The following is a 576,716-nucleotide window of genomic DNA, read 5'->3' on the forward strand; positions in this document are numbered from 1 at the left end:
CATTTTCTTCCAGGACTTTAGCCAATACAAGCTGGAAAATAAAAAATAATTGTACTATAAGAAAGATTATCCCTGCTCTCAAGGTGGCTTACAAGTTCATGTAGCAAAGTTTCCTAGGAAAAATGTATGTACAAACAATATTTACTTCTCTAGGAAAGAAATGCCACAGAGCAGTAAGTTTTGTTTCTTCTTATAAAAATTTTTAATTGAGATATTACTGGTATGCACAAAATGTGTATACTTACTACTGAGGTAACAGTGGTTCACAAGAGTGTAAATTGTTATATGTTTTAGAGTTATAATGCTACCATGCCACATCATTAAGGTGCCAATAAACTTGGATAATTTGATAAATGGATATTTTGATAAATCCTGGAAATGGATAACTTGATAAACCCTGCTATTTCTAGATACCCATGACACCATTAACAACACCTACAATATCAGAATAAGCCCTAAATATTACTCATGTCCCTTTTAATATTCCATCCTGATAAACCGTCTACTCACTAAACCCAATTCTCTTATTAACACAATATTACATTATGTTACTATAGATTTATTTAGTATATTCTAGAATTTTAAAAACATAGTCAAAAATTATGTGTACTCTTTTGAAACGCAGCACATGTATTTTGAGGCTCATTCAAATTGTAGTATGTATCAATACTTCATTCTTTATTTCTGAATACTATTCTCGTGTATGCAATTTATCCATCTATCTTTTGACAGATATGAGAGTTGTTTCCAGTTTGGGGATATTAGAAATTAATCTATAAGGAACAAGTCTTTTATGTACAAGTCTTTGTAAGTTGCTTTCATTTTACTTGCATAGATATCTGAATGTTAATAGTTGAATCATACTGTGGGCAAATGTTTACTCTTTCAAAACTGACACACTACTTCAAACTAGTTTTACATTTCAATTAGTAACAGTGTTTCTGACAAGAAATCTGCACGGGGAAGAAAGACTGTATGGGATTTCTAGCTGCTACACATTCTTGACAAATACTTGATATGGCCAGTCCTTTTAAAGTTATCTCTTGAGGATCCTCAGCGATAGTATAGGGGTTAAGGTGCTAGTTTTGTATGAGATCAGCACCACATTTCTCCAGAGCATCACCAGGAGTAATCCCCAAACTCAGTCATCAGGAATAACCCCTGAGCACCACAGAGTGTGACCCCCACCAACCTCCAAAAATTAAAAAAGAATTAGTTATCTGTTGAAATTTTATTTGATGGTATTCCACTGTTTCTAATTTATATTTCTAATTACAATGAACAACATTTTATGTGCTTATTTGTCATCTCTTACTACTAAAACTTGTGTTCAAATTTTTTGCTAAATTTTTATTGAGTTTTTAAAATAATTTTAGATTTGAGAGCTTTTTGTACATTTTGAACACAAATCATGAAGTATACATGCATATATACATAGAAATCATCTGTACACATGCATAGCATATGATATCATATATTTTCTCATGTGCCTCACATCGTTTCATTTTCTTTCTTTTTTTTTTTTTGGTTTTTGGGTCACACCCGGCGATGCACAGGGGTCACTCCTGGCTCTTCACTCAGGAATCACCCCTGGCGGTGCTCAGGGGACCATATGGGATGCTGGGATTCGAACCCGGGTCGGCCGCGTGCAAGGCAAACGCCCTACCTGCTGTGCTATCGCTCCAGCCCCTTCATTTTCTTTTAAAGTGTCTTTGTAAAAGCAGAAAATTTAACTATGATATTTATACATCATATTTATTTACAAATTACTTATTTGATATCCTATATAAGATATCTATACCTGGGGCCGGAGCGATAGCACAGCGGGTAGGGCGTTTGCCTTGCACGCGGCTGACCCGGGTTCGATCCCCGGCATCCCATATGGTCCCCCAAGCACTGCCAGGAGTAATTCCTGAGTGCAAAGCCAGGAGTAACCCCTGAGCATCGCTGGGTGTGACCCAAAAAGCAAAAAAAAAATCTATACCTAATACAAGGCCATGAAGACCATCTCTTAAATCGTCTTCTAGACATTTCATGACTTAAAATATAACATTTAGGTTTGTGATCCATTTTGAATTAATCATTCCCAGATTTGTTTGGCTTAGCACCACCTTTCAGAATATAGTCACCTTCACCAATTCTTTAGATTTTATTGAGGCTAATTTCATGATTTATTAAAAAAATCTCTGGGGCTGGAGAGATAGCACAGCGGGTAGGGCGTTTGCCTTGCACGCGGCCGACCCGGGTTCAAATCCCAGCATCCCATATGGTTCCCTGAGCACGGCCAGGGGTAATTCCTGAGTGCAGAGCCAGGAGTAACCCCTGTGCATCGCCAGGTGTGACCCAAAAAGAAAAAAAATCTCTCTTGAGACATATTCCATGTAAACTTGAAAAGGTGTTTATTGTGCTACTGTTGGGAGAATTCTACAAATGTCAATTAGGTTAAAATGTCAAGTACTGTCAAAAATCTATATCCTTGGTGAATTCCTATCTACTTATTGGAGTGAGGGTTAAATCTCCAGTTATTATTGTGACTTTGCCTCTTACTTTTGTAATTCTATTCTTTTATTATATTTGGAAACTTGCTATTAGGTACATGCATTTTTAAGATGGTAAAGGCATCTTGATGAATTGTCTTATTAATGTATACAATGTCCCTTTTACTCACTGGTAATATACTTTGCTTAGAAATCTACATTGTCCATGCACCTTTATGGATGAAAAACCACTGACCAGGCAAGTGGAAACAAACATAAACAAATGGAACTACATTAAATTAAACTAAGATGTTTCTCAACCTCTAAAGAAACAGTAACCAAAATACAGAGATCCCACAGAATGGGAAAGAATATTTATGCAATACCCATCAGCTAAAGGGTTAGTATCCAGGATATACAAGACACTCTTAGAATTGTATAAGAAAATAAAAAAACCTCCAACCCCATAAAAAATGGGAAGTAGAAATGAACAGAAGCTTCCTCAAAAAAGAAATATCTATGTTCCTTTGTTAATACGTCTTTTTGTTCCTTTGGCATATCTAAGAATCTTTTTTTAGCCATAGTTTTGACAAAGTTAATAAACTCCCTTTTGTTGGAAGCTGAAGTATGCAGTGATTTTTGTTTGGTTAGGGGTCCTAGTTCAATGCTTCTGTAGTACTAGGGGATTTAACCTGCATATAAAGTATGCGGTACTTTATATCGCATATGCAGTACAGTATGCGGCAGAGTCTCTTGCCCGCGTTCCTGGCTGTCTTCCCCGGGGCCCCTCGGAGGGGATGGGCTCCAGCTTCCCTCCACGCCCTCGAGCAGAGCTCCCGGCAGCCGAAGACCTCCAGAATCTAGCCACAGCCATGCTCAAGGCCCCTGTCCACACGTTTGAACAAGCCTCACGCATTAAGGTACTGTCAGAGGAACCCAGGTGTGTGTAATCCCATCAAGGGCCAATATCCAGAGACTTAAAAGCAAGCTCCCAGAAGTGCGCGGCCGCTCTGTGGCAGCTCTATATTTTATACCCTAATCTCCCTCTGGGAGAAACTGGCAAGCTACTGAGAGTTTCCTGCCCACATGGGAGAGCCTCGCAAGCTTCCCATGGTGTATTCATATGCCGAAGCCAGTAACAAACTGGGTCTCATTCCCCTGACTCTGAAAGAGCCTCCAATGCGGCATCATTGGCAAGGCATAGTAGAGAGGCTTCTAAAATCTCAGGGATAGGACAAATGGAGAGGTTACTGAGACCACTTGAGAAATTCGACGATCAACAGGATGATGATGATGATGATGATGATGATGATGATGATGATGATGATGATGATGATAAAGTATGCACTCAGCCTGTTGCGCTATTTCACTGTTCTCTGCAGTGATTATTTTAAAACATTTTTATTACGAGGACCATCCCTCGGCCACGCCCTCCCTTTCCCCCACTTCCCGCTGCCGTCTGCGTCTCCCGAGTTTCTGAAGTCACTCCCTGCTCACCCGGCACACCCCGTCTCCCGAACTGGCTTGTAACTGCGCACGTCCATCAGGTACGAGGACCATCCCTCGGCCACGCCCTCCCGTCCCCCCCATCAACAGGAAGACACTGGGGGCGTGGCCTGTGTCTTAGTGGGCGTGGTCTAAAAGTGGGCGTGGCCTCCTCTCAGAGCGGCCAACGCTAAAGCGGCCACAGTTATTCTTTGCTACCTCATGCTACCTCAGCTCAATCGGTACTGTGTATTCCTTTGAAAACTCACTTTTGCGATCTCAAACATTTACGCAAAATAGCCATTAGCTTAGGCTGACAGTATAAAAGCTATCAGTGAATAAGGGAAGTTTAGCACAATCGGAGCCCCTTCTTCCCACAAAAAGGAAGAGGAATAAATAACTACAAGTTTCCAACTCTGCACTTCCGTGACAATATGAAGAAGCAGCGAAAATCCCCTCCACAAAGAGAGGGAGAAGAAAAGATACTAGAAACCTCAAAAGAGGCTCCCAACATCTACGACCTCTCAGATAAACAATTCAGAGAGGAAATATGGAGGAGAGTCGACCTACTCCAAGCAACTATGGAACAGACATCCAATAAATTAAGGGAGGAGATGAATGAAGCGCTGGAACGGTCTACCAAGAAAATACAGGAAGAAATGAGAGCAGAAATGAGAGCAGAAATTTCAAACCTTCGAACGGAAGTCTCACAAATAAAGGAATCGGTAGATGAAATAAAAATCTCACTAGATGCCCTCAACAGCAGAATGACTACAGCCGAAGACAGAATCAGCGAGCTTGAGGATGAGCTGCAGAAAGCTTGCAGACAGCAACAAATAATGGCGAAAGACCTCAAAATGGCTATAGAGCGAATCAGAGCCCTGGGGGATGACTTCAAGAGGAACAACATAAGAATCATTGGAGTACCAGAACCACAGGGAAGTAACCCCAATGAAAAAAACATAGTCAAAGACATCATTACTAAGAAATTCCCAGAGCTGGAGAAGGCAGGCGTCCAGATACAAGAAGTCCGAAGAGTGCCAGCAAAAAGAGACCCAAATAAAAAGACTCCAAGGCATATCATAGTCAGAATGGCAGATGCTGTAGATAGAGACACAATTCTACAAGTAGCAAGGTCAAAGAGGGAAATCACATACAAAGGAGCACCCCTCAGATTTACGGCCGATCTGTCCGAAGAAACCCTCCGAGCCCGAAGACAATGGTGGGACATAGTGAAAAAACTCAACGAAATGAATGCCTCACCAAGAATACTTTATCCAGCTAAACTCTCACTCAAACTCGAAGGAACCATACACTATTTCTCGGATAAACAACAGCTCAGGAACTTCATAGACTCAAAACCAATCTTGAAAGAAGGTCTAAAGGGGCTACTGTAAGACAAGGAGGAGCCCCATAAGAACAACAAATCCCACAGAAAGATGACACAAAACCACATCACAATAATCTCTCTCAATGTCAATGGCCTAAATGCACCTATCAAGAGACACAGAGTGGCTAAATGGATCCGGAAATTAAACCCAACATTCTGTTGCCTGCAAGAAACACACCTGAACAAACAGAGTAAACATAGACTCAAAGTCAAAGGATGGAAAACAATCCTCCAAGCAAACAACCCCCTTAAAAAAGCTGGAGTGGCCATCCTGGTATCCGACAACATAGATTTCAGGATGAAAAAGATCAAAAGGGACAGCGAAGGTCATTTTCTGTTTATCAAGGGATATGTACAACAGGAAGAAATCACACTCTTAAACGTATATGCTCCTAACGAACGACCGGCTAAATATTTAAAACAACTCCTAACAGACTTCAAAGAACACATCACTAACAGCACAATTGTAGTCGGAGACTTCAATACGGCCTTATCGCCTCAAGATAGATCCACAAGAACAAAACTCAACAAGGAAACACTGACTCTGAATGAAGAAATTGAAGAGAGAGGCCTAATAGACCTATACAGGGCCTTACACCCCAAAAAGAAAGAATACACATTCTTTTCCAGTGCACATGGAACATTTTCAAAAATAGACCATGTACTGGGCCCCAGAACATACCTCAATAGAATCGGAAAAATAGAAATTGTATCAACCATCTTTTCAGACCACGATGCGCTGAAGATAGAAGCTAACCACCCACAAATACGGAAAATCAAATCAAACACCTGGAAATTAAACAACTCACTATTAAACAATGAGTGGGTCAGGAGGGAAATCAAGGAAGAAATCAAAAGATACTAAGAAACAAATGAGAATGAAGACACGAGCTACCAAAACCTATGGGACGCAGCTAAAGCCGTGTTAAGGGGAAAATTTATAGCTCTCCAAGCATTCCTCAGGAAGGAAGAAAGGACCCACATAGATAGCTTGACTTCACGACTCAAGACCCTAGAAAAGGACCAGAAAAAGGACCCCAAACCAGACCGAAGGAAAGAAATAATAAAAATTAGAGCAGAAATTAATGACATGGAAACCAAAAAGACAATCCGAAAGATCAATGAAACAAAGAGTTGGTTCTTTAAGAAAATAAATAAGATTGATAAACCGCTAGCAAGTCTCACAAAGAAAGAAAGAGAGAAAACTCTAATAAATCGATTCAGAAATGAAAAGGGGGACATCATAACAGAAACCAGTGAGATTCAAAAGATCATTAGAGACTACTTTGAAGGTCTTTATGCCACAAAAAAGGAGAACCTAAAAGAAATGGATGGATTCCTTGATTCCTACAATCTCCCAACACTGAAGAAAGAAGACCTGGAATACCTGAATAGACCCATCAATGTTAAGGAAATTGAAACGGTAATCAAAAACCTCCCCAAAAACAAAAGCCCAGGCCCAGATGGTTTCACTGGCGAATTCTTCCAAACATTTAAAGAAGACCTATTGCCTGTTTTCCTCAAACTTTTCCAGGAAATTGAAAAAACAGGAACTCTCCCAAACAGTTTCTATGAAGCACATATCTCCCTAATACCAAAAGCAAACAAAGACACCACTAAGAAAGAAAATTACAGACCAATTTCCCTGATGAACACCGATGCGAAGATCCTCAACAAAATACTAGCAAATAGGATCCAACAACTCATCAAAAAGATCATACATCACGACCAAGTGGGATTCATCCCAGGGATGCAAGGATGGTTTAACATTCGGAAATCAATCAACATAATCCACCATATAAATAAAGGCAAAGATAAAAACCATATGATCATATCAATAGATGCAGAGAAAGCATTTGACAAGATCCAACATCCTTTCATGATGAAAACCCTCGCCAAAATGGGGTTTGGAGGAACTTTCCTCAAGATAGTCGAAGCCATCTATCACAAGCCTACGGCAAGCATTATCCTCAACGGGGAAAAACTAAGGGCCTTTACTCTGAGATCAGGCACAAGACAAGGATGCCCACTCTCACCACTCCTCTTCAATATAGTACTGGAAGTACTTGCGATAGCTATTAGACAAGAAAAAGAGATTAAGGGCATCCAGATAGGAAGGGAAGAAATCAAACTCTCACTATTTGCAGACGACATGATACTATATCTAGAGAAGCCTAAAACCTCTACTAAGAAACTCTTAGAAACAATAGACTTATACAGTAAAGTTGCATGCTACAAAATCAATACCCAAAAATCCATGGCCTTCATATATGCAAACAATGAGGCAGAGGAAAGGGACATGAAAAAATCAATCCCATTCACAATCGTGCCCCAGAAAATCAAGTACCTCGGAATCAGCTTAACCAAGGAAGTAAAAGACCTTTACAAAGAAAACTACATAATGCTACTCCATGAAATCAAAGAGGACATTAGGAAATGGAAACATATGCCCTGCTCGTGGATAGGGAGAATCAATGTTGTCAAAATGGCAATACTCCCTAAAACATTATACAGATTCAATGCGATCCCTATAAATATACCCATGACATTCTTCAAAGAAATGGATCAAGCAATCCTAAAATTCATATGGAATAACAAACGTCCAAGGATAGCTAAAACAATTCTTGGGAAAAAGATGATGGGAGGCATCACCCTCCCCAACCTCAAACTTTACTACAAAGCAGTAACAATTAAAACAGCATGGTACTGGAACAAAGGCAGAGCCGTAGACCAATGGAACAGGGTGGAATATCCCTACACACAACCCCAAATGTATGACCATCTAATCTTTGATAAGGGAGCAAGAGATGTGAAGTGGAGCAAGGAAAGCCTCTTTAACAAATGGTGCTGGCACAACTGGACAACCACATGCAAAAAAATGGGTTTAGACCTTGACCTGACACCATGCACAAAAGTCAGATCAAAATGGATTAAAGACCTCAACATTAGACCACAAACCATAAGGTACATTGAAGACAAGGTCGGCGAAACCCTCCACGATATTGAAGATAAAGGTATCTTCAAAGGTGACACGGAACTAAGCAATCTAGTAAAAACAGAGATCAACAAATGGGGCTACATTAAACTAAAAAGCTTCTGCACCGCAAGAGATACAGTGACCAGAATACAAAGACTATCCACAGAACGGGAAAGGATATTTACACAATACCCATCAGATAAGGGGTTGATATCAATGGTATATAAAGCACTGGTTGAACTCTACAAGAAGAAAACATCCAACCCCATCAAAAAATGGGGCGAAGAAATGAACAGAAACTTTACCAAGGAAGAAATACGAATGGCCAAAAGGCACATGAAAAAGTGCTCTGCATCACTAATCATCAGAGAGATGCAGATCAAAACAACCATGAGATACCACCTCACACCACAGAGACTAGCACACATCCAAAAGAACAAAAGCAACCGCTGTTGGAGAGGATGTGGGGAGAAAGGGACCCTTCTTCACTGCGGTGGGTGTGCCGACTGGTTCAGCCCTTCTGGAAAACAATTTGGACGACTCTCAAAAAATTAGATATTGAATTCCCATTTGACCCAGCAATACCACTGCTGGGAATATATCCCAGAGAGGCAAAAAAGTACAACTGAAACAACATCTGCACATGTATGTTCATCGCAGCACTGTTTACAATAGCCAGAATCTGGAAAAAACCCGAATGCCCCAGAACGGATGACTGGTTGAGGAAACTTTGGTACATCTATACAATGGAATACTATGCAGCTGTTAGAAAAAAGGAGGTCAAGAATTATGTAGTTAAGTGGATGGGCATGAAAAGTTTCATGCTGAGTGAAATGAGTCAGAAAGAGAGAGACAGACATAGAAAGATTGCACTCATCTATGGTATATAGAATAACAGAGTGGGAGACTAACACCCAAGAACTGTAGAAATAAGTACCAGGAGGTTGACTCCATGGCTTCGAGGCTGGCCTCACGTTCCGGGGAAAGGTCAACTCAGAGAAGGGATCACCAACTACATTGTAGTCGAAGGCCATGTGGGGGAAGGGAGTTGCGGGCTGAATGAGGGCTAGAGACTGAGCACAGCGGCCACTCAACACCTTTATTGCAAACCACAACAGCTAATTAGAGAGAGAAAACAGAAGGGAATGCCTTGCCACAGTGGCAGGGTGGGGTGGGGGGGAGATGGGATTGGGGAGGGTGGGAGGGACACTGGGTTTACGGGTGGTGGAGATTGGGCACTGGTGAAGGGATGGGTTCCCGAACTTTGTATGAGGGAAGTATAAGCACAAACGTGTATAAATCTGTAACTGTACCCTCACGGTGATTCTCTAATTAAAATAAATAAATTTAAATAAAAAAAAACATTTTTATACATAAAATGAAACCCAAGGAAATGTTTCATGTTTATGGATAGCTACAAACCTCCAAGCCTGGATCCAGTGTAGCACTGAGCTGAGAATTAATCCCTGTTCCTGCTCCCAAAATCTAAAACACATAATTTTTTCTTAAATGAGATAATCTACAGTGTTCCTTTGGGGGTTTCAAATGATCTCCTTTTTTTCTTATCAGGATCTGCTTTCGTTTTAATTTTTTTATCCTATCAGTATGGATTTGGGGCCAGGTGTAAGGGGTTTGCTTTTATCCTCATAATAAGAATATACAAAATCAGATGGTTAGTGGGAAGGATTTACTCTCCAGAAAGTTTTTATTTTATTTTATTTATTTATTTTCTTTTTGGGTCACACCTGGCGATGCACAGGGGTTACTCCTGGCTCTGCACTCAGGAATCACTCCTGGCGGTACTCAGGGGACCATATGGGATGCTGGGAATCGAACCCGGGTCGACCACGTGCAAGGCAAACGCCCTACCCGCTGTGCTATCGCTCCAGCCCCCCAGAAAGTTTTTAAAGCTGCCTTCTAGATTTGTTGCCCCTAATTAAAGCCTTCCTTTTTTTCTTTTTTAAAAAAAATTATTGAATCATCGTGAGAACAGTTACAGAGCTTTCAGGATTAAGTTTCAGTCATACAATGATCTAACACCCATCCCTTCACCAGTGCACATGTTCTACCACCAAGAACCCCAGTATACCACCACCCCCACTCCCCACCCTGCCTGTGTGGCAGATGATTTTCACTTTATTCTCTCTTTATTTTGGTTACATTCAATTTTCGATAGAAAATCCACTATTATCATTTGGATTATTTTTCCCAATAATCAGATCTGCCTAAAAGTCATCATTAGATCATTTGTTTTCTATTGCTGATAATGAAGAACCTATGATGTTGCACAGCCACGAAAGCGGCCGTGCAGTTTTGGAATTCTGGTATTTTAGTAATTAAGTCCAGAAACATTTCTGCCAGCATCCGCTGCGTTCCAAGATTGGTTTGTGTGCCTCTGGGATCATGGCAGCTCAGGGGCAGAGGAGCCATTCCTGAGAGGTTTTTTGTATATCAGGAAAGGATGCACTGCTGCATAAGCGCCCACGTAAGCATAACAGCCGTGCGGTTTGGAGAAATAGTCTGGGTCCCACATACCAGAGCCATGTTAGTAGAATCTCAGTGTTGCCGGGATTCCATCTGGAGAAGTCAGGGACTCTGCACCTTCTTCGTCTGGGGCACCCTGGTGTTGGTGGTCCGGAGCATTCTACGGTTTGCAGTGCCCCTCGGCCAGGATTCTTCACTGCTCAGTGTGTCAAAATGGTGCCTTGGGTGGGTTGAGGGCGTGACTTCAAGCTTTAGGGGCAGGCTGGAACCTCCCGATTCCAGTGCCCCCATGCAGTTTGGAGAAATAGTCCGGGTCCCACATACCAGAGCCATTTTAGTAGAAGTTCGCTGTCGCTGGAATTCCATCTGGAGAAGGCAGGGACTCTGCACCTTCTCCGTCTGGGGTAACCCGGTGTTGGTGGTCCGGTCTCGGGTCCAGAGCATTCTCTGGTTTGTGGTGCCCGCCAGCCAGTATTCTTCACTGCTCAGTGCATCAAGCCTTCTTTGTACTCTGGAAAATTGAAGATTTTCCCTGTGCCTATATACCTACCAAGCCTTATATTTACTTGGCATCTGACTGGGAGTCTGACGTATTTATTTTTAGATTACAGTATTTTTTCCTGCTGTCTTGGACCCACCTCTTGACCATGTTTGCTATCACTCAGGCTCTAAACAGGCAGAACTAATTAAAATGCTCGGTCTTGTAACATGTTTGTGGATTTTCAAAGGAAACATAATTTAAATTTGGTTGTATCAATAATGGGACTGGGTAAAGATGAACAGTTGTTGTAGACCAACCACGTATCTTCATGTTTTATGTAAAATATGCATGTTATTTATTTGCTTTGATTTATTAATGTGTTTTTTCTTGTAATTGTATCCCGTGTTTAAAGTTTTTCATACTATTTTCCCATTTATATTTCTCAATATCTTGCATCAGAGCGGATCTTAAGTGATTAAGATACTTTATATTTTAATGCTTGAAACAGAGGATAGGAAAGTTTAGCCTGAACAGGGATGTGAAGTGGACTCTACAAATACACTACACTTATCCTGTGTCATTTGGAATCCTGAAGGGTAACTTATTTAAATATATGGATAGAATAAAAATATTAATAAACAGACTAATTACAATAGAATGAGATTGGTTAAGAAAATAAAATCACAGAGGATGTGGGAGACATTCTGATATTAATGTCTGGAAAAACCATTATCATTCCTAGTCAATAGGGGCAGTGGTACAAATCATGTTACTCTATCCATGGAACAAAGCAGAATGGGAGGTTTTCAGATAGGCACTACAGTACCTTAGGGGCACAACCATGTCAGAACTGTAACCCTTATGAATTGAGAGTGTAAGCGAAGAACTACCCCATCCCCTCTCTTTTAGCAAACACCCATGGATGCTTCCATAAAGATAGCCTAAACAGATATAATTAGAAAAATACACAAACACACTGAGACACATGTTGTTACAGGACAAAAGGGGGCATAAGATATCCACCTCGCGAGTGCAAATGAAGAAAACCTAATATGAAACCTTTTACCCTTTCGGGATCCTAGCTGCCATGTTAAGCAATTACTTAATTACCGTAGCTTACCAACTAGAGTAAAGAAGTCTAATAATGAAGTTAAGCTATCATTATGTTATTTTACTTTATTATCCACAGGAATTTTTAAAATTCAAACACTAATTATTTAAGGTGATGTCTTTAAAATACGCTGAATTTTACAAAGCATTAAAGGCTTCTAGTGTTAAAGAATTTCCCCCTGTAATCTGAGATATACATAGTCTATTTTGAAAGGGTCAATAAGCTGGTATGTTTTAAGTCTACACTGTCTGACTACACCAATTTTAACTTCATTATGCTCAAAAAGAAGAGACAAGATACCTGAGTGTTTTTATTGGCAGGGCTGCAAGTTTTTAAAAATGACTTCCTCAGAACACCACAGTGTACCTGGAGAGTATGTTGTAAGTCTGTTGCTAGCATAAGAAAACATAAGATTAAGGACATTTTGTTATTCTTCAATGATTGGTGTTCTGGGATCCATAAAATATCAGAGATTAAACCTAGGCCTAGTCCATTCAAGGTATGTGCTATGTCCTATAGGCTATTTTTTTCTGGCCCCTGGAATGAAATTTTTTTGAGGAGGTGACACTGATATCCTACCAAGGTTGAAAGTTTCATCAATGTGTATAATGCTTAAAGACATTTGGCCTTTAGGCTCAATTTCAGGAATTACTGAACAAGTAAATCTTTGTAATATTGAAGTTCAGGTACATTCAACATGGATAGGTTAAGCCACGACAATGTGTAGGCTTTGATGTTGATACCAAAAAACAAATAAGACATTTAAACAACAAGAAAGAAATGGGTGCATAACCAGATCCTTCTAATATCAAGGGCATGTTAGTTAAAAAAATAACTATGGTTATACTTAGCTCACAAGAGCTATAGGAAAAGTCTTTTGTGACAAATATATTTTTAAAAGATTTTTTTAAATTTATTTTTAATGTAGTCAAAGGCCACAACTGTTGATGCAATTCTAGAATTGAAATTGAACATAAAAACCTTTCACTATTAAAATAAATAAGAATGAAAAGTCAATTTTTATGTGAAATTGTATCTCATCATTGGGCTAAGTCCTTGTCTAAGAATTTACTAAGCTGTTTGTTACTAGTTGAGTCTTCTGTGTTATTGTTTTTTGTTTGTTGAGTTTAGTCAGCTTCTATGTTACTTTCTCATCTAATTTGTTGTGCTCCTATGGAAATTCAGTATTAAGGAATTTGGAGGTGTTGCAAGGTCCATAAACTTCAGTATCTCTGATCTGGGTCAATGACTTGACATTGGGTGGCTGTGAAAGTGGAAGGTGGGCATAGCTTCTGAGGATTCTGGAAGGAAGGCAGGGTTGGTGGGGGGAGACTGCCCTGAGTAGGCTGCTACTACTCTGAGAAGACACCAGAGTTCTAGCCTGGGTGTGACTAATAGGTTTTTAAAATTTTATTTTTGGGGTACCAATTTTTAATACAATGATATAAAAGTCATTGTTTTGTAGTAGGAAGTCACTATACCTATCTTCCCACCAATGATACTATTGAATTTTTCAGATTCCTAGATTTCACACCCAGTGGGGGAAATGAAGGTTGTCTAGGCAAGCAGAACTACAGAGGTGTGCGTTAACATGGTGGATTCTTGGAACTGTATCAAGTATTACTAGCAAAGAAAGGCATGGAAAGGCTAGAGGAAGTCAGAAGGATAACAATGATAATGAAGCAAACTTGTTCTGCATTTTCTGTAAGTTATGAGATTGTGAGATATAGTTCTAAGTAAAGACTGGAGTGATAGCACAGCGGGTAGGGTATTTGCCTTGCACGCGGCCAACCTGGGTTTGATTCCTCCATCCCTCTCAGCGAGCCTGGCAAGCTACCAAGAGTATCCCACTGCAAGGCAGAGCCTAGCAAGTTACGCATGATGTATTAGATATGCCAAAAACAGTGAAAATAAGTCTAACAATGGAGACGTTACTGGTGCCCGCTCGAGGAAATCGATGAGCAAGAGGACGACAGCTACAGTGCTACAGTTCTAAGTAAAAATTCTGTAACCCAAGAAAACTAGAGCACTTTATGCTAAAGAATTGCCAGCATTTTTCTCCTGGGAGAGTAATATACACAACATACAATGAGTTGCCTAAAGGCAAATATAGTTTTCTTTACTTTTGGCTTATCTTTAGGTATGACCATCACTAGCACTTCATTCATATTTTTCAGGCTGTTGATGGGATTCAGCTTGGTAAATTATTTTTTTGATATTGGCTTCTCAATTTTACTTCAAGAAAGAGATCATTGACACATCCCCTGCTCATGGAAGGAGGATTAACAATATCAAAACTGCAATACTCCCAAAGCTCTATAAAGATTTTATGCAGTCTCTATCAGGATACCTATCTCATCCTTCAAAGAAATAGACAAAACACTCCTGAAATTCACTGGAACAATAAACTCCTTCTAATAGCTAAAACAATCATTGGGAAAAAGAAGACAGCTGACATCAACTTTCCCAACTTCAAACTGTGTTACGAAGCAGAAGTAATTAAAATAGCATGGTATTGGACTAGAAACAGACCCATAGACCAGTGGAAGAGAGTTTAATATTCTGTCTCAGATCCTCAAATATATGATCACTTAATCTTTGATAAAGGATCAATAAATGTGAAGTGGAACAAGGAAAGTCTCTTAACAAACGGTGCTAGGAAAACTGGACAGCTGTCTGTAAAAAATGAACTCTGATCTCTGTCTAACGCCAAGCACAAAAGTCAGATAAAAGTAGATTAAAGACCTCAATAACATACCTGAATCCACAAGGTACATGGAGGAATATGTAGGCAGAACCCTCCCTGTTATTGAAGCTAAAAGCATCCTAAAGGATGAAACACCACTGACCAACCAAGTGGAAACAAACATAAACAAATGGGACTACATCAAACTAAGAAGCTTATAACGTCAAAAGAAACAGTGACCAAAATACAGAGAGAGCCCACAGAATGTGTAAGAATATTTACCCAATACCCATCAGATAAGGGGTTAATATCCAGGATATACAAGATACTAGCAGAATTGTACAAGGAATAAAACCTCTAACCACACCAAAAAATGGAAAGTAGAAATGAACAGAAGCTTCCTCAAAAAAGAAATACAAATGACCAAAAAAGCACATGAAAAAATGCTCTAAATCACTAATCATCAGGGAGATGCAAATCAAAACAACAGTGATATATCATCTCACACCACAGAGACTGGCACACACTCAAAGAACAAAAGCAACCAGTGCTGGTGTGGATGTGGGGAGAAAGGAACTCTCTTTTATTCTTTGTGAGAATGCTGACTGGTCCAGCCTTTTTGGAAAACAATATGGGCATTCCTTCAAAACCTATAAATTGAGCTTCCATATGACCCAGAAATATCACTCCTGGGAATACATCCCAAAGGTGCAAAGTAGCACAGTAGAAATGACACCTGCACCTGCATGTTCAATGGAGCACTGTTCACAATAACCAGAATCTGGAAATAGCCTGAGTGCCCAAGAACAGATGACTGGCTAAAGAAACTTTGGCATATATACACAATAGCATAATACACAGCTGTTAGGAAAGATGAAATAATGAGATTTGCTTATAAATGGATAATCATGGAGATTATCATGCTAAGTGAAATGAGTCAGAAAGAGAGGGACAGACAGGAGGACTGCACTCATTTGTGGAATATAAAACAACATAATATGAGATTAACATCCAAGGACAGTAGAGACAAGGGCCAGGAATATTGCTCCATGGTTGGAAGCCTGTCTCAAGAGCTGGGGGGGAAGGTAGCTAGGATACAGAAGGGATCACTAAGTCAATGATGGTTGGACGGATCGTTCAGGATAGGAGACGTGTGCTGAAAGTAGATAAAGGGCCAAACATGATAGTCTCTCAATATCTGTATTGAAAACCATAATGTTCAAAAGTAGAGAGAGAGAGTATGGGGGAAATTGTCTGCCATGGAGGCAGGAGGAGGGTTGGGATGGGGGAGGATACTGGGGACATTGGTGGTGGGAAATGTACACTGGTGGAGGGATAGGTGTTCGACTGAAACTCAAACATAAAAGCTTGATGATTCAATAAAAAAATTAAATTTTTTTAAAAAAGAAAGAGCTCATTGCCAGTGTTTCTTGCTGGACTTTATAACTCTTCAGCTTCATGTCAAAGCCTACTCGTTATCATTTTAAATACCATGCGGAGAGTTTATCTTCGTTTGAGAACAAGCCAACTTTCATTTTGACAAAGAAATGACATTTTAATCAATATACATGTTTGGACAATTGGGAAATATATAAATATGAAAATTAATGGGCTGGAGTGATAGCGCATCTGGCAGGGAGTTTGCCTTGCACGTGGCCAACCTGAGTTTGATTCCTTCACCCCTATCAGAGAGCCCTGCAAGCTACCGAGAGTATCTCGCCCGCACTGCAGAGCCTGGCAAGCTACCCGTGGCATATTGGGTATGCTAAAAACAGTAACAATGGAGACATTACTGGTGCCTGCTCAAGCAAATCTATGAGTAATGGGATGACAGTGACAGTGACAGTGATAATTAATATTTTAGGGCATTGGGCCACATCTCACAGTGCTTAAGGCTTACTCTTACCTTTGTACTCACGGATCACTCCTGATAGTAGCTGGGGGATCATATGAGGTGCTGGGATCGAACTGGGTTCAGGAAAGCACTTTAATCTCTATACTATCTGCAGTCCCAGAAATAAGTTATAATCTCTACTTTATATCATAATAAAAATTCAATAACAAATAAATTGTGACCTCAGTGTGAAGGATAAAACAGTAAAATTTCTAGAAGATAGCATAGAAGAACTTTGTTATATCAGATAGATTTTAAAATAGGACATTGTGCTGACCCTATAGAATGAAAATATTGATATGTCAAAGCACAAATTGAATAATGAACTAAAATATTTTTTGTTTTTGGACTCCACTTGGCGATGCTCAGGGAACCATAAAAGGTGCTAGAGATCAAATTGGAGTTGGTGCCATACAAGGTAAACCCATTAATCCCTGTACTGTCTCTCTGTCACTGAACTATTTTCTTTTATTTTATTTGTCAGTTAGACAAGAAGACAAGATTACAGGATTTATAATAATTTACAAGTGTGTCATTTTAAAATGAATTTTAGAGGCATGATGTTACCATACCACACCCACCACCGAAGTATCAATAACCTTTCAACACTGTACAGTAACCTTACTGTATACCTGTCCTCGGTGACTACATTTCTGTTTCAAAGTCTAAGGTTTTTTTTTATCAGTCATTTTCTGTTACTTTGCTTTGTGGTTTTATATACTATATGTGAGTGGTATCACCAGGCTTTTGTATTTCTTTTCCTGACTTATTTCACTTGTATGATATCCTCCAATTCTACACGCATTGTAGCAAAATGCAAGACTTTATGTTTTCTAGTAGCTGAGCAGTAATTCACCGTGTATATATGTACCAAGTTTGTTGATTTCACTTGTCTGTCTTTGGGCACTTGGATTATTTCCAAATCCTGGCTATTATAAATAGGAGTTCATATATCTTTTTGATTATTGTTCTTGTGTTCTTGAGATAGATACCAGAAGTGGAATTGCTGCTTCATTTGGTAGATCTGTTTCTAATTACTTTTAGTATTCCCTATATAGTTTTCTATAGAGACTTAAATAGTTTACATTCCCACACACAGTTAAGTCTACCTGATTTTTGTCTGTTTTTTTTCATTTGTAGGCCAGACATAGGAGTGCTCAGGACTTACTCTTATCTCTGAGTTCAAGGTTCACTCCTGGCAGTGTTCTGGAACCATATGGAATTTTTTTTAATTTTTAAAATTTAATTGAATCACCGTGAGATAGTTACAAGCTTTCATGTTTGGGTTACAATCTCACAATGATCAAAGACCCATCCCTCCACCAGTGCACATTCCCCACCACCAGTATCCTGGGTATGCCCCCCCTTTCCCACCCTCCCCCTGTCTCCATGGCAGACAATATTACCCATACTCTCTCTCTACTTTGGAGCATTATAGCTTGCAACACAGACACTGAGAGGTCATCATGCTTGGTCCATTATCTACTTTTGGCATGCATCTCCCATCCCAACTGGTTCCTCCAGCCATCATTTTATTAGTGATCCCTTCTCTATTCCATCTGCCTTCTCCGCTCTGCTCATGAAATAGTCTTCCAGCTATGGGGCAATCCCCCTGGCCCTTGTGTCTACTGTCTTTGGGTGTCAGCCTCATGTGATGCTACCCTACACTACACAAAATGAGTGCAGTCCCTCTATTTCTGTCTCTCTCTTTCCGACTCATTTCACTTAGCATGATACTCTCCATGTTTATCCATTTACAAGCAAATTTCATTACTTCATCTCTCCTATAGCTGCATAGTATCCCATTGTGTAGATGTACCAAAATTTCTTTAACGAGTCATCTGTTTTAGGGCACTCAGGTTGTTTCCATATTTTAGCTATTGTGAACATTGCTGCAATGAATATATAGGTACAGATGTCATTTCTACTGTGCTCTTTTGCATTCTTGGGATATATTCCCAGAAGTGGTATTGCAGGGTCATATGGAAGTTCAATTTCTAGTTTTTGAAGGACTGTCCATATTTTTTTCCAGAAAGGCTAGACCAGTGGGCATTCCCACCAACAGTGAAGGAGCATCCCGTTTTCCCCACATCCATGCCAGCACTGGTTGCTTTTGTTCTTTTGAATGTGTGCCAGTCTCTGTGGTGTGAGATGATATCTCATTGTTGTTTTGATTTGCATCTCCCTTATGACTAGGGATGTGGAGCATTTTTTCATGTGCCTTTTGGCCATTTGTATTTATTTTTTGAGGAAACTTCTGTTCATTTCTTCTCCCCATTTTTTGATGGGGTTGGAGGTTATATACAGTACACTTCATCCTCAAAAATCTGAATATACATTCTTCTCAAGTGTGCATGGAACATTCTCCAAGATAGACCATATGCTGAGCCACAAAACATACCTCCATAAAATAAAGAAGATAGGGATTTTATCAAGGATCTTCTCTGACCACGATGCGCTGAAATTAGAAATAAATCACACACACAAACAGAAAATGAAATAAAAAACCTGGAAATTAAACAGCGCACTATTAAACAATGAGTGGCTTAGAAAGGAAATCAAAAGATTCCTGGAAACGAACGACAATAAGGACACGAGTAACCAAAACCTATGGGACACAGCAAAAGCTGTGTTAAGAGGAAAGTTCATAGCTCTACAAGCATTCCTCAGGAAGGAGGAGCGAGCCCATATAAGTAAGCTAAGCTGACAGTTTAAGAGCTTGGAGAATGGCCAACAAAAGGAGCCCAATCAGAACAGGAGGAAGGAAATAATAAAACTCAAAGCAGAAATTAATGAGATGGAAACAAAAAAAACAATCCAAAAGATCAATGAAACCAAGAGCTGGTTCTTTGAGAAAACAAACAAGATCGATAAACCTGTAGCAAGACTCACAAAAAAGGGAGAGATAAAACCCTAATAAACCGAATTAGAAATAAAAAGGTGGGCATTACAACAGAAATTACAGAAATTCAAAGGATCCTCAGAGATTACTTTGAGAATCTTTAAGCCATGAATCATGAAAACCTCAAGGAAATGGATAAATTCCTAGACTACTATAGCCTTCCAAGGCTGAAACAAGAAGACCTAGATTACCTGAACAGACCTATCACCATCAAAGAAATTGAAATGGTAATAAAAATTCTCCCCAAGCACTAAAGTCCTGTCCCAGATGGATTTACTAGTGAATTCCTCCAAATCTTTAAAGAGGACTTACTCCCAATCCTCTTTAAGCTTCTCCAGGAAATTGAAGTGCCATATGGTATTTTGAAGATTGAACACGGGATAGAACAGATATCAAATTTTAAAGTTAAAGCAGTAGCAAGCAAGGCAAATGCTCACTAGCCCCCATGTCCCTGCACTTTGACATATGCTCCCATTTGCCTCTACATTTTTGATTTTTCTAAGTATTATTTGAAGTGGTGAAATCCCCAACTTACACTCAGCTTAGTGTAGATCCTATGAACTGCCCCCAATTCACACAATGATAATGCTGCTATAGATTCTGGGTCTCTTCTGCTTAACTGTTTTGAGAAGGACTAAAATTAACATGGCCTACGTTCCTCATTCAATTTTTTTTAGTGGCATAATCCCAGGCACCAAAGACCCTAAACACAAGTTCCCCATTTAGTTACTGATAACTGGCAACAACCCTAACATGAAACCCCAAACTCATGACATTTCTAAAAAGAAACTTCCTAAAAACACAATAACAGATACCTCCAAATTATACTTGAGAGCGATTCCCTTTTTTGGGTCTTTCCACTGTGTCATATTCTGTCAATGAATCTTTTAATAAACTTTCTTTGCTCTTGCCTGTATGTCTCACTAAAGGATACATTCTTTTGCTGACCCTACCAATTGTGTTCTCCAGTGTCCATGGCTGAGGGAATAATACTTAAGTTTTTGTTTTCTGGTTACCATGAAATTTACATTATTGTTCAAAATTTATATCTCATTTTAAAGTTTTAGCAAGTAATTTTCAATGTTTAAGGAGATCTTATTACTACTCTTCTCTACAAATTTTATGTTTTTTTTAAGGTAAGTTGATGCTTTCAAATGAGATTTCTTTCCCTTTATAGAAGACTGTTTAGTGTCTCTCATAGATTCAGTTTAGTTGCAATGAATTACATTCGCTGTTGTTTGAAAAACTTTTTATCAATCTGACACATCTGAAGAATAAGGAAAAGCTCTAAGAAGGAACTATGTAAAATCGGTTTTGCATGTGTATTATTTTTTTAATAAATTTATTTATTTTTAATTAATGAATCACCATGAGGGTACAGTTACGGATTTATACACATCTGTGCTTATGCTTCCCCCATACAAAGTTCGGGAACCCATACCTTCACCAGTGCCCATACTCCACCACCAGTAAACCCAGCATCCCTCCCATCCTCCCCAATCCCATCACCCCCCACCCCACCCTGTCACTGTGGCAGGGCATTCCCTTCTGTTCTCTCCCTCTAATTAGCTATTGTGGTTTGCAATAAAGGTGTTGAGTAGCCACTGTGCTCAGTCTCTAGCCCTCATTCAGCCCGCAACTCCCTTCTCCCACATGGCCTTCGACTACATTATAGTTGGTGATCCCTTCTCTGAGTTGCCCTTTCCCCAGAATGTGAGGGCAGCCTCCTAGCCATGGAGTCAACCTCCTGGTAGTTGTTTCTACAATTCTTGGGTGTTAGTCTCCCATTCTGTTATTCTATATGTCATAGATGAGCGCAATCTTTCTATGTCTGTCTCTCTCTTTCTGACTCATTTCACTTAGCATGAAACTTTTCATGCCGATCCACTTAAATAAAAAATTTGTGACCTCCTTTTTTCTAACAGCTGCATAGTATTCCATTGTATAGATGTACCAAAGTTTCCTCAACCAGTCATCCGTTCTAGGGCATTCGGGTTTTTTCCAGATTCTGGCTATTGTAAACAGTGCTGCGATGAACATACATGTGCAGATGCCATTTCGATTATACTTTTTTGCCTCTCTGGGATATATTCCCAGCAGTGGTATTGCTGGGTCAAATGGGAGCTCAATTTCTAATTTTTTGAGAATCGTCCATATTGTTTTCCAGAAGGGCTGAACCAGTGGGCATTCCCACCAGCAGTGTAGAAGGGTCCCTTTCTCGCCACATCCTCTCCAACAGCGGTTGCTTTTGTTCTTTTGGATGTGCGCTAGTCTCTCTGTGGTGTGAGGTGGTATCTTGTGGTTGTTTTGATCTGCATCTCTCTGATGATTAGTGATGTAGAGCACTTTTTCATGTGCCTTTTGGCCATTCGTATTTCTTCCTTGGTAAAGTTTCTGTTCATTTCTTCGCCCCATTTTTTGATGGGGTTGGATGTTTTCTTCTTGTAGAGTTCAACCAGTGCTTTATATACCATTGATATCAACCCCTTATCTGATGGGTATTGTGTAAATATCCTTTCCCATTCTGTGGATAGTCTTTGGATTCTGGTCACTGTATCTTTTGCGGTGCAGAAGCTTTTTAGTTTAATGTAGTCCCATTTGTTGATCTCTGTTTTTACTAGATTGCTTAGTTCTGTGTCACCTTTGAAGATACCTTTATCTTCAATATCGTGGAGGGTTTTGCCGACCTTGTCTTCAATGTACCTTATGGTTTGTGGTCTAATGTTGAGGTCTTTAATCCATTTTGATCTGACTTTTGTGCATGGTGTCAGGTCAAGGTCTACGCCCATATTTTTGCATGTGGTTGTCCAGTTGTGCCAGCACCATTTGTTAAAGAGGCTTTCCTTGCTCCACTTCACATCTCTTGCACCCTTATCAAAGATTAGATGATCATACGTTTGGGGTTGTGTGTAAGGGTATTCCACCCTGTTCCATTGGTCTACGGCTCTGTCTTTGTTCCAGTACCATGCTGTTTTAATTGTTACTGCTTTGTAGTAAAGATTGAGGTTGGGGAGGGTGATGCCTCCCATCGTCTTTTTCCCAAGAATTGTTTTAGCTATCCTTGGACATTTGTTGTTCCATATGAATTTTAAGATTGCTTGATCCATTTCTTTGAAGAATGTCATGGGTATACCTATAGGGATCGCGTTGAATCTGTATAATGTTTTAGGGAGTATTGCCATTTTGACAACATTGATTCTCCCTATCCACGAGCATGGCATATGTTTCCATTTCCTCATGTCCTCTTTGATTTCATGGAGTAGTGTTTTGTAGTTTTCTTTGTAGAGGTCTTTTACTTCCTTGGTTAAGCTGATTCCGAGGTACTTGATTTTCTGGGGCACGATTGTGAATGGGATTGCTTTTTTTATGTCCCTTTCCTCTGCCTCATTGTTTGCATATATGAAGGCCATGGATTTTTTGGGTATTGATTTTGTAGCCTGCAACTTTACTGTATAAGTCTATTGTTTCTAAGAGTTTCTTAGTAGAGGTTTTAGGATTCTATAGATATAGTATCATATCGTCTGCAAATAGTGAGAGTTTGATTTCTTCCTTTCCTATCTGGATGCCCTTAATCTCTTTTTCTTGTCTAATAGCTATCGCAAGTACTTCCAGTACTATATTGAAGAGGAGTGGTGAGAGTGGGCATCCTTGTCTTGTGCCTGATCTCAGAGTAAAGGCCCTTAGTTTTTCCCCGTTGAGGATAATGCTTGCCGTAGGCTTGTGATAGATGGCTTCGACTATCTTGAGGAAAGTTCCTCCAAACCCCATTTTGGCGAGGGTTTTCATCATGAAAGGATGTTGGATCTTGTCAAATGCTTTCTCTGCATCTATTGATATGATCATATGGTTTTTATCTTTGCTTTTATTTATATGGTGGATTATGTTGATTGATTTCCGAATGTTAAACCATCCTTGCATCCCCGGGATGAATCCCACTTGTTCGTGATGTATGATCTTTTTGATGAGTTGTTGGATCCTATTTGCCAGTATTTTGTTGAGGATCTTCGCATCGGTGTTCATCAGGGAAATTGGTCTGTAATTTTCTTTCTTAGTGGTGTCTTTGTTTGCTTTTGGTATTAGGGAGATGTGTGCTTCATAGAAACTGTTTGGGAGAGTTCCTGTTTTTTCAATTTCCTGGAAAAGTTTGAGGAAAACAGGCAGCAGGTCTTCTTTAAATGTTTGGAAGAATTCGCCAGTGAAACCATCTGGGCCTGGGCTTTTGTTTTTGGGGAGGTTTTTGATCACAGTTTCAATTTCCTTAATATTTATGGGTCTATTCAGGTATTCCAAGTCTTCTTTGTTCAGTCTTGGTAGATTGTAGGAATCGAGGAATCCATCCATTTCTTTTAGGTTCTCCTGTTTTGTGGCATATAGACTTTCGAAGTAGTCTCTAATGATCTTTTGAATCTCACTGGTTTCTGTTATGATGTCCCCCTTTTCATTTCTGATTTGATTTATTAGGGTTCTTTCTCTTTCTTTCTTTGTGAGTCTTGCTAGCGGTTTATCAATCTTGTTTATTTTCTCGAAGAACCAACTCTTTGTTTCATTGATCTTTCGGATTGTCTTTTTGGTTTCCATGTCATTAATTTCTGCTCTAATTTTTATTATTTCTTTCCTTCGATCTGGTTTGGGTTCCTTTTTCTGGTCCTTTTCTAAGGTCTTGAGTCATGAAGTCAGGCTGTCTATGTGGGCCCTTTCTTTCTTCCTGAGGAATGCTTGGAGAGCTATAAATTTTCCCCTTAACACGGCTTTAGCTGCGTCCCATAGGTTTTGGCAGCTCGTGTCTACATTCTCATTTGTTTCTAAGTATTTTTTGATTTCTTCCTTGATTTCCTTCCTGACCCACTCATTGTTCAACATTGAATTGTTTAATTTCCAAGTGTTTGACTTGATTCTCCGTGTCAGTGAGTGGTTAGCTTCTATCTTCAGCGCATCGTGGTCTGAAAAGATGGTTGATACAATTTCAATTTTTCCGATTCTATTGAGGTATGTTCTGGGGCCCAGTACATGATATATTTTAGAAAATGTTCCGTGTGCACTGGAAAAGAATGTGTATTCTTTCTTTTGGGGGTGTAAGGCCCTGTATAGGTCTATTAGGCCTCTCTCTTCAATTTCTTCTTTCAGAGTCAGTGTTTCCTTGTTGAGTTTTGTTCTTGTCGATCTATCTAGAGGCGATAAGGCCATATTGAAGTCTCCGACTACTATTGTGCTGTTAGTGATGTCCTCTTTGAAGTCTGCTAGGAGTTGTTTTAAATATTTAGCTGGTCGCTCATTAGGTGCATATATGTTTAAGAGTGTGATTTCTTCCTGTTGTACATATCCCTTGATAAACAGAAAATTACCTTCGCTGTCCCTTTTAATCTTTTTCAACCTGAAATCTATGTTGTCGGATATTAGGATGGCCACTCCAGCTTTTTTATGGGGGTTGTTTGCTTGCAGGATTGTTTTCCATCCTTTGACTTTGAGTCTATGTTTACTCTGTTTGTTCAGGTGTGTTTCTTGCAGGCAGCAGAATGATGGGTTTAATTTCTGGATCCATTTTGCCACTCTGTGTCTCTTTATGGGTGCATTTAGGCCGTTGACTTTGAGAGAGATTATTGTGATAGGATTTTGTGTCATATTTCTGTGGTATTTGTTGTTTTTATGTGGCTCCACCTTGTCTTACAGTAGCCCCTTTAGACCTTCTTTCAAGTTTGGTTTTGAGTCTATGAAGGACCTGAGCTGTTGTTTATCCGAGAAGTAGTGTATGGTTCCTTCGAGTTTGAGTGAGAGTTTAGCCGGATAAAGTATTCTTGGTGAGGCATTCATTTCGTTGAGTCTTTTCACTATGTCCCACCATTGTCTTGGGCTCGGAGGGTTTCCTCTGACAGGTCTGCTGTAAATCTGAGGGGTGCTCCTTTGTATGTAATTTCCTTCTTTGACCTTGCTGCTTGCAGAATTGTGTCTCTATCCATAGCATTCGTCATTCTGACTATGATATGCCTTGGAGTCTTTTTATTCGGGTCTCTTTTTGCTGGTACTCTTCGGACTTCTTGTATCTGGATGCCTGCCTTCTCCAGCCCTGGGAATTTCTTAGCAATGATGTCTTTGACTGTGTTTTTTTCATTGGGGTTACTTCCCTGTGGTTCTGGTACTCCAATGATTCTTATGTTGTTTCTCTTGAAGTCATCCCCCAGGGCTCTGATTCGCTCTATAGCCATTTTGAGGTCTTTGGCCATGATTTGTTGTTGTCTATAAGCTTTCTGCAGCTCATCTTCCAGGTCGCTGATTCTTTCTTCAGCTGTAGTCATTCTACTGTTGAGGGCACCTAGAGAGATTTTTAATTCGTCTACCGATTCCTTTATTTGTGTGACTTCCGTACGTAGGTTTGAGATTTCTGTTCTCATTTCTTCCTGTATTTTCTTGGTGGACCGTTCCAGTGCTTCATTCATCTCCTCCCTTAGTTTATTGGATGTCTGTTCCATGGTTGCTTGGAGTAGGTCGACTCTCCTACAGATCTGCTCTCTGAATTGTTTATCTGAGAGGTCGTAGATGTGAGTAGCCCCCATTGATATTTCTGGAATTTTTTCTTCTCCCTCTCTTGGTGGAGGGGATTTTCGCTGCTTCCTCATATTGTTACGGAAGTATAGAGTTGGAACTTTGTAGTTATTTATTCCTTTTTCTTCTTGTGGAAAGAAGGTTTTCTGATTGTGCTAAACTTCCCTTATTAACTGATAGCTTTTATAGTGTCAGACTAAGCTAATGGCTATTTTGCATGTTTGAGATCGCAAAAGTGAATTTTCAAAAAAATTCAAGTACCGATTGAGCTGAGGTAACAAACAATAACTGCGGCCACTAATGCGGCCGCCGCTCTGAGAGGAGGCCACGCCCAGTTTTAGGCCACGCCCACTAAGATACGGGACACGCCCCCAGTGTCTTCCTGCGAGGGCGGGCCGCAGTTTGGGGGCCAGGTGAGGAGCCGGGGCACGGAGGACACGGGCTGGGGCGGCTGGAGGGTCTCGGGGAGTCCAGGCGGCCTTGCATGTGTATTATTACCACTAAATTTCCAAAGAGGGTTCATAATGAATCTTCTCCTGTGGATGCTTTTTTTCCTCACCCTTTATTCAAATTATTTTATTACTGTATAATTGGTAATTTTTTTTGTTTTCTGACTTCATTACATTGAGTCTTCTCTGTTTTTGATCATTCTAGCTAAAGAAGTATTTTTGCTGGATCCTAAATGAACCAACTTTTGGTTTGTTGACATTCTATGCTGTTTTTCTATGATTTGTTTCCTTTATATCTGATATAACATTTTAATAACTATATCAAGTTGCCACAATGCTCCAGTTTGCTTTTCCGGATGCTTGGGCTGAGTCTTATGTTTGAGTGGAGTCCCACAGAACCAGGTGATACAGAACTTTGTGACCTTGGACTCTAGGCTCAATGGGACCCAAAATAGAGATCCTCTGCCTGCTTCCACCAATCTCTGGCGACCCAGGGGTCACAGCCATAAGATCCACCCTGTCGATGCCAGATAAATTCCTCATTGGCTGACCTATGCTACCCAACTGCCACCAGGCTCCAGGCCGCTTTTCCGGACATCATAAACACTTCTAACCCATTTTTTTTATAATCTTCTTCTTTTAAATTTTTTTTTTGTTGAATCACCATGTGGAAAGTTACAAATTTCTCAGGCTTATGTCTCAGTTTTCTCAGTTAGAAAATATTCAAACACCCATCTCTTCACCAGTGTCCATATTCCACCACCAAAAACCCCAGTATACCTCCCACCTCCGCCCCCCCACCCCCAACTGCATAACTGATGAATTTCACTTCATTTTCTCTTTACCTTGATTACATTCCATATTTCAACACAAAACTCCTATTGTTGTTGGAGTTTCCCCCCAAGAAAGACAGCCCTATTACCAAGGAAGCATTTGATAATTAGTTTTCCATTGCTTAGAATGAAGAAAAATATGTAGCCCCACTGCTCCAAGTACATAATTCATTTTTTTCTTTTTCCTTTTCCTTTTTTGTTTTTCCTCATTCCCCTTCCTGCACCTCATAGTATGGTGGAAGCCACGCCGCGTTTCTCCCCGAAAATGGAAAAAAAACGGGAAAGATGGATATTGCCTCTGCTCGGCCGGCGTGGGGCTATTGCTTAGTTCACAGTCTAGAGAAATGGCTGCTACTATGATTACCTTCAAAATTTCAACAAAATACTCACTGTTATTGCTTGGAGTTTCCCCCCAAAGTCAGACCTGCTAAAAAGGAACTGTTTCACATTGCTGACAATTAAGAGATGTTAAGATGTAATCCAAAACGGCCGCTCGGTTTTGCATTTCTGTATAAAGTCCAGGGAAAATTCTGCCAGAAATTGCATAGCCCAGCTCACAATCCCAGTGCATTGCTGTAAGAAGCTGCTCTGGATGCCAAAATGGGTTAGAAGGCCTCTGAAATCAAAGTCTTTAGGAGCAGAGGTTCCGTTTAGCTCTCAGCAGCTCCGGATTTATCTGGGCTGAGGGCGTGCCGGTAACACCCACTTCCCATGATTGCCTATGAGCCCCAAAGTGCAAAAACCATATACCTCTGGGTTAGGAGTCTTAGAAGGTGTCTCTCACCACGTGGATATTGCTGCTGCCACCATTTTCTGTGCAGAAAAACAGGGTGGAGAGGAAAGATCCATCCCCGGGCAGCGCGAAGTTGTAGCCCAGCTCACAGTCCCAGTGCATTGCTGTAAGAAGCTGCTCTGGATGCCAAAATGGGTTAGAAGGTCTCTGGAATCAAAGTCTTCAGGAGCAGAGGGTTCCACTTCTAAACCATTTTCCATCATTACCGCACCATATTTTATGGGGTTCAAATATGGTGTCAACCATTGGAACACCTATAATGATGATTGGAGGCCGCCCTAAAAGCCTCCATCCCTCTCGAAGAGGTCGACAAGCTACCGAGAGTATCTAGCCCACACAGAAGAGCCTGGAAAGCTACCTGTGGCATATTCGATATGCCAAAACCAGTAGCAACAATGGGCCTCCTTCCCCTGACCCAGGAAGAGCCCCCAATACAGCAACGTTAAGAAGGATGGAGGAACCAGTTGAGATGGGAGATGCATGCCGAAAGTAGATAATGGACCAAACATGATGACCTATCAGTGTCTGCGTTGTAGGCCATAATGCCCGAAAGTAGAGAGAGAGTATGGGGAATATTGTCTGCCATGGAGGCAGGGGGCGGGTGGGAAAGGGGGGGGTATATCGAGAATATTGGTGGTGGTGAATGTGCACTGGTGGAGGGATGGGTGTTTGATCATTGTGAGATTGTAACCCAAACATGAAAGCTTGTAACTATCTCACAGTGATTCAATAAAATGAAAAAAAAAATTTTAAAGAGAAGGATGAACAAGGAGAGGCTGATAAAATCTCAGGGCCAAACTACTCTGCCAAAAAGAAGAAGGACTAAAATGACTGTTTGCATTTTTAATACATGTATGCTGGAATCAGAAGCATTCATCGAGGACCTGATGGTGTAAAGGTGGAAAATCAAGTATGACGTCATTGGAATGACTGAGATGAGAAGGCATGGACACATCACATCATTTTCGACACTAGAGAAGAACTGTTCCTCGGAACATGTGACAATAGAGGCGTCAATGGTGTTGGTGTCATTGTCAACATGAACTTAACCATGAGCATTGATTTATTCGAATGCGAAACAACTCGAATGGGACATTTACGTTTGAATAGATGTGGCTCATTGCCGGCAGTTTCTATCTTCGTTGTCTTCGCACCAACATCCAACTACGATGAAGAAGAAATTAAGTAGTTCTACATGGAGCTGGAAAAATTCTATAAAAAAGACTAGACCTTCTACAAGGTCATTGTCAGTGATTTTAATGCCAAGATAGGATTTAGAACGTGACCCAAAGAACTCCACATCAGGACCCATGGCTTAGAATGAAACTAACAGGGTGAGAGACTACTGAGTTCATCATGTTGACCAAGACCATCCATGGTAACTCGAAGTTCCAGAAGGCCTAATCTAAATTCTGGACATGGGAGTCTCCCAGTGGACAGTTCCACAATGAAATTGAGCATATCATATTCAGTTCACAGTTTTGCCTAACTGATGTCGCTGTTGTTCCAAAATTCTACTTCACGGAGTAGGGAGAAAGGGCTGCAAAGTTTAAGAAGAGAACTCCCAAAATGACCACCAACTGGGAGCTATTTGGCACTATTGCAGCAATATGAGAAGATGCCGTCATTGACGACATCGACTAGGAATGCGATTGACTGGTTCAGCACCTCCATGTTTGTGCGAGGAATGCAGAGAAAGAAAGTCACAAAAAGTCACCTGTCTTCAGAAACTCTGGAGCTCATTCTCCAATGTGGTCTGGCATGAGCCTCAGGTGATCACATGCTAATGTTCGAGCTCGAAAAGCTGTTCAGAGAAGTAATAAAGGAAGACCTCAAAGAGAGAAGAGCAGCAGTTCTGGCCAATGTGGCAAAGCTGGGAAAAGCATTTGCAAACCCCGCCTGTCCTTAGCCAACTATAAGACCAAGATGACTACCCTCCGACGTCCTGATGAATATATCACATCTTCCAGAAGGGCAATGGGAAAGGTTATTCACAACTTCTACCTGGATCTCTTTGATAGCTATGTCCACCTGCCCACATACCAAATTCCGCAGGAAGCATATGTCTTTCCAAGCGTTCTCCCTTCCGAAATCCGACACACCATTTCGTCAGTAAAGAACTGTATAGCAAGCGGTCCAGACAAGGTCAGACCCAAACACCTGAAGAATCTGCCACCAGTACTCATTGATACACTGGCTCAGCTCTTCATATGCTACCTGTCTGAATGCAAGGATCCATCGCAATGGAAAGCCAGCAGGACCGTTCTGTTGTACAAGAAGGGAGATATCCACGACATTGGCAACTATCGCCCAATCTGCCTGTTGTCCATCGCCTACAAGTTATTCACTTGAGTATTCCTGACTATGATTGGCAGAACACTAGGTGAAGGACAACCATGCAAGCAAGCCAGGCTCCTAAAAGGATTCAGCATGATCGAATCCACCATATCCACATGATGACCGAACTCATTGTGGTTTCGTAAGAGTCCAAGATGCTGCTCTGTCTAATGTTCATTGATATAAAGAAGGCCTTTGCTTCTGTTGAGACTGAAGCAGTTATCGAAGACCTAGCCAAACAGGGTGTTCAAACTCAATACATCAGGATCATCCACGAGCTGTATTATGGATTCACCACCAGGATCTCACCATTCTACAAAGAAGCAATCATTGACGTAAAGAGAGGGGTTCAGAAGGGCGACACCATTTCACAAAAAATCTTTTGTGCCACCCTCAAGAACGTCATGGGATGACTGGAATGGAAGGAATGGGTGTTAAGATAGACGGTTGGCAACTACACCACCTCCGCTTTGCTAATGACATAATTCTCATAACACCAAATATCAGCGAAGCGGCAAGAATGCTGGCCAACTTTGACCGTGAGTGTGGAAAGGTCAAACTGCAGCTGAATCTCATGAAGACAATGTTCATGAGAAACAGATTAGTTCCTGATGTTCCATTTTCCGTTAATGGAACTAACATCTCCAAATGCAGCAGTTATGTGTACCTAGGTAGAGAACTCAACATGACAAATGACCTGGCACCTGAACTGTGTAAGAGGAAGAGAGTGGCGTGGAACACCTTCAAGAACATTGAAGAAGTGGTTAAGAGGACAAAGAACCTCTGGCTCTGGGCACATCTTTTCGACTCCAGAATGATAAATATCACTTTCATTAAAATGTTCTTCAAACACATTTAGCTAAAAAAGTGGAATCATTGGTTTGAAGTGTGGCCTTCTGTACCTACCTAAAAAGTTCTTCCAATTTTAAGTGAGTTAAGAGCATAAATTACTTAGACTGATGCCTTAAATTTATACTTACTAACTAGATAACATTATCATTCAGAGCATGATGTTTTGTGAATCACTTTGAATAAATTCATTTGAATTACTCAGTGAATTCTCCATGGAGCAGGAGATGTTGGTTTTGCATTTTGTGCATAATAATCATCCCGTTTCTTGAAGTCTTTTTGGGTTTCAGGTGTAGCCCTGTGTCCCTTCCACATTTTGTTCCTTTCCTACAACAGATTTACCTGGTGCTTCCCACTACTCTTCTTTAACACATAGCAATATCACTTTTCAGATAAATATGATTCATGATGTGGGAGAATATGGATTTTAAGCTCCAACGGGCAAGGTTCTTTGTGATTGTTTAAAGGATACATAAAGAAACTAATAAAGTTATCTAAAAACTGTCTAATTTTTTATTACAGAAATAATTAGGGATGCCTGTGAATGCAATAAGATTTGGATTTCTCTTTGAATTAGAGGACACCTAATTTGAATCTCCATCTGGTTGGAGAGGTTTCACTTAAAAATCCAGGCAATCACATTTACTTACAATATGACTGATTGGAGGAAATACACAGTTTAGAAATATAAGCATGTTACTGGCACCTGCTCAAGCAAATCGATGAACAACGGGATGACAGTGACAGTGAATTAAGCATGCAACTAAATTTGCAACCAGAAGACTGAGGGATCAGAACAAGTTGGTAATGTTCAGGATCAGTTAGAAAATCCACATAACTTGGTTTCTGAAATTCCCTTGTGAAGTTAGCTCCTAGAGGAGCTTAAATTGGTTATTAATTGGCAGAGCCACTGGGGAATATTTCACACCACCTGCATGGAGATAAATGGCTCAAGTTGGGTTAATTTATTAGTTCCTACATTTGAACTGCTTTTTTGGAACTGAATTTACCATGGTGGGGGAACAGGGATGGTAGGTTGAGGCAGAGGAACATTAGTGAAGAGTGTGAGCTAGAACTTTGTATGCATGAAACCCGGTCTTTAACATTATTGTAAATCAATTTTAAAAAAATTAAAAACTTGAAAATTGCATATCTGCTTTTCAGGGTATATCTTTAGGATGATCCTTTAGTTTTATTTCATCTTAGTATATTTTTCTTTGAGGGCAGTTGGGGTGCTCAGGGTCTTCTTGTGGCTCAGTGTTTGAGGAGGTTGCTCCAGTAGTGCTTGGGGATTGATTGGTAAAGTGCTGGCTGTCATACTCAGGGTCTTACACATTCAGCCAAAAGTTCCATCACTGAACCACATCCTTGGTCTCTATACTTTAATTTGAATTTTAGTTTCACCACAGCCAGATTTTGATCTATTCTTGTTTCTAGGCTGATTTTATTAATTTTCATAAAGTTGTCCACAAGAGTGGATTACATTCAATATTTCAACATCAGTCCCATCATTACACCTTCCCACCACCATTATTTTGAATTTTCTTGCCATCACTCAAACCTACCAAAAAGGAAGATGCTAGATAATTTATTTTGTATTTCTTGTTATGAGTAGCATAAGATGAGCAGCCATGCACTCCTGGAATTCTAAAATTTTAGATAATTAAGGTATGGATAAATCTCTGCAGGGAGCTGCTCGGTTCAGAGATTCTTTTGTGTGTCTTTGGATCATGGCCGTTAAAGAGCTCAAATAGTAGCCAGAAGCAGTTTGTGGGCGTGACCTCCAGGGTCCCATAGAGCTAGGTTGTTTTTTAAAACGTACTTGTAAGCAAGTGGCTGCTTCCATTGATTGATTTTTACCTCAATTCAATGCCACCATGTTTTGATCAGCAATTACCACTACAACATTCATAAATATGTCATTGAAAAGAAGAAAAGGAACCAATTAGAATAGTAGAATAGATGTAGCAGGAGCTTAGTGCTTTTTGAAGGAGACATAACTTTTAGTGTGCTGCTGTAGTCTGTTCCCATTGACACCATTCTAAATTTTGGATTTGGCACTCTTCAAGATGCAGAGATATGTGATTTCAGTCCACATATAGGCGTTATGTGAGGAATCAAACTTCTAATCTTCCTCTTGCAACAAATATGCCATTCAACTATATGTTGCCGTGGTTCATTCTGTCTACTTGTCACTACTCTCAGCTTGATAAAAGCTATTTTAATGTTTATAAGCCTCAGGAGCACATTGACTCAGGAACACTATAACTATCCAGGAACTATAAATGTCTAGTACTTTTGTTTCAGAATATCCATTTGCAGAAAGTTGTACCTACCTGAACTCCATGACTCCATATCTTGACCATCCCAGGGACTTCTTTCACGAGAATTACAACGCAGCAATGTGTCCCTGTCACCTAAGCACACATGACCTAACAAGTCCCAGAACTCTGAGCATTTGGCATAATGACCAGGAATAGTATGGAGAGAAAATGTGGATCCTGAGGCATACTTGGTAGTAGAGCGATGGAGCAATTACTGGTTCACATGGCAAAGGGGAAGGAAATAAGATGAGTGAGAGTGAAATCTGTGGAGGTGGAGAAAGATCCAGAGGTGTTACTGGCTACAGCAATTGAGGAATTGTCTGCTCTGGTGTTTTGGCTATGGATGCATTGGTGATTTTTCTTTTTCTGAGCCATATGGAAGGTTTGTATCTCTACAAAAACAGGTAAGTGAGCCACAGGGGATCCATTAGATTCAGCAAGAGCTGCTGAATAGGCTGCAACAATAACCCTAACATTGTAGAAACATAAAGAATAAATTCTTGGCTTGCTGTTTCTCAGCTTCTATGTAGCTGACTCTTTCCTTTCATTTCCCTATTTGGTATCAACTGAAACATAAACCCTTGAAAGACCAGCCTTGCATGGGTTCTTGTGGCTCACATCTCACACTATCTGTCTTCAAGAGACCTCATGCACTACAGGAATCCCCACATTGAACCTTTCAGAGACTCACAGCTTTGGGTCATTCTTTTTCCCCAAATCCAGACTTGTCTTTTCCTTAAACCCGTGTTCATCTGCACTTCCAAGTTCACTGACACCTCAAAATTATTGCCACATGAATGCTTCATGTGTCCTTCTTTTCCCTCTCCTGCTCTATTTTGTCCTTTTCTCATTTGGACAGACTGAGGGAAAATAGAGACTAAAAGACTGTTCCCCACATGAATAAAATCCCCTTATACAAGCACTATTAAATTTAAAACATTAAGTCTTTCTTGGGTGCATACCACAAGATCCCCTTCACAAGAGCCTTGTATATCCCTAGCAAAGGAAAGATGCAGATGGAATAGCTCCTCTCTGCTCATTCTTTTGTTTCTTTGTTTATGTTTTGGGTAACATCTGGTGAAGCTCAGGGGTCACTGGCTCTGCACTCAAGAATCATTCCTGACAGTGCTCAGGGACTATAGAAGTTGTAGCACTGTAGCACTATTGTCCCGTTGTTCATGAATTTGCTCGAGCGGGCACCAGTAACGCCTCCATTGTGAGACTTGTTGTCATTGTTTTTGGCATATTGAATATGCCACGGGTAGCTTGCCAGGCTCTGCCGAGCAGGTGGGATACTCTCTGTAGCTTGCCGGGCTCCCCAAGAGGGACGGAGGATTTGAACCCGGGTTGGCTGCGCGAAAGGCAAACACCCTACCCGCTGTGCTATCACTTTAGTCCACCATAGAGGTTACAGGGGATTAAACCCGGGTTGACTGCTTGTAAGGAAAATGCCCTACCCGTAATACCATCACTCTGGCCTCTGTACTCATCCTCAGCAGGAAAACTCAAGAGCAAACATATACCAGAAAAGCCTGCAAAAACCACCTTATGCTGATTGTGGAAAATGGCTACTGCCCCTCCACTCTTGGGGCTATGCGTGGCAGCCCTGCTGGAAACCGGCTGGCTGTGTTGAAGGAGTGGTATCTGGTGGTGCAACACAGGAAATCACAAGAAGGATCAGAGAGACAGCACAAGAGCATGTGGCTAAGTCTAGTTTTAATCTCCAACAGTATATGGTCTCTATGCAACACCAGTCATCACTCCTAAGCACAAAGCCAGAAATAGCCCCGGTGTACCTCTGGATTTGGCCCAAACCTCTTCTCTCAATATATAGCTATAGAAGAAAGAATCCTAATAACTAGACCAACAAAAATGTTACCTTTCCACGATTATCTATACTTTCAAACACTTTGCTGTGAAACTCCTTTGTGGAATTTTCTCACTGAGCTAACTCCCTTGTGTTCATCATGAGATCCTTTCCCCAACACACTTTGCCTGGCATTTTACATATTTCTGTTTGGAGGAGTCAAGGGCTCTGGGTTATGTAGCAGATTCACATTCCATGAAAGCAACAGAGCCATCAAATTTCTAGTCCCCTTAACACTCTGCGGTCCTTTATTTCACATAATGGCACATGTGCAATTATGCTTGCCATATCCACCTGTGCTTTTCATTTTGTCTAAGCTGTATCTTGGGGAAATTCTGCAGCACTAAAATTCATGTAATCAGCAATAAACTTCTTGTCATAAATGGCCTCCTGTTTTTTTATGGAGGCGTTGATTTGATGTGTTTAGCACACTGACAACTAAGTGATAGATTTGTGAAGAAAACTGGGTCTGCTCATTCATGGCCTTGAACACTTAGGACATTTCCAGCATGCAATTCAAGATTATTAGCTCTCAAGTCTTCTCTTTCTCCTTAGGTTTGCTATATAGTAACTCACTTCTCCAATTAGTCCATAGCCCCCCTGTCATCTTGCTCCACTATTGAGCTAAGGACCAGGGGAATGTTACTCTTGGAGTTCAGCTCAGGATTCTAGGCCAGGATGCCTCCCTCACCACAATTAAGAGTGGTGCAGAGTGCTTCTCCACTAAGCAGGAGAATGACAGAGATTTTCACTGGATCGATGGTACTGATGCCCAGGTAGGGCAGTTCAATACCACCTTCTGGACAAGAGTCCCCAGGCTCAGGTAGGTCCTGTCCTTGAACTCCAGCACTCCTTGCAGCAAAAGCAACACCTTCTCATGGGGTAGAATTGACTACAGGGGCATGTAGAGTTCCTAGTGAAGGTAGCTGTATCAGTACCTAGAGATGTAGTTAATGAAGTGTCATTAAACTAGGTTCTTGAAGCTCTACTAGATCATAAAATGAGCACTAAACTGCTTACTGGAAACTGGGATTGAATTTGGCAGAGAGGAGATATCCATGAATTGGTTGTAAAAGATTTGGTTTCCTAACTTATGGACAGATTTAGTAGCCAAGTTGGGAAAAACTCAGTGAAAAAACAGATAAAGCATGGAGCAATGAAAATAGAAAACATAGGTTAGTTTCCGGGGATGGTATGGGTGGTGCTCTAGAAATGAAATGATATTTAACAATAAAAAATGGTGGTAAAAGTAAGTTGACACTTAGAGTTAACTTCACCTGAGAGCTTAAAATGCACCAAGCACTAGTTTAAATGCCTTGTATTCTTATTGTAAGTAATGATCACCAATTATATGACTCTTACTGGTGTCTTAATTTCTTGATGGTTAAAACAATCATGGATGGTTGGTAGGATCACTGATACAAAACAAATTGGAATATCTCAAGTTGGATAATTTACCACACTCATTAGAGCATAGAGAAGAAGTAAGGTGCTATGTTTTCCAGACTTTCCATGAACATAAATTGTTCATGTGAACAGATAGATGAGACCATAGGTAATATTGTAGATGGGAATTGTGGTACTGGGCTTCCTGTGCCACATACTGAGAGAGTTCAGCGATGTTGTCCATCAGCCAAGGACAGTCAGATGGATAACTCCATAACACAATAGAAAATCCTATGTGCTATTCTTGTAGTAGGAGAAGAATATCATGGAATACAGTGAGAGAACAATTGAACTTGAATCTGGATATACTAAAATTAGAAATGATGGTTAATAGAGGTTATGGTAGGTACAAAATCTAGTGTAGAAGAAGTGAACATTAAACAATGGAGACAACCTAAGCTAAGATGCATCATTTAGCTGTGCCTTGAGATATTTGCCTAACTTACCCACTTCATAAGATGAGGATGGACACTGTGCTTGTCAATCACTATACCACTGTTATCCCATTGATGACCGATTTGCTCGAGCGGGCCCAGTAGCATCTCCATTTGTCCTAGCCCTGAGATTTAAGTAGCCTCTCTTTAATCATCCTTCCCAATGGTGCCGTATTAGAGGCTCTTCAGGGTCAGGGAATGAGACCCATCATTGTTACTGGTTTTGGCACATGAATACACCACAAGGAGCTTGCCAGGCTCTCCCGTGTGGTAGGAAACTCTGGGTGGCTTGCCAGGTTGTCCAAAAGGGATAACTAGGCTCTAAGAGGTCGCTTCCGGGAGCTTGGTTTTATAGTCTCTGGATGTTGGCCGTTGATGGGATTACACAGAGTCAGGGGCAGTTTCTGGGTGTGACCACCTAGCTACTGGAAAATGGGAAATCTGGGTGGAAGAGACCCAGTCTCGATCTGAGCAGGCTTGGAGAGTCTCTTGCCCTTGCGCCTGGCTGTCTTCACCGGGCTGCCTTCACTGAGGGAGCATGTTGAGTTTCCTTTATCTCCCCACTTCGAGCAGATCCCTGGCAGCCAAAGACCTCCGGAACCCAACCACAACCATGCTCAAGGCCACTCTCCACATGCTTGGATGAGCCTCATGCATGAAGGAACCGGCAGAGGAATCCAGGTGTGTGGGACCCGGGACTGAGATCTCCAAGCCTGCTTGTGCTTGTCAATAAATGCAGCAAATCCAGTGACAACCTGGAAGGTGAAACTGTATCACATATCAGGGGTTATAAAATGATGAGTTTTGTTGTGCTGTTTCTTTATATGGTTTTTCTCAGTGATATGTGACCATAGCAGCCCCATTTTCGAACTCTCTCCAGCATCACATATGACTCCCCAAGTCCTGCCAGGAGTGATCCCTGAGCAGAGTCAGGAGTAAGCCCTAAGCACCACTTGGTGTGGCCACAAAACCAATAAAAAACCCAAACCTGTAGGCTTTACTTAATTTTATTTACTGTGTGCTGCATATAAGGTGGGTTTTGGGAAGAATTGGGTGAATGATGTGTGCTCAACTACTTTGACACATATGTCACATGTCTTCTGGATTGATGACACAGAAGAGTACTTATCAGTGTCAGGGTGCAGTGTTTTACTTTACAAAACAAGCTGATGACTGTCAGATTACTTTCACTCTGAAAGATGAATGATGAAAGATGGCTCTCTCAGATTTTTAAAAATATTATTTATTTACCCATTTTATTTAGGCATTATAGTTGACAATACTGTTGCTCTAATTCTAAACCCACTGCCATTGTCTGTGTCCCTCTGTCAAGGTCCAAGATACCCTTCTCCTAGCAACTCAATTTTTAAAAGTTTTATTTTTATGGTCATCAAGATCCTAATTTACCTCCAGTCTGCCTCATTATTCCCAACTCCCACCACAGTCATACACACAGACCCCTTTACTTGGCCGTTTCAGTTCTGTAATCCAGGATCTAGGGATTGCCATCATTTGATACCTTCAATCCATTTTATTGTTGCCTTATATATCACAAATTGCTGTAATCATCTGGTATTGGTTCTTATTATGATTTACTTGATGCAACATGGTATTCTCTAGTTCTATTTAGGTTGCAAATGCTCTATGATTTCACCTTTTTCTATACCCACATAGTATTTCAAACCCACTTCACAGTGTGCTAACATTTTGAGATGTTTTATAGTAAATACTAAAGAAGAGCTAGTGTATTTGGCTGAAAATACTAAAGTCCAAGATAACAAAATAGTTTTCAACCACACAGAGTCATCCTTTTCTTTTATTTACCGTCTTGTTGGGTGAATATTATGGCTGAGTATTTTTCTCTATCTCGGTCTTGGTGTGTGTGTGTGTATGTGTATGCTACTGCATCAATGACAATATTTTGTTTGTTTGGGGGCCTCATGCAGTGATGTTCAGATGTTACTCTTGGCTCTGCAACTCAGGAGCTGCTCCTAGCAGTACTCTGGAGACCATATGAGATGCAGGGGATAGAACCCAGGTTAACTGCTTGTAGGGAAAATGTCACACCCACTGCACTATTTCTCTGTTCCTTATTTCTGTAAATTTTGACTGCGGGCAAGATACTCTTAGTAGCTTGTTGGGTTCTCCAAGAGGGGGTGGAGGAATAGAACCCGGGTCGGCTGTGTGCAAGACAAACACCTTACTCGCTGTGCTATCACTCCAGCCCATTTAGCTCCTATCCGATGGATATTGGGTAAATAATATTTCCCATTCCATGGGCTCTTTCTGTATTTTGGTCACTGTTTCTTTTGAGATGCAGAAGCTTCTTAGTTTAATGTAATACCATTTGTTTATAATTGTTTCCACTTGCTTGATCACTGGTGTTTCATCCTTGAAGATGCCTTTAGCTTCAAAATCACAGGGGGTTGTGCCTACATTTCCCTCTATGTACCTTATGGTTTCAGGTCTGATATTGGGGTCTTTAATCCATTTGGATCTGACTTTTGTGCTTCGTATTAGACAGAGGTCTGTGATCATTTTTTTTTTGCATGCAGTTGTCCAGTTTTCCCAGCACCACTTGTTGAAGAGGTTTTCCTGCTCCACTTCACATTTCTTTCTCTTTTATCAAAGATTGAGTGATCATATATTTGAGAGCTTGTGTCAGAATATTTAACTCTGTTCCATTGGTCTGCGGATCTGTTTTTATTCCAATACCATGCTGTTTCAATTACTACTCTTTGTAGTACAGTTTGAGATTGTGGAAGGTGATGCAACTCATGTTCTTTTCCCCAAGGATTGCTTTAGGTATTCGTGGGGGTTTATTGCTTCATGTGAACTTCAGGAATGTTTTGTCTATTTCTTTGAAAAATGTCATGGGTATCCTCATATGAACTGCATTAAATCTGTACAATGCTTTGAGGAGTATTGCCATTTTGACAATGTTAATCCTCCTGATCCATGAGCAGGGGATGTGTTTCTATTTCCTAGTATCCTCTCTTATTTCTCGAAGTAGTGTTTTGTCATTTTATTTGTATAGATCCTACACCTCTTTAGTTAAGCTGATTCCGAGGTACTTGATTTTCTGTCACTATTGTTAATGGGATTTTTTTAAATATCTCTTTCTTCTCTTTCATTATTTGTATATAGGAAAGCCATGGACTTTTGGGTATTGATTTTGTAACCTACCACCCTACTATACAAACCTGTTGTTTCTAGGAGCTTCTTGGTAGAGGCTTTAGTATTCTCTAGGCATAGTATCATGTAATCTGCAAACAGTGAGAGCTTGATTTCTTCCTTTCCTATCTGGATGCTCTTGATAGCTTTTTCTTGCCTGACTGCTATGGCAAGTAATTCCAGTATTATATTGGATACAAGTGATGAAAATGGGCAACTTTGTCTTGTTCCAGATCTTAGAGGGAAAGCCTTTAGTATTTACCCATTGAGAATAATGCTTGAGGTGGGCTTGTGTTAGATGGCTTTGACTATATTGAGGAAATTTCCTTTGACTCCCATTTTGCTGAGAGTTTTTTTTTATCATAAATGGGTGCTGGACCTTGTCAAATGCCTTCTATGCATCTATTGATATGATCATATGATTTTATATTTCCTTTTATTGATATGGTGTATTATGTCGATTGACTTGTATTCCCAGGATGAATCCTACTTGCTCGTGGTGTATGAATTTTTTTTTCTTTTTGGGTCACACCCAGCAATGCTCAGGGGTTACTCCTGGCTCTGCACTCAGACATTACTCTTGGAGGTCCTTGGGGAACCATATGGGATGCCAGGGATTGAACTTGGGTCGGCTGCGTGCAAAGCAAATGCCCTACCACTGTACTATCACCTCAGCCCCTCTATCAAATTTTTGATGAGTAGTTAGATTCTATTTGCTAGTATTTTTTTGAGGATCTTTACTTCTATATTCATCAGGATATTGGCCTGTAATTGTTTTTCTTTGTGGTGTCTTTGTCTGCTTTTGGTGTGAGGGTGATATTTGCCTCATAGAAACTGTTTGGAAGTGTTTCTGTTTCTTGAATTTTTTGGAAGAGTTTGAAAAGTGTTGGATGCAGGTCCTCTCTGAATGTTTGGAAGAAGTCACTAGTGAATCCATCTGGGCCAGGCTTTTTATTTATTGGGAGATTTTTGATTGCTTTTTCGATTTCCTTGATAGTGATAGGTCTGTTCAGGTATTCTAAGTCTTCTTGGATCAGCTTTGGGAGTCCAGGAATTTATCCATTTCTTCGAGGTTGTCTTGTTCTGTGCTATAAAGCTTGTCAAAGTAATCTCTTACCCTTTGAATTTCTGTGCTTTCTCTTGTGATGCCCCACTTTTTGTTTCTGATTCTGATTATTAAGGATCTCTCTCTCTCTCTTTCATTGTGGGTCTTGCTAGTGGTTTATCAATCTTGTTTATTTACTCAAAGAAACAGCTCTTGGTTTCATTGATTTTTCAGATTGTTTTTTGGGTTTCCATGTCATTAATTTCTGCTCTAAGTTTTCTTTCCTCCTGGCTGGTTTGGGCTCCTTTTGTTTGTCATTCTCCAAGATCTTAGGCTTTGAGGTTAAGTTGTTTTTGTGGGCTCACTCTTCCTTTATGAGGAATGCTTGTAGAGCTATAAACTTTCCTCTTAACACTGTCTTTGCCATTTCCCATAGGTTCTGGTAACTCATGTCTTCATTCTCATTCATTTCCAGAAATCTTTTGATTTTCTTTTTGATTTCCTTTCTAAGCTACTAATTGTTCAGTAGTGAGTTGTTTAATTTCCAGGTGTTCAATTTGAATTTCTGTTTGTGTGATTCACTTCTATTTTTAGTGCATCATGGTCTGAAAAGATTGTTGATACAATTTCTATCCTCTTAATTTTATGGAGGTATGCCTTGTGGTCCAGATTGTGGTCTATCTTCGAGAACATCCTATGTGCACTTGAGAAGAATGCATATTCAGCTTTTTGGGGATGGAATGTCATATATATACATATATATACATATACACACATATATATACATATATATATATTGAGCCCATGTCTTCCATTTCTTCCCTCAGATAAAGCCTTGCTGAGCTTAAGTATGGTTGATCTATTGAGAGGTGATAAGGTGGTGTTGAAATCTCCAATTATTATTATGTTGCTATCAATGTCTTTCTTCAAGTCTATGAGCAATCGTTTTAAGTATTTTGTTGGTTCCTAATTAGGTGCATATACATTTAGGAGTGTAAGTTCTTCCTGATCCTTTGATCATTAAGAAATGACCTTCACTGTCTTGTAACATTCTTCAGTGTGAAGTCTATGTAATCTGATATTAGTATGGCCATTCCAGCTTTTATGAAGGACTTGTTTGCTTGTAGAGTTCTTTTCCATCCTTTCACTTTGAGTCTATGTTTGTTCTGTCTGTTCAGATGTGTTCCTTTTTTTAAAATTTTATTGAATCATCGAATCACTGTGAGATAGTTACAAGTTTTCATGTTTAGGTTACAATCACATAATGATCAAACAGATGTGTTTCTTGTAGGCAGCAGAATGTTGGGTTCAATTTTCAGATCATTCTGTCACTCTATCTTTTAATTGCCACATTTAGCCCATTGGCATCGAGAGTGATTATTATATGGTGTATTGTCCCATATTTATACCAAAGTTTGGTGTGTTTGAGGGGCTTATATTGTCTTGAAGTAGTCCATTTAGTTGCTCTTGTAACAGTAGTTTTGAGGTTATAAAGTTCCTGAGTTGTTGTTTGTCTATGAAGCTGTGTGTTGCTCCTTCTGATATGAATGAGAGTCTAGCTGGATAAAGTATTCTAGGTGTGGCATTTATTTCATTGAGATTTTTCACTATATCCCAGCACTGTCTTCGAACCCTTAAGGTTTCTCCAGATAAGTCTGCTGTGAATCTTAAGGATACTCCTTTATAAGCAACTTCTTTCTTTGATCTTGCTGTTTTCAGAATTCTATCTGTCTATGGTTTTTGTCATTCTGATCAGGATGTGTCTTGGAATATTTTTATTTGGATTTTTTTTAGCTGGTACCCCTCAGGCCTCCTGAATCTGATCACATCTTCAGCTCTTGGGAACGTCTTAGCAATGATGTCTTAGACAGTTTCTTTTTTGTCAGGGTTTTCTTCCTGTCCCTCTGGGAGGACTCCAATGATTCTTACATTGTTCCTCTTGGCTTCATCCCATTTTTCTCTTGACATCTGTTGGTTTATTTTGAGGCTCTTTTCCATTTTCTGCTGTTGTGTAGATATTCTCTGCACCTCATCTTGGAGCTCACTTATTCTGTCCTCAGCAGCTGTTATTCTGTTGCTGAGGCCTTCCACTGAGTTTTTCATTTCACCTACCAAGTTTTTTAAGTCTGTCATTTATGCTTGTCTTTTTGTTTGCATTTTCCTTATTTCTGCTCTCCTAGCCTCTTGTATTTTATCAGCAGTGCATTCCATTATGTCTTTGAGCTCTTTACATATCCTTAAAAGCTCCATTTTAAGTTCCTTATCTGAGAGGTTATATAGTTCATTATTATTGTTTGATTTATCCAGGCTAGCAACCTTAATCATTAATCCTGGTGAGTTTCTGCATTGTTTTGCTATTGTGACCTTTGCATTTTGAAGTTTTTCCTCGTGTTGTTGTATGTTTTTGCCCCTGCAATGGGGCTTTTTGTGTGTTACTGTGGCTTATTGATAGGTAAAGATATGTGAGGCGTGGGTTAACTAGTGCCTAAGATGTGGGGCGTAGACACAGCAACTTCTTTGCATGGATGCAAAATGTCCATGTGGTTTTGCAATTAGAGATTTTTAAGGTATGCTGTGATGGGTAGATGCAGGGAGGCGATGCTAGGGGTCCACACACCTGTTGGAGGAGTGGGTTTGGCTTTCGGGGGGCAGTGTCTCACAAGGGAGGGCTGTTCCGGACAAGATGATGGGAGCACGTGCTTCCCTTCAAGTGTGGGGGGTTGAAGCAGAGAGCTGGGCATAGCCAGGAGAATAAACACATCTGTTGGAGGAGTGGGTTCAGTGCTCTGAAGATCAGTACATTTTTTGTCTGTTTCCTCAAATGAAAAAAAATATTGGTAGTTTCAGTGTGAAATGAGATCATCAATGTCCTGGTTGGCCCAGGGTTTATTCACTGATCACCTGGCATCTCCTTCGGTCACTCCTGGAAGGGGAATGACACTTTCTTGTGGCAGGTCTCAAATCCATGGTATCTTACTGGCAAAACATGCTCAGTACCTCTGAGGAATACCTCTCACAGTGAATGTTTGCGTTTTTATTTAATGTTTTAGGGTACCTGATATCATTGTATATGACTTGGCATGGTCTTTCAAATATTTGATCATTTTTGCACTATACCAGCAAGAAAAATAGTCTAAACATCTTGTCATTGTAAAATTTTGAAGGAAATAAAAACCTGGAGCATTTATTGCTACATTTTACACTCTAAAGACCTGGACTTTTGGAAGGGAGAAAGATCATTTTAATTTGCTTAATCTTGATTTTCAGAAATATTGGTCAAACAAAAGTATTCTTAGTGAGTAAATTTAGATATGAATTTTATGACCTAGACTTTCAGGTTTTAGTATCACTATGTAGATATCACTTAGTTGTGCTAGTCCAAGATTGGACATTGTTTGGCATTTAATTTTGCATTTCATTCTCAGATGTTAAAGCAAGTTTTGGGCTACATAAATTTTCTCTTTTCTTCTTTTAGGTTTCTGGGTCACACCTAGCAGTGCTTAGGGCTTACTCCTGGTACTGTGTTCAGGGTCACTCCTGACAAGCTCAAGGGACCATGTGGGGTATAAGAAATCAAACCTGGGTCAGCCACTTGCAAGGCAAGTGTCTACCCACTGTACAATAGTTCTGGCCTCCATACATTCTATTCTATTTTTTAAATGTAAAATTAAGATATTTTATTAAACTATAACATTAAATTATTATATGTTAATAATGTAATAACCCATTAAAAGTCCTCATAAAATAAAATTAAAAGTCCTCATAAAATAACCCATCAAAGTCCTACTTTACTATGTTGGGAAACAATTGTCCATGAATATCTCATGGTTCTCTGGTAAAGGGAAACAGGAAAACACAGTCTGTCATTGCTGTTTTGTGTAAGAAATAACCTTGGGAAATAGAGATATCCCTGAATATTCCCTGGATGAAAGTCAGGTTTGCTCCCAAGCTTAAGAGACAAAGATAGCAGCTGCCTTTGACCAAAGAGCAGATCTTCTTACTGCCATTATTAAAGAATTGTATCTCCTAGAAAGCAGCTGTGGAGATAAAAAAAATCACAGAATTAAAATTGATGAAAGAAGCATTCAAAATGGAGCAATTGCCCCCACCTGCACCCACTCCCTGGAGAATAGCTCAGAGGGTTGTAAAGTGCATGTGGAAGGCCCAGATTCAATCTTCAGCACTATATGTTTCCTCAAGCGCTATCAGGAACAACAGCTAAGCACCTAGCTGGGAATAGTCTCTGAGCCCTGACCCTGAAAACTGGAGACTATGTAGTGCGGGAGATCCCATACATTTTATTTTTTAGAAATTTTTACTTTTTGAATTTTAGGCACTTTTATTTAAAATGCTGTTAATGGTAAGGTTTTATGTATACAACTTTCCAACAGCACATCCCCTATCAGAGAATCCATTTCCCCCATCACTTGTCTCAGTGTCCTTCCCCCAACCCCGTTCATAAATATTCTTAAATTGTTTGGGGTAAATTCAAATTTAAAGATAAAAACTTTTATCCCGTTGGTGTTTCCTTGTGCATGTAATCTAATTGCTTGTTTTACTTAACTTATTTTGTTTGATTCTGGTTTTGTTTCCTATTAATGAAATTTCTTTCAAATAAAACCGTTTCAGGTACTCAGGAGTGACAAAAGAGAATTATTAAAGACTGAATCCTTTGGCATTTTATGACCGTTGGGGAATTAAACATATGTGGAAGTGCATCTTTTTTTTTGTTTCACCCAATATGGGTCCTTACCATTTTCATAAGGTTTGGTTTGTGAGTTTTGAGGATATCAAGTTACCATCAACTTACCACTGAAGAAATAAATGATTGTCTACTTGTGTTTGTACTACTTGTGATAGTATAGGGAGTCAGGAAAGCACGAGGTTTTTATAATCAGAGGGGATGGCACAGAGTCATGGAGAATGATTACCCATGTAGAGAAACTACACTGAACCAAAGCATCCTGGGATGTGTGGTCTCAAAGTCTGAAAACACCAGGGAGAATAGCCTCACTCACAGACCCTGCTGCCTGCCACTGGGTCTTTCATCCTGAGGAAATGAGGCCACCTTCTACCAGGAAGTATCTGTCTGAGAAGTCATAGAGAAGGGGGGAAATGATGCCCAAAATTGGAGATAAAAATAGAATAAAATCCCACATAGTGTGTTCAGAAGGGATGTCCACTTCTAGAGCTTGCCCACTTCTGTCATCTCTTGGAGTTTCCTGTTTTCCTTTTCTTTTTTAAAAAAAAAATAAATCTGGCACTATCCTGCCTTTAATCTTTTGAGTTAAATCTCTTTTGGCATGACAAGGACCAAAACAGAACAAGATAGTCACCTTTCCCCAGTAACAGCCCTGTAAGGAATTTAGGATTATTTTTTTATCATATACTTCTTGGTCTTCCAGAAAGAATTCTTACACTTTTCTCTATTATTACCACAAAGACTTAACAGTTCCTAGGTTGTTACATCCATGCCAACATTTGGCATTCTCTCTCTCTCTCTCTCTCTATATATATATATATATATATATAGAGAGAGAGAGAGAGATAGATAGATACATAGATAGATATGAGTGTATGCGCACATATATATTGCCAATTTTAGTGCTTTATTTTGCCTTTCAGAGTTTTTGGTGGGAGAGGTAGGATTTGGGGGCCACACTCAGCAATGACCAGGGATATTCCCAGCTCTGTATTAAGGAATGACTTCTGGTGGTACTCATAATACCCTATGCAGTTCCATTATCAGCAAAATGGAAGGCAATTGTCCCTATTATCTTTTCAACCCCCTGATAATTTTATATTTGTGTGGTTGCCTTGTAAACTCTTGTATTTCATAAAATTCTGTACATACTTAATGAGTTCTGGGACCTTGTCTAGTTTTTCTTACAATTCTATTCTAGTATTTAACAAATACCTGTCACATTGTAATTGATCCATGAATATTTGTGAAACCAACAGATGACTTTATAGAGACCTTTGTGTTAGCCACACAAAAATATTCATTCCTTTTTTTTGGTTTTGTTGGTAATCTGAAGTGAGCAAAGGGAATCTGTTCAGAGTATTTGGGCTTCTGACCTCAAGAGGATTAATAATATGGGAGAGAGTGCAAAACTTTTTATTTATTCAAAAATATTTTGAGCATTTATCATGCTATGTGTCAGGCATTATGCACAATAGTGAATGAGACAGATATATTCCTGCCTGAAGGGACTGCTCAGTGTGGTGAAGATGTTAGCAGATTGAGCAAACAATTATAATATAGTGAACTAATGTTACTGAGGAAGTATCAGATACTCTGGAGGCTTTCAGCATGTGTCTCTTTACCTAATCTAGAAAGTGTAAAGGGAATTAGGGAGATAAGTACAGTAATTATCTAAGATGATTTTGTACAAATGTCCAGAGAGTTTCTCTGGCAGTGAGATGCTTAAGAAATTCAGGGATTTATAGGAGGAAATGGTAATTTTCTAGCAGCATTATAGAAACAAGCTTGGTTATAAACAAGCTGTTCTGCAAATAGTGGAGCAATTTAAAGGAATTTATAATAATTATGCTTAAGTCTCCCCTTCCACAATTATTCAATTTTTGACTGCTAGAGAGGACTTGTTGAACTGGTTCCTGTAGACTTTATTAGTTTCAAAATAAACAGATATCCAAGTTCTCAGAAATGCAACAACTGACTTGTTTCTTTGACTAATGGCTGATATGATCAGTAATGAATAAAAAAATCTTCTGTGAACTGTAACTGATCTCATGTACTTTTAAAGTTTAACTTTTAGGACAAATTCTGGATTCCTGGGAAAAGTAGGCTTGAAACTTAAGGGCTTGAATTTACTTAATGAATATCCTTTCCCCACCCAGTATTTTAAATGTATACTGTGAAGTTTCCCTGAATGTTATCAGATTTAAAAACTACATAAAAATACAAAATTTCCAGAAAATTACTTTAGTTACCTCAATGTATTTTTTTCTTCTTTTATTTTCATCTCACCTTCCCCATTTTCTCCTTTTCTTTTTATTTTTTTGGTTTTTGGGTCACACCTGGCGATGCATAGGGGTCACTTCTGGCTCTGCACTCAGGAATTACTCCTGGCGGTGCTCAGGAGACCATATGGGATGCTGGGATTTGAAAACGGGTCAGCCGCGTGCAAGGCAAACGCCCTACCCACTATGCTATCACTCCAGCCCCCGATTTTCTCCTTTTCTTTCGTTTAATGTATTGGCAGGAGATAACTAATAGATATTTTATTTTTTTGCCTTTGTTTATATTTGGAAGTGAGCTGCAGGCATCAGGCCCATACCTCACGTTATTAGGGATAACAATGAGGACCAAAAGATTAATAGACCACACACAGTGTGGACTCATTTTTCAGCGGGCAAGAATTGTGGTGATCAGTATACATATCAAAGAAGAGTTCTGGGTGAGAAAGACAGAGAGGAAAACAAAGACTGGTAGAAAAGATTAAAAAGCAACAATAAAGAGCTCACAGATGCCAGTAAGTAACAAATTCTTTTCTGGCTTATCTTGAAGGATTTCTCTAGAGCATGGGTTGAGCCCTACTTCACTCAGAACAAAGATATATCTAGTGGAGTGACTTATTCTTTATTACCTCCATGTTTCCTGTCCCATTCCACTGTGCACCCTTCTCTGCCTTGCTCCATGATCTAGGTGGAGGATTACTTGATGTGTTGCTACACTTGATTTTCTTATCCAAGGCTCTGGTTGGGTTCAGGTCCCAGGAAGCACAGGTATGAAATAGGAGGACAGAAAGAGAACAGGTAAATATATTTCTCTTGCTACTCCCTTTTCTGACAATGGCAGAGATCTTCCAGGATCACAGTTCCCACTGAATGGCCCCATCCTTCTCTCTGTAAGCAACTATGAAGTTCTAATTATTTTTTCCTTTCTCAAGTCGGCATACAGTAAGCACTTTCTGCCATGCAAATGCTTGGGTTACACACTACTTCTAATTTTTGTCCATGTAATTTAGTACATGGTTCTTTCATTAGTTTATTCACTTGAATCTTGAATCCTGACTGATAGGAGTTTTCTAGTCTGTCTTACAGTATTAGTCTGACTTACAGTAGTTTTGTGCATTGAATTAGATTTAGAACAATATTTGTATATTTAGGAGAAAGTAAGCAAAACCCTGAGCAAACCACACTGGAAAATGGGAAAAATGCAAATGTATGCATCCTGGGTCATAAGTACCTTGACCTTTAAGGCAAGAACAGTACTAGTCTTTGTTTAGAGACAAAGACTAGGTACAAGACACATATAAGTAGGGAAGTGGGAGAGATAAACATCCTTCTCTGAACCTCAGCTCCTACCAGTGTGGCTCACAAATGTCTGCTTAGGCTGTGAGCTCTTTCATCTGGCAAGAGTGAATTGTCACTCCAGGGGAACCTGCAGTTTAGATTGATAGTTTCTGGGGAAAGGCCTTGCTGCTTTGTGTTTCATTTGGTGAAGGTAATGCTTCCTTAGGGGAAAATCGCTCTACTCTAAGGTATTTTGTGCTTTCCTGTTTCTCTAAAGTCTGTCATTTCCTAAACAGTGTGTATCTGTTTCCCTTTATAATTGCCTAGAGGAAACAGAAGCACATTCCATTAAGGAGAAAAAATATCAGTTTTAACCCTATGAATATTTTGATGTTGTTTTTTCTTAAACAATACAATGAATTTCATGCATGATGGAAAGTGCCCATCAGTCTGTAGCTCACCCGGGAATGTGTCCACAAGCTGGGCAATGGCTGTCTTTGTAGACTGAACCTACTTTCTAATTCTGTTTACTTTCAGGCAGTTGTCTTCATCTACTTCAAGCCTGAAGTATTTTCAGTCTTGATTTAGCCAATGTATTAAACTGGAGGACAAAGGACCTTTCATAATCTCTTCCCATTGTAAGTATATCCTTTTTTTTTTTTTTTTGCTTTTTGGGTCACACCCAGCAATGCACAGGGCTTACTCCTGGCTCTGCACTCAGGAATTACTCCTGGTGGTGCTCGGGGGATCATACTATATGGGATGCTGGGAATCGAACCCTGGTTAGCCATGTGCAAAACAAATGCCCTACCCACTGTGCTATCGCTCCAGCCCAGTATAACTTTCTTATAAGTATATTCTGGACAGATCCAGAAAAGTCCATAGGGAATGTAGGATTAGAAATAATAAAAAAACGTCTGACAAGTCAAAGATTATTCCAAAGGCATCATAATTTCACTTTAAAAGAATGAAATTTTGCGAAGTCCAAAAAGTTGGACATCTCTTGTTACTAGATAATAAACAAATTTGGTCTAAGTGTACTTTGAATTTCATTTGACCATGTGCCAGACAAGAAGCAGAGTCTGAACTAAATTTTCAAGTTAAAAAGGAATGGTTTTGGTTCTCAAGAAGTTTATAGTCAGGCAGTTAATCTGTTAACTAGCACTTAAAGGCTACTCAGAAGATAAATAACCTTCTTAGACAAATAACCTTCTTAAAAAATAACTATCTCAGAAGATAAATAACTATCTCAGAAGATAAATAGCCTTCTTAATAAAATAAGTATGTTTTATTACAGGTCATAATTGGTCGCCTTGCTCATAGCAGATGTATCTTCTTTATCTTATTTAGCCATTGCAACCACTCTCTGAGGCCAGTAAGGTTATTATAATTACACACACCCCATTTTATAGATGAGAAAACTGAGCTAGCCTAAAATCAAGGTTTATTCTACAATATTAAAGCTGGGGAAGTTAGGCCCTGATTTTCACTCAGATAAAGGTATTTACTTCACCTACCTCATTATGATTTGAATTTGGCCTGTATTACTATTTTTACCTATGCTAATCTTATTGATTTCCCAGAAGCTACAAAATTTTCAGAGCCATATAGTTCTTTTTTATTTCTTTTATTTCTTTTTGTTTTGGGGGGGTCGCACCCGGCAATGCACAGGGGTTACTCCTGGCTCTGAACTCAGGAATTACCCTTGGCGGTGCTCAGGAGACCATATGGGATGCTGGGAATCGAACCCGGTCAGCCCCGTGCAAGGCAAATGCCCTACCCGCTGTACTATCATTCCAGCCGCAAGAGCCATATAGTTCTTTGAACTACTCAAAACATTGAATATAATGATGAGTATACTGGTGATCCATATGGGTTGGCTATATTGACTTAGCAAGATTTAGTCAAAATTTTGAGATGTGGCCCCAAATTGACAATTTAAACTCACCTCTCCAGGGCCTACATGTTTTGAAAGGTGTTGGCATTGACTTCTTTCTTTCCAAATGACATGCTTCTGAATAAATTTAATTTAGTGTGAGTTTGGATAATTTGGAGGGGATGAGACCATTACCTGGAGACTTAATGACTGTAGATCTTACTCATATATTTCATTGGAAGTAAATGCATGAGTAATTCTCGTGTGGCTAAACTAGGCTCTGGATTTCACTTGGGAGATTATGATTTTAATTTAACATATCCTGCTGTACAGTGTGTGAAATATGCAGCCAGCAGCAATCACTGTGAGATGAAAGCTTGGTTGTGTTTATTTTAAGAGACTTGAGGTCCTTTGCCAAAGCCAACATTCCTGGGCAATGAATAGCCTGAGTGAATCATTCAAAGTAGGTGAGAGGTCAGAAGCCCACATTTTTAAAAAAAAACGGAAAGCTGAAAAGTTTTCCTTAATCAACAGCAGGCATTGTAAAGGCATACTTAAAGCAAAGACTTTTACAGAAGCAAGGATTTTAAAACAAATGAATCTTCTGTAGGTGAATCTCAAAAACTTCTTTATTGACACTAGCTGTTTAGTCCTGGTGTTGTTCACCTTTCCTGGAAAATAGAACAATGGAATAATTGGTTTCTGTCTCTGGCTCTGGTCAATGGCTTTATAGGGCAACAGAACAGTAGTCACTTTCTTAAGGCCATGTAGACATGTGCTCTGTTAGAAACAGGTTGGCATATTGCCCACATAGGATGACTTTGATGAGTGCTGAACAAACTTTCATGGTCATCAGTCGATTATTTGTCTGTCGAACATATGTCAGCAAGGGTCTGGAATGACATTGAAGTGGGATATGAAAAGTATTTCATGAGAACTGCGGTGTGGTAGGTATTAATTTAATCCTTAGTCATCCAATAATGTGTACATTTTCACATCCCCCTTTTATGTTTTTTGCACCCTACCTGGTAGTGTTCAGTGCTTTCCACTAGTTCTGTGCTCAGGGATCACTTCTGGCTGTGCTCAGGGGACCATATGGGTTGCTGGGGATTGAACCCAGATCAGCCATCTGCAAGGAAAATGCCCTACCCACAGTGCTATAGTTCCACTCCCCTCCTCAAATTCCTATTTAATGGATAAGGAAGCTGAGTTTATTGAAGTCACTTACGTAAAGTTTATGACAAGAGTCAAGCTGATGGAAAGCACTCTTTCTATTTTTATCTTCTAAAATAGTTGACATCTGAAGGTACCCAGCTCATTCTTTGACTACATGATATATAGCTTTATCTCCACTATGAAAGGAAAACACCAAACCAATTGATGCTCTTCACTTTACCCTGAAGTACCGGAAATGAGAATACCTTCTATGAGGCCAGCTTCAGAGGAAACCAAAAGCATCAGACAAAAAAATCATGAATGATACAAAAACTGGGCGTACAAGGACATTTCCCTTGGTGAAAAATAGGGTGTATTATGTGAACAGTGCCTGAAACTTGGAGTCCAGAAACATGTCAGGTATGGCAGAAATCCATCTTAGTTTTCACTAACAATGGTAGTTCCAGACTCTGTTTTCAATGCAGAGCAAGGGGGATGAACACAGTATTGCTGTATCACATTTTCTGTAAAGTATTTTACTTAGAAGTTAATTATCCATCATCTTATGGAGAGGGAGAGTCTGGCTGAAGGGGGGTGAGACCAGGGTGCTTAATCATATCCAACCCCTTGGGCTGGATCTGACAGAAAATTCTAGGACAGAAACAGTTCTGGGACAGTATTTCCAACTGGAAGGCAGTTTCTAGGCAGCAGAAAGGTTCTCTCTGAGTGATAGAGTATAAAGCTCAGGGAGAAAGTCCTGCTTAGACTCTTTAGAGAGAGGCAAGTTTAATTCAGCAAAGCTCAGTTTGAAGGGACAGTTGTGAGGGTGAGCAGTTGAGAAATATGTTTTTATAAAGGATTACATGTGTGCCTTCAGTTGAGTTTGGTGGTGATATTATGTGTATGAGTATGTACATATGCGTGTATATGTAAAAATTTTCTTTTAAATAATATTTTGTTGGAGTCTTCACTTTTCCTTTCATGACTTTTGTAGGGGTTGTGCTGGGGAGTTTGCACTACAAGAAGCCTTTGAGGACTGAGTTTTGTGGGAATGTTCTTGACCAACCCTAAATGTGAACACGACCCCAGCTGATGATTTTCCAGGGAATATGGGTGTTCTCTGTTTCAGGGAGATTTGGTCACTTATCAGAAGCAACTGTATAAAGGAGTCATACTTAAGCATGGATAGGGAGAAGGTTTGGGACCCATTTGGGAGTGATTTTCTTCTGGTCTTTTGTCTCTTTGGTGTTATCTCCTATCTCCATATCTTGTTTCCTTGCTCATTTTCCATCTGGTGATAGCATCCTTTGCATTTTTTTTTATTTTTTATTCTTTCCCGAGTTCTTGCTCATTGAAAATACAACCACAGTGCAATCTCCAATACAGTCATTCAGCTCCTTCTTCAGCCTACTATGGGTCCTTTTCCAAAGGGATTTCTGTTTGTTACAACTCCTGGTTCAGAACAAAGGTGGACATTGACAGGGTAAAGCAGCCCCTAAGATAAGACAAAGACTGAGTTGACAATGACTGGTTTTGTCCAGTTTGGAAACCAGGAGAAATTAGAGAGCACATGGTGCAGGAGTGATACAGCAGCAGGTCGGACACTTGCCTTTCATGTGGTAAGCCTGGGTTCGGTTCAATCCCCAGACCCTATCTGGTCTCTGAAGCCTCCCAGGAGTGACCCTTAAGTATAGAGCCAGGAGTAAGCTCTGAGCACCACTGGATGTGGCCCCCAAATCCTCAAACAAACAAACAACAACAAAGAGAGAGCAGTCATCTCTGGCATACAGCCTGGAGTTGATGGATGCATGTAGATCACTACCTAACCTGTGGGAAGTTGTGAAGGGGGGATTGTGAAATTAAGATTCTTGTCAACCATGACCTGCAGCTCCTAATTAGAGAATGTAGAAAGCAGAGAATAGAGCATATAATTCTCGGTTATATATTTGTGAAACAAACACATATAATATTGGTTACATATAAGGCTCTATTTTAAAGGCCTTATAAATAACTTGCTTAATGCATTAATGCCAACATAAATGGATACAAACATCTTTATATTACAAATTAGGAAACAAAGCCACTGATTATTTAATTTACCCAGGATAAGACCTTGTAGTTGGTGGTAGATTCACTTACAACACTCCTCTCACTCCCTTGAAACTTGTACTTTGCTATACTAAACTTTTTTGCAAGCATGTTAATGAAAAAATGCATGAACTACCTAGCACTATAGAATACTGCACAAGAATAATTGTTGCTGGAGCTGGAGTGATAGTACAGTGAATAAAGAGCTTGCCTTGCACTTGGCTGACCTGAGTTTGATCCCTGGCTCAGGTCACTCCTATATGGTCCCTTGAGCCCACAAGGAGTGATTCTTGAGTGCATAGTCAGGAGTAACCCCTGAGCATGGCATGTTGTGTCCCAAACAAACAAAAAGAATGATTGTTGCAATGAACATAGAAGTTCAGATAGCATTTCTGTGCACATAGTGGGAATATGTGCACAGAATAGCAGATAGCAGATAATTGTGTGCTTTTTGGGTCCCCGGGGTATATTCCCCAGGGGGGAGTGGTATTGCTGGATCAAATGGGAGATTAATTTCTAGTTTTTTTTAAGGAACGTTCATATTGCTTTCCAAAAATTGGAAATTACCACAAACAATGAATGAGAATCCCTTTCTATTCACATCTACTCCAGCACTGATTGTTCTTGCTTTTTTGATGTGTGCTAGTCTCTGTGATGTGCAGTGATATCACATTGGTGTTTTAATTTGCATCTCCCTGATGATTACTGATGTAAAACATTTTTCCATTGAATCACTATTCACAATTTTTCATTGCAGTACTATTCACAATAGCTAGAATCTGGAAACAAATTGAGTGCCTGAGAACACACGAATGGTTAAAGAAAGTATGTACATCTACACAATAGAATGCTACATAGCTGTTAGGAAAAAATTAAGTCATGAAATTCCCTTATAATTGTGCTGAATGAAATGGGTCAGAAGGAGAGGGGCAGACATAGAATGAGTATACTCATCTGTGGGATGTAGCACTATCATCCCATTGTTCATTAATTTGCTCAAGCGAGCACCAGTAGTGTCTCCATTGTGAGACTTGTTACCGTTTTTGGCATATTGAATATACCATGGGTAGCTTGCCAGGCTCTGCCGTGCGGGCGGGATACTCTAGGTAGATTGCCTGGCTCTCTGAGAGGGACAGAGGAATCGAACCCAGGTCGACCAAGTGCAAGGAAAACACCCTACCCGCTGTGCTATTGCTCCAGCTCATAGAAACTTAATCAGATCATTAGGACTGAATTTAAATGTAACTAGTAATTTATTGCATTAAAATTACAACACCAATCCCATCATCATTATGCCTTTCCACCACCATTATTTCAAATTTTCAGAACCACCACCCAAGCCTGCCCCAATAACAAGCCCTAAAATAATTTATTTTGTATTGTTTGTTCTGAATAATTCACTAAATATGATAGAAAAAATTTTCCTTAGAAGAAATTGTGTGAAAATTGTTGTATTGAGATTGGAATCATTAAGCCCTTGTATAAGAGGTTACTGACCTGTGTTTACAGGTTGAGTCTTGTGTGCTAATATTTTTTAAACAAAATTGATTGCCTTCTACTTTATACCCCATACAATGTGGTGTGCTACTCTTGGTATATCAGTGGTGTAGAGTAGTAGAGTATGAGGATGCCGCACAGCTGTATGCTCCAGGAATTCTAAAATTTTAAATAGGGTGATATAACTGGAGTTAAATTTTTAACTGGGTGATAACTTTGGGGTCTAGAGGCATCTTTGCAGCTTGTTGATCTCTTCTGAGATTTATTTGTGAGTCTCTGGATCATGTATGATTAGTGAGCTTCTACAGCACTAGAGGCATAGAAGTCATGGGTGTGACTGCCAGGCCCCTGGAAGAAGAGTTAGATATACTCATGGATAAGACTCTTCCCAAGCCCGTGGAGATGGACTGTGAGCATACATCAATTGAGTTCTGGAGGTTTTTGGCTGTCAGGGCTGTGTTTGGGCATGTGGGAGGTTCACCCATTTCCCTCCAGGGTGCCCCGGATGAGACTCGACTTGGCATGGGGTTGGAGGCAGGTAATTTTTGGATGGAACTTATTGAAAGGACAGTAATATAATAAACACTAAATACTACTTCCTGCAGCTAAATTACTTGATTTTAATTCTTTGGATTTTTTGCATTTAGTCTACTAGCTACTTTTTTCTTCTGGAAACATACCTTACAGTTTTTACAGAGGCATTAGTATGTTTCAGTGAGTTATTACATTTAATTTTAATTTTAAAAAATTTCACTTTTTTTGGGGTCACACCTGGCTACGCACAGGGTTACTCCTGGCTTTGCACTCAGGAATTACTCGTGGCAGTGCTTGTGGGACCATATGGGATGCTGGGAATCAAACCTGGGTTGGGGGTCGGTCGCATGCAAGGCAAATGCCCTACCTGCTGTACTATTTCTTCAGCCCCTCCATTTAATTTTTATGTTAGCAGGAAAGGTTCTCTCCCTCTCTCTCTATTTACCTCCCTCTTTCTCTGTTTAACAAATTAAGAACTGAGGTAAGGGAGGTGAAGTAGTTAGATCAAGTTTATCCTGCCAATTGCGGTAAATTTTCTCATTTTATTCCTGTACTCTTTCCTGCATGTGTGTGTGTGCACATGAACACGAACACACACACACACATGGCAACTCAGTCAAAATACTCCCTATTCCAATGTGTCCTTTAATCCTATGTCACCTACTTTAGATTATCGAATCTCTTGCTGTCTAGATTAGCAGAGACTCATTTTGTCCACATTCTTAGGATTATGAAGAAGGTAACCTCCTAGAGTGTTCTCTCTTTAGTTTACCTATCCACTTCAAAAGTTAATTCTTTGGGGAATAACCAGAGCTTCTTTTCCAGAACTGAGAGCCAGATCATCTCCTATTATTGATTTTCAGATAATGATAAAGGTAAATTGGTAGGATTAGAGCTTGTTTACTCATAAGTCTGTGAAGATGAGCACAAAATGTAGACCTTACATATGATTTTTACATAACAAATTACACAACAAATTATAAACACAGAGGTTGGCTTTTTAACTTTTGGAGATGAACAGTAAAGGAATGAGAGCTGATGAATTCAAAGAAAGCTGGTTTTAGAACAGCTATCCAGATCAGACTTGCACCGAAAGCTTGATCAGTAATTTGGGCCTTGAGATTCAGACAAGGACTCCCAGGATAGATACTTTGGTTGGGGTAAGTGGTCCTATTACTACTAGGAAAGGATTGAAGTTCTCTTGCACATGATTTTAGGTTAGTTTATATATAAACTATATATACACAAACTCACACAAACAAACACACAAACACACATATATAGGTCATTTTAAAGCTACATAAATTCTACATAATTGCTTCCTAGAGAGGAGCAGCTATAGACGAGAGGTTTCTAAACTCATGTGGCTTACCACGACTTTTCAGAAAAACAAATCACTCAACACCTCCCTGGAAATCTACTTACTTTAAGTAAACAATGAGAAAGGGCCTCCCAGTTTCACCCAAGACTGCTACTACCACCCCTGCATTGTTTCAGTGCCACAAAGGGGCTGTATGGTTCACTTTGGGAGATAGTCAGCTAGTGTTGCTCTCTGTCCTCCATATAGCCTTGACCTCTCATGCTACTCTCCCCCACTTTATGACCATGATCTTTTCTGAAAAACAAGTTTAATTTTATGCCCAGATTTAAAGAGCTACTATTTTGGTCTTCTGCTCAAACAAATTTTGCAGGACTTTGAGGTTTCAGTGCTTGTGGGTTTCTACTCCTTGTGTTTACCAGAGCTTCCTATAAGCAAAATTCAAAGCTGAAAGGTTAAAGTGAATGTTGGAATTTCAGGTGTTGGAGCAAACTCTGATGCTCCTGGGGGAGGAAAAACACACTACTCAGAAAAATTCTGCTTCTAAATTGGACCAATCTTGAATGCTTACATAAACAGAGACATAAGATATTTTGATGCAATTCTTGGAGAGATTGTTGGAGGTAGTTAAAATAAATGCCCAGGGAAGTGGAAATGTATCACACTGTCATTCATGTCAATCAACCTATCCTGTCCCAATGCACACATGCATGCACTTGCACACACACAGATGCTCTCACACCATGTTTTGTTATCTTCCTACTTCTTCAGCCTTCGCTCAGTTGTCAGTGAGGAGATATACTGGCATCTGGAGAGGAAAACATACCTTTTTTATACTTAATTTATTTTTTAATTAGTGAATCACTGTGAGGGTATAGTTACAGATTTATACATTTTCGTGCTTGTGTTTCCCTCATACAATGTTTGAGAACCCATCCCTCCACTGGTGCCCATTCTCTACCACCAGTGAATCCAGTATCCCTCCCACCCCACAATCCCATCCCCCCACCCCACCCCACCTCTGTGACAGGGAATTCCCTTTTGTTCTCTCTCTCCTTTTGGTTGTTGTGGTTTGCTAAAGGGGCATTGAGTGGCCATCATGTTCAATCCATAGTCTACTTTCAGCATCTCCCTTCCCGAGCAGGTTCTCCAACCACATTTTACTTCGTGTTCCCTTCTCTATCTGAGCTGCCTGGAAAACATACCATTTGAAGATGTTAATCATTGATGGAGGGCCTTAGGGTAGAGGATTGCACTGTCTGTAGCACTGTCATCCTGTTCTGTTGTTTATCAATTTGCTTGAGCGGGCACCAGTAACATCTCCATTGTGAGACTTGTTGTTACTATTTTTGGCATATAGAATACACCATGGGTAGCTTATCAGGCTCTGCCGCGTGGGCAGGATACTCTTGGTAGCTTGCCGGGCTCTCTGAGAGGGTTGGAAGAATCGAACCTGGTTGGCTGTGTGCAAGGCAAATGCCCTACCTGCTGTGCTATCACTCCACTCCAGATGAGAAAATAAAATGATTTAAATGAGAGATGCTTAGATCACCCTTGGCACCAGAATATAGGGAAGAGAAGGAATGAGTGAAGGGAAATAGGGAGAAAAGATAGACGAGAAGCAACACTGATAGGGTATAGGGGAGTTTATATACATCTATGGTGTTAAGGATTGATAGAGTTAAATATCCAAACCAGAGTCAACACTGAAATTTCAAGATCCAAAATTTAATAACCAAACTTAGAAGGTGCCTGTCAAGATGGCATGCTGGGGATGGGGGAAGATTAAGAGGAAACTTGGGAATTCTGGTGCAGGGAAGTTGACACTGATGTTGGATTGGATATGGAATGGCAAAATCCCAACTATGAATAACTGTGTAATTCATGTTGCTTTAATAAAGTAAAAATTTGAACCTATTAACTTCTACTTCACTCTTCAATTAGATATGTTTACTAAACATAAAGATTATTATTGGCTACACAGATTAATAAAATTGTACCCAGAATACATGAAAGGCATTTTCATTGATGTATAAGTCATTTAAAAATAAAAATTAAAATAACTCATTCAATGAACTCATTCAATGAATGTTCACTGTATTACTGTCATCCCATTGTTCATCGATTTACTTGAGCAGGCACCAGTAATAAGTCTCCGTCCGTCCCAGCCCTGAGATTTTAGCAGCCTCTCTTTACTCGTCCTTCCCAATGATTGTAGGCTCTTTTAGTGTCAGGGGAATGAGATCTGTTATTGTTACTGTATTTGGCATATCGAATATGCCATGGGGAGCTTGCCAGGCTCTTCCATGTAAATAATAATAATAATAATAATTTTAGAAATAAAATTAAATTAACATTCTGAATTGAAATAAGTAATGTGGAGTGCATGCCCAATTCAATAAGCTTAATCAATGACTGAATAAATAGAGGTACTCCTACATTGAAAAATAATAATAAAATAAATAGAGTGCAGGCCTTGCCTGTGGCTGACTCTGGATCAATCCTTGGCATCCTTTGGTTCCCCTGTCACTGCTGGATGTAGGCCTCGAGGCCCGGAGCACCATTGGGGTGACCTAGGTAATGCCAGGATGTTAGTTAATAAAAATTTAACTAAGCCCTCCCATTGAACCAGTTCATTGAATGAATTATTGAATGAGGGTAGAGGATGGAAGTGAATAAATATTCATTTCTTTGTGTATGCTTCAGATTTGGTTTGGCCTGTTTGGAACCAAAGGACACTGAAGAGGAGAGAGGGATTTTAAGAAAAAAGTAGAAATGGTAAAAGGACTGGGTAGAAAGTTGACATTATCTACAACAGAGAAAAATTATTCCCATTGATCAGTGATTCATCAAGAATTACTCAAAACACACAGATATGTTCTCAACTAGGAACAGGATAAGTACCACATTGTATGCCCAGATTTCCAGAAAAAGCATGACCTTCAGTCAGAGAAATTACAGGGCATTTTGGAAATGAAGAGCAAGCAGGGCCCCCTTATTGGGATTGGTTGCTCCAATTAATTCTCAGGAGGGATTAGGGAAATGGGTCATTCTGGATTGTATGCTTTCATGGATCTGGGGTGATTCAGTGTTTTGGCTTCGAAATGGTTTTCATATAGGACAAACACGGTAAAAGCTGCCATTGGTAAAAGAACAGCAGTGACTCACATTAGTCAGAAAAGGATGTTTAGTCATTTTTGTGACTGTTGAGTGGCTTTATCTTTAACTTGTTCCAAATACGATCACGAAGTGGCCTGTCCTAGCATCGTTTATGTTAGTTGAGAACATCATGGTCTGGATGCCAGCCGGTATTTTTCACTTTCTTTGCTTGTCAGTGGGATGGATTTTGTTTTCTTAATAGCATGCCCTTTTTATTCTCCTGGAGGTTAAACAAAACAGCCTTACTAAGTCTGCTCCTATAACAACAGTATTAATTGTAAAGGAACATTTTAGTCCTTATGCCACCCTGCTTATACCACAGAAACCCCACTGAAATGTTGTACAGAATTCAATACTAAGAAAAATATGTCAATTATTTGTGATAGCAAGGTTAAGATCACAATCCATTCTATTTTTTAGAATTTTTTCTTCTGTCAGAATCTAATTTGAAATGCCTTCAGACCTTATTCTTTTATATTTAGCACATTCACAGTCTACAATCTCCATAATTTTAATTTTCCACTTATATTTTACTATCTTTTTGTTGTTGTCATCATTAGTTTCTTCACATAAAGGTGAGGGGGAGCAATGAATAAATTCCCCTTTGAGCTATGTTGCATGGATTGAAGCTAATGGAAATTATTTTTGCATTTGGTCTCACTAATTTTATAACTATATTCTGTCTCTCATGATTTAGGAGTTGAGTGTCTATCTTTCTTTGCTTCAATTTCCTTCCTTCCCATAACAAAGAACACAGAAATGTTAAATAGAAACTATGGAAACTGTTGTCTGGACGAAGATATTTTGGAGACATTTAGAGTCAAACAGTAGAGGTCACCGTGGAGCTATGCATGGTGGAGCAGCTGCTCAAACTTAGCCCCGTGAGCCTTAATTGACATGAAGCTCAACAGTTCAATTCAGATTTGCTCCACCAAATCCCTGCCTTTTTTCCCTCTGCTCTTTCAACAGAAAACTCTTTTTAGTGGTTGTCTCTAGTTCACCTGACAATACAATTGTTTAAGGGGAGAGAAGGTGGTTTTTATATACTGTTTACAAAAAAATCACTTTAAGCACTAAGGAACCCAGAAAAAAAAAGGTTACAAAATGTGTTTACTTAAATATTGTGAAACGAGGATGGAAATTAGCAGTGCAGGGTATTTGTCATCTGCTCATGACTAGCAGATGGCTGCCTCCTCCTCCTCCTCCTTCGTGAGCAGAATGACTCACATCTTATAAGGGTGTGCAAATTGAAATTTCGAAACTCCAGAGTAGAGGTGGCAGTGCCATAACTCGTTGCAGGAGGAGTATGCCAGCCAGATGACTTTGCCAGCCACCATGCTGCCAAAACCTTCACAAAAATATCTTTCATTGGAAAGAAAATCATTTGAATATCTTTCTGCACGTTTCCTGTGCTGTATATGAAGGGCTATCAGAGTAGTTAGGCCGTGGGTTAGCGTGCATGAAAGGGACTGGGAAGTCCATCAACTAGAGATGCGTAGTACTTGCCCTTACTATGAGAATCATGCAAGATGGGCTCACCTGTTTCAGCTTGTCAGTTCTAGAATGGTGGCAAGTCTGCCTCAAGCCATTGACAGAACAAAGTCTAAGCTATTATCAGATGCTGCAATAAATGGAAGATTAGATATAGTTAAAAGAGAGAAAAGTCATCTAAGTTCAAAGTTTTTCTTCTTCTCTTTTGTTTAATTAAAAGGAACTAAGGTCTACTATGTTTAACCAAAATTGAGGACTATATTTTAGGCAATTATATCTGTTTTAAAAATAGAGTCCTGCCAGCCAAGTGGACCAACAGCTAACTTGACTTACTTTCTTCTGATTTCACTTCTCTTCATATGATAGCTAATGACCACAAACGTTAACCCCACCTCCTCCCACAGTGAACACACCTCCTGGCATTCATACCTTTGTATAGTCTCTTCATTTTAAAGTCAAAGGCAGTCTCAGAGCTTCCATTTGGTCTCTTGAAATACTGGCTCTGAAAGAAACCAACTGTCATAAAATGAGTATTTTTAAAACACTATACTTTGAAGCCCATGCTTTCACACACAGAAGCTGTATATAGAGAGAAATGCCTGCTGCTTCCAATTTAGGGCTTCCGGCTATGATTATAGACGTCACCTGAAAACAGCTAAACCAGTTCATCTATCAGATAGCTTTAGATGTCTAACCAAAGTCACTTAACTGAGTTCAATTAACCCACAGGAATATGAGAAATATTAATAAACTTTTAAGTAAATATATTTTACATGGTTTTATATACAACAATAGATCACCTAGGTACTTTATATTGAGAGAGAGGTAGGGGGAGAGATAGCAGGTATTCCAACAATCACTAAGTATCACTAACAATCATGTTGCAACCCAAAGTTGTATACTTTTTAAATTTTGGAATTGAATCCACAGTGAGATACACAGTTACCAAACTGTTCATAATTGGGTTTCAGTCATACAATGTTCCAACACCCATATCTCCACCGTGTACATTTCCCACCACCAATGTCCCCAGTTTCCCTCCCCTCCACCTCCACCTGCCTCTATGGCAGGCACTTTTCCTCTCTCTCTCTCTCTCTCTCTCTCTCTCCTTTTGAACATTATGGTTTGCAATACAGATGCTGATGCTGAAAGGCCATCGTGCACATACCTTTACCTACTTTCAACATTCAGCTATTATCCATAGTGATCATTTCCAACTATTGTTGTCATACTGGTCTCTCTCTATCCTAACTGCCCTCTGCCCCCCCACGCACTTGTGACAAGTTTCCAATTACTGACCAGTCCTCCTGGCTCCCTTTTCTCCTCTGGTCTTGGATATAGGCCTCATATATTTTTTATATATCCCACAAATGAATGCAGTCATTCTCTGTCTATCTGTCTGTCTCTTTCAGACTCATTTCACTGAGCATGATATTATCCATGTCCATCCATTTATAAGCAAATTTCATGACTCATTTTTCCTAACAGATGCATGGTATTCCATTTGCAGATGTACCATAGTTTCTTTACTAGTTGTCTATTCTTGGGCACTTGGATTGTTTCCAGATTCTGGCTATTGTGAACAGTGCTGCAATGAACATAGAAGTACACATGGCATTTCTGCTGTGTGTTTTTGGACCCCCCAGGGTATATTCCCAGAAGTGATATTGCTGGGTCAAATGTGAGCACAATTTCTAGTTTGTGGAGAAATGTCCATGTTGTTTGAGTCAGAAGCATTTTTGTTATGTCTTGAACCTCCAATATACTCTAAAGGACCCTTAAAGAGTAAAGGGTATTAGTGGCATGTGTATTTATAACACAGGGAGGATAGAAACAGAATGCCCTTTGGGACTGCATGAGTTGGGGACATATTCTATGGAACAAAGAATAGAAAAGAACTTACACGAACTTTTTCACTGCAACAATGGAATTGTTTGCATTGAGATTGAGCCCTGTATTCTCTGTTAATTATTAGTTACCTAGATATCTGCAATGCATACATGGGCCAAAAATAGCTGGGCAGATTATTTAGAGTAATTATGAGAGAGAATTATCCAAGAAAATTAATTTTTCTAAATTAGGAGAGTCTGTTGAACAGTGGCTAAGGAATGACATCTTATGAAAATATCAATGCCAAAGGGAAAGGTATATGTTAGTCATTTAAATGAGGGGGGCTAGAGTCAATGGGGTGCGGGAGGCAGAGAAAGAAGATAGACAGATGGCACTGAAGTCAAGAAGAGACAGATTTAGGACATATGAATATAAGATGTTTTGGTTAAATTCTTTCCGGTCAACTACAGCAACGACATTTAAGCAAATGAAGTTTGGTAATAGCTGAAAGTACCAATGTGCAAATTGGGAGGTCTTTATTCAGCTAGTTAAAGCATAAACTTGGCAAGTCATTTATCTTCTCAGGGCCTTTAGAAGGCATGTCGTAACTTATAAAATACTCTATGAAGTTAAGTATATCAATTATAATAAAAGCAGTTCTTTATGGAATCTGAACTCCTTTTCAACTTTAAAATCTTATGATTCTAAACTATAGAGGCATGAGACAGTTTTAAAAATTAAATAATTAGACTTATAGATTAAAATATATAAAAGCTCAGAGATTTTCTGTAATGAATAAAGAAAAAGGTTTAAGTGACATAAGGTCTTTGTTTTATCTCCTAATATTTCCCAAGTACATAGAATAAGACCAGTATGTGGCAGACATTAGTGAAAATATTTTTGAAGTGTCTGAATAAGTATTCCTGATAAAACTAGCAAAAGAATGGATTTTAAAGTAAACACATGCTATATGCTTGTCATTATATCTTATTCTTACAAATTTTTCTTAGTATTTTAGCTGACACAGTCTCTTATCTAACTTTATAAACAATGTTTTGTCTTACTTCTCCATTACCTTTAAATAATAAATAGAAAAGCACATATTTTCTCAATATTAACTCACTAATTAATTTTTAATTAAGACATTTTATTAAAAATTTCAGTCACACTGCACTCATTTGTGGAATGTGGGGTAGCATCACACGAGGCTGACACCCAAGGATAGTAGATACAATGGCCAGGGGGATTGCCCCATAGCTGGAAGACATCTTCATGAGCAGATGGGAGAAGGCAGATGGAATAGAGAAGGGGTAACTAAGAAAATGATGGCTGGAGGAACCAGTTGGGATGGGAGATGCATGCCGAAAGTAGATAATGGACCAAACATGATGACTTCTCAGTGTCTGTGTTGCAAGTCATAATGCACAAAAGTAGAGAGCGATTATGGGGAATATTATCTGCCACGGAGGCAGGGGGAGGGTGGGAAAGGGGGGGTATACCTGGGATATTGGTGGTGGGGAATGTGCACTGGTGGAGGGATGGGTGCTTGATCATTGTGAGATTGTAACCAAAACATGAAATCTTGTAACTATCTCACAGTGATTCAATAAAATTTTAAAAATTAAAAAAAATTTCAGTCACATAAATAAGATACCCAACATCCAGAATCAACAATTAGCATTTTATAATTATAGTTTCATTTCTACTTCTACACTTCTTAGTCCCACTGAATTATGATTACTTAAAATATAGATTTCTTCATTTAATAAAATAAAATTTAATATTCCATATGTTTATGCTAGTGTATATATTATAACTTTCATCTTTTTTCAGTAAATTACTGAGTTTCAAAGAACTTCCATAAAAACATTATTTCTTCTCCTCCAGCAAACCCCAAACCCCATCCCCCGCCCAGCGAGAAAGAGCCCTCCAGTCACCCCCCTGCCGTCTGGGGCTTCTGAAGCCCCCGACCCCCATGTTGCTGCCTTCAGCCACCTCTGCGCACAGTCCTAACTCCCTCCTCCGGTCCAGGTATCTGTCCTGAACCGCCCAGGTTTCTTCCCTGCTTCTCTACTAGGTTGTTGGGGGCGTGTCCTTACACCAGGGGGCGTGGCCTCAAAAGGAACGTGGCTTCCTTTCAGAGCAGCAGCAGCTAACACAGATGCAGTTATTTCTCCCCTTCCCTGCATTGCGCACTCAGGTCACAATCTGTATAACCTATTCTTTTGAAGAACACCCTGGCTATCTTAGTCCCTACATGCTAACAGTCAACTAGTTTATCCTATCCTAATTTCAGAAAAACTGTCAGTGAACACAAGAAGCTGCACAAAGCCCTTTATAAAGAGATCATAGCCTCAAGTCTTCAATACAGGCCCTACATAAGCTAGGAAGAGCGCCTGAAAGTAAGGCCCATAACAACATGAGGAAACGGCAAAAATCCCCACTATGAAGAGAGAATGAAAAGATCTCAGAAGCCTCAATAGGGACTACCCAAAAATACCTCTTAGATAAAGAATTCAGAGAAGAAATCATGAAGATGGTTGACTAACTCAAAGCAACTATGGAACAGACATCCAATAAATTAAGGGAGGATATAAACACAGCATTGGAACGAACCATCAAGGTAATGCAGGAAAAAATGAGAGCAGAAATTTCAAAGCTACGAACAGAAGTGACACAATTAAAGGAATCAGTAGATGAAATAAAAAACTCAGTAGGAGCCCTCAACAGTAGAATGGCTACAGCCAAAGGCAAAATCAGTGAGCTTGAAGATGAGTTGCAGAAAGCAAATAGGCAACAACAAATAATGGCAAAAGACCTCAAAATGGCTGTAGGGCGAATGATTCCTAGGGTATGACCTTAAGAGGAACAATTTAAGAATCATTGGAGTACCAGAAGCACAGGGAAATAATACCAATAAAAAAACACAATTAAAGACATCATTGCTAAGAAATTCTCAGAGCTAGAGAATGTAGGCATCCAGATCCAAGGAGCCCGAAGGGTGCCAGCTAAAAGGGACCCAAATAAAAAATCTCCAAGGCATATCATAGTCAGAATTATGGATGCCGTGGATAGACACAATACTTCAATCAGCAAGATAAGTGAAGGAAATCACATACAAAGGGGCACCTCTTAGATTAACATCACACCTATCAGAGGAAACCCTCCAAGCCCGAAGACAATGGTGGAATATAGTGAAAAAACTAAATGAAATGAACACCTCACAAAGAATATTTTAGCCGGCTAAACTCTCAGTTAAACTTGAAGGAACTATACACTATTTCACGGATAAACAACAGCTCAGGAACCTCATAGACTTAAAACCAAACTTAAAAGAAGGATTAAAGGGGTTACTATAAGACAAGGAAAAACCATACAAGAACAACATACCCTACAGAAAGATGGCACAAAATCCCATGCCAATAATCTCTCTTAATGTCAACTGCCTAAATGCACCAATCAAGAGGCACAGAGTGGCAAAATGAATTCGGAAACTAAATCCAACTTTCTGCTGCCTACAAGAAACACACCTGAACAGTCAGAGCAAACACAAGCTCAAAGTAAAAGGTTGGAAAACAATCCTACAAGCAAACAACTCCCGCAAAAGAGCTGGGGTGGCCATACTAGTACTCGACAACATAGACTTCAGGCTGATAAAGATTGGAAGGGACAGCGAAGGTAATTTTCTATTCATCAAGGGCTATCTACAATGTAAGAAATCACAGTCTTAAACATATATGCACCTAATGAGAAACCGGTTAAATACTTAAAAAAACTTTTAACAGAATTTAAGGGAGACATAACTAGCACCACGATAGTAGTTGGAGACTTCAACACTGCATTATCACCTCTAGATCGATCAACAAGAACAAAACTCAGGAAGGAAACAATGGCTCTGAAGTAGAAAATGGAGGAGAGAGGGCTAATAGACCATACAGGGCTTTACACCCCAAAAAGAAAGAATACACATTTTTTTCCAGTGCACACGGAACATTTTCCAAAATAGACCATGTTCTGGGTCACAAAACATACCTCAATAGAATCGGGAAGATAGAAATTGTTTCAACTATCTTTTCAGACCATGATGTGCTGAAGATAGAAGTTAATCACACACAGACGCGGAGAACCAAATCAAACACCTGGAAATTAAACAACTCACTGTGAAACAATGAGTAGGTCATGAAGGAAATCAAGGAAGAAATCAAAAGATACCTCGAAACAAATGAGAATGAAGACACAAGCTACCAGAACCTATGGGACGCAACTAAAGCTGTGTTAAGGGGAAAATTTATAGCCCTGCAAGCATTCCTCAGGAAGAAAGAAAGGGCCTACATAGATAGCTTGACTTCATAGCTCAAGATATTAGGAAAGGACCAACAAAAGGAACCCAAAGCAGATTGAAAGAAAGAAGTAATAAAACTTAGAGCAGAAATTAACAACAGGGAAACCCAAAAAATAATCCGAAAGATCAATGAAACCAAGAGCTGGCTCTTCGAGAAAATAAATAAATTTGATAAATCACTAGCAAGACTCACAAAGAAAGAGAGAGAGAGAACCCTAATAAACTGAATCAGAAATGAAAAGGGGGACATTACAACAGAAACCAAGGAGATTCAAAAGATCATCAGAGACTACTTTGAAAGTTTGTATGCCACATAACAAGAGAACCTAAAAGAAATGATGAATTCCTTGATTCCTACAATCTCCCAAGGCTGAACCAAGAAGATTTGGAATACCTGAACAGACCCATTAATATCAAGGAAATTGAAACTGTAATCAAAAGTCTTCCCAAAAGCAAAAGCCCAGTCCCAGATGATTTCACTAGCAAATTCTTCCGAACATTAAAAGAGGACCTGTTGCCAGTTCTCCTCAAGATTTTCCAGGAAATTGAAAAAACAGGAACTCTCCCAAACAGTTTCTATGAAGCACATATCTCCCTAATACCAAAGGCAAATAAAGACACTGCTAACAAGGAAAACTACAGGTCAATATCCCTGATGAACACAGATACGAAGATCCTCAACAAAATACTAGCAAATAGAATCCAAAAACTCATCAAAAAGACTCATCACGACCAAGTCGGATTTATCCCTTGGATGCAAGGATGGTTTAACATTTGGAAATCAATCAACATAATCCATCACATCAACAAAAATAAAAACAAAAACCATATGATCATTTCAATAGATGCAGAGAAAGCACTTGAGAAGATCCAACATCCATTTATGATGAAAACTCTCACCAAAATGGGTTTAGAAGGAACTTTCCTCAAGAGAGTCAAAGCAATCTACCACAAACCCGTGGCATGCATTATCCTCAATGGAGAAAAACTAAGGGCCTTTCTTCTAAGATTAGGGAAAAGACAAGTATGTCCACTCTCACCACTTCTGTTCAACATAGTACTGGAAGTACTTGGAATAGCAATTAGGTAAGAAAAAGACATTATGGACATCCAGATTGGAAAGAAAGAATTCAAGCTCTCACTATTCGCAGATGACATGATTCTATACATATAGAATCCTAAAACCTCTACTAAGAAACTCCTAGAAACAATAGACATATACAGTAAAGTTGCAGGCTATTAAATGCTCAAAAATCCATGGCTTTCCTATACGAAAATAGTGAGATAGAGGAATGTGACATAAAAAAACAATACCATTCACAACTGTGCCCTGGAAATCAAGTATCTTGGAATCAGCCTAATTAAAGAGGTTAAGGATCTCTACAAAGAAAACTACAAAACCCTGCTCCATGAAATAAAAGAAGGCACAAGGAATTGGAAACATATTCCCTGCTCATGGATAGTAAGACTTAACATTGTCAAAGTGGCAATACTCCCTAAAGCAATATACAGATTCAATACGATCCCTATAAGGACACTCATGCAAATCTTCAAAGAAATGGATCAAGCAATCCTAAAATTCATTTGGATCAACAAACACCCACGAATAGCTAAAGCAATTCTTGGGCAAAGACGATGGGAGGCATCACCCTCACCAACATTAAACTCTACTACATGGGGTAACAATTGAAAGAGCATGGTACTGGAACAAAGGCAGAACCGCAGACCAATGTAACAGGTTACATGTAACAGGGTGGAATATCCCTACACACCACCCCAAATGTGTGAACATCTAATCTTCGATAAGGGAGCAAGAAATATTAAGTGGAGAAAGGAAAGTCTCTTTAACAAATGGTGCTGGACTTTCTGGAAAAGAATATGAACAGTCCTTCAAAAACTAGAAATTGAGCTTCCACATTACCCCACAATACCACTTATGGGAATATATCCCGAGAATGCAAAAAAGCACAGTAGAAATGACATCTATACCTATATATTCATTGCAGCACTGTTCACAATAGCCAAAATCTATAAACAACCCATAAGTGCCCTAAAACAGATGACTGCTTAAAGAAACTTGGATACATCTACACAATGGAATATTATGCAGCTGTTAGGAGAGATGAAGTTATGAAATTTACTTATAAATAGACATGGAGAGCATCATACTAAGTGAAATGAGTCAGAAAGAGAAGGACAGACATAGAAGGACTGCACTCTTTTGTGGAATATAGAATAACATCATATGAGGCTGATACCCAGGGACAGTAGATACAAGGTCCAGGGGGGATTGCCCCATAGCTGTAAGCCTGCTTCATAAGCAGAGGGGAGAAGGCAGATGGAATAGAGAAAGGGTCACTAAGAAAATGATGGCTGGATGGTTGGGATGGGAGATGCATGCCAAAAGTAGATAATGGACTAAATATTATGACCTCTGTGTCTGTGTTCCAAGCTATAGTGCCCCAAAGTAGAGAGAGTGTATGGGGAATATTGTCTGCCATAGAGACAGGGGGAGGGTGGGAAAGTGGGGCTATATCCGGGGTATTGGTGGTGGGGAATGTGCACTGGTGGAGGGATGGTGTTTGATCATTGTGAGATTGTAACCCAAACATGAAAGCTTGTAACTATCTCACGGTGATTAAATAAAATTTTAAAAAATGGTGTTGGCGTAACTGGTCAACCACATGTAAAAGAATGGGGTTAGGACTCGACCTAATACCATGCACAAAAGTCAGATCAAAATAGATTAAAGACCTCAACATCATACCACAGTCCGTAAAGTACATTGAAGACAAGGTCGGAAAAACCCTCACAATATTGAAGCTAAAGGTTCTTCAAAGATGACACAACTAAGCATTCAAGTACAAACAGAGATAAACAAATGGGACTATATTAAACTAAGAAGCTTCTGCACCGCAAAAGACACAGTGACCAGAATACTAATGCAATCTACAGAATGAGAAAGGATATTCACCCAATACCCACCTGACAAGGGGTTGATATCAAGGGTATATAAGGCTCTGATTGAACTCTACAAGAAGAAAATATCCAGCCCCATCAGAAAATGGGGCAAAAACCAGGGGGCAGGGGCGGTGACCCCCGCCCACCGCAGATAGATACTTAAACCCACCTCCCCCACGTGTGCTTCCCTTTGGACCCTGCCGCGGAGAGAGCATGATGGAAGAGCCCAAGGAAGCGCCCTTGGACTCCAAGCAGCCCACTGAATGAACTCCGGCACGCGATCGGAGACCCCACGGCGGGCTGAAACAGTGGGAACCGGGCATCCCCCAATTCTTTTAACCTCTCTCTCTCAACTCCTTCCTCCCGAGCACAGCGCAGGGGCCACGGCTTGCTGAGTGCAAAATGGAGAAATGGAGATGCCGAGCCTCTCTCTAGGTTTCTCCATCTTATGAGCACCATAAAAGGGTAAAAGTTTGTAGTGATGTTATTTCTGGTTGTACTTTCCCTGGACTTTATACAGAAACCCAAAACCGCGCGGCCGCTGATCCTTAGATGACCTAATGTCATCTTAGCATCAGCAATATGTAATGGTTCCATTTTAATGGGTCGGACTTTTGTGGGAGATCCTAACAAGAATAGTAAGTCTTTTGCTGAAATATTGAAGGCAATCAAAGTGGTAGCCATCTCTCTAGACTGAACTAAGCTATATCCCCATGCCGGCTGAGAAGAAGTTTTCTTCTTTCTCGGGAAGAAACACGGCATGGAGTCAACTATAGTGTGATGTCCATTAAGCAAACAGACCTGGTGGCGTGGGAATGGGATATAAGGGGAAAAATTATGTACATGGAACAGTGGGACGCTGGTGGAATCTTGAGCCGGAGCCGATACCAGCGCAAGACCTTCGGTTCCAGAAACTGCTTGCAGACACTCTACTAGTCTATCAACTAAGCCAGAGCCCCACGCCTGCTGATGACGGGAAATAACCATCCTTTTCGGTTTTCGGTTTTTTTTTCCCTTGTCAGGCAGCGTGGCGATTACTAAACAGGCGGGAACTCGGTGGCGCGAGGCAAGGGGGAAAAAGAAAAGTTATGTAACAACAGCGGGACTTAATATCTCTATATTCTTAGCAGTGGAGAACTATCAAATGCCTCCTTGGCAATAGGACTGTCTTTTTCTTTTTGGGGGGGAAACCCCAACAACGGTAGTGAGTTGTGTGTTGAAACATGGAATGTAATCGAGATAAGGCGTAAACGAAGTGAAACTTATCACTTACAAGGGTGGGGACTGGGGAGGTGGGAGGGGGCGGCAGGTATACTGGGGGGGTTGGTGATGGAAGATGGGCACTGGTGAAGGGAAGGGTGTTTGATTATTGTATAACTGACATAATCCTGAGAACTATGTAACCCTCCACATGGTGATTCAATAAAATTTAAAAAAAAAAAAGAAAAAAAAGAAAATGGGGCAAAAAAGTGAACAGAAACTTTCTCAAGGAAGAAATACAAATGGCCAAAAGGCACATTATAAAATGCTCTTTATCACTAATCATCAGGGATATGCAGAACAAAATGAGATACCACCTCACATCACAGAGACTGGCACACATCCAAAAGAACAGAAGCAATTGCTGTTGGTGTGGATGTCGACTGGTTCAACACTGCTGGTGGGAATGTCGACCGGTTCAACCCTGAAGGAAAACAATATGGTCGTTCCTCAAAAAATTAGAAATTGAGCTCCCATTTGATCCAGCAATACCACTTCTTGGAATATATCCCAGAGAGGCTAAAAGGTATAGTTGAAATGAAATCTGCACTTGTATGTTCATTGCAGCACTGTTTACAATAGCCAGAACCTGCAAAAAACCCGAATGCCCGAGAACAGATGACCGGTTAAAGAAACTTTGGTACATCTACAGAATGGAATACTATGCAGTTGTCAGAAAAGATGAAGTCATGAACTTTGCATATAAGTGGATCAACATGGAAAGTATCATGCTAAGTGAAGTGAGCCAGAAAGAGAGAGACAAACATAGAAGATTTGCACTCATCTGCAGAATATAAAACAACAGAATGGGAGACTAACACCCAAGAATAGCAGAAATAAGTACCATATTTGCTCCATGGCTTGGAAGGCAGCCTCACATGCTAGGGGGAAAGGCACTTTAGATAGAGAAGGGAACAACAAGTAAAATGTGGTGGGAGATCCCGCTTGGGATGGGAGTGATGTGCTCAAAGCAGACTATAGACCAAACACGATGGCCACCCAATACCTCTATTGCTAACCACAACACCCCAAAGGAGAGAGAGAACAAAAGGGAATTCCCTGCCACAGAGGCGGGAGTGGGGTGGGGAATGGGATGGGGGGGGGGTGTGGGATGGATGATCAGTGGAGAACGGGCACTGGTGGAGGGATGGGTACTCAAGCTGTGTGTGACTGAAACATAAGCACGAGAATATGTAAATCTGTATCTGTATCCTCACGGTGATCATTAATTTTTAAAAAACCACTATCTCTTCTATCTCTGTATTAAGTAAAACTGCAATAATTTTTATTATATTTTATATAATTAGAGAACAGTGATTTACAAACCTTTGATAATTGAGTTTTAGGCATATAATATTTCATCACCCATTCACCCACCAGTGTCAACTTTCTTCTACCACTGTTCTCATAGTTCATCCCATCCCAGCCCCTCAACCCCTCACCTTGCAATGTACATTGCATTGTTCAGTGGTTGTAGCTTCGATCTCATATTTTCAGTCTTGTTGAGTCTGTGCTTTGGATATATAGATAAACCACTCATTCACATCACCAACATAACTAAAAAGTGCAACAACTTTTAAAACGCTGTCTGAAAATGAGTACTTTATACCTAAGGGTTCTAGAAAAGGATCTATATCAGCCATATTTCTTGGTTGGAAATCTTAGAACTCACTAGAGCTAGTTAGCATAAAATTATTTTTAGATTTTTAAAAAAAATTTACCGAGTCACCGTGAGACACAGTTACAAGCTTTCATGTTTGAGTTACAATCATACAATGATCCAACACCCATCCCTCAACCAGTGCACATTCCCCAGCATACCTCTAATGTCCCCAGTATACCTCCCCCTTTCCCACCCTCCCCCTGCCTCCATGATAGACAATTTTCCCTATACTCTCTACTTTTGGGTATTATGGTTTGCAATAAGATACTGAGAGGTTATCATATTTAGTCCTTTATCTACATCCAGCACACATCTTCCATTCCGACCAATCCCTCCAACCATCATTTTTTTAGTGATTCCTTCTCTATTCCAGTTGCCTTCTCCCTCAGCTCATAAGGCAGGTCTCCAACTATGGAGCAATCTTCCTGGCCCTTGTGTCTACTGTCCTTGGGTGTCAGTCTCATATTATGTTATTTTATACTCCACAAATGGGTGCAGTCCTTCTATGTATGTTCCTCTCTTTCTAACTCATTTCACTTAGAGTGACACTCTCCATGTCTATCCACTTATAAGAAAATTTCATGACTTCATCTTTCCTAACAGCTGCATAGTATTCCATTGTGTAGATATACTAATGTTTCTTTAACCAGTCGTCTGTTCTACGGAACTCGGGTTGTTTCCATATTTTGGCTATTGTGAACAGTGTTGCAATGAACATATAGGTACAGATGTCATTTCAATCACTCAATCACTGTCATCCCGTTGCTCATCGATTTGTTCGAGCGGGCACCAGTAACATCTCTCGTTGACAGACTTATTGTTACTGTTTTTGGCATATCCAATACACATGGGTAGCTTGCCAGGCTCTGACGCGTGGGCTCAATACTCTCGGTAGCTTGCCAGGCTCTCAAGAGGGGCGGCGGAATCGAACTCTAAATGCTCGGGTTGGCCTCGTGAAAGGCGAACGCCCAACCGCTGTACTATCGCTCCAACATCCTGGGGATAGATTCCAAGAAGAGGTATTGCGGGGTCATATGGAAGCTCAATTTCCAGTTTTTGAAGAAATGTCCATATTGTTTTTCCAGAAAGGCTGGACCAGTCAGCATTCCCACCAAGAGTAAAAGAGCGTCCCTTTTCCCCCACATCCACACCAGCACTGATTGTTTCTGTTCTTTTGAATGTGTACCAGTCTCTGTGGTGTGAGATGATAACTCATTGTTGTTTTGACTTGCATCTCCCTGATGACTAGTGATGTGGAGCATTTTTTTCATGTGCCTTTTGGTCATTTGTATTTCTTTTTTGAGAAAGCCTCTGTTCATTTCTTCTTCCCATTTTTTGGTGGGGTTGGAAGTATTTTTCTTGTACAATTCTACTAATGTCTTATATATCCTGGATATTAATCCCTTAACAGATGGGTATTGGGTAAATATTCTTTCCCATTTTGTGGTCTCTCTATATTTTAGTCACTATTTTTTTGAAATGCTGAAGCTTCTTATTTTGATATACTCCATTTGTTTATGTCTGTTTCCACTTGCTTGGTCAGTGGTGTTTCATGCTTAAAGATGATTTTAGAGTTTAAGGTTAAAATTTATATCTCGAAGACATGCAGTGTTTGAGTAGGCTCTTTGACAGAACCAAAGACCAGAGCTTAAAGATCTATGACAGACACAATACTCAAATGATACTTCGAGACGGCTTGAAAAAGAGCTCTACTATTGCTTTTATAGGGTGCATACATCACAGATTCTGGACTCTAAATGCTCAGCTGCTGCCATCATTGTCTCTACCATCACCTTACTCATTAACTCCTCCTCCACTGTTTCACTGCTTCATTGTTTTTATCTATTTTAAACTGAAACCCCTTACATGTGTCATTGATTGACCCTAAGACAGGTGTTTATACCCTAAATTTGTAAAAGACTGAGAGAATGAATTTCCTGCTTCTAGGCTTGGGAAAAAAGAATTCATAAGGTGGAAAATTCCTCTAACTTAGGTGTTCTAAAGTTATGTTACCACAAATTATAACAGGTTTATTAAAGTATCTTTAAATCTAAAATGGTCATTGAAAGAATTCCTAGACTACAAGAAAGGGAGAATGTACCTGATATGTGAACCTGCAATTTTTTAATCTCTAGTTAAAAAATCAATTATTTCAGCTTGAAAATAAAATAAGTCACATATATTATTTTCTCTTGCTTTAATATATTTTGGATTGTCTGTAAAATCTTTGAACTTCTCTGTCATTTCAGAGGCATTTACTGTTTAGCATCATTTTCTTTTCCTTGCAATTTTTTATGAAGTACCACTTTAGAGTTTTTCTAAAATACTTAATACTAAGCTATTCTTTGATGCAATAATTTTTTTGCTCTGAAATTTTCTCTCATTTTAAAAAGCTTTCTAAAGCATATATACTTTCTTTGATAGAAAAGTACGAAACTCAAGTGTTATAAAAAGATGGTGATAACTGATATTAACTCACTCCCTGGGAATTTTATAATTATAGATATGTTGAGATCCTGTTTAAGTGAATGGAGTGAGTTATCTACTTTATACTGTTTTAAAGGAAAGGGGGCATACTAAAGAATGCAAGTCATTTATTCTTATATATTTATAAATATATTACAGAATATTCATAATTAATATCAAACCTTTTAAGTTTGACCAACAGAATCTATTGTGTCTGGGGCTTATATTTGCTGAAAAATCATGCTTTTGCTTTTAAATGAAATTTTTATCTTCCTTCTAAATGACAAAAATGGATTTATATTATGTAAAGAAATATTGCACTGTTTATTACATATTTTGGAGACTAATAAAATAAATAACACAAAAGGTCATTCTAAAATACAATTTTGTATATAAAGTAACTTATGTTATACTAAACTCAAGGACAATAAACCATAAAGGCAGCACAAAAGCATTTCTCTTACAGTTGATTTTCCTCTCTGTGTCACTGAAATACGAAACTCAGTCATTTACTAGATAATTGCTGGTAAAGTAATATTAAATGTTTGAAAACTTTAAATTGTCTTTTATTCCTTCAAGAAATTTAATTTAATGGGTGGTTCATTGGAGATATATTACCCAAATGTTTGATGGCATTGACTAAAATCAACCATTAAGCATACCAAAGTATGTTTTATATTGCCTAGATATTTGAAGGGGCTGGTTCTTTTTCACTTTGTTTTATATAATTTAATGCAAATGAAACATTTTGGAGGCAAAGACCAAAGTGAATTTTAAAGGAAATATGAATAAGGCCTACTTATTTTTTATTAATTAAATTCTGAGCTTGAATAAAAATGAGTTTCATAAAAATGAAGGGGTCAAGTTGTTTGTGAGTTTGCAAAAAAGAATAATATAAAAATTACACTTGAGATTCTGGTGAGCAACGCGGCCCGGACAATGCTCCGGACCCGAATCGGGGCCAGCAACGCCGGGGGGCCGGATTGAGGAGGTGCCACCTGCACACCTTCTCCGGATGGAACCCCGGCGCCACTGAGCAGCAACTAACACGACTCCAGGATTCGGGACTGGGACAGATCCGAGCCGCGGGGGCCACTGGAGTGGGGCGGTGTCAGCCCAAACTCTGAGTGGTCCCGGCCGCCGGAAGTCACGCCCTTGACCCACCCTCGGCGCCATCTTGATGCCACAAACCACAGAGAAGCGGCAGGCATTCTGGTGAGCAACGCAGCCCGGACAATGCTCCGGACCCGAATCGGGGCCAGCAACGCCGGGGGGCCGGAGGGAGGAGGTGCCACCTGCACACCTTCTCCGGATGGAACCCCGGCGCCACTGAGCAGCAACTAACATGGCTCCAGGATTCGGGACTGGGACAGATCCGAGCCGCGTGGCCGCTAGCGCGGCTGCGCGCCCTTTTCTCTCAGAGAGCCAGCCCTGTGTAACCTCAGAGAGCCAGCCCTGTGTAACCTCAGAGAGCCAGCACCTGTGTAACCTCAGAGAGCCAGCACCTGAGTAATCTCAGAGAGCCAACACTGTGTAACCTCAGAGAGCCAGCCCTGTGTAACCTCAGAGAGCCAGCACCTGTGTAACCTCAGAGAGCCAGCACCTGAGTAACCTCAGAGAGCCAACACTGTGTAACCTCAGAGAGCCAACCCTGTGTAACCTCAGAGAGCCAGCACCTGTGTAACCTCAGAGAGCCAGCACCTGAGTAACCTCAGAGAGCCAACACTGTGTAACCTCAGAGAGCCAGCCCTGTGTAACCTCAGAGAGCCAGCACCTGTGTAACCTCAGAGAGCCAGCACCTGAGTAACCTCAGAGAGCCAACACTGTGTAACCTCAGAGAGCCAGCCCTGTGTAACCTCCGAGAGCCAGCACCTGTGTAACCTCAGAGAGCCAACCCTGTGCAACCTCCGAGAGCCAGCACCTGTGCAACCTCAGAGAGCCAGCACCTGAGTAACCTCAGAGAGCCAACACTGTGTAACCTCAGAGAGCCAGCCCTGTGTAACCTCAGAGAGCCAGCACCTGTGTAACCTCAGAGAGCCAGCACCTGAGTAACCTCAGAGAGCCAACACTGTGTAACCTCCGAGAGCCAGCACCTGTGTAACCTCAGAGAGCCAACCCTGTGCAACCTCCGAGAGCCAGCACCTGTGCAACCTCAGAGAGCCAGCCCTGTGTAACCTCAGAGAGCCAGCACCTGTGTAACTTCAGAGAGCCAGCACCTGAGTAACCTCAGAGAGCCAACACTGTGTAACCTCAGAGAGCCAGCCCTGCGCAACCTCAGAGAGCCAGGCCTGTGTAACTTCAGAGAGCCAGCACCGGCACAACCTTAGAAAGTTATTTTGATGGGGTTGGAGGTCATGTGGGGGAAGGGTGATGCAGGCCGAATACAGACTAGAGACTGAACACAATGGCCACTCAACACCTTTATTGCAAGCCACAACACCTAATCAGAGAGAGAGAACAAAGGGGAATTCCCTGCCATAGTGGCAGGGTGGGGTGGGGGGAGACGGGACTGGGGAGGGGGGGAGGGATGTTGGGTTTACTGGTGGTGGAGAATGGGCACTGGTGAAGGGATGGGTTATCGAACTTTGTATGGGGGAAACATGAGCACAAAGATGTATGGATCAGTAACTGTACCCTCAAGATGACTCTCTAATTAAAAATAAACTAATAAAAAAATTACACTTGAACAAATCCTGAAATTCATATGGAACAACAAACGCCAACGGATCTCTAAAACAATTCTTGGGAAAAAGATGATGGGGGGGACCCTCCCCAACCTTAAATTTTACTACAAAGCGGTAACAATTAAAACAGCATGATATTGGAACAAAGGCAGAGCCGCAGACCAATGGAACAGGGTGGGATATCCCTACACACCACCTCAAATGTATGATCATATACTCTATGATAATAGAGCAAGAAATGTGAAGTGGAACAAGGAAAGTCTCTAACAAATGGTGCTGGCATAACTGGACAACAACATGCAAAAGAATGGGCTTAGACCTCGACCTGACACCATGCACAAAAATCAGATCAAAATGGGCTAAAGACCTCAACATCAGACCACAATCCATAAGCTACATCGAAGACAAGGTCAGTAAAACCCTCCATGATATTGAAGCTACAGGTATCTTCAAAGATGACACACAACTGACCAGCCAACTGGAAACAGAAATAAACAAACAGGACTATATTAAACTAAGAAGCTTCTGCACGGCAAAAGACATAGTGACCAAAATACAAAGACAATCTGCAGAATGGGAAAGGATATTCACCCAATAACCATCAGATAAGGGGTTGATATCAATGGTATATAAAGCTCTGAGTGAACCCTACAAAAAGAAAACATCAAACCCCATCAGAAAATGGAAAAAGAAATGAACAGAAACTTTTCTAAGGAAAAGATACGAATGGCCAAAAGGCACATGAAAAAATGCTCTGCATCACTAATCATCAGGGAGATGCAGATCAAAACAACTATGAGATACCACCTCACACCATAGAGAATGGCACACATCCAAAAGAACAAAAGCAACCGCTGTTGGAGAGGATGTGGGGAGAAAGGGACCTTTCTACACTGCTGGTGGGAATGCCAACTGGTTCAGCCCTTTTGGAAAACAATATGGACGCTTCTCAAAAAATTAGAAATTGAGCTTCCATGGCTGGAGTGATAGCACAGTGTTTGGGCTTTCGCCTTTCACGCGGCCAACCTGTGTTCGATTTTTCCGTCCCTCTCGGAGAGCCTGGCAAGCTACTGAGAGTATGGAGCCCACACGGCAGAGCCTGGCAAGCTACCCGTGCGTATTGGATATGCCAAAAACAGTAACAATAAGTCTTTCAATGAGAGATGTTACTAGTGCCCACTTGAACAAATTGATGAGCAACGGGATGGCAGTGACAGTGACAGTGAGCTTCCATCTGATCCAGCAATACCACTTCTGGGAATATATCCCAGAGAAACAAAAAAGTATAGTCGAAATTATATGAACCCTTATATGTTCATTGCAGCACTGTTTACAACAGCCAGAATCTGGAAAAGACCCGAGTGCCCGAGAACAGATGACTGGTTTAAGAAACTTTGGTATATTTATACAATAGGATACTATGCAGCTGTTAGAAAAGATGAAGTCATGAACTTTGCATATAAATGGATCAACATGGAAAGTGTCATGCTAAGTGAAATGAGTCAGAAAGAGAGGGACAGATAGAGAAAGATTGCACTCATCTGTGGAATATAAAATAACAGAGTAGGAGACTAACACCCAGGAATAGTAGTATATAATACAAGGAGGTCGACTCCATGGCTGGAAACTGGCCTCACATGCTGGGGGAAAGGAAGCCCAGATAGAGAAGGGAACACCAAATAAAATGTTGGTGATCCCACGCGAGAAGAGAGATGCGTGCTGAAAGTAGACTAGAGACTGAACATGATGGCCACTCAATACCCCTATCTCAAACCACAGCACCCAATAGGACAAAGAACAAAATGGAATACCCTGCCACGGAGACGGGGTGGGAGGGATACTGGGTTCATTGGTGGTGGAGAATGGACACTGGTCCATTCTCCATTGGAAGGATGGGTTCTCGAACATTGTATGAGGGAAGCACAAGCATGAAGATGGGTAAATTTGTAACAGTATCTTCATGGTGACTCACTTATTAAAAAATAAATCACTATTTATTTATGCTTGACCATAAAAATGTTAAAACGCTTACTCTCTGAGCAAAAAAATGAGATTATAACCTCCAATAAATAGAGAAAGATAGGAAATAAAAGCAAGAAGGATTTAAATTAAATGACTTGTATTAGGTTTCTGTCGTTATGGGACAAATTACTGCACATTAAATAGCTTAAAATATGTATTTGTTAATTTATAGCTTCTATGTATGATGATGCTGTTCACCACTTATCTGGGTAATTGGCTCAGGATCCCACTACATTCCAACCAAGGTTATGTTCTCATTAGAGACTTGACTGGGAAAAAATATTTCCAAATTTTCTTGCATCATTTTCTGTGGTTTGAATACTCAGGGCAGTTTTATTCCTCAAGATCATTAGAAGAGACCAACAGCCCTGGTCCAGAGACACAGCAGCGAGTCCCAGACTGCACCAGAGCACCAGAGATCCCTCCGGGCCCCATACTGAGCCAATTTCATGGGGCTCCCCAGATGGAGCAGGTGCAGTCTCCTCGCCTACTTCAGATGGAATCACGGCACCCAAGAGCTTCCACAAGCAAGGTCCAGGTATGCGGGTTCCAGGATTAAATCTCCAAGCCACATGGCAGCAGAGGTGCCAGGTGGTACCTCCCCGGATCTCTGCCTGCTCTGTGGCCTGGCTGTCACACTCACAAGCTTCCACGGGGTGCCATTTTAGCGCACTAACAGCCCTGGTCCAGAGACACCCAATTGAATCCCCAAATGGATTAGTGCCCTACAGAGATGTCTCTGGAACCCAACCATTTACAATGTAGGATTCCTGAACTCTCAGAATATTTAAAATGAGCAATGAAAAGTAAATTATCTAGCATCTGCACCTGGCAGGCAGGCTTGAATTGTGGTGGGAAAATTTGGGCAAAACATAATGCCCCCAAAGTAGTGAAAGAGTATTGGGGAAATTGCCTGCCATAGAGGCAGGGTGAGGACTGGGATGGAGGGGTGGGGGGAATACTGGGGACATTGATGGTAAAAAATGAGCACTGGTGGAAGATGGGTGTTCGATCATTGTATGGCTGAATCTCAAATATGAAAGCTTTGTAACTATCTCACGGTGATCGAATAAAAATAATAAAAAAGATCATTAGAAGAATAGAGAGCAAGTCTGTTCAGAAGCTTCTATATTAGTCACAAAGTAATTGTAGAAGACTTCTCACTATCTTTGTCATATTCTATTGCTTAGAAGCGAGTTATCAGTTCTGCCTGCACTCAAGGAAAGGGAATTATACAATGTGTGAACATAGAAGTCATTGTAGACATCCGTCTACCACAAAGTTGAAGTAGCATTTTAACAAATGTCAGTGATATACAAAGCAGACAGTTTACCAGACAGAGGACCTTTTGATTAGCATACTTGTGGGACTTTATAAGATTAGTAACCACATAATTTCCAATATTTCAAGGATTTAAAGCTAATGTGTTGAAAAACTGTTTTGGCTATACAAACTTAGCAAAGTACACTGCACTATTGTGACTCTGGCCTGCTTTTTTTGTTTTGATTTTAGTTTTTTTAATTACTTTATTCTTTTATTGAATCACCATGTGAAAAGTTACAAAGCTTTCAGGTTTAAGTCTCAGTTATACAATGCTCGAACACCCATCCCTTCACCAGTGCACATATTCTACTGTGATTCTTGGTGGTGGAATATCTGGCCTGTTTTAAGCTCCCTCCATATATGGGTTGCAGGAGTCCACTTTTTCCACTGTGTATAGGGGCCCATCTGAGTATCACCAAAACAAACAATCCTGTTTGTGGCACAGCTGATGAATTACCCCTACTCAAGTCAACAGGCATTGAGTCCATCCAGGAACTACAGCCATGGAAAACACAGTCTTCCTTGAATGTCAGCAGTCAGTTTAGTCATTCCATTTAGGAGAATCAAACAGGAGTGAAGTCAAACTCATATGAGAAAAAATAACATGCAAGAAAGTAAAATATGGAGATAAAATATGGCTGTTCCCTTTTGGAAAACATATTTGAGCTAAGGGTCTAGATAAAAATATTATATTATGTATGTATGCATCTTAGCATGTATTTGTGTATATCAGCAGGATGATAGATGAAAATTCTTGTGTTGATTGAGGATAATATACATTTTTTGTATTTCCATATTGTGGGAAAGAGAAATAAACTATGTTTTTTGGATTTTCTGAGAACAAGTTAAAATGAAGTTAGAAGAATAAAAGGCTCATTATGGTATCATACCTATGTGGAAGGAGTGGAGCGATAACACAGCGGATAGGGCATTTCCCTTGCATGCAGACGATCCGGGTTTGATTCCTTCATCCTCTCGGAGAGCCTGGCAAGCTACCCGTGGTGTATTCGATATGCCAAAAACAGCAACAGCAAGTCTCACAATGGAAACGTTACTGGAGCCAACTTGAGCAAATCAATGAACAACGGGACGACAGTGCTACAGTGCTACTTATGCGGAAACAGAATTTGGCACAGAATATTGCATTTGTACAACTTCTCATGCTCTTCAAATGCCTCATATGTAATATTCAACTTTTTTATTAAAAAGTTCTATGGTTTTTAAATATTTGGCCGCAGGGATCAGAGTAACAGGACAGCAGGTAGGGCACTTGCAGGCAACCCAGTTTTGATCCTCAGCAACCCATACGGTGTCCCCAAGCCCACCAGGAGTGATTTCTGAGCACAATGCCAGTAGTAAGTCCTGAGAACCACAGGATGTGGCTCAAAACCAAGAAATAAATAAGTAATTGGCCCCTGCCTATAATGATAATAACTATTTTACAGAACCTCTCGAGTTACGCAAATGCTCAGATTTTGTCTATGTTAAATGTTCATATTTACTTATTTTGGTTTTGGGGCTACTCCTGCTGATGCTCAGGGGTGACTCCTGGCTCTGGATGCAGGAATTACTCCTTGAGGTGCTAAGGGGTACATATGGGATGCTGGGGATTTAACGCAGGTCAGTCATGTGCAAGGTCATTGTCCTACTCACTGTACTATCTCTCCAGCCCCTAACTGTTCAAATTTAAACTGACATAATTGAGTCATCCTGATGATAGGGAACTTACCCATCATTGAGATACTTCTCCTCTTTCACTGAGAGGTCACAAATATTCCTACTTTTCAAACAAAACCCTCTAATTCTACTCCAATAGTATTATCTGATGGTTCCTATTCCTTTGCTAATTCATCATATATGCTTATTCACTATTATTCTCTTCTTTTAGGATAATTACTTTATTTTTTTGACTTCAACTTAATCCTGTATAAGCAGTGGTTTTCAACCACAGCATTTTTGCTACCCAGAAGACATTGGCAATGTCTAAGATACTTTTGGTTGTCATAAATAGGGAGATGCTACTAGTATCTAGAGGATAGAGACCAAGAATGCTGTTAAACATCCAGTTATGTACAAGACAGTCCTCCACAACAAAAAATCATTGATCCCAAATTTTCAATAGTTCCAGGATTGAGATATCTTGCTTTATAGGGGCAATTCCCATTTAACATCTCCTACTCAGTTTTCATTTACAATTTTATGTGGCAAGAAATATTTGGCTTATTTATAAATAAATTGAGAAGAAAATCTATTAGATGCAGTGATGATTTACTCATGAAGAATAATAAGAAATCACAGTGCTTGTCTGTGACCCATGAAAATGTTTTAAATTATTTTCAAACCAGAAGAAAAAAATTAATATATTAACAAATATATAAGGACTCAAACTCAGACTTGGATTATATTTGTTTTTATATCAATTTAGTGGAAAATCATACTTTTTAATCTTCAGGTTTAGTTTTATTATAGGGAGAAATTCATATCGTAAGAAGAGCCTAAGGCCTATAAATTCTGAGTACAATCCATTTAGAGAAAGGAAGGCATAGGTAATTTCAGGAGTGGGTACAGTGCAAAATATCCTTGTAAGCAGTGAGGAAGCAGTTTTAGGAAAGAAATGTAAGATTTTCAGTAAGACTTTCAGGCATTATTACAAGCCATTTTGGGGTTGGTGTTATTAACTTTTAGACAGACTACTTTAATAATGCATATAATTAGCTAACAAGTTCAACTGCATGGATTAGACACAAAACAGTTAAAAGGTAGGATTTTCTAGCACTGGCCATTTGGAGTAAGGGTGAGAGAAGTAAAGGACATAGGAGAAGATGAAAGAATTTGCAGCTGAATTTTAAAACTAATGAACAGAGGAAATGAAATTGGACAAGCAGTAAAATAACAACTGAATAGGTCTTTGACTGAGGTGGGAAAGTCAACAAATTAGAGACTCCAATCAGGTTGAAAAGTTAAAATTCATGTATTACAGTTTGTGAGATTTAAGGAAGCTAATATGTGCCCAAATATATACTACATACTGCCAGACTTAAAAGTTTTGACAATATAGGTTAGTTACTCTGGGAATTCCTACAGTTATTTTGTCAATTTGTCAATTTTGCCAGTTTGTCAAGTTGTCTGTTAAAATGCAGACTTTCTTGAGAAGAGAAAAAGCTGTTATTTTCAGTTAGCACTTTAGCCCATAGCTAATTGTTATTGAGATCTAACAGGAAATAGGACCTTGAATGTGGGCTTAGAAGCAGACCAATTCAAACAACAATCTGTTTGCCAAAGAACAATGTAACCTGCCAAATGATTAACTTGAGAACTGCCAATTGCAGTATTGCTAACACACCAAAGATTTATTTCTGTTTAGTGCTGTACAATTTGTATCAAGCTATTTTGAATGACACAGTTGACCAACCATTGAATACTTTTATTATTTTATTTTGCTTTTTTTTGCCACACCCGTCATTGTTTAAGAATTATTCCTGTCAGTACTGAAGGTACCATATGGGATGCTGGCATCACACCAGCATCAGCCACGTGCAAAGCAAGCTCCCTACCCACTGTGCTATCTCTCCAGCCCCTCACTGAATATTTTTTAAAGTCTTATGGTAGTTAATACAGTTTAACTTAGGTTTTATGTTTTGTTTGTTTCTTTTGTGGCCACACCCAGCAGTGCTCAGGGCTTACTCATGACTGTGGAGTCAGGGATCACTCCTAACAGGGCTTGACTCAGGGGACTAAATGGGGTGCTGGGTATCAAACCCAGGTAGCAGGGTGCAAAGGAAGCACCATGTCCTCTGTACTATCTTTTTGGCCCCAGGTTTCCATTTTTAATATTCTGCAGTTATATTACTACAGACATTTTGCAATAGATGTCTATTTCAGAGAAATCACATTTTCTTGTCTAATTTTCATTCTTAAAAACTGAGCACTCCTCAACTACCTATTAGAATATAATTTTCCATGATCTCTCATGTTTCTGTGCATCTTGTAGAAAAGGCCTGAATGACTGCCCTTTGTTTCAGGCTGTTTTTTCAAGAATACCTGTGCAATGAACAGTTTCTCTCACTTAAGCAAAGGACAGAAATGCTTTTTTTTTTTTTTCAGAAATGCTTTATACCATTTAAAAAGTTTTAGGTTCTCTAAGCCCAAAGTTGTTCTCCGTTAATGAACCAACTGTATGTACAAATGTCATCACTTCCCATCATCTGGTGGGATTTTTGCATTCAGAAAACTTACACTAGAAATTGCGGATAGTCTAGCTACTGCTCTTTATTTGAGTAATAACTTGCACTTCACTTATGACTTAGATTTTCATGGCTTCTATAGGCATCCATAAAGCTATGTTAGACTAGAGGGTCAGAGCAATAGGGCAGCAAGTAGGGTGCTTGCCTAGCATGCTGTAACACTGGATTCAATCTTCAGTATCCCATATAGACCCCTAGCACCATCAAGAGTAATTCCTGCGTTAGGAGTCAGAAGTTACTCCTGATCGTCCCTGGTTTTGGAACAAAAGTAGAATAAAACAAAAAACTAAATTGTTATATTGCAAAGGGGGCAAAATATCAACCACTCCTCAGTTTTGGTACAGCTAAAAACACGTTAAATACTTATTTTAACAAGACAAAAATTATTTTAAGTACAAATTTAAATTTAAAATACAAAGTATTGATTTAAAATAGAAAGTCCTGAAAACTTTTAGAATACACTAAACTTTAGCTATCCTTAATGAAACACTGTGACAAAACAAGTTCAGGAAAACTGTTAGACTCAAATCTTTGTTTCAAAACTGAAATTTAAATTGCACAAAACTCTCCAAAAGCTGGTACAACCGTTCCAGCAATTTTTGAATTGCTATAAATGGTAGAAAAACTTTCTTTTTCTTTCTTTTGGGGTTTAGAGTCACACAGGCAGCACAGTACTCAGGAAATGATTCTGGTGGTGCTTGGGGGACCCTATGTGGTCCCGGGAATTTGAACCAGGGTCAGGGGGTTGAAAGAGACTTAATCCCTGTACTATATCTTCAGGCCCTAAATGTTAGGAAAGTTTTAGTGGAACATAAAAAAATTGTTAGTTTGCCAAAATTTTTACTTATTGATTGATCTAGATAATTCAGGGGTATTGCTGGGATGAGAGAATTTGTAAAGCTGTCGAAGTCACAAATTGCATGGCATGATGAAAAACACCAAGGGAAATTTCAAGATGAGAACTGCTCAACTGTTCTTACTTGACCTTTCTATAATATAGCTGGTACAAAATTATTTCATTACCAACTAAAATAATTACATTTAGTAGAGAGTCTAACGATTAGCATATGAAGTTTTGCTGATCTAAGAACAAAACGTGACTCTCACAATTTTACCTAATCTCTCAATACCTCAATTTCTACATCTTAAAAGTAGAGGTAATCATAGCACTTATTTCTCAAGGATGCTGTGTAGATTCATTAAAATATGCCATTACATTGCTTAGCATGAGATCTGATACATTAAAAGTGCTTAGTAGCTTTAGTGCGAAATATTATTAAGAAATTAAGTGGTTTGAAATGGAATTACAGAGCACTCTATCAAATATACTCATTTCCTCACTTTTTACATTTTGGTAACTTCCTTTGCACATTTGAGGGGAAAGGCACAAAGATGCAGCACTTTCCAAAGGTCTGGATTAATATTGAGGGAGATTGATGCTTTCTTGAGAATCCAGACTTTGCATACCACTTTGCAGATGTTTGAGGTTTGGCAGATCAACAAAAATATTTTACAAAGACACTGTCCTTTACTATTCTCAAAAAATTAGAAATTGAGCTCCCATTTGACCCAGCAATACCACTTCTAGGAATATATCCCGGAGAGGCAAAAGCGTATAGTAGAAATGACATTTGCACTTGTATGTTCATTGCTGCACTGTTTACAAGAACAGATGACTGGTTAAAGAAACTTTGATATATCTATACAATGGAATACTATGCAGCTGTTAGAAAAGATGAAGTCATGAAATTTGCCTATAAGTGGATCAACATGGAATGTATCATGTTAAGTGAAATGAGTCAGAAAGAGAGGGACAGACATAGAAAGATTGCACTCATCTGTGGAATTAAAGTAACAGAATGGGAGACTAACACTCAAGGATAGTTGAGATAAGGACCAGGAGGTTTACTCCACAGCTTGGAAGCTGGCCTCAAATGTTGGGAGAAAAGGCAGCTCAGATAGAGAAGGTAACATCAAGTAAAGGGTGTTTGGAGGACCCATTTGGATTGTTGGATTGGGAGATGTGTGCCAAATGTAGACTATAGATCTAACACAATGGCCACACAATGCCTCTATTGAAAACTACAACACCCCAAAGGAAAGAGAGAATAAAAGGGAATGCCCTGCCACAGAGGCGGGGTGGGGGAGGAGAAGGTGGTGTGCCAAATGTAGACTATAGATCTAACACAATGGCCACTCAATACCTCTATTGAAAACTACAACACCCCAAAGGAAAGAGAGAATAAAAGGGAATGCCCTGCCACAGAGGCGGGGTGGGGGAGGAGAAGGTGGGGGTAGTGGGAGGGATACTGGGATCATTGGTGGTAGAGAATGAACTCTGGTAGAGGTATGGGTACTCAATCATTGTATGACTGAAACGCAAGCACAGAAGTTTTTAAGTATGTAACTGTACCTCACAGTGATTTACTAATAAAAAAGTTGACTATCACATTCCCACATAAAATTATACACTTAATTAAAATCAAATTTGTAAAGAAGTTAAAAAAAGGAAATAAATAGGAAATCAGGGCTTCAGTTAAACTGGAAGTGTGGGATGAGCGTATAGCTATCTATCAAAGGTGCATATTTGACAACATTGCAAATATGAGATCCAAGCTGCAACCACAGAGCTTTCTAATATGCTTGTCAAGGTGACAGACAGGTAGGAATGGCAGGGAGAAAGGAGATGGTATGTAGGCACACTGGTAGATGGAAAGTTAACACTGGTGGTGGAGTTAATACTGAAATATTATATGCCTAAAACTCAACTATCAATAACTTTGTAAATCATGACTCCTTCGTTAAATAAAAAACATAAAATTTAAAAAGAAGAAAAAGACATTGTCCTTTAATTATTAAACTATATATTAAAAGTAAATTAATTCATGTGGTATTATTGATATTTTCCTTAATTAATAAAAATATGGTGTTGTAAAAATATATTTGACGTTTAAGCAGTTATTTACCTCCCACTTCCTTTACGTTACCTTTTATTTTTGGAAACTTAGTTTTGGAAGCTAAGTGGCATGGGAATTAATAGTCACTTAAAATAAATCTTGCTTTATTTTAAATACTGAGTGCTGAACATACAGGTGAATAATATGGCTCAGTATCCCTTGAGGGTTGAATTGTTTTTATTATCATCACTGTTAAATGAGCAACACATTGAATGCTGCCAATTGTCTTCTGGTGAATCATTTGTTATTTGATTCATCACTTGTTATTTATTTATTTATTTATTTATTTTAATTTCTCCTTACATTTTATATAAACACCGTGTTTTACACAGTTGTTAATGATGATTTGTTACAGGCATTAAATATTCCAAAACCAATCCCACCACCATTACACCTTCGCTCCACCACTGTCTCCAATTTTCCCAACCATCCCTTAACTCACCCCCATAGCAGGCCCTCAGTAATGTATTTAATTGCTAGTTATCAATAATGATCAAAATGTCTCCTTAAAAGAAAATTAGTGAATATTGTTGTATCTCACCATGAAGCCATTAAGTCCTTGTATAAGAGATTACTAACATGTTGTTAGAAGTTAGAAGTTAAGACTTCTGTGTTTATATTTTATTAATTGAGATTGGTTGCCTTCTATGCTACATCCCACCCAATTTGGTGTGCTACTACTGGTTTATCAGTGTAGTAGAGTTTGAGATATCACTCTAGGAAGTTCAAAAACTTTAATAGGTGATACAACTGGATTTAATTTCTTTTAATTTTATTGAATTACCGGGAGATAGTTACAAGCGTTCATGTTTGGGTTATAATCACACAATGATAAAATACCCACCCCTCCACCAGTGCACATTCCCCACCACCAATATCCCCGGTATACACCACGTTTCCCACCCTCCCTCTGACTCCATGGCAGACAATATTCCCCATAGTCACTCTATACTTTTGGGCATTATGGTTCGCAATGCAGATACTAAGAGGTTATCATATTATCTACTTTCAGCACACATCTCCCTTCCCGACCGATTATTCCAGCCATCATTTTCTTAGTGATTCCTTCTCTATTCCAGCTGCCTTCTCCTATTCGCTCATGAGGCAGGCTTCCAGCTATGGAGCAGTCTTTCTGGCCCTTGTATCTACTGTCCTTGGGTGTCAGCCTCATGTTATGTTATTTTACACTCCATAAATGAGTGCAGTCCTTCTATGTTTGTCCCTTTCTTTCTGACTCATTTCATTTAGCATGATATTCTCCAAGTCTATCCACTTATAAGCAAATTTCATTACTTCATCGCTCCTAAAAGCTGCACAGTATTCCGTTGTGTAGATGTATTAAAGTTTCTTTAATAAGTATTCTGTTCTAGGGCATTTGGGTTGTTTCCTGATTTTGGCTATAGTGATCAGTGCTGCATTGAACATATAATATAGGTACAGATGAAAATTTTACTGTGCTTTTTTGCACCCTCAGGATAGACTCTAAGAAGTGGTATTGCGGGGTCATATGGAAACACAATTTCTAGTTTTTGAAGGACTGTCCATATTGTTTTCCAGAAAACCTGGACCAGTTAGCATTCCCACCAACAGTGAAAGAGTGTCTCTTTCCCCCTCATCCATGCCAACACTGATTTCTTTTGTTCTTTTGAATTTGTGCCAGCCTCTGTGGTGTGAGATGATATCTCATTGTTGTTTTGATTTGCATCTCCCTGATGACTAGTGATGTGGAGCATTTTTTCATGTGCCTTTTGGCCATTTTATTCTATGTACCTTATAGATTCATGTCTGATATTGAGGTCTTTAATCCACTTTGATCTAACTTTTGTGACTGGCATAAGACAGAAGTCAGAGTTCATTTTTTTTGCAGGTAATTGTCCCATTTTCCTAGCACCACTTGTTGAACAATGACTTTCCTTGTTCCACTTCACTTTTCTTGCTCTTCTGTCAAAGATTAAGTGGTCATATATTTGGGGGTCTGTGACAGAATATTCCACTCTGTTCCATTGGTCTGCAGTTCTTTTTCTAGCCCAATACCATGCTGTTTTAATTACTCCTGCTTCGTAGTAGAGTTTGAAGTTGGGGAAGGTGACGCCAGCCACCCATCTTTTTTTACCAAGGATTGTTTTAGCTATTCGTGGGTTTTTTTGTTCCATATGAATTTCATGAGTGTTTTGTTTATTTCTTTGAAAAATGTCATGTGTATCCTGATAGGGACCACATTAAATTTGTATAGTGATTTGGGAAATATTGTAATTTTAATAATTTTAATCCTCCCTATCCATGAGCAGGGGATGTGTTTCCATTTCCTGTGTACTCTTTTATTTCTTGAAGTACTGTTTTGTAATTTTCCTTTTATAGGTCCTTCACTTCTTGGTTAAGCTGATTCCAAAGTACTTAATTTTCTGAGGTACTATTGTGAACAGGATTTTTAATATCTCTTTCTTCTCTTTAGTTGTTTGTATATAAGAAAGCCGTGAACTTTTGGATGCGAATTTTGTAGCCTGCCACTTTACTATATCTACCAATTTTTCTAGGAGTTTTCCTGTAGATCTTTAGGGTTTTCTAAGTATAGTATCATATCGTCTGCAAATAGTGATAGCTTGACCTCTTTATTTCCTATCTGTATGCCCTTGATATATTTTTCTTGCCTAACTCCTATGGCCAGTACTTCAAGTAGTATATTCAATAGCAGTGGTGAGAGTGGGAAAACTCGTCTTGTGCCCGATCTTAGAGGGAAAGCTTTTAGTTTTCCCCATTGAAAATGATGCTTGCAGTGGGTTTGTAGTAGACGGCTTTGACTATATTGAGGAAAGTTCCTTCGATGCCCATTTTGCTGAGAGTTTTCATCATAAACAGGTGCTGGATCTTGTCAAATGCTTTCTATGCATCTATTGATATGATCATATGTTTTTTATCCTTTCTTTTGTTGATATGATGGATTATGTTGTTTGACTTCTGAATATTAAACCATCCTTGAATTCCTGGGATCAATCATATGTGGTATGGTGTATGATCTTTTTGATGAGTTGCTGAATTCTATTTGCTAATATTTTGTTGAGAATCTTAGCATCTGTGTTCATCAGGGATATCGGCCTGTAATTCTCTTTCTTTGTGGTATCTGTATCTGCTTTTGGTATCAGGGAGATATTTGCTTCATAGAAACTGTTTCTAAGTGTTACTAATACTTCAATTTCCTGGAAAAGCTTGAAGAGGATTGGGAGTAAGTCCTCTTTAAAGATTTGGAACAATTCACTAGTGAATCCATCCAGGCCAGGACTTTTGTGCTTGGGGAGAATTTTTATTACCATTTCAATTTCCTTGATGATGATAGGTCTGGTCAGGCATTGCAGGTCTTGGTTCATCCTTGGGAGGCTATAGAAATCCAGGGATTTATCCAATTTCTTGAGGTTTTTGTGTTTTGTGGCATAAAGCTCCTCAAAATAATCCCTAAGAACCCTCTGGGTTTCTGTAGTTTCTGTTGTGTTGTCTCCCCTTTCGTTTATGATTCAGTTTATTAGGTTTTCTCTCTCCTCTATTTTGTGAGTCTTGCTAGAGGTTTATCGATCTTATATATTTTCTCAAAGAACCAGCTCTTGGTTTCATTGATCTTTTGGATAGTGTTTTGGGTTTCCATCTCATTAATTTCTGCTCTTTTATTATTTCCTTTCTTCTGTTTGGATGGGGCTCCTTCTGTTGGTCATTCTCCAAGGTCTAAGGTCTTAAACTGTTAGGTTAGGTGACTTATGTGGACTATCTCTTCCTTTCTGAGGAATGCTTGTAGAGCAATAAACTTTTCTCTTAACACAGCTTTTGCCATGTCCCATAAGTTTTGGTAACTCATGTCCTTATTTTGGTTTGCTTCCAGGAATCGTTCGATTTCCTCTTTGATTTCCTTTTTAAGACATTAATTGTTCAGTAGTGAACTGTTTAATTTCCAGGTATTTGATTTTATTTTCTGTTTTTGTGTATGATTTACTTATATTTTCAGCGCATCGTGGTCAGAGAAGATCGTTGATACAATTTCTATCCTCTTAATTTTATGGAGGTATATTTTGTGGCTCAGAATGTGGTCTATCTTGGAGAATGTTTCATGCATACTTAAGAAGAATGTGTATTCAGCTTTTGGAGGATGAACTGTCCTGTATATATATACTAAGACCCTTTCTTCCATTTCTTCCCTCAGATGACGTTTGTCCTTGCTAAACTTGAATCTGGACCTATCGAGAGATGATAAAGTAGTATTGAGATCTGCCACTAGTATTGTGTTGGTATCGATGTTTTTCTTCAAGTCTATGAGTCACTGTCACTGTCATCACGTTGCTCATCGATTTGTTCGAGCGGGTACCAGAAACGTCTCTCATTGAGAGACTTATTTGTTACTGTTTTTGGCATATCCAATACACACGGGTAGCTTGCCAGGCTCTGCCGCGCGGGCTCGATACTCTCCGTAGCTTGCTGGGCTCTCTGAGAGGGGCGGAGGAATCGAACTCGGGTCGGCCGTGTGAAAGGCGAACGCCCAACCGCTGTGCTATCGCTCCAGCCTAAGGCTATGAGTAGTTGTTTTAAATACTTTGCTGGTCCTTCGTTGGGTGCATATACATTTAGTATTGTAAGGTCTTCCTGTTGTACAGATCCCTTTATCAATAAGAAATGACCTTCGCTGTCTCTTGTGACCTTCTTCAGTCTGAAATCAATCTTGCCTGATACCAGGATGGCGACCCCAGCTTTTTTATGGGAGTTGCTGGCCTGTAGGATTGTTTTTCAGCCTTTGACTTTGAGTCTGTGTTTGGTCTGACTGTTGAGATATGTTTCTTGCAGGCAGAAGAATGTTAGGTTCAATTTTCTGATCCATCCTGCCACTCTGTCTTTTATTTGATGCATTTAGTCCACTGACGTTGAGAGCGATTATTGTTATTGGGTCATATCCCATCTTTATGCCAAAATTTGGTGTATTTGAGGGGCTTGTCTTAACATAGCCCATTCATTTGTTCTTGTAACCATGGTTTTGAGACTATGAAGTTCCTGTGCTGTTGTTCATCTGTGAAACTGTGTTGTTCCTTCTGTTATGAATGAGTCTAGCTGGGTAGAGTATTTTTGGTAAGGCATTAATTTCATTGAGTATTTTAACTATATCTCACCACTGTTTTGGAGATGTGAGGTTACTCACTGAATTTTAAGGATGCTCTTTTATAAGCAATTTCTTTCTTTGATCTTGCTGCTTTCAGAACTTTGTCTCTGTCTAAGGTTTTGGTCATTTTGATCAGGATGTGTTTTGGTTTTTTTTATTATTAGTTTATTTTTAATTAGAGAGTCATTGTGAGGGTACAGTTACAGATTTATACATTTTTGTGCTCATGTTTCCCCCATACAGATTTCGAGAGCCCATCCCTTCACCGGTGCCCATTCTCTACCACCAGTAAACCCAGCATCCCTCCCACCCTCCCCAGTCCCGTCTCCCCCCACCCCACACTGCCACTATGGCAGGGTATTCTCTTTTGTTCTCTCTCTCTGATTAGGTGTTGTGGTTTGCAATAAAGGTGTTGAGTGGCCATTGCGTTCAGTCTCTAGTCTGTATTCGGCCTGCATCACCCTTCCCCCACATGACCTCCAACCACATTTTACTTGGTGGTCCCTTCCCTGAGTTACCCAGAATGAGACCAGCCTCCAAGCCATGGAGACAACCTCCTGGTACTTATTTCTACTATTCTTGGGCGTTAGTCTTATAGTCTATTATTCTATATTCCACAGATGAGTGCAATCTTTCTATGTCTATCTCTCTCTTTCTGACTCATTTCACTTAGCATGATACTTTCCATGCTGATCCACTTATATGCAAACGTCATGACCTCATTTTTTCTAACAGCTGCATAGTATTCCATTGTATAGATGTACCAGAGTTTCTTCAACCAGTCATCTGTTCTAGGGCACTCGGGTTTTTTCCAGATTCTGGCTATTGTAAACAGTGCTGCGGTGAACATATAAGTGCATATGTCACTTCGACTATACTTTTTGCTTTTCTGGGATATATTCCCAGCAGTGGTATTGCTGGGTCAGATGGGAGCTCAACCTCTAGTTTTTTGAGAATCGTCCATATTGTTTTCCAAAAGGGCTGAACTAGCCGGCATTCTGTTTTGGGGTATTTTTATATGGATTTCTTATAGCTGGTACCCTTTGGGCCTCCTGAATGTGGTTGCATGTGTTCTTCAGCTCTGGAAATGTCGTAGCAATGATGTCTTTGATGGTTTCTTATTCATCAGGGTTTTCTTCCTGTCCTTCTCAAACTCCAATAATTCTTTTCTTTTTTCTTTTTGGGTCACACCTGGCGATGTACAGGGGTTACTCCTACCCAAGCCAGATAAATACCTCACTAGCCAACCCCCACTACCTCCACTACCCAGCCACCACCACACACCAGGCCACTCTCCGGACACTTGGGCCAAACCTCATGCACGAGTGGAGCCCCACAGAACTAGGTAAGCAGAACTTTGCGACCTTTGTCTCTAGGCTCAATTACACCTAGAAACACGATCCTCTGTCTGCCTCCACCAATATCCGGCACTTTAGGCAGCAGATCAAACCCAGACGCCCCACCCTACCCAAACCAGATAAATACCTCACAGGACAACCCCCACTACCTCCACTACCCAGCCACCACCATGCACCAGGCTGCTCTCCGGACATACCATAAGACATTTTCTTCCATATTTTTTACATAATTCCATAATTTTTCCATAATTCCATAATTCCTGCACCATATATGATAGGGTTCAAATGTGTTGTAAACCATGGGATCACCTCCAATGGCAATTGGAGGCTGACCTAAAAGCCTCCATCCCTCTTGGAGAGCCTGGCAAGCTACCAAGAGTACCCAGCCCGCATGGCAGAACCTAGCAAGCTTCTCGTGGCATATTCGATATGCCAAAAGCGGTAACAAATATGGGCCTCATTCACCTGACAACGAAAGAGGCCCCAACACGGCAGTGTTAAGAAAGATGAGCAAGGAGAGGCTCAAAAAATCTCAAGGAATAACTAGACTGCCCCCCAAAAAGAAAGACTAAAATGACTATCTCTACATTCAACGCATGTATGCTGGCATCTCAAGCATCCATTGAAGACCTGATGGTGCAAGTGCAGAAGATCAAGTAGGACATCATTGGTCTCACCAAAATGAGAAGACATTGATCACATCAAGCCATTTTTGACACTGGAGAAGAATTGTTCCTCGGAACATGGGACAACAGAGCTGTCAGTGGTGTTGGTGTCCTTGTCAACCAGAACTTGGCCATGAGCGTTGATTCATTTGAATGCATAACAACCCAAATCAGACGATTATGCTTGAATAGACGTGGCTCACTTCTGGCAGTTTCTATCTTTGTCGTCTACACACCAACATCCAACTATGATGAAGATGAAATTGAGAAGTTCTGTATAGAATTGGAAAGGTTCTATAAAGAAGACAAAACCTTCTACAAGATCATTGTCAGTGATTTTAATGCCAAGGTAGGGCCGAGGAGGTTTCCTGAAAAATTCCACATTGGGACCCATGACCTAGAATGTAACAATCAGGGTGAGAGACTGTCGGAGTTCATCATGTCGACCAAGACTGTCCATGGTAACTCACAGTTCCGGAAGACCGAATCTAAACGCTAGACCTGGGAGTCTCCCGGTGGACAGTTCCTTAATGAAATTGACCACATCATATTCAATTAAAGGTTTTGCCTGACCGATGTTGCTGTTGTCCCAAAATCACAAATGGGATTGGACCACTGTCTCCTTCGTGCAAAATTCAACTTCACAGAGTGGAGAGAAAGGTCTACAAAGTTTAAATTTAAGAAAGGAACTCCCACAATGACCACAAATTGGGAGCTCTTTGGCACTATTGCGGCAATGTGGGAAGATGCAGTTCTTGACAACATCAACAAGGAAAACAATTGACTGGTTCAGCACCTCCATGACTACGCGAAGAATGTGGAGAGTGAGAAAGCCACAAATAGACGCCTGTCTTGGAAACTCTCGAGTTCATTCATCAGCGTGGTTTGGCGCAAGCCTCAGGCAACCACAAGCTAATGTCCAAGCTCGCAAAACTCTGCAGAGAAGTGATAAAGGAAGACCTCAAAGAGAAGAGCAGCAGTGTTGGCCGATGTGGCAGAAGGAGGGAAAAGTATTCACAATGGTTGCATGTCCTTTACCAACTATAAGACCAAGATGACTGCCATCCGAGGTCCTGATGGATATATCACATTTTCCAGAGAGGCAATGGAGAGGATTATTCACTACTTCTACCCAGATCTCTTTGACAGCCACGTCCACCTGCCCACGTACCAAATTCCTCAGGATGGACATGTCATTCCCAATGTCCTCCCTTCTGATATCCGACATGCCATTTCATCAGTAAAGACATGTACAGCACCCGGTCCAGACAACGTCAGACCCAAACACCTGAAGAATCTGCTGCCAGTACTCATCAATACGCTGGTCCGACTCTTCACACATTACCTGTCTGAATGCAAGGTTCCGTCTCAGTGGAAAACCAGTAAGACCATTCTGTTGTACAAGAAGGGAGACATCCATGATAACAGCAACTATCGCCCAATCTGCCTGCTGTCTGTCATCTACAAGTTGTTCACTTGTCTTATCCTTAATAGAATAGGCAAAACACTAGATGAAGGACAACTATGCGAGCAAGCCGGGTCCCGAAAAAGATTCAGCATGATCGACCATATCCACACAGTGACCAAACTCATTGAAATTTTGCGAGAGTTCAAGATGCTACTCTATCTAACGTTCATTGACTTAAAGAAGGCCTTTGATTCTGTTGAGACTGAAGTGGTCATCGAAGCCCTAGCCAAACAGGGCATTTAAATTCAGTATATTAAGATCCTCCACAAGCTGTATTATAGATTCACCACCAGGATATGACCAGAAGTGATCATTGATATAAAGAGAGGGGTTTCACAGGGTGATGTCACTGAAACTCTTCAGTGCCACCCTCGAGAACATCATGTGATGACTTGAATGGGAAGGAATGGGAGTGAAGATAGATGGTTGGCCACTACACCACCTCCACTTTGCTGAGAACATCATACTAATGACACCAAACATTAACCAAGTGGCACAAATGCTGGCCCACTTCGACTGCGAGTGTGGAAAGGTCGGAATGCAGCTGAACCTCAACAAGACGATGCTTATGAAAACTGAACTAGTCCCTGAAATTCCATTTGGTCTCAATGGAATGAACATCTCCGAATGCAGCAGCTATGTGTATCTGGGTTAAGAACTCAATACGAGGAACAATTTGGTGCCAGGACTGCGCAGGAGGAAGAGAGCAGCGTGGAAAGCCTTCAAGAGCATTGAAGAAGTGGTTAAGAGGACAAAGGATCTCCAACTCTGGGCATATCTTTTTTGATTCCACCGTTCTTCCTGCACTAAAGTATGCCTCAGAGATCTGGGCCCCATGCAAACAGGATGAGAATGCTATTCGGGTATCCCAAATAATTGAAAGAGCTATGCCTGGAGTATCACGTTTCAATCAAGTGAGATAAGGAATCTGGAGTTCCGACCTCTGTCGACAATCAAGAATCAGAGACGCTGTCTAGTTTGCCAAGACATCAAAAATCAGATGGGCCGGACATGTGATGCGATTCAGAGACGACCGCTGGACGAGAGCAGTTACGGACTGGATTCCACGGGATGTCAAAAGACCACGTGGATGCCCACCAACGAGATGGTCAGACATCTTCGTCAAAACCCTGAATGAACTATTTGAGGCTCTTTCTGTTCCTGGAACGAGCAGATATCATTGGGCTATACTAGCTCGAGACAGGAACAAATGGAAACGTTACTGGTGCCCGCTCGAGAAAAACGAAGATCAACGGGAAGACAAGTGATTCAAGTGATACCCATAATTTTTTTCTTTTTTTTCTTTTTTTAAATTTATATTTTAATTAGTGAGTCACAGTGAGGGTACAGTTACAGATTCACACATTTTTGTTCTTGTTATTCCCTCATACAATGTTTGAGAGCCCATCCCTACACCAGTGTCCATCCTCCACCACCAATGAACCCAGTATTCCTCCCACCACCGAGTCCCATCCCCCCACCCCACCCCGCCTCTGTGGCAGGGCATTCCAATTTGATATCTCTTTCCTTTTGGGTGTTGTGGTTTGAGATTGAGTGGTCATTCTGTTCAGTCTCCAGTCTACTTTCAACATGCATCTCCCTTCCCGCGCAGGATCTCCAACCACATATTACTTGGTGTTCCCCTCTCTATCTGAGATGACTTTCCCCCAGCGTGTGAGGCCAGCTTTCAAACTATGGAGCCAACCTCCTGGTGTTATATACTACCATTCTTAGGCATTAGTCTCGTACTCTGTTGTTCTATATTCCACAGATGAGTGCAATCTTTCTATGTCTGTCCCTCTCTTCCTGGCTCATTTCACTTAGCATGATACTTTCCATGTTGATCCACTTATATGCAAAGATTATGACTTCATACTTTCTAACAGCTGCATAGTATTCCATTGTATAAATATACCAAAGTTTCTTTAACCAGTCATCTGTTCTCAGGAACTCGGTTTTTTTTCCAGATTCTGGCTATTGTAAACAGTGCTGCGATGAACATATAAGTGCAGATGTCATTTCGACTATAATTTTTTGTTTCTCCAGGGTATATTCCCAGAAATGGTATTGCTGGATCAAATGGAAGCTCAATTTCTAAATTTTTGAGAAGCTTCCATATTGTTTTCCAAAGGGGCTGGACCAGTTGGCATTACCACCAGCAGTGGAGAAGGGTCCCCTTCTCCCCGCATCCTCTCCAACTGAGATTGCTTTTGTTCTTTTGGATGTGTGCCATTCTCTGTGTTGTGAGGTGGTATCTCATGGTTGTTTTGATTTGCATCTCCCGGATGATTAGTGATGCAGAGCACTTTTTCATGTGCCTTTTGGCCATTTGTATCTATTCCTTGGAAAAGTTTCTGTTCATTTCTTCAGCCTATTTTCTGATGGGGTTGGATGTTTTCTTTTTATAGAGGTCAACCAGTGCTTTATATACCCTTACTATCAATCCTTTATCAGATGGGTATTGGGTGAATATCCTTTCCCATTCTGCAGATTGCCTTTGAATTCTGGTCACTGTGTCTTTTGCGGTGCAGAAGCATTTTAGTTTAATATAGTCCCATTTGTTTATCTCCGTTTCTACTTGATTACTTAGTTCCGTGTCATCTTTGAAGATACCTTTAGCTTCAATATCGTGAACGGTTTTGCCGACCATGTCTTCGAGGTACCTTATGGATTGTGGTCTGATGTTGAGGTCTTTAATCCATTTTGATCTGACTTTTGTGCATGGTGTCAGGTCAAGGTCTAAGTCCATTCTTTTGCATGTGGTTGTCCAGTTATGCCAGCACCATTTGTTGAAGAGACTCTCCTTGCTCTACCTCAAATTTCCTGCTACCTTATCAAAGATTAGATGATCATACATTTGGGGTTGTGTGTAGGGATATTGTGCTCGGTTCCACTGGTCTGCGGTTCTGCCTTTGTTCCAGTACCATGCTGTTTTAATTGTTACCAATGTGTAGTAAAGTTTAAGGTTGGGGAGGGTGATGCCTCCCATCATGTTTTTTCCAAGAATTGTTTTAGCTATCCGTGGGCGTTTATTGTTCCATATGAATTTCAGGATTGCTTGATCCATTTCTTTGAAGAATGTCATGGGTATCCTTATAGGGATCACGTTAAATCTGTATAATGCTTTGGGGAGAAATGCCTTTTTGGCAATGTTGATTCTCCCTATCCATGAGCAGGGGATATGTTTCCATTTTCTCATGTCCTCTTTTATTTTATGGAGTAGCGTTTTATAGTTTTCTTTGTAGAGGTCCTTTACTTCTTTAGTTAAGCTGATTCCAAGGTATTTGATTTTGTGGGGCACGATTGTGAAAGGGATTGCTTTTTTCAAGTCCCTTTCCTCTGTCTCATTGTTTGCATATAGGAAGGCCATGGATTTTTGGGCATTGATTTTATAGCCTGCGACTTTACTGTACAGGTCAATTGTTTCTAAGAGTTCTTTACTAGAGCTTTTAGGCTTCTTTAGATTTAGTATCATATCGTCAGCGAATAGTGAGAGCTTCATTTCTTCCTTTCCTATCGGAATCCCCTTAATATCTTTTTCTTGCCTAATGGCTATTGCTAGTACTTCCAGTACTATATTAAAGAGAAGTGGTGAGAGTGGGCATCCTTGTCTTGTCCCCGATCTTAGAGGAAAGGCCCTTAGTTTTTCCCCATTGAGGATAATGCTTGCCATAAGTTCGTGGTAGATGGTTTTGACTATCTTGAGGAAAGTTCCTCCAAAACCCATTTTGGTGAGAGTTTTTTTATCATGAATGGATGTTGGATTTTGTCAAATGCTTTCTCTGCATGTATTGATATGGCTTTCATCTTTACTTTTGTTGAAATGATGGATTATGTTGATTGATTTCCGAATGTTAAACCATCCTTCCATCCCCGGGATGAATCCCACTTGGTCGTGGTGTATGAACTTTTTTTAAAATTTATTCCTTTTATTGAGTCACCATGTTGAAAGTTACAAAGCTTTCAGGCTTAAGTCTCAGTTACATAATGCTCGAACACCCGTCCCTTCACCAGTGCATATATTCCACCACCAAGAACCACAGTAAACCTCCCACCCACCAACCCCCCGCCCCCCAGCCCCACAGCCGCCTGTGTAGTTGGTGAATTTCACTTTAATTTCTCTTTACTTTGATTACATACAAACAAAAAACTCATAATTATTGTTTGGAGTTTCCCCCCCAAAGTCGGATCTGCTGGAAAAGAAGCATTTGATAATTTGTTTTCCATTTCTGCGAATGAGGAGATATGAGGTCGTGTGGCCACAGTAGCGGCCGTGAGGTTCTAGATTTCTGAATTTTAGTATTATAGTGAATAAATCCAGAGGGCTTTCAGCCAGAGGTTGCATCATTGCCAGCTCGTACCTCTCTGCTACTTTAATATCTCATATGAGTGCAATCTTTCTGTGTCTGTCTCTATCTTTCTGACTTATTTCACTCAACATGATACTTTCCATGTTGATCCACTTATATGCAAAGTTTATGACTTCATGCTTTCTAACAGCTGCATAGTATTCCATTGTGTAGATGTACAAAAGTTTTTTTAGCCAGTCATCTATTCTTGGGCATTCGGTTTTTTTGCAGATTCTGGCTATTGTAAACTGTGCTGCGATAAACATACAGGTGCAGATGTCATTTTGACTATATTTTTTTGCTTCTGTGGTATATTCCCAGGAGTAGTATTGAGGGGTCAAATGGAAGCTCAATTTCTAATTTTTTGAGAATCGACCATTTTGTTTTACAAAAGAGCTGAACCAGTCGACATTCCCACCATCAGTGTAGGAGGGTTCCTTTCTCCCCACATCAATGCCAACGGCGGTTGTTTTTGTTCTTTTGGATGTGAGCCAGTCTCTGTGGTGTGAGGTGGTATCTCATAGTTGTTTTGATCTGCATATCCCTGATGATTAGTGACGAAGAGCATTTTTTCCTGTGCCTTTTAGCCATTCGTATTTCTTCCTTGAGAAAATTTCTGTTCATTTCTTCGGCCCATTTTCTGATGGGGTTGGATGTTTTCTTCTTGTAGGGGTCAACCAGTGCTTTATATACCCTTGCTATCAATCCTTTATTGGATGGGTATTGGGTGAATATCCTTTCCCATTCTGTAGATTGCCTTTGAATTCTGGTCACTGTGTCTTTTGCGGTGCAGAAGCTTTTTAGTTTAATACAGTCCCATTTGTTGATCTCTGTTTCTACTTGATTACTTAGTTCTGTGTCATCTTTTAAGATACCTTTAGCTTCAATATTGTGAAGGGTTTTGCCTACCTTGTCTTCGATGTACCTTATGGATTGTGGTCTGATGTTGAGGTCTTTAATCCATTTTGATCTGACTTTTTTACATGGTGTAAGGTCGATGTCTAAGCCCATTTTTTGCATGTGGCTGTCCAGTTATGCCAGCACCATTTGTTGAAGTGGCTTTCCTTGTTCCATTTAACATTTCTTGCCCCATTATCAAGGATCAGATGATCATATATTTTAGGTTGCATGTAGGGATATTCCACCCTTTTCCATTGATCAGCGGCTCTGCCTTTGTTCCATTACCATGGTTTTTTAATTGTTACTGCTTTGTAGTAAAATTTGAAGTTGGGGAGGGTGATGCTTCCCATCGTCTTTTTCCCAAGAATTGCTTTAGCTATTCGTGGGCATATATTGTTCCATATGAACTTCAGGAGTGTTTGATCTATTTCTTTGAAGAATTTCATAGTTATCCTTATATGCATCGCATTGAATCTGTATAATGCTTTGGGGAGTATTGCCATTTTGACAATGTTAAGTCTTCCTATCCATGAGCAGTTCCTATCCATGTTTCCATTTTCTCGTGTCCTCGTTTATTTCATTGAGTAGGGTTTTGTAGTTTTCCATGTAGAGATCCTTTACTTCCTAAGTTAGGCTGATTCCTAGGTACTTAATCTTCTGGGGCACAATTGTGAATGGGATATTTTTTTTAAATGTCACTTTCCTCTGACTCGCTATTTGCGTATAGGAAGGCCATGGATTTTTGGGTATTGATTTTATAGCCTGCAACTTTGCTGTACAAGTCTATTGTTTCTAGGAGTTTCTTGGTGGAGGTTTTAGGATAATCTAGGTATAGAATCATGTCATCTGCAAATAGTGAGAGATTGATTTCTTCCTTTCCTATCTGGACACCCTTAATGTCTTTTTCTTGCCTAATTGCTATTCCAAATACTTCCAGTACTATGTTGAACAGAAGTGGTGAGAGTGGGCATCCTTGTTTTGTCACTGATCTTAGAGGGAAGGCCTTTAGTGTTTCTCCATTGAGGATAATGCTTGCCATGGGTTTGTGGTTGATGGCTTCGACTATCTTGAAGAAAGTTCCTTCTAAGCCCATTTCGGTGAGAGTTTTCATCATGAATGAGTGTTGGATCTTGTCAAATGCTTTCTATGCATCTATTGAAATGATTATATGGTTTTTATTTTTACTTTTGTTGATGTGATGGATTACGCTGATTGATTTCCGAATGTTAAACCATCCTTGCATCCCCGGGATGAATACTACTTGGTCATGATAAATGGTTTTTATAATGAGTTGTTGGATTCTATTTGCTAATATTTTGTTGAGAACCTTCGCATCCGTGTTCATCAGGGATATTGGCCTGTAGTTTTCTTTGTGGTGTCTTTTTTTGCCTTTGGTATTAGGGAGATATGACCTTCATAAAAATTGTTTGCTAGAGTACCTGTTTCTTCAATTTCCTTGAGTAACTTGAAGAGAACTGGCAACAGGTCCTCTTTAAATATTTGGAAGAATTTATTAGTGAATCCATCTGGGCCTGGGCTTTTGTTTTTTGGGAATATATTTGATAACAGTTTCAATTTCCTTGATATTAATGGGTCTATTCAGGTATTTCAAGTCATCTTTATTCAGTTTTGGGAGATTTTAGGTATGATGGAATTTGTCCATTTCTTTTAGGTTCTCTTCTTTCATGGCATAGAGATTTTCAAAGTAGTCTCTGATTATCTTTTGAATTTCATTGGTTTCTGTTGTGATATCCTTTTCATTTCTTATTCGGTTTATTAAGGTTTTCTCTTTTTCTTTCGTTGTGAGTCTTGCTAGCGGTTTGTCAATCTTGTTTATTTTCTCAAAGAACCAGCCTTATGTTTTATTGATCTTTCGTAATGTTTTTTGGGTTTCCCTTTCGTTAATTTCTGCTCTGAGTTTTATTATTTCTTTCCTTCGGTCTGGTTTGGGTTCCTTTTGCTGGTCTTTTTCTAAAATCTTGAGCTGTGAAGTCAAGCTCTCTGTGTAGGCCCTTTCCTCCCTCCTGAGGAATGCTTGCAAGGCTATAAATTTTCCCCTTAATACAGTTTTAGCCGCATTCCATAGGTTCTGGCAGCTTGTGTCTTCATTCTCATTTGTTCCGAGGTATCTTTTGATCTCTTCCTTGATTTCCTTTTTGATCCACTCGTTGATAAACAGAAAATTGTTTAATTTCCAGGTGTTTGATTTGGTGCTCCATGTCTGTGTGTGCTTAGCTTCTATTTTCAGTGCATCATGGTCCGAGAAGATGGTTGATACAATTTCCATCTTGCTGATTCTGTTGAGGTATGTTTTGTGACCCAGCACGTGGTCTATTTTGATGAATATTCCGTGTGCACTGGAGAATATTGTATATTCTTTCTTTTTGGGGTGTAAAGCCCTGTATAGGTCTATAAGCCCTCTCTCTTCTAGTTCTTCTTTCAGGGCCATTGTTTCCTTGCTGAGTTTTGTTGTTCTTGTTCTATCCAGAGGTGATAAAGCAGTGTTGAAGTCTCCGACTACTATTGTGGTGCTAGTGATGTCCTCCTTAAAGTTTGTTAGGAGTTGCTTTAAATATTTAGCTGGTCGCTCGTTATGTGCGTATACGTTTAAGAGTGTGATCTCTTCCTGTTGTACGTATCCCTTGATGAATATAAAATGACCGTCACTGTCCGTTCTAATCTTTTTCAGCCTGAAATCTATGTTGTTGAATACTAGTATGCCCACTCCATCGTTTTTGAGGGAGTTGTTTGCTTGTAGGATTGTTTTCCATCCTTTGACTTTGAGCCTGTGTTTGCTCTGACTGTTCAGGTTTGTTTCTTGTAGGCAGCAGAAAGTTGGGTTCAGTCTCCGAATCCATTTTGCTACTCTGTGTTTCTTGATTGGTGCATTTAGCCCATTGACATTGAGAGAGATTATTGTCATGGGATTATGTGCCATCTTTCTGTAGGGTTTGTTTTTCTTGTTAGGGTTTTTGTTTGTCTTACAGCAGCCCCTTAAGACCTTCTTTTAGGTTTGGTTTTGAGTCTATAAAGTTCTTGAGTTGTTGTTTATCTGAGAAATAGTGTATGCTTCCTTCGAGTTTAAGTGAGAGTTTAGCCAGATAGAGTAATCCTTGGTGAGACGTTCATTTCGTCGAGCTTTTTTACTATATCCCACCATTGTCTTCGGGCTTGGAGGGTTTCCTCTGATAGGCTTGCTGTAAATCTAAGGACTGATCCTTTGTATGTGATTTCCTTCTTTGACCTTGTGCTTGCAGTATTGTGTCTCTATCCGCGGCATCCATCATTGTGACTATGATATGCCTTGGAGTTTTTTTTTATTGGGATCCCTTTTAGCTGGCACCCTTAGGGCTCCTTGGATCTGGATGTCCGCATTCTCCAGCTCTGGGATTTTCATGGCAATGATGTCTTTAACTGTGTTTTTTTCATTAGGATTAGTTCCCTGTGGTTGTGGTACTCCCATGATTCTTATGTTGTTCCTTTTGATGTCACCCCCTAGGACTCTGATTCGCCCTAGAGCCATCTTGAGGTCTTTTGCCATTATTTGTTGTTGTTTGTAAGCTTTGTGCAGGTCATCTTCAAGCTCACTGATTCTGTCTTCTGCTGTAGTCATTCTACTATTGAGCGCTACTACTGAGCTTTTTATTTCATCTACCGATTCCTTAATTGTGTGACTTCTGTTCGTAGCTGTGAAATTTCTGCTCTCATTTCTTCCTGTATTTTCTTGGTGGTCGGTTCTAAGGCTGTTTTCATATCCTCCCTTAGTTTATTGATTTTTCGTTCCATGGTTGTATTCATATCCTCCATTAGTTTATTGGCTGTCTGTTCCATAGTTGCTTTGAGTTCCTCGACCATCTTCACAATTTCTTCTCTGAATTCTTTATCTGAGAGGAGGTTGTATTTGTGGGTGACCTGTATTGATGTTTCTGTAATCTCTTCATTTTCTGTTTGTGGCGGTTTTTTTTCAATATTTCTTCATGTTGTTATGGAACAATAAAGGTGAAACCTCCCGATTCTATATCACTATTCCTCTTTCTCCAGGAGGGCATTGTAGGTGAGCTAAATTGGTAACGGTAATCTTTTCCCCCTTCTAGAATAGTTCCTTATATTACTGCAATCTTCCTAGTTTATGTAGGGCTTCTAATCAAGGTTTGAGGCTGTGGTCTGTTTATGAGGGCTTTGTGTACTGAGTTGTATTCCTGTCACTTTTTCTGGAATTAGGATGCGTTACTGGCTTATAGACATGTAGTGATTGAGATGGCCTGGTTGCTCTTCAAGTAAGTAGGTCATATGGATTTGTGACCTGAGTGTGCAGTATAGGAGAGGGCGAAAAATAACTGCTGCTCCGAAAATAGGCCATGCCCCCTTTCGAGGCCACACCCCTGACATAGAGGCAACTCCCCCACCAGCTGGAAGTCCCCAGGCTGGGGCGAAGCCAGCGTGAAAGTTCTTTCAGAGGGGCAGGAAGAAGACAGCGCGATCAATCTCAAGTCCAAGTTACCTGGCAGTAGGGAGAGGCTGCTAAAATGGCGCGCAGGATAGCTGACGGCCTGAGGCACGGGACCCCCGCCCTGGCGGTTCCCAGGCTCATGTATGATTTTTTGATGAGTTGTTGGATTCTATTCGCTAGTATTTTATTGAGGATCTTCGTATCGGTGTTCATTAGGGATATTGGTTTATAGTTTTCTTTGTTAGTGGTATCTTTGTTTGCTTTAGGTATTAGGGAGATATGTGCCTCATAGAAACTGTTCGGGATGCTTCCTGTCTTTTCAATTTCCTGGAAAAGCTTGAGGAGAACTGGCAACAAGACTTCTTTAAATGTTTGGAAGAATTCGCCAGTGAATCCGTCTGGACCTGGGCTTTTGTTTTTGGGGAGACTTTTGATTAGAGTTTCGATTTCCCTGTTCCAGGTATTTCAAGTCTTCTTGGTTCAGTCTTGGGAGAGTGTAGGAATCAAGGAATTCGTCCATTTCTTTTAGGTTCTCTTGTTTTGTGGCATACAGACTTTCAAAGTAGTCTCTAATGATCTTTTGAATCTCCTTGGTTTCTGTTGCGATGTCCCCCTTTTCATTTTTGATTCAGTTTATTAGGGTTTTCTCTCTCTCTTTCATTGTGAGTCTTGCTAGCGGTATATCAACCCTATTTATTTTCTCAAAGAACCAGCTCTTTGTTTCATTGATTTTTTGGATTGTTTTTCGGGTTTCCATATCATTAATTTTTGCTCTAAGTTTTATTATTTCTTTCCCTCAATCCGATTTGGGTTCCTTTTGCTGATCCTCTTCTAAGATCTTGAGCTGCGAAGTCAAGCTATCTATATAGGCCCCTTCTTCCTTTCTGAGGAAATCTTGCAGAGCTATAAATTTTCCCCTTAACACAGCTTTAGCTGCGTCCCATAGGTTCTGGTAAGTTGTGTCTTCATTCTCATTTGTTTCAAGGTATTTTTTGATTTCTTCCTTGATTTCCTTAGTGACCCACTCATTGTTCAATAGTGAGTTGTTTAATTTCCAAGTGTTTTATTCGGTTCTCTGTGTCTGTGTGTGATTAACTTCCATCTTCAGTGCATCATGGTCTGAGAAGATAGTTGATACAATTTCTATCTTCCCGATTCTATTAAGGTATAATTTGTGACCCAGAACGTGGTCTATTTTGGAAAATGTTCCATGGGCCCTGGAAATGAATGTGTATTCTTTCTTCTTGCGGTGTATAGCCCTGTATAGGTCTATTAGCTCTGTCTCCTCCATTTCTTCCTTCAGGGCCTCGTTTCCTTGCTGAGTGTTGTTTTTGTCGATCTATCCAGAGGTGATAAGGCAGTGTTGAAGTCTCCTACTACTATCGTGGTGCTAGTTATGTTCTCCTTAAATTCTGTTATAAGTTCTTTTAAGTATTTAGCTGGTCGTTCATTAGGTGCGTATACGTTTAATAGTGTGATTTCTTCCTGTTGTACATATCGCTTGATGAATAGAAAATGACCTTTGCTTTCCCTTCTGATCTTTTTTAGCCTGAAATCTATGTTGTCGGATACTAGTATGGCCACTCCCACTTTTTTGAGGGAGCTGTTTGCTTGCAGGATTGTTTTCCATCCTTTGATTTTGAGTCTCTGTTTGTTCTGACTATTCGTATGTGTTTCTTGTAGGCAGCAGAAAGTTGGGTTTAGTTTCCGAATCCATTTTGCCACTTTGTGCCTCTTTATTGTTGTGTTTAGTCCGTTAACGTTAAGAGAAATTATTGTCATAGGATTTTGTGTCATTTTTCTGTAGGGTTTGTTGTTCTTGTAGGTTTTTCCCTTGTCTTATAGTAGCTCTTTGAGTCCTTCTTTTAAATTTGGTCTTGAGTCTATGAAGTTCCTGAGCTGTTGCTTCTCCGTGAAATAGTGTATGGTTCCTTCAAGTTTAACTGAGAGTTTAGCCGGGTAAAGTATTCTTAGTGAGGCATTCATTTCATTAAGTTTTTTCACTATATCCCACCATTGTCTTCGGGCTTGGAAGGTTTCTTCTGATAGGTCTGCTGTGAATCTAAGGGGTGCTCCTTTGTATATGATCTTCTTCTTTGATCTTGATGCTTGCAGTATTGAATCTCTATCCATGGCATCGATCATTCTGACTATGATATGTCTTGGGGATTTTTTATTTGGGTCCCTTTTAGCTGGCACCCTTCAGACTCCTTTGATCTGGATGCCCGCATTCTCTATCTCTGGGAATTTCTTAGCAATAATGTCTTTGATTGTGTTTTTTTCATTTGGTTTGGTTCTCTGTGTTTCTGGTACTCCAATGATTCTTATGTTGTTTCTCTTGAGGTCATCCCCTAGGACTCTAATTCGCTCTAGAACCATTTTGAGGTCTTTTGCCATTATTTGTTGTTGCCTATATGCTTTCTGCAGCTCGTCTTCAAGCTCACTAATTCTGTCTTCGACTATAAACATTCTAGGGTTGAGGGCTTCTACTGAGTTTTTTTATTTCATCTTCGGATTCTTTTAATTGTGTGACTTCTGTTCGTAGCTTTGAAATTTCTGCTCTCATTTCTTCTTGGATTAACTTGGTTGACCGTTTCAATGCTGCATCCATATCCTCCCTTAATTTATTGGATGTTCGTTCCATAGTTGCTTTGAGTTCGTCAACTATCTTCACAATTTCCTCTCTGAATTCTTTATCTGAGAGGAGGTTGTATTTCTGGGAACTTGCTTCTGGGGTTGCTGAGATCCTCCCTTCCATCTCTCCTGGTGCTGGGGACTTTTGCTGTTTCTTCATGTTGTTATGGGCTTAACTCTCAGGCTGTCTCCTTAGCTTGAGAGGGGCCTCAACATAAGACTTGGGGCTATAATCTTTTTAAAACGACTTTTATGTGCAGCTTGATGAGTTCACTGATATTTTTTGTGAAATTGGGATAGGCTAGGCTAGTTGACTATTGACATACAGTGACTAAAACGACCAGGGTATTCTTCAGAGGAATAGATTCTATGTATTGTGGCCGAAGCACAATGCATGGAGTGGAAAAAATAACCGCGGCAGCTCCAAGAGGAGGCCACGCCCCTTTTGAGGCCACACCCCCTAACGTGTGGTTACGCCCCTAACAACCTGGTGAAGAGGGAGGGGTCAGGGCCGCTGCGGGGTTACTGAGAGGCGCAAGACGGGTCTGGGGGCTTCGGGCCCCAGACCGTGGCAGGGGGGGCTTGGGCAATCCGATACCCATAATTATTACAAAATATTATCTCAAAATTTTCAGTTTACATGTTTATTAAACATGCAAAAAATGAAAGAAAGTAATAGAAACCATTTATGAGAGTTAATCAGCTCTTATTTAATAGACTTCAAAGCAATCAGCATAAATATGTTCAATGAAGGTAAGGAAATAACAAAAAATGTATGTTAGCAATAGCTCTTCAAATTGAAAATATAAATAAAGAGGTAGATATTATTTTATTTTATTTTATTTTTAAATTTTATTGAATCACCATGTGGAGGGTTACATAGTTCTCAGGATTATGTCAGTTATACAATTCTCAAACACCCTTCCCTTCACCAGTGCCCATCTTCCATCACCAACCCCCCCAGTATACCTGCCGCCTCCTCCCACCTCCCCAGTCCCCACCCTTGTACTTGATAAGTTTCACTTCGCTTATGCCTTATCTCGATTACATTCCATGTTTCAACACACAACTCACTACCGTTGTTGGGGTTTCCCCCAAAAAAGAAAAGCAGTCCTATTGCCAAGGAGGCATTTGATAGTTCTCCACTACTAAGAATATAGAGATAATAAGTCCCGCTGTTTGTTACATAACTTTTCTTTTTCCCCCTTGCCCCGCGCCACCGAGTTCCCGCCTGTTTAGTAATCGCCACGCTGCCTGACAAGGTTAAAAAACCCGAAAACCGAAAAGGATGGTTATTTCCCGTCATCAGCAGGCGTGGGGCTCTGGCTTAGTTGATAGTCTGGTAGAAAGTCTGCAAGCAGTTTCTGGAACTGAAGGTCTTGCGCTGGTATCGGCTCCGGCTCGAGATTCCACCAGCGTCCCACTGTTCCATGTACATAATTTTTCCCCTTATATCCCATTCCCACGCCACCAGGTCTGTTTGCTTAATGGACATCACACTGTAGTTGACGACACGCCGCGTTTCTTCCCGAGAAAGAAGAAAATTTCTTCTCAGCTGGCGTGGGGATATAGCTTAGTTTAGTCTAGAGAGATGGCTACCGTTTTGATTGCCTTCAATATTTCAGCAACAGACTTACTATTCTTGTTAGGATCTCCCACAAAAGTCCGACCCATTAAAAGCGAACCATTACATATTGCTGATGCTAAGATGACATTAGGTCGCGCGGCCGCGGCAGCGGCCTCGCGGTTTTGGGTTTCTGTATAAAGTCCAGGGAAAGTACAACCAGAAATAACATCACTACAAACTTTGACCCTTTTATGGTGCTCATAAGATGGAGAAGTCCTGCGCTGTGTTCAGGAGGGAGGAGTTGAGAGAGAGAGAGACAGGTTAAAAGAATTGGGGGATGCCCGGGTCCCACTGTTTCAGCGCACCGTGGGGTCTCTGGTCCCATGCCGGAATTAGTTCAGTGGGCTGCCTGGAGTCCAAGGGCGCTCCCTTGGGCTCTTCCATCATGCTCGCTCCGCAGCCGGATCCAAAGGGAAGCACACGTGGGGGAGGTGGGTTTAAATATCTATCTGCGGTGGGCGGGGGTCGCCGCCCCCGCCCCCTGGGGTCTCCCGCAAGCGCGCGAAAGCGTCCTGTTTCAGCTGGATCGCCGGCTCCATTTTGCGCTCAGGAAAACCGCGGATCCTGCGCTGTGCTCAGGAGGGAGGAGTTGAGAGAGAGAGACAGGTTAAAAGAATTGGGGGATGCCAGGGTCCCACTGTTTCAGTGCACCGTGGGGTCTCTGGTCCCATGCCGGAATTAGTTCAGTGGGCTGCCTGGAGTCCAAGGGCGCTCCCTTGGTCTCTTCCATCATGCTCGCTCCGCAGCCGGATCCAAAGGGGTAGATATTATTTTAAATGGAAAAGATGGCATTAGAAAAATGTAGCAACTGAAATAAAAATTCAGTAGCGGATCTCAATAATGGATTCAGCATGTCTTCTGGAAGGGGGAATATCAGGAAATGTTCAAGGGACCATGTGGGGCCAAGGATAGAAAAAATGGTTTCTGCAGGCAAAGCCAATACTCTTTGAATGATCTCCCTGGCCATCATAGATATATTTGAAATGAAAAAGCAAGGAAATGGTGAGTTTATATGTTTAAAGTGAGTTTATACAAAAGCTGAATAAAAGAAAAAAGATAAAAGAACAATCTTAGAAAATTGCAAAATACCATTAAATTCAGCAGTATTCATCACACATGAATTAGTAAAGGAAAGAGATCAAGGGGAAGAAAAATATTCAAAGAAAAAGTTATGAAAACTTTGTAAATTTACTTCAAAATACAGCTATGTGCTCTTTAATGATGTGGATATGTCCAGAGAAATGCATTAGGAAAGTTTGACATCATAAGGTATAAGTCGCAAAACGTAATAATATATCACCCATATTATTTTTGCCAATTTGATTATGATGTGGTCTGAGATAGTTTTCTTCTTGTTATTTGTGCTAGTTATCAGTTGAACTTTCTTAATATGTATGTTTACAGTTTTCATACCTGAAAATTTGTATGCTAGTATTTTGTCAGAAAACTTTGTCTCATACCTTCCACCAAAACCTGTACTATGAGGACACCAATCACACATACATTAGATGGCTATAATTTGTGACACAATGCATTAATGCTCTATCATTTCCCCATTTCCTTGGGTCATTTTTGTGATGATACGAACTCCACAAAACAGCTTGGGGCCTAGCATCACTGCTGGAATTTCTCAGTCAGGTGGTGGAGGGTAGATTTTTGGGTGCTTGGAAGTACAATGTGGTACTATTCACTGGCAATGTGGTGATACTAGGGATCTTCACTGTCACTGTCATTCCGTTGCTCATCAATTTGTTCGAGCGGGCACCAGTAACATTTCTCATTGAGAGATCTATTGTTACTGTTTTTGGCATATCCAATACGCACGGGTAGCTTGCCAGGCTCTGCCGCATGGGCTCGATACTCTTGGTAGCTTGCTAAGCTCTCCGCGGGGCGGAGGAATCAAACTCGGGTTGGCCGCATGAAAGGCGAATGCCCAACCGCTGTGCTATAGCTCCAGCCCACTAGGGACCTTAGGGAACATATATAGCAGTGCTTGGCTTCCAACCAACAGGGTCAATGTTTGTGGATCTATATTGCTGGCACGAAGCACGGGTCATCAAACTACTCCAAACCATTAGAGTTATCTCCCAGGCCCTTTCTGGGTAGTTTTGATTGCTGTACGTTAGAATTCAAAAATATTGCACTCTTATGGATGGAGCAGTGGGTAGGGAGCTTACCTTACCTGCCGCCAACCCAGGTATGTTCCCTGGGCACTACATATGGTCTCCTTAACCCTCCCAGGAGTAATCCCTGGGCGAAATACCAGGAATAAGCCCTGAGCATCACCAGATCTGGTCCAAAACAAACAAAAGTATTTTCTTCTACAATTTATGATCTACCATTAATTCACCCAGCATATAGCTCTACCTCATAAATTGTAATTTTTCTTTGTTCTGGAAGTTCAAATTATGTCTGCTTCATTTTATATTCTCAACATGTTAAATATGTCATCTAGCTTCCTGAACATATATCATCAATATAAATGTTTGTCTACTAATCTATAATTTCTGAACTTGATATTAATTGAATTTTATTCTCACAGTGAGCAGTATTTTACTCTATTTTTGTGTGCTTGGTATTTTAAAAAACTGAGATATATTCTTGTGGCAGAAGTTTATTCCCTTAGTGCATAGAGGATAGAACTATTACCTGTGTCACAGTAGTGTGTAATAAACATGCTGAACTCAGAGGCTTAAATAGCTAAAATTTATTCTGATGGACTTGTGGATCATTTAAATTGTTCTAGCTGATGTAGGCAGGACCCCACCTAATTGTTCTTTTATATTCTCATGTTCAATGTAGCTCTCAACTCTGAGGCAGTAACTATATGTCTGTGTACCCGGTGATATACCTGTTGATGTACCTGTTTCACTTGATTACCCTCTGGAATATAGGCTTAAAGGGACAGCAACTTCTAGAAAAAACTTTGCCTAAGATAATGACAGTGTTCCATGAGGTCAAGTGGAAACTGAGAAGTCAAAGCCCTGCACAGACCTGTACATGCAGTCTTTTAATCCTGACTAGCCTAGCAAAATTCTCTGGTATTATCTGGTAGGCTCATCAGGAAAAGCTTTTTTCTAAACACCAGATTTGGTACACAGACAGTGTACTGCAATCTCTAAAAAGTGTCATAGCCAAGAACTCAAGTTCCTTGGTCAGCCATGCTGCAATGTGTGTTTGTAATTACAGCCAAATTACCTCCATTCAGATGCCTGCTTAAGGGAACCTTTGGTTAATAGCTCTGTTACCTCTATTGTGAATATTCTATCAGAGAGACTTAAAAAATTTTCCTATACTCTGATGCCGAGTATATTTTACTTTTTAGTTTGGGGGCCACACCTGACAGTGTTCAGGGTTTGCTCCTCCTCTGTGCTCAGGGGTTACTTCTTTTTTTAATTTAAATTTTTTGAATCACCATGAGATACAGTTACAAGCTTTCATGTTTGAGTTACAACCATACAATGTTCAGATACCCATCCCTCCACCAGTACACATTCCCCACCACCAATATACTCAGTATACCCCCCCTTTCCTACCCTCCCCCCTGCCTCCATGGCAGACAATTTTCAGGGGTTACTTCTAGCAGACTTGTATTATCAGATGGAATGCCAGGTATAAAACCCGGGTGTCTACATGCAAGGCAAGTACCCAGCCTGCTATACTATCACTCCATCCCCTCTGATGTAGTATTTAACAACTTTCTGCTCTTTCCCTTTTCTTCTGCTCTTTCCCTTCTCTTCCTCCTACAATCCTATAGCCCATAAACGAAAGGAACCTTTTTGTTTCTGGCTCATTCTACACTGAGGTGATTTATTCCACTGGCATTTACCTGGCCTCCTCCCTGGTGGAAAATGAGTCATTAAGAGTACCTTTCCCAGTCTAGTCTCCTGCTTACATTATAACAATAAGTTATTAAACATTTGACTACTGCTTCATTTTGGTTTGTCATAATTGACTACCTAGAATCTCAAGGTAGTCAATTATCTCTCATCTTAGCTCAGTTCCTGACAGAAATATTTATTTATTTAACAAATATATTTCTTAGATCAAGGCTCAGAATTGACTCAGCATCACTTCAGCACACATAGGTCAAACCAAGACATGTGTGAGTAAAACCGTAAAGACCACAGAAAGATTAAGGGACAAAGGCTGAAAAATTGGCATAAGTGATTCAGTCTATCAGTGGATAGGGAAATTTTTTCCAGTGATAGGAAGTTAGACTACCCCTTGGCTCAAGCCTTTATCCTCAATTCAAGGCTGGTGAGCCTTCCAGGCCAAGAATACAGATAAGTTCTTCTTCTGCAGAGAAGCTGATGAGTGGTAGGATCCTGAACCATGCTTATAATAGGCTACTTAGTCAAATTCAGCAATTATCTATTGTGTAGCTATTATGTGTCACAAACTATTAGTAACCAGGAATAACAAATTTGTCCTGCTGGAACTCAAACAAAACTTAAATAAAAGGAAACAGATGAATAAACACAGTAATTTAACTACTGTAAAGGGAAAGATAATGTGCTGAAATAAAAACTAAATCAGGAGTTGCATTAGATAAGGATTTTGAAAACTGTGCAATCTTAAGTGAATTATTTTAAATACTGGCAGAAATACTCCACATAATCTGATGAGGGTACCAGGATAGTGTTTGTAAATTCTATGGTGAATATGAAAAGACACTGTCTAAAAGATTGTCTATCGTGGGAAGAAGCAAGGCTTGAGCAGAATGCTAGAGCTAACTTTATTGTAAGGAAAAACTTTATCCTTATATAGATTCTTTTCTTGGCTACATTAAAAGTACTCTTCCTAATATATGCAAAAGTCTCTCTTCTTAAGGAGGAAAGTCTCTAGGTGAAAACACACAATTCATTGCGTTTCTGGGAGAGCATACACTTTCTTGGGTCCTTCAAGTCTGAAAATACAACTTTTAAAAATTAATTAAAAAATTGAATTGATATTGACTGAACAGTGGAAGCTCCTCTCAATCATCATCAAGGTAGACAGTGTGAAAATAAAGGTATAAAACATGGGGGTGGGTAAAAAAGATTGTGGGTGGTCTATGAGAAAGTCAAAGGAATTGAGAAGGAAATCTTAAGCATGGAAAGAGGTTAGAGTGGGCATGTCCCACTGTTTGGGGTATACATAGAGATATTGCTAAAAGGATGACATCCTGGAATTCATTTTGGATCAAAAAATTTGTTTTCTAACTACTTAGGTTTAGAGTGTGAAAATATTACAGAGACAATTTCTAAACTTGAAAGGTTTGTAAGAAGAAATGATAGTAAAATTGAGCTAAGAAAAATAATCTAAGAAAAATTAAAATTTTGCATACATCAGGCTAAGGAATAAAACAATATAATTTATCTGCTAGTCTTTAAACATCCTTTGAGAACTTGCATCAATCCCCTCATTCCATCTAAATTTTCTTGATTCATTTTCTGCTACATGTCAAGAATCAAATCCCCTCTCTATAAAAAAATCACATATAAGATTTGGTTGTATGTCTCTTAAAGCCTTAAGAATTTAAATACTCACTTATTTTGTCTAGCTTCAATGGGACTTTCCCCCCTTCATTGTAAAGTAAATGGGATAGGGAAAGTAAGTGTACAGGGTTTGTTTATGATTTGAAGGGCTGTACAGAATCACTATCAAGCCCAGTGTTATATATAGTCTAGTAAATTCGCTCCAGATAAAATGGAATAAAGTTGTATAGCTTCTACTTCCATCATAGTATGGGTAGAGATAGCTATCTTTATGAATGATATTTTTGTTCTTTTCTCTCTTTAAGAACAAGATATAATTTTTAAATCCCACATTGGTGGATCATTGTTCCTTCTCTTCTTGTCTAAGCCCAGTTTCTTTTGCCTTGACTGACCTTTAATCTAGTTATACTGAATGATTTCCTCTTATTTCATTTTCTTCATATCCTTTGTCTATAATAAAAATAGATATCTTTCCATCCTCCAGCCTGATCTTTGCTGCTATTCATCATATTCTGTGCTTATAATTTCAGCTTGTATTTTCAATGCTCTCTCATTACCCCTTCTATGTGTCCACCCACACCTCCACCTACAATGTCTATAATGTGCTTTCTATCTACTGTGGCTTAATAAAAGGGAAATTATGCTAATTTTGTTCAAACTTTTAAAAAGTAAAACCTCCACCATTATTAGTCTTCCCCTTTACGTTTTATTTATTCATTTCAAAAGAAAAAGTGTCTAATCATCTGAGAAAATTATACTGCACGATGTTAACCACTCTCTTATTTTTTCTTCTAATTAAGTAGATTTTTCCAATTTAGTTTGGAAAAAGAAGGTAACCTTCTGAGTATATTGGGTTCTGTTAAAATTAGGGGATGTGTCCAAGCAACTTTAGTGTTAACTAGCAAATTTTGTGCCTAGGAAATATCTTGAAAAGCCAGCTATACATGCTGTTTTACAGTTGAAAGGGGCTAAGAGTGCAAGGCATTATTTATGTAATTAAGTCTTTTAGTTTGTGGTGTGTAGATATGGCTATACTCAATTGTACCCATGGTTTATTCCTGGCTCTGTGGTCAGAGATCACTCCTGGTGGCACTCAGGAGTTCATATGTGTTGATGTGTTCATATGTGTCTAGCACGATCAGGAATTATCCCTGAGCACAGATCCAGGAGTAATCCATGAACATTTCCATGTGTGTCCCCGCAAAATAGATGTTAAAAAAACAAAAGTTTTTCCAAATGTCTATGAGGCCAACATTACATAATCAACTCAACACTCTCCTAGTTTAAGTGTTTGATTAGGACATATAAAAGTGATATTTTGCATATATTTATTGCTGAATAATGTTCTTTGGTTATTTGATTACTAATATTAGTTACAACTGGAAATGAGATTATTACATTTTATTTGTTAGATCAGAGAATATATACCAGGAATTCCAGAATTATTTCAAAAGACTCATCTGTAAGATTCCATTTCTTTAAAAACAATCTTGATAGTGAAATCTTAATGGGGTTTCAAAGACTAGAACTAAAGAAGACATAATATGTAGGAATAATACATAGCAGGGAAAGATTCCCACTTAAAAAATAACTATCTGCTGCACACAAATCACATCATTTGTCACCTGAGGACCTTTAACAATCCAAGTTGGGTGAGCACCAAAAGGTCCATGGGATTGATGAAACAGGAAGAGGGAGGTTGGAACACCTGTCTACACAAAGGAGATTGAAGCTTCAGAGATGGACCACGCAAGGAGAGGACAAAGATTTTAGTGGCACTCAACTTTAGTCGCATTCAGGATCCCATTAAGACTATGGGGTGAAAAGAACCCCATTAGGTCTCCAGATACTGGGTGTTTTGCTTGAGCATTGAATACCAGGAATTTTGGCAGACATAGTGTGGCAGGTAGAACCCTCCTAGCCCCGCCAGCGCCAAACTTCTCCACCACCAGCCTCTCAGGCTACATATTTTATACTGTGTAGTAAGAAGAAGGGAAATAAATTATGCCATTTTCACCTAACTGGAAAAGTACTTGGACTTTGAGCATATATAGGTCTACTGGGCACCTCAAACTCTTCCAGAGAGAAGAGAACGGTACACATAACTGCCAAGGAATGGAACAATGATTTAAGCAAAATTACCAGTAATTCTGGTAGACATGTTATGTCCGGAAAAAACCTCCACATACAAACCATCACTGACTAGGCCTTACAATTTCCAGAACTTTAAGATAAAAATATAGTTTCTATGCAGTTTAGGCTCTGTAGAAGGAGAATTGGCATGCACTGCATTACTTCATTCATTGGGAATTCTGATAAGTCAATCTCCAGAATAAAGCATTCATGGCAGCAGATAAACTAACTAGGTTTAAAAGAATAATCTAAGACTAGAGTAATTTATTTTATTTTATTAAATCACCGTGAGATAGTTACAAGCTTTCCTGTTTGGGTTACAATCTCACAATGATCAAACACCCATCCCTCCACCAGGGCACATTCTCTATCACCGATATCCTGGGTATACCCCGCCTTTCCCACCCTCACCCTGCCTCCATGACAGACAATATTCTCCCTAATCTCTCTCTACTTTTGGGCATTATGGCTTGCAACACAGACAAGACTACAGTCATCGAGCTCAGGAATAGAACATGTTTTAACACAAAAGGAGAGGAAAGATCAAGGGACTTCAAATCTAGGATGCTCCTCTACACAGAGCAGCAGCTATTGAAGGAAACTGCCAATAGCTTGAATCCTCCCTCACCACACACCTTAAAGTAAAACAAAACAAATCTTTAAATCAAAATACACATCATATCCTAGTGGCAAATAAAAGACCAAAATTGATTTAACATGAAGAAATAAGAAAGTATACTTTTTTGCTTCTCTGGTATTCCCAGACGTGGTATTGTTGGGCCAAATGGGAGCTCAATTTCTAATTTTTTGAGGAGCGTCCATATTGTTTTCCAAAAGGGCTGAACCAATCGACATTCCCACCAACAGTGTAAAAGGGTCCCTTTCTCCCCACATCCCCTCCAACAGCGGTTGCTTTTGTTCTTTTGGATGTGTGCCATTCTCTGTGCTGTGAGGTGGTATCTCATAGTTGTTTTGATCTGCATTTCCCTGATGATTAGTGATGAAGAGCATTTTCTCATGCCTTTGGACATTCATATCTCTTCTTGGGGAAAGTTTCTGTTCATTTCTTCGCCCCATTTTCTGATGGCGTTGGATGTTTTCTTCTTGTAGAGTTCAACCAGTGCCTTATATACCCTTGATATCAACCCCTTATCAGATGGGAAGAAATGACATCTGCACTTATATGTTCAGCACAGCACTGTTTACAATAGCCAGAACCTGGAAAAAACCCGAGTGCCTGAGAACAGATGACTGGTTAAAGAAACTTTGGTACATCTATACAATGAGATACTATGCAGCTGTTAGAAAAGATGAAGTCATGAATTTTGCATATAAGTAGGTCAACATGGAAAGTATCACGCTAAGAGAAATGAGTCAGAAAGAGAGAATCAGACATAGAAAGATTGCACTGATCTGTGGAATATAAAATAACAGAGTAGGAGACTAACACACAAGAATAGTAGAAATAAGTACCAGGAGGTTGGTTCCATGGCTTGGAAGCTGGCCTCACATGCTGGGGGAAAAGGCAGTTCAGATAGAGAAGGGAACATCAAGTAAACTGTGATTGGAGGACCCACTCAGGAGGGGAGATGCGTGCTGAAAGTAGACTATAGATTGAACACGATGGCCACTCAATACGCCTATTACAGACCACAACACCCAAATGGAGAGAGATAACAAAAGGGAATCCACTGCCACAGAGTTGGGGGAGTGAGGAATGGGATTGGGAGGTGTGAGGGATACTGAGTTGACTGGTGGTGGAGAATGGACACTGGTAGAGGGAGGGGTGCTCGAACATTGTATGAGGAAAACACAGTTACAAAAATGTATAAATCTGTTACTGTATCCTCAGGTGATTCACTAATTACAAAATAAGAAAGAAAGAAAGAAAGAAAGAAAGAAAGAAAGAAAGAAAGAAAGAAAGAAAGAAAGAAAGAAAGAAAGAAAGAAAGAAAGAAAGAAAGGGAAGGAGGGAGGGAGAGAGGGACAATGGCAAAAAGGGAGGAAACAAGGGATGAAGACTATTTAATACCATTAAAAATTAGCTGAAAGCAAGACCTGAAACTATAATTATAAAAACATATGAAAAAAGAAGATATGTTCCTGGACTTAGACTTCATTGATATATTTGTAGACTAAATTTCAATGGCTGGGGGGAGTGGGGAGTGAAAACAAACAAACAAAACTGCATGAAGTTTAAAAGCTTTCATACAGCAAAAATACCTACTACAAAACTAAAAGGAAATCAAGAAGTTAGGAAGGAATACTTGTATACCATACATCAGAGGAAGGGTCTCTATACAAAACTCATATGAAAATCACGCAACTCAAAAACAATAACAAATGACACAATAAAAAAAAATGAGCAAAAAACCTGAATAGACTCATCTTCAGAGAATACTAACAGATGGCTAAAGGCACATAAGAAGTAATCAGCTTAACTTATTATTAAGCAAATGAAAATTAAAGCATAATGGAATATCACATATCCATGAGAATGATCTTTATTAAAAATCTTGAATACAACACATATCGTCAAGAGTGTGTAAGAAAAGGAACTTCTTGCACACTGGGAATATAAACTGAAATAATCTCCTTGGAAACTGGTATAAAGATTCTTTTTAAAAATGGAAATATCAGATGATACAGCAAGCAATACCACTGGTAGGTATTTCCGAAATTATATAGAAAACATTAATCGTAAAATTAAAGTTTATCTCTATATTCATAGAATCATTATTCGTAACAGTCAAAACATGGAATTAGCTGAAATGCCCATCCAGAATGCCCATTATCCAGAAGTTGTGGTACTCAGTGGAATCTTACTTAGTAAAAATTAGATGAAATCATACCTTTCCCAACAATGTGAATAAAATTTGAGGTGATTATGTTAAGTGAAATAAGGCATAAAATGAAAGATAAGTACCAGATGGTTTTATTCATATGTGGAACATAAATAACTAATGCAAATGATCTGTCAAAACACAAAAATAACTCTTAGACTTTGTGAAAAATATCATTACCAGAGAGAAAGTGAAAGGTGGGTGGAATGACTGGGTTGAAGGAGTCATTTGACACTGTGATAGCACTAGAATCTTGGTGGTGGGTGAGATGAGTCGCATTTATATATATGTATATATATATATATGGTGTTATAATGTACGCCCAAAATGTAATATATTATAAACAATGATAAATCAATATTTATTTTAAGATAATGAAATACATTTGTATATCTTTGTCTGTATTCATATCTATATTTATGTCTACATGTATATTTATATGTACATGTGACTCTATATATCTGTTTCTATCTTTTATTCATCATCCACCAACTATCATCTATCTATCAATCATCTATATCAGAAATGGTAAGAAACTGCTGGTTGTTGAGGGTTGGTAAATACAAAATCTGCTTGGTTGGCATCAGATTGAAGATGCAGAAAAAACCTGCATTTAAAATCCAAAGATACAGGGCTGGAGCAATAGCACAGCGGCTAGGGCGTTTGCCTTGCACACGGCCGACCCGATTTCGATTCCCAGCATCCCATATGGTTCCCTGAGCACCGCCAGGAGTAATTCCTCAATGCAGAGCCAGGAGTAACCCCTGTGCATTGCTGAGTGTGACCCAAAAAGCAAAAAATAAAATCCAAAGATACTCCACTGGTAGAATTCCTTCTTGGTTAGGGGAGGTCAGTTTTTATTTTACTAAGGCCGTCAACCGATTGAATAAGGTCCACCTACTTTATGGAAAATAATCTGCTTTATTCAATTATCACTAATTTAAAGGTTAAGGTGTTCAATATCTGAGTAATATAACCAGTCAAGTTAACACACGGAATTTTCATAATTTTTCATTTATTTTTCAATAGACTTGAATTTGAGTAACTTATAATTTTCTAGGATATTACGTTTTCTTCAAAGCTTAAAAATTATCGGTACTAAATTTTAAAGTGTATTATTCTTATGAATTTTTAAATATCTTTTCTATAAATTCAGCCTTTCGATCTTTATATATATGTGTTTGTGTGAAAATAGAAGCAGTAAGTATACCATATATTTTTATTCCTGATCTCAGAAAGAAAATGTTCATTTTTTTAACAAAATAAAGTTGTTAGTTTTGTTTGTATATGCTTTACTTAGGTTAGGAAGTTTCTTTCTATTCCTAGTTCATTGGCTGTTTTTATCATGAAAGAGTACTGCAACTTATCAGATTTTTTTCTTCTATTGAGAGAATTGTATAATATAGGCTTTTATTCTATCACCATGGTGTATCACATAGGTATGTAAAAATCTTCACCTTCCCAGGATAAATCTCACTTGACCATGTTGAATATTTCTTTCATATACTGCTATATGCAGTGTGTTAATATTTTGCTGAAGATTTTTACATTTGTATTATTATCTATAGTTTTATCTTTTTCTCTGTTTAAGCATTATCTTTGTCTACTTTTCACATCAGGGTAAATACTGGCCTACTAATACTAATACGAGTTAAAAAATATTCCTTTCCAATTTTTTGAAGAGTTTCTATTAACTGGCATTAATTTGATTCATCTACTGGGTTTTCCATCACTCACAGTGAACTTCATCTTAACTCATATATGTCTGCTTACTTACCTTCTCGAGTGTCTGTAACTTCATTTTTAAAAATGAGCAATCTCAGAAACAAGACTCAGCAAACTTAAGGTCTTCACACTCCTTCTGTAATGTTTATGGTGACCATACTTTATAATACTTTCATCCATTATACACATTGGTTCATAAATTTATTCACAGTAGCAACTTTTACAACCAAAATTTGAAAATAATATTACACCTGGAGGAGTATGTTGATGCCAGTTCCTTTTTTCTTGACTTGTTCCTGGTTTTACTCAGATTATCCCGTGATGTACCTAGAAAGCTGATAATCTAGGACCAAATATTTTGCTGGCTTCATGAAGCATGCAGCAATTAAATAATAGTTAAATGCATCTAACTCTGCCATTTACAAGCTAAATAGTCTTAAGCAAGTTTCTTAAACTCTATAAAGCTATTTCCTAAAACCACAAAGGTAATAATGCTTATATCACAGTTTTTTATATATTTATAATAATTCAGTACACTTTAGAATTTAAGGCATTCGCTAGGAATCTTGGAATAAATCCTCTGAAAATAGGTAGGGTCTAGTGTATAGTCAACTAGTCTTTAACAAGTGTGAAAAGATCACACAATGGAAAAAGAATAATCTCTTTAACAAATAGCATTGAAAAATTATATTTCTATATGCAAAAGAATGAAATCAAACTGTTACATCACAGGAATACAATTCAAATCATATTTAAGAATTAAACATAAGATTCACAATATAAAACTTCTAAGGGAAACATGAAAATATTTATAATATTAATTTTGTTAATGTTTTTATAAGTTCTATACCAAAAACCAAAGGCAAAATAAGCAAGTGAGATCACATCACACTAGAAAATGTATTTCCTCACAGCCAGAGAAACAGAGTGAAAAGGTAACCTCAACTATGTATAACTGAAACCAAATTATGAGCAACTTTGTAACTGTGTATTTCATGGTGATTTGATAAAAGAGGGAAGAAATCAATTAATTCTCATTGGAAAACACCAAAAAGAAATTCTTTTTTTTTGCATCACACCGGGCGAGGCACAGGGGTTACTCTTGGCTCTATACTCAGGAATTACTCCTAGCGGTGCACAGGTGACCATATGCGATGCTGGGAATCAAACCTGGGTCAGCTGCGTGCAAGGCAAATGCCCTACCTGCTGTGCTACTGCTCCAGCCCCTAAAACAGTACTTAAGAAAAATGACAACCTTAAAGATAGCAGAAGATATTTGCAAACCAGTAGCTGAAATGGTAATATTCAAAATATTTAAACAACTTCTCTTACTCAGTTATGAAAAAATAACCTAATTGAAAATGGCCAAAAAACTCCGTTGACATTTCTCTAAAGAAGGTATACAAGTGGTCAATAGATATATAAAAATAGTCAATAGTACTGGTCATCAGTAAAGGAAAACAAAATTAATATTCAATCGCACAGCTGTCAGAATCACTATTACCAAAACAACAAAAGAAAACAAGTGATGGTACTAGGAGAAATTTGAACTCTACATACTTGCACACTGATGAAAGTACTTATGGTAGAATTCAAAAGTAGTTAAGCCTTGGGTTTGGAGAGATAGTACAGCAGATAGGACGCTTGCCTCACACATGGCTAACTCAAGTTCAATCCCCAGCACCTCAGATATCCTCTGAGACTGCCAGCAGTGATCCCTGAGTGTAGAGCAAGTTATAAGCCCTGAGAAACTCCGGGTATACCATCCCTTCGCCAATAAACCAGTATTGTTAAAATTTAGGTAAGCCTTTTGAAGACTTTCCATGGAATTCCATGAAATTATAAAACAAAACTGCCTTATACTGCAACAATCCCTTGTATCACTTGTCATTCCATTGGTCTTCAATTTGCTCGAGCGGGCGCCAGTAACGTCTCCATTTGTCCCTGTCTCTTGCGAGTGTACCCCAATGATATCTTCTCGCTCCAGGAACAGAAAGAGTCTCAAATAGTTCATTCAGGGTTTTGACAAAGAAGTCTGACCGTCTTGTTGGTAGGTGGCCGTGCGGTCTTTTGACAGCCCGTGGAATCCATCGGTAACAGCTCTAGTCCAGCGGTCATCTCTGAATCTCATTACATGTCCGGCCTATCTGATTTTTGATGCCTTAGCAAATAAGACAGCTTCCCTGATCCTTGACAGTTGACCGAGGTCAGAACCCCAGATTCCTTCTCTCACTTGAATGAAACGTGATACTCTTAGCATAGCTCTTTCAATTCCTCTTTGGGATACCCAAATAGCATTCTCATCCTGTTTGCGTAGGGCCTAGGTCTCTGAGGCATATGTTAGTGCAGGAAGAACGGTGGAGTCGAAAAGATGTGCCCAGAGCAGAAGTTTCTTCATCCTCTTAACCACTTCTTCAATGCTCTTGAAGGCATTCCACGCTGCTCTCTTCCTCCAGCACAGTTCTGGCGCCAAGTCATTCCTCATGTTGAGTTCTCGACCCAGGTACACATAGCTGCCGCATTCGGAGATGTTTGTTCCATTGAGAGCAAATGGGATGTCAAGGACTAATTTGTTTTTCATGAACATCGTTTGGCTGAGATTCAGCTGCAGTCCGACATTTCCATACTCTCAGTTGAAGTCGGCCAGCATTTGTGTGACTTTGATAATGTTTGGTGTTATGAGAATGATGTCATCAGCAAATCGGAGGTGGTGTAAATGCTGACTGTCTATCTTCACTCCCATTCCTTCCCATTTCAGTCGTTGCATGATGTTCTCAAGGGTGGCACTGAAGAGTTTCGGTGAAATGATATCATCCTGCCAAACACCTCTTTACGTCAATGATCACTTCCTTGTAGAATGGTGAGATCCTGGTGATGAATCCAGCTCGTGGAGGATCTTGATGTACTGAGTTTGAACGCTCTCTTTGCCTAGGGTTTCGATGACTGCTTCAATCTCAACAGAATTGAAGGTCTTCTTTAAATCGATGAACGTTAGACAGAGTGGCATCTTGAACTCTCGCAAAATTTCAATGAGTTTGGTCACTGTGTGGATATGGTCAATTGTGCTGAATCTTTTTCAGAACCCAGCTTGCTCATATGGTTGTGTTCATCTAGTGTTCTGCCTATTCTACTCAGGATAACACGAATAGACTTGTAGACGACAGATAACAGACAGATTGGGCAATAGTTGCCGATATTGTGGATGTCTCTCTTCTTGTACAACAGAACGATCCTGCTGGTTTTCCACTGGGACAGAACCTTGCATTCATTCAAACAGGTAGCATGTGAAGAACTGAGCCAGTGCACTGAGGAGTACTGGTGGCAGATTCTTCAGGTGTTCGGGTCTGATCTTGTCTGGACCCAGTGCTGTACACGTCTTTACTGATTAAATGCCTTGTCGGATATTGGAAGGGAGGACGTTGGGAACGACATATCCATCCTGTGGATTTTGGTATGTGAGCAGATGGACGTGGCTGTCCAAGAGATCTGAGTAGAAGTTGTAAATAATCCTCTCCATTGCCCTTCTGGATGATGTGACAGATCCATCAGGACGTCGGAGGGCAGTCATCATGGTCTTCTATTTGGCGAAGGACAGGCGAGCATTGTGAATACTTTTCTGGGCTTCTTCTGCATCAAAGCTCATGGCCAAGTTCGTGCTGACAAGGACACTGATGCCACGACGCCTCTGTTATCGCATGTTCCGAGGAACAGTTCTTCTTCATTGTCGAAAATGGCATGATGTGATTGATGCCTTCTCGTTTTAGTCAGACCAATGATGTCATACTTTATTTTCTGCACTTGCACCATAAGGTCCTTGATGGATGCTTCTGAAGGCACCATACGTGCATTGAAAGTACAGACAGTCATTTTAGTCTTTCTTCATTTGGCAATCTAGTTTGTCCCTGAGATTTTATTAGCCTCACCTTGCTCATCCTTCTTAACGCTGCCGTATTGGGGGCTCTTTCGGTGTCAGGCAAATGAGGCTCATTGTTGTTACTGTTTTTGGCATATCGAATATGCCATGGGTAGCTTGCCAGGCTTTGCCGTGCAGGCGGGGTACTCTTGGTAGCTTGCCGGACTCTCTGAGAGTGATGGAGGCTTTTAGGGCGGCCTCTAATTGCCCTTACAGGTATTCCCATGGTTCATGTTTGAAGCCCATCAAATATGGTATGAATATTATGGAAAATGGGTATTAAGTGTCCTATGCTCTGTCGCATGGCCGCAATGTGGCCGTGTGGTCTGGAAAGCAGCCTGGAGCATGGCGGTGGCTGAATAGTGGCAGTAGTGGAGATCTTCTGGTGAGGTATTTATCTGGCTCTGGTAGGGTGGGTCGTCTGGGTTTGATCTCTGGGGTGGGGTGCCAGATATTGTTGGAATTTCTGGGTCTCATTGAGCCTGGAGTACAAGGTCGCAAAGTTCTGCTTTACCTGGTTCTGTGGGCTTCACTCATGCCTGAAGTTCGGCCCAAGTGTCCAGAAAGCAACCTGGAGCATGGCAGTGGCTGGGTAGTGGAGCAACAATCCCTAATTTGAATAAAATTGGGAATTTATTTTAAAAATGAAACCAGGATCTGGAAGAGATATTATCATTCCCATGTGTTTACAGTTAGCAGGATATGGAAACAAGCTATAGTTAAATCAACAGATGACTGGGTTTTTTACAGTTAATTTATTTTATTATTTAAACACTGTTACTTACAAGATTGTTTATAATAATGTTGTTTCAAGCATTCAATGTTCCAACACCAATCCTCCAACCACCAGTGTCCCCAATTTCCCACCAAATCTCCTTAGGAGGCACAGACAAATTTAATTTATATTGCTTCTTTCAGCAAAATGGCAAGTGGAATTATTGAATCAATGAAAGAATTTGTAATAATCGCTATATCTCACAATAGTTATACTAAAATTATTGTCTGAGGATTTACAGAGCTGGTTGGTGCTATTTGACCTATCTGTATTATTGTTTTCACTTATTGATCTTAGTGGCCTTTTATAAAAACTTCCCATCAAATTCGCAGTGCTCCTACTGGGTTGTCAGTGTTATGGAATTTGAAGGTATTGCAGCCATGCACTCCAAGAACTGTGAAGGTTCTCCCATGTGGGCAGGAAACTCTCTGTAGCTAGTCAGGTTCTCCCAGAGGCTATAAAATGTCACGCTTCCAGGAGCTTGGTTTTAAATTTCTGGATGTTGGCTGCTGGTAGGATTACACGGTGCCGGGTGTATTAATATGCCCAAACCAGTAACAATGCTGGGTCTCATTCCCCTGGCCCTGAAAGTGCCTCCAATGCGGCATCGTTGGGAAGGACGAGTAAAAAGATGCTTCTAACATCTCAGGGCTAGGATGTATGGAGACCCAAAAGGTCTGAACCAGTCAGTACTCCCACCAGCAGTGAAGGAGAGTCCCTTTCTCCCCACATCCATACCAACACCAGTTGCTTTTGTTCTTTTGTATGTGAGCCAGTCTCTGTGGTGTGAGATGATATCTCATTGTTGTTTTCATCTGCATCTCCCTGATGATTAGTGATGTAGAGCCTTTTAGAAAAGAACCAACAACAGGAGCCCAATTCAGACAGAATGAAAGACATAATAAAACTTAGAGCAGAAATCAGTGATAAAAACCCAAAAGACAATCCAAAAGATCAGTGAAACCAAGAGCTGGTTTTCAAGAAAATAAACAAGATTGATGAACCACTAGCAAGCAACCACTAGCAAAGAAAGAGAGAGAGAACTCTAATAAACCGAATCAGAAAGAAAAGGGTGATATCATAACAGAACCCAAAGAACCATTGCTATAGATTTGCTCTAGTGGGCACCAGTAATGTCTCCATAGTGAGACTTGTTGTTACTGTTTTTGGCATATTGAAATGCCACAGGTAGCTTGCCAGGCTCTTCTGTGCGGGTGGGATATTTTCAGTAGGTTGGCTCTCCTTGAGGGGTGTTGGAATCGAACCAGGGTCGGCCGTATGCAAGGCAAACACCCTACCCGCTGCACTATCGCTCCAGCCCCATAAATAAATATCGAAGATATCAAACTCAAGATTATTCTTGAATAGATGTGGCTCACAGCCTGCAGTTTCTATCTTCATCGTCTACGCACCAACTTCCAACTATGATGAAGAAGAAATTGAGAGGTTCTACATGGAACTGGAGAAGTTCTATAAAGAAGACCACACCTTCTACAAGATCATTGTTGGTGATTTTAATGCCAAGATAGGTTCGAGAAGTTCCCCGAAGAACTCCACATTGGGACACATGGCCTAGAATGGAACGATCAGGGTGAGAGACTGTCTGAATTCATCATGTCGACCAAGACCATCCATGGGAACTCACAGTTCCAGAAGGCCGAATCTAAATGCTAGACCTGGGAGTCTCCCGGTGGACAGTTCCACAATGAAATTGACCACATCATATTTAATCAAAGATTTTGCCTGACCGATGTCGCTGTTGTCCCAAAATTCCAAATGGGATCGGACCATCGTCTCCTTCATGCAAATTTCTACTTCACACAGTGGAGAGAAAGGTCTACAAAGTTTAAATTTAAGAAAGGAACTCCCAGAATGACCACAAATTGGGAGCTCTTTGGCACTATTGCAACAACATGGGAAGATACCATTCTTAACAACATCGACAAGGAATACAATCGACTGGTTCAGCACCTCCATGACTGTACGAAGAATGCCGAGAGTGAGAAAGCCACAAACAGACACCTGTCTTCGGAAATTCTCGAGCTCATTCATCAACGTGGTTTGGCGCAAGCCTCAGGCAACCACAAGCTAATGTCTGAGCTCACAAAGCTGTGCAGAGAAGTGATAAAGTAAGACCTCAAAGAGAGAAGAGCAGCAGTGTTGGCCAGTGCAGCAGAAGCCGGGAAAAGTTTTTGCAAAGCTCCCCTGTCCTTCGCTAACTACAAGACCAAGATGACTGCCCTCTGATGTCCCGATGGATCTATCACATCTTCCAGTAAGGCAATGGAGAGGATTATTCACGACTTCTACTCGGATCTCTTTGACAGCCATGTCCACCTGCCCACATACCAAATTGCGTAGGATGGATATGTCGTTCCCAACGTTCTCCCTTCCGAAATCCGACATGCCATTTCATTGGTAGACTCGAACAGCACCTGGTCTGAACAAGGTCAGTCCTGAACACCTGAAGAATCTGCCACCAGTACTCATCAATACACTGGTCCGACTCTTCACACGTTACCTGTCTGAATGCAAGGTTCCGTCTCAGTGGAAAACCAGTAAGACCATTCTGTTGTACAAGAAGGGAGACATCCATGACATCGGCAACTATCGCCCAATCTGCCTGCTGTCTGTCATATACAAGTTGTTCACTCGTGTCATCCAAAATAGAATAGGCAGAACACTAGACGAAGGACAACCATGCGAGCAAGCCGGGTTCTGAAGGGGATTCAGCATGATAGACCATATCCACACGGTGACCAAACTCATTAAAATTTCACGAGAGTTCAAGATGCCACTCTGTCTAACGTTCATCGACTTAAAGAAGGCCTTCGATTCTGTTGAGACGGAGGCGGTCATAGAAGCCCTGGCCAAACAGGGTGTCCAAACTCAGTATATCAAAATCCTCCATGAGTTGTATTGTGGATTCACCACCAGGATCTCACCATTCTACGAGGAAGTGATCATTTATGTAAAGAGAGGGGTGCGGCAGGGTGATACCATTTCAACGAAACTTTTCAGTGCCGCCCTCGAGAACATCATGCAATGACTGGAATGGGAATAAATGGGAGTGAAGATAGACGGTCCGCATTTACACCACCTCCGCTTTGCTGATGACATCGTTCTCATAACACCAAACATTAGCCAAGCGGCACAAATGCTGGCCGACTTCAACCACGAGTGTGGAAAGGTCGGATTGCAGCTGAATCTCAACAAGACGATGTTCATGAAAAACAAACTGGTCCCTGAGGCTCCATTTGCTCTCAATGGAATGAGCATCTCCGAATGCAGCAGCTATGTGTACGTGGGTTGAGAAATCAACATGAGGAACGACTTGGTACCAGAACTGTGCAGGAGGAAGAGAGCAGCGTGGAATTCATTCAAGAGTGTCAAAGAAGTGGTTAAGAGAACAAAGAACCTCTGACTCAGGGCACATCTTTCCGATTCCACCATTCTTCCTGCACTAACATATACCTCAGAGACATGGGCCCTATGCATACAGGATAAGGATGCTATTAGGGTATCTCAAAGAGGAATTGAAAGAGCTATGCTGGGAATATCATGTCTCACTCAAGTGAGAGAAGTAATCCGGAGTTTTGACCTCCGTCGACAATCAAGAATCAGGGATGCTGTCTCGTTTGCCAAGGCATCAAAAATTAGATGGGCCGGTCATGTAATGCGATTCAGAGACAACCGCTGGACTAGAGCTGTTACCGACTGGATTCCACGAGACGTCAGAAGACCTCGTGGCCTCTCACCAACTAGATTGTCAGATTTCTTCGTCAAATCCCTGAATGAAAAACTTGAGGCTCTTCCTGTTCCTGGAGCAAGCAGATATCATTGGGCTGCACTAGCACACAACAGGGACAAATGGAGACTTTACTGGTGCCTGCTCGAGCAAATCAAAGATCAACGGGACTACAAGTGACACAAGTGATACAAGTGATCAAACTCTTTGGTTTGTTTTCAGACAAGCTAATAACAGCTTTTCTTGCCAGTTGAGCATTTCCAGTTTTGAGGTGGGTATTTTTAAGTTATTAGCATTATGATTTTATACATCTGTCTTGGGACCCCTGTAAATATGACCTTGTAGTTAATGAAGCTTCTCCAGTACTGAAAAACCTCCAACTAGGTTTCTTAAACTCCAACTAATTTCCGAATAGTAATAGATTACCGAGGAGATGTAGCTTCAGCAATATTTCCTGGCTTCTTTAACCTGGTGATATCACTGTATCACTGTATCACTGTCATCCCATTGATCATCGATTTGCTCGAGCGGGCGCCATTTATATCTCCATTCATTCTAGCCCTGAGATTTCAGCAGCCTCTCTTTACTCTGTCTTCCCAGCAGTACCGCATTGGAGGCTCTTTCAGGGTCAGGAGAATGAAATCCATCATTGTTACTGTATTTGGCATATTGAATATGCCACGAAGAGCTTGCAGGCTCTACCATGTGGACAGGAAGCTCTCGGTACCTTGCCAGGTTCTTTGAGAGATAAAGACCTCAAAACCTACTTATTGTGTCTCTTCATTTTGTAAACTCAAAAGTTCTTGCTTCAGAGGGTAAGACACTTGTTCTGCATGTGGCTAATCTGGGTTCGGCCTCCTGCAATATGTATGGTCCCCTGAGCACTGCCAGAAATGATCCCTGAGAGCAGACCAAGGAGTAAACCCTGAGCACCATCAGGTATGGCCACAAAACAACAACAACAAAACTGTTTCAGTGACAACAACAGCTTCATCAGCTTTTTAGATGTAATTATGTATATCTTCCATATCCATTTATTTTTGTATAAATTGATCAATTGATTTTTAGATGATTCTGCAAATTTTAGAAATAAAAATAATTCTCTAATCCTTCCTCTGTTAAAATAATAATCTGACAATAGCGATTTACCTTATGTAATCAGTTTCTTCACCCGTGAAATGGGGATTATGTAACATTAGATTATATTTTGCATATTAAATGAAATATTATAAATCAAGTGTCACAAAAATATTCAGGACTTGAAAATGATGTCACATTTATTTATCATAGCCTCCATAAATATTTCTCATAATCTCGAATAATTTTTTACTCTGAGACACCCAGAATTAAATAGATACCAAGTGCCAATGATCACCAGGCATATGGGTCAGGCAAATATTTCTGGAAACAAATAGTAGTTTAAATTAGCATCAAAATTTTACTGTTCTGGAGATTAAGTGAAACTGTATTTTATAGTGAGCACATACCCTATCAGAAATTCATAATAAAAGGCAAAATAAAAACCTTTAAACTCCATATAGAAAAGAAAGAAATGTTTCCAATTGTTCAAGTTCAGATCTTGTATGACTATATAGCATTTAATTATTTCTCAAAAGTCCTTGCTTAGGAAGAAGTGGTTGTATTTTCTTTATCCTTAATCATAGTTCATCATTTTTTACCATTTTTCAAGAGATTTCTTACTTGATGATACTCCATTATTGGTGTTAACAAAGATATATAATGTGGCCATTTAAAAATGTTATTTCTGGGGCCGGAGTGATAGCACAGCGGGTAGGGCATTCGCCTTGCACGCGGCCGACCCGGGTTCGATCCCCGGCATCCCATATGGTCCCCCAAGCACTGCCAGGAGTAACTCCTGAGTGCAAAGCCAGGAGTAACCCCTGAGCATTGCTGGGTGTGACCCAAAAAAAAAGCAAAAAAAAAATAAAAATAAAAATAAAAAATGTTATTTCTTCTAACCCATGAATATGGATTTTCTTTCCATTTATTTTTGTCTTTCTCCTTCAATAATGTCTTAGTTTTCAGTGTGCAGGTCTTTCAATTTTTGGTGAAATTTATTCCCAGAAATTCCATTCTTGATGTGATCATAAATAGAATTAGTTTCCCAATTTCTCTATCTGATAGCTCATCTTTTAGAGAAATGCAACAATTTTGTATATTAATTTGATATTGCTACTTTTCTCTTTTGCATTATTTTAATAACTTCTCACTGGAGTCTTCACGATTTTTCTATTTGTTTATTATAATGTCGTCTATAATCAGGATAGTTTTACTTCTTCCTATTGAGTTTGAGTATTGAACATTGAACTTCTAAAACCATGTTGAATAATAGTGATGAGAGGGGACATCTTTATGTTGATCTTAATTGTAGGAGATATGGCTATTCTTTTCTTTTGGAAGGGGGAGGCAGCCACACCCAGTGTTTTTCAGGAATCACTCCTGTTGGAGCTTGGGGAGACCTTATGTGGTACTGGAGTTGAACCCAGATCCCCCACATGCAAGACAAGTGCCCTACCCCCTGTACTGTTACTGCAGTCTGGAAATTAATTTTCTTTATTTTGTGCCTTGGTATTTCGGTTATCAAATGGTTAACAAAAACCAGGATCTTCTAAATTTCATTCATTCACCAACCACCACTTTTCTATCATTATTTTTGTGGGAGTGGGTTACACTTGGAAGTGCTCAGCACGTACCCCTGGCTCTATGCTTAGTTATCACTCCTGGTGGCCTAGGGGACCATATTGCATTCATGGATCAAACCCTGGTAGGTCACATGCAGAGTAAGTGCCCTACCAGCTGTACTATCGCTATAGTTCCCCCACTCCCCCACCCAGCATTAATATCTCCCTAATACCAAAAGCAAACAAAGACACCACAAAAAAAGAAAACTACAGGCCAATATCCCTGATGAACACAGATGTGAAGTTTCTCAGCAAAATATTAGCAAATAGAATTCAACAACTCATCAAAAAGATCATACACCGAGACCAAGTGGGATTCATCCCGGGGATGCAAGGATGGTTTAAAATCCGGAAACCACTCAACATAATCTATCAAATCAGCAAAAGAAAAGTTAAAAATCATATAATCATATCAATAGATGCAGAGAAAGCATTTCACAAGATCCAGCACCGGTTTATGATGAAAACTCTCGTCAAAATAGGTATAGAAGGGATTTTCCTCAATATAGTCAAAGTCATTTATCACAAGCCTACGGCAAGCATCGTCCTCAATGGGCAAAAACTAAGAGCCTTCCCTCTAAGATCAGGGAAGAGACAAGGATGACCACTACTCTCTCCACTTCTGCTCAATATAGTACTGGAAATACTTGCAATAGCGATTAGGCAAAAAAAAAGATATTAAGGGCATTCAGATAGGAAAGGAAGAAATCGAGCTCTTACTATTCACAGATGATATGATACTATACTTAGAGAACCCTAAAGCCTCTACCAAGAAACTCCTAGATACAATAGACTTGTATAGTAAAGTTGGAGGCTATAAAATATTTTTCATATTCCAAAAATTACCCAAAAGGAGATTTAGAAAGATCCTAATAGTGTCCATAATCAGCACCACATAAGCATTGCTGCAGAAAATGACATGACAACAAGGAAAATAAAATAAACTATTTCAACAACTTTGAACATGGTTATCTGAGTCTAACACACACTGTATTTAATAGCATATATTCTAAAGAAGCTACAAATAATCTGACACTTTTCTCAGTAGGTTTACTTTTGTTATGAACTTCATTTGAATATATTGCAGGCTAATCTATTTGTAAAGTTGAGCACAAATGAGAAATTTGATTTATTTTGTGTAGCCCAGTGAGTAAATAATACCTATAAGCCCCTAGTGGTATTCGGAGAGGAGGGAGACAAAGGTAGGAAGAAGGAGAGGGAGAGGGAAAGAGGGAGAGCAGTAGAGGAAATGCTGAAGGGAGGAAAGATCTTCTGTTTAGAATACCTAGTGATAAGTGTAGAAAATCAGCATTTTGCATATTTCAGGTAATGATTGATTCAAGCAAGGAACATCAGTAGATTCTAAAACATCATTAGGCAAAACTTTGCTAGGGAACAGGATATTCTCATCATGCCAAGTATCACCCACGGATTTTTCCTAATTGGGAAAATAAAATGGAACATTAAGCAAGAGAACTGGCAGCATTCACGAAGTGATCGAATAGAATAAGCAATAGAGGGTCAACCTGACATTTACTATTCCTTTATGAGTTGTAATATGAAGTACACAGCATTACCTATGAAAACTTATGAAGTATTCTTGTAAAATCTGTTTAACTGATTCTAATCAAAATTTAGCCTAACATAGTCTACTGAGAAAGCAGGCAAAAAAGAAATAAGTTAAATAAACTCAAGAGGAAATGCTCAGTGTGAAAATGTGGAATAAGACAATTGTTCTGGACACTTCAGTACGTCATTATTACAGAAAGAAGTGGAATGAATGCTCCAGTCTAAAATAAATGAAAGAGACATAAACATAGTTGTTAACCCAGGTTGTATCTGAGTTTTAAAATAAAAGCTAATAAGATTTTCTTATGACAGTGGAGCACGTTGAATATTACATTTGTTATCTATTGCTAACACTTATGGCTAAAAGCAACAGTATTATTATCTCAGTAGTTTGGGAGTGGCTTCGTTGGTCATTTCTGACTACCAATGTCAGAAGGGAGAGGGTAAAAAATGCAAATAACTGATAAATTTGAGTAAAATTATAGGCGAAATTCTTAAACTATTTTTGGAATTTGAGATTATATCAAAGTAAGAATTAGTCTAGGGATAGAGAGATAGTACTGGGCTTAAGACACTTGCATTGCATCCTGAGTCCCTAGTTTGAATCCCTGGCACCTAAGTACCACTAGGTTTCACTCCTGAGCACAAAGCAAGGAATAGCCCCTGAGTATCACTATCTGTAGCCCCCCTAACAAAAATAAAATAAAATTTAGCAACAAAAAAAGAGTTCTGCACCACCCCTGTTGACCCTCCCCACACCCTGCCCCCAAACACCATAATTCCATTTTCTCAGTGTATGCAGCATCTGAGAGAAAACTAGAGAATAAAGGCACTCAAATATTTCTGGTACAAGATACAAGGTAAGCATAAGACAAATAGAAGGTCCAGTTCCAAAATATCCAAATGAATTCTTTAATGACTGTGAACACATTGCTCACAACATCAAAATGTCTCTAGTTTTCATCATTTAAAATCACAACTACCTGAGTTGTACAGAACATATAGATGGTGTTTTAGATTCAGAATAAGACCAGGTAAGAAGTTAAAACCCAGTTTGAGTTGATGAGGCCCTAGAGCAGAGAGAAGACTGGTGTGTGCCTATCTACATACTTACAAAGCCATACCCCAAAAGGAGATGGAGGCTGGGAGGGAGAACATGAAAGGCAGCAGACAGAAGCTTGCTTCTGAATAAAAATGAGGTGTGTGGGGGAGTGCCAGCAGGCCACAGCCATCTCACTTGGGCCAGCAACTTCATACCTTTGCAGCCACCTCATTAACACTTCATTAAGAAGAGTACATAATGGTTTCCCTGAAAAACAGATTATTTCTGTCCCCTTGAAATTCATAAATACTGTCCAAAAATCCCCAGCTCTCCTGTAATGTCTATTAAAAATTCCAGATATTTGAGTAACAATGTCAAACCCCCACTATTTCCACTAAAATAAATAAAATACTAACACTAAATTATGTTGACACACTCATGATGATGTACCCAGTGGAGAAAAGGTATAATATTGGCTTAAATCTGAAATCATATTGGATCATTACTGAAATTCTTGATTGCCACTTAAATATTGTAATGTGCTTCTTTGTCGTTAAAATTATTACAGTTTGTTTCTTTTGTTATAAAAATGCTTTAAATATTAAACTGAAATAGCTGACTCTAATAGGGTATGTGATATAAGGTTGGCTTGATTTCTGAACTGTTGTTTCTTTGGGATTATAAAGGTATTGCTATTTCAGAGTATCTTTCATAGGAAGGAAGGAAATCAATGTTTATTGGCTGCTTACTATGTGCTAGGCATTGCACTATTTAATTTAATCCAGAGCTCAGACTTTCCGAACTCAGAAGGAAAAGAAAGAATACCCTAAAGGATTAATTTTTATTACAAAGGAAAATGTTTTTTAATATAAATGTTTTTCTTTGAATATTTTTCTTTGAATATAAATGTTTGGCCCATACATTAATATATTTTAATGCATATTCATGGTTCCTTGGTTAGTTTTGTCACTAAGAATTTCTTACTGCAACTATTTTTCATTAATTTCTTGTTGGTTTCTTCATATTATAGACTAAAATACTTGAAGTATTATGTGTATTACACATATGAACTTCTCTCTTTTTACCTTAAATGTGGAAAACGATGGAGGAAAACACAAAATCTCACCATCATACAGCAATAATGACTTTCAATTTTGTTACTCTTTTCCAGTCTTGGGTCTTAATCATGCTTTTACATAGTTGGAATAAAATGTGCAGTTAAGGCCTTTATACACAGCCTCAAAATAACATATAGACATCCATTTTCAATATTATGCATTATTAGCAACAGCTAATACCTTGTAAATTAGATATGCCACAATTTCTTTAAATTCTATTCCACCATTAAACTACTAGATTAAGTCATAGTTTTTAACATTAGTCAAATTATGTAAAATATATTTACCTTAGAGTTTTTACTTTATTCTTTTTAAATTTTTTTCTTATTTTATAAGCTAGTTCACAATATTTTATTATACCTAATATTCAAACACCAATCCCACCACCATTACATCTTCCCATCACCAAATTCGAGGTGTTTCCATCCCAAGCCCCAATCCCTGTCCCAAAACATAACCGAAATAATATCTTTTGCATTGTCTGTTATGAAGAACTGCTGAACATGCTTACAAAAAAGTGTTCATATAGGAAACACTGTGAAGATTGTTCTATTTTGGCAGAAGTCATTAAGACATTCTATAGGATATCACTAACATGTTAAAGTTTGGGTGATGTGAGCTTTGGTATGAGGCCGCTTTTTTGAGGGAGCTGTTTGCTTGCAGGATTGTTTTCCATCCTTTGATTTTGAGTCTGTGTTTGTTATGACTATTCAGATGTGTTTCTTGTAGGCAGCAGAAAGTTGGGTTTAGTTTCCGAATCCATTTTGCCACTCTGTGCCTCTTGATTGGTGCATTTAGACCGTTAACATTAAAAGAAATTATTGTCATGGGATTTTGTGTCTTTTTTCTGTAGGGTTTGTTGTTCTTATAGGTTTATTTCCTTGTCTTATTGTAGCCCTTTGAGTCCTTCTTTTAAACTTGGTCTTGAGTCTATGAAGTTCCTGAGCTGTTGTTTCTCCGTGAAATAGTGTATGGTTCCTTCAAGTTTAATTGAGAGTTTAGCCGGGTAAAGTATTCTTAGTGAGGCATTCATTTCATTGAGCTTTTTCACTATATTCCACCATTGTCTTCGGGTTTGGAAGGTTTCTTCTGATAGGTCGGCTGTGAATCTAAGGGGTGCTCCTTTGTATATGACCTCCTTCTTTGATCTTGCTGCTTGCAGTATTGTGTCTCTATCCATAGCATCCATCACTCTGACTATGATATGCCTTGGGGATTTTTTATTTGGGTCCCTTTTAGCTGGTACCCTTCGAACTCCTTGAATCTGGATGTCCATATTTTCTAGTTCTGGGAATTTCTTAGCAATGATGTCTTTAATTTTGTGTTTTTCATTAGGATTGGTCCCCTGTTTTTCTGGTACTTCAATGATTCTTATGTTGTTTCTCTTGAGGTCATCACCTAGTACTTTAATTCGCTCTAGAGCTGTTTTGAGGTCTTTTGCCATTATTTGTTGTTGCCTATATGCTTTCTCCAGCTCGTCTTCAAGATCACTGATTCTTTCTTCAGCAGTAGTCATTCTACTGTTAAGCGCTCCTACTGAGTTTTTTATTTCATCTACCGATTCTTTTAATTGTGTCACTTATGATCGTAGCTTTGAAATTTCTGCTCTCATTTCTTCCTGAATTATCATCGTGGATCGTTCCAATGCTGTATCCATATCGTCCCTTAATTTATTGGATGTTCGCTCCATAGTTGCTTTCAGTTCTTCAACCATCTTCACGATGTCCTCTCTGAATTCTTTATCTGCGAGGAGACTTTATTTCTGGGGAGTCATTGCTGGGTTTGCTGAGATCCTCCCTTCCATCTATGCTGGTGGTGGGGATTTCGGCTGTTTCTTCATGTTGTTATGGGTTTTACTGTTAGGCGCTCTCCTTAGCTTGAGTGGAGTCTCAAGAGAAAGCGTGGAGCTATGATCTTTTTACAAAGGACTTTATGTGCAGCTTGGTGTGTTCACTGACAGTTTTTAAAAATTAGGATAGGCTAGGTCAGTTGACTGTTAATATATAGTGACTAAGATGACCTGGGTATTCTTCAGAGGAATAGATTCTATCAATTATGGCCAAAGCACAATGCGATGAGTGGGAAAAATATCTTCGGCCGCTCCAGAAGGAGGCCACGCCTCCTTTTAAGACCACACCCCCTGACGTGTGGCCAAGCCCCCAACACCCTGGTGAGGAGGGAAAGTTGGGGTCCGCTGCTCGGAGAGTGAGAGGCGCCAGTCCGGCCTGGGGTCTCCAGACCCCAAACTGCCGGCGCGGGGGAGATAGCTGCGTTCTTCGGCAGGGGGCAGGGTCTCCAAGGGAAAGTTCCAATTTACCTGGTCAGATGGGGAGGGAAAGTTGGGGGCCGCTGCACGGAGAGTGAGAGGCACCAGTCGGGCCTGGGGTCTCCGGACCCCAAACTCTAATTGACATAGTTTTAAATATTTTAAGTCATGCTTACTAAACATGAGTGGGTTTTATGCAAGTACTGTGCCATTTTATGTCAACAACATGTCACCAAGGATTTGGGTGTTTGTAGAGTCCTGGAATCAATTTTTGCAGACAAAAGAAAGGTTTACAACATTCCATGATACTTTTTCATGATATAACTGATCATTTTACACTTTAATTTTAATTTATTCATGTTTTAATTTTTATTTAGTAACCATGGGATTTACACTTACAAAGTCATTTTTCATGATTGACTCTGTCATACAATTTTCCAATGTCCATCCCTTCACCAGTGTACATATCCCACCACCAATGTCCCCAATTTCCTTCCCCCCGACCTCCATTGTCTGGATATAGCAGAGTTCAATCATTCATCCACTGGAGGACATCTTTGTTGCTCCTAAATTTTTGTTATTTCGAGTAAAGCTATTAATGACAATAGCAGTAAATAGTCAGTAGCAGTTTATGTATGCCTATCCCATTTGATTCTTCTTTGCATATTTTCTCTTGTAACCAAAATTGAACATCTTGCTTTAGATATATTTACAAAGTAATCAATTTTTATGTGAATTTTATTTCTCAATTTTTAATTGATATCTGCATGTTTTGTATTTTGGCCAATTTATACTTCTTTCTGTTTTAAAAATAATATGCCAGGGGCTGGGGAGATAGTATAACAGGTAGAGACCTAACTTTGCACGCAGCTGAGATGGGGTTCAATCCCCAGCGCCCCACAAGGTACCCCGAACCCTACCAATAGTGATTAGTGAGTGCAGAGCCAGAAATAACTGGGGAGCACTGCTGGGAGTGCCCCTAAACAAAACAAAGCACAAAATAAACCCTAATATCTCTAAAATTGTTACTTGAAATGATCCACAAAATGTTCCTTGCTATTTCTTTTTGTCAAAAACTATACTTCTATACTTTAAATGTTTATATGATTGAATATACCATCCAATTTATGCTGTTTTCTAGAGAAGGAGTGGGGAATGTTGGGTCCGTGGGTTCTATAAGGTCCATAAAATCCTAAGGTCTAGCCCTAGTCCATAAAGAGACAGACATGTATGTTTCTTTTAAAAAAATTTTATTGAAACACTGTGAGATAGTTACAAGCATTCATGTTTGGGTTACAATCACACAATGATCAAACATCCATTCCTCCACCAGTGCACATTCCCCACCACCAATATCCCTGTATACTCACCCTTTCCCACCCTCCCCCTGCCTCCATGGCAGACAATATTCTCCATACTCTCTCTCTACTTTTGGGCATTATGACTTGCAACACAGACACTGAGAGGTCATCATGTTTGGCCCATTATCTAATTTCACCACGAATCTCCCATCCCAAATGATTCCTCCAACCATCATTTTCTTAGTGATCCCTTCTCTATTTCATCTGCCTTCTCCCCTCCACTCATGAAGCAGTCTTCCAGCTATGGGGCAATCCTACTGGCCCTTGTATGTACTGTCCTTGGGTGTCAGCCTCATGTGATGTTTTTCTATACTCCATAAATGAGGGCAGTCCTTCTATGTCTGTTCATCTCTTTCTGACTCATTTCACTTAGCATGATACTATCCATGTCTACACATTTTTAAGCAAATTTCATGACTTCATCTCTCCTAACAGCTGCATAGAATTCCATTGTGTAGATGTATCCAAGTTTCTATAACCAGTCATCTTTTCTAGGGTACATGGGTTCTTTCCAGATTTTGGCTATTGTGAACAGTGCTGCAATTAATATATAGGTGCAGATGTCATTTCTACTGTGCCTTTTTGCATCTTCAGGATATATCCCAGAAGTGGTATTCAAGGGTCATATGGAAGCTCAATTTCTAGTATTTGAAGGACTGTCCATATTGTTTACCAGAAAGGCTGGACCAGTTGAAATTCCCACCAACAGAGAAAGAGCATCCCTTTTCCCCCACATCCATGCCAGCACTGGTTGCTTTTGTTCTTAATGTGTACCAGCCTCCGTGGTGTGAAATGATATCTCACTGTTGTTTTGATTTGCATCTCCCTGATGACTAATGATGTGAGCATTTTTTCATTTGCCTTTTGGCCATTGATATTACTTTTTTGAAGAAACTACTATTCATTTCTTTTACCGCGAATCTCCCATCCGACCCCATTTTTGATGGGGTTGGAGGTTTTTTCTTATACAATTCTACTAGTGTCTTGAATATCCTGGATATTAAGCCTTATCAGATGGGTATTGGGTAAATATTCTTTCCCATTCTGTGGGCTCTTTCTGCATTTTGGTCACTGTTTCTTTTGAAGTGCAGAAGATCCTTAGTTTGATGTAGTCCCACTTGTTTATGTTTGCTTCCAATTCTATTGTCAGTGGTGTTTCATTCTATAAGATGCTTTTAGTTTCAATGTCATGGAGAGTTCTGCCTACATTTTTTTCTATGAACCTTATAGATTCCTGTCTGATAATGAGGTCTTTAATCTACTTTGATCTGACTTTTGTGTCTGGCATTAGACAGAGGTCAGAGTTCCTTTTTTTGCAGGCAGCTATCCAGTTTTCCCAGCACCAGAACAAGGAAGAGGCTATCCTTGTTCACAGAACAAGGAAGAGGCGTTCTTTGTTCCACTTCACTTTTCTTACTCCTTTGACAAAGATTTAAGGTCCATATATTTGTGATCTGTGACAGGATATATAACTCTGTTCCATTGGCCTGCAGGTCTATCTTTAGCCCAATACCATGCTGCTTTAATTACTACTGCTTTGTAGTAGAGTTTGAAGTTGGGGAAGGTGACGGCACCCATCTTCTTTTTTCCAAGGATTGCTTTAGCTATTCGTGGGGAGTTATTGTTCCATATAAATTTCAGGAGTGTTTTGTCTATTTCTTTGAAAAATGTCATGGGCATCCTAATAGGGAATGCATTAAATTTGAATAGTGCTTTGGGCAGTATTGCCAGTTGATAATGTTAATTCTCCCTATCCATGAACAGGGGATTCGTCTCCATTTCCTAGAGTCCTCTTTTATTTCTTGAAGTATCAGTGTTTTATAATTTTTCTTGTATAGGTCTTCACCTCTTTGGTTAAGCTTATTCCAAGGTACTTAATTTTCTGAGGTACTATTGTGAAAAGGATTGTTTTTGATGTCTCTTTCTTCTCTTTCATTATTTGTACACAAGAAAGCCATGGACTTTTGGATGCTGATATTGTAGCCTGCCACTTTATTATATCGACCTATTGTTTCTAGGAGCTTTTCTGGAGAGTCTTTAGGGTTTTCTAAATATAGTACCATATCATCTGCAAATAGTGATAACTTGACCACTTCCTTTCCTATCTGAATGCCCCTGATGTCTTTTTCTTGTGTAACTGCTATGGTCAGGACTTCCAGTACTATATTGAATAGGAGTGGCAAAAGTGGGCAACCTTGTCTTGTGCCCGATCTTAGAGGGAAGGCTTTTAGTTTTTCCCCATTGTGAATGATACTTGCCATGGGCTTGTGGTAGAAGGTTTTGACTATATTGAGGACATTTCCTTAGATGCCCATTTTGCTAAGAGTTTTCATCATAAACAAGTGCTGGATTTTGTCAAATGCTTTCTCTGCATCTATTGATATGATCATATGGTTTTTACTATTCTTTTATTGATGTGATGAATTATGTTGATTTACTTGCAAATGTTAAACCATACTTGCATACCTGGGATGAATCTTACTTGCTCATGGTGTATAATCTTTTTGATAAGACGTTGGATTCTATTTGCTACTATTTAGTTGAGGATCTTTGCACCTGTGTTCATCAGGGATATCCGTCTGTAATTTTCTTTCTTTGTGGTATCTTTGTCTGCGTTTGGTATCAGGGTGATACTTGCTTCATAGAAACTGTTTGCACGAGTTTTTGATATAGGAGTATAGGAATTTATCCATTTCCTTGAAGTTTTTGTGTTTCATTGCATAAAGATTCTCAATGTAATCTCTGAGGATCGTTTGAATTTCTGTAGTTTCTGTTGTAATGTAATGTCCCTCTTTTCATTTCTGATTCGGTTTATTAGGGTTTTATCTCTCACTTTTTTGTTAGTCTTGCTAGAGATTTATTGATCTTGTTTATTTTCTCAAAGAACCAGCTCTTGGTTTCATTGATCTTTTGGATTGTTTTTTGGGTTTCCATCTCGTTAATTTCTGCTCTGAGTTTTATTATATCCTTCCTCCTGTTCGGATTGGCTACTTTTGTTGGTCATTCTCCAAGCTTTTAAGCTGTGAGGTTAGGTTACTTATGTGGGCTCACTTCTCCTTTCAAAGGAATGCTTGTAAAACTATAAACTTTCCTCTTAGCACAGATTTTGCTGTGTCCCATTAGTTTTGGTAACTCGTGTCCTCAATTTCGTTTGTTTCCAGGAATATTTTGATTTCCTCTTTGATTTTCTTTCTAAGCCACTTGTTGCCCAATAGTGAGGTGTTTAATTTCCAGGTGTTTGATTTTGTTCTCTGTTTGTGTGTGTGATTTATTTTTAATTTCAGGGCATCTTATTCTGAGAAGATCTCTCATACAATCTCTATCTTCTTATTTTATGGAGGTATGTTTTGTGGTTCAGCATGTGGTCTATCTTGGAGAATGTTCCATGCACACCTGAGAAGAATGTGTATTGAACTTTTTGAGGATGAAGTTTCCTGTACATATCTACTAAATCCCTTTCTTCTATTTCTTCCCTCAGAGGAGTATGTCCTTGCTAAGCTTGAGTCTGGTTGATCTATCAAGAGGTGATAAAATGGTGTTGAAGTCTCCCACTGGTATTGTGTTGTTATCGATGTCTCTTTTCAAGTCTATGAGTTGTTTTAAGTTGTTTGCTAGTCCCTCCTTAGGTGCATATATATTTAGTATTGTTTGTTCTTACTGTTGTACAGATCCCTTTATCAATAAGAAATGACCTTCACTGTCTCTTGTGTCCTTTTCAGTCTGAAATTAAAGTGGTCTGATATTAGGATGGCTACCCCAGCTTTTTATAGGAATGATTCACCTGTAGGATTGTTTTCCAGCCTTTGACTCTGAGACTGTGTTTGTTCTGACTGTTGAGATGTGTTTCTTGCAGGCAGAAAAATGTTGGGTTCAATTTTATAATCCATCCTGCCACTCTGTGTCTTTTATTTGGTGCATTTAGCCCATTGATGTTGAGAATGATTATTGTTATGAGGTTTTGTCCCATTTTTCTGCAGAAATTTTGTGTATTTGAAGGACCCGTCTTGTCTTCAAGTAGCCCATTCATTTGTTCTTGTAACCAAGGTTTTGAGTCTATGAAGTTCCTCAGCTGTTGTCTGTGAAACTGTGCGTTGTTCCTTCTGTTATGAATGAGAGTCTAGCCAGGTAAAGTATTTTTGGTGAGGCATTTATTTCATTGAGTTTTTTCACTATTTCCCACCACTGTTTCGAGCTGCAAGGGTTTCATCAGACAAGTCGGCTGTGAATCTTAAGGATGCTCCTTTACATGCAATTTCTTTCTTTGATCTTGCTGCTTTCAGGATTTTGTCTCTATCTAAGGATTTGGTCATTTTGATCAGGATGTGTCTTGGGGTATTTTTATTTGGTTTCTTCTAGCTGGTACCCTTCGGGCCTCCTGAATGTGGTCACATGTTTTCTTCAGCTCTGGGAATATCGTAGCAATGATGTCTTTGACAGTTTCTTCTTCATCAGGGTTTTGTTCCTGTCCCTCTGGTACTCCAATAATTCATATATTACTCCTCTTGGCTTCATCACGATCTTCTCTTGCCATCTGTTCCCGGATTGTCAGTCTCTTTTCCATTTTCTGTTTTTTTCTAGAGAGTCTCTGGACTTCATCTTCGAGCTCACTGATTCTGTCCTCAGCAGCTGTTACTCTGCTGCTGAGGCCATCCAGTGAGTTTTTTAATTCGCCTACCAGGTTTTTTACGTCTGACATTTCCGTTTGTATTTTCCGCATCTCTACCTTCAAATCTTCTTGCATTTTATTGGTATTTCTTTCCATTGCTTCTTTTAGCTCCCCAAACACCGCCTACCAGCTTTTTCAGGTCTGACATTTCCATTTGTAATTTTGTTTGCCTTTTCCACATTTCTACCTTCAAATCCTCTTGTATTTTATTGGCATTGCTTTCCGTTGTTTCTTTTAGCCCCTAAGCATCCTCAGTATCTCCCTTCTAAATTCCTTGTCAGAGAGGTTATCTACCACTTTAATGCTGTTGGCGTCTTCTGTGCTAGCCTGTTTGATAAGTAACGTTGGTGAGGATATGCGTTGCTTTACCATTGTGACTTATGTGGCTAAGCCCTTCACACTCACTGTTACTATTCTGCTTTGATGCAGTATTAACTGAAGTGGGCTTAATGAGTTATTGGCTAATGTGTTTCTGGTGCTTAAGCTAACCTTGTGAAAGTTCCAACTAAGAGGGTAACTTATGGTTCTTATGGGATATGGAGAGGGGAGAATAACTCGCGGCCACATACACAGCCATGGCTCTGGGGAGGAGCCCTTACAGGGGCCGATACCTGAATGGGATGAGCAGAGACTTCCCGGAACTTTGCAGCTTGGGGTGCATGTGGTGTGTCCCTATTTGCAGTGTACACCTTGCAAATGATGTTATAAATATTCAAGCCCCTTGACATAAGCCTGTTCTAGAACTTTAATATTTAATTTTTAATTCAGTTTTTAAACTCCAGATATTTGAAAAGCATTTAATTGTATATTTATTTTTAAGTATAATTTGCTTTTGCATTTCCATACAATACACCTGTAAGTTATTATTCCTCTCAGTTATTATCTACATATCTGTCCTACTGTGTTTTGTATGTCTCCATCATGTTACGTGTCTGTAATGAGAAATTTTTCTGGATTGTTCATTCTATTGGATTGGTTAATGTCTGATATTTCTTACAATCAGACTGTATAGTATTTTTGCTTATAAATAATTTTAATTATGCTAAAATGGGGTCTTTATTTGGATTCTTATTATAAAATCCCATAGAGCTTAAACCTACACTTATTTCTCACAATTCTGGAAATTGAGAACTTTAAGATGCCAGGTGAATCATTTCCCAGTGAGTGCTTTCTATGTGACTTGCAGATGGCTGCCATTTCTCCGTGTTCTTGTGAATCAGAGAAAATTCAAGTAAGAGTGAGTGAGAGAGAGAGGTGAAAAAAGAGGAGGGGCTTTGTGGAATCTCTTTTTTTGTTGTAGTTGAGATATTGAAGTATCTTGATTACAATAGTGTGGGTTTTTTTGTGGACAAAGTTAATGTTCCCTCACTATCACCAAGTGCCTAAAATCTTCCAACACCTTTCTTATGTTCTAGTCCACATTTTCATTACCACCAGCACCCACTCCCAACTGCTGATAAAGTCAGTTCTATTGTCAAACTCTAAAGGTTTATTATTATATACTGTCCATTGATTATTTTTTTATGTACCACATTTAAACTGAGGTTATTTGGTATTTAACCTTCTCTGACTTTTTTCGCTTAACTTGACACTCTCTAGTTCAATCCAAGTTGAAACAAATGGCAAGATTTAATCTTTTCTCATAGCTGGGCAGTATTCTACTATGTATCTTCACAGTTTCATCATTTATCTGTCTTTGGACATTGGATTGTTTCCAAATCTTGGCTATCATAATTAGAGCTGTAATAAACATAGGTATGTGTATTAATATCTTTGTTTCTGTGATAGATGCCAGCAAGGAGTATAAACACTGTCACATGGGAGTTCTATTTTTAATTTGAAATTTCCATACTGATTTTTATAGAGGCTTAACTCAGTACCATTGCCACCAAAGTGAATGAAGATTACTTTTATACTACATCCTCACCAGCACCTGTTGTTTCTGATGCTGTGTTTGTTTTGTTCCATTTGTGGGCCACCACCTGCTGGTGCTCGGGGCTTACTCCAGGATCCATGCTCAGAGGTCACTCCAGTCAGTTCTCAGGGGAACACATGTAGTACTAAGGATCAAACCGACGTTGACCACATGCAATGGAGTGCCTTAACCCCTGTACTCTGGCCCTCTTTTGGTGTTTTTGATATGCCATTCTTATGAGTCTGTGGTGGTAGTTCATTTCATTTTTATTTGCATTTCTCTGCCATTAAGCTATAATAGCTATTATCATTAATGCTGTGATAAACGCAAGTATACATATGTCCTTTGGATTAAGGTTTTTATGTATTTTTTTTAAAAATGCCTGGTAGTAGAATTACATGATAAACTAGAAACTTCATAATTTTTTAATTTGTCTGCAACCATTTTCCAAAAAGTCTAAGTCAGTAGAAGTCCCACTGTATAATCTCCGGAGCAGCTAGGGAGAGCCCCGGTGGGTCTCCCCCCTCGCCTCCCAGGTTGGGGGGGGCTTTGGGCAGCTCGCCCAACCTGGACGGCTCGTGCTAGGGGGCAGAGAGAGGAGGAAATGAGGGCCAAGCCGGTTGATTGATCAGTTGCCGTTTATTATCCCCACGTGCCTGTTCCAGTCTCTCTGAGCCCCCCCCATTCTATTATCACACTGCTCCTCATTCCTGTCTCCTCCTGTCTCTCTGGCTCATCTCTCCATGCTCCATCTTGCAGTGTGGGCTCTCTATCTCCACGTTCCTGCTCCTGTATTCTTCTACATCTTTCTCTCTCTGTCCCCCTTGCTAGTCTCTCTGTACTCCATCTTACTGCCCTGCTCTCTCTCTCATCTCTCTCCTGTTCTCTCATCTCCAACTCCCCAGCACTGGGGGAAGACACTACACCCAGTCTGTAGCAAAATCAACATAAGAAAGCCCTTCCTGATGGCCCATCAGGCTCAAGGGCAGAAACACCACCTAGGGGTGTTCCTCTTCTCCTAAGTCCAATAACTTAATTAACATCTTAATTATACTTCTTAATATTAGTTATTTTTGTGTGGACACAGTAAGAGATACATTGAGGCTGTAGGGCGGTTCTCCTGGGAACATCTTGCCACAGACTCAGACTATAGTGCTCAGACCAGATTAATCTTTCCTACCCCTAGCAGGGTCAAAATCTAGTTATTGCCTTTTGGATCATGACTGAATTTGTCCATGACCATGCTCGTAACTTATAGTTAAGCATTATGGCACTTTGGCCAGGCCCATTTCGATGCCAGCTCACTGCTTGCCCTGGGTTCATCCAGTCCCTCGTTGGGACCCTGCTTTTGGGGTGCTAGGAAGTAAGAGCGATTGAGGCTTAAGTCAAGAGAACAGATGCCTAGGAGGTAAATATCACTGAGAGTCATTTAACCCCCAAGTTACAAAAGCATAGCATTAACTGTCTTCTTGTGCCCATACAATAAGGACATTGCTCTTAATTAACTATGCAAAGTACTTAAGGAGAAGTGAAAAACAATATTTACAAGTTAACAGAGCACAAAGAAAGATGTTACACATAAACACAGAGGAATGGGAACACTGTGATGGGAGTAACACAATAAACTTAAGCTCCCTGTGGCAAGACAGAAAGGACAAACCACTGTTATCCTACATCCCACCAATTAATAAGAGTGCCTTTTGTGCTACATTCCCATTGGTACTTATTGTTTCTGGACTTTTTTGTATAGGCTCCAGGGCAACATCATTAGGAGGGCCGAGTTGAGATAGACTTCTAAGATCTCAGGGAAAGGACTGAGATGTTACTGAGCCCACCCTAGAAATCAGTGATAAACGGGATATTGTGATTGTGAATTAGACCCCTACCTCAAACCATTCACAAAGGAATATTCAAAATGGATTGAATACCTTGATATTAATCCTGTTTCAAAAATATACAATGAGGAAAACATAGATAGGACTCTCCATGTTCTTGATATCAGGGAAGTCTTCAACGATAGGACCCCAATGGCAAAGAAAACAAAAACGGAAATAACTGAGTCTATATCAAATTAAAAGGCTTCTGCACTGCAAAACGCTTGAATCACATGTCATTCTGTTGATCTTCGATTTGCTAGAGCAGGCACCAGTAATGTCTCCATTTTTCCCTGTCATGTACGAGTGTAGCCAAATTATATCTGCTCACTCCAGGAACAGAAAGAGCCTCAAATCATTCATTCAGGGTTTTGACGAAGCTGTCTGTCCATCTTGTTGGTGGGCAGCCACGTGGTCTTTTAACGTCCTGTGGAATCCAGTTCATAACAACTCTAATCAAGCGGTTGTCTCTGAATCACATTACGTGTATGGCCCATCTGGTTTTTGACACCTTGGCAAACGAGTCTCTGATTCTTGACTGTCAATGAAGGTCAGAACTCCGGATTCCTTCTCTCATTTGAATGAAATGTGATACTCCTAGCATGGCTCTTTTGATTCTTCTTTCAGATACCCGAATAGCGTTCTCACCCTGTTTTCATAGGGCCCAGGTCTCTGAGGCATATTTTAGTGCAGGAAGAACAGTGGAGTTGAAAAGATGTGCCCGGAGCCAGAGGTACTTCATCCTCTTAACCACTTCTTCGACTCTCTAGAAGGCGGTCCACGCTGCTCTCTTCCTCCTGCACAGTTCTAGCGCCAAGCTGTTCCTCATGTTGAGTTCTTGACCTAAGTACACATAGCTGCTGCATTAGGAGATGTTCGTTCCATTGAGAGCAAATGGAACATCAGGAACTAGTTCGTTTTTTATAAACATCGTTTTGTTGAGATTCAGCTGCTGTCCAACCTTTCCACACTCTCTGTCAAAGTCTGCCAGCATTTGTGCCTCCACTACCCAGCCACTGACATGCTTTCTAGACCGCTTTGTGGTTGTGCAACACAGCATAGGACACTTATTACTCATTTTCCATAATTTCTGAACGATATTTGATGCACTTCAAATATGGTATAAACCATGGGAACAACTGTAAGGGCAATTGGAGGCCGCCCTAAAAACCTCCATCCCTCTCTGAGAGCCTGGCAAGCTACCGAGAGTACCCCACCCACACAGCAGAGCCTGGAAAGCTACCAGTGGCATATTCAATATGCCAAAAACAGTAACAACAATGGGCCTCATTTGCCTGATACCGAAAGAGCCCCCAATACGGCAGCGTTAAGAAGGATGAGCAAGGAGAGGCTGATAAAATCTGAGGGACGAACTACACTGCCAAAATGAAGAAAGACTAAAATGACTGTCTGTACTTTCAACGCACATATGCTGGCATCAGAAGCATCCATTGAGGACCTGATGTTGCAAGTGCAGAAGATGAAGTACGACATCATTGGTCTGACTGAAACGAGAAGGCATCAATCACATCACACCATTTTCAATATTGGAGAAGAACTGTTCCTCGGAACATGCAACAACAGAGGTGTCAGTGGTGTCGGTGTCCTTGTTAACATGAACTTGGCCATGAGCATTGATTGATTCAAATGCCTATCAACCCGAATTAGATAATTACGCTTGAATAGATGTGGCTCACTGCCCGCAGTTTCTAGCTTCATCGTCTACGCACCAACATACAACTGTGATGAAGAGGAAATTGAGAAGTTCTACATGGAGCTGGAGAAGTTCTACAAAGAAGACCAAGCCTTCTACATGATCATTGTTGGTTATTTTAATGCCAAGATAGGACCGAGAAGGTCACCTGAAGAACACCACATTGGATCCCATGGTCTAGAATGGATCAAACAGAGTGAGAGACTGAGTTCATCAGGTCGACCAAGACCATCCGTGTTAACTCACAGTTCAAGAAGGCTGAATCTAAACGTTGGACATGGGAGTCTCCCAGTGGAGAGTTCCACAACAATACTGACCACATCATATTCAATCAAAGGTTTTACCTGACTGATGTCGCTGTTTTCCCAAAATTTCAAACGTGATCGGACCACCATCTCCTTCATGCAACATTCTACTTCACAGAGTGGGGAAAAAGGACTGCAAAATTTAAGTTTAAGAAGAGAACTCCCAGAATGATCACCAAATGGGAGCTCTTTGGCACTATTGCGGCAACGTGGGAATTTGCCATCATTGACAACATCGATGAGGAATACAATCTACTGGTTCAGCACCTCCATGATTGCACGAAAAATGCCGAGAGTGAGAAAGCCACAAACAGACGCCTGTCTTCAGAAACTCTCAAGCTCATTTGTCACCATGATTTGGCATGGGCCTCAGGCAACCACAAGATAACGTCCAAGCTCGCAAAGCTGTGCAGAGAAACAATAAAGGAAGACCTCAAAGAGAGAAGAGCAGCAGTGTTGGCTGATGTGGCAAAAGCCAGGAAATTTATTGCAATGCTCATCTGTCCTTTACCAACTACAAGACCAAGATGACTGCCCTCCATTATCCTGATGGATCTATCACATCTTCCAGAAGGGTAGTGGAGAGGATTATTCACGACTTCTACTCGGATCTCTTCAACAGCCTCGTCCACCTGCCCACATACCAAATTCCGCTGGATGGGTGTTGGAATATAGCTTTAAATATTTTAGGCCTGACTTTGTTTTGTCCTTTCTCCCTTGCTATAAAGACTCTAGCGTTATCTGGTAATAATCTCTAAACTATTCTAGACTACATTGGTATGTCCTGTTCCCTTTTCCACTAGGAGCATAGGTATATCAGTCATGCCCATCAAGGTGCTTCCCGAGTCACTCCCATTCTTTGTTTATCCTTAATCACTTCTATGCTCCCTTCCCCAACTAGTCAATCAGCTCTTCCCCTAATCAGACTCTGTTAATTTGTAAGGTCATACCTTGCTAGGACAGTGAACTCGTATTGTAAGTTAATATTGCCTTTCTCCTCTCCTTATGTCTTTTTAATAGTTTACTTTAAAACAATGTTCTTTTTGTATGGACAAAGAAAGACAGTTGTTAATATGCTTTGATAACATGGGATTTAATTGGCTTCAAATATTATTCACTCCCGGGCAACTGCTTTAACACAGATGGGTATGTGGTTCCCAATGTCCTACTTCCCCAAAATCCTACATGCCATTTCCTCAGTAAAGACGTGTACAGCACCCAGTCCAGACAAGGTCAGACCCGAACACCTGAAGAATCTGCTGCCAGTACTCGTCAATACTCTGGCTCGGCTCTTTACACGCTAACTTTCTGAATGCAAAGTTCCATCCCAATAGAAAACCAGCAGGTGCCTGGAGTGATAGCACAGCGGGTAGGGCGTTAGCCTTGCATGCGGCCGACCCGGGTTCGATTCCCAGCATCCCATATGGTCCCCTGAGCACGGCCAGGGGTGGTTCCTGAGTGCAGAGCCAGGAGTGATGTCCCCTGAGCATCGCTGGGTGTGACCCAAAAAGCCAAAAAAAAAGAAAAGAAGACCAGCAGGACCGTTCTGTTGTACAAGAAGGGAGACATCCAACAACATTAGCAACTATCGCCCAATCTGTCTGTTATCCATCGTCTACAAGTTGTTCACTCGTGTCATCCTGAATAGAATTGGCAAAACATTAGATGAAGGACAACCATGCGAGCAAGTCAGGTCCCGAAAAGGATTCAGTACGATCAACCATATCCACACAGTGACCAAGGTCATTGAGGTTTCACGAGAATTCAAGATGTCGCTCTGTCTAACGTTCATCGATTTAAAGAAGGCCTTTGATTCTGTTGAGACTGAAGCAGTCATCGAAGCCCTGGCCAAACAGGGCGTTCAAACACAGTACATCAAGATCCTCCATGAGCTGTATTACGGATTCACCACCAGGATCTCACCATTCTACAAGGAAGTGATCATTGACATAAAGAGGTGTTCGTCAGGGTGATACCATTTCACTGAAACTCTTCAGTGCCATTCTCAAAAACATCATGTGACGACTGGAATAGGAAGGAATGGGAGTGAAGATAGATGGTTGGCAACTCCACCACCTCTGCTTCGCTGATGACATCGTTCTCATAACACCGTGTATTAGCCAAGCGGCACAAATGTCTCTCACTGCAAAACAAAATATAGAATATAAAGTAGTAGTTGGTTTAGCCCATTAGACTCGGGAGTGCTTTAATCTACTAAATTTGTGTACAACAATAGGGTGAAACTGGTGGTCCCACACTCTGGAATTTATAATGCACATAAATGTGTATACTGTAATTAACCCCTAAGGACATGTTGTGGAGAGAAGGGTTAGTATATGGTCAAGCCACATTTCCATGTTTGGTGAGTAAGGTAAAATGTTTAGTATAGCACTCTATCACTGTTCATTGATTTGTTTGAGCAGGCACCAGTAGTGTCTCCATTGTGAGACTTGTTTTTGTTTTTGGCATATTGAATACGCCATGGGTAGCTTGTCAGGCTTTGCCATGCAGGCGGGATACTCTCAGTAGTTTACTGGGCTCTCCAAGAGTAACGGAGGAATCAAACCCGGGTCAACCATGTGCAAGGCAAATGCCTACCTGCTGTGCTAAAATGTTTAGCATAAAGGGAATATTTGAAAGAAACCAAACCCAAACCAAAAGGAAGCCAAAAGGAAGCCAAGACAGAGATTGCAGGTAGCTTTCAGAAAAGCGGGATATGATGTTATATTATAAAATAGTTATTTAGGAAATATTAGTGTACAACTAAATGAAGATAGGATTCCAACCAATGCACTTCATAAAAATCTTAAGTTGTAAGGACAGTGAGATAGTACAGTGAGTAGGGTGTTTGCCTTGCATGAAGCAAACCCAGGTTTTCTTCTTAGAACCCATATAGTCCCCCACCCCTCCAGGAGTAATTCCTGAGTGCATATCCAGAAATAAGTCCTGAGAACCGTTTGGTATAGCCAAAAAACAAACAAAAGAAAGCAAAAGTTAAACCATAGATGCCTCACAAAATAAGAGGGTATTCAACAGTTAAAATCATGAATGACGCAAACTCAAAGCTTCCTATCCACTACTTTTTTAAAGAATTGAAGTAAAATTTTACTTAATGAGATTTATTTAGAATGAAATGAGTGGAGGCTTCCCATAACCGCTGCCATGTCGACTCACCCACCAGCCCTGCTCTTCAGACTCACCACCTAAATCTCCAAGGAGATGCAAGCCAAGCGACTGAAATTCATTGACACACTAGTCCCCTCGCACCGCCCTCTTTCCTCCATCCCACAGCGCTGAAATCTCCAGGGCACCCTCTGGAAGGGAGCCAGGCCATGTCCCTGCCCTAAAAATGCTCTGGCAGCTGCATCCACATGGCACTGTTGCCCCCATGCCAACAGCCTACAGTATAACTTCATAGATCTACATACAGATCTTAAAGTGTCTGGAACACGTGGTGGTGTGGGACACCTCCAAATGCCACACTATTGAATTTTAGTAGGGGCACAACAAATTAGATGAGAATGTAATATAGAATCCAACTAAATTCCACCAACAGAAAACAGTAGCACAGAAGGCTCAACTAACTAGCTTCAAAGACTTAACCCCATGGTGAGATAATAACAAATTTTCTTTTATGGAAGTATTTTTGATAATTCCTTTAGTCATTTGGCTGTAACAAGTCATACGAAATAAATAAATTATTGTGTGCCTGCTAAAAGGGAAGGTTTAGGGTGGAGAGATTGGGAAAAATGAGGACGATGGTGTAGGGATGGTCACTCAGGTGGTGGGATTAGAATTGGAATACCAAAAGCCAGTAACAACATTACTATGAACCACTTTGTAAACCTTGGTGTTTAAATAAAGTCTGAAAATTTAATTGAAAAATTAAAGCAAAACAAGGAAGAAAGAAATGAGAGGAGAGGAAAAGAGAAATACCTGCTCAAGATTCTCCAAAATGCTAAAAAGCATAAAGAGAAAGATACTTGTTTAAGGGTGAACACGGGGTGGGATTGAAAGAAAAAGACTCCCTCCACTTTTTAAAGAAGCTGTTGCTGGCAGTAGAGTAAAAAATAAAATGAAATAATGCTATTCATTTTGTTTGTTTTACCAGACCTAAGAAATTCCTTAACTTGGTTATTTTGTATTTAAATAAAATTTAAAGAATATTCTATACATAATAAATGGCTTATGAATAGTGAGTTAATATGATGCTATCATATCCATTCATTCATTTATTAGGGTTTGACAGTTATGTTATATAAATTATAAGATCTAAGTATGCAGAAATGAATAATATCATATTCTTACATTTATAGAACTTATATTTTATTTATTTATTTATTTATTTTTTGCTTTTGGGTCACACCTGGCGATGCACAGGGGTTACTCCTGGCTCTGCACTCAGGAATTACTCCTGGCGGTGCTCAGGGGACCATATGGGATGCTGGGAATCGAACCCGGGTCGGCCGCGTGCAAGGCAAACGCCCTACCCGCTGTGCTATTGCTCCAGCCCCTAGAACTTATATTTTAGTGTTGGTATATATGTAATCAAATATCAATGGGCAGTGTTCAGATGAAAATAAAGCAGAGTGTGAGTGGTTATTTGTATAGGGACTATTTTAAGAGACAGTAGCCAGATGACTTACATAGAGACCTATACTGTGAGACATTTATAACTGCATTTATATGGAGAATCCTAAGTGACACAAATTTTCACATTTATTCTCTTACTTGACCCTTGCAATAGCTCCTTTAAGTGGATGGAAATACAAGCCTTGTTGCTACCTCTTTTGTAGATGAATTAAACTCAGGTCTGAGAGCATCTATGATTTACCTGTTATTAGTTGATTAGAAAATTGTAAAAACCAGGTGCTGGAGCAATAGCACAGTGGGTAGGCCGTTTGCCTTGCACGCAGCCAATCCAGGTTCGATTCCCAGCATCCCATATGGTCCCCTGAGCACCGCCAGGAGTAATTCCTGAGTGCAGAGCCAGGAGTAACCCCTGTGCATAGCCGGGTGTGACCAAAAAAAAAAGAAAATTGTAAAACCAGATTGGAATCCAAGACCTCCTATTCCACTGCTATCTAAATTATGGAGAAGAAGAAGGTCCCCAGAAAACTGGAACTTGATTGCAAGGAACAAGGACCTAGTTTCTTTAGTGCAGTCTTAAACCTGGCATTGATCTGTGATTTAAGCACCAACATACATTTTCTGTTTCAGTTACTCTATTATAACCAAGGGACTCACTAATTAAATGGTAGAATTACAAACCTATAACAATGTGTTTGAAAGGCAAAAGGCCATGCTGGCACATCATTGTTTTATCTTTAAAATTTTCAGCGAACCTGGTTTTTACTCATTAGAGCATCATGGGCTCTAATTGGCCAGGAGCATTACAAACATCTTGCTTTAGTGAAAATCTCTTGATGATCATGAAAAGTATAGAAAACCATTCTTCTGAAATTAATCCTTATTATAACATCTCTGGTACTGATTGAACAGTGCTATTCAATGTATAAATGGGCTCCCACAGTTCAGATAATGGAATTCATTTTGATGCTTTTCATTTCATACAGTCATGAAAGCACCCTGTAAAAGCAATTTTTCACATTGCAAAATTGACTGTAAGAGCTATTGCCTTAAACCAAATGTAATCACCCAGAATTGGCATCTCTGATTTTTCAGATTTTGCTTACGTTTTAAAGAGATGCATTATAAAAGTAACTAATAATTAGTAATCTAAATATACCCATGAACATACAAACATATCCTAACCAATTTAAAGTAACATAGTGGAACTAGTTTGTGTCAGGTTGGCAGAGCTCATCATTCATTTCAGGGATCTTATAAGCCAGTGGAAGGTCATGCTAGCAACTCAAATTTGATGATAGTGCATGCTTTTGCATCGTACATATTAATAAACACAAAGCAATGGTTTATTCTTTCAAGTGAACCTTTTAATAATTATCAGCAGATCTGATTATGGTCGTAGATTTGTGTCAGAGACTGTGAAAGCCTTTCTATTTTTTTTATTTCTAGGGTTGGAGCGATAGTACAGTGGATAGGGTGTTTGCCTTGCAGACAGCCAACTTAGGTTCAATGCCTCCGCCCCTCTTGGAGAGCTCAGCAAGCTACTGAGAGTATCTCGCCTGAATGGCAGAGCCTGGCAAGCTACCCATGGCATATTCGATATGCCAAAAACAGTAACAAGTGTCACAATGGAGACGTTACTGTGCCCGCTCAAGCAAATCGATGAGCAACGAGATGACAGTGATACAGTGATATATACATTATGGAATACTATGAAACTGTAGGAAAAAATAAAGTCATGTAGTTTGCAGCAACTTTAATTGGAAGGCATAAATATGAGTGAACAAATTCAGATTTTGAAAGGCATATACAAGATGATCTCCCTTATCTATGGCATATATAAAAACAAGCCATGGGTATGAATAAAATCAATCAAAAAGAAACCATTAATAACATTGTAGGGGACTCATGTCCAGAGCCGCATTTTATTTATTTATTTATTTTTAATTTAATTTTATTTTGTTTCATTAAATCACCGTGTGGAAGATTACAATGCTTTCGGGCTTAGGTCTCAGTTATACAATGCTGAAACAACCATCCCTTCACCAGTGCCCATATACCACCACCAAAAAAAAAAAAAACCCACACAGTACACCTCCCATCCCGCCCCCCCACCCCCTACCTTGTAACTGATAAGTTTCATTTTACATTCTGTTTACTTTGGTTACATTCAATATTTCAACACAAACCTCACTATTGTTGTTAGGAGTACCCCACTAGATTCAGACCTACTGTGAAGACAAATAAGATCGTGCAGCAGCAGTAGCGGCCACGCGGTTTTGAATTTCTGTACTTTAGCAAGAAGTCCAGGGAGATTTCTTCCAGATATTAGATAATGGCAGGCTTGAAAACCCAATCTGTGGTCGTCTTAATATGGCGGCCACCGCGCCCTTCATCCCCGGAGAGAAAGAGGCGAGAGAGAGAAATACCTTTCCCCTCCCGGGCGGGCACGGGGCCAAGGCTTAGTTCTCAGGCTGGACACATTCTGCGAGGAGTTGCTCACACCGAAAGAGGTTTTGCTGGGTCTGGATTCACGCTTGTACAGCTGCGGAGAGGCCGCACATGCGTGTGGCGCCGGGGATCACATCTCGGCGGTGGGAGGGGCCGGTGCCTCCCACCTTCCCAAGAGCACCCTCGTGTCCTTTTGCTGCAGTTTTTGTCGTAAATCCCATCTGTGGTCGTCTTAATATGGCGGCCACCGCGCCCTTCATCCCCGGAGAGAAGGAGGCGAGAGAGAGAAATACCTTTCCCCTCCCGGGCGGGCACGGGGCCGAGGCTTAGTTCTCAGGCTGGACACATTCTGCGAGGAGTTGCTCACACCGAAAGAGGTTTTGCTGGGTCTGGATTTACGCCTGTACAGCTGCGGAGCCAGAGCCGCATTTTAAACCAATTCCCAGGAAAGCTGGTTTTCACCCTTGGTCTGTGGGAGACGGGAATTGAGGGACATGGCGCCACAACCAAAGCTGAAATCATCCGTGTACTCTCTGCCACTCTATCCAGGTACCAGCCCGGGTCAGGGCTCCTGCCCATAGCCGCAGCCACTAACGCGGCCGTGAGTTACTCTCTCCCCTCCATATCCCACAAGAACCAGAAGTTACCGTCTTACCTGGAACTTTCACCAGGTTAGCTTAACCAACAGAAACACATTAGCTGATATCTCATTAAGCCTACCTCAATTAATATTTCATCATAAACAGAATAGTAACAGTGAGTCTGAAGCAGTGACCCACATAAGTCACAATGGTAAAGCAATGCAGATCCCCACCAAGCTTATTTGTTGAAGAGGCTACCCCAGAATCCCCAACAGCAATGAAGTGCTATACAACCTCTCTGACAAGGAATTTAGAAGGGAGCTACTGAGGATGTTTAGGGAGCTAAAAGAAACAATGGAAAGCAATACCAATAAAATACAGGAGGATTTGAAGGTAGAGATGCAGAAAATACAAACGGAAATGTCAGACATGAAAAACTTGGTAGGAGAATTTAAAAACTCATGGGACTGCCTCAGCAGCAGAGTAACAGCTGCTGAGGACAGAATCAGTGAGCTCGAAGATGAAGTCCAGAGACTCTCTAGAAAAAAACAGAAAATGGAAAAGAGACTGACAATCCGGGAACAGATGGCAAGAGAAGATCGTGATGAAGCCAAGAGGAGTAATATAAGAATTATTGCGGTACAAGAGGGACAGGAACAAAACCCTGATGAACAAGAAACTGTCAAAGGCATCATTGCTATGATGGTCCCAGACCTGAAGAAAACATGCGACTACATTCAGGAGGTCCGAAGGGTACCATCTAGAAGAAATCCAAATAAAAATACCCAAGACACATCCTGATCAAAATGACGAAAACCTTAGATAGAGACAAAATCCTGAAAGCAGATAGATCTAAGAAAGAAATTTCCTATAAAAGAGCATCCTTAAGATTCCCACCAACTTGTCTGATGAAACCCTCACAGCCCGAAAACAGTGGTGGGATACAGTGAAAAAAACTCAATAAAATAAATGCACCACCAAAAATATTTTACCCAGCTAGACTCTCATTCATAACAGAAGGAATAGCAAACAGTTTCACAGAAAAACAACAGCTCAGGAACTTCATAGACTCAAAGCCGTGGTTATAAAAAATAACTGAATGGGCTACTTTAAGACAAGACAGGATCCTCAAATACACCAAGTTTCAGCAGAAAATTGGGGAAAAACCCCATAACAATAATTTATCTTAATGACAATGGGTTAAACATATCAATTAAAAGACACAGAGTGGCAGGATGGATTAGAAAATTGAACCCAACATTCTTCTGTCTGCAAGAAACACATCTCAACAGTCAGAGCAAACACAGACTCAAAGCCAAAGGCTGAAAAACAATCCTACAGGCAAACAACTCTCATAAAAAAGCTGGGGTCGCCATCCTAGTATCGGACCACATTGATTTCAGATTGAAAAAGGTCACAAGAGTCCTTTCCGGCCCCGCGCGAGATAGACCCCGGAGGCAGCTGAACCACTTTGGACACGAGCGGCGCCCCCAAAATGCCTCCAAACTGTGTGCTCGGAGCTTCTGGCCCAGGCGCTGCCAGCGAGTGATGCAATTACCAAAAGAATTTTCCCTGGACTTCATATAGAAATCCAAAACCGCGCAGCTGCTATCGCAGCCGCGCAACCTAATATCTCTTGATTGTCAGCAACGTGTAAATGTTCCTTTTTGCCAGGGCTTACCGTGGGGGGAAACTCCAAACAATAGTACTGAGTTCTTTGTTGAAGGGTAAAAGATTGTAGCGATAGAATTTTAGGCAGAATTTTCCCTGGACTTTATATAGAAACCCAAAACTGCATGGCCGCGGCAGCCTAATGTCATCTAATCATCAGCAATATGAAATGGTTCCTTTGTAATGGGTTGGACTTTGGGGGGACCATAATAGGGTTAAAGTTTGTAGCGACGTGTAAGTTCTGGCTGTACTTTCCCTGGACTTTATACAGAAATTCAAAGCCATGAGGCCGCTGCCATGGCCGCGCAACCTATTGCCATTTAATCATCACCAATATGAAATCGTTCCTTTTTAACGGGTCGGACTTTGGTGGGAAATCCTAACAAGAATAGTAAATCTTGTGCTGAAATATTGAAGGTTACCAAAGTGGTAGCCATCTCTATAGACTGAACTAAGCCATATCCCCACGCTGGCTGAGAAGAAATATTCTTCTTTCTCGGGAAGAAACACGGCGTGGCGTCAACCATAGTATGATGTCCATTAAGCTGACACGGACCTGGTGGCGTGGGAATGGGATACAAGGGAATAAATTATTATGTATTTGGAACAGCGGGACGCTGGTGGAATCTCGAGCCGGGGCCGATACCAGCGTATTACTTTTGGTTCCAGAAACTGCTTGCAGACATTCTACCAGACTATCAACTAAGCCAGAGCCCCACGCCGGCTGATGACGGGAAATAACCATCTTTTTTGGTTTGTTTTCCCTTTGTCAGGCAGTGTGGTGATTACTAAACATGCGTGAACTCGGTGGCGCGGGACGAGGGGGGAAAAAATAGAAAAGTTATGTAACAAACAGCGGGACTTAATATCTCAGCAATGGAGAGCCATCAAATGTTTCCTTGACAGTGGGACTGTCTTCTCTTTTTTGGGGGGAAACCCTAGCAACAATAGTGAGTTATGTGTTGAAACATGGACTGTAACCAAGATAAAGCGTAAACGAAGTGAAACTTATCACTTACAAGGGCGGGGACTGGGGGGGCGGGAGGGGGCGGGAGGTATAATGGGATGGTTGGTGATGGAATATGGGCACGGGTGAAGGGAAGGGTGTTTGAGTATTGTATAACTGACATAATCCTGAGAACTATGTAACCCTCCACATGGTGATTCAATAAAATTTAAATTTACAAAAAGAAAAAGGTCACAAGAGACAGTGAAGGTCATTTCTTATTGATAAAGGGATCTGTACAAGAGGAAGAACAAACAATAAATATATATCCACCTAATGAGGGACCAGCAAACTGGTTAAGTCTAGAGACTTAACAAGACTTAACAAGACACATCGACAGCAGCACAATACTAGTGGGAGAGTTTAACACCGCTTTATCTCCTCTTGATAGATCAACCAGACTCAAGCTTAGCAAGGGCATACTCCTCTGAGGGAAGAAATGGAAGAAAGGAATTCAGTAGATATATAAAGGACACTTCATCCTCAAAAACTGAATATACATTCTTCTCAAGTGTGCATGGAACATTCTCCAAGATAGACCACATGTTGAGCCACAAAACATAACTCCATAAAATTAAGAAGATATTTATCGACCCTTGGCACCATACTGCCACGTTCAACAGAAGCTGGGCGCACTGGTAAGCCACCAGCCGGAGAATGCTCCGGACCCAAGACCGGGCCAGCAACACCGGGGATCCAGACAGAGGAGGTATGGCCCGTAACCTTCTCCAGATGGAGCCGCGGCGACACTGAGCAGCAACTAACACAGCTCCGGGATGCGGGACTGGGACAGATCCAAGCTGCGCAGCTGCTAACACGGCCACACGACCTTTTCTGAAAAATGAAACATATAATCTTTTGATGCCATCTAACATGTCTGCCTGTTGGAGGAAAATCTCCAAATAATGAGATTGATATCCCTGTTGAAAATTGAATGTAATCATAGTAAGGAAAGAGTAAAGTGAAAAATGTCTGCCACACAGGCAGAGAGGGAGTGGGAGGGAGGTATGCAGGGGTTTGGTGGTGGATAAACTATGAAAACTTTGTAACTGTATCTCAGTGATTCAATAAAAAATAAAATTAAAAAAAGAAGATATTTATCGACGATCTTCTCAGACCACAATGCGCTGAAATTAAAAATAAATCACACACACAAACAGAGAACAAAATCAAACACCTGGAAATTTAACTGCTCACTATTGGACAATGAGTGGTTTAGAAAGGAAATCAAAGAGGAAATCAAAAGATTCTTGGAAACGAACGACAATAAGAACATGAGTAACAAAACCTATGGGACACAGAAAAAGCTGTGCTAAAAGAAATGTTCATAGCTCTACAAGCAATCATCGGGAAGGAGGAGCAAGCTCACATGAGTAACCTAAACTCACAGAGTAACCTAAGCTCACATGAGTAACCTAACCTCAAGAGCTTGGAGAATGTCCAACAAGAGGAGCCAAATCCAAACAGGAGGAAGGAAAGAATAAAACTCAGAGCAGAAATTAACAAGATGGAAACCAAAAAATGCAATCCGAAATATCAATGAAACCAAGAGCTGGTTCTTTGAGAAAATAAACACGATCGATAAAACTCTAGCAAGACTCACCAAAAAAAGGGAGAGACAAAACACTAATAAACCAAAACAGAAATGAAAAGGGGGACATTACAACAGAAACTACAGAAATTCAAACGATCCTCAGAGATTACATTGAGAATCTTTATGCCACGATTCACGAAAACCTCGAGGAAATGGATAAATTCCCATACTCCTATAGCCTCCCAAGGCTGAACAAAGAAGACCTGGAATACCTGAACAGACCTATCACCATCAAGGAAATTGAAATGGTAACTAAAAAGTCTCCCCAAGCACAAAAGCCCTGGCCCAGATGGATTCACTTCTGAATTCTTCTAACCTTTAAAGAGGACTTATTCCAAATTCTCTTTAAGCTTTTCCAGGAAATTGAAGTATCAAAATACTTCCAAACAGTTTCTATGAAGCAAATATCACTCTGATACCAAAAGCAGACAAAGATACCACAAAGAGAGAGAATTACAGATCGATATCCCTGATGAAAACAGACGCAAAGATCCTCAACAAAATAGTAGCAAATAGAATCCAACAACTCATCAAAAAGATCATACACCACGACCAAGTAAGATTCATCCCAGGGATGCAGGTATGGTTTAATATTTGCAAGTCACACACACAATCACACACAATATCCCGTTAATCACCGATTTCTCGGGCAGGCTCAGTAACATCTCATTTCGTCCTTTCCCTGAGATCTTAGAAGTCTATTTTGACTTGGCTCTCCTAACGATGTTGCACTGGGGGCTCTTCAGGGTCAGGGGAATGAGATCCAGCTTGTTACTGGATTTTGCATATGATTACACCATGGGAAGCTTGCAAGGCTGTCCCATGGGGCCAGGAAACTCTCAGAAGATTGCCAATTTCTCCTAGAGGGAGAATAGGCTAAAGTGGCTGTGCGCTTCTGAGAACTTGGTTTTAAGTCTCTCTCTGGATGTTGGCTGTTGATGGGATTACACACACCTGGGTTCCTCTGCTGGTACCTTCATGCATGAAGCCTGTCCGAACGTGTAGAGAGTAGTCTCCAGCATGGCTGCAGCTAGGTTCCGGTGGTCTTCGGCCGCTGGGAACTCTGCTCGGAGTGGGGAGGGAAGCTGGAGCCCATCCCCTCCGAAGGGCCCCGGGGACGACAGCCAGGCGTGCGGGCAAGAAACTCTCTGATCATACACCACGAGCAAGATCATACAGCACGACCAAGTAAGATTCATCCCATGGATGCAGGTATGGCTTAACATTTGCAAGTCAATCAACATAATTCATCATATCAATAAAAGAAATAATAAAAACCATATGATCATATCAATAGATGCAGAGAAAGCATTTGACAAGATTCAGCACCCGGTTTAGTGAAAAGTATCAGCAAAATGGGCATCTAAGGAACTTTCCTCAATATAATCAAACCCATCTACTACAAGCCCATGGCAAGTAAATGGGGAAAAACTAAACGCCTTCCCTCTACGATCAGGCACAAGGCAAGGTTGCCGCTTTTTCTACTCCTATTCAATATAGTACTGGAAGTCCTTACCATAGCAGTTAGAAAAGAAAAAGATATCAGGAGCATTCAGATAGGAAATGAAGAGGTCAAGTTATCAGTATTCGCAGGCGATATGATAATATACTTGGAAAACCCTAAACACTCTACAGAAAAGCTCTTAGAAACAATAGGTCTATATATGATAAAGGGGCAGGCTACAAAATCAGCATCCAAAAGTCCATGGCTTTCTTATATACAAATAATGAAAGAGAAGAAAAAGACATTAAAAAAACAATCCTGTTGACAATAGTACCTCAGAAAATTAAGTACCTTGGAATCATCTTAATCAAAGAGGTGAAGGATCTATATAAGGAAAATTATAAAACACTAATTCAAGAAATAAAAGAGGACTTTAGGAAATGGAGACGAATCCCCTGTTCATGGATAGGGAGAATTAACATAAAATGGCAATACTGCCCAAAGCACTGTACAAATTTTTTTTTTTTGCTTTTTGGGTCACACCTGGCGATGCACAGGGGTTACTCCTGGCTCTGCACTCAGGAATTACTCCTGGCGGTGCTCAGGGGACCATATGGGATGCTGGGATTTGAACCCGGGTCGGCCGCGTGCAAGGCAAACGCCCTACCCGCTGTGCTATTGCTCCAGCCCCGAGCACTGTACAAATTTAATTCATTCCCTATCAGGCTGCCCATGACATTTTTCAAAGAAAAAGACAAAACACTCCTGAAATTTATATGGAACAATAACTCCCCACGAAAAGCTAAAGCAATCCTTGGAAAACAGAAGATGGGTGGCGTCACCTTCCCCAACTTCAAACTCTACTACAAAGCAGTAGTAATTAAAGCAGCATGGTATTGGGTTAAAAATAGACCTGCAGAATGAGAGACCAGCCTCCAAGCCATGGAGACAACCTCCTGGTACTTATTTCTACTATTCTTGGGCGTTAGTCTTATAGTCTATTATTCTATATTACACAGATGAGTGCAATCTTTCTATGTCTGTCTCTCTCTTTCTGACTCATTTCACTTAGCATGATACTTTCCATGCTGATCCACTTATATGCAAACGTCATGACCTCATTTTTTCTAACAGCTGCATAGTATTCCATTGTATAGATGTACCAGAGTTTCTTCAACCAGTCATCTGTTCTAGGGCACTCGGGTTTTTTCCAGATTCTGGCTATTGTAAACAGTGCTGCGATGAACTTGGAGGCTGGTCTCTCATTCTGGGTAACTCAGGGAAGGGACCACCAAATAAAATGTGGTCAGAGGTCATGTGGGGGAAGGGTGATGCGGGCTGAATATAGACTAGAGTCTGAACACAATGGCCATTCAACACCTTTATTGCAAACCACAACACCTAATCAGAGAGAGAGAACAAAAGGGAATACCCTGCCATAGTGGCAGTGTGGGGTGGGGGGAGACGGGACTGGGGAGGGTGGGAGGGATGTTGGGTTTACTGGTGGTGGAGAATGGGCACTGTTGAAGGGATGGGTTATCGAACTTTGTATGGGGGAAACATGAGCACAAAAATGTATAAATCTGTAACTGTACCCTCACGTTGACTCTCTAATTAAAAATAAACTAATAAAAAAATAGATCTGCAGACCAACGAACAAAGTTGAATATCCTGTCACAGACCCTGAAATATATGGCCACTTAATCTTTGTCAAAGGAGTATGAAATGTGAAGTGGAACAAAGAACGCCTCTTCAACAAGTGGTGCTGGAGTACTGGATAGCTATCTGCAAAAAAATGAACTCTGACCTCTGTCTAATGCCAGGCACAAAAGCCAGATCAAAGTGGGTTAAAGATCTCAATATCAGACATGAATGTATAAGGTTCATAGAAGAAAACGTAGGCAGAACTCTCCATGACACTGAAGCTAAAATCATGTTTAAAGATGAAACTGCACTGACCACACAAGTGGAAGCAAGCATAAACAAATGGGACTACATTAAACTAAGAAGCTTCTGCACTTCAAAAGAAACAGTGACCAAAATGTAGAAAGAGCCCACAGAATGGGAAACAATATTTACCCAATACCCATTTGATAAGGGATTAATATCCAGGATATACGAGACACTAGTAGAATTGTATAAAAAAAAACCTCCAACCCCATCAAAAAACGGGGAGAAAAAATGAACAGAAGTTTCCTCAAAAAGAAATACAGATGGCCAAAAGGCACATGAAAAAATGCTCGACATTGCTAGTCATCAGAGAGATGCAAATCAAAAGAACAATGAGATATCATCTCACACCAGAGAGACTGGCACACATTCAAAAGAACAAAAGCAACCAGTGCTGGCATGGATGTGGGGGAAAAGGGATGCTCTTTCTCTGTTGGTGGGAATTTCAACTGATCCAGCCTTTCTGGTAAACAATATGGACAGTCCTTCAAATACTAGAAATTGAGCTTCCATATGACCCTTGAATACCACTTCTGGGAATATATCCTGAAGATGCAAAAAGGCACAGTAGAAATGACATCTGCACCTATATATTAATTGCAGCACTGTTCACAATAGCCAAAATCTGGAAAGAACCCATGTGCCCTAGAAAAGATGACTGGTTATAGAAACTTGGATACATCTACACAATGGAATACTATGTAGCTGTTAGGAGAGATGAAGTCATGAAATTTTCTTATAAATAGATAGACTTGGAGAGTATCATGCTAAGTGAAATGAGTCAGAAAGATAGGGACAGACGTAGAACAACTGCCCTCATTTATGGAGTATAGAAAAACATCACATGAGGCTGACACACAAGGACTGTAGGTACAAGGGCCAGGGGGATTACCCCATAGCTTGAAGACTGCTTTATGATAGATGGGGAGAAGGCAGATGGAATAGAGAAGGGATCACTAGGAAAATGATGGTTGGAGGAATCATTTGGGATGGGAGATTCGTGGTGAAAGTAGATAATGGACCAAACATGATGACCTCTCAGTGTTTGTGTTGCAAGCCATGATGCCCAAAAGTAGAGAGACAGTATAGGGAATATTGTCTGCCATGGAGGCAGGGGGAGAGTGGGAAATGGGGGTATACCTGGGATATTGGTGGTGGGGAATGTGCACTGTTGGAGGGATGGTTGTTTGGTCATTGTAAGATTGTAACCCAAACATGAAAGTTTGTAACTATCTCATGGTGATTCAAGAAAATTTTAAAAAATAACGTTGTAAACCACTAATCTCAATTAAATGCTTTAAACAATAAAGTACAGTGAGACAACAAAAATCAACTTATAAACCTTAGAAACTGGAATGTAGAATTGAGAATGCAGGTTCTCTTGGAGGATTTGGGGAGAATGAATACGTTGATTGCAACTAACAGGCAAAGAAGAATGGAATGTCTGGAGCACATGGAGTGTTAAGGGAGGTAACAGTATACCCTTAATCCATAACTGTCAGTCAACAAATAATGGTACAATGGTTGTAGGGTAATGAACATCAAATCAGAGGTGATATAGGGATGGAGTCAAAGATCATGATGGTGGTGTGCTGTAACTTTGAACATCAGTACTGTTCCTTTGAACTTTTAATAATCTTATTAACTAATATATAAAATAATTCAGGTGAGAAGAAAAATTCAGAGTAGCTATGGTGTTAGAGATCAGATTTCTCATCAAATTCTAACACCTCAAAAGCAATTAGTGAAGTCCTCAATCTATGGTTAAGAAAAATAAAATATTAAAGATGTCCTAGTAAAAAGCAAACAAAGCCACCACTAACAAAGAAAATTATAGACCAATAACCCTGATGAACACCGATGCGAAGATCCTCAACAAAATACTAGCAAATATAATCCAACAACTTATCAAAAAGATCATACACCATGATCAAGTAGGATTCATCCCAGGGATGCAAGGATGGTTTAACATTCGAAAATCAATCAACATAATCCATCATATCAACAAAAGTAAAGATAAAAACCATATGGTCATATCTATAGATGCAGAGAAAGCATTTGACAAGATCCAACATCCATTCATGATGAAAACTCTCACCAAAATGGGTTTTAGCGGAACTTTCCTCAAGATAGTCAAAGTCATCTACCACGAACCTATGGTAAGCATTATCATCAATGGGGAAAACTAAGGGCCTTTCCTCTAAGATCGGGGACAAGACAAGGATGCCCACTCTCACCACTTCTCTTCAATATAGTACTGGAAGTACTAGCAATAGCCATTAGGCAAGAAAAAGATGTTAAGGACATTCAGATAGGAAAGGATGAAGTCATTCTCTCACTATTCGCAGACGATATGATACTATATCTAGAGAAGCCTAAAACCTCTACTAAGAAACTCTTAGAAAAAATTGACCTGTACAGTAAAGTCGCAGGCTATAAAATCAATACCCAAAAAAACATGGCCTTCCTATATGTAAACAATGAGACAGAGGAAAGGGACATGAAAAAAGCAATCCCGTTCACAATCGTGTCCCAGAAAATCAAATACGTCGGAATCAGCTTAACTAAAACTCTACTCCATGAAATAAAAGAGGACATGAGGAAATGGAAACATATCCCCTGCTCATGGATAGGGAGATTCCTATAAGGATACACATGACATTCTTCAAAGAAATGGATCAAGCGATCCTGAAATTCATATGGAACAATAAACGCCCAAGGATAGCTAAAACAATTCTTGGGAAAAATATGATGGGAAGAATCACCCTCCCCAATCTTAAACTTTACTACACATTGGTAACAATTAAAACAGCATGGTACTGGAACAAAGGCAGAGCCTCAGACCAATGGAATAAAGTGGAATATCCCTACACACAACCTTAAATGTATGATCACTTAATATTTGATAAGGTGGCAAGAGATGTGAAGTGGAGCAAGGAAAGCCTCCTCAACAAATGGTGCTGGCATAACTGGACAACCGCATGCAAAAGAATGGGCTCGGAACTCGACTTGACAACATGCACAAAAATCAGATCAAAATGGGTTAAAGACCTCAACATCAGACCACAATCCATAAAGTACATCGAGACAAGGTCGACAAAACCCTTCATGATATTGAAGCTAAAGGTATCTTCAAAGATGACACGGAACTAAGCAATCTAGTAGAAACAGAAATAAACAAATGTGACCATATTAAACTAAGAAGCTTCTGCACCGCAAAAGACATAGTGACCAAAATACAAAGGCAATCTACAGAATGGGAAAGGATATTCACCCAATACCCATCAGATAAAGGGTTGATATCAAGGGTATATAAAGCACTGGTTGAAATCTACAAGAAGAAAACATCCAACCCCATCAGAAAATGGGCCAAAGAAATTAACAGAAACTTTTCCAAAGAAGAGATATGAATGGCTAAAAGGTACATGAAAAAATGCTCTGCATCACTAATCATCAGGGAGATGCAGATCAAAACAACCATGAGATACCACCTCACACGACAGAACATGGCACACATCCTAAAGAACAAAAGCAACCGCTGTTGGAGAGGATGTGGGGAGAAAGGGACCCTCTTGCACTGCTGGTGAGAAATGCCGACTGGTCCAGCCCCTTTGGAAAACAATATGGACGCTTCTAAAAAAATTAGAAATTTATCTTCCATTTGATCCAGCAATACCACTTTTGGGAATATACCCTGGAGAAACAAAAAAGTATAGTCAAAATGACATCTTCACTTATATTTTCATCGCGGCACTGTTTACAATAGCCAGAACCTGGTAAAAACCCGAGTGCCCAAGAACAGATGACTGGTTAAAGAAACTCTGGTACATCTATACAGTGGAATTCTATGCAGCTGTTAGAAAAGATGAAATCATGAACTTTGCATATAAGTGGATCAACATGGAAACTATCATGCTAAGTGAAATGAGCCAGAAAGAGAGGGACAGACATAGAAAGATTGCACTTATCTGTGCAATATAAAATAACAGGGTAGGAGACTAATACCCAAGAATAGTATTATACAATAGCAGGAAGTTGACTCCATAGTTTGGAACTTGGCCTCACACACTGGGGGAAAGTCATACCAAATGGAGAAAGGAACACCAAGTAACTTGTGAGTGGAGATACCACATGGTAAGTGAAATGCGCGCTGAAAGTGGACTAGTGACTGAACATGATGGCCACTCAATACCCTTATTGCAGACCACAACACCCAAAAGGAGAGAGAATGAACAAATTGGAATGTCCTGCCACAGAGGCGAGGTGGGGTGGGGGAGATGGGACTGGGGGGTGGGAAGGATACTGGGTTCATTGGTGGTTGAAAATGGACACTGGTGGAGGGATGGGCTCTTGAACACTGCATTAGGGAAAAACAAGCACAAAATGTTTGAATCTGTAACTGTACCCTCACTGTGACTCACTAATTAAAAAATAAAAAATAAAAAAATAATAGATATGTGCTCCTCCCCTTAGAAATCCACTTTTTTCATTTCATAAAAGATAAATGATATCTTTCATAAACTGTATATGGAAAAAAATAAAGATGTCCTAGTAGTGGATAATTCTGAAATATCAACCCAATTGATTACTATACAACAGTAATAAAATTAATGATAAACACATGCATCAATATGAATTAATCTCAAGAATATAAAGTAACAAATATAAAACAAATCACAGAAGGAAACAAATAATATGCTCCAAATTATTTAGGTTTGGAAACACGAAAAAACAAGCAAAATATTTTTAAGGGTATACCAAAATCAGTGCAAATGAAGGAAGAACTATAAATAATGATGAATGAATATGAAACTGAAGACAAGAGCTCATTTTAAATTAGGTAAAATTATACTGGGTAGAGGTATAGAGGAGCTTTCACAGTATCAGTAATGCTCTTGATCAATATGAGTCACATGGAAAATTTGGTAGAAGTAAAAATGCCTGAGTCCTTGAGAACAGATTACTGGTTATAGAAACTATGGTATCATTGTATCACTGTCATGCTGTTTCTAATCTATTTGCTCGAACAGGCACCGGTAATGTCTCCACTGTGAGACTTTTTACTGTTTTTAGCATATAGAATATGCCTTGGTAACTTGCCAGGCTCTGCCGTGCAGGCAAGATACTCTCGGTAGCTTGCCGGGCTCTTCAAGAGAGGCAGAGGAATCAAACCCAGGTTGGCTGCATGCAAGGCAAACGCCCTGCCCGCTGTGCTATCGCTCCAACCAAATTATTAAATTCATGCTAAAACAATGATCAACGTAAGATTGAAGGAATAAACAAATTAATTTTACTACTAGAAAAGGGGGCTGGAGTGATAGCACAGCGGTAGGATGTTTGCCTTGCACACATCCGACCCCGGGTTTGATTCTTCCACCCCTCTCAGAGAGCCCAGCAAGCTACCGAGAGTATCCCGCCTGCACGGCAGAGCCTGGCAAGCTACCCGTGGCACATTTAATATGCCAAAACAGCAACAAGTCCCAAAATGGAGACGTTAGGGTGCCTGCTCGATCAAATCAATGAGCAACAGGATGGCAGTGGTGGTAACAGTGACTAGAACAGGATGACTTTCCAATTTAAAAGTAGTGTATCAATTCAATACATCCAACCTTGTGGAAGAAGATGTGGTTTCTCTATGACACTGCTAAGCCCTTTCACATATAACCAAAGGTGGCAAAAGAGAAAGGTTTTTTTTTTTCAGTTTTTGCACACTATCTCATGCCATCAACCCCAGAACAAGTTCTCTACTCAAGAAAATACATTAACTTTAGGTTAATACTTTTTACTTGTTACAAAATACTTTTGCATATGTTATCGTTCAATTCTCTCTTTTCAAAGAAACTATGGTACATCAACACAGCTGTTAGGAAAAATGAAGTCATGAAGTTCACTTATAAATGGATGGACATAGAGAGTATCATGCTGACTGAAATGAGTAAGAAGGAGAGGAGCAAACATAGAAAGATTGCACTCATTTGTGGGACATGAAAAACATAATATGAGACTAATTACCATGTACAGTACAAAGAAGGGCCAGGAGTATTCGTCAATGGTTGGAAGCCTGCTTAAAGTTCTGGAGGAGAAGGTAGTTGGTACAGAGAAGGGACTGCTGTGACAAAGATAATTGGAAATGACCATTATGGATTAGAACTGCGTGGATTAGAACTGCGTGCTTAAAAGAGGTAAAGGAACAAACACGATAACCAACCTCTCAGAATCTGTACTGAAAACCATAGTGCCAAAGGGAGAGATAGAGAAGGAAATTACCTGCCATAGAGACCAGCTGGGATGTGGGTGCAGGGAGGAAAACAGGGGAGATTGGTTGTGGGAAATGTTCATTCGCGAAGGGATGGGTGTTGAAACATTATATGATAGAAACCCAGCCACGAACATCTTTGTAACTGTGCATCTTAAGAATATAATTTTAAAATGAAGGAAAAAAGAAAGGAAAAGAAAAGAAATGCCTGACCCTATTCTATTTCCAGGAACTTGGGTTCCTCTATTTTCTTAGTTCTCCAATTGAGTCTGAGAGATATCAAGATTTCACAAGCAAAGTTATCTTAAGATAGGTAGTGGATAAGTAAGTTTCTTTTATAATTATATTTAACTGTAATTACAGGTAGGGTGGAAGAGAGGATGGTGGGTAGGAAAGCTGGGCACAGTGATGATGGGAAAAGTACTCTGGTGGAGAGATGGGTGAAGGAATATTGTATGACTGAAACCCGCTCATTAACAACTTTGCAACTGTGTATCTCACAGAGATTCAATAAAAATATAATTATCATTAATTATATATGTACAACACATGTGTTCTTTTATATGCACATTTTTCTAACTAAATTTTTGTAGTTCCCTTAAAGCTTGCTTTATATTCCCTAGCAATGAAAACTGAGTAGTACATCTCTTTTTAAATTGTTTTAAAATTTTTATTGAATCACCATGAGATAGTTACAAGCTTTCATGTTTGGGTTAAAATCACACAATGATGAAACACCCATCCCTACACCAGTGAACATTTCCCACCACCAATATCCCCGGTATACCCCCCTTTCCCACCCTCCCCCTGCCTCCATGGCAGACAATATTCCCCATACTCTCTCTCTACTTTTGGGCATTATGGCTTACAGCACAGACACTGAGAGTTCCGTTATCTACTTTCAGCACACATATCCCATCCCGACTGATTCCTCCAGCCATCATTTTCTTAGTGATCCCTTCTCTATTCCATCTTCCTTCTCCCCTCCGCTCATGAAGCAGGCTTCCTGCTATGGGGCGATCCTCCTGGACATTGTGTCTACTGTCCTTGGGTGTCATAGAGGAAAATGTAGGCAGAACTCTCCATGACATTGAAGCTAAAAGCACCTTTAAGGATGAAGCAGCACTGATCATTCAAGTGGAAGCAAACATAAACAAATGGGAATACATCAAACTAAGAAACTTCTGCACTTCAAAAGAAACAGTGACCAAAATATAGAAAGCATGTGTTTTAATGACTGAATAGACGTCAATCTACTTTATTTAGCAAACTCCATTCAGAAATCAGATATCCTTTCTAGTTTGAACGCTGTACCTGATTTAGCACTAAATTGTATTTCTCTTCCAATTTATGCTTACTTCTGCTATATAGCAGATGATGTGTGGTTGACAAGATTGACACTTTCCCCCATAATCTACCTCCACTAATTGCTGTAGAGAAAATATTACCATCATCTGTTACCAGTACTACTATAATGCCTACTGACTAGCCTACTTCCTTTCACTGTTGCTCCCCTTGAAACAAATTCTCAACATTTAAGCATGAATAAATTTTTGTTGTTGTTGTTTTCTATGCTTTTTATTTTTGAGCCATACCTGTTGATGCTAAAGGGTTATTCCTAGCTCTTCACTCAAAAATTACTCCTGGAGGTACTTGGGGGACCATATTGGATGGTAGGGATTGAACTCCAGACATTCACATGCAAGGTAAATAAAAAACTACCTGCTATACTATCAGTCTAACACCTACAATGATGTTTTAATAGAGCTTCAAGAATACAATATTCCAGCTCATATTAGTGTCAGCATTCTTTCACCAATGTCCCCAGCTTCTTTCCCCTTCCTTATCAAACCCGAGTTGTTTTGATTTAATTATTATACTTTGGGCCACGTGTTTACAATAGTGTTGACTAATGATTTTGATGAATAAGGCTGCTGACCTATGCCCCTATGTTACCACCAGTCCACTTACCATCCCAACCCCCATTTCCATGTTCCTTGGCATTCTCATTTCTGTAATCCAGGGTCAAGGGTTTGACTACATTTGATACCTTAAATTTCTTTGTTTTAATTTGAACTACTTTTAGGCTTACAGAAATTTCAAAAATAAAGTTCACTTATATCTCCAAAAAGGTTTAGACTCAGTCTGTATGTAGAAGTTTCCCTACGTTAATGATTCTTGGACACCAGAAGGAACCCAAATCTAATTCAGGTCAGCTTACTTTTAGCACTATCTACCTGATGATAGTGTAAGAGTCCCTAGAAAAAGGGCTCATTCTCCAAAGATTACCTTTCTCTTCAGATACCACTTGCAAGTCCATACTCTTCCCTGTGCTTCTGACCAACTGGCTCAGATTAGAACTCCATGTACCTGCTCCTTAGACTTCAGGATGCAGTTGTAAGCCGGTGTTACTACCTATACCTCTTACTAAATGAATATGTCACATGTTCCCATGGCTCCCTTCTCAGGTTCAGTTAATTTGCAAGAGTGGCTCACAGAATTCAGGAAACCCATATACTCTCTAGATCACTCAGTGACAGTGAACTCAAAGAGAGCATAGGGGAAACTTGGGAAAAGAAGAAGTTTCTGTGTTCTTTCAACAAACCACACTCCCCAAATCTTCACTGTCACTATATCACTGTCACTTTCATCCCATTGTTCATCAATTTGCTTGATCTGGAGCCAGTAATGCCTCCATTCATCCCTGTTGCATGCTAGTGTATTCCAATGGCATCACATATACACAAATCTGGAAGTTCCCTGAACCTCTTCCTCTTTGGTTTTCATGGAGGCTCCATTACACAAGAAAAGCTGATGAAATCATTGGCTATCTGTTGAACTTCTAGTCCTCATCTATCCCCGAAGTTATTAGGGTGGGGCTAAACATTCTAATCTTCTAATCATACAATTGGTTCTCTTAGTAACTTCCATTCTTAGATGCTTCTTTAAAAAGTCATCCCCACTGCCAGGGCGGGGGCCTCAGGCCGCCTGCCTCTGTGCGCCATTCTAGTCAACCACTCCCCTTTGCCAGGTAACTTCACTCCAGATCCCGCTCTCTTCTTCCCACCTATCTGAAAGAATTCTCACGCCGGCTCCGCCCAGCCTGGGGGACTGCCAGGGCGGGGGTCCTCGGGCGCCTACCTTTGTGCGTGCCGTTCTAGTCAACCACTCCCGTCCCCAGATAATTCTGGGGTACAGCCCATTGGCTGGTGGGGGAGTGTTCTCTACTTCAGGGGGCGTGGACTCAAAGGGGCGAGGCCTAATTTTGGCGCAGCAGGCGCAGTTATTTTTCCCCCTCTCCTATACTGCACACTTAGGTCACAAATCTCTATGATCTATGCACTTGAAAAATAAGCTGGCCATCTCAATCACTATATGTGAATAAGCCATTAACCCATCCTAATTCCAGAAAAAGTGTCAGGAACACACGAAGATACACAAAGCTCTCATAAAGAGATCATAGTCTCAAGCCTTGACTAGAAGCCCTACATAAACTAGGAAGATTGCAGTAATGTAAGGAACTATTCTAGAAGGGGGAAAAGATTACCATTATCGATTTAGCTCACCTAGAATCCCCTCCTGGAGCAAGAGGAATAATGATATAGAATTGAGACGTTTCACCTCTATTGTTCCATAACAACATGAAGAAACATCGAAAACACCCACCACAAACAGAAAATGAAGAGATTCCAGAAACCTCAATAGAGGTCACCCACAAATACAACCTCCTCTCAGATAAAGAATTCAGAGAAGAAATTGTGAAGATGGTCGAGGAACTCAAAGCAACCATGGAACGGACAGCCAATAAACTAAGGGAGGATATGAACACAACCATAGAACAAACAATCAATAAACTAAGGGAGGATATGAACACAGCCTTGGAACAGACCACCAAGAAAATACAGGAAGAAATGAGAGAAGAAATTTCACAGCTACGAACAGAAGTCACACAATTAAAGGAATCGGTAGATGAAATAAAAAGCTCAGTAGTAGCCCTCAACAGTAGAATGACTACAGCAGAAGACAGAATCAGTGAGCTTGAAGATGACCTGCACAAAGCTTACAAACAACAACAAATAATGGCAAAAGACCTCAAGATGGCTCTAGGGCAAATCAGAGTCCTAGGAAATGACCTCAAAAGGAACAACATAAGAATCATGGGAGTAATCCTGGTATCTGACAACATAGATTTCAGGATGAAAAAGATCAAAAGGGACAGCGAAGGTCATTTTCTGTTTATCAAGGGATATGTACAACAGGAAGAAATCACACTCTTAAACGTATATGCTCCTAACGAACGACCGGCTAAATATTTAAAACGACTCCTAACAGACTTCAAAGAGGACATCACTAACAGCACAATTGTAGTCGGAGACTTCAATACGGCCTTATCGCCTCTAGATAGATCCACAAGAACAAAACTCAACAAGGAAACACTGACTCTGAAAGAAGAAATTGAAGAGAGAGGCCTAATAGACCTATACAGGGCCTTACACCCCAAAAAGAAAGAATACACATTCTTTTCCAGTGCACATGGAACATTTTCTAAAATAGACCATGTACTGGGCCCCAGAACATACCTCAATAGAATCGGAAAAATAGAAATTGTATCAACCATCTTTTCAGACCACGATGCGCTGAAGATAGAAGCTAACCACTCACAAACACGGAAAATCAAATCAAACACCTGGAAATTAAACAATTCAATGTTGAACAATGAGTGGGTCAGGAAGGAAATCAAGGAAGAAATCAAAAAATACTTAGAAACAAATGAGAATGAAGACACGAGCTAGCAAAACCTATGGGACGCAGCTAAAGCCCTGTTAAGGGGAAAATTTATAGCTCTCCAAGCATTCCTCAGGAAGGAAGAAAGGACCCACATAGATAGCTTGATTTCACGACTCAAGACCTTAGAAAAAGGACCAGAAAAAGGACCCCAAACCAGACCGAAGGAAAGAAATAATAAAAATTAGAGCAGAAATTAATGACATCGAAACCAAAAAAACAATCCGAAAGATCAATGAAACAAAGAGTTGGTTCTTTGAGAAAATAAATAAGATTGATAAACCGCTAGCAAGACTCACAAAGAAAGAAAGAGAGAAAACTCTAATAAATCGAATCAGAAATGAAAAGGGGGACATCATAACAGAAACCAGTGAGATTCAAAAGATCATTAGAGACTACTTTGAAGGCCTCTACGCCACAAAAAAGGAGAACCTAAAAGAAATGGATGGATTCCTTGATTCCTACAATCTCCCAACACTGAAGAAAGAAGACCTGGAATACCTGAATAGACCCATCAATGTTAAGGAAATTGAAACGGTAATCAAAAACCTCCCCAAAAACAAAAGCCCAGGCCCAGATGGTTTCACTGGCGAATTCTTCCAAACATTTAAAGAAGACCTATTGCCTGTTTTCCTCAAACTTTTCCAGGAAATTGAAAAGACAGGAACTCTCCCAAACAGTTTCTATGAAGCACATATCTCCCTAATACCAAAAGCAAACAAAGACACCACTAAGAAAGAAAATTACAGACCAATTTCCCTGATGAACACCGATGCGAAGATCCTCAACAAAATACTAGCAAATAGGATCCTACAACTCATCAAAAAGATCATACATCACAACCAAGTGGGATTCATCCCAGGGATGCAAGGATGGTTTAACATTCGGAAATCAATCAACATAATCCAGCATATCAACAAAAGTAAAGACAAAAACCATATGATCATATCAATAGATGCAGAGAAAGCATTTGACAAGATCCAACATCCTTTCATGATGAAAACCCTCGCCAAAATGGGGTTTGGAGGAACTTTCCTTAAGATAGTCGAAGCCATCTATCACAAGCCTACGGCAAGCATTATCCTCAACGGGTAAAACTAAGGGCCTTTCCTCTGAGATCGGGCACAAGACAAGGATGCCCACTCTCACCACTCCTCTTCAATATGGTACTGGAAGTACTTGCGAAAGCTATTAGACAAGAAAAAGAGATTAAGGGCATCCAGATAGGAAAGGAAGAAATCAAACTCTCACTATTTGCAGACGACATGATACTATATCTAGAGAAGCCTAAAACCTCTACTAAGAAACTCTTAGAAACAATAGACTTATACAGTAAAGTTGCAGGCTACAAAATCAATACCCAAAAATCCATGGCCTTCATATATGCAAACAATGAGGCAGAGGAAAGGGACATGAAAAAAGCAATCCCATTCACAATCGTGCCCCAGAAAATCAAGTACCTCGGAATCAGCTTAACCAAGGAAGTAAAAGACCTTTACAAAGAAAACTACAAAACGCTACTCCATGAAATCAAAGAGGACATGAGGAAATGGAAACATATACCCTGCTCGTGATAGGGAGAATCAATGTTGTCAAAATGGCAATACTCCCTAAAGCATTATACAGATTCAATGCGATCCCTATAAGTATACCCATGACATTCTTCAAAGAAATGGATCAAGCAATCCTAAATTTCATATGGAATAACAAACGTCCAAGGATAGCTAAAACAATTCTTGGGAAAAAGATGATGGGAGGCATCACCCTCCCCAACCTCAATCTTTACTACAAAGCAGTAACAATTAAAACAGCATGGTACTGGAACAAAGGCAGAGCCGTAGACCAATGGAACAGGGTGGAATATCCCTACACACAACCCCAAAGGTATGATCATCTAATCTTTGATAAGGGAGCAAGAGATGTGAAGTGGAGCAAAGAAAGCCTCTTTAACAAATGGTGCTGACACAACTGGACAACCACATGCAAAAAAATGGGTTTAGACCTTGACCTGACACCATGCACAAAAGTCAGATCAAAATGGATTAAAAACCTCAACATTAGACCACAAACCATAAGGTACATTGAAGACAAGGTCGGCAAAACCCTCCACGATATTGAAGATAAACGTGTCTTCAAAGGTGACACGGACTAAGCAATCTAGTAAAAACAGAGATCAACAAATGGGACTACATTAAACTAAAAAGCTCCTGCACCGCAAGAGATACAGTGACCAGAATACAAAGACTATCCACAGAATGGGAAAGGATATTTACACAATACCCATCAGATAAGGGGTTGATATCAATGGTATATAAAGCACTGGTTGAACTCTACAAGAAGAAAACATCCAACCCCATCAAAAAATGGGGCGAAGAAATGAACAGAAACTTTACCAAGGAAGAAATACGAATGGCCAAAAGGCACATGAAAAAGTGCTCTGCATCACTAATCATCAGAGAGATGCAGATCAAAACAACCATGAGATACCACCTCACACCACAGAGATTAGCACACATCCAAAAGAACAAAAGCAACCGCTGTTGGAGAGGATGTGGGGAGAAAGGGACCCTTCTTCACTGCTGGTGGGAATGCCGACTGGTTCAGCCCTTCTGGAAAACAATTTGGACGATTCTCAAAAAATTAGATATTGAATTCCCATTTGACCCAGCAATACCACTGCTGGGAATATATCCCAGAGAGGCAAAAAAGTACAATCGAAACAACATCTGCACATGTATGTTCATTGCAGCACTGTTTACAATAGCCAGAATCTGGAAAAAACCCGAATGCCCCAAAACGGATGACTGGTTGAGGAAACTTTGGTACATCTATACAATGGAATACTATGCAGCTGTTAGAAAAAAGTCAAGAATTTTGTAGTTAAGTGGATGGGCATGAAAAGTTTCATGCTGAGTGAAATGAGTCAGAAAGAGAGAGACAGACATAGAAAGACTGCACTCATCTATGGTATATAGAATATCAGAGTGGGAGACTAATACCCAAGAACTGTAGAAATAAGTACCAGGAGGTTGACCCCATGGCTTCGAGGCTGGCCTCACGTTCCGGGGAAAGGGCATCTCAGAGAAGCGATCACCAACTACATTGTAGTCGAAGGCCATGTGGGGGAAGGGAGTTGCGGGCTGAATGAGGGCTAGAGACTGAGCACAGCGGCCACTCAACACCTTTATTGCAAACCACAACAGCTAATTAGAGAGAGAGAACAGAAGGGAATGCCCTGCCACAGTGGCAGGGTGGGTTGGGGGGGAGATGGGATTGGGGAGGGTGGGAGGGACGCTGGGTTTACGGGTGGTGGAGAATGGGCACTGGTGAAGGAATGGGTTCCCGAACTTTGTATGAGGGAAGTATAAGCACAAAAGTGTATAAATCTGTAACTGTACCCTCACGGTGATTCTCTAATTAAAAATAAATAAATTATTAAAAAAAAAGAATCATGGGAGTACCAGAAGAACAGGGAACTAATCCTAATGAAAAATACACAGTTAAAGACATCATTGCTAAGAAATTCCCAGATCTGGATAATGAGGGCATCCAGATCCAAGGAGCCCTAGGGGTGCCAACTAAAAGGGATCCCAATAAAAAAAAAACTCCAAGGCATATCATAGTCATAATGATGGATGCCGCGGAAAGAGACACAAAACTGCAAGCAGGAAGGTCAAAGAAGGAAATCACATACAAAGGGTCAGTCCTTAGTTTTACAGCAGACCTATCAGAAAAAACCCTCCAAGCCCAAAGACAATGGTGGGATATAGTGAAAAAGCTCAAAGAAATAAGTGTCTCACCAAGGATTACTCTATCTGGCTAAACTCTCACTTAAACTCGAAGGAACCATACACTATTTCTCAGATAAACAACAACTCAAGAACTTCATAGACTCAAAACCAAACCTAAAAGAAGGTCTTAAGGGGCTGCTATAAGACAAACAAAAACCCTAAAAAGAAAAACAAACCCTACAGAAAGATGGCACATAATCCCATGACAATAATCTCTCTCAATGTCACTGGGCGAAATGCAGCAATGAAGAAACACAGAGTAGAAAAATGGATTCAGAAACTAAACCAAACTTTCTGCTGCCTACAAGAAACACACCTGAACAGTCAGAGCATACACAGGCTCAAAGTCAAAGGATGGAAAACAATCCTACAAGCAAACAACTCCCTCAAAAAAGATGGGGTGGCCATACTAGTATCTAACAACATAGATTTCAGGCTGAAAAAGATTGGAAGGGATGGTGACGGTCATTTTCTAATTCATCAAGGGATATGTACAACAGGAAGAAATCACACTCTTAAATGTATAGGCACCTAATGAGAGACCAGCTAAATATTTAAAACAGCTCCTAACAAACTTTAAGGAGGACATCACTAGCACAACAATAGTAGTCGGAGATTTGAACACCGCCTTACCACCTCTGGATAAATCGACAAAAACAAAACTAAGCAAAAAAACAATGGCCCTGAAGGAAGAAATAGAAGAGAGGGGCTTATAGATCCATACAGGGCTTTACACCCCCCAAACAAAGGATATACATTCTTCACCAGTGCACACGGAATATTCTCCAAAATAGACCATGTGCTGGGTCATAAAACATACCTCAATAGAATCAGCAAGATAGAAATTGTATCAACCGTCTTCTCAAACCATGATGCACGGAAAATAGAAGTTAAGCACACACATACACGGAGCACCAAATCAAACACCTGGAAATTGAACAACTCCCTGTGAACGAGTGGATCAAAAAGGAAATCAGGGAAGAGATCAAAAGATACATCGAAATAAATGAGAATGAAGACACAAGCTACCAGAACCTAATGGAGCTGGCATAATTTGACAGCCACATGCAAAAAAATGGGGTTAGACCTCGACCTGACACCATGCACAAAAGTCAGATCAAAATGGATTAAAGACCTCAACATCAGACCACAAACCATAAGGTACATTGAAGACAAGGTCGGCAAAACCCTCCACGATATTGAAGCCAAAGGTATCTTCAAAGATGACACAAATCTGAGCAATCAAGTAGAAACAGAAATAAACAAATGGGACTATATTAAACTAAGAAGCTTCTGCACCGCAGAAGACACAGTGACCCGAATACAAAGGCAATCTACAGAATGGGAAAGGATATTCACCCAATACGCATCTGATAAGGGGTTGATATCAAGGGTATATAAGGCACTGGTTGACCTCTACAAAAAGAAAACATCCAACCCCATCAAAAAATGGGGCGAAGAACAGAAACTTTCTCAGGGAGGAAATAGAATGGCTAAAAGGCACATGAAAAAAATGCTCTTCATCACTGATCATCAGGGAGATGCAGATCAAAACAACTATGAGATAACACCTCACACCACAGGGAATGGCTCATATCCAAAAGAACAAAAACAACTGCTTTTGGCATGGTTGTGGGGAGAAAGGAACCCTCCTTCACTGCTGGTGGGAATGCCGACTGGATCAGCCCTTTTGGAAAACAATATGGTCGCTTCTCTGAAAATTAGACATTTAGCTCCCATTTGACCCAGCAATACCACTGCTGGGAATATACCCCGGACATGCAAAAAATTATAGTCAAAATGACATCTGCACCTGTATGTTTATAGCAGCACAGTTTACAATAGCCAAAATCTGGAAAAAACCCGAATGCCCGAGAACAGATGACTGGCTAAAAAAACTTTGGTACTTCTACACAATGGAATACTATGCAGCTGTTAGAAAGCATGAAGTCATGAAATTTGCATATAAGTGGATCAACATGGAAAGTATCATGTTGAGTAAAATGAGTCAGAAAGAAAGAGACAGACACAAAAGATTGCACTCATATGTGGAATATAAAGTAGCAGAGAGGTACGAGCTTATACTGATGCAACCTCTAGCAGTAAGCCCTCTGGACTTAGTCACTAAAATACAGAAATCTAGAACCTCGAGGCCAGTACTATGGCCACATGACCTCAAATCTCTTTTATTCTCAGCAATGGAAAACAAATTATCAAATGCTTCCTTTCCAGCAGGTCCGACTCTGGGCGGGGGGGGGGGACTCCAAACAATAATAGTGAGTTTTTTCGTTTGTATGTAATCAAAGTAAAGAGAAAGTAAAGTGAAATTTATCAGCTACACAGGCGGGGTGGGGGCCTGGTGGGCGGGGGGGGCGGGGGTAGACGTTTACCGTTGTTCTTGGTGGTGGAATATATGCACTGGTGAAGGGATGGGTGTTTGAGCATTATCTAACTGAATCTTAAGCCTGAAAGCTTTGTAACTTTTCACATGGTGATTCAATAAAATTAATTAATTAATTAATTAATTAATTAATTAAAAAATTTTAAAAGTCATCCCCAATACCATAACAAGAGACACCTTCATCATTGTCACAACTTGGGAAGCTTGAAGAGTTTGGGGAACTGTGATATGGGCACTGTAATAAAAGTCAAATTCATAAGAGAAAGATAGTTTGGTTGTCTAAGTGATCACATATAATAACTCACAATTGTATAACCCCTTATTCACATTTCCTTAATATTAGCATTATAATAACCATAGTATGCTTATCAAAGCTAAAAATATCATATTGGTAACTGCACTGCATTGCACTGTCGTTCCATTGTTCATCCATTTGCTCGAGCAGGCACTAGCAACGTCTCTATTGTGAGACTTATTGTTACTCTTTTTGGCATATCAAATAGGCCACGGGGAGCTTCCCAGGCTCTGCCGTGCGGGCAGGATACTCTCGGTAGCTTGCCGGGCTCTCCGAAAGGGATGGAGGAATCGAACTGGGGTCAGCTGCATACAAGGCAAACGCCCTACCGCTGTGCTATCGCTTCAGTCCATATTGGTAACGTTTTATTAATTAAACTATATTATTTACTCTAATTTCACTTATATTTTTTCTCTTCGGAATTTTTTTAACAGCCCTTTCTTCTTAGTTTCCTCTAATCTGTAAAAGTCATACATTCTTTCCTTATCTTTTTGATCCTATACTTTTGAAAAGAGTGTTTGAAGAGTAATTAATGTTATTCAATTTAGGTTTTTCTGATGCATTCTAATGATTGCAGTAAATCTTAGCATGCCACAGAGATGCCACTGGGCCCCAAGCCAGGCTGTCTCATCTGGGGATATCAGAAGGGAGCAGGCGATACCACTATCTGCCCCTCCCCCTGAAAAAAAAAACCCGCTGGCTGCTAAAATCCTCCACTCAATAACCACCAGGCTCACCACTGATCTCCACAGGCTCTGACGAGCCTCATCTATGAGTAAATCTGCTGAAAAACTTGTGACTTAAAACTCCAGGCTCTCCAGGAGTGGAAGTGGGTGACCTCCCTCGATCTCCCTGCGCTTTCTGTAGCTGGCAGTCACAACCATGAACTGCCTCTGGTGCCATTTAAGCTCATTAATGGCCATGACCCAGAGACTCACAAATAAACCTTGGAAGAGGAAGAGAGAAACACATGCAGAGATGCACCTGGATGCCAAAGCCACCATTCAGTTAAAAATTTAATTCTTGCTGTATCACCCTGTTTAAAATCTTAGAATTCCTGGAGTGACATTTCATAATCTATCAAGGAGTCAATGGCTCCAGGGTGATAAAACAACATTCATACCACTTTCCTCTAAGGAAATTTTTAATTACCTTTAGTAGATTATTTATATCAGATAATACAAAGGAAATTATTATGTTCTGCTTTGGGGACAGGGCTTGGGGATCAGGGTGGAATAATTCAAAATATGATGGAGGGAAGGTGCAATGGTGGTGGGATTGGTGTTGGAATATTGAATGTAATCAAGTATTGTGAACAACTCTACACAAATAAAATTTAAAAATAAATAAATAAAATTTAAGCCTTTATTTAAAAACTGTCTAAGATCTTCAGTTTTCTGCAGAATAAATTCAATGTACCATCATCTGGCCTTTAACTATCGCTCTTGATTCACTGAGTCACTATAGTCTAACCACAGTAGATTTATAGTTTGAGTTCCCCAAGCAGTAGGCTCTGCGATGGAGTTTAAAGTTCAAGATGTTTGTTTACAGGGGTATACCCTTGCACAACTTTTATAAAGGGGATGAGGAAAGGAGATTTGGAAATATGGAGAAATTGAGCTTCAGTGCTGGCACTGTTATAGAAGAGAATAATCCTACATGGGGTCCTAGGGTGAGAAACACCCTCAGGATTGTTGAAATGTGAAACAAGAGGACGAAGCCTTTTTCACCCCTACAAGAATTGATCACTGCACTCAGCCAACCTTAGGAAAGATGTGACTTGGGCAGTATGGTACCGACCCGGACACTGAAAATTGTCTGCATTCACAACAACTGAGACAATAAATCTTTCAATGAGGTAGGATCTTGGTGCCATTTGATAACATCCAATCACACTGTATATCAAGGTCTTTTCCTTTTAAAAATTTTTATATACTTATCTTACTTTTTGCTATGTTTGCCTCTGGTAAATGTACAGATGTACAAATGTACAGATGCTTCACTCTTATCCTCCGGAAATCAGATAAAATAATTGCTGCAACAATTAGGGCTTCCTTGTTTTTTCTTGCTTTCATGATTAATGACTATCTATCTCTTTATTAATTAATATCTCCCAATGAGTCTGAGAGCTACATAAAGATTGGAAGCACATAAATTTCATTTATATCTGCCAACACTAGTATAAGGTCCAGACTATAACAAGACCTCAACAAATTGCCTAAATATCATTGAATAATATATGAGACAAAACATAATAAATCCTCATTTGCTTTAAAGAACTTCAGAGTACAGTAAATAGTCACAAACAATCAGGAAATGATCTAACAGTAGAAGAGACTAAACCTACATCTTTATATGACAGGTCTAGAGAGTAGAAAATGTGGTAAGACATTCAGGCATCAAGGAAAGTCAAACCTGTTATTGAAGATGTGATTTATCACAATCAAACACTGGCGATTGGATGACTTTCATGTTTTGGGTATTTGGAGTTTTAGGATTATATTTGATAGTGCTCAAAGGCTTCTCCTGACTGTGCTCCAGGCAGGCAGTGCTTTGGGAAATCATGCAGTGCTTTGTGTTGAACCTAGTCCTCCAGTATGCAAAGCAGCCTAATGAGTTCTCTCTCTCTCTGACCCTACTAAGGTTCCTTGTTCATTTTCTTTTTATCTTTTATTTTAGGGCAACATCTGGTGTTGCTGAAGGATACTCCCAGGTTGGGGGTTACTCATTCCTGACTATGCTCAGGAGACAGTGTGGTGGAACTGAAAACTGAACCCAGGCTCCTGTGTATAAAGCAGGTACGCTAGCGCTTTGAGCCATTTCTCAAGCCCTATTGTGTGACTTTTAAATTTTCTAAATATTTTCCTTCTCATTTCTGGAGGTTATAATCTCAAAATCAAGGTGTGAGAAAAGTTAGATCCTGATGAGAGCCTTTCACTTGGCTTCACTATCTTTCTGTGCTTTCATATGGGAGGGTGGGAGGGCTCAAAAGGCTAGCAGGGTGAGTGGGCAAGTGACTGCCTTCCTATAAAGACATTAGTATAATCATGAGATCTACACCCTTACAATCTCAATCCATTTTTAAATGAGAGATGTACTATCCAGATTTATGTTCTCACATATTTTGCAGGACTGGTCCTCCGTTCCTCTCAGAGAGCCCAGCAAGCTACCGAGAGTATCTCACCTGCACGGCAAAGCCTGGCAAGCTACCCGTGGCGTATTCGATATGCCAAAAATACAGTAACAACAAGTCTTACAATGGAGACGCTACTGGTGCCCGCTCGATCAAATCAATGAACAACAGGATGGCAGTGCAGTGCAGTGCTTTGCAGGACTGGACAATTTTCTCTTTACAGTAATAGCCTACAACTGTTTTGTGGTGATCTGCTATCACCTGCATGATGCAGTCATGAATTGTGTGAACGACTTATGATAGTTTGCTGAATTATAAGTGCCTTGCATTCTTTGTTAGAAATTTTCATGGTATTATCGTTGTCCTTTAGGGAAAACTTAGAAATCCCACAGTTTTTTTGTTTCTTTTTTTTCTGTGAACTCTGATAGTTAACTTTCCTGCTACAACATTTTCTTAATAACTTGGTGATGTATGTGGTAGTTGTTGTTTTGGGTGGTTGTCTCCCAGATGGTAATTTTTATTCTCTGATAATTTTCTCCATATGTAGAATCTTATTAACTCTTAAAATCTCCAGTGTCGTAGGAACCAGAGAGATAGAACATCAGTTAGGGCACTTGCTTTGCATGTGTCTACCCTAGATTCAATCTCCAGCATTGCATATGCCACCCCCCCATCCCCAGCATCTCCAGAAGCAGTTCCTGACTGAAAAGCCAGGAGTAACTGCTGAGAATTCTCAGGTATGACCCCCAAACAAGACAAAGCAAAACAAAAATTCCAATAACCCCATCCATAAATGAAGTGAGGAGATGAAGAGATATTTCCCCAAGAAGACATATGCATGGCCAACAGGCACATGAAAAGTGCTCATAATCAATCATAGAGTAATGCAAATCAAAACAACAAGGAGATACTATCTCACATTTGAGAAATGAATGTATCAAAAAAGCTGGAATAGCCAGTGTGATTAGAAAGTTATCTTCATTCACTGCTATTGGAAATGTGTTGTCTGGTTCAGTCTCTATGGAAAGCAACTAAGGATATTTCCCCCAAAGTAGGAATAAACTCTCATATGATCCAGAAATACCACTTCTTGACATCTATTTCCCAAACTGAAACACATTAATTTGAAATATGTGCACAACTATGTTCATTGCTGCACTTAAAATAGCCAAGATATGGAAAAATACCAAATGTCTGACTACAAATGAATAACTCACAAAGTTGTAATACACAATGGAATACTATGCAGCTTACAGAAAGAATAGTCATGCAATTTCAGCAATATACATGGAACTAGAAGATATGCTAAGTGAAGTCAGTCAGAGTGAAACGGTGATCTTACAGAATGCTCTCTCCATATGGGACTTAAAGATACACATTGAAGTAGTATCAAAGATCCAAAGGCAACAAAAGGGAAGGGGTGACCCACCCACACAATTGAGTTGTGGGGTGGGTGAGAGTAAGCTGGGCTGATTTCCCTGGGAGTGAGATCAGTACACTGGTGGTAGGTATATGCTGTAACTATGTCCATGACAAAGCATTATTAATAGTATTGTAAACAAAAAATTAAATGTTCTATAAAAGAATATTATCAACTCAGGGCAAGTATAAAGCATTTTCTACATGTACATCTCACCTCTCAGTTGTCTCCTTATTTACTGTTCAGCAATAAGAGCTGACTTATTAAGTTATAATAATTTTTGAGCTCTGATCCTTTCCCCAGTTCAGACTCTATTGCAATAGCCTACACATTGTACACAGTAGTCACCCCCATGCAAAATCCCTTGATCAACAGTCTGAAGAGTAAAGAAACAGAGAAGACTCTAAAAATTCTTTTAAGGGATGACACGGAACTAAACAATCTAGTAAAAATAGAAATCAACAAATGGGACTACATTAAACTGAAAAGCTTCTGCACCGCAAAAGATACAGTGACCAGAATACAAAGACTATCTACAAAATGGGAAAGGATATTTACACAATACCCATCAGATAAGGGGTTGATATCAAGGGTATATAAAGCACTGGTTGAACTCTACAAGAAGAAAACATCCAACCCCATCAAAAAATGGGGCGAAGAAATGAACAGAAACTTTACCAAGGAAGAGAAATGAATGGCCAAAAGGCACATGAAAAAGTGCTCTACATCACTAATCATCAGAGAGATGCAGATCAAAACAACCATGAAATACCACCTCACACCACAGAGACTAGCACACATCCAAAAGAACAAAAGCAACCGCTGTTGGAGAGGATGTGGGGAGAAAGGGACCCTTCTACACTGCTGGTGGGAATGCCGGCTAGTTCAGCCCTTTTGGAAAACAGTATGTACGATTCTCAAAAAACTAGAGGTTGAGCTCCCATTTGACCCAGCAATACCACTGCTGGGAATATAACCCAGAAAAGCCAAAAAGTATAGTCGAAGTGACATATGCACTTATATGTTCACCGCAGCACTGTTTACAATAGCCAGAATCTGGAAAAAACCCGAGTGCCCTAGAACAGATGACTGGTTGAAGAAACTCTGGTACATCTATACAATGGAATACTATGCAGCTGTTAGAAAAAATGAGGTCATGACGTTTGCATATAAGTGGATCAACATGGAAAGTATCATGCTAAGTGAAATGAGTCAGAAAGAGACAGACAGACATAGAAAGATTGCACTCATCTGTGGAATATAGAATAATAGACTATAAGACTAACGCCCAAGAATAGTAGAAATAAGTACCAGGAGATTGTTTCCATGGCTTGGAGGCTGGTCTCTCATTCTGGGTAACTCAGGGAAGGGACCACCAAGTAAAATGTGGTTGGAGGTCATGTTGGGGGAAGGGTGATGCGGCCCGAATACAGACTAGAGACTGAACACAATGGCCACTCAACACCTTTATTGCAAACCACAACACCTAATCAGAGAGAGAGAACAAAAGGGAATTCCCTGCCATAGTGGCAGGGTGGGGTGGGGGGAGACGGGACTGGGGAGGGGGGGAGGGATGTTGGGTTTACTGGTGGTGGAGAATGGGCACTGGTGAAGGGATGGGTTATCGAACTTTGTATGGGGGAAACATGAGCACAAAGATGTATGGATCTGTAACTGTACCCTCACGATGACTCTCTAATTAAAAATAAACTAATAAAACAAACAAATAAATAAAATATCCTATGGCATCTCAAAAAAAATAAAAAAATAAAAATTCCTTTAAGGGGAGAGTAATGGCAAAGGGATAATTGTCTTATGGCTAAATAAATTCCTTGATTTCAAGGATAAGGTGGGAACAAAACATTGCCATACTTTTTCCCAGCATTAGATATTGGGTCTTGCTAAGTTATTTTGAAAATTAGACTAAAAATGTTGGTTGCGTTTTCTTTGATGAATGTTTTATTATATACCACTGAGTTTAAGAATACTATTATAGGTGCATTTGCTGTCTGAGCCCATGTGCTGCTTGTGCCCACGTGACTGAACTCATGAGGTGCCCAAGCACATGTGTCACTCGCATCTCTCCTCTTGAGATGTGTACTTTTGTACGTTCATGTCTCATGCCAGGGTATGTGTAGGGGCTCTCTCCGCCCTTGGATAAGTCCAATATACTCTCTTGAACAAGTTACTGTCTCTCTCTCTCCCTCCAACACACACACTCTCTTCCCCTCCACACCTGCAAAAACTTCCAAATAAAATCTGTTTTACTTAAAAAAATACTATTACATACAAATTTATAAAGACTTAATTAAAATGTGGTGGAGAAAAATTAATACTTTGGTAATTATTTCAGTTTATAAAATCACATGGTAGTATGGGGGAACTGAAAATTTCATATAAAGGCACTAATCCCATTTTGAGGTCTCTACCTTCATGAAATTAACTACCTACCAAAGTCTTTGTGTGGGAAAAATGATGTGGGACTCCAAAGCTGACTCCTTTTCAGGACAGATGATTAATGGGAGTGAGATCAGAAACATAACTGGAGGATTTAATACAAACTTCCATGAATATTCATCTTCCCTGATCTTTCTGAATACTCTATTTGCACACAGCTTCCATTTCTTTGGCCTTTGTAATGTGTGGAGTGTAAACCCACCTGACAAAGCTAATTTGTAGAAAAACCTCAGACCAGCAATCTACTTCCTATCCTCCTTGCTTCCATAAGTAAACAACAATAAATATTTAACACTAAATGCTAGACCTCTGAGAGATTTCTTGGGAATTGGTAATTATTCTACACAAGTTCTCAGAGGTCTAGGCTTGAAGAAGTTCCAAATACCAACATATTAGGGGAAACGGCTTCAACATATGAATTTGGGGCGAACACTATTCAATACACAGAAAATGCAACACATTTGTACTGTTTGAAATTTTTTAAGTTAGATCCATTTACAATTAAGTTGTCGTTCTAGTCTGGAAAAGCTGCATACTATATGATTCAATTACATTACATTAAAGAATGGACCAAGTATATTTTAATACACATGAAGATTTGAAAATCGTTATCTCAAAATTATTAGAGAACTAACTCAAGGATACTTTAGAAAATGGTAATGGACTAAGACAATCTACAGAATGGGAAAGGATAGTCGCCCAATACCCATCTGATAAAGGGTTGCTACCGAGGGTATATAAGGCACTGGTTGAACTCTACAAGAAGAAAACATCCAACCCCATCAGAAAATGGGGCAAAGAAATGAAAAGAAACTTTATCAAGGAAGAAATACGAATGATCAAAAGGTACATAAAAATGCTCTTCATCACTAATCATCAGGGAGATGCATATCAAAACAATAATGACATATCACCTCAAACCACAGAGACTTTCACAAATCCAAAAGAACAAAAGCAACCGGTGTTGGCGTGGATGTGGGGAGAAAGGGACTCTCCTACACTGCTGGTGGGAATGCCGACTGACTCAGCCCTTTTGAAAAACAATATGGTCACTTCTCAAGAAATTAGAAAATGAGCTCCTATTTGACCCAGCAATACCACTTCTGGGAATATAACGCAGAGAGTCAAAAAAGGCGGAGAGTCTCTTGCCTGTGCGCCTGGCTGTCTTCCCTGGGGCCCCTCTGATGGGATGGGCTCCAGCTTCCCTCCGCATCCTGAGCAGAGCTCCCAGCAGCCGAATACCTCCGAAACTTAGCCATAGCCATGCTCAAGGCCCCTCTCCACATCTTTGGATGACCCTCACTCATGAAGGCACCAGCAGAGGAACCCAGGTGTGTGGGACCTGGGGCTGAGACCTCCAAGCCTGCTCGGATCGGGACTGGGCCTGCTCCGCCCAGATTTCCCATTTCCCAGTAGCTAGGCGGTCACACCCAGGGACTGCCACCTGTGCTGTGTAATCCCGTCTATTGCCAGCATCCAGAGACTTAAAAGCAAGCTCCCAGAAGAGAGTGATGCAGAGAGTCTCTTGCCTCCATGCCTGGCTGTCTTCCCTGGGGCTCCTCGAAGGGGAGGACTCCAGATTCCCTCCCCACCCCGAGCAGAGCTCCCGGTGGCCAAAGAGCCTACTTCTCTGGGAGAACCTGGCAAACTACCGGGAGTTTCCTGCCCACATGGGAGAGCCTCGCAAGGTCCCCATGGTGTATTAATATGCCAAAATCAGTAACAAACTGGGTCTCATTCTCCTGAACCTGAAAGTGCCTCCAATGCAGCATCGTTGGGAAGGACGAGTAAAGAGAGGCTTCTAAAATCTCAGGGCTAGTAACAAAGAAGTTACTGAGACTACTCGAGAAATTCGACAATCAACAGGATGATGTTGAGGCAAAAAAGTATAGTCGAAATAACATCTGCACTTGTATGTTCATCACAGCACTGTTTACAATAGCCAGAATTAGAAAAAAAAACAACTGAGTGCCCAAGAACAGATGACTGGTTAAAGAAACTTTGGTACATCTACACAATGGAATACTATGCAGCTGTTAGAAAAGATGAAGTCACAAACTTTGCATATAAGTGAATCAACATGGAAAGTATCATGCTAAGTGAATGAGTCAGAAAGAGAGAGACAGACATAGAAGGATTGCACTCACCTGAGGAATATAAAACATAGAATGAGGGGCTGGAGCGATAGTACAGTGGGTAGGGCATTTGCCTTGCACGTGGCTGACCCGGGTTCGAGTCCCAGCATCCCATATGGTTCCCCGAGCACTGCCAGTAGTGATTCCTGAGTGCAGAGCCAGGAGTCAGCCCTGAGCTTTGCCGGGTGTGACCAAAAAAGAAAAAGAAATGGGATACTAACACCCAAGAATAGTAGAAATAAGTACCAGCAGGTTGGCTCCATGGCTTAGAAGCTGGCCTCACATGCTGGGGGAAAAGGCAGCTCATATAGAGAAGGGAACACCAACTAAAGTGTGGTTGGAGGACCGCTCAGGATGGGAGAGGCGTGCTGAAAATAGACTATAGATTGAACACGATGACCACCCAATACCTCTATTGCAAACCACTACACCCAAAAGGAGAGAGAGAACAAAAGGGAATGCCCTGCCACAGAGGCATGTTGGGGTGGGGGAGAGATGGTATGGGGTGGTGGGAGGGATACTGGGGTCATAGGTGGAGGAGAGTGAGCACTGGTGAGGGGTGGGTACTTGAGCAATGTATGACTGAAATACAAGCATGAAAATAGGTGAATCTGTAACTGTACCCTCACGGTGATTCATTAATAAAAAAGTAATAAATTAAAAAAAAACTAGGTAAACATTATTCAAAAATTATCTATGTCTATCTAAATATAAATCAACAAGTAAACTAACTAGCACCTTCTAAATTCAAATGAATATTTCTAAGTTCCACTTTCTTCATATTTATGATCTAGGTATAGTAACAGTTTATTCATAGGTGATTGTCAAGAAGAGTCTTACTATATACAAATTGCTTTTTCTACTTCATAACATGAGTCAGGTACTCAATTGTAATTTCAGATGACAAAAAATGATAATGGACTAAGTTCTTTAAAAATTCAGCAAATTAATCTATTATCATTTTCTAGAGCATCATCGAGTTAGTGTTCTAAGAACACTTTGAGATAGCTATTTCAGATTGGTTTCTTTAGTTAATTAATTTATGTTTCTCTATGTTTTTCATGGCATGACAACTCATTTTTCACAAGTGAGTAAGATTTTGTTGTCTGGATATAGTGTAGATTACACATGAACTCACTTTTATTTTGTTTGTTTTTGCCACACCTAGTGGTGCTCAGGGGTAACTTCTGGCTCTGCACTCAGAAATTACTCTTCGAGATGCACTGGGTACCATACAGGATGCCAGGGATTAAACAAAGGTAGGTTATATGCAAGAGAAGTACCCTACCCAGTGGACTATCACTATGGACCCCTATATGAACTCACTTATTAAAGGGTATCTTATTTGTATCAAATTTTGGCAATTATGAGTTAACCAACTACAAAGGCACATATGAAGATTTTTGTGTGGCTATGTTTTCACATTTTTGGGGTGAATTTTAAACAGTATAATTGTTTTATAATATGGTAAGTGTATATTTAATTTGGGAGAAACACTAAACTGTTTTGAGAGTGGTTATGCCATTTTGTATCCTCATAAACAATGAATTAGGATTGCTGTTCTACATTGTTACAGCATTGGGTGTTATCAATGTTCTAAATTATGGCATCTAGTAATTTCATTGGGCTGGAGCAACAGCACAGCGGTAGGGCGTTTGCCTTGCATGCGTCCGACACGAGTTCGATTTCTCTGTCCCTCTCAGAGAGCCCGGGAAGCTACCGAGAGTATCTCACCCACATGGCAGAGCCTGGTCAGCTACCCGTGGCATATTCGATATGCCAAAAACAGTAACAACAAGTCTCACAATGGAGATGTTACTGGTGCCCGCTCAAGCAAATCGATGAGCAATAGGATGACAGTGGCAGTGATAGTGACAGTAATCTTATTGCTGTTTTAATTTACATTTCTCTGATGACATAGTATGTGGACATCTTTACATTTTCATTGGTAGGGGTCACACCTGAGGGTACTGTGGGCTTACTCCTGAGCTAAAGGATCACTCGTGGCATGGCCTGAAGGACCATGTGTCCTGCTGGGAATTGAATCCCTGTTGATGCTCTGGAAGGTAAACTCCCTACCCACTGTATTATCTCTCCAAGCTACAGAAGGACCTTTTCTAGGTAGTTGGAGCCAAATACACTGAATCAGAAATGAAAAGAGGGTCATCACAACAGAAACCAATGAAATTCAAAAGGATCATCAGAGACTACTTTGAAAGTCTATGCCACAAAACAAGAGAATCTAGAAGAAATGGATAAATTGCTGGATTCCAGTAATATCCCAAACTTGAACCAAGAAGATCTGAAATACCAGAATAGACCTATTAATATCAACAAAATTGAAACTTTAATCAAACGTCTTCTGAAAAACAAAAGCCCAGGTCCAGATGGATTCACTAGCGAATTCTTCCAAACATTTTAAGAAGACCTATTGCCAGTTATTCTCAAGCTTTTCCAGGAAATTGTGAAAAAGGAACTCTCCCAAACAGTTTCTATGAGGGACATATCTCCCTAATACCAAAAACAAAGACACCACCAAAAAGAAAAGAAAACTACAGCCCAAAATTCCTGATGCACACAGATGCAAAGGTCCTCAACAAAATATTAGCAAATAGAATCCAACAACTCATCAAAAAGATCATACATCACCACTAAGTGGGATTCATCCTGAGGATGCAAGGATGGTTTACCATTTGGAAATCAATCAACATAATCCATCATATCAACAAAAGAAAAGATAAAAACCAAATAATCATATCAATAGATGCAGAGAAAGCATTTGACAAGATCCAACACCCATTTATGATGAAAACTCTCGCGAAAATGGGTAGAGGTGTAGTTTGCAATAGAGATATTGAGTGGACTTCATGTTCGGTGTATAGTCTACTTTTTTTTTCTATTTATTTTTAATTAGAGAATCACCGTGAGGGTACAGTTACAGATTTATACACTTTTGTGCTTATACTTCCCTCATACAAAGTTTGGGAACCCATCCCTTCACCAGTGCCCATTCTCCACCACCCGTAAACCCAGTGTCCCTCCCACCCTCCCCAATCCCATCTCCCCCCCACCCCACCCTGCCACTGTGGCAAGGCATTCCCTTCTGTTTTCTCTCTCTAATTAGCTGTTGTGGTTTGCAATAAAGGTGTTGAGTGGCCGCTGTGCTCAGTCTCTAGCCCTCATTCAGCCCGCAACTCCCTTCCCCCACATGGCCTTCGACTACAATGTAGTTGGTGATCGCTTCTCTGAGTTGACCTTTCCCCGGAACGTGAGGCCAGTCTCGAAGCCATGGAGTCAACCTCCTGGTACTTATTTCTACAGTTCTTGGGTGTTAGTCTCCCACTCTGTTATTCTATATACCATAGATGAGTGCAATCTTTCTATGTCTGTCTCTCTCTTTCTGACTCATTTCACTCAGCATGAAACTTTTCATGCCCATCCACTTGACTACAAAATTCTTGACCTCCTTTTTTCTAACAGCTGCATAGTATTCCATTGTATAGATGTACCAAAGTTTCCTCAACCAGTCATCCGTTCTGGGGCATTCGGGTTTTTTCCAGATTCTGGCTATTGTAAACAGTGCTGCGATGAACATACATGTGCAGATGTTGTTTCGATTGTACTTTTTTGCCTCTCTGGGATATATTCCCAGCAGTGGTATTGCTGGGTCAAATGGGAATTCAATATCTAATTTTTTGAGAGTCGTCCAAATTGTTTTCCAGAAGGGCTGAACCAGTCGGCATTCCCACCAGCAGTGAAGAAGGGTCCCTTTCTCCCCACATCCTCTCCAACAGCGGTTGCTTTTGTTCTTTTGGATGTGTGTTTTAGCTCGCATCTTTCAACCCAAATGAGCCCTCCCAACATCCTCTACTTAATGTTCCCTTCTTTATCTCAGCTGCCTTTTCCTCCAGCCTGTGAGGCCTGATTCCAAGCTGTGGGGCAGATCTTCTGATCCTTATGACTACTACCCTTGAGTATTAGTCTCCCATTGTTACTTTATATTTCACAGATGAGTGCAATATTTCTATGTCTATCTTTCTGACTCATTTCACTTAACATGATACTTTCTATGTTGATCCACTTATATGCAAATTTCATGATTTTTTCTTTCCTAACAGCTGCATAGTATTCCATTGTGTAGCTGTACCAAAGTTTCTTTAACCGGTCATCTGTTTTGGGGCACTCTGGTTTTTCCCCAGATTTGGGCTATTGTAAACAGTACTGCAATAAACATTCAAATGTAGATGTCATTCTACTATACATTTTTGCCTCTCTGAGATATATTCCCAGGAGTGGTATTGATGGGTCAAATGGGAGCTCAAATTTCTAATAATTTGAGAGTCGTCCATATTGTTTTCCAAAAGGGCTGAACCAGTCGGCATTCTCACCAGCAATGAAGGAGAAGGAGAGAGAACAAATGGGAATGCCCTGCCGCAGAGGCAGGGTGGGGTAGTGGGGGATCAGGTGGGGGTTGTCAGAGGGATACTGGGGTCATTGGTGGAGGAAAATGGGCACTGGTGGAGGGATGGGTAAATGATCAATGATCACTGTGTGACTGAAATGCAAACACGAAAGTTCGTAAGTTTGTAACTCTGCCTCACAGTGATTCACTAATATTTTTTTTAAAAAAATGGGTATAGAAGGGACTTTCCTCAATAGAGTCAAAACCATCTACCACAAGCCTATGGCAAGTATCATCCTCAATGGGGAAAAACTAAGAGCCTTCCCTCTAAGATCAGGGATGAGACAAGGATGCCCACTCTCACCACTTCTGTTCAATATAGTACTGGAAGTACTTGCAATAGCAGTTAGGCAAGTAAAAGATATTATGGGCATTCAGGTAGGAAAGGAAGAAATAAAGCTCTCACTATTCGCAGATGATATGATACTATATTTAGAGAACCCTAAAACCTCTATCAAGAAACTCCTAGAAATCACAGACTTGTATAGTAAAGTTGCAGGCTATAAAATCAATACCCAAAGTCCATGGCTTTCCTTTATGCAATTAATAAGAGAGAAGAAAGTGACATGAATAAAGCAATCCCCTTCACAATTATGCTTCAGAAAATCAAGTACGTCCAAGTCAGTTTAGCTAAGGAGGAAAAGGACCTGTACAAAGAAAACTACAAACCGCTACTTCAAGATATAAAAGAAGACACAAGGAAATGGAAATATATCCCCTGCTCATGGATTGGGATAATTAACATCATTAAAATGGCAATACTCCACAAAGCATTGTACAAATTCAATGCGATCCCTATAAGAATACCCATGAGATCCTTCCAGGAAATGGAGCAAACACTCCTGAAATTCATATGGAACAATAAGCCCCCACAAATAGCTAACACAATTCTTGGGAAAAAGAATATGGGAGGCATCACATTCCCCAACCTCAAACTCTACTACACAGCGGTAATAATTAAAACAGCATGGTACTGGAACAAAGCCAGAACCGCAAACCAATGGAACAGGGTGGAATATCCTTACACACACCCTCAAATATATGATCATCTAGTTTTTGATAAGGGATCAAGAAAGGTGAAGTGGAGCAAGGAAAGCCTCTGTAACAAATGGTGCTGGCAAAACTGGACAGCTACTAGAGAAAAAAATGGGCCCAGACCTCTACCTAACACCATGCATAAAAGTAAAATCAAAATGGATTAAAGACCTCAACATCAGACCAGAATCCATCAGGTACATTGAAGACAAGGTTGGCAAAACCCTCCACGACATTGACACTAAAGGTATCTTTAAAGGTGACATACCATTGGCCAAGCAAGTAGAAACAGAGATAAACAAATAGGACTACCCTAAACTGGGAAGCTTCTGCACCTCAAAATGTACAGTGATCAGAATACAAGGACAGTGTACAGAATTGGAAAGGATATTCAACCAATATCCATCTGATAAGGGGTTGATATCAAGAATTTACAAGGCACAGGTTGAAGAAGAAAACATCCAACCCCATCAGAAAATGGGGCGATGAAATGAACAGAAACGTTCTCAAAGAAGAAATCTATATGTCCAAAAGACACGTGAAAAAATGCTCTTCATCACTAATCATCAGGGAGATGCAGATCAAAACAACAATGAGATATCTCAAACCACAGAGACTGGCTACATCCAAAAGAACAAAAGCAACCGGTATTGGCACGGATGTGGGGAGAAAGTGACTGTCCTTCACTGCTGGTGAGAATGCTGACTGGTACAGCCCTTTGGAAAACATTATGGATGCTTCTCAAAAAATTAGAAATTGAGCTCCTGTTTGACTCAGCAATACCACTTCTGGGAATATATCCCGGAGGTGCAAAAAAGTATAGTAGAAATGACATCTGCACTTATGCAGCACTGTACACTAGCCAAAATCTGGAAAAAAAAACCCGAGTGCCCGAGAACAGATAACTGGTTAAAGAAACTTTGGTATCTCTACACAATGGAATACTATGCATCTGTTAGAAAAGATGAAGTCATGACATTTACAAATAAATGGATCAACATGAAAAGTATTATGTTATGTGAAAATGAGGGGTGGACATAGAAAAATTGCACTCATTTGTGCAATATAAAGTAACAGAATGGGAGACTAACATCAAAGAACAGTAGAGGTAAGCATCTGGAGTATAACTCCACAGCCTACAAGCCGGCCTCATATATTGGGGTAAAAGGCAGCTGAGATAGAGAAGGGGCCACCAAGTAAAGGGTGCTAGGAGGGCCTATTCGGGATGGGAGATGCGGGCTGAAAGTAGACTATAGACCGAACATGATGGCCATTTAATACCTCTAATGCAAACAGCACCCAAAAGGAGAAAGAGAGAGAAAGAGAGAGAGCAAAAGGGAATACCCTGCCACAGAGGCGGGGTGGGGTGGGAGGAATGCTGGGAACATTGGTGGTGGAAAATGGGCACTGGTGGAGGAATAGGCACTTAACCATTGTATGACTGAAACAGAAGCACGAAAGTTTGTAAGTCTGTACCTCACGGTGATTCACTAATAAAACTTTTCTAAAAAGAAGTAAATTTGTGATAATTGTTATATCTCACAATGGTGTTACTAAAGTCATGGTATGAGGATGTACTATATTGGTAGGTGCAGTTGATCCTACCATATTATTGTTCTCACTCATGAACTTGGTAGGCTTCTATATAACATTCCCATCAATTTTGCTGTGCTCCAATTAGACTGTATGTCCTGAGAAATTTGGATATTCCATAGCCATACAGCCCAGAAACTGTGGAACTGGCCCTTTTATATGTTGGAGGATGTTGGATGTGGGTGCAACTACTGGCTGTATTTGACTGGGAGGCGAATTTGCCCACTTCCTTGACAAGAAAGCCCAGGAGTTCTCAGTCCAGAGATCAATCTACCTGGGATGATTTGGAAGCTTGGTGGCTCGATGATTTTACTGTGTCTTTTACAAATACTGTCTTCCCAGTCTATGGCTTTTTAAAAATCATTTTTCTCTCTTGTTTTGAATTTTGGGCCACACCTAGGGATGCAGGGAGTTACTCCTGGCTTCTCTCTCAGGAACTACTACTAGCTATTATCATAGCTATTACTGGCTATTTTCATGGCTATTACTGATATTACCCATGGCATAGAATGGAACGATCAGGGTGAGAGACTATCTGAGTTCATCATGTCAACCAAGACCATCCATGGTAACTCACAGTTCCAGAAGGCCGAATCTAAATGCTGGGCATGGGAGTCTCCCAGTAGACAGGTCCACAATTAAATTGACCACATCATATTCAATCTAAAGTTTTGCCTGACCAATGTCACTGTTGTCCCAAAATTCCAAACAGGATCGGACTACAATCTCTTTCGTGCAAAATTCTACTTCACAGAGTGGGAAGAAAGGTCTGCAAAGTTTAAGTTTAAGCAAGAAACTCCCCAAAGACCACCAACTGGGAGCTCTTTGGCATTATTGTGGCAACATGGGAAGATGCCATCCTTGACAACATCGACAAGGAATACAATCGAGTGGTTCAGCAACTCCATGACTGCATGAAGAATGACGAGAGTGAGAAAGCACAAACAGACATCTGTCTTTGGAAACTCTTGAGCTCATTCATCAACGTGGTTTGGCGCAAGCCTCAGGCAACCACAAGCTAATGTCCGAGCTCGCAAAGCTGTGCAGAAAAGCGATAAAGGACGATCTCAATGAGGGGAGAGAAGCAGTGTTGGCCGATGTGGCAGAAGCCAGGAAAAGTATTCCCAATGTTGGCCTGTTCTTCGCCAACTACAACACAAAGATGACTGCCCTCCGACATCCTGATGGATATATCACATCTTCAAGAAAGGCAATGGAGAGGATTATTCATGACTTCTACTCGGATCTCTTTGATAACCATGTCCACCTGCCGACATACCAAATTCCACAGGATTGATATGTCATTCCCAACGTCCTCGCTTCCAAAATCCGACACGCCATTTCATCGGTAAAGACGCATACAGCACCCAGTCCAGACAAGGTCAGACCCAAACACCCAAAGAATCTGCCGCCAGTACTTGTCAATACACTGGCTCTGCTCTTTACATGCTACCTGTCCGAATGCAAGGTTCCATACCAATAGAAAACCAGCAGGACCGTTCTGTTGTACAAGAAGGGAGACATCCATGATACCAGCAACTATCGCCCAATCTGCCTGCTGTCTGTCATCTACAAGTTGTTCACTTGTCTTATCCTGAATAGAATAGGTAAAACACTAGATGAAGGACAACCATGCGATCAAGCCGGGTCCCGAAAAGGATTCAGCACAATCAACCATATCCACACAGTGACCAAACTCATTGAAGTTTCACCAGAGTTCAAGATGTCGCTCTATCTAACGTTCTTCGACTTAAAGAAGGCCTTTGATTCTGTTGAGACTGAAGCAATCATCGAAGCCCTGGCCAAACAGGGCGTTCAAACTCAGTACATCAAGATCCTCCACGAGCTGTATTACGGATTCACCACCAGGATCTCACCATTCAACAAGGAAGTGATCATTGATGCAAAGAGAGGTGTTCGGCAGGGTGATACCATTTCACCGAAACTCTTCAGTGCCACCCTCGAGAATGTCATGTAACGACTGGAAGGGAAGGGATGGGAATAAAAATAGATGGTCAGCAACTCCACCACCTCTGCTTCGCTGATGACATCGTTCTCATAATGCCAAACATTAGCCAAAGGGCACAAATGCTGGCCGAATTCTACCATGAGTGTGGAAAGGTCAGACTATAGCTGAACCTCAACAAGACGATGCTCATGAAATAAAAACTAGACCCTGATGCTCCATTTGCTCTCAATGGAACAAACATCTCCGAATGTAGCAGCAATGAATACCTGGGTCGAGAACTCAACATGAGGAACAACTTGGAGCCAGAACTGTGCAGGAGGAAGAGAACAGCGTGGAATGCCTTCAAGAGCATCAAAGAAGTGATTAAGAGGACGAAGGACCTCCAACTCCGGGCACATCTTTTTGATTCCACCGTTCTTTCTGCAATAACGTATGCCTCAGAGACCCTATGCAAACAGGATGAGAACACTATTCGGGTATCCCAAAGAGAAATCAAAAGAGCTATGCTAGGAGTATCACGTCCCACTCAAGTGAGAGAAGGAATCCGGAGTTCTGATCTCCATTGACAGTCAGGAATCAGGGATGTTTTCTCGTTTTCCAAGACATCAAAAATCAGATGTACCAGACACGTAATGCGATTCAGAGATGACTGCTGGACTAGAGCTGTTACTGACTGGATTCCACGGGACGTCAAAATACTGTGTGGTCTCCCACCAATGAGATGGTCAGACTCCTTCATCATAACTCTACATGAACAGTTTTAGGCTCTTCCTATCCCTGGAGCAAGCAGATATCATTGGGCTACACTAGCACAGGACAGGGACAAGTGGAGATGTTACTGGCGCTCGCTCAAGAAAATCGAAGATCAACAGGAAGACAAGTGATACAAGTGATTATCAGAAGACCATAGTATGGTAGGGATCGAACCAGAATTGGCCACAAATAAGGAAAGCTTTCTAATCTCTGTGCTATCACTAGAACCCTTATCATTGCCTTTTATGAGAGCAAATCTTTTCAATTTTTTTTTTTTTTGCTTTTTGGGTCACACCTGGCGATGCACAGGGGTTACTCCTGGCTATGCACTCAGGAATCACCCCTGGCCGTGCTCAGGGGACCATATGGGATGCTGGGATTTGAACCCGGGTCGGCCGCGTGCAAGGCAAACGCCCTACCCGCTGTGCTATCTCTCCAGCCCCTCTTTTCAATTTTAAAGAAGTCTAACTCATCAACTATCTTTCATGGAGCATGCCTTTGGTGTTTAATAAAAAGGTAATCTATTGCATACACATACCACGTTTATTTATATACTCTTAGGCATTTGGGTTGTTTCCAGATCTGGCTTCTCTGAATAGTGCTGCAGTGAAAATAAGGACACAGATTTATCTTCAAAATAGCATTTTGGGGCTCTTGGCATATATATTTAAAAGTGGACTTACTGGGTCAGAGAGATTGTACAGTGGGCAGTGTGTTTGTCTTGTACACAGCTGACCCAGATTCGATCACTGGCATCCCATATGTTTCTCCAAGCACTGCTAGAAGAAATTTCTGAGTTCAGAGCCAGGAGTAACCCCCAAACATCGCTGGGTGTGGTTCTCAAACAAAACAAAAAACAAACAGAAGGAAGTGGAATTACTGAGTCATATTCTAAGTTTTTAGACAATTGTTCATATTATATTCCAAAGAGGTTAAAACAGCTGGCATTCTCACCAACAGTGTAATACTACTCAAATAGTTCTTATAGTTCAACTATAAGAACTTACAAAATAGTGCAATTTGTCCCTTCTTTTAACTAAAAGCATATTATACTGAGTGAAGTAAACTAGGAGAGGGGCAGATAAACAATGTGGTATATAAAGAAACACAGTAATGGAGCAGCAAATGGTAAAAGGCTACAGAACTGGAGTTAGCTCTTTTAGATTTAATTTCAATACATATATTAGGAAAAAAACACTTTATTTTTTACAGCCCATAAATACAGAAAAGTTTTGATTTCAGTTTCATTTAATTCAAAATATTTTTGCATTTATTTTTAATTTTTCTTTGATCTATGCATTATTTAGAAATATGCTATTTTAAAAATTGTTTTAAATTTTATTGACTCACTGTGAGATAGTTACAAGCTTCCATGTTTGGGTTACAATCTCACAATGATCAAGCACCCATCCCTCCACCAGTGCACATTCCCACCACCAATATCCATGGTATACCCCCCCTTTCCCACCCTCCCCCTGCCTCTAAGGCAGACAATATTCTCCATACTCTCTCTCTACTTTTGGGCATAATGGTTTGCAACACAGACACTGAGAGGTCATCATGTTTGGTCCATTATCTACTTTGGGCATGCATCTCCCATCCCAACTGGTTCCTCTAGCCATCATTTTCTTAGTGATCCCTTCTCTATTCCATCTGCCTTCTCCCCTCCCACTCATGAAGCAGTCTTCCAGCTATGGGGCAATCCCCCTAGCCCTTGTATCTATGGTCCTTGGTTGTCAGCCTCATGTGATGCTACCCTATACTCCACAAATGAGTGCAGTCCCTCTATGTCTGTCCCTCTCTTTCTGACTCATTTCACTTAGCATGATACTCTCTATGTCTATCCATTTATAAGCAAATTTCATGACTTCATCTCCCTAACAGCTGCATAGTATTCCATTGCATAGATGTACCAAAGTTTCTTTAACCAGTCATCTGTTTTGGGACACTCGGGTTGTTTCCAGATTTTAGCTATTGTGAACAGTGCTGCAATGAATATATAGGTACAGAGTTCATTTCTACTGTGCTCTTTTGCATCCTCGAGATATATTCCCAGAAGTGGTATTGCAGGGTCATATGGAAGCTCAATTTCTAGTTTTTGAAGAACTGTCCATATTGTTTTCCAGAAAGGCTGGACCAGTCGGCATTCCCACCAGCAGTGAGGGAGCGTCCCTTTTTTCCCACATTCATGCCAGCACTGGTTGCTTTTGTTCTTTTGAATGTGTGCCAGTGTCTGTGGTGTGAGATGATATCTCATTGTTGTTTTGATTTGCATCTCCCTGATGACTAGTGATGTGGAGCATTTTTTCCTGTGCCTTTTGGTTATTTGTATTTCTTTTTTTTGAGGAAACTTATGTTCATTTCTCCTCCCCATTTTTTGATGGCGTTGGAGGTTTTTTTCTTATACAATTCTATAAGTATCTTGTATATCCTGGATATTAATCCGTTATCAGATGGGAAATGGTTAAATATTCTTTCCCATTCTGTAGGCTCTTTCTGTATTTTGGTCACTGTTTCTTTTGAAGTGCAGAAGCTTCTTAGTTTGATGTAGTCCCATTTGTTTATGTTTGCTTCCACTTGCATGGTTAGTGCTGTTTCCTCCTTAAAGCTGCTTTTAGCTTCAATGTCATGGAGAGTTCTGACTACATTTTCTTCTATGCACATTATAGATTCATGTCTGATATTGAGGTCTTTAATCCAATAAGTATGTTATTTAATCTATAAATATATGGGGTAATGACTTTTTAATAAAAATAAAGGAATAAAGATAAATAAACATCTTATAGTAATGTGATATAGCTCAGTCCAGTACAACCCAGGGTCTCTAAATACATGGGACACTAAGAATATTTAAATTTACAGGCTAGACCTTTATGTCTAATATACTCTATTCTTTCTATACCTAAGAGCATCCATGGAATGTGGAGGCAAGCTCTGCTAAATTGAGAATGGAATGTCATTATATAATATTTGAAAAGAACCACTATAGTCAATGTGTGCAATGTGGAGGACTGGAGCAAGTGAAATCTAGTTAAGCCTTCATTATGATTAACAATATAGACAAAATTACAATTCTTTCTTCTTATTCTCACTATTCTTATTTTTCAAGTAATAATTTGGTAATACTTAACTATGGAAAGGTAAATTGCTTATTTTATTGCTCAACTGCTGTATAATTTAAGTAGAGTGTTAAAGTAGGAACAAAATAGCATGATCCATTATAAATATTAAAAAAGAAATATTTAAAAATAAACAAAACAGTTTTATATTCACTGTTTAACCTTTAAAATATTCTTCTCCAATCCAGATGCACAGATGAGATTGTCTGCCAATTGCAAGTGCCTGTGCTGCCCAGGCTGGAAGCAGAACTCCAGGGCTCTCTCTCCTGACCTACTGAGATCCATTTAGCTTTTGCTAATGGAAGAGAAAATTAGCCTCATACACCCAACACCCTCAAATGTGAGTTCACTATAGCTTGAAGGGCAATACATAAGTAGTTTGTAAGTTTCCTTTTGTGATGATAGAACATTAAAAGCATATTACTTAAAACATATTTGTCTTACACAAGGAACAAAGAGAGTCCAACTATTAGATTAGGTTTGCAACAATTTACTGTTAAATCTGGGACTTTTTGAAAGCAAGTACATAATTATTCATATAATCTAAACTTTGCATTTTTCTGTTTTCAGGTCAAACTCCATGACTTTGAGATCAAATTGATTTGCACCCATATGTCCTCAGCTGCCATGGAGAACACTTAAATTAACACTTAAATTAACATAAATTAACACTTGAACACTTAATATTTGCCCACATATTTTCCCCATATTTTGGCAGATAGCTATTAAAACATAGAGGTGGATAAAAGAGCTAACCTAGCAGTGACTAGGGCCAGTATTACCCTGGATGTAAGTTAAGGCTTTCAGTTTTGTTGTACCATTTCAGAAAAAAAGTGTGTTTTACATAGCATATTGCTAACAGAGTAATAATTAAAAGAATAATTAAATAAATAATTGATATCAGTTGAGCACCAATGACCCAATAGCACAAGCATCAATAGTGCACAAGTATGTGCACGCTCATGCACGCAAGTGAACACACACACACACACACACACACACACACCATTCTGCCTTTTTTTCTCCAGCACAGTTTTTACTACCTCATCATCTCCTGATTCTCCTTAACCCTGATGAATAATTTTAAATGAGGCTTATTAAATTCTATAGAAGTCTTTGAGATGCATTGTTTGGCATAAAATTTCCTTATAGATATGAAGCTCTGTTTTTAACTATGAGTTCCTTGGCTTGATTCAAATATTTAATGTTTGAAAAGACATAGTTTTCACTTCAGAATGAAAGATATGCAAGGGGGAAAGTGCAAAAGTATTGCTTGGAGTCATGGGGGTAAATTTTTCCTTGATAGTTAGACAAAACTTTTCTCATAAACATCAAGACAGAAAATAAAAGCCCTATAAATAGAACAAATGTGGAATTATTGCCAGAACTGAAAATCTCAGCCCATAGAAGCTACTTTTCTTAGGGAACTTCCAGAAGTCTGGGAATTTTTGATGTTTGCCCCCAGCTAAAATTATGAGGAAAAAATTTACCTTTATTAGTTGCCAAAACATGCCTGTCAAGCATTCTTTGATGTTAGAGCTTCTTAGGAAGATTACATACGAACAAAATGATTGAAAAGGACAGTAAGGTAGATTTACTATTAATTTTTATAATTTTCTAAAGTACAACAAATCTTTCGGGGAGAATAAATGCTAAGGTTTGAAAAAGCTGAATATCGACAGGGCACATCGTTTTCTATCATTGCCTGGTTTGGGTGTTTTAAATAGCTTCTCATGTTTGAATTTTTTTTTTTTTTTGGTTTTTGAGTCACACCTGTCGATGCTTCAAGGTTACTTTTGGCCTTGTACTCAGGAATTATTACAGACTGTGCTAAAGAGGTCATATGGTATGCCAGGGATAAAATCTGGGTCAGTTATGTGCAAGGAAAACAAGTTACACTACCTACTGTCCTATCACTCCAGCCCTGACAACCTTGGTAATGAAAAAAATTTTTATACGTTTTATTTAAACCGTGTTTTACAAGGTTGTTCATGATGATTAGTTACAGGCATTCAGTATTCTAACAGAAATCCCACTACCACTGTCACCTTCCCTCCACCACTGTTTGCATTTTATCAATCATTCCTCAAGCCCACTCCCTTGTCAGGCCCAGAATAATTTATATATAATATTTTATATAATATATTTAGATATATTGCATGTTACCCAGAAAAGACTAAAAAAATGTTCAACAGTATTTCCTTAGAAAAAAATTAGTGAAAATTGTTGTATCTGACCATGGGCACATAAAGTCCTTATCTGAGGAATTACTAAAATGTTGTTACAAGTTAAGCTTCTGTGTTAATGTTTTTGTTAATTGAGATTGGTTGGCTTCTACATTACATCTCACCCAATGCGGTGTGCTACTACTGGATCATCAACATCGTAGAGTTTGGAGACATTGCCTCAGAAAATCCAGTTTTTAACTAGTCAGTCCCGCTGGAGTTTATTACTGCTGAGTTTACATGGTGGCAGGAGTGATTTTTAGTCATGACTGCCAGGGCTTCCTTAAGTACAGGGAAATTGGGGTAGGTAACCCATCCTGATTCAAGAAGGTACGGAGCTTCCAATCAGGGACCAGATGTTTTGGCAGGTTTAAGTTCTCTGTGAGGCTCAGTAGTCCTGAGGCAATGGAGTCTGGCTGGAGGCATGGTGGCAGCTTTGGGGTGTGGAAACAAGTGGTTGCGAGGGCTTTGTTTGGCCAGCGTTGGCCCACCCCACCCACACATCCTCACCAAGAGTGCTCCAGGTGTCTCAGCCAGGTACCTGTGTTTTGCACCTACTTTATCTTTCAATATTTATTATGAGTCTCTGGAACAAAGTTTGTAAACATGGCAGCAGAGGTGTTTCATGGATGAGTTATGATAATTTAAAACAAAAAAAGCTCTGGAGTGACAGTATTGTGGATAGAATGTTTCTCTTGCATGCATCCTTCCTGGTATCAATCTCTAGCACCCAATATACTGAAGCACCACCAGGAGTAATACCTGAGTGCAGAGCCAGGAGTAAGCCCTGACGTTGCCAGATGTGGCCCATAAACCAAAAACCAACCAACTAAACAAACACCAAAATAAATTGCCATGGGTATCCATGAATAGAAAGGTTCACTGGAAATGTGTAATTAAAGCTAATACCATTATTCTTGGGTAAAGGATTTTCATCATCTCTTGAGCTTTTTTTATCATAGATCTAATAATGATACAATACTTATTTTGTTCAATCAGTTTAATGATAAATGTGCTATAGGAACGAAGATAAATGTTACTCTGGTAATGCACATTGGGGAAAACAGAATCTGAAACCTGAACCAACCCCGAAGGCACAGAGAGAGGCCTTTGAAACAAATGACCCATCTCATAGGCCTGAAACCCATTGAGATGTAGAATTCCAGGCCCAAGCACTGATAGATTCCTAAGAGAGATGCCAGAAATGGCCTGACAATGGCAGAGACAGAAATACAAGAATGAATACCAGAAGATCAAAAATTTCTACGCCCACCCAAAGTCCCATTTACTCCTACTTGTGAAGGAATTTTGGAAAATGTACATGATTAAGCTTCCCTCAAACACTACATTGGTCTCTCTACACTCTGGAGAAGCCTGTGCTCTCTCTTGGCCACATATCTTAACTTACCTCTCCTTTTCTCTCCCTCCACTTCACAATAAACTTGCTTTATATGTATATATATACATATATATCACTGTATCACTGTCATTCCACTGTTCTTCGATTTACTCGAGTGGGCACCAATAACGTCTCTGTTCCTCCCAGACCCTGAGATTTTAGCAGCCTATCCTTACTCATCTTTCCCAACGAATGGAGGTTCTTTCAGGTTCAGGAGAATGGGACCTCTTGTTACTGTTTTTGGCATATCAAATATGCCACGGGTAGCTTGCCAGGCTCTGCATATATATATGTAAAAGTTATATACACACATATATACACTACTATTTGTCTCCTGATGAAATTCTTTCTTATGAGGAAAAAGTATAAATAAAAAGACCTGGGTAAGACTAGGACTGAATTTCCTTCCCATCCTTCCTCCCTCACTTCCTCCCTCCCTCTCTCTCTTCCTTCCTTCCTCCCTCCCTCCCTCCCTTCCTCCCTTCCTTTCTTCCTTCCTTCCTTCCTTCCTTCCTTCCTTCCTTCCTTCCTTCCTTCCTTCCTTCCTTCCTTCCTTCCTTCCTTCCTTCCTTCCTCCCATCCTTCCTTCCTTTCTTGACTCCCTCACTCCTTCCCACCCTCACTCTTTCCCTCCCTCCCTTCCTCCCTTCCTTCCTTCCCTCCTTCCTTCCTTCCTTCCTTCCTTCCTTCCTTCCTTCCTTCCTTCCTTCCTTCCTTCCTTCCTTCCTTCCTTCCTTCCTCCCATCCTTCCTTCCTTTCTTGACTCCCTCACTCCTTCCCTCCCTCACTCTTTCCCTCCCTCACTTCCTCCCTTCCTTTTTTCCTTCCTTCCTTCCTTCCTTCCTTCCTTCCTTCCTTCCTTCCTTCCTTCCTTCCTTCCTTCCTTCCTTCCTCCATTATTGTTTTGTTGGAGAACGGGTAGGTTGCAGGAATTTGGAATGCATAAATATGAGTTTTTATGCATAAATATGAGGTTAGAAAATATTTGCAAATAATTTATGATGTGGATTTGTACCCAGAGGAAATAAAGAACACTTGTAGCTCAATAATAAAGGTAAACAAATTAAAGTAGGGGCAAATTACCTGCCTAAACATTTCTCCGAGATTTACAAATGACTATAAAGCACACTTTTGTTTTGGGGGCACACCAGGAAATACTCAGGGCTTACTTCTGGTTCTGTGCTCAGGGGTCACTGCTGGAAGAGCTCAGGGGACCATATGAGGTTCCAGATATAGAACTTTGGTCAGCCATCTGCAAGACCCTACGTGCTGTATTATTGTTCTGGTCCCCAAAGGCACATTTTAAAAGTTATTACTCATCAGGAAAATGCTGATCAAAATCACAAATGACATATCACTTCACCTCCACTAGGATGGCTAATTTTGAAAAAAGCAGTTGGTAAGGATATAGAGAAATTGAAACCTTAACATATGACAGGTAGGGATACAAAATTGTGCAGTCCCTTTGAGAAAGTTTATTGTTTTTCAATAATTGCAAACAGCTACTATTTAACCAAGATATCTGTGATGAAATATATAGCTAAGAGAACTGAAAGCATTTGTCTTCACTAAAATTTGTGTATGAATGTATATAGCAGCATTGTTCATAAAGCCAAAGATAGCACTGTAGCACTGTCATAGCACTGTCATCCTGTTGTTCATAGATTTGCTAGAGCGGGCACCAGTAATGTCTCCATTATGAGGTTGTTGTTACTGTTTTTGGCATATAGACTACGCCACAGGTAGTTTGCCAGGCACAGCTGTGCGGGTGGGATACTCTAGTAGCTCTCCAAGAGGGAACGAGGAATTGAACCCGGGTCGGCTGCGTGCAAGGCAAACGCCCTACTCGCTGTGCTATCGCTCCAAATAGGAGTGAATATTCAACTTAATATTCATCAATCACAGACAGATAATCAAAATTTAACCTACTATACATCACTTTAACTACCCATAAAGGAATAAACTACTGATACATGTTCCAACATGAATAAGTCTTCAAAACATTAAATGAAAAAAGCTAGATAGAAAAGTATCACACATACTATATGTTTCCATACAGTCATAAAATCCATTAAAGTGTATACTTGAAAATGTTGAACATTGTGGTATGTTAATTGTATCTTAATAATTATGCTATTTGAAAAACTATGAATAAGATAACTTATCAACTCTTAAGAAAGTCACAATTTTGCACTGGTGAAATGGAATCATTGCAGGTGTCTAGGGATGAGTTTCTGCTTTTACTTATTCAAGATGCCAGTGCCCTCTGGACAAACTATTATCACCTACCTGAAAGATAATTTTCCCTAACATCAGGGGACTGGCAAGTCCCATTGTGCCAACTATCTGCTCACCAGGACTCCTGAGAAACATATGGGAGAAACTCAGACATTTTCTGTTGAATTAAAGTGATTTCTCTCAGCTTGTCCATGGAAGCTCAGTCTCCTGCTGAATCACTCTGATTCTAGATAACGGTTCTGTCTACCTGGATGATTACTACCACAGAGATTTTTCTGTTTTTACTAACTTTCCTAGTGGGTATAAGTCTGATGTATTCTACCTTCAACCAAGTTCTATTTCTGATCATACTAGACAGATCTTTCAACCACTTGTCAAGTTATCTTACATGGCTAGAGAAGCTATGTGACTTTATTAGAAGACCTTCAGAGTTAACAGTTCAATCCCTTACAATCTTCCATGCAGAATGACAGCAAAGTCCATCTTTCCTTCCTTACTCTTTTCCATCTTCACATTACAGAGTGTTCTTTAAAAATGTGGATTAGATCATGCTTCTTATTTCTTAGCACAAATTTAGTATTTAATGTCAAGGATTATTTTTTATTTATTGAATCACCGTGAGAACAATTCCAAAGCTTTCCAGTTTAATTCTCGGTCATACAATGATCAAACACCCATTCCTTCACCAGTGCACATTTTCCACCACCAGTATCCAACCCCAGTATACACCCCACCTCACCCCTGCCTGTTTGGCAGATGATTTCCACTTTACTCTCTCTCCACTTTGATCACATTCAGTATTTCAACAAAGGAACCACCATTATTATTTTCCCAAACAATCAGACCTGCCGATAAGGCATCATTAGATAATTTGTTTTCTATTACTGATTATGAAGAGCATATGATGCCTGATTTTGGATTTCTGATATTTTAGTTATAAGTCTGGAGGGATTTATGCCAAAAGCCGCTGGGTTCCGAGATTGTTTTTTGTGCCTCTGGGATCATGGCCATTCAGGAGCTGGAGCTAAAGTCAAGGATATTTATAAATCACTTATTTCCATTGATTCATTAAATATTCACAAGTGTAAGCATTATTCTCTTCTTGTTTTATAGATGATAAAGATGAAGCATTAAATGGTTGTTTATCTAAAATGACAATCTACTAGTTTGGTTTAGAAATCAACACAGATTACATGACTTTTTGATCTACAATCAAGAAGTAAGGAGATTGTAAGGGATTCTGCTCTCAACATTTGTTCTTCCCATTGGGAGTAAAATCTTCACTATGATTTTCAATGCTTGCATTATCAATCGTTGCCTTCCTGTCTCCTATCTCCACCCAGTGCCTGGGTTCACCTTGTTCCTGTAACACTAGACTTCCTGCTCTTAGTTTCTAGTATGAGTCAAGATCACTGTCACTGTATCACTGTTATCCCATTGCTCACCGATTTGCTCAAGCGGGCACCAGTAACATCTCCATTGTGAGACTTGTTGTTACTGTTTTTGGCATATCGAATACTCCACGGGTAGCTTGCCAGGCTCTGCCGTGGGGGCGAGATATTCTCAGTAGCTTGCTGGGTTCTCTGAGAGGAGGGAAGGAATCAAACCCGGGTCATCAGCATGCAAGGAAAATGCCCTACCCGCAGCACTATTGCTCCAGTCCAATGTTCCTGAAAAAATAAGAAAATTCAATTTTATTACTTCATTAGTATGACTGATCAGCAAGCATATTAATGTTATATATACTTCATATATATATGAACTGTGTTTTATAATACATTAAGAACACAGAATTGATAGAGATTGTATAGGTAATTATTTTGACTGTATAACACTTTATGTACCACTTTATGTAGCACTTTAGCATTTTCGCACTTTTAGTAAAAGAAAACTGTGTAATTCATATTTCTACTCCTATTTCCCATGTTTTACTGTTTAAATGCTAACTTGTTAGAGATCTTCCCTGATATTCTTCTCTTAGAAAATATCCTACTCTCCAATTTTTCATCCTTAGACCACTGTCATATGATATCAGCCTTTTAATTTTGTTTTTCAGTGTGGTTATTAGATTACGAACTGCTTCCCCTGTGGACTAAAGTAGGAATTGTGTCTGAGTCATTTCTCTGGCACCTAGATTCCAACTGGCATACTATCATTACTTAAATCAAAATTGTTCTAGTGAATGAAAAAGAATACTTAACCCATAACTTATTAAGGACTTTTCAACTTAGAGTACCATGGTTTGGATCTTATAAAAGGTGTCTGGCATGCCCTTTCGTGTCTTTTATAGAGTAATACTCACAATTTAAAACATAAGGACACAGAGAATGGGATAAAATAGTGAACCATCGGGGCTAGAGTGCTAGCACAGTGGATAGGACGTTTGCCTTGCACATGACCGACCCGGGTTCAATTCCCAACATCCCATATGGTCCCCCAAGCACCGCCAGGCGTAATTCCTGAGTGCATGAGCCAGGAGTAACCTCTGTGCAATGCCGGGTGTGACGCCCCAAAAAACAATGAGCCGTTAAGAATGAGTATTTGTCATAGAACGCTTTGTAGAAATATATTGATCTAATGAGTCACCTTTTATGACAAAATTTTTTAAATATGTAAAATATGCATTTTAATATGCCATATGATGAAATATTTTTCAATTCACATATGTAAACAAGAAGAAAGATATGAACTCAAACAGTTGCTTTGAAGTTCATTTTATTCATGCTTAGTTAACCTATATTTTATCACACTTAAAATACAGTGCTTAAGATAAAGCAAGTATCTAAAGTCAGAGTTTTGGGTTAGAAGCCTAGCTGTTACTTGTGTGACATCAGTAAAATTATTGACTAGCCTTTTTTCTTGGTTTTTAAAATGGGTATAATAATAGCACCTGTTCAGTGCATATGATAAGGCACACAGAAATTCTTTAAAAATTGTTGATATTAATAACGGTATTTAAGAAGATTTGAGAAGTACAGAGGCTGAAATGTTTCATAAATACTATAAACATATATTACTCATGAATCACGAATCACAAATCACTAAATCCCCGTTAATCGTCAATTTCTCGAGAGGGCTCAGTAACCTCTCCATTCGTCCTTTCCCTGAGATCTTAGAAGTCTCTCTCGGCTCGGCCCTCCCAACGATGTCGCACTGGAGACTCTTTCAGGGTCAAGTGAATGAGATCCAACTTGTTACTGGATTTAGCATATGAATACACCATGGGAAGCTTGCAAGGCTGTCCATGTGGGCAGGGAACTCTCAGAAGATTGCCAGTTTCTCCCAGAGGGAGAAGTAGGCTACAAGATCTTCTGGGAGCTTGCTTTTAAGTCTCTCTTTGGATGTTAGCCATTGATGGGATTACACATACCTGGGTTCCTCTGCCGGTACCTTCATGCATGAGGCCTGTCTGAATGTGTGGAGAGGGGCCTTGAGCATGGCCGTAGCTAGGTTACCCTGGTCTTCAGCTGCCGGGAGCTCTGCTCAGGGTGGGGAGGGAAGCTGGAGCCCATCCCCTCCGAGGGGCCCCGGGGAAGACAGCCAGGCGTGCGGACAAGAGACTCTCTCTAATGTTACTCAACAATGAAATATTTTTCTTTCAGATAATGTCAAGGATAAAACACTAACTTGGCTATCAAGAGATCTGAGTTGTACTTCAAGTCACAGTTCTATGATGGACTCATAGGATTTGGAGCAACAAGTTAGTCACTTTTTGTTCTAGCTTTCTCTTTAGTAAAGGAGGACTCTGTGTTTAAGTTATCTATTGTGGTAGTAGTAATACCAAATCTTATTATTCTAAGATAGTTTATAATGCTTCTAATTATATGGGCTGATTGGAACCTTCTCAGAAGTTCTTTAGTTGTATGTTGCACAGCTGAGGTCACTCAAGCAGCTGTATTCAGCAAGGAGTTCTTTGGGGGACAGTAACATGTAAAGTATCATCTTCCAGAGTCTCTATTCACGACCTCTCTTCATTTCACAGTATAGCTTTATGTGGCTCTACAATAATGCTTCCATACAGGGATGTTTCAAAAGTACAAGTCCCATTGTTAAGGGTTTACTTGGCCTTTGTTATCTTGTTTTCTGATGTTCCATTGACCAAAGTCTTGACAGGACTGAGTATGGCTCCAATTTGAAGAACTACAAAAGGGCCTGAGAACTGGGAGGGGTGTTTCATTGTAGGTCGTTAATGGAAAGTCTGTCTTATTATCACTTTCTTTAAGATATAAATATACAAATTGAATTATTTAACACTCAATATCTCACTTAATTTTTTTTGATGGGGAGAGGAGGCTGTTTCTGAGCCACACTCAGGGTTTACTACTGGCTCTGTTCAGGGGTCACTCCTGCCAATGCTCCAAAAACCATATGCAGTGCCAGAGATTAAACTTGTTTAGCTGCATTCAATCCAGAGAACTTAGTCCCTTTACTATCCGGTCCAGCCCCATATCTGGATTTCTTTCCATGATCTTTTCCAATTGTTCATTTTACTTCTCAACATGATATGGTTTCCATTGTGTGACTTGCTTATAGAAGCCATAATAGTGTAAGTTCTCTTGTCTCAAAAATAAAGCCTGACCTTCTGCTTGCTGCTCCACCATGCCAGATGAGGCTTGTCACTGACTGACATTGCTAGGCCTATTCTGGAACAAAAGGCAAAACCCATCTGGCTTATGTGGCCAAGCAACAGATTTACTCAACAAATTACATGCTGCTCAGTTATTCTCCCTGTAATTCTATTAGGATGGGCAGAGAAGAAAGAGAACACTCTCCAGCTTAACCTTCAGCAACTTCCAATGAGGGGGATGGTAACTGAAGACTCACCCCCAGTACAGCAAGAATACTAGAAAACCAATGGAGAAAACACATAGAAACCCACCAAACTCAATGAGCAAAATCAGTATCACCAATGACAAAAACAACACCAGCAAATCCTTAGACAGTGTCATTAGTGATACTATATGTTCAACAAGTTCAAAGAAATAATAGTATGGGCAGTCAGAAAAATACAAGAGTATGAGAGTTTAAATTAAAAAACATCACAGTCAGAAATGACAGAAATGAACATGTTAGGTGATATGTTAAAAGTCTATAGAAGCTCTGAACAGCAGAATAACAAGCTGAGCAAAAGATTGTTGGAGCAAACAAACTCCAAGATGAGAAGGAGAAAACTACTAGGAAACAGCAAAAGGTGGAAAATATTTAAAAAAAATTAACAGCATACCAGAGGACAATGGAATTAGTTTAAGAGAGGCAAGGAATCATTGGAGCCCTGAAAAACAGGAAGGCAATGGGATGAAGAAACAATAGGTAAAGGAATAATAGGTAAGAATTTATAGAAATTGAGGATTACAGGCACCTAGATCCAGGAGGCACAAAGTGTCTCATTGAAAATAGACTCAGTATAAAGAAGGAACCACTATGACAATGATAGCTGGAAACGATTGCTCTGGATAAGTACTGCATGCTGAAAGTAGGTAAACAAACAAACATAACTTCTCAGTATCAGTATTGAAAACCATAATGCCCAAAAGGAGAGAGGGAGAGAAAGAAGGAAAGTGCCTGTTTTAAATACAGGTTGGGTGAGGATGGGGTCTGGTGGGATGAAAACTGGAGCATTGGTGGTGAGAAATGTACACTGGTGGAGGAATGGGTGTTGGATCATTGTATGACTGAAATCCTATCATGAAAGCTTTGTAACTACATCTCATGGTGATTCAACAAAAAGGAAAAAAAATTGACCCAATTAGGAAGCCTCCAATTCACATTATACTCAAAATGATAAAATCCAAAGATACAATATTCAATGCAGCAAGATCAAGAAAGGAATATATATATATACAAGAAGAGCCCATAAGATGTACAGATTTATCAAATGAGACTTTGAGTCAGAAGAATATGGAAATATATACTACAGATTTGAAGGAACTATACAGAGCTTCATGCACAGACAGCAGCTTAGGGAATTCATAGCTAAAGCCAGTTTTGCTAGAAGTATTAAAAGAGCTGCTTTAATGGACAAGAGAAATTTCCAATAATCATTAAGTATGGCATTCAATAATGGTGCATATGATTGTCTTCTCCTAGATTAAAAAGGGTTAAAAACAAAAAGCAATTCATAATCACAAATTGATTTTTATTGATTTGTCTTCTGATAATTCTATTTTTCATTCCTTTAAGTTTATTGGATCAAGTAATATGAAATAAATGTATTGTATGCCTGCCAAGAGGGTAGACTAGGAGTGTAGGAAGGACCCTGGAGATATTGGTGGAGGGAGGGAGTTGATGTTGGAAAATTGTATGTCTGAAACAACTCTATTATGAACAATTTTGTAAAATAATTAAGTACCTACAAGAAAAACTAAAAAAACCTTTTATTGTCTGGAGATACAGTACAGGGGTTAAGACACTTGCATTGTATGTGGTCAGCCCAGTTTGATTCCTGACACATTGTTCGTTCCCCTGAGCATGACCAGGAGTGAACCCTGAGCACTGCCAGGTGTGGATTAAAAAATATTTCAAAACGGCTGGAGAGTTGCTCAAATGTCTGGAGCAGATACCCTGCATGAGGAAGTCCCAAGTTTGATTCCTGGAAAAAATGGCCCCCTGAAAAGTTGGGAGTGACCCCAAAGCACCACCAGATGTGGCCCTTCAGAAACTAAAACAAGTAAACAACAAAACAATCAATTAAAAACAAATCTCTCACCTTTTAACCTTGTTTTACAATAGTTTATTATTGCAGTTTACCCTATCTATCCATTGGTTGGACTACTCATTTTCTTAGTCCTATATACTTTAGTTTGCACATTTTTTTTGGCTTTTTGGGTCACACCTGGTGATGCATAGGGGTTACTCCTGGCTCTTCACTCAAGAATTATTCCAGGTGGTGCTCTAGGACCATATGGGATGCTGGGATCGAACCCAGGCTGGCCGCAACAAGACAAGTGCCCGACCTGCTGTCCTATCGCTGCAGTTCCCAGTTTGCGCATTTATCAATCATTCCCAACCCCACAAAGATGCATAAACATTTCCTTTTTTTTCTTGCTTTTTGGGTCACACCCGGCGGTGCACAAGGGTCACTCCTGGCTCTGCACTCAGGAATTACCCCTGGCGCTGCTCAGGGGACCATATGGGATGCTGGGAATCGAACCCGGGTCGGCCGCGTGCAAGGCAAATGCCCTACCCGCTGTGCTATCACTCCAGCCTCCGCATAAACATTTCCTTAAATCTCCCTTAATCTATTCCCTTACCCATGTCTATTAACCTTTCCTATATTATTAAAACTGTGTGAAGTACAACTCTAGCAGCTCAGTTTTAACACAGGTTAAATTCTATTTTTGTTGGCTTTTGTTTTGGCAGAGGCATCACACCCCATAGATGCTCAGGGGTTAGTCCTAGCTCAACATTCAGGAATTACTCCTGGCGGTGCTTGGAGGACCATATGGGATGCCTAGGACCAAACCCAGGTCAGCACGTGCCAGGCAAGCCCATTATCTGTTGTACTATACCTCTGGCTCCTCAACTCCATTTTTTAATAGAACTTTCCCCCTTACATCTTGCTGCAAACAGCTCTCTTTGCATAGTTTTAAAGTATTGTTCTCGTGCCATATGTTTCAGGAAATGCTGTTCATCTACCTTTCAATACTGGAAGGAGATGCTTCTAAATTTTCATCCATTGGGATGCCTTCCAGAGGATGTGTGGATTCAGAAAAAAAAAAACATACCCTAATAGTCCCAATGTCCACGAGGGCCCACTGTATTCTTTGCCTTCTCCATACATTTTAAAGGGTGTTTTATGCCATTTTTGTGGCATATTCACAATTGCTGACACGAAGTTTTTAGTCAGGAGGTGGGTTTTAGATTTCAAAATGAGATAGTGTCTGAAAGAGATGTGTCAGGTGAAGTAAAAACCTAGCAACTATTTAATGGGATCAATTTATGCAGCAGGAGGTCTGGTTCAGTTAGAGTCTAGCATTTAGTAACAATGCAGACCCAGGAGTCTCGGCTTTACACTGACTTAAAAATGTTTGTTAAAAGGTACTCCCCTGAGATGCTTCTTCTTAGAAATCAACATAATGAAAAATCTGGCAGATATCACTTGATAATTAGAATCACCTATACTGAAATGCTTTCCCTAATATTATCTGATTTGTCATTTATAGGTCACAAAATAGAGACACAATCTTCTTTTTCTTTAAATACATGATCATTGCTTACTTATTAATTTATTATTTTTAAAATTTACTTTTTGTAATGGATCCCCGTGAGGTGCAGTTGCAGACTTACAAACTTTTGAGGTTACATTTCAGTCATACAATGCTCAGTACTCATCCTTCTACCAGTGCCCATTCTTCACCACCAATGATCCCACTCTGCCTCCCCCTACCCCCATCTTATCCCCCCACCCCCTACCACTTCTGTGGCAGGACATACCCTTTTGCTCTTTCTCTCTCTCTCTCATTTTGGGTGTTGTAGTTTGCAATAGAGGTATTGAGAGGTATTGAGTGTTAGTCTATAGTCTATTTTCAGAATGCATCTACTATCCACAACGGGCCCTCCAAGCACCCTTTACTTGGTAGTCCCTTATTTATCTGAACTGCTTTTCCCTCTTCCCCCCTCCCCCACATTGAGGCAAGTTTCCAAACCGTGGAGCAATCTTCCTGGTGCTTATCTCTACTATTCTTGGATTTTAGTCTCCCTTTGTTACTTTATATTCCACAAATGAGTGCAAATGGGCTCAGACCTCTACCTATCACCATGCACAGAAGTAAGATCAAAACAGACCCATCTGATAAGGGGTTGATATCAAGGATATATAAGGCACTGGTTGAAGAAGAAAATATCCAACCCCATCATAAAATGGGGCAATGAAATGAACTGAAACTTTCTGAAAGAAGAAATCTGAATGGCCAAAAGGCACATAAAAATGCTCTTCATCACTAATCATAAGGGAGATGCAGATCAAAACAACAATGAGAGATCATCTCACACCACAGAGACTGGCCCACATCCAGAGAAAAAAAAGCAACCAATGTTGGTGCAGATGTGGGGAGAAAGGGACTCTCCTTCACTGCTGGTAGGGATGCCGACTGATTCAGCCCTTTTGGAAAACAGTACGACGCTATTCAAAAAGTTAGAAATTGAGCTCCCATTTGATCCAGTAATACCACATTCCTGAGAATATATCTGGAGAGGCAAAAAAGTATAATCGAAATGACATTTGCACTTGTATGTTCATTGCAGCACTGTTTACAATAGCCAGAACCTGGAAAAAAACCGAGTCCCCGAGAACAGATGACTGGTTAAAGAAGCTTTGTTAGATCTACACAATGGAATACTATGCAGCTGTTAGAAAGGATGAAGTCATGAAATTTCCATATAAGTGGATCAACATGGAAAGTATTGTGTTAAGTGAAATGAGTAAGAAAGAGAGGGACAGACATAGAAAGATTACAATGTTCTTTTAAGAAGGCCTCAGGCAAGGAAGCAACTGAGATCTAGGTCATAGTTTCAAGGAGACACGTGAAGCATACTAACAGAAAATTTGAAGAGATGAATTTTATAAAATAATATATATCCATTAATGAAACATCAGCACTGAATACAAGCCACCTGACATGTGTCCCTTTCTGAAGACATATTAAAAATACATTACTATTATTAATTTGCTCACTTTCAGTTTAGTGCAAATATATCTTAGATTAGTATAAATGTTTTTAAAAATGCTCAGTTGCCAGAAAAAAATTCAAAAACATTCCTTTGATTTAAAAGATTTAATATTACTATGAATACTATGCTGCTTGAATGTATATTTTATTTATTATTTTATTTTTTTACCATACCAGTGGTACTCAGGACTTACTCCTGGTTCTGTGCTCAGGGGCCATGCCTGGCAGTACTTAAGGGATCAAAGCAGGGTCTACTACATGCAAGGCAATCGCCCTACCCGCTGTGCTATTACTCCAGCCCCAAAAATATACCAGAGCTTTAATTTTTATTTTATTAAACTAGTGTTAACTTTACTCAAGTTACACAACATTAAATACAACTACATTCCAATAGAGCAAAAGAATGTGGGCAGCTCCTAGAATTTATCTTGATGAAATTTGATCTATGATTGAAAGTATGTGATATAAGTTTCTGCTTTTGCTCCTACATGTTGTAAGTGCCAAAAATCATTATTGAAGGAATAAGCGGGATGGTCAATTAGGTATTCACCTATTTGGTAACCATGAGGATATCAGGAAGTATCTCTGTTTCTTCCCTCCAACTGCATTCCATTGCAGACTCATTGTTTTGAATGAAGCCACTAGCATTTCCTGAAATACATATGCCCCTAAAAGAGATAAGCAATAAAACATAACCACAAAGAAAAATTTAACCTACTCACATTCCTGCAATTAGGTGGGAAAGTAAGGAGAAAAAATAGTGGCACTTTATAGAAGAACAATGCTGAAAATAGCCTGGCCTGCTTCATTCTTCTGTCTGAACGATACTATTGCTGTGTAAAAGACTTTAGAGAGTGTCATTTGCTAAATTTGAGCAATGTCAGCAATATCCTAAGTTCTAAACTGGCATCAGGCCATCTCCTTATGATTGAACTGCCATCTCATCACTCCTTTGCTCAAGAAAGCATAATTTTTCACTTTACACTTATGTGGAGACCCTAAAATCCAAGTCTTTGCTTGAAGAAAATGTAATAAACATTGAGTATCACTTTCCAGTGTAAAAAGAAAGACTGAACAACAGGAAGAAGGTACATGAGGTGTAGGATACTATGGGAATGTACATGGGCAAGGAAGTGTACTGCATACAATTGTATACAAATACACAATTTATATAAATATATAAATAAATATAATTGAATACATTGTTTACAAATGTGTACATCCATAAGTATGTATGCATCTATATGGAGGAATTAGAGTATATTTTCCTCTTTTCTTTTTTGATGTGCTGGGCATTAAACTCAGGGTGTGAGGCAAATATCTACCACTGACACCCAATGCAATGCATTTCTGTTCAATGAGTGACTGAAGAAAATGAAATCAGTTAGCTACTTTTTAACACTAAAACTATAAATTCCTCTAAACATATGGCAAAATTCTAAAGAATTATGAATGCTTCCCTCCTCTAACAATGATTCTTATCAGCATCCTATGAGTCCTGTTTAGGTGTTACTCTTTAACAGTTCCATTTACTACCAGTTTTCTTCCACATCCTTTCAGGAAGTGACTTCTAAGTAATGATTATTCAAGAATTTTCTGTGCTTTTTGGTTGTTTCCTTCTTTTGCATGGGTATTAAGGTTTGGAATTTGTGGGAAAGCATGATTGGGCAATGATCTGAAACAAGAGAAGAAAAGCATCAGAAGCAATGTACAGGACCAACAAATAACACTGGGTGGGGAAAACCAGGGTGAAATTGAGAGAATTGGCAGTACCTCCAAGCTTGTGTTAGGTTGCTTATTCCCATTTCAAGTCTGCACACGCCCTGGGCCTCCCTAAAGCCTTTTGTTGGGGAAACCCCCACCTACAGGCTCTGGATGAACTGTTCCTCTAGGCCTCCAGAAATGAGTCCCTTGGTCTTACAATTACTCATTTCCTGGAAAAGTCATAGTGGGCCTACTTTGACCTTCAGAGGCAAAAGGAGTAGATTCATCTTCAAATTCAAAAGAAATTATATAGGAAAGCCACAAAATTCAATATTTCTGTCTTCTTTGTGTACCCAAAACTTCATGAACATTTTTATTAGTACATTCGAGTTGTTCTCAGTGAATGAGAATGAAAACAAAATGATTTCATTGCAAAGTTGAAATTTAAATCTGCCAAGGTTATTATTTTTGTTTTTAAGAATTTCTTAGAGCTTCATTTTAAGATAATGACACAACATTTGTGGTCTTATGTAAAGTCATCCCTATAATCTACTGCCTGGAGTTATCTCTAGCTTTACTGATGCTGATATTACCTATATTTTTACTTGTTACAACTCAAACTTTGGTTCTGTCTTGGTTTCAGTACCTTTCCATGGAATGCATTTTTATGTTACCCTTATCTATGTGTGATTACCAGGCAAGCAGAAGAAAGCAGTCTTGAGATCAAGCCATTCATGACTTCCTCTGCCCTATGTCAAACTCCTAGATAGTAATATTTTAATTAGGCAATATTTTTCTTCAGTCTTTTACAGGATGACTGTTAGTATGTTCTATAAACTCAAGGCCTAGACTGTTGGAAGCAGAAAAATTATTGCTTTCCTGTCTCTTAAATGACTGCCTTTGGTGCAAATAATCAAATAATCCACTTTTATGCACAAGGCAGCATGCTTGCAATGCTGGGTTTCAGGAATACCTACTGGGTTCATAAGAAAATGTGACAATATGATGAGGGATCTAGTCAGAATTCTTTAGCATCTATAAACAAAGAATCTTCCAGTTCACCCCAGTCTAGCCTTTCCACCAGAGGATGACAAATGCACCGTGATATTAATGCACCTCTTTTGTTGCAGATGAGTCTGATTCATCAACTATGCTAAGGAAAGTTGCAGTTACTGCAACTGTTACAGGATAATTTTCATGGCTTGTAGGTTCTTGCTCTGGATGTGAAAAAAGAATTATGCAGACACACAAACGAATCTCGGACCTGAGCAACTTGCTGCAGAGATGGCTCTAGACTTTGCAATAGGCCTTTCTCACAAGGCCACGCCAGTTGGGGGCAGGTGCCAACCCTCCACCTGCCCTCTAGGAACCCTGACAACTGCCATCTTCTAGAACTCTGTGAAAAGCTCCAGGTACAAGTGGTGGTGGCAAGAAATGTCAGGCCTCACAGGACAGGAGAGGAGTTGGTCTTTCTCTTCCCCCCCCCCGCACCTATGGGACTCTGAGAATATGCCCACGCATGGCCACTGTCTACTTAAGCTCCCACATGGCCAGGATCTAGAGACACACGAATGAATCTCGGACCCAAGAAACTTGTTGCAGCAATCTCTCCAGACCCTAATTATTAAAATTTTAAAATTCCTAGAGCACATGGCTGCTCTTGCAGTCAAACGATATTACATTGCATCCATAGTAAGAATTACAAAATACATCCTTCATCACTGCATTTTTGGCAGGTATGAGTGGTGGTAGAACTGGACTCAAATATAGAAGGCAACCAAAGTAGAGAAATATAGTATTGTGCAAATTGTCTGCCACATAAGCAGGAGTAGGTGTGGAATGGTCGTGGTGGTAGTTGTGGGGGTGCGGGTATTGGGGACTTTGGTGGTGGAAAATGTACACGGGTGAAGTTATGGGTGTTTGATGATTGTATGATCAAAGCTCAAACATGAAAGCTCTATTACTGTACCCGACAGTGAATCAATAAAAAGAAAGAATTATGTGACTTAAATGAACTTTGAATGTTGTATTAATTTTTCTGCTCATTCATTCATTCCAAAGTTACATAAAAGTTCTTAAAAATAGTGCCTCTGTACTTATATCACCTTCTAGGCTTTAGATGGGTCCTTGTGGTTAGTTAGAATCCAATTTTGCTGCTTGGTTCAATGGGGGCCACCAAGGTGAACAAGATGATTATTCACATCCCAACTCCTTCCCTGAGGATTATGGGATTAATGATATTTCTGGGAATTTAAAAGGGTCCCTCTTTCCCTTTCCCCAAAGTAGCAGCTTCAATGGTGGCTGCAGATGTGATTCAAGTGAAAAATAGTCTCTGGCACAAATCATGGACAACTTATAGGGAATATAAAAATATATTATTAGTTATAGCATAAATAATATAATAAACATATAATAATACTAACATAGCCACACTTCATCTTTTACAAAATGGAGTCACATTAAAGATACTATACTATAGATACTATAGATACTATACATACTATGGATAGATGATAAACCATATAGAGATGAGACCATATAGATATGGTAGACCTGTTAATTATTTCAAGAGAAAGTTATGTAACAAGGAAACATCATTTAACATTACAAGAGAATACATATTATGCCTAGTGCACAAATGAGGCAGTGAAATAAGCTACTAATTTATCACAAAATAATGATTCATGAATTTTGGGTGGCTATATTGGGTATAAATTGAAACTTTCATTATCTTCATATTCTGACAAAACTCTTTGGATTTAATTTTATCCCATATTTATCTTTAATAGCAAAAGAGATTTCTCATTAAGAGGAAAATGTGCTATCATTAAGATATCATTAAGCAACAAAGGTTGTTCTTAGCCTTAGTTCCCCTCACAGAAAGACCCACTAACAAACTATTAATATAAAAGTATCACAATGTGAAAACTCTAGAACCAAAAGGGGTAAGGTAACTTCTGGAGCACAGAGAGCAAAAAAACTGCATTAGAAGGGTAGGAGGAGCTGCTACACTCTGACTACATTGCTCCTCCCCAAGACCAGCACAGAACCACATTGAGAGGATCCCCTAGGTTTACATTTTCTCCAGTGTGTAATAGTCCTCTGGACATCTGCATCCTCAGCATTGTGGATAATAGCCCCTGGGGACATCTGCATGCCCAGCATTTGTAGTTCTTGACCATTAAGCATCAGAGTGAAATGGAGAGGTAAAGCAGAGTTTTTATTACCAGTATTCATAGATTGGCAAACAACATATTTCCTCTCAGTTATACTCAAACAAAGATCCTAAATAGCAGCTCTGTTCATTTTCCGAGGTCAGTGACCCTATATGCCCAGGGAGAATACTAGGCAATTCTGTCTGGTTCATATAACCAGTGAGAAAGCTATGCCATCCCCAGGGCTCATGCAACAAAATTCAAGACCAGTCTTATATTGAATGCACCTAGCCCTAACCTCTGTGTCATCAGAAGCACACATCATTCTACAGATCCACTTTCAGCACCACCCAATCATAGAGACTAGTTGGTGACTCTGACGTGAGTGAGTGAACCCATATGGCCAGGTAGTTCACTAGGAATATCTTCCTGATTTGGGTAACAAGCCAATAGGCTGTCCTAGCCATGGAGAGAGCTCAATAGTCCTGCACAGGCAAAGATTACAATTCAAAGCTCTGCCCAACTGTTGAGTACAAACTCCAGTCTTACTTGTCCAGGAAGCCCAATAACAGAAACTAGTAGCATCATAGCACATTCTTTTTTTTTTTTTTTGCTTTTCGGGTCACACCCAGCGATGCTCATGGGTTACTCCTGGCTTTGCACTCAGGAACTACTCCTGGCGGTGCTTGGGGGACCATATGGGATGCCGGGGATCGAACCCGGGTCGGCCGCGTGCAAGGCAAACGCCCTACCCGCTGTGCTATCGCTCCGGCCCCTCATAGCACATTCTTCAGCCACGCAATTGCCAGGAGAATAGTCTGTAGTCCTGGTTAGCAGTTAATTATGGCCTTTGGCCTTGGAATCTTAACACTGACTTTGAATAGTCTTAGAACCCATACTAAAGTACCACTTAGCCACAAAATTCAGCAGATAGGCTCCACATTGTCAGTTGAATTTGACCAATTTCTGTGTGCAGCTCACAGAATCACTTAGGTGGGGACCTTAGTGAATGACTCAGTTCAGTCATGAAGCATAGCCTGTGGCCACTCCTAACTAAAAATATATACAGTGATTCACCTACAGGGCATATGCAATGCCAAAAAAAGTGCACAAACTAAGAATTCTAAAAAAGAGGGAACAAAAAATCCACTTAAGAATCTAAAGGTTGAGTCCCTGTGAGACCCCAGCCCCAGCAGAGGTGCCCGTGGAACGCTGCCAAAAGGTGCCCCCGGGAAACCTCAGGATCGTGGCAGAGGGAATTAGATGGCAGCAGAAGCAGGGACATAAGCGACCCCTCCCACTGACACATATGCCAGCGTGCTGGGCATAGTCTACAGGGCAGCAGTTATTTTCCCATTTCCCAGCACATTGGACTCACAGCTCAACCTCCATTACCAAAATCTAAAGCGGACATCCTGACTATCCCAAACACACTAGCCCATCGACCACTAGCCTAGTCCAATCAATGTATATAAAAAAAAGGATCACCATAGACCAAGTTCTTCCAGAATCCTTTCTCGAAGCAAGAGAGGAATACTGATAGTGAACTCGAAGGTCCCACCTCCATACCAATATGTGTCTTGGACTCAAAACTTCCCTGCCACCCCCCCCCCGCCCCAGATGGCCACCCCAGCTGGCAGCACGCCGATCCCTAGCACCAAAGCAGTTTTATCTTCCAGCCCAGGTGTGTAATGTCCCAGCCTGCACATCAGACTCAGCTGCAGTAGAAAAATGGGCGTGGTCTAATCTGAAGGGCGTGGCCTCAGCAAAAGTGGACATGGCCTCTTTTCGGGCCAGCGGCCACAAACGCTGCCACAGATATTCTCCAGAAACCCATCAATATGTTGTTTCATCTCAGCCTTCATAACCTATGTCATGTCCAAGAGTAACATCCTAGCTATGCGTGACCAGTAGGACAATAAAACACAAGACTTCACATAAGGATTAAAGGAACATCTGAGAGGGAGGACATGTTCTAGAAGGGGAAAATAAAAAGGCAACCACAATTGACCAAGCCCATACAGAATTCTTTTTCGAAACAAGAGGGAACAGGGATACTGATCTTGAAGGTCTATCTTTCATACCACCATAACAACATGAAGAAATGGCGCAAATCCCCACCACAAGCAGAGGATGATGAAAGGAGTCCAGAAACATCCATTGGTGTTTCCTACAAACTTGAGCTCTCTGAAAAGAATTCAGAGTTGAAATCCTCAAGATGTTCAATGAACTCGATGCAAAGATTGACAACTTAAAGGAGGCTCATATCTCCTTAATAACAAAAGCAAACAAAGACACCACAAAAAAATAAAACTACAGGACAATATCCCAGATGACACAGATGTGAAGAATCTCAAAAAATATTAGCCAATAGAATTCAACAACTCATCAAAAAGGTCATAGACCATGACCAAGTGGGATTAATCCTGGGGATGCAAGGATGGTTTAACATTTGGAAATCAATCAACCTAATCCATCATATCAACAAAAGAAAAGAACAATATGATCATATCAATAGATGCAGAGAAAGCATTTTACAAGGTCCAGCAACCATTTATGATGAAAAAATCTCGCCAAAATGGGTATAATTTCCTCAATATAGTCAAACCATCTACCACAAGCCTACAGCAAGCATCATCCTCAATGGGGAAAAAATTAGAGCATTAGGGGCCGGAGCGATAGCACAGCGGGTAGGGCATTTGCCTTGCACGCGGCCGACCCGGGTTCGATCCCCGGCATCCCATATGGTCCCCCAAGCACTGCCAGGAGTAATTCCTGAGTGCAAAGCCAGGAGTAACCCCTGAGCATCGCTGGGTGTGACCCAAAAAGCAAAAAAAAAAAATTAGAGCATTAACTCTTAGATCAGGGATGAGACAAGGATGCCCACTCTCTCCACTCCTGTTCAATATAGTACTGGAAGTACTTGCAATAGTGATTAGGCAAGAAAAAGGTATTAAGGGAATTCAAGTAGGAAAGGAAGAAATCAAACTCTCACTATTTGAAGACGATATGATACTATACTTAGAGAACCCTAAACCCTCTATCAAGAAACTCAAGAAACTCTATCAAGAAACTCTTAGAAACAATAGACTTATATAGTAAAGTTGCAGTTGTATAGTAAAATAAAGTTGTATAGTAAAATCGACACCCAAGAGTCCATGGCTTTCCTATATGCAAATAATGAGAGAGAAGAAAGCGACATGATAAAACATATCCCGCTTACCATTGTGCCTCAAAAGATCAATTACCTCGGAATCAAGTACCTCCCCAACTTCAAGGTCTACTGTAAAGCGGTTGTCATTAAAACAGCCTGGTACTGGAACAAAGGCAGAGCTGCGGACCAATGGAAGAGGGTTGAATATTCTGACACGCCCCCCCAATATATGATCATCTAATCTTTGATAAGGGAGCAAGATGTGTGAAGTGCAGCAAGGAAAGCATGATTAACAAATTGTGCTGGCAAAACTGGACAGCTATCTGCAAAAACATGGACTCAGATCCTATCACCTATCACCTATCACCATGTACAAAAGTCAGATCCAAATGGATTAAAGACCTCAATATCAGACCAGATTCCCTAAGGTACATTGAAGACGAGGTCAGCAAAACCCTCCACGACTTTAAAGCCAATGGTATCTTCAAAGATGACACACCACCGGCCTAGCCATTGAAAATAGAGATAAATAAATGAGAGTAACTTAAACTTAGAAGCTTCTGCACCTCAAAAGAAACAGTGACCAAAATACAAAGAGAGTCTACAGAATGGGAAAGGATATTTACCCAGTAGCCATCTGATAATGGGTTAATATCAAGGATATACAAGGCACTGGTTGATCTCCACAAGAAGAAAACTGCCGACCCGATGAAAAAATGGGGTGATGAAATAAACAGAAACTTTCACAACGAAGAATTCTGAATGGCTGAGAAGCACACGAGAAAATGCTCTACATCACTAATCATCAGGGAGATGCAGATCAAAACAACAATGAGATATCATCTCACACCACAGAGACTGGCCCACATCCAAAAACAACAAAAGCAGGGGCCAGAGCGATAGCACAGCAGTTAGGGCGTTTGCCTTGCACGCGGCCGACCCGGGTTCGATCCCCGGCATCCTCCCAGGAGTAATTCCTGAGTGCAGAGCTAGGAGTAACCCCTGAGCATCGCTGGGTGTGACCTAAAAAGCAAAAGAAAAAAAACAAAAAAAAGCAATCGGTGTAGGCGTGGATGTGGGGAGAAAGGGACTCTTCTTCACTGCTTGTGGGAATGCCGAGTTTTTCAGCCTTTTTGGAAAACAATATGGACGATATTCGATATTCAAAAATTAGAAATTGAGCTCCCATTTGACCCATCAATACCATTCCTGGGAATATATCCCAGAGAGGCAAAAAGATACAGTAGTAATGACATCTGCATTTCTATGTTCATTGCAGCACTGTTTACAATAGCCACAATCTGTAAAAAATCAGAATGCCCAAAAAAAGATGACTGGTTAAAGAATCTTTGGTACATCTACACAATGGAATCCTATACTGCTGTTAGAAAAGATGAAGTAATGAAATTTGCTTATAAATGGATCAACATGGAAACTATTATGTTGAGTGAAATGAGTCAGAAAGAAAGAGACAGACAGAGAAAGATTGCACTCGTATGTGGAATATAAAGTACCAGGAGGCACGAGCTTGCAATGACGCAACTTTTGGCAAAATTTCTCTAGATTTAGTTACTAAAATACAGAAATCCAAAATGTTGCGGCCGCTATTGAGGCCACACGACCTCATATATATTTATTCTCATCAATGGAAAACAAATGATCAAATGCTTCTTTTCCAGCAGGTCCGACTTTGGGGGGAACTCCAAACAATAATAGTGAGTTTTTTGTTGAAAAATTGAATGTAATCAAAGTAAAGAGAAAGTAAAGCGAAATTTATCAGATACACAGGCGGGGTGGGGGCTGGGGGTGTGGCAGGGGGGTTTACTGTGGTTCTTGGTGGTGGAATATGTGCACTGGTGAAGGGATGGTTGTTTGAGCATTGTATAACTGAGACTTAAGCCTGAAAGCTTTGTAACTTTCCACATGGTGATTCAATAAAACAAAAAAAAGAGAAGAAAAGATGAAGTCATGAAATCTGCAAATAAGGGGATCAACATGGAAAGTATCATGTTGAGTAAAATGAGTCAGAATGAAAGAGACAGATATAGAAAAAATGCACTCATATCTGGAAGATAAAGTAGCAGAATGGGTCACTAACACCGAAGAGTAGAGATAAGAACTAGAAGGTCTGCCCTACAGCTTGGAAACTGGCCTCACAAGCTGGGGGGAAAGGCAGCTTAATTCCTCTATTGCAAACTACAACACCTAACAGGAGAGAGAACAAAAGGGAATGCCTTGCCGAAGAGGCAGGGTGGGGTGGTAGGGGTTGGGTTGGTGGTGGTGGGAGGGATTCTTGGAACATTGGTGTAGGAGAATGGGCACCAGTGGAGAGATGTAAACAAAATTCCAACATGAAAGTTCATAAGTTTGTAACTGTACCTCACGGTGACTCTCTAATAAAAAATAAAAAAATATTAGCAAACAGAATCCAATGACTGATCAAAAAGATCATACAACATGACCAAGTAGGATTCATCCCAGGGATGCAAGGATAGTTTAACATTCGCAAGTCAATCAACATAATTCATCATATCAATAAAAGAAATAATAAAAACCATGTGATCATATCAGTAGATACAGAGAAACCATTTGACAAGATCCAGCACCCGTTTTAGATGAAAGGTATCAGCAGAATGAGCATCGAAGGAACTTTCCTTAATATATTCAAAGCCATCTACCAAAAGCCCATGGCAAGTATCATTCTAAAAGGGGAAAAACTGAAAGACTTTCCTCTAAGATCGGGCACAAGGCAAGGTTGCCGCTTTTTGCACTCATATTCAATATAGTACTGGAAGTCCTGACCATAGAAGTTAGACAAGAAAAAGATATCAAGGGCATACAGATAGAAAGGAAGAGGTCAAGGTATCTCTATTTGCAGACGACATTATACTATACTTGGAAAACTCTAAACACTCTACAAAAAAGCTACTAGAAAAAATTGGTCGATATAGTAAAGTGGCAGGCTACAAAATCAACACACAAAAGTCCATGACTTTCTTATATACAAATAGTGAAGGAAAAGAAAGAGACATTAAAAAACAATTGCATTCACCCCTCCACTCCGGACTGCCGGCCGAGTGGCCAGCACGCCAACCCCAAGCGCTGCAGTTGTTCTGTCTTCTGGCCCAGGTGTGTGACGTCCCCTCGACCCGCACTTCTGCGACCCAGTCTGTTCCTTGGCCCTGAGTACCCAGGCTTCCCTCCCCTCTGGACTGCCAGCCGAGTGGCCAGCACGCCGACCCCAACCCCTTGACCCGCTGTCGGGTTGTGGGAAAGGGGTGTGGCCTAATCGTCAGGGCGTGGTCTAGGCAAAGTGGGCATAGCCTCTTTTCCGGTGGCAGATAGGCTCCTCAACATCGTGTCTAAGACTAACATCCTAGCTATTCTTAAACAGTAGGACAATAAAACACAAGACTTCACATAAGGATTGAAGGAACATATCACTGGGAGGCCAGGTTCCAGAAGGGGGAAATAAAAAGGCAAACACCATTGACTGAGCCCATCTACAATCCTTTTTTTTTCTTTTTGGGTCACACCCAGCGATGCTCAGGGGTTACTCCTGGGTTTGCATTCAGGAATCACTCCTGGCGGTGCTTAGGGGACCATATGGGATGCCGGGGATTGAACCCGGGTCGGCCACGTGCAAGGCGAACGCCCTACCCGCTGTGCTATCGCTCTGGCCCCGCTACAATCCTTTTTCACAACAAGAGGGAACAGGGATACTGATCTTCAAGGGTCCTCTTCCATACCACCACAACAAAATGAAGAAACACCGCAAATCCCCACCACAAGCAGAGGACGAGGAAAGGAGTCCAGAAACCTCCATTGGCATATCCTACAAACTTAAGCTCTCTGATAAAGAATTCAGAGTTGAAATCCTCAAGATGTTCAATGAACTCGATGCAAATATTGACAACTTAAAGGAGGACCTGGAAGAAACAATACAACAGACAGCCGACAAAACACGGAAGAAATGAGAGCAGAAATAAAAAACCTACAAAAAGAAATGAAGGATTCGCTAGATGAAATAAAAAAATCTCTGGCTGCCCTCAACAATAGAATGACTGCAGCGGAAGACAGAATCAGTATGCTTGAAGATGAGCTACCAGAAGCCTTCAGGCAACAACAAACCATGGCAAGAGACCTCAAAATAGCTCTAGGGCAAATCAGAGTTCGTGGGGATGATTACAAGAGGAACAACATTAGAATCATTGGAGTACCGGAAGGACAGGGAACAAACCCCAATGAAAAAGCCACAGTCAAACAAATCATTGCTGAAAAGTTCCCAGAGCTGGACAATGCGGGCGTCCAGATTCAAGGTGCCCAAAGGGTGCCAGCTAAAAGAGATCCTAACAGAAAAACACCAAGACATATCATAGTTACAATGAGGGACATCATGAATAGAGACACAATACTGCAAGCAGCAAGGTCGAAGAAGGAAATCGCATACAAAGGAGCACCCCTTAGATTCACAGCAGATCTATTGGAGGAAACCCTCCAAGCCCAAACACAATGGTGGGATATAGTGAAAAAACTCAATGAAATGAATGCTTCACCAAGAATACTTTATCCGGCTAAACTCTCACTCAAACTCGAAGGAACCATACAATATTTCTCGGATAAACAACAGCTCAGGAACTTCATAGATTCAAAACCAAACCTAAAAGAAGCACTAAAGGGGCTATTGTAAGACAAGAAGAACCCCTACAAGTACAACAAACCCTTACACAAAGATGGCACAAAATCCCATAACAATAATCTCCCTTAATGTCAATGGTCTAAATTCACCAATTAAGAGACACAGACTGGAAAAATGGATTCAGAGACTGGACCCAATATTCTTCTGCCTGCAAGAAACACATCTGAATAGCCAGAACAAACACGGACTCAAAGTCAAAAGATGGAAAACAATACTGACAACAAACAACTCCCTCAAGAAAGCTGGGGTGGCTTTTCTAGCATCATACAACATAGACTTCAGGTTGAAAAAGATTAGAAGGGATAGTGAAGGCCACGTTTTATTAATCACGGAATATGTACATCAGGAAGAAATCACACTCCAAAACGTCTACGCACCCAATGAGGGACCAGTTAAATACCTAAAGCAGCTGCTAAGAGACATTAAGAAGGACATTGTGAGCAACACAATAGTAGTTGGAGACTTCAACACCACCCTATCACCTCTGGACAGATCAAGAAGATTAAAACTCACCAAGGAAATACTGACTTTGAAGGAAGAAATAGAAAAAAGAGGGCTAATAGATCTATACAGGGCTTTATATCCCCCAAAAAGGAATACACATTCTTTTCCAGTGCACATGGAACATTTCCCAGAATAGACCATGCGTGGGGCCACACAGCATACCTCAACAGAATCAACAAGATAGACATTGTACCAGCTATATTTTCAGAACATGATGCACTGAAGATAAAAGTTAATCATGGACAGATGCAGAGAGCCAAATCAAACAACTGGAAATTAAATAGCTCGATGTTGAACAATGAGTGGGTCAAGAAGGAAATCAAGGAAGAAATAAAAAGGTACCTGGAAACAAATGAGAATGAAGACACTAGATACCAGAACCTGTGGGACGCAGCTAAAGCCGTATTAAGGGGGAAATTTATAGCTCTGCAAGCAAATCTCAGAAAGGAAAAAAGGGCCCTCATAAATAACTTGATTTGACAGCTCAAGACCTTAGAAAAGGGCCAACAAAAGGAGCCCAAACCAGGCAGAAGGAAAGAGATAATAAAATTTAGAGCAGAAATTAACGACATGGAAACCCAAAAGACAATCCGAAAGATCAATGAAACCAAGAGCTGGTTCTTCGAGAAAATAAACAAAATTGATAAACCACTAGCAATACTCACAAAAAGAGAGAGAGAGAGAACCCGTATAAGCCGAATCAGAAATGAAAAGGGGGACATCACAAGAGAAACCAATGAAATTCGAAAGATCATCAGAGAATACTTTGAAAATCTTTATGCCATGAAACAAGAGAACCTAGAATAAATGGATAAATTCCTTGACTCCTATTATCTCCCAAGGCTGAACCAAGAAGATCTGGAGTATCTGAATAGTCCAATTAACATCAAGGAAATTGAAATGGTAATCAAGTCTTCCCAAAAACAAAAGACCTGGTCCAGACGGATTCAATAGAGAGTTCTTCCAAACATTTAAAGAGGACCTAGTGCCGGTTCTTCTCAAGATTTTTCAGGAAATTGAAAAAACAGAAACCCTCCCAAACATTTTCTATGAGGCTCCTATCTCCCTAATACCAAAAGCAAACAAAGACACCACAAAAAAAGAAAACTACAGGCCAATATCCCTGATGAACACAGATGCGAAGATTCTCAACAAAATATTTGCCAATAGAATTCAACAACTCATCAAAAAGATCATATACCACGACCAAGTGGGATTCATCCCGGGGATGCAAGGATGGTTTAACATCCGGAAATCAATCAACATAATCCATCATATCAACAAAAGAAAAGATAAAAATTATATAATCATATCAATAAATGCAGAGAAAGCATTTGACAAGATCCAGCACCCATTTATGATGAAAACGCTCGCCAACATGCGTATAGAAGGGACCTTCCTCAATATAGTCAAAGCCGTTTATCACAAGCCTATGGCAAGCATTGTCCTCAATGGGGAAAAACTAAGAGCCTTCCCTCTGAGAACAGGGACGAGACAAGGATGCCTACTCTCTCCACTTCTGTTCAATATAGTACTGGAAGTACTTGCAATAGCGATCAGGCAAGAAAAAGATATTAAGGGCATTCAGGTAGGAAAGGAAGAAATCAAGCTCTCACTATTCGCAGATATTATGATACTATACCTAGAGAACCTTAAAACCTCTACCAAGAAACTCCTAGAAACAATAGACTCATAGAGTAAAGTTCCAGGCTATAGAATCAATACCCAAAAGTCCATGGCTTTCATATATGCAAATAATGAGAGAGAAGAAAGTGACATGAGAAAAGCAATCCCGTTTACAATTGTGCCTCAAAAAATCAAGTACCTCAGAATCAGCTTAACAAAGGACGTAAAGGACTTGTATAATGAAAACTACAAAACGCTACTTCAGGGAATAAAAGAGGACACGAGGAAACGGAAAGACATCCCCTGCTCATGGAATGGAAGAATTAGTATTGTCAAAATGGCAATTCTCCTCAAAGGATTGTACAAATTCAATGCGATCCCTATAGGGATACCCTTGTCATTCTTCAAAGAAATGGAGCAAGTGCTCCTGAAATTCATATGGAACAATAAGCCCCCACGAATAGCTAAAGCAACTCTTGGGAAAAAGCAAATGGGAGGAATGAACCTCCCCAACTTCCATGTCTACTACAAAGCGGCAGTCATTAAAACAGCTTGGTACTGGAACAAAGGCAGTGCGGCAGACCAATGAAACAGGGTTGAATACTCTGACACATCCCCCCAAACATATGACCATCTAATCTTTGATAAGGGAGCAATAAATGTGAAGTGGAGCAAGGAAAGCATGTTTAACAAATTGTGCTGGCAAATCTGGACAGCTACATGCAAAAAAATGGGCTTAGACCTCCAACTACACCATGTACAAAAGTCAGATCAAAATGGATTAAAGACCTCAACATCAGACCAGAATCCCTAAGGTACATTGAAGACAAGGTCGGCAAAACCCTCCACGACATCGAAGCCAACAGAATCTTCAAAGCTGACACGCCACTGGCCATGCAAGTGAAAACAGAGATAAATAACTGGGACTATCTCAAACTAAGAAGCTTCTGCACCTCAAATGAAACAGTGACCAAAATACAATGACAATCTACAGAATGGGAAATGATATTTACACAGTACCCATCCGATAAAGGGTTGAAAACAAGGATATACAATGCACTGGTTGAACTCCACAAGAAGAAAACTGCCAACCCGATCAAAAAGTGGGGTGATGAAATGAACAGAAACTTTCCCAAAGAAGAAATCCGAATAGCTGAGAGGCACATGAGAAAATGTTCAACATCACTAATCATGAAGGGAGATGCAGATAAAAACAACAATGAGATATCATCTCACACCACAAGAGACTGGCCCACATCCCAAAAAAACAAAAACAACCGGTATTGGCATGGATGTGGAGAGAAAGGGACTCTCCTTCACTGCTGGTGGGAACGCCGACTGGTTCAGCCCTTTTGGAAAACAATATGGACTATTCTTAAAAAGTCAGAAATTGAGCTTCCATTTGATCCAGCAATACCACTCCTGGGAATATATCCTGGAGAGGCAAAAGGTATAGTAGAGATAACATCTGCATTTCTATGTTCATTGTAGCACTGTTTACAATAGCCATAATATGGAAAAAACCAGAGTGCCCAAAAACAGATGGCTGGCTAAAGAAACTCTGGTATATCTACACAATGGAATACTATGTAGCTGTCAGAAAACATGAAGTCATGAAATTTGCATATGAGTGGATCAACATGGAAAGTATCATGCTGAGTGAAATGAGTCAGAAAGAAAGAGACAGACATAGAAAGATTGCACTCATATGTGGAATATAAAGTAGCTGAGAGGTACAAGCTTGCAATGTTGCAATTTCTGGCAGATATTTCTCTGGACTTAGTTACTAAAATACTAAAATACAGAAATTCAAAACCGTGCGGCTGCTAGTGTGGCCTCTCGACCTCATATCTCTTCATTCTCAGCAATGGAATACAAGTTATCAAATGCTTTCTTTTCAGCGGGTCACTTTAGGGGGAAGAAACTCCAAATCAATAATAGTGAGTTTTTTGTTGAAATATTGAATGTAATCAAAGAAAAGTAAAAGTAAAGTGAAATTTACCAGTTACACAGGTGGGGTGAGGTGGCTGTGGAGGTGGGGGGAGGGGGGAGGTATACTGTGATTCTTGGTGGTGGAATATGTGCACTGGTGTAGGGATGGGTGTTCAAGCATTGTATAACTGAGACTTAAACCTGAAAGCTTTGTAACTTTCCAAATGGTGATTCAATAAAAGAATAAATTTTTAAAAATTCTGTTCACAATAGTACCTCAGAAAATCAAGTACCTTGGAATGAGCTTAACCAAAGAGGTGCAGGACCTATATAAGGAAAATTACAAAACACTACTTCAAGAAATAAAGGAGGACACTAGGAAATGGAGACACATCCCCTGCTCATGGATAGGGAGAATCAACATTATCAAATAAGCAATACTGCCCAAAGCTCTATACAAATTTAATGCAGTCCATATCAGGATAGCCATGACTTTTTTCAAAGAAATACACAAAACCCTCCTGAAATTTATATGGAACAATAAACCAGCCACGAATATCTAAATCAATCCTTGGAAAAAAGAAGAGGGTGGGGTCGCTTTCCCCAACTTCAAACTCTACTACAAAGCAGGATTAAATAAAATAGCATGGTACTGGGATAAAAACAGACCTGCAGACCAATGGAACAGAGTTGAATATCCTGTCACAGACACCCAAATATATGGCCACTTAATCTTTGACAAAGGAGCAAGAAATGTGAAGTGGAACAAGGAAAGTCTCTTTAACAATTGGTGCTGGGAAAATTGGATAGCTACCTGCAAAGAAATGAACTCTGGCCTCTGTCTAATGCCAGGCACAAAAGTCAGATCAAAGTGGTTTAAAGACCTCATTATCAGACAGGAATCTATAAGGTACATAGAAGTAAATGTAGACAGAACTATCCATAATATTGAAGCTAAAAGCATCGTTAAGGATAAAAAACACTGACCATGGAAGTGGAAGCAAACATAAACAAATGGGACTACATCAAACAAAAAGCTTCTGCACTTCAAAAGAAACAGTGACCAAAATGCAGAAAGAGCCCACAGAATGGAAAAGAATGTTTTCCCAATATCCATCTGATAAGCAATTAATATCCACGACATACAAGACAATAGTAGAATTGTATAAGAAAAAAACCTCCAACCCTATCGAAAAATGGGGAGAAGAAATATACAGAAGTTTCCTCACAAAAGAAATACAAATGGCCAAAAGGCACATGAAAAAATGCTCCACATCACTAGGCATCAGGGAGATGCAAATCAAAACAACAATGAGATATCATCTCACACCACAGAGACTGGCACACATTCAAAAGAACAAAAGCAACCAGTGCTGGCATGGATGTGGGGAAAAAGGGACGCTCCTTCACTGATGGTGGGAATGCCAACTGGTCCAGCCTTTCTGGAAAACAATATAGACAGTTCTTCAAAAACTAGAAATTGAGCTTCCATATGACCCCGCAATACCACTTCTGGGAATATATATCGAGGATGCAAAAGAGCACAGTAGAAATGAACTCTGTACCTATATATTCATTGCAGCACTGTTCACAATAGCTAAAATCTGGAAACAACCCGAGTGTCCCAAAACAGATGACTGGTTAAAGAAACTTTGGTACATCTATGCAATGGAATACTATGCAGCTGTTAGGGAGATGAAGTCATGAAATTTGCTTATAAATGGATAGACATGGAGAGTATCATGCTAAGTGAAATGAGTCAGAAAGAGAGGGACAGACATAGAGGGACTACACTCATTTGTGGAGTATAAAATAACATCGCATGAGGCTGACACCCGAGAACAGTAGATATAAGGGCCTGGAGGATTGCCCTACAGCTGGAATACTGCTTCATGAGTGGAGGAGAGAAGGCAGGTAGAATACAGAAGGGATCACTAAGAAAGCAATGGCTGGAGGAACAAGTTGGGATAGGAGATGCGTGCTGAAATTAGATAGTGGACCAAACATGATGACTTCTCAGTGTCTGTGTTGCAAGCCATAATGGCCAAAAGTAGAGAGATATTATGGGGAATATTGTCTGCCATGGAGGCACAGGGAGTGTAGGAAAGGTAGAGGATACCCGGGATATCGGTGGTGGGGAATGTGCACTGGTGAAGGGATGGGTGTTTTTTCATTGTGAGATTGTAACCCAAACATGATAGCTTGTAACTATCTCACGGTGATTCCTATAAAATTTTAAAAATTTGAAAAAAAAGATTTTTCTGGAAATGAAGAAACAGAAACTCTCCCAACGAGTTCTTATGAGGCACATATCTCCACAATACCAAAAGGAAGCAAAGACACCACTAAAAAGAAAGTTACAGGCCGATATCCCTGATGAAGATGGATATGAATATCCTCAACAAAATAGTAGAGAATAGAATTAAACAACTCATCAAAAATATACACCACAACAAAGTGGAATTTATCTCAGGGATGCAGGGATGGTTTAACATTTGGAAATCATTCAACATAATCCATCATAACAATAAAATAAAAGTTAAAAACCATAGGATCTCATAAATAGATGAAGAGAAAGCATTTGACAAGATCCAGTACCTATTTATGATGAAAATTCTCGCAAAATGTGTTTTGAAGGAACTTTCTTGAACATAGTCAAAGACATCTACCAGAAGCCTATGGCAAGCGTTATCCTCAACGGGTAATAAATAAGAGCCTACCCTCTCAGATCAGGAAGAAGACAAGTATGCCCACTCTCACCACTTCTATTTAATATATTATGGATGTACTAGCAGTAGTGGTTAGGCAAGAAAAAGATATTAAGGGCATCCAGATAGGAAAACAAGAAATCAAGCTCTCACTATTCGCAAATGATATGATACTGTACTTAGAGAACTCTAAAGACTCTACCAAGAAGCTCCTAGAAAAAATAGACTTGTATAGTAAAGTTGCATGCTATAAAATCAGTATCCAAAAGTCCATGGCTTTCCTATATGCAAATAATGAGATTTAAGTTAGTGATATAAAAAAAAAGTAATCCCATTGACAATAATGCCTCAGAAAATCAAGTACCTTGAAATCAGCTTAACTAAGGAAGTAAAGAAAACTAAGAAAGTAAAGAAAACTACAAAACTCTGCTTCAAGAAATAAATGAGGACATGAGGAAATAGAAATACACCCCTTTTCACAGACTGGGAGAATTAACATAGTCAAAATGGCAATACTCACCAAAACATTATAGAGATTAAATGGGATGCCTATAAGGATACCCATGACATTTTTCAAAGGAATTGATCAACACTCCTGAAATTCATATGAAGCAACAAGCCTCCACAAATAGCTAAAGCAATTCTGAGGATAAAGAAGATGGGAAGCATCGCCTTCTCCAACCTCAAACTCTACTACAAAGTGGTAATAATGAAAATGGCATGGTATTGGAGCAAAAACAGACCCAGATTCAATGGAACAGGGTTGAATATCCTTACACACACCCTCAAGTATATGATCATCTTATCTTGATATGGGAGCAAGAAATGTGAAGTGGAGCAAGGAAAGCCTCTTGAACAAATGGTCCTGGAAAAATTGGACAGCTACATGCAAAATATGGGCTCAGGCCTCTACCTAACACCAGCACAAAAATGAGATAAAAATGGGTTAAAGACTTCAACATCAGACCAGAACCCATAGGTATGTTGAAGAAAAGTTCGGCAAAACCCTCCACGATGTTGAAGCTAAACGTTATCTTCAAAGATGAAACACCACTGACCAACCAAGTGAAAACAGATAAACAAATGGGACTATCTTAAACTAAGAAGCTTCTGTACCTCAAAAGATACTGTGACCCAAATACAAAAACAGTCTACAGAATGGGAAAGGATATTCACCCAATACCCATCTGATAAGGGGCTGATATCAAGGATATACAAGACACTGGTTGTACTCTACAAGAAGAAAACATTCAACCCCAGTGACAAAATGAACAGAAAATTTCTCAAAGAAGAAATCCGAATGGCCAAAAGGCACATGAAAAAATACTCTTCATGACTAATCAACAGGGAGATGTGGATCAAAACAACAATGACACATCATCTCACACCACAGAGACTGGCCCACAACCGAAAGAACAAAAGCAACTGGTGTTGGCGCGGATGTGGAAAGAAAGGGACTGTCCTTCACTGCTGGTGGGAATGCTGACTGGTTCAACCCTCTTGGAAAACCGTATGGACCATATGGTCCTTTCTCAAAAAATTAGAAATGGAGCTCCTATTTGACCCAGCAATGCCACTTTGGGGTATATATCCCGGAGATGCAAAAAAGTATAGTAGAAATGGCATCCATAATTGTATTCATTGCAGCATTGCTTACAATAGTCAATATCTGGAAAAGACCCAAGTGCCCAAGCACAGATGACTGGTTAAAGAATCTTTGGGACATCTACACAATGGAATAGTATGCAGCTGTTAGAAAGGATGAAGTCATGACATTTGCATATAAGTGGATCAGCATGGAGAGTATCATGTTAAGTGAAATGAGTCAGAAAGAGAGGACAGACAGAGAAACATTGCATGTATTTGTGGAATATAAAGTAACAGAATGCGAGACTTACACCCAAAGATATTAGAAATGTGTACCAGGAGGATTGCTCCACGGCTTGGAAGCCAGTCTCATATGCTGGGGGGAAAGGCAGCTCAGATAGAGAAGGGGCCACCAAGTAAAGGGTGCTCGCAGGTCCTGCTCGGGATGGGAGATGCAAACTGAAAGTAGATTATAGACTGAACATGATGGCCACTCAATGCCTATATTGCAAACCACAACACCCACAATGAGAGAGAGAGCAAAATGGAATGCCCTGCCACAAAGGTGGGGTGGGGTGGGCGGTAAGGGGTGGGGTTTTGGGGAGTGATACTGGGATCATTGGTGGTGGAGAGTGGGCAGTGTTGGTGGGATGGATACTCGATCATTATATAACTGAAAAGTAAGCATGAAAGTTTGTAAGTTTGTAACTGTAGCTCACAGTGATTCATGTAAAAATAAAAAATAGTAATAAACAAAAGACTCTAATGATTCAAAACTTCCCAAATGTCATGAGAGAAATGTATATTTATATTCATTAAGCCCATAAAATTTCAAACGAGGGTCCTATAAAGGTGTGTCCTGAATCATATATTAAACTGTTAAATGACAGAGCGATAATTCTACAGAAGCCAGGAAAGAGTAGCACATCATGCAACTGAGAAACACATCATATACTTGAGTAAGAATTTTCAACATATTTCTCAAATGAAACTCGGTACAAAAAAGAATAAAATAATATATTAAAATATTGAAATAAATAATATTATCAGTCAATGATATTATAACCAGCAATGCAATACTTCACTAATAAAGGATCCATAAAAACTTTTCCGGAACAAAAAAAAAGCTGAGGGAGTTCGCCATAACTAGACCTGACTTATAGGAAATACTTAAAGGAAATTCTTCAAGTACAAATAAAAGGATGCTAATTAACATCAGACATACACACAGGAAAGGGACCAGAGTGACAGTACAGTGGACGGGGCACTTGCCTTGCAGGTGACAGATCCAGGGTTCGTTCCCCGGCATCCTATATGGTCCCCCGAGTACCACAAGGAATGACTTGTGAGTGCAGAGTCAGCAGTAACCCCTGAGAATTACCAGGTGTGGCCCTAAAACTGAAAAACAAACAAAATACATAGAAATAATATAAATGCCACATGTAATGATAAAATATACACATATTCTGTAAGCGTTTATAAAATATATGATAGTCTCTAATATTGTTATTGGACATAATTTACTCACAACTCTATATTGAAAGTAAAAAAAATCATTAATGTGCTAAAAGTAACCCAAAACTGGAACAATCTGTTACCAGTTACATAACTCAGACACAATGTGATTGCAACACTAAGAAGTTTTTGTATGTAATGGAATAATGAAATGTTATTATCAGATTAAACTGGGATAATTTTTAGGGACTTTAATTCTTCACAATCTATACTGAATAATCATCTGAATATAGACAAGTAAGTATATAACATATATAGGTAGATGTTATATATGTAAAATTTGTCACATATGTTATATATGATGCATGTAGTAACCACAAGGGAAAAACACATAAACAACAGATTATGATATAGTGTCAAAGTTTATAACTACAGAAAGTCATCAAATTAAAAAGAAGAAAAGAAGAGGGGAAGCAAGAAACAGTAATTTACAAGCACTCAGGAAGCAATTAAAACATGAGAAAGTAAGTATCTAAGTGCCTACCAATAAGTACTGTATATGTAAGAAGTTTATTCTATAACCAAAATTCACAAAATAGCTGAATGTACTTTTTAAAAAGATCAAATAATATGTTGCCTACAAAAACTCATATTTTTAAGGACATACATAGGATGAGAATAAAATTATTAAAAATATTTGAAGCAAATAACAAGCCAAAGTAACAGGGATAGTTATACTTACATCAGAAGAAATAGATTTCTAATTTGAAATAAATTCAGAGGCTGAATCAGTAAACATATGTGCAATAAAAGATGTATTGTACCAGATACCTTCAGTGTTGACTTATAGCACACATACTTCTACCACACATATAAGAAGAATTACTGCCATCTTTACTCTTCAAAAAAAATTAAAGTAGAGGGAAATTTTTCAAACTCTTTTGAACCAGCATCAACCCTCGCGATCAAAGCCAAATGAGGACACTTCAAAGAAAATACTATAAGCAATAATCCTGATGAATGCATAATATATTATATAATTCAAAATTTCTCAACTTGTTCTTCCAGTCCATGTCTCCCTTGAACATATTTCTTGCTTGCTCATCTCTGTTTCTTTGTATACCTATTCCCAGTCTGGAGAAGCCTGTGTTCTCTCTTTTTTTTATTTTTAATAAATCAATCGTGAGATACATGTACAGGCTTACAGACTCTCATGATTGCATTTCAGTCAAACAATGTTCAAGTACCCATCCCTCCACTAGTGCCCATTCTCCACTCCCAATGTTCCCAGTATCCCTCCCTCCATCCCACCCCTTCCTACTCTCTGTCATTTTGGGTGTTATAGTTTGCAATATAGGTAACAAGCAGTCATCATGTTTGCTCCATAGTCTACTTTCAACATGCATCTACTATCCCGAGCGATCCCTAAAGCCATCATTTATTTAGTGCTCCTCTCTTCATCCTAGCTACCTTTGATTCTAGCGCATGAGATCAGCTATCAAGCCGTGGGATAGTCCTCCTGACCCTGATTTTAACTGTCCTTAGGTGTTAGTCTCTTATTATGTTACTTTATATTCCACAAATGAGTGCAGTCTTTTTATGTCTGTCCCTCACTTTCTGACTCATTTTACTTAGCATGATACATTCCATGTTGATCCACTTATATGCAAATTTTATGACTTCATTTTTTTCTAACAGCTGCATAGAATTCCATTGTGTAGATATACCAAAGTTGCTTTAACCAATTGTATGTTCTTGGGCAATTGGGTTTTTTCCAGATTCTGGCTATAGTAAATAGTACTGCAATAACCATACAAGTGTATATGTCATTTCAATACTGTAGTTTTTTTCATCTCCGGGATATATTCCCAGAGTGGTATTGCTGTGTCAAATGGGAGCTCGATTTCTAGTTTTCCGAGAAACATCTATATTGTTTTCCATAAAGACTGAACCATGTAGCATTCCCACCAGTAGTGGAGGAGAGTCCCCTTCTCCCCACATCCACGCCTACACCAGTAGTTCTTGTTCTTTTGGATGTGTGCTAGTCTCTGTGGTGTGAGATGATAACTCATAGTTGTTTTGATCTGCATCTTCCTGATGATTAGTGATAAAGAGTATTTTTTTCATGTGTCCTTTGGCCATTCGGATTTCTTCTTTGAGAAAGTTTCTGTTCATTTTATCACCCCATTTTCTGATGGGATTGGATGTTTTCTTCTTGCAGAGTTCAAACAGTGCCTTGTATGTCCTTGATATTAACTCTTTATTAGAGGGGTATTGGGTGAATATCCTTTCCCATTCTATATACTGTCTTTGTATTTTGGTCACTGTTACTTTTGAGGTACAGAAACTTCATAGCTTAAGATAGTCCCATTTGTTTACCTCTGTTTCCACTTGTTTTATCAACGGTGTTTTGTCCTTGAAGATGCCTTTGACTTCAATGTTAGTGAAGGTTTTCCCAACATCTTCTTCAATGAACCTTATGGATTCTGTTCTGATGTTCAGGTCTTTAACCATTTTGATCTGACTTTGGTGCATGGTGTTAGGTAGAGGTCTGAACCCATTATTTTGCATGTAGCTGCCCAGTTTTGTCAGCACCATTTGTTGAAGAGATTTTCCTTGATCCACTTTGCATATCTTTCTCCCTTATCAAAGATTATATGCTCATATACTCAAGGGCAGAGAGTCTCTTGCCCGCATGCCTGGTTGTCTTCCCCGAGGCCCCTCAGAGGGGATGGGCTCCAGCTTCCTTCCCCACCGCGAGCAGAGCTCCCGGCAGCCGAAGACCACTGGAACCTAGCTACAGCCATGCTGGAGGCCCCTCTCCACATGTTCGGACAGGACTCATGCATGAAGGTACCGGCAGAGGAACCCAGGTGTGTGTAATCCCACCAATGGCCAACATCCAGAGAGAGACTTAAAAGCAAGCTCTCAGAAGCACGTGGCCGCTTTGCAGCCGTGCGATATCTTGTAGCCTACTTCTCCCTCTGGGAGAAACTGGCAAGCTTCTGAGAGTTTCCTGTCCACATTGGATAGCCTTGCAAGTTTCCCATAGTGTATTCATAGGCTAAATCCAGTAACAAGCTGGATCTCATTCCCCTGTCCCTGAAAGAGCCCCCAGTGCGACATCATTGGGAGGGCCGAGTCGAGATAGACTTCTATGATCTCAGGGAAAGGATGAAATGAGAAGTTACTGAGCCCGCCCGAGAAATCGGTGATTAACGGGATTTCGTTATTTGTTATTTATGGGCCCTTGGGGAGGCTCTCTCTCTCTCTTGCCGCTCATGTTCAGTGCTCTCCTGCCCCTGTGTATGGACCAGATTGGGATGGCTCCTCCTTGTGCTCTGCTTCTGTGTGTGACACTGTGCTCTGTCTGACTCTCTGTCTCTGTAGTTTATCCTCTGGTTTCTTCTGACCTCTCTCTATCTCTGTCGTTTCTCCTCTGATCTCTTCTGAGCTCTCTTCTTCTGATTCCTCTCTCCGGAGCCCTTCTGCTTCAGTCTCTGGATTCTCACTCTCTCTCACTTCTGACTGTGAATCTCACTTGCTTTGTGCTCTTTCTTTCCCCTGCTTCTGGCTCTGATGACTCCCTGATTCTATTTTGCATCTGTCTTCCCTCTCCACTTCAGCGTCTTCTCTCCCTCTGTGTCTTCTCCCCGCTTCTGTGTCTTCTCCCCCTAGTTCACTTACAGTCTTAGTTTATATAGCAATCACATAGGGTGGTGACACAAAGGTGGGTTTAAAATTAACAAATCAACAAAGAGGGGTAAAACCACTCCTCCAGGAGATTAACAAAATCTCATCTAAGGAGATTACTCCAGATTACCAGGAGATCTGCTTAAGGGCAGGATCCCATCCAGGGTGTATCGCTTTCTTCTTACCTTAGCTAGTAATCCACTTAGTTAGTTGTAGTAAATCTACTTCTAATGTTTCTAGCAATGCCATTCTGTATGAGCACAGTAAGAGATATATCAAACTTAAAGTTCGGTTCTTCTTGAGGACATCTCACTATATATTCCAGACTACAGTCTTCAGGTCAGGTTAGTCTTCCTAACCCCAGCAGGGTCCTAGTCTCATCATTACTTTTGGATCATGACATTTGTCTATGACCATGCTCTTTACTTATAGTTGAGTATTGTGGCGCTTTGACCATTTCGATGTCAGGGTAGCTCACAGCTTGCCCTGGGTCCATTCTGTCCCTCGTCAGGACCCTGCTTTTGGAGTGCTGGGATCTAAGGGCAACTGAGACTTAAGCCAAGAAAGCAGATGCCGGGGAGGGAATAATATTCAAAGCCAAGTAAATCCCAAGGTACAAATCATAATATTAACTGTCTTTCTGTGTCCATACAGAAATGATATTGCTTTAAGGTAAACTAAGTTCCCTGCGGCAAGGCTGAAAGGACATACCCATTGTTATCCTACAATCATGGTTTATGATCTTTTTTATGAATTTCTGTATTCTATTTGCTTATATTTTGTTAAGGATATTCACATCCGTGTTCATCAGGGATATCAGCCTGTAATTTTCTTTTCTGTGTTCTCTTTCGAACATAAAGTTCTCCCTTTTACTCTACTCACATCTTTCTAAATAAGTTTTAATGAAATTGTCTTGTTTTACACATACAAAGATTCTCAATAGTACACTAGCCAAATAAATGTAATGAACATTAAAAAAGATATACAACTGTAGGGTAACATTGTTTTACCCTTCCTCCCTGGCCTCTGAGAGCTTGTGTTTGTTGATTGCTCCCTCAACCTGTCAATTACCTTTGTCTCCTGATCAGACTCTGATTTGTAAATATTGTCTTTCTCTTCTCCTTAATGTCCTTTACATGGTTAGTTATTTTAGAGCAATTACTTTTTGTATGGATACAGGAAGACAGTTTAAAAGACAACCCTGTGGCTTGGGAGTTGATTGACTTCAGAAAATATTACCTCCTGGACATCTGCTCTCTTTACTTAAGCCTTAGTTGCCTTTATTTCCTAGATCCCCAAAAGCAGGGTCCTGCCGAGGGAATGGATGGACTCAGGGCAAGCAATGAGTTAGCTACCCTGGCATCAAAATGGGTCTGGCCAAAGTGCCCTAATGCTTAACTATAAATTAACAGCTTGGTCATGGGCAAATGCTTTCATGATCCTAAAAGTAATAACTAGATTTGGACCCTGCTGGGATTAGGAATGATTCATCTCGCCTGAGCACTGTAGTCTGAATCTGTGGTAAGATGTCCCCAAGAGAGTCACCCTACAAGCCTGAAAGTGTTTATTACTGTGTACATACAGAATGGTAAATATTAGGAAGTAGAACTAAAGTAGAATTAAGTTGCTTGTCTAAGAAGAGGAGAAACACACTCTAAGGGCTGTTTTGCTCTTGTGGGCTGCAGGTGGTCAGGAAGACTGGAAAAACATTTTGATTGTGTTTACTGTGGGGAGGTGTGGTTGGAGAGGTGTGGAGAGAGAAGAAAAAGAGAAGCTGTGGGGATAGATGGGGATGGTGACAGAGGGATGAGTAGATTGAATGAGACAGAGTCTGAGCAAGATTGAGGGAGAGACAGAGATGGTGATGGTGACAGAGGGACAAGTAGATTGGAGGAGTTATATGGAAGATAGACACAGAGATAGACGGAAGAGAGGAGTAGATTGAGTAAGATAGAGTTTGAGGAAGATTGAGGGAGAAACAACGACGGGGAGAAGAAGAAACACAGAGTTAGAGGAGGTTATGAGTTAGAGAGAAAGCTGAGAGATGAGAGTAAAAGTGGATGGGGAGATTAGAGAGGAGTCATGGAGAGAGCTGTAGAACGAGTCAGAGAGAAGATTAGAGAGACCTGGGTGATATGAGAGATTGAATAAATGGCAACTAATCAGCAACCGGGTTGGCCCTCATTCCTCCTTTGTTCATCCAAGGCAACAGTCGTCCCAGGTGGGGAAGCAGCTTGAGAGCACCAAACGCAGGCATGAAGAGAGAGCCGGCAGGAGAGCCCGCGAACATCCTTTAATGTGTAATCCCTGAGCAAAGGAGTTTACACAGCTCCACGGAGAGGGGTTACACAGCCCAAGAGTGAGGAACTTTTACATACAGCATGAACAGGTGGTATTTATCCCTGGGATACAAAGGTGTTTCAGGGTATAAAATAAATGGATGTGATATGGTATAGTTAAATAAAGATAAAAATTGAACAGTCATCTCATGAATTGCAAAAACTGATATTATTCCATATTAATTGATGATATAAACTACCAATAAATTGAGCATAAAAGGAATGTATTTAAATACAAGTTAGATTCACTGTATCACTGTCATCTCATTGTTCATCAATTTGCTTGAGCAGGTGCCAGTAACATCTCCATTTGTCCTAGCCCTGAGATTTTGGCAGCCTCTCTTTACTCATACTTCCCAATGGTGCCGCATTGGAGCTCTTTCAGGGTCAGGGGAATTAGACTCATCATTGTTACTGTTTTCTTTTTTAATTTAAAAATTTTTTATTAGAGAATCACTGTAATGTACACTTACAAACTTATAAACTTTTGTATTTGCATTTTACTCATACAGTGATCCCTCCACCAGTGCCCATTCACCTCCACCAATGATCCCAGTATCCCTCTCACCACCCACATGCCATCCCCCACCACCCCACCCTGTCTCTGTGGCAGGGCATTCCCCTTTGTTCTCTCTTTTTTTGGGTGTTGTAGTTTGCAATAGAGGTATTGAGTGGCCATCATGTTCAGTCTATAGTCTACTTTCAGCTCGCATCTTCCAACCGGAATGGGTCCTCCAGACATCCTCTATTTGATGTTCCCTTCTTTGTTACTGTTTTTGACATATCAAATATGCCATGGGGAGCTTGCCAGGCTCTTCTCTGTGGGCAGGATACTCTTGATAGCTTGTCAGGTTCTTCGAGAGGGAGAACTAGACAATAAGAAGTTTGTGACCATGTGCTTCTGGGAGCTTTGTTTTATAGTCTTTGGATCTTGGCCATTGATGGGATTACATGGTTGCTGGGGGCAGTTTGTGGGTGTGACTGCCTAGCTACTGGAAAATGGGGGATCTGGGTGGAGGAGGCCCAGTCCTGATCTGAGTAGGCTTGGAGATCTCAGCCCCGGGTCCCTCACACCTGGGTTCCTCTGCCGGTTCCTTCATGTGTGAGGCTCATCTGAGCATTTGGATTGTAGCCTTGAGCATGGTTGTGGCTGGGTTCTATAGGTCTTCAGCTGCCGGGGCTCTGCTCGGGGTGGGGAGGGAAACTCAACCTGCCCTTCTCTGAGGGGCCCAGATGAAGACAGGCAGGCATGGGGGCAGGAAACTTATATGTGACAATGTAAGTCTGCCATCATAGTTAATGAGGAAAAGCTGAATATTTTCACTCCAAGAAAATGAACAAAACAAAGATACTCCTCATATATTATATTTAACATAATAGTGGAAGATATATCTATCAGTCAAGCAAAACAACCCCATCATAAAAGAAGTTAAATTGTCTCTGCTTGCAAATGACATGATCTTGTATACTGAAAAATCCCCAAAATGATTTAAAATTGACCTAGGACTAATAAATTAACTCAGTAAAGCTATAGGCTATAAAATCAATATACAATTATCAGTTGTATTTTCTACATGATATCAATAAGTTATCCAAAAAGAAAGAAGAGTCTGAAAATAGCTTAATGGCAAAACACCTGCTTTGCTAGCATGCGGACAGAAGCTGACTCTTTGGCAGCATCCCACATGTGCCAAGTGAAAACTGCAATAGTACAGAAGGTAGGGCATTTGCCTTCCACCAGTCAAACCAGGTTTGTTCCCCAGCACCCCATGTCATTCCTTGAGTGATCCAGACTGAGCACAACTGGATGTAGCCCCCCAAACAAACAAAAACTAATAAGATATTGATAAAAGAACTTGAAGAATAAAAGAAACGGAAAGCTATCCTTTGTTCACAAATTGGAAGCATTAATATGGCTAAAATGTCCATCTTACCCAAAATATTCAGTTGATTCAATGCAATTGTGATCAATAATTCAACAGCAACTTTTGTAGAAAAGGCCCAAAATTTATATGGAACTACAAGGGACTCTGATTACCAAAAGCAACCAATCCCTTGAAAAACAAAAACCAGAAGCATCACACTTTCTGATTTCAAACTATATATTATAACATTATAATAATCAAAACAGTATAGTACTGATAAAAAACAAACACACAGCTCAATAGAGTAGAATGGAAAACCCAGAAATAAATCACTGTGTATAGAATCAACTAATCTTTGCCAAAGAAGTCAACAATACTCAATGGAAAAATGATACTTTCTTTAGTATATGGTACTGAAGAAATGGTAAAGGGATGAAGCTGAGCACTATTTTCACTACTCACAGAAAGATAGCAAAAATTAGATTCAGACTCAAAAATGTAAGGTTTTAAAACAATAAAATTTCTAGAAGAAAAAAATGGTAAAACTCCTTGACACTGATCTTGTCAATGATTTTTTTGTTTGGCACCTAAAGCATAATCAGAAATTAGTAAGTGGTGTTGCAATGGATTTAGCTTTTTCATCACTGTCATCCCGTTGCTCATCGATTTGTTCGAGCGGGCACCAGTAACATCTCTCATTGTGAGACTTATTGTTACTGTTTTTGGCATATCCAATACGCCATGGGTAGCTTGCCAGGCTCTGCCATGCAGTTGAGATACTCTCGGTAGCTTGCCAGGCTCTGCCGAGAGGGGCGGAGGAATCGAACATGGGTTGGCCGTATGAAAGGCGAACCCCCTACCGCTGTGACAGTGACTATAGAAAACACAATGGAGGTTCCTCAAAAATTTAAAACTACAATAATGGTTCAGCAATTCTGTTTTTGACATCTATCCAAAGAAAATTAAATCACCATCTCAAAAAGATATCCGCACCTTATTACTATAATTGCAACATTATTTATAATACCAAGACTTAGGGGCTGAGGCGATAGCACAGCAGGTAAGGCGTTTGCCTTACATGTGGCCAACCCGGGTTTGATTCTTCCAGCCCTTTCAGAGAGTCCGGCAAGATCCCGAGAGTATCTCGTCCTCACAGCAGAGCCTGGCCAGCTACCCGTGGAGTATTCGATATGCCAAAAACAGTAACAACATGTCTCACAATGGAGACGTGACTGGTGCCCGCTCAAGCAAATTGATGAGCAACGGGATGACAGTGACAGTGATCAAGACTTAGAAACAGTCTAAGTTTAATTGATTGTTGAGAGACCTAAGAAAATGTTATACAAATATGTATATGGCTGATATATAGATGGATCTAGCTAGATATAATATGTATACAATGTATATACCTGTATATATTATATGTAGCACTGTAGCATTGTCGCATTGTTCATCGATTTGCTCGAGCAGGCACCAGTAATGTCTCCATTGCGAGACTTGTTGCTATTGTTTTTGGCATATCGAATGCACCACAGGTAGCTTGCCAGGCTCTGCCATGTGGGTGGGATACTCGCGATAGCTTACTGGGTTCTCCTAGAGGGACGGAGGAATTGAACCCGGGTCAGCCACGTGCAAGGCAAACGCCCTATCTGCTGTGCTATTGCTCCAAACATATTATATGCATATAATTATATACATATAATTTACATGTATATATTTATATAATGGAGAATTATTCAGCAATAAAAAGGAACTGCCATCTGAAACAATATGGGTGAATCTTTTTTAAACAATATACATGTTATTGTTTATACTTGCATTGCTGCTACACTATTACCACCAATAGACTGTGAGGACCCTTCCATCATTATCCATCATTCATCCTTCAAGAGCTTCCCTTTCCCTTGCCCCTGCTCAGATCACACTTCGAATGAATTTACCTCAGTATTGTTTGCAACAGGGACTGTCTAATCCTTTGCTTTATTTCTTCATACTCCCAAAAATGAGTCAGATCGTCTAGTGTTTGTCTTTTTCTTTCTGATTCACTTCACTTAGCATGACTTCTTTTGATTCTATCTAAATTGTAGCAAACTGAAAGATTTCAAATGTTTTCTCACAGATTATCAGTATTCTATTGTCTATCTATATATCTATCTATCTATCTAATCCACTTATCTGTTTTTAGGCACTTGTGTTGTTTTCAGATTCTAGCTATTATAAATAATGCAGCAATGAACATACATGTGTATGCTGTTTTTCCAGATTAATGTTTTTTTTTTTTTTCGGGGGAGTAGATGCCCAGTGGAATTTCAGGGTCAAATGAAAGATCTATTTTTTTTTGCTTTGGGGGTTACACCCGGCGATGCACAGGGTTTACTCCTGGCTCTGCACTCATGAATTACTCCTCGTAGTGCTCAGGGGACCATATGGGATGCTGAGAAGCAAACCCAGGTCAGCTGTCACTCTAGCCCCAAAAGATCTATTCTTAATGTTTTCAAAAGTCTCTAAATTATTTTCCAAATAGGCTGAATCAAGCAGCAGTCCCACCAGCAGTAGATGACTTCCTTTGTAGCCACAACCATACAGGCAGTTGTTTAATATGGATAATCTTGAGGGCATAATACAAATTGCAACGATCAGGTAGAGAAATAAATGTTTTATAATCTTTTAAAATTTATTTTTATGTATTTTTAATTAATTTTAGAGCATTATAAGCCACTTATGATTGGATTTCAGTCCTACAATATTCCAACACCTACCCCTCCACTAGTGTACATTTCCCAGCACCAGTGTCCCCAGCTTCCCTCCCGAGACAGAACAATTGTTGCAGAGGTGAGAGAGGAAATTGGTATGAATGGTCAAAATAGAAATTTCCAGTTATAGCGGGCGCATGTAGCAAAGTCAAGAGCAGAATAAAGGGATCAGCACAGAGGTTGCAGAATCGGAGCCAGCTGCGGAGCCGAGCGGACCTGCAGCTGGAGCGTGACTCGAAGGCTAGGTCGGGCAGCTGTGAGCGCAGGGATGAGTGCCCTGTGGCCCGTCTTCATAACCTAGGGCGATAGCACAGCAAGTAGGGCCTTTGCCTTGCACGCAGCCGGCCCATGTTTGATTCCTCCGTCCCTCTTGGAGAGCCCGGCAAGTTACCGAAAGTATCCCACCAGCACAGCAGAGCCTGGCAAGCTACCTGTGGTGTAGTCCATATGCCAAAAACAGTAACAAGTCTCACAATGGAGATGTTACTGTTGCCCACTCCAGCAAATCAATGAACAACAGGAGGACCCTGTAACAGTGCTATAGTTTTTAATTTGTAACTGAAAAGAACTTTATGGAACTAGAGATTAACCCAAGGGCCTTACATATGCAAGGCAATTGCTCTACTGCTAAGCTACATCCAGAGCCCTAGACCTGCCTTTTCAGAGTTCACGATTCACATCAATGTATTTTTCCTTATCTTGGAGGACTACACTTGTAGTAATATTAAACAACATTCACACACTTGTAATTACAGGATGCATTTTGTTACATTGAAATGCTTCCTCATATTGTATTATCCATATTTGATATATTTTATCAATGTAAATATATGTTCATGGAATTAGGCATTGAAACTTGTTATGAGAATAAAAGAACTTGTTTCAAAAAAAAAGAAATTTCCAGTTATAACATGATTGAATTCTGGGGGATGATATGGTTAGAAAAAGACTACAGCTAATAATACTGTATTGTTTATTTGTGTGTGTATCACTACATTGTAAACCTTGAATTTAAAAGTATATGTCAACCACAACTAAAGCTTGGGGAAAAGAAGAGTGAAAGTCTAAATGGTTGAAATCAGACACTGATTAAATTAATTTTTTCCCTATTCTCCCATTTTTGGAATATAATGTTACAATATTATTTTCCTGTTTTGAGCAGCTGAATATGTAGTCACAGCTTAGCAATGTTGCTCAAGTGACTCATGTGACTCACCCAAATAGGGGTACAATTAAGAAGAATATGTTCTATAAAGGACAGTGTTGACACTAAATTCTGGTGAGAAATCAGAGGACAGAGACAGAACAGTATGAGGAAAATCGAAAGTGAGTTTTGCTAAAGTAAAATATATTGGTCATACCTTTGTTGAAGAGAGTTAAAGTGAATAACTTGGGAATTTAAAGAATTCACTTTTAAAATTTCCAAGTTAAACATCAACCACAGGCTGTAGCATATTGTGAATGGGAAAATATGTAGACTGTAAATATTAGAAATATAAAAAATAGTTTATTTGTCAAAGTAAACACACCACTTTCTTCAATTCTGAATTTAGAACTAACCAGTAACTGTGATAGGTCTTTGTCCACAGGACTGAAAAGTGAAACTTGGTTTCCACACCCAGTGTTTATTAGAAAAACAACTTCTTGGTCCTAGGGTCACTGGGAACAATCAATGGATTTGACTTTTTTCATGATGCCAGGAAGTGAGTCTTTCAAAGATTGGCCAAATTTTAAGTGTCAGCATTAAAATAAAGCTTGAATGAGGAAATTGACGTGGTAGAAACTAAGAAATACTCACTGCTGGTGAAAATAGAAGTGGTGTTATTGATCAAGAGAGTGGTCAGAATAAACATTTCAATGTGCAAAAATTGCAAGTTCATTAGAATAGGTTTACCTCGGATGAAATTTGTGGTGTGAGTTCTGATATGGCTTATCTATGATTCCAATGGTTAGGGGCATGGGAATTAGGATTGAAAGGAACTGAATAACTGTTTCAGGGGATTATATGGTTGGTTTTTGGGATTGTTAACAAGTGAAAATTTAAGATCTCTTTTCACATTGAGGATCATAGTGTTTTTGATACTCAGTCCTATCACTTATCCCAAATGATATGGAGAGTGCTGATTTCTTGCTACATTGCTTCTATATCTATTTCTACAATGATTATTAATACAATATAAAATTATAACGTTAAACAAATAGCCTCAAAATACTTTATTTGGTTTTAGTCATATATATTTACTCTAGTAGCTATTTATTTTAGTCTCCACTAATACATTGAAGTCAGCTCTCCTTTTTCTATTTCTAGTTAAATTTTTTCACCTTTAACTTCTTAAATTCCATAATCAGTTTTGTGATTTTTGATACTGCTTTTCTGATCTCTATCTCATTTATTTCTTCTGTATCTTTGTTATTCCTTCCTTCTTCTATCTTTGGACTTAATTTGTTATTCTATTTCATGTTCCCTTAGATGTACATTTAGGTTATTAATTTGATGTTTATTGATCTTATTTACTGCACTTACTTATGACTATGAACATATCTCTAAGAACTATATTTGTTATACTGCCTAAGTGAGGAATGTTATCTTTTTATTTTTTCCTGTTTTATTAAAGTTTATATCACTAGTAGTAAAATATATCAAAGTCATGCATTTCCACATCAGATGTATTGCACTCAAAGGAACACTTCACTTCTCTGTATTTTTTTCAGGAAGGTTACATTGACATTTACTTTTTAAATTAATTCTTTTTACTGAGGTGTTCTGTGATTTATAACACTATTCTTGGCATAGTCTCTTATTCATTTTCATTTGTTTTAATATGCTTTTTATTTCCCTTTTGATTTCTTCTTTAACTCACTGGATATTTAAGAGTGTGCTGTTTCAACCGGACCAGCCGTTGTCCCTTCATCTGCCCCCTAGGAATCCTGGTGGCCACCATCTTCCAGAACCCAAAGAAAAACCCAGGTACTCAGGATTAGTGATGTCAAACTCCAGGCCTCATAGGAAAGGGGATGGGCTGGCCCTTCCCATCTCCTCGGTCCCATGGGACCCTGGATGTCATGCCCAAGAGCTGCCTCCTGTGACTGCTCAAGCTCATTAATGGCCATGATCCAGAGACACATAAAAGAATCTCGAAACTGAGCAGCTTGCTGCAGACATTTCTCCAGACCTTAATTATCTAAATTTTAAATTTCTAGGAGCACTTGACTGCTCTCGCCATGTGTCTTCTCATGTTATTCATAGTGGGCAAAACAAATTATCTAGCATCTGCCTGTTAAGCAGGTTTGAGTGATGGTGGGAAACTCAAAATAATGATGGTGGAAAAGTGTGATGTTTGTGGGACTGGTGTCGAAATAGTGATTGTAATACATTGTCATGAACAACTTTATGGAAATAAAAAAGTGTGCTGATTCATTTTCGTTTCTTTGTGAATTGTCCAGACTTATCACTATTATTAATTTCTCATTTCATATCATTGTAGTCAGAAAAGATATTTGGAATAATTTAAATTTTGTAAGACTTGTTTTGTGACCTCATTTATGGTCTTTCCTGGTAAATGTTCCATGCTAGAACACTGTGCATGTGTGCCTTAGGCTATTGAAGTTTAGATTCTGTCTAACGTTTACATATTGATTTTGTCTCTTGATGATTCATCCATTGCTGAAATTGGGATATTGACTTCAGCTCTTACTATTACTGTATTGTTTTCTATTCTCTGCTACTTCAATATTGGGTGCATATATGTTTGTAGTTGTTAATTATTCTTGATACTTCACCACTTTATTATTCAGTGACTTTGTTTCTTATTAGAGATATTGACAGTCTCTTTTTCTAATATAATTACGATCATCTCTGCTTATTTTTATTCTTGCTTCCATAATTTTTTTTCTTTTTTTTAATTGAGTCACTATGATTTACAAAGCTGTGCATAATAGTTTCAGTCATACAGTGTTTCACCACCAATCCAACCACCAGTATCGATTTTTAGCAATTATAAATTTTCAGTAGTTGGCTTACTTATCTAAAGTATTTATTGCCTGGATAAAACTCAACAACATTTATTATAATTTAACTAAAATACCTATGTTATTCTGAATTTTTTGTCTGCTTTGTTTTGCTTAATCAATCTTGCTAGAAATTTACAGACATATTTCTTACAGTTTTAATGTATTTGAGAGAGGAATTTTGGAGTCACACTCAGCAGTGCTTGGGGTAACTCTTGGTTCTGTGCTCAGTAGTTGATCCCAGCAACAGATAGAGGATGATGTGGTGCTCAGGATTAAACCAAGGTTGGCTACATGTAAGATAAGCACTTTATTTCCTGTAATATTTCTCCAGTCAACATTGTATTTTTAAAATGCCATGTCATCTCAGTTTTCAAAATATGATTAAAAATTAAAATCCGTAGCCAGACAGATAATACAGGGGAAATGTGTGTGCCTTTCAAGCAACTTGTGCAATTTTATCCCCAGTATCATCTATGATATTCCAAGGACTTTCGGGAGTGACTTTGAGCACAGAGTCAGGAATAGCACCCAATCTTCACTGGATGTGACCCATAAACTAAAATTAAAATTCAATAGAGCTTATGACCAAGAATTGTAAGACACCAGAATGTGAAAAGAAAGGATGGATAGTCATAAGAAGAAAGAAGTTTAGAGCATACGGAAAGAAAGAATATCCAATATTTCATGATTTAACAACTCTTCATGGCCTTTAAGATCTAGAATAAGGTTGCTAAACTCTTGGTGGTCTTGGTTGTAGTATGATTTTTTTTAAAGAAGGGGGAAAATATTTTTATTTTTAAGCATATGGAGAAGAGAGTGAACCATGTGGAAGGAACAACTAAATGAAGAGATAGTCCATAGAGCTGAATTTGGGTTGGGAGATCAAAGGGAGATGTCTTTTGGGACTTAGTGGAGGGAGTGAGTATTCTGGTGATGGATGTGATGTTGGAATGATGTATGCATTAAACCATAATTAACACTATTGTAAGTAACAATTTTTCAATAAAGAAAAATTGTATTTTTAGAAATTTAAGCTTTTTTTTTTGCTTTTTGGGTCACACCCAGCGATGCTCAGGGGTTACTCCTGGTTTTGCACTCAGGAATCACTCCTGGCGGTGCTTGGGGGACCATATGGGATGCCGGGGATCGAACCCGGGTCGGCCGCGTGCAAGGCAAACGTCCTACCCGCTGTGCTATCACTCCGGCCCCCGAAATTTAAGCTTTTAAAATAATTTGAAGCTGACATTAGATTAACCAGTTATTATTATAGTGGAGAAACTGCAGATTTTGATATAAAACTATGAGGATGACTAATAGTATATTGATCCTTAAATTCTTGTCCATCCTGGAATTTCTTCCATTTCCAAATATACACTTATTACTAGCTTATGGAGTCACTTTGTGAGTAAATTTATCATTTACCTCCATAGACAGTTTGTTTTCAAAAGTACCCAATTTAATAGAATCATACAAAAAAGGATAAATTGGGCACTGCCTTGTTATCATAATTCAACAGTCTAATACATTACTGACATATTTTAATGGATATAATTTTTACTAACTATGAGTCTGCATAACCATAAGACACATAAACTCCTGTCTTAGAAGAACAATCAGTTTGCCATCTCATTGATATTTCTCATGATATCTATGCACCAGAAGAGAAAGAGGTAGTTTGGTGGTTTGGCTTCTAGAGGTCTCTGGTAGTTGTAATCAATGATACTGCTAATACTCTTAATTCAAGATGTAGAAGGAAGGAATTGATCAGGTATACAGATTTTTTCCTTTTGCGTTTTGGGTCACACATAGCGATGCAAAGGGGTTACTTCTGGCTCTGCACTCAGGAATTACTCCTGGCAGTACTCAGGGGACCGTATGGGACGCTGGGAATCGAACCCGGTTTGGCCATGTGCAAGGTAAACGCCCTACCCACTGTGCTATCGCTTCAGCCCCACAGATTTTATTTTTTGTGGAGATTTTAGGCACAACAAAGTCTCAAAGGTTTAGTTAGGGCTAAATTGCAATTACAAAAGAGTTTAATGATTGCTGAAATTTTGTTGTTGTGTTTTTTTCTTGTGGTGTCAGGGATGGAACACAGAGTCTCACACATGCAAGATAAGTGTTCTATCACAGAGCCACACCTTTGTGTTAAATATACATTGTTTATATTCATATGAAATTAGTCACTATCTATAGCACTTTCTATATGTCAAGTCCTATTGTGACAGAAAGATAGATAGATAGATAGATAGATAGATAGATAGATAGATAGTAGGGAGGGGCCAGCTACAGTACATAAGTGAGGAGTGGGAAGGAGGACACCTCCCTACATGCTGCCTGCACGGAAGAGCCTGGCAAGCTACCCATGGCATATTCAATATGCCAAAAACAGTAACAAAAATGGGCGCCATTCCCCTGACCCAGGAAGAGCCCCCAATACGGCAGCATTGAGAAGGATGAGCAAGGAGAAGCTGCTAAAATCTCAGGACCAAACTAGGCTGCCAGAATGAAGAAAAGCTAAAATGACTGTCTGCACTTTTAATGAATGCACACTGTCATTGGAAGTATCCATCAATGACCTGATGGTGCAAGTGCAGAAGATCAAGTATGACATCATTGGATTGACTGAGACAAGAAGGCATCGATCACATGATGCCATTTTCGACACTGGAGAAGAACTGTTCCTTGGAACATACGACAGCAGAGGCGTCGGTGGTGTTGGTGTCCTTGTTGACACGAACTTGGCCATGAGCATTGCTTCGTTCAAATGCCTAAAAACCTGAATCAGACACTTGCATTTGAATAGATGTGGCTCATTGCCAGCAGTTTCTGTCTTCATCGTCTATGCACCAACATCCAAATATGATGAATAAGAAATTAAGAAGTCCTACATGGAGCTGGAGAAGTTCTATAAAGAAGACTACACCTTCTACAAGGCCATTGTTGGTGATTTTAATGCCAAGATAAGACTGAGAAGGTCGCCCAAAGTACTCCACATTGGGATCCACAGCCTAGCATGGAACAAACAGGGTGAGAGACTGTCTGAGTTCATCATGTTGACCAAGACCATCCATGGTACTTTGCAGTTCCAAGAGGCTGAATTTAAATGTTGGACATGGGAGTCTCCCAGTGGACAGTTCCAAAACAAAATTGACTATATAATATTCAAGCGATGGTTTTGTGTGACCAATGTCACTGTTGCTAAAGTTTAAGAAGAGAACTGCCAGAACAACCACCAACATGGAGCTCTTTGGCACTATTGCAGCAATATGGGAAGATGCCATCGTTGACAACACCAATGAGGAATAGGATCGACTGGTTCAACATCTCCACAGTTGTGCAAGGAACGCCAAGAGAGAGAAAGCCAAAAAAAGACGGCTGTCTTCAGAATCTCTCCAGCCCATTAACCAATGTGGTTGGTGCGAGGCTCAGGCAATCACAAGCTAACATCTGAGCTTGCAAAGTTATGCAGAGAAGCAATAAAAGAAGACCTCAAAGAGAGAAGAGCAGCAGTGTTGGCCAATGTGGCAGAAGCCGGGAAAAGTATTCGCGATGCCTGACTATCCTTCACCAACTATAAGACCTAGATGACTGCCCTCCATTGTCCTGATGGATCTATCACAACTTCCAGAAGGACAGTAAAAAAGGTTGTCGACGACTTCTATTCAGACCTCTTCAATAGCCATGTCCACCTCCCCACATAGCAAATTCCTCAGGAAAGATATGTCATTCTCAGCGTCCTCCCTTCGGAAATCTGACCGGCTATTTCATCAGTAAAGAAGCATAAAATACCCGGTCCAGACAAGGTCAGACCCAAACACCAGAAGAATCTGCCGCCAGTACTCATCAATACACTGACTTGGCTCTTCACACACTACCTGTCTGAATGCAAGAATTTGTCCCAATGGAAAACCAGCGGGACCATTCTGTGGTACAAGAAGGAGATTCCCAGTGAACAGTTCCACAACAAAATTGACCACATCATATTCAATCAATGGTTTTGCCTGACCAACCACCAACTGGGATCTCGTTGGCACTCACGATCACGATCACGAAATCCTGTTAATCATCAATTTCACGAGTGGGCTCAGTAACTTCTCATTTCGTCCTTTCCCTGAGATCTTAGAAGTCTATCTCGACTCAGCCCTCCCAATGATGTCGCACTGGGGGCTCTTTCAGGGACAGAGGAATGAGATACAGCTTGTTACTGGATTTAGCATATGAATACACCATGGGAAACTTGTAAGGGTGTCCCACGTGGGCAGGAAACTCTCAGAAACTTGCCAGTCTCTTCCAGAGGGAGAAGTAGGCTACAAGATATATTCTGGGAGCTTGCTTTTAAGTCTCTCTTTGGATGTTGACTGTTGGTGGGATTACACACACCTGGGTTCCTCTGCCACTACCTTCATGCATGAGTCCTGTACGAATGTGTGGATAGGGGCCTTGAGCATGGCTCTAGCTAGGTTTCAGTGGTCTTCGGCCACCAGGAGCTTTGATCGGTGTAGGGAGGGAAGCTGGAGCCCATCCCCTCCGAGGGGCCCCGGAGAAGACAGCCAGGCGTGTGGGCAAGAGACTCTCTTTGGCACTATTGCAGCAATATGGGAAGATGCCATATTGACACCAGCAACTATTGCCTGATCTGCCTGTTGTCTGTAGTCTATAAGTTATTCACTCAACTCATCCTGAATATGATTGGCAGAGCACTAGACAAAGGACAACCATGCGAGCATGATCCATATCCACACAGTGACCAAGCTCATTGAAGTTTCAAAAGTGTTCAAGATGCCACTCTGTCATCTGTTCATCAATTTAAAGAAGGCTTTTGATTTTGTTGAGACTGAAACAGTCATCAAAGCCATAACCAGACAGGGCATTCAAACTCAGTACATCAGGATACTCCATAAGCTCTATTACGGATTCAGCACAAGGATATCACCATTCTACAAGGAAGTGATCATCCATGTAAAGAGAGGGGTTCAGCAGGGCGACACCATTTCACCGAAACTCTTCAGTGCCACCATTGAGAACATCATGCGATGACTGGAATGGGAAGGAATGGGAGTGAAGATAGATTGTAGGCAACTACACCACCTCCACTTCACCAATGACATCGTTCTAAAAACACAAAATATTAGCCAAGTAGCACGAATGTTGGCTGACTTCAACCGTGAGTGTGGAAAGGTCAGACTGCAGCTGAATCTCACAAAGATGATGTTCATGAGAAATGGACTAGTGACTGACGTTCCATTTGCTCTCAGTGGGACGAATATCTCCGAATGCAGCAGCAATGCGTACCTAGGTCAAGAACTCAACATGACGAATGACCTGGCACCTGAGCTGCACAGGAGGAAGAAAGTGGCGTGGAACACCTTCAAGAGTGTTGAAGTTATTAAGAGGACGAAGAACATCCGGCTCTGGGCACATCTTTTTGACTCCACTGTTCTTCCTGCATTAACATACGCCTCAGAGACCTGAGCCCTACAAAAACAGGATGAGAATGCTATTCAGGTATCCTAAAGATGAATCAAAAAAGCTATGCTTAGAATATCACGTTTCACTCAAATGAGAGAAGGAATACGGAGTTCTGACCTCCATCGATGATCCCGAATCAGGTATGCTGTCTCGTTTGCCAAGGCGTCAAAAATCAGATGTGCCGGACATGTAATATGATTTGGAGATGACTGCTGGACTAGAGCTGTTACCGACTGGATTCCATGGTATGTCAAAGGAACGCATGGCCGCCCACCTACAAGATAGTCAGAATTCTTCGTCAAAACCCTGAATGAACGGTTTGAGGCTCTTCGTGTTCCTGGAGCGAGCAAACACCATTGGGCTACACTAGCATGGGACAGGGACAAATGGAGACATTACTCCCGCGTGCTTGAGCAAATCCATGAGCAGCGGAATAACAAGTGATACAAGTGAGATATATATATATATATATATATATATATATATTTGTGTGTATGAGCACACCAGAAGTTTTCAGAAATTTAACATTATTTGAAAGATACTTAATCTGCATAAGTAATACTTAATCTCAAAAATGATCTCTCAAACAAGACACTAATGAAATGTAGCACTGTAGCATTGTCGTCCCATTGTTCTTTGATTTGCTCAAGCAGGAACCAGTAATGTCTCCATTGTGAGATTTGTTGTTACTGCTTTTCACATATCAAATACGCCATGGGTAGCTTGCCAGGCTCTGCCATGTGGGCGGGATACTCTCAGTAGCTTGCCAGGCTCTCCGAGAGGGATGGAGGAATCAAACTCTTTCAATAGTATTTCCTTAGGCCTATATAATTTCAAGAGGTTTACAATGCTCAAAATTAAACATCTTATGATATAGAATTCTAAACTGTAGGATAACATGAATAAAAGAGGGTTAAAATGCTCACAAAATTCATGTATTTAATTTACCTATATATTCCTTCAATCTTTGCCCAATTCATCACTTCCATGGACTGCATTTTTTGTTTTATTCTATTAAATGACTTTAATCTTATTTTTTATTATCTCTCCAATATACAGCTCAAATGGTCATTTATGAAGTTTAGGCTTGTATTTTAAACAATCCTTGAAAATCACATAGTATAGAGAAACAGAGCAAGGTTTTAGATTATCTGTATCCATTTAGTATGAAAGCCAAATATTCCTTCCAATTTCCGGCTTTATCTCCTATTTCATTTAATAATTTTTAGAGATATATTGGCTTTCTTAAATAATATGGAAATTGGGTGCTATTCCATCTTTTTTATTTTTATTTTTTAATTATTTAATTAGTGAGTCACCATGAGGGTACAGATACAGATTTACACATTTTATAACTTGTTTTTCACTCATACAGTGTTCGCAAACCCATCCCTCCACCAGTGCCAATTGTCCACAACCAATAAACTCAGTATCCCTCCCACCCACCAATTCCATCTCCACCCCACCCCACCCTGCCTCCGTGGTAGAGAATTCCCTTTTGATCTCTCTCTCCAATTGGGTGTTGTGGTTTGCAATAGGGATATTGAGTGGCCATTGCGTTCAGATTCTAGTCTACTTTCAGCACCCATCTCCCTTCCCGCGCTGGATATCCAACCACATTTTACATGGTGTTCCCTTCTCTATCTGAGCTGCCTTTTTCCCCAGCATGTGGGACCAGTTACCAAGCCATGGAACCAACCTCCCGGTACTTATTTCTACTATTCTTGGATATTAGTCTCCTACTTTGTTATTCTATATTCCAGAGATGAGTGCAATCTTTCTATGTCTGTCTCTCTCTTTGTAACTCATTTCACTTAGCATGATACTTTCCATGTTGATCCACTTATATGCAAAGTCCATGACTTCATTTTTTTCCCTAACAGCTGCATAGTATTCCATTGTATAGATATACCACTGTTTCTTTAACCAGTCATCTGTTCTTGGGCACTCGGGTTTTTTCCAGATTCTGGCTATTGTTAACAGTGCTGCGATGAACCTATAAGTGCAGATGTCATTTCGACTATGCTTTTTTGCTTCTCCAGGGTATATTTCCAGAGATGGTATTGCTGGGTCAAATGGGAGCTCAATTTCTCATTTTTGAGAAGCGTCCATATTGTATTCCAAAAGGGCTAAACCAGTCGGCATTCCTACCAACAGTGTCAAAGGTTCCCTTTATCCCCACATCCTCTCCAACACTGGTTGCTTTTGTTCTTTTGGATGTGTGCCAGTCTGTGGTGTGAGGTGGTATCTCATAGTTGTTTTGATCTGCATCTCCCTGATGATTAGTGATGTAGAGCACTTTTTCATGTGCCTTTTGGCCACTCGTATCTATTCCTTGGGAAAGCTACTGTTCATTTCTTCACCCCATTTACTGATGGGGTTGGATGTTTTCTTCTTGTAGAGTTCAACCAGTGCCTTATATACCCTTGATATCAACCCCTTATCAGATGGGTATTGGGTGAATATCTTTTCCAATTTTGTACATTGTCTTTGTATTCTGGTCACTGCATCTTTTGCAGTGCAGAAGCTTCTTAGTTTCATATAGTCCCATTTGTTTATTTCTGTTTCCTCTTAGTTGATTAGTTGTGTATCATCGTTGAAGTTACCGTTAGCTTCAATATCGTGGAGGGTTTTGCTGACCTTGTCTTCAATGTACCTTATGATCTGTGGTCTGATGTTGAGGAATTTAATCCATTTTAATCTGACTTTTGTGCATGGTGTCAGGTCAAGGTCTAAGCCCACACTTTTGCATGTGGTCGTCCAGTTAGCCAGCACCATTTGTTAAAGAGGCTTTCCTTGCTCCACTTCACATTTCTTTCTCCGTTATCGAAGATTAGATGGTCATACATTTAAGGTTGTGTAGGGATATTCTACCCTATTCCATTTGTCGGAGGCTCCGCCTTTGTTCACATACCATGCTGTTTTGATTATTACGGCTTTGTAGTAAAGTTTAAGGTTGGGGAGGGTGATACCTCCCATCGTCTTTTTCCCAAGAATTGTTTTAGCATCTGTGAGCGTTTGTTGTTTCATATGAATTTCAGGATTGCTTGATCCATTTCTTTGAAGAATGTCATGGGTATCCTTATAGGGATCGCGTTGAATCTCTATAATGCTTTGGGGAGTATTGCTATTTTGATAATATTGATTCTCCCTAACCATGAACAGGGCATATGTTTCCATTTCCTCGTGTCCTCTTTTATTTCATGGAGTAGCATCTTATAGTTTTCTTTGTAGAGGGCTTTTACTTCCTTAGTTAAGCTATTTCCGAGGTACTTGACTTTCTGGGGCACAATTGTGAATGGGATTGCTTTTTACATGTCCCTTTCCTCTGTCTCATTGTTTGCATATAGGAAGGCCATGGATTTGGGGGTATTGATTTTATAGCCTGCAACTTTACTGTACAAATCTATTGTTTCTAAGAGTTTCTTAGAAGAGACTTTAGGCTTCTCTATATATAGTATCATATCGTCTGCCAATAGTGAGAGTTTGATTTCTTCCTTTCCTATCTGGATGCCCTTAATATCTTTTTCTTGCCTAAGAGCTATCGCAAGTACTTCTAGTACTATATTGAACAGAAGTGATGAGAGTGGGCATCCTTGTTTTGTCCTTGATCTTAGAGGAAAGTCCCTTAGTATTTTCCCCATTACGGATAACGCTTGCCATAGGCTTGTGGTAGATGGCTTTGACTGTCTTGAGGAAGGTTCCTCCAAACCCCATTTTGGTGAGGATTTTCATCATGAACGTATGTTGGATCTTGTCAAGTGCTTTCTCTGCATCAATTGATATGATATATAGTTTTTATCTTTACTTTTGTTGATATGATGGATTATGTTGATTGATTTCCGAATGTTATAATATCCTTGCATCCCTGGGATGAATCCCACTTGGTCATGGTGTGTGATCTTTTTGAGGAGTTGTTGGATCCTATTTGCTAATATTTTGTTGAGGTGTTCGCATCGGTGTTCATCAGGGATATTGGTCTGTAATTTTCTTTCTTAGTGGTTTCTTTGTTTGCTTCTGATATTAGGAAGATATGTGCTTCATAGAAACTATCTGGGAGAGTTTGTGTTTTTTCAATTTCCTGGAAAAACTTGAGGAGAACTGGCAACAGGTGTTTAAATGTTTGGAAGAATTCACTAATGAATCCATCTGGACCTGGGCTTTCTTTTTGGGGGAGACTTGGTTAGAGTTTCAATTTCCTTCATATTAATGGGTCTATTAAGGTATTCCAGGTCTTCTTGGTTCAGTCTTGGAAGATTATAGGAGTTGTCCCTGGAGACCACGCCCACTTCAGTGGGGCCACGCCCACTACCGAAGAGGCCACACCCCTTTTGGGCACTGGACGCTGGCTGGAGATGGGGCCAGGGACCATGTGCGGAGTGCGCAGGCACCGAAGGCTGGGAGGCTCAGTGAGGGGAAGAGGCACACCTGGATGAGGAAGCAGGAGGCACAGGCTCAGCGTGGCGAGGGGCGAGGTACCTGTCCGCTGGACTCTGGCTGGAGATGGGGTCCAGGGGCCGCGTGCAGAGCACGCGGGCACCAATGGCTGGGAGACTCAGTGAGGGGAATCTTTTAATAATTCTTGAGACGAAATTCTTCTGCCAGAATACTTTAAATTTTAGATTCCTTTTTACCACAAATATACATTTTGTTTTCTGGATATGCTCGATTAGAAAGGCATTCAAAACATGTAACACTTTAGATATTAACTCCCTAAGTTCAAAACCGAAATCAGAAGGCTGAGGAAAGGCAGAGGGACAAAATAAAAAAGAAAAAAGAAGAAGGTGGGAGTCGGCAACTCTCTCTCTTCCCCTGAAAGATCACTAAAGCCCAAAAAGGGCAGTTCTGAGCCGATTCAGGTTACCAGTCTGGTAGCTGAGATCAACCCGTCATAATTCTTTGCTAATTAGCTCTAGAAATTTTAGCTACCAAAACCTTGAATCAAATAAAACACTGGTAGGATAAGTTCTGCAATCAAATTTATAACTCTAGCAAGTCATGCTTTGTAACAAACCTGTACCTTTTGAATCTGTTTTTAGATATTACAATTATTTCAACACTCATTTTAATAATCCAATGCAATGCAGATGCAAACAAAATTACACATATATATATATACATATATGTATTAGACTTAGCAGCATAAGAAGAACTTGGAACCAACTTTTACAAAGCATGAAGAAACCTCTTTTGGCTTAGTTTCAATAGTTCTTACCCCTAGTTATTTCAAATCATGAGCTTTCTACACCAGAGACTTTACCAATTTCACAATACAGACATGCTTTTTGAATTTTTTTTATTTTATTGAATCACTGTGAGATAGTTACAAGCTTTTATGTTTGGGAACAATCTCACAATGATTTAACACCCATCCCTCCACTAGTGCACATTCTCCACCAGCAATATCCCAGGTATGCCCCCACTTTCCCACCCTCCCCCTGCCTCCATGGCAGACAATATTCCCCATAATCTCTATATTTTGGGGCATAATGGCTTGAAACACAGACACTGAGAAGTCATCATGTTTGGTCCATTATCTACTTTCAGTATGCATCTCCCATCCCAACTGGTTCCTCCAGCCATCATTTTCTTAGTAATCCCTTCAATATTCCATCTGCCTTCTCCCATCCACTCATGAAACAGTCTTCCAGCTATGGGGCAATCCCCCTGGACCTTGTATCTACAGTCCTTGGGTGTCAGCCTCATGTGATGTTACCCTGTACTCCACAAATGAGTGCAGTCCTTCTATGTCTGTCCCTTTCTTTCTGAATTATTTCACTCAGCATGATACTCCCCATGTCTATCATTTATAAGCAAATTTCATGACTTCATCTCTCCTAGCAGCTGCAGTGTATTCCATTTGTAGATGTACCAAAGTTTCCTTAACCAGTCATCTGTTTTAGGACACGCGGGTTGTTTCCAGATTTTGTCTATTTTGAACAGTGCTGCAATGAATATATAGGTACAGAGTTCATTTTTACTGTGCTCTTTTGCATCCTCGATATATATTCCCAGAAGTGGTATTGCGGGGTCATATGGAAGCTCAATTTCTAGTTTTTGAAGAACTGTCTATATTGTTTTCCAGAAAGGCTGGACCAGTTGGCATTCCCACCATCAGTGAAGGAGCGTCCCTTTTTCCCCACATCCATGCCAGCACTGGTTGCTTTTGTTCTTTTGAATGTGTGCCAGTCTCTGTGGTGTGAGATGATATCTCATTGTTGATTTGGTTTGCATCTCCCTGATGATTAGCAATTTGGAGCTTTATTTCATGTGCCTCTTAGCAATTTGTATTTATTTTTTGAGGAAACTTCTGTTCATTTCTTCTCCCCATGTTTTGATGGGGTTGGAGGGTTTTTTTATTATACAGTTCTACTAGTGTCTTGTATATCCTGTATGTTAATCCCTTATCAGATGGGTATTGGATAAATATTCTTTCCCATTCTGTGGGCTCTTTCTGTATTTTGGTCACTGTTTCTTTTGAAGTGCAGAAGCTTCTTAGTTTGATGTAGTCCCATTTGTTTATGTTTGCTTCCACTTGCATGCTGCTGTTTCATCCTTAAAGATGCTTTGAGCTTCAATGTCATAGAGAGTTCTGCCTACACTTTCTTCTATGTACCTTATAGATTCATATCTGATATTGAGGCCTTTAATCCACTTCGATCTGACTTTTCTGCCTGGCATTAGACAGAGGTCAGAATTCATTTTTTTGCAGGTAGCTATACAGTTTTCCCAACATCACTTGTTGAAGAGGCTTTCCTTGTTCCACTTCACATTTCTTGCTCCTTTGTCAAAGATTAAGTGGCCATATACAGACATGCTTTAAGATGCAGAAAAATGTTTTTTTACCAAATTTTGATATTAATATAAGAAAACACTTGAACTGCCAATGTTTATGGAAACATAATAAAACTTTCTTTGTTTATTTTTATGGCTTCTGTACCCTGTTGTTTGTAAAACAGCCTAAGTTATTCATTAAAATTGGCTGAGGTTTCTAAAATAAGTCCTTACATTTCCTGAACTCTTATTTCACTTTAGTTTCAAGCACTAGTTTATCAGCTCTTCCTAGATGGTACAGATTCTTAAGTAAAAACAATTAAACTGTTAATAATCATTAATGTTTCTCCAATAAGAGATTTTAGATTGAGCATTTCAATTTCTTTGTAGGTGCCATATTCTGATTAGAAATCTTTGTTTAAACTTTTGTCTAACAAGTTCCAAAAGCATCTAAACTTTTTGAATTGCTGGATGTTTTAAGAATTTCTACTTCTGATTTTAACCAGACTCTAACACTTGAGAACTCAAAACAGACAGACAGACAGAAAGGCAACAAACATCACATGTACATGTGCACACGTATATACTTCATCAATTGATCTGACCCTTCAAGAATGGCAGGGAAAAAACTGTTAGACTGAGAAAGGAAGAACAGTCCCCAGGGTAAAATATTCCCCATCGACAGATGGGATTGTTCCACATTTCTCAGTCTAACTAGCTTGTTAAATTTGGATCAAAAAAGCATTTGTTGATATAAGCCAGCAAAATAGACTATGACAAAGTTATTGTAAACCTAAGATGGTAAAATGTTGACCATTTTTGAGTTTGACTTCAAAAGGTTCTTAATTACTTTAAGTCTTAAATTCTTCACACCAGACCTGAGCACTTCAACAATTTAACTCTATGAACATGCTTTCAGACAGACAGACAGACACACACACACACACAAAGCCACTGGCACTCACTAAACTTTTAAATAGCAGCATAAGAAAACACCAGAACTAATTTTATCAATGCACTGTTTCACAAAAGCTCTTGGTTTTTAACTAGTCAGGTTAAAAACTAGGAGTTCAGCTAACTTCTGCCAGGCCAGGACGTTTTACCAAACAGTGCCTCATTCCTGGGGTGTCCCAGGGGCAGTGGGGACATCTCCAATACTCCCCGACCAGCTACCTTCCAGCAGGTGGTGCATTTTGCATCCACATTCACCATCCTCTCTGGGAACAAAGGACCAGGCTCATGCTCAGGAGCCTCTTCTAACTTGGAGTTGGACTGGAAAGGAATCAGGGTGGTAGTAATTACACTGCACGCGACCCATTCATCTGCAGGGATCAAGTCCCCTTTCTGATGGGCATAATGCAATTCTTTTCCTACTCTTTTCCACAGTTCTAAATCAAACTGATCTGCATTTCTGGGCTCAAACCAATAACAATACTTATGTACCCTATCAAGGAGGCGTTACACTATTTATTCCTTAAAAGACAGACCAGCTGCTTTTGTCAGAGAGTTCAAAATACCAATATAAACTTCCTGCTGTGACGTTATGGAATTGCCCATCACACCTTTCTCTTCTCCAATCTGCCGAGAGGCTATACAAGCTCGGTGCAACATTTTTCCTCTCAATTTCTCCCGTACCAGTCAGTTCTTACCTTTGGGTCCTGTATCAGGCGCCAGATGTTGCATGAATATTTGTTCTATCAGAGGCTCTGAGACAAGGAACGTGAGAGAAATTTATTTCATGGAGGGTCCAGGTTCTCTCAGACTCTGTGGCAAAGGTATAGAGCCCCCAAATCCAATGAAATGTAAAATGGAATAAAATACTAAGTCATGTACTTGAAGATTCAAAATGAAAAAAAAAGGAGATCAAAGTAATCGAATCAGTTTCCATGGAAAGAGTAGGAATTGACTTTCATCTTAATGTGTCACATAACTTGAATTGTCAGAGAGGTAAAACAAGCACTTGGAGGTAAAGTATGATCAAAGGTAAATATGGTGAATCTTATTTCCTCCCTGAAATTGTAGTCCTTGAGTACACTGCCTATGTTCTTCGTCCTTTTTCCTGTTTCAGCCTGCTCTTGCTTGTTTGTTCCTTTGTGGCTAATCAAAGCTCTGTCTGACAGCTGTTCTCACTGACCACCAGATTACAATCAGTCAGTGCCAGATCAAATACCTGATCTTCCATTTAGTAAAGATTCCTGGGAACTCTGATTCTTATTTGTGGGGAGGGCCATACCTGGCAATGTTTAGGGGTTACTCCTGGCTCTGAAACCAGGAATAACTCCTGACAGTGCTTGGGGGACCATGTAGGACCTTGAGGATCAATCTCATGTTGTTTGCAAAGCAAGCACCATATCCACTGAACTATCACTCCGGCCCCAGAACTGTGATTCTTTCTAAGCTAAGTGGTAGTTTGGCATTAGTAAATCAAAATAGTTTGAATGTAAAAGGTGACAGATAAATCTGTAAAGTCCTATTATTGAGACTGCTAAATGAGCCCTCTAAGCAGTAATGATTGATGTAAATGCTTTCACTAGGCATAGTCAAATGGCAAATGGCAAAAATTAGAACAAAGGAAAGGTACGTCTATGTTCGATTAATTGGACCATTGGACAGTTTTTTAAAGTGAAGTTATATAAAATTATGCAAATTGCTGCAACATGGATAGAACTTAGGGCTTCATGTTGAGTGAAGTCAGTCAGAAGAAGGGAGAATGATTTATTTTGTATGTAGGGTACAAAAAACAAGTGGTCAAAGGCAACAGAACCTGAGAACTGGTTTGCAAGACTGAGCTTGCCAAGGGCAAAGGGGCGGGTGGGAGAGTGAATGATCTGTGGCCCCAAAACAATAGTGGAGGGAAGTGGACACACTGGTGAAGGGTGCAGAGGGTATGGACTTGGACTGCTATATACGTGAAACCCTATCATTAACAGCATTGCAAATCATGGTGCTTCTAATAAAAATTAAAACTAAAAGAGAAGTTATAAGCAAAACTAGTTTGTGCAGATTTTCATTTCAGTTGAATTGTAAAGAAAGAAAATCCAGTATGGATATAATTTGCAAGTTTGCAAGTGTAGTGGTAAGGGCTGCTTTGATATGTCAGGAATAAAGAAAATTGTCATATTTTCAAAAAAAATTCTCAGAACTTAACAGAGTGATTACAGGGGATCCTCATTCCTAAAGTGAGGGAATTAAAACAGATGTTTAGTAAGTATATTTCATACAAAATAATGTCGGGGGGATTAAAAGCAATGTTTTTTCTCTTTACTCAGATGGCTCTATCTAAACATAGAAACAAGATTAATTAAACAATGCACATTTATTTTCTCACAGTTCTGGGGTGTGGGAAATCCAAGATCAATGTCCTGTTATATTTGGTTGCATTGGGAGCCCTTACTGATTTGCAGATGATTGCTTTCATGTTGTATCTTACCCTGGCGGAGAGAAAGGGAACCAGTTCTCTGGTATCCTTTTATTAAGCCACTAATTCTCTGAAAAAGATGCAAAGCTAGTTACATTCAAAAGTCCCATCTTCTGATACTATTGGGGGTTAAAGTTTTAACATATAAATGGCAGGCACAAACATATAGCCCACAACAGTTTTTTTTTTCTGTTATCTCTTGCTGAGTTCTACCATATTCCCTAGCTTTGGATGCATTTGTGTGAACAATAATCATTTCTATTATGGAATTATACTTATGTAATTATAATTTTTCAAGTATGTTAATTGATGATATTAATTAGCTATCTTTGGTCTTGACAATTTTTTTATTTTGGGGTCACACCTGGCGATGCACAGGTGTTATTCCGGGCTGGATCAATAGCACAGCGGGTAGGGCGTTTGCCTTGCACGGGACCGACCCAAGTTTGATTCCCAGGGTCCCATATGGTCCCCTGAGCACCGCCAGGGGAAATTCCTGAGTGCAGAGCCATGAGTAACCCCTGTGCATCGCTGGATATAACCCAAAAAGCAAAAAAAAAAAAACACACACACACACAGGTGTTATTCCTAGCTCTGCACTCAGGAATTACTCCTGGCGGTGCTCAGGGGACCATACGGGATGCTGGGAATTGAACCGGGGTTGGCTGCGTGCAAAGCAAAAGCCCTACCCAATGTGCTATTCCTCCAGCCCCTGGTCTTGACAATTTTGAACAAGCCTTTGAGCTTTTATTTTCTGACTTTGTGTCAGTATGTGTGTCAAGATTATCTTTGACTGAATATAACGAAAAGTCAAAAATTGTCTTAAACACAATAAAATCTCTTTTCTACATAAAACCAATTTGACAAAAGTTGTCTAGAGCTTATATGGCAAGGTAGGTATGATGATACTGTCTGCCTTGAACTTAAAATATCTCATCCCATATTCCCATGTTCTTTAATATGATTCCCGTTGGTATTCCAGTTCTGCCTATAATTCTGTTTCCCATGCCCTACATAGACTGTTTGTTAGCCTTTTATTCCAGATACTACCATGTCATCCATATTCCATCCTTGATTTTTCCCCTCATTTTATTTAGCTTCCTTTTATTTTCTTTTCTTTACTCTTTTTCATTTTATGATAACTTCATTACAATTTTAATTTCTTCAATTCCCAGATTGAGCCGAGGTTCCAACAGAGTGCCACAAACCTTGTAGCTGTCAGTGTAACTAAATGTTGATCTGCAGGTTACCTGCTCAAGGCAACTGTTTTGTAATTGGGAGGTGAAGTATATACATTAGTAACAAACTTGTCTTCATTTTATTATTATCTCCCTTTTAAGATTCATATACACTGTAGATCTTTTTCTCTACCCCCTATTCTAATTTTGTATAGCCTTTTGGGGGATGGTGGGGGGCACACCTGATGGTGCTCAGGGCTTACTCCTGGCTCTGCTCTCAGGGAACATTCCTGTAGGAACTCAGTGTCATATGGGGTGCCAGGGATCAGATCTAAGGCAGCTGCCTACAAGGCAAATTTCCTACTCATTGTACTCTGACCCTGCATAGTCTGCTTTGCATAGCAGTTTTCCTGCAATCAGTGTCTTCAAGTACATTATTTTGGGTACAATGTTGTTTTAGACTACTGACTGGAAAGCAATCTACACAGAGCTGATCCTTCTTGATATTTTCGAGGTTTTACAATGACATTCAAAGTTTTACACTTGTATAATTTGCCATCCCGTTGCTCATAGATTTGTTCAAGCAGGCGCCAGTAATGACTCCATTTGTGCCTATCACGTGCTAGTGTAGCCGAATGGCCTCTGCTCGCTCCAGGAACACGAGGAGCCTCAAACTGTTTGTTCAGGGTCTTGACGAAGAAGTCTGATTATCTTGTAGGTGGGCGGCCATGCGTTCTATTGACATCCTGGGGAATCCAGTTGGTAACAGGTCAAGTCTAGCAGTGGTCTCCAAATTGCATTACATGTCTGGCCCATCTGATTTTCGATGCCTTAGCGAATGAGACAGCATCTCTGATTCTCAATCGTCGACGGAGCTTGGAACTCCAGATTCCTTCTCTCACTTGACTGTAACGTGGTATTTCAAGAAGACAATCGAAAGATGGATAATCAAAAGTTTACACTTAAATTCTAAAATTCAATGTTTTAAAATTTTACATTTGCTCCTTTGTTTTCAGCTAAAAAAATCAACAAACTTCAGATACTTTTCTTTCAGGAAACAAGTAAGAATAATCTTCTGAGAATCAGGGAACAGAGCTCCTTCATTTCATTAGTTCCAAGTAAAACAAAAGAATGAAGACTCCTAGCATAATAACATTTATATTTCAATAAGACATAATATTATCCAGACACATATAAGCACCATATTTTTATTTATATAGCAATTGAGTTATTTCCAGTTAAAAGGTAGTAATAATGTTAGTAATCTCTTATGCAACGGCTATTGGCTCTAGGGTGAGATACAATAATCGTCACACATGTTCTTCTAAGTAAACTTTTTTGGTCATTTTTAGCAGATTATCATAACAAGCAATACAAAATAAATTACTTAAGGCCTGTTATTGGGGCAAGCTTGAGTGGTGTTTGAGAAAGTTCGAAATAATGGTGGTAGGAAGGTGTAATGGTGGTGGTATTGATGCTGAAATATTGAATTATCATGAACAAATTAATATAAATAAAATAAAATTCAAAGAAACATAAAAAGACCAAGGGCCCGAGAACAGATGACTGGTGAAAGAAACTTTAGTACATCTACACAACGGAACACTATGTAGCTGTTAGAAAAGATAAAATCATGAAATTTGCATATTATTGGATGGTCATAGACAGTATCATCCTAAGTGAAATGAGTCAGAGAGAGAGAGAGGGACAGACATAGAACGACTGAACTCATTTGTGGAATATAATTTAACATAATGGCAGACTAACACACAAGGATAATAGAAATAAAGGCTAGGAGGATTGCTCCATAGCTTTGAGGCTGGCCTCACATGCTGGACGGAAAGATTGCTGGGATAGGGAAGGGACCATTAAGTAAATAATGCCTAGAGGGCTCACTTGGCATGAGGGATGCATGCTGATAGTAGACTATGGGCCAAACATGATGGTCACTTACTACTTGTATCCAAACCATAACACCCAAAAGGAAAGAGAGAGTTAAAGGGAACGTACTGCCACAGAGGCAGGGCGGGGGATGGAGTGGGAGTGGTGGGACGGATACTGGGAATATTGGTGGTGGAGAATGGGCAATGGTGGTGGAGGAATGGGTACTCAATCATTGTATGACTGAAACACAATCATGAAAATTTGTAAGTTTGTAACTGCATCTCAAGGTGATTTATTGAAAAAAATAAAAAAATAACATAAAAAGGCATTGGTTCTCCCTGAACTTCAATTGATTTGCTCAATTTTCCCAAGCTACCCGTGGCATATTCGATATGCCAAAACCAGTAACAAGTCTCACAATGGAGACGTTACTGGTGCCCGCTCGAGCAAATCGATGAACAATGGGACTCCAGTGCTACAGTGCTATTCTTAAATTTCTGACATATTTAAACTCAGTAGAGTCTTTTTAATGTGATTCATGTAAAACAGAGTGTATTTAGAGATTTGAGATTTTAGGTTATTGAGATTAAGCGGAGTCAAATGAGCATCTACAATCATAAATAAGCAAAAAGTTGGAAGAACATTGAGATAATTAGACAAAAGCACTCAAAGACACTTCCAATATATTATTAAAACTCCCAATGGTCAATTATCATGCAAAAGGAAAAATATAGAAGAGTTAACTCTGAGCACAGACATAATTAGCATGACTTTATGTTGTGTGCAATTAGATTTTAAAATATGCCCAACATTAGCAGAGTATAGATAAATACTTTCTTTGATCATAGTTGGAGGGTATCATCCCTCACTGGCAGACCTCCACTTCCCAGCCACCGCCACGATCCAGGCCAATTTCTGGACCACACAGCTGCACAACACAGCATAGGACACTTAATACCCATTTTCCGTAAATTTCGCACCATATTTGATGGGCTTCAAATATGGTATGAACCATGGGAACACCTATAAGGGCAATTGGAGGCTGCCCTAAAAGCCTCCATCCCTCTCGGAGAGCCCAGCAAGATACGGAGAGTACCCCGCCTGCACGGAAGAGCCTGGCAAGCTTTCCGTGACGTATTTGATATGCCAAAAACAATAACAATGGGCCACATTTGCCTGACACCAAAAGAGTCCCCAATACAGCAGCCTTAGGAAGGATGAGCAAGAAAAGGATGAAAAAGTCTCAGGGACGAACTAGATTGCCACAAGGAAGAAGAACTATAATGACTGTACTTTCAATGAACGTACACTGGCATCAGAAACATCAATCAAGGACCTGATGGTGCAAGCGCAGAAGATCATGTACGACATCATTGGTCTGACTGAAACAAGAAGGCATCAATCACATCATGCCATTTTCAACACTGAAGAAGAACTGTTCCTCGGAACATGCGATAAATAGGTGGCGCCAGTGTCCTTGTCAACACGAACTTGGCCATGAGCATTAATTCATTCGAATGCCTAACAACCCGAATCAGATGATTACACTTGAATAGATGTGGCTCACTGCTGGCAGTTTCCATCTTCTTCGTCTACGCACCAACATCCAACTATGATGAAGAAGAAATTGAGCAGTTCTACATGGAGCTAGAGAAGTTCTATAAAGAAAACCACACCTTCTACAAGATCATTGTTGGTGACTTTAATGCCAAGATAGGACTGAGAAGATCACCTGAATTACTCAACATTGGGTCCCATGGCCTAGAATGGAACAAAGAGGGTGAGAGCTGTCTGAGTTTATCATGTCGACCAAGACCATCCATGGTCACTCACAGTTCCAGAAGGCTGAATCTAAACGTTGGACATGGGAGTCTCCCTGGGGTACAGTTCCAAAATGAAATTGACCACATCATAGTCAAAGGTTTTACCTGACTGATGTCGCTGTTATCCCAAAATTCCAAACGGGATCAGACCACTGTCTCCTTCGTGCAAAATTCTACTTCACAGAGCAGGAAAAAAACCTGCAAAGTTTAAGGTTAAGAAGAGAACTCCCAGAATGACCACCAACTGGGAGCTCTTTGGCAGTATTGCGGAAACATGGGAAGATGCTGTCATTGACAACATCGATGAGGAATACCATCGACTGGTTCAGCACTTCCATGATTGCGCGAAAAATGCCAAGAATGGAAAAGCCACAAACAGACGCCTGTCTTCGGAAACTCTCAAGCTCATTTGCCAGTCTGGTTTGGCACTAGCCTCAGGAAACCACAAGCTAACGTTCGAGCTCTCAAAGCTGTGCAGAGAAGCGATAAAGGAAGACCTCAAAGAGAGAAGAGGGCTGGAGCGATAGCACAGCAGGTAGAGCATTTGCCTTGCATGCTGCCAACCCGGGTTCTATTCCCAGCATCCCATATGTTCCCCTGAGCACTACCAGGGGTCACTCCTGAGTGCAGAGCCAGGAGTGAACCCTGTGCATCGCCGGGTGTGACCCAAAAAGCAAAAAAAGGAAAATAAATCAAAAAAATCAAAGAGAGAAGAGCAGCAGGGTTGACCGATGCTGCAGAAGCCGGGAAAAGTATTGGCAGCACTCCCCTGTCTATCGCCAAGTACAAGACCAAGATGACTGCCCTTCGCCGTCCGGATGGATCCATCACATCTTCCAGAAGGGCAATGCAGGGGATTATTCATGACTCAGATCTCTTCGACAACCATGACCACCTGCCCACATATCATTTTTCACAGGATTGATATGTCGTTCCCAACGCCCTTCCTTCTGGAATCTGCAAGCTATTTCATCAGTAAATACGCATACAGCACCTGGTCCAGACAAGGTCAGACCTGAACACCTGAAGAATCTGCCACCAGTACTCATCAATACACTGGCTCGGCTCTTCACACACTTCCTGTCCATATGCAAGGTTCTGTCCAATGGAAAACCAGCAAGACTATTCTGTTGTACAAAAAGGGAGACATCCACAATTTGCTCCAGCAAATCGAAGATCAATAGAATGACAAGTGACAAGTCATCCCTGACATATGATCCTGAATTCTGATCCCAAGCCTTTTTAAAAATATATTTTATTTTATTGAATCACCGTGAGATAGTTACAAGCTTTCGTGTTTGGGTTACAATCTCAAAATGATCAAACATCCATCCCTCCACCAGTGCACATTCTACACTATCGATATCCCAGGTATACACCCCCTTTCCCAACCTCCCCCTGCCTCCATGTCAGACAATATTCTCCATAATCTCTCTATATTTGGGGGCATAATGGCTTGCAACACAGACACTTAGAGGTCATCGTGTTTGGTCCATTATCTACTTTCAGCATGCATCTCCCATCCCAAATGATTCCTCCAGCCATCATTTTCTTAGTTATCCCTTCTCTATTCCGTCTGCTTTTCCCCCTTAACTCATGAAGCAGTCTTCCAGCTATGGGGCAATCCTTCAGGCCCTTATATCTACTGTCCTTGGGTGTCAACCTCATGTGATGTTACCCTGTACTCCACAAATGAGTGCAGTCCTTCTATGTCTGTCTCTCTCTTTCTGACTCATTTCACTTAGCATGATATTCTCCATGCCTATCCATTTACAAGCAAATTTCAAGACTTCATCTCTCCTAACAGCTGCATAGTATTCCATTGTGTAGATGTACCAAAGTTTCTTTAACCAGTCATCTGATTTAGGGCACTTGGGTTGTTTCCAGTTTTTGGCTATTGTGAACAGTGCTGCAATGAATATATAGGTACAGAGCTCATTTCTACTGTGCTCTTTTACATCCTCGGGATATATTTCCAGAAGTGGTATTGCGGGGTTATATGGAAGCTCAATTTCTAGTTTTTGAAGGACTGGCCATATTGTTTGCCAGAAAGGCTGGACCAGTTGGCATTATCACCAATAGTGAAAGAGCGTGCCTTTTTCCCCACATCCACGCCAACACTGGTTTCTTTTGTTCTTTTGAATGTGTGACAGTCTCTGTGATGTGAGATTACATCTCATTGTTGTTTTGATTTGTATCTCCCTGATGATTAGAAATTTGGAGCTAATGTGCCTTTTGGCCATTTGTATTTGTATTTCTTTTTTGAAGAAACTTCTGTTCATTTCTTCTCCCCATTTTTTCATGGGGTTGGAAGATTTTTTTCTTATAAAATTCTACTAGTGTCTTGTATATCCTGTATATTAATCCGTTATCAGATGGGTATTGGATAAATATTCTTTCCCATTCTGTGGGCTCTTTCTGTATTTTGGTCACTGTTTCTTTTGAAGTGCAGAAGCTTCTTAGTTTGATGTAGTCCCATTTGTTTATGTTTGCTTCCACTTGCATGGTCAGTGCTGTTTCATCCTTAAAGATGCTTTGAGCTTCAATGTCATGGAGAGTCCTGCCTACATTTTCCTTATGTACCTTATAGATTAATGTCTGATCCCAAGGTTTTAAAAAATATTTTAATTTAAAAATTTTTTAATGAATCACCATGAGATATAGTAACAGATTTATAAACTTCCGTGGTTATGTTTCACTCATACAATTGTCAAGTACCCATCCATCCACCAGTGCCCCTTCTCCACCACCAATGTTCCAAGTATCCCTCCCGCCACCCTCCCCCCACCCCGTGCCGCCTCTGTAGCAGGACATTCCTCTTTACTCTCTCTCTCTCTCTCTCTCTCTCTCTCTCTCTCTGTGTGTCCTTTTGCATGTTATGGTTTGCAATATGGGTACTAAGCGGCCATCATGTTTGGTCCATAGTCTATATTCAGCACACATCTCCTGTCCTGAGTGAGCCCTCCAAGCATCATTTACTTAGTGATCCCTTCTCTATCTCAGTTGCCTTTTCTTCCGCATGTAAGGGTAAATTTCTATACCATGGATCGATTCTCCTGGCCCTATCTCTATCTCTAATATCCTTGGGTAGTCTCCAATTACGTTACTTTATGTTCCATGAATGAGTGCTGTCATTCTATATCTGTCCCTCTCTCTCTCTCTCTGATTCATTTCACTTAGCACGACACTGTCAATGGCCATCAACTTATAGGCAAATTTCATGACTTCATCATCTGCATAGTATTCCATTGTATATATATACCAAAGTTTCTTTAACCAGTCATCTGTTCTCAGGCACTCGGGTTTTTTCCAGATTCTGGCTATTGTAAATAGTGCTGCAATAAACATACAAGTGCAGATGTCATTTTTACTGTACTTTTTTGCATCTCCGAACATATTCCCAGAGTGGTATTGCTGGGTCGAATGGGAGCTCAATTTCTAATTTTTTGAGAGATGTCCATAATGTTTTCCAAAAGGGTTGAACCAGTCAGTATTCCCAGCATCAGTGCAGGAGAAACCCCTTATCCCCACGCCCACGCCAACTGGCTGCTTTTGTTCTTTTGGATGTGGGCTCTGTCGTATGAGATGGTATCTCATTGTTTTGATCTGCATCTTCCTGACAATTAGTGATGAAGAGCATTTATTCATGTGCTTTTTGACCATTCAGATTTCTTCTTGAGAAAGTTTCTGTTAATTTTATCGCCCAATTTTCTGATGGGAATGGATGTTTTCTTCTTGTAGAGTTCAACCTGTGCCTTGTATATTTTTAATATCAACCCCTTATCAGATGGATATTGGGTGAATATCTTTTGCCATTCTGTATTCTGTCTTTGTTTTCTAGTCACTGTTTCTTTTGAGGTACAGAAGCTTCTTATGCCCGTTTATCTCTGTTTCCACTTTTTTGGACAGCGGTATTTCATCTTTGAAGATACCTTTATCTTCAATATTGTGGAGGGTTTTGCCGACCTTGTCTTCAATGTACCTTATGGATTCTGGTCTGATGTTGAAGTCTTTAATCCATTTTTAATCTCACTTTTGTGCTGGTGTTAGGTAGAGGTCTGATCCCATCTTTTGCATATAGCTGTCCAATTTTCCAGCACCATTTTTAGAAGAGGCTTTCCTTGCTCCACTTCACATTTCTTGCTCCCATATCCAAGATAAGATGATCATATACTTGGAGCAGGTATGAACTTTGTGGCGCGGAAAAAAAATGTGTGCTTTGAACTTGAAACCGGGACACCTGGGCAGGCTCGGGCCGGGGCCGGAGCTCAGGTTCCGGCCGAGATTCGACCCAGGTGGCCATGCCTCTGCACAGCCGCGGGAATGCCGAACGAGCAGGAACCAGAGGCAGCTATAAGACTTGGGGTTCCGGCAAGTGCTTGCAACCATGTATGCGGACTGTGAACTAAGCTTTTGCCCCACGCTGGCTAACGGAGGAAATATCCTTCTCCCTTGGTCTCTCCTCCCTCCCGGAGGAGAAGGCATGGTGTCCGACATTTTATGGGTCCTTTGAGCAGTTATGAACTTTGTGGCGCGGAAAAAAAAATGTGTGCTTTGAACTTGAAACCGGGACAGCTGGGAGGGCTCGGGCCGGGGCCAGAGCTCGGGCTCCGGCCGAGATTCGACCTGGGTGCCCATGCCTCTGCACAGCCGCGTGAATGCCAAACGAGCAGGAACCAGAGGCAGCTATAAGATTTGGGGTTCCAGAGAGTGCTTGCAACCATGTATCCAGACTGTGAACTAAGCTTTTGCTCCATGCTGCTCCAGGAAGGGAAATGATTCAATTTCCAACTTTAATCTCCCTGGAATTAATTACTAAAATACAGAAATTATAAACCACGCCGGCCGCGCCACTTTTTATCTCTTCATTCTCATCAGTGGAAAACTCAGTATCAAATATTTCCTTGTCAATAGGGCTGTATTCTTGGGGGATAAATTCCAAAAAAAAATAGTGAGTCTGTGTTGAAACTCCAACAACAATAGTGAGTTTTGTGTTGAAATATGGAATGTAATCAAGGTAAAGAGAAGAGTGAAATTTATCAGTTACCCAGGCGGGGGTGGGAGCTGGTGGTGGGAGGCATACTGGGGATTTTGGTGGTGGAATATGGGCACTGGTGAAGGGACGAGTGTTTGAACATTGTATAACTGAGACATAAGCCTGAGAACTTTGTAACTTTTCACATGGTGATTCAAAAAAAAAATAAATTAAAAAAAGATGATCAAATCAACAAATGGGACTACATTAAACTAAAAAGCTTCTGCACCGCAAAAGATACAGTGACCAGAATACAAAGACTATCCACAGAATGGGAAAGGATATTTACACAATACCCATCAGATAAGGGGTTGATATCAATGGTATATAAAGCACTGGTTGAACTCTACAAGAAGAAAACATCCAACCCCATCAAAAAATGGGGCGAAGAAATGAACAGAAACTTTACCAAGGAAGAAATACGAATGGCCAAAAGGCACATGAAAAAGTGCTCTACATCACTAATCATCAGAGAGATGTAGATCAAAACAACCACGAGATACCACCTCACACCACAGAGACTAGCGCACATCCAAAAGAACAAAAGCAACCGCTGTTGGAGAGGATGTGGGGAGAAAGGGACCCTTCTTCACTGCTGGTGGGAATGCCGACTGGTTCAGCCCTTCTGGAAAACAATATGGTCGACTCTCAAAAAATTAGATATTGAGCTCCCATTTGACCCAGCAATACCACTGCTGGGAATATATCAGAGAGACAAAAAAGTATAATTGAAACGACATCTGCACATGTATGTTCATCGCAGCACTATTTACAATAGCCAGAATCTGGAAAAAACCCGAATGCCCTAGAACGGATGACTGGTTGAGGAAACTTTGGTATATCCATACAATGGAATACTATGCAACTGTTATAAAAATGGAGGTCATGAATTTTTTATTTAAGTGGATCGGCATGAAAAGTTTCATGCTGAGTGAAATGAGTCAGAAAGAGAGAGACAGACATAGAAAGATTGCACTCATCTATGGTATATAGAATAACAGAGTGGGAGACTAACACCCAAGAATTGTAGAAAAAAGTACCAGGAAGTTGGCTCCATGGCTTGGAAGCTGGCCTCACATTCTGGGGAAAGGGCAACTCAGAGAAGGGATCACCAACTATAATGTAGTCGAAGGCCATTCGGGAGAAGAGAGTTGCGGGCTGAATGAGGGCTAGAGACTGAGCACAGTGGCCACTCAACACCTTTATTGCAAACCACAACAGCTAATTTGAGGGAGAGAACAGAAGGGAATGCCCTGCCACAGTGACAGGGTGGGGTGGGGGGAGATGGGATTGGGGAGGATGAGAGGGATACTGGGTTTACTAGTGGTGGAGTATGGGCACTGGTGAAGGGATGGGTTCCCGAACTTTGTATGAGGGAAGCATAAGCACAAATGTGTATAAATTCGTAACTGTACCCTCATGGTGATTCATTAATTAAAAATAAATAAATTTATTATTAAAAAAAGATGATCATATACTTGAGGGTGTGTGCAAGGATATTCAACCCTGTTCCATTGTCTCCGGGTCTGTTTTCGCTCCAATACCATGCCATTTTCATTATTACCGCTTTGTTGGGGAAAGTGATGCCTCCCATCTTCTTTTTCAGAATTCCTTTAGCTATTCATGGGGGCTTGTTGTTTCATATGAATTTCAGGGGTGTTTGATCATTTCCTTTGAAAAAATGTCATTGGTATCCTTATTGGCATCACATTGAATCTGTATAATGCTTTGGGGAGTATTGCCATTTTGACAAGTTAATTCTCCCAATCTGTGAAAAGGGGTGTATTTCCATTTCCTCATGTCCTCTTTTATTTCTTGAAGTAGCGTTTTTTAGTTTTATTTGTGCAGGTTCTTTACTTCCTTAGTTAAGCTGATTCTGAGGTATTTGATTTTCTGAGGCATGACCGTGTACAGGATTACTTTCTTCATATCACTGTCTTCTCTCTCATTATTTGTGTATAGGGAAGCCATGGACTTTTGCGTATTGATTTTTTAGTATGTGACTTTACTATGCAAGTCTTTTTTTCTAGGAGCTTATTGATAGAGGTTTTAGGGTTCTCTAAGTATAGTATCATATTGTCTGCAAATAGTGAGAGCTTGATTTCTTCCATTCCTATCTGGATGCTCTTAATATCTTTCTCTTCCTAACCGCTATTGCAAGTACTTGCAGTACCATACTGAATAGAAGTGGTAAGTGTGGCCATGCTTTTCTTGTCCCTGATCTGAGAGGGAAGGCTATTAGTTTTTCCCCACTGAGGGTAAGGCTTGCCATAAGCTTGTTGTAGATGTCTTTGACTATATTGAGGAAAGTTCCTTCCAAACACATTTTGGTGATAGTTTTCATCATAAACGGGTGCTGGATCTTGTCAAATGCTTTCTCTGCATCTATTGATATGAACATATGTTTTTATCTTTTTATTGATATGATGGATTATGTTGATTGACTTGCGAATGTTAAACCATCCTTGCATCCCTGGGATGATCTTTTTGATGAGTTGTTGGATTTTTTTTGCTAATATTTTGTTTAGCATCTTTGCATCCATGTTCATAAGAGATATCGGCCTGTAATTTTCTTTTTTGGTTGTGTCTTTGTTTGCTTTTCGTATTATGGTGATATCTGCCTCATAGAAACTGTTTTGGAGTGTTTCTGTTTCTTCAATTTCCTGAAAAAGCTAGAATAGAACTGGCAATAGGTCCTCTTTACATGTTTGGAAGAGTTCTCTAGTGAATTCATCTGGACCTGGGCCTTTGTTTTTGGGAAGACTTGATTACAGCTTCAATTTCCTTGAATGTAATAGGTCTATTCAGGTATCTCAAATCTTCTTGGTTCAACCTTGGGAGGTTATAGGAATCCAGGAATTAATCCATTTATTCTAGGTGTGGCATAAAACTTCTCAAAGTAATATCTGATGATCTTTTGAATTTCTTTGGTTTCTGTTGTGATGTCCCCCTTTTCATTTCTGATACGGTTTATTAGCGCTCTCTCTCTTTCTTTGTGAGTCTTGCTAGTGGTTTATCAATCTTGTTTATTTTCTCAAAGAACCAGCCCTTGCTTTTATTGACCTTTCGAATTGGTTTTTGGGTTTTTGTGCTGTAATTTCTGCTCTAAGTCTTACTATTTCTTTCTTTCTGCCTGATTTAGGTTCCTAAGATCTTGAGCTGTGAAATCACGTCATTTATGTGGGCCCTTTCTTCCTTCCTGAGAAACGCTTGGCGAGCTATGAATTTTCCCCTTAACACTGCTTTAGCTGTGTCCACACGTTCTGTTAGCTCATGTGTTCATTCTTATTTGTTTCCAGATATCTTGTAATTTTTTTCTTGATTTCCTCCCTGATCCACTTGTTGTTCAATATTGAGTTGTTTCATTTCCAGATATTTGATTTGATTCTTTGCATCGTGGTCTGAAAGATAATGGATGCAATTTCTACCTTCCTGATCCTATTGAGGTATGTTTTGTGATCCAGCATGTGGTATATCTTAGAAAATGTTCCATGTGCACTGGAAAAGAATGTGTGTTTAGTTTTTATGGGATTGAAGGCCCTGTATACATCTATTAGTCCTCTTTCTTCTATTTCTTCTTTCAAATCCAGTATTTCCCTGCTAAGTTTTAATCTTGCTGATCTATCCAGAGGTGATAAGGCGGTTTGAAGTCTCCAAGTACTATTGTTTTGCTACCAACCTCCTCCTTGAAGTCTATTAGCAGTTGTTTTAAGTATTTAGCTGGTCTCTCCTTAAATATATAGAATATTGTATATATTTAAGAGTATGATTTCTTCCTGCTGTACATATCCCTTGATTATTAAAAAATGGTCTTAGCTGTCACTTTTAATTTTTTTCAGCCTGAAATCTATGTTGTCGGGTACTAGTATGGCCACCCCGGCTTTCTGAGGGAGTTGTTTGCTTAAAGGATTGTTTTCCGTCCTTTGACTTTGAGTCTGCATTTGCTCTGACTACTCAGATATGTTTCTCGTAGGCAACAGAATGTTGGGTTCAGATTTTTAAATCCATTTTGCCACTCTATATCTATTGGTGCATTTTGACCATTGACATTGAGAGAGAGAGAGTATTGTCATGGGGTTTTGTGCCATCTTTCTTTGGAGGTTTGTTGTGCTTGTAGGGGTTTTTCTTGTCTTATAGTAGTCCCTTTAGTTCTTCTTTTAAGTTTGGTTTTGAGTCTATGAAGTTCCTGTGCTGTTGTTTATCCATGAAATTGTGTGTTTTTCCTTCAAGTTTGAGTGAGATTTTAGATGGATAAAGTATTCTTGGTTAGGTGTTCATTTCATTGAGTTTCTTCTATATTCCACCACTTTCTTAGAGCTTGGAAGGTTTCCTCTGATAAGTCAGCTGTAAATCTAAGGAGTGTTCCTGTGTATGTGATTTCCTTCTTTGACCTTGTTGCTTGCAATATTGTGTCTCTATCCATGGTATTCATCAATCTTATTATGATATGTCTTGGAGTCCTTTTATTAGGTTCTCTTTTAGCTGGTACCCTTCAGGCTCCTTAGGTCTGGATGCCATTCTCCAGCTCTGGCAACTTATCAGCTATGATATCTTTAACTATTACTACGTCATTTAGGTTGCCTCCCTGTCCTTCTGGTACTCCAATGATTGTTATGTTGTTCCTCTTGCATTCATACCCTAGGTCTCTTATTCGTCCTAAAGCTATTTTGAGGTTTTTTTCCATTATAATTGTTCCCTGTATGCTTTCTGCAGCTCATCTTCAAGCTCACTGATTCTGTCTTTGGCTATAGTCATTCTCCGTGTTGAGGGCACCCACTGAGTTTATTTCATCTACCGAATCCTTTATTAGTGACACTTCTGATTGTAGCTTTCTTATTTCTGTTCTCATTTCATCCTGTATTTTCTTGGCTGTCCATTCCACTGTTTCTTTCATGTCCTCCTTTAATTTACTGGATGTTTGTTCCACTGTTTCTTTGGGTTCATTGATCATCCTCAGCATTTCATTTCTGAATTCTTTATTGGAGAGATTGTATTTGTGGGTCATCCCTGTTGAGGTTTTTGGATTCTTTTCTTCATCCACTCCTTATGGTGAGGATTTGTGCTGTTTCTTCATGTTGTTGTGGTAGTATGGAGGTGGAACTCTCCAGTTTACTATCAATATACCCCTCTCATAGAGATAAAGGATTCTGGATGAGCTTGGTTGTTCATGGTTACATTTCCCCCCTTCTAGTATACTACCTTCCTCTTTGGTGCTTCTCTATGACTTTTGTGAGGCCTCTACTGAAGCTTCAGAGGGTGTGTTCTTTTATATTAGGCTTGTTCAGTTTCTTGTGTTCACCATGATTTGGGTGAGATTGGAATAGGCTATGGACTATTGGCCTAATCTGACAGGGATAGCCAGGATTTTCTCCTCAGAATTAGGTGATGGAGATTGAGATGTGAGTCCAGAGCACTGGGAAAAGGTAATATAACTGTGACCGCCTGAGCAGCAGCTGCCCCAGAGGCCACATACCCCCACCGGTTGTACCTGTGACAGAATTGGCCGTGTCAGTGCCCAAGCCAAATTAAAGTTCTACTTTTGATGCAGTCCTAACCCTTTGTGGGTAACTCCTCTGGCCCGGGTGCTGGGGGACAATTTGGCTGTGGGGGCATGTTCTTGCAGTTCCCCAGATCTCTGATTCTAAGCTGTATAGCTTCATAACCTCTGGAAAACCATTTAACTACCTTGGTTTCAGTTTCTTCAACTGTAAAATAGAGACTCATACATGGTAAATAATTGCAAGACTGTCTTTGGGATTTAATGAGATAAGGCATTAGGAGATTTTAGCAAGTATCTGTTATAAAGTAAAAGTTCAATGAATTTTAGTTATGATTATGATTGTTTCAGTATAAATCAATTTCTTAATTTATTATGTGGCCCTCCTGATTAAAAGTTCATAATGACTCAGACAGACTTAGAAGATGGAGTAAATTTCTTCAGGATGAGCATCTACAGGATGCTTATAAAATTGGGTAAGTTTTCCACAGAGATTAGCACACATCCAAAAGAACAAAAGCAACCGCTGTTGGAGAGGATGTGGGGAGAAAGGGACCCTTCTTCACTGCTGGTGGGAATGCCGACTGGTTCAGCCCTTCTGGAAAACAATTTGGACGATTCTCAAAAAATTATATATTGAATTCCCATTTGACCCAGCAATACCACTGCTGGGAATATATCCCAGAGAGGCAAAAAAGTACAATCGAAACAACATCTGCACATGTATTTTCATTGCAGCACTGTTTACAATAGCCAGAATCTGGAAAAAACCCGAATGCCCCAAAACGGATGACTGGTTGAGGAAACTTTGGTACATCTATACAATGGAATACTATGCAGCTGTTAGAAAAAAGGAAGTCAAGAATTTTGTAGTTAAGTGGATGGGCATGAAAAGTTTCATGCTGAGTGAAATGAGTCAGAAAGAGAGAGACAGACATAGAAAGACTGCACTCATCTATGGTATATAGAATATCAGAGTGGGGGACTAATACCCAAGAACTGTAGAAATAAGTACCAGGAGGTTGACCCCATGGCTTCGAGGCTGGCCTCACGTTCCGGGGAAAGGGCAACTCAGAGAAGCGATCACCAACTACATTGTAGTTGAAGGCCATGCGGGGGAAGGGAGTTGCGGGCTGAATGAGGGCTAGAGACTGAGCACAGCGGCCACTCAACACCTTTATTGCAAACCACAACAGCTAATTAGAGAGAGAGAACAGAAGGGAATGCCTTGCCACAGTGGCAGGGTGGGGTGGGGGGGAGATGGGATTGGGGAGGGTGGGAGGGACGCTGGGTTTACGGGTGGTGGAGAATGGGCACTGGTGGAGGAATGGGTTCCCGAACTTTGTATGAGGGAAGTATAAGCACAAAAGTGTATAAATCTGTAACTGTACCCTCACAGTGATTCTCTAATTAAAAGTAAATAAATTATTTAAAAAAAAATAAAAATAAAAATAAAAAAATAAAATAAAAATAAAATAAAATTGGGTAAGTTCCTATAAGTTTTATGGGTTTATTAACATTTTTGTGAGGCTGGGTACTCTTCATTCTCTTTAATGGAAACTTTGTCTTAGAGAATTTTTTTCCAGACTTGGGTTATACTCATTGTCTAATTTCTTGAAGAAAATTTGAAGGAAACAGCTTCAGCCTGCAGGTCTCTTTATAGAGTCAGCTTACATGATTTGTATACATCCATTGGGCAGACGAGAGCTTCATCTATCTGAGAAGCCGCAAGTACCTACAATAATCCATAAATATGTGAAATATATTCGGAGCTCTGTAGGGCTCTGACAATATAATAGCTTTGCTCTTTACATAGGGCAAGTCTGACAATCGTTTTCACCTAAGTTTTTGGTACAATGTTGTTAAGTTCTCTGATTTCACAACAGAAACCATGAATCTAGCCTGTAATGTTGAATCCATTTTTTAAAATGTTGGCAAATATTCGTTTTTTTAAAAAAACTATGTAGGCTAATAAAAAGTATTCATTTGTGAAATATAGCCCAAAGATTCCCATGTTGAGATCAAATTCTATATGGTATAAAGTTTAGATTTCTGGGAGGTTCCTTTTCATACCAAGCATGACCCTACCTTTAGCCACTCCATTGAAAATCCAAGCCTTTTCCATCTCCAAGATCTGTACCCCAACTGCAGATTCCCTTGAAGGGAACACATTGAACATTCATCACCCCCTGGACGCTTAGATTTTGCCAAGTTATGCATTCTTTTATGTGACTAAGGTGATGATAATTTGTGGAGTTGGGTGAAAATTATCGAATTCAGTGAATTAACACATAGTGCTTTGTTCAGATACTCCTTAGCTTTTGTAGCCTCAAGAAAATCAATCTTTTGACATTCTTGTTTTCTTATTTGTGAAAGGGGACCTCATAATTTCTAAGTCATGTAATGCAAATGGAACATAAATGGTTCAGAGAAGACTTCCTAAAACATTTACTCTAGATGTAAGTAGGGGAAATTTTCTGGTGCTTGGGGGAAGTTATGAAGAGGAGGGTGGTCACATAAGATCTCTCAGAAGAGGGGTAATAAAAAGGGTGGGACGACAGGAAGGAGGTGTCAACGATAAAAATACATCATTCTGTAAATGGACAAAGAGTCATAATGGTTAAAAAACACAAATGGCAACCTGTTGTTCTAACCTTTATTCTAAGCTCTGCCAAGTTTATAATTTATTTTTCCAATATTTTTGACCACTGTTGACATAGATTTGCCTTTTCTGATACTGTTCCTTTGATTTCATTTCTCAAACCACTGTTCCATGCCTTCATTAATTTTAATGAACTTTTACTGACATATTTTCTGATAATTGCAATTGCAAGTTTGTCATAACAAGCAATATGAATTCAAATTTGTTTGTCCTGCTACAGGGTGTGGAGGGAGGTACAAAATTGGGGACACTGGTGGAGGGAAGGCCACACTGGTGGTGGGACCAGTGTTGGAACTTTGTATCCTTGAAACAACCGTATTATGAACGACTTTGTAAATCACGGTATCTAAACTTTAAAACTAAGTAAAGTACACAGAAAGAAATACAACATTTTATACCTTAGACAGCCCCTATTTGTGGAAACATTAAGCTAATTTGCCTTGCCACTGCTAGTATAAGTCTCTGATTCATTGCATGGGAATATTGGATTTTATCATTTGAATTAGTTGCTAATGAATCAGAGTTGCCTTTTAAATTTGGTATCATTTCTTTTTATAATACTGGGGATTTAACCCAAGGTCTCACACAGGCAAGTTAACTTCTTCACCCATGGCCAGGCTGCCTTTCTGAAAAACAAAGCCAACAGTTTAAACTTGCAACAAAGTTCCAAGTATTGCATAAAAAAATTCAATCACTGTTAATCAAGTGTTACTATTTAAAACTGATAGTTTGAATTTTTGAATTGCTAGTTAAACTGTAATTTTGCACGTAATTATTATCTGCATGGTGTCCAGAGCAGAATCTGTTTATTGTGTTGATTAATATTAACCATTTTTAAAAGATAAGCTTTTATAAGGTTTTTCTCTCACATGTTTGGTCATAGTTCATTTTATGAATGTGCTTTCAAACACATTTACTATGTGGAGTTAATCTTTGATTATAATAATTTCTTGATGTCAGAAAGACTTAGATTTTATAGTCTGCTATAAAATGGACCAAGCCTGTGGTAGGATATTCCCTTCAGAATTCAATACAGCTTTGTTACATGATAAGCTCGCTGTAAATGAGTGGGCACATTTTTTAAAATTTAGTCACCATGAAGTTTAAAAGTTATTTATGATTGTGTTTCATGTACATAATCGTTCAACAGCAATACCTCCACCAGTGTCCACTTCTCTCCATCAATGCTCCCCACTCCCATTTGCTCCTAACCACCAGTCTGCTATCATGAAAGGTTTAGAAGTGTTTGAAAGGAGAGCAGATAGACATAAATTCCATCAGTAAGACATAGAAAAATTATGGTGTTATAGAATCATATGTTAACCACTTGATTTTGAAAAAAATGTCTTACTACTACTACATTAATAGCAGAAAAAGAGACAATAAAAATGATGTACTAGGTACCATAACCATACTTGCATGTCCTAGCCTCTATGCCATGCTATTGGTTAGCTATTTTAAACTAAAGGACCTGCTTTGAGAATTTACACAGAGAAATCATTTTATACAGGAAGCAGACCCCAGGAAGACGTGTTTCATAGTTGAATATTCCAACACCCATATGCACATGAATATGAGTGTACATGAATACATATATTCATGCATATGACCAAAATGCTTTGGATTTGTGTTACTAAAACTGATAAACCAAAGATGTGAATAAGTTTCCATATGCTGTGTGTTCTCTGCAGTTGGTCTCTTGTCTGAGATATAAGGTAGTCAGGATGTTAACCAGGGTTCCAGATGGCTTTCTTCAGAAAAACACATGCTTAGCTTGACTTCTTTGTGTCTTAGTTTCCAAGATCCACTATTCTATATTAAACTCACTCTCACTTCACAACACTTACCATACCTCATCCCGATAGCTACCACTGTGTTAGGCTTACTGTGGTAGGTATTGGTACAGAATGAGTAAGATGCCTTAAGAAAATATATTTGGCTCCAAAAAAAGCCAGGGAAAATTCAGTGCCATATGTCAACTTTTCTATGTTTGTAAGTTATTTAGTCAAGTACTGTTATTTTAAATAACATATTAAAAGGACTGGAACCTATTCCTTGTGTGCTGAGCTCTGAGTTTTATCCCTAAGAACCTGTGTGTATTCCTGGTGGCACCCAGCACTATTAGGCCTGAACAGAGTGGCACCATGAGAACAGGCACTGAAGTATCAGATTCTGAAAGTCAGGCTGAGTATCACTAAGAATGGCTTCCAGGACCCCTGAAAACTTGGACACCCACAAATAAGACAAATGAATAAAATTCTCATCACTACATTTATAAAGCTTGGTAATATTTCCTAGGTTTGGATCTCAGATTTGAAAAAAAAAAAACTAGCCACAGTAGTAAGGGATTGCCTTAACTTTATTAAGCTCAAATTTTATTTTGTTGGTAATTTCAAAATAAGAAGACAAATGAATTTTGACCTTTTAAGAAACATAATCCAAATGGGGCAAAGCCCTGGTACCTACATTTCATAACAAGCTACCCAGTTTCAGGTACAAAGTACCTCCAGAACTTATTTTAAGAACCACTGCTTCCCCACGTCGTCCCCCGCTTCCCGCCACCCCCTGGGGTCCCTGAGGTCTTCCCGCCTGGCTCTCTAACAGGAAGATACTGGGGGCGTGGTCTGTTTCTTAGTGGGCGTGGTCTCAATGTGGGCGTGGCCTCCCGTCAGAGCGGCTGCAGTTATTATTTGTTACCTCAGCACAATAGGTATTGTTTATTTCTTTGAAAATCACTTTAGCCATCTCAACCACTTGTGCAAAATATCCATTAGCTTAGTTTAACACTATAAAAGCTGTCAGTGAATACGGGAATTTTAGCACAACCAGAGCCCCTCCTTCCCACAACAAGAGGGAACAGGAATAAATAACTACAAATTTACAACTCTACACTTCCCTAACAATATGAAGATGCAGCAAAAATCCACTCCACGAAGAGAGGAAGAAGAAAAGATTCCAGAAACATCAACAGGGGCTACTCACATCTACGACCTCTCAGATAAACAATTCAGAGAGGAAATCTGGAGGAGAGTCGACCTACTCCAAGCAACCATGGAACAGACATCCAATAAGTTAAGGGAGGAGATGAATGAAGCACTGGAACGATCTACCAAGAAAATGCAGGAAGAAATGAGAGCAGAAATTTCAAACTTACGAACGGAAGTCACACAAATAAAGGAATCGGTAGATGAATTAAAAATCACAGTAGATGCCCTCAACAGTAGAAGGACTACAGCCGAAGACAGAATCAGCAACCTGGAAGATGACCTGCAGAAAGCTTATAGACAATAACAAATAATGGCTAAAGGCCTCAAAATGGCTATAGGGCGAATCAGAGCCCTGGGGGATGACTTCAAGAGGAACAACATAAGCATCATTGGAGTACCAGAACGACAGGGAAGTAACCCCAATGAAAAAAAACACAGTCAAAGACATCATTGCTAAGAAATTCCCAGAGCTGGAGAAGGCAGGCATCCAGATACAAGGAGTCCGAAGAGTACCAGCAAAAAGAGACCCAAATAAAAAGACTCCAAGGCATATCAGAGTCAGAATGATGGATGCTATGGATAGAGACACAATTCTGCAAGCAGCAAGATCAAAGAAGGAAATCACATACAAAGGAGCACCCCTCAGATTTACAGCATACCTGTCAGAGAAAACCCTCTGAGCCCGAAAACAATAGTGGTACATAGTGAAAAAACTCAACGAAATGAATGCCTCACCAAGAATACTATATCCGGCTAAACTCTCACTCAAACTCGAAGGAACCATACAATATTTCTCGGATAAACAACAGCTCAGGAACTTCATAGACTCAAAACCAATCTTGAAAGAAGGTCTAAAGGGGCTACTGTAAGACAAGGAGGAGCCCCATAAGAACAACAAATCCCACAGAAAGATGACACAAAACCCTATCACAATAATCTCTCTCAATGTCAACGGCCTAAATGCACCCATCAAGAGACACAGAGTGGCAAAATGGATCTGGAAATTAAACCCAACACTCTTCTGATTGCAAGAAACACACCTGAACAAACAGAGTGAACATAGACTCAAAGTCAAAGGATGGAAAACAATCCGGCAAGCAAAAAACTCCCTTAAAAAAGCTGGAGTGGCCATCCTGGTATCCGACAACATAGATTTCAGGTTGAAAAAGATTAAAAGGTACAGCGAAGGTCATTTTCTATTTATCAAGGGATATGTACAACAGGAAGAAATCACACTCTTAAATGTATACGTTCCTAATGAACGACTGGCTAAATATTTAAAACAACTCCTAACAGACTTCAAAGAGGACATCACTAACAGCACAATAGTAGTCGGAGACTTCAATACTTCCTTATCTCCTCTAGATAGATCGACAAGAACAAAAATCAACAAGGAAACACTGACTCTAAAAGAAGAAATTGAAGAGAGAGGCCTAATAGATCTATACAGGGCGTTACACCCCAAAAAGAAAGAATACACATTCTTTTCTAGTGCACACGGAACATTTTCTAAAATAGACCGTGTACTTGGCCCCAGAACATACCTAAATAGAATCAGAAAAAGAGAAATTATATCAACCATCTTTTCAGAACACGATGCGGTGAAGATAGAAGCTAACCACTCACCGACACGGAGAACCAAATCAAACACCTGGAACTTAAACAATTCAATGTTGAATAATGAGTGTGTCAGGAAGAAAATCAAGGAAGAAATCAAAAGATACTTAGAAACAAATGAGAATGAAGACACGAGCTACCAAAATCTATGGGACGCAGCTAAAGCCTTGTTAAGGGGAAAATTTATAGCTCTCCAAGCATTCCTTAGGAAGGAAGAAAGGGCCCACATAGATAGCTTGACTTCACAACTCAAGACCTTAGAAAAGGACCAGAAAAAGGAACCCAAACCAGACCGAAGGAAAGAAATAATAAAAATTAGAGCAGAAATTAATGACATCAAAACCAAAAAAACAATCCAAAAGATCAATGAAACAAAGAGCTGGTTCTTCGAGAAAATAAATAAGATTGATAAACCGCTAGCAAAACTCACAAAGAAAGAGAGAGAACCCTAATAAATCGAATCATAAATGAAAAGGGGGACATCATAACAGAAACCAGTGAGATTCAAAAGATCATTAGAGACTACTTTGAAGGTCTTTATGCCACAAAACAGGAGAACCTAAAAGAAATGGACGAATTCCTTGATTCCTACAATCTCCCAAGACTGAACAAAGAAGGCTTGAAATACCTGAATAGACCCATCAATGTTACGGAAATTGAAACTGTAATCAAAAATATCCCCAAAAACAAAATCCCAGGACCAAATAGTTTCACTGGTGAATTCTTCCAAACATTTAAAGAAGACCTGTTGCCAGTTCTCCTCAAACTTTTCCAGGAAATTGAAAAAATAGGAACTCTCCCAAACAGTTTCTATGAAGCATACATCTCCGTAATACCAAAAGCAAACAAAGACACCACTAAGGAAGAAAATTACAGACCAATATCCCTGATGAACACGGATGCGAAGATTCTCAACAAAATATTAGCAAATAGAATCCAACAACTCATCAAAAAGATCATACATCATAACCAACTGGGATTAATCCCGTGGATGCAAGGATGGTTTAACATTTGAAATCAATCAACATAATCCATCATATCAACAAAAGTAAAGATAAAAACCATATGATCATATCAATAGATGCAGAGAAAGCATTTGACAAGATCCAACATCCTTTCATGATGAAAACCCTCATCAAAATGGGGTTAGGAGGAACTTTCCTCAAGATAGTCGAAGCCATCTACCACAAGCCTATGGCAAGCAATATCCTCAACGGGGAAAAACTAAGGGCCTTTCCTCTAAGATCAGGCACAAGACAAGGGTGCCCACTCTCACCTCTTCTCTTAAATATAGTACTGAAAGTACTTGCGATAGCTATTAGACAAGAAAAAGAGATTAAGGGCATCCAGATAGGAAAGGAAGAAATCAAACTCTCACTATTTGCAGACGATATGATACTATATATAGAGAAGCCTAAAGCCTCTACTAAGAAACTCTTAGAAACAATAGACTTATACAATAAAGTTGCAGGCTACAAAATCAATAACCAAAAATCAATGGCCTTCCTATATACAAACAATGATGCAGAGGAAAAGGGACATGAATAACGCAATCCCATTCACAATCATGCCCCAGAAAATCAAGTACCTTGGAATCAGCTTAAACAAGTGAGTAAAAGACCTCTAAAAAGAAAACTATAAAACGCTACTCCATGAAATAAAAGAGGACATCAGGAAATGGAAACATATCCCCTGCTCATGGATAGGGAGAATCAACATTGTCAAAATGGCAATACTCCCCAAAGCATTATACAGATTCAACACGATCCCTATAAGGATACCCATGACATTCTTCAAAGAAACGGATCAAGCAATCCTAAATTTCATATGGAACAACAAAGGCCCACGAATAGCTAAAACAATTCTTGGGTAAAAGACGATGGGAGGTATCACCCTCCCCATCCCCAAACTTTATTACAAAGCAGTAACAATTAAAACAGCATGGTACTGGAACAAAGGCAGGGCCGCAGACCAATGGAACAGGGTGGAATACTCCTACACACAACCCCAAACGTATGATCATCTAATCTTTGATAAGGGAGCAAGAGATGTGAAGTGGAGCAAGAAAAGCCTCTTTAACAAATGGTGCTGGCACAACTGGACAACCACATGCAAAAAAATGGGTTTAGACCTCGACCTGACACCATGCACAAAAGTCAGATCAAAATGGATTAAAGACCTCAACATCAGACCACAAACCATAAGGTACATTGAAGACAAGGTCAGCAAAGCCCTCCATGAAATTGAAGATAAAGGTATCTTCAAAGATGACACGGAACTAAGCAATCTAGTAGAAACAGAGATCAACAAATGGGACTACATTAAACTAAAAAGCTTCTGCACCGCAAAAGATACAGTGACCAGAATACAAAGACTATCTACAGAATGGGAAAGGATATTTACACAATACCCATCAGATAAGGGGTTGATATCAATGGTATATAAAGCACTGGTTGAACTCTACAAGAAGTAAACATCCAACCCTATCAGAAAATGGGGCGAAGAAATGAACAGAAACTTTACCAAAGAAGAGATATGAATAGCCAAAAAGCACATGAAAAAGTGCTCTACATCACTAATCATCAGGGAGATGCAGATCAAAACAACCATGAGATACCACCTCACACCACAGAGACTAGCACACATCCAAAAGAACAAAAGCAACCGCTGTTGGAGAGGATGTGGGGAGAAAGGGACCCTTTTACACTGCTGGTGGGAATGCCGATTGGTTCAGCCTTTTTGGAAAACAATATGGATAATTCTCAAAAAATTAGATATTGAGCTCCCTTTTGACCCAGCAATACCACTGCTGGGAATATATCCCACAGAAGCAAAAAAGTATAGTTGAAATGACATCTGCACTTATATGTTCATTGCAGCACTGTTTACAGTAGCCAGAATCTGGAAAAAACCCGAGTGCCCTAGAACAGATGACTGGTTGAAGAAACTTTTGTACATCTATAGATAGAATACTATGCAGCTGTAAGAATAAAGGAGGTCATGAATTTTGAATATAAGTGGACCGGCATGGAAAGTATCATGCTAAGTGAAATAAGTCAGAAAGAGAAAGACAGACATAGAAAGATTGCACTCATCTGTGGAATATAGAATAACAGTGTAGGAGACTAACACCCAAGAATAGAAGAATAGTACAAATAAGTACCAGGAGGTTGACTCCATGGTTTGGAGGCTGTTCACATTCTGGGGAGAGCGCAACTCAGAGAAGGGATCACCAAGTATAATGCGGTCGGAGGCCATGCGGGTGAAGGGTGATGCAGTCTGAATGTAGACTAGAGACTGAACACAGTGGTCAGACAACAGCTCTATTTCGAAACACAACAGCTAATTAGAGAGAGAGAACAAAAGGAAATTCCCTGTCACAGTGGCATAGTGGGGTGGGGGAGATGGGATTGCTGAGGGTAGGAGGGATGCTGGGTTTACCGGTGGTGGAGAATGGGCACTGGTGAAGGGATGGGTTCTCGAACTTTGTATGAGGGAAACATGAGCACAAAAATGTATAAATCTGCAACTGTACCGTCATGGTGATTCACTAATTAAAAATAAAGAAATTTTTAAAAAATAATAAAAAAATAAAATTTAAAAAAAGAACCACTGCTTGTGTGACCTACATCAGAAGAATAATTTACATATTAAAATAAGGCTGAGGAATTTTAGAAGTACATTTATTAATTAGCTTGAAATAATAATATTATTATAGCTTAATATAAGTATAATGTATTTTTGAAAAAATTTTCAAATCAAGAAAATGAGATTACTGGAATATTTTACATTTTATATGTCTTTACTACAATACCTACTAGAATACACCTGAATTCACATACTTGTTTGTGCATTCTATATGTTGTCATATACTTTTTGACATATATTATTATAGATGCCAAAATTGATGTACATACATATGTATTTTATATAAAATGTATATATCAATTTTAATGTGTGTATAGCACAGCAGGTAGGGCATTTGCCTCGTACGTGGCTGGCCTGGTTTCGATTCCTCCGTCCCTCTCAGAGAGCCCAGAAAGTTACTGAGAGTATCCCGTCCTAATGGCAGAAACAGGCAAGCTACCTGTGGCGTATTCGAAATGCCAAAAGCATTAACAACAAGTCTCACAATGGAGATGTTACTGGTGCCCGCTCGAGCAAATCGATGATCAATAAGACAACAGTGATACAGTACTATATAAAAATGTACTTGTAGGGGCTGGAGCGATAGCACAGCGGGTAAGGCAACCGCCCTGCACACGGCCAACCCAGGTTCTATTCCCAGCATCCCATATGGTCCCCCGAGCACTGCCAGGAGTAATTCCTGAGTGCAGAACAAGGAGTAACCCCTGTGCATCGCCGGGTGTGACCCACAAAAAGCAAAAAAACTGTACTTGTAAAATTAACAGAGAATTTTAATGACCTTATTACATAATTGTGAATAGCTTTCTCTGATGTTGCACCAAGGTGCAACAATGGTAGTTCCTTAAAGTTTAGCTACAGCATGGAATCTGAGAACATATCATATCAATGAGCTTTTATTTTTTGTTACATTTAAATTTATCAACCTATCTTGCACTTGATTATATCTACTAAGTTATATAGATGTCCTAAGTACTGGCATAATTATACAAAATTTGGAAGAGTTGTACTTGTTGATATCATTATAATTTTTTTGTCTTTTTTATTGAATCACCATAAGATACAGTTACAAAGCTTTCATGTTTGATTTTCAATCATACAATGATCGAACACCCATCCCTCCACCAGTGTATATTTTCCACCACCAATGTCCTCAGGATCCCTTTCCCCATCTCAGCCCTCTCCCTGTCTCTATGGCAGACAATTTCCCTCTGACTCTTTCTCTACTTTTGGACATTATGGTTTGCAATACAGATACTGAGAGGCCATCATGTTTGGTCCTTTATCTACTTTCAGCACACATCTCCCATCCCAAGCGATCCCTCGAGCCATCATTGACTTAATGATCCCTTCTCTATTTAAGCTGCCTCCCCCCCTACTCATAGACAGGTTTCCAATTGTGCCGCAATCTTCCTGGTCCTTGTGTCTACTATACTCGGGTGTCAGTCTCATATTATGTTATTTTATATTCCACAAATGCAGTCATTCTATGTCTGTCTCTCTCTGACTCATTTCCCTTAACATGACACTCTACATTATAAGCAAATTTCATTACTTCATCTTTCCTAACTGCTGCATAGTATTCTATTGTGTAGATGTACCAAAGTTTCTTTAACCAGTTTTCAGGCTCTTGGGTTGTTTCCAGATTCTAGCTATTGTTAACAATGTTGCAATGAACATATAGGTGCAGATGTCATTAGAAAATGTTTTATAGGTACTAGGAAGCTGACAAGATCATGATAACAGATATAAGCTTACCAAAATCTTATCTCCTGAAAGCTGAAATTTTATCTGCAGCAACAAATATTGTCAGTTGTTTTCCTTGACATAAAAGGCTAGCTTAATTCATTTTCAAGAAAATATCTGCCAAACACTCAAGTCCAAATAATCATGATTGGTCAGTTTTTCATTCAAATAAAAATTGTTTGAAGTGAATATAGGAACTAGCTAAGCTCAAAATTCAAGTTGCACCATTTATAAAGGCAACACTCCCCTAATATTATTCATTTATCATATCAAATCCCATTCCATTCCCAATCACAGAGCCTTGATAAGAAGCTTACTAATGAGGGCTCCTTCCCGGAGCCACGTTTTTAACCAGTTCCCAGGAAAGCCGGTTTTCAGCCTTGGTATGCGGAGGATGGGAATTGAGGGACACTGCGTGCACACCCAAGTTAAAACGTTGCACACATCCTCTGCCATCCCATTCAGATATCAGCCTGGACCAGGGCTCCTTCCTGGAGCCGTGACCACTCACGCGGCCACGAGTTATACTCTCCCCTCCATATCCCATAAGAATCTGTAACTGTACCCTCACGATGACTCTCTAATTAAAAATAAACTAATAAAAAAAAGAATCTTAAGTTACCCTCTTAGCTGGAACTTTCACCACGTTAGCTTAGCCACCAGAAACATATGAGCCAATATCTCATTAAGCCCACCTCAATAGATATTGCATGATAAGCAGAATAGTAACAGTATGTGTGAAGGGCTGAGCCACATAGATAACTATGGTAAAGAAATGCAGATCCCCACCAAACTTACTTGTTGAAGAGTTATCCCAGGAGACCCCAACAGCAATGAGATGCTATACAACTTCCCTGACAAGGAATTTAGACGGAAGCTACTGAGGATGCTTCGGGAACTAAAAGAAACAATGGATAGCAATACCAATAACAGACAAGAGGATTTGAAGGTAGAAATGTGGAAAATGCAAACAAAATTACAAACGGAAATGTCAGACCTGAAAAACCTGGTTAGGTGAATTAAAAATCTCAGTAGACAGCCCTAGCAGCAGAGTAAAAGCTGCTGAGGACAGAATCAGTGAGCTCGAAGATGAAGTCCAGAGACTCTCTAGAAAAGAATAGAAAATGGAAAAGAGACTGACATTCCTGGAACAGATGAGAAGAGAAGATCGTGATGAAGTCAAGAGGAGTAATATAAGAATTATTGGAGTAACTGATGAAGAAGAAACTGTCAAAGACATCATTGTTACAATGTATCCAGAGCTGAAGAAAACATGTGACCACTTCAGGAGGCCCGAAGGGTACCAGCTAGAAGAAATCAAAAAACAAATACACCAAGACACATCCTGATCAAAGTGACCAAAACCTGAGAGATAAAATTCTGAAAGAAGCAAGATCAACTAAAGAAATTGCCTATAAAGGAACATCCTTAAGATTCATGGCCGACTTGTCTGATTAAACTCTCACGGCCAGAATACAGTGGTGGGATATAGTGAAAAAACTCAATAAAATAAATGCTTCATCAAAAATACTTTACCCGGCTAGACTCTCATTCATAACAGTTTCACAGATAAACAACAGCTGAGGAACTTCATAGACTCAAAACCATGGTTACAAGAACAAGTGAATGGGCTACTTTAAGACAAGACAGGACCCTCAAATACACCAAACTTCAGCAGAAAAATTGAACAAAACCACATAACAGTAATCTCTCTCAATGTCAATGGGTTAAACGCACCAATTAAAAGACACAGAATGGCAGGATAGATTAGAAAACTGAACCCAACATTCTGCTGACTGCAAGAAACACATCTCAACAGTCAGAGCAAACACAGGCTCAAAGTCAAAGGCTGGAAAATAATCCTACCGGCGAACAACTCCCATAAAAAAGCTAGGGTAGTCATCCTAGTATCAGACCACATTGATTCAGACTGAAGAAGTTCACAGGAGACAGTGAAGGTCATTTCTTGCTGATAAAGGGATCTGTAAAACAGGAAGAACTAACAATACTAAATACATATGCCCCTAATGAGGGACCAGCAAAGTACTTAAAACAATTACTGATTGACTTGAAGAAAGACATCTATAGCAACACAATACTCGTGGGAAACTTCAACACTGCTTTATCACCTCTTGATAGATCAACCAGACTCAAGATAAGCAAAGACATACTGCATCTGAGGGAAGAAATGAAAAAAAGGGACTTAATAGATATATGCAGGACACTTCATCCTCAAAAAGCTGAATATACATTTTTCTCAAGTGTGCACGGAACATTCTTCAAGATAGACCACATGCTGAGCCACAAAACATACCTCCATAAAATTAAGAAGATAGAGATTGTATCAACGATCTTCTCAGACCACATGTGATGAAATTAAAAATAAATTACACACAAACAGAAAAAGAAATCAAACACCTGGAAATTAAACAGCTCATTATTGGACAACGAGTGGCTTAGAAAGGAAATCAAAGAGAAAATCAAAAGATTGCTGGAAATGAATGAAGATGATGACACGAGATACCAAAACTTATGGGACACAGCAAAAGCTGTGCTAAGAGGAAAGTTTATAGCTATGGGAGCATTCCTCAGGAAGGAGGAGCGAGTCCACATAAGTTACCTAACCTCACAGCTTAAGAGCTTGGAGAATGACCAACAAAAGGAGCCCAATCCAAACAGGAGAAAGGAAAGAATAAAACTCAGAGCAGAAATTAATGAGATGGAAACCCAAGAACCAATCCGAAAGATCAATGAAACCAAGAGCTGGTTCTTTGAGAAAATGAACAAGATCAATAAACCTGTAGCAAGACTCACAAAAAAGGAAGAGTGAAAACCCTAACAAACCCAATCAGAAATGAAAAGGGGTACATTACAACATAAATTACAGAAATTCAAATGATCCTCAGCGATTATATTGAGAATCTTTATGCCATGAAACAAGAAAACCTCGAGGAAATGGGTAAACTCCTAGACTCCTATAGCCTCCCAAGGTTAAGCCAAGAAGATCTGGAATACCTGAACAGACCTATCACCATGAAGTAAATTGAAATGATAATAAAAAGTCTCCCCAAGCACAAAAGTCCAGCCCAAATGGATTCACTAGTGAATTCCAAACCTTTAAATAGGACTTATTCCCAATTCTCTTTCAGCTTTTCCAGGAAATTGAAATATCAAAAACAATTCCAAACAGTTTCTATGAAGCAAATATCACCCTGATACCAAAAGCAGACAAAGAATCCACAAAGAAAGAGAATTTCAGAACTATATCCCTGATAAACACAGACACAAAGATCCACAACAAAATATTAGGAAATAGAATCCAACGACTCATCAAAAAGATCATACACCATGACCAAGTAGGATTCATCCCAGGAATGCAAGGATGGTTTAACATTCGCAAGTCAATCAAAGTAATTCTTCATATCAATAAAAGAAATAATAAAAACCATATGATCATATTAATAGATGCAGAGAAAGCATTTGACAATATTCAGCACCTGCTTAAGATGAAAACTCTCAGCAAAATAAACAGTGAAAGAATTTTCCTCAATGTAGTCAAAGCCATCTACAATAAGCACAAGGCAAGTATCATTCTAAATGGCGAAAAACTAAAAGCCTTCCCTCTAAGATCGGGCACAGGGAAAGGTTGCCGGCTTTCACCACTCCTATTCAATATAGTACTGGACGTCTTGGCCATAGCAGTTAGACAAGAAAAATATATCAAGGCCATACATATAGGAAAGGAAGAGGTCAAGTTATCACTATTTGCAGACGATTTGATACTATATTTGGAAAACCCTAAAGACTCTACAGAAAAGCTCCTAGAAATGATAGGTCGATATACTAAAACAGCAGGCTACAAAATCAGCACACAAAAGTCCATGGCTTTCTTATAAAAAATAATGAAAGAGAAGAAAGAAACATTAAAAACAAATGCCTTTCACAATAGTACCTCAGAAAATCAAGTACCTTGGAATGAGCTTAACCAAAGAGGTGCAGGACCTATACAAGGAAAATTACAAAACATTACTTCAAGAAATAAAGGAGGACACTAGGAAATGGAGACACATCCCCTGCTCATGGATAGGGAGAATTAACATTATTAAAATGGCAATACTGCTCAAAGCACTCTACAAATTAAATGCAGTTCCTATCAGGATACCCAGGACATTTTTCAAAGAAATAGACAAGACACTCCTGAAATTCATATGGAACAAAAAACCCCATGAATAGCTAAAGCAATTCTTGGAAAAATAAATGGGTGGCGTCTTTCCCAACTTCAAAGTCTACTACAAAGCAGTAGTAATTAAAACAGCATGGTATTGGGATAAAACTAGACCTTCAGACCAACGGAACAGAGGTGACTATCTTGTCATAGACCCCCAGATATATGGCCACTAAATCTTTTAGAAAGAAGCAAGAAATGTGAAGTGGAACAAGGAAAGCCTCTTTAATAAGTGGTGCTGGGAAAACTGGATAGCTACCTGCAAAAAATGAACTCTGACCTCTGTCCAATGCCAGGCACAAAAGTCAGATCAAAGTGGATTATAGACCACAATATCAGACATGAATCAATAAGGTTCATAGAAGAAAATGTAAGCAGAACTCTCCATGACATTGAAGCTAAAAGCATTTTTAAGGATGAAACAGCATTGACCATGCAAGTGGAAGCAAACATAAACATATGGGACTACATCAAACTAAGAAGCTTCTGAACTTCGAAAGAAACAGTGACCAAAGTGCAGAAAGAGCCCACAGAATCGGAAAGAATATTTACCCAATATCGATCTGATAAGCAATTAATATACACGATATACAAGACACTAGTAGAATTGTGTAAGAAAAAAACCCTCCAACCCCATCAAAAAATGGGGAGAAGAAATGAACAGAAGTTTCCTCAAAAAACAAATACAAATGGCCAAAAGGCACATGAAAAATGCTACACATCACTAGTCATCAGGGAGATGCAAATCAAAACAACAATGAGACATCATCTCACACCACAGAGACTGGCACACATTCAAAACAAAAGCAACCAGTGCTGGCGTGGATGTGGGGGGAAAGGGACACTCTTTCACTGTTGGTGGAAATGTCGACTGGTCCAGCCTTTCTGGCAAACAATATGGACAGTCCTTCAAAAACTAGAAATTGAACTTCCATAGGACCCTGCAATACCACTTCTGGGAATATATCCCGAAAACGCGAAAAAGCACTGTAGAAATGACCTTTGTGCCTATATATTCACTGCAGTATTGTTGACAATAGCCAAAATCTGGAAACAACCCAAGTGCCCTAAAACAGATGACTGGTTAAGGAAACTTTAGTACATCTACACAATGGAATATTATGCAACTATTATGAGAAATGAACCCATGAAATTTTCTTATAAATCGATAGACATGGAGAGTATCATGCTAAGTGAAATGAGTCAGAAAGAGAGGGACAGACTTAAAAGGACTGCACTCATTTGTGGAGTATAGTATAACATCACATGAGGCTGACAGCCAAGGACAGTAGATACAAGTGCCAGGAGGATTGCCCCATATCTGGAAGCCTTCTTCATGAGCGGGGACTAGAAGGCAAATGGAATAGAGAAGGGATCACTAAGAAAATAATGGCTGGAGGAACCATTTGGGATGGGCGATGCATGCTGAAAGTAAATAATGGAACATGATGACTTCTCAGTGTCTGTGTTGCAAGCCAGAATGCCCAAAAGTAGAGAGAGATTATGGGGAATATTGTGTGCCATGGATGAAGAGGGTGGGTGTGAATGAGGAGGTATACCCAGGATATCGGTGGTGGAGAATGTGCACTCGTGGAGGGATGGGTGTTTGGTCATTGTGAGATTGTAACCCAAACATGAAAGTTTGTAACTATCTCATGCTGATCCAATAAAATAAAATAAAAATTTTAAAAAGACAAAAAAAGAAGAAAGAAGATTACTAACGTTCTAGATCCTTCTAGAGAGAAAAGGAGGCTTTTTTGACTACTAAATCATACACACACCGATGGCATCCTTTGAGCCTAAATGAATTATCTTACCATCCAAATCTTTGATTTCTAGCATACTTTTAGTTGGGACAGATATCATATCAATATGTGTTATAAACAATCATCTTTATGTACAAGTCATAAGCAGTGTCCCCATGCCCCTGCCCCCCAACCTTCTGCCTACCTCTATGGCAGGCAATTTTTTCTCTCTCTTGCTTTCTCTCTGTCTCTGTCTCTGTCTCTCTTTGTCTCTCTCTTTCCTTTTGAGTTTTATGGTTTGTTATACAGATACTAAAACATTACCAGGTATATCTCTTACCTACTTTTGACACTAAATTCCTGTCCAAAATGATAATTTCCAATGACTTTTTTATAGTTGTTTCTTCTCTATCCTAACTACCTATGCCCTGCCCCAAAACTCTTGTGGTAAGTTTCCAACAACTGATCAGTCTTCCTGGCCCCTGTTTTCCCTGGCCTTGGATGTTAGTTCCATAGTTTGTATATATATTTTGATATCCCACAAATGAATGAAAACATTCTATGTTTGTCCCTCTCCTTCTGACTCATTTAACTCAGCATGATACTCTCCATGTCCATTCGTTTATAAGCAAATTTCATGGCGCCATTTTTCCCAATGTCTGCATAGTATTCCATTGTGTATATGTACCATAGTAAGAACTCTTCCTTGTAACAAAGACCAATCTGGTAAGAAACCATTCTAATTTGGTGGGTTTAGCTGTTCTCAAATAATTGTGTTTTACTGTAGATTTTATTACTAAAATATTGAACTGATTTAAACTCTGAAATTTCAAAAATGTACATAGTATACATACACATTTCAGAACTTAAAAAATCCTCTTTTTCCCTGTATAAGTATAGTAATTTGCTTAGCAAAACCCTGAGTTGGGAAAGCAGTGAGATATGATAAAGGATTAATATTGTGATGATTTTGGATTAGATATTCAATATATTGCCTGAACTTATTTTGTCTTTCATCTTTCCAATTACAAGATTCAAAAAGATAGAAACAAAAACATTTTGTATGTATGCATGCAAAATTGACTGCTTATATTTTTTCAGTTTTATGTGAGTTAATGGACATATTTTGTAATTTTAAGGTAAACATAAAATTATTTGATATATAAGTATTATGAAATGGTTTCCTTAATAAGTTTAGCTAGCATCTATTATCTCATATAGACACAATAAATAAATAACATAAAAAGAAAAAATTCTTTAAGAAATTAAAAATAATTCTTAAAAAATTCTAAGAAAAAAATTCTTGTGATGAAAATCAGGGTTTACTCTCAACAACTTACACACATATAATATAGCAGTGTGAACTACAGTCATCATGGTGTATATTATACCCCTAATATATATTTACCTTGAAACTCAAAGTCGAATTTTTCCAAATCCAAATAGGTAAGACAATGTAATATTGTCACAGTTTTGCTGTGTGCAGACCATATGCCCCTTATAAATATGTGTGTTTACCACCACTGTAAGGGATTAGAGATGACCTTCATGTGACATTTACAGGGCATTTTATTTGAATCTGATGTCTAGAAATTTGATGCTGCTGGGGATTCCATTTGGAATGAAGTGATCAAAGTAAGGACTGGGTATAATTTAAAGAGAACACAGTACATATGAAGATAAACCCGGGAGAAGCGTTTAAGAAAAGCAGGTGGATGCCAGATTGTCGACAGCCTAGATGACAGGCTGGAGATTTATTTCTCTGCTTGTTTTCATGGGCACTATTAGATCCAACAGTGTCTCTTTCCCTCTCTTCTGTTTGCACAGCAGAGGTAATGCCTGCAGCCTTCTAGTGCCCCAGGAACCCTCCATTTTCAACTCCAGTTGCCACACCTTTATCCATCTACTCACATCCTTCCAGTTTCCTGCACAGAGAAAATTTGAATTTTAACTCATGGTTAATTTCAATCAAACTTGACATTAGTAGTTGAAATGCATTACTGTTATCACTAAAGTCTCTGGCACATTCAGAGGTGTGTTCATGTTTCCACAAAGTCTATCCTTCACCTTAACTGCCTAAGTCAGTAAGCTTGAGATGACCCTACAATATCTGCTATATGACTGAATGGCTTATGTGACTTAATTTCTGCTGTTTTTTGAATCTCTCTTGGTTTGGGTAAGCAAATGAAGGAAAAATACCAACTAGATACTAATATTGCCTTACATTTATATCCACTAGACATCTTCTAGTGGATCTCTAAGATCTTCCTTTTCTAAGTATATTTCTACTTTACCATGAGGGGGAACAGGGTGCAAAGTAAATTGAGTGGTGAGGAGAACAGATAGACAGAGGGTGCAGTGTTGAAACATTGTATGTAGTAACTCCTATCATTAATAGTATTGTAAATCGTGGTGCCTAAAATTAAAAATATTCTAATAAAAAACTTGCTTGGCACGGAAAACTGGTGAAATCATCTCAGTTGACAAAAAATCAAATCCAAATTCTTTGCATAGTAGCAGCTTAAATGGATGAGAAAAATGTCAAAAATATAACTGGTTTTCAGTATCATAAAAATTGCTTTATAACTTGCTTTGGAAAATGTGAAATCACTTTCAATCAGAGCATTAGTATAAATAAGCTGCTCTTTGACAAATCCTTTATTTTTGAAATGCATATAACTTCTTGTGTAAAAACTGGCTTTAAAGATAGTTATGCCAAAAATCTATGTACAGTGTTTATGTACAGACTTTAATGGACATTAATAAAATGTATCTTTGACTCCATTTTATTGAGATATCAGGTTAAAAAGAAATCCAAGTTCTGATCATTTTGTTCCAGTAATATGTATAGTGAGGATAAACTTCTTTTAACCTTAGGTAATTTTTAACATTATTTTGTATATGAAATGCCTATATTTCTTTAAAGTCTCTCTGCCAAAATTTAGACAAAATAAAATGAACCCTAATATGCCCATGTTCATTATCTTGAAGTGGACCCAAACTATATATTATGTAAATATATCATTTGTAAATGATTTTTAAATGGGAAAAATGTGGTTAATTGCTATCAATAAACGCCCTCATCAAACAAAATATATATATATACATATATGTACATATTTCTACTTAGCAAACTACCCTAGACTAATGGCTTAAAATAACAACCTACTACTACTGTTGCTGGTACTAGTTCTACTACTGTATCTCATGCTGGGTCAGGAATCAAGAAAGAGCACATATGGAATGCTCATCACTTCTCCACAAAGTCTAGGACTTCAGTTTGGGTAACTTATATAATTAGGGAATAAAATAACTGGACGACCAGCTGAGTCTGTCTTTTTCTCTATATCTCAAGGATTTAAGGACACAAAAATTACCAGTCTTCTTGAGGGCTGGATCTGAAAATGAAAGAACTTCACTCTTGCCACATTCTGTTTTTCAAAATCATAAGAATATAGACAAAATTCATCAAGAGGAACATACACCTCACCTTTAAATGATAGAAGTGTCAAAGAATTTGTGAATATTCAAATCCACTGCATTAAAAATAATAACACTAATCTCCTATGTACAAAGCTTTATACTTCCTAGGCTGCATCCCCACACTATTTCTTCATATAGATAAGACCATCAAGTGTTGCACAAATGTTGCAGATAGCCAGTCACCTATATTAGACATGTCTACCATATTCCCTCTTTTATAGGCAGGTTTAATTGTGCCTCCCCACAAAGATACATTGAATTCCCATTCTCCAGTACCTCAGAATGTATCCTTATTTGGAAATTTGCTCTTTGCAGACATAGGCAAGTTAAAATAAAGTCTGCGTGCTTTCTAATCCAATATAATAGTATCATTATAAAGAAGGAAAATTTGGACACAGAGACAGGCAATCAAAGAAGGAAAACAACAAAGAGTTATAAGGAGGAGGTAACCTTCCACAATCAAAGGACCATCAGTGGTGACCAGAAGCTAGGAGAAAGATCCAGAACAAGTATCTTCATAGCAACTTTAGAAAAAGCATGACCATAAGAATTCCTTGATTTTTGGATTTAACTTTAGAAGAAGCATGACCATAACAATTCCTTGATTTTTGGATTTATGGCCTCTGAATTGTGAGGCCATAGACAATTAGAACAAGAGATACTGTTAGAACAAAATTCTCTTGTTCTAAGCCACTCAGTATGTGGAAATTTGTAAAAGAAGCATTGAAAAACAAAAATACCTACTAATATTAAAAACTTAGACTATAACTTCTAATGGACATACGTAGAGCTCATAGTGTCTCTTTTGACTTTATACAATGGTTTGAAGAATCTCTTACCCTACCTTTCTTTTTATAGCCCTCATTATCCCTTCCAACTTAGCCAAAAGAAGATGCATTACCCTCATTAATTTTTATAACTACTTTGGGAGTCAGGACCTTTCTCTATTTAAGAATATAACAAAATGCTACCAACAAGGTATCACTTGTATCACTTGACATCCCGTTGCTCATTGATTTGCTCGAGCTGGCACCAGTAACATCTCCATTCGTCCCTGTCATGTGCTAGTGTAGCCCAATGGCATCTGCTCACTCCCAGAACACGAAGAGCCTCAAACTATTCATTCAGGGTATTGACAAAGAAGTCTAACCATCTCGTAGGTGGGCGGCCAGGCGTTCTTTGATGTCCTGTGGAATCCAGTTGGGAATGGCTCTAGTCCAGTGGTCGTCTCCAAATCATCTTGACGAAGACCATCCATGGTAACTCACAGTTCCAAGAAGGCCGAATCTAAACGTTGGACATGGGAGTCTCCCAGTGAACAGTTCCACAACAAAATTGACCATACCATATTCAATTGACAGTTTTGCCAGACCGATGTTGCTGTTGTCCCAAAATTCCAAACAGGATCAGACCACCATCTCCCTCATGCGAAATTCTACTTCATGGAGTGGGAAGAAAGGGCTGCAAAGTTTAAGAAAAGAACTCCCAGAACAACCACTAACTTGGATCTCTTTGGCACTATTGGGGCAATATGGGAAAATGCCATTGTTGACAACATCGACAAGGAATATGATCAACTGGTTCAGCACCTCCATGATTGTGTGAGGAACGCCGAAAGAGAGAAAGCCACAAAAAGATGCCTGTCTTCAAAAACTCTCGAGCTCATTCGCCAACATGCTTTGGCAACGAGCCTCAGGCAATTACTAGCTAACGTCCAAGCTCGAAAAGTTGTGCAGAGAAGCAATAAAGGAAGACCTCAAAGAGAAGAGCAACAGCGGTGGCCGAAGTGGCAGAAGCCGGGAAAAGTATTCGCAATGCCTGACTGTCCTTCACCAACTATAAACCAAAATGACTGCCCTTCGACATACAGAAGGGCAATGTAAAGGTTATACACGACACTCGGATCTCTTCAATAGCCACCTGCCCATATATGAATTCCTCAGGATAGATAAGTCATTCCCAGCGTTCTCCCTCCTGAAATCCCACACACTATTTTGTCGGTAAAGAAGTGTACAGCACCCGGTCCAGACAAGGTCAGCCCTGAACACCTGAAGTATCTGCTGCCAGTACTCATCTTCACATGCTACCTGTCTGAATGGACAGTTCTGTCTCAATGGAAAACCAGCAGGACCATCCTGTAGTATAAGAAGGGAGATACCTACGATATCGGCAACTATCACCTGATCTGCCTGTTGTCCATCGTCTACAAGTTATTGACTCAAATTATCCTGAATAGGACTGGCAGAACACTGGACAAAGGACAACCATACAAGCAAGCTGGGTTCCAAAAAGGATTCAACATAATTGACCATATCCACATTGTGACCAAGCTCATTGAGGTTTCACAAGAATTCAAGATGCCACTCTGTCTAACATTCATCTATCTAAAGAAGGCCTTTGATTCTGTTGATACTGAAGCGGTCATCGAAGTCCTAGCCAAACAAGGCATTCAAACTCAGTACATCAGAATTCTCTGTGAGCTGTATTAGAGATTCACCACCAGGATCTCACCATTCTACAAGAAAGTGATCATCATCATAAAGAGAGGGGTTAGGCAGGGTGATACTATTTCACTGAAACTCTTCAGTGCCACCATTGAGAATGTCATGTGACAACTGGAATGGGAAGGAATGGGAGTGAAAATAGACGGTCAGAAACTACACCACCTCCGCTTCACTGATGACATCGTTCTAATAACACCAAATATTAGCCAAGCAGCACAAATGTTGGCTGACTTTGACTGTGAGTGTGGAAAGGTCAGACTGCAGCTGAATCTCACCAAAACAATGTTCATGAAAAATGAACTAGTCCCTGACGTTCCATTTGTTTTCAATGGAACGAACATCTCCAAATGCTGCAGTTCTGTGTACCTAGGTCGAGAACTCAATATGACAAATGACCTTGCACCTGAGCTGCGCAGGAGGAAGAAAGTGGTGTGGAATGCCTTCAAGAGCGTCCAAAGAAGTTGTTAAGAGAAGAAGAGCCTCCAGCTCTGGCCACATCTTTTTTACTCCACCGTTCTTCCTCACTAATATACGCCTCAGAGACCTGGGCCCTACGAAAATAGGATGAGGATGCTATTCGGGTCTCCAAAAAAAAAGGAATAGGAAGAGCTATGCATGGAGAATCAAATTTCACTCAAGTGAGAGAAGAAATCTGGATTTCCAACCTACATTGATGATCAAGGATCAGGGACGCTGCCCCATTTGCCAAGGCGTCAAAAATCAGATGGGCCAAAAAGGCACATGAAAAAGTGCTCTGCATCACTAATCATCAGAGAGATGCAGATCAAAACAACTTTGAGATACCACCTCACACCACAGAGACTAGCACACATCCAAAAGAACAAAAGCAACCGCTGTTGGAGAGGATGTGGGGAGAAAGGGACCCTTCTTCACTGCTGGTGGGAATGCCGACTGGTTCAGCCCTTCTGGAAAACAATTTGGACGACTCTCAAAAAATTAGATATTGAATTCCCATTTGACCCAGCAATACCACTGCTGGGAATATATCCCAGAGAGGCAAAAAAGTACAATCGAAACAACATCTGCACATGTATGTTCATCGCAGCACTGTTTACAATAGCCAGAATCTGGAAAAAACCCGAATGCCCCAGAACGGATGACTGGTTGAGGAAACTTTGGTACATCTATACAATGGAATACTATGCAGCTGTTAGAAAAAAGGAGGTCAAGAATTTTGTAGTCAAGTGGATGGGCATGAAAAGTTTCATGCTGAGTGAAATGAGTCAGAAAGAGAGAGACAGACATAGAAAGATTGCATTCATCTATGGTATATAGAATAACAGAGTGGGAGACTAACACCCAAGAACTGTAGAAATAAGTACCAGGAGGTTGACTCCATGGCTTCGAGGCTGGCCTCACGTTCCGGGGAAAGGTCAACTCAGAGAAGCGATCACCAACTACATTGTAGTTGAAGGCCATGTGGGGGAAGGGAGTTGCGGGCTGAATGAGGGCTAGAGACTGAGCACAGCGGCCACTCAACACCTTTATTGCAAACCACAACAGCTAATTAGAGAGAGAAAACAGAAGGGAATGCCTTGCCACAGTGGCAGGGTGGGGTGGGGGGGAGATGGGATTGGGGAGGGTGGGAGGGACACTGGGTTTACGGGTGGTGGAGAATGGGCACTGGTGAAGGGATGGGTTCCCAAACTTTGTATGAGGGAAGTATAAGCACAAAAGTGTATAAATCTGTAACTGTACCCTCACGGTGATTCTCTAATTAAAAATAAATAAATTTAAAAAAAAATAAAAAAATAAAATCTAAGAGATATAAACTTTAAAAAAAAATCAGATGGGCCAGACACAGGTACCGACAAGGTAGTTATAAAAAAGCAAATATTTTGGAGGCTGGAAAACTAAGATTGGAATGGTAATAAGAGCTCTCTCTTTTTGTTGTTTTTTTAAAAACACATCCAGTTGTGCTCAGGGCTTACTCCTGGCTCTTCACTGGGCTATCACTCCTGGTGAACTCAGGGGCCAATTGGGTGCTGGGGATCAAAACCGTGCCAGCCTCTAGGCAAGCGCCCTACCTACTCTGTTATCTCTTTGGCTCTAAGATCTCTTTTTTTAGTTCTTGGTAATATCTTTTACTTTCTGTCCTTATATGGTAGAAGAAGCTATCAATCTCTCTGGTATCTCTTTTATAAGACTTTAGTCCTATATGTGAGGGCTCCAACCTCTTGATCTAAGCATTTCACAAAAGTTTCAACTCCTGGAACTGGAGCGATAGTTCAGCGGTAGGGCGTTTGCCTTGCAGGAGGCTGGCCAAGATTCGATCCCCAGCATCCCATATGGTCCCCCAAGCACCACCAGGAGTAACTCTTGAGTTCAGAGCTAGGAGTAACCCCTAAGCACTGCCGGGAATGACAGAAAAAGAAAAAAAAGTTCCAACTCCTGATACCATAAAATCAGGAATTAGGACTTCATATATATGAATTGCGCAGAGGCACAACCATAATAGTTATATTTTACTACTCTCATTTTATAGAAGAGGAAATGGAGTCCCAGGTTATTGAACATATTTAATATTACACAGTTGTAAACTTCTGGGAAGATGATATAAGTTTTCATTACAGAATTTACCCCACCTTGGCATGGCTGCTTCTCCCTGCATCTGGACTGTTCTTAAGTTCTTTGAGTATAGATAAATATTTCAAGTATTTATCTTGGAGCATTGCCAAAGGCAACCCTTTTCCTAATAAACATATTTATTAGTGACAATAAATTAATCATTTTCCTGAATGTAGTACCATGGACCAAACTGAATGCTCCATCTAATAAGATCCAAGTAAGAAACTTAGCAGACATTTCTTAATGACTACAAGGCAGAAAATATTTTGCCATAGATGGTTGAGTAAGACATGATCTTCATATACCTTTAGATAGTCAAGTAAAATAATAATAAATACAAACTAAGAAAAGTGCTCTCATATTTTGTAAGATATAGGATCTCACTTCAAAAGACGGAAGCTACATGGATGGCTCACCTGAATTAATATATGACTTCCTAAACTCACCAGGAGGAGTTTTTGATTTGTTTTTGACTTGTGATTTGATGGATTTTGTTTTGGGGTGCACAATGGGTGGTGTTCAGGGCCTAATACAGTCTCGGTGCTCCAGGTTTCTTCCCAACATGGAGGGCCATGTGGTGTGGAGGTCTGAACCAGTGTCTGCCTCATACAAGGCAAGTAACATAATGCTTGTGCTATCTCTTTGGCCCTCATCAGGAGTTTTGCTCTAACACAAACTTGCCCTTTTTATTTACAAAACATTTCTATGCTCTGTCCCCATTTTGCTATCCCTATGAAAACATTTGCAACTTTAGATTTTTGTTTCCAGTGCTTTTCTTTCCTTCCTGAGAAAGACAGATTCTGTTTGTCAAACTTGCCCAAGACTTCTAAAAACAAAAGGCCCATTCTACTTTAGCAACTCTGCTTTCTGAAAGCCTCTAATCATGCTAAGTTTATTGGTAGTGATTTTTACTGGTTGGTTGTAAGTGAATGGAAGCAAAGCTAAAGCTCACATATGTAATTTGCATACTATTTGAACAACAAGGTTGAAGTATGATCAATTTTATTGCTTCTAGTTCTATAGAGGGCAGAGAGTCTATTGCCCGCATGACTGGATGTCTTCCCCAGGGCCCCTCAGAGGGGATGGGCTCCAGCTTTCCTCCCCGCATCAAACAGAGCTCCCGGCGGCCGAAGACCTCCAGAACCCAGCCACAGCTATGCTCAAGGCCCCTCCCCACATGTTCGGACAAGTCTCACGCATGAAGGTACTGGCAGAGGAATCCAGGTGTGTGTAATCCCATCAATGGCCAACATCCAGAGACTTAAAAGCAAGCTCCCAGAAGTGCGTGGCCGCTTTGAGGCCATAGGATATCTTATAACCTACTTCTCCCTCTGGGAGAACCTGGCAAGCTACTGAGAGTTTCCTGCCCACATGGGACAGCCTCGCAAGCTTCCCATAGTGTATTCATATGCCAAAGCCAGTAACAAGCTGGGTCTCATTCCCCTGACCCTGAAAGAGCCTCCAATGTGGCATCGTTGGGAAGGCCAAGTAGAGAGAGACTTCTAAAATCTCAGGGATAGGACGAATGGAGAGGTTACTGAGATTGCTCAAGAAATTCGATGATCAACGGGATGATGATGATGATAATTATGATGATGATGATGATGATGATGAGTTCTATAGAGAATGATTGACTAAATTGTATCAAGATGTATGCAAGAAAGAAATAAAAGAAGGAAGGAAGGAAGGAAGGAAGGAAGGAAGGAAGGAAGGAAGGAAGGAAGGAAGGAAGGAAGGAAAGAAGGAAGGAAGGAAGGAAGGAGGGAGGGAGGGAGAGAGGGAGGAAGGGAAAAGGTAAGAAGGAAGGAAAAAAATAAGGGAGGAAGGAAGGGAAGAGGGAGGGAAGAAAAGAAGGAGGAAGGAAATAGGAAGGATGAAAAGAAAGCTCTCCTTCTAGATTAACTCAGAAAAACAGATCTTCATTACCATAATGTTACTAGTAATCAAGAGAGATAAATATTTTTTTACCTTAAAACACTGTCTTCTGCTCCACCGAGATGCAACCCGGGTGGCCACACATGTGTGCTGCCACTCTGCTGCTGATCGACCACGATCCGGAGGCCAGCTAGACTACTTTTGGTACCAGCAGCTCCTTGCAGAAATGTCTCTAGACTGTGAACTAAGCCATAGCCCCACGCTGGCTGAGGAGGGGAAAGGGCTTTCTCTCTCGGCTTTTTTCCCCCTTTTCGGGGACCATTAAGGAGGTACGAACTTGGAGGCACGGAAAGAAAAAATAAAAGGGTATGAACTTGCAACAGCGGGACGCGCGGGTGATCTCGGGATGGGGGCGATACCAGCACACTCTCCACCGAGATGCAACCCGGGTCGCCACACATGTGTGCGGCCACTCTGCTGCTGATTGACCATGATCCGGAGGCCAGCTAGACCACTTTTGGTACCAGCAGCTCCTTGCAGAAATGTCTCTAGACTGTGAACTAAGCCATAGCTCCATGGTGCCCCAGGAAGGGAAATAATGCAACTTCTGACATAATCTCCCTGGATTTAGTTACTAAAATAATAAAATACAGAAATCCCAAACCGCGTGGCCACGATAGCTCAACACCGGAAAACTTATTATCAAATGCTTCCCTTTCAGCAGGACTGCTTTTTTGGGGGAAACTTCAACAGCAATAGTGAGTTTTGTGTTGAAATATGGAATATAATCAAGGTAAAGAGAAAGTGAAGTGAAATTTATCAGCTACGCAGCCAGAGGTTGGGGGTGGAGGTTGGGGGGTGGGAGGTATACTGGGGTTTTTGGTGATGGAATATGTGCACTGGTGAAGGGACGGGTGTTCGAGAATTGTATAACTGAGACATAAGCCTGAAAGCTCTGTAACTTTCCACATGGTGATTCAATAGAATAAATAAATTTAAAAAACAACACTGTCTTCTGGGCTGGGGATGTGGCTCAAGTTGTGGATTACATGTTTGCATATATAAAGCCCCGGTTTCAATCCCTGCCTCCATACGCACTCCAGTACTCTTTGGAGTAGCCCTGGTGGGCCCGAAGCACCCTTTATAGTGGCCATTGTGTGTGCCTCTACCACAATAGCAACAAGCCAAAAATGCCATCTCCCGTTTACTGACTTTGTTGGAGAACAAATTTGAGCTCAAGCTAAAATTCCAACCTTCCATCTGCTTATATGTGTGTATATATGTACATCCCTCTGTTTCTTAGTTCTATCCTCTGAGAATAACTCAAATACTGAGAGTAGCATTGAACATGTTTCATACCAGACTTGGTTTAGGTATTATTATCCATTAAAAGGGAGTAGAGTTTCTTGGAAAAGACTGTATTTACATACTTCAAACTATACCCCTATATCACATATTAATTACCATATTTGAAATAAATGTACAGTAGAGATGACTGGCTGACAAATCTTCAGCAAAAGTTCAAAATTAATATCAATATTGTGACAAACTAATGTTATGTTCCTATTTACGTAGAACACTCAAAGGCACATCATTTTAAAAATTTAAATTATAACGTTGTGGTTTACAAAGTTGTTCATAATACAGTTATTTCAGGTATATAATTGTTCCAACATCAATTCCACTACTGGTGTGACTTTCCCTCAATATTGCTTCTGTAGTGATTCCCGGGATCTAATAATAAGGAAACATTTCAGATTAAAACTAAGAAGCGTTCTATGAAATAATTGACCTGTACTTCACAAAACTGTTAAGACCTTTTGACAATAAAATACTGATAGACTGTTCAGTTTTAAATAAGTTTAGGCTTATGTGAAAACCAAATACAATACATGATCCTAATCTAATGCTAGGTTAAGAAAAACAAAATAGGTATAAAGGACATTGGAAAATTGAGGTATTTGAATATGGAGTATGGATCAAGTAATAGCAATATCACTGTTAGATTTCCTGATTTTGACTGCAGCATTCTAGTTATGTAAGAAAATGTCTGAATTTCTAGAAATGCATGCTAAAATGTTTGGTGAAGAGGATTGAAATCGATAAATTAATCTCAAAATTTTCAGAAAGAAAAAAACATCTGTTTTTTTAAATACATAGAAAGGCAAAATATAAAGAACTGTTGAATGTAAGTAAAGAATATATTATTGAAACTATTCTGTAAAGTCAAAAGTATATTATAATACACTCTTACTCAATTTTTGGTGGGGCTACACCTGATTATGTTTAAGGTTTATTCCTGGCTCTGTACTCAGGAATCACTCCTGATGCTCATGGAGCCATATGTGATGCCAGGGATTGATCTCAGGGTCAACACAAAGCCTTACTGTACTATTTCTCCACCACCATCCTTTTGTTAAAATTTATTTCATTCTTTTTTATTTTTAATGGATAACCATGAGGTACAGTTACAGACTTACAAAGTTTCGTGCTTATGTTTTAGTCATACAGTGATCAAGTAACCATCCCCCCACCAGTGCCTGTTCTCCTCCACCAATGTTCCTAGTATTCCTCCCACCACCACCTCACCCACCCTCCATCCTCTGTGGCAGGCGCATTCCCTTTTACTCTCTCTCTCTCATACAGGGTGTTATGGTCTATAATGCAGGTATTCAGTGACCATCATGTTTGGTCTATAGTCTACTTTCAACACACATCTCCCATCCTGAGCAGGTCCTCCAAGTATCCTTTACTTGGTGGTCCCTTATTTATCTGACCTGCCTTTTCCTCCAGCATGTGAGTCCGGCTTTGAAACCGTGGAGCAATCCCTGGTCCTTATCTCTACTAACCTTGGGTGTTAGTCTCCCATTCTGTTACTTTATATTCCAAAAATGAGCGCAGTCCTTTTATGTCTGTCCCTCTCTTTCTGACTTATTTTACTTAGCATGATACTTTGCATGGCAACGCATATGAAAATTTCATGACTTCATGCATCTTTTCTAACAGCTGCATAGTATTCCATTGTGCAGATGTACCAAAGTTTCCTCAACCAGTCATCCGTTTTGGGGCATTCGGGTTTTTTCCAGATTCTGGCTATTGTAAACAGTGCTGCAATGAACATACAAGTGCAGATGTCATTTCTATTATAGTTTTTTGCATCTCCGGAATATATTCCCAGAAGTGGTATAACTGAGTCAAATGGGAGCTCAATTTCTAATTTTTTGAGAAACGTCCAAACTGTCTTTCAAAAAGGCTGAACCAGTCGGCATTCCCACTAGCAGTTAAGGAGAGTCCCTTTCTCCCCACATCCACACTAACACCACTTATTTTTGTTCTTTTGGATGTGAGCCAGTCTCTGTGGTGTGAGATAATATTGCATTGTTGTCTTGATCTGCATCTCTCTGATGATTAGTGATAAAGAACATTTTTTATTTATTATTTATTTTTTAAATTATTTTATTGATTCACCATGTGGAAAGTTACAAAGCTTTCAGGTTTAAGTCTCAGTTATACAATGCTCAAACACCCATCCCTTCATCAGTGCACCTATTCCACCACCAAGAATCACGATATACCTCCCCCCCTTCCCACCACCTCCCCAGCCCCCCACCTGGCATGTGTAACTGGTAAATTTCACTTTACTTTCACTTTACTTTAATTACATTTTAATGTGCCTCTTGGCATTTGGATTTCTTCTTTGAGAAAGTTTCTGTTCATTTCATCACCCCATTTTCTTTTTTTTTTATAATTTATTTATTTTTAATTAGAGAATCACCGTGAGGGTACAGTTACAGATTTATACACTTTTGTGCTTATACTTCCCTCATACAAAGTTCGGGAACCCATCCCTTCACCAGTGCCCATTCTCCACCACCCGTAAACCCGGCGTCCCTCCCACCCTCCCCAATCCCATCTCCCCCCCACCCCACCCTGCCACTGTGGCAGGGCATTCCCTTCTGTTTTCTCTCTCTAATTAGCTGTTGTGGTTTGCAATAAAGGTGTTGAGTGGCCGCTGTGCTCAGTCTCTAGCCCTCATTCAGCCCGCAACTCCCTTCCCCCACATGGCCTTCAACTACAATGTAGTTGGTGATCGCTTCTCTGAGTTGCCCTTTCCCCGGAACGTGAGGCCAGCCGCGAAGCCATGGGGTCAACCTCCTGGTACTTATTTCTACGGTTCTTGTCATCACCCCATTTTCTAATGGGGTTGGATGTTTCCTTCTTGTAGAGTTTAACTAATGCCTGATATATCCTTGATATCAGCCCTATCAGATGGGTATTTCTTGAATATCATTTCACATTCTATAGATTGTTTTTGCATTCTGGTCACTGTATCTTTTATTATTATTATTATTAGCTAGGAGTATCACGTCTCACTCAAGTGAGAGAAGGAATCCAGAGTTCTGACCTCCGTCGACGGTCAAGAATCAGGGATGCTCTCTCATCCCTGACATTTGCCAAGACATCAAAAATCAGAGGGCCAGTCATGTAATGCGATTCATAGACGACCGCTGGACGAGAGCTGTTACCGACTGGATTCCACGGGTTGTCAGAAGACTTCGTGACAGCCCACCAACTACATGGTCATATTTCTTCATCAAATCCCTGAATGAACAATTTGGGGCTTTTCGTGTGTCTGGAGCAGGCAGATATCATTGGGCTGCATTGACGCACGACAGGGAAAATGGAGACGTTACTGGTGCCCGCTCGAGCAAATCGAAGATCAACGGGATGACAAGTGATACAAGTGACTATTAGTGAATCACCATGAGTTACAGTTACAAACTTATGAACTTTAATGTTTGCATTTTGTTTATATCTTTCCACCAGTGCACAGTCCCCTCCGCCAGTGTTCCGAGTATCCCTCCCACCCTCCCACACCAACCCCCCCACCCCACCCCACCTCTGTGGCAGGGCATTCCCTTTTGTTCTCTCTCTCTCTTCTTTTGGGTGTTGTGGTTTGGAACAGAGGCACTATGTAGCCATCGTGTTTAGTCTATATTCTATTTTCAGAGTGCATCTCCCATCCCGTGCCGGTCCTCAAACCACACTTTACCTGGTGTATCCTTCTCTATGTAAGCTGCCCCTTCCTCCAGCATGTGGGGCAAGCTTCCAAGCCCTGAAGCCAACCTTCTGGTACTTATCTCTACTTATTCTTGGGTGTTAGTCTCCTATTCTGTTATTTTATTTTATATTCCACAGATGAGTGCAATATTTATATGTCTGTCTCTCTCTTTCTGACTGATTCCACTCAGCATGAAACTCTTCATGCCCATCCACTTAAATACAAAATTCATGACCTCCTTTTTTTCTGACAGCTGCATAGTATTCCATTGTATAGATGTACCAAAGTTTCCTCAACCAGTCGTCCGTTCTAGGGCATTCGGGTTTTTTCCAGATTCTGGCTATTGTAAATAGTGCTGCGATGAACATACATGTGCAGATGTTGTTTCGATTATACTTTTTTGCCTCTCTGGGATATATTCCCAGCAGTGGTATTGCTGGGTCAAATGAGAGCTCAACCTCTAATTTTTTGAGAGTCGTCCATATTGTTTTCCAGAAGGGCTGAACCAGTCGGCATTCCCACCAGCAGTGAAGAAGGGTCCCTTTCTCCCCACATCCTCTCCAACAGCGGTTGCTTTTGTTCTTTTGGATGTGTGCTAGTCTCTGTGGTGTGAGGTGGTATCTCATGGTTGTTTTGATCTGCATCTCTCTGATGATTAGTGATGCAGAGCACTTTTTCATGTGCCTTTTGGCCATTCGTATTTCTTCTTTGGTAAAGTTTCTGTTCATTTCTTCGCCCCATTTTTTGATGGGGTTGGATGTTTTCTTCTTGTAGAGTTCAACCAGTGCTTTATATACCATTGATATCAACCCCTTATCTGATGGGTATTGTGTAAATATCCTTTCCCATTCTGTGGATAGTCTTTGGATTCTGGTCACTGTATCTCTTGCGGTGCAGAAGCTTTTTAGTTTAATGTAGTCCCATTTGTTGATCTCTGTTTTTACTAGATTGCTTAGTTCCGTGTCACCTTTGAAGATACCTTTATCTTCAATATCATGGACGGTTTTGCCGACCTTGTCTTCAATGTACCTTATGGTTTGTGGTCTAATGTTGAGGTCTTTAATCCATTTTGATCTGACTTTTGTGCATGGTGTCAGGTCAAGGTCTAAACCCATTTTTTTGCATGTGGTTGTCCAGTTGTGCCAGCACCATTTGTTAAAGAGGCTTTCCTTGCTCCACTTCACATCTCTTGCTCCCTTATCAAAGATTAGATGATCATACATTTGGGGTTGTGTGTAGGGATATTCCACCCTGTTCCATTGGTCTACGGCTCTGCCTTTGTTCCAGTACCATGCTGTTTTAATTGTTACTGCTTTGTAGTAAAGTTTGAGGTTGGGGAGGGTGATGCCTCCCATCATCTTTTCCCCAAGAATTGTTTTAGCTATCCTTGGACGTTTGTTCTTCCATATGAATTTTAGGATTGCTTGATCCATTTCTTTGAAGAGTGTCATGGGTATATTTATAGGGATCGCATTGAATCTGTATAATGCTTTCGGGAGTATTGCCATTTTGACAACATTGATTCTCCCTATCCACGAGCAGGGTATATGTTTCCATTTCCTCATGTCCTCTTTGATTTCATGGAGTAGCGTTTTGTAGTTTTCTTTGTAAAGGTCTTTTACTTCCTTGGTTAAGCTGATTCCGAGGTACTTGATTTTCTGGGGCACGATTGTGAATGGGATTGCTTTTTTCATGTCCCTTTCCTCTGCCTCATTGTTTGCATATATGAAGGCCATGGATTTTTGGGTATTGATTTTGTAGCCTGCAACTTTACTGTATAAGTCTATTGTTTCTAAAAGTTTCTTAGTAGAGGTTTTAGGCTTCTCTAGATATAGTATCATGTCGTCTGCAAATAGTGAGAGTTTGATTTCTTCCCTTCCTATCTGGATGCCCTTAATCTCTTTTTCTTGTCTAATAGCTATCGCAAGTACTTCCAGTACATATTGAAGAGGAGTGGTGAGAGTGGACATCCTTGTATTGTGCCTGATCTCAGAGGAAAGGCCCTTAGTTTTTCCCCGTTGAGGATAATGCTTGCCGTAGGCTTGTGATAGATGGCTTCGACTATCTTGAGGAAAGTTCCTCCAAACCCCATTTTGGCGAGGGTTTTAATCATGAAAGGATGTTGGATCTTGTCAAATGCTTTCTCTGCATCTATTGATATGATCATATGGTTTTTATCTTTACTTTTGTTGATATTAGCATGATATTTTCCATGTTGATCCACTTATATGCAAAGTTCATGACTTCATACTTTCTAACAGCTGCATAGTATTCCACTGTGTAGATGTACCAAAGTTTCTTCAACCAGTCATCTGTTCTAGGGCACTCGGTTTTTTTCCAGATTCTGGCTATTGTAAACAGTGTGCGATGAACATATAAGTGCAGATGTCATTTCAACTACACTTTTTTGCTTCTCTGGGATATATTCCCAGCAGTAGTATTGCTGGGTCAAATGGGAACTCAATTTCTAATTTTTTAAAATACATCCATATTGTTTTCCAAAAAGGCTGAACCAGTTGTGCCAGTACCTTTTGTTAAAGAGGCTTTCCTTGCTCCTCTTCACATCTCTTGTTCTCTTACCAAAGATTAGATGATCATACATGTGGGGTTGTGTGTAAGGATATTCCACCTTGTTACATTGGTCTGTGGCTCTGCCTTTGTTCCAGTACCATGCTTTTTAATTGTTACCGCTTTGTAGTAAAGTTTAAGTTTGGGAGGGTGTTGCCTCCCATCGTCTTTTTCCCAAGAATTGTTTTAGCGATCCGTGGGTGTTTGTTGTTCCATATGAATATTAGGATTGCTTGATCCGTTTATTTGAAGAATGTCATGGGTATCCTTATGAAGGAAATTGGAAAATTGAGGCATTCCCACCAGCAGTGAAGAAGGGTCTCTTTCTCCCCACGTACTCTCCAACAGCGGTTGCTTTTGTTCTTTTGGATGTGTGCCAGTCTCTGTGGTGTGAGGTGGTATCTCATGGTTGTTTTGATCTGCATCTCCCTGATGATTAGTGGCGTAGAGCACTTTTTCATGTGCCTTTTGGCCATTCGTATCTCTTCCTTGGGAAAGTTTCTGTTCATTTCTTCGGCCCATTTTCTGATGGGGTTGGATGTTTTCTTCTTGTAGAGTTCAACCAGTGCCTTATATACCCTTGATATCAACCCCTTATCTGATGGGTATTGGTTGAATAGCCTTCCCCATTCTGTATACTGTCTTTGTATTCTGGTGACTGCATCTTTTGCGGTGTAGAAGCTTCTTAGTTTAATGTAGTCCCATTTGTTTATCTCTATTTCCACTTGGTTGGCCAGTTGCATGTCATCTTTGAAGATGCCTTTATCTTCAATATCGTGGAGGGTTTTCCCGACTTTGTCTTCAATGTACCTTATGGTTTGTGATCTGATGTTGAGTTATTTAATTCATTTTGATCTGACTTTTGTGCATGGTGTCAGGTCAAGGTCTAAGCCCATTCTTTTGCATGTGGTCGTCCAGTTGTGCCAGCACTATATGTTAAAGAGGCTTTCCTTGCTCCACTTCACATCTCTTGTTCTCTTATCAACGATTAGATGATCATACATTTAGGGTTGTGTGTAGAGATATTCCATCCTGTTCCATTGGTCTGCGGCCCTGCCTTTTTTCCAGTTCCATGCTGTTTTAATTGTTATCGCTTTTTTAGTAAAGTTTAAGGTTAGGGAGGGTGATGACTCCCATCGTCTTTTTCCCAAGAATTGTTTTAGCGATCCGTGAGCGTTTGTTATTCCATATGAATTTTAGGATTGCTTGATCCATTTCTTTGAAGAATGTCATGGGTATCCTTATAGGGATCGCGTTGAATCTGTATAATGCTTTGGGGAGTACTGCCATTTTGACAATGTTGACTCTCCCTATCCATGAGCAGGGGATATGTTTCCATTTCCTCGTGTCCTCTTTTATTTCATGGAGTAGCGTTTTATAGTTTTCTTTGTAGACGTCTTTTACTTCCTTGATTAAGCTGATTCCAATGTACATGATTTTCAGGGACACGATTGTGAATGGGATTGCTTTTTCATGTCCCTTTCCTCTGTCTCATTGTTTGCATATAGGAAGGCCATGGATTTTTTGGTATTGATTTTGTAGCCTGCAAAATTTTATACTTAATATATAAGTCTATAGTTTCTAAGAGTTTCTTAGTAGACGCTTTAGTTTTCTTTAGATATAGTATCATATCTAGGCCAGGAAAAACATGGGCCAGGAAAACTGTTCAATGTTTAGAAGCCACAAGTATACGTGAGGCAAAAGGCAGTTAAGGTAGAGAAAGAACCAGTATGACAAGAATTGATCACTCTGGGAAAATTGAGTTTTGAAAGTAGGTAAAGAGATATACATACTAACTTTTCAGTCTCTTTATTACAATCCATAATGCCCAACTCAGAGAGAGAGAGACAGAGAGAGAGAGATTCCTGCCACTGTGTCTCATCCAAGGCACCTCTGAGGAGGGGCAAGTGAGCCCCATCACCCACCCAAACAGCCCCAGCAGCTGAAAATCTCCAGAACTCTATTGCCACCATGCTTAAGGCTGATCTCCACAAGCTCGGGATGAGTGTTATCAATGAGAATGAATGTGCTCAAAAACTCAGATATGAGGTTTTGTGAGCAAAATATCCAGGTTTTCACAGAATCGGGAATAGTCAACATTCCCCCATCTCCCTGTTTTTCTGGGACCCTGGCTGTTACACTCATGAACTGCCTCTGGCACCATAGCGCTGTAGCACTGTCATCCTGTTGTTCATCAATTTGTTCAACCGGGCACCAGTAATGTCTCCATTGTGAGACTTGTTGTTACTGTTTATAGTATATCAAACATGCCATGGGTAGCCTTGCCGCATGCAAGGCAAATGCCCTACCCACTGTGCTATCGCTCCAGCCTGATGGGGACTGGGGAAGCCCCGGGCAATGAAACAGTAAGCAAAACAAAACTCAAATATTCTATTGCTGCTGGTAGTGGTGCGCCATATAAGCTCATTAACGGCCATTATCCAGAAACTGAAAAATAAATCTTGATAGAGAGCAGCAAGTTGAAGAGATACCTCCAGACCCCAAAGTCACCATCTAGTTAAAAATTGAACTTCGGTTGAATTACTCCAGTTAAAATTTTATAATTCCTGGACCATGCAGGCACGCGACATCTCATACTCTAAACCACTGAAGTACCAAGAGTAGCACACCACATTTGATGGGGTACAAATTAGAAGGCAACTGAACTCAATCAAAATAAAATATTAGCACACAAGATTCAACCTGTAACTAACTGATAGTAATGTTTTATACAAGGGGTTAATGGCTCCAGGGTGAGATACAACAATCTTCACACACTTTCCTCTAAGGAAACTTTTTTGTATCATTTTTAAGGGAGTATTCATAACAAGCAATACAAAATAAATTATTTAGGGCCTGCTTTGTGGGCAGGCTTGTGTAGTAGGAAAATTAGAAATAATGGTGGTGGGAAGGTGTAATACCTGTGGGATTAGAGTTAGGATATTGAATGTAATATATTATTATTGTAAACAACTTTATAAAAATAAGATAAATTTTTTTATAAAAGGTGCTTGCCATAGAGACAGGTGGGGTGAGGGGTAGGAGGTAAACTGGAGACATTAGTGTTAGGGAATTGGTAGTAGATGGGTGTTGTAATGTTGTAAAACTAAAACCCAGTCATAAAAAACCTTGTAACTGTGTATCTCACTGTGATTCAATAAAAATTAAAACAATTATAAAATAAAAAAGAAAATGACTTCTAGATTATACCACTCACAGAAGTTAACACAAAATGTACTAAAGTGATGCAACAAGTTATAACATTATAAACTTAAGGCTTGAAACCCATAAACCTCTTAGAAAATATATAGATAAGTGGCTACTTGACATTTATCTTGACAATGTGTGTTAGGATATAACATCAAAAGTGTAAACAGCAAAAACAAAATTAGCAATGTGGTTGAATATTAAAAACTTATTCACAGCAAAAGAAAAATCCATAATAGGAAATAGCAGGTGCCAGAGAGATGGTACAGGGATTAAGAGTATGGATTTTATGTGACCATTTCTACTTTTTTTAATTTTAATTTTTATTAAATTTTTGGGTCACACTTGGCAGTGTTAACAGGTTACTCCTGACTCTGCAGTGAAGATAAACTTCTGATAGATCCCAGAGGACCATATGGGATGCCAGGAATCAAAACCAGGTGCATGCAATGCAAGTGCCCTACCCCCTGTATTAGAGCTGCAGCCCCTATACAACCCTAGTTTTTTCCCCAGAACTATATGGTCTCCTGAATCTTATAGGATATAACCCAGACATAAGACAATATACATATATACATCTAAGTAAACTATTTAATAAATAAATAAATAAATAAAGTACAAATAGGATAAGAATGCTATTCAGGTCTCCCAAAGAGGAATCAAAAGAGCTATACTTGAAATATCACGTTTCACCCAAGTGAGAGTAGGAATCCTAAGTTCTGACCTCCTTCAACAATCAAGAATCAGGGATGCTGTCTCATTTGCCAACGCATCGAAAATCAGATGGGCCAGACACGTAATGCGATTTGGAGATGACCGCTGGACTAGAGCTATTACCAACTGGATTCCACAGGACGTCAAATGAACGCGTGGCCACCTACCTATGAGATGGTCAAACTTCTTCGTCAAGACCCTGAATGAATGGTTTGAGGCTCTTATCTTCCTGGAGCAAGCAGACGCCATTGGGCTACACTAGCACACAATAGGGACAAATGGAGGCATTACTGGCGCCCGCTCTAGCAAATTGATGAGCAACAGAATGACAAGTGATACAAGTGATACAAATCTTAACAGAGGAATTACCAGTAACTTAAATACATAGTCCCAACTCAAGGAGGTAGAAGTTAACTCATCCTTGTATGTGGGCCATCACTAGTGGTTTATTTCCAAAGAACAGATTATGGAAAGGAATGGTAAAAATAACTTTGCAGTGGAGAAAGCTTTGAAAATGCTTAGGAAACACATTATCCAAGATGATTAAAGTCAACATCAAATGTGATAAATCATATTGATAGCATGTACCATTGATAGGCTATGATAAGGCCAGTTTTCTATGTCCTTCCTGCCCCAAATCCCAGTCTAACCATTAAAAGGGAGGAAAAAATTGAGGGACATTATATAAAACAACTTAAAAATTTGAATAAAGGATTTCATTGACTTAATAACAGTGCATTAATGTGGTCCCTTAGTAGTGACTAATATACCATAGCAATAGAGGAAACTTGTTAACAGTTATATAGTGTCCCATATACTGCAACTTTCGTGTAAATCTACAAGTATTCAAAAATAAAATGGAGTTGTATAAAAGTAAATAAATACTTATAGAGGTTCATTATATGTGTCATAGAAAAAATTAACCAGGGTAAGAAAGTATGGGTGATTTTTACACAGGGGAATACAGGGAAAGATATTTGAACAGATCTGGAAGTAAAGTAAGCCATGTAGAGATCTGTGGGAGGAACAAGTCAGGAAGGTGAAGTAGCAAAAGCGAAGCATAAAGAATAAAGGTATGAGCTCTCAAGGAGGGGCCTACAGAAAATAGTTCAGACACAAGAGAAAGAAGATCTTAAAGGAGCAGGAAGGTAGCACAATTCATCTCAGGGCACCACATGGTTCCCAGAACATCAAGGGGTGCAACACTGACTGCCCCCAGCACTTCAATCTGGTCCTGAAGGCCTTCAGCACTGCTAGGATGGCTCAGATATCCCCAGCATTGCAGGGCCTGAGCAGCGTTGCATCCTCTGGCCCTTGAAGAAGATATGAACCACAACAGTGCAGTGAGAAAGAAGACAGAAGAGGAGAGCAAAATATTTAATGGACCAGGAAAAAGGAGGATGGTTTTTAAAGAAGGGCCCCCAGTGCCATGCACAGCTACAACCCAATTGTATAAAAATGCTAGTGGTGATATGAATTTACCGTTCCTTAGTATTTTTATAATCAGATCCTTGTTGCAACCCTCACATCCTGATACCCACTTCTAAAAATCTAGACACTAAAACCCAGGCTGCAATTTTTCCCAGTTAACAGTTTGCAAAAAATAAACTGGAAAATTTAAAGCAGACCTTCTGAGCACATCTCACGTGATTTTCCCTTTTATTTGTCTACCATTCCTTCTGTGACTATACCAGTGTGTCTTGAAGGAAGCAAAGATCGTGTAATCTGATGTTTGATGGGGACAAAGGTAACCCCCAATACCTCATAGGCCTCATTCTATCTGTCTATCTATCTAGTATATGTGTGTACTAATTTTCTGCTCAATTTATTTCCTTTTCCCTCTTTCCCCATCTATAAACACATTCCTAGGATTGACAAGGTTTGTAACTACCCAAGCTTAATTTTCCCAGGATTAATAGCAGCTGGCTTCCCCAAAATGGTTAGATGAGGGTGAAACCAACCATAAGAAACTATTTACTTATTGTAACGCCCTTCACAGCTCTCAGAACTTAGAAATTATGGTTAATATTGAGAGCAAGGAAGAATCCAAAATTAGCAATCTGAATTCATTCCAAATTTGTTCCATTATCACACACATGTTAAAATCTTATTATGCCTCTGAATCAGCGTCTTAAAATAAAAAAACTATCATCATTTTAAATTAATTTTACTCAAAACCTCTTAGTTAATGGCTCCAAATTAATGTCAGAATAGTATCCCAGACGGCCATCTCTTCACCTTTTTCCTATTTGCTTCAACCCCAGCTCCTTTGTTCCCCAGCACCAAAGAGCAGCATTTCATTTCATTATCTGAGCTGCACTCACAAACTGTTTTCCCATGTCCTCCTGAATGTTAATTCAGAGTATCTCTAAGACTTTTGGAAACCCCCTAGACATTGAAGTTTTGGAAAAGAGAAATTTGTAGCAATGATAAATTTGAGTATGTGAATTTTTTCCTCATGTATTTCAGCTCAAAGAGGAAAAGGATTTGTTAAAATGTTTAGCTGTCTACACAAATATAATTTCTCTAATTATACAATGTAACTTGACCATCTCTCATACTAATCGATTTTAGAGCAGTTTATTTCTCCATCTCTCATCTACCCACTCTCTTTTCTCCCTTCTAAAGGATATGTATTAATTATAATTGTTCAGGCCTGATTACCTCAGAAGTGAATTAGAGGACTTTTTTAATTATTAAATTATTCCCTGTTCCCAAAGTAGAATAATTGAAACATCTGTGTCTGTAGCCAACTTGAATAAAGACAAGACATTAAAGGAGTTAAATTAAATTACACTGTGGTTATAAGTTAAACTGTCTGAAAACTAACTTCCTCTACAGCTCTGATTTGGGCCTCCCAAAATGTCGCATGCTGTGACTCATGCTTCCTTCTGGAAATGACAAAACTTCCTCACCACCCTGATCTAAACTGACTACTTCTGGTCTTTTGTGATCTCAGGAAGGATTGAGTAGTAAGTTACAATTTTTCCACCACGGGCAAGGAAACCCAACTTTTGTTTTTTTCAAAAGGAGAAATACACAAATACACACAATCAAAAACTGACACATTGAAAATTCAGAAAATTACTACGAAGTTGAAAACCAGAGAATCAATATCTTCACTCCACACTTCATCCGCTGCACTTCTGGGAAATAAATAAATGATTTAAGATTTGTAAAGACAAAAGAGAGCTGACCTAACTTTTTTTTGTGTCCTTAAAATATTCTTGTAAAAATCTAAGGGAAAATTTACAGTAACTTCATAGGGCTAATTTTTTTAGTATTCAAGGTGTTCCTAAAGACCTGGAATCACTAGCCAGGTAAACATCAGTACTGAACAGAGCTGAGACATTTCAGCACTGTGTGTCTTTGAAGAGATGTTTGTGGGGAAAGTACAATTGGACAGAAGCAAGGGTGAAGAGGAAAAGAAGACATGAGAGAAAGAAAGGAGAAGGATATGCTGGAATGAGCAGAGAAAGGACTATAATTGCAAACTGTGTCTTATCCTAAAATCTGCTCTAGAGTCTCCCATGGCAGCCTTAAGTATAAATATGTGCTAAGCTTCACAATACGTAACTCAATACTCATTTTAAAATACTATTTACTTTAGTGGAAAAGAACCCAGAACTCAGTATAAACATTTTCCATGAATGATTGGTGAGTATGGATTTATTTTGAGGATAAAATTTTGAGATCACAAACTTAAATTTAGTTTTCTCTTTCCTTGACTGTATCAAGTTGGAATCCTGATAAATTTTGATAAATCATTTTTATATAAGTATATAATTATAAAAACAAAGAATGTATGCATAAACATTTATATAGCTTTACATCTGTAGAGTTTTCATATATGATTATGGAGGAGAAAATTGCCTTCTATACTATATCTCTTTTCGTGTCTTTACAGTAAGGCACGAGTCCTGAGTTCCACCCCTAGAAGCACTGTTGGATTGTTGTAGGCTAGTAATTTAATTGAAAATGAGATAATAGATCAGACGACCGCTAATGACCTTTCCAATTTTGAAATTCTATAGCCATAAATTTTTAATAGCCAAAATGTGTGTCAGATTCTTGTTGACAGCACTTGACTATTGAAGTAGGTAGCCAGGACTTGTTTTACATGCAGATGAATTGGATTGGCAATGAATTTCAGAAAATAATTGAGCTAAGGTACAATATGGAAAGAAGTTGCTCTCAATATCAACCCTTTTACAAGTCCAAGTGCCATGAAAATTGCATCACTTTTGGAGATAGTTCCTTAAAAATTGAAGCCTGATCATATACGAAAGAGTCCAGCCTTAATGGAGAAGGCTGTATCCCTTGGGAAAGAATTTTCAGCAAGACAGCTTGATCAGATACAAAGAAGACCATCAGAAGGGACTTTCCCCATCTACGAAGTCCTAGCAAGGGACTGTATTGACATAGAAATCACCCAAACCATGTAGTTTGGGAAAACCCCAATAGAACCAAGTTTGTAAAAGCAAATGTTATACACTGCAATCCTGAGGTCACCTGCATTCAACTTGGGATATGAAATTCCTTGCTTGTACTTCAGGAACCCTCACTTCTTTTTGGAGTAGCCTTTCCTTTTCAATACAATTTCATTACATCACTATTTGTCTTCTGAAATAATTTTCTAAAGTACAGGTAATGAATATTGTAATTCAAGTCAGTACTGAGTTTCATTTTTCTGGGAAGAACAAACTCTAGCTCCAGCTGAACTGAGAGACCATAATGTCCCTCCCCCCAAAAAGCCCTCAGGTGTTATGACTAAATTCCCATGTTGTGCATATCAAAAAGGTATCAAGGTAAGCCTGACAACTACTTTGTGAGTCTGATAGGCCTACGTGTCCTAAGATTAAGGTGTTCATGCCAACTACAGCCAGTCCTGGGCACCCTGGCATTTCACCTGGGAGGATAGCTTGAGACCAAACAGAAGAGCAGTAGCATCCCTCTTCTCCCTGGATTCTCACACTTCCCACCAACACTGACCTGGGAATGCCAATGACTCTGCCAAGTTTCAAGGACTAGAAAACCTGACTTAGGAACAAGGCACTCACCTACCCTCTGCTGTGGGACTTTCAGCACATCTAATGTCCCTTCACCTGATTCTGAGAGGTTTGATAAGTTCCTGCCAGGATCCAAGCTAGGTTTCCACTATTGTCTGTAGGGTGTGTGTACTTGAGGAGATCAGAATTGGTAAAAGAATTAAACTACAACCACAGAACTTTGCAGTGTGTCTGACAGGGTGGAGAAGAGGCAGGTTACAATTTGGGAGCATTGTAACACTGGTGGATGGAAGATGACACAGGTGGTAGGATTTTAAGATAGCTTAGAGGGGTAGTGCACCACATCCTCCCAAGCATGGCTAGATGTGGTCCAATAAACAAAAACAAGAAGTCATTTTTAATCTCCACCTGGTCTCAGAGTCTTTCATTGCAGAAATCAAGTTTCATAAAGACAGTGAAGCAAAAACAGTCTTAATTAGGAAATTTGAGTGAGAAGAGAGAAAAAAGAGAGGACCTGACAAAGTAAGTTAATTAATTCCCCAAGTTGGGATGTGCAGATGTCTTAAAAATAGAGTATGTAAATCACACTAAGGATTATGCACCCCAAATTGGGATTCAGGCCACCAGAATGGAAAGGTAGAGCAGGTTTTTTCCCCTAAAATAAGGCTTCTGCTGCATATAAGTGTCTGTTTTTTGGATGTAGTTATAGAAGAGCTTATGGTATTCATTAAGTTTTATCTGGGTCTTTGTTTTAATTGAAAGGCAGAACTAGTTCAACAGATCCTAGTCTTAGCATTTGCGCTGACCTACCTAGTCTGAAGCTGAGAACTGGTGGCTTGACCTCCTTTTAAGATTAAAGTTTGATTTTATGACCTCATAAAATTCACTGCCCAATTCATTCCTGCCTATTTTCTTCCCCTATGTTCTTTCCTAACCAATATTGATTTATATTGCTTTTGAGTAATTGTATGAATCTGTCGGAGGAGCTTCCATATTATACACACGTATGAGCACTTGCTGTAGACTTAAATCCCCAACTAAACTGTTGTCCAGTCAGTTGGCAAACATTACAGTCTGATCATGTTCCATGTACTTTTCTGGAGGTAAAGCAATAAATAACATCACTGAACATGGTGCCAAGGATATGGTTCAGAGGTAGATCAGTTTCCTTGCATGTGTGTTGCTTTGGATTTGATTTCTAGCACTGCAGAATCCCACACACACTGTTGTGAGCAATCCATGAGCACTAAGCTTGGAATAGCATCTGAGTGTCACTGTTGCTCAAGAGAGGTGAGGAAGGAAATTTTAGAGCATATTAGTGACCAACCACTAAAGGAAGATAAGAAATAATACAAGTATGGTTAGGGAGTGAGGAATTAGCTACTGTTGTTGGGGTGGTCTAGAATAATTTTCTTTTTTTTTTAATTGAATCACTGTGAGAACAGTTACAAAGTTTTAAGGTTCAAGTCTCAGTCATACAATGATCAAATACCCGTCTGTCCCTTCACCAATGCACATGTTCCACTACCAAGAACCCCAGTATACCCCCACCCCACCCCCCACCCAGCCTGTGTGGCAGATGATTTTCACTTTACTTTTTTACTTTGATCACATTCAATTTTGCGACATAAGACCCACTATTATTATTTGGAATTTCCCCCCAACAACCAGACCTTGTTTTCTATTGCTTATAATGAAGAGCATATGATGTCGCAGCCATGCGATTTTGGATTTCTGGTATTTTAGTAATTAAGTCCAGAGGGATTTCTGCCAGAAGCCGCTGGGTTCCGAGATTGGTTTGTGTGCCTCTGGGATCATGGCCATTCAGGAGTGGAAGGGGCCGTTCATGGGCGGCCCCTTGGGGCAGGGCCAGATCCACCCCCCACCCCATCTCAAGATTTCCTGCGTGGCCTGTCACTGCAAGCTCCTGCCTCTCTGTCCAGTAGGCTCTGAAAGATGGTGGTCGCCATGCTGCCGAGGAGGGGAAAAGGCCGAGGGACAAAAACCCTTTGCCTCCTAGGGTAGCTTAGTTCACAGTCCAGAAGCACTTCTGTCAGAAGTCACTGGGTTCCGAGATTAGTTTGTGTCCTTCTGGGATCATGGCCACTTGTGGGCAACTGCTCGGGGTCTCGTCTGGGCAGGGATAGAATAATTTTCTAAGAGGCAATATTTGATGTGACTCAAACAATGAGATGGAGTATCATGAATATTTTGGGGAAGTTAATTCAACTCTGGGTCATATCCTTGGATTTCAAATAAAAATATGGAGGATGAAGAGTTTTAAGTTATAAAAGAGGAAGTGTACAGAATCTCATGGCCCACATGAGTATCAGAAAGAAGATTGGTGGAGTTAAAGTTCAGTGGATAAAGGAAGAAAATGATAAGACAGACAAGGTAAGATAGGCCCCACTCAAACAGGGCCAGCTGATTTCTAAGAAACAACAATAATAGCAACAATGATAATGCTAATCAGTTTCTCTGGATTAAATTCTTTACATCACACATCTAGTGCACAAGGTAAGTATTTTTTCCAGTGGTCACCAAAGATACATGCTAGAGGTGGGGTGGGAGTCACCAGTTTCTAACACCAAAACTGGCTCTCGTTCTCAAACAATTTACTCAATTGCTATCAAAAGGAAAAAGTCAGCCTGAATATCATGACATGCATACATAAAATATGACCTACAGGTCATAAACATGACCTGTATCATCATCCTTCTTAAAATCTAGGATGGGGCACTAGAACAGGGCAGTGCCAGCCCAGTCTCTGGCCTGCCCTGCTGCCAGAAGTCACGCCCTCAACCCGCCCTCAGCGCCATTTTGCTGCAACAGTCAGCAGCAAGAACCCGGGCCAGTGGCACCATAAGCCAGAGAATGCTCCGGACCTCAGACTGGGCCAACAACACCGGGGCACCGGACGGAGAAGGTGCAGAGTCCCTGTCTTCTCCAGATGGAGTCCCGGCAATACTGAGCTTCTACTAACACGGATCCAGTTTGTGGGACTGGGATATCTCTCCAAACCTGGAGAGTAAGTGGCTGCACGACCTTTCCTAATATCTAAAGAAAATGCTCAGGAACGGCTTTGCCACCCCTGAGCGGCCATTTTACCAGAGGCACAGAAACCCAGAGGTTGCTGGCAGCTCCACTCATGGACTTTGAACTAAACAACTGTCCCGTGCAGCCCTGGGAGGGAAAGGGTTTTTGTCCTCATCCTTTTCCCCTCTCGGCAGCATGGTGACCACCACCATTTAGTGCCAATTGGACCTAAAGGTAGGAGCTTGTAATGATGGGACACATGGGGAATCTCGCAATGCAGGGGGGGGCGGGGCAGAACCAGCCCTGCTTCCTGCCCTATGAGACCCCAGTGGCCTCCCACGAAATGGCTTCCCCACTCCTGAACAGCTATGATCCCAGAGGCACACAAACCAATCTCAGAATGCAGTGGCTGCTGGAAGAAATACCTCTGGTCTTAATACCAGAATCCCAAAACTGGGCGGTCAATTTCACAACTGTGCAACATCATGTGCTCATTGTTATCAACAATAGAAAACATACAATCTAATGATGCCATTCTGACAGGTCTGACTGTTGGGGGGAAAACTCCAAATAATGATAGTGAGTTTTCAGTCAAAAATTGAATGCAGAGAGGGAGAGGGAGGGAGGGTGTCTGGGATTCTTGGTGGTGGCTCATGTGCACTGGTGAAGGGATGGGTGTTTGATCATTGTATGGTTGAGACTTGATCCTGAAAGCCCTGCAACTGTTCTCACGGTGTCTCAATTAAAAAGCATAAAAAAATCTAGGATGGAAGGACCCCTCTTAAAAATCCTATGTAAGAGTGGAGAACAATGTCTAAGAATATAGCCATTTTATGACTTCTTTGTCTGCTGTATATGGGGAGAATTCTGCTTGCCTTCCTTTATCTATTTTCTATTCAACTGTGTCCAATGCTATCGATATGATGTCAAATTCACTGCACTTCTCTTTAGGATACAATTTCTGGAGAGAAGGCATAGGAGAAAGGTGGGAAATATGCTCACATGCCATCAGGAACTTAAGCTCCAAATTTATTTCTGCCTTGACCAGACTGGGAATTCTTGGAGATAATAATTGAACTTTTTAAGACTTCTGTTTTCTTATTTATATATTAAGATTATTACTACATAGGTAATATCATAGTTTCCTGAGCAACTCAGGAGTCCCAATGTAAAGATATAACAAGTTTATACTTGATACTTTGAGAACTCATTGAAATTTTATTGTGACTTATGTGGTAGGCAGAATGATGATCTCTAAATATAACACAACCCAATCCCAGGAACCTGAATATGCTACCTTACATTGTAAAGAAGGCTTTGTAGGCCATAGAGGATGGATAGGAGGTAAGGTGCTTGCCTTGAATGTAGCCAACTTCTATTCCATTAACAGCACTGCATATGGTCATCTGAACATTGCCAAGAGTCATAGAACCTGAAGCACAGAGCCAGACAAAAGCCCTGAGCACCTCTGGGTCTGATGCTCCCCACCTAGGTGTTCTAAATGTGGTTAACTTAAAACTTTAAAATTTACTCCCTAGGTTCAGGAGTGCAAATTATATATTTTCTTGGTAAGAATCTTTCAGATGATAAATATGATGGGATATATAATATACTGGTTTACAAAGAAGATAATTAGAGGAAAATATGTGAAATGAATATTTATTAAGATCATCCCATCATCAATAAATCCAGAGAGAAATCTACTGCACTATAATTACAGCTTAGAAGTAAAATAATGTAATTGTACAAAGAAAAGTACAATTTAATACTCTTACAAATGATTATGAATCTTATCAAGCACATAAGACCGTTACAAAACATATAGTATATACGTAATTTTTACATATGAGTATATGTTTAAATACATTTTGCATATTTAAATTTTTTAATGTTTTAAATGTTTAAAAACATAATTACACTTAAAACAAGAAATACATATGTACATAAAATATATATGTAAATCATGAATATATTACACACGTATAAATTATTTATTATATATAAAATACATGCATTATATATTACATAATATGTTAATAGTCAACTAACCTAGCCTATCCTAATTTCACAAAAACTGTCAGTGAACATATCAAGTTGCACATAAAAGTCCTTTGTAAAAAGATCATAGCCCCACGTCTTCAGTTGAGGCCCCTCCCAAGCTAAGGAGAGCGCTTGATAGTAAATCCCTTAACAACTTGAAGAAAGAGCGAAAATCCCCACCACCCAGAGAGATCAAAGAAAGTATCTCAGTAACCTCAGTAGCGACTTCCCAGAAACACAACCTCCTCTCAGATAAAGAATTCAGAGAGGAAATCGTGAAGATGGTTCACTAACTCAAAGCAACTATGGAACAAACATCCAATAAATTAAGGGAGGATATGGATGCAGCATTGGAATGGTCCACCAAGATAATCCAGGAAGAAATGAGAGCAGAAATTTCAAAGCTACGAACAGAAGTGACATGACTAAAAGAATCAGTGGATGAAATAAAAAACTCGGAAGGAGCCCTCAATAGTAGAATGACTACAGCCGAAGACAGAATTAGTGAGCTTGAAGATGAGCTGCACAAAGCATATAGGCAACAACAAATGATGGGAAAAGACCTCAAAATGGCTCTAGAGTGAATTAGAGTCCTAGGGGATGACCTCAAGAGAAACAACATAAGAATCATTGGAGTACCAGAAACACAGAGAACCAATCCCAATGAAATAAACACAATTAAAGACATCATTGCTAAGAAATTCCCAGAGCTAGAGAATGCGGGCATCCAGATCAAAGAAGTACGAAGGGTGCCAGCTAAAAGGGACCCAAATAGAAAATCCCCAAGGCATATCATAGTCAGAATGATGGATGCCGTGGATAGAGACACAATACAGCAAGCAGCAAGATCAAAAAAGGAGATCATATACAAAGGAGCACCCCTTAGACTCACAGCAGACCTATCAGAAGAAACCTTCCAAGCCCGAAAATAATGGTGGGATATCCTGAAAAAACTTAATGAAATGAACGCCTCACCAAGAATACTTTACCCAGCTAAACTCTCAGTTAAACTTGAAGGAACCATACACTATTTCATGGAGAAGCAACAGCTCAGGAACTTCATAGACTCAAGACCAAATTTAAAAGAAGGACTCAAAGGGCTACTATAAGACAAGGAAAAAACCTACAACAACCAAAAACCCTACAGAAAAATGGCACAAAATCCCATGACAATAATTTATCTTAATGTTAATGGTCTAAATGCACCAATCAAGAGGCACACAGTGGCAAAATGGATTCGGAAACTAAACCCAACTTTCTGCTGCCTACAAGAAACACATCTGAATAGTCAGAACAAACACAAACTCAAAATGAAAGGATGAAAAACAATCCTGCAAGCAAACAGCTCTCTCAAAAAATCGGGGGTGGCCATACTAGTATCTGACAACATAGATTTCCGGCTGAAAAAGATCAGAAGGGACAGTGAAGGTCATTTTCTATTCATCAAGGGATATGTACAACAGGAAGAAATCACACTATTAAACGTATACCCACCTACTGAACGACCAGCTAAATACTTAAAAGAAATCCTAACAGAATTTAAGGAAGACATAACTAGCACAAGGATAGTAGTTGGAGGCTTCAACGGTCCCTTATCACCTCTGGATAGATAGACAAGAACAACACTCAGGAAGGAAACGATGGCTCTGAAGGAAGAAATGGAGGAGACAGGGCTAATAGACCTATATAGGGCTATACACCCCAAAAAGAAAAAATAAACATTCTTTTCCAGGGCACACGGAATGTTTTCCAAAATAGACCACGTTCTGGGTCACAAATTATAACTTAATAGAATCGGGAAGATAGAAATTGTATCAACTATCTTTCATACTGTGATGCACTGAAGATGGAAGTTAATCAAACACAGACGAGGAGAACCAAATCAAATACTTGGAAACTAAACAACTCACTATTGAACAATGAGTGGGTCATGAAGGAAATCAAGGAAGAAATAAAAAAATACTTAGAAACAAATGAGAATGAAGACACAAGCACCAGAACCTATGGAACGCAGCTAAAGCTGAATTAAGGGGAAAATTTATTTATAACTCTACAAGCTTTCCTCAGAAAGGAAGAAAGGGCCTATGTAGATAGCATGACTTCGCAGATCAAGATCTTAGAAGAGGACCAGCAAAAGGAACCCAAACCAGATCGATGGAAAGAAATAATAAAACTTAGAGCAGAAATTAATGACATCAAAACCAAAAAAACAATCCAAAAGATCAATGAAACAAAGAGCTGGTTCTTCGAGAAAATAAATAAGATTGATAAACCGCTAGCAAGATTCACAAAGAAATAGAGAGAGAAAAAACACTAATAAACCGAATCATAAATGAAAAGGGGGACATCGCAACAGAAACCAAGGAGATTCAAAAGATAATTAGAGACTACTTTGAAAGTCTGTATTCCACAAAAAAAGAGAACCTAAAAGAAATGGACGAATTCTTTGATTCCTACAATCTCCCAAGACTGAACCAAGAAGACATGGAATGCCTGCATAGGCCCATAAATATCAAGGAAATCAAAACTGTAATCAAAAGTCTCCCCAAAAACAAAAGCCCAGGTCTGGACGGATTCACTGGCAAATTCTTCCAAACATTTAAATAAGACTTGTTACCAGTTCTCCTCAAGCTTTTCCAGGAAATTGTAAAGACAGGAACCCTTCCGATCAGTTTCTATGAGGCATATATCTCCCTAATACCAAAAGCAAACAAAGACACTACTAACAAAGTAAACTATAGACGAATATCCCTGATGAACATAGATGCGAAGATCCTCAACAAAATACCAGCAAATAGAATCCAACAACTCATCAAAAAGATCATACACCATGACCAAGTGGGATTCATCCCGGGGATGCAAGGATGGTTTAACATTCGGAAATCAATCAACATAATCCATCATATCAACAAAAATAAAGATAAAAACCATAGGATCATATCAATAGATGCAGAAAAAGCATTTGACAAGATCCAACATCCTTTCATGATGAAAACTCTCACTAAAATGGGTTTTGGAGGAACTTTCCTCAAGATAGTCAAAGCCATCTACCACGAACCTATGGCACGCATTATCATCAATGGGGAAAAACTAAGGGCCTTTCCTCTAAGATCGGAGACAAGACAAGGATGCCCACTCTCACCACTTCTCTTTAATATAGTGCTGGAAGTACTAGCAATAGCCATTAGGCAAGAAAAAGATATTAAGGGGATTCAGATAGGAAAGGAAGAAATCAAGCTCTCACTATTCGCAGATGATATGATACTATATCTAGAGAAAACTAAAAGCTCTAATGAGAAACTCTTAGAAACAATTGACCTGTACATTAAAGTCGCAGGCTATAAAATCAATACCCAAAAATCCATGGCCTTCCTATATGCAAACAATGAGACAGAGGAAAGGGACATGAAAAAAGCAATCCCGTTCACAATCGTGCCCCACAAAATCAAATAACTTGGAATCAGCTTAACTAAAGAAGTAAAGGACCTCCACAAAGAAAACTATAAAACGCTACTCCATGAAAGAAAAGAGGACATAAGGAAATGGAAACATATCCCCTGCTCATGGATAGGGAGAATCAACATTGTCAAAATGGCAATACTCCCCAAAGCATTATACAGATTTAACGCGATCCCTATAAGGATACCCATGACATTCTTCAAAGAAATGGATCAAGCAATCGTGAAATTCATATGGAACAATAAACGCCCACAGATAGCTAAAACAATTCTTGGGAAAAAGATGATGGGAGGCACAACCCTCCCCAACCTTAAACTTTACTACAAAAGCGGTAACAATTAAAACAGCATGGTATTGGAACAAAGGCAGAGCCGCAGACCAATGGAACAGAGCAGAATATCCCTACACACAACCCCAAATGTATAATCATCTAATCTTTGATACGGGGGCAAGAAGTGTGAAGTGGGGCAAGGAAAGTCTCTTCAACAAATGGTGTTTGCATAACTGGACAACCACATGCAAAAGAATGGGCTTAGAACTTGACCTGATACCATGCACAAAAATCAGATCAAAATGGATTAAAGACCTCAACATCAGACCACAATCCATAAGATACATCTAAGTCAAGAACGGCAAAATCCTTCACAATATTCAAGATAAAGTTATCTTCAGAGATGACATGGAACTAATCAATCAAGTAGAAACAGAGATAAACAAATGGGACTATATTAAACTAAAAAGCTTCTGCACAGCAAAAGACACAGTGACCAGAATTCAAAGGCAATCTACAGAGTGGGAAAGGATATTCACCAATACCCATCCAATAAAGGGTTGATATCAAGGGTATATAAAGCAGTGATTGAACTCTACAAGAAGAAAACATCCAACCCCATCTGTGAATGGGCCAAAGAAATGAACAGAAACTTTCCCAAGGAAGAGATACGAATGACCAAAAGGCACATAAAAAATGCTCTGCGTCACTAATCATCAGGGAGATGCAGATCAAAACAACCATGAGATACCACCTCACACCACAGAGACTGGCACACATCCAAAAGAACAAAAGCAATCGCTGTTGGAGAGGATGTGGAGAGAAGGGGACCCTTCTCCACTGCTGGTGGTTATGCCGACTGGTCCAGCCCCTTTAGAAAACAATATGGACGCTTCTCAAAAAATTGGAAACTGAGCTTCCATTTGATCCAGCAATACCACTTCTGGGAATATACCCTGGAGAAACAAAAAAGTATAGTCAAAATGACATCTGCACTTATATGTTCATCGCAACACTGTTTACAATAGCCAGAATCTGGAAAAAAACCCGAGTGCCCGACAACAGATGACTGGTTAAAAAACTTTGGTACATCTATATAATGGAATACTATGCAGCAGTTAGAAAGGATGAAGTCATGAACTTTGCATATAAGTGGATCAACATGGAAACTATCGTACTAAGTGAAATGAGCCAGAAAGAGAGGGACAGACATAGAATAATTGTACTCATCTGTGGAATATAAAACAACAGAGTAGGAGACTAATACCCAAGAATAGTAGTATATAATACCAGGAGGTTGGCTCCATAGCTTGGAAGCTGGCCTCACACGCTGGGGGAAAGTCATCCCAGATAGAGAGGGGAACACCAAGTAATATGTGATTGGAGATCCTGCACGGGAAGGGAAATGCGTGCTGAAAGTAGACTAGAGACTGAACAGGATGACCACTCAATACCCTTATTTGGAACCACAACACCCAAAAGGAAAGAGAGATATCAAATTGGAATGTCCCGCTACCGAGGCGGGGTGGGGTGGGGAGATCGGACTGGGGGCGTGGGAGGGATACTGGTTTCATGGGTGGTGGAGAATGGACACTGGTGGAGGGATGGGCTCTTAAACATTGCATGAGGGAAAAAGAAGCACAAAAATGTTGAATCTGTAACTGTACCCTCACTGTGACTCACTAATTAAAAAATAAATTAATTTAAAAAAAATTTAAAAAGTGGTTTCGAGGTAAAAATAAAAGACAGTACTACAAATTAATTTTTCCTGGGGTTGGAGTTGTAACACATAGGGTAGTATGTTTGCCTTGGATGCTGCTGACCTTGACTAGATCCCTGGCATCCCATTTGGTCTCCCAAACACTGCCAGGTATAATTCTTGAGTGCAGAGCCAGGAGTGACCCCTGAGCATTGCTGGGTGTGATCACAAAAGCCAAAATATCAAGAAATTATTTTTTCCAGAAAATAAGCTTATCGATGTGAGTCCGACCAATATTTATTTACTGATGTATGATAGTTTGCAATAGTACTGAAGTCATTGTTTACTGGTTGCAAAGCCACTACAGCAATCCTTCCACCAGGAAGCAAGAGTCCTCTATCATTATTCTGTGATACCGTTTGGTCACCACCCTTAATCTCTTCAGATTTTTAGACAGAGAGGTTGTCTTTGATTATCAAGATATATAATCACAAGGGCCATTATAAGACTAAGACAGAAGGGTTACAATCAGAGTAAATGGGATGTGAGAAGGACATAACCCACTATCACTGGTTTTGAAAATGGAAAGAGGGGCCATGAAAATAAGCAATATCTAAACTTACTGGAAATGACAAAGGAATAGATCCTATCCTTACAGCTTCCAGTAGGAACCATTATGTCTGACATCTTGAATTTAGTCAGTTTAATTTTGTACTTATATCTCTATTTGTACTTTATTCTTTATACTTCTCTGTCAAAACCCTGAACGAACTGTTTGAAGCTCTTCATGTTCCTGTAGCGAGCAGACGCCATTGGGCTACACTAGCATGTGACCTGAATGAATGGAGACATTACTGGCGCCCGATCAAGCAAATCGATAAGCAACAGGCTGACAAGTGATACAAGTGATCTTTATTTGATACATATAACTTTAAGATCATTAATAAAAATTATTTTAGATTAGTAAGTTTGGAACAATGTATTATAGTAGCAAAAGGAAATCATATAGGTAGCCTAACTTTTGGCAATGCCTGCTAAGGTTTATTCTCCAACATAGTCTTATGGCAAAAATATCAAAATTTCCATTTTATACCTAATTAACAGGTTCCTCGAATCTTTTTTGTTTTTGGGCCATACCCAGCAGTGCTCAGGACTTACTCCTGGCTCTACACTTAGGGATGTAGAAAGCTTGGAGGACCATATGTGGAGAGAGGATTGAACCAAGGTAGGCCACATGCAAGGCAAGTGCTCTTCCTGAAGTACTAACACTATTGTTCCAGGTTCCTTAAATTTTTAGCACCTTTGTGCATTTATTCATAAAAACATGATAGCCTATGTCCCCATACGTATTTTAACTTCTGTAAAATCAGGTAGGTATTTGTCATCTTCTGTCACACAAAACGTTGCTATACAAGAGGGGAAATAGCAAAATCAACAAAAAAATGCACGTGGAAACAAAAGAATCTGATTTATGTATTATAGAAATGTGACATGTATCATTACCTTATCTGTTCCAAGATTACCACTTTTCTTTTTTCCCATAAATAAAATTCTTTTTTTAAGTGCCCTCCATATAAAGACCTTCCAAATAGTCATAGAAATCATAAGGGGGGAGTATTAGGAGTTTTCTCTTTCCCTAACATCAAACTATACTATAATGTAATCAGAACAATGTGGTACTAAATTAAGGACAGATTCTCAAACCAATTGAATTTAATTGAGAATCCAGAGACATATTCTTGGATATACCGTCAGTTATACACAAAGGAGAAAAAATTATGAAATGGAGTAAAGAAAGCCTGTTCAACAAGTGGTGTTTGGAAAACTGGATGGTCACATATCAATAAAATGTATTCTAATAGCCTAGATAACTTCTAATAGCATGTGCAAAAGTCAAATCAACATGGATTAAAGACCACAATGTCAGACCTGATTCCATAATTATATTGAGGAAAACATATGTTAAACATTTCATGACTCTGAATCTAGAGATATATTTAATAAGGCAATGTCATTGGCCAAACCGAAAGAAAGATAAGCAAATGGAACTACATTAAGCTGAGACACTACATTTCATGACTCTGAATCTAGAGATATATTTAATAAGGCAATGTCATTGGCCAAACCGAAAGAAAGATAAGCAAATGGAACTACATTAAGCTGAGACACTTCTGCACTGCAAAAGAAACAATGACCCGAATAAAAAGACACACTACAGATCAGAAGGAAATATTCATCACCACTCACTCATCTGACAGAAAGTTTATATCTCATATTAATTAGGCACTTATAAAACTTAACAAGAATAAAATAACCAGTGTCATAAAGAAGTGAGGGCAAGAGATAAGCTGAAACTTCCTACAAGATGTGTAGATAACTAAAAAGTTTATGAAAATTCTCTGTATCATTTGTCATCAGGGAAATAGAAATAAAGCAACAATGAGGTATCAATCACCTCTGAGATTGGCACACATTGCAAACAAACAAACAATGTTGGCATGGATGTGCTGGAAAGGAACCCCTATTCACTGCTGGTGTGAATATTGACAGATACAACCTTTTTGGAAAATAATATGGATACTTTCCCAAAAATTAGGAATTGAGTTTACATAGGACCCAGTAATTCCACTTCTTGGCACTATCTCAGTGGCCCAATAACCCTATACTGCAAAGACATTTGCACTCCTACATTCATTGCAGCATTATTTACAATAGCCAAAATCTGGAAGCAACCTGTGTCTAAGAGATGCCTAGATAAAGAATATATGATATATATACACAATAAAATACTACTTGACTATGAGAATAAAATGGAATCATGCAATTTGCAGCTATCTGGAGGCATTTGAAGACTACTGTAGTTCTCCATATTTTCTCTCCTTGATTGTTTCTACAATTAAAATACAGCAAGATTGTGTTTTGAGAATGAGCATCTCCCAAGAGGTGCTCAGAAGGTTCAGGGTCCCTACTGACTATTCATGGCCAACAGGAAGTTGCCTCAGCTCTAGGGACCTAGGATAAGATGTTGTTCAGGTCCAGCAGTTCTGGAAATAGTTAGACCACCCTCATAATATTGGAGACCTCCAGGGCTGTACCTTGCAATACAAGGGTGACCATGTGGTTCGAAAAATCAAATCAGGATAATACTAGGCATGTTCCCTAACAGCTATACTATCTCCCAGTCCAAGAAAACGTGGTTGAAGTGGATTCCTGAGTTGTCAACCAATGAAAACTAGTGGTGCTTCACACTTTTTCTTTCAAATTGCCCAGAGATGCCATATCTTGTTAGCAGAAAATAATTGATAAAATACTAAGTAACATCTGCTCTTGAGCCATAGGTTTCTGCAGCTTTATAAACATTTTAAAAATTCTCTTTTTCTTATTCAGGCACTATAACTTACAAGTGACTAATAGCATAGCTACAGGAATATAATGGTCCTATACCAATCCCATCACCAGTGTCAACTTTCCTCTACCAATGTCTCCACGTTCCCTTCCAATTTCCAATCAGCTTCTTTGACAGGCACAATTTTAAGTATGGTTATTGTAATCGGTCTAATATTTACAGTGTTGTTGGCACTATGGTTTAGATATATGCATATATGACACCCTAACATAACTGATATCACCAAGTCTTTGAATCCCTGTTATCTACATTTCACCAGTTCTTCCCCTCTCAATTTGTTTCTTTTCCTGTCCTTATTTCTATAAACAAGGGTCCAGGGTAATCTAGGTACCCCTTTCTTCTTTGATACCTTGCATTTCCTTGTCCTTTATTCTGTATACTATAGATAAATAATATGTTCTTGTTCTGGCTTACTAAGCATAATATCCTGTGGGTACATCTAAGTTACAGAGAAGTGAGTGATCACTTGTGTCATTTGCATTACTTGTCTTCCCGTTGATCTTCAATTTGCTCGAACGGGCTCCAATAACGTCTCCATTTGTCCCTGTCACATGCTAGTGTAGCTCAATGATATCTGCTCGCTCCAGGAACAGGAAGAGCCTCAAACCGTTCATTCAGGGTTTTGACGAAGAAGTCTGACCATCTCGTTGGTGGGCGGCCACGCGGTCTTTTGATGTCCTGTGGAATCCAGTCGGTAATAGCTCTAGTCCAGCGGTCTTCTCTGAATCGCATTACATGTCCAGCCCATCTGATTTTTGATGTCTTAGCGAACAAGACAGCGTCCCTGATTCTTGACCGTCGATGAAGGTCGGAACTCCGGATTCCTTCTCTCACTTGAGTGAGACATGATACTCCAACCATAGCTCTCTCGATTCCTCTTTGGGATACTCGAATAGAGTTCTCATCCTGTTTGCATAGGACCCAGGTCTCTGAGTGCAGGAAGTTAGTGCAGGAAGAAGGGTGGAATTGAAAAGATGTGCCCGGAGCCGAAGGTACTTCATCCTCTTAATCACTTCTTCTACACTCTTGAAGGCGTTCCATGCTGCTCTCTTCCTCCTGCACAGTTTGGGCTCAAAATTGTTCCTCATGTTGAGTTCTCGATCCAGTTACACATAGTTGCTGCATTCGGAGATGTTTGTTCCATTGAGAGCAAATGGAGCATCAGAGACTAGTTCATTTTTCATGAGCATCGCCTTATTGAGGTTCAGCTGTAGTTCAACCTTTCCACACTCACGGTCAAAGTCGTCCAGCATTTGTGCCACTTGGCTAATGTTTGGTGTTATGAGAACGATGTCATCAGCGAAGTGGAGGTGATGTAGTTACCGACCATCTATCTTCACTCCAATTCCTTCCCATTCCAGTCATCCCATGACATTCTCTAAGGTGGCACTGAAGAGTTTCCGTAAAATGGTATTGCCCTGCCAAACCCCTCTCTATGTCAATGATCACTTCCTTGGAGAATGGTGAGATCCTGGTGGTGAATCCATAATACAGCTCGTGGAGGATCTTGATGTACTAAGTTTGAACCCCCTGTTTGGCTAGGGCTTCAATGACCACTTCAGTCTCAACAGAACCAAAGGCCTTCTTTAAATCGGTGATCGTTAGACAGAGCGGCATCTTGAACTCTCGTGAAACTTTAATGAGTTTGGTCACTGTGTGGATATGGTTGATCGTGCTGAATCCTTTTTGGAACCCGGCTTGCTCGCATGGTTGTCCTTCATCTAGTGTTCTGCCTATTCTATTCAGGATGATTTGAGTGAACATCTTGTAGAGAACAGACAGAAGGCAGATTGGCCGATAGTTGCCGGTGTTGTGGATGTCTCCCTCCTTGTACAACACAATGGTCCTGCTGGTTTTCCACTGGGACAGACAGAACCTTGCATTCAGACAGATAGCATGTGAAGAGCCGAGCCAGTGTATTGATGAGTACTGGCGGCAGATTCTTCAGGTGTTTAGGTATGACCTTGTCCAGACCGGGTGCTGTACACATCTTTACCGATGAAATGGCGTGTCAGAATTCAGAAGGGAGATCATTGGGAACAACATATCCATCCTGCAGAATTTGGTATGTGGGCAGGTGGACATGGCTGTCCAAGAGATCTGAGTAGAACTCGTGAATAATCCTCTCCATTGCCTTTCTGGAAGATGTGATAGATCCATTAGGATGTCAGAAGGCAGTCATCTTGGTCTTATACTTGGTGAAGGACAGGTGAGCGTTGCAAATACTTTTCCAGCTTCTGTTGCCTCGGCCAACACTGCTGCTCTTCTCTCTTTGAGATCTTCCTTTATCACTTCTCTGCACAGCTTTGCGAGCTCGGATGTTAGCTTGTGGTTGCCTGAGGCTCACACCAAACCATGTTGCTGAATGAGCTCAAGAGTTTCCAAATACAGGCATCTGTTTGTGGCTTTCTCACTCTCGGCATTCTTCGTGCAGTCATGGAGGTGCTGAACCAGTAGATCGTATTCCTTGTCTTGTCGATGTTGTCAAGGATGGCGTCTTCCCACGTTGCCGCAATAGTGCCAAAGAGCTCCCACTTGGTGGTCATTTTGGGAGATCTCTTCTTAAACTTAAACTTTGCAGACCTTTCTCCCCACTCTGTGAAGTAGAATTTTGCACGAAGGAGACGGTGGTCTGATGCCGTTTGGAATTTTGGGACAACAGCGACATTGGTCAGGCAAAAGCTTTGATTAAATATGATGTGATCAATTTCATTGTGGAACTGTCCACCGGGAGACTACCATGTCCAGCGCTTAGATTCGGCCTTCTGGAACTGTGAGTTACCATGAATGTTCTTGGTCGACATGATGAACTCAGTCTCTCACCCTGATCGATCCATTCTAGGCCATTGGTCCCAATGTGGAGTTCTTCGGGTGACCCTCTCGGTCCTATCTTGGCATTAAAATCGCCAACACGCCCTCGGCCCAGATAAATCTGGAGCCGCTGAGCGCGAATCGGACCCTCTGCACCTAAAGACTTTGAATTCAGAGACTTCTTACAGCAATGCACTGGGACTGTGAGCTGGGCTATGTAATTCCTGGCAGAATTTTCCCTGGACTTTATACAGAAATCCAAAACCGCGCGGACGCGTCTTTGGACTTAACATTTATAAGTGTCAGCAATGTGAAACGGTTCCATTTGAACAGGTCTGACTTGGGGGGGGACTCCAAATAATAACAGTAAGTTTTTGTTGAAATATTGAAGGTTTTTAATGTAGCAGCCACCTCTGGACTGTGAACTAAGCAAAAGCCCCACGCTGGCCGACGCGGCGTGGCGTACACCATACTATGAGGCGCAGGAAGGGGGATGAGGGGGAAAAAGAAAAAAAAAGGAAAAGGAAAAAGGAAAAAAAAAGAGAGAGAGAGTTATGTACTTGTAGCAGTGGGGCTACATATCTCTTCATGTCCAGCAATGAAAAACTAATTATCAAATGTAGTAGGTCTGTCTCTCTTGGTTGGAAACTCCAACAACTATAGTGAGTTTTGTGTTGAATTATGGAATGTAATCAAGGTAAAGAAAAAAATGAAGTGAAATTCATTAGTTACACAGTAGGGAGTAGGGGGTGGGGGCGGGGGGTATACTGGGGTTTCTGGTGGTGGAATATGGGCACTGGTGAAGGGATGGGTGTTTGAATATTGTATAACTGACATATAAACCTGAGAACTTTGTAACTTTCCACATGGTGATTTAATAAAAAGTTAAAAAAAATCGCCAACAATGATCTTGTAGAAGGTGTGGTATTCTTTATAGAACCTCTCCAGTTTCACATAGAATTCCTCAATTTCTTCTTCATTGTAGTTGGATGTTGGTGCGTAGACGACGAAGATAGAAACTGCTGGCAGTGAGCCACTTCCATTCAAGTGTAATCGTCTGATTCGGGTAGTTAGGCATTCAAATGAATCAATGCTCATGGCCAAGTTCGTATTGATAAGGATACCAATGCCATCGACACCTCTGTTTATCGCATGTTCCGAGGAACAATTCTTCTCCAATGTCGAAAATGGTGTCATATGATCGATGTCTTCTCATTTCGGTCAGACCAATGACGTCATACTTGATCTTCTGCGCTTGCACCATCAGGTCCTCGATGGATGCTTCCGATGCCAGTGTACATGCATTGAAATTACAGACAGACATTTTAGTCTTTCTTCGTTTTGGCAGTCTAGTTCATCCCTGAGATTTTTTTTCAGCCTCTCCTTGCTCATCTTTCTTAATGCTGCCATATTGCGGGCTCTTTTGGTGTCACATGAATGAGGCCCATTGTTGTTACTGTTTTTGGCATATCGAGTATGGCACGGATAGCTTGTCAGACTCTGCCGTGTGGTTGGGGTACTCTTAATAGCTTGATGGGCTCTCCAAGAGGGATGGAGTCTTTTAGGGCGGCCTCCAATTGCCCTTAAAGGTGTTTCCATGGTTCATAACATATTTTAAGTCCATCAAATATGGTTCAAAAATTTTGGAAGATGGGTATTAAGTGTCTTATGGTGTGTCTTTGCGGCCGTGCGGTCCAGAGAGCGGACTGGAGCATGGCGGTGGCTGGGTAGTGGAGGTAGTGGGGGTTGGCCGGTGAGGTATTTATCTGGCATGTGTAGGGTAGGGCGTCTGTGTTCGCCCCCCTCCCTAAGATGCCGGAGATTGGAGGAGACAGAAAGAGGATTTTGTTTCCGGGTCTCATTGAGCCTAGAGGCCAAAGTTGCAAAGTTCTGCTTACCTGGTTTTTTGGGGCTTCACTTGTGCATGAGGTTCGGGCCAAGTTTCTGGAGAGCAGCCTGGAGCATGGCAGTGGCTGGGTAGTGGAGGTAGACAGCTGGTGTCTCTATTTGACTTTGCCTCATTGGATTGGTAGTGAGTTATATTTTAATATTTTTTGCACTTAAAGTTTTCAAGACACTCAGATTTTCAATTAAATGTAATTACCTTCTGGAGGACATTTGAATGAGAGAAAGGTATATATTCTCTGCATGAAAATTCCTATGGTAGACATTGGTGGAAAAGGTCCTTTAAGTTTGGAAAAATAGAATCAGGGCCTCATGCTGATCTGAGCCATGCACATATTTATACAAAGTTTGAGTGATGTACTAAATGTTTTAAATTACTTGGCACTGCTCAAAAAACAGAATTTAAATCTGTTTTTTTTTTTTGCTTCTCTTAAAGATCCAGGGCACTAGAACCACATTTCTTGTGGTGAAAACTGGCTGAAACTGCTGTGACTATTTGCTTTAGGCAGACTATGACCTCATCATCTCACAAATTTGTCTGAACAAGCTTCACAGATTTCTAATTCTTGCCCAATAATGGGGCATGTGGGATTATAAACCTGACTTTGTGTGTAGACAAATATGAGGTATTTTCTGAAAAGCTCTCATGTCCACTGAGAGCTTTACAAATAGAAATTAATTTTCTATGTCCTGGGATAAACGTCTTTTGTCCTCTAGAGAAAATTCCAGAAGGCTTTTAGATTTAAAGGGTAGAAAGATAACCTTGGTCCATGTGACCTGCTTAGTAAAATATGAGTAGTTTCCAGAACCACTTTGTCTTCATTTTAAAGCTAAGATAAATTATGAAGTAGATGAAGTTAATCTTTAGCCTCCACCCTCCTCTCTTTTCTCTTCTTAGAGGTACATTCCCCCAACCAATTAGATGTTTTGTTAAATGCCGAATTATATAATCCAATAATTTTACTTCCATTTATAAGTATGTGCCAAAACAATAAAATGGGAACTCAACCAGATATCTGTATAGGAATATTCATAGCAACACTATTCATAACAACCAAAAGGTAAATCAACCCAAATGGAAATCAAACTATAATACATATACATATGTGAGTGATATTAATTCTCCAAAAGAAATGATATTCTGATGCATGCTTCAACCTGTAGAAATAAAAAAAGGTATGCTAAGTGAAATAAACCAGACACAGAAGGAAAAATGTGTCCACTTATATGAGTGAACTGGTATAAGCAAATTAAAAGAACAAAAAATTAAATAGATAAAAAGTGAAATAGAAATTATCTGGGACTTAAGAGGGAAGAATGAGGGACCTGGTATTCAATGGGCACAGGGCTTCCATTTGGGATGATGCAAAAATTCTAGAGATGTATGGTGAAAATTATGCATTACAATGCCAGTTAGTGCCTCTTAATCACTTACACTAAAACAATAGCTTTTGAGTTAAGTATATTTAAACAGTTTCAAAATTTTATCAGTAGTTATTTTTTATTAAATAATCATGAGCTACACTTAGAAAGCTTTCATGTTTGAGTTTCAGTCATACAATGATTGAACACCCATCTCTCCACCAGTGTATATTTTCCACCATCAATATCCCCAGTATCCTTCTCCCCCCATCCCACCCCACCCTCTGCCTCTATGACAGACAATTTTCCCCATACTCTCTCTCTCCCTACTTTTGGGTATTATGGTTTGCAATAAAGATACCAAGAGGCCATCATGCTTGGTGTCCTTTATGTACTTTCAGCACACATCTCCCATCCCGAGTGATCCCTCCAACCATCGTTGACTTAGTGATCCCTTCTCTATCCGAGGTTCCTTCTCCTTCTGCTCATAAGGCAGGTTTTCAACTGTGGAACAATATTCCTGGTCCTGTCTCTACTGTCCTTGGGTGTTAGTCTCATATTATATTTTATATTCCACAGATGAGTGCAGTCATTCTAAGTCTGTCACTCTATTTCTGACTCATTTGACTTAGCATGATACTCTCCATGACCATTCACTTAAAAGCAAATTTCATGACTTTATCTTTCCTTATTGCATAGTATTCCATTGTGTAGATTTGCCAGATTTTCTTTAATTAGTCGTCTGTTCTCAGACACTTGGGTTGTTTCTAGATTCTAGCTATTATGAACAGTGCTGCAATCCAGATGCAGATGTCATTTACGTCATTTCTACTGTGCTCTTTTGAACCCTCAGGATATGTTACCAGAAGTGGTATTGCTAGATCATATGGAAGCTCAATTTCTAGTTTTTTAAGGAAAGCTCATACTGTTTTCCAAGAGGGCTGGACCAGTTGGCATTCCCACCAACAATGAGAGTCCCTTTCTCCCCACATCTGCGCCAGCATTGGTTGTTCTTGTTCTTTTTGATATGTGCCAGTCTCTGTGGTGTGAGATGATATCTCATTGTTGTTTTGATTTGCATCTTCAGGAGTTATTTGAACAGTGTTTTCCTTTCTCTTATTGTAAAACTTATGACATATAGTAAATATCATACTTTTTTGGTAAACATCTATGTTCCTTTTTATTTGGATCTGCTTCCAAAATTTTGTCCTTTGAATTTTCAATGACATGAAATGTTTCAGAAAGTTGGTTTAATGGAATGTCTTATGCTGGTGTACTTTCTTCCTGAACAACTTTATCCTTTTATTATAAGTCATAATTACTTTCTTCATTTATGTCCATAAGTTGTCCTTTATAAATTCCTTTATCCTTAAAAATTAAATCATCATGAATTACAGAGTTACAAAGTGAGAACTTGAATTCATATGCATTACAACAATGTAAAGTGAGGACTCTCTATATTATATTTTTTCATGTTTCTTATGTTTCCCTCACTAAAATATAAACTATGTGGAATATTTTAGCTTATTTCACTTATAGATTTATTTCATAAGACCTTGGAAAATACTTGTAGAAAAGGCAGGAAAAGGAAGAGAAAGAAAGAGAGGGATGAAGGACAGGGAGAAGGACTTAAGATCAGTTAGGAGATGAACTGTGAAATGTAAATGATACTTAGTAATGCAAATAACTTTCTTAAAGACAAACCATTCCCCATTTGGGTCTGAATGTACTGTCTAACTTACACTTTTCTTCTCTGTTCTTTCCTTACCTCAAAACCTTTTTTTCTGATTATGTATTCACATTAAAATATGACCAATAAATTGTAAGGTCTATAACCATTTCCCCTTTAAAGAGAGATTACAGTTTTATATCAAGGTGAATGTCCCATGAGGAGAGATGACATTAGGATCTTTCAAGACTCCCTAGTACTACATTACTGAAACTACGAATTCTATATCAAACTATTTGCATTTTCTTCCTAAAATGTCTTTGCGTCATTCTATAATGACAGTATACAGCATACTGGGTTTTTACTTGAGTGTCTCACTCATCTGATGTTTGGTTTCTAATTTACTTATGGTGCTCCAGTGTCCCAGAGCAGATGGGTCAGCCTGACCAAGTGGGAGGGGAAAAGGCTGACTTTAGATAAAAATCTTCTGATTTTACAACTAAGGAATTAGTCAGTTACCTGGATTAGGATGTAGTATTTGTCAGAAAGTCAATCTGAAGGAAATATAACTCATTTTGGATACAGTAATGGTTTTCAGTGCATATTTTACTCATGAAACTAAAAAAGAACAAGGTACCAGTTTAACATTGTGGTTGAGGTTATGAATGAGGAAGGAAGTTTATATCAACAATTAATAGTTTCTTTTATCATTATATCATTATATCCCCTGTATTTCTCCTCTAATTTCCAATATTACTGACTTTTATACTCTCAGAGCACTATATTTTGGATCTCTTGTTAATGGTTTTAGCCTGAGAAAGATGAGATTGACTTCCTCAAGGGAGAGTTGTGAGGGGTCAATGATGCCAGAACATTGCAGAAGAACTTTTCTTGCAGAAAGTTCGATGAAAATATCTCGTTGGCTAGAGTAAGTCTTGTGTTTGGTATATTTCCAACATCTGTGCTTTTCCTGGATGTCATTAGCATAAATATTTGAGAGTCAACAACTAAAAGAATTTGAAAAATGTATTGACTGAGATTTTTGTCACAGACCATTTAAATTGGCATCTTTCACTCTTTGAAAAGTCTCTAATTTTAAATAACACTTTCTTCTTCTGTGCTATTTAATTTCAATTATGTACAAGACCTTTGGGGAGACATAAAGATGAATAAGACATAGTTACTATCCTTACTAGTGTAAACTATGAAAGGAGATAAGATTTAGGCTAGTCGGAAGTTAAATTAGAACACAGGGCTAAAATGATAGTAAAATAATGCATAAGATAATAAAGGACCCACACAGGCTGTTTTATTTGCTTTTTAATTCCCAGGTTCTTATTGCACATATAAAAGGAGGTCCTAGAAAAGAGTGACGCCTTGGGAGTTGTGATCAGGGACTGTCTGTAAAATAGAGTTTAGAACAGAGGTTCATCTGGAAGAGTTGGGAGGGTAAGTCTCAGGAGAAGCTAGAAACTATGCAGACAAATAGGGACTCTGAGTGATTGTGCAATATACAACTCAAGGTGTTGCCATTTGCATCATAATTTCTGTGCAGAACACAATCTATAGGTCACCAGTCACAATGCTGGGACAAAAGTCCAGTACAAAACCTCTTGTGGATATGAATAGTAGATTTATTATTGTGATAAAGGCATTAGAGGGAAGAGACTGTGTCTTGTCTTTAGATCCTTGGAACTTCATAGTGTCTGGCACATATTAGTTATTTAGTACGTTTCCCAAATGAATAAAATTCAATATGATGTTGCCTAACTCCCACAAGCCTGTGTAACCTCTAAGTAAGAGTAGCTCTATAGCACTGTCGTCCCATTGTTCATCGACTTGCTCGAGCGGGCACCAGTAACGTCTCTATTGTGAGACTTGTTGTTACTGTTTTTGGCATATCGAATATGCCACGGGTAGCTTGCCAGGCTCTTCCACGCAGTTGGAATACTCTCAGTAGATTGCCAGGCTCTCTGAGAGGGATGGAGGAATCGGACCCAGGTCGGCCACATGCAAGGCAAATGCCCTACCCATTGTGCTATCACTCCAGTCTAAGTAAGGTTACAGAATATGGTTATCTTATTTTTTCATAGTGGTGTAATGTTGGCCCCCAGTTTCAGAACTTCACCCCTCTCAAGTCATTTTAAGACTTTCAGAGGTATTTTACATATATCCTCACACACATTCATGTTCTTTCATTCTGCTCTTGATCCAATATTCTAAAAGGGCAGCACTCCTGTCATGCTCACTGTGGAGGGCTATTCCCTTTCTCTTTGGATATGGTGTATCTGTTCAGATGTTCATTTTCAGTGTACTGAAAATTGCTATAGTAGGCGTTATAGTGGTGTCATGATCCCCACGACTCTTGGTTTTGAAGATTTAGTGATTCTCTGAAGAACTGGAGAGAATGATCTTGACATTCCAAGTTATGTTACATGTTTCATGTTTGACAGAGCCTCTCTTAGAACAATGTCTTCAAGTTTTGTGAAGTAAACCTTTCCGTCAATTTTTCCCACATTTCTTCTCTTGCAAAAATACACATTGGAAAATGTGTGGATATGTAGAAACATGATATATTTTATGTCTGGGAGAACAAAAGGAATGTCCAATTAAACAAGAGCCAAGAGACTCAAGAGAGACCAAATTAAACAATTAATATGAACCTATGAACACTAATAGAAAACCTTTTGGTTGTTTTGTTTGTTTGGGGGCCATACCTGGCTGTACTTAGGGATTTCTCCTGGCTTTGCATTCAGGGATTATCCTGACAAAAGTTGGGGCATTATGTGTGGTGCTGAGGACCGATCCCAGGTCAGCTGTATGCAAAGAATGACCCTACTCACAGTACTATATCTCCACCCCCTGGGAAATATTTTAAAAATAATTTAAGGTTTCAACTCCTATTCCCTCACCAGTGAACATTTCCCACCACCAATATCTCCAGTTTCCCTCCTGCTCCCCCAAGTCTCTATGGCAGGGACTTCCCCCCACCCCGTGTATCTCTGTCTCTCTCTCCTTTTGGTCATTATGATTTGCATTACAGCTACTGAAAGGTTATCATGTACATCCCTTTACCTACTTTCAACATTCAGTTCTTGTCCAGAGTGGTTATTTCTAACTATTGTCATATTGGTCCCTACTCTATCCTAATTGCCCTTATCCCCCAACACACCCTTGTGACAAGCTTCCAACCATTGACCAGTCCTCCTGGCTCCTGTTTTCCCTAGCCCTGGATGTTAGTTTCATAGTATGCATATATTTTTATATCTCACAAATTAATGCAGTCATTCTATGTCTGCCCCTCTCCTGACTCATTTCATTCAGCATGATACTCTGCATGCCCATCCATTTATAAGCAAATTTTATGACTTCATTTATCCTAACAGACATGTAGTATTCCACTATTTACATGTACCATAGTTTCTCATCTGTTCTCAGGCACACATATTGTTGTTGGAACATTATATGTTGTTGTAATATGATATTATATTACATAATAAAACCCAATCATGGACAACTTTGTAACTGTGTATCTCACTGTGATTCAATACAAATTTTTTTAAATTAATTTATTTTTAATTCGTGAATCACCATGAGGGCACATTTACAGATTTATACACTTTTGTGCTTATGCTTCCCTCATACAAAGTTCGGGAACCCATCCCTTCACCAGTGCCCATTCTCCACCACCAGTAAACCCAGCATCCCTCCCACCCTCCCCGATCCCATCTCCCCCCACCCCACCCTGCCACTGTGGCAGGGCATTCCCTTCTGTTCTCTCTCTCTAATTAGCTGTTGTGGTTTGCAATAAAGGTGTTGAGTGGCCACTGTGCTCAGTCTCTAGCCCTCATTCAGCCCGCAACTCCCTTCCCCCATATGGCCTTCGACTACATTATAGTTGGTGATCCCTTCTCTGAGTTGCCTTTTCCCCAGAATGTGAGGCCAGCCTCCAAGCCATGGAGTCAACCTCCTAGTACTTATTTCTACAATTCTTGGGTGTTAGTCTCCCACTCTGTTATTCTATATACCCTAGATGAGTGCAATCTTTCTATGTCTGTCTCTCTCTTTCTGACTCATTTCACTCAGCATGAAACTTTTCATGCCCATCCACTTAAATACAAAATTCGTGACCTCCTTTTTTCTGACAGCTGCATAGTATTCCATTGTATAGATGTCAATACAAAATTTTTTAAAGTTAAAATAGTAATTTAAGGAAGAGCTGTTTTTCCTTAAATATGGAAAATATATCAATAAAACTGATTAAATTTATAACAAATGTCTAGTAAGAAAAGAATAAAGGTGTTACATAGACCTAGGTTTGATTCTAAGTGTCTTGGGTTAAGTCACAAAATCTCAGGGATTTTGAATTTCCATATCTGAAAATATGCAAGATACTCATTTTTCAGAATCTTTTCTAAGAATCATGTTCAAAAACTGCTTAACACAAAACTTGAAAGTGAGTGAATTCCTAATAAAACACTCTCCTTATATAGTGTACTATAAGGCCTTCTTCTTGATAATCTCTCATAAGAAATCCATAAGGCTAGTCATTTATCAGGAAGTAAAATGGCAGCAAATATAGAGTTTTAGTACAGGGTCTTCACCTACTCATTTCCCAACCAATGACTCATTTATTAACTAGGAAATTAATGTGATTAGATAATTAACATGCTGGTGGTGTCACCCATTTTCTTACATTAATCTCAAGAGGAGGAAGGGTGGGAAGTGACTGATGGTAGAAGTTCAGGGATTAATAGCAGTTTAAGACATAGGTCACGGTCTTTTGAGTGTAAACTCCTTGTCCTTAATCTGTCACACTACATCCTTATGGGGATGTGTCATAACAAAGGGCTTATTTGGGGTACAAATGGTTCAAGGCTTTTTATTTCACTGAGTGTTCTGTGCCTTTTAGTCCAAGAGTTTATTGTGGGAGTCTTGCATTGGGCACCTCTCTGTAGATGCTCCCTATATTGCCCACTCTCCAGCATTTCAAGAACTATTTTCTTAGAAGTCAGACAGCTTTGATTTTCAGGAAAAGCTTCACTTACTAAGAATTTCTAAGGTCTTTTAAGATCAACTTCTACTTTATCAAGGAATTTCCAATTATTCTGGCATGAATGACATTTCACTGTTCCACATTTATGTGTTCAAGTCTGGAGGTTCCTGAACAGAGTTATTATTGCATATTTTATTTCTGCTGACATAATTCCATTAACAGAAATAAGCGAACTTTAAATGTGGATGATTCTAAATCCTGACAATTTTTTAATCTATGGTTTATCTAAGTATAAATTATATGGGCCAGGGAAATAAATCAAAGGGTTAGTGTTCTTGCTTTGCATTCTAGAAATCAGCATTTGATCTCTGTCAGCTTGTGGTTCCCCAAGCACTGCTGGGAGTCACCCTTAATCTCTGAAAGGAGTACCTTCCCACCAAATTAAAAAAAACACAAAAAAACAAATCATTCATATTAGGTAGCACTATAGTAAGGAGTTTTGCGATGTGTACTTCCCTTAAACACACAATAAAATACTAAAACTTGTTTCAGTTGAAAACTGAGTCACCATGTCATGAGATAGCTGTCCGAGTCTGGAATATATTTTACTATGTCTGAAGGTGACTGGATTAGAAATTAGAAAACCCGGGTTCTTCATTCTCTCCTCTGAATTCTGTCGCTTTGGAGAAGGGAATTTCTTGGTGCTTTCTCACAATATATGACAATAAAACCATGGTAGATTAGGAGATAAAGAACTTCATAAGAGTTCGGACTAACTGGACTGACTGGACCAATGAAGTCATCTACCAATAATGCTCAAATGTAATCCTCTTAAATATGTTACAGCCAATGTTTCAGCTAATATTTCTGATATTTTAAGAGACTAAAAGATGCCAGGGTCTTCTACTGTTTGATGCAAAGTTTCCTCTGAAGAAGTCTTTCTGATGTAGCAAATATTTTCTTTTCCACTGCTTGAAGATCAAACCAAATTACTTTTTCTCAAAATAGGTCTCATTTTAATGGGCTCATAAAATGGTCAAGTTAGGATGTAATGAAGTCAGTTGAGGGTGTGAGACTGACTCAGGCTTACCCAAATTTGCCTTTTTCTTCAGGAATATTTAAATGAGAGCTGACCCTAAAATAGCAACTCAGAAAAAAAAGGCTCAGCAATCACTCTTGAGAGTCATCTATAGTTACCTCTGTTACTTTTCTATTTCAGTGGTCACTGCTTAGAAAACTAATGCTAAAAATGTATTATGAATTATTTTTTCATTTAAAATAAAGAATATTAACATACTGAGTCCTAGAGCTCAGGAATGTTGATTAAAAATACCTTAAATCTTTTTGATTACTGAGGGAATGTTATTGTAGAATTTTTATATCCTGTATTGAGATACTTAGAAATTATTCTGCATAAATATCTTTATTAGATATATATTTGAAGCACAAAATTCTTCATTAAAGTTTTTTTAAAAAACAAGAAAGATTTATTATTTCTTTCTCATTTAGTGTGCTGTGATCAAATCAATTTTGATATATAAACATTAGGCCATTGACTCTCATAACTCTCTTTCTCTGCCTGATATTCTGCTATAACTTTTCACTTAAGTGGCTCATAAAAACTCTGTACTCAGTGAGACTGGAAGTTAGTTTAAACACATTAAATTAAAGAGTTTCTGAATGTCAAAAAACATGGGCTAAAGCTAAAAGTCAGCCAACTGAATGGGAAAAAATATTTGAAGTTAAGACATCAGATAAAGGTTGAAATCCAGGATCTATAAAGTACTTACAAAGATCAGCAACAAAAACCAAAAACCCCATCAAAAATGGAAAGAGGAAATGAACATGTCTTTTCTGAGGAAGACTAACAGATGGCCAAAAGATACATTAAAATGTTCACCCTCACTTAATATTATCTTTCAAATTGTCTTTTAATTGAATCACCATGAGATAGTCACAAAACTTTTATGTTTGAGTTTCATTCATACAATGATCAAACATCCATCCCTTCACCAGTGCACATTCTCCACCACCAATGTCCCCAGTATTACCCCAGCCTTTTCAACCCTCCACCTGCTTCTATGGTAGACAATTTCCCCCATACTCTCTTTCTACTTTGGGGCATTATGGTTGCAATATAGATACTGAGAGGCTATCAGGTTTGGTCCTTTATCTACATTCAGCACACATATCCCATCCCGACCGATTCCCCAAACCATCATTGACTTACTGATCCCCTCTCTATTCCAGCTTCCTTTTTGCCCAGCTAATGAGACAGGCTTCCAACTATGGAGCAATATTCCTGGCCCTTGTGTTAACTGTCTTTCGGTGTCAATTTCATATCATGTCATTCTATATTCCACAAATGAGTGCAGTCATTCTATATCTATCCCTCTCTTTCTGACTCATTTCACTTAGCCCTATACTCTTCATGACCATCCATTTATAAGCAAATTTTGTAACTCCATCTTTCCTTCCAGCTGCATAGTATTCCATTGTACAGATATACCAAAGTTTCTTTAATCAGTTGTCTGTTCTCAGGCACTCGGGTTATTTCCAGATTCTGGTTATTGTGAACAGTGCTGTAATAAATATACAGGTGCAGATGTCATTTCTACTTTGCTTTTTTGCACCCTTGGGATATATTCCCAGAAGTGGTATTGCGGGGTCATATGAAAGCTCAATTTCTAGTTTTTGAAGGAATGCCCATCCATATTGTTTTTCAAAAAGGCTAGACCAGTTGACATTTCCACCAACAACACCCTCACTTAATATTAGATAAATTCAAATCAAGATGACAACAGATACCATCTCACACCAGTGAGAATGTGACATATAAAAATATTGGAAACAATCTATGTTGTCAGAGATGTGGTATTAAGGGAACTGTCATTCACTGCTGGTGGGAATGTAGTTTTGTTCAACCCCTATGGAAAACCTCTATGGAGAGTTCTCAGTAAATTTAAAATTGGGCTACCCTATGACCCAGAAATTCCACGTTTGTGTATATACTCCCCAGGACCTAAAAAAATTCCTTCAAAAGGACGTATGGACACCACTATTCATTGCAGCATTCAGTATCATAGCTAAGATTTGGAATCAACCTAGATGTTCAACAACAGATCAATAGATTATAAAGATGTGGTATATACACAATAGAGTACTAAGCAGCTGTAAGGAGTGATGAAATTGTGCAATTTGCTGTAACATGTATGATACTGGAGACATCATTCTAAATTAAGGCAGAAGAAGTACAAACTGAGGATGATATCACTTATATGTGATGTTTAGAATAACTGGATGGAGAAATACAATGGTTTAAAGGGGGTCATTCCTAGGTCATCCTTGGCCCCACAGTATAGGTGGAGAAGGAAAGAAATAGAATGAAGAGGAAGGGGAGAAGAAGATGAGAAACACCAGAGATGTCCATCCTCTACACCTTAGCAATGGTGTCAGCTATTAACCACTCCAGAAACATAATGATCTTTTTTTATGCACTTACCTACCTCATTTTCTTTTTATCAAATTTCTCCTACTCCCATTCTTGACTTAGCCAAATGTTGCTCACTTTTTATTAACCATGTCAAATATATCTTCCAAGGAGAGACCTTCATTTGTCGGTTTTCCCAGTCCCAATCCAATGACTCCACCTTCCACTCCACTTCATTATTTTATCCACAATTCTATCATAAATAAAAACCTCATGGATATCATATAGCAATTACCTCCAGAAGTTTCCTTGTCTTAAAATTTATTTTATATTTGGCACTTGGTAATATTTGCTAAATGAATTAGGGGATAGATGAATAAAAAGTTGAGCAATAAAGTTTAAATCTGGGAGACTGGGCTAATATTTGACAGAATTTCAATAAAACGTGAAATACAACCCAGAAATCATGCCTTATGATTCATTCACTTGTAATATTTTATTTAACTCAAATGAAATTATAATGGATATTGAATCTTCATAAAAGTCCCAAGGATATGGATCCTTGCGGCCAGATAGTACAAAAGGTAAAACCTTCGTGCATTTCTTGCATGCAAGCAACCAAGGTTTGAATCCTTGGCATCACATATGGTTCCCCTGAGCATTTCTAGGGTTTACTCCAGGGTATAGAGCCAAGAATAGCCCCTGAGTACTGTCAGATGTGGCCTCACCCTCCCCCAAAGCTCCATAGCCTTTCTTATAGTTTAGAAATTGGGAAATTAAGTTTACCTTCCAAATGTGCTCATTGAATTTATGAAAAATATTTTCCTAAAATTTACTAGTGGAAATTTTATTGCTCTTTTAAAATTTTATAGCTAACTAAAGTGCTATTGAGCAATTTCTCCTTCTAGCCAAGATGGAGTAACAGGGAGAAAATTAATCTTCCCCATCTTAAATAACTAAGGAATTAGGCAAAATATATGAAATAGTGTTTTTAAAAACATTGGACAGAAGTCAAATAAAGATAGTGATCCTGAGAGTCAGTAAACAAAGGAAGTGAGCCCTACAATGCAGCCCCAACTTACTGCATGTAGAGGTGTTCAAGTCATAGTACAAGAAGGTAAAACTTGGGCAGAGGATAGAAAACTCAGTGAGATAAAGAAATGAAGGTAAGAATCTGTAAAGATCAAGACAACTAGAATACACGGTATAGGGAGAAGAGAGTTGCATGGAGGGGAAAAAATCAGAGAAACTGCAAGACTCCCTCATTGAGTATTCAACAAAATACTAATCGGTATATGAATGTTAAGAAAATCTCACAAGGTTGGGGAAAAGACCATCCAAAGATACAGTGTGAACAGTGTCCAGTACTCTGCAGAATCAGGAAAAGTGAAGAGTGTTGGTCTCTACCAGGGAAGGGAGCACTATATACCAAGGAAAATTATAAAAGGGAGTGAGGAAACTTTTGAAGGTGATGGATATAATTATGAGGATGTTGCCACAGGAAGATAAACAAGCAAAATTTATCAAATTGTAAATTTCAAGATGTGATAATGATTTATTTTAATTTTATTTCAATGAAGCTACTACAATACAGAAGTTAAATGATAGAAATATAGAGTTTCTGTAAATAATTGTTTTGCTTTGAAGTTATGATTGGTGATAAATAGTTCACATGGTCAGTCAGTCATAAGTTTTAAACATTTTAATTGCAAAATGCTAATAAGTAGCCACATTAGAAATATTAAAAATTCAAATATTAATAAAAAAGAAACAGAACAGTAAAAACATAACAAAGTAAAGTGTGACTTGTAAGACGAGAATTAGCTGAAAGGGAGCTATTCTAGTCTCAAAGTGGTTTGGGAGGGAGAGGTTCTTCCTCAAGCTCCTCTCAGCTTTTGGAAATGACCAATGTCTAAAATCTGACTCAAGCTGGGTCATCTCTGAAAAGAAGATAGTTGAGTTCTTCACAGATTTTTTTAAATTTAAAAGAAGAGAGCAAGAAATTTAGCTAATTCCCCAAGTATGAAGTAGGGTTTGAAAAGAGAAGAAATAAAAATGGTATGAATAACCATTTTACATTGGTGGATCAAATACTCCACATTGGAACCCATTGCTTAGAATGGAACGAACAGGGTGAAAGACTGTCTGAGTTCATCATGTCGACCAAGACCATCCATGGTAACTCACAGTTCCAGAAGGCCGAATCTAAACGCTGGACATGGGAGTCTCCCGGTGGACAGTTCCAAAATTAAATTGACCACATCATATTCAATCAAAAGTTTTGCCTGACCGATGTCACTGTTGCCCCAAAATTCCAAACAGGATTGGACCACAATCTCTTTTGTGCAAAATTATACTTCACAGAGCGGGGATAAAGGTCTGCAAAGTTTAAGTTTAATAAAAGAACTCCCAGAATGACCAACGGGGAGTTCTTTGGCACTGTTGCAGCAATGTGGGAAGATGCTGTCATTGACAACATCGATGATGAATACAATCGACTGGTTCAGCACCTCCATGACTGCATGAAGAATGCCGAGAGTGGGAAAGCCACGAAGACCTCTGTCTTCAAAAACTCTCCAGCTCATTCGGCAACGTGGTTTGGCACAAGCCTCAGGCAACCACAAGTTAACATCTGAGCTTGAAAAGCTGTGCAGAGTGGGGGCTGGAGTGATAGCATAGCGGGTAGGGCGTTTGCCTTGCACGCGGCCGACCCAGGTTCAAATCCCAGCATCCCATATGGTCCCCTGAGCACCGCCAGGAGTAATTCCTGAGTGCAGAGCCAGGAGTAACCCCTGTGCAGAGCCAGGTGTGACCCAAAAACCAAAAAAAAAACCACAAAAAAAAGAAAAGCTGTGCAGAGAAGTGATAAAGGAAGAACTCAAAGAGAGAAAAGCAGCAGTGTTGGCTGATATGGAAGAAGCCTGGAAAAGTATTCACAACACTCGCCTGTCCTTTGCCAACTAAAAACCAAGACGACTGCCATTCGACTTCCTGATTGATCTATCACATCTTCCAGAAGGGCAACGGAGAGGATTATTCACGACTTCTACTCTGATCTCTTGGACAGCCATGTCCACCTGCCCACATACCAAATTCCGCAGGATGGATATGTCATTTCCAACGTTCTCCCTCCCGAAATCCAAAACACCATTTCGTCTGTAAAGACGTGTACAGCCACCACAGAGACTGGCCTACATCCCAAAAAACAAAAGCAACCGATGTTGGCGTGGATGTGGGGAGAAAGGGACTCTCCTTCACTGCTGGTGGGAATGCCGACTCGTTCAGCCCTTTTGGAAAGCAATATGGACGATTCTCAAAAAGTTAGTAATTGAGCTCCCATTTGACCCAGCAATACGACTCCTAGGAATATCTCCCGGAGAGGCAAAAAGGTATAGTAGAGATGACATCTGCATTTCCATGTTCATGTTTACAATAGCCACAATATGGAAAAAAACAGAGTGCCCGAAAACAGATGATTGCCTAAAGAAACTCTGGTATATCTACACAATGGAATACTACGTAGCTGTCGGAAACCATGAAGTCATGAAATTTGCATGTCAGTGGATCAACATTGAAAGTATCATGCTAAGTGAAATGAGTCAGAAAGAAAGAGACAGCCCACAGCTGAGATGTGATCCCGGGGGCCGCACGCATGTGCGGCCTCTCCGCAGATGCACGAGTGTGAATCCAGACCCAGCAAAACCTCTTTCGTCATGGGCAACTCCTCGCAGAATGTCTCCAGCCTGAGAACTAAGCCTTGGCCCCATGCCCGCCCAGGAGGGGAAAGGTATTTCTCTCTCTCGCCTCTTTCTCTCCGGGGATGAAGGGCGCGGTGTCCGCCATATTAATACAACCACAGATGGGATTTTCAAGCCTGCAATGATCCAATATCTGGAAGAAATCTCCCTGGACTTAGTTGTTAAAGTACAGAAATTCAAAACCGTACTTTAACAAAACGCGCACTAGCGGCTGCGTGACCTCATTTGTCTTCACAGTAGGTCTGAATCTAGTGGGGTACTCCTAACAACAATAGTGATGTTTGTGTTGAAATATTGAATTTAACCAAAGTAAACAGAAAGTAAAATGAAACTTATCAGTTACAAGGCGGGGGGTGGGGGGGCGGGATGGGAGGTGTATTGTGTGGGTTTTTTTGTTTGTTTGTTTGTTTTTGGTGGTGGTATATGGGTGCTGGTGAAGGGATGGTTGTTTCAGCATTGTATAACTGAGACCTAAGCCTGAAAGCATTGTAATCTTCCACATGGTGATTTAATGAAATAAAATTTTTATTTAAAAAAGAAAGAAAGAAAGAAAGAAAGAAAGAAAGAAAGAAAGAAAGAAAGAAAGAAAGAAAGAAAGAAAGAAAGAAAGAAAGAAAGAAAGAAAGAAAGAAAGAAAGAAAGAAAGAAAGAAAGAGACATAGAAAGATCACACTCATATGTGGAATATAAAGTAGCTGAGAGGTACAAGCTTAAAATGTTGCGATTTCTGGCAGATATTTCTCTGGACTTAGTTACTAAAATACTAAAATACAGAAATCCAAAACTGTGCGGCTGCTAGTGTGGCCTCCTGACCTCATATCTCTTCATTCTCAGCAATGGAAAACAAATTACCAAACGCTTTCTTTTCAGCAGGTCGACTTTAGGGGGGAGAAACTCCAAATCAATAATAGTGAATTTTTTGTTGAAATATTGAATGTAATCAAAGTAAAGTGAAAGTAAAGTGAAATTTACCAGCTACACATGCGGGGTGGGGGGGCTGGGGAGGTGGGGGGAAGGGGGGAGGTATACCGTGATTCTTGGTGGTGGAATATGTGCACTGGTGAAGGGATGGGTGTTTGAGCATTGTATAACTGAGACTTAAACCTGAAAGCTTTGTAACTTTCCACATGGTGATTCAATAAAAGAATAAAAAAAATAAATTAAAAATTAAGACGTGTACAGCACCCGGTCCAGAAAAGGTCATACCTGAACACCTGAAGAATCTGCCGCCAGAATTGATAAATACACTGGTTCGGCTCTTCACATGCTACCTGTCCATATCCAAGGGTCCATCCCAACAGAAAACCAGCAGGACCATTGTGTTGTACAAGAAGGGAGACATCCACGACATCGACAACTATCGCCCAATTTGCCTGTTATCCATCGTCTAAAAGTTGTTCGCTCGAGTCACCCTGAATAGAACAAGCAGAACACCTGCCTGTCAAAGGACAACCACGTGAGCAAGCCAGGTTCCGAAAAGGATTCAGCATGATCAACCATATCCACATGGTGACCAAACTCATCGAAGTTTCAGTTGAGTTCAAGATGCTGCTCTGTGTCATGTTCATTGACTTAGAGAAGGCCTTTGATTCTGTTGGAACTGAAATGGTCATCGAAGCTCTAGCCAAACAGGGCGTTCAAACTCAGTATATCAGGATCCTCTATGAGCTGTATTACAGATTCCCCACTGGGATCTCACCATTCTTCAAGGAAGTGATCATCAATGTAAAGAGAGGGGTTCAGCAGGACAATACCATTTCACCAAACTTTTCTGTGTCACCCTTGGGAACTTCATGCGATGACTGGAATGAGAAGGAATGGGAATGAAGATAGTCGGCAAATCCACCACCTCCGCTTCGCTGATGACATTGTTCTCATAACACCAAACATTAGCCAAGCGGCACAAATGGTGGATGACTTTGATCTCGAGTGTGGAAAGGTTGGGCTGCAGCTGAAGCTCACCAAAACAATGTTCATGAAAAATGAACTAGTCCCTGATATTCCATTTGCTCTCAATGAAACAAACATCTATGAATGCAGCAGCTATGTGTACCTGGGTCGAGAACCCAATTTGAGGAACAACTTGGCACCAGTACTGCACAGGAGGAAGAGAGCAGCGTGGAATGCCTTCAAGAGTGTTGAAGAAGTTATTAAGAATTCAAAGACCTTTGGCTCTGGGCACATCTTTTTGACTCTACCATTCTTCCTGCACTAACATATGCCTCAGAGATCTAGGCCCTATGAAAACTGGATGAGAACTCTATCCAGGTCTCCCAAAGAGGAATTGAAAGAGCTATGCTTGGAGTATCACATTTCACTCAAGTGAGAGAAGGAATCTGGAGTTCCGAGCTCCGTTGATGATTAGGAATCAGGGACGCTGTCTCATTTGCCAAGGTGTCAAAAATCAGATGGGCTGGGCACGTACTGTGATTTATAGACAACTGCTAGACTAGAGCTGTTACTGACTAGATTCCATGGGATGTCAAAAGACCATGTGCCGCCCACCTACGAGATGGTCAAACTTCTTCGTCAAAACCCCAAATGGATGGTTTGACGCTCTTCGTGTTCCTGGAGTGAGCAGATACCATTGGGCTACACTAGCACGCGACAGGGACAAATGCAGACGTTATTGACACCTGCTCAAGCAAATCAAAGATCAACGGGATGACAAGTGACAAGTGACAAGGATAAAGTACTCAAACTTCAGTGGAAAAGCCTTATTTCCTTTTTGAACCCTTCACCTTCTCACTGTTGATTTTGATGGGAATGTTGACTGGTCCAGCCTTTATAGGAAACAATATAGACATTCCTCAAAAAAATAGAACTTTAGCTCCCATTTGACCCAGCAATATCACTTCTGGGGATATATCCTGGGGGCCCCAAAATGCACCGCAGAAATGTCATCTACACTTCTAAGTTCACTGCAGCACTATTAAATAGCCAGAATCTGGAAACAATCCCAGTGCTCGAGGACAGACTGGATAAACAAACTATAATATATGCACACAATGGAATACTATGCAGACACAAGAATAAATAAAGTCATGAAATTTGCTTATAAATGGATGAACATGTAGAGTATCATGCTGAGTGAAATGAGCCAGAAGAAGAGGGACAAACATAGAATGATTGCACTCATTTTGTGGGATATAAAAAATGTAGTATGGGACTAATATCCAAGGACAGAGAAACAAGGGCCAGGAGTTCCCGGTCAGAAGATTGCCACAAGTGTGGGAGGGTGGGCGGAGAGGAGGCTGGAGGGGGAGGGTAGTTAGGATAGAGAAGGAACCACTGTGACAATAATAGTGGTAAATGATCACGCTGGACAAGAACTGAGTACTGTAAAGAGGTAAAAGGATATGCACGATAACCTTTCAGAACCTATATTGCAAACCGTAATGCCAAAAAGGAAAGAGGGAGGAGTACCTGCCATGGAGGCGGGGTGGGGGGGCTGGGTGGCATGAAAACTGGGGACATTGGTGGTGGGAAATGTACATTGGTAAAGGGATGTGTGTTGAAATATTGTATGACTGAAACCCAATCATGTACAACTTTGTAACTGTGAAAATATCTTCCAGGAGCCAGAGAGAAGGTACAGTAGTTAGGGTGTTTGCTTTGCATGCAACCAACCCAGGTTTGATTCCAGGCATCCCATATGGACCCCAAGCCCCTAAAAAAATAATCTCTGAGTTCAGAGTCAGGACTAAACCCTGATAAATGCTGGGTGTGACCCCCCCAAAAAAAAAAACAAAAAAAAAATCCTCCAGTGGGCCACTGCTTCCTGTGTCCATGGATTTCTGCAATTGTGACTTTACCACTTATTTCAAGATGTGACAGTTTCCTTCTACACTTGAATATAGGCTGATTTTTGTAAGATTTTTTTCTATCAATAGTATATGATCAAATTTCTAGCACACCAACAGCCTTGTGCAGCATAAATGAATACTTCCTGGGTCCAGAAAAAAACAAAAAGTTCACATGGCACAGTCCTTCAAATGTTTTAAGGTGTTATTTCCTCAGTTATCATCCACTGTCAAATTTTAATACTTTTCTTGCATTTAGGTGCATACTTGTGATAAATTCTCATTACTGAAACTACACAGAAGCGAAATGGTAGTTTCAGATTGAGACATAGAGCGATGGACCTTCTCTTTGTTCTCTCCATCCAGCTTCTGTCTGGAAGTAGGTCCCTATATGGCTTTGAAATCATATTGAGAATGCAATGCCATAATGAAAGAACTTGGATTTCTGATATATTGTCAGTAGCAGAGTTACTTGTCCTCTGGCATTATATGATGTGAGTGACAAATGAAATTGAAATGCATCTGGGCCAGAGAGATAGTGCAGTGTGTAGGGTGCTTGCTTTGTTTGAGTGGGCTGGCCTTGGGTCAAACCCCAACACCCCAAATGATCCTCCAAACGTCAACAGGAGTTATACCTCGTACAGAAACAAGAGTAGACCCTAACACTGCTGAGTGTGACCCAAGAAACAAACAAAACTAAAATCCTTTGTGTCAGATCACTGAGATACTTTATTTGGTTGTACAATAGCACAAAAACCATCTTTTTGTTAATAAATCTTTAGCAACTAGATATGCAAATAAAACAACAGTTCCCTTCCCTCCTAACAACCATAATAGGTAGTGTTTGCTAATTTTCATGGTATAAATTTCAAGCTATCAAAGTGATATCACTGAAGATGGGAAGAGATGTTAACAATCGTGTACCTGTATAAAACACCTCCACTGTGTCTAACTTACCCTAACCAAGTTACTCTGTCATCTTCAGCACAAGTTAGTAAGAATCCAGCAGTTTTCTACAAAAATCCCATACTGAATAAAGCCTGGGTCAACCACCCAACCTGATAACACTGTGACTACGTTGGACTATGACTTAAGTATTTAGTTACTGGGATTTTAAGATTGTTTGTTGAAGGAAATTCAATATCATTTTAGCATCTGGAACAATGCCTTGCTCATGGTATGCACCAACAAATGGCAGCTGAATTGAATTGTCAAAGCTAGCTGTTTACAAATTTTGTGTGGTATTCAAAACTATCACAACTTTTTTGTTGTTGTTTTTCTTAAGAACACAGACTAGGAATGTTCATAGTCTAAAAGTTCAGAGACAGAGACAAAAACAGATACATTTTTTTCTTCTTTTCACGAAACATATTAACAAAATATTCAAAATTAGAGACAATTAGGGTCTTACCAGTTTGATATGTTCATGCTAATGATTAATAGTTTTTTAATTTATTTTGTAAAAAGCAGGTATCTCTCTTGGATCAATGGATGGGTTTCAGTATGTAAAATGTTGGTAATAATCTCTCTGGGTTTTCAAAATTTAGGGTTATATATCCTGAAAAGTTAATATTTTTAAAAGAAACTTATTTAATATGCTCTGAAAATATTTTCTAACTTCTTGCAAGCCACTAATTTTTAAAAATGGAAACTTGAACATGTAAGTGAACAAAACTTAATCCTTGTAATATTGAAACAGAGTCCAGACTTCAAATATAACTAAATCACTCACAATGAGGAACAGAGTTGATCATCAAACTCTATAGAGGAATGTTTTTTACCTGTAAATCTTCCAGAAAATAGATTAGGATTTGGATTTTTTAAATTTTTTTAAATTTATTTATCTTTTAGGGGCTGGAGCAATAGCACAGCGGGTAGGGCGTTTGCCTTGCACGTGGCCGACCCGGGTTCAATTCCCAGCATCCCATATGGTCCCCTGAGCACCGCCAGGAGTAATTCCTGAGTGCAGAGCCAGGAGTAACCCCTGTGCATCGCCAGGTGTGACCCAAAAAGCAAAAAAAAAATTATTTATCTTTTAATTAGTGAATCACTGTGAGGGTACAATTACAGATTTATACAATTTCGTGCTCATGTTTCTCTCATACAATGTTTGAGAACCCATCCCTTCACCTGTGCCAATTCTCCACCACCAATAAATCCAACATCCCTCCAACCCCCCCAATCCCATCTCTCCCCAACCCACCCTGCCACTGTGGCACCCCTTTTGTTCTCTATCTCTCTAATAAGGTGTTGTGGTTTGCAATAGGGGTGTTGAGAGGCCATTGTGTTCAGTCTCTAGTCTATATTCAGCACGCATCACCCTTCCCCCGCGTGGCCTCCAACCACAATTTACTTGGTGTTCCTTTCTCTATATGAGCTGCCCTATCCCCAGAATGTGAGGCCAGCTTCCAAGCCATGGAGTCAACCTCCTGGTACTTATTTCTACTATTCTTGGGAGTTAGTCTCCTACTCTGTTATTCTATATTCCACAGATGAATGTAATCTTTCTATGTCTGTCTCTCTCTTTCTGACTCATTTCACGTACCATGATACTTTCCATGCTGATCCACTTATATGCAAAGTTCATGAACTCGTTTTTTCTAACAGCTGCATAGCATTCCATTGTTTAGATGTACCAAAGTTTCTTCAACCAGTCATCTGTTCTAGGGCACTTGTTTTTTTCCAGATTCTGGCTATTGTAAATAGTGCTGCGATGAACATATAAGAGCAGATGTCATTTCGACTATACTTTTTTGCTTCTCTGGGTTGTATTTCCAGCAGTGGTATTGCTGGTCAAATGGGAGCTCAATTTCTAATTTTTTGAGAATTATCCATATTGTTTTCCAAAAGGGCTGAACCAATCGGCATTCCCAACAGCAGTGTAGAAGGATCACTTTCTTCCCACATCCTCTCCAACAGGGGTTGCCTTTGTCCTTTTGTATGTGTGGCAGTCTCTGTGGTGTGAGGTAGTATCTCATGGTAGTTTTGATCTGCATCTCCTTGATGATTAGTGGTGTAGAACACTTTTTCATCTGCCTTTTGGTCATTCATATCTCTTCCTTGGGAAAGTTACTGTTCATTTCTTCGCCCCATTTTCTGATGGAGTTGGATGTCTTCTTCAGTAGAGTTCAACCAGTGCCTTATATACCCTTGATATCAACCCCTTACCTGATGGGTATTGGGTAAATATTCTTCCCATTCTGTAAATTGTCTTTGTATTCTGGTCACTGTATCTTTTGCTGTGCAGAAGCTTTTCAGTTTCATATATTCCCATTTGTTAATCTCTATTTCCACTTGGTTGGCCAGTTTCATGTCATCTTTCAAGATACTTTTGTCTTGAATTTGTGAAGGGTTTTGCTAACCTTTTCGTCAATGAATCTTATGGTTTGTGATCTGATGTTGAGGTCTTTAATCCATTTTGATCTGACTTTTGTGCATGGTGTCAGGTCGAGGTATAAGCCCATTCTTTTGTATGTGGTTGTCCAGTTGTGCCAGCACCATTTGTTAAAGAGGCTTTCCTTGCTCCACTTCACATCTCTTGCTCCCTTATCAAAGATTAGATGATCATACATTTGGGGTTGTGAGTAGGGATATTCCACCCTGTTCCATTGGTCTGCGACTTTGCCTTTGTTCTGTTTTAATTGTTACCGCTTTGTAGTAAAGTTAAAGGTTGGTGAGGGTGATGCCTCCCATCGTCTTTTTCCCAAGTATTGTTTTAATTATCTGTGGGCATTTGTTGTTCCATATGAATTTCAGGATTGCTTGATCCGTTTCTTTGAAGAATGTCATGGGTATCATTATAGGGATCGCGTTGAATCTGTATAATGCTTTGGGGAGAATTGCCATTTTGATGATATTGATTCTCCCTATCCATGTGCAGGGCATATGTTTCCACTTCCTCGAGTCCTCTTTTATTTAATGGAGTAACGTTTTATAGTTTTCTCTGTAGAGGTCTTTTACTTCCTTGGCTGAGCTGATTCTGAGGTACTTGATTTTCTGGGGCACGATTGTGAATGGGATTGCATTTTTCATGTCCCTTCCCTCTGCCTCATTGTTTGCATGTAGGAAGGCTATGGATTTTTGGGTATTGATTTTGTAGCCTGCAATTTTACTGTATAAGTCTATTGTTTCTAAGAGTTTCTTAGCAGAGGCTTTTTATTTCTCTAGATATAGTATCATATCGTCTGCAAATAGTGAGAGTTTGATTTCTTTCTTTACTATCTTGATGCCCTTAATCTATTTTTCTTGTCTAAAAGCTATCGCAAGTACTTCCAGTACTATATTGAAGAGAAGTGGTGAGAGTGGGCATCCTTGTCTTGTGCATGATCTTAAAGGAAAGGCCCTTAGTTTTTCCCCATTGAGGATAATGCTTGCCATAGGCTTGTGGTAGATGGCTTTGACTATCTTGAGGAAAGTTCCTCCAAAACCCATTTTGGTGAGGGTTTTCATCATGATCGGATGCTGGACCTTGTCAAATGCTTTCTCTGCATCTATTGATATGATCATATATTTTTTATCTTTACTTTTATTGATATGATGGATTAAGTTGATTGATTTCTAAATGTTAAACCATCCTTGCATCCCTGGGATGAATCCCACTTGGTCATGGTGTATGATCTTTTTGATGAGTTGTTAGATCCTATTTGCTAATATTTTGTTGAGAATCTTCGCATCGGTGCTCATTATGGATATTGGCCTATAAGTTTCTTTCTTAGTGGTGTTTTTGTTTGCTTTTGGAATTAGGGAGATGTGTGCTTCATAGAAACTTTTTGGGAGAGTTCCTGTTTTTTCAATTTCCTGGAAAAGCTGAGGTCTTCTTTGGGCTTTTGTTTTTGGGGAGAGTTTTGATTGCAGTTTCAACTTCCTTAATATTAATTGGTCTATTCAGGTATTCCAAGTCTTCTTGGTTCAGTCTTGGGAGATTGTAGGAATCAAGGAATTCATTCATTTCCTTTAGGTTCTCTTGTTTCGTGGCATACAGTCTTTCGAAGTAGTCTCTGACGATCTTTTGAATTTCGTTGGTTTCTGTTGTGATGTCCCCTTTTCATTCCTGATTTGGTTAATTAGGGTTCTCTCTCTCTCTTTCTCTGTGAGTCTTGCTAGTGGTTTGTCAATCTTGTTTATTTTCTCAAAGAACCAGCTCTTCGTTTTATTGACCTTTTGTATTGTTTTCTGGGTTTCCATGTTGTTAATTTCTGCTCTAATTTTTATTATTTCTTTCCTTCGGTCTGCTTTGGGTTCCTTTTTCTGGTCCTTTTCTAAGGCCTTGAGCTGTGAAGGCAAGCTATCTATGTAGGCCCTTTCTTCCTTCCTAAGGAATGCTTGCCAAGCTATAAATTTTCCCCTTAACACAGCTTTAGCTGCGTCCCATAGGTTTTGGTATCTCGTGTCTTCATTCTCATTTGTTTCGAGGTATCTCTTGATTTCTTCCTTGATATCCTTCCTGACCCACTTATTGTTGAACACTGAGCTGTTTAATTTCCAGGTGTTTGTTTTGATTCTCTGCTTCTGTTTGTGATTAGCTTCTATTTATAGTGCATCATGGTCTGAGGAGATAGTTGATACAATTTCTACTTTTCTGATTTTATTGAGGTATGTTTTGTGGCCCATAACATGGTCTATTTTGGAAAATGTTCCGTGTGCACTGGAAAAGAATGTGTATTCTTTTTTTTTTGGGGGGGGGTGTAAAGCCCTGTATGGTCCATTAGGCCTCTCTCTTCTATTTCTTCCTTCAGAGTCCGTGTTTCCTTGCTGAGTTTAGTTCTTGTCAATCTATCCACAGGTTATAGTGCAGTGTTGAAGTCTCCGACTACTATTGTGCTGTTAGCGATGTCCTCCTTAAAGTCTGTTAGACATTGTTTTAAGTATTTAGCCGGTCTCTCATTAGGTACATATACGTTTAAGAGTGTGATCCCTTCCTGTTGCATATATCCCTTGATAAATAAGAAATGACCTTCGTTGTCCCTCCTAATCTTTTTCAACCTGAAATCTATGTTGTCGGATACTAGTATTGCCACCCCAGCTTTTTTGAGGGAGTTGTTTGTTTGCAGGATTGTTTTCTACCCTTTGACTTTGAGTCTGTGTTTGCTCTGACTGTTCAGGTGTGTTTCTTGCAGGCAGCAGAATGTTGGGTTTAGTTTTCAAATCCATTTTGCCACTCTGTGTCTCTTTATTAGTGCATTTAGACCATTGACATTGAGAGAGATTATTGTCATGGGGTTTTGTGTCATCTTTCTGTGGGATTTGTTGTTCTTATGGGGTTCCTCCTTGTCTTACAATAGCCCCTTTAGTCCTTCTTTTAAGTTTGGTTTTGAGTCTATGAAGTTTCTGAGCTGTTGTTTATCCGAGAAATAGTGTGTTTGACAGGGATTCTGTTTGTACTAAATTGATGATGGTGGCTTTGTTCTAATTCCAAAATACTTCCTTACTCTCAGGCGCTCCTCGTGATTTTTGTGGGGCCTCTAGTGATGACTTAAGGCTATGCTGTCTTTATGAGGAGTTTGTGCAGATACTATTGTTCACTGACAGCTTTTGTGAAGTTCAAGTCAGCTAAAGGACTATTTGACAAAAAATGATTTTGATGGCCAGGGTGATTTTCAAAGAAATAGATTATAGAGTGTACAATGTAAGAAAAATTACAACTGTGGCCAAGGATCTGGCAAGTGGCCACGCCTCCTTTGAGGCCACGCCCGCTGAAATACAGGCCACGCCCCCAGTAATCTCTTGGGGCACAGGGCGGGGTAGGCGGGGTCCTCCTTGTGAGTACCTGATTGGGAGTTCGGGTGTTACAGAGGAGCGGAGAGGTGTGTCCACGCAGCGCAGGGGGTTCGAGGGTTCCAGGGGAGCCCCCGCTGCCTGGAACCGGTGGGAGAGCGTCCCTTGGGTCGGTAGGCAGAGTTCCCATCCTCCTTGTGAGTACCTGCTTGGGAATTTGGGCATTGCAGACGAGCGAAGAGGAGTATCTACACATTGCAGGGGGCTAGGGGGGGTTCCAGGAGAGCCCCGGTGATTAGGATTTGGATTTTAAGTCCTTCCAAATTTTCCCTTTCATCCTGGTATTTTCATTAATGTGATGAGTAACTTTTGAAATGCATGCCACCAACTAAGATATCTATCTACCTATCTAAATATATATGTTATGGAGTTAAAACATTCTTCAATCATGCATTTATTATTGGAACGAATTAAAATGTGAATATTATTGAATCATGTAGTGTGTGCAGATTCATTCATTCAGGAATCATTCAACCATTTAGAAAAGACATTTATACAAGAGATCAAACAAGCCTTAAAGACAGTAACTTTGATGAATGGACAGCTAAGCACATAGAAAATAAAATATGTTATCACATGCATATTTACACACGTACACACACTTATCCTCTTATCCTGCAATAAAGCAGAAAATGTAGTTTGTGCACTTTGTTGAAAAATTATCTTGCACACAACAAGGTAGCAGTGAAAGTCCAAAGGCAAACCTAATGGGAGAGCTTACCCACACATTTGGGTTGGTGGTTGGGGGTGGGGATTGAGAGGGAAATGTGTAGAAGTCCTGGGGCGAAGGAAGAAGGTAGCCTGGTAATGGATGTGGTTTTGGAATTATGTCCATAAGAAGCCATTTTTAATAGCATAGTAAACTATAGAGTTTCAATAAGAATTTAAAAATAAATTTAAAATTAAAATATCTTGATCAGAGAAGTAGTTCCTCATGTAGTGTGTTTGCCTTGTACTTGACTGACCCAAGTTCAATCCCTAGAACCCCATATGGTCCTTCAAGCCCTACCAAAAGTGATCCCTGAGCATAAAGCCAGAAATAATCCTTGAGCACTGAAGGAAGTGACTCCCAACCAATATCATCTTGAAATATGAATATTTGCTCCCTTTAAAAATTCTGAACATCATAGATGTAAGGGTTATTTTCTTACATTTCTGATTCAGAATTCAAAAATACATAATAGCTGTTGCTAAAGAAATAACTAAAAAACAGAAGCACTGTAGCACTGTCATCCCGTTGTTCATTGATTTACTCGAGCGGGCACCAGTAATGTCTCCATTGTGAGACTTGTTGTTATGTTTTTGGCATTTGGAATATGCCACAGGTAGCTTGTCAGGTTCTGCCATGCGGGCGGGATACTCTCGGTAGCTTGCCAGGCTCTCCGAGAGGGATGGAGGAATCGAACCTGGGTTGACTGCGTGCAAGGCAAATACCTTACCCGCTGTGCTATTGTTCCAGCCCCCCCCCAAAAAAATGGAATAACTAAAGAAGTAATAGCAGTAGTCATTTTCAATGAAAGAATAGAATGGAATAAAATGAAATACTTTGATAATATAAAAGCTCAGACTTAGACCAAATTTATTGCATCTGAAAAAAACAGCTTGCCAAAAAGGCTGAAAACTCATGTCTACTGATTATTTTATGTGAATTCACTTGTGAAGCATGCAGGACTCAAACTCACGAAAGAATGTTTCAGAGCAAGGAAAAAAGTTTGCATGTAAACTCAGTCTTCCCTGGCTCATGAGTCAAATTCTCCGATGGATACTGTCATAGAGATTATGGCCCACAAAATTCTACCAGAGCAAACATTTCTGGATTCAACATCTTTGTACCCCTCAAATGGAAACTATCTTATACCTTTGGGTCATGTTCATATTAGTATTTTTGTCACATGAATGAAAACAAATTATTCAACTGTATCTTGGTGATACACTCTCAATGTTTGGTTCCTTATAAATCACTCGTGCTTATAATGTAAATGCTGAAAAGAACTGTTCTTTGAAAATAAACTCATGTCAAATAACTTGCATGTGTTAGAACCTAATTTTATTCCCCAGCACTGCATTTCCCGGCTGGAGCAATAGCACAGCCGTAGGGCGTTCGCCTTTCATGCGGCGGACCCGTGTTCGATACCTCCGCCCCTCTCGGAGAGCCCGGCAAGCTACCAAGAGTATTGCGCCGCACAGCAGAGCCTGGCAAGCTACCCTCGGCATATTGGATATGCCAAAAACAGTAACAATAAGTCTCACAATGAGAGATGTTACTGGTGCCCGTTTGAACAACTCGATGAGCAATGGAATGACAGTGACAGTGACTGCATTCCCCTACCCAAAAATAGCCAGATGTGTTATGACCCTGGTGGTCCCAGAACCACTATACCCAAGAACTACTGGGAGTGGCCCTGGCCCCCAAACACCTCTGGGTATGGCCCAGATAGCAGTAAAAGTAATAACCAAGCAAAATAGTTGTTCATATATTATTTATAAGGATCAATATTTGCCTAAAACTTAGAGTCTGATGTGAAAAATTATAGTACAGGAATATAAAGGAGTAAGTGGTTTCTACAACAAAATTAACCTGGACATTAAATTCACCATATCCTAACAACATTAAGATATTGTTTTAAAAATTAACTTTAGGTGATCCTTTGTCCAAACACAGGATCAGAGTCACTCCAGCAAAAGTAGTATTCTATTGAAGCTGTGGATTCTCTACAGGGAAACAGGCTTTTTAGGACACTGGAAAGATGGCTACAGAGTTTGCCCAGGGAAACTTGTGTCTTCACACGGTTTTATCCTGGATACTGAGTTTAGCTCAATATCACTTGCCAAACACAATCACGTATAAAAGAGGAGAAATTATAGCAGATGTTGTAGAAATTAAAATGATTATAAGAGGCTGTTATGAACAACAATATTCCAACAAATTTGAAAATCTAGAAGAAATAACACGTTTTTTAGATAAATACTATTTACTTACCAAGACTGAAACAAAAGGAAATTAAAACTCCTGAATCAACTGATTACAAGTATGGTTAGTTAAAACATTAGTTGAAAAAAGAAGTCACATTAGTTGAAAAAAAGAAGTCTCCTCAAAACAACAATTTTGAACCAGATAGCTTTGCCAGCGAATTTACCAAACTTTTAGAGAAGAAAGCAAGCCTGTTCTCAGACTTTTCAAAATAATCATAGGAGAAATACTTGTAAATGCCTTTGAAACCCTGATACTGAAGCAAAACAAGGGCATCACAGAAAGGTAAATTATAGCCAACACTCTTGATAAACATATAAGCAAAAATTATTTCTAAAAAATATTAGTAAACCCAATTCAGTATTGCCTAAAAAAAACATACATTATAACCAAATGGGATTTATTCCAGACACTCAAGGATGGATCAATGTAATATACTACATCAATGAAAAGAATTTTTAAAAAATCATATGATTGTATCAATAGAAGCAGAGAAATTTTATTTCTCATCCCTTCCCTTTTTGTTGTTAGCATAGTTGTGATATGCCAGGGGTCGCACAGTTGGCTATACTACTTTCACATTTGGTTGCGACCACAGAGAAATCACATGGGAAGAGCTTGTAGTGGGACTTCATGGTGTTAGGGACAGATTATGTCACTAACATATATCACTAACATAAAATCGATGAACAACAGGATGACAGTGACAGTGATGGTGATATATGCATTCCTATGTTAATTACAGTACTTAGTACAATAACCAGATATGGAAACAACCCAGATATCCAACAGAAAATGAATGAATAAGCCGTGTTATATATAAAGAATAGAATTCTATGCCACTGTTAGATAAAATAAAATTATGAGTTTGCTGCAATGTGGGTGGAACTAGAGGATATCATGTTAAGCAAAATAAGTCAGAGGGAGAAAAGCAAATATTGGATGATATCACTAATCTGTGTAATTTAGAGAAACAACAACAACAAAAAAGAATAGATATTTCAAACAATGACAAAGACTTAGCCTTGGATTTCAAAACTTATTATCAGTGTGTGGTGGGAGCAAGATCACACTCGAGGTGACAGGACATTGGTGATGGATCACAGGTACATTAGTGGTGACGGAGTGCAATAAATTTGTACATCAGTGCCATAAATTTTAACACTATTGTAACAACTTAAATTATGATAATCATTGTATCACTGTTATCCCATTGCTCATTGATTTGCTTGAGCAGGCACCAGTAAGGTCTCCATTATGATACTTGTTGTTACTGGTTTTTTGGCATATAGAATACACCACAGGGAGCTTGTCAGGCTCTGCTGTGCAGGCGAGATACTCTCGGTAGCTTGTTGGGCTCTCCGAGAGGGGCGGAGGAATTGAACCCGGGTCGGCCGCATGCAAGGCAAATGCCCTACCTGCTGTGCTATCGCTCCAGCCAAAATATGATAATAAAAACAAAATTTTGCCATTCACAAAAATGAAAGCAGCTCAAGGGAATTATGCAATGTGAAATAATTTGGAAGGAAAAAATCAAGTATTGAGTGATTTCACCTCCATAAGTGCTACTTAAGTATATAAAATTGATGAACAGAAAATTCAAAATAAAGATAAACAATGGGCACTGATAATAAAACTAAAGTTAGCTGGGAGAGGAAAAAAGAGGAGAAGGAAGATATAATAGAAAAAGATATAATCGAAAAAAATTAACAAGACTGGAGAGATAATATACTAGGTAGGGTGCTTGTCTTGCTCAAGTCTGACCCAAGTTTGATGCCTGGCATTTCATATGGTCTCCAGCCTTCCATGAGTGATCCTTGAGCACAGATTCAGGAGTATCCCTGGACATGCTGGGTGTGGCCCCCCAAAAAAACACAAAAAATTATTATATTGTTTTAGCAATTTGGCATAACTGAGAGGTTTGGAAAGGGTCAACTTTTATCAAAGCAACCTACAAAGAATTTGCTTTATTTTTGTTTTATTTTTATTTATTCGTTATTTGCTTTATTTTCATTTAAAAAACTTATTATAATTGTGAGCACAAGATTGATTTTCCCAGAAAATAATGTACAAATTTCATATAAGCAGCAGTATTTTAAACAAATCACTTTAAAATGCATTATTTTTTATTTCTGTATAAAAAGGTCTATTTTATCTAGATTAATATTTTCATCTTTATTCATTTATCTATTAAATCATTTCTTAAGCACATAGTACCTCCCATGTATAACACCTTTATTAAGGGAAATAATTCTCAAAATAAATGGTTCTGGGAAGGTGTCACTGGGTTAAGTTTGCTTAGCAACAGCAATAATTAGGCTAGCTCTAAATATTTCCTCTTAAGGAGCATATATTGTCATTGTAAAATCTTCAGTGGTATTGTAGTTATATTTGAAGCTTGGGTTTTTTCCCACTTTATTTCAACACTGAGGTTTACAAAATTGTTACAGGCATTCAATATTCCAACACCAATCCCATCACACTGTCAACTTCCCTTGATCACTGTTTCCACTTTTCTCAAGCCCGCCCTCATAGCAGTCTCAAAATTTCTTTTATATTGCTTGTTACCACTAATGGCTAGCGAAATGAGACAAAAATATTTCTGTAGAAGAAAATTTGTGAAGATTGTTTCTCACTATGGAGACATTGAGTCCTTGTCTGAGGGATTACTGATCTGTTGTTGCAAGTTAAGCCTTATGTGTTAATGTTTTTGTTAGTTGAGATTGGTTGGCTCCTACGTTACATCCTATCCAATCTGGTGTGTGTTACTGGGATATTAGTGTTGTAGAGTTTGGAGAAGTTGCTCCAGAAAATCCAGGATAATTAACTGGGCATAATATTTAACTGGACAGATTTAACTGGGTGGAGCTGCTGGACTTCCAGAACTATAAGATGGGGGAAGGTTGCCATCTCAACCCTGGGGAGGCCTGTAGTTTTTAGTCCAAAAAGAAACACATTTACCTGAAAAGTTTGGCAGATTAGGTTCTCTGGACTTCAGTCCTGAACCAGTGGAGTTGGGTCAGAGACATGGAAGCAGTTTTGGGGTACGGGAGTGGCTGCTAGGGCTTTGTTAGAGTGGGAGCTGGCCTGACCTCTTTCCAACTTTGTCCCAAGGTCTCAGCAAGGATCAGGTATCTGAGAAACTTTTGAAACTAGTTGATCTCTTTTGAGATTTATTTATGAGTTTCTGGAATAAGGCTGGTAGATGCCAGTGGTGGGATGTGGGCATGACTGCCAGGTCTCCCACAAGTATGGGGGGGTGGGCAGAAGTTCAATTTTGAGTAGGAGAAAGCCTGAAATTTTTAGCCAAAAAAGAGGTTTTTTTAAGGGGGAGAGAGAGTAAAAAGGGAATACTCCTGACACAGAGATGGGGAGGGGCATGGGGGGAATGTGGGAGGGATACTGGAACACTGGTGGTGGAGAGGAGAATGGGCACTTGGTGGAGGGATGGGTACTCGATTATTGTATGACTGAAATGTTAGCACAAAATTTTGTAAGTCTGCAATCTATCTCATGGTGATTCATTAAAAAAGTAAAAAAAATTAAAAAGAGGTGTGGGGTTTTTTTTGGAGGGGGGGCAGACCCAGCTGTGCTCAAAGCGTACTCATGGCTCTGTGCTCAGAGACTCACTCCTGGTGTTGCTCAGGAGATTATATGCAGTATTAGAAATAGAACCTAGGTCAGCAGTGTGTAAAGTAATCCCCTTACTGTATTATCTCTACAGGCTTATTAATTTTTATTTGAACTTCTCTGTAGAGGTAGAGAGGAAATTTCCCCCATCCTGTGTTTTCTTAGGCTGGTGGAGAAATAGGATTAAAAACAGATTAGTAGAAAATAGCAAGGGAAATGTGTATGGAACAAAATCAGATAGAAAAGGTGTGAGATACTCAATACCTCTATTGCAAACTACAACATATAACAGGAGAGAGAACAAAAGGGAATGCCCTGCCACAGAGGTAGGGTGGGGTGGTGAGGGTTGGGGTGGGGGTGGTGGGAGGGATACTGGGATCAATGGTGGAGGAGAATGGGCACTGGTGGAGGGATGTAAACTAAATACAAACATGAAAGTTCCTAAGTTTGTAACTGTACCCCACGGTGATTCACTAATAAATTTTTTTTAAAAAAAGAATATTCAACTCAAAAAATAAAGAAAATAAAAGGTTTGAGATAAAGAATGAGGTTTCAAGGAGAGGAGGGTGCATCACCTCCTTACATTTTTCTTTCTATGTACAAGGTTTTATTTTATTTTATTTTTTACTTTTGGGGAACCCAGAAGAACCCAGCTGTTCCCAGGGACTACTCCTGGCTCTGTGATCAGAAATATCTCCTGGAAATGCTCAAAGGAATTATATGCAATGCCCGGAACTAAACCTTGATTAGCTGTTTGCATAACAAGTGCCTTACTCACTGTATTATCTCTTGCCCTTAGTAAAACTTTTTTTGTAAGACTTATAGTTGTTTTTTTTTTCTTTTTGCTTTTTGGGTCACACCCGGCGATACCCACAGGTCACTCCTGGCTCTGAACTCAGGAATTACCCATGGCGGTGCTCAGGGGAATATTTGGGATGCTGGGAATCAAACCCAGGTCGGCCGCTTGCAAGGCAAATGCCCTACCCACTGTGCTGTCACTCCAGCCCCAAGACTATAGTTTTTAATTGACCTCAGCCTGAAATAATTCATACACTGTAGTGGCACATCTTCTGAAGGGCACATCTTCTGAACATCTTGGGAATGCCCATTGTTTAGCAGATCAAAAAAAAAGACAACAAAACTCTTCAACTTTGCATAGACAATGTCACCTGCAGCATCCAATGTATAAAAAGAAAGCTGCACAAAAATATGCCAAGCATGCCCTTTAGCTACCTTGCTTTCAATATGGTTCTGTGTTCTTCCATAAATAAATTTGGAGTTAAGTTATAGCATATTGTATTATGTGTATATATGTATTCACACACTTGCACATATGTTTTTTCTTTTGAGAGTTGCACTAGAATGTGAAAATTTCTTTCAGAGACTTATGTATGCATATGAATGAGATTTATTGCTTAAATGTATAGCTAAATTGAGGGTCAATGGCACCAACAGTAGGAAATAAACATTTCAAAGAGTCAGAATAAAATTAAGGTGAAAAAGCACTCTTCTGCATAATACTGGCTAAGTGAGCACAAATATTCACAATTTTCATAATGTCACGAGAGGAAGGATTATAGGGTAGACTTCCTACCCTATAATGAAACAATGTCATGTAAAATATATTATAAAGTATTTGGACAAGGGTAACTTGATATGAGAAATAAGAAACAAAGTGGAAAAAACCCTCATGCCAAACTTTGCAGGGAAGGGCATTTTAAAAGAAGTTTGATTTTGCGGCTTTTTCTTTGGAAGTGCCAGGAATGGAACTCAGAGTATGACACAGGCAAGGCAAATGCTCTACCACTGAGCCACATCTTGGCCCCAGTTAACATTTTTCTAAAGGATTATGTACTTAGAAAAAGAAGATAACCATGAAATATTAACAAGCTTGTATAAGGAAAGAACACTAATAATACAAAAAGAACTGTAGAGATTTTAAAAATAAAATAAAAATTCAATAAAACATGAGATACACTGAGAAAAAACTTTCAGAAAACAAACCCAAAAGTATATTATAATAAAAAATATAGAAAAACGACCAATTGAGAAGTTCCAAGGCTTAATAACCAAGTAAATTTTGCAGAAGGAAAATAAAGTACTCTCAATAATTTTCTGAGGTAACTTGTAGAAATTTTAAATTTACAAAATGTTCCTTTAAAAAAGTTTTCATTGTTGAGATGAGATCCGGAGCAGCTGTGCACGACACGGCCCCTCTGCTCCTTAAAGACTATGATCTGGGAGGTTCTACTAACCCATTTTGGCATCCAGAGACCCCTCATATCTCTTCATTCTCAGCAATGGAAAACAAATTATCAAATGCTTCCTTTTCAGCAGGTCCAACTTTACGGGGGAGAAACTCCAAACAATAATAGTGAGTTTTTTGTTGAAATATTGAATGTAATCAAAGTAAAGTGAAATTTATCAGTTACACAGGCGGGGTGGGGGGCTAGGGAGATGGCGGGGGAGGTATACTGTGATTCTTGGTGGTGGAATATGAGCACTGGTCAAGGGATGGGTGTTCGAGCATTGTATAACTGAGACTTAAACCTGAAAGCTCTGTAACTTTCCATATGGTGATTCTATAAAAGAATAATTTAATTTAAAAAAAAGAAATGCATCTAGACTGTAAACTGAGCTAAAACAACAGAAATTCTGTTGTGGCTGCGCGAGCTCCTAAAATCTTCATTCTCAGCCATGGAAAACAAACTGTCAAATGATGCCTTTTCAGCAGGTTTGAGAGTTGGGGGAAAATTTCGAATAATAATAATCAGTTCTCTGTTGAAATATTTAGTGTATCCAAAGTATAGCGAGAATAAAGTGAAGATCATTGGCCACTCCATTGCGGGGGGTGGGGGGTGGGGGGTATATTGGGGTTCTTGGTGGGGGAACAGGGGCACTGGTGAAGGGATGGGGTTTGATCATTATATGACTGAGACTTAAAACTTAAAGCTTTGTAACTTTTGTCACGGTGATTCAATAAAATAAAATTAAAAAAAAGTTTTCATTGTCTTTCTTATTCATATCATAGTTCTATTAAAGTTTGGGTGGATATACATAGTTTAAATGGTAAATGGCTCTCCAAATAGCTGATATAATTCTGAAGAAAAAGGAAGGAAATGAAGATGTCTTTCTTTCTGATTTCAAACTATGCTATAGGCACAATCCTCCTATAGGCACGCTCTACTCTACTGGGTTCTTGTGCATCCCAACACTTAGTCTCCCTCTCCCTCTCCCTCTACCCCTTCCTTCCCCTCCCCCTCCCCTCTTCTTCCCCCTCCTCCTCCCCCTCCTCCTCCTCCTCTCCTTTTACTTCTTCTTCCTCTCCTCCTCCTTTCTCTTCTTCTCTATCTCATACACACATCACACATACTCCTTAGATGAATATTCTTTGTCAATAGAACTATCTTACTTTTTAGAACTATGTTATAGAACTATAGCACTGTAGCACTGTCATCCCATTGTTCATGGATTTGCTCGAGCAGGCACCAGTAACATCTCCATTGTGAGACTTGTTACTGTTTTTGCATATCTGATACACTACGGGTAGCTTGCCAGGCTCTGCCATGCAGGTAGAATACTCTTGGTAGCTTGCGGAGTTCTCTGAGAGGGATTGAGGATTTGAACCCGAATCGGCCACGTGCAAGGCAAATGCACTACCTGCTGTGCTATTGCTCCACCCATTGATTCAGGATAGTAGCAATAAGTCAGTATGAGAGGAACAAGAGAGTCAGTACAGTGGGTTAGGTGAGCAGGCAGCTCACCTAGTTTTAATCCCCAGCATCGCATATGGTTCCCAAGCCACAGCAGGTGTTATGTATGAGGTCAGGGTCAGCAGTAAAACCCTTGAGCACAGACAGAAATGTCCTCAAGAGGCACAAGCCATAATGCCCCAAAGTAGAGAGAGAGTATGGGGAATATTGTCTGCCATAGAGGCAGGGGGAGGGTGGGAGAGGGAGGGTATACCGGGGATATTGGTGGTGTGGAATGTGCATTGGTGGAGAAATGGGTGTTTGATCATTGTGAGATTGTAACCCAAACATGAAAGCTTGTAACTATCTCATGGTGATTCAATAAAATTTTAAAAAAAGAAATGTTCTCAAAAGCAAAATCAAAAAACCTAGTATGATATTAGAACAAAAAGAGGCACAAAGATTAATGGCCTAGCGTAGAGTTCAGGAAAAACCTAGACTAATGTGTACACCTAGTCTTTGATAAAGGAGCCAAGTCCACACAATAGAGAAAAGAAAACACCTTGAAAAAATGTTGGTGGAAACATAGGGCTACAACTTGAAGAAAGAAGAAAAGTAGAAGAGAAATTTGATCATTTAATATTGTGCACCCTATGAGGTCTCCTGAACCCTGTCAGGAGTGATCCCTGAGCACAAAGTCAGGAGTAAACCCTGAACACAGATGAATATGGCAAAAAAACCCAGAAAAGATCCACCATTTCTGTATAAGTTATCAGATTTTTTTTGTTCATTTTTGGTTCATATACAGTGGGGTTCAGGTCTCAGTAAGGCTTGTTTATGAATATTATGGTACTTTATTTCTCTATGCCCATACTAGGAGCTAAAAAACAGTGAAAATTTACTATAAAAACTGAAGAAAATATAATTTTCGAACAGAATTATATATCCAGAAAAATGATAAATGGGTTTTCTAACATAGGTTTTCTTACAGATTTCACTTGTAATCTTAAAGCTTTTACTACCCATGCCCTCTTTCTTGGGAAACGACTAGAGAATGTGCTCACAGATAACAACAAAATAAAAAAGATAGAATAGATGATATAATAATCAAATCAAGGATAACACCTAACTAAGATGGTGGTGAAGGAAGAGTATAGAATTACAATGTTAGCTGGGCCTAAAGAACAAGTTGTTCATATTTAAAATCAGATTCTTGGAAACAATTTATGTGATAAAAAATAAGGGGTAGGGGTAAAAGGATAGCACAATGAATAAGGCATTTGCCTTGCACAAGTATAACCTGGGTTTGATTCCTCGAACCCCAAATGACCCAGGAGTGATCCCTGAATACATAGCCAGGAGTAAATAATAAGCATAGCTGGGTGTGGCCTAAAAGACAAAAAAATGTTTAAAAACTGAGAGACTAACATATGCAAACTTTTTGAGAGAAAGAATTAAGAAGAGTTACAAGTGAAGTAAAAATAAGTAGGTACATAAAGCAAAATTATTTATTCAATAGATAACACAGCACACAGCCCCCATCTCAAACAATCCCTCCAAACATCATTGACTTAGTGATCCCCTCTCTGTTCCAGCTGCCTTCTCTCCCAGATTATGAGACAGGCTTCCAACTATGGAGCAGTATTCCTGGCCCTTGTGTCTACTGTCCTTGGGTGTCAGTCTCATATTATGTCATTTTATATTCCACAAATGAGTGGAAATCCTTCTATGTCTGTTCCTCTCTTTCTGACTCATTTCACTTAGCACGATGCTCCTCATGTCCATTCACCTATAAGCAAATTTCATTATTTCATCTTTCCTGACAGCTGCATAGTATTCCATTGTGTAGATGAACCAAAGTCTCTTTAAGCAGTCATCTGTTCTCAGGCCCTCTGGTTGTTTCCAGTTTCTGTCTTTCTACTTTCTATGTCATTTCTACTGTGCTTTTTTGCACCCTCAGGATATATTCCCAGAAGTAGTTTTCCTATTTTCAACCAAAAAATCTAGTGTTAAATTTGTTTTTATTTTTGATTGAATAACCATATGGAAAGTTACAAATATTTCAGGCTTAAGTCTCAGTTACACAATGCTCAAACACCCATCCCTTCACCAATGCACATATTCCACCATCAAGAACCACAGTAAACCTCCCCCCAACCCCCCACCTCCCCAACTCCCACCCCGCCTGTGTAGCCAATAAATTTCACTTTACTTTCTCTTTACTTTGATTACATTCAATATTTCAACAAAAAACTCACTATTATTGGGCCGGAGCGATAGCACAGTGGGTAGGGCGTTTGCCTTGCACGCGGCCGACCCGGGTTCAATCTCCGGCATCCCATATGGTCCCCCAAGCACCGCCAGGAGTAATTCCTGAGTGCAAAGCCAGGAGTAACCCCTGAGCATCGCTGGGTGTGACCCAAAATGCAAAAAAAAAACAAAAAACAAACAAACACAACCCTCACTATTATTGTTTGGAGTTTCCCCCCCTCCAAAGTCAGACCTGCTAGAAAGGAAGCATTTGATAATTTGTTTTCCATTGCTGAGAATGAAGAGATATGAAGTCAGGAGGCCACACTAGCAGCCGCACAGTTTTGGATTTCTGTATTTTAGTATTTTAGTAACTAAGTCCAGAGAAATTTCTGCCAGAAGTTGCATCATTACAAGCTCATACCTCTCTGCTACTTTATATTCCACATATGAGTGCAATATTTCTATGTCTGTCTCTTCTTTCTGACTCATTTCACTCAACATGATGCTTTCCATGTTGATCCCCTTATATGCAAATTTCATGACTTCATGTTTTCTGACAGATACATAGTATTCCATTGTGTATATGTACCAAAGTTTCTTTAGCCAGTCATCTGTTTTTGGGCACTCCAGTTTTTTCCAGATTGTGGCTATTGTAAACAGTGCTGCAATGAACATAGAAATGCAAATGTCATTTTTACTATACCTTTTTGCCTCTCTGGGATATATTCCTAGAAGTGGTATTGCTGGGTCAAATGGGAGCTCAATTTCTAATTTTTTGAGAATAGTCCATATTGTTTTCAAAAAGGGCTGAACAAGTCGGCATTCCCACCAGCAGTGAAGAAGAGTCCCTTTCTCCCCACAATCACGCCATAGTGTTAAATTTTTATAATCAGATTTTAACAATAATCTACATAGGTTAACTAAATTCTAGAATTTATACAATAGGTGACTTTTATATAATAAAGTTATTCCTTTTACAATTTTTTCTCTATTTAAACAGTTCTGATATACAATGTTATTGACAGATGAATCTTAGGCATACAAAATTCCAACAACAATCCCACCACCAGTGTCAACTTCTTTCCAGCAGTCTTCCCGTGCTCCCTCCCACCCCCACCCTCACTACCTGCCACCTTGACAAGCACATTTAGTTTGGTATGTAGTTTAGATCTCATGTTTTCAATGTTGTTGAGTCTGTGCTCTGGATATATATCTATACAACTTTCTCACATTGCTGGTATACCCTAGGCCCCTGGACCCTCTTCTCCCGTTACTTCCCTTTCTCATTTTCCTCCTTCCCCCCTCAATTTCTTTCCTTCTCCTTTCTACTCCGGGGCAAAGGGTGATCTCAACTACATATGTTTCCTCATTCAATTATTCTATATATCACTTATAAATAAGACCATCCTGTGTTTGTCTTTCTTCCTCTGGCTTACTCCACTCACCATGATATCTTCTAGTTCTAACTAGGTTATAGGTAATTACATGATTTTATAATTTTTGCAGCTGCATAGTTTCCATTCTGTTTTTACACAACTTCATAATCCATTCATCTAGTTTTGAACATGTTAATAAAAAGAAAACTGGATATCATGTTAATATCACCTGGGGCATGAATTTTCTTTTGGTTCTATAACACCTTAAAGAATCAAACTAGACTTTTGTGGTGAACTTAATGTAAATAGTATATATTTATATACACACAGTATACATATATACTCTCGGTAGCTTGCTGGGCTCTCCGAGAGGGACGGAGGAATTGAACCTGGGTCGGCTGTGTGCAAGGCAAATGCCCTACCTGCTGTCCTGGAGCAAAATGAATCATAGACCCAATGGTTTCCCTACCTAATAAAGGTTACCTACTCCATAATATCTTTTTGCAAGGAATAACCCAAAACTCAGAGCAAGATATCTCAATAAATCTCTCCTCCAAAGTCCCAGTACACTTATTATCCAAAGTCTGGCGTGTGACACAGACTACTTCATGTGAAATGTAATTTTTTCTCTGGATATCTGGCTAGTTTTTTCTGAATATCTTTCCCGCATGGAAGAGCCTGGCAAGCTACCTGTGGTGTATTCAATCTGCCAAAAAGAGTAACAACAAGTCTCACAATGGAGATGTTACTGGTGGCCGTTCGAACAAATCGATGAGCAATGGGATGACAGTGATTCAGTGATACATATATGCAGTATTCATTGTATAATATATATGGTATACATATATATAAAGCATACATTGTAGTATATGTCAGAATGATGCACATATGGCTCTTGGATAATGTTATAACTAATGTTTTCCATAGTAAGAATCATTTTAAAAATCAATAAACTAGCAAAATATTCTTTTAGCTATACTTTAAATTAATTCAGTTTGGTTTTGTTTTCTGTTTGTTTGGGTACACAAACAAACATGGTGGTGCACAGGCTTACTCCTGGCTTTGTGCTTACGGATCACCCCTGGAAGTACTGCGGAACATATGGTGTGCTGGGGATTGAACTTGGTCAGTCATGAGCAAGGCAAGGCAAACCACACTACTCTCTCCAGCCCCATTCTTCCATTTTTAATTTGGAAGACATCGTGATATTACTTAGTAATATAAAATTACCATCTCTTTTAATTGTATAGTGTTCTGAAAATATTAGATTAAATATTTTAGCAGTCTTATTAAAATAAACTTTCTGAGGAGGCCAAAAGGGTACCAGCTAGAAGAAATCCAAATAAAAATACTCCAAGACACATCCTGATCAAAATGATGAAAACCTTAGACAGAGACAAAATTCTGAAAGCAGCAAGATCAAAGAAAGAAAATGCCTATAAAGGAGCATTTTTAAGATTGACAGCCGACTAATCCGATGAAACTCTCAGGGTCTGAAGACAGTGCTGGGATATAGTGGGGAAAAAATAATGAAATAAATGCCTCACCAAAGATTCTTTACCAATCTGGACTCTCATTCATAGTGGAAGGAACAACACACAGTTTCACAGACAAACAACAACTCAGGAACTTCACAGACTTGAAACCATGGTTGCAAGAACAACTAATCGGGCTACTTTAAAACAAGAGAAACCCCTCAAATAAACCAAACTTTGGCAGAAAGATGGGACAAGCCCCATAACAATAATCTCTCTCAATGTCAATGGGCTAAATGCACCAATTAAAAGACACGGAGTGGCAGGATAGATCAGAAAATTGAACCCAACATTCTGCTGCCTGCAAGAAGCACATATGAATAGTCAGAACAAACACAGATTCAAAGGCAAAGGCTGGAAAACAATTCTACAGGCAAATAACTCTCTCAAAAAGGCCAGGGTGGCCATTCTGGTATCAGACCACATTGACTTCAGACTGAAGAAGATCACAAGAGACAATGAAGTCATTTTTTAGTTGGAAGCCTACCTCATGAGCTGGGGGAGAAGGCAGATAGAATATAGAAGGGATCAGTATGTCAATAATGGTTGGAGGGATCATTTGGGATGGGAGCTGTGTGCAAAAGTATATAAAGAACCAAACATGATAGCCTCTCAGTATCTGTAATTGCAAACCATAATGCCAAAAGTATATATGGAGAGTATGGGGAAATTTTCTGCCATAAAGGAAGAGGGAGTGTTGGGATGGGTGGGGATACTGGGGACGTTGGTGGTGGAAAATGTGCACTGGTGGAGGGATGGATGTTCGATCATTGACAAACTCAGATGTGAAAGCTTTGTAAGTGTAGCTCACAGTGATTCAATAAAAAATTTTTAAGAAGAAAATAAAATAAGATAACCAAATACCATCAAGTAAGACAGAAAATTTTCAGGTAAATAAAATCATGAAAGTTGCCTGTAAATGGATGGACATTGAGAGTATCAAGCTGAGTGAAATGAGTCAGAAGGAGAGTGACAGACATAGAATGCCTGCATTCATTTGCAGAATGTAAAATAAAAGTATGAAACTATTATCCAAGACCAGGGAAACAGAGGCCAGGAGGACAAGAGTAGGGGCATGGAAGGCAAATGATAGAATAGAGAAGGTATCAGTATAACAATAATAGTTAGAAATGAGTATTTTGGAAAGGAGCTAAGTGTTGAAAGTAGTTAAAGGTATGTACCTGATAAACTTTCAGTATCTGTAATGCAAACTATAATGACAAAAAGGAGGGGGGTAAATGCCTGCCATAGAAGCATAGGGGAATGAAAATGGGGACATTGGTGGGATATGTACATTGGTGAAGGGATGGATGTTGGAACATTATGTGACTGAAACCCAGTCAGGAACAAGTTTGTGATTGTGTATCTCACTCTGACTCAATTTTTAAAAATTTTTTAAATTTTATTGAATCACCGTGAGATAGTTACAAGCTTTCATGTTTGGGTTACAATCTCACAATGATAAAACACCCATCCCTCCACCAGTGCACATTCCCCACCACCAATATCCCGGGTATACTCCACTTTTCCAACCCTTCCCCTGCCTCTAAGGTAGAAAATATTCCCCATACTTTCTTTCTACTTTGGGGCATTATAGCTTGCAACACAGACACTGAGTGGTCATCATGTTTGGTCCATTATCTATTTTTGGCATGCATCTCCCATCCCAACTGGTTCCTCCACCCATCATTTTCTTAGTGATCCCTTCTCTATTCCATCTGCCTTCTCCCATCCGATCATGAAGCAGTCTTCCAGCTATAGGGCAATCCCCCGGCCCTTATATTTACCGTCCTTGGGTGTCAGCCTCATGTGATTCTACCCTACACTCCACAAATGAGTGCAGTCCCTCTATGTCTGTCCCTCTCTTTCTGACTCATTTCACTTAGCATGATACTCTCCATGTCTATCCATTAATAAGCAAATTTCATGACTTTATCTCTCCTAACAGCTGCATAGTATTCCATTGTGTAGATGTACCAAAGTTTCTTTAACCAGTCATCTGTTTTAGGGCACTCGGGTTGTTTCCAGATTTTGGCTATTGTGAACAGTTCTGCAATGAATATATAGGTACAGATGTCATTTCTACCGTGCTCTTTTGCATCCTCAGGATATATTCCCAGAAGTGGTATTGCAGGGTAATATGGAAGCTCAATTTCTAGCTTTTGAAGGACTGTCCATATTGTTTTCCAGAAAGGCTGGACCAGTCGGCATTCCCACCAACAGTGAAGGAGCGTCCCTTTTTTAAAATAATTAAAAGAAATAAAATTCTGAGGAAACAAAAATGTCCCACATCTATCAAAAAGCTCTTGTGTCTTTACCTCATAAACCAATAATAATTTCTACAATTTATACATATCAAATAAGTGAAATTATTAAATGTGTTTTCCTGGGAAGGTTTTTGAAAACGAGAAACAAAGTTAAATTGCCATCATCACAAGCAAAACTTTCATACATCGCTGTTCATAATCTTTTGCACTCATAACATATTGGAGTATTGAACACCTGTAACAGATCTTCATTAACAACTTTGTAAACCATAGTTGGAGAAAAATTTAAAAAATAAAACCTCTTATTTAAAACACCTTTATTAATGAAAAAAGATGGCAGAGTTCTGAGATAGAAAAGTTTACAGTAATAGAATTAGCGTAGAAATAGTGCTAGAAATAGTGCTAGAAATACATTTGAGATTTTTATGCCACAAAAGTTTTTTAGGAAAGAAACTTTCAAGACCAGCAAGAAAATGCAGGAGTTGTGGCACTTGACTTGCATGCAGCTGAACCTAGTTCAATCCCTGGCACCTCAAACAATCCCTGATAATGACCAGAAGTCACCTCTGAACACAGAGCTGAGAGTACATTGAACACTGCAAATTGTCCCTCCACCTAACAAAAGTTTAAAAGAGGAAATTTTAGTACTAAGTTTATCAATCAGCATTTTTTCAGTTCATCAAAGTATCTGCCACATTATCACATGCTTAATAATATAGGCAAAGTACATTTAAAAAGTCAGCATCACCAGTAAGCAAATACAAATGAAGCCAAGACATAAGTTTTACCTTAAATCCACAGATGTAAAAACATTACATTTATAACATAGCATGGAAATGCAATATTTTTCATTTAACAGGAATGAGAGGGACAGAAAATAAACAAAATGATCTCCCTCAGATCTGGGTTATAAAGAATCAATAAATGCCCAAAGGCAACAGAAACTGGGAACTGGTCTTTAGTAGGAAGCATATCACTGTAGAGAGTCAGAGGGATGGGAGAGACACTGGGACAATGGTGGTGGTCAGATGAAACTCTTGTGTATGCTGTGGTGTTAGAATGTTTTATGCATGAACCATTATCAATAGTACAAATCACAGTGCCAAAAACAAAAAAAAATTAAAAGATTAACTTTACCGGAGAACAATTAATATTAAAGTATTTGAAATATTTCTATCATTGAGCCAGAAAGATTGAGCAGCAAGTACTGTACTTGCCTTGAAAGCAGCGGACCCAGGTTCGATCCCTAGCAGCACATGGATCCCTAGCCTGCCAGATGTGTTCTCTGAGCACACAGCCAGGAGTAAGCCCTGAATCAAGCTTGGTGTGGCACCAAAAAAAAAAAGAAAGAAAGAAATATATCTTGTAAACTCACTCATACTTCTAAGAAATCTTTTTATTTTTATATTTTTTGAATTCTCAGAACTTTATTCAACTCCATTGCTAATTCATGTTTCAGAATATTTGTAGCACTGTAGCACTGTCGTCCTGTTGTTCATCGATTTGCTCGAGCGGGGACCAGTAACATCTCCATTGTGAGACTTGTTGTTACTGCTTTTGGCATATCAAATACACCACGGGTAGCTTGCCAGGCTCTGCCGTGTGGGCGGGATTAGTGATACAGTATGAAATAATTGTCTGTGGCAATAATGGATAATGATCAGATATCCAAGTATAAAAACATAATAGTGATGACATTTCTCAGTGGTATTAAAAATAAAACACTGTCTGGAGCGATAGCACAGAGAGTAGGGCGTTTGCCTTGCATGCGGCCAACCGGGGTTTAATTCCTCCATCCCTCTCGGAGAGCCCGGCAAGCTACCGAGACTATCCCACCTGCATGGCAGAGCCTGGCAAGCTCCTAGAGGCATATTCGATTTGCCAAAAACAGTAGCAACAAGTCGTAGTTTGTGTTCCTGGAGCAATCAGACGCCATTGGGCTACACTAGGACGTGACAGGGACAAATGGAGACATTACTGGTGACCACTCGAGCAAATTGATGAACAACGGGATGACTGTGTTACAGTGCAGTGCTATTAAAAATAAAATTCCCTTGTCTCCGAGTTTTCAATATCTTTAAGTCATCAATTTAATTTTTTTAGGAGAAGCAATAAAGCACAAATTCACCTTTGTGAATTTCTCAAAGGACAAGATGATTTCTTTGTATTATTTTAAACCCAAGTAATAGTATGTAGTATTTATCCAAGGATGGAAAGAAATGATTTTAATGTGAAAATGTTATAAAAATATATATTAGTCCGCTGGTTCCCACGCGGCCGCCGGGACTTGAGACCCTTGCCGCCGCCGCCACTTCCCGCGTCCCACCGCCCCAGCTTTCCCGTCCATCCGGCTCCCTCCAACCCGGCCTTTTCCCAGGGGACCCACGTCCCAGGAGCCCCTGCTAGGAAGAAACGGGGGCGTGGCCTGAAAGGGGCGTGGTCTAAAAAGGGGCATGGCCTCCTGCCAGAGCGGCGCCCGCTAACGCGGCCGCAGATATTATTTCCTACCTTAGTACATTACGTATAGTCATCTTGCTTTGAAAATCGCTTTAACACATCTCATTCACTTATGCGAACTAGCCTATCAGCTCTAAGTTTAGAAAAATTATCAGTGGATAAGAGAAGCTTAGCAAGCTTTCGTAAAGACAACTTAGCCTTAAGTCTTCATTAAAGCCCCAACATCAATCAGAAAGAAAGGGCTGAGTGTAAGGAAGACTTCTAGAATAGGAATAAAGCTGCCATCAGCAATAGCACAAACAGAGCCCCCTCCTTCTCTCAGCAAGAGGTAGGAGGAATAAACACCTACAAAGTTCCAATCCTATGCTTCCATAACAATATGAAGAAGCAGCGAAAATCCCCTCCAGGAAGAGAGGGAGAAGAAAAGATACTAGAAACCTCAAAAGAGGCTCCCAACATCTACGACCTCTCAGATAAACAATTCAGAGAGGAAATCTGGAGGAGAGTCGACCTACTCCAAGCAACCATGCAACAGACGTCCAATAAATTAAGGGAGGAGATGAATGAATCACTGGAACGATCTACCAAGAAAATGCAGGAAGAAATGAGAGCAGAAATTTCAAACCTACGAACGGAAGTCACACAAATAAAGGAAACGGTAGATGAATTAAAAATCACAGTAGATGCCCTCAACAGTAGAATGACTACAGCCGAAGACAGAATCAGCGAGCTTGAGGATGAGCTGCAGAAAGCTTACAGACAGCAACAAATAATGGCCAAAGACCTCAAAATGGCTATAGAGCGAATCAGAGCCCTGGGGGATGACTTCAAGAGGAACAACATAAGAATCATTGGAGTACCAGAACCACAGGGAAGTAACCCCAATGAAAAAAACATAGTCAAAGACATCATTACTAAGAAATTCCCAGAGCTGGAGAAGGCAGGCGTCCAGATACAAGGAGTCCGAAGAGTACCAGCAAAAAGAGACCCAAAGAAAAAGACTCCAAGGCATATCATAGTCAGAATGGCGGATGCTGTAGATAGAGACACAATTCTACAAGTAGCAAGGTCAAAGAGGGAAATCACATACAAAGGAGCACCCCTCAGATTTACAGCAGACCTGTCAGAGGAAACTCTCCGAGCCCGAAGACAATGGTGGGACATAGTGAAAAAACTCAACGAAATGAATGCCTCACCAAGAATACTTTATCCTGCTAAACTCTCACTCAAACTCGAAGGCACCATACACTATTTCTCAGATAAACAACAGCTCAGGAACTTCATAGACTCAAAACCAAACTTAAAAGAAGGTCTAAAGGGGCTACTGTAAGCTAAGGAGGAACCCCATAAGAACAACTAACCCCACAGAAAGATGACACAAAACCCCATCACAATAATCTCTCTCAATGTCAATGGCCTAAATGCACCTATCAAGAGACACAGAGTGGCTAAATGTATCCGGAAATTAAACCCAACATTCTGCTGTTTACAAGAAACACACCTGAACAAACAGAGTAAACACAGACTCAAAGTCAAAGGATGGAAAACAATCCTGCAAGCAAACAACTCCCTTAAAAAAGCTGGAGTGGCCATCCTAGTATCCGACAATATAGATTTCAGGTTGAAAAAGATTAGAAGGGACAGCGAAGGCCACTTTCTATTCATCAAGGGATATGTACAACAGCAGGAAATCACACTGTTAAACATATACGCACCCAATGAACGACCGGCTAAATACTTAAAACAACTCCTTACAGACCTCAAAGAGGACATCACTAACAGCACAATAGTAGTTGGAGACTTCAATATCCCCCTATCACCTCTGGATAGATCAACAAGAACAAAACTCAGCAAGGAAACACTGACTCTGAAAGAAGAAATGGAAGAGAGAAGCCTAATAGACCTATACAGGGCTTTACACCCCCAAAAGAAAGAATACACATTCTTTTCCAGTGCACACGGAACATTTTCCAAAATGGACCATGTACTGGGCCCCAGAACATACCTCAATAGAATCAGAAAAATAGAAATTGTATCAACCATCTTTTCAGACCACGAAGCGCTGAAAATAGAAGCCAACCACAAACCAACACGGAGAACGAAATCAAACACCTGGAAACTAAACAACTCAATGCTGAACAATGAGTGGGTCAGAAAGGAAATCAAAGAAGAAATCAAGAAATACTTAGAAACAAATGAAAATGAGGACACGAGTTATCAAAACCTATGGGACGCAGCTAAAGCCGTGTTAAGGGGAAAATTTATAGCTCTCCAAGCATTCTTCAGGAGGGAAGAAAGGGCCCACATAGAGAATTTGACTTCACAGCTCAAGACCTTAGAAAAGGACCAGAAAAAGGAACCCAAGCCAGACCGAAGGAAAGAAATAATAAAAATTAGAGCCGAAATTAATGACATCGAAACCAAAAAGACAATCCGAAAGATAAATGAAACAAAGAGCTGGTTCTTCGAGAAAATAAATAAAATTGATAAACCGCTAGCAAGACTCACAAAGAAAGAGAGAGATAGAACCCTAATAAATCGAATCAGAAATGAAAAGGGGGACATTATAACAGAAACCAGTGAGATTCAAAAGATCATTAGAGACTACTTCGAAGGTCTATACGCCACAAAACAAGAGAACCTAAAAGAAATGGATGAATTCCTTGACTCCTACAATCTCCGAAGTCTGAACAAAGAAGACTTGGAATACTTGAATAGACCCATTAATGTTAAGGAAATTGAAACTGTAATAAAAAATCTCCCCAAAAGCAAAAGACCAGGCCCAGATGGATTCACTGGTGAATTCTTTCAAACATTCCAAGAAGACCTGTTGCCAATTTTCCTCAAGCTTTTCCAGGAAATTGAAAAAACAGGAACTCTCCCAAACAGTTTCTATGAAGCACACATCGCCCTAATACCAAAACCAAACAAAGACACCACTAAGAAAGAAAATTATAGACCAATATCCCTGATAAACACCGATGCGAAGATCCTCAACAAAATACTAGCAAATAGGATCCAACAACTCATCAAGAAGATCATACACCATGACCAAGTGGGATTCATCCCGGGGATGCAGGGATGGTTTAACATCCGGAAATCGATCAACTTAATCCATCATATCAACAAAAGTAAAGATAAAAACCATATGATCATATCAATAGATGCAGAGAAAGCATTCGACAAGATTCAACATCCGTTCATGATGAAAACTCTCACCAAAATGGGTTTTGGAGGAACTTTCCTTAAGATAGTCGAAGCCATCTACCACAAGCCTACGGCAAGCATTATTCACAATGGAGAAAAACTAAGGGCCTTTCCTCTAAGATCAGGCACAAGACAAGGATGCCCACTCTCACCACTTCTCTTCAATATAGTATGGAAGTACTTGAGATAGCTGTTAGACAAGAAAAAGAGATCAAGGGCATCCAGATAGGAAAGGAAAAAATCAAACTCTCACTATTTGCAGATGATATGATACTATATCTAGAGGAGCCCAAAGCCTCTACTAAGAAACTCTTAGAAACAATAGACTTATACAGTAAAATTGCAGGCTACAAAATCAATACGCAAAAATCCATGGCTTTCCTATATACAAACAATGAGGCAGAGAAAAGGGACACGAAAAAAGCAATCCCATTCACAATCGTGCCCCAGAAAATCAAGTACCTCGGAATCATCTTAACCAAGGATGTAAAAGACCTCTACAAAGAAAACTATAAAACGCTACTCCATGAAATAAAAGAAGACATGAGAAAATGGAAACATATACCTTGCTCATGGATAGGGAGAATCAATATTGTCAAAATGACAATACTCCCCAAAGCATTATACAGATTCAACGCGATCCCTATAAGTATACCCATGCCATTCTTCAAAGAAATGGATCAAGCAATCCTAAAATTCATATGGAACAACAAACGCCCACGGACAGCTAAAACAATTCTTGGGAAAAAGATGATGGGAGGCATCACCCTCCCCAACCTCAAACTCTACTACAAAGCAGTAACAATTAAAACAGCATGGTACTGGAACAAAGGCAGAGCCGTAGACCAATGGAACAGGGTGGAATATTCCTACACACAACCCCAAATGTATGATCATCTAATCTTTGATAAGGGAGCAAGAGATGTGAAGTGGAACAAGGAAAGTCTCTTCAACAAATGGTGCTGGAACAACTGGAAAACCACATGCAAAAAAATGGGCTTAGACCTTGACCTGACACCATGCACAAAAGTCAGACCAAAATGGATTAAAGACCTCAACATTAGACCACAAACCATAAGGTACATTGAAGACAAGGTCGGCAAAACCCTCCACGATATTGAAGATAAAGGTATCTTCAAAGGTGACACGGAACTAAGCAATCTAGTAAAAACAGAGATCAACAAATGGGACTACATTAAACTAAAAAGCTTCTGCACCGCAAAAGATACAGTGACCAGAATCCAAAGACTATCCACAGAATGGGAAAGGATATTTACACAATACTCATCAGATAAGGGGTTGATATCAATGGTATATAACGCATTGGTTGAACTCTACAAGAAGAAAACATCCAACCCCATCAAAAAATGGGGCAAAGAAATGAACAGAAACTTTACCAAGGAAGAAATACGAATGGCCAAAAGGCACATGAAAAAGTGCTCTACATCACTAATCATCAGAGAGATGCAGATCAAAACAACCACGAGATACCACCTCACACCACAGAGAGTAGCACACATCCAAAAGAACAAAAGCAAACGCTGTTGGAGAGGATGTGGGGAGAAAGGGACCCTTCTACACTGCTGGTGGGAATGCCGACTGGTTCAGCCCTTCTGGAAAACAATATGGACGACTCTCAAAAAATTAGAGGTTGAGCTCCCATTTGACCCAGCAATACCACTGCTGGGAATATATCCCAGAGAGGCAAAAAAGTATAATCGAAACAACATCTGCACATGTATGTTCATCGCAGCACTATTTACAATAGCTAGAATCTGGAAAAAACCCGAATGCCCTAGAATGGATGACTGGTTGAGGAAACTTTGGTACATCTATACAATGGAATACTATGCAGCTGTCAGAAAAAAAGGAGGTCACGAATTTTGTATTTAAGTGGATGGGCATGAAAAGTTTCATGCTGAGTGAAATGAGTCAGAAAGAGAGAGACAGACATAGAAAGATTGCACTCATCTAGGATATATAGAATAATAGAGTGGGAGACTAACACCCAAGAATTGTAGAAATAAGTACTAGGAGGTTGAATCCATGGCTTGGAGGCTGGCCTCACATTCTGGGGAAAGGGCAACTCAGAGAAGGGATTACCAACTATAATGTAGTCGAAGGCCATGTGGGGGAAGGGAGTTGCGGGCTGAATGAGGGCTAGAGACTGAGCACAGTGGCCACTCAACACCGTTATTGCAAACCACAACAGCTAATTAGAGAGAGAGAACAGAAGGGAATGCCCTGCCACAATGGCAGGGTGGGGTGGGGGGAGATGGGATCGGGGAGGGTGGGAGGGATGCTGGGTTTACTGGTGGTGGAGAATGGGCACTGGTGAAGGGATGGGTTCCCGAACTTTGTATGAGGAAAGCATAAGCACAAAAGTGTATAAATCTGTAAATGTGCCCTCATGGTGATTCACGAATTAAAAATAAATAAATTAATTTATATAAAAAAAAGAATATCAACATATAGATGTTAGGAACTTTTGTGCTTTATTTATTCCATAATTTTCTCCAGGCAAGATCATAATGATGAAAAAGTAACTTGTGTACCTTTTATCCTACACAAAACAGTTAATGATATCTCAAAAGTTATTAAGGAAAGTTAGATTCTCTAGTCCAGTTTTGAATGTTTTTCTTAACTTTGACATATGGTGACGTCCACTTAATTTTTAAATGATTTATATCTAGTCTGCATTTTTAGAAAGTGTAAAATTTTATTAAAAATTAAGGACTTTACTTTTAAATTTTGAAAATAATCTCTAACCATACCAAGTTAAGCTTAGAAAATATAAATTTTGCATATACATTTTTATTTTGTTAATTTATTTTAATGGAATTAAAATATGATTTCTTTCATGTGGGATATAAAGAAATATAGCATGAGAAAAACGGTTCAAAACATAATCCAAGAACTAGTTTGCATAACTGAGTTTACTAAAGACATTTGGAGTAGAGAGTGCCTTTCATAAGAGAAACAGAAAATATTGAAGAGTGAAAATGGACACTGGCTGGAGGGTGTGTTGTTCACATATTATTTGAGTGAAAGTCTGGTAATAACAGCTTGTAAATTACAGTGTCTCAAAAGTATACAAAAATGTAACTGATAATCATTTAAAAATATATTTCTGGAATTCATGAAAAAATATATATATATTAGTCCTGGAATATTATAGATCGAGGACTGAGTGCTTTCAAGTATAAGAAAGCTTTTTAAAAGGCACCAAAAGGAATCTATTTTTGTATGTGTGTATAATGTATTGTACTAGAATTGTTCCTATCTTATATCTAATAGGTTACTGGTTAAATAAATTGCAGGGGAAATTAAATTAAGGGAAAAATCATGTTTAAAAATATCCAACATCATGAAAAGAATTTGTGATAGATTGTAAGTAAATCTACATTAAACCACTATATAAAATATTATAATACAAGGAGATTGGCTCCATGGCTTGGAAGCTGGCCTCACATGCTGGGGGGAAAGGCAGCCCGGATAGAGAAGGGAACACCAAGTAAAATGTGGTTGGAGGTCCCGTGAGGGAAGGGAGATGCGTGTGGAAATTAGACTAGAGACTGAACACGATGGCAACTCAATACCCCTATTGCAAACCACAACACCCAAAAGGAGAAAGAGAACAAAATGGAATACCCTGCCACAGAGGCGGAGTGGGGTGGGGTGGGGACGGGATTGGAGGTGGGAGGGATACTGGGTTCATTGGTGGTGGAGAATGGACACTGGTGGAGGGATGAGTTCTCGAACATTGTATGAGGGAAACACAAGCACGAAGATGGGTAAATTTGTAACTGTACCCTCACGGTGACTCACTAATTAAAATAAATAAATAATTTTTTTTTAAAAACACTAGCCAGAATCTGGAAAAAAAACCGAATGCCCGAGAACAGATGACTGGCTAAAACAATTTTGGTACATCTACACAATGGAATACTATGCAGCGGTTAGAAAGCATGAAGTCATGAAATTTGCATGTAAGTGGATCAACATGGAAAGTATCATGTTGAGTGAAATGAGTCAGAAAGAAAGAGACAGAGACAGAAAGATTGCACTCATATGTGGAATATAAAGTAGCAGAGAGGTATGATCTAGCAAAGATGCAACCTCTGGCAGAAAGCCGTCTGGACTTAGTCACTAAAATACTAAAATACAGAAATCTAGAACCTCACAGCCGCTACTGTGGCCACATGACCTCATATCTCCTCAATCGCAGCAGTGGAAAACAAATTATCAAATGCTTCCTTTCCAGCAGGTCGACTCTGGGGGGGAAACTCCAAACAATAATAGTGAGGTTTTTTGTTGTTGTTGTTGTTGTTGTACGTAATCAAGGTAAAGAGAAAGTAAAGTGTAACTTACCAACTACACAGATGGGGTGGGGGACCGGGGGGCAGGGCGGGGTGGGGTGGGAGGTTTACTGTGGTTCTTGGTGGTGGAATACAAGCACTGGTGTAGGGATGGTTGTTCAAGCATTATGTAACTGAGACTTAAGCCTTAAAGCTTTGTAACTTTCAACATGGTGATTCAATAAAAATAAATTTTAAAAAATAATAATAAAAAATTAAAAAACACTATATAAAATATGAAAATGTATAACTTTAAAAATGGGATTACTTTCATGGTTTCATCTTTCCTAATAGCTACATAGTATTCCATTGTGTAGATATACTAAAGTTTCTTTAACCAGTCATCTGTTCTCAGGCACCTGGGATTTTTTCCAGATTCTGGCTATTGTAAATAGTGCTGCAACAAACATACAAGTGCAGATTTTATTTATTCTCAAAAGTGGTATTGCTGGGTCAAATGATAGCTTGATTTCTAGTTTTTTGAGAAATATTTTTTGAGAAACATCCGTATTGTTTTCCAAAAAGGCTGGACGATGCGGTATTACTGCCAGTAGTGAAAGAGAGTCCTCTTCTCCCCACAGCCATGCCAACACCAGTTGCTTTTGTTTTTTTGGATGTTGCCAGTCTCTGTGGTGTGAGATGATATCTCATTATTGTTTTAATCTGCCTCTCTCTGATGATTAGTAATGAAAAGCATTTTTCATGTGCTTTGGCCATTCAAATTTCTTCTTTGGGAAAGTTTCTGTTAATTTCCTCGCCCCATTTTCTTATGGGGTTGGATGTTTTCTTCTTGTAGAGTTTACCAGTGCCGTATATATCCTTGATATTAACCCCTTATCTGAGGGGTATTGGGTGAGTATCCTTTCCCATTCTCTAGATTGTCTCTGTATTTTGATCACTGTTTCTCTTGAAGTGCAGAAGCTTCCTAGTTAGAGAGAGTTCCATTTGTTTATCTCTCCACTTGCTTGGTCAATGTCGTTTATAAGTAGATCAACATGAAGAGTATCATGCTAAATGAAATGAATCATAAAGAGTGGGACATACACAGAATGACTGCACCCATTTGTGGAATATAAAGTAACATAATAGGAGAATAACACCTAAGGATAGTAGAGATAAAGGCCAGGAGAGTGGCCCCACAGCACGGAAGCCAATCTCATGTGCTGAGGGAAAAAGCAGGAGGGATGGAGAAGAGACCACTAAGCAAATGATGGTTGGATCACTCAGGTCGGTAGATGTGCGCTGAAGGTAGACTATAGACCAAACATTATGGCTGTTTAGTGTCTATGTTTCAAACCTTAACACCCAAAAGGAGAGAGAAAGATGGAATGTGTCTGCCACAGAGGCAGGGGGTGGAAAGGGGTGAGGGTGGCGGGAGGGACACTGAGAACACTGGTGGTGGAGAATGGGACACTGAGAACACTGGTGGAGGGATGGGTACCTGAACATTGTTTGATTGAAATGTAATCACAAAAATTTCTAAGTCTGTAACTTCATCTCACAATGATTCATTAAAATTTAAAAAATTAATTAAAAAATTAAAAATTAAAAAATGGGAATATTTGTAATACATATCAAACTCCATATAATAGTCAGGGTTTCATTTTCTTCTCTGTGCTTTTCCTTCACCTTATACTACACTTTTACTATATTTTATAATTTTATTACTTTCATAACCCCAGGAACAGGTGACTTTTATTGCTTTTACTCAGTATGCTGAAATTTTTCAGTTACTAAATAAAAATGAATTCAAGCCAAATGAAAGTAGTCTAATAAAATTAATGTCCAGAAAGAGGTGAAAAAGGACTTTTATGTACAGTATATGTAATTTGATAAATGAACCATCATCTGTCAGGTGTGTTAAACTCAGGGTTTCTTTACATAGGTGATAGGTTTGAATAAATCAGCTCATCTACTGCCTGCACCATGGAAAGGGCACTCAGTGCCAGAGCTTCAATTTGCATCCCTGAATAGGTAATAGTATATCTGGTATTCAGTATGACTTCTCAATGTTTTCAACATTATCATAGATTTCAATTTTGTAAACATGTTCTAGAGAGTGTTTCTTAGATGTAGCATCATTATTCCCCCTTTTGTAAAAATTGAATCACCATCAGATAGACCGTTATGAAGCTCTTCATGATTGGGTTTCAGTCATACATGTTCTAACACCCATCCTTCCAAATACGTACATTTATGACCATGTCCCCAGTTTCATTCCCACCACCACCACTCCCAGCCTGACTCTATGGTAGGCACTTTTATTCTTTGTCACTCTCTCTACTTTTTGGCATTATGGTTTGCAGTACAGGTACTAAGAGGTTACAATGTCTGTTCTTTTACCTACTTTCAGCATGCATTTCTTATTTACAGCAATAATTTCCAACTACTTTCTTATCCTAAACAAAATATCTCAAATATTAGAAAGGTAGTAATCTGGTATATACAAGATATACATAGATATATATGTGTGTATAGCATTTGTGCATTATATCTGAGGCTCATTTGATTTATGCAAATGTAATATAACCAATAGAATTAAGCAAATTTAAACATATAAAAGGATATATGAAAATCTATTTAACCCCCCATCCCAGTTCCCAGAGGTACTGGGAACTTATTTTAACTTATTATTGGATATGTTTCCAGGTAATTTTCATACATACAAAGAGATTCTCTATCTCTTAGTAGCAACAGGGCACTGGTGCTCCAAATAACAGGTACACACAAATAAGTGAATGGGACTGTGTTGCACAACTAACCCTACACCATGCTCTTTTTTCCTACTTAGGTTTTAGGCTTTATCACATATTAGTGCTTGTAGATCTACCTTGTACTTTGTAAAATCTGCATGATGACTTATTAAGGCATGAATGTCAGAAAGAATCTGAGAAACCAGTACAAAAAGGGTCCAATTGCTCCCAGGCCTTAGCTGAGAACAACTATTCCAAAGAAAGCAACTGTAAGTTGCCATCCCAGAGAGCACAGTAGGTAGCTGACACCCTAAAGGTGAGCCCTGTCCACAAGGCATTGGCTTGAAGAAGCCATTTCAAATCTGTTACTGGGAAATGAAAAGAAGTTTAACTGTTTCTGGAAAATTAACAGCTGTGAATGGGTGCATATGACTACAGCCTTCAGCTGCTACCCAGTCAGTGAGGCTGTGACAATACATTAACTGCCTGACATCAACAGTGGTGAACAATGGACCAAAACCCAGACCAGCCAATTCTTGGTGTTATAGCAGTAACAGGGCACTGGTGCCCCAAATAACAGGTACACACAAGTAAGACCATATGTTCAAGATAAGTCTAGAGCATTTAAGAAATCTTCATAATCTTCATAGTTCCAGAAGCCCTGGCAGCCACACCCACCTCCCACAGCTGCTGCCGTGTCAATTCATTGACACAGACCATAGTTCCTGGAGTCTCTGGACTGTGCAGTTGTATCCTAATTCCTCAATACTGACCTTCCAATAGGAGCACACCAAATTGGATGGAAAGCAACATAGGACACAGCTAAACTTAACAAACAAAATAATAATACAGATGGCTCAACTGGCAACAAACAGCTTATTAAATTCTCAGACAAGGACTTAACAACCCTGAGATGAAATATAAGAATTTTCACATAAAAATTTATTTTTAAATACATATTTAAATATAAAAGTTTTTAACTAATAAATTTCAGCTCTAGTATTGTATTAGAGTTAGTACATTGAAATACATTTTTAAAATCCTTTTTAAAATGCATTGTGGCTGCCTAAACTCAATAGAGTCATAGACACTAATGGATATTGCAAATAGGGGCACTGGAACTCAAAATTCCACACTTATATCTCAAGAAACAATAGGTAAAATGAAAAAAAATAATTTGTATCAACAGAAAGGCTAAAAGTACACCAACACTTTTGAAGCTTCCCAAAGATGACTTAAGGTAAATTCTCTTGATGTTCACTGAACTTATGAAATTAGTGAAAAGAGAATAAATAAACAAAAAAATCTAAAACACATTCTTCCTCACTGCACCTGGTATATTCTCCAGAAGATATCACATGCTGGGACACAATTTCATAAAGAACATTCAAGAGTGTTCATAAAATCACAAATATAGATATAAAACTTATCAAGCATCTTTTCAGACCACAGTTCTATGAATGCAAAATTTGCCATAAAAAGAAAATTGGCAAAGCCCCAATATTCAGAAACTGGACGATGCACTGTTAAATAACTATTGTGTAAAATTAGAAATCAAAGAATAAATATTCTTTGAAATTAATCAGAAGGTATAGAATATATCAAAAACTGTACTAAAGGGGGAATAGATAGTAATACAGATTTAGAGGAAAAAGTCAAATAAAATAAATAACCTAGCTATATGTCCTGGGAATCTAGAAGAAAAACAGCAAATTAATTCAAATCAAGTAGAAGGATGGAAATAGAAATCATATATAAGAAATCAATAATATTCAAATCAAGAAATCAATACAATGGCTCAATTAAACCAGTTATTTGAAAGAATAAACAACATTTCAACATTTAGCTAGATTTATGAGGAAAAATGATATAAACCCAAAGAAATTAAATCCTCTGAAAGAAGAGGAATTACACAAGCATCTTAAAAATACAGACGATCATCAGAGGTTACTATGAACATCCCTATCTTACTAAGCTGAATAACGTAAGCGAAATGGATAAATTCTTAGACTCAGACACCTTCCATAATTGAGTTAAAAGGAAATGAAAAACCTGGACAAATCAATCACAAGTAAGTAAATTTAAACAATAATTTAAAAATATTTCCAAGAACAAAATCCAGGTCCAGGTGTGTTCACTAGTGAGCTCTACTACACAATCAAAGAAAACTGAATATCTATACTCCTCAAAATTTGTAGAAATGGAGAGCTTTCTATCAGTTTATATCAATTCATTAGATCATAATACCAAAAGTAGAGATACTACTAAAAAAGAAAATCAGAGACAAATATCCTGGTGAACATCAATGCAAAACTGATACACAAATTCTTTTTTTTTTCATTTTAATTTTTTTATTTTTTATTTATTTTTTCCCACCTTTGATTTTTATTTATTTATTTATTTATTTTTAATTAATAGTTTATTTTTAATTAGTGAGTCAACGTGAGGGTACAGTTACAGATTTATATATTTTTGTGCTCATGTTTCTCCCTTACAAAGTTTGATAACCCATCCCTTCACCAGTGCCCATTCTCCACCACCAGCAAACCCAACATCCCTCCCCCCCTCCCCAGTCCTGTCTCCCCCACCCCACACTGCCACTATGGCAGAGTATACCCTTTTGTTCTCTCTCTCTGATTAGGTGTTGTGGTTTTCAATAAAGGTGTTGAGTGGCCATTGTGTTCAGTCTCTAGTCTATATTCGGCCCACATCATCTTTCCCCCACATGACCTCCAACCACATTTTACTTGGTGTTCCCTTCTCTGAGTTGCCCAGAATGAGAGACCAGCCTCCAAGCCATGGAGACAACCTCCTGGTACCTATTTCTACTATTCTTGGGTGTTAGTCTTATAGTCTATTATTCTATAGTCCACAGATGAGTGCAATCTTTCTATGTCTGTCTCTCTCTTTCTGACTCATTTCACTTAGCATAATACTTTCCATGCTGATCCACTTATATGCAAACGTCATGACCTCATTCTTTCTAACAGCTGCATAGTATTCCATTGTATAGATGTACCAGAGTTTCTTCAACCAGTCATCTGTTCTAGGGCACTCGGGTTTTTTCTAGATTCTGGCTATTATAAACAGTGCTGCGATGAACATATAAGTGCAGATGTCATTTCGACTATACTTTTTGGCTTTTCTGGGATATATTCCCAGCAGTGGTATTGCTGGGTCAAATGGGAGCTCAACCTCTAGTTTTTTGAGAATCGTCCATATTGTTTTCCAAAAGGGCTGAACTAGCCAACATTCCCACCAGCAGTGTGGTAGGGTCCCTTTCTCCCCATATCCTCTCCAACAGCAGTTGCTTTTGTTCTTTTGGATGTGTGATACACAAATTCCTAACTAACTATCCAACAATATACCAAAATGATCAGACAGCATGATCAAATGGGAATCATTCCATGAGTGTGAAGATAGTTCAATATATGCAAATCCAGCATTTAACACACCTTACCGACAAAAGAAAAGACATAAACTATATGTTCATATCAATATGGTAGAGAAGTTTTGAGGAGATTCTACATCAATTTATGACAAAAATGAAAAAATTCAACAAATAGGTCTATAAGGAAAAAAACTTCAAGATATTAACAACCATTTGCAGCAAACACATGGCCAACATGGTTCTCAAAGATTAAAAAATAGAATATTTCACTGGGACTAGAGAGATAGTGCACAGGTACGGAGCTTTTCATGCAAGCTGTGGAACCATATTCTATTTCTAGAATCCCATATGGTTCTCTGAACATCACCAGGAGTAATACCTGAATACAGAATAAGGAGTAAGCCCTGAGCACTGCTGGACGTTGCCCAACACACATCCCCCTCCCAAATGAAAGACTTAATTTTGAAATTAGGCACAAGATAACTTCTAGTTTTCAACTTTTATTCAACACAATTCTGAAAATCTTCATTATAGCAATCACACACAAAAAAGAAATCAATGGCATCCAAATTGGCAAAGAGGTTAAAAGAGAATTATTTTCTGCTGTAAAGACCATGAAAAACTGTTGGAAATAGTAAACAAGTACAGCAAAGTAGTAGGAGACAAAATAACATGCAAAGATTGGTTACACTACTATATATGGATAAGAAACCAGAAGAAAAATAAATTTAAAAAACCACATTTGAGTCATGCCCATGAACCACCTCCAGCAACTGAATGTAACCTTATCTACTGGCCTTCCAGAGATTCATAAATAAATCTTTATAGAGATAAACTAACCACAAAAAGGTTTTGGATATATATCATGTCTGAGATATCCAGGGCACCCTGGAGGGGGGCAAGTTAGCCACCTCAAACAGACACCTGGCAGCTCTTCACTCCCACACTCCAAAATCGCTGCCATGCCTCTGGCCAGACTCCATTGTCTCAAAACGAACCTCACTGAGAAATTAACCTGCCAAAAATTCAAATATGTGGGTCTCTGTGACTGGAATCTTCAGACTTTCTCCAAGTCTGGATGGGCTACCTCCCCCACCTCCCCAATCTTCTGCAATCCTCAGCAGTCACATCCACATCCCAAAGCTGCTGCCCAGTTAAAAATTCTGGATTTCCTTCTTCAAGTTCCACAACACTGATAATCCAGTAGTAGCACACCAGATTGGATGGGATGTAACACAAAAGGCAATCACCCTCAACTACCAAAACAAAAACACAGAAGGCTTAACTTGGAATAATATCTTAGTAACCCCTCATAAAAGGACTTCATGTCTCCATGATAAGATGTAACAATTTACACTAATTTTATTCTAAGGAAATATTTTTTATTATTCTGTCAGAAAAATTATTGATAATAAGAAACATAAAAGAAATTATTGTGGGCCTACTATTTGGGCAAGCTTGAGAGGTGGTTGGGAAAATTGGAAACAATAGTTGAGGGAAGGTGATAATGGTAGTGGGGTTGGTATTGGAATATTGATTGCCTGTAACAAATCATTATGAACAACTTTGTAACCACAGTGATTTTATAAAGTGTAGGTTTAAAAAATTGCACATGTATGCTTTACCTATTTCATGTAAACTCAAAAACATTAGCACAGAATTTCTTTAAAAGTTTTATTAATAACAGGTAAGACATGATTATTACCATAATAAGATCCAAGTATAAAATAAGTTTAATGCAAAGACAAGCCCATTCGAAATATCTCTCAAAAGTCTCAAACACTTATAAATCAACTTAGCAAAGTTGTGAAATAACTATTTAGAAACTACTGAAAGCATGAATGGGTACCAGGAATAGAAAAATATTTAATGTTTATGAACTTGAAGAATTAACATTTTATATATGACCATCATACACAAAGCATTACACATAATTTAACAAAATTTCCATGAAACTTCCAACGATACTCTTCAAGAATTAGAATGCTACTAACATTTGTATGGAATAATACAGTTTCATCAATAGTGAAAACAATTCTGAAAAATAAAAGAAAATGATAATTATCATATCTCCTGATTTTAAATTATATTATGAATCTATAGGAATCAAAACTCTGTGGTATTGGAATAACAATATATTATCTGGCAAATAATATAGAATAGAGAACCCAGACTTACGGTAAGGAAATCTACAAAAAAGGACTTGGGTCCATTGAAATAATGCGACAAATGGAGAAATGGAGAAGGAAACAAAGAGGAAAAGAGAGAAAGAGAGGGAAGGAGGGAGAGACAAATAGACAAAAAGGAAAAGAAAACAAAGAGAGAAAGAGAGGGAAAGAGGGAGAAGAGGGGGAAGGGAGTAAGGGAAGGAAGGAACTATTTCAAGGTCAATTAAAAATTGTAATAATGATCATAATTATAAAATACATTGAGAAAAATACAGCAGAACTCTCCAGGTGTCAGAACCTCAGAGGTGTCTTCAATGATTTGATCATTGGCAAAAATAAAATAAACAAATCAAATTTTTAAGGTTTTGCATGGCAAGATAAATTCAGGCTCAAACAAAATAGCACTGACTGGAGCTGGAGCGATAGCACAGCGGGTAGGGCATTTGCCTTGCACGCGGCCGACTTGGGTTCGATTCCCAGCATCCCATATGGTCCCTCGAGCACCACCAGGAGTGATTCCTGAGTGCATGAGCCAGGAGTAATCCTTGTGCATGGCTGGGTGTGACCCAGAAACCAAAAAAGAAAAATAGCACTGGCTTAAAGAGAAAAAATATTTGCACACCATACATTAGTTAAAGAGCTAATATACAAGATATGTAAAGTACTCAGAAGATTATATAAAGCTCAACGAAATCACGATCACAAATCAGAAAGTCCCATTGATTGTCAAATTTCTCGAACGTTCTCAAGTAACCTCTCCATTCGTCCTATCCCTGAGATTTTAGAAGCCTCTTTCTACTAGGCCTTCCCAAGGATGCCAAATTGGAGGCTCTTTCAGGGTCAGGGGAATGAGATCCAGCTTGTTACTGGCTTTGGCATATGGATACACCATGAGAATCTTGTGAGCCTCTCCCATGTGGGCAGAAAACTCTCAGTAGCTTGCCAGTTTCTCCCAGAGAGAGAAGTTGGTTATAAGATATCGTGTAGCCTCGAAGTGGCTTCGCACTTCTGGGAGCTTGCTTTTAAGTCTCTAGATGTTGGTCATTGATGGGATTACACACACCTGGGTTCCTCTGCTGGTACCTTCATGCATGAGGCTTGTACGAACATGTGGAGAGGGGCCTTGAGCATGGCTGTGGCTAGGTTCTGGAGGTCTTCAACTGCCGGGAGCTCTGCTTGGGGCGGGGAGGGAAGCTGGAGCCCATCCCCCACGAGGGGCCCTGGGGAAGACAGCCAGGCATGCGGGCAAGAGACTCTCTGTGAACGTCTGCCCTATCAACTTTTGGTGACTCTAGATAACCTTGGGCCAATTGCATGCCCCCCCGACTACCGCGTGGCAGCAACAACCCATTCGAACGTCTGCCCTATAAAGCTCAACAGCAACAAAAAATAGCCTCCTTAAATGAATAGTGAGATGAAGAGGATATTCAGACTACTGATAGGCCTGGAAAATGTGTTTATCATCAGGAAATGTTTGTTTTTTAAATGACTATGGTCATTTATTATCATGAAAATGCAAATCAAACTGATAATGAGATATTTCACACCAGTAAGGAAGGCATATATCAAAAAATTTGGAGCCCGAGCACCATCCCATCCGCCCCTGAGCCACCCTCCAGCCCCGCTCCCAGGTTTTCTTCCTCTGCCAGGTTTCTGTGCCCGCCCCCACCTAGCACCCCACCCACATTGCCGTAACGAGCATGGCCTCCGCAGGAGTGGGCGTGGCCTATTTTGGGGCAGCCACAGTTATTTTTCCCTTTCCTGGCACTTGGAAATCACGTCTTCATTTCCATCACCTAATTCTATGGAGAATATCCTGGCCATCTCAAACACAGTAGTCCAGTACCATGTTCTAAATGCACCATAATACTGGCGTCACTAGAAACTCTACAACTCCAATATAAAAAAAAAAAACACATCCTCCGAAGCTTCACTAGAGACCTCACCTAAGTCGATGAGGAGCACCTGAGAGGAAGAGGGGATTACAGATAGTGAACTAGAAGGTTCCACCACCACACTACTACAAAAACATGAAGAAACAACAAAAGTCCCCACAACAAGGAGAAGATGATGAAAAGGGTCCAGGCGCCTCAACAAGCACTACCTACAAATATGATCTCTCCAATAAAGAATTCAGAAATGAAATATTGAAGATGTTCAATGAACTCAAAGATATGGCTCAAGAGACACCCAGGAAATTAAAGGAGGACATGAAAGTTCATTTTCCTAAAAAACAAATAAGATTGAAGCTTTTGGACCTAATAAGTTCTGCAAAGTTGACAGATGCAAAAGCAACATATAAAAATCAGAATATTCATCTACAACAGAAATAAATGACACCATTCATGACACAATTTTAAAAAATTATCTAGGAATTACTTAATACAAGAATATTTGAGTCCTATGGGAGGAAATGTGTACATTTTACTAATTACCAAAAACATAATATACATTTAAAAAGGTAATTTTCATTATTTTGATGGGAATATTTATTATTATAGACAGCTCAATTAATTCTAAATTAATTTATAAATATAATGCTTTCCAATCAAAAGCCAAGGTGCATTTTAAAACATGTTCAATACGGTTTTGCTAGAGCGGGTACCAATAATGTCTCCATTGTGAGACTTGTTGTTACTGTTTTCGGCATATCGAATATGCCACGGGTAGCTTGTCAGGCTCTGAGCGAATCGATGAACAACGGTGTGACAGTGACAGTGACAGTTCAATGTGGTTAACAATTATACAGAAAATGATGATCACGAAGCATTAACCAACCTCAAAAAATAACATTTTAGGGATTTATCATACTCAAACAAGATCTGAAGGGCAAGAGATGAGGAAAAAAGCAGTTGCATTGCATATATGAAAGCTTGGATTTTATCTTCCATGCCTTCAATATAAAGAAAAGTAAGACTTTGTACCCAGAAGAGGGCTAGAAAAGCTGGAGTATTTTGGCTTCGGGAGACCTAGATTCAGGTGTATAGCACCGCATGCATTTTCCCTAGGACACCACCAGAGTAGTACCCAGGTGTGTCCCAAACTCTGTCCCCCGCCCCAGAGCCATTTTTTATTTTCAAACAAATTCATTTAATTTATTTAATTGAATCACTGTAAAATACAGTTACAAAGCTTTCATGATTGAGTTTCAGTCATACAATGAACGAACACCCATCCCTCCACCAGTGTACATTCTGCACCACCCAGTATTACTCCTGCTACCCCCTGCCTCTATGGCAGGCACTTTCCTTCTTAATCTCTTTCTCTACTTATGGCATTATGGTTTATAAGATTGATACAGAGAGGTCATCATGTTTGGTCCTTAGCCTACTTTCAGCACATATCTCCCATCCCAAGGGATTCCTTCAACCATCATTGACTCATTGTTCCCTTCTCTATCCTGACTGCCTTCTCCCCCAGCACATGAGGCAGGCTTCCAAGCTGTGTAGCAATCTTCCTGGCCTTATCTCTACTGTACTTGAGTATTAGTCTCATATTTTGATATTTTATATTCCACAAATGAATGCAGTCATTCTATGTCTGCCCCTCTCTTTCTGACTCATTTCACTTAGCATGATTACTCTCCATGTCCATCTACTTAGAAGCAAATTTCATGGCTTCATCTTTCCTGACAGCTGCACAGTATTCCATTGTGTAGATGTACCAATGTATCTTTAACCAGTCATCTGTTCTCGAGCACTAGGATTGTTTGCAGATTCTGGCTATTGTAATAGTTCTGCAATAAGTATGCAAGTGCAGATGTCATTTCTATTGTGCTTTTTTGCACCCTTGGGATACATTCCCAGAAGTAGTATTGTGGGGTCATATGGAAGCTCAATATTTATTTTTTTGAGGAATGCCCATATTGTTTTTCAAAAGTGCTGGACCAGTTGGCATTCCCACCAAGAGTGAATGAGAGTCCCTTTCTCCCACCATCCGCACCAGCACTGGTTATTCTTGTTCTTTTTGATGTGTGCCATTCTCTGTGATGTGAGATATCTCATTGTTGTTTTGATTTGCATCTCCCTGATGATTAGTGATATAGAGCATTTTATCATGTGCCTTTTGGCTATTTGTATTTGTTTTTTATTTAATTTTTTAATTAATGAATCACCATGGGAGTACAGTAACAGATTTACACATTTTCATACTTGTGTTTCCCTCATACAATGTTCGGGCACCCCTCCCTCTACCAGTGTCCATTCTCCACCACCAGTGAACCCAGTATCCCTCCCACCTCCCAGTCCCATCCCCCCTCCCACCCTGCCTCTGTGGCAGGGCATTCCCTTTTGATCTCTCTCTTTTGGGGTGTTGTAATCTGTAATAGGGGTATTGAGTGGCCATCGTGTTCAATCTATAGTCTACTTTTAGCACACAACTCTCCTCCCAAGGGGTTCCTCCAACCAGAGGTTACTTGGTGTTCCCTTCTCTATCTGAACTGCCTTTTCCCCCAGCATGTGAGGCCGGCTTCCAAGCCATGGAGCCAAACTCCTGGTGCTTATTTCTACTATTCTTGGGTGTTAGTCTCCTACTCTGTTATTTGATATCCCACAGATGAGAGCAATCCTTCTATGTCTGTCTCTCTCTTTCTGACTCATTTCACTTAGCACGATACTTTCCATGTTGATCCACTTATATGCAAAATTCATGACTTCATCTTTTTAAACAGCTGCGTAGTATTCCATTGTATAGATGTACCAAAGTTTCTTTAACCAGTCATCTGTTCTCAAGCACTTGGGTTTTTTCCAGGTTCTGGCTATTGTAAACAGTGCTGCAATGAACATATAAGTGCAAATGTCATTTAGACTATACTTTTTTGCTTCTCCAGGATATATTCCCAGAAGTGGTATTGCTGGGTCAAATGGTAGCTCAATTTCTAATTTTTTGAGAATCGTCCATATTGTTTTCCAGAAGGGATGAACAAGTCGGCATCCCACCAACAAAGTGCTAAAATATAAAAATATCCAAGTGACAAAACTGACTCCAAGAAATAGAAAATGTTAAGGTCAGTAAATTGAATTTTTCCTTCTTACTTACTTTTCATTCTTTATTTGGGGCACAGGAGATTTGGGGGACACACCAGCAGTGCTCAGATACTATTCCTAGCAATGCAATCAAAAGTGGCCTCTGGAAGTGGTTGGAGGACTGTATTTGGTGTCAGGGATTGAACCACGTGTGATTGCATGTAAGGTAAATGCCTTGTCTCTGTGTTGTCTCTGTGGCTTTTCTTTCATTTAAAAATCTTTACTTTTTCCAGTACCAATCATGCCACCAGTGTGACCTTCCCTCCAATATTGTCCCCACTATCTTACTGCCCTCCAAGCCGGTTCCCTTGTCAGGCACAAAATACATTTTTTACATTGCTTGTTACAACAAATGGTAAGTAGAATTACAAAACATAATTCATTTCCTTTACAAAAAGTTTGTGAAAAATTGTTAGATATCACAATGGAGTTGTTAAACTCATTTTCTGAGGTTTTAATGACGATGTTGCTAGTTAAGCCTTCTGAGTTATTGTATTTGCTTACTGAGATTACTTGACTTCAATTCTACTTTCTCATCTAATCTTCTATGCTCCTATCAGGCTGTCAGTATTATGGATTTTGGAGGTGTCACATGGCCGAATATATGACCAAACACCAGGAACTCCAGGATCTGTAGAACTGGGACGATTCTCAGTCCACCCACATCCTGAGGGACTTCCAGAGTTTTTCAGACCCTAAGACTTGTGTATCCGTGAGTTTTGTTGGTTTGATTTGGCATCTCTTCCGAGATAGTCGCAAAGCTGGTCCATTTGCATGGCGTTAGCTGTGGAATGTTTTGTTTCACACTTACATAATATTTTATCATTTTAGTCTTTGACATAGCATTGGATTACATCATTGTATAGGTTTCATGAGTGCTTTTTTACAACCTTTCAAAAGTAAATTTTCGTATCATGTCCACCCAAAGTGCTGAATTTTCTCACCACCATCCCTCAGACTCCTCCTGCTCTTTGGAACCTTGCATACCACATTTCTGAAAAAAAATAGCTCTGCTGTCGAAATCCAATAGTTGCTTTTGAATTGTCTTTGTCTGCTCCCCCTTGCCTTTCAAAAATTATCCCACATATGAGTGAAACCACCTGGGATTTGTCTTTCTTATTCTGACATATTTTGCTTAGCATGGCACCTTCCAACCTGATTCCTGTTGTTGCTAATGGCAAGATTTCAGCTTTTCTTATTGTTGAGTGGTATTATACACTATATTTTCTTTATTCACTCATCCATTATTAGACACATGGATTGTTTCCATATCCAGGCTATTGTAAATAGTACTGCAATATTATAAGTGCATATATATCTTTTCTATTTTGTAATTTTATTTCTCAGTAAGAGACCTATATGTAGAATTGCTGATAAATTTATTTTTAACATGTTAAAAACCCATCCTGAAGAGGGCCAAAGTGATAGTACAATTGGTAGACCATTTGGCTTACATGCAACTGACCAGCATTTGATCCCTGGCACCCCATCTGGTCCCCTCAGGCCTGACAGGAATGATCCCTGTATTATGAGCTAGGAGTAAGCCTGAGCACCATTGGGTGTTACTAAAAAACCCATACTCAAATGAATTTTAAAGATGCTCTAGGTTAAGATTAGATAGTGAATTTTATTAGACATAAATTAAAGGCTATATCACCAAGTGCTTTCAGAAATTGATGAAGGAAGGGATAATTCTTAACTAATTTTATGAGGCCAGCCAAGTTCTGACACCTAAACTTTGCATAAGGAGAAAAATACAAATAAAAATGCTTTATGAACATATCTTCAGACACTTCCAACAGAACACTAACTACCAGCCACATCTAGAAATATATCATACGAATTGTACTTCTCAACCTAGTGAAGGGGAATGAAATGTTGGTTTCATATTTGGAAATAATTCTATGTCATTCAACTTAATTAAAATTTGTATGCAATTTGCTGCAAACTGATTGGAACTGGAAGATGCCATGTTGAGTGAAATAAGAAAGACAAACACAGATGATCTCACTTATCTGTGGAATATAGTCTACTGGTATGAGGAAATGTTTTCACAGTAAAATGAGGAAGCTTAGATCATCCTCAAACCCAGTGTTTAGAGAGAAGACAGAGAAAGAAGGAAAGAAACCAAGGGGAGAAGAGAACAAGAAGTAATGGGTTCACAGTCATTGGGACTTCAGTTATACTATCAATATAAGTGAAAAGTATAGCCATATATCCAAAACACAGATTCAATAGAACTGAAAACATGAGAGCTAAGCGGCAACCACTAAAACTTTGCAATGAACCTGTCAAGTTGACAGGTGGGGATGGAGTGGTGGTTGGGATGTTGGGGAAGGGGACCTGGGAACACTGGTGAATGGAAGTTAACACTGGTGGAATAGCTTCAGTGGAGGAACTGGTGTTGAATTATTGTACACCTAAAACACAACTATCAGCGACTTTGTAAATCATGGCTCTTTAATAATTTTTTAAAAAATTCCTGAGTATCTATAAAAAGGTCAAAAGAATATAGCAGCGGAATCAAGTTTGTGTGCCCCTACAATTAATGTTAAAATCCATAACTTAAAAGATTTAGCTTATTTTACTGTGATTACCAACCCCATAACTGAAAGTGTGGTTCTCAAAAAATTTAAAAAATTTTGTTTTAAAATAAATTTTATTATGATTTATTATCAGTGGTTGTTTAATTTGTATATTTATTTTATATACAAACATGCCTGGATTGCATGAATTAGATGAAGGGGGGTTGTACGTGGAAAAGATTTAAGAAGCCCTGGTCTAAAGATATGTAGCACTGTCATTCTGTTGTTCATCGATTTGCTCGAGCAGGCACCAGTAACATCTCCATTGTGAGACTTGTGTTTAACTGTTTTTTGCATATGGAATACGACACGGGTAGCTTGTCCGGCTCTCTGATAGGGACGGAGAAATTGAACTCGAGTCGGCTGCGTGTAAGGCAAACGCCCTACCCACTGTGCATCAGACATAAAAAGGCAATCATCTTCCCTAACATTGATGCATATCCTGAAAATGTTGCTGCAGAGAAGACGTTGGTTACTATGAATGATTATCAGCTACCTAGAAAAGTTTATATTGTATTGCAAATGGGTTGGGGATAAGTTCAGTGTTTTCAAGCATTTCCTTCCAAAATGAGTTTCTTTCTTTTTTCCCTTTTCTTTTCAGTGAAGTAAAATAGTTTAATTGAAGGGTACTAACTCTAAAGAGAATGTTTGGGGCAAAATGTAAAGGAGGGTTTGAAAGACAGGAACTGGGGGTGAGGCACTTGCCTTATGGGCGAATAAGAGTGGCAGTGTGCTCTAAAGAATAGTTTTTCAGTTACAAAACCTTTTCCATTTAGAGAAAATAGTAGAGAAAAATGAGGTAAAAATGAAGGGTAATCCTCAACTTCTAATGAGAATACACTAGACAGAGGCCGAAGATATAGTAAAGTGGATAGGGTGCTTGCCTTGCATGCAGCAAAATCAGGTTTGGTCCCCCAGAACCCCATCTCCCCTCCCACCCAAGCCAGTAGGTCTTGACTATAAAAACACATAAAAAAATTAATTAAAAGGTAAAGAAAATGCATGACCTAAATGGTCTGAGTAACCCCAGACTAGAGTGCTATAAAGCAAAATAAAAAGAAATTTTACACCTGAAACTGGATTGTAGACTAATCCAGAATGAAGGGCACCCAAAATAAGTTTCTTAAAATGTTTTAACTTGCTTTTTATAGAGATGAATTTCGTTTGTTTGGAAAACTCATTTAGGTTGTTAAATCGATTTTGATGATACCAGATGATACAAAACCCAACAAGAATTTTGGTTTCGGCGTTTTGTTTGTTTTTGCATTGCCAGGTACATAAACCAAGTTCGTACACATTCAAAGAGTATGCCCTACCATTGTACCACATCTCCAGCCCTAGCAAGTACTTTTGTCTGTGTACATGTGTGTGAAGGGAATACTTGGGTGACACCCAACTGTGTTCAGGGTATATTCCTGGCTTTGCACACAGGGATAACTCTTGGTGGGGCTTGGTGGAATTTACGGGTTGCTGAACATTAAGCTCAAGTCCACCAAATGCAAAACAAATGCCTTCACAACTCCCCTACCAAAAAGGATTCCTGACCATGACTTCTGCTGCCATCAATTCAGGAGCAGCCTGGGTTTGACCATGTGAGATGTATTTTCCCTCATCTCCCAAGTAAGAGGTGAAAGCATTTGCCCATGTCCAGCTCCCCTTAGCATAGGGAGGTCCTGTGGATTCGTTGAACAGCGTAAGATTTGAAGTTGAGCCAAAGAATGCGCAAATATACCTCTCAATAGAGACAAGGCAAGTCACATAATTATTCTGAACCTGCTTCTAAACCTGAATAAGAGTTCTGCTGCCCATGAATTAGACTTGCAGAGGTTAGCTGTGTGATAAAGGATCTAGTACTCAATAAGTAAACCCAGAATGTTGTGCTCCCACAGTCTCACACTGTATGGCCTTGGAGTTCTCTTCCGTCATCCCTCCTAAAGTGGGTCCTAGAGCTTGGTTTAGGTACAGATTCTGCTTTTTAAGCACCGAACTTTAATTGTGTTTATTTCAGATTGCCAGCCTTATCTCCATTTCATGATGAGAACTTCCCTCTTTCCCCAGTGAGGGCACCGATATTGGGGATATTACCTTGGATAAAGAGGTCTATCTTGTGACAATTTGAAGTTGCCTCATTTCTTTGTTCTTAAACCATGGTGAAAATATTTTGGGTGACCACTCCCCAATGCCCCACATTCACCTGCATAAAACCTCTGTCTTATTTCTCCATCTTGCCTGTTAAAGTACAATTCCCTTTTCTCCCAAGTTGGGGCTTTACTATGTTTGTGTGTGGTTTTATTGCTACAAAAATTGTCTCAAATTCAAAAAGAAATTTATTATTAGCAAACATTTGGTTTGTATATCTATTTTATATACCAATATATCTGAGGTTACATAAAATTTCTCAGATGAAAAGGGGTCACAAGGGGACAGAGTTTAAGAATCCCTGTTCACAGTGATGATGTTCAGAGGGAAGGTCTCTTCAAGGTTGACTGAATCAGGTGAGTGAAACCTTTATGAACAGATTAGTACCCCTATAGAGATCTTGATTCCCTTCCAACATGAGGATATGGTGAACAAAGAAGCCGATTCTCACAAGATAAAGAATCTTCCAGTGCCTTGGCTATAGGCTTCTATGTAGGATACAAATTTAACTTGAGAATAAGGATGCCCTCTACTTACTTTTCCATTCAACACTGTATTGTCTTTAAGGTACAACCAGTAAAGAAAAGTAACTGAAAATAAAATATTAGAAAAATACCAGTACACACAGAAAAGTCCAAAGAATTCTACTTGATTTTAAACCAACAAGTAAACTTAGCAAAACTGCTGGACACATGTTTTAATTTTGGTATTTTTATATATCAGCAGAAATCTGTAACCAAAAAAATCTTAAGTTACCATTTACAGAAACATAACAAAAGATCAGGTGCTTAATAATGATGATAACATATTACAGGCAAAAACTCCACACCAAAAAGCATGAAAAATTGGGGCCGGAGCGATAGCACAGCAGGTAGGGCGTTTGCCCTGCACGCGACCGACCCGGGTTCGATCCCCGGCATCCCATATGGTCCCCCAAGCACCGCCAGGAGTGATTCCTGAGTGCAAGGCCAGGAGTAACCCCTGAGCATCGCTGGGTGTGACCCAAAAAGCAAAAAAAAAAAGCATGAAAAATTGTAAAACAAGTAGGGCTTCAAAAACTCTTAATCATGTTCTTTTGTATCATTTTATATTGATTCTTCTATCACAAAATGACATTTTGATGGATAATTATGAATTATTTTAAAATTAGTAATTTTGACATATTTAACATAGATAATAAGTGAAGAAGCCATGCAATTAAGATTTTAATTCACTGATACACTTATAATAATAAATTATGCTTAAAAAAGTATAAAATTTTAAGGACATTGTGAAGACCTTAACCAATAACTATATCCTAATATCCATTTACCAGACTATTTAATACATTTCAAGTATGAATTCTCAAATTGAATAGCTATTACTTCCAGTTAAAAAATTCTAACTGCTAATTAAATTGTAAACAGATTCTAAAAAATTCTAACACAAATACCAAGTATCTAAAACATCCCAAGCAATGTAAAAGGATGGCCATTTTGTATATAAAAAATTTTATATATCTATAGAAGTAGACTACACGGTAGAAGTCAGAGAAATAGTGCAGGAATTATGGTATTTGTCTTGATCACAGCTCACTCCAGAAACTGCATTTGTTCCTCTGAGCACTGCCAGGACTGACCTATAAACACAGAGCCAGGAAAAATATTTGCGCACTACCAGGTGTTATCCAAATACCAAAAGAAAACAATGTGGAATTGGAACAATAATTTAGTGAAATATATATATGCATAGACTTATGGCAAAAGTGATATTGCAGAACAGTGGCAAATATTTTTCAATAGTTGCCAGGTAAAATGGATAGCCTTATTTAAAAAATTACTTACACATCTGACACTCAATTTACAAAATACGTTCCACAAAAATATTAAGATTGAAATCTGTAGGGGAAAAAACCCTTCAGTCAGACCTGGCAATGCTCAGGGGCTTTGCACTCAGGAATAACTCCTGGCAGTGCTTGGGGGACCATATGGGATGCCTGGGGCTGAACCCGGGTCAGCTGCATGCAAGGCAAAAGCCCTCACCACTGTGCTATCCATGAAGCCCCTATGTTCCAGAATTTTATTTTATTATTTTTCTTTGGACTTTGGTCACACACAGCAGTGCTATGGGTTTGATTTTTAGTAGGGCTTGGGGAACCCTATGATGTACTGGGGATCAAATCCAGGCCAGCTAAATGCAAGGCAAGTGCCCTACCTGCTGTGCTATTGCTCTGGCCCAATATATTTCAAAATTTTAGAAGTTGTAAAAGCAAAAAGTTACTCATTTGTGGGACATGAAAACATGGTATGAGACTATTTCTCAAGGACAGTAGAAATGAGGGCCAGGAGTATTGGTCCACAGTGGGCTGTGGGGAGGGCAGTTAGGATAGAGAAGAGACCACTATGACAATGACAATTGAAAATGATCACTCTGTACAAGGATTGAGTGCTGAAAATAAGTAAAGGGATATACATGATAACTTTTAAGTACCTTTATTGCTAACTTAATGCCCAAAAGGAGAGAGAGAAGGGTGAAGGTGTGTGTGGGGGAGAAATGGAGAGAGAGAGAAAGAGAAAGACAGAGAGATAGAGAGAGGGTGGGGGGAAGAAGAAAAATTCCTGCCATAAAGTCACATACTTACAAACTTTCATGCTTACATTTCAATCATACAATGATCGTGTACCCATCCCTCCACCAGTGCCCATTCTCCACCACCAATGTTCCCAGTATCCCTCCCACCACCCCCACTCCATCCTCCACCCCCATTTCTGTGGCAGGCACATTCCCTTTTACTCTCTCTCTCTCTCCTTTTGGGTGTTGTAGTTTACAATGCAGATATTAAGCGGCCATCATGTTCAGACTAGAAGGGTGGAGGGAGTAAAACTGGGGACACTGGTGGGAGGGAAATGTAAAAGGACAGGTGAAAGGACTTGTGAAAGGGCAGGTGTTGGAACACTGTATAACTGAGGTCCAATTATGAACAACTTTTACATATGTGCATCTTAGAGTAGTGTTTTTTAAAAAACAAAGAAAGTCCAAAGTTTTTTACAGAAAACCCAAACCTCAAATTCATACAAAAACAAGTCACATGTTCATAAGATCATTACACTCTCTAGAGAATTACAAATGGAAACAGTAATTTATCACATTACACATTTTTTTTTTGCTTTTTGGGTCACACCTGGCAATGTACAGGGATTACTCCTGGCTCTGCACTCAGGAATTACTCCTGGCAGTGCTCAGGGGACCATATGGGATGCTGGGAATCAAACCCGGGTTGGCCGCGTGCAAGGCAAACGCCCTACCAGCTGTGTTATCGCTACAGCCCCAATCACATTACACATTTTAGACAGGCAAAACCATCTTCTTTTTATCAACTAGGCTCAGTGATGTGTATGGGAAGCCTCTCATTGATGCTAGGAGCATAGATTTATTATTTTATGTGTACATATTTCCTATGACTACAAAACTTTAATTTTCATGTATTTCAAATAACCGCCAACACAGATCTAAAAAGGGCCATGTCTTAAAATGTTTATTGCAGTGAGGATTGAGTGGGTAGAGTGCATAGAGCACTTGCCTTTGACTTTCACGTGGTGAACCCAAATCCTATCCCCAGTATCACATATGGTTCCCAGAGCCCAGCCAGATTCCCGGGGGCATAGCCAGGAGTAGGCTCTGACAACCACTGGGGGTGTCCCCCAAAGCAAAATAAATAAAATTAAAATGTCTACTACAGTATTATTTGTGGTGGCAAGGAATTGGCTCCGATTTGGGGTCTATCACTAAAAATCGCATAGATATATATGTGGTAGTTTCATCCCCAAAGGTCCTTTACAGCAGAATATAGAGGCCACAAATCACACAGCAATGAGGATGGGTGTATTTGATCCAGGGCAACCCTTATGGTTTCCTGAGCACTTCCGGGAGTGATACCTGAACACAGATCCAAGAGTATGCCCTGAGCATAGAAAAGTGTGGCCCAAAAGTAAAAAAATATAGACAGCAAAATCAATTGACCCTAATAATTACATGGACAATAGAAAATAATAAACAAATGAGATATAACAATACAATTTTAAACATGAAAAATATATCAATTAAAATGCTAAGATTGTATTGTGTGATATCTCATTTGTTTATTATTGCCAGAAGATATGTAAAGATGCAGGGAGATATATAAAGAAGATATAATAATGATATTACATATAGTAAGTATAACTAAGAACTGATGGAAAGTAAGGGCAAACAGTTACATGAGACAATAATAAAGGAAAATTTTAAGTATGAAAGCATTATTCTAATAAGACACCAACTTAATTGAATGATCACAGGTAACATCACAAATAGAAAAATTGATATAATGTGACTTGTGACATAATGTGGACTGGAGCCATAGCACAGTGGGTAGGGTGTTTGCCTTGCATGCAGCCGACCTGGGTTTGATTCTTTGTCCCTCTCAGAGAGCCTGGCAAGCTACCAAGAGTATCCTGTCGGCACGGCAGAGCCTGGCAAGCTACCTGTGGCATATTCGATATGCCAAAAACAGTAACAAGTCTCACAATAGAGACAGACGTTACTGGTGCCCGTTCAAGCAAATCATTGAACAACGGGAGGACAGTGCTACAGTGACATAATGTACTAGTATGACTTAGGTAGCAGTTGTTCCAAATATATGTAACCCAAATATATGTAATCCAGAAGGAATCATCAGCAAAATCTGAACTGACAGGGCTATATACAAAATAACTGGGATGTAACTGAGAGTTTCAAATTCAAGAAAGATAAAAGAAAGTTGAGAATCTGTTATGAGCTATAGGAGACTAGAGGCATCTCAAACAAATGCGGGGTTCTTAGATTGGATCTTAAACCAGAAAAAGTAATATTGTGAGACAAAAAAATAAAACTTAAGGAAGAAGGTGTCTATGTTATAATAACATATAAATGTTAGTTTCCTAATTTTTAAATCTATACTTTTTAAGCTATACTTTTCTTGAAAGGGTTTTCTTGGATTCATACCCTAAATAACTCAGCAGTGTGTCCCTACCTATTGATAGGGACATTTTGACAACAGTGTACCAATGAGTTTATTGAAATAAATATGGTCAAAAGGACACAGAGAAGAGAAGAGAGGAATGTATAGTCTTTTATCTTTCTTAGGTGTCCTCCTATACACACACACACACACACATATACACACATACACACACTCACCAAGAAATTGGGAGGGACAGTTATGTAAGACATGCTATTGGTTTTAAGGATATTGGAACCTTAAAGTGAGCTAAATAGGGAGTGAGAAATTGCAGAAGGAAAGTGTATAGTGCAGAAAGTGAGGAGCATTTCTGGATATATGCCATTGTTGTTTCCATGGGATCTTTCACAAGCAAACTGGGGAAAACAGACTGGGAATTTTTCCAAGGGGACTAACATAAGCTACGTTATTTTCCCCATTTATCCTTGAAAACCCCTTTGAGCACATATTGACAATGGTTTAACTTCTGCAGTAGACTACAGAACACACTGTCTGAAATTATAAGGTCTAGAATGTAAGGAGTATTCCATTTGGTCCAGGGGTGATTTGGGGATATTATTATGAAGAAGGGATCCTGTTCTCATAAGCAGTTATTATCATCAAGAACTTGATCTATTTTGAAATTTCAGAGCTGACTCTCTGTTCAATAATTAATTGCTATGGGATTAGAGGGACATCTGGGCAGTATTTGGATATGGTCATGGAGTTGGGAGGCAGTGAAATAAAAAGTGAATTTTTGCCCCTTACATTGAATCTGAAAGCTGCTTTTCTAATTCAATTTTTTTAATTAAAGAACTGCGATTTACAATGTTATTGATAGTTGAGTTTTAGACATATAATATTTCAACGCCAATCCCACCACCAGTGTTAGCTTCCCTCCACCAGTGTTCCCATATTTCCTCCCCACCCCAACTCCCACTCCATCCCCCTACCCTGTCATCTGGACAGGCCCATTACAAAGTTTCAGTGGTTGAAGCTTAGATCTCATGTTTTTAGTTGGGTTGAATCTGTTTTGGATATATGACTATACCACTTACCCAAATCACTGGTATAACTGAAGCTGAGGGCTGCTTTTTCAGTTGTGCCATGGAAGCAGAATCATCAAAGGAGGAAGGAAAGTTTATATTAATGGTAACTTTATAGAGCAAAGGACTGACGGTGACCACTGGATGTCCCTTATTACTTTAGATCAAATGAGGCACAAAACAACATTGTTTGTGAGAGTAATCTGAGAAGTTAGACCTGAAAGTGAGTGCAGATAGGATATTTTATATTATTTGAGATATGTGCATAGAGAAGGACAATCTGTGTCCACATCCAAATGGTATTAATTTGTGAGCAATGTATGATAATAAGTGGTGTTACTATTTTATTTTGAGAAGATGAGCAAATCAAGCAGTAAGTAGAAAGGTCACAGTGGATATCATTTAGCCAGGATGGCAACATGACCCATGTTGGAGGAAATGTCAAGGTAATTTATCACCCACAGTAGAATGTCCACTTCATCCCTCTGGGAACAAGCAGAGAAGAGTACATAAATGAAACATAAGAACTACAATAACAATTAGCATCGGAAGATAAAAAAAAATAGAGAACATATTGTCTAAGAGTCAATCATGGACAGAATATTTAGAAGAGCTTAAAGAGAGTAGAAGTTTATTTCCCCAGGAGAAAACCCCTAAAAGAGTCCCTGTGGCCAGGGGTCCCATATAATATCTGAGAATTTTCAAGAAATAGAGGACATGTCAATGGGAAATTAAGCAGTTCTTTATATCTATATCTTAGTTCTGATAGCCATGGAGAGCCTGTAAGGTAAGGCCTAGGGATCCAATGTATTGGGAAATCCAGTTTGGGTTTTGATAGTCATGGAGGGCCTGTAAGTTAAGGTCTAGGAATGGAATGTATTGGGAAAGAAGTTGGGGTTCATTGTCAGTTAATGCATCCACCCCGGGGCCAGAGATATAACAGTGAGCAGGGTGCTTGCCTTGCACAAGACCCATCGTATTTTTTTTTAATTTTTTAAATTTTATTGAATCAACGTCAGATAGTTACAAGCTTTCATGCTTGGGTTACAATCTCACAATGATCAAATACCCATCCCTCCACCAGTGCACATTCCACACCACCAATATCCTCACCCCTTTCCCACCCTCCCCCTGCCTCTAAGGCAGACAATATTCCTCATACTCTCTCTCTACTTTTGAAGACCCATCGTATTCAATTCCCAAGACCACATATGGTCCCCCAAGCACTGCCAGGAGTGATCTCCTGAGTGCAGAGTCAGGAGTAAGCAATAGGGATAGCAGGTGTCCAAAAAAAAAAAAAAGATCCACCCTAAGTAGAAGCTGCTCCTATCATGTCTGAGAGTTACCTGTTTTAATGAAAGTCTGAGGGTGCCTAGCTCAGTGGAGATATTTGATTTGGAGAGAGCTCTGAGTTATTTAAAAGAAAAAGGTGAGACAATGATCAGACTGTTAGGGAAAATGGTAAACCTGAGCTTTGGGGACAAGTTGAAAGGAGTTTCTCAGACCCCCCCTCCCCTGCCTAGTTTCTGAAAAGGCCCAGGACCTGCCAAACCCTTTAGGGAACTGATAAGGGCCTGGTAAAGGCTGTTGCAGTAAGGTGAGCTCTGCTTTCCTTTCTTGCCTGTCTCCACCCCCCTTCCTAGCTGTGCCTTGTGTTACACTGAATACCCTGTAGCCAGTGTCCAACAAGACAGAATAGAGTCATTGAATTCTGGTTGAGTTTTTGTGTATTATCTGGTGACAGCTTAGTCTGGTCTTCCTTAACTATCAAGGTCTATATCGGGTGCAGTGTCTGACAGTTTCAGTCAGTAAAGAATGAAGAGCAGTTGGATTCTCATCAGGGATTTGAATTATCTCACAAGGTTTAATGTAGTTATTGGGTTTAACTCTGCCCTTCTCATGCCATCCAGGAGACAGATTGTCATGTGACATCTCTGCCTCTCCTTGGTTTACCCAGCTATTTTCTGTGTCTGGAACAGCCTCACGGCCAGGAGTCACCATTGGGATTACAAGCATGTACCTCAACAGCACGTTTATGAGCCAAATACAACCCTTCCTCATGGCAACTAAGTTGGACTGCTTCTAGTAACATATTAACATCTGGGGTATTTCCAGAATGTGTTAATACTCTATATACTATTTTAAAAATAAAATCCACATGCCTAAAATTCACCTCTTTAAAATGTACTTTTATATAGTTACAAATTTATTCCAATATCAAAATAATAATTCTAGAATGTTTTATCACCAAGACCCCAGACCATTAGCATCACTCCCATGACCTCCTTCCTCTAAATTCTGATAACATTTGTATTGTTTTAGACTTGCCTATTTTAGGTATTTCATATAAATGGAATCTTACAGTATGTGTCCTGTTTAGTGGCTTCATTCACTTAGTACAATGTTTTCTATGTTTATCCATGTTGTAACATGTATTAAATACTTTAATGGCTGAATAATATTACATTATGTGGATACATCACTCTTGTATATTAATTCCTTAGATGATGAACATTTTGGTTATTTTCACCTTTTGGCTGGTATGAATAGGATTGCTTCTGCTGTAAACATATCTGCATATGTTTATAGTTATTTAAGCACCTCTTTTCATCTCGTTGGGGTGTATACCTAGGAGTGCCGTGCTTGATCCATATGGTAACTGCATAGCTTTTTTTTTAAAGAGCATTACAAAGCCATTCAGATTGAATTTCAGTCACGCAGTATTCCAACATCCATCCCTCCACCAGTGTACACTTCCCAGCACCAGTATCCTCAGGTTCCCTCTCATCACCCCCCAACCCTTGCTTGCCTCTTTAGCAGGCGCTTTTCTTCTTTCTCTCTCTCCCTCTCTGTTCTTTTGGGCATTGTAGTTCCACAATATTGATACTGAATGGTGATTAAGAATATCCCTTACCTACTTTGAACCCTCAGATCTTGTCCAGTGTGATCATTTCCAGCTACTGTTGTCATAGCAATCTCTTCTCTATTTTACCTATCCTCAGGCACACACACACTTGTGGTTAGTTCCAACCATTGACCAGTCCTCCTAACCCCTGTTTACCCTGGCCATGGATATTATTCTTCTACTTGTATGTATTTTTACTTTTTCTTTCTTTTGTTTTTCTATTCTTTTTTTGTTTTTTGTTTTTGTATGTATTTTTATATATCACAAATGAATGCAGCCATTCTATATCTGTCCCTTTCCTTCTGACTCATTTCACTCATCATAATACCCTCTCCATGTCCATCCACTTGTACGCAAATTTCATAATTTCATTTTTCCTGATAGCTCCAAAGTATTCCATTGTGTAGATATGCCATAGTTTCTTTATCCATCCATCTGTTTTTGGGCACTCAGGTTATTTCCATATTGTGGCTACAGTGAATAGTGCTGCAATGAACATAGGAGTGCGGATGGTGTTTCTTCTGTGTATTTTTGGTCTCCAGGTACATTCCCAGAAGTGAAGTGGTATTGCTGGGTCAAATGGAACTGTTTAACTTTTTAAGTTGTAAAAATTTTCCAAAGTTACCTCAGTGATTTAAATACCTCTCAACACTGTTTTTGTATTACTTTTTTCAGCATTTTATTTATTTGAGGCACCATGATTTACAAGTGACATGGTTGTATACATACAATGTTCCAAAATCACACCCTACACCAGAGTGTCCACTTCCCTCCACCACTATCTCAGGGCCCCTTCCTACTCATCATGTAAATTCAGTTCTTGTAGACCAGTTCTCAGGTAACTTGTCCTTTATTGGGAACAGGTCGGGGGGAAGTTTGGGTTCTATGCTGTTGTGCTTGGGACTTACTACTGGCTCTGAGCTTAGAGATTAACCCGGGAAGTCCTCAGGGGACCATATGAGGTGCCTGGGATCTAACCCAGGTTGTCTTCATGTACTGTACTATCCCCTTGGCCCTTTCATTCTGTTTTTCAAGCTTGAAATTATTTCAAAATAAAAATGTTAAAAAATACTCCAGGTTTCTGTACCTTTTTAAAATAGATTAAATACATCAATATCCATCCCTTATCAACTCTCATAATGAGAGAAAGAGTTAAGAAAATATGAGACAAGTTCCTGGTCATTTGCATCATCATTGTCACTTTAAGCATCAGTTCAATTCTGGTACATAAGAATTATGAGGGTATGAAAACTTTCTATGCAATTCGAAATTTTTTCTCATGAGGACTTCATGGTCAATATATCTTGTTTAACAACTGTCAAAGAGACTAAAAACATCACAATTATGGGAGGAAAAACGGGAAAAGGAAAATTGTCCCATTGAGAATAAAAATTAAACATAACTATGCTGCCCAGAGGCCATTATCATTCTTCAAAGGCTGTCAAGCATCCAGAAAGAAATGACTTTCTTTTCCCAGGGCATAATGTCCAGGGTCTTAAGGGCTGAATAAATCATAGAACTGACTGGTGATAGGAAGCCAAAAGCTTTGTTTGTGTGTGCGTGCACACACTTGTATGCACGCACACACACACACACACACACACACACAGAAAACCCAGTCTTTTTGAAGTCCAAGACATTAGCTTTATTTTTACTGAACATGGGAATGCTATCAGAGTACACAACAATGCATTTCATCATGAATAGAAACTATTACATATAGACCTTTATGCTTACATTCATTTCCTACTTTTTAGCTGTGAATTCATACTAAGACACTTAATCTTTTACTAAAAATTTCATAGGAGATCCAAGAGTTTAAAACTTTTCTTCAGAAAGTTAGATTATTTTATTGATAACTGAATGGTTCACATTAATAGGTATTATTGTGTTATTTTATTGATAACTGAATGGTTCACATTGATAGGCATTTTGTGTGTTTAGAGGACTGAATTTATTTTACAAAAGGAAACAAATAAAATGCATATATAAATATGTCAGTCCTAAATCTATTTTCATTCTCTACTTCATTTTCTCTTCATTTCTCTTGAAAATTCTCTGTTATTCCATAAGGGTTGCTCTTTTTAAGATTTCAAATAAGGTCATAAGGTCAACAATAACCCAAAATCCAAACAAATAAATCCCAGAATTCACTTACAGGAAATGATAGGGTATGATATAGGGAAAGAGTAAGAAATAAGCATTCTGGTGAGACTGAGAGTCATTTACAAAAATTCTGGGCTATGGTAAAAAGGGAATCAAAATAAGCTGGGTTCCGGCAAATAGGTAAGAATGAAAAATGAGTAGGAATGGTGGGTGATATGCGGTATGAGGTGATATGAAGGCCACTTGTGGTATGTCTTCTGTTATTATTAACATAATTACTAGCTAATTGTATTAGTAATTAAGAATACAGACAAAAAAATACTTTGGGGTCAAGGATGTAGTTCAGTGTTAAGGTGCATGTCTTGCATGCAGAGACCTGGGTTCAATCCCTAGCATCACAAAAAGCAAAAAAACACAATTGTGATTTAAAATAATATTAATCTTAGAGAACTAAGGAAGGATGACATTACACCTTGTCTATGGTTCATGTAATTTCCTATGTTAACATACTATGATGGAATAATAATAATATCATTTTTTGTTGGGCTGGAGTGATAGCACAGCAGGTAGGGTGTATGCCTTGCACGCAGCCAACCCGGGTTCGATTTTTCCACTCCTCTCAAAGAGCCCGACAAGCTACTGAGAGTATCTCACCTGCACAGCAGAGCCTGGCAAGCTACCTGTGGTGTATTCTATATGCCAAAAACAATAACAACAAGTCTCACAATGGAGACACTACTTAGTGCCCGCTTGAGTAAATCAATGAGCAATGGGATGACAGTGATACAGTGACAATGATCATTTTTTGTTAAAAGTGATCAGTTTTCCCGGGATCCTTCCTCTGTGCTCTATCCAAAGATAAAACCCATTGGTTAAGGCTTCTGGAAAACAGTTGTTCCAAAGCAGCATAGGCAGAAGAAGCATTCCTTGATGAGGCCGCCATGGAGATTTTCCAAGTAGCCTGAAACCCAGCAGACAATGTAGCTGTTGTTAAATAAATACAGAAATCTACATTGTGTGCCAGGTTCACGCCCCAAACCTGGATATTGGCCTCCAAGTTCTTCCCACGTACAATTTCAACACAATTATCATCTACATCAAATATTTATGATATGTACCTTCACTACCTCAGGGAAAAGATAACCACAAGTCAAAATGTACTGCTCAGTGTGATACAATTCAAGTGAAATTTACTGAAATTATCATACCATAAAATTGTCATTATGTAACCACTGTGTTACTTTGAAAACGTCATCTAAAAGTCAAAATATGAAAAGGCAAATGTATGGACACAAGTAAATGGCTTTGTCATACAAATAGATGGTTTTGTTGCCAGAATCATATAGTCAGCAGACATAAACAGGTAGAGAGATAGATGACTTTATGACCAAATTATATCCTTAAGGGTCAGAGAGAAAAAAAAGATAATATATGGATAAAATATACAGATTCCTTTACCTCCTTGTGCTATTCAAATCAAATACATATCAAATGTAATTACTTAAATGTATTCATAAAACCTTGATGGTTTTCAAATTCCAGCCAATAATCAAAGACTCATAAACCCAGAATTTAAGTCTGTATTAATATATCAAGGTTAAAACTCTCAATATTAAGGAATATCCTTGGGCTGGAGTGATAGTACATGGGTAAGGCACTTGCCTTGCATGCCATTGACCTGGGTTTGATCTCAAAAAAGCCCATTGGGTGCCCCATCACTGCTAAAAGTAATCCCCAAGGGCAGAGCAGGAGTAAGCCCTGAGTATGGTACATGGACCCAACTTAAATAACCTGCCTTTGGCCCCAAAATAATAATAATAAAAAGAAATACCCTATAATCTTGTTTGGAACACTGTAATAGAAACTAGATGATGCCATCAGAGACCCAGTAGCCAGATGTAGCTACTGATTACTAAACACAGGATCTACACCGGCTACTGAGTCATTGAGGGCACCTACACATCTGGTAGCTTGACGATCTGCAGGCTCTTGGGGAAGAAAAAAACTCTGTGGAAAGAAAAAGGAGAGGTTAGTCTTGGAAACATATGTGGAAATGGTATCAGAAGATTTTAATTCTATATTCCTTCTTGACATTTTTGTTTTATCTACTTTCCGTATAGGTCTAGCTAAATCTTATCCTCCACATAAAATTCATAAACTACTAAAATCAAATGTTTGTAATTCTACTTTTACAAGTGAGAATAGCAATTATACGATGAGGAAAGAGTTTAGTTTGGTTGGCTTCAGTGATAAACTACAAAAGATTATCTTTTATAAATCTAGGTCTATATTTAGATTTGAAAAATAGTATTTTTTAATTCTAAAAGCTTCTGGATATACTCCAAGTCTGGTTAATGTAATAAACTATAAAGTATGGTTTCCAACACTTTTAAATTTATCTTTAAAAATGGAAAACAAAGTAAAACTATAATAAAGATCATTTTCAACCACTAACAATAGTAACAATATAAAATGTATTAACATTGAAAGGGGCCAGATAGAGAGTAGAGGGGTTAAGTCACTTGTCTTGCATGTGGCTAATTCTGGTTCACCACTAGAAGAGACCCCTGAGCACAGAGCCAGGAGTAGCTCTTAAGCACTAGATGTGGCCCAACTCCACAATAAATAAAATTAATATATATCTGTATCACTGTCATCTAGTTATTCATCGATTTGTTCAAACAGGCGCCAGTAACATCTCCATTTGTCCTAACCTGAGATTTTAGCAGCCTCTCTTTACTCATCCTTCCCAACGGGAAGGCTCTTTCAGAGTCAGGGGAATGAGACCCATCATTGTTACTGTTTTTGGCATAACGAATATGCCATGGGGAACTTGCCAGGCTCTACCATGTGGCCAGGATACTCTCGATAGCTTGCTGGGTTCTCTGAGAGAGAGAACTAGACAATAAGAGATATAGACAATAAGAGCTTCTGGGAGCTTTGTTTCATACTCTTTGGATCTTGGATGTTGATGGGATTACACGGCTGCCAGGGGCAGTTTGTGGGTGTGACTGCCTAGATACTGGAAAGTGGGGGATCTGAGTGGAGGAGGCCAAGTCCCAATCGGAGCAGGCTTGGAGATCTCAGCCCCAGGTCCTGCACACCTGGATTCCTCTGCTGATTCCTTTATGCATGAGGCTCATCCGAGCATGTGGAGAGTGGCCTTAAGCATGGTTGTCGCTGGGTTCTGGAAGTCTTATGCTACCTGGGCTCTGCTCGGGATGGGGAGGGAAACTTAACCCATCCCCCTCTGAGGGGCCCTGGTGAAGACAGCCAGGCACTGTCTATATGTTAATATAAATTAATATATAGAGAATATAATATGTGGGGAGATACCATAGTATTTACTATCAATGACTCAGTTTTTTAAAGTTTATAAATGGAAATCAAAGAAAAGAAATTATTTCCATCTAAAAATGTAGCATTTCTGAAATAATTCTTCTATCATCTAATGATTAGGAAGGCAACCTAGGGATAAGGTGAAAGAACTTAAGCCCTAATCACAGTACAACTAAACCAAGCAATAATAAAAAAAATGTCTTTTCCATCATGACTCATTCAAAGTATGAACAATAGGAGAGAATTTAAAGGGAGGTAAAAACTAAAAGTTAAGCCTGCCATCTACTGTTGGGTGGTTGGGTTGGAACTGGACTAAAGACCATTTCTTGAAATATTAATCTGGAATTTGAAGAATTTGCCTTCTAGAATTAGAACAGGATAACTCATATATCAAGAAGTAAAGAAACCCACTTATTTTAAAGCCAAAATCACAGGTATAAAATGATGTCTTCATCAAGTTTCACAAGAAATGAAAGAATGTATCATGAGTCACTCAACTAAAGGAAGAGCAGACTTTACTGTTTTAGACATTTATCCAGACTATTCTATTTGCCTTCACATCCTGTAACTAGAAGGAGGAATAAACTACTTCAAAGCATTGCCAGCATGGAACCTTATTAAGCTAAACTTATAAATTTTTACTCTAGATGTCTCTTCTAATGCCCAATTTCATGTATTTTTTGTGCATGTACAAAGGAGACTTTTGTAAGTAAATTGCAATACAGTCAACGTATAAAGATATTTGTGAACCTTATTGAGTATGCTCCTCTTATAGAAAGCAGTTTATTTCAGAAGTGAAAAAAACTGCTTTCCATGGATGTAGACTTCATATTAACTGTTCCAATTCCCACCTTTTTACCCACATAAGGCCACAAGGAAAAAACTCTTGGAGGTATTGGATATGTCTATTACCTTGAGTGTGGAGATAGTATCAAGGGTGTTCACTTACACCCAAGTCCATCAAGTTGTACAGACAAAAGTATGCAGTTCTTTATTTGTCAATAATACCTTAATAATTTTTTTACCAAAAAAATGAACAAACTGCATACCTAGTAGTTCAACAGAGAAAGCCAAATAAATTCTAACTGTAATCCAGAAAAACATTAATACTCAGCATGGCACATTGGCTGAATTTATGCCAAAGGAAAAACTAAACTTTCTACTACAGGGGTCTAATTAAACCACATTCTTATGAACTTGGATTCCTTTTGTGTTTTCCAGTATTTGAGCCAGGGTCTCACCATAACCAGGCACGTGACCGCAGGCTTGTCTAGCTCTTGCATACCTGAGATCCTATGACTACACTAACCAAAAACATTTGAACCAGCTGATAGTCACTTGATTCTCATATCACTCCATTTAGTAAATTGCTTTGCAAATCAACTTGAAGATAGAGGTGAACATTTTTTAGGTGTTCCTGCTTAAGACATTTTTTTAAATGACATTCCATGCCAGATCTTTCTAGTCTGAACAGGTCTGAGAAGAAAAGGGATTGACACAAGATCCTAAAACAGGCTTCCAAAGCAAAGCCACTCACAACCCATAAACTAGCTTTTGAAAAACAGACTCAGACTAGCTTTTAAAAAATAGTATGTAGCAATAGGTCACATGCTTTGAATCCTTCTTAACAAAATCTATTTTTCAAAACAAACACTGAATAAAAGTACAAATCATCTAACTTTTTATAAAGTCATAGAAAATGGAATTATTTTAAAAATACCTTATTATTAACAAGTTTAAGAAATTATTTACACCAAATCCATTAGCGACTATATTTCTGTCACTCTCTTCCTCTATGAAAATAATCATTAAGACATTCTCTTTATACAAAATTAGCAATGTGTAATAGTGGGGATGATCCCTTATCATCAAATCAAGTACACTAATCAAGTACAAGAATAAGACAGAAAAAAAGCAAAATATGGTGAATGCTTTCTAATCCTGCAAATAAAAGTAAAAGAAGTTCACCAAAAAATTCATAATTTACTCTTATTAAATCACAATTAACCTATTGTTATTTTATACCATTACTCGGACATTTTTAAATTGCTCTCATTTCTAAGCCATGTGCTTACTTTCTAAAGTTTTCAACATTACATACACCTAATATTGACTTCATTTATATATCGGTTTCATTTGTAATATCAGATCTCAATGAAACCTCTACTTTTTTTTTTTTTTGCTTTTTGGGTCACACCCGGCATTGCACAGGGCTTACTCCTGGCTCATGCACTCAGGAATTACTCCTGGCGGTGCTCAGGGGACCATATGGGATGCTGGGAATCAAACCTGTGTCGGCTGCGTGCAAGGCAAATGCCCTACCCGCTGTGCTATTGCTCCAGCCCCGAAACCTCCACTTTTAACACTGGCCAGAATTCCTTTTCTCTTTGAATGTCTTTAGGTTACAGAATTCTTCATTACACTCTCCCTTGACTCTTTCCTATCATCACTCAGCATAGTTGGGCTAAAGTCAGAGCAAATATTTGGCCTCTGCATAGTACTCACCCAGCACTTATTTCCCTGTTGTAGAGCTTATGTCAAAGATACACTTCTAGAATTCTAATGGTCCATCCCATTCTCTAAAACATTGTATTCATGTTACCCAGGGTTGGCTCCCTGATGACTCAATCTGTGTCTCAGGCTGATTTGCTCTTTCATTATTTGTTTAGAGATGTATCCTTCTATAAGAATGGTACATCTATACAATGGAATACTATGCAGCTGTTAGAAAGGATGAAGTCATGAACTTTGCATATTAGTGGATGAACATGGAAAGTATCATGATAAGTGAAATGAGCCAGAAAGAGAGGGGCAGACATAGAAAGTTTGCACTCATCTGTGGAACATAAAACAACAGAGTAGGAGACTAATACCAAGAATAGTAGTATATAATATCAGGAGGTTGGCTCCATAGCTTGGAAGTTGGCCTCACATGCTGGGGGAAAGTCATTCCAGATAGAGAAGGGAAAACCAAGTAATATGTGATTAGACATCCTGCACGGGAAGGGAGATGCGTGCAGAAAGTAGACTAGAGACTGAACAGGATGACCACTCAATACCCCTATTTCAAACCATAACACCCAAAAGGAAAGAGAGATCAAATTGGAATGCCCTGCCACAAAGGCGGGGTGGGGTGAGGGGATGGGATTGGGCGGGTGGGAGGGATACTGGCTTCATTGGTGGTGGAGAATGGACACTGGTGGAGGGATGGGCTCTCAAACATTACATGAGGGAAAAACAAGCACGAAAATGTGTGACTCTGTAACCGTATCCTCACTGTGACTCACTAAAAAATAAAGTAATTAAAATTAAAAAAAAAGAATATACACATTTTGAGGGTAAGAACTGAGTCCTATTCTTTGAAATACTCCCAAGAACCCTGGATGAGTAAATATGTAAATATTTATCAAATAATTAAGTGTGATTAAAGTGACAATCACCAAGATTGATAGAATTCAGAAAACAAAAAAACAAAAAAGGAAGAATATCTTCATTTAAGGAAAAACACTATATTTATATAGACCTTAAATAGAACTTGCTTCTCATCTTAGGTTTATGGTAACTTTCTATAAAAATTTTAGATGTGACCTCATAATCGAAGTGTAATCTGGTGAAAACACTTTTTCATAGCTCAAGATGAAAATCCCAGTAACATAAAAGAGGCATTCTGGCTCAGGAAAGCTCTTATAACACTCTTTATTTCATATAATAATTAAATAGTTCTACTCTAATAAAATGGGAAAAAATAGGACAATTGAATAGATAATGATGGGAATAGAAGACTTGGAAAGGAGACTAAAAGAAGAAAGGGTGCATCTACATGTTGCCATTTATTTTTGTTTGCAATGTTTATAAAATTAAATTAACTATACTATACTCAAAATATCTTCTAAAATCCATACACATCTATCAGAAGCTAATACTGGGCTAAAATTATTATAAGGTCTATTGTACTATGTTGATATTTCTAAACCATGAGGTTTGTGTACATGACTCATACCACAAAGGAAGGAAAGAGGAGACAGCTAACAGATGCAATGTGAAACTTGGGAGGTTAATAAAATTGTTTCAAAAATGATAAGGAACTAAAAGTATATATCATACTGACTGATATTATCTGTTGCCATAGAGGCTATGACACCCACAAGGCTTTCAGCAGAAAAGATTAGAATGGAAGTATGAATTCTATTTTTGTAACAAGGAGAATATGGGGCTGTTCATTTCAATTTATAAAGACCACTATGAGTTATATGAAGATAATTAGATATTTTTAAACTGCAAGGGCCTACCGAAAAGTCTTAACAACCACATTTCCATGCTGTCTCCTTTTACCTTCACTCATTGATGTTTGATGCTGTCTATATCAGAAAAGGAAAGTTCGGGACAATGCATTTACAGTTATATAAAAGCAAATGCAAGTGTTGGGGAAAACATTATTAGTCTAGTTAAAAATAAGATTAAAAAAACAAGAAAGCATCAAAAGATCAAGCTTCAGTAGGCTATAATTTTAGATGGATTTTAGTTCTACAAAATAGGAATTTAAAAATATGACAATGAAGAGAGGCCACTGAAAGTGGCAAAGAGCAAGGAAAAAAGATGTCAGTCAGTGGTCAAAGAGAAAAGGAGAAAAAGGATGCAGGAGGTGTGAATCACAAGATTGTAATTTTTTTAAAGTAAGAAACAGTGAGTATCTGGGAGTGTGATAGAAGGGGAAGATTATTAACAGGTGTGGGCAAAGTCAAAAGATGAAGAAAGGAAGTTTTCTTCCTGTTTGGGGTTGGGGGAACAGCCGTGGCAAACTTTATCACTAGATTGAAAGGGGAAATAACAGAAACAAAACTGCTGTTTATATTGATGGTAAGGTATCACAGGAGAAATCTGGTTCCTCTTTCTATGAGTAGAGAAAGGTCAGGAGAGGTACTACCCTTAAAGTATAGTACAACCCTGAAAGGACTGGCTCAAAGAGAAAGTGAACGTTTTCCCTTTGTGTTCAAGGAGGTTGCTTCCACAATCTCTCAAATCCTAAAATCTATGAACGTCCAAGTTTCATGTAAAATGGCTTAATACAAACTGTAGATAGCTAATAAAATTATCTCCCACCACTGTACACTTTAATATCTAGTTTACTCCTAATATCTAAAAAATGTAGATGCTATATAAAGTTCTATTATAGTTTATCGTTTAAGGTATAACACCAAAGGAATATCTTCAGTACAGGGATCACTATATGAAGGCTAATTGCATGGTATAAGACCTCTTTTAGATTACAGGTAAGTTGCATCTGAAACCTGAGGCTACGAAGAGCCCAACTATGTGTGTGGTGGGGGAGTAATTTGGGGGAACATGAGTGGCAAGATGCTTTAGAAATTATTTTCAGTCAAAATTGAAGGGTAATCTCCAACTTCTACTGAGAATACACGAGACAGGAGCTGGAAAGATAGTAAAGCAGGGAGGCCACTTGCCTTGCACATGGCAAGCCAGGTTTGATCCCTGAGCACAGAGCTAGAAGAAAGCTAGAAGAAAGCACTACCACTTGAGGCCTCACAAAACAAAACAAAATGCCAGAGAATATGCTAGACATTAAGTTGGCATGGAAGAGCAGTGAACTTTTTATTGCCTTCAGAGCCTGATGGATAATCTAAACCATATACGGAATCCAATCTCTTGGTTGTCTCTATATCATATGTAGATATGACACTCCATGTCCCTGATATCATGTTTGTTCTCCTGCTTCCTCCATCTCTACCTGGTAGACAAGGGCATCAGAACTACTGAAATTTCCTGTGGATAATTATTATTCAACTTGACATTTCTTTCTCTTTTAGATGCTAATATGTCTATTAAATTTTCTGCATTCTGATGAACAAATCTTTTAAAACACCATGCATGGATAATTATTCTCATGCTGAGAAGTCAAGATTTTCCTATTACTAGGATCACTAATTTAATATAAACCCTATGCTGATAAGAGAAATATGTTGCATAAATTAACACCTTTAAATCATATCTGCCCCAATGAAAGTCACGAATTAGGAATAGAATAAATGAAGGCACTAAAAGGGCAGAATCTTGAGGATTTGTTGAAACAAAATGAAATAAATAGGATCTGGGAATATATATCCATGGTAGAGCAAATTCATTGTTCAACCCAAAAATGAGATCCTGGATTCAATACCTGGCACCCACCAAAAATTTAAGGACTCCCTTTATTGAATTTCATATTAGACAATATCCTTTCTTATAAACTTTATACTTCCCATGTTACTATATCCCTTTATTCTTCAAGGTTAAAATAAGCCTAAATGAAGTGTAAGATCATAAATAGAAAACTTAGAAACAGAGCCAGGAAACTTGGTCAAGAAATCAAATCATGCTTTGTTTTATCTGTGCTAACAGAAATAGAAAACTCTTTAGGAAACTTTCAATGTACCAAATAACAGGTTAGAAAAACAGCATTTTCCAAAATTTGTTCTTTGACATATTTAAAACTGAGATATTATTCCATTCAACAATTCTTTGAACCTATTCAATTTGGGTGATATTACAGATGTACCTAAACTCCTTTCAAAGTTCAAAACAAATTGAAAAGGCTCTGAGAAGTCCTACAGGAAAGAAACCAATTTAATGTTGTTTAATTCAGCATTTAGGGGACATATACTAGTAAATAATGTTTTCTTGTCTCTTGAAAAGACACTTTGTGAAATATCCTCCTAGAGCAGACTAAAATCTCTAACTAGTTCCTGCACACTTTATCACATATGCTGAGAAGATTGGGTGGGAACAGATGTCTAGATTCTTCTGAGGCAGCTGCCCCCAAACCAGGAATGTGAAAAGAAAGCAAGGAGGGTTGTTAAAAGCACCAAATCTCAATAAAAGATGTCAATCAACACAGCTTAAGGGAAGGGGCACCAGGTAAGTAAGCTGGTACCCCTTACTTGCTCAAATAAGAAAATCCTAATGGCACCTACCCATGGTGCATATAACTAATGGAATTAAGCTCTCGTGTTTCCCTGTTGGCTTTGCAAAGTCACTAGGTATCACGTCATCCATCAGTCCTGATGAAGAAAATGACATAATGACTATCAACACCTGCTGTGTACATAGTGCAACCATGGCTCTCTTACATGTGGGTCCTTGAACCTTATCTCAACCTTATAAAGTGTATGCTTGTGTAACTTATTACCCCTTCATGGATAAGGAAACAGTTAGAGTAGATCACCACCATGTACTACACATATACAAATAGAGGGGACTCTAGTAACTACCTGATCAGTTGATGAGCTTAGCCCTGGTCACATGACTTGAACTTTGGAAAGCAGTAAGAGTAGTAGAGGTAATGGTGACCTCTATCCAAAAACATAGAGGTTATGTAATTCAGGCAAATAGTTTGACCTCTTGTGTTATTCCCTAAGCAAATGAGAATAATACTGATCCTATCTCTAATGTCACCATTGACATGATCATAAAAAGAAGTTTTATGATAAGCAATCTCAGTTCCCAGTGCACTGCAAAGAGAAGAGATTAATTTCCCGAATGGTAGTTCAACCTGAAGGTGGTTATTTTGCTTGTTTTATCCATGCAGTCTTAACATCACTGCAGATGCTTTACCCTTCATCCTACAGTGAATTCTAAGGTAGTTGTATCCAGATGCAAATATTTATAAACCAGGTGGACAGTAGTACCCCAAAGGTTGAAAACTGTACTTCTTAAATCTCTTGTTTCAATGTCTTATAAACACCATCACAATTTAAACAATGATAATATCCACTAGGCCTAAAGTTTACTTGTCCCTTGTGCTCCTTCCTCTAGTCACCCTACCTCAATCTCAAGCAATCACTAATTTTCTGTCCATCAATTGTTTTCATGTCATTTCCTAGAAACTGCATATGAAGGGAATCATAAAATAAGTAACTAAAAATTGCGTTTCTTTACATTATTGTAGGGTCATCTATTATTGTTGAATATAACAAGCGTTTACTATTTCATTGTTAAAAATCATCCTATGGGCATATCACAATTTATTGATCCATTTATCTGTCGATAGACATTAGAACTATTTTCAGTTGTTAGCTATAAATGATCAAACTTCCAAAACATCTATGTAAAATCCTTTATAGATATATATTTTTTTTCTTATCTCTAGATTCAAAATAACTGGATCATGTGGTAGGTAGGTGTTTAATATTTTTAGAAACTGTCAAAATGTCTCCCGAAATGTCTGTATCATTTTAGATTTTAACCTAAATATGAGTTCTAATTTACTGTAGGTTGATGTGGTTAAGTCTTTTTTCCATGTTGCCACTGAAATAAGTATGTAGTGATATGTAATAGTTACTGTGATATACATTTCACTAATGACTAATGATGGTAAATACATTTACATGTCCTTATCATTTGTTTATATTTTTTTTGCTTCTTTGGGATCACACCCAGCATTGCTCAGGGGTTACTCCTGGCTCTGCACTCAGGAATTACTCCTGGCAGTGCTCAGGGGACCATATGAGATGCTGGGAATCGAACCCGGGTCGGCCACGTGCAAGGCAAACGCCCTACCCGCTGTGCTATTGCTCCAGCCCCTTGTTTATCTTTTTTAATGAAACATCTTTTCAAACCGTTTAGCTATTTTTTCTTTGTATTATTATTATTAAAAATCCAGTCATATTTAATAAGTGGTACAAGTCTGACAACTAAGAATGCAATCAAAATTTAGATAATTCATGCATATCTGATAGAATAAATATTAAAAATGATTATTTCTAAAACCTATGATGAATTAAAATAGTCTCTGAATGTTGTTAAAACTTGAAATTCTTTTTTTTTAAACTTGAAAAGTAGTTATTTTATTACCACTAAATCTAATAGATTTAGAATTTAGTCACCCCTAAATTTCATGTACAGGAATGATACCCAAACATCGTTATTAGCAGCAATCATCATAATTTCTGTTCCTAAACCACATTTCCTATTTTATAGTGGTTATGTTCTAATCCCCTGAGGATTCCATTTTACCAAAACAGTTTTGTATGTGAACTTGTGTCCATAGTAGAAAAGTGATAATGGCCACAACTTCAATCCCATATGTGATTTGCAAATCTGAAGATGAATTCTTCTTTAAGAGTTATAGACTAGGCTGCATTTGAAGACAGCTACACCTTCCTTAGTTATAGACTAGGCTACATTTGAGGACAGCTACACCTTCCTTTAAGGAAAAGCAGGCCAAATTTTGCTGTGCAGGGCCACTGGTTCACAGCTCAATAGTTACAGTTGATGTGGGTTTCCTTTTAGATGCCTGGAAAATGACTCTGCTGACCACATCCACATTCTGAAATACTTTTTGAGAACTTGTAACCAAACTGCAGGAACTGACTCATTTTGCAGTGCCCAGCCAACACACAATCATTCCAGAAGAGACTCCAGTTAAACGCAGAAATACCAAGGTCTTGGTACAGAGAGCAAAGTGCTTTTTAATGGGGGAAGTAAAGGGGGAAATCCCAGGACACAAGGGACAAAATGGCTCCAGTCCAGGGAAACTATCAGATGTGATTGGCCTTAGAGGGTGGAACAAATGGAGCATACTACTACATCATAGATATACATATGTTGTCCTCAAAGCTGGTGGGAAAGAAATCTTTATGTCTAGTTCTCTATAAGCTAGGCAGTACATTCAATTGAGAGAAATACATGCAGGGGGACTAAGAGAAGATGTTTTAAACTCCCATTCCCCAATTCCTCACTCAGTGTGTCTGGAATATGTTCTTTCTCTCCCAGATAAGCAGAAATGAACCATCAAATTAAGGGTGCAAGAAAGCAATGTGGTAAAAACCATGAAACACCCAGGCTTAAGACTAGGTATTACTTATTCCATCCTTTTCCATTTCTACTTATTTGTATCTATGTTCTCGGTGTGTCTCACACCCAAGGGACCTGCTTCTCTATGATGTTCTTATTCTCATTGGCCGGTATCCACCTTGGGGGAGCATACCAGGCAAACCCTCCTCCATCAAACAACCTATTTTTTCAAATTACTATTTGTTCTTCCCTACCATGAAACTTGCATTCTCTCAGTCAGAGTCCAGGAGGTAATTGGTCCAGTTAAACTAAACTAAAATGACAAGTAACAAGTCTTTTCTGCAAGTGGGTCCCTGGCTAAACCAATGTCTTTCTTGTTTTTGCTTTTTGTGTCAAACCCGGTGATGCATGGGGGTTACTCCTGGCTCTGCACTCACAAATTAATCCTGGCGGTGCTCAGGGGATCATATGGGATTCTGGGAATTGGACCTGGGTCAGCCACGTGCAAGGCAAATGCCCTACCTGCTGTGCTATCACTCCAGCGCCCTAAACTAATGTCTTAACTGAAACACTTAACTAATCAGGTTAGGAGATAATAATTTAATACAAAGTCTCAGGTAATGGGATATAAGTTAAAACTGTATATGCTTACAAATAGCTATTAAGGCCCTGCTAAGCTGCATTTTTTCAGGTCTGATTACATGGACCAAAGTCAATTAAATAACAAGTATATACACTTGACGTCTACTTTCACCAATGCTTAGTCTCTGAACTCCAAGATGCCAGAAACTACCTGTCTTAAATAAAAGGTAGGAATTAAATAACAGAATGATAATGACATAATAGAACACATAATAAGAGAATGACTAGGAGCTAAAACTCATTTTTAGCAATCAATTCTATTTTTAAGAAATTACTAAAAAAATACTAATATGCTTTGAAGGCAAATTTCAAAAAGAAGCAATAGATAGAACCCTTTTCTCTTAACTGGACCATTGTTTTTATTTTACCTCTCTCTGCCACTAATTGTAAAAAGGGGAATGTGTGATATACTTGCTAATCTGTATAAAACTTTTTCATAGGCAATTTCATGCACAATTCTAACAAAGAGCCTATCAAGCAAACATAAAATTCAGGGCTACAAAAAGGAAACCACTATTCAAGAAGCATTTTAAACCACACAGTTTAACATTTTAAACTATGTATTATTGAGTATCAAATAAGCACAGACATCCTTCAGGAAAGTGAGATTCAAACACCCTACTGCTTAGATGCTTAAATGTCCTTCACCTCTCTGAGATGTGTCATGAAGAATCACACACACTTTGGGCTCATTTGCAGAGCGGTTAATATTTCACTTCTAGTTTTCTTTACTAAAATTTTCATATCATAAAAATGTAAATTGCAGAAGTAGCATTGTATCAAAAGACAATCCTATGCAACTTGTACACACTGAAGTTATAAGGCAAAATATGATAAGACCCTCCATGATCATGACATACATCTCTTGCCTTCCAGAAGGTTCTTATTATGGACAACATATGATCTCCTATTCATTCTCAGGCCTCATTTACTATTTTCCCCTCAATGCCCTCTTTCAGTCTCTTGAAGCACCAAGTTTGCATCCACCTTCACTACAGTTGTGCGGTTTTCTATATTTGGAAACTTCTTTTTCTATAAACCATCAAGGCTGCCTCCTCACTTACAACAGTAAGTCTACACAAGTATCACAACATCAAATAACCTTTCCTGTTTGCCCTGGATAAAGCAGTTCTTTTCAAACTGCTGGGCACCACCTTTCTATCTTCTGGGTTTATTTTTCTCCACAGCACCTACTAATGTAGGCGGCATATATTCATTTGTTCCATCACTGCCAGTACCCCCCTCTTCAAGGGAACAGACACCTTATTCATTGCTGTATCCCCAGAACAAGAATACCATCTGGCATGTGATGGGTCTGTGATACATTTTGGTAAAGTACAAATTTCCCACAAGACACCTGCATCTGTTGCTCTCCTACAAGCTTAGGGGATCTAATTGTCAGGGGGAACCATATTTTATTAACCACTCATATATCCAGAGTCAGGTGGACAGAGCATTAGGAGAGTAATCATTAACCCAGAGCTAAGAGAAATTATGTGAGCATGCAGGGAGACAGAACAATTTCTTTACACTTTCTCAGTTATTCATACATGAAGATAAGAAAGGGTCTTTCAGGGCATGAAAGCAAGCAGGGCAAGCAGGTTGGAGAGAAAAGTGGAAATTAACTCTGTTCCACCTAACTTATCCCAAATGATCTTTATTTGATCTTGCTCAGAGACTATCCTGAAAGGAAAGATCCTTCCTTTTAGAGTGTGAGTCATTCATTTTTTTTTTTGGTCTATATTAAGTTTTCCTTCTATTTGGTCCCATACCTACTACTGATAGGAACATAGAATTTCATGCTAAAAAATAGAAAACATTTTAATTGTTCTCATTACTGTACTTAAAACTCTCAGAAAACACAGAGGGCAGGGGCCAGAGCAATAGCACAGCAGGTAGGGCGTTTGCCTTGCACGTGGCCGACCAGGGTTCGATCCCCGGCATCCCATATGGTCCCCCAAGCACTGCCAGGAGTAATTCCTGAGTGCAAAGTCAGGAGTAACCCCTGAGCATTGCTGGGTGTGACCCAAAAAGCAAAAAAAACAAAACAAAACCACAGAGGACAGAGCAATACCTGAGTGGGTAGGACACTAGCCTTGAATGCAGCTGACCTGGGTTCAGTCCCCATATGGTCCCCCGGTCCACCAGGAGTGATCCCAGAGCATGGAGTCAGGAATAAGCCCTGAACACTGCTGGGTGTGGCCCAAAATACAAAACAAAACAAAAACATCCCAGACAAATAACTCGAGTGGCAAGTTATATATATTTTAAAACCGTGGGAAATGATCCTGATTTTGAAATGATTCAATGTCAGCTAAATCACAAGTAAGATTATCTGCCTTAAAAGTAGTCCTAACAGCAGTATGGTGACAAGTTAACATTTTTAAAGTGCTACCAAGTGAAGAAATAAATAGTAAACCTCCCTCCCTGTCTTTGTTATTCTTAAAGAGGTGTGTGTCTCATTCTTTCCCAGATCTTTTAAGATAGTAAATTTCACATCTTCACTTAAGTTAGTGAACTCATGGTAAAAGTTATTGTGGACAGAATAGGAATTTTTATCTCCAGATTGGTTTTAATTCTATTTTAAAACATTTTCCAAGACATCATTGAAGAGACCTCCACTGTCTCACAATGTTCTTTAAACAGGGAAATGGGCTAAAATCTCTGGGGAGTTCTTAAGAGTCTATTTACTGGCATGTCCCCTAATAAAAGCCATTCTTCCACCAGCATTAAAAATAAAGGAAATAAAAATCACTTCTCTTCACAGTTTTTTCAAGTCTTTTCTTCCCTATACTTTGAAAAGAAGCCCCACTACAAAAGGAAGATGCTTGAAGGCTTTTTATGAACAGAAGGCTGTTAAGTGTGCCTTGTCTCAAAAGATGGCAAAGGATCAAATAAAAAATGCAATCACTCAAGCTAAAGGAACAATGAGTGAGTTTGCAGTCAGTCCTTTTCCTTCCCATAGTGGACGCTCACCTTGTCTTTTTTCCATGTCTGTACTCTGTAGTTTTTGAGTGTCTGAACAAACAAGTGAAAGGAAGAGAGCAGACAAAATTAGTGTATCTTCCTATGGGCAGACTGAGTCCAAGGCCAGGGGATTTTGAAAAGAAATTTCCAAACACTCAGATCTTTTGGGCTGGGGTAGTATGCCCTCACCTTCTCGCTTTAAGTAAAATTTTCAACCTACAACTTATGAAAGTGGAGAAACTTTCAGTGTTAAACCCCTTTGCCATGTTCCAAAAATGAACGCCTGATTCAAGTAGGTTTTTACACTCATAGGTGGTGTCTTGTAATTCTTAGAAGTGCTGCCCTTCTAGACAGTGCCCAGAATTATATGGAGATGAAGGAGAATATTAGAAATTATAGATTCTTATTCATTTTACTTATCTGTGGATGAATTCTATACCAGACAGAGGAATCTCCAGAAAGCTTGTTGAAAGTGCATTTCTAGAACCCAAATGCCCACATATGTACATCTCCCTTCTACCCCCCAACCAGTTTCAAGTGAAAACATTAAGAGAAAAAAATAGGGGAAGTTACATGAGTAAATTTGTTAGTTGCATGAGATCAACTGAAAACAAGGAATTCCCCTCCTGGACTTCAGTGGCCTAATTTAAACTCATAAAGCACAAATGACTAAAACTACTTCAGTTGATTAGCAAAATTAGAAGCAGAAAAACCAGTTTTGCATGTTAATATTGAGAGGGTCAGGCCTAGAAGCCAAGACAGAATAGAAGTGAAAAGATCACTTCTAAGACTTGCAGATTCGCTCAGTTTTTACTCTGATTTTCTACCCAAAGTGTTTACAATGTATCCTAGGAATATTTACTGAGATTGAAATTCTAGTTCCATAATTTATAAACTGAGATGTCTTTAATTAAGTTCCTATGCCTCTCTGTGCCCCAGTGCCCACACCAATAAAATAAGCAAAATAATTGGACTAATGGGTTATCGAGGGAATTAAACAAGTCAATGTGGGGAAAGCACTTACATCAGGATCCAGTGACTTTTGAACTAAACTGTAGAAGACTATTCTTTAAAGGATTTGGGAAGGGGATTCAACTGTGTTAAGCATCCTTACTTCAGGAACTTCAGCATGGAATACTGCTGTTCTAGTCTTCATGGTTGAGAGAAATAAATGGAATATCATATTCAGTTAGCAAGGGCAAAGTTAAAAGCCCAATTCAACTTGTTTCCAAAGCCTAGGTCTCTAGGAAGTCAACATTTCAATGGATGCTCTCAATAGACACTATCTTGGGGTGACAGTAACAATGGTTGGTGTCAACTTGGCTCATGGGAAATTTTCTGGAGATTTAGAGGTTGGCTTTTTTCAGGGAATCAGAACTTTAAAAGCAACTTAAGTGACTTTGTTAGACCTGTACAAATTCATCCATCTTCACTCTCTTTAAGACCATTAGTTTATATCCTTGTACATCACATAAATTTTAAATGCATGATATAGGGGACTTTTCATTTTAATGGCTTTTTTGATCAGCTTTTAGGAAAGGTGGGAAAACTAACCCTTTTCAAATAACACCACCAATGAACTTTATTTTCAAACAAGTTAAATTGAAAATAGTTCACCAAATACAAATTTATTTTATTTTTCAATGTTCACTTTAGTAAAATAAAATTCTTATTTTTAAAAATACTCATAACTATATACAAGTTTGGTTTCATTTCCCCTCCTAAACAAAGACATCAGTTTCCAAAATTCTGATCACACAACTAAAAAAATGAAGAAAAAGAAATTCATGTCTTTAAGTATAAAATGCTAATTAATGGAAAGGGAAAAAATCACTATAGCAGTCTGAACCTGAGTAAGGAATGAGCTTGAAGATGATGAGCAAAAATAAACAAATCTATGACATTTAAATTTGTTCAAAGATAGCATTACTGCTAGTGTTTGACTAAAATGGCAAATGAATAAGTAAGGAAAATACGCAATATGTCAGACAGGGGCTGTTGCTAAGAAAAAATAAGTGAAGCCAAGGGATAGGGAATTTGGGGAGTAGAATGAGAAATTTTCTATCAGTTTGGAATGAACATTTTTTTAAATGTATAAAAACACAGGTATTCTATATATAATATATGTATGGCTGGAGCGATAGCACAGGGGTTGGGCATTCGCTTTCCACGCGGCCGACCTGTGTTCTATTCCTCCGCCCCTCTCAGAGAGTCCAGCAAGCTACCAAGAGTATGGAGCCCGCACATCAGAGCCTGGCAAGCTACCTGTGCATATTGGATATTCCAAAAACAGTAACAATAAGTCTCTCAATGAGAGACATTACTGGTGCCCGCTGGAACAAATCGATGAGCAACAGGATGACAGTGACAGTGACAATATATGTATGTCACATATATAAATATATATTTATAATTTATTGAGCACTGCTATAAGTATTCTCTTGTGGAGTCAGATCACCATGCATCTCACGTTACACTGGCAGCCCGATACTCCTCATGGGGGCCTTGTTTTGTCCCATGTGTGCTTCCAGTGCCAAGGAACTCACACTACTCAGAGTCCACACCTCCTGCTGGGTTAAGGGTCCAGAAAATGAGCACAAAAAGAATATTTTTTCCTACTAAGTCAGACAAATTTCATGGGACTAAAGAAAAGAGCTATTTCATATGCCTTAGTACTTCTAGATAAGGAAGTCAAGTCTGCCAATGTGGAATTTAAGACCAGGAAGTCAGTAAAAAGATGAGGAGGCTTTCAGAGCCCTGAAATACTCACCCTACTCCCAGGGGGGGAAAAAAAAGCCTGCTACAAGCAGTGCACAGAAGGTCCCTGGTAATGATCAGTGTGGTAAAACATCAATGTTTGATGACATCAGGTCCAAGATGAATGGGAAAATGGGAAAGTCCCTCTACTTAGCCAAGTGTTCTATAGTGCCTCTCTTCTACCTCAGGCAACCTGTTTAAGAGTCAAACTGCTTTGAAATCTCAGCTCCACCATTTCCTGGCTTTAGCTGTCTATACATCAGTTTCTCTATAGAAAATGGGAATAAAAATTATATTGGCCATAAATATACTCTTTTGAGAGTTAAGTTAATATTTTTAAAGAATTATATGCCAAAATACATTTGTTTGGTTCCATGTATCAGGGCTTTCAAATGCCAAAAATTCATCCAGAGCAGTACCTGACATATGAAGTCAATCTATATCAATACTTAGAGTTCCGCAACCCTTTATCTGACATTAAGACAAATTATTATTATTATTATTTTATAAGGTAACTGGTGACTGCATAGCCATATTAAAACTCTGGTGGGAATCTTGGGAATCACTCTGTGATTGAAAACGTTATATAAATAATTCTACAGCAAAACATACCAACATTTGTACTAAGTGGGATAAACAAAGGCTACAAATCGCCTCATATTGGTTCAGGTCAGGATTTGTTGCTATATTTTATGTTAAAATCATTTGGTTTCCAGAGCTTTTTGATTTCAGAGAAATGGTGGACCTATATTAAGTAAGAGGCAAAAGGAAAAAATGAAACCCATTTAAGTCTTCTTTTCCAGCTTTCTAACTTCTGGAGGTGGTAATGACCAACTAATTAGCCAAAATCATTTAGAAATAGAAAATAGGAAGCCCTTCAGGCATGGAAAATCCACAACTGCATAACTGCTCTTTGCTAAATATTAGTTAACCAATCTCCTTATCCCAAAACAGCTTCATAAAGATTCTCAGGCAACCAATACATTTCTACAAACATTTCCAACAATCTTTAAGGGCTTTTTTGAAATAAATTTAAAATACAGTATACATTCATTACATTTCACTGCCATTTTAATAGTACAACTTTGTCTTTCTCATAGGGGAAAGAAGGCCAGGAACTAAGTGCAAATAATTATGTTCCTTAAATGAATAGTGTTTTCTAAACTCAGCTTTGGGAAGATTAATATATGTTGTGTCAAAGTGGAAAACTATCCTGGTATCAAAGGAATTTTTTCCACAATGCATTTTAATGAAATATCTGAAGCTCTTGGAGAGTGAGTGATACAATAACTGGTTCAAGATGGTCTCGCTGTTGCTCACCATTGGATAGATGTTTCATACAAACCCATAGAAGCTGTCATTTCCTGCCTCTTTGTTACCCTCCCCCCACATGTTGTTATTTATTTTCCCTGATTTTTCTGACCTCTTTCCACTTATTTTATACTGAAGTTTTGCTCTATGTTTACCACTCCCATGGTGATCTGTACAAAACAGCAAATCAAGAAAACATGAAATGAATAGAGATACTGCTGTTGCTTCATGTTTTTTTCTCCTTCTCATTATCCTCCTACTCAATAAGACTATAGTGGGAGGTCAGGATGACATTTCCAAACCATGAACTTAATGCTACATTTCGACATCTAACCCCTCAGTTGTCATAGGAACATTATGAGGCTTATCTAGGTTCTAACAATCAGCGCCTTGTTTTCCCAGCAATTAAAACAAACTTCCCTTTCCAATCTCATAATATGCAGATATATATCCCAACATTTACATTGAGAAAACTGTATTCCAGATCAAAAATTTTAGGAAACAGGTCCAAAGAGGAATTGTTTACATTCCTGAATATTAATATCAAATTATATCTAAGAAATAATTTTATTATTCCAACCTGAATCCCTTTAGTCAATAGTTTTACATATCCACAAAGACATGCATACTATTATTTTTAACAGATTACACAAAATTGTAAATCAAAATGACACTAGAAAGTTATTCAGGGAGATGCTATTTAGTTTGTAAGCATTTTTTTAATTAATGAATAGGAAATGGTAAACAGAATTGAAAATGTAGAGATATATACTTTATAGCATTTACTGTTTCAACCTGCTTGTATCACCTCTTTGCCATTTAAAACATGACTTCTAAATTAGCATGACATAAAATAGGGTTTCTTCCACTAGCCATAGCAGTATTTAGCCAGATTATTAAATCATCATGTCTCCTCCAATTATTTACATAAAATATAGAGTTGAACATAATTGTGACCCACTGCACACAACCTAGCCATCAAATATAAAATAGCTGTAAATATCATAATTCCTTGTGACAATCTTTCCTGTTTTCAAGACTTTAAAACCTATGAATTCATGTGTACATCAGGATAATGAGTAGAATTTTTTGTTTAGATTGTCAACTACACCTTTTATTTTTAACTCAAATAACTTGTAATATTCACAAGGTTGAATCAATCATTGATCTGATTGTTTGAGGACCTGTCATTGTAAGTATGTTCTATCTTGCTTCTGGATTTATTTGAAAATATAGACATATAGAGAAGTCTTAAGAGCTCTGAGCATGACAAAAATAATCTGAAAAATTCTCAGAGCATGCAAGAAATAAACAATAAATAAGTCCCACTAGATTTTTTCCCTTCTACTCCATCCTTTATCCCATTCCAGTTCCATCAGAGAGAACTGTAATACTGCCATTCTGCTTTTTATCATGCATTAATCTATTTTCAGTTAAGAATTTTAAGATTTCAAGAGTAAGAAAACAGGAACCAAAAGTTAGAAATGTAATCTTTATTTCTTGCATGCTCTGAGAAAATTTTCAATTTGCTTCAGGTATTTAAAAATTATATTGAATCACATCTAACCCCCAAACTTATAACTGACAATACCAGTCATATTTACATATTAAATATATTTTATATCAATTACATTCATAAAAGGAGTTCACCAAAATTACCGATAAAATTTCTAGCAGTTAATGAAATTCCACTGAATTCCACTTAATTCCATGTAAAAAGATATCTCATAATTGCTTCCACTAAGATTCTAGTAAAATCATTCTAATTTTCTTTACTTAATTGTAGCAACTTTTTCAGCATAATCATTCTTTTTTTAATTGTTTTTTGACTCACAGGGAGATACAGAGTTACAAAGCAAACCAGCATAATCATTCTTTATGAGCCAAATATAGAAACTAGATATGCCTATCTGATATAAAACTAAGTTTCCTTGCAGCTCATTACTGTATTTAACACAGGTTATTCAAAACTTTACTGTCAGCTCAGATTTAAGAGATGAAAATTGAACGTAGGGATTCAGGAAAAGACTGATAGACATACACTACTAAGAACTGCTAATCACAATCTCTCAAAAACCTAATGGACCATATAAAAGATACCAGCCTTATGTCATATTGGCATAATCAATTAGAATAATCTTAAAATTTATGACACAAATATTAAAACATCTATTAACCTCAATCTACCTTCCACAGTCACTAGTAAATGTTTATCCATGCATTACTTAAATATTTATTTTGTAAATTTCTAACTACATATCCTTGAACAAAGAGAGGGGGAAAGGCAAATTGATTAATTTTGAAAGCATCCCTTCAAATATCAGTGCATACTGTTCAGAGTAAATGGAAATCCATATTCATGGAAAATTAAAGTTGTAAATTCTACAAAACAACCCATTTTGTTTTTGTTCCCCACTTCACTAAAAGAAATGGGTTGCATTACATATATTTGGCTGAAATGATAATATATTCAGCTCATTTTTATTAATTACCTGGCTTCTTTGTAGTCTTTATGCTAGGTTCTTGAACTGCTCCTTTTCAGAATTCCATGCTGTTATATACTCTCTGATTCAACACAACTGTTCGGGGGTCTGTGAACAATTTTATAATTCCCCCCACACCACATGATACCTATTAGGAGCAATGCCACATTTTACTTACCAACTCTGGATGAAGCAGTATTTCCAGGTGACAGAATACTGCAGCTTTGTTTGCTAAAACTCCCTCTTCACAGCTTGATACATTATGATTATAAAATGTCTTTGTTCCAGATCACATGAAGCACTTTTCCTACACAAGCTTTCAAAGGAGTTATCCGCATTTCATTCCTGTGATAAAATGAAGGGGTGGGGTGGGGGGAAGAGAACAGGGAGTTAAGTCCACACAAGTTCCTAACTGCATTTTTCTAAGTTTAATCAGTAAGCTATATTAAAGTGACAGTTACCCGTTCAGGAAGTCAGGGTTTGATCAAGCAGCCACAACCAGTCTGGGTGTCTTCCAGTGATGTGCCAACCCCAAGGAAGCAGTCACTTGGTCATCTATCACATGTGGCTGAATCATTCACCGTCCCCACGCCTCCACTACTGTTGCTAGAACAGTAGCTCAGGCAGGGGAGTGGCTGGACCTCCTGCACGGGACCTCTTATAGGGACCTGCCAATTAACTGCTGACCAATCGCAGGCAATACCTAGCACCTAAGTCACATAATAGGGCAGTCCTTATGACTGCAGGATTTCTGAATTACTGGGGTTACACAAAGGACACTCATTCAGGAAAAGGGAAAAAAGCCCTAAGTCGAAACAGAAAATACCTAGGCTGTGACAACTCCAGCTTTCAAAGAGGGAACACCCAAGCCTCACACAGACAAGAAAGAGACACAACTCCTCCAGAATCAGAGGAAGTAAAAAATGCCGCTGAATGTGTGTAATTTTTAAAAATCACTCCAAAGGATGGGTTGTGTTTACAAACCCACTTTAGCTATAGATCCACCCCTCCTTACTCTCCCTCTTCAGTCTCTCAATTTTACATGTTGAAAGGTCTTTATTTTAAAAATCTCCAGTGAAACATAAGCAAAGTCATAAAGGAAAATACGTGAGAGACACGCAGTGCCTCTTCTCTTCCCATCTCCTCAAAATAGAAAATCACAAACTTAAGGCTATTCAAAATTTCTTATTAAAAACACCCCCACATTTCTTAAAATGGATTTCTGTCAAAGACAGTTGCATCAATCAGGCAAAATTAAACATTGTCAAGACAAATTTGTAGGGTAAGTACAAAAATCATATATCCCTCCTTCTCCCTCTCTGCTACCATTTATCTTTTCAGTTATCCTTTGATTTTACATCGAGAACACAGTTGCCACATAAATGAGCTCCTACTGATTTTAAGTCCCCCATTTTATTTCCTGAATATATTTCATAAGCTAGGAAAATTTCAACTGTGTACACCCCAGTCATTTTCCTGGCACTCCCAATAATCCTCCAACAGTACTTACAAATGTCCTTAGTTTGGGTTTGTCTGTTTCTCCTTGTCCCTAAGATTTGAAAGCCCGAATAAAGACTCAGCTTCATCCAACAAACCTAAAATCTCTGCTGTGAACCGGCAAGGCTGCAAGAGCTCCGTCTCTGAAGCAAGCCTGAACACTCTGCTGCTTGCCACTTGCAATTTATGGGAGGAAGCGTATGTCAAACAAACCAGGTGATGACTCAGACTGCCTCCCCCAGCCACATTTTCCTTAGAATGGGAGGGTATCGTAAGTACAGCCCATTTAGATGTGACTCAGTTTTATTAGACTGGTGAATGTAATTAATCTGACAAACTCACATTTTTTCCCCTTTATAACTTGTACATTTCAGGATCAGAATGCACATCCTAATTTGTTTCAAAGAATTGGGGCATGTACAAGAGAAAATGCAAATGCCAAGATTATTTTTAAGGTATGGTCCAGTGCCCAGTGATATAAAACTTCAGAATTCATCTCTTAAAATTTAAAAACTGAGGCAACAAGTTGAATTCATAAGACAGCAGCAAATGAGTTTTATCCCTCAAAGCCGACTACGGGCTTGTTTTCCATGAGGGTTCTTTATGATTCTTTCTATTCCAGGACCCAAGGTTAAATTTCTAAGTCAGCGGCATGGCACAAGCAGCAGGTTCTTCAGGAAGTGGTCAGAGCTTGAGAACCATATCGCAGCTTTCACTTTTACATTTGCTGCAATTCACACATTAACCTGAGCTGTTCCCACTCATACCCGCACACAATACACCTCTCTGTCTCTCTCTCTCTCTCTCACACACACACACACACTCGCACACACAAAACCTAGATAATCCTTATATCCTAACTGCCAAAAGACCACAAAATAACTCAAAAATGATCAAATGGCATCTATGAAAATTCTAATTAAGTCAACTGACATACCTAAAAGTCTTGCTCTTTGGTAAAAGAGCAAGAGAAGGGTGGAATTACACACACAAAAGAATGTAGTAATAAGAAGCAAAATTCCCCGTATGAACAATGTGAAAAGCTCAGTCTGAGCACTTAGTTATCTATTTTCAGACCACTTCCTTTATCCCCAAAGAAAGCCAGCAACTATTCAGACAAGACAGAACATTAATTTTATTATTCATATAAAAATACACTTTATTTCTTTAGTATAGAAAAATGTTTAAATGTCTAATTTTTAAATTGGTAGGTAACAGTAGATAAAAGGTGTGTATCATAAAACAGTAAAAAACAATTCTTTGCAAAAAGATTTCTTTAGGGGCTGGAGCAATAGCACAGCGGGTAGGGCATTTGCCTTGCACACTGCCAACCCGGGTTCGATTCCCAGCATCCCATATGTTCCCCTGAGCACCGCCAGGGGTAATTCCTGAGTGCAGAGCCAGGAGTAAACCCTGTGCATCACAGGGTGTGACCCAAAAAGCAAAAAAAAAAATTTCTTTAACTGGACTAAACCCCCACAGTAACTTTAAACAAAGAATTAATTTTTGGAACTTAAATTAACAGAACCAATTAAACATGTGTTTCTGAGTAAAATGTTTTAAACTTTTCTATTATAAATATGTGCACATATTTCTCACTCATTATTAAAGCTTACTTCAACAGGGATATATTAATTTAGCCCCTCACTTTTTAAGTAAAATTTTATTGGCTTAAAAAATTACCTTCCTGCAATATGTAGAGAACATAAAATCTATAATTATATGGCTCCCAGTGGAAATAGACTATAAAAACAAATATTAATAAAATCAAGCAAATAAAACTTCAGCATCTATAAGAATCTGTTATTTTTGAAAGCTTAAACACAGACTTGCTGAGGTTCGATACCTGGCCCTGCCATTTCTAGCTGTAGCACCTGGGCTAAAAGTTAATTAAGGGCTAGGGAGACAGGACAGCAGGAAGGGCACTTGTCTTACACGTTTGAGACCCAACACCTATTTGTACCCCGAGCAATACAAGGGTGTGACTACTGACCAAAATGAAATATGTACAAGTTATGTGTGTCAATAAGCATACATTACAGGTTGACTATTCTGTTATTATCATCAATTTTTACCATTTAACTGCTATTTTCACCACTGTTTTAGTCATTCCCGAAGTAACATTTCTGCATAAGAAAAATAAAATTTCATCCACTTAACAAGAATAATCAGACTAATAACGACCACCCATCCAATCCATCCCTTTTCTTCCAAAGTTTAAGTGATTAAATATCCATCTAGGTTTACATCTGACATTTATTTGGATATTTCTCTCAAAATATCTTGGAGTTTACATGTGCTGCAAAATCAGGCAGGACCAGATAGGGAGGGCACTAGAGATAAATTTCCATTCAAGCGACTGGAGCAATAGCACAGCGGGTACGGCGTTTGCCTTGCACACGTCCAACCCGGGTTCGATTCCCAGCATCCCATATGGTCCCCCGAACACCGCCAGGAGTGATTCCTGAACGCATGAGCCAGGATTAACCCCTGTGCATTGCCAGGTGAGAACCAAAAACCAAAAAAAAAAAATTCCATTCAAGCCATCCCAGATGGGTCAAAACATTAAAACTCAGCAGCCAGAAAAATAGTCAAAGACTGGAAAAATCTTATAGCTCTGCCTGGGGCAGAGCAGTGCCACTGATAGCAACCATGGCCTCAAGGAGGCAGAAGAGGTGGTTCCGGGCCTAGAATGAGGTACCTAAAATCCACTTTCTTCTCTCCACAGGGTCAAAAACTCCTACCATGGTTTAACCTAAGGGAAGCCATGGCGGGGGGTCAAGTACAAAAAGAAACCTCAGTATGCATTCTCTTCAGTGCTGTCTTTCATTAAGAAATTTCTTGTCTCAGAGGAGAAACTGCATGGATTTTCATCTGAAAACTGTATCAAGTTCAAGCATCCCACAAACCCTTCAGTTAACAAAACCTAATAGTTTCCAGCCAGCATATAGCATATTTGAAGAATGATTAAAAAGGGACAACAACCAGACTTCTCTGAGGTGCAGGCAAGCTTTGTAAATATGAAACGCCTCAAATGTGGTGCCCTGCACCTCTCTTGGAGAGAAAAGTAGTAGTTTTGTGTTTTGTTTGAGAGTGAGCAACTGCTCCAACTTGTCCTTACCCAAGCAGTGTTTCTGAGACAGATGGTGACAGAATGGGGGCGGGGGGGTGGCAGCAAAATGGAGAGAAGTTAGTTAAGATCACGAATGAGTCTTTGGGGGGAGTTTAAATTCCATTTCCTTCCATGTGGGAGCTCAGAAGACTCATAGGGACCTGATTCAACTGATGAGTTAGGTCTAGAGCATCAGTATAGAATTTCCTCTGCAATCTCTAGGCAATCTCTAAAATACCAAATGATCTAAATGCATCAAGGTCCCAAAGCCTAGCATTACATGTCAGGGTGCAGACAGACAGCTGGGTTCCAGCATCAGCACTGGTACTATTGGATTGGGAAAGAAGCTTTCTTCACTAAGTTTATTGTTTCATCTGGCGGACAGAAATGAGAAAATACAAGGAAAGAACAGAAATTACTGCCTAAATTACTACCACTGTTAGCTCACTAAGGATGAGAGTCCACCCCAAATATCAACTTCTTGGGGCAAGGCAGGGAAACAATATTAGGCTTCAATGTTATTTCGTTTGAAGGATGACAACATGATTTTATTGCTTAAAATTTACAATGATCAATTATCTTTACGTTGCTGCTTAGATTCACTGTAGTGTTATAACACAGAATATGACTTGAGATCAGAGGATTAGCTTTGTACATTGTATGTAAGACTACCAACATTAGAAACTTTTCATTGAAACCTGTCTTCATGGTTATGTATAATGCCTCTATAGGAATGCACAATAACTATGTGTAGACTTACATAAGACTATTACAATCTATTCCTTTATGAGAGGTTGCTCCTGTTCCACGCTTTTCATGTTATATAAGCAGCAGTTTTGCCCATTTCCCTGCCTTTTCAGATCTAAGCAGTATAACTCACTCAGAAAAGTTTTTATTAGTTGTCTTCTTTCTCCACCCATTTTAAAGAACAAACTGAATCAGTTTTGTGATGGCAACGCCACTGGGTGGGCGTGAGCAGGATGGGAGAAAGGAAAGATTAGGAGGAAGAGAAGGAGTTGTGGGGGGAGGAGGAGGAAGAAGAGCAGGAGGAGGAGAAGGAGAAGGAGGAGGAGGAGGAGGAGGAGGAGGAGGTAGGAGCCAAGAGCTGAATCACAGCCATGTGAGTAATCTTAAGACTTTTTTTTCTTCTTAAGGATATGAATCAAATTAAGCTTGTTTTGCTGTGGGTGAAGGAAGAGAAATATAATAGCATGAATCAGAGCAATTATTAAATATGCAGCACTCGCAAAAATTAATTACACTGTCTTCTTTTACATGTCTACTAGAAAATACCAGAAAGCTTTTGTTAATCAATATAATCATTTACAAAAATTATTGAGTTTGAACTTGATTCTTCACCACTTCCCCTTAAAAGTTTTCTTTATACATGAATACAGAAAGAGAAATTACTTTGAAGCTTCTGTCTTTTGTGCAATCATCTCTCACCCTTAAAATTTGAAAAGAAGTGGTGAATACTGGATTGCATACTATTTTATTTCTTACTATCTAGAACATGTTACATGCAGACTATCTAGACATCAGTGCTGGAAGTAGGGAGAGTGTGTTTATGCTAACAATTGCTCAGAAATGAGTTTAGCTTCTGAAAAGCGTTCAGCAACAACAAACCTTCAGAAAATAGTGAGCTTTCCTTCTATAACAGCTTTCACTGAAAATAAATCTGTCACACAAAACTTTTGAACGGCCTTATGCTGAAGTCAATGGATCAATTTAAGAGTGCAATAGCAGGGGCCGGAGCGATAGCACAGCGGGGAGGGCATTTGCCTTGCAGGTGGCCGACCCGGGTTCAATCCCCGGCATCCCATATGGTCCCCCAAGCACTGCCAGGAGTAATTCCTGAGTGCAAAACCAGGAGTAACGCCTGAGCATCGCTGGGTGTGACCCAAAAAGAAAAAAAAAGAGTGCAATAGCAGAACCCAAGGGATAGTACAATGGGTAAAGCACTTGCCATGTATGCAGTCAACCTGGATTCTATCCCTGGTACTGCATATGGTCCCCTGAGCACTACCAGGAGTGATTCCTGAGTGCAGTGTAAGGACTAAGTCCTGAGAATCACTGGCTATAGGCCCAAAACCAACAAAAGAATGCCTCAGCAGTAATATTGAAAAGCAGATCAATCCAACCTATAAAATCAGATTTTTACAGTGACTTAAGAGAAAAGAGCATAATTCAGTTGTAGTTGGAGTGCCTTATCTATCCAGGCTTAGAGAAAGGCATATCCTTTTTCCCCCACATTTTAAAATCCAATCTATTTAATAATGTGGGGAATAGATATATTACCATGGTAAAAAAGTTATTTAAAGAGAAAGGCTAAAAGACCAAATGATATTTTCCCAGGCAAACCTCGTATACTAGGAAATCAAGAGGACATATTTTGAGAGATTACTTGGAGGTTCTAGCAGTGGAGTGCAGCTACTCGTATATCCAGAACAGAATAACAGTTCATCTCCATTCATGGAAGGTCATCCTCTTTGACAGAGCTTGTAGCTTCAGGAAGGATGTGCATGGAGTGGTGAGGGAGGAACAGGACATCTTTCTAGCCATCCAGATCAGCCGAATCAATGTTGGCAATCAATAGGGTGACAGATGTTACAGCCAGATCGCCCTCACATCCATGAGGACATATTTTGAATTCTATTGAGACATTTACATTTATTAGCACATCACTGAAATAAAATGTATCACCCCTTTTCTCTTTCTGTAAAAATGAATATAGAATCAGGGATATAGCTAATGTGGTATACTGAGAGTCTGGTATATGTAAGACACTGGGTTTGAGCCCTGGTAACAAATGAACCCCAATACTGCCAGGAGTGACTCCTATTTAAAAAACAACAAAGAAAACCAAAAATAAATACATATTGGTACAGATATTCTGTAGCTATTTCTTATGAATTTAGTTATCTTACAGAATATTCCACACAGAGGAGCTCAAAGAGAATAGTGTCTTTATTACATTGTCAGGTTTTCCAAAGTTCATTTCTATTTATGGAAATGTGTTTTTGGTAGTAGGATAACCTTTACCGAGTCTCAAAATAAATTATTTCAAGACTATGAATAAGTAAAAGCATTTAACTTTTCTAATTCTCTGTGTTCATCAATTTGAACATTTTAATTTGTAACGATGAGCTCTTTAAAGGGAAATTTGTATGCCCAAGTTTACTTATCTTCAAAACTGCCTGCATAACATTAACATTTAGGAAATTTTAGTCAGGATATATTTATATGAATCACAACAATATATCAAAGTGAGGTTCATTTAAAATGAGCAAGATCTGTTCTCTGACCAGGTAACTAGGATATCTCAACTCCTAACCCCCCAAAATTGGCTCCTTGCCACCTGAGGCAGACCAAATTATTGCAGTATTTGATTTCATTACTTTCAAGTTGGTACTTTCCGCACTTATAATATCTAGTTTCTTATGCAATAGACATATTTACAAATCCAATTTTGTATCATCTTGATTTATGTATACTGCAGTGAGCTACAAAAAGTTTTGAGAAATTTTCTATTCATATTTTAGTTCTTTCTTAGTTTTTAATGTTCTGAAGAGTAATTGCAGAAAAGAAACTCAAAAATAGGTCTTTAAAATTCTCAGAGTTTGAAAAAATTCTCTGCAGAGTTCTTGAGGAATTATTACTGCCTTTTCTATTCTCCAAATGGAGCAAATGTTTGGGGCTGGTGTGATTATTGGTTTCAATTCCTGTGTTTTACATGGGTTAAGCAGAATTCTATTTAAAAAAAATTAATTATGATAGTTTTGGCCATATGTTTACAATATTGTTGACAATTTATGGTTTGGGTATACACAGTTACATCACCTCACCACCAGTCATGCCCAAGACTCTCCACCAGTGGCCTTAATGTTACATTCAGTCCACCTCATTATTGCACTTACCTTGAAGAACCAAATTTTGAACAGCATCATTATTATTATTATTGACACAGAGTGTTAATTGACTTTTCACTTTATCAATCAGCCACTGAAGTGTCTGTGTTCTCATCTAGCCATAGAAAGGAGGAAGAACCAAAAAAACAGTGGCAAAGACAACTTGTAAGCTAACAGCCAGCCAATATTAATGGTGAAGGTGGAGGTAGATGTTGAAGGTGGTGGTGGGTGGTGAGATAAAAAAATCAGTAAGGCAGGTGACCCTGAGTGGCCGCATACCAACGGCTCCTCTGTTTCTGAACGCCCATAATCCCGAAGGTCCACTAACTACTTTCGGCACCCAGCAGCTTCTTGCAGAAATGCCTCTAGACTATGAACTAAGCTATGGCCCCATGTCGTCCCGGGAGGGGAAAGGTTTTTCTCTCTCAGCCTTTCCTTTCACCGGCGGCATGGTGATCTCCATCTTATAAGGCCCACTAAACAGAGGTACGAGCTTGCAGTGATATGACTTCTGGCAGAAATTTCTCTGGACTTAATTACTAAAATACCAGAAATCCAAAACCATCAACATATGCTCTTCATTCTCAGCAATGGAAAACAAATTATCAAATGATGCCTTTTCGGCAGGTCTGATTGTTGGGGAAAAATTCCAAATAATAATAGTGAGTTTTCTGTTGACATATTGAATGCAATCAAAGTAAAAAGAAATTAAAGTGAAAATCATCAGGCACACATGCGGGGGCATGGGGTTCTTGGTGGTGGAACATGTGCACTGATGAAGGGATGGGTGTTTGATCATTGTATGACTGAGACTTAAACTTGAAAGCTTTGCAACTTTTCACATGGTGATTCAATAAAAAAATTTAAAAAAATTTAAAAATCAGTAAGGCATAAATCAGAACCAAGAAACAGCTTCACTTTTGGAAATTAGCTTTATCAGGGCCCCTCACAATGCATGCCCTAGAAGTCTGGCATGGGTATCACTGTATCACTGTCATCCCATTGCTCATCAATTTGCTCGACCTGTCACCAGTAATACCTCCATTCGTCCGTCGCGTGCTAGTGGCATGGATAAGGAAATAATTTTTTAAATGGAGGGACCAGAAAGTAGTACCGTGGGAAGGACATTTTCTTTGCCTGCAGCCAATATGAGCTTGATCTCTGGTACCTGATATGGTCCCTTATGTCCTACCAGGAATGATCCATGAGCACAGAGCAAGGAATAAGACCTGAGCATAGCTGGGTATGGACCAACCCCCCAAAATTGAAAAGAAACAAAGAGGGATACCATTTAATTTGAAAAACAACAATGTTGATAATATAGCATTTTTCCAACTTGTACCAAGTCCTTTTGGTCCTATTTTTATCTTTTGTACCTTCCAGCCAACATTCTAATTTACCTGATCCATCATTATCCTCTCTCCAGGACTGTGTCAAACTGTCAGAAAAACTATAGGCTGTGAAGAAAGAGCCCACAGAGTAGTTGAGTAGGCAAAAAAACAACTGCAGGATTCAAAGGATCAAAATGTTTTTAAGTAGAGAGAAAGAAAGCATGAAGGTAACATTCTGTTATCAGGTGGGTGTTTATCATCATGAGGATATATATATCATGAATGTGTATCATCATATCATGAGGCTCCAAAAGTCATGTCTTACGAACTAGAACAGGAAGCTGAAAAGGTTAGGAAGAAGTTGCCTATCCAATGTGGGGTCAGCTTTAAGTTCTTTCCAACTCTGCAATTCTGAACTTCCCAGGGCTTTGAGGGTTCAATAATTTTCTATAGTATTTAGCATCACTTTTCTTTTGAAATAAAAATGAATTGATGAAGAGGTCCTCTTTTTGCAAAGTTTTAATCAAATTAACCTGATGATTTCATCTGTGTGGTGATGATCATGAATCCTTCTCTAATATTTCTCTCTTCTTCTAGTCTTACAACCTATAACCAGGAACACTAACATGAGGTAGCTAGTTCCACAGTACAACAAATGTATAATATTATTATTCTAAAAGGTCACCGGAAAATAATGATATGATCCATGTAGAACTATAGCAGTATTCTGTGAAATGTCATTGGGGCAAGCTGGTTAAAGGCATACAGACCTTGATTGTGCCATTTGCAATTTCCAAAAAGAATATAATTGCTTCAAAGTAAAGAGTTGAAAATCAAAACCTTCAGCTGTCTGAAAATATTATCTTCAAAAAAATCACAGCATACCATTCAAAACTAATTTGGGGGCAATTATCTCCAAAGATGCTGGTGTACTATTCAATAGTGGAAAAACACTTGGTAGGAAAACCAAGAAACCATAACACAAGTCACAGTACCTAACCAAATCTCTCCCATCTAGTTTAATGCATACAAAAGACAGCATGTGGCATCTTAAAAACCTAATCTGTAACCAAGTAACTATAAAAGGCAAAATTAAGTTTAGTCTTCTAAGATTTAGAAAGGAAACAAACTCATGAAATGTTTCTGATTGTAAAATATTTCACTCTTTAATATGGGGCTCGACTGATAGTACAGCTGGTATGGTGCTTGCCTTGCACATGGTCAACCTGGTTTTGATCTTTGGCATCCCATATGGTCTCCCAAGCACCAACAGGAGTGATCCCTGAGCATAGAGCCAGTAGTCAGCCCTCAAACCACTACGTGTGGCGCAAAAAACAACAAACAAAAAGGAAGCCAATATACCAATTAACTATAACACAGTACCTAAAAGACAACACTGAGTGACAAACTAGTGTCTTGTTGCTTTGTTGTCAGAGACTTTGTGATGCTCCCTGCTTTCAGTTGAGACATATGATTGGCAGCCCTGCATGTATCTCAGCAACAAATAAGAGCTTCAACTACTTATACTTTCTTAGTTGTTGCTTTGAAAGAAATGTGAGAGTTCAGTCATTTCTCAGACAATAGTTGATTTACTAATATCAAAATTATTTTTCATTGTTCTCCTGTCTTTATTTCTGTTTGGTTCCCATGTCAGTAAAATTTACTTCACTAAGTGTAATCCTATTGAAAGCATATAAAACCTCAAATACCCTTCATTATAACATAACCAATAATACAAACAACTAAACTTTGGCCAGGTGAAGTTGTGATCAACTTTGCGAAGGCAGGGGCAATGGAAGCTGCATCATGATCTCTGTAATGTGAGTTTTTCCATTTTAATATTGATCCCACTTTTAGAAGCTATCAAATATAAGTGCATGTGAAGGAGTCAGTGAATACATAAAATATTGCAAATGCATTAGATTTTCTTCCAGTCTTGGCAAATTCCCATTAGCATAGCTAGTTTCTGACCTCCCCTGTCATGCACTCATTCCTTTCAAAAGGTTTTAATGAGCAAGTTCACTAACTTCCAGGCACTAGGTCAGATTCAGAGCATACAACAATGAACAAAAAACAGAGTTCCTGACCTCATGTAACTGGTTTCTGGTCTAAAGGGGAAGGGAATACAATCATATAAATGCAAAGTATGTTAGTGGGTGATGAGATTTTACAAAACGGAAGGAAGAAGACATCTTGGGATGTAGATGTGGGATGGGTAGTATTATTCTGATTTAAGGTCATTAGCGAAGGAAAGCATCTTTCATCAAAAAGGCCATCCAACTTCTTAAAAGGAAGGAAACCAGTTCCCTGGGGATCTAGACAGTAAGTAAAAAATAACTTATGCTGGGCATTGAGGTAAAAGTAAACCTGGTTAGTCACAGGTGGCAGTAAAGAGGCACTTTATCAGAACGGGTAAGAGATAAAAAGATGAAGAGGGAGGTATAAAGTTCTATTGAATCTATGGTTAAAATTAAAAGGAAGAGGGAGGTAGTACAGATTTAGGTAGCCAAGGATGGGTATTTGATTAATTCAGATGAGGTAACAGTTATTAGCCTAGTTGATACTAATGGAGATATTAATAACTTGTGAGATTCTAAATATTTTTTAAAGTAGGAGAACATAAGATTTTTATGATGTGAAGTGTAAGGTAAATAAAAGAGTCACTGGTGATTCCAGAATTTCTATCCTGGGTAATTTGATAAAGGAAGTAGCCTTTCAGAGGATGAGGCTGGCTAGGTAATGGATGGTATGGGGATATACGTTTGATTGGGGTTTTAGACAAACTAGGTTTCAGATTAGCTATCTAAGCAGGAATGAAGTTGATATTGAGTACTGTTCTGAGATGAAATCATCAGTATTTAAGTGGTATTTATAATCAAGAGACCAACTTGACTTTGGGACAGAGAAGTGACAGATAAAATGGTAGAGGGCACTTTAACCATGAAGTGGTTTTGGCAATGTCAGGAGGAATCAGCAAAGGAGAATAACCAGGAGTACTTTTTAAATAGAGCAACAAAGTGTGGTATCAAGGAAGCCTAGTGCAGAAAATTTTTTCAAGGGAAAAGACAGTAAAATCCTGCAGGCAGAATGAATAAGATTAGAACTGGGGGCTCATTACTGAGCTAGAAATGGAAATACATCATAAGCCACTGAGGAGTCAATTTGGGAAGCATAAGGAGACACAAAACTTAATTTACATGAACACAGTAAGCATGGGAAAAGAATTCAAAACTGCAAGGAAATACTTTCAAAGAGAACTGGCAGTGTAACCAAAATTGAATTTCACTAGAAGAAATGGACAATACTGGGGAACTCTTGAATAACTGAAGGAGAGTTTATTAGGAGACAGGGGAAAGAATTCATTGTACCACAGAGACTGGCCTTTGATGAGTTGTATAGGAGAACAGCCACATGAGCACCCAGGGGATCATGCTTATAGGTCTAGAGGTAGAAAACATGTCAAAGGTCTAATTTCCATCACCTTTTCTTTATATATCAATTAGTTTGTTCTCTCTCTCTTTGTTGCTGTTGCCACATAACATATAGATAAACCCAGCACCTCAATTCAAAATAATAATTGAAGGAAAGGACTTCGGTTGTTGTTGACATCAGGAAATCACTGAACTATCCAGTAATCATTCAACCACAGCATTAAATAGAACTAAGAGTAATTAAGTTTGGGTTTTGTTTACACAGCAAAGAAACACAACAAACTTGAGGTAAAGTGCACCAGTACCAAATAATACTGTGAGTCCACTACAACACTCTAATATCAATATTTGAAGTTTTTTGGGGGAGGGTGCCACAGCCTACAGTGTTCAAGACTTACTCAAGGCTCTGTACTCAGGAGTCACTCCTAGCAGGGTTCAGGGAATCCTATGAGTGAATTCAATCCTCAGGGATAGAACATAGGCTGGATGAACCCAAGGCCATCGCCCTACCAGCTGTACTATCACTCAGGTCCTAATATGAATATATTTGGTATCATGAAAAACACTATTTTAAAACCCCTAACTACATACCTTGGGAAGATCCATCATCTGGCATCAACCTTTAGATTGAGTGTCCTTCTCTAATAGTAACTAGTCACCCAGTCAGACTCCTTCATAAGCAGCATCTCTAAGTTAATGGTCATCAGGTAGAACTTATCTATGGTCACAGAACTGTAGTCAACTTCCCCTTCCCCAGTTCTTAGAAACTGAGGCTATCGGGTCTAATCATTCTTGGGCTCAAGCATATTAAGTGCTTAAAAATGACAAAAATTATTGCAAAAATGTGTCAGATAGTGGTTGGGAAAAGTACCACCAAAATGTTTAGACTATTCTCGATGACCAAAAAGAAAAAGTATTAATTAGTTTACCATGTCATTTATTCCAGAGGCAAGACAATTAGGTGAGGTTAAAACCACTGACTCAATAGTCAGACTTCCCAGAGTCAACTTTCAACTCCATTTGTAAACTGTATAACTTTAGCAACTTACTGAACATCTCTGTGCCTGTTTTCTTGTCTATAAGATATAGGTAGATAATAGTACTTATTTCATTAAGTACTGGGAGGTTCCATGTGCAGTAAGGATTATGAAGTCAGAATTTTCACCAATCTTAGAACCTAAAACAATCCAAAAATATTAGAAGTAACAGGAAGACATTCTTGGGAGTTCACAAAACCAGGGATTCAACATGTTACATAACTTTGGGGTATAACTATACTAAAATATTTGATAGTAATTAAGAATATAATTTGCAAAGTTAACTTAAAAGTTGTTTAAAAAGGAAAACATACTGTCTAGTTCAAACTACCTTGTAAGGTACTTGAAGGAGAAGGCATAGACTTGAAATAAAATGAATGCTTGCCTTAGGCCCTATCCTCACATGCTATCTGGGTTCTGAAATTTTGTTTTTATTCTCTGGGGGTTCTTTGGAAAGGGAGGAGACAGACTCACAAGCTAGTGTTTGCAGTGTACTCCTGATTTTGGACTTGAGGCTACTCCCAGGGGTACTAAGGGGATCAGGTAGTGCCCAGGAATAGACCTAGGTCCTCTCATGCAAACCATTTGCTCAGCTCGTTGAATTATCTATCTGGACCCCTCTTCTGAAATTTAAAGGAAATAATGGCATAAAGCATTGTTGGTGGACTCAGAGACATCTACAACCTATTATAAAATCTCCTTCTGAGAGCTCTACCATATTTAATCTCTGAAACTTGATGAAACAGACCAATAAAGTCCAATGACTGTTAAAGGGTAAAATAAATAGCACAAGGCTGCAGTGATAGTGCATTGGGTAGGGCGTTTGCCTTGCACTCAGCCAACCTAGGTTCGATTCTCAGCATCCCATATGATCCCCTGAGCACTGCCAGCAGTAATTCCTGAGTGCAAAGCCAGGAGTAACCCCTCTGCATTGCCGGGTGTGACCAAAAAAGCATAAATAAATAAATAAATAAATAAATAAATAAATAAATAAATAAATAAATAGCATATTGTGTGGTTAGCAATTAAATCTAAGCTCCCACATGTCCATTCAGTCATCCCTTCATCTGGCCCCAGGATATTGGTCTATCAAAAAAGACACTTAGTTGCCCAATGACAAATGCTATGTTGTTAGTATAGTGTTTCGTAACAAGATAGTATGGGAATCTTCAGGGGAATCCCAGAGGACTTCGGCCTTCCACCCAAATGTTATCAAAGTTCCCAGTCCTTTCTGCCTCTCTCATGTCAGATGGTGTGAAGCTAGCTCCAAGGGGTGTTTCAAACAAACCTCTCGCTAGCTTTCCCTTACCTTTAGCCTTAGACTAAAATCCATACAGGAGGGGATAAATAAAGAACAGATAATAATGAATGAATTTTCCTTTTAAAAATCACACAGATTTTCAGAGGAGCAAGGAATAGATGTCCATTCAGAAGGAAAGGAGTATTGAAGTATTAAAATTTAAATTCCTATCACATATAAACTCTGGGAACTGATGGCCAGTAAATGAAGTCCTAGTATTCTTGTGCAATAAATATTCTGGGGGAGGGACACTCAGGGGTCACAGCTGACTGTGTCTGGAGCTTAATCCTGACTCTGTGCTCAGGAGTCACATCTGGCATTGCCTATGGAAATCATATGAGATGCCAAGGATTGAACCTGAGTAGGTCACACAGAAGTAAGCATTTTATCCTCTGTACCATTTACCTGGTCCCAATATTTGTAGGGAGATATCAATAAGAGTTGAAAGCAAGAACAGGAGAACTGCTCTTCAGTGGGAAATTTGCCAGGATGTGGGGATATGTTAGGGATATGCTAGGACAATGGGGGAGGGGGAAAGTGCCTGCCACAGAGGCATGCTTGGGATAGGAATGGGGCACTGGTGAAGGGACTGGTGTTGGAACAGTATATGCCTGAAAATCATTCATAGATATCTTTGTAACTTTGCAATTCATGGTGATTCAACCAAAAAGTTGCTATCTTTGACTCAAACATTTTGATTACTCAAACTCCTTTGCTATATTATTACATCACTATTACATTTACCATAATCTCAATCTTAACCTCATTTTCTCTTTTCTTTTTTCCTTTCCCAGCCTCTTTAACGATGCCATTTAGAATTTTGCTGAAGGCAAGAAAATCATAATTTCAAAGTAAAGGGAAATTTATATGCAGTTTTCTATCACAATGGCAGGTGGTGCTATATCTAGCACTATCTTCAGGGAGCTAAGAACAAAATTCTTGAGCTTCTGTTTTTCAGAGACCTGATCCTGCGCAGAGAAATGGAAAGAAGATATGTATACACATAGGGTTGCTAAGAACTTCTGTTAAGTTATTTTACATGAAAACCTATTGCTTTTTAAAATTTTTTATTATTGAATCACTATGAGATACAGTTACAAGCTTTCATGTTTGAGAAACACCCACCCCTCCACCAGAGCACATTTTCCACACCAATGTCGTCAGTATATCTCCCCTTTCCCACCCTCCCCCTGCCTCCCTGGCATACAATTTCCCCCACACTCTCTCTCTACTTTTGATCATCATGGTCTGCAATACAGATACTGAGAGGTTATCATGTTTGGTCCTTTTTCAACTTTCAGCACACATCTCCCATCCCAAACAGTTCCTCCATCACTGACTTAATGATCCCCTATTTTTTGAGCTTCCTTCTCCCCCAGCTCATGTGACAGGCTTCCACTTATGGGGCAATATTCCTGGCCTTTGCGTCTACTGACCTTAGGGGCCCGTCTAATATTATTTTATATTCCACAAATGAGTATAGTCATTCTATGTCTGTCCCTCTCTTTCTGACTCATTGCACTTAGCATGATACTCTCCATTTCTATCCACTTATAAGCAAATTTCATAACTTCATCTCTCCTAACAGCTGCATAGCATTCCATTATTTAGATGTGCCAAAGTTTCTTTAACCAGTCATCTGTTCTCAGGCACTTGGGTTGTTTCCAGATTTTGGCTATTGTGAACAGTGCTACAATGAACATACAGGTGCAGATGTCATTTCTACTGTGCTTTTTTTCATCCTCAGGATATATTCCCAGAAATGGTATTGCAGGGTCATATGGAAACTCAATTTCTAGTTTTTGAAGAATTGTCCATATTTTCCAGAAAGGCTGGACCAGTCGGCATTCCGACCAACAGTGAAAGAGAGTCCCTTTTTCCCCACATCCACACCAGCACTGGTTACTTTTGTTCTTTTGAATGTGTGCCAGTCTCTGTGGTGTGAGACGATATCTCATTGTTGTTTTGATTTGCATCTCCCTGATGACTAGTGATGTAGAGCATTTTTTCATGTGCCTTTTGGCCATTTGTATTTTTTTTCTTTTTGGGTCACACCTGGCTGTGCACAGGGATTACTCCTGGCTCTGCACTCAGGAATTACCCCTGGCACTGCCCAGGGGACCATATGGGATGCTGGGAATCGAACCCGGGTCAGCTGAGTGCAAGGCAAACGCCCTACACACTGTGCTATCGCTCCAGCCCCCTGTATTTCTTTTTTGAGGAAACTTCTGTTCATTTCTTCTCTCCATTTTATGATGTGATTGGAGGTTTTATTCTTTTACAATTCTACTAGTGTCTTGTATATCCTGGATATTAATCCCTTATTGATGGGTATTGGTGAAGGGGTGGGTGTTTCTCAAACATGAAAGCTTGTAACTGTATCTCATAGCACTATTCACAATAACAAGAATCTGGAAACAACCCAAGTGCTTGAAGACAGATGACTGGTAAAATATTACGGTACATCTACACTGTGGAATACTATGCAACTGTTAAGAGAAAATGAAGTTATTAAATTTGCTTATAAATATATGAATATGGAGAATATCATGCTGCAATGAACAAAGAAGTGCAGATAGCATTTCTGCTGTATGTTTTTTGACCCCTGGGATAGATTCCTAGAAGTGGTGTTGCTGGGTCTTATGCAAGCTCAATTACACAAGAAAATGGAAACAAGCCCCTGCTTATGAATTGGGATAATTAACATTGTCAAAATAGCAATACTCCCCAAAGTATTATACAGATTCAATGCAGTTTCTATAAGAATCCCATGACATTTTTCAAAGAAATAGATTAAACACTCCTGAAATTCATATGGAACAACAATCCCCTATGAATACCTACAACAATCATTGGAAAAAAGATTGGAGGCATAACTTTCCCCAACGTCAAGCTGTACTACAAAGTATTTGTAATTAAAATAGTATGGTACTGGAATAAAGACAAACCCTCCGATCAATGGAACAGAGTCATATATCCTGACACGGACCTTCAAATATATGATCAACTAATCTTTGACAAAATAGCAATAAATATGAAGTGGAGCAAGGAAATTCTCTTTAATAAGTGGTACTGGGAAAAACTGAACAACTACATGCAAAACAATGAACTCATATTCCTTTAATACTAGGCACAAAAGTCAGATCAAAATGGATTAAAGACCTCTATATCAGATCTGAGTCCATAAGATACCTGGGAGGAAATGTGGGCAGAACCCTCCATTACACTGAAGCTAAAGGTATCTTCAAAGATAAAATACCACTGACCAAGCAAGTGGAAGCAAAGATAAACAAATAGGACTACATTAAACTAAAAAGTTCCTGCACCTCAAAAAAAAAAACAATAATCAAGATACAAATACAGCCCACAGAATGGGAAAAAATATTTACCCAATAATCATCTGATCAAGGTTTAATATTCAGAGTATAAAAGGCACTGGTAGAACTTTACAAGAAAAAACATCCAACCCCATCAAAAAATAGAGAGAAAAAATGAACAAAAACTTTCTCAAAGAAGAAATACAAATAGCCAAAAGAAACATGAAAAAATAATCTACATCACTAATCATCAGGAAGATGCAAATCAAAACAACAATGATATCTCATTTCATACCACAGAGACTTGCACACATCCAAAAGAACAGCGACCAATGTTGGTGTAGACATGGGGAGAAAGGGACTCTTTCAATGAAGGTATTGTTGGTGGCAATGTCAACTTGTCCAGCCTTTTTGGAAAACAATATGGGCATTCCTCAAAAAACGCCAATACTTTTTGAGGTGGCACCATATTCCACAAAAGCACACATACTCTTTTTCAAGGTAACCAAAGGGCTGGGTCAAGTTTTAGATAAAATGGAACTAATGAGGATAAGCAGAGGGCTAGGAGCCACTGAAAAATCCCTTTACTGGAAAGTTTATGAGAGCCTGATCTAGACTGGTCAGGACTCACCAATCACAGCTAAGGAATTTCTGTCTGCTCCCTCCTCAAACACTCACATCTACTCCCTTCAGCTTGTTTTCTCCCAGTCAGATCTTGAGATAGCCTATACCACACATGCTATTGCATATGCCCTCTAGATTCAGATCTTCTTAGCCTTTTCAGAAGACCAATGGTGAGTCATGGATATGGCTCAAAGGGGTGAAACACATGACTGGCATCTTCAAGGCCCTTGTCTGAGCATCGGCACTACATGTCCCCCAACCTTGCACCACGGGAAGTGGCCCTGGTGGCCTCTAGCACAGAACCCTTAGGTCCTGAGCTCCAAACACTGAACCATCAAAAGCACAGCTGGCATGGCCCCTACTACAATGAAAATACCAATGGTATTACAGGAGCCTGATTTCACTTTCTATTTTTTGCTGCTCTTCCTAAACTATTTTTACTGTAAAGATTCTTAAAGTTTTTACACTTAAAAAAATGTAAGAGACTGGCATAATGGTCACCAACTACCTTTAACTGACTTCTAAGATTATTGTTGCCAATCTTGTTTTATTTATACTTCCACCTAAGGAAGTTAAAAAAAATATCAATAGGGGGCTGGAAATGTAAGTCGGTAAGAGTACTGACCACAATATGTGAGTACCTGAATTTGATTACCATTCTACATATACACATCCCCTAGAAAAGTATATAAGCAATATAATATGTAAAAGTTTTCAGGAAGAGAGATATATTCCTAATATTTTAATGGATAAATATATATTTATGAATATCCAAAATGGATACTGTATTTTTCTTTGGTGTGTAAATTATTAGATTAAAAGTTAAGATTCAGTGAACCACAATATTAAAACTTTGCATGTACATGCTTATTTTTTTAAAGGTATATGTAAACAAATACGTACACTTAACGAAAAATGCAACATCTATAAATTGAAATGATAGACCCATTTGTATATTATTTTATATTTGTGAACACTTTTTAGGTTGGGGAAAGTAGTTTACCTTCTATTGTAAGTATAATTTCATAAGGCCAAAATTCCTTTCTCTACAATTTAACTAAAGTACACTTCCTAACTAAAACTGAGAAGCAGGTAGAGCAGCAACCCAGGTTTGATCCCCAGCACCCCAGTATGGTCTCACAAGACTTCCAGGAGTGATCCCTGAGTGCAGAGTCAGGAGTAAGCCCTGAGCACTGCCTGATGTGGCTCCTCCAAACCAAAACCTGAAGCAAACATCAGGTTTCTGAAAGGACTCAGAGAAAATGTTTAATTTTATAACATAAGATTGTGGGAGCAAGAAATGTGAAATGGACGGGGCTGGAGCGATAGCACAGTAGGGAGGGCGTTTGCCTAGCATGCGGCTGACCCGGGTTCAATTCCCAGCACCCCATATGGTCCCCTGAGCACCACCAAGGGTAATTCCTGAGGGCAGAGCCAGGAGTAAGCCCTGGGCATAGCCGGGTGTGACCCAAAAAGCAAAAAAAAAAAAAAAAGAAATGTGAAATGGAGCATGGAAAGCCTCTTTAACAAATGGTGCTGGCACAACTGGACAACCACATGCAAAAGAATGGGCTTAGACCTCGACCTGACACCATGCACAAAAGTCAGATCAAAATGGATTAAAGACCTCAACATCAGACCACAAACCATAAGGTACATTGAAGACAAGTTCGGCAAAACCCTCCACGATATTGAAGCTAACGGTTTCTTCAAAGATGACACGCAACTGACCAACCAAGAGGAAACAGAGATAAACAAATGGGACTACATTAAACTAACAAGCTTCTGCACTGCAAAAGATACAGTGACCAGAATACAAAGACAGTCTACAGAATGGGAAAGGATATTCACCCAATACCCATCAGATAAGGGGTTGATATCAAGGGTATATAAGGCACTGGTTGAACTCTACAAGAAGAAAACATCCAGCCCCATCAGAAAATGGGGCGAAGAAATGAACAGAAACTTTCCCAAGGAAGAGATATGAATGGCCAAAAGGCACATGAAAAAGTGCTCTACATCACTAATCATCAGGGAGATGCAGATCAAAACAACCATGAGATACCACCTCACACCAAAGAGACTGGCACACATCCAAAAGAACAAAAGCAACCGTTGTTGGAGAGGATGTGGGGAGAAAGGGACCCTTCTACACTGCTGGTGAGAATGCCGACTGGTTCAGCCCTTCTGGAAAATAATATGGACGCTTTTCAAAAAATTAGAAATTGAGCTCCCATTTGACCCAGCAATACCACTACTGGGAATATAATCCAGAGAAGCAAAAAAGTTTAGTGGAAATGACATCTGCACTTATATGTTCATTGCAGCACTGTTTACAATAGCCAGAATCTGGAAAAAACCCGAGTGCCCTAGAACAGATGACTGGTTGAAGAAACTTTGGTACATTTATACAATGGAATACTATGCAGCTGTTAGAAAAAAATGAAGTCATGAACTTTGCATATAAATGGATCAACATGGAAAGTATCATGCTAAGTGAAATGAGTCAGAAAGAGAGAGACAGACATAGAAAGATTACACTCATCTGTGGAATATAAAATAACAGAATAGGAGACTACTATCCAAGAATAGCATAAATAAGTACCAGTAGGTTGGCTCCATGGCTTGGAAGCTGGTCTCACTTGCTGGGGAAAAAGGCAGCTCAGATAGAGAAGGGAACACGAAGTAAAATGTGGTTGGAGATCCCACCCAGGAAGGGAGATGCATGCTGAAAGTAGACTAGAGACAGAACACAATGGCCACTCAATACCCCTATTTCAAACCGCAACACCCAATTGGAGAGAGAGAGAGAGAGATCAAAAGGGAATCCCTGCCACAGAGGCAGGGTGGGGTGGGGGAGAGATGGGATATTGGTGGAAATATTGATATTGATATTGATGGAATATCAATATTGATTGGAAATTTGTGGGGGGGGAGGGATACTGGGTTTATTGGTGGTGGAGAACGGACACTGGTGGAGGGATGTGTTTGTGAACATTGTATGAGGGAAAAACAAGTTCTAAAATGTGTGAATCTGTATCTGTACCCTCATGGTGATTCACTAATTAAAGAATAAAATAAAATTAAAAATAAATAAATAAAAGTAAAAATTTAAAAATAAAGCTGGAAAAAAAAAGATTGTTGTATGTCCTATTCCCTATATCTATGCTTTCAGTCTGGCTATCCTTTTTCACTCTCTAATGTACCCAGAGGGCGTAAAACATTCTGACTCACAAGTGCTCAAAATTATTTCTGGTATGCAAATGAACCACCATTTGTTTATTTGACACTCTTTCCATATTCCTCACCAACCTTGCCTTTCTCTTTATCCCAGCTTCTTCCTCCTGTACCAACCACATTCCATCTTATCATTGATGTTAGAATTCTGACATTACTTAAAGAGTTTTCTGAAATGTCAAAGAATGACATATTATGGTGCTGTAGCTTAGTTACCTTTTGTAAATCTGTGACTTGAAATGCCATAGGAGGAAACTGTTTGGATGACACAAGGAAACACAGGCCCTCTTGACACTTGGTCTTGTCATCCAATCTCAAAGTTTACAAACATTGCACAATATTCCCTAGAAAACAAATTTCAGTACTGATCTTTTTAAGTCCCCATACTCATTTATTTTTGCACCCCTTCTTTCTTACATCTCCCACCAACCAAAAATAAAACTCACCAACCAGGCATCAATTTACCTCAACTGTATAAACTTATTTCAATGAGATGAACTGCAAAAATGAAAAGAAATCATAAGTGGGATGGGTAACCTACTTTACAGCATGGAATATTTTATGCATTCAAGAAATATTGGTTCCCATTCTTCCTTTCTGCTAAGAAGTTTGTGTCCTTTCAGGTAGCATATTTCCAAAGTAAGCTGAAATATTTTTATTACAGCATCAAATTCAAAAGAATGTAACAAAAGGTTATAATTTCTTCTACATTTTTCTCCATAGGAGGAATGAAAGTGTTGTTTTTTAAAGAACCAAATACATGGCACTTGGAAGGAACTCTTGCCAAGAGGCATGATCTGTAAACCATAGCACCTTCAATAATGGTGTGTAACAATAACAGCCTAGATGCACCAAAGTACTTATAAACCTCCCACTCAAGTTTCTATGGTACCCTTGAACTCAAATGATTTGAATAAAATCAACCACTAATCTAAAATAAACCCCTTCCCTTATTTCTTACAGCATGTATCATATTTGTTGGATAGGGAAGAGACTATGGTATGATTTTTAATTATATATCATTTTCTAAATTAAGAAATTAAAATTTTTGACATGAAAAGTCAAATCCTAATGGACAGAAGACCTACAGGCCAATTTTCTAAAACACTTCTTAAGTATCAGAAAATACTAAATATTCTGTAAATAGAGACAAGGTTTAAACATTTTATGCAGTTAAAAATCATCAGCAAAATACAAATCACTGGTGAAACTTGGATATAGTCTCCTGCGTTCTTTAGATACAATATATTCCAGCAATTAAAAATGCATTCCATTTGCTCTAAGTGCACATTCAATCTGTCAAATTGAATGGCAACATCATAAAGCTGCTGAAATTCTGACACTCAACTTACTTACATCCTGAACAGCCCTTCTCGAAAGAAAACTTAAGAGAAATGTACGTACCCTTTTCAGTGGAAACAGAATGATTTCAAAGTTAACTCCCTAATAAACTGCTTGATGTAAATAGCATTTTCAATTCTCAAATTTTAAATTCCCATATTTGTTGTAAATGGTACTCAAAATTTTCCTCATGCTCCTGAGAATGCTAGCAGACATTGGAAAAAACCCTTGAAAACTGTGGGTTGTATCTTTAAAAGGTGTCAAAGGAAAAACAGATGAAATGCTGCAATCTCCACCCACTGTCACTAAAGACATGCAGCCCACGCACTCCACACACACAGCCAGCATCCTGCATCCACCCTTTCTTTCAAGCCCCCAATGCATTAGACCATGGAAACTCAGGATGTGTGGCCACAGAGGCCCGGGCTTTGGTTCCAGCTGGCCCAGCACGTGGCGTGGCCGTGACCTTCGTCACACTTCCCCCTGACATCCTGTGAGTGGGCTCAAGCTGGAGCCAGACCTTCCCACTGTGCTGCCCGCCCTGCTCCTGGAAATGACAAAGCCCCACTCCCTAAAACATTCCATTCTCTTCTAACACCAGCAGAGTTTCCTGCTCCCACCCCTCCTAAAGAACATGTCTTTGAATATCATTCACCACTGGGTAGCACCTTTAACCATTTAGCTATTCAGAGTAGTATATGAAATATCACTCTGGATTTTCATAGAAGCTTGTTCTCTGATTTGAACTCAAATATTTTAACTATGATCACAACAATCAGTTCTACAGGAATTATAAACACATACAACATTCTGAATCAAAGGCAACAGTAAAATATTTGCACAACAAAGCTCTTTTCACCAAAGTAGTTCTTCATTAGTGGGGCGGGCATGCCTGTTAGATTCAGATTTACGTAAACATTGTATTTAAGGTCCTTTTTCCAGTTGGATTAAGAGGATTTTAGAAAACTCTGATTTTTATTTATGGTTCTAGTTTTTGAAAATAGACATTTCATTTTATTAAAAGGGTAATGAGAACATTCTCTCCATTTAGTTGTGGGTATAGAGTCAAGAAAGAAGAAACTGTTTTTTATGGATGATGGAAACAATACTGTTCCATTTCGACATAATATGAAGGGTGTACATTCCAGCCAGATTTTCTCAGTGAAGGCAATTATAAGAGAACTGTGTAGACTTCTGTAGAGAACTCCAGCACTGCTATTTGGGGACTATGAAAATAGAACAGTGGCAGGGGTAGAGTTAGAGTTAGGGTTATAAGCAAAAAAAAAAATTTTTTTAATTGAAAAGTAGTTAAGCAAATCAAGAAAGACCAAAATTTAAAACAACACTAAACTGCTAGGAAGCTTACTATTTTTTTCCACCAATATGCCACAAACCTGAACTCAATGCCGAGATGACACAATGCCAAGATTAAATAAATGTTTGAACTATCTGACAAAAAATTTAAACCGTCTATGAAAGTCTCCAGCAACTGATCATAAGCAATTCTGAGGCCTATTGTAAGCACAGAATGTCAAAACAAAGGTAAAATCTAAAAGTAAAATGTGTTTAAAATTTTTGACACAAAAACTAAAAAACCAACCAAGCAAAAAACTCACTGGATAGACTTATTGTGCTCTGGATATAGACATCAGTGAACCCAAAGAAAGATTCACAGAAATCAACCAATCTTGACATCAGAGAGGAGAAAAAGAGGAGAGTTTCGAGGATTAAGGGACAGTAACAGGAGATTTGTCACCTGTATCATGGAAGTCTTAGAAAGAAAAGACAAAGTGCAGTGCAGAAAAAAAAAACAACATAAAATTATCCAAAACTTTTGAATTTCTCAAGAGATTAAAATCTACAATTAAAAGCACAGTGCTTTTAGTTGTAGATTTCCTCTAGGATAATCCAAGGAAAATGTGCTGAAAACTGAGAAAAAGAAAATCTTGAAAGCAGTGAAAGAAAATAACACATTACCTATAAGGCACAAAAATTCAAAGGACAATAAATTTCTCAGTACGTATCATGGAGAAGAGAAAGTGCGTAAGGAAAAGAACGGCCAACAAAGAATTCTATGCCCAGAAAATATATCTTTCGGATATGAAGGTAAAATCTATATCTATAAGTTTATAGATATATATTTATCTATGTTTATAGATATAGATATATATCTATATGTATACTCAGAAAAAGGAAAACTAAGACCATTCATTGGTACAAATACACAACTGAATAAGAAAAGATGAAATACAGTTATAAGAAAGGATGAAATCTTGCAATTTGGATGTAACTGGAGGGCATCCTGTTAAGTGAAATAAGTCAGAAAAAAACAAATATTGATCTCATTGACCTGTAATATATTTTTTAAATCTATAATATATTTAAAAAGGGAACAGACAATATTGAATGATGATATATCCTTGGCCTTTGATAGCAGAACTGAGATTACCTAGAAGGGATCACCAGGAAGGAGGATGAGACAGACTAGAAGGGATTTAAGGCTTGTGGTAGAGGGTGATGTGCATGTTTGTCGGTGGTATAGATGTAGTAACTTTGTACATCAAGATCAGAAAAACTGACCAATGCTGTGATCATGTCATGAAAAACCACAATAAAAATAAATAAAATAAGATCATTCTAAGGTAACCACCAAAGAAAGATCTTCTGACAAAAGGGAAATGGTATCATAAGGAAACTTGGAACAGGAATGAAGAAAAAAATAGTCAATGTATAAATCTAGGAAAAATATAAAACTTCTTGAGCTCCCCTTTGGAGCTTCTTGTTGAACGCAAAAATTTTAATATTGTCTATTTTGTTTTTATGTGTACAAACATAATATAAAGAGAAATGCCGTCTAAATTAATAAAAAGGGCTATATGACTGTAGAGTTTCTATAGCTCATATAAAGTAGCATATGTTGACTCCAAATTGTGATTGTGAAATATATATATATATATATATTAATCCTTAGAGTGGGCACTATAAAAGATGCCAAGAGATACACAAGAGAACATTAAAATTAAAATATAAGGTGGGGCTGGAGCAATATAGCACAGCGGGTAGGGGGTTTGCCTTGCATGCAGTTGACCCAGGTTCGATTCCTAGCATCCCATATAGTTCCCTGAGTACCATCAGGAATAATTTCTGAGTGAAGAGCCAGGAATACCCCTGTGCATCGCCAGGTGTGACCCAAAAAGCAAAATAAAATAAAATAAGATACTATGAGGTATTCCAATAACTCAATAGAAGATAATATGGAAAACAAAATGACAAATTTAGGCATGTCAATAACTATGTTAAATTCAAACCATCTAAACATGAAATAATGCAAATGAGTTTCTACACTCAATATTTGATACTACTCCAAAATAAAGAATTAAATGTATACCAGAGCTCCCTTGACTACCCACCCAGTTCCAACATTCCTCAGTATTAAAATAGGGGACAGAAAATACTACCAGCCTACTAAATCTAATATTTATAAAACCCTAAGCAGCAAAAGTAGAATGTCTTATTTTAAAGTACACACAAAACATTTAGCAAGATAGACACATCCTGAAGTATAAAACTTTCAACAGGTTTAAAAATAAAATAATACAAAGTATGTTTTTATCATAATGAAACTAAACTAGAAATTAACACAAAAATAGCAAAGTTTCTAAATATCTGGGAATCAAACAACATACTATTTTTTTAATTTATTGAATCACTGTGAGATAGTTACAAGCTTTCATGTTTGGGTTACAATCACACAATCGATCAAACACCCATCCCTCCACCAGTGCATATTCCCCACCACCAATATCCCCGGTATACTCCCCCTTTCCCACCCTCCCCCTGCCTCCATGGCAGACAATATTCCCCATACTCTCTCTCTAATTTTGGGCATTATGGCTTGCAACACAGACACTGAGAGGTCATCATGTTTGGTCCATTATCTACTTTCAGCACACATCCCCCATCCTGACCAATTCCTCCAGCCATAATTTTCTTAGTGATCCTTCTCTATTCCATCTGCCTTCTCCCCTCCACTCATGAAGCAGGCTTCCAGCTATGGGGCAGTCCTTCTGGCTCTTGTATCTACTGCTGGCTCTTATATCTACTATCCTTGGGTGTCAGCCTCATGTGATGTTATTCTATACTCTAAAAATGAGTGCAATATAGAATGTCTGTCCCTCTCTTTCTGACTCATTTCACTTAGCATAATACTTTCCATGTCTATCCATTTATAAGCAAATTTCATGACTTCATCTCTCCTAAGAGCTGCATAGTATTCTATTGTATAGATGTATCAAAGTTTCTTTAGCCAGTCATCTGTTCTAGGGTTGCTTCCAGATTTTGGCTATTGTGAACAGTGCTGCAATAAGGTACAGATGTCATTTCTACTGTGCTTTTTTGCATCCTCGGATATATTCCCAGAAGTGGTATTGCGGGGTCATTTGGAAGCTCAATTTCTTGTGTTTGAAGGACTGAAACAACATACTATTAATATGTGGGTCAAGAGTCTCAAATGATAAAATTAATTGAACAAAGTGGCAGTACAATATAACAGAGTTTATATGATTTGGGGTAAATGAATTCTTATGGCGAAATGTATAATACACTTATCTTAGAAAAAATCTTTAAACAAGTTTGTGCCTGCAGAAGGTAGAGCATAAAGAAAGTACAAATACATCCAAAGCAAAAAGGAAAGAAATAACATGGAGAAGAACAAAATAGACATTACATATAGTTTTTGAAAATAGAAAAGAAAAACAAAACAATCAATGATATCAAAAGCTGGGTCCTTGAAAATATCAATAAAATTCTTCTTTAAATAGTTGTTAAATTGTATAATGTAAACAAGCAGCAAAACCATCTGGAGATTATTTTAGGAGGTTTTTAATATACAACCAGTTTTGTTAATAACTATAGACTATATTTGGCTATTAATTTCATTTTAGGTGAGCCTCATCTTGGTAGGTTGTGGTGTTTTGCAGAAATTATTCTAAGAAGTTCTTGTTGAATAGTCTCAAATTTGATTCACCCTTGGATTAGAGGGGCAATTTGATCCAGGATATTCCACACTGTCACAGAGAAATTTTCAACCCTTTTGGCAGTAATCAGGTAGTAAAAGTGGGAGTGGGGAAAGGCAAAGTTTACAGAGGAGGGTGTTGATGGTATAAATTTTTGCTTCTCCGATTGGCCTGTCATACAACATTATACTCACTACAATAATCCAAACCTCTATTATTTAGTTAGTTAGGGCAAAGGATTTGAAATGTTCCATGAAGTGATCTGGCGACTATGGGGCAGAAGTGAGGTCAAAAGTGATTGATGGATGTGGCAGGTAAGGCCAGATCTAAGTGTAAAGTTGGCCAGGGAAAGCCGTGGGGTCTCCACTGCCCTTCCTAACCAGAGAAACCCTCCTCTGAACCAATTTCAGGTATTGCACACAGAAAGCAACTACATATGTGCTGACATGGTTTTGCCTACTTATCAGGAACAGTTTTTTTAAAATCTGTGTTTTGAACAGAGTTCAGTTATTACAATTTAGAAAATAGTGCCCTCTGTTGTTCTGAAGGAAGTGACTCGGATTCTGGCATGGGATTCTCAGGAAGGCCAGTCATTCTCAGCCTAAGGCAGGGCACTTCAACAGAGTCAGTCTTGGTTTGGAAACAAAATTATGGCATCCAATGAACTGACTGCAATTCTTCCTCCATTTAGTCAGACAGACACATACTGAGACCCATAAAACTGAAAGCAGCCTCATAAATCTCCCTGCCCATGCCCTTATTTCATATATCAGGAGTCTATGGTCTACATACAGGAAATGACTGGTCCAAAGCTAAAAGCTTCCTTGATTAAAATCCAAGTTGATTAAAATCCAAGTTCACAGTGCTCTTTAAGCATAAAATACATATTGATTAAAAAGCTACTACATATGTGAGGCAATGTGATGACAGTTCCCATCATTGTGGAATTTGAACTTCAGTGCAGAATACAGACAGTAAGCTATTATAAGGTAACAGACTTGAAAATGAGTGTTAAGTTACTAAGGAGTATAAATATATTACCTTAAATCTTTCCAAGAGGCCAAGGAGATGACCCAAATGACTAGAGTTCATGTTTTTCATGCAGGAGGCCTACACTCTGCCCCCTCACCATCACCACCAGTGACCCCTGAGCACTGGCTGGGAGTGACCCATGACCCATGACCATCACTGGGTGGGACCTCAAACAAGATACTATAGCCCACCACCACTGGCAGCAGTAATAGTGAGCCTAGTAAAAATGTTTTACCTTGAATATGAAGGAACTATGTCATACACAAGCTTTGGGTGATTAAGTGAAATTTTGTAAGTCTGCAACATAGGAAATACTTTTGGCTTTGTTTTCTGGGCCACGCCCAGCAGTGCTCAGGGATTATTCCTGGCTCTGAGCTCAGGGGACCTTGTATAGTGCCAGGAACTGAACCCAAGTTGGCAGCACACAAAGTGAGTATCTTGTCTACTGTACTATCTCTTTACCCCCAATAACAAGTACTTCTTGTTCTACATTTGAATTATGACAGGAGATCGGTATATGGAAAAAATATTATATTTATATACCAAGGAAATAGCAAAATGATGGACCATGGAGGAAGTAAGGATTCTAGTCATGGATATTTTACTGGACCAAGATGTGGTGTCCTGAGCAAAGCATGATCCAGAAACTGTGGGAGAGACAACGCTGGAGTCCAAAAGGCTCCAAGTAAGCTAGATAATCTTGCAAAACAGGGAATGAATGAACCTAGGAATTTATGGTTCACTGCCCCAATAGTGAGGAAAAGACACAAAGAAACAAACAGAGCTTCTAATTTTAGCACAGAATCTGATAAATGCTTTTAATGGGAAAAGTTCTAGAAAGTTTGACAAGTTCCTTTTTCTTTTGGAAGATATTCTTCCCACAACAAGTACTCTCATAATAGAAGCATTTAAAGTGCCTTTAACTTTCCCCCATACTTTCAGGGAATAAACACAATCATGGAATCTGAGCCTGGAGGTAAAATTGGCCATCATTTAAGCTCTGCAGATGGCAAATTACCACTTGGGAGACTTTAATAAAACAGACTCAAGTCTGTGGGCCATGAACCAATAATTCTGTTATAACAGGAGGTCAGGCTCTTTGAACCATAATGATCAACAGAAGAACAAAAGTAGTCATGCAATTGTATATAAAGCTTCAAGCCACTTGGGGGGAAAAGTCATCTATGAGCTATCTGACTTAACTACTAGAAGAGATGTTCCCATAAGCTTCAAAACCACATTATAAAGTGGGATAAACTGACCAAATCACTTGAGAAAGAAAACCAGGAGTCAATATCAGAGATTACTTTCACCACAGTGGGTAGATTTCAGACCACACCAGCACCAATCAGGTGTCTGACCACCTGTTTAGACTCTGCACATTTCACAACCATTCACAGGGCTTATCATGCTTAAAAGTAGATAAAATAAGATGTTTTTTCAAATGCTTTTTTAAATTCATGCTACAATCGCATTTATGCCAGCCAGCTCTGTCTGAGACAGAATTAATTTATCATCATCACGACAGGTTCTAAGATTTCAAAGTAATGGCTCTACAAAAGCTTCACAGAATCTTCCTCCTTGGAGATTATTAGCAATAGATTGGCATAGGTTTGCATTTCCTCCAGAGCCTCAGAAGTGCCCCGTAAGTTCAGAAATTCTATGTCAATAGAAAAGTGACAAGAACAAGCAATACTGAGCTCTACGTTTCAACACCATGAGAGTAATGACCTATATAGAGATAACACGATTTTATCTCAGGATTTGATGAAAATAACCATTTTTATTGGGTAAACACCCATTGCTAGGGCCAAAGCAACTCAAACAAGGTCTGACATAGAGTGGGACTTTGAAAAATGTGGGGTTTTTTTGACTACACAATACACTCTTAGACAAAAAATTGGAAAATATAAAACTATAGGTCTTGAAAAACATCACTATCTTATTATTTCTATTGATATACAAAAGAAAAAATTACAAACAAAACAACCACATCACTTTGAGGGCTATCATTTTATGTCAAACAAATGAGGATGTTGAATACTCTCTTTTGTGTTGCCAGCTATGGGATCTTGGCCAAATGATTTGAATGCCTGTCTTGAGCATCTATGTACTAACTAGAATAAGGCAAATATCAGTATTGTAGTAAGGGTTAAATACAGTCGCATTGTATTTAACAACAGGTGTTTGACAAATGAAGACCAGTGAAAACAGGGAAAACATCTCTCCTACTCTCTTTTGACCTCAAACACTGATTCCCAGGTTAGATTTACATCATCCATGTTTCAAATCCAAAGAAACAAGTTCTTCAGACATTACAGCCAAAAAATTGCATCCTGGTTAATGATCAGAATCCCAGGGTGCTTTACAGGCAGCCAACATGCTGAATGTGAAGCTCCAAGTTGTGGGAAGACAAAGCAGCCCTGAGCTTCATGTTCATGTTGTGTGCAACATTTGCATCCAGCCCTCCACCTAACCCCGTCCATCCTCACCCACCACTGGGAGCCCAGGTACTTGGGTAAAGAGGGACACCAAAAAAAAGGCAGCAGAACACTAGTAGTATGATGTTCTGGGTATGTGAAAGGCAGACACAGAACAGGGAACACCAGGAGAGGATGGTCAGCCCAAATTAAGAACAAACAACTTATTCTTTAAACAGAAGCATCCTTATTTTAACCAAACGGCAGAGCCGTTTGGAAATAGCTTCTCCAGTCTGTGCTTTGACAGAAACTTCAAGTGCATATATATACCTAAGCTACCCCTCCCCAACCAAAATAATCTTTCAAAGTGGCTGCTTAATTTGGCATAAACCATAGCATATGGGTAGATCTAAATGCTGCTGAAAACCTTCATTTCAAAAGCAATGTATGTATTTTTTCTTCGATATAGGTTTAACCATACTGACTGGAAGCCTTCCCCTGCAGTGTCAGGGGTGGAAAAACAGGCATGTGGCACAGAAGGTCAAACCCAGGCCTCCTTGCACATACAAGGCATGTGTTTGACCATTGAGATATTTCTCTGGCCCCTGTAAGTTTAATATTTTAAAAATTATGAGTGATTTTTAAAAAATCTTATCAAGATGAAAAATATCATTTCTCTTTTCTCTTAAAGGGGCACCAATATAGTAGAAACCATTCTCATCTTTCTCCTCCTAGATATACACTGTATGCTGTTTTACTTCTTTGTGTAACTTCAAGGATGTTGCAACATTAAAGACTCAGTTTCTCTATCTGTTTAAAGAAAGCAAGAATGGATAGATCTAGCAAACTCTAAATTACTATGCTTCTCTTCTGAAAATAATAATCATCATTAGTTCCTTCTAAGCCAGGTATATTATCACCAAACATGGATATCTTTTAATACATGGTTCCTGAGACATTTGTGAGATGAATGTTTTAAAAATTAACAATGAGTTAGTGCAAGGTTCCAGCAGAAAAATTTCCCTGACATTTTTACTCACCCTCAAATAGGACAGATCACTCTTTCCCTCCTCTATTCCTTCTAATCACATTCCCACATCTCTATCTCCCGGGTGCCACAAATCTATCTCAATAGCCCAAATCCTGTCTTAAGATAGAAAAAATTTACTTATTGAGTGGGAACCTAGTACTAAGAACGTGGTTGTTAAAATTGGATAAGATGAGCATGGTACTGAGTTATAATCAGATAAGATGAGCATGGAATAACTTACATAGTGCTAATCTCAACACCTTTATTGAGCCTGAGTGCCAGATGTACTCCAAGAAAACTTAGGACTTAATAAAATAAAAATATAAAATAAATAAAATAATGAACTAGAACGATAGCACAGCGGGTAGGGTGTTTGCCTTGCATGTGGCCGACTTGGGTTCGATTCCCCCATCCCTCTCGGAGAGCCCGGCAAGCTATCGAGAGTATCTCGCCCCCACAGCAGAGCCTGGCAAGCTACCTGTGGCATGTTCGATATGCCAAAAACAGTAGCAACAAGTCTCACAATGGAGACATTACTGGTGCCCTCTCGAGCAAATTGATGAACAAGGGGACGACAGTGCTACAGTGCTAATAAAATAATTACTATCAAATTTAGGAGAATCACATAGTGCTATAATATATACAAATAATATAATCAAGTTAACATGCCAAGAAATGTTCTTTTTCTGTAATACTCTCAAATAATAATAAAGAAATACTCATTGAAACTAAGACCAGCCTATTTTTAACTCACGGGGCATGTAGAGCACATTAATTGTTTTTTTAATTCTGTACATGAATTTTTTAAAATTCCAATAAAAATCTTTTAGTGTTCTTAACAACTCCACTCTTCCATATTTGATAATATTACACATACTGAGAATGTAAAGCAGCTATAGAATATTGAGCACTTTTAAGCATCAACAACTGTACACAGTACATAAACAGAGCTCACTCACTAATGGAAGGCTGCAACAGCATATAATGATTAATGTAGGAAACCATTTAACTGTTTTATTCATTACAACACTCTTGTTCTCTACTTCAAATCTTCTTGGTTTGCAGTAATAAAAAATCCATTTTTAAAAACTGAAGATGTTTTACTATAGGTTAACAAAGTCAACCTACAGGTTAACAGAAATTAACAAAGCACCTGTACTGGACAAAGAAAATTAATTAGGATTAAGTGTATTTGTAGTAAGAAACATTGTCTGCAAAGTAAACATTTCTCAGTAATTCTTTAAAACATCTTTAAAAACTTTTGAGGCCAGAGCAATAATACAGTAAGTAAGGCATGTCTGCTTTAGAAGTGCTTGACCTGGGGCCAGTGCAATAGTACATGTTATTTAAGTTAGTACAATTAAGACAGGAAAAGTTATTTCAAAGGATTAGTAATAGGACCAGAGAGTTGGAATAGTGGGTGGGGCACTTGCCTTGCATGCAGCTGACACAATTCTATCCCTGGCATTCCAGATAGTCCCCTTTGCATGGCAAGAGTGATTCCTGAGTGCAGAGCCAAGAGTAACCACTGAGCACCATCAGGTGTGGCCCCCAAACAAAAATAAATAAACTCAAAGGCTTAATGATAAACTCAAGTTGCCAAAGTAAAATATACAAGTTTATGAAAAATAAGCATGATCCCATTAAATATTAACATAAAATTTATGTAAAAACTATTAAAGGATACATTCTAAAATTAACAGAGTTATGAAAATTTCTAGAATACAACTGAACAAACATTTTTTCTCATTTCTCCCATTTCCTTAAAAATGTGTTCATGTATCTCTAATGTTCAATTTACAGAATGCAATGTGATATACATGGCATAAATGGATTCATTTGGAAAACCTCCTTTTATTCATAGGCATGAAAAATGCTTGTTTCCTGTGTTCCAGGAGACCATATTTATAATTAGAAGTTTTCAGAAGATTTGCTTGCGTGCATTACATGTGATTAGATGCTTGCAGGGTCAGGCCTAGTGTGACACACAAGTGAGTGAGCAGTGACGGAATGCTAACTTACTTGAATGTCCCTGAGTTTTACACAGAAGTTCTTGGTCTTCAGGTATTACCTTCTCTAAGGCATCAAGTAAGTTTCAAGTATTTTATCTGAAAAGTACCACTAGCTACCTGCCACAAACACATGAATAAATACCACATGCTATTGTGTTTCTGCTGGCAAAGAGAATCAAGTGAGAGCAAATTTAAAACTTCTTCCCTTTTCATGACTCAGGTGGAAGAAAGGAAAAGTGGATTCCTAATACCTGAAAGATTGATTTTGCTTATCCTTTTTGACGTGTTTTGAAACTTTCAAAAAACTTTTTCTATGTATCTAGGTAAAATCAAATTAAAGAACACTGAGGGATCGGAGAGAGAGATTGAAGGATTTGCTTCACATTCTACCAATTTAAATCCTCAGCACAACATATGGTCCCCTGAGCATGGCCAGGGGACACCCCTGAGTACCCATGGATGTGGCCCAACACAACCTTCCCCCAAAAGAGGCACTGAAGAAAAACTTGTGAAATATCCAATAACATAACTCGTGGAAAAGTCACACATCTTAACTGGGAGTTATGTTTTTTTTAAATTTCACTATCAAGAGAAGCAATTTGGGAAATTAGAAACACTAGGAGCATTTTGGGCACAGCGATAGCACAGCGGGTAGGGCGTTTGCCTGGCACACAGCCGACCCAGATTCGATTCCTCTGTCCCTCTGATAGCCCAGCAAGCTACCAAGAGTATCCCACCCACACGGCAAAGCCTGGCAAGCTACCTGTGGTGTATTTGATATGCCAAAAACAGTAACAAGTCTCAAAATGGAGACGTTACTGGTGCTCGCTCGAGCAAATTGATGAACAACAGGACGACAGTGCTACAGGAGCATTTTGAGAAAGCAGAAACGCTAGCAGACACTACCAAGACCCCACAACATCTGTAGCTTGCCTATATTATGGGTGGATCAGAGCAATAAAGATTGTTAGTGTTTTGGGAGTCAGAGCACATGCATCCTTTTCTCACGCCAACAGTTTCCAAATAAGGTGTGTCTGTTTTCTACAGGAGGCCCTTGCCTTGCTGATCCTCTTTTTTGGAAGGCAATTTTATTTAATGCTGCATTGGATTGATTTGGAAAGGTGGCCGTGGAGCAGCACAGAAGAGTAACCTTATATTCTTTATGGAAATTCTAGACCTTTCCACTCCTCTGAGGTACAATAGAGTTCATTGTGATCATTAAACTCAGGCATACTCAATAGTGCAAAAGAAAATATTTGAAGAATATTGAGCCAATAAAGTAAGCCTCTCCTGTGTCTCTGCAATTTGTTACATACATCTTCCATATACAGCATCTTCTACATTTAATCATTATCCTTCAAGCCATTAATTAGGGACTAAACACTGATGTTGCTTACAGACCAAATTTTACTCTTCTAAAAAACTTGTACTAGAAGTATTCATTTCAATATAAAAAGAAGTAGAACAGTTTATAACTCTCAGAATGAGTTCAAACTCTTTTTAAAAGCTGTAGTACTGTCGTTCCCTTGTTCATCGATTTGCTCTAGCGGGCACCAATGTCTCCATTGTGAGACTTGTTACTGTTTTGTTTTTTAATTTTTTATTAGTGAATCATCGTGAGGTACTATTTTTGGCGTATCGAATACGCCACGGGTAGCTTGCCAGGCTCTGCGGTGCGGGTGGGATACTCTCGGTAGGTTGCTGGGCTCTCTGAGAGGGACAGAAGAATTGAACCCAGGTTGACTGCTTACAAGGCAAATGCCCTTCCTGCTGCACTATCACTCCAGCAATATGCATTTAAATACGTTTATATGTATTTAAAAGCTAGATACATATAAATGTGTACAAATGGCAAATATTTTGAGAACATTTGAAAGCATTTACCATATAAATTTTTAAATAAAAATCTTATTTTTGAAATAGTAAAATTATGTGTTGGCCATTTTAAAATTTTCAGTTTATATCATAATAATAAAGTATTGACAAAATGCTTACATTTCAATTATTGCTATGTATTTTTTCATCCTTTTTCCCCTACTAATAGTGTGCATTAGGTTGCTCTTTAGTTTAAGGGAAAATATAAAATTCTTATGGCTCAATTTCTTTGAAAGAAAATAAAAGCATCCAAGCTATTACTTCTTGCCTCTCACTTCTAGTTAGAACAAGTCAAATTTTAAAAGTGATTTGCAAATATAAAAAGCTACTTTAGAAAATGGGATGGGGATGTGAAATGTGTGAGCAGGATAAACATTTTAGATCAAAATTCTTTTTTTTTCTTAATTTATTTTATTGAATCATCACGTGGAAAGTTACAAAGCTTTCAGGCTTAAGTGTCAGTTATACAATGTTCGAACACCCATCCCTTCACCAGTGCACATATTCTACCACCAAGAACCACAGTAAACCTCCCCCCAACCCCCCACCCCCCAGATCCCCACCCCGCCTGTGTAGCTGATAAATTTCACTTTACTTTCTCTTTACTTTGATTACATTCAATTTTTTAACAAAAAACTCATTATTATTGTTTGGAATTCCCCCCCCCCCAAAGTCGGACCTGCTGGAAAAGAAGCATTTGATCATTTGTTTTCCATTGCTGAGAATGAAGAGATATGAGGTCATGTGGTCACGACATCACTAATCATCAGGGAGATGCAGATCAAAACAACAATGAGATATCATCTCACACCACAGAGACTGGCCCACATCCAAAAAAACAAAAGCAACCGGTGTTGGCACAGATGTGGGGAGAAAGGGACTCTTCTTCACTGCTGGTGGGAATGCCGACTTATTCAGCCCTTTTGGAAAACAATATGGATGATTCTCAAAAAATTAGAAATTTTGGGGCTGGAGTGATAGCACAGCAGGTAGGGCGTTTGCCTTGCACGCGGCTGACCCGGGTTCGAATCCCAGTATCCCATATGGTCCCCCGAGCACCGCCAGGAGTAATTCCTGAGTGCATGAGCCAGGAGTGACCCCTGTGCATCGCCGGGTGTGACCCAAAAAGCAAAAAAAAAAAATTAGAAATTGAGCTCCCATTTGACCCAGCAATACCACTCCTGAGAATATATCCCAGAGAGGCAAAAAGATATAGTAGTAATGACATCTGCATTTCTATGTTCATTGCAGCACTGTTTACAATAGCCACAATCTGGAAAAAACCGCAGTGCCCAAAAACAGATGACTGGTTAAACAAATTTTGGTACATCTACACAATGTAATAATATGAAGATATTAGAAAACATGAAGTCATGAAATTTGCATATAAGTGGATCGACATGGAAAGTATCATGTTGAGTGAAATGAGTCAGAAAGAGACAGACATAGAAAGATTGCACTCATATGTGGAATATAGGTACTAGCTTGCAATGATGCAATTTCTGGCAGAAATTTCTCTGGACTTAGTTACTAAAATACTAAAATATAGATCTCAATTCTTATTTTGTAACTACCTTTTAATTTTTAATTTTTCTATTTTATCAAATATATTTACAACAGTCACAATCCCTAGAGAATTATTTTATAAGAAGCATTAGTTTAACCAAGGAAATGCCTCAAAAGAGGGGAAACTAGAGGAGACAGAATAACTAAAAGTACTGTAGGATCCTGGAACAAAAAAGGACATAAATGAAAAAATTAGAGAAATCTGGATTAAATCCTAATTTTAATTAATTCTGTATCAATTTTTATTTCCTAGTTTTATAAGTATAGCACTGTGAATGCAAGTTTGAGGAAACTGGGTGATACGTATATTAAAACTATACTATAGTTGCACCTTTTTTGAATATGTAAAATTAGTTCATAATAAAAGGTGTATGAAACACTTTGAGGTTGGGGAGAAAGTGCAGTGGGTTATTCAGATACCACCTGACCAGGGACCATATCCGGCAACACAGATGGTCCGAGGACCCCACCAAGAGTGTCCCTAAGCATAGAGCCAGGGGTAAACTATGAGGCACTTCATGCTTGACCTGAAACAACAAGAAAAAAAAGTACAAGCACTCTGGGAAAGAATAATCAATGATTACATAGTATTAAAATTTTAAATCTTTTCATTGTATGACTGAAACGTAATCATGAGAGTTCGTAAGTCTTTAACTGTATCGCAGTGATTCAATAAAAAAAAAGAATTTAAATCTTTTAAGTGTCCAAAAATCTACATAACGGTAAAAAAGATTCCACTAGATGGCACCCTTCTTTCTTCAGTGACCCAAGAGACCTATGTTCACATATTTATCATCCATCACGTGATACAGATTTCTCTAGACACTATTTTATAGTTCCAGCAGGCACCATCTCATTGTATAAAACAGCATCTGTGATTTGCCTTTCACTGCTAAAAATGACATTTTCTTTATTATCCTGAAGTATCTTAGGTCTGGAGTCAAGCTTCATTTTCATTCCAGAAGTTTAAGATAAAGTCTAATTTTTTTAAAGAGGTTTATGAATCCAGCCATTCAAAGCATGTACTGAGCCCTTATTTCATACCACATTATCTTTATATAGTCTGAGGCAAACCACTATTTAGTGGGGATCAACATTAAAAACTTTTCATCCTCCTGAACACTGGAAACAACCCAAGAGCCAGAGAATCACTCTGGTCAGAGTGAACCAATGCTTTCTTTTCTTCCTTTTTTTTCAATGTATCTAGTTTTAATCAATTCACCAAGAATTACTAGATTATTCATGACTGGGTTTCAGAAATACAATGTTTCCACACCAATCCCTTCACCAGTGCTCACTTCCCTACACCAATGCCCCCCACACCTCACCCCAATCCCAACCCCCATGTCCCTCCTACCTACTCACATGCCTCTATAAGAGGCAATCTAAGGGGGAAAAGTAACTTTTGACATTGTGGTTTACAGTATTGTTACCTATAGGGCTTCATCCATAACACTTTGCAACTTTTCAGTGTCTTCTTCTTCCCAGATAAATACTTCCCACTTCAATTGTAGTGTTCCTTTTCCTGTCCACTTACCTCCTCGCATCCCCAAAATGGTATGTTTCCTACTTAAGACCAGATGTCATATTCCTTGGTTCTGTTGTCTTATGTTTCATTATATTTCTCATGTGAGATCATTCTGTGACATTTTCCTTTTGATTGGCTTCACTAATACTCTAACAGACTCATCCTCATAGCAGCAAATTGCTTTCCATTTGGACATCAGAACTGCTGCTGCAGCACACCTCGTTTATCTTTACTTCTCAAATGAAACAGTACTTATTCAATAACTTCTAGATTCCTTTTTTATGTCAAAGCTATAAACCTAGGTGCATTATTAAGTTAAAACTAAATAGGTAATGGGTCAGGGAGATAGTACAGCTCTGCAGAAGCATGCTAGGCCTCCCTGGAGTTTAATCCTACGCACCACATCACTGGCATCACTGGGTGAATCCTAGGGATAGCCTGGACAATCTTTGTCAACGCAGGCCATGAGCAGTCTCATCCATCCTCAGGTGGCCCTTGCATTGAAATGCTGGCTTGATTGAAGGAGAATCACTCACTAGTGGGGCCCTGCTCCTATTGAACACTGCTTGGTGGAGTTCCATTACAGTCCTAAACCACAAAATAGGTCACGATGTTAGGTGGCCATAGATCTCAGTGGACCCTCCAAATGTTAAGTAGCCACAAGCCTGAGCTCAACCTCCTACTGAACAGGGCAGATTTTTCAAGGTTTTAGAGACACACCAAAACACACTCAATACAAAGGACCCAGCGCTGAGGGCACTCATACAGGGGATTCAGCGCTGAGGGTTCACAAGACTTGGAACCCCAATCCAAGTTTTTAGGGTGGGAGGAGGGGTTTTAAGCCCTGTGCCCTCCTGCTTACGAGCCTGGGTGCTTGCCTGCATGTCTGGGTGCTCCCTGCCAAGTGCATTCTCGGGACTTTGTGCAAGCAAGCAAAGGGTACAGAAGCAAAACAGAAACAGTTACAATAAGAAATGTAACACTTCTTGTTACATTGAATTGAATTATCATTGATATCTGTGGTCAGATGTCTGGGTCTTTATATCCATGCCCTTGGGGTCTGGCATGTTTTTCTTACTAGGTTGTAAATTCAAGATCCGGAGACTCAAAAGACAGTCTGGCTTTTCAAAATGGAGTCGCATGGTCCTTTCAATGAGTCTACTAGTTGAAGCATGGTTTGGTTTTTATGCCCCAATCTTACTTTTCTGCAGCATTTCCTGGACTAATCAACATCCTCCTTTCAAAACATCGCTTTCCTTTATACTTCTCAGCTTGCCATTGGTCTCAGCTGAGAGGCTCTAACAGACCCAGGACCCCACTTCCCTTTGCATTTTAAATCTTCATTCAAAAATAGGAAGCAGTATTTCGAACATCAACAATGTGACATAATTTTTCCTTAAAAGAGATTAAATCCACTTGATCTAATTATGAAACCAAAGTCTTAAATAAAATTTCTCCCTAAATAGAACACAAAGCCCTAAAGAATGCATTGTTTGTTCCCCCTGGCTAGAGTGCTCTAAGAGTATTCTAAACTCTTACAAATGGCTGGGAATGTGGCTCAGTAAAAATACTTGCTTTGCATGTGTGAGGCCACAAATTCAATCTTTGGCACAGCAAAAGAGGGAGGAGGATGCTAAATTCAAGAAAAAAATTACTTAAATGATTTCTCACTTTAAATATAGCAGTGTACTTTTTTGTGATGAACTAATTAAACTGTGGGAAACTCAGTTTAATTAGTTCATCATGAAAAAGTATACATGCTTTAACAGAAGAACTTCAATTATTTCAAAACTATTAGATTTTTTAATACAAAATTACTCCTCCTTTGCCTGTGAACCCACTGTAGCACTGTCGTCCTATTGTTCATTGATTTGCTCAAGTGGGCACCAGTAACGTCTCCATTGTGAGACTTGTTACTGTTTTTGGCATATTGAATATGCCACAGGGAGCTTGCCAGGCTCTGCAATGCGAGCGGGATACTCTTGGTAGCTTGCGGGGCTCTCCGAGAGGGACAGAGGAATCGAACTCGGGTCAACCACGAGCAAGGCAAATGCCCTACCTGCTGTGCTATCGCTCCATTTAATCTAAATAAATGTTCCATGCAATTAATTGTTCAAAGACCTTCACATAACTATCTTTCTTATGAAAACTGGAGGCTTTGTCTTCTCTATTCCGGCTATTCAAATTCGTGTACTTAGAGATAATATTTTTATTGATAAATAAGAAAACTAAAAGGGGGTAATTATTTTTCTAAATTCCTGTACAAACGAATAATTAGAGATTATCATACATGTATATACGTATACATATATGAACATGTTTTTGAAAACTGTAAATAATAAGAGAGAACAAAACAAAATGAGAGAACAGAAAAAAGTTTGAAGCTAAACTCAGTACAGACTTTAGCTAAACATTGAGTATCCAGCCCCAAGTTTAGCTGAATTTGTTACCTTTAGCAAGAAAAATAGCACTGTAGCACTGTCATCTTGTTGTTGTCGATTTGCTGGAGCAGGCACCAGTAACGTCTCTATTGTGAGACTCGTTGCTACTAATTTTGGCATATCGAATATGCCACGGGTAGCTTGCCTGGCTCTGCCATGCGGGCAGGATACTCTCAGTAGCTTGCCGGGCTCTCTGAGAGGACAGAGGAATCAAACCTGGGTAGGCCACGTGCAAGGCAAATACTATCACTCTAGTCCAGCAAGAAAAATAAAATCATAAATCACATCACAATCCCAAAGGCACAGCTACATAAATCCATCTTTAATGTACGATTAATGATCTTCTTTGAAACAAAATGTGCCTGCTACCAGCTAGGCACTGGGTAAACTGAGCACTGGAAAATTTGAAATATAATACTCCACCCACATGGCATCTGTGTCCTTAGAAGTTTAAGTCTAAAAAGGACAAGAGACCAAGCAATAACATTTTCAGTAAAAAAATTCTATGATAAGAAATAATAGGAAATTCCCTTAACTGACTTAAGTCAAATAGTCTCACAAAGAAAGGAGTTTCAAGGAACATAAATGAAAACTTTTAAGTGTTTTCTGCAAAGAAACCGGAGCCGCAGCACGAGAAGCAGACCCTCCGCGCCTATTGACTGTGATCCTGAGGTTTCCTAACCCATTTTGGCACCAGAGAGGATTCTTGCAGCAATGCATTTTGACTGTGAACTTAGCTACAACCTCGTGTGGCCCGGGGAGGGATTTTTTTCCCTCTCCACCCCATTTTTCTGACCGAAAATGGCGGCAGCGGTAGCAGCCACGTGGTAAGAGCCACCCTCTAAGACCCCTCAACCAGGAGGTAGGACTTTCTTTAGTGACGTAGCCTGTAGGTGGTCCTGGGAGGGGGGGGGGCGTTCCCGGCGCGCCTTCCACCCAGAGATGAACCGGAGCCGCGGCACGAGAAGCAGACCCTCCGCGCCTATTGACTGTGATCCTGAGGTCTCCTAACCCATTTTGGCACCAGAGCGGATTCTTGCAGCCATCCATTTTGACTGTGAACTGTGAGCTAAAATATTAGAAACCCAAAACTGCGCGGCCGCTATTGCGGCCGCACGGACTCAAAGTCTTCACTCTTAGCAATGAAGAGAAATTATTAGATGATGCCTATTCAGCAGGCCTGATTGTTGGGGAAAATTTCCAATCAATAATAGTGAGTTCTGTATGGAAATATGGAATGTACTCAATATATATAGAGAATAATGGGAATATCATTAGCTACTTAGATGGGGTGGGGTGGGAGGGGGTGTATTGGGGTTCTTGGTGGTGGAACAGGTGCACTGGTGAAGGGATGGTGGTTTAATCAGTATTTGACTGTGACTTAAACCTGAAAGCTTTGTATTTTTTCTTCTTTTTTTTCACGGTGGTTCAATAAAATATTTCTTTAAAAAAAGATAAAATAAATATTAATGGCTATTTCTTTAAAACAAAAAAAAATAAAGTGTTTTCTGAAAAAATGAAAACATTCCTTTGGATTCACATTTTTTTTTTAAATTTTAGCCACTTTATTTTATTTTATTTTATTTTATTGCTTTTTGGGTCACACCCAGCAATGCTCAGGGGTTACTCCTGGCTTTGCACTCAGGAATTACTCCTGGCGGTGTTTGGGGGACCATATGGGATGCCGGGGATCGAACCCTGGTTGGCCGCGTGCAAGGCAAACGCCCTACCCGCTGTGCTATCGCTCCGGCCCCTGGATTCACATTTAAAGAACTGAAAATTCCACATTATACTAACTTGTTTTTGTACATTTGAATCCGTTGTGTTTTGGCTCTATTTCTATATTGCTGAATTTCAATTTTATTTATTTATTTTTTAAATTTTGCTGTGAGTCAAATGCTCTGCCACTGAGCCATAATCCTGGGCCAACTTCATTTTTAAAAAGATAGCACCTATGTCTATGAAATACCTTTTATCTCATGATAAGAAACAAAAACTACTGTTACTATTCTGCTAATCAGGGGGAGGGTGGGAAAGGAGGGGTATGCCGGGGATATTGGTGGTGGGGAATGTGCACTGGTTGGAGGGATGGGTGTTTAATCATTGTGTGATTATAACCCAAACATGAAAGCTTGTAACAAACTCATGGTGATTCAATAAAATTTTTTTAATAATAAAAAGTTGAAAAACTGGGAGGAAAGATGAAAAGAAAGAGTGAAACAAAGAGTAGAAACTGAGAAAGGAATAGTGTTGGTTATCAAAGACAAGTCTGTAAAATGAATAGAGATGTGGAGGAACAAATAAAAGAAAATTCCAGGGGGTAAGTATAAGGATCAAGCTTATTAACTCAATTATCAAAGAATAATTTTTTGTTTTTCTTTTGGGTCCACACACTCGGTGGTGCTCAGGGCTGGCTCCTGTCCTCAGGGATCATTCCTGGTGGGTCTCAAAGGACCTTAAGGGGTGCCGGGAACTGAAGCCAGGTTGGCTTCATATAAGGAAAATGCCCTCCCCGCTGTCCTATGGCTCCAGCTCCTAATGCACAATTTCTGAGGTTTGACCTCTGCAGTGAGGGACACTTTTTCATCCCTGAGCCAACTTTCATTTGTGTAGCTTCTTTACAAAGAAAACTTTCAGGACCCACTGGGGATGGGCGAAGCATGCTGAAAGTAGACTATAGACCGATGGCCACTCAATACCTCTATTGCAAACCACAGCATCTAAAAGGAGAGAGAAAGAGCAAAAAGGAATGCCCTGCCACAGACTCGAGGTGGGAAGGGGGTGGGGTGGGATGAGGGTGGTGAGAGGGAAACTGGGATCATCGGTGATGGAGAACGGGCACTGGTGGAGGGATGGGAACTCGAACATTGTATGACTGAAATATAAGCACCAAAGTTTGCAAATCTGTAACTGTACCTCACGCTGCCTGCGCAGCAGAGCCTGGCAAGCTACCCATGTGTATTGGATATGCCAAAAACAGTAACAATAGGTCTCTCAATGAGAGACGCTACTGGTGCCCGCTCAAACAAATCGATGAGCAACGGGATGACAGTGACAGTGACAGTGACCTCACGGTGATTCATTCAAAAAATTAATTAAATAAATAAATAAATATAAGGAGAAAAAGAAAAAAAGAAATAAAAACTAAAAAAAAATTCAAACATGCCATTTTTGTTTCTAGTTTATAGGCATCAGCACTATTCTCCCTCCTCCTTTCAAAAGTCACCTGGCTGTTTGTCCTTACCACAGGGAACCTATGACATTTTTTCAATTCAAAACCACACTTTTTCAATGCAAAACCACAAGCATTTGACAAGAATTCCTTCCAAACAGAAAGTGGAAAAGTAGCCATACTTGAAAGAATGCTTAACTTCCTTGAGATGTTTCCTTTAGATAAAGGAGAAAGAACTTTGCACGGGTGAATTGAACTACTTCTGTATTTCCCAGAGGGAATCCTTACTTGTGACCAATTCATCTGCCTTTGTACTAAGGCAGCCTTTAAATAGCTCTCTTTCTACTTATATCCCTTCTAAATTCACTGTAGTTACTCATTATGAGTTCACTGGTATTAGTCAGCAAAGTCAGTTAGTCACTATATTTTTTTAAACTATCAATCTCCCCCCCAACCACTCCCACCCCCACCCCCCACCACTACCACATTTTCTGATTTTCTTCACCCTCTGGTATTTTGAAACATTTAAGAGGATGACTAATTATGCAGAAAGAAATGTTGCTGGTCTTTTTGTGTTTTGTTTTGTGTGTATATATGGTTTAAATGTGTCCATAGCACTGTAGCACTGTCGTCCTTTTGTCCACTGTTCATGGATTTGCTTGAGCAGGCACCAGTAACATCTCCATTGTGAGACTTGTTATTACAGTTTTTGGCATATCTAATACGCCACAGGTAGCTTTCCAGGTTCTGCCGTGCAGGCGGGATACTCTTGGTAGCTTGCCACGCTCTCAAGAGGAACGGAAGAATCAGCCCGGGTCCGCTGTGTGCAAGGCAAACGCCCTACCTGCTGTGCTATCGCTCCAGTCCCAATGTGTAAGTACAGGAATGTGACTTTGCAAGTCACATTTCTTATCACATCATTAAAATGAGACACCTGCATTAAAATCTCTTGATAAAAGTTCTATTCCTCATATGTTTTTGATCATTATTTCTATAATCTTTTTTTAGAAATGGCTCACACAAATTCATTTCTTCAAATAAGAATCAGCGATTGGATAATATGCTATATTATAATAAAATGGCCTTAAGTCAGTCTAGTAGTTTCTGTCTATCACAGGTAAGGGACAGAAAATTATCCAAGAAACTATACAAGATTTTTCTGACCTTTAAAAATCATCTGTTGACTAAGGATTGACAAACTCACTTCCAACTTAATTATTTTTCCTTATCTGTCAAGAGTTTCCCAAATCTTCCATCAATTCCTGCTAAATTGTAGAAAAAACCCAACACACGGGAACCTTGAAAATCTTCCCCATAACAGTCTCTATCCTCACCCAGCCCCCTTTTTGCAATACTTCTCCAGAAAGCCTCCTTCAATTCTCTGTCAGCAATTTCCAGTTCTCTGGAAGCTACTACATGTCCTTCCCTGATCTTTCAAGGCCCTCCCACATGCCTACATCCTCTCTTCCCAAGTAGCTCCTTCTGTAGGCTATCATCATTATGCTTCTCTGTTTTACCCTTGGGAATTGACATTTTGATGCACATTAAATATTTGCAAAAGCAAATCTACTTTGCTTCTCCACTGCAAATTCTTGTCCTCCTAAGTTTAGGGTTTCTTCGCCATTATTCAAGCAGCCTGACCTAGCAACAGTGTATAATTAAAACATATAATGCAAGTAAGAAATCTGAAAAAAATAACCCTACAGCGAACCAACAAAAAAAATAAAATAAAATTCAACAGTTGTCTCTCCCCATTTCCCTAATAAGCATGACAAATGTGCCCTTCATAATACCGTAATACTAAGGTAATCTGCAACTTTGTAGAATCTTTCATTCTGCATGAATATACCTCATCATGAATTGCCATTGGTTTGTCCATTGGATTCTCTTAAATGACTTGAGTTAATAGAGGATCTGTTTGTCATAAAACATTGTGACTAGAATGTTTATCCATTAATTTCTTTATAAAAGACAAGGTGTGGACTGGAAAGGTAGTATAGCAGTTAAGGCATTTGCTAATTTTAAGCAGTTAAGGAAGAGGAAATTGAGAATTGAAGGAAATTCTTGAGCATTGCCAGGGGTAACAGAGTCAGCAGCAGGTCCCTGAATATGTCCAGGTGTGGCCAAGCCCTCTCCCTACCAAAGAAGACAAAGAAAAAGAAAGTTGTAGCCAACAGGCATGGGATAAACAAAAGTCATTAAGTTGGAAGAGGCTTTGAAGCGCCCCTGCTGTTCTCAGGAATCACTTCTGGCATACTTGCACTGGGGTCTGTCGCATGCCTGGCAAGTGCCTAAATTTCTGGTCTATCTCTCCAGCACTGTAGAAGTGATTTTTCTCTAGCCCTTTCCTTTTGGATCCTAATATATCTCCATCAATCAATTGCTTTTTATCCCCTGTGTGTAATGAAGTGGGAAAGCAGAAAAGAAGCAACAAAAAGGGACAGGGTTTGCATGAGTGGTAAAAGAACAAATTTCTTATAAGTGAACTTCAAAATTCTAGTCTTAAGTCATTAACCCCAGCCAATTTCAAAACTGCACTTTTTTGGTTCGGTTTGCCTTTGGAACCATACTCAGTGGTACTCAGAGCTTAATTCTGGGTCTGCATTCAGGGCTCTTCAGTCCTGGCAAGCCTCAGAAGACTGTTTATGGTGCCAGGAACTGAGTCCAAGTCGCCTGCTTGTGAAGCAAAGGGTCTTTAACCCTGTACTATTTCTCCAGCCCCCAACTGTACTTCTTAAATCATTGATTGAAATTATGTGACAGGCTATAGGCTTGTTTTTGTTAAACAAAATGTTTAAGTTTGTTCTTCGAAAATCTGACAAAATGATGGAAAACACAGCACTTTACACTAAATATTTGTGATTGCCAGTACATGTACACTTTACCTGAAAATAAAAAAAAAGAACTATAAGCCATCGAGCATTTAGGGCTGAGTAGCTTTTTTGATGCATCAGCAAATAAGATAGGTTAATGGATAGCCAGATTGACAAGTAGATGGTTTAGATATTTGATAGAGGAAATATCTTAAAATGCTAGTGGCCTAAGAGGTACATGTATGTGTATTCATTGTGAAATTCTTTAAATTTTTATGTAGAACATTTCATGAATATTGTCATGGACTAGGCTTCCCCTAACCCCTGTGTTCTCTCTTGACCATGTCTGTTTCCCTTTATCTCTCCTTGCCTTTATCCACTATGGAGAAACTCGTGGTCTCTCCCGAGTACAAATCCCCTAACCACCCCCCCACACACACACCCTTTTCTCTAAAGATCTTTGATTATTATTTTGCTTCATTTTTTAAAACAAAGAGTCAAGGAACAAAGTCAAGAGTATAAACCTATTTTTAAAAGTCACATAGACTGGAGTCAAGGAAATAACTCAGTGGTCAGGGATGCATTTGTAAGCGTCCCAGCTGGATGCTTAGAACATGGTGCCTCCCCCAAACATCTTAGGCTGTGTCCACGGTGGCCCCCAGCAGCAATGGACCTGAGCGTCAGGGTCCAAGGATTGATTCTTTTGAACCCAGTTGGCCCTGGTGCCACCGGAGCACTGCTTGAGAGTCCTCTCCCAATTAAAAAGCCATACACATACCACACAGCATGACCAACTATAGCATTTATACATGCATATGTACTTTTTGAAATCTATAAAGAAGAAAGTCTTTGGCTTCCAGCTGCTTCCCACTAAGGGGGACTGTCCAAGCCCTCACCTGACTCACAGCTGATAAGCAGCTTCCTTCCCAGTATGCACTGGCACCCCAGCTTTCTATGGTGAAAGGTGACTGAAATCAGCTGTCACTGCTGTGCCAACCAGAAGTTTACCGTCTGTTATAGAATCCATTCTCACTTGCCATCATTTAGGCCACAGAGGAGCTGGGCTCCCCAGGGGGACATATTCCAAGCCCATAAGCAATTCTCGAACACTTTTGGTTTCTAATAAGCAACATTAAGCATTTCCCTTTTCTCCCAAGCCTTCTCCCCTCACACACCCAGTAACACCATGCAGGGTTGGGCTTTCCTAAGAGGAAATCAGGAGAGCTGAGAAAAAAAAGTCAAGCACCTATGCAGTCCCCAGAGCCCTGGCAGAAGTTGGATAGTTTCAGTAATACAGCAGAGGCCTCATGCTTTTTGTTCAGATTTCAGCAACCTACGAGGGGGGAAAAAGAGGAGGGCTTCCTACCCTCTGTATTTCCTCACCCTTATGCAATAAAAACAAAAGGGACAAGAAGAGAAAAAGGTTTTCTCATGGCTTATACCTGCATGCAGATCTTGTGGCATCTGTGAGAACAGAGACCTGAGTCACTGTAGAAGTTAAATCTCTCTATTTGCCTCATCATTTTGCTCATTGGGAGAAATGAAGTGAATCAAAAGTAACACTACATGACTCAGTCTCCCCAAACTAGGTCTTTCTTTCAAGTCCAACCTTTGTCTTGTGGGTCTCTGACACATGCAGACTAAATCCAGAGCACATAGTGTATTGTTTGTGTGGTTTTGTTTAAGCCATATTTGTTTCAACTTTGAATCAGGGTGCCGGAATGCACAGAGAAGCCGATCTGTGAGAAAAAGCCTGAGTCCAATGGGAAAAATCATTACTAACCCTAATGATCTCATAGGTCATCCATCCTTTCACTGCTCCAACTCCGCTTTCTGCTCTTCCCTTTTAACTTTATCTCTTTCCTCTGGACATCTGAGCAAATCACAGACAACTTAAGGAGAAAATGTCAGTTTATCTAACTCCCCAGGGGCCAGAGCAATAGTACAATGGGCACGGCATTTCCCATGCACACAGTCGACCAGGATTCGATCCCTGGCATCCTTTGTGGTCCCCCAAGCACTGCCATGAGTAATCCCTGAGTTCAGAGCCAGTTGTAAGCCCTAAGAGTTGTCCGGCGTGGCCCCCAAACAAAAACAAAATAACAACAATAATAAACTCTCTATCTAGGATTTAAGCACATGGCAGAGTTCACAGAATACAGAGAACAAAGAGCAAGAACACAGGGCTCCCAGCTTCAAAAGCACCAGTGTCCTCACTCCCAGGCACACTGACCCCTATGGGACAGTCTGAGGAACGATACAGAATTGTCAGAGGGATGCATGTGGGGACCGGGTAGTAGGGTGGTGATGGTAGTGAAGGGAGTGTGAATCTAAACCAGTTGTTTTGAAATTCAATTGAGGAGACTCTAAGTTTTGCAATAAGTCACATGTTTTTAAAATTACAAACAAAAATTTCATTCCTTGGTGTACATGACCTGGATTTCTTTGTTTCCTATGAGTTTGGCTGCTTTAACTCCCAATAAAAGCTTTCAAAACCACTATATCAAAAAGCACACTACTTTCAGAGATGAATAAATGAAGAATATATGGTACACGTACAGGGGCAGAGAGATGTCTCGAAGGGATAGAGTGCATGCTTGGCACGCACAAACTCCAGGTTCAATCACTTTGCACTGCATGGTTCCTTGAGCACCATGAGCAGTGCCCTCCTTCAAAAGAACGTAGTATAGATATACAATGAAACAATATCCAACCTTCAAAGAAACGAAGGAAATTCTGACACATGCTACAATATGTGCCATACATATTGTCATATAATATATGCTACACATATTTGATGGAGTTCAAGCAGTAGACAACAAATCATAGAGTAATATATATATTTATATATAATATTTATATACATTATATATTTATATATATTTATACTATATATATACATATATATATATCAGAGAGCCCAGCAAGCTACAGAGAGTATCCTGCCTGCACGGGCAGAGCCTGACAAGCTACCCATGACATATTCGTTATACCAAAAACAGTAATGATAGGTCTCATTCCTGTGCCCCTGAAAGAGCCTCTAGTCATTGGGAAAGATAAGTAAGGAGAGGCTGCTAAAATCTCAGGGTTGAGAAGAATAGAGACCTTACTGGCACCCACTCGAGTAAATTGCCGAACAATGGGATGACAGTAATACAGTGACAGTGATTGTAGCATGTGTCAGAATCTTAAAAACATTATGCTAAGAGAAATAAGCCAGTCACAAAAGATAAATACTGCATTATTTCATTATATGAGACCTCTAAAAGACTCAAGATATTAGAAAGTAGAAGGATAGAGATATGATGTTTAGTGGGCATAACATTTCAGTTTTGAGAAGAGAAAAATTCTAGAGCTCTGTTTCACAATGCAAATATAGTTAGCAATGTGCATATTGGAATTTTGCACAAAATCTGTTGTACCATAATTTTAAAAAGTGTACATTGTTTTTATTTTATATTTTGAATAGTCTAAATCTCTAATTTGGCCTTTTGATATTCAAAGAATGAAACAAATATTTGAATAATATTTTTATTGGAAACGAATTTCAGATTGAATTGTTTTAAAGAATCAAAACAAATAACTAGAAAGTGCTTGAAACCATTGTTTGTGACACACTTTGTCATCTTAAGCACGCATTTTTGTAGCAGTAATGATCCCAACATTCTTATAAAATGATATTTGTGGCATACTGACTTGGCTTCTAAATTAAATGAGGCTTCCTTTCTGCAAAGGAAAGATATCATAAGACAGACTTCAGGACTGAGTACAGTAGCTATTATAACAACGGCAGCAAAATGAATAATTCATGCATAGAAGGAATATACAGCATTAGCAACAACTACAATTTCATGAATGGTTCCTGCACTGGATCCCCCTCTACTAATCTTTCTTTTCTCTCATTATTTCCTGCTCTATCATTCATTCCTCTGAAATGTAAAAGCTACTCCATGGAAACATTTCTAAGAGCAATAACTCTTAAGTTGGCAGAGCAAAAAAGCAGGGCAAACTTTCACTCACCCAGCTCTTCTTTTAGTAAAAGTTAAACTCCAAGGAACAAACACAGCTCTGTAGGTAAAATTCCCCTACATAAGAGGGATTGACTAGATAAGGGAGTCAACTGGAATATCCACAAATATTTCTCCTATAATAGAAATATAATGAAGATTTCTGTATCTTGGCCTTAGAAATTAAAACATAGGTATTATGCTGCTGCATTTTTTGATAGCTTATTACTTCTTGATTTGGGGAAATTTATGATTCAGAATAACAGTCTGCTTTGAATTTTACTGGAGACATTAGTCAGTTATGTGAAATCATGAACGCGACAGGAAATATATTTGCATAGATTACAAGCAATTCGTATGCTCCTCCACGAACTGTAATCTATTTGAAACAAAAAAGGCAAAAACTAGTTTCTGCAACCCAGATGTCATGCCATAATTCTCTGAATTCTGCCCATATCAATTAATTTTTTACCTGGTGCCACCATCACCAACGTGGAATGCCATACCACAGGAACAAATCAAACACAGAAATAAGCAAGCTTGGGAGGTTTTATCTTAGGCAAGACCTTCAATGGGGATACACTGGTCTAGAAAAGGCTGAAACAAGTACTGTAGCACTGTAGCACTGTCGTCCTGTTGTTCATCGATTTGCTTGAGCGGGCACCAGTAACGTCTCTATCATGAGACTTGTTGTTACTGTTTTTGGCATATCGAATATGCCATGGGTAGCAAGTACAACCCAGGTAATTTTGGTGAGGGAATGAGGAATAAAGGAGAAGAGAGGCTATCTAATATATTTTATATGATGGTTCAAGATATAAATGTGGCTTCAAGGTAAAATCTAAAATCTCCTTAAAGTTTCAAACATACATGCTGTTGAGTAGATATGGGCTTAAATATGGGCTTAAACTCTGAAGTACCCAAGGCCTGACTCAATTCTTTTCATCGTCCATCTTCTCCAAATCTAGTCAAAGGAGTTCCTAATAAATGACTCATCTGGAGTTGCAGGAGTGTGATAGGATTGAAGCACTTTCCCTCTAAAGAATACTCATATACTTTTTTCAAGTTATTTTTACTTTCTTGTTTATTTGAAGGGGTTGGGGCCATATCTAGCAATGCCCATTGTGTTACTCCTGGCTCTGTGCTCAGGAATCACTCCTATTGTTGCTCAGAGGACCATATAAGATGCTGGCAGATAGAACCTGGGTCAGCCATGTGCAAAGCAACTGTCCTCCCCTCTGTGCTATAAATCCAGCTCCAGGATGCTAATATTTTAAGATGAAGCATCATAGATTTTGGAAACACCAAGAAAACACTAATAGGAATTCTGGGAGCTAAAGATATCTATTAATCACTAGAACCTATCTGTTCCCACCACCCATTGGGAAGCACCCAGACTCCAAACACAAGCCCCAGTGTGTATCGGCTGCTTCTCTGTAGTACTGTACAGAGGTACCCATGGTGGAGAAGAAAATCATGTTTAAAGATTTTACGCTAACAATGAAATACTATTGCATGGAAATGCCATGTGCCCTTCACACAAGTCACCATCTACAACCAGTTCCATTAGCTGATATAGTCTTAAAGAACTTAGGAAACACAATCCTATCATGTGTCCAGAAATCAGAGGGCAAATCTTGCAAGACAATAATAATCCTAAGACTTTCACAGTACCCCATAAGCTACTGCCTCTCCTATGACTATACTGACCTCCTAGTAATCGACAACCCACTCTTTCTTCCCTTTTACATACTTTTTTAAAGAAAATGTTGAATCACAGTGAGATACACAGCTACAATCATTGTTCGTGATTTGGTTTCGGTTATATAATGGTCCAACACCCATCCCTTCACCAGTGACAACCCACTCTTGTACTAGATCCTTTCTGCCTCTTCAAAGACATCATTTCTCCATTTGTATTCACTATTTTCTGCCTAGTAGATAGTTCTCCGCTGGATAATTCATATTTTAATACAAATATCATTGTATCATTGCAATCACTCAAATTATCACACCTTAAAACAAAAACAAAAACCTTGACCTCATTCTAGCTACAGTCCATATCTCTTCCCATTTATATTTGCTGTACTTAATCAATTTTCCCTGCCCTACAATTTAAACCATTTAAATGTATTTATAATTATGGAGAAGACAATAACTTTAGAAGATCATCTCTTCATCAACTGTTTCTCAAGGTCACCCATGACCCCACATTGTTATAATCAATAGTCAAATTCCAACCCCTTATCTTTGATACAACTAAACTTTCTTCTTGAAACTTCATACTGAATTCTTAACACACTAGGTTTTCCTGGTTCTATCCCGACATTCCTTATCAGATCCTACTAAACCTTTCATTGCGTCTTTCTATCTATATTCCTTTGCTATCAATAATTATCACAAACTCTGTGCTCAACTGGCTTCTTCTGTTCTGCAAGTCCTTTCCTTGGTTACTCCATTCAAGCACATGATTTTGAAAGTCATCTTTACATAGACAGTTTCTAATAGCAGGCTTCCACACATTTGCAAATATATATTTGTAGACCCCTCCCATATTAAATCTGGGTTATCACCAACTAAAGTTTTGGTTAGTTTTAAATAGAGTATTAGAGCAAAAGTGATCTTATGCCTGTTCTGAGCACCACATATGTATAGTTTTTAAGCATCACCAGGAGCAATCCCTGAGTACTGAGTCAGGAGTAAGATCCGGGTACCACTTGGTGTGGCCTAAAAACCAAAATCATAAATACAGACTGATCATACTGAATTTATATAGTAAATCCACACTTGTCAACCTTTGTAACTAATATTAACAGACTGAAAGAAAATTCTTATTACTTCAATAGGTATAGTAAATTTTCCTATTCCTTCAATAGGAAAAGTAAGATCAAGTACACTCCCTTAGTGTGTACTAGGGGAGGGCACACCCAGTGGTGCTCAGGGGTTATTCCTAGTTCTGCTCTAAGGAATTACTCCTGGAGTTGCTTGTGGAACCATATGGTATGCTGGGGATTGAACCCAGGTCAGCTGCATGTAAGACAAATGCCTTACCCACTGAACTATCTCTCCAGTCCCAAAACAAATTGATTTTTAAAAAAATGTAAAACAAGGAAAATTCTAAAAATGCATATAAAAATCCCTAATAGCAAGTACAATATTTAATGGTGAAATAGTAAATTCACTCCGTTTTAGAAAAGAGAGTGAGACAATAAGCCCCACCAGCATCTTTTATTCAAGGCAGCATTGCATGTATTGAACATAGTAATAAAGCATAAAAAAAGATATAAGGATTTGAAATGGAAGAAAACTTATCTTTACAGATAAGAAGATTCACTGTCACTGTCATCCCGTTGCTCATCGACTTGTTCAAGCGGGCACCAGTAATGTCTTCTCATTGAGAGACTTATTGTTACTGTTTTTGGCATATCCAATACACATGGGTAGCTTGCCAAGCTCTGCCGTGCAGGCTCCATACTCTCAGTAGCTTGCTGGGATCTCCGAGAGGGGCGGAGGAATCGAACTTCGGTTGGCCGCATTAAAGGTGAACACCCTACCGCTGTGCTATCGCTCCAGCCCAAGAAGATTATGCTCAAAGAAAAATAAAAGGGGGTTCTGGAGTAATAGTACAGTGGGTAAAGTGTTTGTCTTGCATGCGACCAACCTGGATTTGATCCCCAATACTCCATATGGTACCCTGAGCACACTAGGAGTGATCACTCTGTGCAGAGCCAGAAGTAAGCCCTGAGTACTGCTAGGTGTAACCCCCAAAAACAAACCAAAAAAAAAGGGAAGTCCAATCAATACTACTATAACTCTAAAGGACTTTCTAAGCAAAATGGATGGACATATTATCAAAGGGAAAAAGCACAATTTAGTTTATGCCATCAATATTAGGAATAAAATAGTGAAAGTGTCATTTAAATAACATCAACGATTGCAGATACAAAAGAATAAATCTAACAAAATATGTGCAAGATCACTATGCAGAGAACATGACTATGTTTAGCAAATAATGCCAGATTAAAGAATATATTTTGTATTAACTCACTTAAAGTTCAATAAGTGAAAATTATATAATGTGTGGGCAAATATTTGTTAGTAAATTAATATTTTGTAATAATAGTAAATAATGATATTAATAAATAATAGCAATTTAGTAGTAAAATAACACAAAATAAACTAGTTTTCATACAGGATACTCCTAAGAGGTAAGGATAATGATTAGAAAGGGAAAGAGTGGTCTTCTAATGTCAGTCCTGGCAGCTTTCCATATTTTGTCCTTGGTAATTTACAGTAACTCAGCTGCACATTGTTCATACAGCTTTCATACAGATACATATTTACATGCATCAGCCATTTAAAAAAAAATCCCTCAAAGAAGCAACTACAAAGTGGGAGGAAGGAGTAGAATTCATACAGTAATTGAATCTTTAAAACATAAGGATATATAATTTTGACCACTTCAAAGAAACATTTTTATTGGAAAATACTTTTAAACAGATGAGTAGTCATCTCACCAACAAAACTGTTAAAGATATGAGTTTTGAGTTGAAAAGTTGGGTTTTGACCATAAGCTCTGTCACATACCAATACTGTAGTTTTTAATTGGTGATCCAGTTTTTTTATGATTCAGCCTCTTAAAAAATTAGTCAGGTTTTACCTTTCTTGTAACTGTTTAGAAGTGGTATTTTTGAGAAATTGCAGTAGGAGAAAAAATGGCAGAGAGGTTACTTGAAATACTTAACATTTTAAAACATCAAGGGGGCAGTATTTCATGGCTGGACATGTAACTAAACAGGTAGAGCACATGCCCTCCATGCAGTAGGCTTGAGTCTGAGCCCCAGAACCACGTGATCCTCTCACTGCTGAGAGAGATGGCTAAGCACAGAAGTAAGAGTAACTTCTGAGAAGTGGTTGTGTGGACCAAAACAAAAGAAGGTTAAAAAAAATGAACCTTTAGGGACCAGTGGGATAGTACAGCAGATAGGGTGTTTGACTTCCATGTGGTCAACTAGGTTCAAGGCCCAGCACCCCAAATGATTCTCCAAGCACTACTGGTAGTAATAGTGGTGTGCAGAACTAGGAATAACCTCTGACTGTTGCGGGTATGGCCCAAATACCAAAACAAAAACAAAAAAATGATCCTTTAATAATATGATCTTTTTACCTATCCAACTAACAATGAAAGAAAAGTCAGGTTAAGGCCAACCTAAGAAATTGAGACTGTTTTCAAACAATTTCATAGTCAACATGTAATTCAGTTCTTTACAATACTATCTCATGTAAAAAGCATATTTTGGGGGGCTGGAGCAATAGCACAGCGGGTAGGGCGTTTGCCTTGCACGCGGCCAACCCGGGTTCGATTCCCAGCATCCCATATGGTCCCCTGAGCACCGCCAGGGGTGATTCCTGAGTGCAGAGCCAGGAGTAACCTCTGTGCATTGCTGGGTGTGACCCAAAAAGCAAAAAAAATAAATAAATAATAAAATAAAAAGCATATTTTGAAATTATTATGTTAAGAAAAAAAGGGATGATACTTCTCTGTCTCAGACAGTGCTTTACACCTCACCTTTATTTATTTATCAATTTACTTTATTAGGAAATTATTCAAGATACAACATTCTAACTTATTCCATATCAGAGAAATTATTTTTATTAAAAAGTTATATAAGTGTGATTTTTCTATATTTTCCATTTTGTGCAAAATACATTTCACCTCAGTTCCAGAGATTTGCTTCAGTTTTTAAATTTATCTCCCATAAAGTCTTCACTATTACAATATTTACCCACCCTCAAATTATTTTCATTTGCTTGTTGTAGGTTTTTCTGCACACAACCATAGAAATTTCTGCTACAAGCTTCTTTCTTATAGCACTCATTTCCTTGTAATTATTCAGGAATAAATGGACATTTAAACTATATGAACTTTTAACTGAATATCATAGTTTCAATTGGAGTGATTTTTGTGCAGAATGCATTCCAGATCTGTCCATTCTTTTGAGTCACATATAACATACTTCTTATCTTCATCCAAGCAAACTGGTAAAAACTGTAGAATAAAAAGCTAAAGCACAAGTTTGCTCATTATTACAATTGAGCCCGGAATATTAATTTCCAACATACATAGCCAAACCATTTATTATTTAGCACACATACCAATTCTTACGCCACACATGCAACAATTCCTGAGAACAGTTGCAAATAAATTATATAATTTTATCCAAATTTTGAGAATGTCCTAGTTTATCTAAAAGGTAAAAAATTATTTACTATGGTAAAGGTCTAAATCAACAAAATGTTTGCAGATTGGTGTACTTTGTTGTCACATTTTATAACCTAGAAACAATATAAAAGACAATAAATACTATTATTTGCATAAGGATTCCCATTTGTACACAAATGAGTGACATGTTAACACATAACCTGAGGAAGATCCATCACAATTTGGGGTGGGCCAGAAGAGGTTGATACCAAAAGGACCCTATAAAGGGCACAGGCATATCCATACAATTATGGCCTTTTTCCTTAAACTGAGTAAGAAGCTTACTGGATCACAAACTAGGTACACATACACATGAACACACACAAAGAAAACATGTGGATCTGGAAATTAATGCATATGCATATTGTTTTCAACTACATATACTACATAGGGGCTGGAGCTATAGCACAACGGATAGGGAGTTTGCCTGGCACGAGGCCGACCTGGGTTTGATTCCTCCATCCCTCCCAGAGAGCCCGGAAAGCTACCAAGAGTATCCCGCCCCCACAGCAGACCCTGGCAAGCTACCCGTGGTGCATTTAATATGCCAAGAACAGTAACAAGTCTCACAATGGAGCCGTTACAGGTGCCCTCTCGAGCAAATTGATGAACAATGGAACAACAGTGCTACTACAGTGCTTCATACTATATAAAGCAATGTAACATGTTTGGAATATTGAAATAACTAAAAGCTGTGATTCTCTTTTGATTGGTTTTTTGGTTTAGAGGGTTTAGGCCAAAGTGACTAGTGCTCAGGATCCTGGCTCTGTGTTCAAGGATTGCTCCTGGCAGGGCTCATGGGGCCTTATGGGATGCTGGAGATAGAACTCAAGTCAACCAACAAGCAACATTCCTTATCCCCTGTGCTATCTCTCCAGACCTGGATAAGATTTTTTTAAAATGCCCTGAAAAGTAATTTCTATACTCTGTTCATGTCTACTCAAAGCCCATTTATAGTAAGGAAAGAAAATAAGAGAATTTTTTCCACACTGCATCCACCAGTAGGTTGGCCGAGTCTAATGAATTATCACCCATTGGCTCATCCACTAAACTTAATGAATAAGCTATATGGAAATTATTATTATAAATGGGTCCACAGGCTACCACCAGACAGCACCATAAATTGCATATTCTTCCTCCAGTGAGGTAATAACTTTGATAGCAATCTACTTAGATGGAAACTCAAAAATATGATTATTATCAAAGAATTGAAACAGGGAGCATAAAATAATCTTTAGTTCAAGTATTATTTTCTTCTAAAGACTCTAAATATTATACTTTAGTTTACCTGTGATTCTGATCTAGTAAGAAGACTGTGAGTCTGATCTAGAAAGATTTCTGAATTCAAATAAGCCAATAAGTGTCATGCCCACTGGCTTCTAATTAAGATTAGACCTTCCAGATAAAACAAATATTTGTCTCAGAAACTGAAAAATAAAAAGAATTTTTAAATTATTACTATCCTAATAGTGCCTATTTTAAGTATTAGGTATCACTGTATCACAGTCATCCCCTTGCTCATCAATTTGTTCGAGCGGGCACCAGTAAAGTCTCCATTGTGAGATTTGTTGTTACTGTTTTTGGCTTATCGGATACGCCATGGGTAGCTTGTATACTAACATAAAATATTCTTTATCTTTTACCCAAATATTATTGATGCATTTATTAGTAAAAATGAAAGGCAAATAATAATACCAAAAAAACTTTATTTTATAAAATGACCACTTAATGGACATGAACATGTAAAACAGTGTTCAGATTTTAAAGTAGTTATGAATCCTGTAGCATGATGCTGCTGAATATAGACTAACTCAACAGGTGTGAAATAGGGTCCAAAATACTACATTTCTAATATATTCCCAAGTAGCAGAGATGTTGCTAACCTTTATGAAACAAAGACAGACAGCGCAATAGTACAGCAGGTAGAGCATTTGTCTTGGAAACAGCCAACCTGGATTCAATCCCTGGCACCACATATGGTCCCCAGCTCCCAAACAGGAGTGATCCCTGAGTTCAGAGCCCTGAGCACTGCAGAGCATGACCTCCAAACCAAAAAAGACAACACACAATTACATGGGGAGGGGGACAGCAGTCATAATTTTAAATTAGTGATTATACACTTTTTAAGGAACTTTAGGAAAACTATCCACAAATTTGAACACCTTGTTTTTAATTACTAGAAAACCACAGAATTGTGTATATTTGAGATCAAATCCAAGAAAGTGGAGCTCCATCCAAATAACCAAACTGATCAGAACACAGAGACTAAAAGACACCTTCAGAGCCATCAAAAAGTTACTTCTTTAACAATAAAGAGGTGGGATTGGTATGATAGTACAGCGGGTAAAGTGCCTGCCTTGCATGCAGTAGACCCTGGTTCGATCCCTGTCATCCTGTATAGTCCCCTGAGCACCTCCAGTAATGATTCCTGATTGCAGAGCCAGGAGTAATGCCTGAGGATCATCAGATGTGGCTACAAAACCAAATTGATTTTTTTAAAAAAATAAAATAATAAAGGTAAAGAGGTAGAGGGTAAAGAGGATAGAAACCTATTACATATCAAGGAAGTGACATAGGTACTTCTTAAATCCGTCCATTTCACAGAGGTGGTACCTGAAAACAGTTTGTGCTCAAGATCAGAATCTGAATTCAACAACGACCAACCTGTCTTTTGTTACATTTATTTACTTCTATTTTGATGTCCTACCTCTAATCACTCACTCCCCCACAGGTGGTAGATTGTATTGCTCTTCTCCACTGTTTCTCCCTACCTATAATAAAAGTATGTATCCTGTTGATTATCATGGAAGCAAAGTGCATGTCTCCACTCTGGATTTGGCCTGCTGATACAACTGAGCAATGGAAATGTAAGCAGATATGGTACCCAACACCTACAAGCTGAATTCTATAGAGTTCAAAATCCTTATTCTCTGCCAAAAGAACAGCATGTCCCATTCTTTCTGCATTGCTTTTAATAATAAACAAAATTGGAAAAAAACATTTTTCTAACAAAGATAAGAATATATGCATGATATGAAAATATATACAATATAAACTGAAAAAATACAGCATGACTATGAGTACAGCTGTGGGAAACCACAACATACATATACTCAGAGGATAAAAGGACTTTTTAAACTACTGCAAAAATTAACCAAACTTTTATAGGTCTTATGGCTAATATTTGTCTTGAATTTTCTTCAAGCTTGTTAGTGTCATAATGCTTACATAAAATACAAATTAAAGTTCAAATTTCAAACTACGAGATAAGAATTTTCAAAATATAGCAACAGACATTATAAACCCCATGAGAATGCCTTGTAAAAGCAAAAAATGTCATCTCCAAAATTACCCTTTGTGCAATGAGATCTTAGAGTCACCAATTACTAACAATATGATCTTAAAAAATTAAATACTCTGCTCATTTCCTAATCCATGAAAAAGGATCTAATCATATCTGCTTCTTGAGTGATTAAGTATGGAAATATAGTAAAAAGAATATAAATTGTATAAAGATTTAGTGAAAGTAATTTTATTTAATTACAATTACTACCACCTAAAAGTCATGTAATTAAGTGTATTACAGAAAGGACTATACCAATGAAGCATTACTGAAAATAATATTCAAGGCAATTCAAGATTGAAGTCAGTGAGGATCATACAGCATACACCACTTTAAAGGGCCTTGTTGAAAGAGCCCACATAAATAACCTGACCTCACAGCTCAAGACCTTAGAATAGGACCAACAATAGGAGCCCAAACCAGGCAGAAGGAAAGAAATAATAAAACTTAGAGCAGAAATCAATGATATGGAAACCCAAAAAACAATCCGAAAGATCAATGAATTTAAGAGCTGGTTCTTTGAGAAAATAAATGGGATTGATAAACCACTAGTAAGACTCACAAAGAAAGAGAGAGAGAGAACTCTAATAAACTGAATCAGAAATGAAAGGGGGGACATCACAACAGAAACCAAAGAAATTCAAAAAAGATCATCAGAGACTACATCAAAAGTCTGTACGCCACGAAACAAGAGAATCTAGAAGAAATGGATAAATTCCTGGATTCTTATAGCCTCCCAAAGCTGAACAAAGATGATTTGGAATACCTGAATAGACCCATTACTAATCAAAAGTCTCCTCAGAAAAAAAAAGTCCAGGTCCAGATGGATTCACTAGTGAATTCTTCCAAACATTCTCAAGCTCTACCAGGAAATCGAGGAAACAGAAACACTCCCAGACAGTTTCTATGAGGCACACATCACCCTAATACCAAAATCAGACACACCACAAAAAAAAAGAAAACTACAGACATGTATCTATTGATATGATCATATGGTTTTTATCTTTTCTTTGTTGATATGGTGGATTATGTGGATTGACTTCCGAATGTTGAACCATCTTTGCATCCCTGGGATGAATCCCACTTGGTCATGGTGTATGATCTTTTTGATGAGTTGCTGGATTCTATTCTCTAATATTTTGTTGAGGATATTTGCTCCATGTTCATCAGAGATATCGGTCTGTAATTTTCTTTTTTGTGTGGTGTGTTTATAAGAAATATACTTAAATGGGTGGGTCTGCCTTATCTGTTTAGCACTAAGGGCCTACTGAGAGTACCAAATCTCACAAAGAATGAGCCACATCTAGTCAGAAAGATTGGACAAGTAAGGTACTTTGGCTTGGACACAGCAGATAAATAGTCCCCTGAGCACTTCCAGGTTAGCCTCTGTGCTCCATTGAATATGGCAAAAATATTTTTAATAAAAATAAACAGAGAAGAGTTTCTAGTCTTAGTTGTGGTTTTACCTTAAAGTAGTTTTGCTGCAATAAATCAGCTAAACATCCTAAACTGCATCTTTAAAAGGGGAATTTGCTAAACTATCCCACTGACCCTTCCAGCCCGACACCCAATGACTTCAAGGAGATAGTTTATGCCTGGAACACAGTAGAAAGCTTTCTTATCTCTTCCCTAAAAAAATGTGGGGTGGGGGCAGCATAGAGAGAGAGAGAGCAGATGGAAACGCTCTTGCCTTGAACATAGCTGATCCTGCTTCCCCAGCATCCCATATGGTCCCCCAAGCACCACCAGGAGTGATTCCTGAGTGGAGAGAACCAGGAGCAACCTCTGAGGATCGCCTTGTGTGACCAGGAAAATGTGGGGCCTGAAGGATAGTACAGCAGATGGGGCGTTTGCCTTGCACACAGCTACCCAGAATTCAATTCCTGGCCCTCCATATAGTCCCCCAAACCTCCCCAAACTAATTCCTGAATGCAAAGCCAGGAGTAATCCCTGAGCACTGCCACATGTGGCTCAAAAAATTGTGAAGGGGGAACAAACTTAAACACCCCTGGGCCACTGTCTTCTCAATAGTGAGAGACACAACAGAGAGTTGCTGCTGTAAGGCCTAAAGTCATTACAGTCCTAATGATAGAGCTCTTCCCTACTTATAGTCTTTAGAAGGGAAACTTTTTTGTTGATGTACCACATCTCTGGAAATAGATAAGACTGCTGCATTACTCTTTCCATTTCCTGAGGACACTGAGGCTTACAGAGGTTTCAAATCCCAGTATTTATGTCTCAAAATAAAAATCACAGGTTTTAAATGGCTTCTTAGAGACTGATTGTCACACGAAAGCTTTAATTTCCCATTTACTGTGACAGCCAAACAAAACCAGTAAAAATCAAAATAAACATTTTATTCCTTTAAACTGTTCCTGACAATGTTATTTATTAACATGTGAATGTAACCTTGATTTCCAAGTGACTAATGATTGGAGTCCAAAGGGCAGAGATAGAAAGAATCTGGAGCCAACCATTTCAATGCCATTCTCAGGGTGAAAGAGGCCTTTCACAAGGCAAACGACCCGTGGAGGCAGAGCCAAACACTGGAACCCAGGGTACTGACGAGCCCTGGGGAGCCCTGCACGGGTCAGGTCTTACAGAGCTTCTGAGAAAAGAACAGAATTGTTCCTTAAAAATAAAATGGTTCGAATTTAAGTAAAATGAGGGGCTCCTTCCCTACTTTTTCACATGTGTCAACCATATGGATAGTAGAATTCTCTGGAGTAAAGTCTCCTCACAAATGGGAGGGGTTGTAATGAGTCATGCCCCATTTTAGAACAAAAGGAAAGTAAATGTGTCTAATAAGAAAACATCTGAGAGAATTTTTTAACCAATTGAAGTGCCTCCCTTACCATTTATCTACAAAGTGTTTTTCAGACTAATGAAAAACTGAAAAACATCAAGGAAAATATTTGGAGATAATGTACTGAGGAAGAGTTCCCACTTTCCTCCCTTAGCAATGTTATATAGGCAGAGCGATAGCACTGCAGGTAGGGCGTTTGCCTTGCACGCAGCCAACCCGGGTTCTATTCCTTCGTCCCTCTCAGAGAGCCCAGCAAGCTACCGAGAGTATCCCGCCTGCACAACAGAGCCTGGCAAGCTACCCGTGGTGTATTCAATATGCCAAAAACAGTAACAACAAGCCTCACAATGGAGACGTTACTGGTGCCCACTGGAGCAAATCGATGAACAACGGGACAGCAGTGCTACAGTGCAGCAATGTTATAACGAATCAGCAGGTGCTAGCTTCCCAAATTACCTTCATCAAGAAGCTAAACAAATGGTTAGTGTTTCAACAGAAGACTCTATGAAGGAAATAGATGAAGACATGAAAATGATTCATTTTAGGAAATCGTAGAAGCCATCATACATGCTTTATGGAGAAAAAAAGTATGATTTTCTGTTAAACTAAAAAACTCAAGGACAATAACATCAAGGGAAAGGAGCCCTTCAAGGTGACCAGTTAATCTCATAAGGCCATTTAGGAACTTTGGGTTCATACAGATGGGACTTGCCAAGAGAAAGAATTTCCACTTAGGAAAGAAGTCAGTAAAGCTTTTTGGTGAACATGCAAAATTTATTGCAGCAGATGGGAAATACTCCCATTTTTCTCAGCTCTGGAGACTGAAATACTAGGTTGAATAATATGTCTAAAAGGCAGAGTGCAGTCTCCTACCATTCACACTATTTTTGAGCCCTCAAATTATTTTTTCCAAAATAGGAGTGTTGTCTCCGTTATATAACTGGTTTCCTCTTCAAAATAGTTGCAATATATTGAAATTAAGGGGGTACAGGGTTATGCTCAAGATTGTATAAGGGAAAAATTTAATCCCAGTTTGTTTTTTGTTTTGTTATAGGGACATACTTGGCAGTGTTCAGGGGACCATGTGGTTCTAGGTATTGAACAGGGTTGGCCACATAAAAGGCAAACATCTTAAACCCTGTACTATTCCTTTCACCTGCACACGCTTTTCCATATCTAGGACAAAGATCCTCTATTACAGTGCATCCTAAACTGGATGATTCTGTACGCTCCATGGAGAAGGGGAGGGACACAGGACCAGTTCAGAGAGACAGTAGAAACCTTGGGTGCAATAGGTAAAATAAGTTTGGGAGCCTCTCCTTTAGGATTCTGATCAAAAGACCACTGGGGCAAGAGAGTATAGTGGATAGAGTGTTTGCCTTGCACAGGGTGGACCCCTGGTTGATCCCATCCCATATCCTTCCCCCAAGCATCTCCAGGATTAATCCCTGAGCACTCAAAAATAAACAAACAGAGGGGCCGGAGCAATAGCACAGCGGGTAGGGCGTTTGCCTTGCACGCTGCCGACCTGGGTTCAATCCCCGGCATCCCATATGGTCCCCCAAGCACTGCCAGGAGTAATTCCTGAGTGCAAAGCCAGGAGTAACCCCTGAGCATCGCTGGTGTGACCCAAAAAGCGAAAATAAATAAATAAATAAATAAACAAACAAACAAAAAGACCAAGGGACCTATTCCTAGGGGTGTTTACAACCATAACATTTGAATCTTCTTTAAAGTGAATCTTCCTCAAGGTTGAAACTTCCTCAGTCTTGGGGCTAGAGCATAGCACAGCGGGTAGGGCATTTGCCTTGCATGCGGCCAAGCCGGGTTCGATTCCCAGCATCCGATATGATCCCCCGAGCACTGCCAGGAGTAATTCCTGAGTGCAGAGCCAGGAATAACCCCTGAGCATCTCAGAATGTGACCCAAAAAGTTAAATAAATAAATAAATAAATAGATAAATAAATAAATAAATAAACAGACAGACAGACAATCCATCGACCCAAGTGAGGGGCTCTTGTTAGCTTGCAGACTAGAGAATAGACAAGAGTCTATTTTATTGTTTGTGACTTACACTGCTGGGCAGAGGTAGAAATTACCACACTAACCGGTTATTGCAATACTTATCAGGTCGACACTTGTGATTTTCAGTAATTTTTGCTGACATTTTAGCCTTAAAAAAAGAATATGCAGGTTGTCTTTTGCTCCATATAGACTATGTATGTATATGACGGCAAAATTAGGAAAGTAAATTGACATTATGCAACGTGTTGGGAATACTAAATCGTTTATGATCAAATTTAAAATGTTTTTCTAGAGCCTGGAAAAATAGTTCAGTGACTGAGGGTTTTTAAGGACCTGCCTTAAAAAAGCACTGTCACAGGTTCAAATCTTTGTGTTGCGCATGTACTGAGAGATATCCTGGCAGCTCTGCTATCTGCAATTCTCAGCACCACAAGCCATTCCTAGCTTTTATGCACTACAATCAGGTCTGTATAAGCACTATAAGAGGATGCAAGTGCCAATGAGCATAACACCTAAAAAAGATATGAGCACCATGACCAGAAAGTACTCCTCCTACCAAGCAAGTGTCTGAGCTTCATAGCTAGGTGACCCCCGGTTATCACAACATTAATAATAATGAATAGAAGGGGAAGAAGGGAGGGAATTTTAAAATAAATATTTTTCTAACAGTTTATCAGTGTTCCCATGTTTAAATATTTTATGAATATGCTACATGCTACGGTTTTTGTTATTAGTTTTACGGCTACTTACAGGGCACATAAGTGTAACTCTGTGGGCTGACTTCTAACTAGTTCTTTCAGAAAAACAAAGTTAGAGTACTGGTAAATGCTATCTTGATTAAAATCCAGTTTCCGTCTGCTCAAATTCCTTGATGGGAAAATTAAAGGATTAAAAAAATAATGATCTGCTAGCTCAAAACTTCGTGATTTCATGGAATTGTGGCCATGAGAATTGATTCTGCCATTTTAAATTGACCAGAAATTAGATCACAGAGATATAACAAGAAAATGATCTATCTACATGACATATAGTAAATGAAACATTAAATATTTTGCTCTCTGAAAAATAAAAGCAGGTGATATGACAAAAGTTCCAGGCATTTGACATAAGTCAAAGTGTTGATTTTCACCTGTAAATAGTAGCACATCTGCTATTTCAACAGAATTACTGAAGTTGTGGATAGTTGATGCTTCTTATTACTATGTCAGTGACCAACCTAAGGCAGGAAGAAAAAAGGTGAGAGTTCATTAAGCAGTTATTTTGGTCTTTGGGTCCTTTAAATGACCCTATTTTCTATGGGTTTTTGTCATTTCAGAGGCCATCATATCCAGGATTGGTAGAAATGGGCTTGAAAAAAATGAAATTTGGCTCTGTTTTTAACCCTTTCCTGTTTCTATCAGCTCTACTAAAACAAAGTTCTGAAATTAAATCAAGTTTTGAAAAAATTCGAACTTATCAAAAACTTGCTACTGGTAACCTCTGAAAAACTGGATTGGTTCATATCTTTTAGCTATTTCACTAATTTGCTTCTTGTATATTGTCACTATACCTCTCTTAATTTATCTGAGGTTTTGTAAGAGTTTTTTAATGGAAAGTAAACAAAAACACTTAAATCCCACGGTTTTCATTCTAAATTTGTTACTGCTGGAAAATCACACAAATATTAAGACGGATAAATTGCTGTTTCTCAGTAGGAGGCTGCCTTTAACTTTCACACAAGGCGAGGGTCAACCCTGATGAATAGCCCCAAACAGCACATACATTTTCATTTCCTGGTATTCTTCTTTTGCAGAAATTACTGTGATATTGGATGCTAGAGATAAATAAATGGCACATACTCAAGTACATCCCATGTTACCCCAGTGACCAACAGTATTCACAGGAGCTTCCTAAATGAGTGGGAGATGCTTCTCTTTCCTCCAGTATTTAAGAACAACTTCTCTATCACAACACCAATGGTATTTCATCAAGGTCAAAAGGAAATTGAAACTATTATTTACTTACTCATTTTGTTATGGGAGCATACCTGGCTATGCTCAAGGTTTACTCCTAACTAGGATTAGGGATCACTCCGGGCAGTGCCTGGGGACCATAGGCAGTGCTGAAGATAGAACTAGGATATGCCATATGCAAGAAAAGCACCTTACTTTTATATTATCTCTCCAACCCATGGAACTGTATAAATATGCTTTGGATAAAAGGATAAGGACAAAGCACTTGAGAGGTGAAACAATCAAATACTCTAGAAACCATGGGACCATTTTAGTTGGACTCAAATGCAATGTCATAGGGTCAAAACTACAGGTCACCTGATGATTTAAGTGGAAACAAACCTTTGGATCAAGCGTAGTTTAATTTCTAATGACTCTTCTGACATAACTGCAGTCTATCACTGAAAAAATGGCTAGAGTTATTGTCCTCTCATCATTTGTGCTCTAGCAACAGAATTGCAACTCTTCTATTCAAGAGAGGAACTTAATTTCACACTTCCTGAATTAGGGCTGGTTTGGTTAGTTATTTTCTTTATTAGAACACAGAACAAGTTGGGGCTGGAGTGATAGCATAGCGGGTAGGGCGTTTGCCTTGCACGCGGCCGACCCGGGTTCAAATCCCAGCATCCCATATGGTCCCCTGAGCACCGCCAGGAGTAATTCCTGAGTGCAGAGCCAGGAGTAACCCCTGTGCATCACCAGGTGTGACCCAAAAACCAAAAAAAAAAAAAAAGAACACAGAACAAGTTACCTTGTCAATTGTAAGTCTTGCTCTCAAGAGGTCTTTAGTTCATAAGTGCTCCTGACCCCCCAAAATCCCACCACCTGTGGTGTCAACAAGCCTGAGAGCCCCATGTTAAAGATTAGAGTCTGTGTGGAATAGAAAGGAACCAACGCTATCATAGAATAAGTAGCCAGTCCCGAACTCATCCTGTAGACTGTAGAAAAATTAGTGCACGTGACAGTCAGAAAACCTGCCCAGATAGAAAACACTGTCCAGCTGTGTCCTGCTCATTGAGCCAATCCACGGATCAAGAGCTAAATATTGTTTATTGTAAACCCTAACGAAACCAATACTGGGGTAGTTTGTTAATTATACATTGTTCCTATGCCAGTGAACAATTTATTAAATTATCTCCTATATTTTAAGTAGTTACTGGGCATACAAAGGGTTATATGCTACAGTGTCTGATATTAACTAGTCATCTCCAACTACATTAAAGAAAGCATAATAACAAGGCTTACTTAGAGGAAAGAAAGTCTCAAAGAAGAGTTCATATTTGAGTTACTTATAAGGAAAAAACAATAATTCACCAGTGGACAGGAATGGACATCAGAAATAGAAGACACGCCATGTGCAAAAAGCACAGATGCTGGAAAGAACTCAAGGAATGTTCTAGGAATGAAAAATAGTTTAGGACAGATGGAGAGTGGGGAGGAAATGGCAGATGATGGAATACGAAAAGCAGGTTAAAGGCAAATAACGAAGGGTATCATACTGCAAATCATTCTAAGGGATTTGAATGCTTCTTGTAGGCACTGGAAAGATACAAGTCGTTTTTAAGTAGACCATGAAATGACTAACTCTGTTTTATGAAAAGAAAGTCAATGACAAGTGGAGAGTTTGAGGCAAGAGTAACAATCAGGGAACTCAAGTGGGAAGCCATTGCTAGAATCTTAAAGAGAACCCAAACAAGAGGCAGTGAATATAGGGAAGAAAAGTTATCTTTGAAAGATGTTTCAGAGAAAGGAGAATCAGCAGCCATGACAACCAACTAAATTAATCAGGGTGTAGGGTGACATAAATTATGCAAAAGTGTAGGGGAGAGTGCCAAGATTTCTACTTTGGGATTCTAGAATAACAGCAAACAAAATTAAAGCGGGGAGGAGGGGGCGGTGGCGGGGGAATGCACAGTGTAGAGAAATGGGTGATGAAGACAGCTGGGGGTTAATCTTGCAATTGGAGATGTACAGGAAGCAGCTAAGGATGTACATCTAGACCTTATGTGGAAGGTGACGTGACGGGAGCGAGAGATAAAGACTGAGGATAGAATCTTTGAAAATGCAGGAAGGAGGAAAAAGACAGGATGTATGTACTACATTTTGTTCCTCTAATTATGACCAGGTTCTTACATTTTAAGAGGGGAACTGGGGAAATAATCAGTGCTGAATGAAGACAGCAACTGAAACCACTTGAGTTAAAGCAACTCCATTTCTCCACTAACCTTTTTGAAAAATAAATTTTCAATGGCTTCTCTTGCACCTCCAGGAGCAAAGAATATTATGTATCTGAAATGTACATGTGACTATTTATTGCATCTTCCAAAAATATTACTTCTATGTATTTTCATTAACTAAAAAAGTAATTACAAGTAGGTAAATATCTCACTAATAGAACACCGAAAGTAGCAGTAAAAGTGTTTGAATTGGATTTCATTAGAAAATGTTCAAAAGCTATCAAGAAGAAAATAAGAGGCAGGGAACAGGTCAGGAGAAAATATCTGTAGTATGTATTATCTAACAAAGGACTCATATACAAAATTTTAGAGAAATAAGAAAAAATCAGACAACCCAATTTAAAAAATGTGCAAGGAAGTCTTGAACTGTAACTTAACAAAAATATAGTTAATGTCATGAACGTATATAAAATGGCATCTAATATCATTACTCATCAGGATACACAAATTAAAAACATAAGGATCATCACACATATACTAGGACGGTTGCTATAAGAAAACAATATAACACATGTTGGCAACTATGTGAATAAAGTGGAAATTTTGTACAGTGTTGGAAATGTAAGATGGTGTCGCTGTGGAAAACTGTATGGGCAGTTCCTCAAAAAATTAAAAACAGAATTACCATATGTTCCAGTAATTTTACTTCAGGTTACATACACCCTCCAAAAAATAACATGAAAGGCAGTGGCACAAAAAATATGTGTATGTTCAAATTCAGTCACATTATTATATTTACGAGCGTCAGAAGGCAGCATCAACTCAAGTGCCCATAAATAAATGGAGAATCAAAATGTGTTCTATGCATAGAATGAATAGTAGTCAGGCTTAAAAAGGTAATTCTGGCATATGTTACAACATATTTGAACCCTAAGTATGCTATGCTAAATGAAATATACCCCAACGTTGTGTTCTCAGGCCTACTCCTTACACACTGCTCCAATGTAGCACCCAAATACTCAAAGATATTTGTGAGCCAGCCCGTTTAGCTATCTCCCCAAACCCACAACTCTATTTTAATGGGGTACCTAGAAGTAATAAAATTCAGAAAATTGACAAAGTACAATGATAATGGCCACGGGGCAGAGGAAACAAATAATTGGTATTTATTTTTTATGGGAATTTATTGGCTGATAATTTCTGTTTCACAGAATGAAGAACGTTCTGGAAGTAAACGATGGTAATTAAATACAACATGAATGCACTTAATATTATTAACAACTGTACATTTAAAAATAGTATAGATGGTAAATTTATGTTACATAGCTTTGCAATTAATTTTTCTAACTGTAAAGATCCACGGGGGATACCAGTATGCCCACCAAAACAGATTAAATTAAAAAGACTTAAAAGCCCAAACATTAATGAAAATATAGAGCAATGGGAAGGAATTCTTATATACTACTGGTGGAATTTATACTGACACAATCACTTTAAAAAGCTTTTGCTAACGATTAGCCTATTCTCTAAAACCTGCAATTCCACTGCTAGGTCGAAGCCCAAGAGAAATGAGTGGATATGTGCACCAAAACCCATAAGCAAGTATTTGCAGCTATCTTGTTCATACTGGTCATATACGAAAAGCAGTCTAGATATCCACCAGGAAAATAAAGAAACAATTTGAGGCATATTTGAAAGGTGTGTGAATTGAAATGGAAATAGTACTCAACAGAAGATTAGAAGCAACTACTAATCCATACCATAACATGGATGAATTTCATAGATAAGTTGTCTGAAAGATTTGCGCCATTACTATATAACACTGTATATAGACCTTAACACAGATAAAACCAGTGGAAGAAATAAAAAGAAAACAATCACAGATGTGGTTAATTATTGGCTGGAAATGGAATAAAAATGACCAGAAGAAATAAGAGGAAACCTTCCAGAAAAAAGAAAATCAATCTTTAATAAGCCCAAGAACCACTGAGTTTGGCTCCAATCAACACATTTTATTTTACAGGTTTTGGATTAATTCATTTTATTCATGTCATTGTGTTATACCTTGATGGTAAAATAAATTATCTAATGTCTCTGCAATGAGTACTAAACTTAAAAAATTAAATAACCACCTTGCTGTTTTCCTTTCTGTCTTAGAAGATTAGACCCGATTCTTAGTCATGTTAGGGGATAATTACTTCCCAATTTCCTCAGTCAGATCATTAATCTCAGTACCGTACAATATAAACATTCATGTTTCTAGATGTCTGAGAGCTTTCTGAAGTTATTGGTTATCTATGGGGTTATAAAGAACCTTTGCATCTTTTTATTTTTTGAGTCAGTGCTCCGAATTTGCTTTTGACTGAGAAGTGTCCAGTTTGAACATTTTATTTCAAGAACAGCTTCTGCTTTTGTTTTACAACCCTACTGGCAGGTGCTTAACAAATCTCACTTCAGTTATAAAGACAAAATGTAAAAATTCACAAAATATTACCACGTTCCAGGTACTACCCATGAGGCAAAATAAAACCTCACTCTTCAGCATCTATTTTGATGTCTGGCACTTAATACCAAGATAGTAATGTTAACTTCTCTCAGAGAGCACTTTTAGCTCTCAGCCTCTAGCTTCTTATAGCATTCATAAGAGTGTGCAAAACATTGTGCATATAGAGTGTGCATATAGCATTCATAACAGTTGTGGAAAAGGGGCTTTAATATGCAACACAATTTTCTTTAATAATAATGAAGATAAGTTATTTTGAATTGTTCCACAATGGCAAACTTTCCAAAATTGGTGGTCTTTGATACCTTATTTAACCCATCATTACCTTAGTCCAAATAAGTGAATAATGAAGGCCCATCTTATATGCTGTCTTGGAAACCATACAGGAACAAGAAGAAACCACTTTAACTGGCTAAAAACATAAGGACTGGTTTAAATAAAATCACTCGCTGCATTCACTGGTATTTTGATAACCGATGTCAAGTGAGACACAACTTGTGGAAAGAGCAGATACCCACCATCATGTTGAATCAAAAGGGTGACTTTTCTGTGAACCAAATAAAATTATTCAAAACACTTGGTAATTTTGTACAATTTCAATAAAATGGGTTTTGAAAGAAAACATCAAGCAACAAATAGTTAAATGCAAATCTACCATATTACAATAAAAAACAAGTTGCTTCTTTTAGAACAATAAAATTTAAGACACTATATGACACACAGTTCCTTTATTTAAATATACTGTCTAAAATAGAATATAGTTGTTATCTCCTTTGAGAATACCCCCAAAAGAAATTTCATCAAAGTCTATTTAAATGTTAAGATGCTGGAATGCAGTAATTATAAAGCTGAATAAGTGGATTAATTGTTCTACATACCTGTGGGTTTTTTTTTTCTAGATTACTTACTTGTGTACATGCACTCTTATTTTTCTGAAACCATTTCAGGAACCTCTTGTTTGGCTTCTACACTGCCGCCACCTGTAGACATTAAAGAGAAATAAATCAGTCACTGTTCAGGGACTGTTCATGCATCTTTTTGAGGCATCTAATAGGAACAATTGAGAGAAAAATGAAGCAATACTTACCTCAAGACATAAAAGCATTATTTTTCTTCTGTGTGGAAAATTTCCAACTAGTCTTCCTCTCTCTCTCTCTCTTTCTCTTTCTCTCTCTCTCAATGGTTTGATAAATTACTTAGAAACTGAAACATACTTAAGTCTCAGATCAACACCATTATCAATTCATTAAAGGAGATGAATGTCACAGAATCTAAACTACCACCACTCAATACCTATCTTAAAAATAAAGCAGTTTGGCTAATGTTTTCACTGGGTTATAGAGAATTTCATCACAAGGAAAAGAGAGATCGAGTCAAATGTTAAATGGTTGCAAAATGTCTTTTTTAAAATAACATTAAGATGAAGTTGAATTTTGCCCAACCTAAAAAACAGTTAGGTGGGGATATTTTCAAAATTCCCTATTCCTGATTTGAATGTGACTGAGCTGTGCCAAAAGATTTCTCATACACTAAAATTGGATGTATGAAATATAAAGTAAGTGTATTTTTTCTTTTTTCTTTCTTTTTTTTTGGGTGGGGATTACGCCAGGCTGTGCTCAGGGCTTACTCCTGGCTCTGCACTCAAGGATAAAATCCAACCTGTGTCAGCTCCCTGCAAGGCAAGAGACCCGCCTGCTATATATTTTTTGTAGCCCTATTATTATTTTTCTTTGTTTTAAAGGTCATAGTGTCATGGATATAGTTCAATGTGGAGTCCTGGGTTCAAACACTGGTACCATCAAAAATAAACTCCTAAGAATTAAAGTCATATGAGCAGAACAAGCAATGGACAAAAATCCATTAGCAACTACAGAGTCAAAGCAGCCATTAGGTTGAGTGTGTGTGTGTTTGTGTGTGTGTGTGTGTGTGAGTGAGTGAGTGAGTGAGTGAGTGAGTGAGTGAGTGAGTGAGTGAGTGAGTGAGTGAGTGAGTGAGTTCGAGTGCAGTGTGTGAGAAGAGGAGGCAGGAGAAGGAGGGAGAAGGAGAAAAAGGGTGAGAGAGAGGGAAGAAGAGAGGGAGAGAGAAATAGAGAAAGGGAAGAAAAGGAAGACACTTTGATTTGGAGTTAATGCCAAAGATCAGACAGAACTGTGCTTTGTGCGTGAGTGTGCATGACCAAAGCAGGATGTATGTGTGTGCGAGTCCAAAACAAGGTATATGTATTATGTGATGTATGTGTGGAGAAAAGAGAGAAGAGAGAAGAGAGCAAACGGACAACTGAAGAGAGAGAGGGGCAGAAGGATAAAGACAGACACTGTGATTCTGATTCTGGAATTAATGTAAAGGGTCAGACAACTGAGTATATGCATGAGTGACAGCATCAGAGTGAGTGTGTGTGTGTGTGTGTGTGTGTGTGTGTGTGTGGTGTGTGTGTGAGAGAGAGAGACAGACAGAAATTGAGAGAGAAACTGAGAAAGGAGACAGACACAGACGGACAGACAGACGGACAGACAAGACAAGGGCGGGAGCCAGAGAATCAGACACAGAGATAGTTAGATTCTATAGTTAATTGGGAATTGGGAGTAAACAAACCGCACCACTCAGGTGTTCTGTTTTGTTTTTTACCTCCTCTGAGTTCCACAGTTGCCCAGGACAAGTGCCCCAGCTCCAGCACCTGAGCCAAATACACATGCAACGACACCCCAATCTCAAGCCACCTAAGTAAAATAGTACGAGAAGCAAAACACAGAGCGAGCACCACGTTCAGCCCCGCAAAGCCCAGTCTTTGCACCCTCCCAGAGATCCGTCCCCGCTTACTCGCAATTCACTTGCACACCCCAAATGCCAGGTTTGGTTCAAGGAACTGAAGCAAAAAGTCAATCTCTTTGAGCAATCTCCTTGAGCTACTCTTCCTCCTCCCTACGACAGATATTCACACACACTCATACTATCTCAACCCCGCGGAACAGGCGCCTCGCCGTCGAGAAAAAGATCGCTGGAGACCCCGACGGCAACCAACCCTATTCACGAGCGCGTCCAACTAAACCCTCAAGCAAACCGTGCCCCGGCGCCCAGGGCACTGCAGTCAGTCTTCGGAGCTAAGTTTCTGCAAACCCATTTCCTCGCTCTCTGGCCAGAAAGCGCGAGGGAGCGCACGGGTTTCAGCACGGGCTCCAGCAGACAATAAATACTCCAGCAACTCCTGACTTCCCCGCACTCGCCCCAGCTGGTCCCGCCACCGCTTGCTTCTCCCACAGCCCCTAACAGTCGCGCGAACCCAACGCAGGAGCGTCCTGAGGGTGGCTGGGTGCGGATCGTGATGGGAACGAACTGCGCACTCTACCGAGTCTGTGGGACGGACCGGGGCTAAGCGGGTCTCGGTCGTCCAAAGTTCCTGGAAAGGGGATGGGAGTGGGGACACCGAGGCCAGTGAACGAGAACCCCCGGGAAGGTAGCGTTCGGCTCCTCTTCCTACCTAGTACAGCGCCGGAGCATGAGGGGTCAGGCACCACTCTCCCGTTCCTGGACCTGCCCGGCGCTCATCGCCCAGCTCTGAGTCCTGAAAGGGAGGACAAACGGGCCGCGACGGTCGGGAACGGTGGGAGCGCTGCGCGAGACGGGGGCTCACCCGAGCTTTGGCCGCCAGTGCTCCCGCGCGTCGCGCAGTCTGCTCCGCAGGAGAAGGTGGCGACGGCCGGTCTCCAGGACCCCAAGAGCCTCCTCGCGCCGGGACAGAGGCTGTCTGTGCTCTCGCAGCGACCTAGCCTTCCACCTAGCTAGCAGGTTCTGCCACCGTCGCTCTGCCAGCCTGAGATGGGGCTGTCTTCCCCGCCCCTTTCCCGCCTCCCGGCGCGGCACAGCGCTGCACTCCGCCCCCTCCCCCCGCCCGCCCACCCCCTCCAGGGCCCTGCAGGGGGGCTCGGGCCCCGAGTCTCCGGCTGCAAATAACCCAGTCCCGGGGACCGAATAGTGAGGGGGTGGGGAAGAGTTGCCTCGACCTCCCACTCAGAAACTTTCTTCCCTCTACCCCGGCCAGTCGAAGAGGTCCACACTCAACCTCTTCTACACTCAGCCTCTTCCACACTCAACCTCTTCCACACTCAGCCTCTTCCACACTCAGCCTCTTCCACACTCAGCCTCTTCCACACTCAACCTCTTCCACACTCAGCCTCTTCCACATCAACCTCTTCCACACTCAACCTCTTCCACACTCAACCTCTTCTACACTCAGCCTCTTCCACACTCACCGCTTGGGCGTGGCGAAGGGTGTGGGCACCGCACATTCTGCCCTCGCTCTTCTGGCGTTATCCCAGGCAAGGCACTTTCCGGGACCACCAGATAGTGCCTGGCGTCTAGGGTGAATGGGGGGTTGGTGAAGTGAGGTGGAGTGAGCAAGCTAGAGGAGGCGGAAGAAATTAGCATGTCAACTGCCAGATACAAGTTGCTGCCTGTGCCTTGTTTCTGTTACGTTGATATCTGGAGGTGCTGCTTTCCTTGTTATAACCTCAAAAATACTGAAAGGAATGAATATAAGATTGCCAAGTTAATTGGTTGTAGGGACATTCAGACATTGTAATAGTGACGAAGACAAGAAACTCACTCTTTTTTGAAAAGTTATTTGAAATATAACCACATTTCTAATTTTTTTAAATAAGCAAAATATAAATAACAGAACAGCTGTGTTTTACAGAAACAGATCCAGTGTGTATGTGTTATTTAAGCCCTCTATAATTATATTAATTGAGTTCGTTTTAAAGTGTATTCTAGGTTTTTCATAAGAAAACGGGCTCAGAATTTAAGGATTAGAAACCCATAAGTTTTTATTTGGCTTTTGGCCATAGTTCTAAAATGTTCATTTTATGGAGATTATGTAGAAAAGTGAATCCTTTTTCCTCCAGGTAGGCAACATTCTTAGATTTGTTAAAGGACACATTTTTTTGAAAGCCAAGAAATAATAAAACTCTAATTTATTTTCTAGTGATGGAATATCTGGTCTATCAGCATTTTCTTCGGTGTTTGTTACCGAGGCAAACTTACTATTTCTTCTTGCGCTTGTTTTTTCCAAAATTTTCTTCCAAAATATAAACAAACTCAAGGATGCTGTGGTTTTTGAGACTGCTTTCTTAAAGAGTGAGGAAAGTTAGTTGTCATTAGCAAATTATGATGTATATAAAATTAACCGTGGGCTCATGCTACTAAATTTCACATTTGGTTAGCTCTGATTTCAGCCCTGCTTTTAATAATTTAACCTAGCATTTGAGAACCACAAGTTTTAAAAGTTTCATCCTTATAAGAACGACATGTGCACTTTTTAATTAACATGTTGAACCAAAATTAAATTTGTTAAATTAACTAATGAAAAGCATATTCATACCGTATTTGTTTGCTGGGTAAATGAGGACATCGCATAAACAGCATTCTGAAGAAAAGACTCTAAAGCAAAGAAAACAGTCTGTAGAAAAGCTGATGATCTTTTTTTCAAGACAAGGATGACAAATACAAGTAATTATGCAAAGAGTGACTGCTGCCTCTCCTCTCAGTTTCGGTTTTGTGGCTGGGCCTGCATTTACCCCTTTTGATCATCAAAATAAAAATAAAGTAATTCAGATTCCAGGGACACTGCTTAGTAAATATCAATTTGAAAAATCCTTGTATTACCTAATTAATCTGATTTGCTCTTAAGTATTGTTATGCCGCTGGAAAAATACTTGAATGAAATAGTACAGATAAGGTGATCTTGGGAAAAACTGCCAACCTTATTTCTTGTGCATTATGTTGCATTACAATTTATATTGGCTGACCTTTGGGACTTCGATTACTTATCAGATTTGGTTATGAATTGCTCATCAGCTACTTCTTTGATAAGTTCCCATATCTCTGCTAATTCCTGAACAAGAATTTATTTCTTTTGTCTGTCTAATTGAATATACCTTAACCTTAGCTGTTTTTATTGAAATTTCACCACTGGATGAGACCCTAATCCATAGTTCATTTGACAGTCAACTTTGTCCTTCAAGTTAAATCTCCCTTGAGGTCGTTGGTTAGAATCCAACATGACTAAATATTCAAAACTGGAAAGAGTACTTCAACACTCTTCCTTAAATCTAACAGATAGAAATCCGAATTCCTGAGGCTGGAGAGGTAGTACACCTGTCTTTCATGTGACCTACCTGGATTCAAATCCCAGCATCTCGTATGGTCCACTGAGCATCCTGAGTGCAGAGCCAGAAGTAATCCCTGGCTATAGATGCCATAGCTGGGTGTGACCCAAAACACACAAAAAAATTTGATTTCTCAAAATCTGGAGGGTGGGTCCCTTTGAATAAAAAGGAAAAACAACACAGGCACAACCAATTTGTCCAGGTCAAAACTAAGCCAATAGACTCTCAACTGAGATCCCTTCAAAGTCTTAATTATGCTAAGAAATACATAAAAATCACAATTCAAAGAATTTTTTATCTGTATTTTCTTTCATCACTACAGACCTTTGCTGTAGTGATGAAACAAAACTGCATTTCATATTTCCCTTTTAGATCCAAAGCTATGAAAAATTTTTAATTAATTATCATTAGTATCTCATAAGATGACGGTGATAGAGACATACTATTCATTTAACATTCAGATTGAAGCGTTGATGCTATAAGTTGAAAATATCTAATTGATAACTCAATGGACCGAGTGCAAGCCTTGCAATACGAGAGCTTATTAATATAAGGTGAGGAGCGTACAGGATAGTCAGATCATGGATCTGTGAACCATTTAAATTGGTTTCTTCATGGATAACAACTGAAGTCTTATTCTTAGAAATATCACCAAATGTTGTATGTGAAATTGTGTCTTACCACCCCACCCCACCACCAAATGAGATACTGAAGTCCTAACCCATGCTTGGTAGCTATAAATGTGGTCTTACTGGCAAACAGGGTCTTTATAGATATAATTAAGGTCAAAGTTAAGATGGAAGTCATACTTGAATAGGGTTGTACTTTAATCCTACATGGTTGACTTTTTTACTGAAAATAAAAAGGGAGACAGACACAGAGGGAATTGGGTCTGTGCACATGTAAGTAGAGATTTGAGTTATGTGTGACAAGCATAGGAGTGCCTCTTGTTTTTATCTGTCCTGTTTGTGGTAATTTGTTAGTCCTAGGAAACTAGTACACCAAGGAATCATCGACTCCTGATGATGCCAGTTCATCATCTTCTGAACCCAGCACAGAGAAATGTTCAATGGTAAGATATTCAATAATAATACAAAGAGTGATCTGTACATATGAAGGGGGAAAAACAGAGCAGATCCATCAAGAAATTGGAAGGAATCTTCAAAATCTATTAATGACTTCACCAAGATGGGATGAAATTACAACTGAGAATCATAAAGTGGTAGAATCTTCACATGTTCAAAGAATCTTAACGATTTTTCTTTCTCTTTTTTAAAAAAATACCAAAGGTGTAGGAAGGGATCCTCTGCACACATTATACCCCCAACACTAAACATGCGCTATTGGTTCATTTCTACCTATAATAGTTAAATTATATTAGCTTCCTCCCTTTGTTTTAAAGCATTGGGTCTTCATTAGTCCCAAATTAATATTTAACTGAACCTGGAATATTTTACACTCTAAAAACATCTCAGTTCTGAATATATCATTTATAGTTATTTCCCCCCATTGCCTCCTAAAATACTGAGCACATGGAGTCTCCTTTAGCAAATAAATACTGCCAAATTGAATAACAAAGCAAAATTATTAGGAACAAGAATAAGACTTGGGTAGTCTGAGTAGAGGGGAAGCTGAGAAGAAGAAAAATAGGAGGCACAAATTCAAACCTAATTCTGGAGCTCTATCTAGACCTGACCTAAATTGAGTTAAGGGACTGTAACGCAGAAATAAAAGGTCTGTTGGGAGCTTTATTCTCTTTTACCTTCCAGCCCTATAAGGTGGTATGGAGGTAGGGAAAAAAGGCTTTCACTCTCTTTAGTAACCCCCACTAGCTCTCACCCCCTGCTCAGTCACCCCATTAAAATAGCTGAATAAAAATAATGTGCTTGCCATGCAAATACAAGTTCTGGCAAGTCCCAGCATGAGTCCTTATGCATGGTCCCACCTCCAAATTCCAATTATGCGCAATCCTATGCCCTTCCTTACTGGTGCCCACAATAGGGTAGCATACATTTTGAAATGTATGCATGGACAGAACCCAATAAAAACTCACAATCAATATCAGAAATTCTGTCTTCATAAAAGGGAACCAAATACTTTTGGGAGAGGTCTGCACCACTAGAAGATGAATAGAGTCAGAAATGCCAGGAGAAATATAAAGGAAAGTGTCAGTTCACTGAAGACAGGAGAGTTTGACTAATTCTCAGTACCTTTTGCAGGATCACAATACCCAGTCTCTAAATTTTTTTGAAATGTTTGAAGCAGTCAGAAACTGCTTGAGATCTCACTAAATTTATTCCCTCATGAAAATGTGCAGAACTAGTTTTAATGACAACAACCGCAACACACAAATTGATCAAAGTTTTATAATAGAATTAAAACAGCATTTGTATTAGATTTTGAAAATCAGGTCCATGTATAAAAATTAACAATCCAAAATGCTAGTGATCTACTCATAGTATTTTTCCTAAGGAGTATCTTCAATAGTCACTCTTCTGCAAGACTTGAGCTGCAAAGTACCCTCTCACCCTTGCATTGAACCATTAAACCAGTTTATCCCAGTATCACTGAGTAGTCCCAGACCTCCTGAGCACTGCTTGAGAGCCCTCCCCCAAAAAGAGTCTTCTCTATGCTGTGCATGAACTCTATCAGTCACTACTTCTAGTAATGATCCAGTTTACAACAATGGTTTAATAGCTAACTCCATCTTTGATATTGTCACCCAACAATTGGTTCTCAGGATACCAAACTCTCTCTGACCCCTACAGATTGGGAGCCAATACTGGTCAGGTGTAACTAAGAACTTCCTCAGTGTTCAAGGCCAAAATGATCTTTTAGATACTCCCTGAACTACAACCCCCAATTCCTACTGACCTCCAACCTCCAGCAGCTGTTCTCTACATCATAATTCTCTGTAGCCTTGGTTGTCATCAAACAACCTTTGATCCAATTCTTTCATTTTTTAAAAGAAAAAATCTTTTATTAAAACAGAAATTCACTAAATTATATATTTCCTTAGGGAAGAACTTTTTGATTGTGTCCTGTGGGGAAGGGAGTGCATGGCACACTTTGTGATGCAAAGGACTTCCCCCTGGCTTTGTGCTCAGGGATTACTCCCAGTGGTGCTCAAGGGACCATGGGGTGCTGGGCTGAACCAGAGTTGACTGCCTGCAGGGCATGTATCTTAACTTCTGTTCTATCTCTCTGGTCCCCTTGAGAGCATTAACTTTTGTCTCTTGTGTTTACTGCTGGGACTTCAGCATATCAAAAGATTGGTATACTGTAGGTGTTGTATAAATAGTTGTTGAGGAAGAGGTAACTTCACATATTTCACTTTTTTGGAATGAAAGCATCTTTTAAAAATTACCTATTTATTAATAGGGGAGTCAGTCAGGTTTCTGACTAGTTTTATTGAGGACAAGACTTTTTAATAGTGAGATAGTATAAACAAGAAAGTTCAAGATGAGCACTTTGTTTCTTTCTCTTCAACTATGCTCCCTTTGTATTTGGATGTATTAACATAGATGTACCTGATAATTTTTCATTGTAGGCCTAGTCACCCTTTCAAAACCTTTCTTTTGCATAATTTGGCATCTTCCCCTCATTTATATGCAATAGCTCAGATATTCCACCAGCAGAGATAGGAAAGGAAGCCTCTGACTCAAAGGAGATAAGATTCAGCCAAGGGAAAATAAAATTTATAAAAAGATTTTTTAAAATTTTATTGAATCACCATGAGATATTTACAAGCTTTTATGTTTGGGTTACAATCTCACAATGATGAAACACCCATCCCTCCACCAGTGCACATTCCCCACCACCAATATCCCGGGTATACCCCGCCTTTCCTATCCTTCCCCTGCCTCTATGGCAGACAATATTCCCCAAACTCTCTCTCTACTTTTGGCATTATGGCTTGCAACACAGACACTGAGCTGTCATCATGTTTGGTCCATTATCTACTTTCGGTATGCATCTCCCTTCCCAACTGGTTCCTCCAGCCATCATTTTCTTAGTGATCCCTTCTCTATTCCATCTGCCTTCTCCCCTCTGCTCATGAAGCAGTCTTCTAGTTATGGGCCAATCCTCCTGGCTCCCTGGTTCTTGCATCTACTGTCCTTGGGTGTCAGCATCATGTAATGTTATTCTATACTCCAAAAATGAGTGTAGTCCTTCTATGTCTGTCCTTTTTCTGACTCATTTCACTTAGCATGATACTCTCCATGTCAATCTATTTATAAGCAAATTTCACGACTTCATCTCTCCTAACAACTGCATAGCATTCCATTGTGTAGAGGTACCAAAGTTTCTTTAGCCAGTCATCTTTTCTAGGTCACTTGGGCTTTTTCCAGATTTTGGCTATTGTGTACAGTGCTGCAATGAACATATAGGTACAGATGTCCTTTCCACTGTGCTTTTTTTGAATCCTCAGGATATATTCCCAGAAGTGGTATTGCAAGGTCACATGGAAACTCAATTTCTAGTTTTTGAAAGACTGTTCATATTGTTTTCCAGAAAGGCTGGAACAGTCGGCATTCCGACCAACAGTGAAAGAGAGTCCCTTTTTCCCCACATCCACACCAGCACTGGTTGCTTTTGTTTTTTTGAATGTGTGCCAGTCTCTGTGGTGTGAGATGATATCTCATTGTTGTTTTGATTTGCATCTCCCTGATGACTAGTGATGTAGAGTATTTTTTCATGTGCCTTTTGGCCATTTGTGTTTTTCTTTTCTTTTTTGGGTCACACCCGGCTGTGCACAGGGGTTACTCCTGGCTCTGCACTCAGGAATTACCCCTGGCACTGCTCAGGGGACCATATGGGATGCTGGGAATCGAACCCAGGTCAGCCGAGTGCAAGGCAAACGCCCTACCCACTGTGCTATCGCTCCAGCCCCCTGTATTTCTTTTTTGAGGAAACTTCTGTTCATTTCTTCTCCCCATTTTTTGATGGGGTTGGAGGTTTTATTCTTGTACAACTCTACTAGTGTCTTGTATATCCTGGATATTAATCCCTTATTGATGGGTATTGGTTAAATATTCTTTCCCATTCTGTGTACTCTTTCTGTATTTTGGTCACTGTTTCTTTTGAAGCGCAGAAACTTCTCAGTTTGATGTAGTCCCATTTGTTTATGTTTGCTTCCACTTGCAGGGTCAATTCAGTCAAGGTTCCCTGCATAGAGCGAGAACAACAAGGAATAAGGCACCTACGACTGTGGATTTGAGGTCTACCTTTTCCCTTTAATTTCTGTCCTGAGTGTCAGGTGTTTTAGGGTTAGACTTCTACTACCAGGTTTCTCACACAATTTCAAGACCTCACTGATCCCCCAGCTCAAAAGGAAACCATTAGGTTTCCCTAATGGTTTCCCTTTGATAATAAGCCTAGTGGTTTATCTGTCTCCCTCTCTTAATAAAGAAGGAGCAAAGTAAACTCACCTCTCAGCCTCTTTATTTGAAAAGCAACAGACCAGCAAAAGGCAGGGCCCATCCCTGTTTGTCTAACCCTGCGTCCTGGGGCTGGATGTAGGCAAGGTGGTGATGCAGGCTTCCTTCAGGACTCATGCTGTTTGGCCCCCTTCAAGTCTCCATTGAGACAGAACATATGGGCAGGGTCATGATCCTCTTAAAATGCTGAGCACAGTCTTTTTGAGAAGGTCGTTTTGAGAGGATTTGGCTCAAGGTTTTTTTGTGTTTTTTTTTATCAGCAAAGAGTCTGCTGTTTACTGGCAAGCTGATCCAAGGCCTCTTTATAAGTGCACTTTATTAACCTGAGAAGCTTTTTAAATATCCTAATGCCCAGTCCCAGAGCCTGTTACATAATTTGTAGGAACTCTTCAATAATTACTTAGAATTATGAGGGCAGAATATTAAACCCAATGCAGGACTCATCTAAGTGAGGGGCTTCTTGGAACTGACCAAATCACAGATCCATGGACTCCACACCCAGAAATTCAGGTTTTTCATTAGTCTTGAAGGGGAGGGGTTCAGGCATTGGAATAATTTCAAAGCTCTCTAAATACATTTTTTACATGCATTTGGGAGTTAAAGTCATCATTCTAGTTCCAGGAATCATTAAATCCCAGCAACTCTTATAATTACAATTGACAACTTAGCATTATTCAATAATTTAACATTTTTAGCTTATCCTGAGTGAAATCATTGTGACAATATCCCTTTAGAAAATTTTTAACCCGTACATAAGTTAAAATGTGCAGTCATGAATCACTTTCTGATTACCTTTTCTGAAAAACTAAATTTCATGAAAATGGCATATTTTCTCATATAGAAAATTGGTATAATTTGAATCATTATTACTCATCATCATTCACATTAGAATTGAAACACAGCTAAACAAGACTATTACTGTTCAATGGAAATTTATCTCACATCAACTGAATTCACATCAACACAAAAAATTCAAACTCATGTCGAGTATCATTTCCCTCCCCTGCTTTCTAGAGAATAGGGAACAAAAAATCACAATTCTGATAATGTTATCTGTGACAAATGTTCCAGGAAAGGTAGAGAGTAGCTATTATGAAGAACCTCTTTGAAGAAGATCATACTTTCTCCTAGTCCAGAGAACTATGGTGTTTCTCAGAAATGCATCTCAGGAAATTTACTCCGAACTACAAAAGCTATTGCCCTGCCTGAAATATAGTCCAAAGTTGAAGCTCTTGTCCTATTCCATAGTCCCTACAATGTGAGAACTTATTTGTGGAGACTTGTTTCTTCCCAAATTTCCAGCCTCACTCTTTCTGGAAAATCACTGAACACCACACCTGAGAGGGTTTGCCACTCTCCAACAAACAAAACTAACTTTGCCTCAGTCAGCTAACCTGGGAATTCTTTGAGTGACATTTTAGATACAGAGAGAGTGAGGAGCTCTCTCAGGTTACTCTGGACCATCTGTGTGCTAAAGCACTGAAAATCCGGTGTCCTAGGAAACCATTTGTTATCTTAAATACAAGGCACTCTGAATGCTGCCAAAAGCACTTCTGCCAACCCCCCAACTAAAAATGTGCATAAGAAGAAAATTGCCCTTGTTTGCTCACCTTATCATTTTGCTTATTTGTGTGTTAATCAATTGCAGTGAGCCTCTAGAAAAGAGCTATAGCAGATGAATCCGGTGCCCTGGTCAGATCCTCTAGCCTCTTTAGGGGTTCTATGGACCCATCACTTAGTTTCTGAATGTTTTTGTCCTAACTGTTCACTCCTCCATCTGTCCTCACAGACCCTTGTACTACTGGATCTGCTTTGTTGGACCCCCTGAAAGCTTGATGTTTCTCCCCACTCTATGCCTTTGCCCACACTCCACATAAGCAATAACTTACTGGCACAGAACAATAAAAGCTCTCTTGTCATAGGAAAACAAACTGAGATGCAAATTACACTTTAGAGACTCAACAAACTGAGACACAAATTACACTTCAGAGACTCCAGTAGGATTAGGCTGAGTTTGGATGTTGCTTGAACTCATCCCCTTTACCCCTTTCTTTGCCCACTCATTCAGTACTCATTCTATGATAACTTTCTTCATATATAGCTTCTACCTGAATCCTCATTTTTCTTCTGCTCTGAAGAATATGAAGTATGAAAAACCTTTATTCAGGAAGGACTTATGTGAGGGTTTGAAGCAACATTACGAGAGGGTGCAGTGCTTGAGATCCTTGGCACTGCATATGGTCCCCTGAGCACCAGAAGTGATTCCTGAGTGTAGAGCCAGGGTTTAGCCCTGAGCACCATCAGTATGGCCCCCCAACACAACCCCACCCCCAATTTGGAAGGATTTGCATGATAAACATATAATGAACACTAAATTTTAAAAGGTAGGACTGAAGAAATGTCTGCTGAGGGAGAAAAAGAGATCTTTGTCGTTACAAAGTCAAAAAGAAGATAATGAACCATCATTCCAGTTCTTCTATGTTGTCAATAGAGAATTTTCCTGAAATCCCCCAGTGAACTTGGGTAATTGTTCCAGCCTCCCATTGCAGTTATCACTATAGCAAATCTGTCATGGTGTTAAAATAATTTGTGTACTCAGTCTTGTCATCTTAGCAGATCACAAGTCACTAAGAGGCAGAAACAAAGAATTTTCTTCCAAAATTACAAGTCTTATACAAAATGGTGATTTACAGCACAGAACAAATGTTTTAAAGGATGTTCAAAATCGTTCAGGCATACAATGTTTCAACGTCAATCCCATCACCAGTGTCAACTTTCCTCCATCAATGTCCCCAGATTCCCTCCTACCCACCAGCCTTTCTCCTTTACAGGCATACATTAATGTTTGGTTATTTTAAACTTGGATCTTTTGCTTACAATGCTGGCTCTGTGGTTTATAAAAATACATATTCCTCATCTCTACCCCACCAATATGTCAAAGGTTTTTGACCCCTATCCCTGTTAAATCTTGTCCACCTCTTCTTACCCACCCACTCTCAATCCCTCTATCCTTTCTCATTTCTATAATATAGGGTCAAGGCTATTCTAGGTATACCACCATTGCTACCTTGACTCCCTTGTCCTTATATTCTATATACCACAAATAAGTGAGATAATTTGGTATTTGTTCTTCTTCTGACTTATTTTACTTAACATGATATCCTCCAGTTCCATCAAAGTTGACCATTCCTTGCAGCTACATAGTTTTCTATTGTGTATATATCCATAACTACATTATCCACTTGGGGCTGGAGTGATAGGACAGCGGTTGGGTGTTCGCCTTTCACGCAGCCAACCTGAATTCAATTCCTCTGCCCCTTAACCCCTCTTAGAGAGCCCGACAAGCTACCGAGAGTATCGAGCCTGCGCGGCAGAGCCTGGCAAGCTACCCGTGGAGTATTGGATATGCCAAACACAGTAACAATAAGTCTCACAACGAGAAACGTTACTGGTGCCGCTCGAACAAATCGATGAGCAACGGGATGACAGTGACAGTGACATTATCCACTTATCTGTCTTTGTTATCTGCCTTCATTATATGCTCATCAACCAGGATTGATTCCATATCCTAGCTATTTTACAAAGAACTGCAATGAATAATGATGTGTACATGTCCTTTTGAATGAGTGCCTTTCTGTCCTTGGGGTAGATACCAAAAAGTAGAATTGCTGGATCTAATGACAATTCTAGTCTTTTTTCCTGAAAAATCTTCATACCGTTTTTCTGTAATGGTGTTAACAGACAATATTACAAACAACAATGAATCAGAATACTTTGTTCACCACATTCCCACCAACACAGATTGTTCTCAGAGTTTTTTCATATGTCCCATTCTCACTGGTGTGCGATGATTATCATCTTGGTTTTCATTTCCCTGATAACAAGTGATGATAAGTATTTTTGTTTTGTTTTGTTTTGTTTTTGGCTTTTTGGGTCACACCTGGCGATGCACAGGGGTTACTCCTGGCTCTGCACTCAGGAATTACCCCTGGCCGTGCTCAGGGGACCATATGGGATGCTGGGATTTGAACCCGGGTCGGCCGCGTGCAAGGCAAACGCCCTACCCGCTGTGCTATCTCTCCAGCCCCGATGATGAGCATTTTTGATGCACTTACTGGCCACTCATTTTCTTCAGAGAACTGTCTGTACATTCCCTCTCCCCATTTTTTGATAAGGATTTTTGGATTTTTTTGTTGATCTTTGTGAGTTTTTTACATATTTTGGATATCAGCACTTTATCTGATTTGTTGACTGTGAATGTTTTCTCCCATACAGTCAGGTGTCTTAGTTTTTTGTCATGCAGAAACTTTCAAATTTTATACCATACCATTTGTCTATTTTTGTTTTCCTTAGACAACGGAATCATATTATTGAAAATATATGTAAGCTCCAAATCTTAGCTAGTTCCATATATATTTTCCTCGTTGTATTTCATAGTTTCTGATCTGATCCACTTTGAATTGGTTTCTGTGTAAGGTGTGAATAATGGATTCAGCTTAATTTATTTTACATGTGGTTATTCAGTTTTCTTAACAACATTCGTTGAAGAGGTTATCTTTGTTCCACTCTGTAAAAAATCACAAGGGCGGCGTGCACGGGAGGGGGAGGGGGAGACATGATGTTGTGTCCTGTTCTGTTGTCCGCAGGCACTCGGGGCAGCTCTCTCTCGCGCATCCGGTGTTCCTGAGCCACTGTGTAAGGACCAGATCAGGATGGCTCCTCCTTATGCTCTGCTTCTATGTGTGCCACTGTGCTCTCTTCTGTCTGTCTCTGTCTCTGTAGTCTCTCCTCTGGTCTCTTCCGACCTCTCTCTGTCTCTGCTTCTGTGTCCTCTCGTGTGTCTTCTTCTCTGTCTCTTCTGTCTTCTTCTTCTTCTGTCTCCCTCTGTCTTTTTCTTCTGTCTCCCTCAGTGCCCCTCAGTCTTAGTTTATATAGCAAATTATATCAGGTGATGACACAAAGGTGGGTTTAACATTAACAAATCAGCAAAGAAGGGTATGACCATTTCTCGAGGAGATTAACAAAATCTCATCTAAAGATTTTGATGAGATTACTAGGAGATCTTCTCAAGGGTGGGATCCGAATAAGGGTGTGTCTCTTTCTTCCTTACTCAGCTAGTAATCCGCTTAAATAGTTATAGTAAATTTACTTCTAATATTTCTAGCAATGTCATTCTGTATGAGCACAGTAAGAGATATAAACTTAAATTTGGTTCTTCCTAAGGACATTCACTATATATTCCAGACCACAGTCCTCAGGCCAGGTTAGTCTTCCTAACCCCAGCAGGGTCCTAGTCTCGTCGTTACTTTTGGATCATGATAGCATTTGTCTATAACCATGCTCTCAACTTGTAGTTGAGTATTGTGGTGCTTTGGCCTGGCCCATTTCGATGCCAGGGTAGCTCACAGCTTGCCCTGGGTCCATTCCGTCCCTCGTCGGGACCCTGATTTTGGGGTGTTAGGAACTAAGGGCAACTGAGTCGAGAAAGCAGATGCCCATGAGTAAATATTGGAGTCAATCAGCTCCCAAGTTACAAAGCATAGCATTAACTGTCTTCCTGTGTCCATACAGAAAGGACATTGCTTTAAGGTAAACTAAGTTCCCTGCAGCAAGGTTAAAAGGACAAACCCCATGTTATCCTATACCACTCCATGTATTCAGTACCTTTGTGGAACATTAGTTATCCATAGGTCTGGGGAGAGGAAGCAACAAAGCATTTTCTTCCTCAATTATAAGCCTTTACACAAAAGGGTGACTTATTACAAAATAGATGCTTACATAAAAGATAGAAAGACTTCAGAAATTTTTTTTCTGATTCTAGTAAACATACAGTTAATTGACTCTCATTTTGAGGTATCAGCAACAAGAAAGAGAAGGAAAATCCAAATGAAATTCTGAAGAAAGTTTACTAAATGGAACATGAGAACCAGCGTTGGATGATGAAGCACTTTGGAATAAGGGTGGGGAATGTTACTCTCCAATGGCCTGAAAGATAAAGTGGGAGGAAAAAATGTAGGAACTAGTGGCACCAGAGCTGTTTGAAAGAGCCATCAGACAGGAGCCATTGATTCCAGAACTCAGCCATTATCAAACTGTTACTTGACAGTGTAGAAGTTAGGACATACAAATACTCTGATTTCGTTCTTTTAGATTTCTTGCTTGTGGCTCTGTTAGCCAAATATATTTGGAAGCCAGGCAACCAGGGAACTTGGGTAATATAGCCTAAATGTGCTCAAATATAACTAGATAAGTTTAGACAATAGATATACAAAGGAAAATGGAGATGTAGCTTGACAACATGCTAGGCATGATACTTGACTATATAGATGTAAATCCAAACTATCGATAGTAGCTCCAGTAACAAGTCTTAGCTCCCCATGTGCTATTTCTTTTCTACCCATTTCTGTTTTTTACTGTTTTCTAAGCTCCTAGCCCTGTGTTTATACTGCTTTTAGCTCTGATATTCAGTATACCATTTGGATATTTCTGGTTTCTTACAACATGTCTTCTGGAATATTCTTGGCTATTTGTTAAAGAGTCTCACTCTTGCATCTTTTGAAGTTTTCACTGAGAAAATTCCTACTCTTGTTACAGCTCTAGCATGGTTAGTACCTGACTAATGGAAAAAAATCCCAGTGTTCAAGTAAAAGTAACTTTGATGGTGACAGGTGTTGGGCCAAACCTAGTAGTGCTTAGAGATTATTTCAGGCTCTGAACTCAGGAATCACTCCTGGTGGTGCTCTTGGAACCATATTGGGATGCTGCGGATTGAATTGAGGTTGGCTGCTTGAAAGCTAAGTGAATTAATTCAGATACTATTTCTTTTTCTTTCTTTCTTTCTTTCTTTCTTTCTTTCTTTCTTTCTTTCTTTCTTTCTTTCTTTCTTTCTTTCTTTCTTTCTTTCTTTCTTTCTTTCTTTCTTTCTTTCTTCCTTCCTTCCTTCCTTCCTTCCTTCCTTTCTTTCTTTCTTTCTTTCTTTCTTTTATTTTTTTAATTCAATTGTCTTTATTTTTTCACAGCTACAAAGTTGTTCATGATTGGGTTTCACTTATACAGTGTTCCAACATCCATCTTTTTTTTATTGAATTACCATGTGGAAAGTTACAAAGTTCTCAGCTTATGTCTCAGTTATACAATACTCAAACACCCATCTCTTTACCAGTGCCCATATTCCACCACCAAAAACCCCAGTATACCTCCCACCCCCCGAACCCCCACCCCAGCCTGCGTAACTGATAAATTTCACTTCATTTTCTCTTTACCTTGATTACATTCCATATTTCAACACAAAACTCACTATTGTTGTTGGAGTTTCCCCCCATAAAAGACAGCCCTACTGCCAAGGAAGCATTTGATAATAGTTTTCCATTGCTGAGAATGAAGAGATATGAAGTTCCGCTGTTTCAAGTACATAACTTTTTTTTTCCTCCTTCCCGCGCCACCAAGTTTGTGCCTGTTTAATAGTCCTCATAATATGGCTGACACCTTGCTGCCCGACAAGGGAAAAAAAAACGAGCAAGAAGGATATTTCCCGTCCTCGGCCGGCGTGGGGCTTGACTTAATTCACAGTCTAGAGACATGGCTGCAAGCAGTTTCTGGAACCAAAAGTAGTCTAGTTGGCCTCCGGATTCTGGTTGATTAGCAACAAACACTTTTGTGCGGCTGCTTTGCTGCTGATCAACCAATTGAGATACTATTTCTTTGGCCCAAAGAGTAGCTTTTATAGGTATTCAATAATTAACATAATCTGTTGATTTTTTTAAATTTTATTGAATCACCATGTGGAGGGTTACATAGTTCTCAGGATTATGTCAGTTATACAATACTCAAACACCCTTCCCTTCACCAGTGCCCATATTCCATCACCAACCATCCCAGTCTACCTACGGCCCCCTCCCACCTCCCCAGTCCCCGCCCTTGTAAGTGATAAGTTTCACTTCGTTTACGCTTTATCTTGATTACATTCCATGTTTCAACACATAACTCACTATTGTTGCTGGGGTTTCCCCCAAAGAGAAAAAGACAGTCCTATTGCCAAGGAAGCATTTGATAGTTCTCCATTGCTAAGAATATAGAGATATTAAGTCCAGCTGTTTGTTACATAACTTTTCTTTTTTTCCCCCCTTGCCCCGCGCCACTGAGTTCACGCCTGTTTAGCAATCGCCACGCTGCCTGACAAAGGGAAAAAAACCGAAAAAGATGGTTATTTCCCGTCATCAGCCGGCGTGGGGCTCTGGCTTAGTTGATAGTCTAGTAGAGTGTCTGCAAGCAGTTTCTGGAACCAAAGGTATTGCGCTGGAATCGGCTCCGGCTCGAGATTCCACCAGCGTCCCGCTGTTCCATGTACATAATTTTTCCCCTTATATCCCATTCCCACGCCACCAGGTCTGTTTGCTTAATGGACATCACACTATGGTTGACGCCACGCCACGTTTCTTCCCGAGAAAGAAGGATATTTCTTCTCAGCCGGCATGGGGATATGGCTTAGTTCAGTCTAGAGAGATGGCTACCACTTTGATTGCCTTCAATATTTCAGCAAAAGCCTTACTATTCTTGTTAGGATCTCCCACAAAAGTCCGACCCGTTAAAAAGGAACCATTACATATTGCTGATGCTTAGATGACATTAGGTCATCTAAGCATCAGCGGCCGCGCGGTTTTGGGTTTCTGTATAAAGTCCAGGGAAAGTACAACCAGAAATAACATCACTACAAACTTTTACCCTTTTATGGTGCTCATAAGATGGAGAAACCTAGAGAGAGGCTCGGCGTCTCCATTTTGCGTTCAGAAAGCCGTGGACCCTGTGCTGTGCTCGGGAGGAAGGGGTTGAGAGAGAGAGGTTAAAAGAATTGGGGAATGCCCGGCTTCCACTGTTGCAGCCCGCCGTGGGGTCTCCGCTCCCATGCCGGAATTTGTTCAGTGGGCTGCTTGGCTTCCAAGGGCACTCTTTTGGGCTCTTCCATCATGCTCGATCCGCAGCGGCGCCAAAAGGACAATCTGTTGATTTTGAAATGGGGTGTGTATATAAATTGTGAGAATTTCTAGCTTTGATAGTGTCATATAGCAGAATGAACTTCAACCTACAAGTTATTTGTCCATTCTAAACAACATTTAATGTCCATTAAAGATTCTAAACATCCTCCTGTATAGGAAGAAAATGGGAATAATTCTTCCCAAAGGAAAATTCATAGTCATATTCAAGTTTTCACTTTGCTTTGTACTAGAAAGTGGACACACACACACATATATATATACTTATATATATATAAGTAATGAAGACATTGTAATATGAATTCTTAATTTTCTTTTTTGTTTTAGGGCCACACCCAACCGTGCCTAGGGCTTACTACTGACTCTGTGCTTAAGGGTCACCCCTGGCAGTGCTTGGAGGGACCAAATATGGTGCTGGGAATTGAACCCAGGTTAAACACATGCAAGGCCAGCACCCTATATAATGTATTTCTAGCCCTGTTATGTGAATTTTTGGGGGGTGTCACACCAGGTGATGCTCAGAGGTTACTCCTGGTTCTACACTCAGAAATCACTCCTGGAAGTACTCGGGGGATCATATGGGATGCTGGGAATCGAACTCGGGTTGGTCGCGTGCAAGGCAAATGCCTTACTCTCTGTGCTTTTGCTCCAGCCCCTAGCCCTGTTATGTGAATTAACTCTGAGTGCTAACAGACCGAAAATAAAAATTCCTAATTCTTCACTGATAAGTAATAGTTTTTAAAAATTAGTGATGCCATATAGCTCAGTATGATCAGTTAGTGGAAAAAGATGAAGATACAGATTAAATCTAAATATGTACAGTTATTTTAACTAGACCTGGTCATGGATTTTAGTGAAAAGAACTTAGAAGTAAGCATTAGACCTCTTGTGTTATTAGTTGAAATTTACATATTTTAAAAACCATGCTACTGAGAAAATTCTTTTATATGTGGTGAGTATACTTGGAAGAGTAAAATCCTCGGAATGTGGTCAGTGTCAATTGATGTAAGAAGTCTAGAAATAATTTTTATTTTTCTCTTTGTTTGCTTTTTGGCTCACACTCTGCAGTGAGCTCTTGGATTTGTGCTCAGGGATCACTCCTGGTGGTGTTAATCGAACAGTATGTAGTACCAGGGATCAAACCAGACTCTGCTGGCTTGCAAGGTAAGCATCTTAAGCTCTGTACTATCTCTTTGACCCTTAGAACATTTTTTTAACTGTCAGCATAAAACCCACTCAATGCTTCCTTCCAATCAAATGATTTTTCTCAGAAAGTCAGCACTATCTCAAGAAAACATGTTATAGATTATTATTTGCAGGATCAAAGCACCACGATTTCATAAAGAGAGAAATTATACTCCGTATCTTCATCAGTGATGCAGGTTTTCAATTCATTTAATCTATTATTTGGAAATGTAACATGACAGAAATTTGGCTAAAATCTGGAAGAATAATTGGCATTGATTTTTGCTGTAAGAATTTCAAAATAACTTCAGTAATCTTTCACAAAAGCCTGACAATTACAGATCATCTTAATCTAAAAGCAAGATTAAGCTGTTAGTCATGGAATGGATAATGAAATTCACTTTTAATTCACTTTTAATAATGCTTTAGAAGCTAAACACCACATATGGTCCCATGAGCACGTCCAGAAATCACTCCTGAGCACAGATCGAGGAATATTTCTTGAGCACCTCCTGGTGTTTCCCCAGAACAAAAATCATTAAAAATAAAACTAGTTTAAAACTAAATTTCTCTTTGAGGGCCAGAGCTTTTCTTGCTTCTGGCTGGCCCCCGATGATTTCCTGGTATGGCATATGGTCCCAGAAGTACTACCAGGAGTGACTCCTTAGTAGAGGCCAGGAGTAGCCCAACTCTATTCCCTAAAAGCTTCTCTTCGACCAACAAATAATGATATTCATGTTAAAAAGTAGTTTAAAGTAATTACAGTTTCTAAAAGATTTCTTCCAATATTGCTGTAGTAGGAAGAATATGGACCAAAGATGTCTACATTCTAATCTCCTGAACTTGTTTGTGAATGTCTTTCTTAAATGGCAAAAGGGAAATTTTAGGGACAAGTAAGTTAAGAATATTTTAAAGAAAATACCATCAAGAAATAAATAAATGAATAAATTAAGTCACACTATTTAAGGATCCAGTTCAAACAATGTATAGGAAAATTCTTTCTGCCCTTTTTTTGTTTTTTTTCTTTTGTGGGCCACACCTGGCAGTGCTCAGGGTTTACTCCTGGCTTTGCACTAAGGAATTATTCCTGGTAGTGCAGGAGATTGAACCCATGTCAACTATGTTCAAGACAAATGCCCTACCTGCTGTACCATATACCCTGCACCCTACCTTGCCCTTTACAAATAAAGAAAATGTACCGAAATTTGGGCTAATTTCCCCCATTGAACTTATATATAATCATATATTTACCCCATGTTTCGTCACTTTTTTTCATAGCAAGAGCTATGTGATTGCCACATCCTTCTTCCTGTGTTACACAAAAATGTTTCTACTCTATAGTGGACCTAAAATTCAAGACTGATTCTAGCAATGATGATTTTTAAAATTAGTATTATTTCCATATGTTCTCACGGACTGGAACGATAGCACAGTGGTAGGGCATTTGCCTTGCAGGCGGCTGACCCCGTTTCGATTCCTCTGCCCCTCTCGGTGAGCCCGGCAAGCTACTCAGAGTATCTCACCTGCACAGCAGAGCCTGGCAAGCTACCCGTGGTGTATTCAATATGCAAAAAACAGGAACAACAAGTCTCAAGATGGAGACGTACGAGCAAATCAATGAGCAATGGGATGACAGTGACAGTAATACGTTCTCATATTTTGGTCTCTACTGTGACCCTTTTTAAACCTCTCTCTTCTGAATTTGAAATTTTAATCTAAAGATTCATCTTGGGGGGCAGAATGATAGTACAGGGTGTTTGATGTGCACATGGTCAATCTAGTTTTGATTCCTGGCATCCCATATGATCCCCTGAATCCCACCAGGAATGATCCCTGAGCACAGATCCAGGAGTAAGTTTTGATCACCCCTGTTGTGACCCAAAAAACAATAAACAAAAAATTATCATTTGATGGTTCTTAAACAAGTATGATCTATCCACCTTATTTTCTCATTCTTTTCTTGCTTGAGGGTCGAGGGCAATCAATTTAATGAAGGTATTTGGCTATATACATAGACAACTCCAAGGTTATTTCTAACAAAATATTTGTTCAACTTTACTTATTCAAAGAAAAGAATTTTGTTTTCAGCTTTAGTAACTGTAGTGTCTTCTTTGTGAAGACTTAATATGTGGAGGCTCTGTATTAGAAAGCACTGTATCACTGACACTGTCATCCCATTGTTCATCAATTTACTCAAGTGGGCGCTAGTGATGTCTTCATTCATCCCAGCCCTGAGATTTTAGCAGCCTCTTTTTACTAGTCTTTCCCAATGATTGGAGGCTCTTTCAGCATTAGGGGAATAAGACCTGTTATTGTTACTGTTTTTGGTATACCGAATACGCCACAGGGAGCTTGCCAGGATCTGCCGTGCGGGCCGGGCTCTCTGAGAGGTATATATATATATATATATATATATATATATATATATATATATATATATATATATACTTCCCTCTGTGATTTTTGGAAAATGGGTAAGAAGTGTCTTATGATGTGTCACATGGCTGCTTTCCGGCTGTGTGGTCCAGGAATATGTTCATTCGTGCGTGAGGCTTGGCTCGAGCATATGGAAAGTGGCCTGGAGAGTGGCGGCGGTTGGGTAGTGGAGGTCAGCTGCTGGGGCTAGATCCCTTGGGGTGGGGATGGCTCTCACCCTCCCCACTCTGAGGTGTCCCAAGTGGAAAGAGCCTCTGGTGCAGAGTCTGGTGGTATGGTTATGGGAGCCTCAATTTATGCTCCCTTCCGGGAGAAGCAGTCATGAGTTCTGGAGGGTGGCCGATGAAATTATCTGGCACTGGTAGGAGGTGGCTTATGGGTGTGACCCCTGGGTGGCCAGAGACTGGGGGAAGCAGGCAGAGGATCTCTGCTCCCAGGTCCCATTGAGCCCAGAGTCCAAGATCACAAAGTTCTGCATTACCTGAGTTCCATGGGACTTCATGGAAATTAAAATTTGGCTCTTTCTATCCTGAACCAGGCGCATATGCTGCCTGAGCCCATGTGCTGCTTGCGCCCATGTGGCCGAGCACATGTGTCACCCGCATCTCCCCTCTTGAGATGTGTACTTTCATACTTTTGTGTTTAAAGCTCAGTTATATGTAGGGGCTTCCTCCACCCTTAGAGAAGCCTGTGTTCTCTCTTGAATGTGTTACTCTTACCTCTCTTTACCTTTCTTATCCCTTCCTCCTATCCTCAAAAGCCTCTAAATAAAATATGTTTACTTCTATCCTGAACCAAAACGCTATATAAGATATTTCAAGTGCCTTTTTAAATACAGTGGGACTTCACTCTCTGAATTAGAAAGAGCCAATCACTTCTCGGCCTTTTGGCTAAGATCAAGTGTAGGATAGAAAGAGCTAAATTTTAATTTTTTACAGCAGGCTTATATCACTGATTATAAAAAGTCACCTATTTATCTATCTATCTATCTATGGAAACATATATGATTTAGACAGTCTATGGGGAGAGTATCCTTGTATTGTACAATTTCAAACTTAAGAATCTTTTACCTCAGAAAAGTAAATTAGTTTACTTATTGCCCTGCTTGTTTCTATCATCATCTGTGTATGTTTGTGTACATGTCTCTCTAAGCTTATTTATCATAGTTGATGTTACCTTGACCTTAATTTTGGTATATCTCTTTACTACTAAATACTTCAGAGGGTATTTATAAAACGGACATTGTCTTACATAACTGCAGTACAATTGTCAATGGGTTACATAAAGTTTTAACATAAACTTCTTCATAAAGTTTGGATTATCTTTCAAAAGAAATCTTCATTAAACCATAATGCAATAATTGGGTCAAACATAAATATGTTGTTGTTCCTGAAGGTAGAAAAGTCCTCCTTCCCCCATCTCAAATGAATAGATTTTGTCCTAAATCCTTTTGTTCCTGTTAGTCCTAGGATGGGGATGGAGCTTCAGGGTGGAGTAGGAAGGGATTCTGAATTCAAATCTAAATAGATGCCAAAAATTTAAATCATAAATCCATTCTGTGAATGAATTCCCACATTATGGTCTGATTAGGTTTATTGTATCCTTATATTTTTCTGAAAGCATAATTTAAGATGCTCCTAACCTAGATTTAGATTTTTATTATAACTACATGAAAATTAGGAGACTGTCATTTTGCTTTCAGTGATGCAATTTACTTTTAAGCAATCTTTGTGAGGTTAATTTTTTTCCTGGAGTTTGAAAAAATATACCTGATGAGATATTTTTATTCAAGTTTTTGAAAGATTTTAATCACTTTTCAAAAATATATAGTTTTATTTCTAATTTTCTACTTTAAATTAAACTTTCATACTTTTATACTTTAGTTCCAAATTTATATGCACATAATACAATTAACTTTAATAACATTTATCTATTTTTATTTTCATTTAAGTAACAGTCATCAAAATTAGTAAAAGAAACAGTTTATAGTGACCTCAATTTAAAAAATTAGTAAGTTCTACTTTAAATGCCATAATTTATAAAGATAATATTAAGTGATATTGCCACTTAATACTCCACTACCCAGCCACCGCCACTCTCCAGGCCACTTTCCGGACACTTGGGCCAAACCTCACTCAAGTGTGAAGCCCCACAGGAACAGGTAAAGCAGAATTTTGCGAACTTAGACTCCCGGCTCAAAAAGACCCAGAAACAACATCCTCTATCTGCCTCCTCCAATCTCGGCGCTCCAGGGATCAAACCCAGACGCCCCACCCTATTGGACTCAAATAAATACCTCACCGGCAGACCACTACCTTCACTACCCAGCCACTGCCATGCTCCAGGCTGCTTTCTGGACCGTGCATAGGACACATAGTACCCATTTTCCATAATTTTCGCACCATATTTGATGAGCTTCAAATATGGTATGAACCATGGGAACCCCTGTAAGGGTGATTGGAGGCTGCCCCAAAAGCCTCCATCCCTCTCGGAGAGCCTGGCAAGCTACCGAGAGTACCCCGCCCACACGGCAGAGCCTGGCAAGCTACCCGTGGCATATCCGATATGCCAAAAACAGTAACAACAATGGGCCTCATTTACCTGATACCAAAAGAGCCCCCAATACAGCAACGTTAAGAAGGATGAGCAAGAAGAGGCTGAAAAAATCTCAGGGACGAACTAGACTGACAAAACGAAGAAAGACTAAAATGACTGTCTGTACTTTCAACGCACATATGCTGGCATCAGAAGCATCCATCGAGGACCTAGTGGTGCAAGCACAGAAGCTCAAGTAGGACATCATTGGTCTGACGGAAACGAGAAGGCATCAATTACATCATGCCATTTTCGACACTGGAGAAGAACTGTTCCTCGGAACATGAGACAACAGAGGCGTCGGTGGTGTCAGTATCCTGATCAACACGAACTTGGCCATGAGCATTGATTCATTCGAATGCCTAACAACCCGAATCGGACGATTACACTTGAATAGATGTGGCTCACTGCCGGCAGTTTCTATCTTCATTGTCTATGCACCAACATCCACCTATGATGAAGAAGAAATTGAGAAGTTCTACATGGAGCTGGAGAAGTTTTATAAAGAAGACCATACCTTCTACAAGATCATTGTCAGTGATTTTAATGCCAAGATAGGACCAGCAGTCATCTCCAAATTGCATTACATGTTTGGCCTATCTGACTTTTGATGCCTTGGCAAACGAGACAGCGTCCCTGATTCTTGATCGTCGACAGAGGTCAGAACTTCGGATTCCTTCTCTCACTTGAGTGAAACATGATATTCCAAGCATAGCTCTTTCGATTCCTCTTTGGAATACCCGAATAGCTTTTGTAGGGCCTAGGTCTCTGAGGCGTATGTTAGTGTAGGAAGAATAGTGGAGTCAAAAACAGTGCCCAGAACCAGAGGTTCTTCGTCTTCTTAACAACTTCTTTGATGCTCTTGAAGGCGTTCTATGCCGCTCTCTTCCTCCGGAGTAGCTCAGGTGCCAGGTTGTTCATCGACCTAGGTACAAATAACTGCTACATTCATAGATGTTTGTTCCGTTGAGAGCAAATGGAATGTCAGGAACTAGTCCATTTCTCATGAGCATTGTCTTCATGAGATTCAGCTGTAGTTCGACCTTTCCACATTCACGTTTGAAGTTGGTCAGCATTTGTGCCACTTGGCTAATGGTTGGTGTTATTAGAACAATGTCATCAGTGAAGCAGAGACTGGTGTAGTTGCCAACCGTCTATCTTCACTCCCATTCCTTCTCATTCCAGTCATCCCATGAGTATACGAGGGTGGCATTGAAGAGTTTCGGTGAAATGGTGTTGCCCTGCCAAACCCCTCTCTACATCGATGGTCACTTCCTTGTAGAATGGTGAGATCCTGGTGGTGAATCTGTAATACAGCTCACAGAGGATCCTGATGTACTGAGTTTGAATGCCCTGTTTGGCTAGGGATTCAATGACTACTTCAGTTTCAACAGAATGGAAGGCTATCTTTAAGTCAATGAATGTTAGATAGAGCGGCATCTTGAACTCTCATGAAACTTGAATGAGTCTGGTCACCCTGTGGATATGGTTGATCGTGCTGAATCCTTTTCAGAACCCAGCTTGCTTGAATGGTTGTCCTTCGTCTAATGTTTTGCCAATCCTATTCAGGATGATTCGAGTAAACAATTTGTAGACGACAGAGAACAGGCAGATGGGGGTGATAGTGGATATCTCCCTTCTTGTACAACAGGACGATCCTGCTGGCTCTACATTGGGACAGAACCTTGCTTTCAGACATGTAGCATGGGAAGATCTGAGCCAGTGTATTGACAAGTATTGTGGCAGATTCTTCAGGTGTTCAGGTCAAATATAGAGAAGTATAAATTTTTTGTGTATTGACCTTGTACCACACAATCTTGCTAAACTCAGTTATTATGCTAGTCTTAATAATTAATTTTTTGTTTTATTTCATTTTATTTTTTACTTTTATGCCAATGCTCAGGGATTACTCCTGGATCTGCTCTCAGAGACTTCTCCTGGTGGGGGTTCAGACAACCATATGGCATTCCAGGGATCAAACTCTGGTTAGCAGTTTGTAAGGCAAATGCCCTACCTTCTGTACTATCTCTCCAGTCAGATTTTTTAAATGTCTACCATTATCTCATCTGTAAATAATGAAAGTTTTATTTTTTAAGTTTTTTATTTTAGTTTTGGGGCCACATCAGGCAGTGATCAGAACTTACTTCTGGCTCTGCATTCAGGGATAACTTCTTGCAGGCCTCAAGTGGACCATATGGAGTGCCAAGGATTAAACCTGGATTTGCTGCATGCAAGTCATACACCCTACCTGCTTGCCCTACAGTTTTAATCTTTGCTTCAATTTTAATGCCTTTTATTTCTTTTTCTTTCCTTATTTCACTGATGGTCCTATTTTGCCCCACCTCAGTGATGGAAGCAGGGATACATGGGGTATTGGAATTGGAGGTGGGAACATTTGTAAACTTGAAAGTCTATTGTAAACAACCATATAAATCGTGGCTTCTAAATAAAAAAAATAATCAATTCTGGTGCTGCATTTAGGTTATGAGAGCAGATATCTTTCTCCTGTTTTTAACTACTATGAAGATGGTCTTTACTATTTTACCATTAAGCATAATTTTTTAAAGTATGTATTTCATAAATGCTCTTTATTGCAGATTTCATCTGTTATTAGTTTGCTTAGAAAACCTGCCACCTAGCACATGGCTAATTAGTCAAAAATAAGATGGCTTATGTGAAAAAAAGTGGAGTATGTGACATTGTTATAGCTTTAACTTTTGCAGCTTAAAAACACCCTTTATTTTCTTGTTTCTCCCAAATTTTATTTTATGAAAGCAACTTGATTTACTGTGGTTTTCATTGTTGAGTTTTATACATACAGTGTTCCATCAACTGATCCAACCACCAGTTTCATCTTCTCTCTACCAGTGTTCACTGGCTCCCTCTCCCACCTCCCCCTCCTCAAATTGCCATCTTGACAGGCACCTTTTAAAGTTTGCTTACTAAATCTTGGGTCCCATTATTTTGGTGTAGTTGACTTTGTGGTCTGGATATTCAGCTTGATCATTCCTTAACACCACCAATGTACATTGACTGTGCCCCGCTTGCTTCTAATTTATCTCTTTTTCCTACCTTCCACTTACTGTCTTTTCTTCTCCATCCTATATTTTGGGACCAAAGGTGATCTAGGAATTCCTCCTTTAAACCATTGCCTTTCCTTATCCAGTTACTCTAAACACCACATATAAGTGATATCATCCTGTGTTTATTCTTCTTCTGGCTTAGTTCACTTATTATGATATTGACCAGTTCCATCAATGTTGCTACAAATTGCATGATTTTATCATTCCTTACTACTGCATAATGTTCTATTGTCAGACATCTAGGTTGACTATAAATCCTAGCTATTGTACTGAGTACTGCAACAAATAATAGTGTTCATATACCCTTTTGAATGAATGTTTTTTGTCCTGGAGGTAAATCCTCAAAAATGGAATTGCCTGTTTTATATGGCACCTCAATTTTAAGTTTTATGAGGATACTCCATACCGTTTTCCATAGGGACTGAAACAGACAACATTCCCACCAGCGGTAGGTAGGAGTTCTTTATTGCCACATCCTCACCAACACATAGTGTTTTCATTATTTTTGACATATGCTATTCTCACTGGTGTAAGATGGTATCTTACTGTTGTCTTGATTTGGCTTTCCCTAATAATAAGTGATAATAGGCATTCATTATATGCCCCTGTTGGCCATCCATTTGTCTTCCTCAGAGAAGTCTCTGTTCATTTCCTCTCCTTATTTTTTGATCCAGTTCTTGCATTTTTTGTTGTTGAAAACACTTCATATTCTATGAATCTCATCTCAACCCTTTGGAATTAAAGTCATCTCCTAAGTAGAAGATAATCCTAATTCTTTAGAACTAAAGTCATCTCCTAAGTACCTCTTAACTCTTTGGAACTAAAGTGATCCCCGAAGTAGAAGATTATCCTAAATCCTAAATGTGCCTATATGCAAAAATATCCACACACTGTGAAAAAGAAAAATAACCCAATGTCAAAGACATTTTCTGTTCTTAGATTCCATTTAATTTTTCTACCAAATCCTATTTAGTGAAAGAAAGGATAATGGGAAGAGAAAAAAAGAGGTTTTTCAGTTCATCTACTCCTAAGTACCACCATGGGTAGCACTCTTTAAGTATGAGAAGGAATCTAGAAATATCATACATGCCTTTGAATACAGAGGTCTGGAGGCTGTATTTGTCTATCTTCCACACTTCCAGGGGCCATAAGCACCAAAACTGTGAGGCCTGGACAGATTGGTTGAGAATGACAGAGAGCACGCCAGGTATCTGAGCACTGCTGTGAGGCCCGCAAAATTAGAAAATCTAAGAACAGGTGATGAAAGGCGTTTTTCTTCTCTCTCTCTCTCTCTCTCTCTCTCTCTGACTGAAAGCTAATCAAGAACAGATTTGTAAGGGTTGATCTCACAGTGATTCAATTCGAAACATTTTGAAAAAAGAACAGGTGATGAGAATGCAGATGGCGCCCTGAAAAGAAGCTGGACTGGGAATAAAGGAAACCCAACCTCTGCTCTAACCATCATTCTCTTCTAGCCATTTGACTTTAGAGAAGGCTCTCTGATGACCTGTATGCCTGTCTGACCTTTGTGTTCTCAACAATAAAATACATGAGTTGAACCAACATATGAACTCCAAGTGCCCTCTGATATTGTGGACCACTTGATTCTAGATTACAGCAACTAAATACAAAGAAAGGCTGAGGGTTACAAAATGACAGGTCTGCTAGATAACAAATGCAAATAACCTGTGCAACTGTTTACTAGATAACTCCAGCCACATTCACCACAAGGTTATCAACCTATGTTGTGACCTTTGATATCGATTAGTTGGTTCCACATTTATCTCCTCAGCTGAACCACAGCCTCCTAGCCAGTAAAAATATATAGGGTAAGCCTTATTTTTTTTAACGTGAGGCACAAGACATGTTCCCCTTTCACTTTGACAGTGAAGATATGAATAAACAATCTCAAGTGATGGCAGTGTTCAGGAAGGAATGAAGAATCTGGGTAGGGAAAGAGTGTGGATAGAGTGTTACTCTCTCTAAGTGAGAAATAGAAAAGTGGAAGTGTTCAACTTAAGGAATTCTCAAAATTAGTCAATTGGAGCTCAAAAAATGACATACAAGTACAGAAAAAAATACACTGGTGTACTAGACTATTAGAGTTAACAGGCTCAAGTCAATAGCTGAAGTTCACTTCTATATCCCTGTAGAAGGCAGAGTGGTCTTGACTTTCTGGGATAGTGCAGATTTTATGTAACTCAGTATAGATCATTAATGGATGCATAACTATGCTGATTTTAAAATATGCCTTCAAATTCTCTAACACGCCATTTACAGGTGAGGAAACATACATGTCTATGTTCCTTTCCTTTAATTCTAGAAGTCTTGTGACTTCTTTAATCAATAAGGTTCAGTAAAGACAAAGTTATGTATCTCCATGTACTATACTTTTAAAAGAAATAAATCTTCTGCTCCATTGTTTTGTTTTTGAGAAAATTTTTTGCTTCATTTGGTTTTGAGAAACCTTTTTCTAGATCTCCAGTCACCATATGAAATAAGAGACTATTTTGAGACACTAGGCTCTGAAGTCAAATATAGGTAGTAGTTGGCCCTGACTGATTACAGTCTTTAAGTCATTCCAGTCGAAATGCTAGGCATGGACATGAAGAAGCTCCTAGATTATTTTAATCCTTACCAACTCCCTGCCCCTGAATCTTCACAACTGACCCCCCCCCACCAGACATTGTGAAAGATAATCCACATTCCTTATAGAAGAAAGTATATAGGGAAAAGGGGATGATGGCCAATTCTTGGACCACTCTTAAATTCGGGATATTTGTTATGCAGCAATAGGCAGAATTACAACTAACAAGTGTGACTTTATCATTATCACATATGCTTTTTTTTCAGATGGCAGGTATTTGGTGGGACCACAGCTGATGGTACTCAGGAGTTACTCTTGATGCTCCGCTCAGAAATTACTCCTGGCAGTGCTCAGGGGACAACATGGAATGCTGGGAAACAAACCGTGGTAAATTACATGCCTTGCACGCTGTACTATTACATTTCCCTGCCTTTTTTGTTCTTATTTTGCTATATGATTTTAATGCTAAAATTTAAAAAAAATGTTTGTTTCTGTGTCATACCTTGTGATTCTCAGGGCTTATCCCGACTCTATGCTCAGGAATCACTGCTGGCAGAGCTTAGGGGATGATATGGGTTGCCGGGGATTGAACCAGACCTGTTATTATGCCATACTATCCTCTGTACTGTATATTCAGCCCCTCAAAAATTTTACATAAATCTTGGCTAGAAAATACTTCCCAATTTCATAATTTGAGAAGTAGGATCACTGTTATCTCTTATCGACCATGAGCTCTATCTCTCAAATGAAACCCTTTTTGAGCAATCGTAATATTTATATGTGATTTTATTTATTTTTGCTAAGTTACCACTAAGTATAGAACCCAGAGTGAGCCTAAAAACAATACTATGGATAGAGAAAGTAATAAAAAATTTGCAATATTCCTGCCAAGGGTGTGGCTAGGGTCTGGAAGGGAACCTGGGGACACTCAGAGGGGAAAGAGGGGACATTGATGGTGGGATTAGTGTTGGAACATTGTATGCTTGAAACAGCTTTATTATAACAATGTTGTAAATTATGGTGTCTAATATAAATTTAAAAAATCAATGATAGGGAATACAGGGAACATTCTCATCTTTTTACTTTTGGGATTTGTTTGTGGATTTGATGGATGACTAAAATACAGGAATAAAAATACAAAAGAAAACTTGCTTGCTGAAGTTTTTACTATCCTAGCTTTAGAGAGTATGGAATGATATTTACAAGAACAGGTCATGGAATCCAGCCACCTGGTATTTGAATCCTTGGATTAAAATTTATGTAAAGCTCTCCTTCCCAGCTGCTTGTTTTCAAGAAAGCCACTTAGTCTTTGTGATTTAATTCTTAACTATAAAATGGGAATATCAGTACTAATTTCTCATAGAGTGTTTATGAGAATTAAAAGAGATAAAAAGCATTAAAACAGTGCTTGGCACTTAGTCTTAATAAATGTTAGGTGTAGGGTTTATGGATGTCGTTCATAGGCAAAGCATGCATCTGGCATGAATGAAGTTCTGGAATCACTTTCCAGGACTTGTCTATATCATCTAGTATGATGCTTTAAATCACAACAAAGCGTGGAACCTCCCAGCAGTAGAACAATATGTTAGGTTTAAATATTTACAACAGTTTCATGAGGATCTTCAAGAGGGCTCATATGTACTTACAACAAATGCAGACTACAGCAAAAAATCACTTGAAAAGTCAAGTAATCTAGAAACTAACCTTTCTCATATGGTTATATTGCTACAGTCTGAACGTAAATTCTGTTTTGGTGCTTCTCTTCTGTCTAATGCCAATCTAATTAACACCTTTGACCTCAGTCCAGCAGGAATATGTCACAGGGAATTAGACAAAAACACATAAGGAAATAAACACACACAGAATTTCCATGCTTTAGGGTTACCTGGGCATCTCACAGACAAGGGACTTACTCAATAAAATTCTCTCTCCCAACCGAGCTCCTTAGCTATTGTTTCAATTGACAGGGACATTAAGGACAGTTAGTAAGCACATCAACATTCTATAGGGATACATAAAGAACACAAGTATTTCATTTAGCCAATCAGCAGGCATCTAAAGGACCCTAAACTTTTTATGAGATTCTATCCTCAGTTGCACTTTTGCTTGCCTTGTTAACCATTCTATTCTTTCCTGGGAAGGGAGATGCGTGCTGAAAGTAGACTAGAGTCTGAACAGCACGACCACTCAATACCCCTATTGCAAACCATAACACCCAAAAGGAAAGAGAGATATCAAATTGGAATGCCCTGCCACAGAGGCGGGGTGGGGTGGGGGGATGGGATTGAGGGGGTGGGAGGGATACTGGGTTCATTGGTGGTGGAGAATGGACACTGGTGGAGGAATGGGCTCTCAAACATTGCATGAGGGAAAAACAAGCGCGAAAATGTGTGAATCTGTAACTACCCTCACTGTGACTTATTTTATTAAATTTTATTTTATTTTTTATTTATTAAAAAATAAATAAATTTTTAAAATAATGAGATTTTTTAAAAGCTCATATTTTTCGGTTTTACTCATGTATAAATTGAAGTCAATAGTGCCTATACTTATGAAGTGTTGTGAAGGTAAAAGATAGAAAATAATCTAGTACATAATTGGCACTTGAAAATAATTCCTTTAAAGAGAAACGAGGGAGAGATTAAGGAGATGTCTCAATTACTTCTTCATGAATGCTTATTTGCACACAATTTGGACTAGTTTGTTTTCAGAGGAGTCTATCAAGTATTTCGAATAGACCCCTACCCACATTTTTAAAAATTTATTTTTTAAATTGAGTCACTGTGAATTATAAAGTTATTCATTGTTCCACATTTGGAAGCTGCCTCATGTGCTTGTGGATAATGCAGTTGGGAAAGAGAAGGGACCACTAAGTCAATGATGGTTGGAGGGATCGCTCAGGAGGGAGAAGTGTGCTGAAGTAGACAAAGGACGAAATATGATGGCCTCTCAGTATCTACGTTGCATACCATAGTGTCCCATATATATATATATAGAGAGAGAGAGAGTAAAAAGGAAAGTGCTGCCACAAGGCAGGGGGTGGGGTGGTATGGGGGTGACGGGAGGGATACTGGGGACATTGGTGGTGGGAAATGTATACAGATAGAGGGATGGGTGTTCGATTATTGTATGACTGAAACTCAATCATGAAAGCTTTGTAACCGTGTCTCAAAGTGATTCAATGCATATAATGTTCCAACACCAGTTCTTTCACCAGTGTTCACTTCTCTCCACCATTGTCCCAGTTTTCCTCCCACCTCACAAGTAGGGTTTGTTATGTTCTAACAGAGTGCCTCTGACCTTTAGCATGCTGGGATACATAAATATGTGTTACAATCTCCGGCAAGCAAAGTTCTAAATATTCAAGTCTTAAAGGCTAAAAGTTCTTAGAGGTCAGAAAGAGAAGAAAAAACATGTTTGTCTATTCTTGTTTTGAACTTTTATTTATTCATTTAATTATTTTAGTTTTTAGGTCATATATGACACTGTTTAGGGGCTTTGTTCAGCTCTGTGTTCAGAGATCACTTTTAGCGGTGCTCAGAAGATCTTGAAGTGTTGGGAAGAGAGGTAGAAGTCTTTCATGAATAGCATTCATTCAGCATACAAAGCTGTTTTTCTGTCCCTCTTGAACTTTTAAGCTTTAGTGCATTCGAAAATTACTTAGAAACAATAATGCAAAAGAAGGAACCTCAGATGAAACTCACAGACACCAGTGGACTTCTTGTTTTATATAGGGTGCCCACTTGGAAGTGCATAGGAGTCTAGGGCAAATCCCAGCTGAGTTCACCCTGGCAGGTGCCCCCTTTCAGCTGTGCTCCAGGGCGCTCAGGTCCACATCCAGTAGAACTTGGGCCAACAAATTTAGTGCTGGGGGTGGGGATCAAACTCAGTGCTTTCCATATGCTCAGTGTCTGCTCTACCACTTGAAATATATCCCTAGGGAATTATGTTGTCATAAAAAACACAAGCACAAGGGTGCGAACCACAGTACAACAAGTATGGTGTTTCCTTGCCTTTGTCTCACCTAGGTGCGATCCACCAGTACCCTATATGGTCATCTGAACCAACCAGAAGTGATCCCTGAGTGCAGAGCCAGGGGTCATCCCTCAGCACAGCCTGGTAACACCCAAAAAATGACAAAACTTACGAACAGAGAGAACACTATCATCCCATTTACATGACATTTAAGGAAATGAAAGTCCACTTTATGGGACTGAGGAAGATTACTTCTTGTTAGGGTGTTTCCTGGAAAAACAAATGAGAAATGTTTTAAGGATTCTGGGAATGTTTGGAGCTTTGATCTGGGTCATAATGCCAGTTAGTACATATCTAAAAATTCTGTTAAGATGTACTCTTAAAATCTATGCACTTAACTGCATGTGTTCTAGACCTCATTAAAAAATGTCCTGGGAAGACACTGTCATTACTACGTTCCTTGCATTTGTCAGTGGTGAAAATGGGCAAGAGAAGGGTAGTGTGAAAGCTCTCATGAGTGTCTTTTGTTATAGACCAAAGCCTTCATTGGATAATTGCTTTTTATTTAGCAGAAAAATCCTGATATAGCAATAACAGTGTGATTCAGCTCCCTGCTTTTCCATAGCACTCTCTGAAATGAAGGCACTGCAAGGAGTATATATATATATATATATATATATATATATATATATATATATTATATAAAGGGCTTAGATATACGAATCTCAATACTGGGTATTTCTTGGGGAATTAACAGCTAGTTGGGGTTAATGGCCCATGGTTTGACTTTGGGCCATCAACTCTTCTTGCTGCTCATTAATTCCCAGAAAGTACCTTGTGCCTTGATGGCTAATACTTAAATACATTAAAATCAAGTTAAGTGTCTGACTTAATGTTTATCTGTGATAATGTAAAACACAAGGAAGTACTCCCAGAAGATAAATTCACTGCTGTCTTTTTAAACTAGTTTCCTCTATATTTTTGAATAGCACAATAGAATGATGCACATGGACATTTTTGCAGATGCTGTTGTTGGTATGTGTATTTAATGCTCATAACTAATCGAACAAACCTGCACAGAGGCATCGCTACAATGTTTACAGTGAAAACTTTCTATTTAGATCCAATTGTCTGAGAAAATTGCTGAGAAAAATAGAGGGTAAGCAAATTATATGTCCTACAAAAATTTAGCACAAAGACATTTATAAAAGCAATAAATTGTGGTTGGAATGAGTCAAGCCAGGGCTGGAGCATAGGGTTCAGAACTTTAAAATAATATTTCCTGCATGGCTCTTTATTTATTTATTTAGGCTTTATGTGTCACACCCAGCAATGCTCAGGGGTTACTCCTGGCTCTGCACTCGGGAATTTCTCCTGACAGTGCTCAGGGGTTGAAATGGGATGCAAGGGATCGCATCAGGTCAGTCACATGCAAAGCAAAACCCTCCCTACCCGCTGTACTATTGCTCCAGCCCTGTATGTGTCTTTAGAAGTTGGAAATAACCCTTCCTGTGACCTTCTTTCTGTTTATTACTTCCCAACGGAGAAGTAAGACTTAAAGCAATTTCAAGCCGTTCTTGGATTGAGAAACAATGAGCATTTCCAATTTTTCAAATCCTACCATTGAACTCAATAAAACAGACATTTGTAGCAAGCCTTTTAAGTGCAAGGCAAGGCAGGGTAGATAAAGTCTGAAAGCCTTTTTAGTAGCTCACTGTTAAATGAGAAAAATGTCAGAACCAGATCAGAATACAAGGGCAGAATGTGTTAATCTCTCTAATCAAGGTAAATGACACATGCTTCAAAAAAACCACAAAATTCATTGTGATTAAAGAAGGATTCATGGATATCACCTATATTAAGAACTCAAGGCATTAACTCTCAAGTTCTTATTAATTTCATGTTCCAAAGAAAGGTTTTGATTAGTGCAAGGCTTCCAAATAGGGATGCTTTGTTGGAAAACATTTTGAAGGTCTGTTTGACCCTCTCAAACTCATTTATTTAGATGCATAGAGTTTGGGTAGGGGAGCTGTCGAAAATTCTAATTCATTGGCCCTATTTAAGAAATTAAGACAGAATACCTGGATGTGGAGCCCAGGCATCTCACTTTAAGCAAATTCCCCTGGGAACTTTTTAGTGCATTAAAATTTGAAATAACTGAGTCTTTTAAATCTACAAAAATTGTTTGACCTTATATCAATTTAGAAGGATTAAAAGTCACCAGAAAACCACTGCTGAGAACACCAACACTCAACACCTGGTCTTGGGAGGAAATGCATCCTTAGTATTGAAACTTCTATCAAGTACTTTTCTGCCAGTTTTATGGTTTGACTTTAACTTCTTGCATTTAACTTCTTGTAAACAGGATCCCTTTCACACTTTGCCTTCTATGGCCCAGTGTGTTTGCCAGCAATGAACTCAGTATGAATTTGATGATAGGAGGAATAGAT

The 576,716-nt window shown here is 39.3% G+C and overlaps 1 pseudogene; it reads left to right on the forward strand.

The window, feature by feature from the left end:
- Positions 1 to 562,896: 562,896 nt before the first annotated feature.
- LOC129400304 (U2 spliceosomal RNA) lies at positions 562,897 to 563,036 on the forward strand (annotated as a pseudogene).
- The last annotated feature ends 13,680 nt before the right edge of the window (positions 563,037 to 576,716 follow it).

Source organism: Sorex araneus, chromosome X (genome assembly GCF_027595985.1).
Source record: "Sorex araneus isolate mSorAra2 chromosome X, mSorAra2.pri, whole genome shotgun sequence".
NCBI classification, from domain to species: domain Eukaryota; kingdom Metazoa; phylum Chordata; class Mammalia; order Eulipotyphla; family Soricidae; genus Sorex; species Sorex araneus.